Genomic DNA, 487,587 nt, shown 5'->3' with positions numbered 1-487,587 from the left:
TCTCTCAGACTTTCTCACAACCATTTCAAATAATCGTCATTCACCGCAGTGATCATCTCATCTGCATGGTGGCAGCCCTACTGCCAGCACAAGGACAAGAAATTGGACCTCAGCAGGGAGCTAAATGTGCCTTCAATCTCAACAATCCTTTTAATCTTTCATCAATCATGTGGAAGCAGCTCCGAGCCCTGATCCTATTACGGTTCGAGGGGAATAGCTTGAACTGACAAGCCGAAGAACTGTAGTGAAAGTTTGCCATGCAAGAAAGTTGTAATGGAAGCTGGAGAAGGCTTGGCAATTTGATGAGAAAAATCCTCAAACTGATATGCTAATATAGAAAGAAAACAAACAAGCAGTTGGAATTCAAATGTATATTTCACTTGCTGTCAACACAATGATCTTGAGAGAATAGAAAAACAAAACAGAGATGGGTTCTTAAAATGGTTTTCTTGAGCGGCACTGCAATTGGCCATCACCAAGGCGGTAGGTCTAAATGAAATGTAAGCCCTAAACAAGGGCGGAATTTACAAAGTCTGCTCAGGCCAAGTGGCTATTAAGTGGCCAATTTAAGAATAGGGCTAAAGAATAATGGGCAGTTTATCATAGCTGAGAGTTTCTCTAATAGTAGTCTACCAAACTTTTTAAGTCCAAATGCTCTCCCACATTAAGACTAATGAGCTGGAAAGGTGATTTAGAGTAAACCAGGGTGTTATAAATAAGATGCTGAACAGCAATGAACGATACATCACTTACTTGTTGCCTCAGGTAAGTATTCACCTTACGCTTCGCCGGCTCCAGCAAACTTCCACATTGCCGAATTATGTGTTGTTAATAATTTGTATAGCATCGCCAAGCCAGCTTCGTCAACATTTACTTTCCAAATAAACAGTTTTTAAGATTTTGAATAAACTGTTATTAAGTTGTAAGCGACAGCTACCTAGATAGCTAACATTTGCTAGGTAGCTTGTTAGATGGATGGTTAAGGTAAGCTAGCTAACTAGGCAAATAGATAGCGAACACCAGCTAGCTCCATAGATTTTGGGCGTAAGTCTTGCCATTCACTCAAAGAGGATGGTTGTGGTACTGTAAAACCAATTGATCACCACAGTGTAGCTGTACATTAACCTTAAATAAAGTTATTTTTTATAATGCTGCTAGTGCCGAACTGGAAAAACAAAGACATATGCGTTTGAAGTTGGTAAATGGTGAGGCTATATAAGTTTAATAGCAGAATGTAATTGATATATTCGTTTTTTATATGTAAACTCCAAATAAATGAATTCCAATATAAATTCCAAATGTCAGTCAGTTGACATTGCTAAATGCCATAACATTTCACAAGTATAATTATTATTATTCATAGATCCTAGGTGGTCACACACAGAGGATTTTTCTTCTCCCTTCATCTAACGTGTTGTTTTCACTCAGTCTTGAAGGAACTGTTTTTTGTTTTGATCAAAAACTAAATATAAATAATCTGAACGATTTTGGTTTCAAAGCTAAAAGCTTAACATTGTTGAGAGCTGCCTGCTTTTTTTATTTATATCAATCCTTCCTAATATAATACTTATTACATGGAACGTCTTTAAAATTCGATTTTCTGTGCAGTAGTATGCGTCCTTTTCATTTCAGTGTCATCATAACTTGTGCTCTTATTTTCTTTTCTTACAACCATTAAGGTCAGTTCTGCTCAAACTGACATATTGTGGCAGTTGTTAACCGTATACTGTTATTTGCATTCTTGCTCACAGACATAAAATCAGCCTCCACTGTTTTGACACTGATGCACTGAATCTGACTCACCATAGAGGTACTGTCATTTATGAATCATATATGTTTATTATTGGCTGGATGGCAATATTTAAGAACTTTTCAGTCATCTGTTAGCTATGTTATTTATATATATATATATATATATATATATATATATATATATATATATATATAAATATAAATAAGTTCTGCTGTAGTAGATAAGATTCTAAATATTTCCCATGCTTTACAAACATCAAAAAATAGTAGAGTGAAAAGAAAAAAGAAGACAGGGAGTTGGGGTACAGCATAGCCAAGCATTCCCTAATTAAGAGTTTTATGGGGCATATAATTTGAGTCCCAGCACTAAGCCTTGATTCAAAAGAAAAAAACACATTTCCTTCTCTGACTATTGCCAGAACACAGTGCTGCAGACTGACATTTCACCAGCTCATAGCCACTATTAGTAAGTTTATTCCAAACAGATTGAAATCTTCAATATGCTATTTATAAACAACTTTGTGATTGATAGATAGCCTTAGTTTATAATTTATATAAACACATCAACTCAAATTATACAGAATGGTTTGAATATCATTGATTTGATAAGTCCACTATCTTATATGGACCTTCAGTAACACAGTTTAAATATGTTTGTTCATGATGGCTCCGTCCATATATAATGTACAGCAGGTTGTTATTATGACAGTGATTATGAAAGCAGACAACCATGCAAAATCAGATTACACAGTGGTCGTTTTCCTGAACAGGTACTGTATCTCCATCTGGAGTTTTGATGAGAACATCTGTACAGCTCTGTACACAGAGATATGACTACATTCGTACATGCAAAGCTCTGTGTTTTGTCTTTTGGATCAATTTGAAACTTATTTCAGAGAGCTCTGATTCCATATTCCTAACACATATTTTATTCATCTTAGTCGTTCTACCGCCTCTGTTTTTTTAACGTCTGTTTGTACTGTAGTTCTGCCAGCCAGCAGGGCATCTTCAGGTCTAGGTTTAGGACTTAAAATAGACAGAACAGTATATTTTGTCGCCATAACTACTGAAATATTGAAACTAATGGAGATACAGACTTAATTCAAGAGCCTAAGGGGATAGTTGAAGAATGAATCAAAAATTAAGTGACAGGAGTAATGTTGAGTGTTGGCAGAGGTCGGTACTCTCCAAGTGCCTGCTAGTTTCTGCTGTTGAAAGAACAAACTTCTTAGATGCAGTATTGCCAATGTTTTAACTGTACGCTGTACATTTTAAAGGATTGTTTTATTTTTTATAAATATTCTATTTTTGTGCTTTTTCTTATTAGTCTTTGCTCCTGCAGCGGCCTGGTTCCACCATAGAGAGCAATCATTTTGCATTTTTGTTTTACTTAAAAACCTTAAAAACTGTTTTTTTTGGCCATCTGAGGCAGCGAGAACAATCAGTTAACACAGCTTTGTAATATCATCACCTTTTAAGTTCATATGGCAAAACAATGAACAGTTGCTTATTTAATTATCTAGCAAGAACAAGCATCCTTATCAATCATTTGGAGTCATGTGTGGGGCCATCGGGCACATTGATGTCCAATATTTGATCCCTTTTAGCTCTTTTTTTTGGTCTCTGTCAAATGCTGATCTTCAAAACATAACCTGCATCAATTTATTTTTTGCACATTTGGCCACATGAAAAGTTGTGCATAAACTCTGAATAAAAGCCACTTGCAAGCGTGAGCCTGAATGCAGCTTCTCAAACTGCAACTGGGCACCTTCCTCCTGTTGCCTGGGTCAACGGCAAATCTCACATTCCAACAAAGACACGACCACAATACCAGACCAGTCTTCAGTTTTACATTTGAAAGCATATTTAACTTTTCACTAGTCCATTCACAGCCCGTGAGCGTTAAGACTCTGAGTTTGGCCAAGATTAGCTTTTGGCAGACAATGCAGTGAATTAAAGGCCACACATGGCCCCTCTCTTGTTCTCTGGGTGACCAAACACACTTCCAGGGCCAGGATCTCTTGACCAGTCTTTTTAACCCTCAAGAAGAAACTAGGAATTGGAGATAAGTATATGGCAAGGGATTTAGTATAGACTTGGCCAGACAAAAGTGTTGTCAGATGGAACAAGACAGATGGTCTTTTTCCTCGATAACCTAACAAACTCTAGTGTCAGATGTTACAGCAGAGGTTACGGAAAACCCTTGGGCATATTGTCAAATGCTAAACTGTTTAGTTGTATACTTGCACATTTTAGTTTTCTTTTCAGACAACTAAAACAACAGAAAGTATATTCAATCTTAAGGCTAAAACCTATTCTTGTAAAAATATTTGACTAAAAAAGTTACAGAAAAAAGATGAATAGAAAATTGCTTAAACATCAAAGTTAATATCAGGCAGATGTAGCATGTGCCTACATGTTTTTTATATAATTAATAAACAAGTTGTACACTTGAAGCACATTACAAATACGTCTCTTACATTTAAATATGAATGCACTTTGAGATTCTAAAACATATTCTTGTCAGAATGTAAGTAATTGCTTTAGTTTCTTTTGAAAAATGTAGCTGCCTATAATATATAGTTGTTTTGACCTAGCCATCCAAACATTGACTTTGTATGACACGGTTTCTTTCAATCATGAATTGAAAAATTGAAATTCCTTTTAAGATGATTTTGAAAGCTATTTGTTTCAGATGATAAAAAAAAAAGGAGAGGAAAAACCGAAACGGTCAGATATCTGAAGAGGCTATGGCTCAGTACCGAAGGGGGCGACCACGCACAGTCGCACACTCATCCCTGCTCTGAACTCGTAATTGTAAATCGTGAGGGACCACGGCGCCTGTCATTCCCCAGCACAGCGGCTGGCGAGTCACCTTATCTCCCACTGTGTGTCCGGGGACTATTTCACATATTTCTCCCGAAGGATTTTCACGCCGTTCAATTAGGTCTGCGTGCTAATGGGCATCTTGTACGGCTTCCTCCCTCACCCATGTGTGGTTCTCTGAGAGCGCTGTGAGCAGCAGCAGCAGCAGCACCTTGGAACAGCAGAAGGAGGAGGAGGAGGAGGATTTTTCCTCTGCCGTACCGTGTCGTGCACAGTGGAAATACACTCGCCTGCTCCGGGTACTATCAAAACGAAAGGGAGGGAAGAAGACCGAGAAGGAGACGAAGTAGAAGCATAAGGGCTTTTTGGGGGCATCTCAGACTATATTTGTGAATTGTCAACGGGACCGGCCTGCTACATTGGATGCGTCTTCAGCATGGTAAGGCTCATTTTATTGTGATTTTTGTCAGTGTTGCAGAAAAAAAAACAGCTGCACACAAGCATCATGCAGTAGCGGAGCGCATATATACGGGGAACTGATGTAGGAAGCCGCGGTCAGTTTACTACGTTTGTTTTTTTTTAATTTTGCACCGTTTTTTTAAGCTGTCTTTTATTTTACAAAACTGCCCATTTACCCGCATGTTATTGCTCGGACAGTGAGAGATTAACGGGGCTTCGTGAACGGCGCAGCACGGTAGGCTACCTGCTCGGCGGTTTTATAGCAGCCTAAAGGGTTTCGTAGACCGACTTAACATCGAACTGTGTGAATGTGATAGCTAGGTAAGGGATCAAAAAGTCCACAGTTGCCTTTCAAAGCAGGCTGAGGAATAGGCATGGCTGCAGCGCGTCCTAAATGATGTGAGAGGGGTACATAACGGACGAGGACGGGTACGGACTTGCTTTCTGAATTTAGAGGTGGGTTAAAGTGCCCTGCTGTATGAAGATTGAATATGTGCACAGCCCTTATCTTCTATAACTGTGTCCGAATAGACTAAGAGTTACATTACTGTAAACACGTTTGTTTGTATTCAAAGGCGTATAAAGGAAATGTAGATCTATTATGGTTGGAATTGGGATTGTAGCCCCCCTCCCTTTTTTTAAAACAGGTGAGACCATATTTAACTTTGAAGTGGCGTCGATGTAGTAGCCTAGTGTGTAGCAGAACTAACCCAGTGGATTGTGTGTGTGTGCTGTTTTAAATGCAGAAATGCTTTGTAAGGCTTAGGAAAACTGCACAGCTGATAGTTTTGCTACAGCATAATACAATTCACGAACAGGTCCAAGAAGTACTGTGGTTTTAACAACATCCAAACAAATAATAAATCACAAACTAACTATAGTCTCATATTAAAGTCGATCAACCATAATTATATTTGCCTATTTCTTTATGATTTTGTCCTGTTAAATTAACGAGGCATAGCCTTAAAAACTGCATGATCTCATGGGGTCACAATCAAACCGATTAGGTTAAGGGGAATAAATAATGAAACCTCCCTATTTGAATGTTTTGCAGTTCACAAACATTTCAGACTGAAGGAGTAAAAGCTTGAGTAGAACCCCTGGGAGTCATTGTTGGGGCCCTATACACAGCTTAGACCAGCTCCGCAATCTGATTGGGCGAGTTGTAGGACTGACACACACACCTCTGAGTGTAGTGATGGGGAACAACTCGTACTTATAGTAGATTTTGTTCTTACGCTACTTTACAATATTATTCATAGATAATTTCTCCTGTAATAAACCAAAGCATACTTAAGAGTTGTGTAAAATGTTAAACTAAAGTGAACTCCTCATTTAATTAAAAATAATATTTGTATACCTTTGTGCCCAAACAATAATATCTATTATTTGGCACCACTGGGATCCAAAGGAATACTTTTGTGACTTGATTTAAATTGAAAAAGTAATTTTTTGTCTGTATTCCAAATGTTCCCAAGGCATGCTGCAGACTTCAGAACCATTAGAAAAAAATCTCTCTGTGTGGGAGCTTATTGCAAATAACAAAGCTTACAAGTGCCGTCATTGGGCATAGCAGGTTGCGTGACCTCATATATTAGAGGTTAAATCCAAGGGAATCCTGAGGCCCCTCCATCCTGCATGGCAAGTGTTTGGGAGAGTCATCAAATGAAAAGTCTGAAGTTGTAAGGTCCCGCCGAGGTTAACCTTTGTAGAACAAGGCTGCATTCTCCCTGTTGTCTTTGTCGTGCTGATGAGCTCTGAGAAGCAGCCTCAGCACTAGTTCTCTGCATGAGAAGGGGGGGAAATAACCCTGCCTTTGTGATCACAGATGAAAAATCTGTTGCTTGTCTTTTTGCCTTTGTGTTGTTTCATTGTGAACTCAACGCACAGCTATTCTCTAAAGGACAGATTGCTGTAAGAAGGAAGATGACATATAAGTTGCAGTTGGACCTTGTTATATTCCAACAATATAAATTGTTGTGTTTGAACTAACGTTGGCAGCATATGGGGCAGAACAATGAAGTGTCCCTCTGGAGTTTTCTAGGGGGATATTGTGTGTTTCAAGTAATAATTGTTGAGAGAACTGTACCGTCATCTAGGGAGGGAATGGCTGCTTTTGAGTGAAATGGGTACTTTAAATGCTTTAGTCTCAATGATATTGTTTGGTTCAGCATGACAAAATCATGGCAATATAAATAAGATCATGTTAATGGAAATTAAATATAATAAGCAAAGCAGCATTGGCTTGCTTTAAAGCATTTGGCTTGCATTAAAACTTACCATTAATTGAATCTCTTTGCCTTTAAAGTTAACCTACCATATCTGATTTTCACATGGAAATTGTACATATTTTTTCCTGTTCCTCTGTCAGTGAGTCTTATGTTCCTGCTTTTCAATGTAGCAGCATCGAGTGCAACACAAGGAGTGGTGCCTTTTTAGCCTGGAGCATTATGTTTAGTTAAAGCCGCAGTCTGTCATCTTGTGATTTATCACATATAGAACTAATGGGTAACTGTCACAATTACACCACTTTACTGGACATGAAAGCTGGGCACTGCCCCCCCCCCATCTCTCACACACACTACCACACACAACCCCCTTATCCAAATGTTGCCAGCACAGCTCCAGAATCTGTTCGATACGTTGAGGACACGGCAGAAAACAAAAGCATGCGGTGTTTCCAAGTGACCAACTGATTGTTGTGGGCAATTTCTTTTGTGGATTGCCTCTAGATACATCTTTATAAAGAAACCTCTGATTGTAAAACTGAAATATTTTTATGCTGCATCATTATGAAGATACATCTAGTTTCACTCATTGTGGAATTGACCTTGGTATTAAAATATAATGTAATTGTTGTGTTTTGTGTGCTGGAACTCTTCTCAGGAATTGTAATTCCTTGTGAGATGTTGAATCAAAATGTTTTAAAGTGACAGACAAAAGCTGAGTAGTTTTTAATTAACTTAAGAGCTACACAATTGTTTTGCATATCAGCCCTCTATTACATTTTACCTTGGTGTTGTTAGCCAAAAAAGATAATAAACCTATACAATAGGTTAATATATACCTAAACAAACCCATTACATTTTTTACGATTTTGATGACAGTTAAGCCCTCTTTATAACTGCTCGATTAAATGTTGTAAAGATTTGTCTTCCCAGTGACTGTAATCCTGGAGAATTGCAGTGTTCGCTTTTTTTCTCTCTAAAACTATCAGATCCATTTTTCAAAGAACTGCAATCTTACACCTGTTTGGTGCTCTGAAAGTCAGAATCACTCAAACAAAGTACTTGAGCAGTGAGGTTGGGGTTGAAATTATGCACTTGAGCCCCCAGACACAGTGTAGTATTTCTCCTCCCTGGCACACACCAACAGACTTCCCTTTGTGTCCAACAGTTCGTAGTATGCCTGTAGCAATTTTTAAGATGACTCTTATTGGTGTAGGCGCTAATGACAATCTGCAGGTGGGGTATTCGTTATCCATACATGGGCTGCTTTGTTTATTCTCGTCTGCGCAATGCTGCCACAGTAGAGCATTATCCTGTTCATGTTTTTTTTCTTAAAATCTGCCATATAACTTCAGATTATTTTAGAGTATTTCTTAGAGCAGATACATCTTCCTCCGTAGACTGGGGGATAGCGAAGTGAGAGCACATACAACTTTTGACTTTTTTTCATCAGTTGCTAGATCTGTTTTTTATTTTGTCTGAGGTACAAAAAGGTATTTTCTTCTCCAAAACCTTGATTTAGTTTGTGAAGGACAGAAGAAAAAAAGAACATAAAACAGAGGTTGTTAAAGAAATACAGCTTCTATATTGGTAGCAGCTGTCGATCTCTTGCCACTGGCTACTTGTAGCCTGTTTTTGTAGCTAACACATAAAGATCACCAAGTTACAACACTTACTCTGGGAATGCTCAGAATTATGCGAATGTAATAATAATAATGTCTGAAGGGCATTTCCCTCAGATATTTGAAATCTTAGACAAACAAGACCATGGAATATTTGTTTTATTCAAAGGGCAAACACCAGATAAAAGACAGGAAGCGGGGAAATAACTGGGCCTAAATTCCAGATGCGAGGGGTTACAGAGACAGTTGTGAAACTGAAAATGTAACTTTGTTTACAGAAGCTGTACACATACTTAAGGTTAGCTTACCCCAGAATTAAATGACAGGGCCTTCTCCAGTCTTAAACATTTTTTTAGTTTTTTAAAGCAAGTACAACAAGGCTGCAAAAGTACAAACAAAGTACATTGCTTCGTGTGCAGCATGCATTACCCCAGGTCTTATATTCATATGAGTTGTTTTTGAATCTTTTTCATACATCACAAGATGTTTGGAGGTAAAAAGCTTAACAATGCCTTCACACTGACAGTATCTTGTAACCACTTTTAAATATGGTTTTGGACCTGTAATGGGATGGGCAGCCTCTTCGGAGGGTCGTTATTCCTGATGGTTGTTTTGCACGTTTCCTAACTGCCAAATATCATGAGGCTATTTTACGAGACCAGGTGCACTAAGTGGTGCCGACACTCTCCTTTCAGAATATCCCCATATTTTCAGAAGTTCACATGCACTACAGAGACATAAATCAAACTTTGATGAGGCTAGCTCAAACATGAAAGCAGTAGTACGACTGATGAAACATTTTTGGTATTTGTCAGATTATTGATCAAATATGCAAGTAAAATGGTTGACAAATGTGAAACTAACATGGAGACCTGTGGGGGCCAGTTAACAGAGCAATTCCACAAAAATAAATGTCACAGTAAGCATTATCACATAATTTGCTCTAATAGTCCCTATTTGGGATTGCTGGCCTTGTAAACTTGTATGTTTGATTGCCCATCATGCACTAAAAAGCTCTCCACTGATGGAGAGAAATTGAGGCTGACCATTTCAAACTGCAACCAACTCCTGCTCACAGACTGACTCTGGCCAACTGTCGGGTCAATGTGCTTTACACCACTAGAGTTAAATGCACTGCAGCAAATTGCCCCACTCGGCTTGCTGTGTACATGCTGTGGCCTGCCGCAGCTATGGGCAGCAGATAGAGAAGCTAGTAATTTGATGACTGAACTTAAACTCATGTTCAACTTGAAAAAAGTGACAGGAATAATAAGATGTCCTAACACTTCTTGAAGGTCACATTAAGAGGGCGATTTAGCTGGCAGTCATCATGTTCCTTGCAGCTATCAGACTAACAAAGTGGCATCTTATATTTTCTGCATCTTCAAATCCTCCCATCAGAACAGCCTCCCTTGTGGCATTTCATCATGACCTGGATAATCTTATGCAAGATAGTGAAACGGCAGTTAATTTGCAGGTAATTGAACCCTAGTGATTTACAGTGGGAAAGCAGCATATACAGTAAGGTTGCAGTATGCACGGCTGTGTAATGTTTTGAACAATAATATTGTATGGCACTATCAAGCTTTCCCTTTTCTTTTTTACAATGAATGTACCACAATGCCAGCTTACCTGTTTTCAAAACAATAAATGTGATTTTAGGGGAGTGGTGGCAGCTCATAAAAATGTATATCTACTGATCTTCTATTCATACTTAGTTGTGAATGCAGCATTTCTCCCTATCACAGCAGTGATTGGTGGGTTTAATAAACAGCCATGAAGTCCCTGTTTTCCGCAGTATCGTGCAGCCTGGCAGCTCATCACTTAAAAAGGGGTTTGATCTGTTGCTTTTCTAAATAAAAGAATAAACACAAAAACAATTTAGTTGTTGCAATACTTATTTGAACTGTAGCTTTTTGCCCTAGTATAGGGCTGTCTTTAATTAACACAAGAAACTCATGATCGTTTTGATAACCATCACATTACGCATCTTGGTTTATTTTAATGTTTTTTGATATGCTGTAAATTGACTGCCCTTATTTCATCTGGAGGTCATTGAATGGGACTGTGACAGTGGTCACAATAGGTGGACAAACAACATGCCGTTTTCATACTCTAAATACACATGACATAATGACACCATAGTTTTGTATATGATATGACAATAAACCTTTGAATAGTGAATCTTGAATTACAGACCATGGATGTTTTTGGTTCAAGCGTTGTAAGGTAGGCATGATTAATTTGTTGCCGTGTTGTACATTTTAGGCATTAGTCGCGAAGGCCAGCTAAAATGTTACTCTTCGGTATTACAGACCATTTGTAAGGTTTAACTTCACAGTGCTGAATTTCTTGTAAGATCTCATGCTAATTTGTTTCTGTGAGTGTAAGCTGTAATTGCTATGACAGAGGCTCTGTAGAGGATAAATAATAAGGCTACATTAAAGAGAAGGTGCAGGATATTTAGAGGCTTATCTTACTCCTCTCTGATTAAGCCCCCTCTTAAAACATTAAAGTGTTCAGAGTGATATTTTTGATAAGGTTGGCATCTTTCAGCATCTGCCTTGTCTTGGTACTTGGAGTTATACACTTCTTAAACTGTATTGCCAGGCAGTAACACTATTTAACCGGATATCCTATATGCTGTTAGCTATAATTAAAGAGATCATTTTTTGGGAGGTTAATTTATATATTTTCCATTTTTATCCAGATGGACGATTACAGAACTATATTTGTTCACGTGTTAAATGGATATGCAGCTTGGAGTTATATTTATTGTTATAGTGGATCTCTAAAAAATAAATAAATCAGCTACTCTTAAAAGCAAGGAAATACACTGCCTGCTGCTACCAGGGCCTTTAGACAATTAAGGAATTGAAGTAAGAATGGCGTCTACACGTTTACAAATTCAGTTAGAGATTAAAATAGTACAAATGTCATCAAATGTTCTTTTAAAGCCTAAACGGATAATAGGTAAAATTCTCATGCTGCAGTTAGCATGACACTTTACAATGATATAGTCTGCCTTTAGCCATAAGGATGGCTGGGTTCACAGCAATACGGATGGCTGGTAACGTTTATTGGACAAAAAATAAATGAAATAACTTTGCCGTCTCTATTCTTTTTTTCCTAATCCTAGCAATCAGATAACGTCTGAGGAAGGAAACCATCTCCCTTTGATTATGTCCATGTGCATGTCACTTTACGTCAAGGGTCAGCTGTACACGTGTTTATGTTTGACAAGAGACAAGTGACATGAGAGGATTCTTCTGTAATCTCAAGGTCCTAGGCCAAACTTTAGACTGAAAACTGGCTCAAACTGGCTGGCTGTGTCTGAGACATGAGAGTGCTGCCAACACGGTTTCATCGGTCCGTACACCATGTTGACATCCATGACATGCTGTCATGATTGGCCTCATTTTTATATTCCGTAACAAGAATTTGTTAACCCCAGCTCTTTAAAAATTGACTTCAGCCTCACCAATTGAGCAGGTTATTAAATCAAAAGGGAATAAAAACCTTTTCTTTGTCTTTGTGTAAAACTGTCACATTTTTTTAAACCTGCTGCATACCTGCAAAGTGAGGATTTCAGGGGCAGGGGAGTGCTGAAAAGGAGTTGTCAATATATTTTGCAAGTGTAAGGCAGCAAAGTGGATTGATAGCTCTCAAGGGGCCTGGCCTTAAGCTGTTATTCTATAAATATTAATAAAGCCCACTAGCCTGCCTGGAAGGAAGCTATCAGTTTGCTCATGTCACAGACTGGGTTTCAATGTGACAAGTTGTGAAAAGAGTGATGGGATGACAAAGGGGCGAGAAGATGACATTTAGTGACAGGCCTCATTTTTCAAATATGAAATGGCATCACTAAAAACGGAAGCTGAGTCTCCTGACCTCTTGCTTACAAAATGTTGACCCAGCAAACAATACCTCTGTCGGGTTTTACACTCTCTTTATGTAGTTTATATTTTTTGGTCTACCCATGACACAATACTTCCATAAAAAGTATTGGAAGAAGTTGCCAAAACATTGATTGATGCATTAGGAGACAGCTGTAAAGACATGTCAGAGCTGGTTATGTTTGAGTGAATGTTTTGAGCAACCAGACACTTTCCTGTAGTCCTCGCAGCAGGATCGGTAATATTTAGATTTCATTTTCAAAAGTACAGTATTAACCAAATACTCTTAGTTTATGCTTTTATTTCAGTCATGTTTTAGTAACCTCATGTCTGACCTATTTAGAAGAAAAAAAACATCTGCAATCTGGGCATTGTTGCTTTTACTCTGCTTGCAATCAGAGTACTTGAATCTCTCACTGGCCTGTTTATTCAGGATGCAGTAGCTGGAAGACTAATGAAAGCAACAATGTAGACCGACATAGAAAGTTTTGGTTGCTGCTGCTGACAGTGCTCTGTCAAGATGCACTGTGTTGCATTCAGAGACTGAGCAGCAACACAGTGTTTTTGCATACTAACAGGTGTTGAGCATGTTCTTTGTTTGTATTTCTTCCATAATCTACAGTACATGCAGGTATTGTTTCTGTGTGACAGTTGAGAACAACCCATTTAAAACAATCAATGAATGAAATTAGTTCATATTTATAAAAATGTCATAATGTGTTTTGTAAGTCTGCTTGGGCTCCAGTTAGACCCTCATGCTGGCATTACATCCAGCCTGTTATACCCCTTTCACACCAACGCAACTCCGGTTCAAGCTCCGTGCTAGAGCTTTTCAGGTTCAGAACCGGTACTTCGGTTTAGCTCCGGCTGTTTTCACACCGCTCAGAGCCCGACTGGTGCTGCCGCTGCTGCGTCATGACGTCACAGTTTACGTCGCTGATTTTCACCCCAACGGAGCTCACCTCACAACAACAACGGGCCGGGGACTGCGTCGGGTCGATGATCGTGTTGCTTTTAATCATACGAAGCCAGATTAAATTAAATAACGACTTCTCCAACCTTATACTTTTCTCCAGAGTGCCGTGGTTCATTGTTTATTAATGTGTTTCAGCGGCATTTACCGACCGCTGCAGTGCTGGCTGCTCTTCCACGAGTGTATTCTCCCGTTAGCTCCGGGTTAGCTCACACGGCTCTAAAGTATTCACTGTCTGACTGTCACACAAGCAGCTGATACATATCCCCAGTTCCCCTTAAGTGAATGTGTGTCAGTCTGAATTGACGCTGTTTGGCATCACAACGCTGTTATGAAAGTTTCTCTGGTATAACATGGGTGATGTTAGCATAGCAACCAAAGCTAAACTGACTACTTGCTAAGCCGTTTTCTACAGGCACTTTTTACCGGCGTATTTTTCATTATGATTCTACTTGTGATAGTCGGACATGACAACCTGTGCAACCCATGTATTGATTCCATCCGATAGCTGCTATAATAACAAACAAAACGTCTGCCTGCTCTCCACAATGATCAATAACAGCGAACGGATGGTCAAAGTAAGGTACAAATAAACAGAATCACACGAAGCCTGGTTAGTGTTGCCTGACTTTATAAAGCGTGTTTTTTTTTTACAAGTGTGTGGTTGCGTTCTAGTCACTTTGCTCAGCACTACTGCTTGTTACAACTTTTATTTGCCGTACTCGCCTTAACTGTTAGCTCAGGTTAATCTCGCCCCCCTCCGACGTAAGCGTGACGTATGCGGTTCTTGCTTCTAGACGGACAACTTTTTGGTGCTCGAAACGAACCGGATTCCGGAGCTTAGAGGCTGCTCCGCTGCGGTGTGAACAGGAAAACCCGGTGCTTTTCAAGCTCCAGCTCCGAACCGGCCCTGAAACACCGTTGGTGTGAATGGGGTGTTATGCCGCGTTTCCACTACACGGCCTCGCTCGGCCCCGCTCGGTATGGCTGGGCCTCGTTAGGACTGGCTCACTTTATGGCGCATTTCCATTACAGTTTAGGAACTGGGGCAGTATCTATAGTAACGCAGTGTAGGCGGAGCCGTGACGTGATCTTCAGAGGACCCCAGAAAAACAACACAGCCGTTAGCTGTTAGCACTCAGAGCTCACAGCTCCTCATATATGTTCAGAAACTAGACAACAGTTAAACAAGTACAAACCACAGACTGCCTGTGTCATGGTGAATACAGTCGCTGCTTTATTTATGTCTGTATAGGCCGTTGTTGTGAGTGTGGACGGTCGGGGCATATACTGCGTTAGCTTAGCCAATCTCCATTTAGAAAACAAGCATTTTAAAAGGTTTTTCCCCTGCCGTCTGTCTGCAGACTTGACAAAGCATTAATTCATGGTTTTTACTAACCGGTATCAGTATGTTGTTACTTCGGCATCATTTTGAAACGTGTATTACAATTAAATCACGGTCAAATATGTCCATCTTGTTGTAGTTGTTGCCCCCTTGCCAGCGACGCTCTCTCTAGTTTAGCATACTCAGCCCGACACAGCCTCGTTGTCTCTGGCCCTGGCCCCACGATTTTATGAGGCCAGAAAAACTGTGAATTAGGACCCGCCGGCCGGTACTAGGCCAAGTGGAAACGCAACCAAAGACGGGCCGCTGACGTCACAGCCCTCTTAAACCGGGCTGCGGGCTGTAGTGGAAACGCGCCATTAGTGGGCTTAACACATTGGAGCCAGATTCAGAGACACAGTTCTGTAGCCAAGAATAGAAAAAAGGTCAGACACTAGGAAACCATTGCACAGTGTCTTATAGGTAGGAAATACAACTTTTGAGACCTGAAGTATATGTGTTGTTCCACATTACTCTCCTTCACTTTGTCAAGCTTCTACTGCAGGTCATCTCTGTTTGCTGTCTATTTTGATTGTTTTAAACTGCTTTTCAAATGCTTTTTTTACATACCTTGACCAAATCAGGAAGCCCTTTTAGTTATAAGTAATTAGAAGTAGTCTGCCAGAAAGATTCTGGTTTGGTAGCAATGTCCCTAAATTGTGTGGCAAGATACTTTAAGTGTCATATAATACATTATTCGATTCATTAATTGAATAAGTATTAAAATAGTTATTTTATCAACAAAACAAAGTCAACATAAATGATGTTCTAAAGTGTAGGTACAATTGTGTAAACAATCTGTGGGATTAAGCTTTACAGAAATATTAAGTTTGCTTTGTTTATTGCTTCTGTGTACAGTATGTCAACAGTAACACTTGTTTCTAGGATTTACATCATATGATCACCTAAATGCAATATAATTCTTCCTAAAACAAACTCCTCAAATAGTAACACGCTACACCTACAATGATATTTTTTTAGTTTGACTCTTTACTGTTTTTCTGTACTGGTCCACGCTTAATTCATGTCATACCAGTAGTGCAGCTTTGCAGTATATTTGTTTGTCCTGCTCAAATATGCCAGGTTTCTTCCCCTCCCAATCTTTGACATATCCAAATGTTCAACTTTACTGGTGTGTAGTCAACATCAAGGCTGAGTGTAAATATGTGTGTGGCCTGCGCAAGTATAGTAGGAAGTAAGGAAATGGACACAGACACCCCACTTTACATCCATGGCCCGATTTGATGATGCGTCTGGGGGGTCCCATCACAATATTTTCTCTAGTCTATACCTCTGAAATATATTTCACATTCTCATCACATATTCATAGTACAGGACCAAATGAAAGTCGTTAAGGGCCTATAACAGCCTGGTAAATTATTCCCCCAGTGTTACCACTATAAATTCACATGCGTACATTATTTAGTCTCTTATCTAAAGATTAAACAGTTGCATTCACATACATGGCTTCGGTATGGCAACCATTATGCTAAAGTCTTGCTCTCCCTGCTTATGGGATCTGAAGCATTTGTATTTAATGGAATTTCACACCAGTGAGGAGATAATTCCTTTGTGGTAAGGTGTAAAATTGAGCAGCTTTGATGTTAAGCAGTGTACTTGAGATTCAAGATGAGTGTTAATTAGTTGACAAAAATCTTTTTGGTGCCTAAAGTTTTTTTTAATTATACCTCAGGTCTGTTATCAGATTTCTTCAGTTCAAAGAGAACAGATAGGAACACAGGAAAAGGTTAACACATGTATGGCCATATACCTGTTTTTATTAATATCAAAATTGCAATAGCATTCATTCTTCACACAGTTCTCCCTTAATTGGACTCCACTTATGTTCAGAAATCAATTTGCTAATGTTGCATAGATGTAATATAATGTGTGTGTGTGTATGTATGGCTCTTTGTAATAGGTTTCTGGGTTAGGGTCAGTCATCTCTGAAATAAGTCGATTTTCATGAAGGCATCCACTGTCAAAATTGTGAAAGATACTGTAGTATAATTCATATAAGCAACCATCAACGTAGCCCCTTAAGTGGTATGCTTACATTTGATCGGACCAACTTTTGTGGATGATTTAAAGAAAAAAGACCCTAGTAAATCATGACAGCTCAATACACAGCAGTTCCTGAGCTATAGATATATATTCCTTGACAAGTTGTCTAGGCAAGCAATCCCAAATGTGCTTCACCATAGAACAGGACGTACAGTACCTATCAGACATAAATAGAACTAACCTTTCTAACGGTTAACTAAGCCAGCCCTGGATTTTATATTGAAAAGAAAACATTGCGTGTACATTATAGCAAGATAATTTGTTCCATGCTAAGATATATTCTATGTTCTGAATGAGTCAAGAAGGAGATATTTTTCACAGTAATATAAGAGGTTGTGCCTTGCAAAATACCAAAATAATGATTGGGTTGGACAAACTAGCAATGCACCCAATAAAGGAATATATGCCCACATTAAGTCCATTTTCTCGTGAACACTCTCTGTTCTAAACATTCTTGTGGATCCTCTAATGGCAGATATTTATCAGGCTGTGCTCTTCTACTGTGTCAGGTAATGAGCAACTGTGATCACGATGCATACACAGCACCCCCATTGTTTCCCCAATAAAGGCAGCAGACTGCTTACTTTGACAATATGATGAAGATTAGGTTTGTCCAAACTACCATAAGTATTTTATTTCTTCCTCTAACCGTGGCAGTTGTAGCTGTATTGTTTCTTTCACTCCTCCCCACAGTTTATATATTTATCCGCCAACAAAAAAAGATCCCTAGGGCAGATTTTGTGAGAAAGCCAATCAACTATTGTTTTTAATCAGAAAGCTGGGGTGCTTTGGTGTTAGCCAACGCGTACTTGAAAATGGCATGCAGAAGCCTGGTTGAAGATAACGGCATAGTAAAGCAACTGGAGTGCAAAAAGCACTTTCTCAGATTGTAAGTATTGCAGGGAAGGTGATTGGCAGGTCACAGAAAAAATAAAACTTTAAAAAGTGCTCTACACAGAAGGGCTAAAGATATAACTGCAAATCCAGCTACCCAACATTTATCCAGTAGTAGGATTATTTTTGAAGCAAACTTGCATTTTATATGTTTTTGAGACCATATTTAACAAAAACAGTGTGCACTCCAGAAGATTGAATACGCTGAGTATACCTGACAGATCCAAATACCATCAGTATGTGGTCCCAACAAAGAAGCAGCAGCACTTCTTCACCATTGTGTGCATATATAATAGTATTTTAGTCCCCATGCTATACAGGCCTTGAACACAGAATGACTGCAGCAAGGAAACTAGGGCTGCTCCAAATTAATCAACTTAACGTTAGACGGCGAAAAATCTTTGTTGACACATTTTTCCATTGTCTGGTAGTTGAAGAAAACAAATCTGTGCGCTGCGTGTGCTATGACACATCAGCTGAAAAACCCCTCACACTCATTCAAAGCTGTGCCTGCTCATTAAGGTAATTCTATCGGGCAGCGAATCAAAAAGTGTGGGACCTTTCTGAGCGTGTAAAGGACGAGCCCTACAAGGTGACATGCAAACTTCGCAGGCAAAAAGTCACCTCCATATCCACGCCATCAGAGCGCAGCTTTCCGAATGCCGACATTATCCGGCAGCAGCCTTGTCTTGTATCAACATATATAAACCTACAATATATAATAATATAATACATTCAAGCTTGGCGTAATGTGCTGAGGTATTTTTGCCGACGCGCATATTTGTCAGTGTTTCTGACAAATGTTAAATCAGCCAATTTGCACTTTTGTATATAGTATTCTAAAAATACACCATTAAAACACAACATTATGTTGTGTATTTTTTCCTTTGAAAGATATAGGTGCGCTCCAGTAGGGGGGCTTTCATTTTGAAACCTTGACATTTGCAGTAAACTTCATATTAGTACAAACAGCAAGGGGTGAATCAGAAAATAGAGATGCTCATATCTGTAAGATCAGAGTCAGAACTCGAATTGTAGGAGTAGAAAAGGTTCCAAAGAACAACGACTCCCACGTTTAATTTGAGCAAAAATATAACAACCAAAATACATTTGTCCACACATGTTACATCTCGACATGCTGTGCCAGTCTCCATGACGTCCACAGAGTTTAGGTGATGGCAGGAACCCATCATGGCTTGGCTCTCCTCCAAAGCAGGGCGGTAGTGTCCTGCGTCAGCATGGTCACCCCCAGTTGCGAGGATGCATTGTAAATATAAGTTAGTGTGAGACTGAAGTGTGCGTTATCACACCATTGGAATAACACCATTACAGTTGCATATCATCCGCCGGCCACTTTTCTTCTTAAGCTGCCAAGTTCGGATGTGGGTTGTTGTATGTTAGTATTGAGTGAGCAAAAGCGGCTGACAATAGCAGAGCCTATTAACCAAAATTGCTCAGCATTAAGTGACCCAGACACAATTTAGTCATTTAAAAACCAAATCTATCTCTTGTACTGTATTAGTATACAAAATAAAAATAATACCCATGTCTATCCTGTTCTGTTCAAATAGCAGTTACATTTGTCTTTTTTTCAAATACATCCAGCTACCATGTTTCGACATCACAGGGCTTTTGTGTGTGTGTAGGCCTTTGTGTGTGTTTGTGCAACTGAGTAAAAATAAGTGATGAAAACAGAGAGCGAGAGAAAGGGCAGCTTATAAACTGTTTGTGTCTAATTTGTACCTCAGCGTCTTGACGAAGACATGACAGAGCTGGAGCAAGAGGCAATTCAAACAGGCCTGAGGGTCTTTACCAGCACTTTCTTATTTGGTGAAATGGAATGAAAACAATGTTACTGACACTCAGTTTTCCCTCTAGTTTTTTTCAGAGACTGCATTTTAATGGCTTGGTTTAAGAAAGTTGGCGTATTATTTACTTCAATTTGAGCTCTTCAAGAACAGGCATTTCTTTTGGCACTGAAAAATACATAACAACCTATAATGTATGTATATGTTAGGTTAAACCCTTTATACATTGCATTTTGCACACAGTTCTCCAGGGAGTTGAATGCTTAAGCACAAAATACAATACTTTTCACATATTTTGAATAAGGGGAACTTTCACAATCCCAATAATCCTTGCACTATCATCTAGGATTTGCTGCATGCTCCGACCAAGGCCTGTGCAATACAGCATCTCATTGCATTATAATGCCATGGCACAGCTGGATGTGTTTAAAGATAGAACAGTCCAACCTTGATTTCAACCCTTGATTGTTAGGGCTTCTCTTTTCATTGTACGTGTATAATGACAATAACGTTTTATATTCTATTCTGGTTTTCTAGTAAATGCTCTTTAAATATGAAGATAATTCGTCTTAAAGTTATTGTTAATAATGTCCAGAGAATGGAGGAACTGCTTCCTGATTTAGCGAAAGTGTTTAAACGTTTTTTTACTGATGGAAGAATTTAGGATAAGTGGACATAAGCTCCTGATTATATGGCATCTAATCTAACATCATTTATTTTTTGTGACAGTTTTAAATATATAAAAATAAAATACATATGATACAGTAGGAGTGTTTTGAATGATTTGATTAATTGAATGACCTTTGGTTAGAAAACACTAATAAGCTGAGCATTGCTGCTGAAAGAAGTTACTGAGCATGGAAACCATTTGATGGTCCTCTGCATAGGCGTGTGACCTTTTACACAATGATGCAATGTATTCTTGGATCAGAGAACATATTCTTGATTTCACAGCAAGCTTGCATTTTCAGATATCTCACTTGCATGTTCAAGTATTTTGCTGCAGTTTGATATGTAGTACATGTGTACTGTTGAATAAATAATGGGGTTGCCACAGCATGCACGCATTAACTGTGTAGATCCACTGCCCAATGCACTTTAAACACACTAACTCTCCCATGTGCCTTTAGAGATGTTTCCAGTCCGAAGCAGCGTGTAAAGCTACACAAAGGATTTTCTTTTATCTTAAACGGACGTGCAACCTTTCAACCTAAATCATAAAGTTGCACAGCAGAATCGATGTCCCCACAATCCCCTCTGACTCTGGTTAAAAGAAATGGCTTACCAGGAGGCCGGTAAACACAAGTGAGCTGTGTGCAGTTTATTGATGTCTCTTTATGGATATGCACGTACATCTCGCTCCCTTTGGTCCTTCCAATCTACAATATCATTCAGCAGGGATGCAATCGTATCCGATACTTCAGTACCAAGTCAGGACCAACATTCTTAAAGGTGACGGTACACGTTTCTTCTACAGCTAACAGGTGATGTTATCGAAGGTTCCATTGACTCTCATTATGATGTGTTCAAACAAATAACTAGGTTTGGGCAAAGATGACTTATAAGGTTATCACAATGTGTTCCAAAGTTATCTTGTTCAATTAGATTTTTGGCTAAAATCTTGAATAAATACAGTTGTTTGAAGGATTGAAGCACGATAAAGTATATATTAGAATAATGAAAAACTAAAATCGGTAATAAAGAAGTATATGCTAAAGAATATTGGATTTATTGTCTTGCCTTTTATGCTAATGCCAGTTATGCTCAATGCTCTAGAATACTTTATGATAAAGCCTCTTAATCTCAGTTTACTCCCATTTTGCACCATTCTATATTGAGTCTATTGTGAAATAGATTCGGCTGCCACTGGTTGAGGGCTTATTCATCAGAACAACAGGCTTCAGAGGCCGTCTGCTCCCAAAGAGTCGAATAGAAGCTCATTTGAGAATGCCACATTGCAGGTCGATTAGCTAGTAGTCTATGCTGCTCCCTTGTTTTGGATCAGCTTGAGGTTAAAAGTAAAACAAACCGTTTCCTCATTGTGTCCCTTAATTTCGGATTAACTAAAAAAATAGCTGTTTTATTCAGGAGAAGAGCTCTGGCACGTCTCTCCCTCTTGCCCACTGTGCCACCCACACACTGCTTAATTTCTCTACTGCTGAGCTTTCCATTGTTCAATGCAGTATTTAATAAAATGAACAACTTGGAAAGGTTACTTGCTTTTTGGACTAATTTTAAAACATGGATTTTTTGTAATCTTTTTCTGACTTATTTATTTATTTGTCTCTGTTTGTATTGTTGCTCTGATTGGCAAAGATGGAGGGTATTACAACTGGGCATGTAGCAGGACAATTTGCTATCCTCGCAAAAAAAAGTACTGAATAGTGATGGTAATCAATAGTGATGGCTCTGATATGCAAATGATTATCAAGGCAAAAGGTGTCGCAGTAATCATTTTGTGGTGACATGTCACATGTATAATGAATTATTCCGTTATTTTGGCACCTGTCAGTGCATTTTTTTCACTTTAAATGTAAAACAGGTGTCCCTTATCAAATGTTTATATAGGTCAACAAATACTGCATTTACAGCATCACTCCACATCCTAGTGTTTTTTAAATATCTTACTATGACCTGATTCTGGCAAAGTTAGACTTTTTTCTCAAACAGGGTTTGAATGTTAATATAGTGAGATATTGTATTTTAAATATAAGTTTACTTATCTATTTATTATTAGTTGAGGGTTTGGTTTTTATCATTCTTTCCCATCTTTTGTTCTTTCAATAACCTAAGGTCTGTGTATTCCAAAAGACTTGCAAATATGGCATAGGTCCAGAAACAATAAAGACCAGATGGTGCTAAGACATGTAGCCTACATGTCTAATAAAGGCATGCTGTTCAGGACACTATATAAGTACCATGCTTAGGATTGTGGTGCTAAAACTCGTTAACAAGTGCAAAGTGAAAAGAGTGTGAGACAGGAGAAGGTATGAAAAGCCTCAGGCTGCAGCCACACGAGGACGATAACGGTCGTATCTGCTACAGTTCTCTATCAGATAGACAGTTCACAGCGATTCAACACGATACAAATAATGATACAATTCAATATGGTATGACAGAGGATTTTTGTTTTATTCCTTATACGTCTGCAGTCTGCTTTTGACACTTTTCAGTCACATCTGTTCCACCTTAGGTTGGTGTTAAATTCAGATAAGACAAAAGTCATGTTGTTTTCCAATAAGAAAAGGTTACCAACTGTTCTTCCCTGCATCATGTCTGCACAGCATAACCCCATTGAAGCTGTTAACACCTACAGATACTTAGGCATTACTATAGATGACAATCTCTGCTTCAAACCACATATTGACAATCTCTTAAGGAAATTGAAATTAAAACTGGGATTCTTTTTTAGAAATAAGGCCTGCTTCTCCACAAGTGCGAGGAAACGGCTTGTAGCTGCCACATTTTTGCCGCTCTTGGACTACGGGGATGTTGTGTACATGAACGCCTCAGCTCACTCCCTTCATCTGCTGGACGCTGTCTACCATGGGGCTCTGAGGTTCATAACCAACTGTAAACCCCTCACACACCATTGCACGCTGTACTCTTTAGTCAACTGGACATCATTATCAATGCGCAGATCACTGCACTGGTACAAACTCATCTATACCGCTATGCTTGGACTGCTGCCCCTCTACATATCCACTTACATATCACACAAACAGTACAGCTATAGCCTACGATCTCAACATTACATCACTCTGTCCGTCCCCTCAGTTCGCACGGTGCTTGGAAAAAAAGCCATATCATACTCTGCCCCCTCGACCTGGAACACACTTCAGCAGGAACTTAAGCTGACCAGTTTGATACCCATCACGGATTTTAAACTAATTTTAAAAAAAGCTGGAGAAATCATCTGTGGGTGTTTGCACCTGCTATATCTGAATACTTTATATGGATTTCAATGACTACTTTTTTTACGATGTTGTATTTGATTGTTGCCTCTGTGTTTAGTGTCCTGTCTGTCTGTAATTTTGTGTGGTAGTGTTACCACTGACAGGTCTCTCTTGCAAATGAGACCTTGTGTCTCAATGAGATTTTACACCTGTATAAATAAAGGCTAAATCAAAAAAATAAAAATATGCAGCAAATAATAAATTAACAAAAAAGTGCTTTACATATTTGGTTCTCTCTACTAGTACTGCACATCCCATCATGCTGTTTATTTTTTACCTTTTTTACCTTAAAAAACTCTCCAGAGTACAGTACAATTGTATAACACCTCACAGCTAAACAATTTAAGGATGCATTGCCCATGATTACAAATGAAAAACTACCATAGTGCAATGCCCATACAACTGCCAGCCTGATGTGCTTAACACTCATTCATAGGCTAACTCACCAGTGAGCAGAAAGCAGTGGTGTGGGTTCTATTGAACAATAAAGAATACAAATAACCTAGTAACCAAATAAGCGAGCGATTTTTCAAGTTGACCGTCTTTCTTGAAAAATCCGAAGTGTTGTCAAACGTTTGATTTGTAGGTATTTTTCAGTGCGCTGTGTTTCTCTTTCTCCTCGACTTCCATGTGTGTTGATAACTGAGACTCTCGGCCTCCGTAGTGCGAAGCAAAGATCAAAGATCGTCTCTGCTGAGTGCTGACAGGATGATAGGATATTATATGAATGAATCGTTTTTTTACCGATGCAAAGACGCTACAATTTATGCATCGCGAGTTCAACCCAAACTGTAGCCGATGTGCACTCTTTCAACCGGTGTACTCGCATCTTGAACGTCTATGCCGGTGCACCGATGCGAATCGGTGAATCTTAACGGAAAACCTTTTTGATAACGATTTCGGTGCGTTTCCGTTATCGTCCTCGTGTGGCTGCAGCCTCAGATAACACAGGGTAAAGGTTCTGTGTAGACTTGTACGACTCAAATACATTAGTTACCTGTATTTCCTCTCAAAGCTCTCAATATTCCAGGCTAGTTGTAAGAAGAGCTCTGTATGTGCCTGATTTATAATTTTTTTTTTGTGTGCCTCAACACAAGCAGAAACACTAGAGGAGCTTATGTGATTTAGATCATGACTGGAAAGGCTGCTGTTGTGCTGAGGTAGAAGAATATCAGTGTAAAGGAAACTGCTGTGCTACTGTATAGTACACCACTTGACCCATAGCAGGGATTATTTATTGCTGTCAGCTGAAAAGCTCGTAACTCCTGTTTTTGTTATTTATTTGTTAACGTCAGTTCAAGGACTCTGTGTTTCTCTTTGTGATGAGAACAATCTATGTCTATGAACGTTTTTTATAACCATCATTAATCCCAAAAACGCAAAAAGTGCGTGGAAAAAACATTTAGATTTGCTCTGAATATATATATATTTTGAATGTTAACATATTATAAGACCCCAAAGCTGGGTTTGTGCAATCCATCCATCATTTACCTGTAACCGCTGATCCTCCTTAGAGGGTCGCGGGGTCTTGGAGCCGATCCCAGCTGACTTTGGGTGAGAGGCAGGGCAGGGTACACCCTGAACAGCTAGTCAATCACACGTCTGACACTTACTGACAACCACTCGCCCTAACATTCACACCTACCAGCAATTTAGAGCTGCCGGTTTACCTAACCTGCATGTCTTTGGAATGTGGCAGGAAGCAGGAGGACTCTGACAGGGGAACAGCATGTGTGTGGGCCTTGCTACAGAGAGTATGGTCTAATCAGTTTTTTGCTTAACTATCTCAATCATGTGAACTAATATATTCATATTTGTAAGATATCTTAGAGCACACTAAGCCTATTTGTGGAGTTCACCAACCAGCACAAAAAGAAGCATGATGTTAAACGGTGCAGAATACACTACAGCAAAGGAAAAAGAAGAAATTAAAGAAAACCTTATTAAAAAGGAAACAAAATAACAAAAATGAGCAAGTGAAGTGTTAGATAGTGATCTGGCCTGTTTCTGCCAGCATCAACGTCTGGTCTGCTGAGGATCTGTTCTCATGGGAACTGCTCATAACACAAGTAGTTTTAATAAGCAAGACCCTATATAATCTGCTGCTTCAAATCAAGTCCATTATTCCACAGAGAGCTCAACTGCAACATTTTGGCTATACATTATATATACAAAAATATAAGTCTGTACTTGCTAGAATAGGCTTGATATTTATACAATAGAATAAACGTTTTGTTTAAATATGTGTGGGGTTGCAGAACCACAAGAAAACACATGTATTGTTTATATAGTATACTCTAAAATGAGAGGAATACATCATTATTTAGATTTCCCACAAAATGTGATTCTGATACTTATCGCGCCTTCGCCTATCACACTTTTTTATATGATCATTATTTACCAATGCTGCACTTGCAAGTATTAATCCTGTTTCTTTCGTTTTTGTTGTTTTACATTTTTGTTGGCTTACTTTCCTTGAATACATGCATGAATGATGATCTGATCGATTCAAGTTCATCTCAGAATTTTGGACATTGGATAAGGACAGATGAATCTGGATTCATAAAATCCTGATTGGAATACATACTTATTTTGTGTGTTGAAGGAAAAAGAGCAAATTAACATTCAAAATAAGATTGTTGACATTATTTAACTTGATTATGGTGGCAGAGAGGGTGTCAAATTATTGGTAAATGTTTCCTGTTGGTCACTGCTGAAAGAATCACGATCATCTAGCAAAGGTTAAACTCTGCTGTCTCATTACAAACATGAATAAAGTTCAAAAGCCACTTCATATATAAATATCCAGCCTTTGCATATGATCATGCTCTTTATGATCACTGTGATACTGATACATGTTCATTTTGGTTCTTAAACATTTAATTTATTATTCAGTAGGGTTGAAACATTTTGGCCTATTCGTATGCACAGCTTTTAAAGTGTATTTATAATTCATTTAGGCTACCAGGTAGAGTGCACTCAGTGTGCTTCAGCTGATATGTTCAGTCGAAAGCTAATGTTCAGTGTTCCCCCATCGACCACATCAATTGGTTGGATAGTAGGTACAATTTTCGTCAACCAAGATGTTCTTTGTTAGAATACAGCCTTTTATTCAGAGTTAATGCATTCATAAGATATATGTTTGGTAGGATTGTAGGCTTCTAGTTCTGTGCATATTGGCTCTAGACTAACCTCATTCAAATACATAATGTTGGTAAGCTAAGTTTGGCAAAAAGTATTTTTCACAGTACCTTTTTTATCCTTCTAGTTTTTAATAAATGAAGGTGGTGAAAGGACTAAGTTCTGTCCAACTGCACACGTGTCTTTAAAACCAAATAATGCAGTGTTTGTTTTGAAATATTATGTTGTATTTACTTATTCAGCCAAATGTATGACCCCATGCGGCTGAGGCCTATGTCTGCATGCTTTCATATTAAGGAAGGGTGAAAGGTTTACATTCTAAATGCAAATTAGATTGTAATTCTAAACGGTTGGCTTATTTTTGAGAAAACATCAGAGGTAGTAGAAAGGAAAAGCCTATACTTGGACAAGACCCAGAACTAATGTTACTGCAACAGTCAGCACTAGCCTTGACACTCAAATGTACTTTACACATCACTGAAAACACTGCATGAAAGGCATGGCTTGAAAGATGTTTTCAAAGATGCGCCATCGATCCGTGTGTTTCTTCTTAATTTTCCAAGGAATTGCCAATGAGAGATATTACCTTGTTCCACATTTTAGAACATTTAAATGACAGAATGAGTGCATTTCAATCAGTTTAGCATGAGGCAGCGCAGGAAAGAAAGACGGGATTCTCTCCTGCTGTCAAGGAGAGGTGAAACTCCCTCCAATGAGGATATGAAGGAAACCCCTGCTTGTTTCCAAACTTGTCAAACACAGAGATGGTGTTAACATGCTTTGTTCCACCGTTGCACAACCCCCACCTCCACAGGCACACACACACACGCCCCTCCTCCACTTCCATATCCAAACACTCCCCCTTTAGAAGTTCAGTAAACCTGCAGAGTAACAGCAGAGGAAGCTTGGCCCTGATTTTCAGTGCATTGGAGGAGCCGGGGGGCCCAGGGGACACTCAGGTTACCAGCATCGAATCCTGCAGTATTAGCAGGGCACAGTGAAATAACAGCCTGCCATCTGGAACCTATGTTAAAGCTATCCGAGCCTCGCAGCGTTCAATCACACTGACCTCAATTAAGTGTTATTTGTTCAGTATTTTTATTCACTCCTTCCTTTGCCTCGAGATCTCTCTGTCTCTTGTCGAAATGTATGCTCTAACCCACTGTGTCAGATCCAGAGCGATGGCTAGAGTGTTCTTCTTTTTTTTACCAGTTCCTCTGCTCCATATGAGACTCCCCATTAAACTTTAGCAAGTCCACCTCATGAGAGGTTTCGGGAGAGCCCCTTCAAGTGCAGGGGAATAAAGGCTCGTTTTTGTGCTGGAGAGATGTTCTGTGGTATGCCGGGTTAAGAGTAGGTCGTTTTTTGTGAGGCTTCATGTTTATGACTCAATGGGGTCTTTTTTGACCCCACTTACACGGGACACAATGAGCACACGTGAGCACTGAGCAGGTCTTTCCTCTTTTGAACCTTGATGCTCATCACTTTCTCCAGTTTAGAGAGACAATGCAACTTGTGAGCCATTTTTATTGAAAAGCAAATGAAAGGAAGAAAATGTATTTTAAACCACTGGTAAAATAAAAAGGCAATGATGGAGTAGACTTTAATATTATAAATATCACTTTTCCTTTCCGTTATTGGCTTTTTGCGAATTCACTACTTCTACTTACTCAAGACTTCAATTAAAAATGATCAAATACGATTTTAAATCTCCATCAAAAATATATTAAAAAATGAACTTTTGAATAACTATCTTTTGAAAACCGTTCATGAATTGTATTTTATGGAAATATCATTGGTTGGATTTTATTGATTTTATTTTTTAGATTAATTTCTACTGCTCTGATATGAATTTAAAACGTTGCCCTGAGTACTCATGAATTGGTCTCAGTGGCTGCATTAGGCCTGTATTATTGCACTTTCTAAAAAGTCAATTTTAATGGCAGTTCTTTCCCACTTAACTCCTCACAAATTGCGTGTGGTTGTGAGTGGCAGTCCTCTTTCAGCAATGGTTGGATTCCTAAAAGGCGTGGCGGGTTGAGACAACCCGCATAAATGCTTCCATCCAATACATTTCTTCCTGTGGATGAATTTGAAATATTTTCAAATCGGGGTCTGATATTGTGATTTTTCTGCTTGTGGGGGTTTATTTAAAAATATATTTTAAAGGTGTGTAGCTCCGTTAGAAATGTGTTAGGAAAAGTGTCATGTCGAAGTATAAAGGTTCACAACTTTATTGTGTGAAACTGAACACTTTTTGTTCAATTAGTTAACTTCACTTTCCCATCTTGGTTTCATTGTTGCTTTTGTGATCAACCTTAGCTGACTATACGGTTTGATCTCTTCCATTCTGTGCATCAAGCAATTATGCATTATACATTTACATGTTTACATTGCATCAACCACCACTATTATGGCTAACTAATCATTCAGATTAATTTATGTTTTTTAGGTTTCAAAGATTTCATTGTGGTAGGGATAACAATTATTGTAGTGTTAGAAGTCTAAGGCCAAGAGAAAAATAAATGGAATAGACGGATCGTCCCCCATACCATTTTGTTAAAAAATGTTCTGACATACAAATAATTTTCACAGTGTCCGTCACTTGGGCCGCCGTCAAAGCATCTCAGCGTAGTCCAAGGAAATACGAGACTATAAGCCTCTCTCTTATCTGTATTTACCTTTTGTGATGAGTGAGCACTGGTCTAAATGTGCCTTGTGCTGTGTGCCACGCTGTCAGCATGTCACCGTGCTGGTTGGGTGCCATAGATGCCAAGGAGATACAGGCTGCACAACTGGCATTTTAAATCCTCTACTTAATATCCCCTGCTATCAGTGACAGGCATCAGCAGGAGAGTGTGCTTTTAATGGCCGTAGGGACACATATTTGAGGAATTCCTAAACAGGTGGCATGGGAAAAGCTGCGGGTGGCTTCTGCGCATGCTGTGTCATTTCATAATACTTTCTGTTTGAAGCACAGGACAATGTTGTGAAAAAAAAATCATATTGTGTTCTTCTCACATTAAAGAAATATTAAGTTCCTCTTCTCAAAGTAGTCTGCATGAGATGAGCTACATCTTACAATAACTTCATATCAAAGGGAAGGGCAAATTTCCTCTCAGCCTCCGTTGTGAGCATATACCAAATTCAGCTCTGAAAGCAGTTTACCCCTGTATCCATTTGGTTAATAGATCCATTAAGCAGCATGGCGTGAGTGGAGTGTGGCTGCTGTGTGGAGCGCAGGATGACGTGTTAATTCTGGGTAATTTATTACCCTGGGTGTCGCTGGGCGAGGAGCTCCTGACAGATCCTGTCTCCCTGGGATCGTCCTCAGCCAGCCTTCTATGGGCATCGCCTGCTTAGCTGTGACTCCAGCATTCAGTGCTCACATCCGCTGATGCAAGTATGATGTAAAACCCTTAGTGCAGGAAAACAACAGTGAGGATGTACACGGTGTGGCATTATATGAGAGTGGCAGTCTTTGAAGGTAGGCGGCTAAAAGCACACCTGTGGAGAGGGAGGTTGTAATCAAATATCCCTCCCCGCACCCCGTCCAGTGTTATGGGCACTTGCTGGCTCTCATATGGTTTTTATTTATGGAAGTATCCTTTTCTGTCTAGGGCCGGGCCCTGATTAGATCATGGATGCTGATTGTGGCCTAGAGCTGTGGTGATCAATCCAAATTTACTTGGAGAATTACATTTATACAACGGAGGATGCAGTGCCCTGCCCTGATGGATGAAAGGGCATTTCCCTCTTATGAATCAACAATCAAGATGACAGGGTCAAAGCAACGACACGTATCTTTGATTTTGTGCCATGGTGTGTTTTCATAACACGTTACATGGGGCTTTCCTGGGGGAGTCAAAGCTGCATTAAAAACTGATAGTCGATAAGCCGAGAAAATAAATTGCACAGGCGTATTTTGTGCATAAGCCTCAGCACTGTCTCATGTTTAGCCATTGGGATCAGAGAGTGCAGACCTCTGGTGCCTTAGAGGCAGAGGGAAGGGATTGCGCAGGTCAACACAGCACTGCCAAGCTACCCGTCAGCCATTTCATGTCATAATCAGTTAGGGGGAAACCAGCAAACACCCACTCTTAGATCCTTGGGAAAATCCTCTCTGGAATCTTTTCTGTACTGAAGCACTAAAAGGATGGCAAAATTCATTTCAATCTTAATGCTTTACGAAGGGGCTTTTTATTTTTTTATAAATGTGATGCTGTAATGCTCAGCTCTAGAAACAGGCTGTGTGTGTTTACAGCAGCCCACTGCAGCAGCCACGCCTTCTAGACAGAGCATCTTTACAGCCGGAGCTGCCATGCAGTGGATGATGAAGCTACAGAGTGATTAGCCCCACCCAGAGGCTGCTGAGATGGGAGATGTGGGAGGTGTGTGGTTGTGTGTGGGCTTGCGGAGATGACTCCTTTAGGCACTTAGAGTAAGATCATTACCATGCAGGAACCCTTCGTCTGGCTTTGCTGCATGTGCTGATTTTTAACTGTTGATATTGAAGAGCCACTGGTTTTATTGTCTCTAACAGCAGAGTTGTGCATCACATGGTTTTCATGTTCACATCCTCTAAAGTTAGCTGATTCATTTGAAAAGCATAGCCGAGATCACTATTATTGCTGTTTTCTGGAAACGTAATTAGTCCAGTTCATGTGATTGATTGATGCTTATTAGTTGAAACAAATACCGGTCTTTCCACTGTTCAATAGTTTTCTTTGATCAAGGGGAAAACAAACAAATCCACACATTGCTCAGCAGGTTTTAGTGTAATTGCAATAGTTACTACTTGATGTGAGGGTTGGCACTTATTTGTCAAAAAAGGATGTATAAGAGAAAGAAAGATAAAAGGAAATGGCTAGTTTTATACTGAGTTAGGAACTCCTGCCCAAGGCGGTGGTGATTGAACATCGGAAGACCTCCCTGGGTCTGTGATGTTTTCAGTGTACCGCCTTACTCTGCACCTACACAAGTTACGTATCATGCGGAAATCTCAGCACCCCCATTGTGAGTGAATTGTAATTGGTATCCCAGAAGTAGGACACTACTATCTTGCAGTCTTACAGTTTCCACTACTGCAGAAACACCGTGGCCAAGTATTGCCTTTGTCTTCATAACCTGGCACGCAGGGAAAGAAGCAGAGTGGGTTGGAGCAGCTTGGTGGTGGGATTCATGGAAGAACAGAGTGCTTTCGGTGATCTGATTACAAGTGAAAAACACTGAATAAAGCTGTGACTGCACTTACAAGGCTTTGACGAAACACTCATATCCAATATGTTAGGGGAATTGAAGGATGCATGGGAATGTATGTTGTTCCTCATAAATTACAGACTTCATCTGTAGTCAGTTCTTGATTGCATATTAGGCAGGGAGGTGAAATCCAAACACAAGTGGTCCCTTGAGACACATGTAAAACAAATGTTGATGCCGTGAGTTAACTGAAATCTGACTTGCCTTGGTTCAAACCCTGCCTGGATTAACTGTGTTTTTAGTTATTTTTTGTCTTTTATTATAGCTTGTAATAATATGTTGAGGACAGGGATTAACACCATCTGTGGTTTGGATTTATTTCTGTCTTCCTTGGACAGATGAATGTTTACCACATATTTAATAAGTAAATACATTTATTTAAAAATAATGAGTTTTAGAGAATTTGTTCTTACATCACTGTTGCATTATTTACAAAAGATGTACTATGTTTGCATCTATAACTGTGTGATAACATCAGTGACTCATTTTCTATTGGAGTTTTCTAGAAACTGCAGGCATTTCTTATGTCAATTGTAGTATTTGAATACAATGAAAATATCACGAGTCACCTGCTTTCATTTCTGTACCATTATTACTCCTCAGAGTTGTTTTTAAATTACCCAGGCAGCCTTTTTTTTAGGGTTGACTGGAAAACTAATAAAGTGCTGGGGGAGAAACAATAAACATTAGCTTTCCCCTCATTTTGCATCCTCCGTTAAGTGGCAACATCAATTGCATGGATACTTGAGGACAATACAAAACAGGTCCGTACAATACAACCAGTTATGTTATAATGAGACCAAGGAAGGGCCATTTGATAAAGCCGCTGGTATATGAAGCACCAGAAAGGTGAAGGAGGTTTTTTAAGATGCTAAGACAAATGCAATTGGCAACATTACATTAAAATACAATGTGCATCATGAACCCGGGAAATACATTAATGGCCAAAATAAGGCTTTGTTAGTTATCTCTGCAAAATATGAATGTTAACTTAAACCAGTAGCTACAATATTGGACAAGTATACACATTTTGTTTACAATAAGAGCAGTTATGGTTATTTGACCATTTGCCACAATTGAAAAGCTCTCGAAAATAAGTTCCTCAGTTGATCTAACATTCAACTGAAAATTACTCAAGTTGTTCAGTGTTAACTAAAAGTAAAAGGAAGGTAGCGCTCAGCTAAAGCACTCCAAAAACATTAATTAACTATTTGCTTGAATATTGTTAAGATGTCTAGGTCATTCATTCAAAAATAATGTTCCCTGCCACTGTACTAAAATAGCAAAGGACCACAAGTGTAGCTCTAGGAAATAAATAAAGAACATAAACAGTGAAAAGCAATATTAGTGCTGTCATGGCATTGGCTCTAAATAATATGTTATTTTCGGGTTTTATCCTCACCAACCCACACTTAGAGGTTATGATATTATACCTAACTCTTTTGGTGAAAGGATATATAATTTTGTATCTGCAAAGATACTGAGATATGATTTTCTGTTATTTCTGCCTGCACCTCAAATACAGTGGTTGCAAATGGATTGTTGGACCTGTCCGTGTTGCAGACCTTGCTGTCTGCAGTTTCAGGGACAATACCTTGGTAGAGGGAAGTTCATGGAAAACTGTAGACTCTATAGCAGGGGTTTTCAAAGTGTGGGAAGGTGAGCCTCCCCTCAGAGAACATAAGAACAGCCGCGCCCCCCTCCCAATTATTATTAGTATTATTGTTGTTGTTGCTATAATGCAGGGGTATTATTATTCAGTGGAATGCCCTTACCTACTGGCCTAGTTAAATCAAAGTGGTTGCTTTTCTTTGGCTGGGCAGTGTAGTTTTACACACCGTCTTATTTGACTTTCTCAGGACTTAAAACTGTTTTTTGGGGGCAGACCCCCACAAAGAAAAAAAAATATTTACACACGTAAGGTCATCATCTTAACCGTTTTTTATGCTCATCGAGTCATCCGTGAGCAGAGCATCAAGTTGGCATGCCTATTACAGCTGAATGTGGCGATTACTATCTTGTTCAGCAAAACGCCTCACAAACGTATTAAGATCTAAAGCTTTAGTGCGTTTTGATTCAATGCTGAGCACAGCCAAACTTGACAGTCTCTTCTCTGTCATTGTAGACCGCAAATACCTCATTCCTTCCGTCTACTTGGGTCCGAATGCTTCTCGTTTTGCGCCGTCCCGTTCAAATGAACGTGGGACGCGCCAGGGCCGGGGGGAGGGGTTACAAGGCTCGCGTCTTGTGCTGCATTCACTTGCACTCGGACATTAGGGATTTTCTCTCATAAATGTCCGATGAGCCACAACTTTGATTTCAAAACAAACCTGCCAACTGGGGTAGCAAGGCTATTTTTTAGGGTGGCAGTTGCCACCCCATGCCACCCCATGCCACCCCGGTAGATCCGCCCCTGCTTGACCGGTACTTGCTTTTGATCAAAGTCAATGCGGAAAACCCGCACTCACACAGGTAGGCGGAGGTGAAGGGAATGAGCACTTTTACAGCCTTTTTGGCGAGGTGGGGGAACTCGGTCTCCACAGACAGCCAAAAGTGTGCAAGTGACGTTTTCTGCCAGACGCTGTCTCCTCTCACTTTAGGTAACTTCACTAAAAATCGATCCATGTTGCCGCTTGCATAAAGTTAGCTGAAGTTAACTAGCTGAAATACTCGTTATTTTTTTTTCTCACGCTGCGCCTCCCCTGAAGCTCTCTGGCGCCCCCCGGGGAGGCGCGCCTCACACTTTGAAAACCGCTGCTCTATAGATTATTCAGATAAATGGGGACATTATACTCTGGAAAGATGTTTATTTTATTTATTTATTAAATGATTTAATGCTGTGAGCACTAGAAAATATATTCCATCCACGTCCTCCATTGTATTAAGGGAAGTGAAATAATCTTTAAAGGCATATGTCTGAAAACCTGCCATATAAAACACTATTTACATACAGTGAGACAATGTTTTTTGTAATTCCAGTGAACCATTCCTCTGGGATCAGGAAAAGCATGTAACGTTTTTTTTGTTTTTGTTCAGAGCACCATTTATTTGCAGCAGTTCAGTCCTATGAAGCCTCCTCAGGCTACGGCTGCTAACCTAGACATTTGTAACAGCAGGTTTGGCAGTAGCAAGTTTACAGTAAGTTGATTATTGCTTAGCTTGTTTTAGGTTTAGTCGCCGCAGGCCCAACTATAAATCAAGCTTGGGTCTCGTCTTTGTAGGATAATGAGCGTTAATAGTAGACTAATGAGAGACAGGTCAACGCTAGCATGACCCGTGTACTCAGCAGCCATGCTTGGGAACCGAGGCACTTAACTAGTAAAGAAGTGCTCTTAATCCTGCATCAACATTCATTTGTTGTCTCAGTTGTTCCTCAGGACTAGTGAAAATAATGAGACCAATGGATTTCCATTCATCCTGTTTAGGACATTTCTTCACATGGTAGCCTTCATCTCAACCTATTATGCGGTGTCAAGCCAGCAAAACACACACATTATGTCATTGTGGTTTAGCAGCAATAATGATAAGTGGACATTTCAGCCTGACATAGCACCGCTAACATTTTGCTGTATTTGGCCAAGGTCAGGATAGCACATCAATGCGGAAAGTGAATAAATAGACTGCTTCTCACTGTTCTTTACGGGCCGTGTTTAAAGGCATTATTCCAGGGCCTGCTCCCTCTGTCAGGACTAAACCTTGAATCGCTCAGAGTGATTAGTAGCAGGGAGCGTGCTGCAGCAGCGGTCCCAGGCTACTTTTGTTTATGTTAAGGCTTTTACGCATTCTGTTTAACTCGCTGGCGGGGCTCGCTTTTGATCCCGGAAGGAGGCGGCAGCTGAGATCCCCCCCTTACCCAAACGATACTCCCCCCTCCCCTCCCCTGCATGCATTAGTACAACAGAATTCAGATCTATTTGGCAAGCTGTTCAGCCCCCCCCCCACACCCTCTAACCAAGTCCTTTTCCCTCGGTTGAAAACACACCTTTCTGTTGGCCGAGGACTCTTTTCTTTAGAGCCCAGGCATGTGAAAGATTTCTAGAAAGGAAGTAAGTGGTGCCTGTATGGAGCTCTCCTTGCTCTCAATGGACCCTGTAGACAATGTTCTTGATATTTGCCCAAACGTCCTCCTGATGCTGCTTTTGTGTGTGGATGTTTGTCTACTGAGTTGCGAGCTAACTGTCATTAATCCTTTTACTACGTGACAAGGTTAGATAAAACAAATGTAGCAAACCAATCACAAATTTCAAAATGTTTTTCATCAATTTACTTACCCATAATAACACACATTTTTGCTACATTTTAAATTGGGATTCTGGTTGGATTTACTCAATCATTTTCCCATTTATATTTTTATTAACATTAACATTGATGCTGAATTAAAATTGTAGGTATGTCTCCATTAACTGAAAAGCTATAATCCTCCAAAAGATATTCAGCTCATGCACTGTGTATCAGCAGTCGTTTGTCTAAAAATGTCATCACTAATCAGCCACACATTATGTCTCAATCTTAGTGATAGTAATTAGTAATAATACTAAGTAATTAAGTGATTTCACAGACAAGTAATCTGTAATCATTTTAGATTATACTCCAAGGGATTTGCCAGACATTGTGCACGAGTGTTACTTTTCTGTTCTCTGTGTTGCCCATGAATGTCAGTTGGCGTTTAGTCTTGGATTTTGCATGGGAAATCTGACATGTAAAGAGCAGCAAGCGGTTAATTATCATGGAAAGCAGGGCTCTGTGCAGATAGAAGGCCAGATTTATATGCAGCAGCACTGAATAGTGGTTCTCAGCACAGTGCTAATTGTTTGATGGATAGTACAGAGCCATTTGCATTTATATTGTACCCCGTACGCCTCCCACGTATTTAGATCCCATTTTTAACCAACTCCTGACACTGGAGCAACGGTCACAACGATATGCCCAGCAAAAACCTGAAAGACTGTTTAACAGAGGCCGCCGCCCTCACTGCGGGTGGGTTGTTTTATGGGTTGGTGAAGATACACAATTGTCATTCTACCAACATTTGTATGGCTTTAAAGGTGCATTATTTAGATATATTTGTTTCTAGGTAATTAAGAATCCAAAACTAATTCAACACAATCATAAAACACCCAGTTTTACACAGGGGTGTGTGTGGATAGACTTTACACTAACAGGTGCACTTAATTTCAAGCACATATAATTGAACTGAATTGTCTTTCATCGCAATTGGAATATCTTTGTTTTGTTTAATGTCAGATAAAATAATTTCAAGATGAAACCTTGGCCTCTGGGAAGTCATAAAAAGCGTTAATAACTACCTTTTTTCTTGAGTTACCCTACTGATTGATAATTAAAATAAACCTTTGTTGCAGCTCTAAAAACTGTGCTTGTAAATCCTTTTTATGAGCCGCACCACTGTTAGACTGCTAAGATCTATAGTGAGTGAACAAAAGATAACATTTTTTACACCGCATTGTCACAACAGTAAAAAACGATGCAAATAATAGCCCAAGTGTGTATGTGGATGAAGGCTGAGGTTGTATATTCAACTACTGGCAGCATGTTTAAGTTTTTCACTGCAGCAGCATAAGCTCTGCCTTCTGTCTGAGACTATTCAACTATTTTCAATCTATGATCATAGGCGGTCAAATCATGCACACAGCAGTTAACTGTCAGTAGCAGACACATGCCATGTTACTGATCATGCTGTCTGTAGCTATCTGACTATATGTTTATGGTATTCTGTATGAACTGTGCCCTCTCCTGTCATTGAAACTGACTGATCTGTGATGTCCTATTGAGAACATTAATCGGCTGACCATGTTTCTTTCTTCGTTGATGGATGCACCCTGAAGAACAAGATGGTGACTTCTATCATGGCCAACTTTTCTCATGTTATTCACACATTGACACTTAGACATTGTATTCAGGTTGCATTTTTGTTGATGATGCTTTTCGTATTCATGAGGCTGCACTCACTCCCTCCATATTTACATTTCAATACCCAACAAGGATCTTATGCATCGTGACTGCATCTGATGACACCAATTGACACTATTCATTATTCACTGCTCCCTGCATCACTTTCTCTGCAGAACCACACCATGTTTTCTGCTTACAGCTGCTATACATTTGCTTTACAAGCGCGGACAAACCTGACTCTACCGTGGCCAATTGTACACAATGCAATTGAAAAATGTAGAGTGTGCAAATGTTTTAGAGGGGAAAACAGAACATCCATCATTTCTTTTGTCTGTCCAGAAAGACCTCAATTGATTTTGGATCATTGCATAGATATGCAGTTGGCTTCCTTTTGGCACTCTGCATGCTCTGCAGCTCTACAAAAACGTTGTCTTTGAAATGAAAGCATGTGATGGTTATCTTAGTTTCAGAGATTTCAATCTATGACAGTCGTTTTTCACCAGTCTTTGTAAATAACTTTTTTTCCTCTATGTGAATTTACCCTCATTAACCTTCGTCTTCCGTATTTAACGCTGCTTCTCTTAGTCCCTTGTGTCTCACTATGAGATAATAACACTTTAAAAATAGTCCTCTTATCATGTCTTACTGTTTAGACATCTTCTGTTTATTATCTTCTCGTGCCAGTATATCAAACTATTACAACGGTGGCATTTTCTCTTTTTTTGGCTCCTTCTCCCAGGATTTAGACCTTGACAGATGAACAAGTACAACAGCTTTTCTCTCTGGCGCTGAAACACAATGATAATGCCAGATGTAGCCTATTTAAAAAAGAACAACGCGGTTACATTTTACAGTATGCTTTGTGTGAAAATCCTGACAGGTGCACTTAAGGTGGAAACGTTTTGAGGAACATTTGCATCCCATATCATCTGTCATTGGATAGGGCCTGTTGTTATTTTATTTATTTGAAAACACTCCTCTGGGTTTCCCATGGCCTCAAAGGTACATCTCATTGCATACCAGCCGATTATTAATGAGGAGGAAGGGCTGTGCAAAGTGAGTGAGATGGCCAAAGCCCTGAGCCTAGCGCTTTGGAAACAAAAACAATGCACTTTAAAGAACATTCTTGAAACTTTAGAAAGCTGCTTGTTCTACACACTCACATTTACATAGAAACAAGGATCTTGAGCAAAAAGGTAAAAATTAGCAACCCATACAAGCTGCATCTGAAATCTTGGGGGCAGCTGAAGTGCTCTTGCGGCTGCAGAGTGGAAGCACCCCCCCGCCCCCCCATGTGGTGAAGGCCCCAAGTCATTAATCACCAGGATCTTTTCAGCTGTCAATACAAACATAAAGAAACCCCCAAACCCAACAATGGTGTCTTCATTGAGACGTTTTCTTTTAAAAGCAGGGGCAAATATAGTTCACTAGGGATTATTGTTTATTGTTCTGTCTGGCACAAATCTCATACAGTATTCATAAAGAGCTTATCTTGTGGAAAAATCCTTTTCTGAACAACATAGGCATACTGACAGTAAAATCAGTAGTTTATATCTTTTTTACAAAGTGCCGCGTTCTCTTATCCACTGACTTATCCCATTTTGCTTATAGTGAAATACTCTTTCAAGTATAGGAGCAAGTAATATGGAATCCTCCGGCATGAGCGATATGGTTCTCAGCTTATGATATGTCACTATTGATGTTTCAATATGACATTGCATTAGGAAGAAGCAGGAACATGGATTATATTGCTATTTTTGGCACACTTATTCCATATATTCTGCAATTGAGTTTCAAAATAAACAGTGACTAAGCTTTTAATCAAGTCTATATCCACATTGACATTTGCTATTGATAGCTATTGAACTAATCCAGTTCAATATCTTAACCATGGAGTGATTTCACACCTGTAGGAGCGAGACAAATACATTATATATTGTTGCGTTGTATTTCTGCTCTGGTACCCTTTCATCAGTTTTAACAGCTTTAAATAGATTAAGAGCAGTACGTTCGTGCATACATGTTACCTTGGGTTACATATCATTTGCCTAAATAGGTTATAAACTATACATATTCAAGCATAATTTTACTTCAATATTTTTGTCCTTGAAAAATGAATGAATAAAATCTCTCCTCCCTCTATTGATCCTGTACTCGGTGTGCTATTTGACAGTTGTGGTTTTATGTTACAGATTTTAATCATCTCTGGTTCCGTCTAGTCTGAGATTTGTTTGGCCCCTCAGTTTGCAACTTGTGATTTGCAGCTTATAAACAACACAATTCATGGAAGGACACCTGCCAGTTTTACAGATGCTGGAGGCCCGGCGTTTCTATACAACACATAAAAGGGAATATTTGTGGGAGACTTGCACCGTAAACTTTATAGGTGCAAGATTTGTTGTGCTGTATTTTATTAAATCTAATCCTAGTGGTTCTCCGTGCTCCCCCTGTGTGTGCTGAGCCATGCATACATTGAGGTTGCAAATAAGCATTTGCATTTTATTCCACAGTTACACTTGTGTGTGTGCGTGTGGTCTGTGACTTCTACTTTTGTTTTAATACGTGATCTAGCATTATACATATATAGGACCGTATTTGATGACACATTTAAAAATCAACACAGCTGTCAAGGATTTTTTATATATCAACTATCCTAATTCCCCTTTCTTTTTGCTTTTCCTCTACAGAATCACTCATACTAAACAGGCAGTGTAACCCACATTTGATGTTGAAAATAGTGTGGAGGCAGCCATGGAAGTGAAGGAACGTAGACCCTACCGCTCGCTCACTGCCCGGCAGGACACAGAGCGCCGCTACACCAGCTCCTCTGCAGACAGCGAGGACGGAAAACCCAACCCCAAATCCTACAGCTCCAGCGAAACACTCAAGGCCTTCGACCATGACTCCAGGATGGCCTACGGGAGCCGTGTCAAGGAAATGGTTCATCACGAAGTGGACGAGTTCAGCCGGCAAGGTGGGTCTCAGCTGTGCCAATATTATGAAATGCTTTAATGTCAATAGAGGAGAATGTCATTTATATCAGTACACCTCCTCCAGCAGTGCGCAAAGACATAAAACAGGCCTGTTATTAGGTTATAGGCATGGTACTGCCTGGTCTCAATATACGCGTCATTGCTTTTTAATGAGGAGTCTCCCGGTAATTCACATTCAGTCGCTGTAGAGGTCACACCACATAGCTGGACTATTAACCGAGGTGGCCAGGAATTGAATTCACCATGCAAACCTTAACCTGCTCCTACAAATGTATAATTGATCGTCAAAGTTCAAATCAAATGTGCTTGCACTCTCGAAGAAGCCTTGAATCGAACTGGAGCACAAGTCTACATTTTATAACTAAATAAATGTGAGTATTTCCTGATAGACAGTTTCCTTAAAGTGGTGCACTGAAGGAAAGGACTTTTTTTTTTGTTCTTGTCTTGGATTTTATTTTCAGCAGTTACAGATCAAATCATCAAGGACTGCTTTGCAAGTCTCCTGACTTGCGTGGTAATCCTAATGACCTTAGTGGGAAACTCAGGAGAGGAAATGGAAGACAGATGTCTCAGTTTTCCAATACAAGATTTACATACATGAGAGATTGAAATTTGGTATTGGAACATTTTGTATTATGACAAAAGCCTAATGCAAAGCATCGACTGTATTTACTGAGCTCAAATGTTTAGGATATTGTAGAAACCAGACTCGTATCTTGCATCAGGACACTGACATGAACACATTTTACATTTGAGGTATGCTAAGGATGCTGTATAGGTGCTTAACTGTAAATACTAAATGTACCTGCATCCTAATTTCCACGAGCATTGCTTGTGGAACCTTTGCCTTTTAATGATTACTGCACCTCTCAAGGGCAGGATATTGCTGTCATCTTTTTTTTCGGTAATGAATACAGTTCATTATGTTGAGTGATGCAGTTAGTAGCAGAATGAATTACCACTGCTTTGTGTTTATTGCTTTGCTGCAGGGGCAGACTTTTCCCTTCGGAACCTCGGCTTTGGAGAGGGCCTCCCGTCCCACGTAGCCACTTACAGGACTGACATGGGAATGCCGCACCGCGAGTACTCAGTCAGTGTGGGCTCAGACGCCGACACCGAGACGGACGGCATCATGTCGCCGGAGCACGCAGTCAGGCTATGGGGCCGCAGCAACACCAAGTCAGGCCGCAGCTCCTGCCTCTCCAGCAGGGCCAACTCTAATCTGACTCTCACTGACACTGAGCACGACAACACAGAAAACGGTAAGGCTCTTTTTTCTCATACTTTTTCTGCCAGTCCTTATCAGGCAAGCTCATTTTACTCTGTGTACTTTGCCATGTGGATTTGATTTTGATGTCTTAGTGGGATAAGGTTGTGAGTAGTACTTCATTCCATGTCTTTGAGAGAAAGAAAAAAGGCTAGGCTGGTCTGGGTGGTACAGGCTAAATGATGATTTTGTTGGTTTGGATATTTTTTGTTTTTGACACTGCTCGACCAGATTATACAGCTTGAGTTGCGTCTTTTCTTCCTTTGTTAATGTATTGGTGCGTTTTGACCCTCTGGAACAATTTCAGTCCCACCAAACTAAAGTTTTTAATTAAGCTTTTGTTTGTATTTATAGAATTTGGCAAAAGACCAACATATTTAGGGTTATTTTTATGGAAGAGAAAACAATTAACAGTGTTTCTGCACCGCCAGAAATGTTGAATAACTTTACATCTGCCCTTCATCAATTCATTTTTTTCTTCTTTTGTGTCAGTGTGTGAATCACTGTATATGTGTGGACTTAGATAGGAAATGGTTTGGCAGGTTTCTTGGTGAAATCAGTGCCAGGACTTGGGAAGTCAAATGTATTATTCTGTGGCCTGGTGTTTCCCCATGCGGCCAGATGAGCCTGTGTGTTTGCTCAGAAGGTCACTAGAGCTCAGGGAATATGTAGCTATGAAACACAGCAAGTGCCGAAATATGCCAGCAAATAATAGCAGTTCCTCTTTCAAATTGTAGATCACTGTGCTATAATGTCATGATATTGCATGAAATGCTCTTGGAAGCAGACATAGAATTCGGACACCCAGCTCAATCCCAGAAGTGCTCACAGTATTTATTGGTAACTCAGTTACAACTTATTAATTGCTTGGATATTGTATACACAGAACAAACATCCTTTGAATTCAGTTCTGTGTGGAGGCACTACCTTACCTCACACCCTTTTTTTGTCCATAATTCCATCTCATTGCTGCAAATACCTGCATTTTTGCCAAGATGGCTTCTTTTCCTGTATTTTGATCAGAAGGTGCTATGTGATGGAATTTGGTTCCTTTTTCACATGCAGAGTTTAACACAAAACTAAATCATTCATTTTAACTGGCAGATTTATGATACTGTTCCCAGGACACTTCACAGATAGAGGAACTCATCACGGGGCTAGCGGCAACATTCTAATTGCCCCTGCACAGCCTTGGCGAGAACCTTGTGAATAGTTTTGCATTTCAGAGTGCGTCACATTATGTATTAGCTCCTTATTATAACTGACAGAAATTACTCTTGGAAGTGGAATCCTTTTGGCCGAAATGACTCAGGGAGAGAACCTGGCCTCCCTCTGCTTGATCATATGAGATGCTAGAGGACTTAAAATGTGGCTGTACTGTACTAGGGATGGGAATTTGAAAGGAAATGTATATTAAATATTCGACCCCCAAAAAAACGGTTAACTGAAATGTACATATCCTATAAAAAAAATATAAAATGTGGGAAATTCTTTTATAAAATAAAATTTTATTTTATTTTGAAAAATAAATAAATACATGTCCAAATAAGTATAGAAACCAAATTTGTCAAATGTATTGAACTGGTGATCACAGTTTGAACAGTTGACAGCTATAGGCCTACAGCTTTCATGCTTAAAACATAACTTGTTTTTTAAATGAAAGAGGGATCATACACGAACAACATAACGGGTTAGGGTAACGTCACCCTATTACAACAGAGATCAACAACCTATAACAGGGCCTATGCACAGAATGCAGCTATTCAATACTCATTCTTGTTTAAGAATATGAGCATGTCTACATGCTCAGGGGAGAGGCGGGTGCGGAGGCGATTCACAATCAGGCCAGCTGTAGAGAAGACCCTCTCAGCTGGAATTTGGGCATAAGATGAGGTTTGAGTCTGCGTGATCTGCGTATAGGGAGGGGCAGCAGCCATATCATTAGCTAGAACTAGCTAGATCTGATGGATTTGGACATAAACAAGAGTGAAGTATAACCGGACGCGAGAGAGAGATCAGCACCTGCAGCTCTGCCCGCTGTGAGGGACCGGTGAGCTGAGCAAAACACACCTTTAGACCTAACACACTTAGCTATGGCACTGTCATATACATTGAAGTATTCCATTTGATAATATGTAATCTACTAAGGCACCGCTCCCAAAAAAACTAAATTACAATAAAAATATTCATAACTCATATTCTCATATTCGAATACCTGAATAATTTCAAATATGCGATTAATCGTTCCCTATACTGTACATAATTAACGAGAATCTCCTTGGATGGCTGTTTAGGGCTTGGTACGCTGGAATGTATTCCACCCGTTGCTGCAGCATCATGCTTCATCTGCGAGACGCAATCGAGATTCTAAGTAGCTTTTTATTCAACTCACCCAAGCAGAAAGAGCACTTGTATTCAGCATTTAATTTAGTAATGCCTGATAACATACAATTTATATATGGCAAGTTAATTAAAATCCATCGAGCAGGCCTTGCTGTGCTTGTGTGTGCTTGTGTGTGCTTTAATCTCTTTAAATCAACAAACCATTTACTCTGCTTTAATGTATTCAAGCCGCCGGGCAGTTCTCCCCCTCTTCACATGTGACTTACTTGACCCTGGTTTTAATGCATGCAAATAAGCGATTGCGATTTCAGAAAAATGTTCTTAAGCTCAAGTGATTCTGAGGCAGGATGCTGATAATGACAAGGTATACTCAGATTCATTGCAGCTGTGATGTGATAATACAATTATTAGCTGCTACCTCTATTTTGTGTCCAACCTACTTCATTAAGGGTAGTGACTGATCACTTACATTTTCTTTGTTTTGAGTTTTGTAATTACGCAATTATGTGCAGGGGATTGTTAATGCGTGTACATGTGTCATGTCGACATGGCTAATAGATTTGCAGGCTACGCGGATGCCCTGTCAAAAAGAAAAATACATTACAAAATCTATTAAAACAGGAAATAAATAAATAAAATAAATGTGTTTGATAATAATAATAATACAACAAATAATAATAATAATAATTTGCATTTTATTAGTCCTGCTGGGGAAGATTGATTTTTACACACATACCTGAATAACATGCCTACAAAGCACCATGAGACATGCATTAATGTAGAGAGATGTCAGAGTGATGGTGCTGTATCACAGTGCCCAGAACAGTTAAGGTGGTTGTCTTGCTCAAGGGCACCTCGGCATCGCCAATAAAGTGGATTTGCACCTCCCCAGTCCCCGCCCTCTACCGACTGCATAGTGCTATATTTGAACCGGCTCCCCTCCAATTCCTAACCCCCCACAAGAGACTGATACCACCACTTGTGTATGGGCTGGTTAGCGTTTAAAGTGCATTCATGCAGTGTGTACAGGTATGCGTGTCTCCTAATCAGCATGTCTCTAGTCCCTGGGGAGCCCCTCGAGGACCCCTCCAGCAGCGATGACTGCTGAGTCACTGCACATCCTACTGAGGCTGAGCAGCCCAACACGCTGCGTTTGGGAGAAGACTGCTGCTCTCGGGTTTTACCCTTATACATCTTCTCCAGATGTGTGCTCTAATCCCAACCTTCCCCCTCTGCCATGGATAGAAGATTACGTTTCTGTAACCATAAGAACGGACACAGCAGATAGCCAGGATAGCCTGCTGAGTGACTGTTGTTGTTCATGTGTTCCATAACCTGCGGAGAAAAATAATGTGTCACAGGCCTACACAGTTCCTGTTGATGGAAAAGTGATTGTGTGACTGACACGGGTATTTTTCTACAAACAAAAGGTAATTAGTTCCAGTGGGCGGTTAGTTTGGCTTTTCCTTTTCCTACATCCTCCTGGGAGAGCTGTTCTAAATTGATTAAGGATATATATAACTTATTTTTCAAGCGTTGATCTCTCTCTAAAGTGTGATTCCTACATTCTCATATTATTCAGAGCAAAGTAGTTTTATTTTAATAAGTCTTTTTAAGAATACATTTTCTTTATGCCAATGAAAATCACACAGTGCGGGACTGTGATATTTAGTTTATGGAGTTAATGCTCATTACTCAAACACTGGTAGCTGTTCTGTAGGCATTGCTTCAGGGCAAAGCCTTTAGCAACTCCAGTGAAAGAATCTTGTTAAAATGTCCTTACACAACCTTTCGGGTGCAGTTTGATTATCTGCAGTATTCTTTTGAGATCTCCACCAACTTCAGAATTCATCAAATCGACTTTTATTTTTGTAAAACTACTTTGAATTTTATGAAACATCCTTGATATTCTGTCTTTACTTTAACTACAGTACAACAAAATCATCACTTTGGTAGCGGTATTACCATCGGTATTACCATCGGTATTACCATCGGTATTACTACTACTACGACTGCTATTATTATTAGTAGAATTGACCTGCTTTTTAAAGTGCTTTTATGTGCTTTTCAAACAGAATATGAAATAGGGCTGCACGATTTGGGGAAATAATCTAATTGCGATTTTTCTGACAGATATTGCGATTGCGATTTGATTTGCGATATTTGTTTTTAAGCGACCCAACGGAAGTTTATTGTAAAATGCGGCCATATCTCCAGCTAGGAAGGTCGTATCGTCCGGCAGTGGCTCAGTCAGTAGGGGCTTGGGCTGTGAGCCGTAGGGTCGCCGGTTCAAGACCCCGACCAGACCTGAAAATGGAGTGTGGACTGCTACTTGGAGAGGTCCCAATTCACCTCCTGCCCTGCCGTGGTGCCCTTGAGCAAGGCACCGTACAACCCCCTTCCCCCCTCACTCCCATTGCTCCCCGGGCGCTGTGCAATAGCTGCCCACTGCTCCTAGTACTAGACTCCTGGTACTAGGATGGGTTAAATGCAGAGAACAAATGTCACTGTGTGTGCTGTGTGTGCTGTGTACATGTGTGACCATTAAAGAGGGTTTCATCCCTCCCAATATTATTATTATCAACGTGCTCCCGTCTCTAGCACCCCAGCAGCCCGAGCTACGAGTGAAAGAACTACACTTACATGAAACCTCCGTTTAGCTTTAAAGTCAAGCTTCAGTTTAAGATTCACCCTGTAATAGATGTAAAACATGTGATGGAGCATTACTAACCTGACTCTGATGGTTTGTTTCACCAAACCATAGGAAAGCTCCATTGGAAACCATTTGGAAAAGTATTTCAAAAATACTTGGCAGGTGATAGAGTGGCGAAGTCCCTCCCCTTCCGGTGGACCTCCATGGGACCTTATTTTGGAAAAATTATGTATTGAAGTCAATGGAGAGAGAAAGATTATCTTTCGATCCCGTTTGAATTGTGCCACGAATTACACATATGATGTTTGTCAATTTAAAAGATAATTTTGCAAGTCAAAAAAAAAAAAAATGTGTCGTAAAACTGTGAAGTAACACATTTGTTTGTGTGAAACGCTCAATGAACTACATATCTGGTCTCACAGAACAACACACGTCACCAAGATGGCCGTCACTACTGTCTTGTCAACAAAACGATTGACTACCCTCACTATCACCACAATGAAACACGTCCTGAAGAAAGTCATGCAAAGCTGCCTGCCTGCCTTCCTTTGATTCTCTCTGAACTGCCTGGTCTTTTTAATGTTTAATGTCAACCATTTGTGCAGATAGCATGAAGTAGAGAAGATCGCTAGCGTTAGCGTTAGCATTTCTCCCCCGGGCTTAAATTGTGTATTATAGAATGATCACACCGGTGTGACAGTACTCTTCAAAGGGTTCACGAAATATGACTACTACTCTTACTGTTTAACATTTTGGGTTACTTAATGTTTCTTCATGTTAAGGCTAATACAAATGACAAGCCTGTAATGCTAACTAACGTGCTAGCTACTAGCTAGCTTGATCCAGACACTCCTAGTCCTTTCATCAGACGGGAAGCGAAAGAACGAGCAAGACCCATTGCTGGTATGAACAACCTGGCATCTTGTTAAACACACAGGCATCTTGTTAAAGTTATCTTATCTTAGCCAGCGCCATATAGATGGATTCTATCTATATGGCGCTGATCTTAGCTATCTCTTACACCGTTGGTGTGAATGGGGTGGAGGAAAACAATTGTGACATCACTTACGCGACTCTGGGATTTGTAGTCTTTCTAGTTGCGTATTTTTCATAGTCTTATATTTCAACAGTTTTACGACAAACTGTGACTTTTTTGACATGGAAATGATTTTTTAAGATTGACAAACATCATATGTGTAATTCATGGCACAATTCAAACGGGATCGAAAGATAAGTTTTCTCTCTCCATTGACTTCAATACATTATTTTTCCGAAATAAGGTCCCATGGGGCGGAAGTAGATGGGCATGACTTCGCCACTCTATTGGATCAATCTGTCTATCACCTACTATCATGGGCCACTTCTGATTGGTTAACAATGACTGGTACATGTGGAGCACAGCACTTCTTCTGATTGGTGTGGATGACTGACACACAAGAAGAAAAAAAAAAAATCAAAAAGAAAAAACTTTTTTTTAAAAACTAAAAGAAATCGCAGGCTTTGCGATTTGATAATTGCATCATTTAAAATCGCGATTTCGATTTAAAATCGATTAATCGTTCAGCCCTAATATGAAATAAAAACAGCCAATATTGCAATTTAAGAAGTCCCGATGTTACCTCTTCATCACATCTGAAGTGTATAATGGTACATAACAAGCATATTGGCCATTTTTGAGTGCTGGACACAGATCCAGCTGTTTTTTAAGTAACATTTTAAGCCTGATTCAGAAATGTTTTCTGAAATGTCTTGCTCCTGCACTTTGACTGAGCTGAAGAGTGGGTATTAAAGTGGGTTGGATGTAACAAACCTACAAATGAAAATGTCCTATTTCATTTTGAGAAGTGGACCAATTTGATATTTTAGTTTTTGTATTTTACCTTTATTTTTTAACAGGATAGGTCTCATTGAGATAAAAACAACACAATCATACAACCACATTTTATATTTTATCCTAAACTGAAATAAACAGTAGGAAACAAAGAAAACAAAAACTATAACAAATATAAAACATATAGTAGTCTTTTATTTTTTATATTCACGCTGTCTGCTTGATGAGTAGTTTAAAATACTGTGTTTGAAAAGTGTTATCTCACTGAGCAAGTATGGGAACAACACACTTGTGAGGCTCCCTCCACTGACAATTTGAAGTAGCAAGCAAAATATCCTTGAAGATGAATGATGGTCGAGATTCTTAATTTAATTCTGTTATTTGTTCTACATGATTAAATACGAGTCATCAATCAGCATTTTTACCTTCAAAGCGCAGTGGTTAATGTGCTGATGTGATCATGCTGTTAGCCGGGGTTGGAGCAATATGTATTGATATTGAGCTCTCAGATGAAAAGTCAAATCTTTTCATGTGGATTTACCATGCGCAGTCTATGTTCTGCATTTCCATACAGATCTGTTCGAAGCTGTCGAGATTACTTTTTTTTGTTGCTCTTGATGCTTCTGATAAACCTTACATTTTCATAATGAGATTTAAAGTGCCTTACTATTACTCAGGTTGTGGTATGTTAATGAAGCCGGTGTTCTTTGCACATAATTACACAGATCCTAAATGTGCAATTATGAATAAAAGCTATAAAGTAGTATTCTATGAAAAACAAATAAACTCCAAGTTCTGCGATTTCTTTCTTCTAATCTTGGTCGCAACCTATACTACTATTATGACTAGGGTTACAAATAAAAACAAATATATTACAATCATAGAAATTGCATTGCTTTTCTTAAATGAGTTTAAAAACAGACTTCTAAACCATAAACTCTCAAGAGAAATTCAAACCCCTCACTGACAATGATGTCTTCCCTCGCTCGCAGCATCAGATACATGTTGAAAGGTTCAAAACTCTGGGGAAACTTTGAACTGTGAGAGATTGAGGTTAAGAGCTCCAGGGCTGCGCTTAGGTTCTGAATCTTTGAACATACCAAGACTGTCTTTGAGGGACAGGTGTTCCCCGTACACCTCACACCTCCAAAAGACTGAGGGGCTTTGAAATCTCTCACAAATTTGAACGTCATTCTTATTTGCCCCAGCCACATTTCCCCTGCATAGAAAGGCACCTACTACGAATGATGGTCCAGTTCAATGTAGAGTATTTCATATAAAAAACCTAATTTCATTATTGGTCTTTTTGTTTTTGTGAAATTGACCCAGGCAAGGAAAACCCAGTGTGTGACTATAACATTAACGAACATTCCTCTGTACCTCCTCGTCTACAGTCCAGTAACAAATCAATGTTTTCTAGTTGGGAAGTGTTGGTCATTATTCACTGGAGTACAGATGAGTTACGACAGATGAATAAAAATGTAAGAAATAGACCCTCTGGGTAATGATTCTAGTAATATCTTATAGTAACAACATAACAAGTAGCATGCCCATTAATCTTGCACCTCATAGATTGTGCATCCTGAAATACCAATGCTGTTGGCCACGCAATCCTGAAGTGAATCAGCACATTTCTTTGATATACACTCCGGTTTTAAGATGTGTTTTTATCTTTGAACTGATTCCCCGGAGCTTTGCCCCCACGCTGGGAGCCTGTGGGGGGGAGTGGAATCAGACGTCCAATTAGACAAGAGGTTTCCTGTATTACAGGGCAGGATTCATTAGGGCATGTTTTACAGCAGTGTGGTAGGACCACAGAGATGGGGTTTCTTATCGTGACCTTGGAACCGAAGTGGCACATTTGCATGTTTTCGCTCACACACTCATGATACGGCACATCTGCAGAGCAGGCAGGAAAAACAATGATCATATGTGAGAGCAAGCAATATTTTTAAAAGTTCATGATTGTTCTTCTCTTAAGGTCATTAAAGCCTTTCTCTTTTCGGTCATTTTTGTTTTTATATAGACAAAGACATTTATTTGTCTTATTTATTATTATGAAAAAAAATACATTTATTATAATTTGACATGAAACCTAACTGCGCATTCCAACTTTGTGCAAAATGAAAATAAACAAATGAAACATTTAAAAAACATATTGTAAGTGCTGGCTTACCAGTCTCTATAGATTGATTATTCTTGGCTGCCCTACAGGTTTTTAGTATGAATCACATTCTCTGCTTGTAATTCTCTGTATACAGAATATTCTGTAAGATCAGTGATATATAATGTCAGTACTTACATTAAGATCAATCTGCTAGTGTATTCCTGTATGTGTTGCAGGAAGCAATATTGAAAAGAAACAGGTTGATATTTGGGAATGTATGCACAATACTCTTTATACCTGTCTATTTGTAACAACTAATGTATGACACACCAATTAAAATCATTTCCTGGTATCTGTAAAAAAGCTGTTGATAAATAATAAATCCCAAATGATAGGTTGAATTTTAAATGCATTCTTTATTCTCACAGCGGATTTGTATTCATTTTACAATGCAACTTTTCATTTAAAATAACTAAGATCAAAGAGTATATCAGTAAGAGCTATTTATGCATACACTAATTCGCTCTCAAGACATGTTTTTAATATTCATTTATCTGTTAAGTTATGAAAGAAGTGGCAAATGTGCTCAGAATGTTGTGTTTTAAATAACCAGAGAAACAATTACACCATTTATACATTTGGATTTCTGTAGAGACAAATATAATCGCTTTTGTAAAACACTGGTACTTTAATGCATCATTGCCTTTTGGCATCTTTGCTACTCTGAGACTGTGATCATATTCTTCGGGGGGGAAAGTGTTTTCTGTACTATTGGTATCTGTAATTTCACTGTGTCCACATCGAGCAGAACATGGAAGCTTGTTCTGAGTCATAGCAGCAGAATATCAGGCAAAATGATGCATCAAAGAAATCACTAGTGGTTTCCCAGTTCACAGCCGCGCTCATTTCCACCCCCACTATTTCTTGTGAAGTTATTTATTTGTTTACTTTTTTGGCAGAGTCTCGGCTCAGATCATGGATTAGTGGAGATATTCTCTGGCTCATTTGCAGGCTAATTTGCTGGCTTTTAGAGGCCCTTGTGGACAGTTTTGGCCTGTTATCTGTGGAGTTGCATGCCCGCTCCCTGCCAGTTCCTCTGACAGTCTAAACCAACAGCACATCGGGGCCCATCTTACCACCAAGGCTCCGGGGCCTCAGTGCAGCTCAAAGCACGACATGGAGCAGGATGAGCCGTCCTCCATGGAGGATCATCCTAACCCAGTCTCATAACTTCTGTCCCAGCAAGGCTCATAATGCATACAGCCAATTATCTATGTTTGTATTATACTAATGTATGTTGAGAAAGTACATTCACTGCTTAGAGCAGGATCCAAATAGCAAGGCATATGTTTCATATTCTGTATCTGTATCGATGCATATACTGACCTTATTAAAGAGATCGCGTATCAGCCAGATTCATTCTTCCCACATAAATACAGATTCTTAGTAAACAAGTATTTCATATTTACAACACTATAATACATATTTTTAACAACTCTAAAAAACATTAACAAACACTTCCACTTGTACAGTATGAACAGTTGTGTAGTTCAGAGTCCATTTCTACCTTTTGAGGTACATTTATTTTTGTATGTAGAAGTAACATGTATTTGTATTGTTAATATCATTGTTGTCAGAATTATTATATTATTATTATATTTATAATTATTCTCAGTAATGCACATAATACTTGGAATGATGTATTTGTATCCCCTCATAACCCATTGCATGAACACACATTACAAGACAAAATAGTATCATGTCTTATCACATCAAACTGATCATCTCTTACCATATTTCCTTTTTAAGCGTTTTGCAAACATTGTGTGTCATCGTCTTGCACTAAAACTCCAGATTGCTCAGAACAACCAGTTATCTCTGCTGAAAGCAATTAGCGTTTTTTATTAGGGCCATGGAAGCAGAGATCATGACACAGGCTTTCCTACTGTGAGAGAGAAATAATTAAACTTCCATACTGAGATTTCTCTCCTTACTAGTTATCCTCTGATAACTATACACCACTGATACCAATCCAGGTTCACGACTTATAGGCTTGCTAAATAAAATAAAAAGATTAGTTAGTTAACAGCTCTATAATGTAAATGCTTAAACTCTATTTGGCAACGTCATCTTCCAAAATTATAATACTTACATAAATACATGTGAAAACATATTTGTAATCATTGTTGTACACATATTATCTTTGCATGTGCAGAATATTAAAATGTATTAAAGTAAAAATAATTAAAACTACACACATAACGATAACATCAAAGTGTGTGCATGAAAACACACAGGTGACAGTTATCTATATTTCTTTACTTGAGAATAAGAACCTTAAAACACATACAATGAACATAATAGTGTCTGTTTTATTTCTATACTAAATAATAGATATTTTGCAACATAAGAATAGGGATGTAGCACACTTCACATTTTCACACACATTAAGATCCTGCAGTTCTTAAACCGTGTTGTGCTGGCCGGCTCAGATTCCCCCTGGATTTCTCCTCTTCCAGTGAAACAGCTAGGCACGGTAATATTTCACAGAATGTGCATGTTGAATTAAATAGCTCAGGACATAAGCTTTAGATTTCTCCCCTTTTTTGCTTTCACCGGTTCCCCTAAAGTACTGCTGTCACACTGAAAACACAAGTCTTATCTCAGCTGTGAGAATTGCCAGCCTCTGCAGCAGGTCACACTCTCTGTGTCTTCAAACCTCCGTGCTGGCACTGAGTGAAAGACCACATTATGGGATAGAGACACTTTGAGCTATTCAAAACATTTAAACTGACTTATTACTAGCAGAGCACTTAAACTGGTGTACAATCAGTTGGATTTGTAACAGTTTAAGCTCTTTTATTCAGTGCCAATTGTCCAGGAACATTTCCAATGACTGGCAAACGAGGCAGTGTTTTTTTTCAAATGTCAAGTGAGACAACTTCATTCTGAAAATAGAAGATAAGGGGACTTCTGTCTGTCAGATAAACAGTTAAATAACATACATGCATTTGCTGTATTACTTAAAATAATATGAATATTGCTCTGAATACGCTTTACTGTGATGACCCTGGAAGTGAGGACAAAGGCATTTTCTTTTCTTGACATCGTTTGATTTAAATTGTTCAACAGCCTTACAATTGTTTGTTTTCAAGTCTGATCGATGACCCTGATGTCCCTGATTTCCCTAAAGTCTCCGGAGTAATTTTGGCTTTGCTGAAGTTTAAAAGTATTATCTCTGTATATTTCACCGAGCAAGAGGCTGCAGGTTACAGCTTGTGAGCGTGCCACTAATTGGATGCTTGGCTTTTTCGATTTTGTCCGAGACTTGAATGTTGTGATTCTTTAATTGTTGCCATTGTAATAGATCACATTGTCTTTTTGATGTCAATATTGCTGGAAAGAAAATAAAAGAAAGATACTCCATCTTATTTAGCTTAAGACTAATCCTGTAAAGATGTATTGAAAACTTTTTGAACACTTGAATAGTTGCAGTTGCATAGCTATAGAAAGTGATTTAATTAAGGGCTGAAAAATGCTACTGGGCAAGGATTTATTCATTCATTTGTTGAGTCTCTATTTTACAGGCTGGTCCCATGAGAGATGTTGACTGTTGCGTGGGTGCCTTGTGTACACAGTACAATAAAGCAGAAGTCTTACATGATGCATTTACGAGTGCAAACAAGACCAGCAAGACATATATATTAAAACATGAAAAGGCATAATTAAAATGTAATATGAAAAAGGATAAAAGTGGGATAAAAATGATTTATTCTGGCTGGCCCACACTGTGCACATCCAAGAGAATTATAAAATAATATAGCATTTTTAATGACAGAAAAAAACAACTTTGATTAGTCTCTCTGATAGGCAGACTACAATCCTTTCTATGCATTCAGGAAAAATGCTTTTAACAAATATGCATTTGTTTCTTTAAAAAGACAACATTGTGTATAATGGGTGACAATGCACACCACAGCTAGAGGGGAATGAACAAAGAATTGAAAATGGATCAGGCTTCATACAGCTGCTAACAATCAATTCAAATTGATCGGCCTCAATCGTGATCCTGCAGATCGGCTCAGGACATCCCGAGCACAGCTTTTATTTAGAAGAAGTTCCAAAATATTGACACAAATTGGATGAATTTGATCGACTGAAGTCATACATATAATATCTGCAGAGGGATACATTGTTTACCAGGACTGTCCAATTTATTTTTTGAATACTGTTTTTAAAATAGTGAATGAAGCATATTGTTGCTTGCGACTACTGTCACCATTAATACAATTGTTAAAGAATTAATGTCCAGGGTTCAGCAATAAAAATATATTTATTTTAAATGTGCTCTCTGATTTAGCCCTGGTCTCAATTTGGATGTTCACGTTGCCTCCCAACTCCAATTGCTATGACATCCACCCCAGGCAACTTGATTTCTATTCAACAACTCAATGGAAATCTAAAATTGAAATTGGCTCACCTCATTCTGACTAAATCTTCTACAATTACACTCCGGGAAAGGTATTTTCTGTCTTCATATGATACTGTTTTCCTATTATATTCCTGCCACTCCGACTGTGTTAAATGCTTATTTATTCAGCTAATACATTTCAGAACGGAGAATTAAGAGATTTTCAAATGTTAATACTAGATCAAGATTGCTATTTATTGTCCAGCCTTATCTTACCATTCTGTTCTTAAACTACCTCTATAATAAACACAGTTAATTTGCTCTTTTGTAAACTCTCAGTGGCTTTAGTTGACCATGGTATAAATTACATAAGCACTTAGAAAACACAATCCTCTTGATAGCATGTACAGTATTTTAGAGAACCCTTTGAACTATCACGCACTCAGTGAGAGCTGGGAGGCAAACACAAATCTATTCTTTAATACGGACAAACTGTCTGAAATGAAAAAACAGTGGGCTTTTATATAAGTTATCTGGAGAGCACGACGAGAAGAGGAAATGGTTTTTGGATAGAAGTATGCACCTTTAGCTTGAAAGTATGTATATTACTATGCAAATCTGCCTAAATACACAAATGTGGCAGTACAGAAGAAAGTCTGAAGGATTGAACTTTTTTTAAGGTTGTGCTTAAACTCTTTACTGTTTCTTTATTGGATATGTTGCTGTTTCTTATGGGTATACTTTAGAGTTTTATTAGACCAGACCTAGAGTGCGCTGAGGAATGACAGGACGGGGATGGTGCCATCTTTGTTCAGCGAGGCCCCAGGCAAGCCACATGTAACCCTAATGAGTCGCTTACAATTTCAGGCTCCGCTTGCTCTCAAACACCAAAAGTAAACTTTTGTCTTTTCCCCCTCACTATTCGGGGACCTTAAGAGGATTGTGGGGTCATTATTTATTCATGCCATTGTGTTTATTCACCAGCCTCTGTGTGTAACGGGAGAGGGAATAGAGCAGCTAGCGCAGACGGAGTAAAGCTGATAATTATCCTCTATTAGCATTGTTTTTTCAGCCACGCTTTAAGTCGGCTCAGTTGATGATCGAGCTATGATAGAGGTCCAGAAACAGATTACCATGTGCACATCTTTGAAGTCTGGAATCCTCTGCAGAGGACTTGCCAGAGGGGTGTGGATGAATTTATAAGCCCGGGCCTGTTTTTCTTGGCTGTTAAAGAAGATATGCTGTCACCATGTCAGTAACAAACACTCGTGTTGACCAGAAGATCCGTAAGAGCAGCTATCACATGCCTGCAGCATGTTGTTAACAGCTAGAGGTGAGGAGATCGGAACCTTTACATTTTTATCCCAGAACAAAGAAAGCCCCAGGGAGCCTGCATGGAGGGATTTAGCAATGTCAGAGCACATTGAGTCAAAAGACTAGTGACGTAGAAAGACATTTTAACTTGGAATTTAAACACTAAGGAGGATTGAAAATGGATGAATTGGTTATTAGTTCCAAAAGAACTGTTGGAAAACATTGTGTTCTCCCATTGAATTGGTCGTCCATGTGTATTTATTCTGGGTAATACTCAAAGAGTTGCTGCTCGTGGACTTTTCTTTGAAGGGTTAGTGCAGCAGTAGTACATTTCTCCTCCCACAGAAGAAAGTTGAGTTCATTTCCAGTCTGATTAAGTCTTGTGTTTGTCACAGAGAAGTCGTAACAGATGGCGTGCTTCGGCGTGATTGCAGGGCACACTGTTTCTCCAACACACAGAAATAGAGTGGACTGGATGGATGAGAGTGGCATAAGCCAGGCTGTGTGTGGAGGATGATCTGGGGAGTGTGCTTTCTCTCGTCTCAGCCACTCTTGATGCATTTCATCTTCCTAGGTGATACTCTGCAAAGCCACCGGCATCAGTACTAGTGTTTTTTTTGTATCTTGGTTGGATATTTTCCTCCTCCATGCTGAGTGATTAGATCCTTAAATTGGTGGGTTAGAGAGGTTTGATCTATCTGTGGCTCATGGTCTGTGAGCATCAACAACGTTTATGGGAGTGGTGATAACTGCTAATTTGATATTAATAACTTATTTACAACTATTTCTAACATCCAAACGGATCTGCTGGCAAGGTTTTGCAAAGTCTGCATTAATGACCAATGATTTGTTTTGCCTGTTTTCTGAATTTATTCAAACCCTCCATTTGTAATTTGGCTTTCAATATCTCTTAAAGAGCGTATGGAGTTGTAAGTAATGGATGCTGGGTTTAGAGTGCTGATAGAAATGTTGTGCCTTCTGTGGTAATGCTTTTTTATCACACAAATATCATTTCCATTTCCTCAGTAATGGTCATGTCTATAAAAAAACATTTATGGGTATTTACAATTCGTTTTCAACCTTATTATGCATTATGTTCACTCTCCGTTATTATAGTATTGATTCCTAGCAGGTAAACGGCACCGTCAGAGTATTTTTTATTATTTTTCCAATGTTGGTTCATAATAGCTCTTTTCCCACTTCCTCTGCAAATGTGTCTGTGTCCGTTTGCGTTGTTCTTGTTGTGTAGTTCAGCGTTGGGTGTTAGACTACGTGTAGTGCCCTGCACAATTACAGTTTGCCTGACAAATTAATAAAACTGCATCACCTGGGGAAATCATGGTAATCTTGCAGCAGGCATGCTTTTAGCATAACCTTGGGTAGACGTGTAAAATCAACAAATACCTTGATTTTGCTTAATTAAAAAGTGAAAAACCAAACTATGCAGATGACACATATAATTACAATGCAGGGTATCTCTTGCATTTGCAGCGTTAGGCTTATGACTTTTTCAAAACTGTCCCTCTGAGCTTTGTCTCATTTTATTTATTTTTTTGTGAGATGAGATCACCTATCAAGTGGTAATTTCATAAAAGGCTAGTTATGGCTTACAGCTGTGCAATAGAAAACAATTATGTCAATTTGGGAATCATAATGCAACAATTAAAATTAAGCAATCTTGTTTGTACTGCCTGGAGAGATCTGATATGTATAATTATTACCTGAACACATACAGCTATAACTTGTGATGACAAAACATAGCAGTCAATTAGAACATGACATTTATCTTATAAATATCTGGCAATATAGTGACTTTAGATCATTTTACAGCATCATTTCCTTTTTGTTAAGCCTCATAATGATAAGTTACAGTCTGATATGTAAATCCTTTTGAAGTCCTTTTCCTTTATTGATCATATTCCCTCTTACAAAGAGTGTGAAAAGTATGCTCTGAGCCAAATGTAAAGGCAGAAAAGATATTAAATGATATTTGCACTGGATAGTTGAACATGTTCTGTCTAACACTAAGGAGACCTTCAGATTTATTGTCACTCAGTTTCTGTATAGTTGTTTTGGCAGAAGTGTTATTATATATATCTTTTGATCAAATGTTTTATATATTTCAAATTCCAGGCTCATAGTTCAAAACATCATGTACAAAATTGAGTGACTTAAACCAACCCAGTTGAGATACGCTGTATTTATATTCTAATATAGTCCTATTGGCTGTCCTGTTGGGCTAGAGAACCAGTACTATCTCAAAACTGAGGATTACAACTTTGAAAATGTTTCTTGAAACTTGTCTGAAACATTATTTAAAGATAAAAAACAGATGAGAACCATTAAATGAAATACCTGAAAATTCACGGTACTAAATGTACTACATGAATTACTAAATGACTGCCTTGCCCTCAATGGATATACTACAGTAAATATCCTAATATCACATATGGATTTCGCAACCTTGTCCATCCTGACCTAATAAAAAAACAATATTAAAATCTGAAAATCTAATTTCTAAGTATACTGTATATCATCAACAATTCCTAGCCATTTTGTTGGTCTGTAATACTAACAAAATATTAGTTATTTTGTAAGATGCCCACATCTTTCATCATCTTACATTACAGGAAAGTCACGAAAGGGCTTTTTTTCCTTCAGTCACAAAGACGTAGAATTTCTAAGGCTGTCAGTGACACAAAGGCAGGACTTACCCTGCCTTGCCAGAGTCTTTGAAGTTCAATCCGAACCAAGAGCAGTGATATAGAAGGCAAGAGGGCACATTTAATCAGTCATGGCAGAGCTCAAATACCGCCAGCCAGTTAGGAAAAAGTCAAAAAGGGCCTCAAACCTCCTTTCATGGGTTTAGCAGCTCTAAAGCCTTTGTATCGCACAACATTTCTAGGACAACATGCTCCCCACTAGTGAACATTTGTGTTGGAAACTGTAAATACATGGCCTCCAGAACAGGACATCATTAGCAGGACAAAGTTGAAATGCTGAAAAGGGAATTGATGATGCTCAGGTAATTTAAAAGCTATTAGATATCCAATTAAGGTACCCTGTCAGCCAAAGTACCTTGTAGGCCCATATAACTCAATTAAATGGCCATTATTTGTATTAGGTTTGGCGTAATAGGCTTATTTAGAAAACCAACTGTTTTCTTTTCCCCTTTTCAAAGGACATACAATACATCCTTAATGCTCGCTACAGTGTGAACTAGTTATTATGACTTACTTAGTGTTCAAGTCTAAGCAACTTGAAAACTCATGGCCCATTTTCACTGAGAACTACAAAGTGCACTCTGCTCATGATTCATTATAATTGCTTACCCGGTTTTACCCAATCTGTTAATATTACATGTAGGATTAACTTTGACTGTCAAAAATGCAAAGAAATAAGTGACCAATTTAAACTGCACATGCACACAGAAAGCTGTGTGTCAGTACTAAAATGAGTCACTGGAGAAGGAACACGTACCTGCCTCCTCCAGATGTCTCTAAAGAGAGTTATTCAACTGAAAGAAGGCCTTCATACATGAAAGCTGTCGTTTCTGACTGGTAAGAATCAGACATTAATCTTAAACCTGCCTACCTGACATCGCTCTCATTATCTCCTATTTTAAATCTGTGCAATTAGATGTCTGCTGATTGGAGAACGTATAATGAAAGTGAAGCAGACTTAAAAGGCGTCTGATTTTTAGAGAGAGTTATAAAGGTGCAGCTTCACCAGTTAGTGTAAATTGCACAGAACTGTTGAGTAAGTCGAGTGAGGAACAAAGCGTCAAAGAAATACCGTCATGTTCAATGTGCCCACACAAAATTACAGCCCTTCATTTCTCTTTGACGTCCACATGCCAATACAATGATAACAGTTAGAAGAACAGGAAGGCACAGCCAGGCCTTCGATGGCAGTGGGAACAGTCGGTACAAAAATCAACAAAATCAAACAATCTGAAAATATAACAAAAGCTTTAAACATCCCATCTTGGAGTGAATTCCACTCCACCTACACTGTATAACAAAACTGGTACCGGGAGCAAATTACGCAACATTTTACTGCTCTGCCAAACTGCCAACCTTTCACACACCCCTGTACGGATGCTACTACGCAGCTGTCAAAGTCAATGTAGTGTTACATATTCTGTTGTTGTTTGCCCTGGTGTCATTGTGGAATATTTAGTTGTGAATTTAGCATTTGCATCTAATAATGGTACCGGTATATCTTGAGTCCTTTGCAGACTGCCGTGCGCTTTGATAAAATAAAGATTCAATGCAATCTGCATTTTAAAACAAGAGTAGCTGTTTGATGATGACACTCAGCCCCCCCTGAGACTCTTGAGTAATTCCTCTGCGTCCTGTGTGCTTTCAGTTGACGGTATAGGACAGGCGCCGAAGATGTTTGTTTTTTTCTTCACCGCTCATCTGCAAATAAAGTACATCTTTTATAGATGCTGCCTGCAGCTGTAGTCCTTAAGCAAACAGATAATTCCTGTTGTCACTGTGGAGTCGCACATCTGCTTCATCTTGCTCTCTGTTGTGGGTGTGCCGTGCATTTAAGAAGCTATGCGTAGACTTTATTTACAAGGTTGTGTTTTTGAATAACTTTTCTCTCCTTGAGTATGTATATTGATTGATATGTATAGCTTCGGAATGTAAAGCAATTGGATGCCAAATTAAAAAGATTAGCTAGGTTTAGATAGACAAAGAAAGGGGACTCTCCAGATGAAAGATGTTGACTCTTCTTACTCAATTTTCTTTTCACTTGACTACATCCTTTCTCCAAATGATATTCTCTGTTTACCTCACTTAATTGACTCTCCCTGGTCTGACAACCATGCTCAAATAAAGGCATTATTTAAACATAAATCTGTATATTGGTGCAGTGATGAAGACGGGTTCTGCCTCTCATGCAGAAAACTGGATCACTGAGATTAGGCTTATAGTTCCGATGCGTGATCCTGCATTAACAAGCAATTCTACATTAATGATTTCAGTTAGTGTGGGTGTGTATATATTAAACAACTGCACTGATGTTCCCTCCTGCCTCCACTTGTTAGTCAACAGATGAACACGAGCAGAAGCACACAGACATGCATACGCAGATTGATCACATTAACATAATATACAGCGGCTGTCAGACCTATTTTGGAGCACAAGGTGTTATCAACAAATCCTTTTGAAGTTTCTAATTATTAATTGATTTTAGCACTGAAACAATTAGGTGCTAAATTGATTATTTGACTGACAGAAAATAAATTAAAAAATATTTGAAGTTATAAAAGCTTTTTAAAATGGGAGGATTTGCCTTTTCCTGTCTTTCTATCATTGTAAATAAAATATTTTTGGGGTTTAGACTCTTAGTCTGACACAGTCTAAGCCATTTGGACAAGTTGTCATTGCCAATATTGTTAATATTTATTAGTATAAATGACCCGGTGAATACAAGTTAAGCTATATTATTACTACTCAAGTGATCCTGACACATTAAAAAAATAGTTTGAAGACAAACTGTAGAACCAAACTTAGATGAGAATGTGCCTTGACATGGTTTAAAGGCATACAATGTTTTATATTAATGCTTATCTTACCTCATAGTTTGCAAACATTCAATACTCTCTGACATGATGTTTTTCACTATGCAGCCTTTTCGCCCAGATACTGGGCGATATACTGAATCTTGTTGTTTTGGGAAGCTTCACTGACGCAGCTTCAGGCTACCTTGGGACGTTTTAAATGTGTGAACCGGTATATCTTTATTTAATACGTTTCCTGTAACCTACCAAGGGAGCTGTCAATGTAATATATGTATTTCTTTTGTAGAACCCTACGATATGCTGCAAATCAATAAACAGGACTGTTTCCTGGATATATTGGATTTCAAGGATTTTTGCATATGTGTAAACATTTTGGTCTGCTTATATTAGATCCAAATTGAATTCACAGAAAATGTACTATATTGCTATTTATTGCCACAATATATCATTTTGATAAAAAAATGATATTTCTGAAATCAAATATATGTTTGTCATACTGCCCACCCACAGTTTAGGCCTACTACCTTAGTTGCTTTGCAGTCAGTGTCTAGCTAAAAGCTCAGGGTGGTCCCATAGCAGGAGACCCCACCCTGGATCTCACGCTGTATCTCTGCAACAGCCGCTGTCTGCCTGTCAAAATTCATGTGTCTCCTCAAAGTTTTTGAGTACAGCATAGAACACCTAGTAGCTTATTTATTGGAGGTTGTAGGGATGATAAAACAATCTATTGATGCATAGCTGTCCGCCCACATTCTCATCTTGCTGCTGCTGTTCTGCGCCTGTCTCTCACACGACTACCACACACTGTTATCGGTTCTCCCTTGAAAATAAATGTCACTCTTTGAACTAGGGTTTTGATGTAAGGTTTACATCTGGCACCTGAACCACTTTTGTTATGTTTTACAAAGTACAGCGTGGAAATGTTGAATGAATTTGGTTTATGATATCTGAATCCTTAGGAATTTAACTTAAATCACAGTTGGGAAAAACCTATTAGTAAACCAATGTATTACCAGGTAGGTTGACACGTACAAGGAATTTGATTTGGTGTTGTGGTGGTGCATACATAAAAGTAAAACAGAAATTAAAAACACAAGAAACTATTTTAAGAAAACTATAATAACATGACAAAATATTAAAAAATACTGTAAAATATTGCAGTATTTACATTGAAATAGAATCGGAATAAAATATGTGCAGTAATGAAAAACAAGATATTGTGTACATTGTGTGCTTTAATGTAATGCATAGGGTCTATGATGTGGCTGAGGTACAGTGTCAGTGTCAACTACTTACTCATTGGAACATCATGTATATTCCAACATGTTTTTGAGACATGCACTGTATTATTTGCTGTTATCCTAACATATCACAGGCACCAAAGTGTTTTATTGGGTCGCAGCTGAGTTAATTAAGACCTTTAATGCACTGCGTGGGGGTCTGTGTTTGCAGTCAGGTCAAACCAGGCAGTGATTGGCACTGAGACTGTCAGGAACTTAAGCACTGGCGCATGGTCCAGGGGCTCCTAAGTAAAGGTCCCCTTTTGCTGCTGTAAAGTAGTGAGTGAAGGCAAAGGCAATGAACTCTGGCAGCCCGAGAAAGTTCTCTGGCCGTGTCAGGCTGTGGCACCTCGTCTGTAGAAGCCCTGTCTGTGGCTGCAGGTGTCTTAGGCATACCGAACAGTATTCATTTAACACAGCCAGACAGTAAAACCTCTGTGAGCAAGACTAATGGCTGCTGGGCATGAATACCTTGACCTCATTTAGGTTATGACATTGACCATTTTTAAATCTTCTCTTGTCTCATTGATCACATCTCTCTTTGCTGCTACATTCAGTCCAAGACTTGGTGCAGCTCATTTTAATTTCCGCACAGCTTTCCAATTTTCATATCAATACAGCACATATTTCATTTGATCATTCTGAGTTTTTGTAATGTTTTGCTTTACGTACTTTTTTTGGTATATCTATATTTAATTTAAATATTTTTTATATATTTTTCCAAGTTATTAGAGGGTTTTTTTAAATAGTTGTTATACTTGTTTTACCCCTAACCCTGACCCTCTTACAATTTATATTCTTTAACTGTGTTTATATTTGCACCATATACACCAAGGACAATTCCTCGTAAGTGTAAACTTACTTTAAACCAGTTTTTGATTCGGATATCTGATTTTATCTTTCATCTGAATAACTTTTCTTGCCTCTGGTGTGCTGGTGACTCTGTTCAGCAGAGTGTTGTTGTATGGAACACGCTAAATGTAGTTTCTAGGATCTATTAGAGGGATTATTGGAACAACTGTAATAATGCTCTTTTCAGCAGCTCTTCCTCTCCTGGTAATACATTGCAAGCACAACAGTGTGAGGGTCATTAACCCCCAGCATGGCCACTGCACCTGTGCACCCATTACCTGCACCAGATTGGCAGAGAAATTAAGTGTGTGGTGCGTAATATATAGAAAGCACAAACGGTGACTCTCCGGGGCAGTGGGCAGTCTCTGCTAGTGTAGGGCTGTGCCTGATATGTTAATATTACTAATTGTTTCCTAATTAGATGCGAGTCAGTGAGTCGTATTTTAATACTCTTCAGGGATCATTACAGAGCGAGAGGAAATGTATCTCTGCTGATGGATGGGGGTCCAGTCAGCAGGAATGTCGACACGGAGAACGACGGAGCGATGAGAAAATGGAGCGAGCCCCAAACTGATGGCTTTGTTCGCTGCAGTCATGTTACTTAAGTACTCCATTTTTGGCGTGGCGCAGAGCTGCATCAAAAGTTAATCACACATTAATAGGAGCTCTGTGGAGATTTAACATTCCATGACAGCATGGGGAATGGAGCCAATAAGCCCTGAAAGAAGAAATTGCATGATATTCATATGCAAGAATTAGGGTTGCATATTAAGGAGCTATAAATAATCACAACTGTAAAGTATTCAGATGCTGCTGTTAAGGTGAGCGGCCAGGCTGATCCATTTTAAATTACTGACAAGTAGCAGAGATGGACAGGGAAGAAATAGGAAGGATGCTGCGGGTTGGATTCATTTCTTGGCTCGCAGGGGTTATATGTGTTTCCACAGGAGGGGGCATTATTACCCAACCCCCATGTGGGAACATATTTGTCATGTTCCTTCTGTGCGGTCCACATTTCAATCTGCTTGTGTAATTGTTGTAGATTGTTGAAGGGCAGTTCTGTTAGATTGTGTGTTTTGTTAGGGGCACTTTGGTAAATGTTTCTGATTTAACAAGCTCCTAAACTGTTTCTACAAACTGTATGCGTACACAATAACTGAAAAGCTCTGTTTCTTTTCTTCTTCTTTTTTTTTAAATTCAAGCATTTAACCTGCGATTGTTCTCCTTTTTTTAAATTTAAAAAACCCCAAAAGGTGTTTTGTTGTTTTTATTTCTCTAAACCAGTGCGTGGTGTTTTCCTTTTCTATTCTTTCTCGCAAAGTCATTTTAGTTGTTTGTATTCTTCCCAGCTGGTGTGAGCTGGTGGAGACAAAGGCAGATGTTTGTTTTTGAAGTGTCAGAGCTAAGTCTTGCCTGTGTGTGTGTGTGTGTGTGTGTGTGTGTGTGTGTGTGTGTGTGTGTGTGTGTGTGTGTGTGTGTGTGTGTGTGTGGTGTGTGTGTGTGTGTGTGTGTGTGTGTGTGTGTGTGTGTGTGTGTGTGTGTGTGTGTGTGTGTGTGTGTGTGTGTGTGTGTGTGTGTGTGTGTGCGTGTGCTGCCTCTTATGTGATGTTGCCTGTGTTTGGGTGTGTTTCATTCGCCCCCATGTGTTGTCTCTGTTTGTGGTCCACAGGTCCTCCGCTGCATTGTTCATCCGCCTCCTCCTCCCCTGTTGAGCAGCTCCCATACCCTCCCCCTTCCATTGCAGCCAATGAGAGCCAGAGAGGGTTGCTAGGTAACTGTGCGGCTCAGCCAGCCCAGGACTCTGACTCTGAGGATGAGTTTGGCCCCAATTCATTCTTAGTTAAAACTGGCTCAGGGAACCTGTATGCTCCTGCAACTGCTGATGGTGAGTTGCTTTTCAAACTACTGTTGCTTTCTGGGGGTTAGCCTTCCCCTGCTCCCGGACATGTTGTGTTGTAGGTCATGCAGATGGCTATGGGCAAAAATATGTCCCATTTTTTCTTTCTTTTTCTGAGAAACATGAGAGAGAGTTGAAACTTTTGAGTCGATATGTAGCCTCAGGAAATGCGCAGAACTCTCTGAAGCGAGGTCTGCAAAGTTCAGAGCCTCGCTCAAAGAGATGGACGATTTTGGTTCAGTAGGAGATATTTGTCACTGATATTTCTCTGCAGTTTCAAAGTGTGCTGGTGGGAGTAACCATCTATCATCCCTCTATAGAATTTTCAGAAGCAACAACCTACGTGCATCCTCCGCACCTCAGATAGGAAGTTAGCAAGAAAGAAACACTTTATACCAGGTGCAAGCCCCTGCTTTATTAACATATATCACAAGTATATATCACACATATTAAAAATAAAAACCATTCTGTCATTTGTATGTTGTCATTTAACAATGTTCTCCTGAGATTCATTAGTTTTGAAACTACGTGGTTTCTCATGAATTAATGTCAGCTTCTTATTGCTTTCTATAACAATCAGTGTTTCCTGCTGTTGAACACACACTCATTCATTCTGACAGAATAACGCTCACACTGCAAACATGCTGTCGACAGTTGAGAAAAAACCCACTAAGTTAGCAGTTAAAGTATGCTCTTTATCAGATAACATACTTATACATTTATTTATTGTGAAGATTTTATTTTGAATGTAAATAAAAATGTACATTCAAAAAAAAAAGAACGCCACTCGTTTGGTTGCACTATGGGTAAATATGTGTTTGTTGCTGTCTAACCTGTTGCTATATATTCATAAACAACCTGTGGTATCATCACTGGCTTTGAAGGCCTTTAAGCACACTTACTGTACATACTTTGTTTATAACACCACAAACACTCACTGCATGGCGCATGCAAAGTTCATGGGCATAAAACATTTCAAGTGTTTTTCCTCAAGGTAACCTTAGGAAACTATTATGGTCACACATTTTCACACTCGGATGTGTTGCAGGTTATATATTCCTGTTTATGATCCATCTACATGAAAATACCAAATGTTGTCATTCAAACTCAGCAATTTATGCCACATATTTCCCATAAGTCATCAATTTGAATGCTGAATAGGGTATTTCTTGATATTTGAATGCTAAAGCCTTTCAACTACAGAAGTTACTTGCTTCTCCCACCGGCACAGCCAACAAAAAACAACATGAAATGGTCTAAATAATTGATCAAGCTTCAAAGTTAACTACCCAAAGGGTTGAATTACATCAAACTGTGCCCCTGCTGCCTGTCCACAAAACCTGGAAAATGAGTTATTAATCCCGTCGCAAATCTCCCCCTAATTCCACAGGAGCAACACGCCGGTCACCAGCAGAGACATGATGTGCTTACGGGGACATGGGTGGAGGGAATGGCCTTTACCACAGCAGATTTGTCTCACAACAATGACACTGATTTGCATAGGTTAGCCTCAGGCTGTCAGAAAGCAGTAGGAGAGGACTCTACAGTAGTTTTTACCTTAGTCATGCACAGGCTTTAAGATTCCTTTATAGTATAGCATGTTTCTGCTAGTGGGTGCAACGTCTTTACGTCTCTTGTAAACTGCACAGACCTTTCACCATGTTGTAGTTGTGTCTAAAATAATAGACACAACTACTAAAATAAGTAGTTCATTGTGCAAAATACATTTTAAGTTGAGGATCCTGCATTCTTCATCATGTAATTAAAGAGCACCTCTGACAGTAAGGAGCCAATTACTATCAGAAAGAGGACGTAAGACCCTCGACTGTTTGTTCACTTAAACCACCTAATGAGCCATGTAAGCTTGCTCTATGCCTTCTTGCACATTTTCCACATCACATCCAAATACTTTATAAGCTTGCAGATTTTGTTTATTGAAATCTGCTTATTTTGCGTTTTTGCTTAAAATGTATTTGACTCTTCCACTCCAGTGAGCAACACAATGTGCTCCAATTTGCTGTTCTTTGAAACTCCAGCTCAAACTTAATGGAAAAGTGACTAATGCAGTTAATTCCATAAAAAAAAATACTTTTTGCATCATGGTTAGTCCTGATTTATATTATATATTGTCTTGTATTTCTTTAGTATGTGTTCTTTTTTTCAAAGGAAAGAGTGATTTACAATGGCTCTAAATATTTCCAGCCCCACTGCTTTTGGGGCAAATAATAATATAAAACCTAATTCCTCAACTCAGGCTGGTTTCATCATTTCAGGAAATGGTACTATTTCATTAAAACGTGTTAAAAGTGTAGTGAGACTGTTCCCTTCAGCCGCATGAACCTCATTTTCAAAATTAGAGTGAGCCAGGTAGGTTGTCTTGTAGATTTGGAATAAAGAACAGGGCTAACCGCATAGCCAATGTGATTAAATCAAAGATCTCACATTTTCTGAGTTGTCTCATCACATTTCTAGAAAAGGAATTCAAATGTTGGTAATGTTGCCAAATGCAGTCTTATCTGGAATGAAGTATGCAGCTCAGGTTTTCTGTGAGAATTACATGAGCCAAAAAAGCTAATTTAAAAGCCATCATTGTAGAAAAAAGAAGAGAGTGGAGTATCATATCAGATCTCTTTGACATACAGGTCAGTTATTCAAATTCACAGTTGACACGGTGCAGGACACATTTAATTTTTTACCGCCGGTAAACAACCATAGAGAAAAACCATGTATGCTTAAAATAATTGGCTCACAGTGGATGTGTTGCACTGGAAAACAGCTGGCTTTCTATCACTTCAGATTGCATTTGCTCAAGGTCATATCCAAGCCCACGTACAAGACTTGAAATGTTATGCTGGATTGAATGAAGTGAATGCTCTCAGCACAATATCGTTATTCACATTAATAGCCTCCAAGGCTGTAGCATTTTATTTCTATTTTTCCGGATCCTGTTTTCATTTGGACGGACACTGAACCAGAGTTCCTGTAAGGCTGACGAAGCTGCTCGCTGAAGCCTGCAGTCCTTTTGTACAGCATGTGTTTCTCCGTGGCCCTGGGCTTTCTCTGAGGGGCATGGTCCTGGGGAGACTGCCAGTGGGAGCCCGCTGCCATGCTGAGACGCAAGATCTGAGACCCTGCAACCTCCCGGTATTAGCATTTCTTAATGCAAAACAGCATGGGGTCGGCCAGTGTTGGCTTTCAGTGCGGTCGGAGTCTCTGGTGAAAGGGCCCGCACACCACCACCTCACAGCTGACCAAGCAGGAATGCTAGGAGCCTCGGGGACGTGGTTGTGTGTGAATTTAAATAAGTCTTCATTTGAACTGCTTAATCATCCCCCCGTGTCTGCAAGGACGGGGGAAACGTGGTTAAAAGAGGTCACTAATTCATCCACCACTAGACACCATGAGGAATGAACTATTGGAGGCTGAATAATAATTTAATGAGTAGCACATGGCTTGCCCCTGTTTTTTTTTCTCTGAATATTTGGTTTTTGGGTTGACATGTCAGAAAGGATCGGTTCCTCTTGATTCTGATGTCGAGTTATCAATGAACTGGAGCCAACAGACAATTTGTCCAGATCCATTCCACTTGCTGTTCGTCAGTGCACAGAGACCATGGATAATGCATTTTGCATACCTACATATCTTCTTTTCATTGACATAAATTGAGATGCATTACTTTCATTCCTTGATAATTGCAGACCATCTGTGCCCTCTAACACAATCTTCAACCGCTTGATGGATATGCAGCGGAGTGACACACAGAGCAGAGCATACATAACCACTTGTCTTGTTCTTGCTAAGACAGCTCAAAGAATGACAGAAAATCCATTTGATCTCAGAAAGGGAGAGAGGAGCCAGGACTAGTCCTAATGGATGAGGATCCAATCATTGGTAAACCCCATATGTCTTTTTTCAATTGTTTTTTATAAAAAGAACACTTTCATTCTGCTATTTTATATTTGTATGTTTGAATTTAGTTTTGCAATACCATTTTTCTTAACATATGCATTAGATATCTCGTATAAAAGTTGTTTTTTCTAGTTTCATACCTCATTTGGTGTCCTCAGTGAAGGCTGGTGACAGGATGTTATTTGCAACAGCAGGTTTTTGTTCTTCTCTTAATGAAGGGGAGCTTATATTGTGATTCCAGAAGGTCTTTTCCCCTTATTACCATGGAGAGATCCAGTCAGGAGCTGAGCGTACTGCTCGCCATGTGTTGTTTGTGATACCGGTTACCTCTCAAATGAGTCCAGGAAAGACAGCTAGTATTCCCGCATGGCTCTTCCCTTCAGACCTTCTCTAATGGTGCAGCAGGTCCGGCAGAGAGAACCAGCTTCAGGGAGCCGGGAGAGAGTGAGGCTTCACTGCCTTCATGACAAATTCTATTAGTTTTTTTTATAGACAAATGCTACTCAACTGGAAATGTTGCTCCTATGATTAGCCATAGGGGATGTGGCAGTAAGCAAGATTTAATGATTTATCTGAGCAGGGATAGCTTTTGATTAATTCTGTATCGAATGGTTCACACCTCAGTGCTTTGACCGGGTGTCCGCGGCATGTCATATCACTTTATTTCATCAGGTGTGACCATCGGTGTTGTGGATTTTATCCACTGTCCTTGTACAGAAATAGACCTTTTCCCTGGACACCTCGCAGTGGAAAATTCTGTCTGAATCCAGTGTTATCAAATGGGGCAAAGATGATGTCAGTGAAATGTTATTCACATGTAGATATCAATGAATGATGCTGCTCTTTTAGATATTGGCATATTCATCTTCAATCTCTTTTCTTGGTTTTGTTGATTTCATCAGCTTTCATTACAACGCTCTGAGTCTCTGAGAATCCACGCTGCAATGTGCATATCATTAATAAATGTAATAATCACTCAACTGTATAGGGAGCACGCAGGTAGCACATCTACCACAGCTGTAGAATCCTCTAAAGTTGTCATTTTAATAATATAAGATATTTTTGAATGATTATTCTTAAATACCCACTATCATGACATTCATCTGCTAGATCTTTTACATTGAGTCATTCATCATGAGGTAGTAGTGAACACACTCAGTCTTTATTTCCATGCAAATTTGATAACAAATTCTTCTTTAAATCTCAGATTTAAAAGATTTAAAATGGAAATGTATTTTAGACTTTATTTTATAGTGTAGATATTGTAGACCTCCCAAGTTGGTCAGTTGTCTCCCCACAATTATACATCTTAAAATAATTCAGACACATGTTATCTGGCATGGTAGGGGTTGAGGTCCCAGCTAATGAAGTGGATTTCCTTTAATTACCTAAAGTCTAGAATGGCGTCAGGAGGCTTTAACCAGCGCTTACATCTGTTAGGAAGAAAAATGAAAACCCACATTCCCAGACTGAATGGATATCTTGTGGCTTCAGTTCTGAATGCCATCTGAAAGTTTAGCCATTGTAAGAAAGTCCTCCTTCTCTGTCTCTCTGATAACAAATGAATCTCCTTTTCGTTGTGCAAAGCCGGTCAATAGAAAGCCATTCATTTTTTCTATCCTTTTGATAGTAGTGAGTAATTGTTGCTGAATCAACACATCTGCGGGGGTCGTCTTGCTTCTCATCTTTCTGTTTATCTTCTCCACAAAAATAACAGTGACTACTTACCTGCCTGTTGAAGGGTCATTGGTTGGGCAAGGGGAAAACATGCCTGCAGTCAGGTAGTGAATTTAAATCATGATGCATTGCTTGTCTAGTTCTGTACAACATGTTCTACAATGCATTGAAATGCAAAGACTTTTATGCAAATAGGCGAGTTTACAATAGTAACACTTTTGTGTAGACTTTATAGTATTTGGAGGGAACTAGATATACAGACTTCTCTTAAATGCTTTATAACAGTTAATGGGGAAAGTATTACGTAACAATTTATCTGTTTCTCTGTTCCAAATAATAAAATAGCTCTAGCTTAAAGTAAATATTCCAGCAGATGATAGAAATAAAACTTGACTTGATCCTTAATCCGCTTTGAAACCTGAAATGGATTAGATTGTAAATTGATATTTTGGAACACTTTGTTACAACTGAGCAAACCTGTATAGCACGTATATGTTAAAATAACAACAGAGGAGCCTAAAATATAAATGTTCATACATTTTCAAGTAAAATATCTTGCTTTTTTTAATCCAGTTTAATTCTCTAGTTTAATTTAAAATGAATGAATACAAATGATTTTATTATTGCTCAAATTACATTGTTATATCTGACTATTGCACAAGTAGTCTAGACCTGCTCAAATCACCGAACATTAGACAATAGAAGAGTTAATTAACAATATATTAAGAGCCCACATACACTTGCAGTAAATAGTATTACTTTTTTTGGTCATAGCTTAGCCTTAAAATACATATTGCAAATGTTCACTCCGTACCGCACTTTTGCTTGATCCTCATAGGAAGTAAAGTATTTGTTTACCGAGCAGTAAATGCGTTCCAGAACAGCAAAGCATTTGTCCTCGTGATATATTTCTCTGCGAACGTCTGTGCTGTCCCTGTATCGAATTAGCATAACCTTATTAATGGCTTTAAGGATCAGCTACATTACTGCGCAGGAGGGAGGTCATCAACAACTGTGTGGATCCACCTCATACCAGTCTATTGTTCATCAGGACTGTGGAGCGCCTCTCTCTCCGCGGCTCGGCTAATTACGAGGGCACCATTGTGCAAAAGTGCGCACAGTATGGAACCATCCATCAGCGCGGCAGATTCATGATGTCACACTCAGTTTCTGTCAGGTTCCTCCTATAGAACAAGTTTATGGCAACGAGGCAGAGTTAAAGTAGGTTGTGAAGGGCTAATGAAACAAAATATAAATAAAACTGTGCTAAAACACTACAAGGTGTGGAACCGGCAGACTTCCTGTGAAGCACATGCTTGTTAAAATCCTTCAAGGCAGAGATGTTAGCATGTGCTAGGCACTTAAATGCAACACGATACATTTGTGTCTTGTTTTTGCCCTCCGAGCCATTCGTTAGCACATTACCTGAGAACACAATAGGCTCTCTTTCCATGTTCCTAAAATGCCTCTAGCACTAAGGCTTAATGCTACTTTGTTCTCAGCAGAGACAGTTTTGTACCTCAACAGTTTGTTCATCCATCTATCTTGATTGACACATTGCTGTCATAGCAGCCTCATGTTCCCGACCCCTAGAACATCTGATGTGACACAAAGCTTTTTCTCAGTATTCCTTTAATAAAGGATCTGATTATACACAATAAGCCATCGGTGTGTCTCTATTCCACTCTCTCTGCTGTAAATTGGCAATTTAGTGTTGTGGATATCTGTGAAATAAAGGAGGCTTTCTGCCTTAAAGAAAAGCCACTCTTTCACTCTGTGTATAGCCGGCAGTTCATTGATTGATGAATGGCTTAACAGATGTGGAAATAAATGGATACACAAGGACATTGGTCTTCTATCTTGTGCAGAGAGTAGTGCATTCAGGACCACTGTGTACAATCTGTACTATAGACTCTATTTCAAATATTTTCAAATTCCCTGATGTAGAGTGACAAGAGAACTGCTAAAGAAAACCTGAAAAGAAGAAAAAGTGTGTTTATTTTGGGCTGCTAAAAGCTCTGCTACCAAAATCATTGACCTGCATCTAATAATGGCAACCTTTTTATAAAACAAGTAATGATGTTACTGTGTGTTTATTTAAATAAGACTAGTCCTGTCTCAAACACCCTTCCTCTGATAAATAACTGTTGGTCATTTTGAACAATTGGCCAGCTTGTGTGTTTACACAGGAGCCGCTGTCTGGTCAGAATAAACTATCACAGGTCTCTTTGGGAGCAAGAAAGCACTCTCTGATAGAGACCAGTTGGAATAAATAATGAACAGAAGACAGACTTTTTTTTAAGAGTGGTTCACGTAAGGGCTCTGCAGCTCATCATTGAAATAAATCTTAAGGTGTTAATTTATCTTCGGGTGAAACTATGGCTCATCATTCATCAGTCATAACGTAGCAGATTAGGTAGTTAAAATAACTCCATGAGGCTCTTCTTACTCTGCTAGCACACTCACTCACACACTTTCACAATTATTTTAGAAAATGCATCCTCAGTGGATCTGCAGTAGTTTTGAAGCTCTGTATTTTTCTTATTCTCTAAAGTGTTCTCTTTTTTCTTTCTTTTTTGCCTCCAGACGGAGCCTTTCAAAACCATTCCCGGCTGCGGACGCCCCCTCTCCCGCTCTCCCACTCCCACTCACCCAATCATCAGCACCATGCGGCCTCCATTAACTCCTTGAACAGGGGCAACTACACACCGCGGAGTAACCCAAGTCCCGCTCCGACAGACAGCTCTGCCCCTCCTGAGGGTCCGGCCAGTGGGCAAGACTGCACACAGGACAACTGGCTACTCAACAGCAACATCCCCTTGGAAACCAGGTACTGTGCAACCCGTCTCCCTGACGATTTATAGAGATGTTGCTGAGAATGAGCTGGTGCTATTGCATTGAACCCAGGTTTTCATGTTGTCCCGCTCCGTATTAAATTACCACACTGCTATCGAGATTAAAAGCAATATTATGTAACATAACCTGCTGCGGGCAAAGGCTTACATTTGTGATGAACATGATTTTGTGGCAAACAAGAGAAAAGTGCTGCTTTTGGGTCTGCGTCCTATGTTGGAAGCTATTGAGTTTAAACAGCAGAGTCATTAAGAACTTGAAAATGAAACAATTCTGGCAAAAGTTACATTCAGGCTCCTGTGATCAGGCTTCATAGTCCTCCACTTCAGCCCCAAGATTTATTTATTTCATATTAATCACCAGTACTTAGTTCTCTAGCACATTTCCCGATAGGAGGCCCTTGTGTGAAGTAGATCTGTCAAGTGTTATTGTAACAAAGGGAATATCTGTTGGTATTTCTTTGGTTGGTCTTATTGCAAGTCGGTAGGAAATCAAGGAAACGAGGCTTGTTATTCGTACCCTCACAATTACCATATTACACGGCTTACAGTTGAAATACAAAACTGTACTTCTCTGTGTGATCAGGTTGCCTGCTGAGGAAATCAAAAAACGTACTAAACTAAAATGGAGTCTGTGTGTCCTTGTTCTTCTAGACAAACTTTATTTCAATCCATTTCACAATTGGTATGTGTGCTGCTGAGGACCCAAGGACGTGCGGTGTTATGTGAGAGCTCTCGAGATCTATGGGACATATTTGTTAGTAGTGGACCCCTAATAGTTGCTTCCCGCGGGCAGTGAGACTGTTAAACAATTAAACTGCTGAAACAACTTCAAAAACATTCATCTGCTACTCAGTAATATGTATCTAATATCTAATATATATCATTCCAATATCTTGTATATAGACTCGTACTGCACTATTCCACATGCTCACTTTATTTTATAACTATTTTTCTTTTTGTATTGCTCTTGCTATCTGTATTGTTATTATGTTGCATTGTTGGAGAAGCCTGTGACATAAGATTTTCAACAACATAATTACTCAGTAGCTATGTCAGTTTGACAATAAAGAACCTTGAACCTTGAACCTAATAACAGTTTGTTATACTACCAAATGGAATGCTGTGCTCAGCTCCCCGTTGCCACATTAAGAAACAGAAGACAGTGAGACCAAAGATCTACGAGACATATTCATAAGTAAGTTTCACAACAACCGTTCATTTGTTTGACTTAACATTTTGCGGACATATTGCTTAGGAATTGCAGCGTAGATGGCTAAGTTGTTTGGATGGTTCTCGAGACAGCTTCATGAGGAACATTTGAATAAAAAGCCATTGTGTAGCCGTGATTTCAAGAAAATGATTATAGATTCCTTTATTTAAAACTCTTCAATTAGATGTTTTCATTATCAGGACCTTTTGAAAGAATCCAGGGAGAAAAACTTGGACCTCACTGTTACATAGTATAGGATATATAGTAAACACCATGCCATGAATGAAACTGTTGTTGACAGGAGAATAGCTAACAGCTAATTTGGCATTGCGAAACACCAGCCATGAATTGAATTACTGTCTCTTCCTTCAGTTTTTGTGAGACGGTTCAGTCAACAGGAAAATGAGCATCAATTTTAGCCGGTAGAAGGACAGTTAGTAGTATAATGAATGATTACATGGCATCCAGCTCCAACGTTAATTCTGCACAGGTATTCCCTGTGGAGGGGAAGACAGATGGTAAGGTGAGTGAATGTACAACAGGCAAGAATGCTGCTTGAACCAGATTCAAAGTCTTTATGATGTATAGTCTTGAAAAATGGGCGACTACTAAAATTCCAATAACTCAATTGAAACTATGAGTAATATCCACAAGGACACACAAATATTACGCCTCACCTTTGCTTTGGTAATAGTGTTACAATGACCCTCATTGTCACTTTTGTGAATTTAATTTTGTTAATTTAAATGGCCCTGATCAATTCTGCACCGCCACTGGAGAGATGCCAGCAGCTGGATGGCACCATCCAGCCTCAACATTTCCTTTAGAATGTCTGCCAAGCATCTCTTTCTCTCTTCATTAAAAGTTGCATTCTTCCGCATAACACTAGCTTGAGAGACCATGAACAAACTGACCTCGTAGGGGCAGTGCTAAAAAAAAAGGCTTTTCTCTTGTACCACAGAACGTGTTCAGCCTGCCCATTGCATGTGCTCAGTTCATTTCTCCATTGCAGTGCTGCAGTATTTCCTTATGGAACAGAGCTCTCATCGGGGGGAGTGCATTATGGGAGAAATGAGACATGCGTCTCTAGAAACTTTGCAATGAACTAAAAATGCGTGTTTTTTTTTTAGTGCTGCAACCTTTAAATAGATTTCAGAAAACTGTATTTAATGAAACTATCCAGTGTAAGAACTTCAGTGACAAGGTTATTTGTAATAAGAAAAAGTGTTTTGTTTGAGAAAAAGTGTTAGAAACCTTAAGGTTCTCATTTGTAAGTGATGTATTGTTTTCTTCCAATCACAACCTTAAAGGAGCCAGAATACTCTAATGTTTATTAGAGAAGAGCAAGACGCTTGCAGAGAAGGGCAGGGCTCATACAAAACAAGGTAACGAGGGGAAAAAGAGAGCTAGATGTTATTTGTCTCACACCGTAGTAGAAGTAGTTCCATAAGGGCCTTGGTTTCTTTTCCCCACACTGTCCGTCCTGATCTCCATTTGTTTTTGATGTTGCTTGGTGATCACATTCTGTATTGGCATTTCTGTGTTTTGCACGCACATCTCACACTAGCTTCATATCCATCTTTTCACCTGTATGTAGAAACATAGCAAAGCAGACATTCCTAGAGACTTTACAGGACAACCTCATTGAGATGGACATTCTGGCATCAGCACGCCGCGATGCCTCGTACAACGACGGGTATGTTGCATGTTTGCTATCTGGCTCACACTACTGTCACAATCTGCTTTGCCATGAGCACAATAGTGATGCCTGCACTATTTTTCCATCGACCATCCTCTATTTAAAATGCTGTCAATCATCTGTGTATGTCCCCTGCAGTGCTAGAATCGCTGCTGTATGTGTCCCCTACCTGTTTGATACAACTAACAATCTGCATTTAGTCACATTGTTGGGTTGTATTACTTTGATTAATGTTAAGCATGGCCGCTTTATGAAACACAGCTGCCCATGTAATCTCCTATTGAGAATAGGATCTGTCTGAGTTTTGTCCTGATATTCATAAACAAAATATGGTCCCAGTGACTTTCCACATCACACATTGTAATGTGACATTCAATCACGTTCATGTCGCTGTCGCTCAGGAGCTTCTTGTAAACTAGTCGGTAAAACGGCCTTGACGACAGTGCCGCAGCCACTGACTCTGTGATGGGCCGATCATACGGCTTGTGGATATGCAGCTACACATGTTTTCTGAGATAGCCAGCCATGCTCTTCAAGGGCGAATAAATCTGCTCCACTCCATGCTGCAACCTTACATACGGTATCTCTCATGTGGACAGCCCTGACACATAATTATTGGGAATTACTCTTCACCATGCTGGCATGAATACGTAAACAAGAGCCAGCTGCGGTCACTAGTCCTGTAAATTAGATTTAATATTGATTCACAGTTTCGACTGAGCAAAAGCCAGTGTGCTTTAGCATTCCCACTAATCTGACAGAAGCGTGACTATGGTAACGGTATTAAAGGTGCTTGGAAACAGAGATACTTACCAGTAGAAGGGACTGCACTTGGATACACAGTAACCCACAGTAATATGATGATAGAGATCCCTGAGAAATGTGCATTTTCTGTTCAGACTAACAGAAAAAATATGTTTTTTTCCCCAGGCACTTCCTGTTCAAACCAGGTGGAACATCACCAATGTATTGCACAACATCACCAGGATACCCTTTGACCTCCAGCACGGTGTACTCGCCCCCCCCTCGGCCCCTGCCTCGGAACACCTTCTCTCGACCTGCCTTCAGCCTGAAGAAGTCCTATAAGCACTGCAACTGGAAATGTGCTGCTCTCAGTGCCATCCTCATCTCAGTAACACTGCTCTTCCTGTTGGCCTACTTCATTGGTGAGTCACCTCTGATGCTCCTACACACAGGGGTGAGCGCCTCCACCTATACACCCCCGGCCCCACCCCTTACTTAACTGCAGACACAGGATGAGTCCATGCCTATTGTACTCCCTCTATCATCTGTTTTAATAGTGTAGAATCCGCACTCTGCGGCTCATATGAGCGTAGTTATAAAGCGACTCATAGATTGACTCCTCGCCCACAAACCTCGTCCGAAATAACATTATCATTCATAGATTGGGTTGACTGAATCTGCAGAGATGGGGAAGACTGTTTCTTGCTCTTGTGAATAGGTCAGATAGGAAATGAATTAAAAAGACATCAGCCATCACACAAGAGAGGATTTGCACATTTAGATTATTCATTTTATTTGGTGTAATATTCCCTGAACAGCATACCCAGGTCCCAGCTGGGTGAGGACTATGAGCTGTGATATCTGAGTTAAGCTATTAAATCCGTGCTGCTCTTTTTGCCTGCCTAAGGGAATGATATTCATATTTGATGATATCTGATCTCTTGTTCGTCCGTGTGATCTATATACAAGACTGTTTACACCGAATTTCACTTGTAAACGGTCAGAAGAAGCAGTTATAAGGACACAAAATAAAAATATAAACTAGAAACGGGTGTTCCTGCAAGTGGATTCTGAGAGTAATTGCTGTGATGTTTTCTTTTTTATTTACTGTATTTCTTGGAGATCACGTATTAAGCTGTGTTCTTATTGGATTTCATTGAAATGTTCTTTCTGGTAGGTTTACTCATCCTGGCTATTACAACTAATGACTGCTACACTGTCTAATCCGAGCAAGCTGTTACTCTTTCAGTATTAGTTGTAGAGTATTTTGTGTAGCTCTTACAAAGGTTGAATCACTATTAGTAAATTGGTCAGTAAAAACATAATAAAACACTAATTTGTTTGTTACATGAATGAAACTTAAAAAAAGGATACAAGAAGGTTTATCATTCATTTATGGCCACCAACAATAACAGCAGCATCTGCAGTAACAGTGCAGTCAGGTAGAAAAGGGCATGGGAAACAGTGAGGATTGTGGGTAAGTCAACGGTCAAGTAAATATCAAAAGGTGTAGGGTTGTTTGCATTTAGGATAAATAGAAACAGGCTTAGGGGTAAGCGTGGGGTTAAAGAAGTCGACCTAATTGGGGCTATGAAGGATTGAGACGAGGATATGAGGAGCAAGACCAGAGTAGGAAGGAGGAATAACACTAAGAATATTTTAAAGGAATGAGTGACAGGGTTCAAGACAAAAGGTTCCTGTAGTGCGGGGAACGGAGAGCAGACAGGTTAAGATTCTGTACATGTAAAGTCAAACAGGGATGTTTGAGGTCATTGAAATATTGTTGGATGTCTTTGTCATTTTGATTGGCAGAAGTCCCATAGATTTGGTAGTCGACATGAAAAGCTAGCCTCAACTTTTTTACGTTAATACAGCCTGATTTGTGGGAGTTGATTCCCACACTTCTTTTTAATATATTTTTCCAATATGATATTCATTACATCTGATTGGCTGTTTTACATATAAATGGTTACAGTGGTGCACACTGAAGGATGGTACGAATATTGTAGTTCATATGAATAAAGTCGGTGAAAGAATATCCATATCCTTCAGCGTGGTCCTCATCAGTGAGATAAATGAATTCTTCATTGAGGACATTTGTTATAGATTTGCATTTTGCCGTAACAATCAAGAAAGCAATCGGTTCTGCTTCTCCTTGAGGCCAAACGAACTCAAATCTGATTATTCATTTTTTGTCACTAGAGCCATTTAAATAGTTTAATTTGAAATTCAGAACAGTGCTGGATTAAAAAGAATCAGCTGGTTTCTGCTCATGATGATTATCTCCATATCGAGCAATTTGAGGGTAGGAGTGAGAAAGTTCTATTTTGGCCTGTTTAGGGAATCAGCTGTGTGGTTTAGCTGCAGAAGCACAGATACAGTCGTGTCTACAGCAGTTTACTGCTTTGACTTGGCCTAAAGCCAGAAAGCCCCATCAACCTGATAGTCTTTAATCAGGCTGTGTAATTATACCCTGCAAAACTCCGTCCATATCCCGATGCCCCACAAGTAAACATGTTGGAGGACAAGCCTCACCCTAAGATCGGAATTTCCAATCAAGAACGAGGTCCATATTTAATTAAAGGCTGATGAGAAAATACATTTAATTTCAAGTGCAATTAATTATTGAGGCCTGTAATTGGGAACTCTGGGTGGGATGTCTAATGAACCCAATTAAACATCATGACAGATGTTTTGACATGAAGCGTGGTTTCATTTGTCAGAACTTTTAAAAATGGCAAATTTTGATATTAAAAAAAGGTCAAAGTTTTAAGATGCCACTATTTTCTCTGTGGTCGCTCGCTCATTAGCACATTGTTATATAAGGTCATCAGTATCCTCCTGTGTTCACTTCTTTTCACCATGGGTATGAAGCCAAGGACAAAGAGGTTGGGCCCTAGAACATATTTAACTGCATTATAATCCAACCCCAAAAGATCTTCTCTGAAACACAGGTTTATTTAGTTTATCTGTCTTTAAGTACCTCAGGATAATACTGCTTTGTTTGATTTAGGCTTTGTACTACACCTATGTGATATTTGCAGTTTATAGATTTGTCAACACTTATGTTACTCTGAATGTGGAAAATTGCTCAGTTGGCTTAAGGAAATAAACAGACATTTCATATAAATGCTAAATCAATCATAACTATCACCTAAATGTAAAGCTCATTAATGCAATGATTTACTTTAATGGCCAAGAAAAACACTTTTATTGAAAACACTTTTTATTTATTTCAATTCTTCAATACTTACTATTTATTGGAAATGCTGCAATCTCATTTCATGATTTAGTAAGAGTAATATTTCCGCAGGCTAATGTGAGATCAAATGTGCCAAGAGAACTTCATTATATCTATGCAGAACAAGTGAACACAATGTGTGCTCTTGTGTCACCAGCACACGGGCACTTTAGCTAACCATGTATAGACAGAGAGTTGTTGGACTTTGCACCACATATTGATTATTTATAATGCTGACAGGTATGGTGATATGGTTCAATGGTTTTTTAAATCAGCCTTTTTTTCAATACGGGATACCAGATGGTGATATACTGAAATCAGCTAAAGCATTTACTAAACAGCATAAACTCTAGTCAATTATGCTAAAAGTGTTATGTTTAAAGCCAGAAACTGTTTAATTTTCTACAACTATTTATTTACATGGAAATATATAATTTCTACCGTTTGATTCTTTGCTGAAACTCTCAGTTGGTATCCAAGTCAGTCTCTACTATATTTACATTGTATTTATTCAGTGCATTATTGTAATAATGTGACGCTTGAAAGACGGTTACTGTAGCTGTAAAAGCTATTTACCACAACAATGTACCTGTACTGCACATTTGCATTGTGTGCAAATGTACTCAGTGAGGATGAGCGGTGATTCACGCCTGAGACTGTGAAAGTAAGAGAGCTGTAAATATAGTTACAAATGAGCAACCGATGGCTGCCATGTTTAACACCTTTTTTGAAGAAATTAAATGACCATATGGTTAAAAGATTTTTAAATCCAAGGTGTGTAGGAGACTTTATCTTTGCTGGCTCAAACCTAGAGATAGTTTGGCTCTTTTTAGATGCAGAAAGTATTTGATGATTTTGACTAGAAAGATGAGAAAAAATGACTCTTCTCATCATAGCTTCCCTTGAATTGTGCACTAGTTGGAAAGTGCTCATCAGATCAAAAGATAGAAGCACAGGAATGCTGGCAGATGACCCACAGCAATAAGTGCTGACTGCCTCAGCCTGGCTGCAAAGTCTTCTACTACAGTAGCGCTGTTCCCTAATTGGCACATGGCGTGACCTAACTTCCTGCCAAGAGATAAGCGAAAGGAGGGCACAAAACGTGCTCAGGACAAAATGGGCGATGCTACGAAGTGCAGTATTCTTGACAGGTCAGTGGCATCGCTGGAACACAGACACAGCTTGTCTCTGCCGGTGGCCATCTCATTAGAAGTGCCTTGTTATTCCACAACCTGTCTTCATTTCGCAGCCAATTGCGGCAGTGTCATTCCATGATGTTTGCAAAGTTAGAAAAGCAAGCAAAACAAAATCAGGGGGCTCCTCACTGGCTCGTGTCCAATACTCTGCATATCACAGATACCAAGAAGGCGTTGAAGTAAATCTTTGGATTTAGAAAGGGAGGGGGAGGCCTCTTCAACCATTTTCCATTAGGGGCCTCAGGGATGGATGGGATGAAGAATGGGGCTCACAAAGACGTGATTACTAGGACACTTGGAATGACACCGTGCTTGGTGACTTTGCGTTAGTTCTGCCAGCAACATGCACTGACTCTTTTTCCATTTCGCCAGCCGATGTAGAGCTACAAATCAAAAGGAATGTCTTTCTGGAGCTTACAAAATGACAAACATAGCCATCTGTCTCTTCGCTGGTTGTCCTCTACTCACAGTCATTTCCACAGCCACCAAACGGACACAGAACAGATGCTGGTATTGCTGTTGAACTTTCATCATCTCAGGGACTGTTTGCGTTGGGTTTAACCTGATAAATACACTGTTTCTAGTGTTTTTCTTTCACAAACTATCTAAATATTTCACTAAATATGCGGTACTTTGACTATGTTGACTATAAAGTTTCGTGGGAAATGATCTTAATGTTAGGCCATCAAACTTATAGAGATCCTAATGGAGGAACCAGGCAGGATGGTGTTCTCTAATGCATCTACGTTTGATGCAGTTTCCTCTGGGAAGGACCCAATGTATTCCGTTCATCAGACACTATACCTTGGTTTAATATTCAACTTGTCACGTTCATGTGGGAATTTCTGTCAATTTAAAGTTAATAGCTGAGTCTGAGCAAGTAAACCTCCTGTTATTCTTAGGGGATCACTTTGATTTAGAAGTGGGGAGATATAATATGGTATATATTGCGTAATGAAGCAATATAGGGTCAGTATGGTATATGACTATTAATAAGGCCTTTTTTAGACTCTAATGAAGACACAGTAGTGTTGAAACATTGCACTATTAAAAGGATGCAAATCAATCAGTGTGTCCCAGTCCTTTCTCTCATCTGAAGTTTGCTGACCTTTCTCTGAGAAGCACCTGATTCTGCTGCACACTACTGAAAGATGAACAAAGAACACTTTTTTTTGTCATTTTCAAGTGTTTCTGTGAAGAAGTTGCAGTTTGGTGCAACATATTTTGGTTATAAAACTAATAATAACAGCATCATAATAAAAGATGACAGTGAAAGCGTTGATTTTCCTAGCCAAGATGTTAAAGAAATACAAATCTTGTGGGATGGTAAACAACACCACATTCTGTTCATTGAATTGATATGATAAATTGCACGATGGACCTAAATGAATCAAATACAAATAGTAAAAACGACTTTTGCTTTTCATGAAAAGAACTGATAATAATGGAAAAGTCACACTCGGTGTTCTCCGAACAGTCCCTGACTGCTTATTGGTGACATAATATAGATTAAGCGCCCTATAAAAGGAGAAACCATATTGAGAGGACTGGAGAGGTCTTATTCTCAGCTTCGGACTACGACTGGCAGATCATTTCACTCTTTATAATTGGATTGCGTGGTTATTTACTTGAGGAGCTTAAAAGAACCAACAAACCAATAAAATAGCTATATTGAGTCTCCTGGCTTTTTCTGCTGACTGATGACTTCCAAGGTGGCTTTTGCTTTGCTAAGCTCGTCTTGTCCATTTTCTTATTGGTGATCTGTCATGGTCAGCCCCTCCTCCTCTGTCCTGCACTCTGCTGCCATTGTTCCAGAGGACATTTCTTTTGTCGACCTTGTAAAATATCACTACGCTCCCTCCACTGTGTTCACATTGAAACACCCTCGTGTCTCCGTGCTGATGTTTTTTTTTCTTTTGTCCCCTAGTTTTGCAAGGGAATAGAAAGGTAATAGGGTTGAGAAATGACAGGGCACTGGGGATGGTCCATGTCGATGTTGGTGTGGGGAGACAGATGTTGTCCCATGAGGTCAGGGGACCATTCATCTCCTGATCGCAGTGCTCAGCACTTTGAAACAAAATGCCATTAACCATTAAAACACGTATTGTTCTTTGTTCTTTGGAATTTACTTCCTGTGCCTCTATCCCACAGCTGTCACCTTTGGATAAGAACCTGTCCCCTTTAAAATAATTGTTTAGTTAGTTTAATTTAGAGAACATCACTTTTTGAATGTAATGCATCTGAAGTCACTTTTATAGAAATCCATTCTGAGCTTGTCTTCTGTTGAATATTTCAGCCATGCACCTTTTTGGATTAAACTGGCACCTGCAGCCCATGCAGAGACAGATGTACCAGCTGTCAGAGGACAATACAAGTGGCCTACCTTTACCCACGGACCTGAGCTTGCCCCCCCTAGGCAACACAGGATTGGGATTACCTGATCGCAGAGGAAAAGATGAGAGTAAGTGCTTCTTTTTCTTATATAGACAATGTCCTATTTTAAATGCAGATTATATTTGTTTGCAATGTACTGTATGCTTACGTAACCCAAACTAAATAGTGATGTGATGTTTTTGGGGATGATTTTGTATGAATCTCAATTTGCTGGGGTATTCTGCACCAAATCGGAAAATGAACTGCATTGCGCAAGGACGCAAAAGAACGTTTTTTAAATCTTAAAGTTTACAGATGACATTTTGGAGCTCAAGCAAGTTTGTTATTATTGTGTCATCCAGTTTCACATTGTGTTCACTCGTCTCCATGGTATGCAAAGAGATCTGCATTGTAATCCTATGAAAGTTGTTGTAAGTGGGAAAGTGTTATTTGTTCCTGGAGGGAGAAAATGGGGCAGCTTAAGGGACTGAGTATCCAGGGGCTGGAGGGGGATTAGCCACTCTGTCCTCCTCAGAACGGATGTGATCCTTTCATCTCCTAGTCCGGGCTGCCTTTCCTGGCAGCCAAAGAAAGCATGCGCTCACCCCTCGGTACCAAGTGCTCGACTCCAGGAAACTTTGCTCTGTTCCATTCTCCAACAAATGGGCCCAGATGTAGCCATGCGATTTGTCGCTGGCAGACGACAATAGGTAGAGGATGGGGTCATTACCATATAGATGGATCCAGGAGTTGTCTTTTTCATTTAACAGACAGCAGAAAGTGTGTTTAGCTAACAACAAGCATGACTACAGCTGAGCTGAGAGCCTGCGTGGCAGCTGTTGCTGATAGGAAATCAATAGCCATAGTTTTCTAAATAAGTCTTATTCTGCACTGCTGTCACCAGAAACACTGATGAGCTATCTCATGTTTTATCAAAGGGATGCAGAAGTGTACTATGTTAACATTCAGTCAAGTTTCTGTCTTTCTATGAGATGGCTTTCCTTCAACACATTATGCTGTAGTTAAGCTTGCAGAACAACAACCATTTATTTAACCACGAGGCCCATTATCACTGTTCTCTGCTTATGATTTATTTAAACAGCCTGATGAGTATGCCATTAATGTGTGGCATAAATTCAAACACAGCCCAACATGTGGAAAATGAGTCTGTGCCGTCGCATTATGTAAAGCCCAGATCCTCAGACGGGGAGCGTGCCATGTTTACTCTGATAAAAACCGTTGCCATTGATGGACTTTTGAGAACACCGCCATCTGCCGTGCCACGTGTAACCTCAAGCCGTGTCTGCCACCAAGTCCTGGGGGCAGTTTGTATGGACGTCTGCTTTAATAGACATCGGTGCTGAAATGAGCTCATCTACATGGGCAAACAGATGTTTCCATTTCCACAGAGTCCAATGTAAGGTGTATTATAGAGCATATGGACACGTTTTGGCAGTGAATGTGCTATTACCTGAGCTGGGACTATTATAAGAGATCCCTCTCTGATATAATTACAATTCTCACTTTACCAGTTTAAATTCACGTGGAGATGTATTTAATCACAGTGTTTAAGCTGTTGCAATTTTCTCCACTATTTCTCAAACAATTTTTCACTCCATATGTTCACCATTAATGACTTTGATGAACGCTATTTATGATTAATGATATAATTACTCAAATGCACCAGGTATGAAAGATTCCGGAGTATTACATTATTTTATTTTGAACCCAATGTTTGTGTTTGGCATGTCAGAAGAGTTGACAACACCTGAGCATATAACTGGAATTGTTTTTGAACACCAGACTGATGTTCAATATTCTTCGTTACTCCCCCTCACTGCAATCGGGACCAGAATTGCTGCCAATCGTCAGAGGGGTCATTCATAATATCTTTGTTCTTCTTCTAACTGTCAGGGATGTGATTGAATATCTGTGATATGGTCAGACTATCATGCTTCAGCAGACTGACTACCTCTGCCCTCCACATCCTGGATTAATGGTGTGATCTCTTTGACCGATTTGCTTTGTGTGCATTGCAGGCAAATTGGACAGCTTGTTCCCTGATGACAGCTATATAGATATGGGGGAGATTGACGTTGGGCGCAAGGTCGTGCAGCAGATTCCTCCTGGTATCTTCTGGAGGGCCCAGGTCTTCATTGATCATCCCATGTACCTGAAGTTTAATGTGTCCCTGAGCAAAGATGCCTTAGTGGGAGTCTACGGGAGAAGAGGCCTACCTCCATCACACACACAGGTGGGAGATATTTGAATGTCACTGACATAGATGAATGTGTTACTAGTCTTTTCTATTCTTCTGTTTTTAAATCTAAATGTTTTCAGGGTTTAAGTTGCCTTACCACTTAGGAATCTGTATTTTGTTGGTGAAAAACTATAGTAAATTGTAAATGAGAGTGTGTTAAATAATTTACAATCGATGTCTTCTAAGTATAGGGATTTAGCTCCATTTTCCATTCTTGCCCTGCCACCGAATATAAATTGGGATATTGTTTGAAAACAATCTATCCAACCATATAGGAGTGTTTCATGAATACCAACCAATTCATAAATCTCTCTATTATATTACGATTGACTTTCTTTTGTTGCATAAGGGATTTATGGCACATTTCTTTTCAGGTTCAATATCACCAATGAATCACACCACCATACGGGGCTCAGGGGCCAAGAAAGGCAGCTTTTTCTCTACACTAATTTTCCATCTATGTGCAGCACAGAGTCAGATATATAATGTTATTAATCACAACTGACTGTTGCTTCACAGAGTTTAGATTCCTGCTCTAAATGTAACTGTAGTTCAACAATTTGTTCATGCCCGGATTCTTTTTTGCATTAATGTCCAATGTAATGTATATTTCAGTCTGAAGATCATGCTGTCTCTTCTCTCTACTTTTACTTTGAAGAAAATATTCTGTGCTGTGTCAGATTGCACGTAGAGTAGCAGCTGAGTAAAGACTCTCTTCCTTATGGAGATGAAAATAATATGCCGGGTCATTGGTATGCATCGAGTCACTACTGATGTGAAGCAAATGGTTGCAGATGTTATTTAGTAAACTTACATTTCCCCTCATGTCTTCCCTCTTTTCACTTTAATACTTTCAAACAAGGCTTTCATATAAGATGTGTGGATTAAAACATTATCTCAGCCCATCCAGCCGCCATGTGCCAAGACTAACTCAAGCTCTCCTCGAATGATGAGTTATTCATGCAGACCAAATGATGCTCTGCTATAAAGAGGGCTGAAAGCACTCAAGTCTCATGTGTCACTCTAATGGCGTGTCTGCGGTCCATCCATCAGTCTTTCTCACTTTCTGTGTGTCTGTCCGCAGTTTGACTTTGTGGAGCTTCTGGATGGGCGGCGGCTCCTGGCCCAGGACGTCCGAGGTCTGGAGGGTCCCGTGGTTATGCAGAGGAGCCTGGCCCCCATCACCACACACGACACAGGCTTTATCCAGTACATGGACTCGGGCATCTGGCACCTCGCCATCTACAACGACGGAAAAGACACGGAAACTGTCTCCTACCTCACCACCGCCATAGGTGAGCGCCCCGGGCATGACCTGCTGCAGAAACCTGTAATAGCAATCCACATAATACCAACCAGCAGCACTCTACCGAAAAACTTGGGGCATAAGTCAGAGACAATTTTTGGCAGATTTCAGTAACCAAGGAAAGTGCGGGTTAATCAAGGTGAAGTTTGAGTATGACAAAAATCAAGACATCAGTGCTATCCTGCCATGCCCCTGAGTGGGGCATTGAGAGATCATAATATCCTCATTAGCCTGAGTGTCTTCCGCAGAATCAGGGGTCCAGCTTCTGGGAACCATTTGCATACAATTCAAAGTATGATTGTACCCTCCTGCTAGTGCCATTTTTTGATCACGATTTGCTCCAATTTCCATCTACTTTCCATATATCAAAGTAGCAAAGATATTTCCCCTCCTCTGACTAAGTGTGTGTGGCACGCGGCTGTGTTCACACATACGTCCTTCTATGAGGAGGTGATTTTCGTTTTGTACGCTCCTCTTTGTTCCCCCTAAAGTGCCTTTGATTGGCACTGCTGTATCAGGCAAGGTGTGAGAGGGCCCGAGGTGTCGACTTTCACAGGGATGGCAGCTGGGAGCTGTTCTCACATGCTCTTTAATTAAAAGCTCCTGGGCCAGAGTCCATCTGTGACGAGGGGCTGTGCCAGGCAGCAGATCGATGAGGAGCTGTCCTCAACACCAATGTAACACCAAGTGGAGACAGGCAAGAGATGCCCCCCCCGCCTAGCTGTTCAAACAACAGCTGTAATTCAATACTTAATAGATGATATGACACAGAGAGGGGGAGTCAGGGCAGCATGTTTAGTTTTGCTTATTTCTTCTCGACTGGGTGTGCATGAGGGCCTCCTGCGGTTCATATTTGAGAAAACACAACTAAATCAGGTATTCTGGGCAACACATGGGAACGGGGAGGGGATGGGGTGTGGCAGAGTTAGTCAACGCTATGTTCTGCCTCTGTTCATTTGTATCAGAGCTGATCTGCCCACAGTAGCTCAGAGGGAGGCAGAGGGGCCCTTTCTAAAATGGGTCACCGGGTAAGTGCCCTTCAGCAGAAATTGAATCTCACCAACTGCCTGAATTGTATTGAGCCATGGAGGGATAGAGTTGACCTTCAGACAGAACAGCCCAGCCATAGAAATATATGTGAACAATAACTAGAACAGGCGCTCTGAGAGACCATGCGGCATTGTTTATAAGAAACTAACAGTAAAATTATTTTAGTGCTTCTGACAGTGTTGGAAGGAAAATATGTCTCATTTTACTGTCAGCGAGGCCCGTTGTGCTCTTCGCATTCATTAAATAAAAGGTTTGCTTGTAGCAAATAACCATGCTATAATACATCTGGGGGGGGGGGGGGTGGAGCGTCCCGGTGTTTAATGCTCCTCCTCATTACTTGGCGGTGGCTCCATGGCAATGTGAAATGTGTCCCCCTGAATGTTTTGTATCACAGCCCTCTGGAGCATGAAGCCATTTGTCCCTTGCTGCCTGGTGCCAGACATGTTTCAACCCAGACATGGCTTCCTTTACAGGCCAAGCACAGCAAAGGGAATCAAAAAGCCAGCACCAACGTCTTATTCTATATCCTGTCTCACTATATAGCCCAGGCTCTCTCTGTACACAACCACCCATCATTCCAAGGTGCTGAGCATCCTCTCAGAGTATGGCAAGGCGCTGATTAAACCTGCCTGCTGCACGCTTCTCCGTCCTCACCCACCGGAGAGACTCGCACAATAGTTAGCTCCCCTGATGTGAAAGGGTAATGAATTTCAATGAAGCTCTGCTTGAATCCATGATTTATGCGTTGGCCTATGTCGAGTATGTGGCTAAGAGATATTCATGGCCTTCCCTTCCTGCTCTCAGAGGAAACACGCCCAATAGACATGGGAACTGCGCAATCTACCAAACTGCGTCAGCGAGGGCGCACGGCAGTTCACTATAACTCAATTAAATACATTCGATTTGACGGTTTGTTGATCACTAAAAGAAATACCCGTGATGTATAAAGATAAGATAACCTATAATTAGAGACACATTAATGAATGCCTGCCCCCTTAATATGTCAGTAGATTGCAGTTTAAGTTTGATCTTTCACTTCACTGACTTGGTTTAGTGAACAATAAATTACAACCCTGCTTAGTTTTACTGTCCCTTTATACATGAGCTGTAAAATTAAAAGCAAAAATCTCCTGAATAATTCTACTTCTGGGAGGCATTTTAATGGCCACACACACTGCTGGTTTTACTAGCTTTGAGCACGAATAACCAGGAGTCTTACTCTAGGTAGATATTCTTGTTGGAATCCATCTAAAACCCACCAAAATGGGGATTTTCCTCCACCACCCTGGAGGAAAGTCTCCCCAGCATCCCCTCACTAACCCAACATGGCAAAGTCCGCAGCACAGAAAGCATCAGCAGCATTTCTCCGCTCACTATCTCTCTACCACTCTGTCTTTTCGCCGTATTTTCTTCTCTGCCTCCATCTCTTTCTCTCTTTGTCTCTTCTCTCTGTCTTGCGTTGCATCCTCAGTGATGATTGACTCTCCAGAGTAAAGGGAAGCTGAATCCATGGCTCACATTTCTAGCCCTTTGTGGAGCACAACAGAGTCTTTGTTCAGTAAGTTTTGCCTCAGAGCCCCGGCTGCCTGAAGGCAATGGGCAAGATTGAATATTTTTCAGCACCATTGCAGGCCTAATTTAGTGAGCATCGTGTTTCAGAGCTCTGCTGCAGAGCGCCTCAGTGGTCACTCTCATTTATAATAAAAGCCAGAACATGGTAGTAGAAATAATTATTTTGCAGATTTATTTGATTTAGTTAGAAGGATCAATAAAGAAAATAATGTGTTGTGCTGATTGTTGGCATCTCACAGAACTGCAGAAGCAAGAAAGATAATAATATGCCACATAATCAATGTGAGACTGAACATACAATACATAAACACCATGAGGCTAAATGGAGTAAAACTGCGCTTTCAAAGGAATTGGCTTATCTTTATATGCAAAATATACTTATATACAAAATATATTTATAAAAGGGGGAGATATATATGCAATTAGTACATGATATTCTTGAAATGTCAGAGATAAAAATGTTTTAAAGTTGAGATTACTGTATAAGAATGTACACATTACAGTCACATTAAGATTTAAATAGTTCCAGCAATTCTTCATAATTTCTACATCACGGGCCATCTTGCACCTAAAATGTAATTTGAAAGTTATATTTGTTTTGGTCTAAGGGTTGCAATTGTCTCCCAAGCTTCTATTCATAAGGACATGTCAAAAGATAACACTTTTATTTGTTGTATAGTGGCTGTTCTGTGATCATGGTGAGGTGTGCAGAGTCTGCTTTTTGGATCAGAGGGAATGACTGAATCTGTGATCAAATCCCACATCATTTGATTTGAGCCCAACTACATTTAGATGAGATGCCAAGATTCCTTTTGAACAACCCAGTGTTATTTTCCATTGTTATATTTATTTATTATTATAACAGAACTGGTTGCCAGATTTTTTTAAAAAGCCCAATTGATGAAAAACAACTGTTGTCAATGACCCACAAAAGGGCATGCAACACTGTAAATCACTATTATTAAGTCCACAAAACAGAAAAGGTAGATACAAAAGAAGTGTGATGAATAGACAAAACAGAAGCACAAAGCAGTCTCCATGTCTACTCTGTTACTGCCAATACCTAGAGCAGGCTAACCACAGTGGAAAACACGATGCAGTACATCCCATAGTAGTGGGAACAGGCAGTTTCCAGTGCTGCTGATGCTTCCAATCGCCTGGTTGCAGTGTGCCATAAAAGCATAAAATTGGGTTTGTCAAATGATGCATGCCACTTATCACATCCAGTGAGTTCTGGGATTCTGAGAATTAATTTGCTTTGTGACTTTTTAGTAGAAGCCCTGATGATCAGAAGTTGTTTACTCTTTTAGTTTCTTCCACCAATTGAGGGGGGGGGGGGGGGGGGGGGGGGGGGGGGGGGGGGGGGCGGGGGGGGACACATTAGTAACACTCCAAAATGTTTTTGCACTTAAATAGAAATGTTTACAGGACCAGTCCCTGTGCTTATCACTGTCATTAGCAAAGGGATAATCATCAACCCAAAGAAAATGAGTGGGAGGAAAATTGTTTTTCAAAGCACATTACTCAGAAAGGCTCCTGATTGCTCTCTTGCAGAGTCTATTGATGACTGTCCCAGTAACTGCTTTGGGAACGGGGACTGTGTGGCTGGGACATGCCACTGCTTTTTAGGATTCAAAGGACCGGACTGTGGACGAGGTGAGTCCGTTTTCATAATGTCTTTATCGATTCATGTCAGTCATACAATTGTTTTATTGGATATCGACCAAATTATGTTCACCAGGACCAGAACAAAGCAATTTTAATAACTTTGTATTATATTTCTCAAATTAGGTTAAGCATTACTACTTCAGATGATTAATCTCAACCTCTCCTGATGAACTATTGCTTAAAATACATCTTGAAAAGTATATAGAGAAGTGAGATTTAAATTACAGAGGCTTACTCCTAAAATTACTAAATTACTCCTAGGCTGCATTTTTTCTTTCCAAATCAAAAAAACTACTTTAGGAAATGTGTTTAAATGCTAGTAATTTTCGTTGACACATTTTAACACATACTGCCATCTGTTATCCATCTGCACAGCATTTTACACTTTTTATTCAGTTATTTTTTAAATTTTTTATTCTCAACCGCCATTGATCAGATATCTGTTGGTTGGTTTTGTGAGAGTCACATCTGCACTGGATGACAAAGTGCAGTAATGTGTGCTGCAAATTGTACCCTCCCTAGAAAGGAAACCTTTTAACATTTAGCTCAGAAGCTCATTGTCAGACGGAGACTTTAGCACACACTCACTATTCTTTGAAGCTATGGTTGAAGGGGTCCATTCAAATGGATGTATGCTGTCTGCTCTTTTCAAAGCTGCCTGTCCAGTGCTGTGCAGTGGGAATGGGCAATACCTTAAAGGTCGCTGCATGTGTCACAGCGGCTGGAAAGGCTCCGAGTGTGACGTTCCCACCAACCAGTGCATTGACATCACATGCAGCAGCCATGGGACGTGCATCGTGGGAACCTGTATCTGCAACCCGGGCTACAAGGGTGAAAACTGTGAAGAAGGTGATTGTTTTGATAAGTCATGGTAATGTATCCTACACATAACGGCTGTTGTTACTGCCATCTTAACTCGTTAGTGCTTGACATTTTAATAAAATACTCATAATGGGAACGGCTATTAAGTCGGTATGGCTTATTTAACTGTCTTTCCTGTAGTAAAGACGGGTCATTATTTATGAAGATCGTTATAGCTATAGCACTTCACAATATGGTGACTTCTCCTGTATAAATCATGGATATAAGGCATTAGGTTAATCGGAACGGCCCATTTATTGCCTGAAATTCACACGCAAAGTCTGATGTTAATCCATTGGGAAACTCCACATTCATGATGCTGGATACAGCTTGACCAGATAACATTGAATGAGCCATTGTGTTTGCCAGCTCTTGAAGGCTCTCAATTCAAGATGAAAAATGGACCCTGTGAGTTTGATAAATGAGGGTTTGTGACATCCATAGGCGCCCATTCTATTTTGGGTGGAGCCATAAGGAGTGGAGGGGGAATGTGGACGAGGACCCTTTAACATGTTTACCTTTCTTCCGTGCGACCTTCAGCCACAATGATTAATTGCCAGGAGAGACTCTCTTGTCAGTTAGCCTATGATCTTTGTGCCTTGTGCCCAAACCATCTGCTAAGAGGCAACAGATCCTGTTTGTCTTCCTATGACGGCCTTTATACCCATTTATGTCATGGTAAAGGGGAGCTGCCATGGCGCGGCCTGCTGCTCTCCGTGGCTAGACATTGCTCCTGCTCGGGGCCCACTGGCCATCTGTGTGTACCATGCTTGCTAAAAAGAATGTAATTATTTTTAACTACTTGCTCCCACAACTCTTGTGCCTTACAAAGTAAGCGCTCATTTAGCAAGATGTCAAGGGAAGGGATGCCATAGAACCAGGTATTAATTAGATATTTGCATACTAATTAAACTCCACCAAAAAGCAGAAGAGAGACAGTGTTCTTCAGATAGTCTGTAAACTAGAGTGCAGTTGCTGTTGCCCCAGGCTTTCCCTAAGTTACCCTGGTTTTTTTCCAGCATTAAGGCACCCTCCCTCTTTTGAAGCGATTTTCAATATGAGTTGATGGAGCTGTGCCAGCAGGAGCGTAGGCAGTACCTGTTGTTTGATACCATAAGCCCTCGTGCCATTAAATTAGTTTGACTGTAAATCTTGTCTCCAGTTTAAAGAAAGTAGGCCTCCTTGTGTCATTCTCTGTGTGCAGCTGCAGCTGAGCTATGGCCCACTGCACTTGTCATTCGGCTCAGCCTCAAACAGAGACGCCAGGTTGCCTCTGAAAGAGGGAAACAGCAGGTGACTGGTGTGTCTGACACTGTCTCTTTGGAACCCTTTTAGTGGACTGCATGGATCCAACATGCTCAGGCCGAGGGGTATGTGTCCAGGGAGAATGCCACTGCTTTGTGGGCTGGGGCGGGCCAGGCTGTGAGAGCCCCCGGGCCTCCTGCATGGACCAGTGCTCCGGACACGGGGCGTTCCTGGCAGACACCGGAACCTGCAGCTGTGATCCCAACTGGACGGGCCACGACTGCTCTACAGGTGAGTGCTTCCCTCTGGTCAGAGCAAACATGGGCAGGATTCCCCTTCACAGATCAGGGCTGATTTAGCTGTGATTACCAAATATAAAAAACAATGTATTCAGAGAAAATAGGGCATTCTCCTAATTAAATTAGCTTTTTAATAAACGTAATAATAAATAATTCAGCCGGTTATTAAAGATGGATTGTAATTTGACCAGTTTAAGATTAGGCTCTTAGATTCAATTAAATAAAAACCCCAGTCATAGCTTTATTTTGAGTAATACACTTCTAAAATTGTGTTATCTCTTAGACTTATCCTCAACAACTGTCAAATACTCCCCAAATCAGTAAATATGTTTCAGTATCACTTAACTCTGAAGGCTTGCAAGTTTAATTGAATACCTCACAACTGACAAACTGCGACAACATGTAATAACATCTCGGACAGTTTATCTCTGATAAAATCCTGGTCTATTTGTCGGAATGTTTTTTCCCTGCTTGATTCAATATAATAGATAATTGCTAGGCTCCTCACAGAAGTAAACAATTGTGATTATGTTCAAATAAAAATTGCTCACATACAAAAGGCTCAATTATTCACATCAGTGATCATTTAGAAGCCCACATCGAGCAATCGAACTCTGGTAGATTTTGCTGTAAATACATTTCTTCACCAATGGTTTTATTCTCATGCTCCATGTGGTGAGCCAGAGAAAAGAGGGAAAAGCTCATAGCAGGGATATTGTCAGAGGCATGATCTAATGCAAGTTAATGCTCTTTCTTGAGTTCTGGCTTTCTTCGCGTTGGCACAAGGCTTACAGCTGATGATAGCTCTTTCTGCTCCAGATGATTGTTCCCATTGTGTTCATTTTGTCCATGGGGAATTTTCTCTCTTGGTAGTCAAGAATAGGCTGAGCAGAAGATACACTTTCACCGCTAGAATATACCTTCTTTAGGCTCTGAGGATAAAAAAAAGTCCCGTACAATTTTGTTCAGCTCAGACAGCCACCTGTCTGCTCACATTTATCAGGGAAGTATTTTACTACAAAACCACAGTGCACTCTGTAGCATATTGTTAAAGAGCTGTCAAGTATAGGTATCTAACATTACTTACTCTGTGTTGGCAGATTTAAAACTTCCATGTATTTCATTTAAGTGTAGCCAACCCCAGAACTGTATATACGCTTACCAGGGCTGGGCAATATATCTATAGTGATTTTGTAATAGGGGACTACACATTGTCTTACATTTTGGATATCGTAATACCGCATCAGTGTCTTTTCCTGGTTTTTAAGGCGGACTTTTTATAATAAATCTTTAACTTGTTTGAAGTGTCAGACATTATAACCATATTAGAGCTGATTATTAAAAAAATTATTTATGTAAATGTTTCGTGAAATCACTGATAGTCAACCCTAAAATATCCTTCATCCCTTCATATCAGTGTATTTCATCAGAAATGTCATAATATTTGATTATATCACCCAGCACTATTACCTACACATATACATGCTCATATGAGAGCATATTCTCATTTTGGTTATTCCCTGGCAGAATAAAGCTGTAGCTCAGTTTGAACAGGCCTCTGATGTGGTGATAATCAGTACATCAGCTCTGATTTTGTAGAAACTGATACAGTTGCTGCATTCAGCTGCTTTCCTTTGGACAACATCATTTGTATTCTCACCAAATATTTCTGAAATGAGTCCAGCAGTCACTTGGATCCAGGAATCCTCTCATATTCCAAGCAGACACAATGACCTATTAGGTAATCCCCGGGATTTTGAGGGAAATGGGCAGTTAGTCTGAGTTTGCCTCGCAGAGAAAGAGCTCTGTAAATGATGATGAGTTGGCTCCTTATCCTCCTTCATCCTGTTCATTGTACAGCTTTCTGTGCTCTAATACTACACTAAGCCTGGTTGTGGGGTAGTACAGATAGCAGCCTGTAACCTTGCTGTCTGGGGGGTGAAAAAAAAGATGGCAAGCTTTCAATATGTCTTTCAAGATTCTTTAACCCCCCCCCCTCCCCCAATAGTTTTAGGGCACAAACTCATTTTCTCATGTGGCTGTGGAACTGTGAAACCTGTGTGTGCACAGTTGGTAGTAATGCGATTACAAACCATAAAACAATGCCCGAGGTGTTATGTCCTTTAATATGTGTGTTTTCTTATGCCATTCTCCCACCCAGAGGAAGGTTTGTTTACACGGCCCTTTAGTGCAAATGGTAACAGCCATCATGGGGATGGGGGTATTTCTCACTGCGGACTCCTCTGGCCACGGATAATGAGGGTTTGCCTTCGGGCTGTAATTGCATCTTTTTCACGTTAAAGGTTTCTCCTTTGTTCCGAGTGAGCAGTTGTCTCGCATTCAGTTTGAGTCTATTTTCTCTTACCAGTACAGTCTGTATGCTAAAAATTCCGAGACAGGACCTAGCAGTGTCAGATTTAGCATTTTGTTTTTTCAACTTAATGAGATCACTTCACTTCATTGTATTCATTAGCACCTCCTATTTAGCTGTGATAATATTGTCTTTAGAGGATAACTCAGGCATAGTTCAACAATAAATAATTACAAGAAACGACTGATGACAGGAATCCTGATGACCTGTGTTTGCATATGTAAGGTTTTTTGTTTGTGTGTGTTTAAGCATTCATAAGGGGCACTGATTGAAACACTGCTAAAATAGTGAACCTCTAAATCAAAAGTCAGATGTAACATTAGCATTTGCATAGTTTAACAAAGTGCTGAGCTCTAATTAGCATTAGATTTTTTTTTTTAACGCTCTTTAAAAAACACTAAAATTAGATCGGTAGCAGTGACAAAATACCCACTGTATATGCAGTAATTGACTTATTAAAAGATGTTACCTTCAGTTTGGTCCCCTGTGGTCATATTTAAATGGCTTGGCTAATAAGTCATGGATACAGGGCTATTGTTCCTCCTGCTAAGCCCCCCTTTTTTACATAATTGTTAATTAATAGGTTAACATTTCAATGGGATTCATAATAAATATGTCATTGTTTAATTTCTTTAAGCTTTCGTCATGTCATACTCTCTTTCGAGTCCATGAGACGGGGGTAATGTCCCAGTCTGTATCGCAGCCTGTCAGGGAGGTCTTTCAGCTGCCACACAAAAGCGCCGGCCAGAGTCTCTGTCTCTCAGTTTTTCTCCATTCCATGAATGTAATTCTTCCTCTGGTACACAGCACTTAGGTAGAATAAAAACAGCATATTTTCATCCCAGGCCTTTAATCATGCCTTGAATAACTCTGTAGAGCTTGATTTCCTGCCTGCATCCCATATACCTTTTAACAAAGCAATGAACACAGCACGTACAACAAAGAAACTGTATTTCGTTTTATAGTTTAATCAAAATGCTAGTGCTGATTTTTCAATTGTATTGAAAAAGAAGTTCCAGCTGTGTTTTTTTTCCTATTTCCCCCGTTTGTGCCAGAAAGAGGTGAATTTACTAAAAGGAAACAAGGCAAGGAGAAGAATAAGTCTGCTAAGGTCACCACAATCCATGTCTTCTCTTTATAATGGACTTATTAGATTTGTATTGTCAAAAAGGATTGCCCCTTATGAGGTGCAGGAATTTCTTTTCAGCTGCCATCAGACAAGGTAGTGGAGCGTGGCCGCCTTGCCTTGACAATAACTCTTGGATTTGTCTTTTCTTCACCCTTGCTGCCTCGTCTTCCCTTTACATCCCACTTCCACCCCCCCTTCCTTCCTTCTGTCTGTCTTCCCCCACTCTCTTTTTTGTCTTTTTCTGTGTCCCTGTCTCCCACAGAGATTTGTGCAGCGGACTGTGGTGGTCATGGCATTTGTGTGTCGGGCACCTGTCGCTGTGACGACGGCTGGATGGGCACCGGGTGTGACCAGAGGGCGTGTCACCCTCGCTGCAACGAACATGGCACTTGCAGGGACGGCAAATGTGAATGCAGTCCGGGATGGAACGGAGAGCACTGCACTATTGGTAGGATGGGAAGAGGTGTGTGTGTGTGTGTGTGTGTGTGTGTGTGTGTGTGTGTGTGTGTGTGTGTGTGTGTGTGTGTGTGTGTGTGTGTGTGTGTGTGTGTGTGTGTGTGTGTGTGTGTGTGTGTGTGTGTGTGTGTGTGTGTGTGTGTGTGTGTGTGTGTGTGTGTGTGTGTGTGTGTGTGTGTGTGTGTGTGTGTGTGTGGCCAACAAAGGCGTAGGCCGGCTGTCTGTCTGTGTGTGTATGAAGCGCTGGGTGTGAGGGGAGTGGGTCCAGTTGGAGAAGAGAGGGAAAAGCATGCTTAATTGAATTTGTGCAACTCAGTAAAGCATGAACAGGTTTACTCAAGGATCTGAGGCTTGCCTTCATGCATTGTAATGTGGGAATGTGCTAAGGTGTCCTTTTATTTGACTCATCCTTTTCCTCATCTCTCTCTTTTCTCCCTTTTCATTTGCTATTTATTTCAAATGTTGACATGTGGGTCATCATCACTGTTAGCGCTTTGTTTATCAGGCTATCAATTGTTCTTCTGTAAACGCTTGCAGGAGTTAAGTTTAAAAGACCTTGACAGAATGTCAAGAGTTTCTTACTAACCTTGGCTTATTTAAACCTAAAAACAAAGTTTTGACAGGATTTTCATTGTGTTGCTAGAGAGGAAAGTCGTGAAGTGCTCTGTGTTTTGCAGTGGGTTTTATAATCCTTTAGCAAAGTATGCCAGCAGTGGTTCAGAGGTTGATAATGTTGGCTCTTTGTAGTCTTGCTAGAATCCTTGTCAGACAGAAAAGGCAAGAGGTAAAAGGGGCCAAGTGAACTTTGCAAAGTAAACTCTACGCTTTATATCTCAAAAAGTACAATATGTTTGCAATTTTGTAGTTTCTGAATAGGTTACTCATTGTGAACTCCGCTTTTTTTTAAAGAACCAGTGGCTGCAGTGATCGGTCAATATTCAACAAACACATAGCCAATCTGTTTGTCTGTTTGTGACCTCTCTCTACTGTTTATAACTCACTGACCAAGGAAGGACTTTTGAGTTCTGGTGACGGGTAGTCTGAAGTTTGACATTATTATTGATGAAGTGTAACTTGAGCTCATTAATAGGAGTATTTGAATGCACTGAGCTTCATAGCATTTGATGCCAGGACTGTCAAACCTCCTCTTAACATAAGAGGAGACATCAGGAGGACATGCTATATGATGCCTGCTTTGCAAGATTGCAACTCTACCATTATTCCCCTTATATCATCAATTCCCTTCTCTTCTATCTGTTGTTCTTTACTTTGTTCTACTGCTATACAAAATATGTGGCAATCATGTAACATTTGATGCATTCATCTAAGTGGAACTACCCAGCCACTACTTTATTGACACTTGCCACCTAACGTTATAGCTTACTCATTGTTATTCTATGATAAAACACTACATAAAAACTATGGCCCTTCTTCCCCTCTGCCACAGCATTTCAATGAGCAGAAATGTACAACTCCCACGCATATAAGTCACTATGGAGATGGGACAATCTGAAAATGCTAGTCTTATAGATGAAAGCTTTATTCCATATTCAAATAGATAAAGTATAATTTACCCTCACAGAATTCTCATGCATATCTCGGGGCAAAGCTGCTTGAGTACAGAGCCTTGACTCAGTCTTGTGAATGTTGTATATGCTGGCCTTACATTATTGATGCGCCTTTTATAAGTGCCATATTGAGATCCCCATCCCCTCGACAAGAATATTCCTCAGTGTCATCCATTAAGAAGCCAAAGATCTCAATTTAAATCAATTGTCATTATCGAGAGCTCTGTGTTGGCCCCCAGCCCCGTGCTGTGGAGCAGCCGAAGCCTCTGGTGACCTCATTGCCCGTAGAGGTGTTTCAAGATTAAAAGAGCTTTTTGTTGAACATCCTGACCCCCTGTACGATATTGCTAGAGAGATTTAAGGGCGGTAATATGTGCATCAATCACGTTGCTTTTGAAATACTCCCATAAAATATGCCGACGATCCTGGCAGTTGATAAATGTGGACAGATTAAAATGTTCTGTCTGAACATAATACTTTTTTACCCTCTCTCTCTCTCTCTCTTTCTTTATGTCTTTCTCTTTCTCAGTGTTCCACCATCCCCCATCTCATCCCTCTCCCTCTGTGTTGGATCGTATTTGTCGTGTTGCTTGTAATGCATGACTTTGCTTCATGGCTGCACTTTTCCTTTTTTTTTTGTATTTCCCTTTTGTAATGTAAACTAACACCGTGCCTTGCTGTCTTGTCATGGAAGTGGCACTGTTCAAACCTCCCTTATATGTCCTGTCTTTTATCTCCCAAGCTCACTATCTGGATAAGGTAGTGAAAGGTATGGCATTCCTCCTTCCTTCTATTTTTGCCCTCCTTCCATTGTAACTCCAGCCAGCATTAACAAATCATGCATACACACCATGCTCTTCCCCTACATTGACATATGCAAACACTATGCACCTCTTCTCGCCTCAAACAGCTCATTTGAAAGATCCCCACCTCCCATCAACTTTGTTTTGCCATATTGTCACACAGTAATCTCCACTTAGCACTTTCGCACCTGGTGAGTCAAGTAGTGCACCTCTCTATACGTGTTGAATATTTGGTCTGTGTGCGGCCTTGCTTTCGCAATAGGGGGGTGTTGGGAGAGGGGGTTTCATAACCTGTGCTATGCATTATGGATGAGTCTGCAGCTGTGAGCAGGGCCTGATAGGTGCTGAGGCCGCATCCTCTCTAATTAAGAGAGTTCATGGTCTGGTTGGTGCAGGGCAAGCAGGGGGTGGAGGCTCTGCAGCAACCCTGCCTTTCTGCCTTCAGCACCCTCCCTCACTCTCACTGTGTCCTTGGTAATGGACCACCTGGCAAGGGAGCGTCTGCCAGAGGAGTCCTTGGAACACTTGCAGCCTCACGTTTGGAGCTGTTGCAGGGGCTCAGCAGGGGCTCCTCTCTGAAAAGGCCTGCCAATTAAGTTGAACCGGTGCCAACAGAGAGCGGATCTTTATTTATCCTTGTAATAAACATTCGGAGCTTACTAATCATCTGTCTCCACTGGTCTAACCAGAGTTCCTTTGTCCATGTCCTCCATAAAAGGAAGGCTAATGTCCAAAACGTGTCCAGGAGGCAGGACACTTTCTAATGGTATTAGCATTCAACTGTGAGCCCCTTTCCTCGGGGAGACAGGGAAAACAAAAATTAAATATCATTATTTATTTTTCGTACAAATTTGAATAGCCTAGATTTGATCCACATTATTCAATAGTGCAGCAGACTCTCATAAAATCCCATGCTCTATATTTGTTTACAATATGCGTCATACACATTAATAAAAGGAAACGATTGAGTTCGCACAATTGCCTTCTGCCATTTTTTCATTCTTGGACAAGGACCATCATGGCTAAAAGCTTTACTCTCTATTATTTAGCTCAAGTAAAATATGATGGAGTGGCTTTTCCATATTAGAAAAACAGGAGAAGGCTGGGGATATTTGGCAATATGTTGTCAAAGTTGTTCCAACATATTGAAATGTAGTTCGGATTCAACTTTTTTAATTAAAAGAATATTCATAAATGTGCATGTATTTTGACTCATGCCATTATACTGTGCTTCAGCTGTATTGCGACAACCAAAATGCGACTGATGCAATCCTCAGCTAACCATGTGATCTACAACGCCAATCTATTCTTAGCACTTCTTCTACCTTTTAGCTTACTTAATACTTAAATACACACATCTGTTTCATTCCCGTCACTCTTTCTCTCTTGATCTGATGTTTCTCACTTTTACACATGTCCCATTCACCGCTCCCTTCCTCTTCTCGCTCTCTCATTCTCACACTCCTCTTCTCCCTGTGTGATGTAAGAGCTTTGAGACAGCCGCCCCAGTCTCTTTAGTTGATAAAATGGGTCAGCTTAGCATTCTCTCTATCAAGGCACAACTACGCAAACGGTGACAGTCGTGCGTTTGATATATTGAGATGTTACCCTCTGCCTCTGCTTACGCGAGGGGATACGAATAACAAGGCAGCAGATAAAAGCCAAACAGCCCTAGCAAAATGGGGCAGATAATCCTCTGTTCTAGGCCTTTGTGAAGACCGGAGAGAACCAGAGAGATGTTTCACCTGTCGGTCTGCTCCAGCCCGCTTTTAACTCCCCTGGGGTCACATGCCCGGGTACACAGCCCAACGCACTCACCTGCATAATAGTATTGTCCTCCTACTGTTTTATTTTCTACTTCCCTTAATGACAGGACACGCACTCCCCCTGAAGGGATAATGTTATTGATTACCAAAAAGATCCTGGAGACAACTTGGTAAAAAAGAAATAGAGCAAATAATGACACAGAGCTTTATTCAATGCTGTTTGTTACACCCCATTCGTCTTTTGCAGACAACTTTAACAGTAACGCTTTAATCATAATGGCGGTCACATTTGAAAATCACATATAAACAGTTCTTATTATGTGCAGGAATGCCAGTATGTGCTCATTATCCAGATGTAGTAGCAAAGATACAGGAGGCCAATCTGCTGTAGTAATGAGTGAATATTGATTTAGAAAGATCCCTCTTTATCTGATTTTACCGCACAGCGATATTAGAAGCTTCACAAAAGGTGTATTAAATTAATCAACTTCAGCCAAGAGTCATTATAGCCACCCTCACCCATTTAAAATCCTCACATAATTTGAGTCTGTTGCTGTCAGAGAAACAGAAGCCACAATCAAGCCCACATTGTAGTCATTGTGTTATGGTTGGTGCGTGTTTACAAACACTATACCGTATTTATCTGTTACCCACTAAGCCTGCTTTAATAAGTATTCTGTGCCGACCTCTGTCTTTGTCCTTTTTTGCTTCACAGAGGGCTGCCCTGGTTTGTGCAATGGAAATGGTAGGTGCACTCTGGGTAACAATGGCTGGTTCTGTGTGTGCCAGCTGGGCTGGAGGGGCAATGGCTGTGACACCTCAATGGAAACTGCCTGCAGTGATGTCAAGGACAACGATGGAGGTAAAATCACAAACAACACACACAGCAATGCCTTCTTACACTGGCCAATAATCAACAGGGACTCTTAACTGGACATGATTTGACTAAATAATACACTTTTTGTGCTTGAGAATATACTGTCCCTGCTGTATGCTTTCCAGGCTCAGTTGTACAATTATGCAGGGGTGGTGAGGATGAGGAATGGTTTGCAGTCAATCACCTGGACAACAGGTTTTTATTGAAAAGCAGAGTAGTAGCCTGCAGCCCTGAGCAGGCGCTGGCCCTAGGAGGAAGTCTCTGCTCTGCCCTCTAACTCGCCCCGAGCAGAGCCAGGCACACACACAAAGCCAGCCGGGGGGTTGCACCTCTCTGGGGGCCAAGTGGAAGACGTGACTTCCTTTCTTCCAGACCTCATTTTTGGGCTTGAGCTATGTGCTAGCATCCCTTATTCATGGAGAGACTGTTTGTCCGTCCCCCCCCCATCCCTGTGCAGGAACTACAAGCCCTTCACTGGCAAACAAGGGGTGCTGCTGGGGATTTGACTGACTCCTGACAGCAGGGTTTATTTTTATCACCCATCTGGCCAGATAGGTCCCTGAAAGCAAAGGGTAGCGAGTCCAATGACCCACTTTAGCAAAGTAAAGTGCATTGCACAGCAGCTCTTTCTGTCTCTTGTAATTTCATCTAAATTAAAGACAGAGAACCTCAAGCAGTTCTAGAGGTGTTCAAGTATTCTCCAGGATGAGATGTTCATAATGTGGCTTTACACCTGTAATAAAAGAGCAGTCAAAATGAATAATGCCCCAGTGGCTCAAACATATACGCTTAGGTTATTTTGCCAGGTGTGTGTCCAGGCTGTTGTATAATTACAGAGTGTGTGTGGGACTTGTTTGACCTTGTCAGATGGCCTAGTGGACTGCATGGATCCAGACTGCTGTCTGCAGGCAACCTGTCACACCACCTCTCTGTGCGTTGGCTCGCCGGACCCCCTGGACATCATCCAGGAGACACAGATGTCCTCTACACAGAGCAACTTGCAGACTTTCTACGACCGGGTGCACTTCCTGGTGGGCAGAGACAGCACCCACATCATCCCTGGTGCCAACCCCTTCGACGGCAAGTGAGTGACTCGTGCTTTTCTCTCCCCAGACACCACGCAGTGCTACATCCTGTAGGACAAATCTGTTTTTCTCCTTTCATGTGTCAGTTTGAAAATGAATTCAGCTTCTCGGAGTGCTCGACTTTGATTATATACACTCATTTCAATTAGATTAAACAGTGATTCCGTCTGAATTTGTATTATGGCTAACATTTGTTTGAAGCAATGACATTTCAGCTGCAAGCAAATATCAATCAGTGGCTTTTATTATTTATGTAGGCCAGTGCAATTAAGATGCTAAGGTTATCTCACAGCAAATGGCAGAAAACGTAAGAAAAACCCCAAACTAATATGTCTGCGATATTGGCAGTTGAGGCAGTGACTGTTGGTGTGAATGGGTAGTAGGATGATGGACAGATGGCGATAGACAAACATAGAATATGGCAAAACGCAGATAGCATTCCTTTCCTTGAAAGGCATCTCATATTCATGTATTGTGATTACTTTTACTGTAATCCATCTGAGGCCCACTCCCAGAGGCAGAGCCCACGACACCCCAGCCATGGAATCTGAGGCGCTTTCATATCAGGCAGGATGGCTGTCAGGGTCCCATAAGACTCCCCTGCCTCTTTTTCCTTTGTCTCCTTCTCTTTTCATCTTTAATCGCTTGTGATTCTGTGTCACCTTATTTGCATTCCACTTGCTTATGGATCTCTCTCATCTCGGCTTATTATACTCCTGTGAAACAAACAGACAACAGTCAGAGCAAAAATAAATTGAGAAAATAATTTGAGAACATTTCACATTTTGTCTCTGGTAGAAAATGTGTCAAATGTCAAAAACAGTGAACATATCAAACAAATTCACCAGCATAGAGATGTTACTTTAAGTGCTTTTAATATAAATGTTTCCAAATTGATGGCACAGGGTTATTGTTGCAGACATTCCTATGTTTAGTCCAGCAGAGCTGTTGCTTTGTTCTTGAAGGGAACATAAATTTGCAATTAGCTTTGCAAGATCATTTCCATTAGTAGATTTAGCTAAACAGCATATCTTTGTATTGGATGCTTTTTCAAATGTGTGGATAAATGTTTGCTACCCCAATGGTGCCCATCTTACCTCTCTGTTTGCAGTGAAACATGTTTTTATCTCTGAAATTACATATTCAGCATGTGGTACATTCATTTCTTAGTCATCAGACCGAAATCACCCAGTTCGCAGTGAGATAAAAAAAATGGATTACTTCAACTGTCATCAAACTCTGCCTGATCCTGAACTATTTGCCGTCGTGTCAGCCCATACTTGAGAAAAAGCACTTGTAACACACTTTGTGACATTTTGCCTCATTGACATTTTTCTGGCTCTCGAGAACCACTCAACATTTTGCAGTTCTTCACTGGACAGAGGACGAGGCGCAGAGGGTTGAGTAATACTCCTGTCTCTCTCACAAGAAGATGCAGCCATAAATAAGTAAAGTCAAGAATCCAGAGATGAGCTGCAAGATTGGAGGCCTCAGCTCACCTAAAAATATCAGTGATAATCTATTATTCATGCTGGGTATTCATTCCCCACCCACTGACAGATATGAGCGATTATGACAGGGTGCTCTAGGCTTCAGATGAGCCTTACAGGCACGCTTTCAGCATCTTCCTGATATGCCTGCCTTGGTCACCTGATCATCTTTTTATTGATCCATTAACCACTTCCTCATGCTAGTAGACATGTTGGAGTGCTATTTCTGATGTTTCCCACCACAAAAAGCTGCAAAGGTGCCACTGAATAAAGCATCTGCCACTGCATAAAACGTCTCGACTCTCCACCATGACACATAATACAAGAGACTGCCGAGGCCCAGCAGCGGATGCTGGCTTGAATAGTAAACAGGGACTTTGTCTACGGAACAATTTGGCCTAAGATTTATAGCTGGCTGTTAACAGCATGCAGAGCTGTTCGCTTCATTTACAGGCTTGCTCTTTTATTATTATTTTATTCAGAACTCTTTTATTAGCATTAGGCCATTAGTTTCAAAAACCTCTCGTTTGTTTACTTCTCGGTGTTTGCTAGGCCTTTTAGCAGCGTTACAATTTGGAGAGCTAAAAATTGACGATGACGTCTCCTAATTTGACCTTACTCCTCGGTGTGCTTGGTAACATGCAAGGCGGGGAAAGAGTGCTGCAGTAACATTTGCATACGGGTCTACCCTACAATCAGGTCATTTGCGTAGATAATTATGTTTTTGTTTGCTGGGATGGTATTCATCATTTAAAGTTATCTCTACTTAGGCCTGGCATGCATTGTTTATTCTGTCTGAAAGCCTACTGAGCAGCGTAGCTCTTTAATAACTACACGCTAATGTAAACTGCTGTATGTCTTTGAAGCTTATTTGTGAAATGATCTTCGTACCAAAGGTTGTTCAGTTTCATAAAAAAACATTTATTTTCGTTTTCGCTTATTGTGAAATTGATTGAGTCAGTTCGGAACAGCTTGTTCGAATGATGCAAATTCATCATGTCAAAAGTATGTGAAGCGATGAGGGGTATCAGCTTCATGCATTAACATAACTTACATGACATCCATGATCAAACCCGAGGACTTGACTAGAATAAGACTTGTTATCCATAATACTCCTTTAAAAAACTTAAACTGCAGATGATTTCCAGCTGAGTTAATTTTCCACAGCTTGTCCTCACTTTGCCCTCTGTGGATGATGTATGATAGACTGGAGGTTGGAGATACTGTGAAGTCCCTTTTGACTTTGTGAATCCTGTCGGACTAGTGAAATCTCATACGGAGGGGAAGTTTCTGCAGCGAGCGCTTCACGCTTCCTTTGCTGCTCTTTCTCTCTGTTCTATTTGATGTCAATATTTAAATCATTTGTCTTGACAGCGAGGAATCATCTCCCCATGTGGTTCACAGAAGCAGGAAGGAGATAGTTCCACTTACCCAGCTCCATCTGAAGAAAATGTGGATGATTGCCTCTTCAAACAAGTCTCTAAAATAAACTGTCGGCATGAATGATTAATCGTAGACAGCAAGGCCAGTGCTGGGTTAACTCTAGTAGTAGTAGTTTTTTTTTCTAAAGGTATTTTTAGGCCAGCGGGCGTTTATTGGAGATCTTAAGAGTTGAAAGGGGGAGACAGAGTGGAGGACTTTTAGTAAGAGATTCGAACCGGCTTACTATGCAACTCTAGTAGTAATTCTAAGGAAATGCATCCAGAAAGATCTTTGGGTGTGATTCCAAAGATTTAGAGCAGTATCTCCTTGCTTGTTTACAGTGCAGTGGTGGACATCCAAGGTCTTCTGAAGGGGATCTGGCCTAATTAACATAAAAGTGGGTTTCTGGGGACCATGATAGTGTGGGGTGAATGATCTTGCCTCTGGTAAGGACATGTTGAGGGCAGCTACTAACACGCTAGTGTTAATTGTTTCCAGTACGTGGCAGTGTTTAAGACCCAAATGTATTAAAAATAGCCATGGTCTAATGACAAAGTGGCAGTAAGGTATTTGTTAGGGGACTGATTTTTTGCAAACGACTACAGAAACGGTTGCTGACCATGAGTTGGGCCTTTGCTAATGACATGGGCAGAATTCGACAAGGGGGGCGTGATACAGCAAGGTCTCCACTCATCAGTTCAGTAAGATTAGGAGGTGAATTTGGAAGACTTCCCACTATTGATTGGTAGGGACTGATGATCAGATCTAATTTATGCAGCTAGAGACCTGGTGTCAGTCTGGAAATCTGTCAAGGTCTTGATAACCAGCCAAGCAAGTCTTGCAATCTGCAGTCCTATTATTTCCCTCTCCTGCCTTCTGTAATGGAAAAGATAAATGCTCTTTTTTTAATTAGTGAAAAAGCAAAGGAAAGCTTACTTATCTCATTATCCTTTTATTCTGGATATAAAAACCCTTGGAGACTTCCTCGGAGGTGTAAGTGTGGTCTGCTTCTGTTATGACTGGTTGCTTTATTGTATACAGTATTTACTTTAGATAACATCCATACTTGTGTATTTTCGTTTTTTTCTTTACTTTTCTGTAAATATATAACCATTGTAACTGTGTTGCTCTTTCTCCCATGCAGCCATGCTTGTGTCATTCGTGGACAAGTGGTGACCTCAGACGGAACACCGCTGGTTGGTGTCAACATCAGTTTCATCAACAACCCGTCCTATGGATACACAATCACTAGACAGGATGGAAGGTAAGAGCCCTCTTCCTCATACTCACACACAGACACATACACACCAAAACAATGGATGGAATGCAATTAAAGATGATGATATTTATATTATTGTCATATATACTGTTGTTTGACTGTGCTGTGTTCTAATGATGGGAGGGAAAAACACAGTTGCCACAGCAAACTGTGCCGCCATTGATCTGCTTTGTGCTTTCATTTGGTCCAATTTTGGAGTTCTCGGCTCAATTCCCAGAGAAATCAAACAAAGCCCTTCTGGTACACTCATAAGTTATGCTTCAGTAGCAGCAGGGAGGGGAAAGAATAAAATATGCCAATTCAAATCAGCTCAGTGGGCCTATATAGGGCCGATGGACATTATTTATATGACAATTGAAGCTTTAGAGAAGGTTTAAGCCACAGACCTGCAATTAATTTGCCTTGCATCTTCTTTGTGTAGCTTAATAATATATTGTTGCTATAGATGGTATGGTGGAAAATGAATCCTAACCTTATTAAATTGTGTAGTGGTTTTAAATCTATGTAAATTAAACAAATGCATGTTCACCAACATTTCCACTATCCTCGTTGTATTCCACATATGTTCTGTAAGAAACAGGAAACCTTGTATCTGAACTCAGTGCAGTACCACCAAAAACCCTCGAATGAAAGTGTTGAAATATTCTAATGAAAGAAGTGAAGAAAAGTCTGAGTTCCCTGGCTTTCTTTGAGCCATTCTTTGCCAGCTGCTTTGGCACCAGTAGAGTTTCTCAGAAAAAATCCAAACAAAAACCACAGACTGGTTTAGATGTGCTTCTTGGAGTGAAAAAGAGAACATTGGGTAACATTGTCTCCATGAATTATTTTCTTTTCTGAATAATGTTTTTGGATCACATTGCGCACAGTCACAACCTCAAATCCCTCTCTATCTGTTGTAGTAATGTTATAAGTCCTAGTGGCACACCCTGCCCCCCCATCACAGCGGAGCATGTCTTGGTGTTTGCTCTCCAAGCCCCACTTCCTCCCGACACTTTTATCAGTCACTGACACTCTAAAGGCCCACATCTTTGCCGCCTGTTTGATTTTAATCATTCTTGCCTCCCCTCATTTCATTCCATCTCCTTTTTTTTTTACAAAAATCTTTCATCTACACGTCATCATCGTCACCTTACTCACTTCTCCATCCCTTCACGCTATCCCTCCTCCAATCTTCCACTGCCCTTGAGCCTTCCTTTCTGGGCAATACTCTTTTACTTTTCCCTATATGTTCCTTGAACCCTAGGTCTCATGTCCTTTCCACTGCACTGCCTTCGCTTCATCTCTATCCTTTCCCCCTTTATGCGTGTCCCGTTTTTCTTATGCATCACTCCTTTTCTACCCTTTGCAAAAGCTCTATACTGTTTTTCTCCCTTCCAGCATATGTGCAAACACTACTCCATCTCCCAGGTTTGCCTGTAAACATGCCCAGTCTCCTGCAACTCCCCTGCAATCACTGTAAACCGGCTCAGTGCAGCGTGAAATCAGAAATGCACCTGTTCAGCCACTTAGAAATGGGAAAGCTGTCTCAACTCATTTTTATGATGTGTTCTTTATTGTCCAAGGGCTTAGCTTTTAAATTACCTTTTCCACTATCTTGAAAAGTTTCTGGCCTAAACAAAAGAGGTTGAGCATTGTTTCTTTACAGCTGCATAGCCATTTTCTGCCTTTTAAGCTATTCTCCAATAATGACAAGAATGCTGACGTGGATTCCAGCTTATTAAATGATTATGTGCTTGGAAGAACCTCTACAAGAGACATGATATAAATGGGAAATCAGTATACACTTGGCCCCTTGGCAGTTTGTAAAAAAATATCCCAAAAAGGGTGCTGTGATGTCCACATCTCACATGTACTTATAATATCCTATCCTTTGTATGTGTTTTGTCCTTACGTTTTTTATGTAGACAATGGGCACCCTTGACAAAATGCTTATGTGTTATATTAGTTTATAAGTGCACAAGAATATTGTATTTGAGGCTACACTAGAGCTTAAGTGCCTCTTCAGCTATTACTTAAGCATTAATACTGTCTTTATTCACTTTTACTAAACGTATGTGTCCTTGGTTTACGTTAACATCAAGTAGATCGTGTCCATCCCAGTATAATTGTACACTGGCTGAGAACTTATTACATTACATGTCACTTGTTAGACGCTTTTATCCAAAGCGACTTACATACTCAATACTGTGGGCAATCCCCACAGGAGCAATTTGGGGTGAAGTGTCTCAGGGACACAACGACATGCTGACTGCAGTGGGGTTTGAACCTGTGACCCCCTGATCCGAACACCAACGCACAACCCACTGCACCACACGCCTCCCTATGATCAGCTGTAATTTGTATAAGCCGCGCCAAATTCATTGGCAGGGTTAACTCCTTGAGCCTGATGCATTCCCTGAGGGCACAAGTGAGAAAGGCTGTTGTAGCTTTATACGTTTTGTCACATGGCTTAAGGCTGTTGTCATGATTGATAACAGCCAGTGAATCCCTGCATCGATTGGCCACGATGCCCATGGCTATCTGTACAGAAGTGTTATGAGCGTGCGTAGCCTTAGCCTGCCAGGTGTCATGCAGACTAACCGGCTGCAGGTGTACGGCTCCTGACGGATCATGGCTACACAAGCGAATGACTGTCACGACCCCTATCCTGTCTGCGCCACCCCGCTAGTGGACAACCTCACACCCAGACAAGGGCAAAACAAAAATAGCCAATCAGATGTTTAGCCTTAACGCAGGTTAGACTTGGAAGCTTATTTAAAATACCTTAAATCAGGGGATATTGCCTTATTTCGAGGCCACTATTTGGTTCTTTTCCCTGTAATTTGGTAAAAATACTTCCTGTGTGCGATGCGGCCCTGTCCCAGGGGCCTATAGGTGACCAGGTGCTAATTGGCTCTTAGAAAGAAGTGACAAGAAGTGCAGAAACTGGGCACAGGTGCAGGCATGCTGTTATAGCCAGGCAGCAGTTACAGATGATGAAATGGCCAGAGCAGGCTGTTTACTGAGACTCTCTCAAGTCAGACCAGAGGCAGAGGCCCTTAAATTCAACAGTGGAGGGGATTGCATTGCAGGGCTTTTAGACTGATGTTAAAGTGGACAGCCTTCATCTATGGGATCGATAGAGAAGTGGCGGCTGCCTCCCTCCTGCAGCACAAATCTCTTTCTCTCACATGTATAAATGTGAGCACAGGCGCAGTGCATTACACACAGATGGGGGTGAAACAGCCATGTCTGGATTTATAGCAGACATCTACTATTTTCCATTCAGCAAAGAAAATCTACAGATTATGAGATGTATTAAGAAATGCGGATCTAACATTGTGATTAATCCCATTGTATTTTTAGCCTTTGTCTGCCTAAAAGATGCTATATACTGGAATACAAATCCTTTCAAAGCATTAATTTAATAAAACATGGAATGTATTAAGGTTTGATCTGTTATAACTACCGTTAATTAGAAAACAGTCATTATATTCACAGTAAATTGTTGCATGGCTTAATCCTCAACACACAGCAGATTACACGCATTGCTAATGGGAATTGTCACTGTATTTATTAGAAAAATATATAATCCATCTTCTCTGTATGCGAGTCAACATTTATCCTCTCTGACACTGTGTGCACGTCTGTGTTCCAGTTTTGACTTGGTGACCAATGGGGGCATAGCCATAGCCCTGCACTTTGAGCGCTCTCCATTCATCACCCAGGAGCACACTCTCTGGTTGCCATGGGGACGCTTCTTTGTCATGGATACCATTGTCATGCGGCATGAGGAAAATGATATCCCTAGCTGTGACCTGAGCAGCTTCACCAGGCCGAGCCCCGTGGTTTCCCCGGCGCCGCTCACCGCGTTCGCCGGCTCCTGCACCGAGAGGCGGACCGTCGTACCCGAAATCCAGGTAACTACCCCCCACCCCCCCCTCTTCACTGCCCTGCAGGATGTGATCTACATGGGTCTGTCCTCCAAATGATTCATGACACACATCTGGGGGAGCCCCCTGAAGACTGTTCATCAAGTACAAGTGTAATAGTAACTGTGGCTCATGGCAGTGCTGTGATTTTATCTCTCCGGTGTAATTGGTCTGCGGAACTTGGACAATTTACAATGTGCATTGTACTGTCTCAGTGCGGAGTGATGATGATTACCTGACTCACAGAAAACAGCCTGGACATTTTTAATTTCTCCTGGGTTGTAGTCTACTAGACTAGGCATACGAGTACCAGTGTAAAGGATTTGCTTTTGTCTTTTTTAACTTTATATATTTTTATATTTGGCTATGTGTCTATGTGTTGAGCCTTTGTGTGCAGGTGAAAGTGTGGCTACTGTATCTCTAGCAGGCATCTCTGTGCCCTTCTAATTACTTTGTCTCCAACTTTGTTCGATATGATTTATGGCATATCAGTGAATTTACTATGCAGTCCTGTCTATTTATGGAAGCCCTGTATTTGCTATCCCAAGAGCTGTAGGAACATCATAAAGGAGCATCACCCAATTCAAGCCTGTCCTTATGAAAGGGAATTAACCAGGCATGGCCACACTCTGTGAACATTTAAAAAGGAACATGTCATAAGTGACGTGTCCTCTGACCGAGGCTATTAGCTATTTACATTTTTACTTTACATTTTATTCTGAGGAGACAAACAGAGGTCACTAAATCAAAGCAGAGAGTTGTTCAATCAAACCCTTGCTGTCGACTCTTGATCCTAAATATGAGCAATGTACAACAGCTGCTGACCTACTGTTGTATCATCAGGAGGTTGTAGGTCTTACATTAGGACAACTCCCAAGGCCACCACGTATCGGACTGCACAAGCTCCGGCCCCAAGGGCAATCTTGTAATGCCATTGTCATATGGATTGCAGGGAAGACTGTTGTCCTAATGAAGGGCTTACTATTAATAATTCAATAATGAAATACTCACTGGAGTACATAATGAAGAAATCCTTCATTGGATTCCTTGTAATGCATGAAAATAATTGTCCTCTAATTGACGCTCTTATCTTCCCTCGGAGCCATATATTTGGTGGGAGGCAAGGCAATGAAAAATATGTGAAAAAAGGTGGTAGTGGCCACTGACCAAAGGATTGACAAATTGATAATCTGCGTGAAAAAAAGGACACACAAAGGCTTGTTATTAATCCTGACACACCAACACTGAAGAAAATAGATTTCTAAGCTCTTTAGGATATACAATTCCTTTCAGCTGGCTTAAGGATTTATGTTTTCATTCCGTCATTTATAAGCTTTGTTTTTTTGTTTCATCCATAGTCTCTGCAGGAGGAAGTCCCCATACCAGGGACGGATATTAATCTTGGGTATTTAAGCAGCAGGACTCCAGGTTACAAGTCAATACTGAGAGTGACCCTCAGCCACACCTCAATCCCTTTCAACTTGATGAAGGTTCATCTTATGGTGGCTGTGGAAGGCAGGCTCTTCAGAAAGTGGTTTCCTGCAGCTCCAAACCTCTTGTATTACTTTGTCTGGGACAAGACTGACGTCTACAGCCAGAAGGTCTATGGCCTGTCTGAAGCTTTTGGTAAGGCTTCAAGTGTATATTACATGGAATTCATGTAGATGTATTTGTATCCAGAACATGTGTGGTTTACTAATGCTAATTGTATCCTTGCTTCTTTCTCTAGTATCTGTGGGATTTGAGTATGAGTCATGTCCAGACCTTATTCTCTGGGAGAAGAGGACTGCTGTTCTCCAGGGCTACGAAACCATTGCCTCCAAACTGGGAGGATGGACTATTGACAAGCACCACGCTTTAAATATCCAGAGTGGTGAGTCAACTACTTTTTTTTCTTCTCCAATTCTATTCACAACCACTCATTCATTAAAACTGTAAAAAATAATATATTTGTGTACACATTATTTATTAAAACTGTTCAATTTTAGAATCACAGCAAGGAAAATACATGTGTGTACCAGCATTGTGTCTCACTCCTACTGTACATTAATACAAGTACACATTTCTAATAAATAATTACATTTTATTTGTTTTATTAAAATGTCATTTAACTAACAGGGATTCCTTTAGTTTTATGCACTGGTGAAAAGTAACAAATTGTACTTTTATAAGATGTTGAAGTGCTTGTACTTTTCTTGAGTATTTCTATTTAAAGTAACTTTAGACTTTTACTCCACTTTATTTAAAAGGGAAATAATGTAATTTGACTCCACTGCATTGATTAAATCCTGTATTATTTAATAACTAAGTGACTTTTCACATTAAGATGTTGTGAAAAATTAAACTAGTTTAAGGTATATGAAAGTAAAACATTACATTATAGTTCTTGAAATCATTCATTTCTGTATCAAAACTTTGTTTGTCTACAACAGTCAAATGCTACTTGATGCAACAATAATAATACAAATCCAATAATGTAGTACATATAGTAATATATCACATATGGAGGAAATGTTTCTGCAGAATTAGTACTTGTAGGACTTTAACTTGTAATGAAGCATTCTGACATTACTGTATTGCTACTTTTACTTAAGTAAAGGATCTGAGTATTTCTATCACCTTTGATCATAATCCAGTCATTTCATATACATGATTCTGAAATGGGCCTTTAGGCATAACAACTACTTTTACTTGCATTTTTCAGTATAATTTGATGCTGATACTTTTGTACTTTTACTTAAGTAAGATTTTGAATGCAATACTTTTACTTCTAATAAAGGAATTTTACAATTTAGTTGTGCTACTTTAACTTTAATAAGAAGTCTGAGTACTTCTTCCACCACTGGTCTTATGGAATGAAATGTTCTTATGACTCAATCATACTGTGCCATTTGTTAAGGTGGAACATTGTTGTTTGCCGCTCCCTATTGTATTTTACACACATCATTCTGCATGTACCCAAGACAGCAGATAAGTACCACCTTGTCCGCTCAGTGCCTAAGACGGTGCTTTTAGTGTAACATTGAATTGTTCTCCCTGTCTGTTGCCTTTTTGAGGCTTTTCCAATTCAGCAGTGTCATGTTGCATCAGATAGATCTGACTTTTTTATTACAGCTGTCCACTTTTAGGCGAGCAGGGTCAATTTTGTTATTGCCATCAAATTACTCCGGAAAGGCAGGAGTGGGAATGAAGAGAGAAAAGACTTAGGGGCTAGCTGTCAGTAGCTAGGCTTCACAGTCTGTTTGTGTCTGGAAGCGCTCATCAGAGGAGATGAAGCATACTTATAAGAAAAGTGCCCAGGAAGGTGGCACTTGGATCTGTCACACTGAACCTGCTGAGTCTGGATGTGCTGTCTGGGTGAGGCAGAGAGCTGCTACTTGCCCCCTCACCACCTGCACTGCCAGTTCCTCCACCCGACTCCCCCGTTTTGGCACCTCCATGTCTTGTTCATGCCCAGCATTTTTAGAATCATCCCTAATTAAATTGCTGTCAGTCTGCTACTCCCAGCAGCAGCAGCCCCTAAGATTAAATCAAGTCCCAGGAAGGAGATGCTTGGCTGATCTTTTCTAATAGACCAAATGTTGTGCTGCTCAAAGAACTCAGGTCACCATCAGAAGCATAAAACCACCACAGACATGCAGATGCTGAATTTCAAATATGATTACATTGATTGGACAGCGGGAACATCTTCACATTAACATATTTGAACATTTTCCAAGAGTAGATTGGCAAAACTAATGGAAACATAGTGTGTATGTGTGTGTGGGTACATGCCTGAATGATTGCATGTGAACTGAACTCGTACGGCTCCATTTATATTCATGTGGAGTTAGAAAGGGAGGCACAATGCCATTTTAATCGGGGCAAGTCAATTTTTTCGTTATTGTGACTGGGTGGTAATTTTCTAGCTCGAAGGTATTCCTCTTTTGCCAAAGGGCTTTTTGGCACCCATTTGGCGTGAAATTGTATTTCCACCCGTTAAAACAGACGATAGAGTACTCTTAGTGCAAACACTGGCACACAGATTCATTTGAATGGCTCCAGTTGTGGCGGAGTTGCACTCGCAGACCTCAAAATGTTCATCATTTGTACTTTTGAAACTGCAATAAACAATCTTTGGTCACTAGGAGAAAATGACAAGCAGCATAAGAGCATTACATTGTTTTATTTCAGCAAAACTTCAAACAGTATTGTATAATTTGTATGATCCAAACTTATATTGTGCGAACATAATTATGTAGGAACTTTTGGCTTATACAATAAAGTGTATTTTCTTAACAATTTAGGATTGTATACATGCACGTAGACATACCTAACCTAACCTAGCTAATTTGGAGCAACCTTTATGATCACTGTAGTAAAATGACAGTCAACAGTTGCTAATGGTACCATATTTCATTTTTGTTTAGTTTATTACTATCTGTATGACTATACTTTTGTATAGTTTGGTGAATTACACATGGACAGGATTAAATCCCCCTTAAAACGATCTCTGACATTGATCACATATAAAAGGTGCTGCATCATTAAGCCTATTGAATAATTGTTTTTCTTGGAGGGAACTAACCTGAATGCCTTACATGGCGTATTTAGAAACACTGCTACATGACAAAGAATATAAAAAAACTTGATTTAACTGTCAAACGTTCAAGCAATTTATGTAACCAGAGGGGGTCTGGTTACATAAATTGCAATACCTGTAACTTCTATGTCACATCTGTTTTCAATGATCCACAAGTCAGCACTTGCATTTATGCCTCAAATAGGCTCGACCAAAACAGATTGCCGGTTTAACGTTTTTCTTTCCTGTGCCCTCATCAGGTATTCTTCACATGGGCAATGGGGAGAACGTCTTCATCTCCCAGCAGCCCCCTGTGATCGGCAGTGTGATGGGGAACGGGCGCAGGCGCAGCATCTCCTGCCCCAGCTGTAATGGCCTCGCTGACGGAAACAAGCTGCTGGCTCCTGTGGCTCTGGCCTGTGGCTCGGATGGAAGTCTGTATGTGGGCGACTTCAACTATGTGAGGAGGATTTTCAACACGGGGAATGTCACCAGCGTCCTGGAGCTCAGGTAACGGAGGAGTAGCTTGCTAACATTCACTGAGGACCATGAGCTCAGATGGGCTTGCACACAGGTCATAAAGCACAGAGGCTGATAGAGATAGACAGAAAAGCCCTAAAGGCCCAGGATTGATGGTCCTGCCTGTCTCCTCCACCTGTATCAGCTGGAGGAGTTGGCCCTTATAGGGATGAGGACAATGTAATGGGTTCCTAACAGAGCAGGAAAAAGATAAATGTGTTTTTAAATGTCAGCAAAGAAGGTTTGACTTATAGATACAGAATATGATGTGTTGTTATGATTCTCTTATAATTAATTCTGTCCACTAACAAGTGTTATTTTGTTATTTTCTATCTCTTCACTAACAAATAACATTTTCTCTCCTTTCTCTCTCAATTCCTGCTGCTCTTGGCAAACAGAAATAAAGACTTCAGGCATAGGTAAGCCTCACAGTATTTGCTTAAATTAATATAGAAAAGGGTACAGTCCACATACTTGATGTCGAAGTGCCCTTTCAAACCAATTTTAGACACACACTTTTGAGCAGCGAGAATATTATATCGTATAATACTGACTGGCTGACTGCATCATTTTCATCTCCATAAAGCTTGGATTTAGTAGTTTATTATTGGTTTATGAGCTTGCTTTATCTCTAGATTCAGTGCCTTGTTCACTAGAGTGTTTTTGCATCTGTAAGTGTGAATTTAAAGAGCAAATGCAATGGATTGGTCGCTCAGTAGAGGCACTTTCCCTTAGGATTAAAAACAACTTTAATAATGCATTTTATTTATGGGCGCCTTTCAAAGCTCTCAAGGACACCTTACAGAGCATAATTAAAAACAAGCAACAGCAAACAGTAATTCAAGACTTAAAAAACAACAATCAGTTTAGAAGAATTAAGATATTGAATACGCCAGTTTAAAAAGTTACAGGTATTATTTTTGAGGGATTTTTTTAATTATGGCACAAAATGCAACCCTACAGAGCCTCTGAGAAAAAGAAAATGTGAGTTAGTTTCTCGTGTGCACCAGTAACTTTTGCGTGCTGTCTAGAAAGTTATTGCAAGAAACCCAGCCATTATAAAACACATCGGTTTTTGTTTTTCTTGTCAGAGAGGTTTTAAAGTATTGTACAGTCATTGGGAGACAGTGCTTTATGGTGTTGATTTATACTTAAAAGCAAATGTTGCCCCGATAGTTTAATTGCACTGCATACGACAGGTAAACAAAAATACAGATTTAAATCAACACCTTTCTGACATTTCAATAGAAAGCCTAAAAATATGATGTCAGGTGAAAATAATAAAATGGTAACTCGGTGTAGATGTTCTCATTGGCGTAGGATATAAAGATACAACCTCATTTTATTTAGCAGGTGGCATGTGGTCGTTTGATACCATGCATGACTTCAGCTGAGGAACATTGCAGTCACACTGAGGATGAAAAGCCAAGTGATGCTGGTCACTGACCTCTATTTTCAGAGGACCACAAAAAAAAACCTCTATTGCTTTTTACGCAATATCTTAATCTTGTATTTCTGCAGAACAAAATTATTTGTGTGTTCAATAACTAAAGAAACATCCTCATAGCAAACGCAAAGAATCTCTAACGCTCTGTCCCTTCGCTCTCAATACCCAAAATACATGTGCATAATCAAAAGATAAATGTATGTAGGAACACACATCATGTATGAAACGGGTGGCTGCCTGCTGTTCATGTGTGAGCTAGCGATAGGATGGTGAGGTGGGTGATCTCACTGCAATGTTCATTGACCCCCTACTAAGGATGTCCCCATCCACTCCAACCATGCTCCCCCCGTTGCCGCGCCAGCATGCAGCAAAATCCAATTATCTTCTACAAACTAGATGTTGTCAGTGAATATAGATGGAGTATATGGCCGTAGCTCAAGGTCAGGGAATAACGCCTCATAGTTTCAAACACTATGGGGGACAAACACGGTTCTACATGTGACTGGAAGCTGATAAGCTATCAGCTGATTGCACATGGCAGATATAATGCAAAGTAGTATCCAGTTATTGAGGCTTGCTACTGAGCCACTCTGTGACAGCAGTGGTTTCTCTCAGACATTCAGCTGTACCTGGAATGTACTGTAGGCCGTCATATCAGTCAGCTGGGTCAGTGGGCTGTTTGTGACATGTGTGCCTGAGGTGTGCTGCAGTGCCCTGTCATCACTGATTCATTGAAGGTCAATTGTCATTTAAAATTATGTATGAGAGTTGACAATTCCACAGACCCACTAGTCTTTCTTCTTGTTGTATTATAAAAAACATAAGCTTTGGCACTGTTGTGCAGAACATAAGCCCTAAAGAACCCTCAAGGTTATAGTTGAAATTCTATCTTAATCCACTTTGAATGACACCCTGCTGACAGGTTTCTCTGTAATGCTTATTAGGACTGGCAGAACTGAGCTCTAGCCTGCCCTGATGACTCTGGTCATCTTTAAGGTGGTGCTAAACACTACACTGCTTAGCAACAAAAGGGAGAAGCTGAAAATATTTGTTCAGGTGGAACCAGCAAATGGTTGCAACATTTTTTTACGGATAATTTCTAAATTATTTAATAATTTATTAGATTAATATGATGTCATATAGGGGGCAATGTAGATAACACAAAAAATAAATGGGGGCAAAGGGGGAACACACCTCCACATTTTTCGAAGTTAACAAATTGCTTCACTTTGCAAAGTTGATCAAGCCCATCACACCACAGATGCATATTGTTAACAGGGAATGCCACACAGATGCTAATTACAATATGTTGATTCCGGGCTAAAATCCAGCTATTTCATTATGGCTAAACCGGATTACAAGGTATAATTTGGTTAGTAAATCCAACCTTGCAAAGTCAAGCATGTGGTGGACAAGAGCATTTTCTCCCGAAATTATGACTTCAAAATATCATAGATTATGTAATTTGTTTTTACAGTCAGAGTTCTTTATTGGAATATAACCTGCCTCCCCTAATTTCGTATTTATTTATTTTAACCCACAATGGCCCTTGTAGATCTTTGTAGATTTGCCAAATTGTTGATAATACAGTTCTGACGTTCAGTTACTCATCTAAACGTCCGCTGTGTTTCATGTCTGGAAGAACATGTGTCCAAGTACAATGTGTTCTATGTACTGTAGTAATGGGCGCACTGAAAACTGTCAAATCTGTCAGTCATATCAGGTGGATACAAAATAGGATTTGACCTGCCTAGAGTCAATAGCATCCAGCAGTGTATGGTACCAGTGGGCTTGGAAGTTTTACTTACAATCTGTCATGGATTGATTTTTCAGCAGGAGATAATGTTTTTTATTCTATTCAGTTAAGATGTTTTTGTGAAAAAATAGTCCTCTGTGTCACTTCATTTATACAACTATGGATTTCTCTTCAGTCATCTTTGTTTGCTGTGTTTGCTGACACCTTTTCTGACAGGAGATTGCTAATAGATTGTGTGCATCACCACCACAGCAGGATTGGTTATATGTGTCTCTATGTCTGACAGGTTGGGCAACCTCCTGTGGATATGAGGGATTACTTTGCTGACTTAGTTGGAAGTTTAAAAGTATATTATTTCCTACACTAGAATATCTACCTCATGGATGCATGGTGTGTTTGGAATGAGGCTTCAGTTTTGGATTTGTTTCTGTAGAGAAAGCCCCATTGGAGACAGAACATATACTTGTCTGTGCTCCTTCTAGCCATAACTAGGCAACTGCTACAGTATGAGACAGATCTATCACAATGATTCTTTTGGTTAGGGATGGGGGAGTAATTAGGATCTCTGTAAAGAATCCAATGTTCCCCAATGACGTAGTCCCAATAGACCCTCGTTTGTCTTTGTCTTCCTTACTCTTTATAACCCCCAGCATTGCTATTGTTCCAGTCATTTGAAAGAAACTACACATATGTGTCTACGTATACAGTATTTTCACATAATATGTCTTCAGTGTATAAATCTATAGGCTACAGGAGTTTTCACCCTCTTTTGACAACAGGGATTTCTAACAAAGCTGACTGTATTGTACATGAGGTCTAAACTCCACCATTATGTCATGTTTAATCTCATTCTCTTTTGCCATGTTTAATCTCATTCTATTTTTTCCCATGTCCGTGGTTTAAACTGTAATTGTGCCCAATTGACTCTCTTAATGGCTTTTGAATCCATTTTAATTGTATTAAACAATGTTCCTTATTGAAAGCACTGTAGCTGCATCCAGCTTTATTGACTTCCATTGGCTTGGTCCTCTCTCTTCCCCTCCTCAGCAACAGCCCTGCTCACAAGTACTACCTGGCAACCAGTCCAGTGAACGGCGCCGTGTACCTGTCGGACACCAGCAGCAGGAAGGTGTTCAAGGTGAAGTCCCTGAATGTTGTGAAAGATGTGGCAAAGAACCTGGAGCTGGTGGCGGGCACAGGTGACCAGTGTCTCCCGTACGATGACACTCGCTGCGGGGATGGAGGAAAAGCTGCTGAGGCCACTCTCACCAACCCCAGAGGTATTGTTTTCGTTGTTATTATAATCAATGTAGAGTGACATCCCAAGTCAGTTGGTGGTCTTGCTTCCTTTTTTAATTAGACTAGATTGCTGGATAATTAAAGACAGTATTCCCAAAGGCTAAATCAATACACTTCAGGATTCATGCCGTAAACAATCATACCTCCATCACTTAATGCTGGACACATTGGCCTAACTAGCTTCGGTTATTTTTAAAACAGAACATATATTTTTGATGGCATGCTTTCCCTTGTGTTTCCTGGGGTCTTCTTGGTCTTGATGCTTCCATATTTGGATGATGCATTAGTCACCAGATCACATGCTTACTTGTTGTCCTCCATGGGGATGACATTGTGATTCATATGTACTGAAATAACACTCAAGTCCCTCTGAAATGTGCATCACATTATAGTCCGTCATACAAATAGAAAATGTTGCCGTGACTACTAGACTAGATGTTTCATAGCTACTTGAATATTGTGTGACACACCCTGAAGTAATACAAAAATACAGAGATTTGCATGTAGTTATTTCAGCTCCATTGTTTGTTTTGGGCTGAGGGAACATGAGATAAAGGGACTCTATTGATGAAATTGTAGGTTTAATTGAATCAATAAAAACAGTACTCTTCATATACTTCATGTCTATTGTTCTCTAATATTGATTAAAAAAAATCAATCTTCGCATTAGCTTTCATTGCAGTGATTATTCTTTAATTTGTATTGCAGTGAATAGCACTTACTTGTCATTTAGTGGTTCTCTGTCCTCACTTTAAGTCTCAGATAAACAAAACAACTGATGGATATTTTCCTCTTGTGTCCGTTGGGGGGCTTTTTATCTGCAGGCATTACGGTGGATAAGTACGGTGTTATCTTCTTTGTGGATGGGACCATGATTCGCAGGATTGATCAGAATGGTATCATCTCTACTGTTCTGGGCTTCAATGACCTGACCTCTGCCCGACCTCTCAGCTGCGATGCTGTGATGGACATCTCTCAGGTACGACCTCTCTGACCTGGCCAGCAGAATGTGTTTTCTCCTGTCTCTCAACATACTCCCATCTCCTTGAATAACCCCGGTCAGGCGGCCGACATCCCAATATGGGCTTAGTTCCGATTCCCATTTGTTTATCGTCTGCATGAGGCCAGCTTTTCAAATACTCAGGACTTAAACAATATACTGAGGTAGAGTTAGGCAGTTAGAGCCTGCGGGCATCTAGCATTTTGTTTGGATTCCACTGCCAGTAATAGTTGGGCTCAGATTTGTAATACTCCGCAAGAGGAAGTTTGTTAGCAAGACAGTTTAAAACATAAAAACCCAATGTGACAACAGAAGATGTAAATACACAAAAAATACAATAAACTGTGTAATTTATAAGGAATTTATTGTATATTTGAAACACATGCACATATATTGCACATCTTATCTTAACAGGATTCAGCTATTTTTTGCAAAACTTTGATCATTCACGTGAGTAGGGTCAGACCAAGGATTGTATGGATTTGCTCAAATCAATGCTACGAAAAATGATGTATGGCTGTATTATATGTATATAAAATATAATTATAAACACAATACAAATACACGTTCTTGATACACACAGAAGCTGGAATAAACATAGCACTGGCATATAGAGCCATGCTGAAATCAGAGGTGGCACTGTAGTCCCGGAGCTCACATGTACGTGTCAAGGGGCCACACAGCACCAAATGCAAAGGGCCGTTGACCTATAGCTGTAGGGGGATGATGAGGGTGACCTGTAACCTCAGTGGCTCTAGATTCACCCACACATGTTCACTGATGCACACATATGTAGCAGACTGCTACCTCAGACAGAGCACATTCCCCAGGCAAGGACACTGCTCCGAGGTCACATCGCTCTCTAGCTCAGTGACTTGCTTTGGAGGTGAAGATACTTTGCATACCCCAGCAGCCTTTGCATGGCTGTTTTTCCTGAAACATTTTTTTTCAATGCAAGTACATAGGAGTTGTTTGGATATACCTGCCATACTGTAGTAGTCATTTATAATAAAAAAAAACTCCATACTTGTTTTAGATTTACTCCCATGAGATGAGCATTCCAGGGCCTTAATGGTAAAATATGATTTACAATCCACTAGTTTGTTTCAGCCCCATGGTGTTTGTTATTGAGTAAGACTAGCAAACCGGTCCTAAGGGGCTTCAGATGTCAGTGCAGAGAAGCTTTCTGTGTGTCTGTGAAATGATGTATTCAGGAGAGGGAGCAAAGCCTCCAGCTGCCCATTTCCAACCCCGGGGAACTCCACCCCCCTTCCTGACCTGTGCTTGCTGCTCCCTTACCCCCCTGCGCACAAGCAAACACAAGCGCCTATAGATGCTCACCATCCAGCAGCCAGGACACAAGCAGACTGACTGCAGCTGTACAACGATGACAAATCGCACCAGCACTGCCAGAGACACTCAGACAGTAAAAAGCATCCATTAAAAATGCATCCAGGGCACGTAGCTTCCTACTTCAAACACTCCCCAATCCCTCACTTAGGACCAGAGTTTCTCTGGAGAAAGCTCATGGCAGTGGTCATTACTTCTGTACCTCACCTGTTCCAGGCATGAAATAATGTCACAATTCCTGCTCTCCTCTGATGAGGTTGTTGTTTTCTTGCAGTGCCATCTGTGCAGAGAGCGTACTGTAGAAGTCCTTTCTTATTCGATGTGCACCTCTGTAATCTTTCTTTCTTTTAACTTTGTATTATCATGAAAGGACACAAGTGTGTGCAAATCCTGACAAAAAGATGTTTCCCTAGCTTGAGTTCAAAATGTTGCCATGCAACAAAGAGAAAAATAATAAGGTTTTTTCTGAGCTTACTGTGTGCACACTCCCTACAGTATGTGCCATGTTCAGCTTTGTATTATCATGCGATAGGACAAGAGTTTGACCTATTTCGACAATCTCTTCATTTGTTTATACCAAAGTCTTCGCCCTTGCTGTTCTTAAAACGAGTCTGCTCCATTGTATGTTTCTCTTGTAAATCGTCCTTGCATTTCCCCGCTGAATTCAAACTTAAACAGAGGGAAACCATGTATTGAAACAAGATCACTTTAAAATATTTAAAGTGTATTAGCAGCTTCAGAGGGCTTTATCAAGCCTCTGACTGTGACATTCAATTCAAGTCTTGTCACTCTTCTCCTGGCAGACATCATGCTGGTATGAGCAAATAGTGAAGAGACTGCTAATGGAAAAGGACAATATGGTGCTACACTGCTCCTAGTACTAGACTCCTGGTACTAGGATGGGTTAAATGCAGAGAACAAATGTCATTGTGTGCTGTGTGCTCTGCATGTGTGACCATTAAAGAGGGTTTCATCCCTCCAATTCTATCTATCTATCTAATACAAGTTCAAATACATTTAAAAATAACTGTTGTGTCGGTGCAAATCCATGACGTGCTTCCTTGGCTAATAAGCACATTTTGTGTTTTTTTGCTGGAGGCTGCTGTGTCAGACAGGCATTACTGACAGCTGCCCCACTGTATAACGGGGAGGGTATGATCGGGTTACAGCATATGGGACAGCAGCTCGGGAAATATCCCCTCATCAGTCAGAGTGGCGTGAAAACCTCCTTACAGGCAGCTCCTCCGAGCCACTCCACACTCTGGCTCATGAAATATTTAACCACCAGTGTTGACAAGGAATAGGTTTTAAGGAATTTAAAGTCTCCCCTTCATTTCCCAAGTAAATGCATTTTCTGCTCACTGAAAGATGACATGTATCCACTGCCTGTCCTCTGTTTGTTGTACTGTATGTGGCCCAAGATATGTCCCGTTATATAAACCTCATCAGTTGTGTGTGGGGGGGGGAGGATGGGAGGTTTATGGGATTTGAGCTGTGTGTGATGCTCAAATCGTTTTTTTTATTGAAAGTGGTCAACTACTATGCTGGTAAAGAGTGTCAGGGATTCAAAAACATGACCAATGCTAGGAGTTATATAATCACCTTCAGAGACACATTTGTCATATTCAGATGAAATATTTAGGGATATGTGCCCAAAACAGATAAATAAAAGACAATATATGGCATGAAAGCTTTTGGCTGTTAGCAACCTGCTGTTCTGTGCTTTACTGAATTTAATATTTTGTATTTTATGACGCCTGTGTTTTGTGCCATGTAATGCAGAGTAGCATGTCAAAATAAGTTAAATCTAATGAGTCAGTCTTGACTGTTTTCCCAAATTATTCAATGAAAACATTTTTTTCTCAAGGCCTTGTAATCCTCAAGCTCTTGAATTTGCAAGTAAGAAACCTTCCTTTTTATTTAAAGGCTTTTGGTGAATTTACTTTTTACTATTACTTTATTTTCCAAGAAGTACAGCCTAATCAAATACATAACAAAGCTTAATAAAAAAGAGAAAGAAAGAATGTATTATTTAACCACAGTAGGTAGATACCATCTCTATTGTCCTCACAGATGAACTCAGCATGTTGCATTTGTCTATTTCTTTAAGACTACTACTCATACAACTTTTGTTTATTTTAAGAGTGTAATATGATCCTCAAAGTACACATGACCTGATGCTCAGGAGATTTCCCAGTTCCCTGTAGTTGCATTTCCAGGTCATTATGACAAATTAGTTAACCAGAGTAACATTCATTCACCTTCACATCACCCACTTCTAGTACAAAGTATCCAAAACAATGCTAAGGCTGCTCTTTTTTAATGGCTTGCCAAATCTGAACCTGCCTTTGTTTGTGCCTCAAGGCTTCTATTGAAATATGGCACTTCATATTATGTTCCCAAGGGGTCCCCTGCGATCATAAGAGAGAGGGAGGCCGGTAAATTGGATGAATCCAATCATTTCAATTTGTTAAAAGCCTGATATATTGTTAGCATAACAATAGGTCATCATTTAAGAGGCCAAAGGCAGGCTGTACTTTCATTTGGTAAGTGTGCTCCACTTTCTTTTCAAGGACTCATGCTATCTCTTGTCATCACAAAATGAATAACCCAGAGCAAAGGAAAAATGGTGACAGGGTGGAGGTATAAGATACAGTCCTGTGTGTACAGAGTTCTCACCAACAGTTACGGTGTGATTTTTTAGGTTAATCTGATTTTTTTATAGATCTCTTCCTGTTATGCGCTCCCTCAGCACCACTGCTATCATCTTTGATCTTCAAAATTATGTTTTGTGCTTCCCTTTTAACAGTACCAAAGCTGCTGTTTTCCTCCTTATCAGATAATAAATCGTTTCAAATAATGTTTTTGCTTCCAGCGTAAGCTATGAGATAGCCCACCTTTTCCACAGCAGCCTATCTTTTTTGTAAGCACTTTTCAATGATTGTTCCCTCAAGGGACTGTTATGTCTGATAAAGTGAAAACTATGTGGATCAATAAGAGTATGGTCTGTTTTTCTGACCTAAAGCTGATATTCTTGTTGTGTTTTCTTGCTCTTAGGTGCGTCTTGAGTGGCCCACAGACCTGGCAGTGAGTCCCATGGACAACTCCCTGTTCGTCCTGGACAACAATGTAGTACTCCAGATCTCAGAAAACCATCAAGTCCGTATTGTTGCAGGCCGGCCCATGCACTGCCAAGTGCCTGGTATTGACCATTTCCTCCTGAGCAAAGTGGCCATACATGCCACCCTGGAGTCCGCCAATGCCCTAGCAGTGTCCCACACTGGTGTTTTGTACATTGCTGAGTCAGATGAAAAGAAAATAAACAGAGTACGACAAGTGTCCACCAATGGAGAGATCTCTCTGGTTGCAGGGGCACCGAGTGGCTGTGACTGCAAGAATGATGCCAACTGTGACTGTTACTTTGGAGACGAAGGCTATGCCAAGGATGCTAAGCTGAATGCACCGTCGTCTCTCGCGGTGTGTCCGGATGGAGAGCTATACATTGCAGATCTGGGCAACATCCGTATCCGCTTTGTGCGCAAAAACAAGCCCTATCTGAATCCCCTCAGCATGTATGAAGTGTCCTCTCCCATTCACGATGAACTCTATCTGTTCGACTCCAACGGCAGCCACATTTTCACTCAAAGTCTGACAACAGGAGACCACCTCTACAATCTGACCTACACAGGAGCAGGAGATCTGAGTAGCATTACTGACAAGAATAAAAACATAGTGAACATTCGGCGAGACACGACGGGCATGCCTCTGTGGCTGATGGCCCCCGATGGGCAGACATTCTGGTTCACCATTGGCACAAACAATGCCCTTAAATCAGTGACTGCACAGGGTCAAGAGCTGGCTGTGATGACCTACCACGGAAGCTCAGGACTCCTTGCAACTAAGACGAATGAAAATGGATGGACAACTTTCTTTGAGTAAGTAATATTAAGAAACATTGTAAAACACTGTAATAATCTTTTGAGAGTCTGGTTGCCAGTTGAGCTGATTATAGATTCACCCCACAGAGCAACTTAATAGATCTGTTAAATTCAATATAGAGTTGGAATATCTGAACAGAGATCTGTCTCTATATGTATGGTAGGTTTGAGTGTATATTTAGAGTTGAAGTGCATTTTGACATCTGAGTTAGGTGTTTGGGCACATGATCTACCTTCTTATGTCTATTTCACTTACAATACAAGGCCTGTGGAAGTATGGGTGTAATCCTATTTGCTGTTATCATACCAAATAGGATTACTGGATGATGTGTTACTCATCTGCACCCATGCTTGCAGTGACAGACTGCAGACCATTGCTTGTTTGGAGTTGAACAACATATATCTGCTGGCAGGCACATTTACCCGTAGGACTGTGACAAGGCCCGGCAATATAAGCATAATAGAATTGCCAGAGGTAGTAATTGATTGAGGCGCACCACTTATTGTGAGAGAACAACCGAAGACATAGGATTTCATGTTCTTGTGGTTTCTATGGAGCAATCTGTCCCTTAGCTTAATATACTGTACCCAGGGATACTGTGCTAACTGGATGTCATTCCAAAAAGTGTGATTAAGCTGGTCAGACATCTGTTACACCTCGCTTGAGGAATATAACACTCTGACACATAATCAGACGCTCTGTTTAATCTGAGCAGACATTTATCACCTGTGTTTGATTTGGTCGTCCCCGGAGACGGTTGCATAGGCATTTGTCAGAGTACAGGGAATTGCCTACGGCTTCGACAAACCAAGTGGGTGGTTGGTATTCTAAATGATTTCTCTTTGACTTCCTGTGAAATGTCAGATGTTAGTATCAGGGTTAAGAATAGACTCAAAGTAAAGTTGCCTTATTTAGAGAAAAGACAAACATATTTTATTTATGATTTCTTTCCTTTTTTACAACACAAAATGAACATATAGATGGGACAAAATAACAAACATAAAACACACTGCCAGCTGATAGATAAAAAAAGTGCTCATGCATGTCAATCCCTAGGATGAATTAAATATACACAAAAGACTAAAGGTCGGTAAATACTCATACCCATACTCTTAGCTTCCAAGATGTCCAGCCTTCAAAAGCTTTTTTAAAGATGAAATACAAATGATGGATGTTCAGGATTTCCTAAATTCCTCACCAACCTTACCTATACCTAAGGACCAAAACAATTTCAGCATTTGCAAGCTAGATTTTATTTAGTAATATCAAAGAGCTTTACGAAATAGAGATAATGTGCATACATATCATTCTAAAACGGTACTGTCATCAAGATCTGTAATGAAAGAACTAAAGTATGTATTTTAAATGTTGTAAATATGAAACACTGCATGGTATCTTTAGCCGGTAGTAAATACAATGTATTGCTAGAGGCTTGTTTCCCACCATTTACTGCTAAATTATTGTACCAACAACAGACGCACATGACGGCATTACAACCTACGCTCCCTCAAAAACATGCATATTTTATTTAGAAATATATAACGTTAAAATAAAGAAAAGGAATTATTCCTGTTTCTCTCTTTCGAATGAAACAATGACATCATGTTACCTATGAGCATCATCCATGTTTAAATGAAACCCAATAAAGAGTGTTGTTTTTCTTCAATAATAAGCATTGAAGGTCACTCCATACCTGAGGGGATACACCTTCATTTGCCATTGTCAGAATGAGCATTCCTCTCTGCTCAGCAAAGTGCACTGCTAAACATTTTTACCAATATTAATTCATATGTACTTACGTCCTGCAGCCTATACGGTAAAATAACTTATGCTGAATGCAGAAACTAAACACAAAGGGACTGTCTTGTGAACAAAAGACAGCTGCTATAATGTCTTTCTGCTGTAACCCTTTCTGCTGTAACCCTTGGCAACCTCATTTTTGTTCACGCTTACTGTATACGCAGATGCTCCGCTGACCTCCTAATGTCTTTATTGTATGATAAGTGCTCATGCTTGAGGCATGCCGTAAATCTATTCAATCATGCAGCATTCTGAAGGATGCCTAATTATTCTCTTGGCCCTCTAATTGACAGGCCAGTAATGCATCTAGTCACTGGGTCCAAGCAAATATTCTTGGCTTGATTATACATCAATTATAGCAGCTAAATCATGTAAAACAAGTTGTTTTGAATCAATCACAAGGCTGTTGCCCTTATATCATATGTACAGTCATTAGCCACATGTGTTTTGAAATTCTCACGCAGGAAGAGGAAAAATTCAGCGTTAGACTGAAGCTAGGTTTGCCAGAGGCGACGCTGATATGAAGAGTCCGGGCTATTGTTGGGCCCCAGCGTGAAAGGTCATAGAGCTAGCATGTGACACAGAGGTGATGCAATCTGAATGGACTTGTGGCCATCCAGTCGTCTCCTTCTGCTGAGCAGCCTGCCTCTGCATGCCCCTCTTGTCCAGAGAAAGCAAGCTAATAGGCAGCTGAGTTGAAGCAGGCCAGAGCCATTAGAGCTCAGCCGTGATGCCCGAGGAATTGCTCTAGCTCTAGGGCCTAATTGAGACAGAGAGAGTTTGGGTCAGTGATCAAACTGGGGATGGCAGCGTCGCTCTGGAATGAGATTTCTGTCTTGTGGACTCTGTCTTTTGTGCAGAGGTTAAGGAAAACAAGAGCACACTCTTTGTCCAATGAAGTGAACAGTTACAAGTGGTCCAGCACAGATAATGTGCAACTTCTGTGAGATGAACACAGGGAGAATATCTTGCTTGATAAAATATAAGCAGTATCAGAAGAAATCAAACGCTTAAGATATGAATTACTCTGCTATTTAGTATTTCCTAAAGTGGTAAGACTTTGGGTTGTAATGCATCTATGAGTCCCGGTCCCTAGTGCAGTTGAGATCAGATAACATTTATCTCTAGGAGATGATTCCTCTCCCACTCTTCCTTTCCATATTGGATATTTGAGATGGCAGCGCTGAGGAAATATCCGTAAACCAGCACCCGCCGTCTCATTTATTAGAGGCTTTATTATGGCAGGCAGCAACATTGAAGAGGGCTTTCCAATCTGTATTCAGTGCGCAGATAAAGGTCTTCATTTTAAGTAATGTACCGTTCACTCACACCTATTCTGGAACACTGGCAATCTGAAAGATTTCAAATTGTTCTATGCTGATGTGCTCTCTGAGCGAAATGAAACAATCTGGCCACTCCTGTTCCTGTATGTGATGAACTGACTGATTTGTAGGCAGGGGAGATGCTGCATCTCTTGGAGGAGTCTCACCTCACTGCTCCTATTTCATAGACTGTATAATGAGATTAGGGTGATATCACTAATCTTTTAAGCTAATAAGCACAATTCCAAATGTGAAAAGGTGTGTGCTTTCTCATCTTGGCCATGACAGTTTTTCCTTGTCAAAAGTTCAGGTTTTTTTTTTTAAATGTGCTTCCAGCCTTTGAAAGTTATTTACAAACTGAGAAGCATTTGTATTGATGGCACATTCCCATCCTCATGCAAAAGCTAAAAAGGTTGTTTCGCCTGTTGGTGCACCTACTTTTTATTCATGAAACGCTAACTGCTGTGGACTTTGCTCACATTTTAGAAGTTGTGTCGGTTGTGCTTCAGTGATTGAAAGCTTTATTAAAGCTGATGGTTCTGAGTTTTATTACCTCAGACTGCCACCATTGAAGATTTTACTGCGGTGTTTACTGCGTTTACTGTGTTGACACATTTCTACAATTTGTGACAACAAGAGGAAAATATTGGACACCCATTTCCTACTTGTAATTACCACTGAGACAGTATATCCTTGAAAGCAACTCAACATTAGTCACATTTATGTTGCTGCATGCATGTATGCTTACCCTACCTGCAGCTGATTGCTTCCTTATGATTTAAAAGATTTCAACAAGGCTCAGAAAATGTCTCATGACAGCCCTGTTTATGATTCTGCTGCAGTGACTGTTTATACACAGTCACAAACAACATGCCCTCCCTTTGCCTTCTCTGGCTCACATTAATGTGTTTCTTTGTAGGTATGACATTTACGGGCGTCTGACTAATGTCACTTACCCCACGGGCCGAGTGAGCAGCTACCGCACAGACTCTGACAGCTCCGTCCGCATCCAGACAGAGGGCTCCAACAAAGAAGATATCACCATCACCACCAACCTGTCAGCCTCCGGCACCTTCTACACACTCATGCAGGGTAAGTGTCTTTTACTGTAATTCACAAATGGAACCGGTAACTTAAAGGTATTTTGTGTCAAACGAAGTGCCAAAACCACATTTTGTCAGATACCTCTCTATAAAGTTATTATTCATTCATTGGTAAGATATATCAACTATTCTTGACTCAGAAGGTGTGTCGGTCCAAAAAACTGTCCCTGTGCTATCTTAAATAACCACAACATCATGTCTCGACTCTAGGGTTGCCCACTAAAAGGGAACTGAACCTTAGCCGGCTAAAAAAGTCTTAGTCAACCAATTTTTCATTAGTTTCAGAAAACAACTTTTTTGTATTTGGTCGTCAGCCGGAAAACCCCTCACACTTTATTGGGGAGCTGCGCCTGGTTCATGTGTCGGGCAGAAATCCAAAGTGTGGGATCATTGAGAGCGTGTAAAGGACGACCATGAGAAGGTGAAAGGAAAACTGTGCAAGCAAACATTTGCTTAATTGACACGGAGCTCACCTGACAACAAGTTTCAAGTAAATGGGATTGAAGGAAAAAGCAGCAGTGAGTGACAGCGAGTCAGCCCTAGCCTAATATCATTATATTTAGATATATAATATAGAATAATTCTGACCTCAGAAAACATTTATTTAAAGTTTCAAATTCATGATCAGGGCTTAATGCACGTATACATTTTTGCCAAGATGTTACTCATAACGTATTTTCTCAACCTTGAAACCAAAACCAGTAAAGCCAATAAAATGAGTAACATTATTTATCATAAAGTAAACCAGTAGTAATTGTGGACTACTGGTTTACTAAAAATATATTTGGTCAAAGGCAACCCTACTTGACAGATTTCATTTATTTCATCTATTGTTATTTTAATAAATCATGTAGTGCAACTCTCATTTAATCAAAAACACACTATATATTGACTTTCTGTCATGAAACACATTTCATAAGGCACAATGCTGGGGGCCCATACAAAATGTTCCAGGTTGAGTAAGAGAGAAGCAGGCAGAGGGTGGACTAACGGTGTGTCTTAGTTCACCTGATTTGTCTTACACATTTATAGATTCCGATATCATGTTTTGTACCCGTTGATAGCTTTGAACTTTTCTACCTTCATTCCTCAAAGTACTGCGCCACCTACACCTTTTCCCCCTCTAACATTTGATTCAACATTTAAAAGTGTGCTCCACTCACTGACTCACTGCAAAACTGAAACAGGAGATGGCAATCTCTGGTTTCTCACCGGTGCTCAATGGAGTGGTCACCTCCGCGTTGTGACCTTGTCCTAGACATCTGCTGGTGAGAGGAGCGGCGCCAGGAACTCTGCTGTTAATTAATTCACTATTGTCTGCTTTGTAAGCCCTGCAACTGGGTGATCACATAACACATGAATGCACCGCCTTCATGATTCCTTTCTGCTCATCTGGTTGTTTTTGTCCTTTTTCTTTGTGCGCTTCAACACACCTCATGGTTGTTAATCACATTGTCATTATATGTATCTGATTACTTAAATATTCTAAGAAGTTATAGTGTAATTGTCTTTAAAAAGGACCTTTTATGAGCTAATTATAACTAACTGTTGCTTTATTAGTTAATTGTATTAACCAAATAGGCTCATTGTGATCTTACACTTCAACATCCTTATTGATAACTGAAAATGTTGAGCCCTAGCATCAGGTGTACTGCTGCATTATTAGTTTGGTTTAAAGCAATCCAAAGCCCCTTTAGTGTCAGCGTAAAGGTAAATCCCTCCCATTCTGAACTGTTTGCATGCATTCCTGTAAACTGTCCAATTCAGCAGTATTTCCAGCTTCATCTGGTCTTAGTGGCCCCCTTTTGGTAGGGTCGGCCCCAGAGACTGCTGGTCAACCCCTGAAGTGTCTGTATGATTTAGCGAGGTAAGAGCCAGTGCAAGGTCAGCCCTGCCTCCTCTGCCCATTTCTCTTGCCTCAGCAGCACAACACATCCTGTGGCTCCCTGTAAAAAAAATACTAAACTCTAATCTTCTCACGGGCTGTTTATTATATTGTTTGTTGTACAAAATCAAGACATTTTTAACCTGACATGTCACCATGCAGAAATTACAGTGTGTGTGCTTCTTTCTGTTAAATGAAGTCAACTAATTAATGTAGTGTTTGACAAGCCATTATTTTTCCACAGTTTTGAATGAGAATAATATTCATCCCGGTCGCTGTCAGTCGACTGACAGGAGGCTAGAAGGAGTCATTCTCTTATGAAAGTACATGAGATGCTCAGTGAAAACATTAGTCACTGGTCTGGTGCTGCAACACAGGCTGTCGTCACCTAGGGGACAGTAACAGACAGGCTCAGATTTATCCCACGTGTGTGCGTGGGCGTGGGCGTGGGCGTGTGTGTGTGTGTGTACTGTATGTGTGTTCACCCTCCTTTCTCTGTGGCCACAGGCAAGCCAGCAGCTTTGATAGTTTTCATTCCCCCATATCCTCGAGGCTGCTGCAACAGCTGTAAAACTTTACTTTACTGGCGCTGTGAAACCTCTCACTATTGATCTTTGTTGTCACACACCCAAGATTATCGCAGTGGTTCAGTTAAATACTGCTGCTAAAGGCTTTCTTTTTGCTGAGCAGCGTTTTTAGGTCATTATGTTTGTGTCTCGCTGAGATGAATATTAGATTTAGTCCTCTTACATCAGCTTCAAGAAGCACTGATTGTTTTTTTTTGTTATTTTTTTCTAATCCTAATCGTTTCCACCTATCTCTACATCCTCAGATCAAGTCCGGAACAGCTATTACATTGGTCTGGATGGCTCGCTGCGGCTGGTGTTGGCCAATGGTATGGAGGTGTCGCTGCACACAGAGCCCCACTCGCTGTCCGGCACCGTCAATCCAACAGTGAGCAAGAGGAACGTAACACTGGCCCTCGACAATGGCCTCAACCTGGTGGAGTGGAGGCAGAGGAAGGAGCAGGCTCGTGGCCAGGTCACTGTGTATGGCCGCAGATTAAGGGTAAGCTTGCCGCCTTGCAAGGAGTGACTCATGCTCACACAAAAAAAACACACAATGTGATAAGGATGGCTGACTGCGAGGAGAAATTCTATCTCGCTCAAAATGGCCTTGGATTTCACCCTCACATGTCTCCACATACTGTGAAATGTAGCCCTGACTGAAAACCCTCTGCATTACTCAGTGTGAGTCGTAGGTGTATGCTAACGAATAGCAGCCATGTTCACTGGAAGACAGTTTGAAGGATAGGTTCAGACGAACATTAGCACTGTGTCAAAAAGCCTAGAGGCCAGACCTGGGTCATGTTGAGAAAAATAAATGGCTCAACCTTTGCTAGAATGAAATCTGAGCTAACTTTGCAGAGCTGAAGAAGAATTCTACATCCAAGAATAAATCATAAAGCATCTAGAATGACCCACTAGACATTAGTAGGAACACAGAGAGCACCTAGAACAAAATGTACCCTCATTTATTGGCCTTTTCTCAGATGCGTACAACAAATAAAATAAACATTGCTTAAGTTGTCTTTTCACAGTCTCTGTAAGGCGACACAGCTAATGAGGGGGGGTGCCACTTTGTCTGTCGTTGGCTGTTCATTTAATGGCCCGCCGTCCCTTTGGAAGTGAAAGCTTCTAATGTATGTTACAGACAATGGCCCCAGGGGTGAGATAGGAAATGGGAGCAGCCTAATGGCAAGAACAGAGGGGATGAACAGAGCTGGAATCATTGAGCGACCTTGAGTGGCATGTCAAGTGATATTACGTGGGTGGCTGGATGAGTGTGTGGCATTGTGTCGGGGATGGGGGGGGGGGGTGGCACAGAGATGCATGAGAAAAGAAACGCGAGAGGCAGTGTGACTTCACAGATCTTTGTTGTGCTAGGAATAAGAGAAGATGACAGAAAAAAAAGTGTTTTGGTTGTGGCTTTTCTTTTTCTTCCTGTGTGTCTCAGACTGTATTTGTTTCACTGTGGAACTACAAGTCTTTGTTGCATTGTGCTTCTCATGTCTTAAGGCTAAATGGGTCATTGATGCTGATCAGCCCCTCCCAGCCACCGTCATGATTTATGTTTGCCGAAACACTGCAGACCTTTCTCTCTCCAAAGAAACAAACCCTGCTCTCAAACTGAGTACCTTGTAAGTGTACAGCAATGAGAGCACCCTCGTGGCTACAACTCTGCCATAGGAAGCATATTCAACCCCTTTAATGTTGATTTCATAAGAGAATCAAAGCTGAAATCTCTGTATTAGCATTTTGGTATCATCATAGAGTTTGTTCAAAAGAGATACCAAATGGAAATAAATAAAAATACCAAAATGTGTTGTCTTTGATTGTAGTTCGAGAATAAACATTCTATTGAGGAAGAGAGAGTACATTTTGAATTAAACATGTGAACTAATGAAAGGCATTTTTACTTGTGAAACAACAGATTGATTTTTGTCATTTGACACAAAAGTCATTGATATTGATTGAGGGCAGATGTTGCTGCAGTGTTTCATGTTAAAAACAGCTTGAAATTGAACGTTGTCGGTCTAATGTACTGATATAGTTTCTCTTCTGTTTCTACACAGCAACTTACTTTGAGAATACCCTTTAAGAGGCAATGTCCAATTTAAAATAATTCCTCTTGAGTGAGTTTCCATTCAGATCTTGGGATCTAGGCTCTAAGAGTTTTTTACACCCTGTTGAGTCTTCGGTGAAACAAATCCTGGCACCAAGAACTTTATCTCTTCTCATACCTTATATCTTGTTGGCAATCCAAATAAAATTGTGTTGGAAAGAATTCAGGCCTCTGCTACCTATGAAGTGGTCTGAAACACGTCTACCAATGCGGGAGCAGGAGGGGTCTCAGTCTTTGATATCAAGTCACTTATCTTTGACAATCTTGGCAGTTTAAAAAACTAAATACTGTCCAAATGTCATTTTTGCCAGTGGAGTCTGGTATGCACATGTTATAACAGTAAGAGTAGATAAGAACATAACAAATGTGTTCCCCAGCCCCCCTATTCTCAAATTACCACTGCTTTTAGTGTAAAGTAATCCTCTCAAAAAGGGATCAGTGACATTAATTGCCTATGGTGTAATCGTCCCTTCACAGATGAGAGGCCTTAGCATGTTTTTCTTTGTAAGATAAAAAGAAAAAACATGTTTTTTAGCAAGCCCCCTGCGACCGGCTCTGTTGGACATTTGCCAGAAGCAGTTTTCTTTGCCAAGTGTTTTACCAAGCCAAACTGTAAGACATCTGAAGAGAAACTATTTACAGTAAGAAAAAGACATCATAAATTGAGGGCTAGTTTTATTTAATACAAAAGATCCATGTCCATATTTTCCTAAATCTTCCAGATGGTTTTTAAAGCGTTTGTGTGGGCATGTATTCTGACCTGCATCTAAGGCCCTTTTCTCCTGATGATTTGATTCCTTTCTCCTCTATAGCTTCTGCTAACAGAGGTTGCTGACTGAGAAGTGTATTGGTCGGGCTGTTTGGGGATCTTTTTGGCTACAGCGAGTTCATCTCTGTTGACCTGGACATGGTTTTAAGGCTTAACTCTTCCGAGCGGTGTCTTTCTGCTCTGATCACAGTGAAGCCAAGAGTCACTGTCTGCCTCACACATTCAAAAGAAGCAGAAAAAAACGGTCATTTAAACAATGTTCTGAGTCACACAGGAGAATAATTGATTTTTGTCTCCTCTTTTCCAATTTACGGAAATGGCTAAATAAAATGCGAGTCATCTGCGCCTGGTAATTCTTTTCAGTAAGCACTGGAAATGAATTCAATGATCAATGTGGCCCTAATGTTTCTTGCATGAATAGGCATACTCCCACTTAGACTCTACAGAATTCTTTGCACAAACAAAGAAATATGGTAATTCTTATAATTTCATCACTTCAATGGCTCCTGCAGTCCTGAGATACAGCTCCTCCATTGTAATTAAAAGCTGTGAAAAGAAGAATATAAAATAATTACTTTGTGATTATAGCTTTCCTCTAAAGGTTTCACCTCAGAAGAGCAGTGCAACAATTCCTATCAATCATTTCAAACTTCCAAACATGTTCATTCCCACCTGATTGAGCTGCTGTGGTCAAATGTACTGTGTTTAACTTCCTGCTTTCTTTCCTATAGGTTCATAACAGGAACCTACTTTCATTGGACTTCGATCGAATCACCAGGACCGAAAAGGTTTACGATGACCACAGAAAGTTTACATTACGGATCCATTACGACCAGGCTGGCCGGCCCACTCTCTGGGCGCCAAGCAGTCGTCTGAATGGAGTCAATGTGACCTATTCACCTGGAGGGCATGTGGCAGGTATCCAAAGAGGAACCATGTCTGTACGCATGGAGTATGACCAGAATGGAAGAATCACCTCCCAGATATTCGCTGATGGAAAATCATGGACTTACACTTACCTTGAGAAGGTGCGTTTTCTTAGTGCTGCAGTAATGATTAAATGGTTTGGGGATAAAAATGTAATATAAAACAGTTGGAACATGTCGTACAGATACATTCTGTAGGTGTGTATGTGTAAGAACTTCGACTGTGGATTTTCAACAGGAGTTAAAAGTTAACTTCTAAAACTCCAGCAGTGTTTGTGCAGCAATATCAGACTCCAGCGCAGTTATCAGCAAAAATGTAATTAAAACCTGTCTGCTGAACCACAGATGTTGTACTTTGTTACCACAGTCTGACAGCAGAGCTCAACCTGAAATAGCTCTGATGAGAAGAACACGGTAAAATGTCACTTTCTTCTAACTAATTAAAGGAAAGATTGTTGATGAGAAGGTGAAGAGATGCTGCACTGCATCTTAGACGTAACGTGAAAATGGAAGCCAATCACCTTGTTAATAGTTTCAGCAACCTCTAAGTGCTGAGATACTCCCAGCTTGTTGTGACAGCTTTAGAACTGATTCAAAGATATTATTTATTGGTCCAAGATAGGTGCTAATGGATTTTGCCGGAGCAGCCTGTTCATCTCTTAAAGCTGGGGGAGGCAGTTTATTTTTGGCAATGGGCAAAATTCCACAATAACCTTTTAGCATTGTATATTTCGAGTGTTACTACAGGGTAGGCACTTCCTGTAGAGGCGAAGGAAAATGAATGAAAATACAGCCTTTGTCCTGCAGCTCAGCTCTCTTTGTCCTCAGGCTATAAACCATTGGGCCTGTAAAACCCTTAGAAATGACATGCTGTGATTCAACATTAACAAAGCATTCATGAGATCAAGAAAATGGTGGTGGGAGTGGTAAAGCTTTGGCTACAGTCTACATAATGCTTAAGCTAGCACTTACAACACTCTGAAACACTTTAGTTATAATATTAGACTGTTGGTCTAATTGCATTGCATTGTAGGGCAGTTTTTGCCAATGCTGAAATGGCAATGTTTCCTGCAAGATATTCCACATTGAATCAGGCTTTCCCCATAGGAACACCATCTTTCTGAAATTTCCTTTGGCATGATTGGTCTCTCCCGTTATGGCTAGATTTTCTAAAGCCCGTAAACAGAGACAAGAGGAGGTGCAGGAGTCTAGTCTTCTCTCCGACCACTTGAATCAGAGAATGCTGAAAGGTTATTATGGAACCTTTGCCCCATGATGCCAGAAATAAACTGCCTACCCCAGCTTTAGGAAGGATTCTTAATGTCAGAGGGATAAAAACAACTCCACATTCAAGATGGGAATTAGATTCAGTCTCAACCCAAGTTGCATGCATAATGTGGAATTGCTTTTGACATTTTTCTTGTACCTTTGTGGCATACCAGCCCACTTTCTTGTAATCCCAACTTACATTTAGTGACAGTACACAGTATGTAGGTAATGTTAGGAATAGATTCAAAGTAACATTTTGGTATTATAATTTATTTATACTATTCCCAAATATTTGTGTAATTGGAATAAGTGGAGCTCATATCCTGTTTGAATTTAATTTTGAAAAATGTAAATATACAAAATATAATGAATCTTTTACTGTATTTCAATGTCACCAATAATGCTCTGTTTCCTCCTCTCTTCTACAGTCCATGGTACTGCTGCTCTACAGCCAGAGGCAGTATATCTTTGAATTTGACAAGAACGACAGACTATTCTCTGTGACCATGCCCAACGTGGCACGGCAGACCCTAGAGACCTCCCGCTCCATTGGCTACTACAGAAACACCTACCGGCCCCCTGAAGGTAACGCTTCAGTGCTCCAGGACTACAGCGAGGAGGGCCAGTTGCTGCAGACCACCTACCTGGGCACAGGCCGCAGGGTCATCTACAAATACGGCAAGCTTTCCAAGCTGCTCGAGATCCTCTATGACACCACGCGCATCGGTTTCTCCTACGACGAGGTGGCAGGCATGCTGAAGACGGTCAACCTGCAGAGTGAGGGCTTCACCTGCACCATCCGCTACCGGCAGATCGGCCCGCTGATAGACAGACAGATTTTCAGATTCAGTGAAGAAGGCATGGTCAATGCCAGGTTTGACTATGTCTACGACAACAGTTTCCGCGTCACTAGCATGCAAGCTGTCATTAATGAAACACCACTGCCAATCGACCTGTATCGCTATGACGATGTGTCCGGCAAAACAGAACAGTTCGGCAAATTTGGAGTTATCTATTATGACATCAATCAAATTATCACCACAGCAGTGATGACGCATACTAAACACTTTGATGCCTATGGCCGAGTGAAGGAGGTCCAGTATGAGATCTTTCGCTCGCTCATGTACTGGATGATGGTGCAGTACGACAACATGGGTAGAGTGGTTGCCAAGGAGCTAAAGGTCGGGCCTTACGCCAACACCACACGCTACACATACGAGTATGATGCCGACGGTCAGCTCCAGGTGGTCTCCATCAACGACAAGCCTCTGTGGCGGTACAGCTATGACTTGAACGGCAACTTACACCTCCTCAGCCCCGGAAACAGCGCGCGGCTCACGCCCCTACGTTATGATATCAGAGACCGCATCACTCGCTTGGGAGATTTCCAGTACAGAATGGATGAGGACGGTTTTCTCAAGCAAAGAGGGAACGACTACTTTGAGTACAATTCAGCGGGCCTGCTGGTTAAGGTGTACAACAAAGTGGCCGGTTGGAACATCAAATACCGTTACGATGGCCTGGGCAGGAGGGTGTCCAGCAGAAGCAGCACGGGCCACCACCTGCAGTTCTTCTATGCTGACCTATCCAGCCCCACCAGGGTCACCCATATGTACAATCACTCCAGCTCGGAGATCACGTCGCTCTACTACGACTTACAGGGACACTTGTTTGCCATGGAGCTAAGCAGCGGGGATGAGTTCTATGTAGCTTGTGATAACATAGGCACACCTCTGGCTGTGTTCAGTGGCTCAGGCCTCATGATCAAACAAATCCTCCACACAGCGTTTGGAGAGGTTTACCTCGACACCAACCACAACTTCCAGCTCATTATCGGCTACCAGGGAGGCCTGTACGAGCCACTGAGCAGACTGGTCCACATGGGCACACGGGACTACGATGTCCTCGCCGGCCGCTGGACAACACCTAACCATGACATCTGGAAACGGCTCAACAGCAACCACATTGTGCCGTTCAACTTGTACATGTTCAAGAACAACAATCCTCTCAGCAACAATAAGGCCATAAAGTGCTACATGACCGGTGAGTTCAGTTAACACATATATGTTTATAGACTCGTGAAAATGCTCATAACCCTGATTTGTAGAGGATGGTAAACAATGATACATTTGTTACAAAGTCTTAAATCCATATAAAATGCCCTACCCTGCAACATAGCAAGATGAAAACTATGTCCATTTTTCGAGCCTAAAGGCATTTTCTATTTTTTACCAAAAAGCGATAATGCTTAATATAACATGTCAAAAAAACATGTATATTAATTATTTACAGAAACTTTGTGTAATTAGCAAGTAACAGGTGTTAAGTGAGTCCTACTAGAGCAATCAGTGATGCATATAACTTTTTTATGGTGTTAGAAATTACATGTGTGGAGGGGGTGGATAGTCATTCCTGTGTGAAATTGCTATTGCTTACAGTTCAGCAAACAATACTCATTCTAGGTTGTTTTTTTGTCAAATTTGTTGGATATTATTCTAAACAACAAGCCACAAATGGAAGAACAGACCCAGCCAAAATTAAATTGAAAAGCAGTGTGCTAGAGAGGCTTTTTACGAGCTTCCTCACAGGGACACTGAGGTTGTTTTTCTGCCCGTGCGTTCGTGCGCCCAGTAGCTATCGTTTTGAAAGTGCTCGAAGGGAACAATGCTGTACGGCAAAGCCCCCTCTGTTGTTGAACACTCAGTTCCCTTCCCAGAAATATCACATCGTTTTGTGTTGCTTTGTGGCAGGGAGGAGGTAAATGGCAGTGAAAGCACCCTGGTGGAGAAGGGGAGCACAATAGATCCATAGAAACCTTAGCCAGGGCTGGTTGTATCAGCCTCTTTGGCTGGAAGGGAAACAACATTTTTAAGGATAGTCTTTAAATACTCTTTACTACGGTAAAACCAATCGGCTTCAGCCAGATTTCATTAACAAATGGGAGATTAAATCCTTATGTTCGTTCTGCATTATATTTAGTCAATAATGCGTGTGTTGACTATCAAAAAATGTCTTTTTATTTTATTTTCCTACAGATGATACAGAGAGGAAAAATAGTCACTTATTGTTCAAGTGGAGTCCAAGTTTCTACTTCTTTCTGCTGAACAAAGCCATTTAGCCGCCTGCCAAACAGAAAGGCGTTCAGCCTCACAATCCACCATTAGGGGCTGACTGGCATTTGAATGTTAAGCAGACTGTTAGATATACTTTAGTGGGTCTGCCTCAATTGTGATTGATGGTGCTGACATTTCCATTCCTTTCATTAAATTATCAGGGTCCTTTCATTGTCCTCAAACAAATTCTTATTTAAAAAAGCTTTGTCAGGTGCAACAATGTGGCAGTGCCAATCTGTGACAAACTTGCCCCCCAAGTGTCACAGCAATGATTCTGCTGTCCATAACAAACACATCGAAAGGGCCGGGAAACAAATGGCTCAGATTGAACAGGTTTCCCTTCCAGTCATATCTGCAGCCTTCTCTGTGATTTTTCAGAATTAATGACGACTTATCACATGGGAATCCAGCAGCACCTATTACCACGGCGCTGGTGGCCTCTATTAGACGAAGCACATTATGATGATTACACGGATTTGAATCCCAGACACGTCACTTTCCTCAGCATCTCATTAGGGAAAAAATGATCGCTGAAGAACCCTGCTGAGTCTTCAAAATATCTAGTGTGCTAAGTCTAAGGCTGCCTTGGAGATGACATGAAATTACAGTATATAATTATCAGCATAGCAGACACTCTCAGATGTCTCTTGGCTTTTTGTTGGCCCCAGCTGTGTGTCATTAGTGCGGCACCTGCAGGAGTGGACATGAATCACTGCCACCATTCTCGAGTGTTTATTATCGCTTGTCCACTTTCACAAACAAATCAAGTGCTCAGGCCGAAGGACGAGTATTTCAAGGAGACAGCCACTTGACCGCAGATTGCCAACTGTTAATAATGAATGAATCAATTCCTAGTTTTTTTTATGGTGTCTCTAGAGCCAGAATTATTGTGCCTAGTGAGATGCGGTATATGTAAATCATTGATATAAAGTTCACTTGTTCATGTCTTTTATACATAAATATGTGTGTCCTCTGTGTAAAGAGATTCTGAAAGTTTCAGGAAAAAAGACCCCCTCTCTTTTTGTCTTGATCTCGTTTACATCTCCTCCTAGAGCACCATTGTGTTATTTGTAACCAAATATCTCTGAGGGGCGTGGGGAGTGGCTCCTTATTTTCATCTAAAGTAACAGACAGAGAATCAGCACTTTGAAACCGGGCTGAAACAGAGGGGATTATGGGATGCTGCAATGCACGATCTGTTTGGTATTTGGAGCCAAACACTTCAGAGACATGTTTTGTATAAAACTGAGAACTATAATATATTGATGAAAAAGAGTATAATAGTGGACCTTTAATGTTCTGATCTATCCTCTGCAGATGTGAACAGCTGGTTGGTGACCTTCGGCTTCCAACTGTACAACGTCATCCCCGGCTATCGCAAACCGAACACAGAGGCCATGGAGCCGTCCTACGAGTTAGTGCGCACCCAGATCAAGACACAGGAGTGGGATAGCAGTAAGGTAAAGCTGTCACCTATCCCACCTCTCACCCTTACCACACATCACCCTCTCCTCACTCTTGCTTTCCAACATCATTAGCAGGAAGACATGCTCTGTGTAGCCACACTCCCAGAGGAGCTGCCAGCCATCAGGCCCCGAACACAGCCCAGTGAGCCGGGCCCCTGCCCCCAGTCCTCATCTCGGGGAATGGGGTCAGGCTCAACAGCTCTTGTAATTGTCCTGCCATTAGGGAAATTCACTCTCCATTCCCTCCACCACTGCCCATTGATTTCATCTCAGCCTTACACCGTTAGCCAAGGTCTGAGAGTAGTAGACATGCTCTGATTCCCGCGTTTATCAGCCCCTTTTAAGTTGCCTCCAACCCACCTGAATTATTGAACAGGCCACTGTTGTCCTGGGTTTGGTTACAGTGAATGCCACCCATCAGGAGGCCAGATTCATGTTGAGTAACACTCTGGCTGCGGCCCTAACATAGTGGGTATTTGTTATAAAACATTTGTTAGCCTAAAAGCTACTGGTTCAACCAACCATAATAAGCAGGCACCCCAACCAGGCATGATAAACAGATACATCAGTAATGTGTGACTGTGTTGATAAAAGTATCCACTGCTGGACTGGCATTTAAAATAAGAATTAAAAACACAGACAAGTAAATGGTTCAACTATTTAATGTGACATTACTGTTGGTATTACCCATTTGGTTTCCCTTTTTTTATATATATATATATGTTTGTGTGTTGAGCCTAAACTCTGCTGAGTATATCTGAGCTGGGATACTAGTCTACAAATTAGTTGCAAAAGAATATGCAATTTAATCCACAGACACCCTAGCTGTTCCAATTTAAAATATCTGAGATATGATGGAATAGTGTTTCGTATAAAAAAATAATTAAATTAAACACTTTTTTAGACATGCGGTTGCAATTCTAAATATATAAGTATTCACCTCAGACCTCACACAGTAATTCAACATTTTTAAATACCAAGAAACCATTTATCAACAGGCAATTTAAGCCTTTTTTTCACAATTATCTAATAGATTTTAATTGCTAACGAAGTCATGATGGTTCAGATTGAGCCTTTTAAGTAAAAGTCATTAACCATACTTTCAGAGAGGGCAACAGATTGCTTCCATTTTTACCATGAGTTTCTTGGAAGCACTCTTCATAACTAATAAATAAAATGAAATGAATCTTATGTTTTACCCTCAGTGACTCAAACTGAAGTCCATTTGACACATAATACCATTAGGCTAATTATTCATCTACAACCCAGCTAAGTATATAATTACCCATGACATAACAAAACTCACGTAACTGAGGCTTATAACACCCTATATCTGCAGGTTTACCTCATGTTTGTGGGAGTATATACCCTGGAGTATATACTGTAAATGATACGTAAGGAAAGATTGAGATAATTCTTCTCTACCATGTGTATGAGCTGAGGCATGATATTCTTATCTAGAATTCCTGCTTGGAAAATGGTGATCTGAGCCTGTAAATGCCACGCTGATCCTCACCGCAGATGGGTAGACCAGCCTAATTAAATGAAGGGTTCTTTGAAGCATGAATATAGCTTTAAAACTACACATGGTACATCCTGTACACTTGGCATTTCATTTTACACCGGAGCCTGCCTGCCTTCCTCTATCTCTTTTCATTTAAGCCCCTATTTCGCCATGCTGCTGAATCCGTGCACAGATTGAAAAATGCCGTGAGGGGCCAGACGGATGAGGTTTCTTGCCGCACCAGGCTTGATCTCTCATTTTGGGCTGTGCTGGAGGCTGATTGCACCCCACACTACATGAATGATGCCTCTCTGGGTGTGTCCCATGAGGGTGTTTCAGTAAAGTGGAGGACATTGCCCCCTTCCCCCCCCCCCCCACACCCCCTGGGACGGCTGACCGGGTCACATTGTTGGCACGGTAAACAAACATGGAGTGGCATGGTGTGAAGTGTCCCCCCAGGCCATCTCTCCCGAGGGGCCCATCTGCACAGCTGCACCACCCCCTCAGATTGTCCCTCTTCATGTAGGATCTGATGCAGTGTCACGTCAAAGAGCGGGGCACATATGCAGGTCAGTGAATGCCCCTCGCTCGCCCGCCCCACCCACTCCCCAGCCTGTAGTCGCCCTCTAACGCAGAGACATAATTAGAATCTGGCAGCAGGACCTTGGATGTGACTGGTCTCACAGATTCTTCTCTTCAGGGATCGCAAGAAGGAACAGAGTTTGAGAGCCTTTACATTGCTGCTAAGATGCATTCAGGCGACTGTCTCGCTGTGCGTTGGCCGGCGTCCATTTCACATCACTTTCCTCGTTTCAATGTCTCTGTTTCTTCCCGGGGAGCTTTCTCTTGTCAAGTAGTATGAGGACAAAGTATTAATTTTGGCTCAAGGGAATGCGGTATCTATACAAAGTGTTGATTCCCTAAAGGAAAGATAAAAATAAATATCCATACACACTAGTTAGCAACCGATTTCTGCTTCATATTTGGCACAGCATGGCTGTCACAACGCAGCTATTTCACCCTTTTTGAAAATATCATGCCTGTCACAAACGATCAGAAAGATTTGCACTCGCTAACAAACACCTCTGCCCCTACCTTGACTATGTTGGCTATATTCACAGTGTTACAGCAGCAGGGGTTTGTTTGGTGTTGATAATATATGTGTAGCACCATCATCATTATTTAAAAACATCATGTTTTAAAGATGTTTAATCAAATGAGAATGTGGGATCAGTGTGATGTGTTATATCTATACAACCTGTGAGCCCTTATTTTGACACCCTTCAATTTATTGTTAACAAATGTTTTGACACCTTGTTGTTTTATTTCTAGACCACAGCGAAATACTTTAATTAAAGAATGTTTGATAAAACGTTCTCAAACTAGTTCTTAATGCAGTCTGCTTATAACCTTTGATGCTTACTTGTGATTTACAGTTTGTTAGACATGAATCACTTTTATTTGTTCATTTCCATCACATTAATACATGTACATATTACAAAAGGTGTCAAATCAACCTCACTTAGTCATATCTGTTAGAAAAAATGGATTATAATCATAGCTTTTGAAAATGTAATGTTTGAGGTGTTAATGAAGCAAAATAGATCTATCTTTTGAAAAACAGAGCGACAGTGCCAGTTATTCCCATCTCCAATCCCTCACCCTTGAATAAAGGTTACAATGTGTGATATTAAATATCTAGCAGAACGACAAAGCATGTCACTGTGTATGTAGATGCTGCGGGTCTGCGTGACTAACCGCGTTCTCTTTGTTTTGCAGTCTTTGCTGGGTGTTCAGTGTGAAGTTCAGAGGCAGCTGAAGGCCTTTGTGAAGCTCGAGCGTTTTGGTCAGATCTACAGAGCCAAAAGTGCCGGATGTCCTCAGACAGAGGACAAGAAGATCTTTGCCTCTGGTGGCTCCATCTTCGGAAAGGGGGTGAAATTCGCTATCCGAGACGGTCGCATCAGCACAGATATCGTCAGTTTAGCCAATGAGGACGGGCGGCGCATGGCAGCAGTGCTGAACGACGCCTTCTACCTGGAAGAGCTCCACTTCACTATCGCCGGGATGGACACGCACTACTTCATCAAACTGGGCTCGGTGGAGGGAGACCTGTCGCTCATCGGCATGACGGTGGGCCGGCGCACGCTGGAGACCGGCGTCAACGTGACCGTGTCTCAGGTCAACACTGTTCTGAACGGCAGGACTAGGCGCATCACGGACATCCAGCTGCAGTACGGCGCTCTGTGTTTGAACACGCGTTACGGCAGCAGCGTGGACGAGGAGAAAGCTCGCGTGCTGGAGCTGGCCCGGCAGAGGTCCGTGGCCCAGGCGTGGGCCCGGGAGCGCCAGAGACTGAGGGACGGAGAGGAGGGGTCCCGCACCTGGACCGAGGGAGAGAAGCAGCAGCTCCTGGGCTCGGGCAAGGCGCAGGGCTACGACGGATACTACGTGGTGTCAGTGGACCAGTACCCCGAGCTGGCAGACAGTGTCAACAACATTCATTTCATGAGACAGAGCGAAATGGGCCGAAGGTGACATGAAAACGAGGCTCCAGAGTCACAGTCTCAGATGTAGGACATGGGACTTCTTGCCAAAGACAGTTGTGTACATGACCACCAGTTTGTTTTTTTCCTTTGACTGTGCTCAACTTGGTTTTTAATATACTGTAAAAAGAGAAAAAAAAGGAAAAAAACATGGTTGCAATCAGTTGCACTGTATTAATAGAAGAGTGCCCTTCTCCTTTTGAAGATACTTTAACAGTCTTTGCCCTCCAAGTGCGGCTGCTAGAGGATGAACATTTGCGATGTCTGTGACTTATTTTTGTGACTCCATTTCCTCGTCCCCGTTGGTGATTCTGTTCAAAGAAACCCGAGAGGAGTATTGGTAATGCATTATGTTCACCGGCTAACTCTGCAGCCAGACTTGCAGATTGTTATTCACAAGCTTGCTCCATTCTGCCTCAGCCAAGGAGATTCCTTCTCTTTTAATCACTTCTTTTTTATACTTGAAACCCCTCATAGCCCCAGTCATCCATAAATAATGAGAGAGATTTCTGTTGGCGGTAGAGCCCTTCATCAAAACCCCAGCTGAACTTGTCAAAGCACCTTCATTTGTGTGATGCCTCGTACTTTTTCAGAGGACCATTGATACTCATCTGAAGCTCCCTGACTGTGCATGTCCATGCCTTCTTTATGAACTACAAAACAAGCTAAACTGCTTAATCAAGCTTCAATTGTATAGTAAGGCCAACACAGGGGTACGAGGTCACGCTTTTTATTTTCTGTGTATTTCATTTTTTTAAGTGGAATTTTTTCGTCATAGGAAAAAAAAAGGAAAACATTGAATAAATTATTCTCTGCTCCCTTTTATTTGACCGTGGTCAAACAACTCGATTATGAAAAATAGCTAAGAGCCATCCCTGTAAGAAGCTACTGTGGAATTAATGTCTGTATTAAACAACAAAAGGTATTTTACAGGAATGGGTTTGAATTACATTTTAGTTTTGTTTTATAAATAGCTATATGAATTAACAGTATAACAAATGTGAATTTAAAAAATAATGTGAACTATTGTCCCTTTTATTGTTAATTGTTGTACTTGAACAATACTTAAGGGTGTTTCAACACATGGAATAAACTATGGAAGGTGGTTTAGTTTAATCAGTTACTGTCTGTTTCATGAAACCGACTACATTTGACTGATCTTCAATTGCATTTGAAAGGCAGTGTTTGTTTATGAATGAGCTTAAGTCAGTATTCCTCAACACAAAGTCGAATCATGTAAAGCTTGGGATGAGAATATTTTTAAAAATAAAGACTACCCATTGTCATCAGTGATGCGTACTACATCAACATACTAGCTGCTGAGAGGGAGAGGCTTCACGTTGTGCTGTTGGTGAGATGAAAGAAACAAATTGCCTTTGCCCTAAGGGCTGCCCGCAGGTCAGCATCCAGAGTGCTTTCATTCTCCGGAATAAGACTCCACTTGGTCCCCTGGCTGCGTTAGACCTGCAGGTGTACTAGTTGCCGTTTACAGACTAAAGGTCGTCCATACACGCCAACCTTGGAAATAACCCGCATGGACACATTCTAGCTCCCATTTGTCCGTGTCCTCCTCAGTGGAAACCGCAAAGGACAATTCTGCTCATTCGGAAAATGTCATTACTCAAGAGGAATCAAGACTATTTTGGAAATTGTGACATTGATTTTACATCTGGTACTTTGTGAACTATGCCAATCCACTACACACTATGATTCTCTTGTCATTTTCCATCAGAATATTTGTGTGTGTAGGGGACGGGGTGGTGGGAGCATGATTGAGTGTCTCAGTCTGTAAACAAAGTACACCGTTATTATTTGTTCTGCTGCTGGTTGATTCAGTGACGTTTTGTTTCCAAAAAAATATGTATGTTCAACATTATATGAATGAAGGATATTTGCATTGTGGAATATTGCACTGAGAACTGTCGCGTCATAAGACTGTATCTTTTTCTAAAGTTTTGGACTCATTTTGAGTTTTAGTTTGTTCTCAACACTGTGTTTTTAGCGCTTCTCTTTGATCATGTAAATACGAAGACATCCAAGTAAGCTGTAAATAAAATGCAAATGTAGATACCTCTTAGAGCTACATCAGTGACCCTGTGTAGTCTTAAGGTAGAAAAAAAATAAAGGGAATATTTTGTGTTTAATTTTGGTGTTTTGTTATGTATGCTGTATATTCTACATACTACAGAAACATATATTTTCAAAGCTTTATCTCAAACTAAGACGCAGAGAAATATCTGAGGGATTATCCTACTGCCACTTGATTACCACAGTTAATGTTAACTGGGTACCCGCGGACCCTCAAAGTCCCAAAGACATTGAATTGAAAGATTAAATCATAAATATGGCTTTAGTTGGTATAAAAGAAACTTATAATGCTTTATCTTTCCTGTAGTGTATTATATAGGTTATTGTTCATGTAAATGGTCGGCAAAGGCTAAAATCCCAAAGTCCCCCCCCCTCCGAAACGCCTCCATTGGAATCCTTTGTTTAGTTCTGTAACATAATGACATCACTATGTAATACTCACGCTTCTATTGGCTAGCGCTCAAACACATTGTACATGATAGGCTATGGGGTGGGACATCTTTAAGCAGTTGACCAATCACTACAGGGCTGCCTAGCTAACCAATCAGAGCAGACTGAGCTCTGGTTTCAGACAGAGGGTGAAAAGCGGCGCTGCAGCACAGGCAGTATGAGAAAAATAAAGAGCTTTTTGAACATTAAAGCATGTAAACGTGTCACAGTAGAGGCACAAAATATGAACCTGAAAATGAGCATAGGGCCACTTTTAATCTTTTTAAAGTCCTAAAAATGCTAAAACCTAGAAAGTGTGGTTTTATGAATCGTTTTTATCTGAAAATTCCAAATAAAAATACTCCAAAAAATGTATGAAATGCACACAGTTAAGGATTTTGATTCTAACAACAATAAACATTCTGGTAATGGCCCTATCCTAACTAATTCAAGCCATTCTTTAAATCAATGTTGCCTTCTGTTACGTTTTATTTCCCGAGTGGCAATAAATGCGTCCTAAAAGGAACCCTGGTTAATACAGTTAAGAAATTCCAGACACGTTTTAATGTTCATCTGCACCTCAAGTTTATTACGGTACATATTAATTCTCACCCTAACATTTCATAAAAATTAAATGAGGCAAATTGAATGCAATATGATAATGCAGTATTGCACCATGTGCCATTATTAAGTTAAACATGCACTAGCACCTGTTAAACTCACATATATTAGATCCTCACATGACTCGAACATGTGGCTAGATCACCACTACATGAAATACAGACTTAATAAAAACATCTTTAGAGTAAATGCATTTGCCTCGAGGGATGCTGTTGCCTATTAATTAACCTGTCAATGTCTAGGTCCAATTCGTTGATGTTACAAAAGCCACCAGGAGACGGTGTGTTTTTGAACTTGATAACTTTGTTGAAACAATCGGAGCTCAGGGGCTAATCCTGTTAGCAGGCGGGGAGTTGGCTGCCAGTATGTGGTGCAGCAAGGGATCCTGGGATATTTACACTCGCTGCATGCAGTGCTGAGTTCCGTGCCCAGAAGAAAACATGAGGTTTTTTACCCAACCAGACAGTACTCTCATTTGTTCTTCTCCACTTTGCATTAATATAATGCCGCTGATCTCTGTGCTGATCTCTCATCCATCATAGGAACGATCAGACTCTAATATTTGCTTTAGCTAATTTACAGGTTATTTTGTAAAGTACATTTCAAATAGGTGGCTCATCTCTTTCATGACTCCTGTAAAGAGGATTTCTGAACAGGGGACAGAAAGTCTGAGCAGAATGAATTCCACTGCAGAGGCAACATGTCCTTTAGCCTGGAGGACTGAAGTCTTCTGATTGGGTCTTAATAACAGTAAATTAAAGTTGCCAAAAATAGGGCATTTTTTCTATGTAAGGTCCAATGAAGTTCAGCATTTGGTATGACTCAATTTATTTTGGGAATTATGGAGCATCGACAGCCTTTCACATAGCTCACTAAGCCAAATGTTTTACACACACTAATTAGTTTAGTGCAAATAACATGTTATTTATGGATAAATAAAATATATCATTCTGCAGAAACTGTTATGTTTTGCTTGAGAACAGACTGTTCTGTGATGCTGATACTTTGCACATACAGCGGCACCGTGCTCTGTCAGTGAGTGGATGAAAGGAGGGTGAGGGGAAGTGTATGTGCCAGAGAGCAGAGGAAGTAATGGCTGATTTTTTTATTTTATTTATTATTATTGATCTTTATACATACAGCTTTTGATGTACCGCCTTATTAAAACCTCGCAAATGTACTGTTTTGTTATATGTGTCTTCGGGGTAGTGAGAATTATTTTTAATTTCTCTTTCAGTCAATAAAAGCATCACATCAGTATGGCTACAAATAACACGTTTTCTTTCATCTTAATATAGTTCCTGTACACCGGTACACACAAAACAGACGAGTGAATAAAAGATGTTCCTGTCATAATACATAAGACAGAATCATGTTTTGATGTAACAGTCAGTTGCATGCAGCCAAACTTTAAATTTGATCTCATATTCACTTAACACCTACAGCTACATTCATATTTGACTAACCATTTCCAGATATTCATGAGAGAGGACATAGTTTTAGCATCAGGAGAAACTTTTCTCTGAGATTCATGCATGAACTATTTCCCATTCCCTGTGCCGACGAGTCTGATACGAAGAGATATCTTCCTATTGCCTTCACACTCCATCTGTTTCCCCTTACTGATCATTTAAACTCTCTTAGTGTTTGATAAACACTGAAAAAGGTATTTGCTGTTAAAATCAGCAAAAGGTAGATTTCTCCTGAGGCCCAGCCATCCATTCCCTCAATGAATTATGTACATTATCGTCTGTAAAATAACCTCTAAAATAAAACACCTGTTGCTTCTCGTTTTTTGTCAAACTTTGTCAAAAGGTACAGTCATTACATGTCTGTGAGTTGCATTTATTTCAGAGCAAATGAGCGAAGATGTTGGTAAAAAAGCAACCCCTTTCCCCACTATTAAAATTCTAAGCATCACAGGCTGGCTAAACTTGTTCCTGTTTTCCCAACAGCTATAACATAACTGGTTGGTGTGATGGTCCACAGCTATAGTCTGATTACACCATATGCCTGGATGGAGAGGACAGCCTCAGATTCTGTCTTTAATCATTCAGCTCCACATTCCCCTCACAACCAGTTATGCAAATGGTGGACCAATCATAAAAGCTAATGGGGCAGGGAATGGTAAACCAACTGGCCATAGAAAGAGAGGTGAGGCTGAATTTCTCGTCACGGTTCAGGTCTCATTTGGATGCCCACTGTGATGACAAAACACAGCAGCAACACAAGCACTAGGAAAAGTGCAAGCCTCGGAAATGAAACTGAGGTGATGGTTTCCCAAAGTGTCATATTTCTACAGTTCATTCAAAGGCCAGCGTTGCCTCTCATACGACTGACCTGCGCAGGGAAAATGGAAAATGTGCAGTGCCAGCACCTTAAGCAGTACAATGCTGCATGCCTGTAATATGAGAGGCATTATTCTCCAAAAATGGGACTTAAGAGCCCGGTGACAGAGCCTGCTCTCCCCCATTTTGGAGCAACATAACCTGACAGTGGTGACCTCTGTTCTAGCAGGAGAGTGGCTCATTACATGGCTTTCAGTGTTTTGTGTGTCATTTTCACTGAGATAGACATCGCTATGCTAGTCGATAATCTGTGAAGTCACATCAAAGCCCCAACATCACAGTCTGTAGTTTCTTTCTGGAAGTTATTCACTGTAATCGCCAGAGGATCACACTTTTTAGTTTTGTACCTCTTTTGCGAATGCATTACAAAAATAGTACACATTGTGACAAAAGTCATTTGCATTTTTTTTTAAATCTTTTTTACACTCCTGTTTTGAGATTGAAATTAATGCAGCGTGTTTTCTCCTCAGCTGCCTCACCTTGTGTACCTGAGAAGCTTGTCAATTATCTTTCTCGTCTCACTCTGATCGCAATGGATTATGTTGGAATTGACGCTGTAAGAAATGTATCTGTCAACACAAGGTGAAATTATTTTCTGCTATTTTGTATGTCCGTGTGTGTGTGTGGTTGGTGTGGCGCGGACTCCAGCGGGGTCGTGGTGGTCTTGATGGACTCACTGGAGGCGGGGGCCGCAGCTGCAGCTGCCGGCTCCGTCACATTTCCCCTGACAGGTGTGAACAAAGGACCCCGAGAAATGTCACTGCGGAGTTATTCACCGCTTGCATTCTGGAATAAAACTGCCTTCACACATTATGCAAATCATATTGACAGCATATCTAAAGCTTTTATTAGGCTAATTATGCCTAAGGTCAAATCTTTCCATAGTCAAATATCAGTACCCACACAAACCAAGTGTCTGGAAATGTTAACAAATGCTTAATATCTTAGGACAGCTTAGCATGTAGCACTTTATGTCCATGAAAAAATAGGTGTTATTGATTTCTGCCCATAACGTGAGCACCAGTCAGGGGCCGTTCTCATTGTTTAGCACGACAGCAGTGATGAATAGCAAATATATGGAAAGACGTGTCTTTGAATTTTTTTTCCATCACATTTAGGAGACAAACTTGATGATTGAACACATCTCTCCATCATGTGAGAGTGTGATGAAAGAGAGAAGACGTTGATCACAGACGGGGTTTGTCCTCAGTCGAGATTTGCTGTTGTCCAAGTTCAAACAAGGCATGTATATTTAATAGGCTTGAGATGCTGCAAAGTAGTCTATTTAACAGCAGGCCGTATTAAAAATATATAAAGCAGAATAAAAGGTTGTGTATTCTTTAAATTAGTCAGCTTTGTTCAGGTCAAAAGGTTACATGTCTGTAAGGATGTCAAACCCCTCTAGTCAGCTTTGTATAAATTACTGAAGCTATTTTGTTACCGAGAATGAGCCTCATATGAAGTGAGGTGATTTCAAAGGGATATATTTTACACATTTTAATGTCTGTACTTGTGTTTTTAGTTCTTACTGTAAAAAACATGTTTTCCTTTTACTGTCGGTCTAACAAGCCCCGTGTTAGCGGCTTCTCTTTAAGCCCTCTGGTGCACTTTTTAAAGGTAGTTATGGTGGAGATTCTGAGATAGGGTGTGAATGGGCCTGCATATGCCATAGGAGAGGGAGACAAATATAAATAGCTTGTCGGACCCTGTACTTTCTTACAGCCCACAACAAATCTGACTGGATTGTATTAATTTACAGCACAAGCTCTGAATGTGAGTTTTCTTCTCATATTTGTCTTTAAAAGGATTTTAAAATGGGTCACAAACCTTTCATGGAGAAATAATTGAGTCAGTTTGTGCAAGCTTGTCTCAACTGCAAAGAGTTTTTAATAAAGAACCGTAAGGGAAGTGCAGGACTTCATAAATGTAATACGTTACCTTTCATAATGTGGAAAATGTTATAATTTATGATGCGTGGCAATATAGTGAAGCATAGATTGCCCCCCCCCCCCCCCCCCCTTCTGGAGTGGGGCAAAATCCCCAAAGTGCTCATTGCCACAGGCATATTCTTATAGCCTTTGGCACTATAACTAAAAACATATATATTCGTGTTGGCAGTGACATCTGTAATACAACTCCGTTGCCAACCCGCCTGCACCTTCTGTAAACTTTATCGCAAAAACATGTTGAAATAAAGTTAAATTCAAAACATTTAATTTTTCAAATGTACTTTCTAAGGAACTTCTGAGTTTTCGATGGTCGACAATAGGTACATCTGAGAGGTAGTGATTAGATAAAACACTGTGTGATTGGTATTGCTTTAGACCATAGAATGTATGTGCTTCAGTCTGAACCAAGCCTTTCCAAAGGACTTCAGAAATACAGCAGAGAGTTTGTTTCCTTTGTCCTCGTAGAATCCTGCAGCTGTGTGTGTTTTCAGTCTGACATACAAAGCCTGAAGATGGCCTGACAGAATTATTTTGGTTACAGAACCTCTGTGCCCATTATGAATACTATTATGTAGATCAGCCTTGGGAAATGTATTTCCACGTTGTGCATCTGGATCAGGACACGGCTGGCCTCTCATTTTATTTACCCATACAAATAAGCCTGCCAATCCAAATGCTTTTAACTTGTGGAGATTTTTTTTTTTGTTGCATATTTCCCAGAAGGATTTGTCTTCTTTCATATTTTTTCCAACCAAAAAAACTGATATAATTGCCCCCCAGACACCGACTGACACACACCACCACACCGCTGGCAAAGCATGAAAACACAATGACTATTGCTGTCAGGGCAAAACATATTTAACCTCAGGTTTTCATAGTCACTTCCTATTTAAAAGTTCCTTTTGGAAGAGCTTGAATGCTGCAGTTGTTTGACATACTGAATCTCATTTGGATTTAACACAAAGACAGACACAAACAAAACCCCTTTTATTGGATGACTCACATTCCTATGATCCCTCCTGGCTTAAGTGGAGTTTTATACACTATTGTTCTACATTTGCAAATCCATTGTTTATTGGCAAGAAACGTCAGACCAGTACATGTGCATGCAGTGGAGCAGAATAAAAATGATAATTCTAATGCACACTAGCTTTCACTGCGGCGTTGATTTGGCTACCGCACTTGCAAAATGAAAAAAAAGAATTATAATATACATCTTTTTAAGTCACTTCAATACAAAGCCGCTGATTGTTGGCAGCAGTTAAACAATGGGAAAGAAAAGTAATAGCTCTCAGCTTTGATAAGTGACGTCCCAGTGCAGCAAATACAGCTTTTATTGGGGATGGGGGATGCTGTCAAAAATAATTAAATATGCATAAAACGTCCTACATGGAAGGAAGAAGAAGTAACTTTCAAGAGCAGCAGCCGGTTCAGATTTTTTTTTTTTCAGCTTGAATAATAAACATTAACGACCTGACGGGAACAATAGGAAATATTTTGTGAAATAAAGAAATAGATAAATGACAGTTGACATTTAAAAAATATAATTTGCTCTCAGAAGAGTTTGATCAGAAAACAGAGCTCGTTGAACACTAGCTCTTTTCATCATGACATTATGTTTCAGGAGTAGCGCAGCTATACTGCCTGCCAGCTCCCAGCTAACACCGCATGTTTTGTTTTATCAAATAAAACCAAAGATGATATTTCAGTCTCTGTGGCTGCACCACAAAGGTGCTTGGATGGGAATTGACTGCATGAAATAATCAGATGCAGCTGGAGGGACAGGGTTATGCTGTAACAATAGAAATAGTCTTTTAAATAATTTTGTTTTAAAAAAAGATATCCTCCCAAGGTTTTTTCAGTGTGATATTTTGTCATTATGTTCACACAATTTGCAGTTCTCAGCTGTAGACGTTTAAATACGGCTCCTTAGTTTTGAGGGATAGTGCAGGCCGGTCCTAATTGTTCTATAATTAACACAACAGCATATGGGCCGAGGCCTTTGTTTTCATAAATACACTGAAACATTAAAAATACTTTGGTTGAATACCCATATCTTCAGTTTGATGCAGTAAGCGAGTGCCCACATGGACACCTAAGACATCCCCATTCATTGTTTGGCTAATTAGAGGGTAGTTGGTGTGTCTGAATAAACTAAAGCAATTAGTCATAGATTTATGGTTGGAGGTCTGCTGAGACAACACTCGCATCTAATGAAAGAGATTATTGTCTTTATAAGGAAGGGGAGACTGCTTTTCAATTAGATTTAATGACATATCTTCAGAGTGGGACAGCAGAAGGACACATACAAATGTGATTCAGTACAAGCTGAATTTTTAGAACATGACATTATTTTTCAAACTGCCCTTGACAAAGACACTGCCCCAGGTGTATCCCACCAGTAGCTTCTGCTCTTTTGTGATTACACATACATGTCTCAGAAATCCTTGTCTACAGAGAAGTGCATGTCAAACTGGATCTCCTGACGTTTCCCAATTTAAATAACACTGTGTGTCAAGGCCAATGTGTTCTTTTTGTTCCACAGCAATAGTGTTTTGTCATCAGGGATGTAACTAGTTATCATTCACTTATCATCAGAGCGTTCCTGCTTAAACAGGGGAGGTAAATGAGATAAATCAGCAGGGGAAGGACACAGTAATGATAGGGCTGTAGGAATGCTCCAACGCAAATAGAAAAGAGCAGCTCTCACTGCTAATTTGTAGTTTGGCGGTAAGTAAATTGTTGATAATTCTAATGGCATTCTTGAAATGGGACAGGCTGTTAATTCAATGAAACGTACTCAATAGAAAGCAGAATTATTTATCTGTCAGTTACTAAAAAGCAGGTTATTTTTGATTATTCAGCACAAAAACAATTATAGCAGTATTAGCACATTCAGAGAGACATACAGAGCGACATTCAAGAAAGACTGATGGGTGTGATACACGTAACCTTACTGGCGGAGGTAAAAACGATATATGTGGTTCAGATAAGGTGCACTTCACAGCAGTGTCAGCAATGTAAGGCAGTTAAAAATGTCCTGAAAGAGTTGTAAAATCTTCAAGTGGAGCGACAGATCATGAAAATCCCATGGCAGGCATTTCCCCTCGCCAGGCCTCTGGAAATATATGACATAAGGACATTTTAATGAAAAAATATTATGAGCTGAATGTTTTCAAACTAATCTCAGTGGTATTCCAGACCCAGACCGGCAAAGCACGATGTAGAGAAAAATACAATTTCAAAGTCTTTAAGGTGTTTTTTGAACAGGTCATTTCTAGGGATTTCATGTTTAATATTGACAACAACAAGTAAGCAACAGATGCTGATTGTAAACGTGTATTCTACATGTACGCCTTTCAAGGAAAGAAAATAAATTGCATTTTTATATGGGCGACCTCGATATAACTATAATTCTTGCATAACAATAAAGAGTTTAGGATAATTTGTGCAAATGATTTTGTAAATTAGGATATGAAAGCTTAATCATTACTGGACATTAAATGAAAGAACCCGAGGAAATAAAGCCCACACTGTAACCTCCTAAAGACGTCAGTGACAAGTGAAGCTGCTGCAAAGGACAAAGTGAAGACTAGGATGAATTCTTTCATTTGACTGTGGCCTGTGTGTGTGCAGAGGGAAATTACACTGTGTGGTGATGAGGTACAATGGTTTGATATCACTGTGTTTCATCATCTATTCTTAGTCAACTCAGGAGAGTCTTGTCTTTGACTGCATCCAGTGGAAGAAAGGAAAGGGTTCAGGTGCCAAACTGTTGTGACATTTTTAAGGTTGAAGCTGTGATATTATATATAGTTGCTCTGAATAGTATGACTCTATCTCCTCAGCACATGAAGGGAGATCCTTTCTGTGTGAAATTGAAGCATGACAAAATACCCCAAATCTGTCACTGTGTTTTGATTGACTCTGAAGTTGTGAACGGTATTTTCAGTGCCCTGTTTTTGATGGAAGCTTAAATAATTCAGGCTAACTAACAGATATCGGGTTAAACTAAAACTACATGTTGTCCTTAGTTAGCAGTTTAAGGACTGATTTGTAAAAGGTGTATTAACTAACATGAAACCCTTATTTGGAAATAACAGCATTCATTAAATGGACTGAATCAACATGTTTCCTCATTTAAAACATTACAATTATTTTACTGATAAAGTGAGTAATTTGAACCAGTTTCATCCCATCATATTGTCAGAACTTTTTAAAACAGTATTGTTAAGATTGTCCTCTAGCCGTCTTGAGGTAATACCAACAATGTATTAAAAGTATAGGAATCTTTTGTGCTCTGTCTGCTTTCAGATTTGAACCGTTCCTTGTCAAATGGCTGTATCTCAGAATTGTTTTTAAAATTGCTTGTGTAATCAATGCGAGAAAAAACCTGGGCTGGATCCCTCTTGTCCTTAAAACTATTGATCAGGATTATTCCAAGTTATCTTTAATATCAACATTTCTAGAAAAGAAATAGTGTCCAAGAGATTTCTCTCTGCAATGAATAACAAACACATTTTTTCTGTATCTCAGCACTGCCATCCTCAAGGTTACCAACAACAATGTAATGGCTGTTGATGATGGCATGTGCTCAGTCCTTGTACACCTGGACCTTAGCGCAGCATTTCGCGCAATCGATCACAGCATCCTGTTAGACTGACTGAGGCCCTGGCTGGGGATATCTGGAACAGCCTCACACTGGGTTTCACCTTCCTGTCGAATAGGATGTTCTAGCTGTGTTAGCATACAACCATAGCCTTCTATTCATACAAAGTATGAGGCTAAATTGAGTATGTAGTGCGTTCCATCATAGTACGTAAATCATGTACGTGAGAAATGATTGGATGTTAATCAGACTAGTAAGACATTTTGACTATGAGAAATTAGCTTTCTGAACATATTCAACCATACCAAAATGCACTGCAACTCTTCAGACTGTCCAATGATGGACTTCAAGGCAGACGGTTTTAATAATTTACTGTAGGATAAAATAATTACGAATGATGGTGAGTGCGGCGGTTAAGGTACAGTTAAGAGGAAAAACACTGGAGCTCACATTTAAAATGCACTGTAGAAAAACCAATGAACAGTCTGCTGGTAATGGTATTCTTAATTTAGTAGGCAGTATACAGGACATACAGACTGAGTATGTAATGTGCAATTTCAAACACGCCCTCTGTGTCTCTTCATTTACTTTCTGTTAAATATGGTGTGCCTCAGGGATCGGCTTTGGGACCAAGTTTATTTCTTCCATACAAGCTTCCTTTGGGGAACATTAATCATCGTTTTATAGACTCCAGACTGTACAGAGTTGAGCGGCTAGGCTTGTAATCAAAGAACCTGCTTTATCCAAAAGATCTAAACACATCACTTCTCTTTTAGCTTCTGTACATTGGCTATGGTATGTACAGAATAGATTTTCAGATTTGACCGATTACCTTTAAGGCTCTTTATGCCCTCTCTCCCTGATGTGTATCTGACCTATCAGTACTTTAAGACTTCAATATCCTGAGCTTACAGGAGGTCTTTTGTCTGTTCCAGAGGCTGAATACTAAACAAGAGCCCCAAGACTCTGGAGATCAGGTTGACTGGGACAGTGATCACTTTTTAGTTTCTTCTCAAAACGTGCTTTTATCAGAGCTCCTTTGCTTATATATATATTTTTTTACTTTTAACTATTATTATTTCCTTCAAAAACAATCTTCTCCAATTCTTACCTTTTATTCACTATGTTGATATGAGATACTAGATTTTTTTCTTTTTATTGTGCCGCCTTTGTGAAGCACTTTTAGGAATGTGACTTTTGCTCCGTAACTTGTCAACCTTATTTTCGAACAAGCATTTGTAATTTTTTTGCAATTTTCCAATCAGAGTGAAAAACAAATATATATTATTGAGTGCCCTGCAAATTAATCTGTACAAATAATGGTTCCAACCAATGACCACTTTCATTATTGATTTATCTGACAGTTAGTGTTACAATCAATACAGTTAGCCACTTAAATGACATTAAATATTGAACATTTTCAGGAGATCAATGGGAAAATCACTTTTTTATTTTTATTTTGACTAACAATCCAAACATTTAAAAAAATATACAAAGTAAAACATATTTGCCTGTACTGGTTCAACATCATCATCATTTCCAAACAGTAAAAGTCTTGAGCACTGTTAATGGATATTTTCTCTAGACTATTGAAGCTGGTCCATTAGATATCAACCCACACAAACACAAGACTCTGATATTAACTGCAGAGTCGTAGGTGAAGCAGTGCAGCGGCCCAAATCTCTTTCAGTAAGGGTTGTTAGTTCCTTTTGATTTGTTTTTGGCCGCCTGTCACCCAAACCCATTCCCTGAAATCACATCACTATAATGGTCTAATCAGCACTTAACGAGCCATGTAACATAAAATCAATGCACCTTTTCATTTGAGAATGCAGAATATTTGGAGGCGTTGATGAAGGAGTGTGGAAGGTGCAGGAGATGCTGTCGATACGGTGCTGTCGTGGGTGGACCGGGGGGGCCTGCTGAGAGCAGAGGATGCACTTGCCCTTTAAGTTCAGTGATCCTCCTTAGATCCAAGCTTTTACAGCAAAATCCTTTGTTTTGCTGACTAATCGGGTATTGATTTTAACAAGTTGTTAAGCCCAAATAAGGTTGTCAGGACACTGCCAAACATCTATTCTACCTGTAGAGGCTCCAAGAACAGAGAGCTATATCTCCCATTGCAAGTACCATTTGACTTCTCTTCTTGGTTGTTATCGGAGAATGTTATCAGGATGACACTTCGTTATTTTAGACGTTTTACAGATTTGTATTCAGACATACTGTTTGTTGCATGTGGTTCCTGGGAGTTTGTCTGTGGATATGTAAACACGTGCAATATGCAATCAAGCATCACTCCCACATGCAGGATGTAACTGAATGTGTCAAGCCTTAAAAAAAGGGAAACATACAAATCAGGTTATAGATAAACACTATGGGGATCTCAACCTTGCTGCTCCTGTTGATGTAGGAAATAGTTCCTAGATGCTACCTGAATTTACTGCTGCACTGGACCACCTGCTGCCAATGAAATCGAGCAGGTCCTTTGCATTATTCTTGATAGAACTGCAGAGAGAACATAACAAAGCCAGCTTGTTTCCATTTGAGTAGACCTTGGAGCTGCAAATGAATAATATATTGGAGGAAACTCAGGGGTAAATGAATAAATCTGTAGTCGATGGGGATTTCAAAGGAGTGAATTGTGTCATAGAGCTACAGCACCACCTTGTGGTAAAGTAATATATTGCTCGTTATGATGGAGGAACGGCAGGAAAGCAGATTTTAGCAGTATAACAATTAATCAGATTATACACAAAATATCGACACATTTCCTTAAAAAGTGGGTATTTTTAATGTATATTTTAACCTATTCTATCCGTCAAAGGCTTGTTGTTTTATTGCAGTAAATTAAAGATAACTGTTTCCTGATTGTTGTATCAAAAGGTCTGATAGTCACCATCTTTCATCTTGAACTTTCAAGACAAAGAAACATGTGATACAGACATCATGACCTCTACTAATTCCCGATTGTATTTTGTACTCAATGAATTGGAAAATAGATTTGTTCTGCTACCCATTAAGATGAGACCATGTGCATAATTGCTCCATCCACGCAGGAGATAATTAATATCAATGACCCCGCTGACTTTTCAGATGCATCATGTTGGGTTTAATGATGATGTGTCATAAGCAGCCGGAGGTGGAGACATCCAGCTCTGTGTTTGCTGGCAGTCCCAGACCAGGGGCTCCAGAGCTGACAGGCGAGTCCAGGTGAATAATTGTCCATGGCATCTTATTACATTGCTGGCATGATCTGATTTACCCCAGCAGCAAATGGTGGGAATAGACCCAGTGTCGTTCTGGGTATTGGATTAACGAGGTTTACGCACAAATGGACCTCACACTGACGGCAGATACATCATGGAAGATTAAAGAGGATTTCCATGTGGTTGTAATAGCTGTTCTGCTTGCTTCATTACACTTTTGAATCTCTCCATGTGTTACGCTTTGGTGTTCAAAATATATATTATGTGTTCCACTGTATGTAGAAAATGACACTGGTGGATGGTCATTTGGATTGTGATCAGTGTTTCTGAAAATATGTATTTAGATCAGGATATTTGTCACAATTTTACATTCTTTCATTTCATTTCAAACCTTTATTTAACCAGATTGGTCCCTTGAGATCATAGATCTCTTTTTCAAGGGAGACCTGCAGCAAATAGGTTCCACATGAAACATATGGATAAAAGCGTCTAACAACTGACATGTAATGTAACATAAAACAATAGAGGACATCATACATTATATTTACAGGCTACATTTACATAGTTATCGACATTTACAAATACCCATGGTATCAAAAAGCATTTAACTTAGCCTAGCTTTAAAAACATTCAGAGGAATAAAATTGCTCAGTTTCAATTTTAGCTGTAGACTGTTCCAAGCAAGTGGCGCTGCGCACATAAAAGCTGAATCAAGAAACATTGCTTGCCTTAAAACAAATGAATCACTATTGTATCTGGGTCATTCCAGAATTGGAGGACAATTTAGACACCAACATTTTTGAAAAATGAACCTTTCATTTTATTATTTTTTGTTATGTATTTAGGAAAAACAGATAATAAACCATCAAAAAAAGTGATTTGCCCAGCTAAGGCATCAAATGTATATTTTCCAATGAAGAATTAACCCTGTTACTCTAATTATAGTAACAGGGTTGCAAGTAACAGGGTTGAAAATCAATGCTAATTTTAGCTTTTACCTCAGGAATTAATGCTAGCTGCACAATGTAATGCTATTGTCAAGGAATGGACACACTTAGATATTTAACTAAAGAAAGATACATTTGAAATTAATTTGTTTTAGTCTCATAATTTGAGTAACAGGGTTGCGTTTGTATGAGTGCCACACTCCTTCAAGAGTGACAAGATTGGAAATATATTACAAATAAAAGAGAGGACTTAGTTTTGGTCTACCCATGGTAGTAGCACATGGCTTGCTGATGTCCTTTCCACTGTGTCATGCGACAAACAGTTTTTTCACTTCCTCTGCCAAGCTAAAAAGGTTTCGGTAACAGGGTTGCGCGCATGTTGAGGGACACACCTTCTGTGCAAAATTACTGTTATTTAAAATGTGTTTATGATTTAACAAATTGATTTTACCATTACAAGACACATATATCAATAGAATAATACCAAAAAAGTAAGTAAAAACCCTATTTTAAATGTTATATTTGACATGCAAGTTGGTCACCAAGAAGCTGGGACAAGAGAAAAGGGCAATTTTAGGGGGTGTTCGAGAGCTATTTGATATTTTAAATAATATTTTGAAACCACTTTTTCTACAACTTTATATGCATCTTGTCTCAAGACAAGTATATTTAACACAACAAGTGCATGTCTTAGCTTTTTGGGCATGGATTATTAGATTTTTTATATGGGGGACATGAAATGTCCTCCAATTCTGGAATGACCCATCTACTGCTGATGGACAGCAACTGGGATATTGATATGTAAATGCTTTTTAAAAAGCAGGGAACAGAAATGTATAATATTTAGATTTTTGTGTCGTTTTCTGAGGTTATATTCAGCCTAATTTACTGAATAACTGAACTCACCATGTTTTTGTAATGCTTTTTAAAATCGATTTTATTTATGTATAACTTCTAGTTCGTAAATTTGATTGCATCATCTGAATTCTGCTTTTCCATTAAAATTATAATAATACCTGAAATGTGTAGCCGGTATTTACAGACTCATAAGAAATTGAATAGAAATAAATAAATTGTTGTCCTAAACTTCTAACATCCATGATAATTATATTAAGGCATAGGATCTTACATGGATTTTAACAAGACATCTATTGACTCAGAAGAACACTACAAATCCCTGGAGCAATAAAATGACTGCTGTGAGACATCGCTATCTGATTGGGTTACCGTAATCCACGTGACTGAATTAGACGAATGGTGAAAGACCCAAACAGGAAGTGTGTCTCTGCCACACAAGTGACACAACTTGAAAGTCAAGTGTTAGAAAAACGTTAAAAAATACCGTTAAAATTGATGTTTTTTTAACCTTTAAGTTGTCGCAACATGTTGTGCTTTTAGCGGATGCTTGTGTCTCAAAGTGCAGCGTTTGTTACGATGTTACAAGCTGCAGCTAAAACGCTATCTGTTGCCACAACCACCTCAGTATCTCGGGGAATATTGTTAAGTATTCGACATTATTGTAAGAAAACACCAGCAAAACTAAGGGTGTCCGAAGCACTTTCAGGTGTTGAGTTGGGAGCTAATGTCAAAGTACAGGTAATATTCACGCATGTTTTTATCACACGATATGTTCTGCTAATCTGTGCTAACAATTATCCTCCAGTAGCATGCAGTTTACCCAAACTGACGTGACTTTATTATCATGAATTTTCACTGAATTTAATACATATTACCTTATAATAAACCTTAATGTTCTTTATATTATTTAGTTACATTTATTTACTAAGCAATTTCTCGCAAATGTGTATTACAGAACATATCACAACATGTATTGTGATTTTTCTTAAGTGTTATGTTATTGATATACTTGGTGAAAGGATATGGAGTCAAAGTCAGAATTTTTGAAAATTTGGGAAAGACTTTGCGTTATTCAAAATGTCCTCCATATAAAACATAGTTTTTACACTGCATGTGTGTGCGGGTTCAAATACCAAATGTTGCTCCTCTGGTAATTGTTTTGTTAGATACATAATACTACAATAAGTGTTTAAGCACATAGGGCTATAATTTAATATGAAAGAAAGAAAAAAGCAATATCTCATGCGCCCAATATTGTGTGTTAAAATAGTTATACAATAGCCTAATCCTTTCAATAACTTAAAAAGCTTGCAGTTTTATTTGCTAATAATTCAAGGATACACATAACTCTAAACGTACATAACGTACTAAAAACTGCATGTATATGCTAAACAACCGTCCAGTAAAATATATGCTTTTAAAAATTCACTGGAATTCTAGCTAGTGTCTAAACTATGACAAAGGACACTTCTAGTATAACTGCATATTGATATCACATTATACATGTAGTTGACATTAAGTTGAGAAATATTAGGGGTAAAAATATGAAATAACCAACATTAGGGTTTATGAATTTAACTTGCAAACAAAAATTTATTTTCTTCTGTATTACCAGAATGCACTGGTTATTCTTTATTTGTTTTACTTGTAGGGATGGGTTCGCTCTGTTAGAGCTCAGAAGTCACATCTCTTCCTGCATGTGAACGATGGAAGCTCTTTGCAATCACTGCAGGTCGTCGCCAGTTCAGAGCTGAATGATCCGTAAGCCCTTCAGTTTTACTTCCTTTACTTAATCATTGACAATGTAGTTTCAGGTATATAGGGTGCAGTTATACAATTATAATCTTCCATTTTCTTCTCCTAATACAAAGGTTGCTCACATTTGGAAGTGCTGTTGAAGTCACCGGTACTCTTAAGAAAAGCCCAAACCAAAAACAGCCAGTTGAACTGGAAGCAGAGCAAATTCGTATCGTAGGAGAATGCAACCCTTTGGTAAGTTTTCTTAAATACCACACACACACTTTGATGGCTTAATGTGCTAGCTTGAAATTAAACTTAATCTATGTTATAACTATCTGTTCATTGTAAAGGAAATGTAACAGCATTGTGTTGCTTTGTCTTTTTGCTTCAGGAGTTTCCATTCAAAATCAAAGAACGACACGGCCTTGAGTATATTCGACAGTTTCCTCATCTCAGGTGTAGAACAAATGCCTTTAGCTCCCTGTTGAGAATACGAAGTGAGGCCACTACAGCTGTTCACTTGTATTTCAAGGTGAGACCATCAGTGGATGAGTTTTTAATAGAACGCAGTAAGACTGCATGTGTTTATTTGTATATATTTTGTTTTCCAGGAAAATGGCTTTTTGCAGATTCACACTCCAGTCATCACCTCAAATGACTGTGAAGGGGCAGGGGAGCTCTTCAAAATTGAGGTTAGTATCTACTAGATGTGTTTTAAATGTTTTTAAAGTAAAAGTGTGTATCAATTCCTCACCCTGTGTGACCCTGAATTAAAAAAAAATGTTTTTTTAATTTTCTCGCAAGAATAAAAACACTTGGGCAGGCATCTATGATTTATAGAAATTAGGAGTATTTTCTCAAAGTCCGAATTATTTAAAGCACTTTCACATCAAATGTCTTACATTTGTCCAAGCATGCTTCTCGTTTGTGCAAGTATGAAGTGAATTTATTATTCTTTTGTGAAAATGCATTTGTTTGGGGAAGTAGTGAGATTTATTCGAGATTTAAAAGTGACATGGGTTAATTGATATTTACTCAAATGGTAATTTTTAGTGTGAAATATTATTTTATGAATAATGAAATATTATGAACATGTCTGTAATTTAGCTTTCTGTGTATCCTATTAGTCTTATATCGTATGTGTTGTCACCTCCAGTGTGCAATTGTGAATCAAAGCCCTGATGTGAACATAAGTATTAATGATATTGTTTAAACATCAAAATCCTCTGATTTGATTCCTAGCCCTCAGGCTATGAAGAAGAAGAGCACTTCTTCTCTGTCCCAGCCTTCCTCACTGTGTCTGGTCAGCTTCACTTGGAACTGATGTCAGGGTGAGATAAACGATATGGATTTATCGTCTGGTGATCACATCCACCTGCTTGTACGTTCCACCTCAGAAAGTAAGAGATACACTTTAGCACTGAAGAGCTTTTCTAATTATGCCATGTCACTTATATTTTTTCCAGGGCTTTTTCTAAGGTTTACACATTTGGGCCAACTTTTCGTGCTGAGAACTCCCAGAGCAGACGGCACCTGGCTGAGTTTTACATGGTGGAGGCCGAGGTCTCCTTCGCTCAGTCCTTAGAGGATCTCACCAAGGTACACTGTCACGGTCCTCAAATACTTTGCTCTGTGTTATCTGTTTTTCACTTTACATATTGCGGTGCGTACAACAGAGTGATTTCTTTCCTTTCCAAAAGCACATTTTTTCTATTCAATCAAGCATGTTATAAAAAATAAACTCCTTGGATTTGAACTGCATTGATATTTGTTTTGGGCAAAGTTTTATAATGCGTCATCTTATTTTATCTGAAAGGGGGGGGACCACTTTTATGAAGGAGAGAAGTAACCTTTACTCTTTCCCGTGACTTTTTTATGAATCATAGTCGTCACAGACTGGCTAATGCTTAAACATGAGGATTTTGGATGACGTGAACCTATGTCACACCACATCCATTTACGTCTGCTGAAGTTTAAACTTTACACTTGCCTTTTGTGACTTTTAAAGTTGCCCTTATGCGCAGTTATTCAGAAATGCTTTAATTATTAAACCGGCCCCGCTCACAGGTCATGGAGGGCATGTTCAGATCTGCCACGGAGCATGTCTTTGCTCACTGCGCTGAGGATGTGGATTTGTTTCACAAGCATGTGACTCCTGGACACAGGGTGAGTCCTGAAGGACACTTATTGAACTTGGCTACATAACCTAGCTCCTTATACCAACCAGACACAACTGCATCTCACTGTATTATAATCTCAATTACAGGAAATTGTAGAAGCTATGCTGAAAAACAGATTCCCCACGTAAGTCTTTGTTATTTTAAACATGGAAGTTATATCAGCTAAAGAATAAAGTCTAAGGCATTTAATCAACAGTATCTAAATCTACTTTTAGGATTACCTACAGTGAGGCTATCGACATCCTAAACCGCAGCTCTGAGAATTTTGCCTTCCCAACAGACGTAAGCGCAACATAATTATGCTCTCCTTGATGAGCATACTTCATATCTACATCTGTATATTTGATACTATCATTCCACTGAGCTCTTCTTTTCCACAGTGGGGCTGTGACCTTCAGACAGAACACGAGAAGTACCTGGTGAAACATTGCGGCAACATTCCAGTGTTCGTCACTGATTATCCTTATGATCTCAAGCCTTTTTATGCAAGAGACAACCAGGATCATCCTGAGCATACAGTAAGACGTAGTTCTGATGTGAAAAACACAAAGCCAATCAATGATTTAACCGCTGCGTTCCAACCTTGTATTGTCCCTTGGGTTATCGCAGTGATTTGCATTTCTGCGCTGACTGCTGTTTGTGTGCAGGCAGCTGCATTGGACCTTCTTGTGCCAGGAGTTGGAGAGCTCTGTGGGGGCTCGCTGAGGGAGGAGAGGCTGGATCTGCTGAGAGCTCGGCTCCAACAGTATGTACATGAACTCCAGGTTTATTAGAAGCCTCATGGCAATGGCATTCCCAATATTCGCATAGTTGCGTCAAATGTATTTGTATTTCAATTGAGATCAAGCATTATCCCAGTAGTGTCACACTGCTAGCTGGCCTCTGTGCTGCAGTGGCTGTAAAGCATTTTTTTGTGCAACAACTCGGACATGATCATTTGGATATCATGACAGCCCTTAAAGACACTATAATCTATATATGTTTTTTATTATCCCTGACTCACCACCCATGTCACGTTGTATGAAAACTAAATTACATCTGACATTAACCCTACGTGTATTTTTTTCCAGGGCTGGATTAGAAGACACCTACAGCTGGTAAAAAAAACACATTTATATTAACAACATTCTAAAAGAAACACCCATACACACCAAAGAACTGTAATGACATTTTATTTATTTGCAGGTATCTGGATTTGAGGCGTTTTGGCTCCGTGCCTCATGGTGGATTTGGAATGGGATTTGAGAGATACTTGCAATGCATCCTCGGTGTTGACAACATCAAAGATGTGATCCCCTTCCCTAGGTTTTCACATTCATGTGTTCTATGAAACAGTTTCAGCCTTGTAGAGATTGTAATGACAGGATTGGTTGTCTGCCTAACGACAAATAAAAATGATTTTAACTTATACTTGCTTGTCATAGTTATTTTTTGGTTTATTGGTATTTAGATATCATTATTTATTTTATTTATAATGTATCTGCTCCTGAAATATAAAAACAATGACCATTGGTATTTGAAATGACTGTTAATATGGAATTAATTTGTAATCAACTGTAAATTATTTCCCAACAATAAGAAATTCTTAATGAAGTATATTTTTCACCACATATCAGGGAAGTGTTAAGTAAAATGTAAGTACCTTTTTTATACATGCATAAACTTCCAAATAAAAAAAAATATTACTTTTTTTCCAAAGCAACTGACAGTATTTCCACTAGATGGTGCTTTTTCCCAGGCCATCCAGTGGATCAAATAATTCACTCAGACAATAACAGCAGCTTCTGACTCTTTGACCTTTTGTTTCAAACACATATCACCGTTACAATATGTTAGCTGTTACTGATACTTAACTATTTGGTTAGGCATTCAAAACTCTTTTGATGTAATAATGTGCAATCAGATTCGTTTCCGTATTCGAAATAAAACAAACATTTGTTTTTTGTGAACCTTAAAGATGGTATATCACAAATCGATCGGTTCCTCAATTATTTACACTCCTTTTGGGATCTTGGAGCTACTTTGTGGCCGGCCGTGCTTCCATCCTGTTCATCCCAGCGCAGCCCATCCCTCTCTCGGCTCGGTGGGCGTGGTATGAGTTGGGAAAACAAACTGCAGACACTCTACGATACTTCCTCACCCTGCATCAGTTGAGTTTCCCCGCGGCTCCTCGTCAGCTGGGCCGTGCGTAAATCCCCAAGAGTCGAGTTGCGCCTTTCTATCTTTCCTCCCCAAGTGTGGCTTTGCGGGGCGGTCGTTGCGCAGGTTCCACCAGGAACGACTGGCAACGTCCCCGAACAGCACTACTTTGATTTGTATCAAATGGAGCGAGCGGACTGCACCAGCACTGAGAGCCAAACGCCGACAGCACTTTGAACAGACAAGCGATCAGGAGCCGTCATGTTCTAGTGACAGACGGCAGTTGTAGAGCAAGAAGAGACAGCACACCCTGGCAAATATGAGCGGCGGTGAAATCATCTTCCAAGGCTGGCTGAGGAAGTCACCTCCGGAGAAAAAGCTGAGGAGATATGTGAGTGATCTCTACTTTCACTTAGTTTTGCTATGTTTATGAGTTTAGCTGAAACAGCAGTGTGCGAGTTTCCTCTCAGTCAAATTGCTGCTTTGTTCATATCTGCATCAGAGTCAAGTGGTGTCAAACTCCAATATTTAGAGCCCAGTTGTAGCAGGTGCACCCCACTACCATCTGGACCTCTCCTCTCTTTTATGACCCATGGGAGGCAAAACATGTTATCCTGGTTTCTGAAATAGGCCTACAGCCTCAATCCAATATAATTTAGAAATGTGTGTTAACATGAAAATGCAGTTGCCAGGTTTTACATAGCCCCCCGCTGTGAGGTCCAGTGACAACATGGTAGTAAGCCTGTGTAATACCCGGCAGCTGTCTATAATTTTCACTAAATCAGACACACATATACACACACAAACTGTCATTTGGCTTGGTCTGATCATTATGAGGTAATGTCTAATCAAGCATGGAGGTGCAGTTTTCATCTAATGTCGACTAATTTCACAGCAATAGTAATAACTGCACAGCTCTTGAGTGTCTTGATAAGGCTTCATAAGCCAAAGCTGCTCATCTCTTGCTGGGTGTTGGGCAGGGGAAAGGCTACAAATCAGATAATAGGATTTATGCAGGCAGATAGAACCATGAGACAATCTCCTATAAATACAGCTGTCCACTGTTTATGTATGGTGTTGCATTACCAGGCCTCTCTCTCCATGTTCCTACTAGCTGATTTTGCCATGATGTCATCTCTCCGTTTCATCTGGAAATCCATCCTTGGATGTCTTCAAATGTAGCCCCCCCATTGTCCTGTCATTTCCTCATTGTCTTCCACTTAAAGCTGGCTAATGTTTACACAGAGGCCACCGTGGTCCGTATGGAACGGCAGCTGCAGTGGTACAGAGGAAAAAACGTGCCTGGTTCATAGCAGTACTGTATAAACAAGGAAAGAAAATGCTCACAAGGCATATTGGTGCTAAAATAATGGCCTTCCTCAGGCAAGAGAGCAAGCTCTCAGCCCTTCTCACCCTGAGCGATAACCTATAAACAACTGCACACACACAAACACAGTTTGAGCCAGAAAACAGTGTCATGAGATGGAGTGTACAGAACAGGCAGACTTGTGAATGCAATAATCTGTCCATCTGAAATTCCTTCCACTTAAGTCAGGCTATGGACAATCGGGGCCATTTACTCACCAGTATTGCTGTCATCTGACAGAGTTGACGTCCTATTGCAGAGGGATATTTTCAGATACTACTTTCACATACCCGCAGACATTCCAGCCTGAAGGTGTGTTGTGTTTCTCAGAGTACTTGGTAGCAAGTTTGATTGGTCATTATATTGGAATGAGCTGAGGAGGTGTAAGGAATGTATTGTTTCAGAGCTCCAATGTTAAATGCTCCAGTTCATACTATTGGGCCTCTTTTGGGAGATTATTTGCTACAATTGTGTGTGTTTTAATCCTTAACAAGTTCTTCCCTGTCAATATTCCACCACTTTTTTTTTTATTACCAAAAAAGTCCTCCCTAAGCCAGATGAGGCCTGTGTTTGTTAATCAGTATGGTTGTTGTTGAAATAATTGCTCATTGGTCTCTAAAAAATGTGGCACACAGATATGCAGCATGGAATCCCAAGCCTGGTTAGAAGAGAGTCAAAACTGGTACTACCACCACAGGTCAGGCATGCAAATGATATGCAAAATCAGCGAGAAAACACTTATGGCAGTTGAAGCCTCAATGCCTCTGTGGGTGAAGACATGAGAAAACATGCTATGCTTAGTAACAAGTATAACTAGTCTTGGTTAAATGTTTGCTAATTTATTTACCAAAGCTATTAACTCTCAGCAGTGACTCACTCTTTCTACATCAGCTCTTTGCTGGACAAACATCACTAGACGAGTGTAAACTCTCCATGCCTCCCCTAAACATGTGACACGGCATAGCAGACGTGTGTAGCCCCTTTCACACACGCTGCATCTTCACAAGGAAAACAGTCGCGCTCTAATGTCCCAGCGCTGCTAAATGATTCACTTGGTTGAAGTTTATCTCGTCTCAGGGGCTGATGGAGGCTTCAGAGGTGGGCCGTGTTTTATGGGCAGGTGGGAGTGGCCTGGTTGCTTTTGTTGAACAATGTCCAGAATAATCAAAAGGAACATGAAAACAACTGACTAATCCAGCACTTACCTAATGCCTCTTACACAGTTCTGTCGTGGTTATTTTACACATCACTCAGCATTCAGATCATATGCTTCAAAATGTCTCCTACAAACTATTTCCTATTTTATTTGTAGTCGCTGCTTGATCAATATAATGATCAAAAATACTTGACCTGTTATAAACAAACGAATGCTCACATTTAACCTTACCTAACATCCAATGACGACATATGCACAATATCAAGCACGTATGAATAGTAATTTGCCTGCTCAACATGCTGCGTGTCATTCTGTAAACAAATTAATTCCTGTTCTCAGGTCGGGATCAGTGGCTAGACCCTCCCATTTGCCGTTGTTGTATCTGACATCACAAAACGTGTCTGTTCACATACATTAAAGCATTGCCACATTCCACACGGATCATATCGGCAAGGTGATAGCTGCAGCTACAGCTCTCTGGATCTGCCAGTTTCTACGGGCTTTACCATCTTGCCCTTGTGGATGGTACAGAGGAAGAGAGGTGGGTGGGAGGCAGTGAGTTTTTAAGGCGGACATGGTGTGTCCCACTGTCAGCTGCCGGGTCTGCTGTTGTTTTGCAGAGGGGCTTTGGGAAGTCCTTGCCCTCAGAGGTCAACGGAGAACGCCTCCAAGTTCCTGCTTTGACAGACACCCAGCGCTCACACAGACATTTTCCTTGTTCCACTTTATCTGTGGGACCTCAACAGGGCCTTTGCCCAGAAGCTACAAAACTGGGGTGGCACTATGTGACTGCGATATCAAAGTCAGATTAGTGTATCATTGTTGGATATGTACGGCTAACAGATTCCTTGTGATGGTCATAAAGCTGAAGCCTTCGATCATTTTCATTGTTGGTTAATCTGTTGACTGTTTTTTTTAACATTAAAGATCTCTTATAAACATTTTAATCGCTCATGTTCCATGTTTAAGAGGCAGGAAACAGAGAATGTATTACAGTTTTTATTGAGCTTAATTATGATCTCTTATCAAATGTGTTGCTAATAAGTTTTCTGAAGATCAACAGCGGTGACATTCATGACAAATGAATGCATAAAAGTCAAAGTTGTTTGTCACAATTATGCTTTACTCCACCTTTTGACATCCATTCTTTCACATTCATTGTGAAAATCCCAGGGTGGCCTTGTTTGAACCTTTGTCAAAATATCCTGTCCTTTGCCATGAACTCTGGTTTAGCGTGTGTGTTTTCTGCCCAAAAATTAATTATTGCAGCACTAGCAGATGCCAGACTTCCTCTGGATGGTACCTACAGGAAGTGTTGTGACAGAGGCCCCATGACAGGGAAATAAACTAAATTGGTCTGTGAGTATATAAATGTATTTTCATCTAACAAACTTTATCAGCTGAGTTTACAAATCTGCTGTTCTGAAGGAAATTAGATCCCATTGATTTTTCTCTTTGACCAGCAGCAGAGATAGTTATTTTTTTCTCAGGAAGTTCACTATCACATGAGTGATGGTTTTATTTAACTGTGCTTAAAATAAAATAAATTAGTCATTCTACAACTACATGGGTTGAAAACCTCTGACCAAAATAACTTCTGGGATTATTCCATTCCTATTTGAAACCCTCTGCTGATACACATGATTACAGCCCAGCAGAGCATTGTATGAGGGAGACCCTAAACAAATAGTTGGCATCTACAACATGTCCTTTGATAATATCCTGACTAACAGCAGTATCAAATGCTCACTGATTATAGATACAGTATATGATCTGTTATGTCCTCCCAATTCCGGCTGTTTTTGTAACACAAGCAACATAATCTAAGTGTAGTACCATTAGTTTGTTGCACTGCCTGTTTCTTCTGCATGAAGATACATCTAGTCTCTGCACGGTTGATAAGATAAGAAACAAGCAATCATTTACAGGAACCATCCTACCAGCTTGTACAGTACATGTTAGTGGCTTACAGTATGTCATGTAACTTTCATTGGATTGGCCCACTGATGCAATGGGCTTTGAAATTGTGATGTCAGTCAGTAGAAATGCCTTTTGGCCTTCCACACAGCAGCATGCAAAGAAATACACGTGAGAATGGTACCAAAAAACATTATTAAGAGCAAAAGATTAACATTTATGTTCAGAAATATGAATACTAGCTGTGTTAGAGCTTGTTGAAAGCTAACTCATTTTCTTTTTTTTGCATTAATTTAGTGGTTTACTTGCTCTTTTTGACCAGCGTCCTGCTCTACACTGGAGACAGTTGCTCACACCACGCCTCTCTGATGCCCCTAAACAAGGAGCAGGTTCAGTTTAGATGCAGCATGATAGTGGATGTTAAATAACAGGAAACTCTGGTGTTTTTATAGCTTATATACACCTAAAAATACAAGTAAGATAAACAAACTTTTGCACATGCCATTTACAGAACGTAGTTTGCAATAACCCCTGAAATGGGGTATGGAGATTGTGTTATTTCCTTATTACAGCATATACAGTAGGCAGGGATATTTCTAAAAGGGTCTGCGGCACCTTTAGTGGGGACTTCTTTCTTCCTGCAAACATCCTGGTCATGCTGTTTTGTGAAGCAGGACTTTGATTAAACCTGATAATGTCTTGCTTGGTGATACATGGGGATTAATCAAGGTACCACTTATAGGGGAAGTAGGTTATTCATGGAATACAAATAACTTGTTTTTGCACCTTAGGAAATATACTATTTGACCTTGCTCAATACCCCAAGACACATATTTCAAGTGAATTGGGAGTTAATTGTCTGGGCCTGTTTGGTACAAGCCATGGTGGAATATGATTTGAACACAAGTAGGTGAATCACTTGCCTTGTTGCAATAGTCTGTAGGAGTTGGAAATGTGTAAGCAAAGTGCTTTCCAGCTAAGGTTGTGGTAAAGGTTGCAACATTAGTCAGAAGGAAAACAGCTACAAGCAAGCACATGCTTGAAATGTAGCCCAGCTAAAGAAAGTGAATTGCATCTCCATCATTTGAATATGTTTTTGGATCACTTAGCTCCTTTACATGCTTAATTTTCTTTTAATATTGACACAGCTCAGACTCTTCTTTCTCTGAACATCCAGACAGTGATGAGTCATTACTGCCCAGATATAGGAATTGAAATGCCCTACTGAAACTCAGATAAGAATAAAGTCTGAGTAATGTAGCTAGCGTACAAATAAAGACTTCAGTGGAGCAAAGTGAGACAAAATAAGACAAATGTCATCTAAGTTTAGAAGAGACAGTGTTGCAGATCACGGATCTGTGTGTATAGTTGCATTCACTGATAGGCACCATCGAGGTACAAATCCTAAAAATATCTACAGTTGAAGTGTTGGTCAATAAGTGATCTCAATATTATAGTCTAATGCAACCCTCGAACACATACATGTGATTGTGTTGAGTCATGACAAACAAATGTCCTTTGTAATTTTGGATAATTCTTTGAGCCATTCAAATGTTTGCATTCATTTAGAATCAGAAAGAGATTCTGGGTATGCAGTGACATTTAAACAAACAGCAGCATGGGGAATGGTGTATGAAGAGAGGATACATTTACTTAGTTACACTGTTAAGTACAGAAAGCATTGACGCTAATGTCTTTGATCCTGTTTAGCATTGAGATGTTTTCACTAGTCACCAAAAAGAATCAACTACTACTTGCAATTGTGTCTTTGGCGTGAACAATACCCCTGAAATGAGCTGATGACTTACCTCGACTAAAACAATGATTGCTATTGCAGTGTGCCACTTACATGATTAGAATTACAGTTAGTTGCCTTTAATCCTAATTGACATAGTGATCAACATAAGTACAGATGTCAATTAAGTGTGCCAATTATTGATTTAACTTAATTGAACAATGACAAAACTAATAATAAATACATTTGTAAATGAGTTCAATATAATATTTCAAATGACTACACTACAGTGATGGATACATTAGTATTGTGTGCATGTAGATATATGACAACTCCTTTCCTTTTTGGGATGGTGTGTGCCATGATACGCTCCTGGTACCTGTTATATTTTCCACTGTATTTAGCTGACATCCACACAAGACCCTGAATGCAGCAGTGGCTGACTTAATGATGCACGCAGGTTGGTGTGGCTCTGTGATGTGCTGGGCTGGGTCGATTGGTGCGACAAATATAAGGTCCAACCTTTACCTTGAATCTATATATGTCTACATTGTGGTCCTGAAGAGGCTGTTTCAGAGACTTTACTCCCGATGTAATGATTGTGTTTTGCACCCAAAGCCACCTTGGGAGCAGTCAGAGAGACTAGGAGATGCTCACAGCCCGTTCTCCATACACAGACATGTATGAGTCGCAGCAGATGGCGGAGGCAGGGGAAGTAACACAAAGAGTTCTGATTAAAGATAATGCTCCCCGTTAGTCAAACTGTCAGGGCGGGCTCACACTAAATAAGCCAAGCTTTTTCGCCGGTACGGAGACATGGCGAGAGATTACTCATTTTCCTAATGATGGAAGTGTTCGACTGCACATTGAGGCTGATTATATCTACTGAGAGTTTTGAGAGGTTGTTTTTCATAGGAGGCGCGACACATTTTGCACATGATGAACTGATTGAATGAGCACTGCAGTTACCAAATGCAGCATCCCTCTTCATCTTCATCGCACCTGTAGGATGGAGCTTTCCATTACAGGCATATGATGGCATTGTATGTGGAGTCTTATTTCCTATAATGCTATGAAAGCTGAACCAAATGAGGCTCTATTCTACATGCACTAAAGGGGTTTGCAAAGCTGATGTCTTATAGAGAATTATACGCATGAGGGAAACATAAGGAGTGTCCCTACTATGTCTGCCTTGGCGCTCAATGGCTAACCTCTCACCTTCTTTATTAACACACAAGAATCTATGGGCCTGTTAGGGTCTTATCTGCATGTGTTATGTCTTGCAGCTGCCGGCCTTCCAAGGTCAGTGTTTTGACTATTGGGAAACCTGAGCAGATTGATTTAAATCACAACTGTGCCTTGAAGCATCCGTTGGATTTAAATGGCTGTCGTTTAAAACTCTCACCAATCCTGTTTAACATATTTTTTACGTTTACTTCTCCGGGTACACGGATGGGACAGAGTCATGTCCGACCCAGGAGCATCTGGATCTCCTCACCACTGGAGACAGATACTGGGCTGGAGCTGCTGAAAATGCAAAACGGCCACACATTGTTGGCACACTGTCGGACTCCTGTTTTGTTTGCGAGTTGAATTTATTGGAAACACTTCAGAACCGTGTGTTATAAACCTTGTCCGGGACAGCTGTCTGCTTAACGTCTCGCTGCGAGCCGAGATGGGGAGCCCTGTGTAAACTGTAGGACTTTCAAGGAAATGCTCCATGCTCTCTCATGTCCATTTGGAGTTTATTTAAGCTCTCTGTTACATAAACCGATGTCACGTAAATACTGATTCATGACACCCGTCAAGCACACAGAAGAAGGCAAGCATATCACCAGTTGATTAGCTCAGGAACGCCTTGAAGGAATTTCTTCAAAGTTGGTACAAACATCCATTTGGTCCAGAAATTGGTTGCAAAAGGTCAACCGCAAGGCCCTAATCCTAGGTCAGGGAACGCTTAAAAAGCATTACTATGCAAATGTTAGAGGTGTTTGTGTGCTGTGTGAATGCCCAGGAGATATTTTTCAAATGAAAAAGCATTGCATTCCCTCACTTGTTGAAACTCCCATCTGTTCATGGAATGTTGGCTGACGTTAGACCCGCTATTGATCAGGACCACGTGATCGGGTCTCTGTCGTCATTGTCTGCTGCAGCGGGTCAAGCTTTGTCCTCTCTCACCTTTAACAATGATCACAAGGGTTAAGGCGCTCACTCATACGATCATGGCTGTTATTGCACTCCTACTTATTCATTCTTGCACAGCAACGAGGTCCTTCTTGCTGCTGTTCTTTTGTTGTGAGGTGTTGTTTTGTAAAGATGCAATTCTAATCTTATTCAGACACCAGAAGGGACAAGAAAAAAAAGAGTCACTTATGTGCTAAATATTCTTCTTTTGTTCTTCGCTAACTTTGAGAAGCTAGGAAACAGCACCCACACAGAATAGATGTGGGGTGAATGCATTACAGGGAATTCTTGTAGGCGGGCTATGTCTGCTGTCCTTATTTAGAACCAGTAATTATCCCGTATGTGTGAAATGAAAAGCTGTACGATGCTAACTTATGAGCAGTTGGTCCTCTCTTAGAATTATTGATAATAAAGTTGATTGTATGACCTTTGAAAACATTTTACCGGGGAAGGTCAAGATATAAATATTGTAGGTCATTCATATCTTGCTTGAGGGATACTAACACGTTTTCTTCTTAAAAAATTACTTTTTTAAATGTTACGAATGATGCAGAACTCATAGCTCTTGAGTTGTAAATATTGTTTTAATAAACACAGCCAGCTTTAAAAGAACAAAAGATAAAAGATGGATAAAGATTATGGAGCTTCAAAATATATGAAAGATAATAGAGGTAGTATCCAATTTGGCTGAAATTGGATACTACCTCCCCAACCACTTTTCCTCCCCCTCTTATTTTCCCTGATGCTCAGTCCCATCCCTTAGTAGCCCACCGGTGGGACCTCTGAGAACACTGATGGGATCCCTCTCACTTCACCTTTTACTATAATTACGCAGTAATGGCCCGGCACTAGTGCATTTGTTACAAGCAGTCTCATCACAGTGTTGTGTGTGTGTGTGTGTGTGTGTGTGTGTGTGTGTGTGTGTGTGTGTGTGTGTGTGTGTGTGTGTGTGTGTGTGTGTGTGTGTGTGTGTGTGTGTGTGTGTGTGTGTGTGTGTGTGTGTGTGTGTGTGTGTGTGTGTGTGTGTGTGTGTGTGTGTGTGTGTGTGTGTGTGTGTGTGTGTGTGTGTGTGTGTGTGTGTGTGTGTGTGTGTGTGTGTGTGTGTGTGTGTGTGTGTGTGTGTGTGTGTGTGTGTGTGTGTGTGTGTGTGTGTGTGTGTGTGTGTGTGTGTGTGTGTTTGAGCGATGTTGCCCAGATCAAACATGTTGCCCAAGGCCTCCATTCCGACGGCAGCCAAGCATTCAGTGTCACAAAAGGTAAATCGCCCTGCCGCAACACATGACCTTTACAAAAATGATGGTAATATGAAAAAAAATGTACACAAGCAGTACGGCAGCCTCACAGTGTCAGTGTTTGTGCAGCTGTGTGGTGTGTGTCCTGCAGCAGCAGCAGCAGGTAAAGCAGAGGAGGCGGAGTCACACACAACTACCTGCTGTCTCCTCCTCTCCTGCTCTAGGAGGAGAGGTAAACAAGACTATTCTAACCTTTATGATGATAGCATATGTGTTTAGTTTGGATGTTTGCTCATGCACATTTAAAAACATGTGGACTGATACTTATCAGCCAGCCTGTTGACACAGCCTACTACTACACACACACTGTGTGTTGCTCGATTGCTGTAAAAGGCACACCTTGGATAATTGTTTAGGCCACAACCATCCCCAAATTCATTAGTCAGTGTTACTAGGACAGCAGAGTGATGAGTTGTGTTGAAAGACACGAGACTGGGCTTGTTTTTACAGTGTTGGATTAGATATGTGCAAATACAGTGAATGACTGCCGTGACTTATCAGCTGTCGCTGTGTATTTATCTCCTAAACTGTTGTGTTGAGCCTCAGAGAACTATCAACACATACCAGACAATTGTATCCCCTTTGTATGATTGTTTGTTTTCCCAGTATCATTGTTTTGAAGTCAAAAATAGAACAACACATGTCTCCTTCTCAACATGCAAAGAAACAAAAGGAATTGGCAAGAAAACACGTTTTGATCCTATTTTTAGAAGTGAACTTGCTCAAAAGGTTTTTGTGTGAGGATTTGTTATTAGAGGTTTTCCTTCCCAGTCATCTGAAATAGATGCCGACGTGTTCTCCTTTGTACTCCACTGTAGCCTCTCTGGATCTGTAGCATGGCTGCCATCAGCACAGGAAAAGGGAGACTTAGTTAGAACAAGGTGAGATCAAGCTTTATGGGCTGATTGGATAAGACTGAAGGAACTAAACACTGTGCGCTCATAGACACGGATGGCTGCTCTTCTTCTTGGAGAGCTTCAAGCGCTGGCAGACCATTTATTCTACAGTTTAGACCCTGACAATCTAAAAAGCAGAGTTTTACAAAAATACATCCGAGGAAGTCTACACAAAGAACCATTTTTTGTTGTATAGGCTATTTGTTTTTTGCTTAATGAGGTTATAGTTTCTTTCTGCTCAGATTTGACCTTTATTTGACTTTGACCTCGGGAACATGATGAGCAAATAATAATAAAGCTTTATTTATATAGCACATTTCATACAACACATGCAGAAATAGCAGGGAGCTCCAACACGTCCTGTGATGCTGCAGCAAACAGCTCATAAAAATCATATTGTATTAGTTTAGGGTGTGATTGGTGGCTCACAGCTCTGTCAGTGGTTCAATGGACTGTCGTGTCCAGTTGTTATTAGGGGCAGTGTGTCTCTCAGCTGAGCCCCCCCCCCCCCCCCCATAGAAAAGTGATGCTGCTTAAACCAAAGCTATGAGGGGGAGGGGAAAGTTGGAGAGCCGGGAGAGTTCAGCCTAGTTTTACAGCTCCAGCGCTCACTTCCCAGCGCTTAGACAGTGATCGATGGGCTTAGACATGCTCTGTTGGACAGGCGGTGGGTGGGTAAGCTCATTTTGTTGTGTCCTCCTCCCCCATGATCTACTTCGCCGGGGAAGTTTGCTCGAATTTGAAAGAGTTCATGAGAGAGAAAGAGAGTGATAGAGGGAGTAGAGGCTGCGATGCCAGTTGAGATGTTGATTAGAAACACACCAATATCACGCAAGAGCTTGGCAGAAAGTGTGACAAAAGGAAACATTATTTAACCCTCTTATTCAAAGACCAAGCTGGAAATTAATTTGTTCCCAAATTAGGCTGCAACTATATTTCCCGTGGAAACTAAGCATGCTATTTTTAGAGTGATAAGGCCTCCTAAATGATTTGTCTTTGCTCCGCGGTGGAGAGCTGTGGCTGTCCTGGGTTAATACGCTGGCCGCAGTTGAAGGATGCCAGGAATAACCCAGCAGGGTCACACTGACCTCTTGAAAACTGGGCAGCGCTCCAGGTCTCAATTAAGTGATGCTCTCTCCTTCCAGAAAAGGCAATAATATTTAAATGGGGTTTGCAAGAGTTATAGCTGTGCATGGTGTAATGGCACAGAACCAAAGAGCTTTACAGACCCGATGGGGGACATGGAGTTTGTTTCTTTTGAGGCGTAAGATGACTGTACTGTACATTTAGGAAATAAGGAAGTTCACACTCAGATAGAATCACTTAGAAGGAAGCTTAAAGACTTTATTTGAAATATTTTCTCCCACATCCTTTAGCAGTACAAACTGCAACATTAATAACAACCTCCCATAGTGAGAAATGACCTCGTATATCTCATCAGATAGGGCCTGATTAAACGTACTGAAACTAGGGCTGTGGTGGTAGGATATATATACTGCCTCCAGCTTTTATCAGTGTATCGTTCTCACAGAAAATACAAATGAAAAAGTCATATACCACATGGAGCTCTTCAGCTACACAGGAGATAAGATCACAATCTGCACTTCCTGGGGAAAAAATGTGTTGCTGCCTTTTTTCTTTTTACCTCTGTTGACTTCTCAGAGGATAAATAAACAGAACATTTTAGAAGTGTGTACAAATGTCACAGATATACATATGAGTGTGAGAGAGAGCCAGTGTGCGCAGTACAAGGAAATTGAAACCTAAACAGCTAATTCAGCCATCATTCATTGTATCCCTGAAATAGCTTATAAGAAAATGATGATGATGAAGATTAGAAATACCTCATTTGAAAAGCACAGGAGAGATGCAATGAAATCCATGTTCTGCCCTGTGTTTATGCATCTGTCTGCTTTGAGGGGGTGTGGGGCAGCTAGCCTTGCAGCAGTGTCTGTGTTGATGGAGAGAGAGGGGGCCTGCAGGATCCTGTGTGTCAGCAGCCTGCATGTGAGAGGCATTGCCTGGCGGAAGTGCATCACTGGCAGATGTCCAAAACCCCCCTTTACTCCCCCTCTCCCTTCCTGGTCTATCTTCCTCTTTTGTCTCTGAGCACGGAGAACACAGAGGCCCTTTAAGACAGTTACTGGGAAAACATATGGAGGCCACTGTCCTTCCTTTATGCTGTTTCCAGTTGACAAACGCAACAGTGGTTTTGTCTTTGTGAAATCAACATGTTACTTTTGTTGGTTTTGCTCTTGCATAATTGTGTGTATTGTTGGACTGCTGCTGCCTTTCATCTGGTTATGACAAGGAGTGTTTATTTACACTCTTAGAGGCAACTTCAGTGACACGGTCACACGCAGCTATGGGTCAGTGTTGATTGGAGCAACGCAGTGTCATTCACCACTTCTGGAAGAGGGCGGGGCCTGCAGTCTCATAATGAAGTTGTCATGGAGGAGATCTGCTTCTGTCTTAGCTCACAGAGGGATTTCAGCACAGGAAATACGTTGGGAGGGAGTAAACACCTGCTGCCTCCCCCCCACAACCTCCAACACACACACACACCAACCACACCACAACCACATGCCTGCTAAAGCACAGCATCCTCCTCAAGTATACAGGCAGACTTTAGTTTCCCTGCTTGATAAACAGTTAACATCACAACCCAGTTCAGCGGTTGAGTGCGTTGCCACGGTAACATTCTGCATCACATAGAGTAGGGAATTAAACAGAACTATTGTTCAGTATTTTAAATGCAGATAAAAGTATAATTCTCCATCAACACATATGATTTTGCTGTTCTGGCTCACAGGGTCAGTCTTGTACTTACATTTTATTTCCATTTCCCAGGCATGGAAGAAACGCTGGTTCATACTCCGCAGCGGCCGCATGAGTGGTGACCCTGATGTTCTCGAGTACTACAAGAACGACCACTCCAAGAAACCCATCAGGGTCATCGACCTGCACTGCTGCGAGCAGGTTGACGCCGGCCTGACCTTTAAGAGGAAGGAGTTCCAGGACAGCTTCGTGTTTGACATCAAGACCTCAGACCGCACTTTTTATCTCGTAGCTGAGACTGAGGAGGAGATGAACAAGTGGGTCCGTTCCATCTGCCAGCTGTGTGGGTTCAACCAGTCAGACGACAACCACGGTAGGAAAGCCTGACCTGTGCTTGCTGCTCTATCCACCTGCCACTGATTTCATTTAACTCTCACCATCTCCCTGTTTAAAACACAATGAAACCTAACAAGTCAATTCATTAAGATTTTATTTATTTTTAGGAATCTTTGTGTCATGTTGGCTTATTGATCTGCTTTTGTGTTTACTGCTGTTACTGTTACTATGTCAATTTTACATTTCAGACAATTTAGTTTGTAAAGTAAAAAATCTCCTTCCAATATGATAATAAGTAGTACTAAAAGGTTAATTAAATTATTCTTTGTCCAACAGTAAATAAGGGATAAAATTGATAATCAATTAGTTACGCAAGTCATACAGTATATCAAGAAAAACCCTTGCTGGCTATGTTTACCATTATAAATGATTATCTTTTCATTAAATGTGTTATTCAAATTTTGTAAAATGTAAAAACCAATAGACGAAAAAATAAACATTCAATTCGTAGACAGAAATAAATTGCATATCAATTTGTAGAATGATTACAAAGTACAATAGTATAATATAATTTGAGAAAAACACATCTTTACTGAATCAATATAATGTGTTTAAGGCATGCAAGCAGTACAAAACAAAATTGAATAACTCCTTCCTTCTCTAAGTCTCCTATTGTGCTTTTTTTTTGGTGTTATTTGGAACAGCTTGCGTCTTAGTTTTCACAAAATTTGCAGCAGAGGTCCAGCCACATGATATCATTGGCAATTGTTGTTTTTTTTCCATCTTTGTTATTTGAGAGAGTGGAATGGGAACATCCCTGCCAAATAAATGGACACAGTGCCGGAGAGTGTTATTGATTTTTCTCTTCATTTGTTATGTTAAGGAAAGGGTCCGCTCTCTGCCTCTTGTTTCCAGGATGGTGGGAATTCTTATTCTTAATTTTGGCCATTATAAAACTTAGTGGCAGATACAGAGGGGGCAGTTTTGCCACAGCTTCTCTTTTAAATAGTTTGCGCTTGAGAAAGGCTTGTTTTCCTCTTGGATTGCTAATGATAAAAAAAAAAAAAAAAGCTTGTTGAATTAAAGTGCCAAATAGAAAACTCATGCAAATGACAACATGTTTATGCAGTAATGTTCTTCTTTCTGGGTGGATTGATCAAAGACCTGCTATAATAGTGAGCTGAATGTGTTGTGTTAGTTATTGTTACTTTAGCTCATGGCATCTGAGGTGTGAGTGCTTGGAGCGTCGATGCATCTTTAGATCATACATGACCACAAATATTCAGTAGAACCACAATGATTAGTCGATTAACAGAAACATATTTAACCCTTTTTAAAGGGGCTCAATTATGCTCTTTGGGGTTTTCCCTTTCCTGGAGTGTGTTATATAGGCTATTGTCTATCTATGTAATGGTCTGCAAAGGCTAAACCCCCAATGTTTCTCCCCCACTGCCTTTGAAATGCATCCATTCGACTCCTTTGTTTACTTCCGTAACATAATGACATCACCATGTAACACTCAAGCTACTATTGGCTAGAGCTCCAACACATTGTACGTGATAAGCGAAGGGCTGGGACACCTCTAAGCGGTTGACCAGTCACAACAAAGCCGGCCAGCTGACCAATCAGAGCAGACTCTGGTTTCAGATGGAGGGTGAAAAAAGCCACACCACACTGGCTTTCAGACGGAGGGTGAAAAAGCTATGCAGCACACGCAGTATGAGAAAAATAAAGACCTTTTTGAACATTAAAGCATGTAAACATGTCACAGTAAAGGCATAAAATACAACTATAAACCTGAACATTTGCATAAAAAGGCCCCTTTAATCTTAAGTATTTTGCAGAACTTTTAGGAAATAGTTTTCAGCCTCTAATATGCAGTTTTCCTGCTATTTTCAGGTTATACATATTAAGCTGACTTTCTTGGGTCTTGGGTATTTTAAAGACCCCCTTTTGACAATTGTATAGACCAAACTATGAACCGAGAAACAAATAAGCAGATTATTCAATAATGAAAAACATAATTAGTTGCACCCCATACTGTATATTCAGGACAGTGTGTGTTATTGTGAGTTTGTAAAATATACTCTCCTCATATTCTTCTTCCATCCAGATTGAGCTCATGATGTTGTTTTCCCACCATCTGGCAGCTGGTGGACGTTAATCTTGGTGCACATGGTTGATCATCTGCAACATGCAATATGTCCAGGTGTTCAATAAAAACAGCTGTCTTATTTTTCTCACATCAGGAGGGAATCCCCCTGCTCCAAGTTCAACAACTAGCGAGGTCCTGTTATGAATCTCAAACTGTATAAGCTGTAGCCAGCGGGGTGTGGCTGGGAGAATGGGTGGGGGCACTGAGAGGGTTTATGTCATCACAGCTGCATTAGTGACACCATTTTTTGATCAAGAAACTTCACTTAAATGTGTTTTGGAGAAATCTGTATCTAAATGTATTTTGCTTCCAAATTCATACTATATTTTAGTATGGGTGCATCATAACAGGAAGTTAGTATTTGTTATTACCCCTTTGTGCTATCTTATTTTATGAAAAACCACTTGCAGCTTATTCCTAGCAAAATCATGATTCCTAGCATTATTTATGCCAAAGGGGTACAAACTGACTGCTTTTGATAAGCATTCAAAACCAAAACTAATACCTTCTTCAAATGTTTCAATGCTCTAGAAAGGCATGACAATCTTATGCTACTAATACGTATAAGCTTCCCTTGCTCCTATGCAGCTTCATTTATTTAGATGCTTAAGTAGTAGTAGTACTATCCGAAAGTAGCAGAAAGCCTACACGGCGCAGACTGAAAACTCATCTCTTTCGACTCCACTTCGAGCGATAGAATTACTAACAAAGAATTGCTAACAAAGCACTTATATACTAATAAAGGACTGGCTTATCTAAAGCCAGTTGAGTAGCACTTGAAATGTTTTGGCTCTATGAAACCTGATGTACTTATATGATTCTGTTTTCTTCAAGTTTGTATCTTCTTGGTCGAATGCACTTATTGTAAGTCGCTTTGGATAAAAGCGTCAGCTAAATGCAATGTAATGTAGTAGTAGTTTTGAATTCCATGTGTGCAGCTGAATAGTGAACTAAACAAGTGGAAATGTAGATGTTCTTTTCTCATGTATTTGTTCCCCAAGGGCATTGCTGCTTGATTTACCACTGGTTCGCTATTGCGTCATTACTGAAGTCTAAATTATGTGAAAAAGCAAGGACTTTATTTAGAGACAGCCATGAATTTGAGTTGGTTAATAAAACCATTCAGAGCTGACCCACTGCTGATCTGAAACAAGCTGATTGTGTTTGTTCACTGGTGCTCACACACATGGCTTCTTCTTGCTGGTGTCTGCTTGTTTCTGCTTTCCATCTTAATCAAACTACATGCACATTTTAAGATTGGTCCACTCAACACGTACCTTCTATGGAAAAGTATTTTTGCATGACAGGCATTTAAGGCAGTGTCTTTCCGAGGAATAAGTTGTTGACTGTTATGCAATTCCATGCAGCTCTCCCTCCAAAGACCGTAACTTGCCTCACTTTTCACACAAGTGGAATAATACAAAGCTGAAATAACCTATTGTATAATAATTCAAAAATTACTTTTCATGATTACAAGAGCAAGATATTTTTGTCTTAGAGCCAAAAACCTCAAATTAGCCTAGAATGGATTAACAATGTGTACAATACACAACATCCTCTAGCTGTTGGGACTAGGATAGATGCTCAGGGAACCAACTGAAATAATTCAATGGTAACTTAATACAAAATGTTGGATTGTTGCACAGTTGTAAATACTATAGAATATATTCTTCCGTTTATTTCATTGCTGAATAGCCTGATAGATTAGTTATTTTGTTTTCTAAGGATCAACTCATCAAGTGACCAACCAAGCATTAAGCGTTATTTTAGTGTGTTGAACAAAGCAGTTTACATTTTTGAGAGGAACAAAACGTACTGCAGTCACATGGAAACAAATTCAATTGTTGAGAACACAAACATTTGTTCAGTCAGAAAATGCTTTATGCCAATATAACCTGAAGAAACTACCAGACCTGTGAATAATAATATGTATTGAGGCTGACATTGATTTCACTGAGCATCTGTGTGACTGTAAGATAGAGAAATAAGGGTGTGTGTGAGGAGGCAACTCCCTGCGTGAATCAGTATTCCTAACACAACATCTCTGATCTTGCTCTTTGAGCCTGTGAACACATAGCGCTCGTGGAGCAGAGCCACAGTTTCACAGTAGCAACATATTAACTGTAACACACTGAGCCTTTATCAGTTGATACAGAATCCTATACTTGTGGGTTAAGTGATTTTAGTTTGATGAAGTGACTCAGACACTTGCATAGTATTCAGAGCAAACAGAGGATAACTGTTCACAAAGATCTTTGAGAAGGTAAATACATTTTGTGGGTTTTCCTTCTGGCAGACATCTGCCGATCTGTGCCAGTGTGTCACCTAACAGACTGGGAATTCCCTTTCAGGAAGAAAACAAACCATGTTCTGAAAAACATGAGAAGTTACTTCCTCTTATGGAAAGTACACTAGCAGACTGAGACAAACAGAAGACGACACACAAATGGCAAGTTAGGCAGATACAATGTTAGTTTTCATAAAAAGCCAGACAAGAGGTGCAAACCAGACTACTGGGTGTCTGAAATTCATATTGATTTTATTACGCAGTTTTACATACTCTACACTGTGTCATATTTGTTTTTCTAATACATCTGCAGTGCCAATGGGAAGCCTAAAATGACAGTGAATGGATCAACCAGGCTTGGCTAGACAATAGTGAATCTTAGAGAGGAGTGTTTGTGTTCCTCAGATGGTTTTGTTCAGACTCTGCCTGCATTAGTTATATCAGCACCTTAATCTGAACCTACCTTTTGTCAGTCTGTCTTTGAGGAAGGTTGGCCAAGTACATGACAGCAACTCATTGTTACACAACCGAGCAAGGGCAACGTTCCCTTTTTATATAATACAACTTTTATATTTGATTATATCTGATGAGGTTTCACAATGCCCCACACATTGTCACACTCAATGACCATTTGACTATTTACATCTTTACAGCTGCTTACATTTTTCTGGTGGCCATGACAATAATTTGGTTTTAGGTTTGTCCTTCTACAGTTAAAAGGTACAACTGAGAAACAGCAGCTTGTTTTGCAGAAGGTCTTCTGTCACTCCAGATAATCCCAGAACAAACTGTAAACTGTTTGCCTATGTACAATGTCTTCAGTAGAGAGTAGTTCCTGTATTACTGTTCTCAATGAGGTCTGTGTATTATCAAAAGTGAACGGGACATAGTTTCTTGATAGAAAGATTATAATGGAGTTTTAAGTCAAATATGCAATGCTTTGAGCAGCACACAGTCAGCTCCATCCACCCTGCTGCAATGTGTTGACGAAGGTCTGAGAAAAGAATATCACACATTTTGAGCAGAAAATACACACATGCTTAATAAATGGGCCAAGTAGACATTTTTTTATATATTTGGGTGTCTGCTTCCAAGAGTCCCATTTTATGCCGATCGTTTTGGCTTGATTCAAATAAATAACAGGCCAGTGTTGTAGCCTACAGCATATTTTATACATATTTACAGGCACACACAGTACATACAAACATACTTCCCTCTTCATTGGCTACACATCTGCCTCTCCCCTCCCAAAGTGCCCTTTGTGTGCATTGATTTTTGTGTTGGAACAATGAGACTCCATGGCACTGGAAGGTCAGGTTTCTGCTGCCACAGAGCTGTCTGAGGTCGGTTTGCTACTGCTGCCACTGCTGTGCATCCCACAATAACACTAGCACCATCTGAAACACTTGCTGGAGACTTGAGAATACGTTGTGCACGCCCATCATCAAGTTTGTCAAAGAAGTATGTAAAAAGAGATTGATGTATGAATCCTGAATCACTTGTAACAATATGAATACAAAAATATGTTTTAAATTATATGTGTGCTTGTCACTCATCTTATTTTTGAACAAATGCTGATAATCAAAGGCACCAGATTGATCAGAAATTGGACAGTAACCAGTCAATATAACACCTTTTACACATGTTTTTCTTATTCTCACAATCTGCTGATGGGTGTTAGCGCTGTTGTTGTCAGATAGTGACGGCTGGGTGTGTGGCGTGTGTCTGCTCCCAGGGAGACCCACCCCCAAGCACAATCTAATGAATGGAACATCATCTCGTCAATCATGGGCTTTGTTCTTCTCTCCCCCAGCTGTTTGAACTTCGAGATGATGATAATCTCAACTAAAGGATGAGGTTTTTACTTGTTTTTTACTTTTGTTCCCTATTTTGCATGACAGCTCTCACTCTTTTTTGTTTTTCCTCCTCGTCGTTTTGTCTGTTCCCCTGGCTATCTCTGGGGGGGGGGGGGGGAAATACAAACGTCAGTATTGTTTTTCAGTTAAACTGTTGCATGGCCTTAAGATGGTGAGAAATTGAAAAAAGAATAACTACTAAATCAGCAAGTAAAGCAGCAGCCTCATCAGTTTTTTATCAAAGAAGGCGTTTAAAAGGGATTTGTTTTTTTCAAAGGCGGTTTATATTAAAGCCCCTGTGTCAGGACAGATTGATGATTTGTTGACTGCAGATATACTTCTCAGACAGAATGATTCATTAATGACATTATTAAACTTCATGATGACCATGCCATTTCATTGAAGTTTTCAAAATGTAACTTTTGAGGAAATATTGTAATCTAATCAAAACTTCCTCATTGAATCATTCTTACATAAGAAAGACAGACATGTGTTCTTTGATACCGATAATGATCAAAGAGGAACTTACTTGTAGACAGTGAGGTTGTGGTAAGTGTTGTCTTTTCTCCTCAACAAGAAATGTCAGTTAAACTGTGACCGCTGTTGGCAACAGTTAAACTTCCCTCAACAAGAAAGAAATGTCACTCAATGCGACTAACCAGAAGCAAACAAGCAGTTACATAATGTTAAGAACTCAAGGCATTGTTTTTGAAATACATTCATGTGGTCATTGAGAGTTAAAGTGGTGGATTATATGGTGTTCAGTATCTATTTCGGTTATATCATTTGTGTTGTTTTTTTGTGCAGACCCAGGTTGTAGGTGTCATTTTCTAGATTGGCATTAGAGCAATTGTTCAGATCAGGGGTGCCGGAAGCAGGGGGGCCAAGGGGCCATTGGTCCCCCCACTTTACAGCCCTGACCCACATTTTCTCAGCGGCGGATGCCGCGGAACACTGTACATCCCGTTTCAAGAATTCCCCTCTACTCTAAAGTTGCATCTAAAAAGAACGCGATCTGATCTAGCTGTGTATATTTAGTTATTTTTAGCTTACCATTAAATGACAGATATACCTTTCTGTCTATGATGTTTTACTAATCAGATATTAATGTGTAGAACTACAATATGTGAAATAATATAGCAATATCCTGTACAATTATGTGAAAACATGAATAAAACTACACATATTCAGATGTTATACATACATAAGTGTCGTACACTAATAATACAAAGTTATTATGGCACTGTATGCTGTGTGTTATTTGTTACATCTTCAGAAACTACCTTTCCAACTCCTCATGCAGTTGACTGTTACAGGTCTATACAGGTTCATGGTACAATGCATAAGCTTCAAATCTTGAGACTGAAACTGTATTTTTCTTTACCGTTCTGTTTTAATTTCACAATAAAGTTAATAGTAATATTATGTTTGATATTATTATGTTTTATTAACTAGACCACTGCATGTTAAGACCATCTTTTCTGTCGGTTTGGTGTTACAAATATCAAAACAATATATGTGTGGATAACAAAATTAATCTGTCATAAACTACACTGGAAACTTATACTGGAAAGTATAATTTATTGTGTTAACAGTGCAAACTTGACAGTTTTTTAACCTGCACCGCCTAGTGGTTAAAGCACGTTATTTAATTTTTTTGTTGAATATGTTATATTTCATTAAAATATTAAGAGTAGCCTACATACAAAATAGGGGGAAAGTAGAAGGTCAATTATAGAAATATAGAATAGAATATATCAAGAAGAACTACAATTCCCAGTAGAAACGTGCCATAGAACATGTTGCGAAACACAATTATCCAGCATGTGTAGTTCTGGGGAGTGGGGTGGGGGGGATGGACCCGTTCAAATCCAGTTTTGGATAGTCTGCCGTGGTTTCATTCCATTTCAAAGAGCTGTTTGACGCTCGGCGTAACCTTGGCGCACTGCCACTCCAACATCCAATCACAGAGCTTGAGGACTAATCACGGGGTTTGTCAAGCAAAGCGGATGTTGTAGTCACAAACGATAGCTGAGGATTATGGGTAGTGTAGTGTCTTCGGCCATCCTAAACTCAGAAAAAACTATTTGTTTCTCCGAATCGAAGGTTAAAAACACAAAAGCATTGTACACCATTTAAACCAATTAATGTTGTGTAATTAACAAGGATAAACTGATGTTTTTTAGTGGATGAGTATTGCAGATATCGCTGTAAAATCATTCGACAGTGAGGGGAATACTTCCGGTTTTATTATGAAAACTTCAAGACCGGAAATACTGTGTGAGGGTTGACGCCAACTTTACATGGACGCTGCGGTCAATAGAAAGGAATAGGGGAAAGACGTAGTATATACACGTTCTCCTGGCAAGACCTCAAATCATCTTCGTAATATCTATCAAACCATAGATCTACACATCCACTGGACGTGGATTCTAAAAGTACAATATACACTTCTCGCTAGAAATCAAATCAAAAAGCATTTTAATGGCCAAACTATTCTACAATTTAGGATTTTCCAGAGAGGGTTATTTGTGAATATACGACCCTCCGGAGCGTTTGCAATCAACGGGAGCATATGCCCATATGCCGCAAATTGTTGTTTCTTACACGACCACTAGAGGTGCTAAACTTTAAAACGTGACTATAGGTTGTAATAAGCTGCTGAACAATCAACCTATTTGGTCGTTTTTTGGAGGAGGACAGGCTGCTATAGTCATATGAAAAAGAGACTATTTTGGAATGGGATAGTTTTCTTTGGCCAACTGTTTGTTTGCAACTCAGCTGATGTAGGTTTAAGCAATAGCTCACGACAGGCCGTGGTATATGGCCATTATATCACAGTTAAGGGGCGTGGTTCGGCCCGACGCGAAGCGGAGGGTCGACAACCCCCTTAACTGTGATATAATGGCCATATATCACGGCCTGAAGTGAGCTATTGCTTTTATAAAACGGTTACCAAGTGTGGCAATATGAATGAAAAATACACACTCTAATTTAAATAGTTGTTGTTATTAAATAATGATGTTCAAAATAAAATAGTCCGTCCGTTGCCTTCTGCACAAAACATAGTGCGAGGTGGTTGCTATGCAACAACACTAACAACAGCTAGCGAACATATTAGACAGAGAGCGTTGATCCATTATTTGGCTATTTATTTACATTAATGTGTATGTTGCCGTTTATTGTGCACCCACTGAAAAACTGTCCAGCATCAGTAGCATGGCTTACGTGGTTACTTGTATAGGTTGAGGTTGTTCTAGGCTGTTGCTTGGCGTGACGAGAATATTGCTCCACTTTCTCCGGTCCCCGAGATTCGGCTTCCAGTAGCTCTGGAGAGAGCTTTCGCACCTGTGGCCACTAACGGTCATCATTTCTCTGCTTTGTTTCAAGACCCGCATCAGAAAGCTTTTGAATGGTGGTACCTTTCCAGTTGGTCTACCTGCTCTTCACGTAGCTCTGCATGTCGTCGTTTAGGTGCTTTTTGTTCTGGAGATATAGGCACTGCTCAATCCACTCCTCCATAGTAAGACCCCCCCGGAGGTCGAAGTTAATCTTAAATGTTTCCATCTTATGCTCTGTAAGTTTGTTTCGTAACGGAAGAAATGTAAATATATTTATAAAACGGACAAGTCAAATCAAGCAATCTGATTGGTCGATAGCGTTTTTGCGGACCTTTTTGATTACAGATTTGAAAACATCGTTGCTTGCTTTAAAAGTAGCACAATTCATTATGTCAAACCTTGGAAAGTATCTAAATATCCCTGCCCTAATGCCAAAGGAGCTGCACACTGAATATGTTTTTGCCGTTTGATGTCTATGTCTGGACCGTTGCGTAAAAAGGAGGGTTTCTGCCCCGTTACTTCTCCGCTGCTTTCTTGTTCCAGTTTGAAAAGCAAACTGCAGGCAGTTTGCTTTTCAGCCCAACTGTATACTGTTTTTCTCAGGCGCGGAGGGATACTGAGTTGTTGTGAAAAGTAACTTACAATTCTACCCGTGGTATACGCTCAGTATATCACGGCTAAGAACCAATCAGATTGCTTGATTTGGCTTGTCCGTTTTATAAAGATGTTTATATACCTTCCTTCATCTTTTCGACTTGTAACCAGCAATTTGGAGTATAATCGGCTCTTTGTTATGCAGATAGGCATCCGTCTCCTTTCACACTATAAAACATTCACCGTAATGAGGAGGCTGGTAGTGTAATCACAGATAAAGGTGTAATTACAGAGCTGCCCCCTGTGTACAGGAGTGTGCAGATATTTAATGTAACTTATTAGTGGTGAAGAAGTTTATGTTGGCATGCAGCTGTTTACATCTTACAGCTGCATTTCTAAAGAATTTGCTAAGTAGAGGATATTCTGCTTCATTCTCATCGATGAATGAGCTGCTTCCTTTACCCTCATGGGGACATTTCGAAAAAAATGTAAGTCTGTGTAGAATGTAACCACATATTAGCAAACTGCACAAAAACTCTTGTAAGGCTTTCTTCTTGATGACATACTCTAACCTTAACCTTTCAAGGCCAACCCCTAACCTTAACTGTGAGAGGTTAATGTCTTACCTTAACCTTTTACAGGTCAATACCTTACCTTAACCATTCTAAGCCAATGCCTCTGTGGTTCCGGTCGGCCGCCCCATCGTCAGTGACTACGGGTCTGAAACCTACAACATTACAGAATATATAGATCATTTCATAAATCCCCTCTCCAAACTCCACCCCAGCTACATCCAGGACACGTATCATTTTGTTAATAAAATAAAAAACCTCCCCATTCCCAGTCACACCCTTCTTTTTTCTTTAGATATAGACTCTTTATACACCAACATTGAAACTCCACTTGGCCTCTCTGCCCTTCAACACACCTTTAACAAATGCCCAAACCCAGCCAGACCCGACAGTCACATCCTCCAGTTACTCCACCTCACCCTCACCCGGAATTATTTTGTTTTTAATAGTAACCAGTACCTCCAGCTGTGCGGCTGTGCTATGGGCCGCAAGTATGCTCCGGCATATGCAGATATATACCTGGCCTATTGGGAGGAAACGGCCTTCATCAAACTCACCCTCAAACCCCTCCTTTATGTCCGGTACCTGGATGACATCTTCGGCCTATGGACACACTCAACTCTCATCACCCTAAAATAATACACAAACATACTCTTCAACCCCTCACAGTAGAGTTTCTGGACACCTGCGTCTTCTTCCGTGAATCCAGCGACCTGACCAAAACACTGTCCACTAAAGTGTTTTTTAAAGACACGGACCAACATGCACTCCTCCATAGGACCAGCTACCACCAGTGGCGGTGCCAGATATTTTTCTTTTGGGGGTGCTGTGGGGTAGCTTGACGTTTCATAGAGGGTGCTCAAACATTTAGGGTTTCCCATTAATGTCCCGGGCGCTACAGTGGAATACGCACACACACAGTGTACCCGCGACTCTTACAATGAAGGCTCGATAATCAGCTCACGGCATATAGGTTTAAGCAGAGGTAAAGTACTATTTTTAAGTGGGGAGTGGACCTAACATCCTCTAGGGTGGTCCGGGGGCATGCTCCCCCGGGAAGACTTTTTTTTAAATATTGAAATTAAATTGATCAATCTGGTGCACTTTGAGAGCAAAATGAAGAGATCTATGGATACATCTCTCAACACCCATATGAAACAGAACTGTAAACAGATTTACTTTTTCTTTATGGATATTTTACAAATCACTCCCCTTTTAAACTGTATTCTTGTTTTACTGTCATAGTATTTCATACCTGTTTTTCATTTATGCTCTTATTTTTTTATACCTATAATGATCATATAAAGTTGTGCCTCGGAAATAGTTTACTTTAATAATTTACATTAATCGTGACCAAACCGTTTGAGACCCACTGAGATAACTTAGACTACAGTTAACTATCTAAACACTGAGAGAGTCCTTTACTTCACCTGAGCTGAGGTTATCAGTCTGACAGAAGAGAGTTCTCCCTCCACCTTGTTGTTGAAAAATCTCCTTATATCCGTTAGCATAGCTAGCTAGCACCAGATGCTAACCACAACGATCTCCGGCACCGGTGCACGCTCTCTCTCTCTCGCTCGAGAGAATACAAATGGCTCGTGCCACACACACACAGAGCAGAGCTTGAATGAAACAGAGACCCAGAAGTAGGCTACTTGTACTGTACTGTAGCATATTATTTTCGAATCAATCATTTTTCAAATTATTTTTTCAAAAAAAGAAGACACATACATTTCTTGGGGGTGCTTAGGGGGTGCTATGGCTATCCTGGGGGGTGCTTCAGCAAATCCAAATCCCAGCTGATCCGCTTCCACAGGATCTGTAGCTTCGCGGAGGGGCCACGGGGCTATTCGAGCCGCTTCCTGAGATCCGTCAAGGCGGAGGTCGGCTGGACTTCTACTGAGAGATATCAAGACACCTCCACTCGGCCATCCGGTCCTGCCCTCATCCCGCTGATTACCACTTACTCCAGCAGCCTGGGCAGCCTCCTCAGTGGCCTTAAAGCCAACTTCGAGGGGGCGAGGGCGGACTGCAACACACTGAGGGGGTGTCGGCTGATCTCCGCCTACCGTAGGAACAAGAACCTGAAAGACCTGTTAGTCCACACTAAACTAAAGGATAACAGTGTCCGGGCTAGGGAGGCGCCTCGAATGTCTGAGGTTGGTTTCATCTGCCTCCCCCACATTTGTAACCCCTTCTCCAAGCTCGGAGCTAACCTCGGGCGGGCCCTGCAACCTACAACCAAGAACGCGGTTTATGCCGTCAGGTGCAGGCCACAAGCTCTATGTGGGGGAGAAGCGGCATGAGATCAGCCTCAGGATAAAACAACATTTATATAGAATAAACAGCGGTGACGGTACGAGTGTTCTCTACCTTCATTTTAAACTCCACGGCCCAGAGAACCTCCAGTCTTTGGGCCTAGAGAGCATCGGGAGCTGGACCAGGGCACAGAGACGGGCGGCGGAGAGGAGGTGGATTCATCGCCTCAAAACGATAGACCCTACAGGCCTCAACGAAAAACATCAGTGATGGGTCTGCCTCCTTTTTATCAGATGGTTTTTAATTCTCTTTTACACATTTTAAAATGATTACTTATGATTACCTTTTTTAAGACTTGTAACTTAAAGGGAGGGTAAGTTTGAGAAACCGGCTCGAGATCGCTAGAATTTGAAAATACACAACCGGAGAAAATCTGCCACTTCCTTATAGAGCCCCTCCTCCAACACACACGAACGCACATGACCAATGAGGGCACGAGATAAGTTTGTGCACAGATGGAAGGCTGACAGGCAGGTAGGCCATCCAGTTATTTTAGCCGGGCCAGCTAAAATGATTGGTCGTGCTTTTTACAGTAATACGGCTTCCACAGATGACATTTTTTTTTCATTGCTATCGGGATGTTAAGAGCATTCCATGGAATATAACAAAAAGTGTATCTCGAGCCGGTTTCTCAAACTTACCTACCCTACCTTTAACAGGTCCCTCCTGTCCTCCCAACGTGTGCCTCTCCCCTCCGGATGTTTTTAGACCCCCTCTCTGCGGTGATGGCAAACCAGAAGTTCCACCCTATTTTATATTTTATATATATATATATATATTACCTAAGGGGATTGCTTTTTAACTAATGTAGCTTTTTTAATTAACTATTTATTTATTTATTTATCAATGTATTATTTATTTATATCGTGGTATTTATCTGTGTATTATTTATTCTTTATACATATTACAGGCCTATCCTTATTTTATAAATCCTCCTCATCTGGACTCTTTTATGAATTTTAAATGCATGGGTTTTTTTGTTTATTATTATTATTACCATTTTATATATTTTTCTTCATTTTATCTATTATTATTTATATTTTACATGTCACAGTTTATTCTATGTTTGCACGGTTTATTGCATGTTTTCTTATTTCATTAGGTTCCAAATGAGGAGATTATATATTTTATTCTTTTTTTATATATTATTAATCCCCCATTTCCTATTTAAACATTGCTTATATTATTATTTTATTTATATTTTAGTTATTACTTTCCATTTTATTTAAAATGGATGTTGTAGCCTCCCACAAGGAAACACCCTGAAATAAGCCCTTTAATAAAGTATTTTTAAAACATCATCCGAGGCGTGTCCTATGTCTCGCCTGCACCACCTCTCTAGACCTCGGCCTGGGTTTTAAACACTTTCAGGGACACTTGGTTGACTTTACTTTAAGATGTTTTTCCTCCCTGTGTGCCTACTAACCCGTGTGTATTTTATATATTATATTTTACATTTTACATATTTGTTTTATATTTCACATATTTTAACATTTGGGTTGATGTGATTTTTATTACCAGCACTCACTTAAGCACTTTAATATATTTATTTATCATTTTTTAACACTAATTTTACCTGCATGCCGATTTTAAACAAAGTCAACCTCTGTACTTTTAGCCAGATGTTGTGGGACGCAGCCTCGGACACCCCACCGAGGGAGACCCCCTCGGGGGGGCAGGAGTACAGGTTTTAACCCCGCCGCATACGCTCTGTGCTTCAGCCGCTGCTCTCTTTTATCCCTTTTATTGCATTTTCTTAAAAATGTTTTAAACCAGACCAAACAGGGCTTTTATAAACTTTTATTGGTTTTACTACAGGAGTTTTTAAATAGGTTTTTAAACAAAAAATATATACCCGAGAGCCTGTGCACCACACTGCGCGCCTATGGAGCGCCGCGCGTTCCCCAAAACCCTAACCATTGGAGGCCATTGCCAAACCTTAACCTGGGACCTATCATGCAAAATGCACTTTTGTACGTCTTTTATACATGAATATGTGTCCCCGGTGTTCCAGGGAACTCACCAAGTGTCAGAAAACACAACCCTCTCTATTTTCCTCCATACCCAAATCTCTAAAAAAGGGGCTGCAACGGATCTGATAAAAACTGATCCAGATTTGAACACTTCACTGACGTCACAGAAGTGGCGCTACGGCTATTGGGCCAACTCTCCACCTATCAGGGGAATGTGGGGTAGGGCCACGGCCGGCCATTGCCGCTCGAAAGCGCTGGAGACGCTGTAGTACATATGCCAGGCCTGTAAGTGGCGCTGTAGTCTGCCACAAAAGCAGCGAAGAAGACTTCCCGCCCATAGTTACCATGGTTACCCTTCTGTTTATTCTCCGCTGTGGCTTTTTTTCTCCTTCCCCGAGGCAAGCGTTTGCTCCCGCTACAATGCAATCCCTCCCCGTCGAGGCAAGCACTGTAATTCTCTCCGGTTAGTCCACCAGCAGATGACAAACACCCACCTCTCCGCCTCTTCCAAGGAACGAGGGGACCGTGCGGCAGAGTTTCAGTTTCTTTCGCCGGTCAAGATGTCCGTTAAAGTTTAAATCTTCCGGACAAAATTAGAAAAGTGCCGGTCAAAGGTCTTCTTTGTTATTTATTGAGCTTTAAAACAAATTAATAACGACTCTATATAATAAAACACGGAGGACGGAGATCTCTTTTTCTCCCCCTCTTGACTTGATCAGAGCACGGCTACCCTCTCCTGCAGGGGGGCGTGGTCTCACAGAATCAGCCCCGTAGACAGCAAACAGCACATAGAGCGAAATGAGGCATGGCTAAAATGCATGATCTGTTTGGTATTTTGAAAACAGAAACGTATAAATATACCTTATGTAGGTATGGCCCTACAATATATCATTTAAATATAGCATGATAGGTCCACTTTAACCTTTCAAGGTTGATGTCTAGTCCTAACCATATCTCAAAGGTTGGGTTACCTGCTTGACACGACCAGTATCAGTGGTTCAACTTTGTAGTCCAATCTGCCAACGCATTATGCTATGGAGTTGAAAATATCACTGTAATCTTTCAGTTTATTTAATTATTTATTTTGTCAGACACCATAAAATGATATATTTGTGTTCTATTTAAAAAATTAAAAAACCTGGGTTCTTATTCAACATTCTCTTTTCTAGAATTGTTAACAGGCAACCAAGCTGTATAAACACAATCAAAGGGATTTGATTCATCCCAGAATCCAATGTATTCACCCTTAAAAAATGCACTTAAGGTGTTTGCAGTGATTGTATAAAACATCAACACTACAAGTGGAAAGTGTTTTGTAATTGAGAGCATACACAATAAAAACAGTTTCCGTTCCTAGTGACATCAGTGTTTCCACACCAAGCATGTCCCCATATTGTAATGCACTCTATTGTCAGAGCACATTATCCCTTTCGCTTACAGATTAGTTTGCTGGCATTCAGTGGCACAGTCCTTCCCCGGTAAATATTGCATTTTTTCCAGTGAAACTATGAAAACCAACTCTCAAACTCCACCAGCTGCTGTTTAAGACTTTAGACAAACTCTGTATTTAGCCCCAGACAAGCCTGAGCCTTTTAGGTGAATTGATCGGTCCAGTGTTTTGGAGCGAATTGATGTCGCAGTGTAGTGGAGGGGGCGGTGCTCACATGATGCTGTGGTGCGGGGCAGGCACAGAGGAGTAATGTAATCAGGGACCTGTGTGTCTGCTCTGCTTAATACTCGTCTGAGTTGTTTTCAAAGTAGAATGAAACAGCCATGTCTCTTTGTTCACTTCAGACTAACTAGCAGAGCAAGGACGCCATTTTCCCTCTCCCTGCTGAGCGTCACACTCCCCCAGTGCTAACAACTCTCCGCTGTGTCAACTAACCCATCTCTGCTGAAGCTAGCATGTCCTTTATCCAGTTATGTCAGTCTCATGGAAAGCTCCCCCCCCCCACCCATAGCCCCACATGCAAATGGACCCACTATGTGGCCTCCTGCGACAGTGTTGCTTTAAAGAGTCACTGAGCTGGAAGATCCGAGCACGGCAACAAATTATGTATCTATATTCGTGGAATCACCAGTGAAAAGGAATCAGTTTCACACTGAGGTAGGGCTGCATCCTACACTAGGGCCTTTTTTTACATTCAAAGCTTGAGGTTTTGGAAATAAGCTATGATTGTCTGTTCTCATATGTTATGTCATCACATAAAACAGAATATTTAAAACCTCATACTAAATCCTCAAATTTGAATCTAATTCAACTAAAATAGCGTAATACCAATATTGTAGTGTAACTGAATCTGTATCTAAATACTGGGTTTAAACATCATGAATAGAGTTGAAAAAAAAGAAAAATCATGTTGATTTAGAACTTGGAATTCAATTTTGAAGTATTCTGCACATACTATACTCAGGTCATTAAGCCAATGCTCTTTTTTTAGATTGATTTAAACCGACGTCAACAGGTAGAGGCCTTTTCAAGGGCATTTTTACAGGACCCATGGGGGATCAAACCTTTGTCTGACCCTTGTGTCACAAGATGCCCCCCCCCTCCTCCACCAGCAGGCCACCATGCAGAGCCATATCTTAGGTTAATTTGCAACACTCCTTGTAACTGCATGGCCCTGAGGCCATATTTTTAAGTGCAAACTCATATGAAACCATTAAGTAAATTGCATTTTTCTTGCAGTGAAATTGAAAGCAGGTGGACAAGGTGTACTTTAGATAATTATGTTGTTTGGAATATTAAAGAGATTATTGTAATCCTGATGAAAAGCATACCATGTTGACAACATTTAAATATTTCCTTTTTGTTCATGTTTCCATTAGAACCCCTTTCAATTCAATGGGTTACAGTGGTATTTTCTATTTTAGATTTTTCTCATTTGAGATTAGATTATCAGATGTCCTCGTCTAAATCTAGCTGGACTGAGAGGAAATGAGCACCCTACAAAGACACTCTTGTCCTTAGTGATCCAGCTCGGTTCTAATTTTGGCCTCCTGAGACCAGCAGCCGGCTTCTATTAGATTATAGCCACGGAGCAGATGAGACAGTAGGTGATGTATTATAGAGAATAATTGGAAAATTGCTCGTGAACTTAGGAGCTCTTTGACCCAGAATAGCCATATGTCGTTCACCAACCCAAAGGATCTTTTAATGCATTGCTGTTGATGGTCTGATGTTTGTTTCACGCTAAGGAATGTCATGGGATGAACTCTTTTGTCTCTTTTAACTGGCCTGTTTGATGTTGCGGTTTCAGCTGAGTCGTCAAGAAAACCGTCTCTGCTAATGACATTAGGCTCTTAACTTAAAAAGCTATAACAAGCCTCTATTTTACTGGTGCCAGTCCCTCCCAGTTTTATGATTTTCTTTGTAAGATGTAGTATGATATGTTTCTTTTCACTTTGGTTAATAAGCTTCTCGCCATCTTTATATTGATGGGCACAGTACATTAGTTGTGGGAATATTACTAGAAGCATCTAGGGGACACTTTCAACATTTATATTTTCTGCTGTTTTCTCTATTTCTGTGTTGTGTAGCGACTTGATGGAATTGCTTCCCAGTGGTAACATACATCATCAGACCCATTAGTGTCAGTGATGAGCCATGTCTGCTGTTCCATCAGCAGACTGGACAAGTCGTACTTCTTCTCCTTCTGATTCTGACAGTCGAGTCAGTTAATAAAAAAAATCATTTAAGGCACACACAAAAACATGCTCTTGTGCACACACACTTTTGACGTTGCGTTGTGTCGTCAGTATTTGAGTCATTGCATGTGTTTTTCCATGCAGCTCACCACTGTAGTAGGAGGGGGAGGAGCTGTCTTTCTACAACAAATCAATATATCTACCCATGTTAGTACTCACCACAGTAGATGGAAGCTTTTACAAAGCTTTTTGTGGAGAAGGGAGATGATGCCTAACCAGCCTAGGGAGAGTGGAATCGCTCAGAACAATGGCGTAATTGAGGATCATGAGGGGGAGTCCCTGCCTGTGTGGCTGTGGGCCCGGGCATCTCACTGATGTCCACTGGCCTGGAGACCCCACAGCAGAGGCCTTTTCCCCCTAAGGCATGGATGTGACCTCATTCAGCTAACTGGGCTTCAAAATACCCCCGCCCTCCCACCACCCAACATGCATACACGCATGCTCACACACCACACTTGTGTGTTTTCTGTTTTTCACTGTGGCTGTGGTCCCTCTGTATGGTCAGCTCACACTATGACTCACATGACATTGCCCTCTTCTTAAAGGGCAGTTTGACCCATAACATGCTCAGTAAAGGTCTGATAGAAGAGGGGGAGAATGGTGGAGGATAAGAAAAAAGCATGTGTGTCTGTTAGAATGAAGTGGGAAGTGACTTTTCAGATATGATTTATATTAGAGCAATTAATAATTTTCTGAATTGTCTTGATGTCCTTAAGCTTATGATTGCATCTGATCAATTATATCTATATAACAGATAGTATATATATATTTTTACTTTTTTTTATATTAATACAAACAAAATGTCTGTAATAGGCTGCCTGGTCAAAGGTGTTGTCTTTAAATGCCTTGTTATGTCATTGTGAAACCGAAACATTACTCTAAAAGTGAAAAAACAGATCAAATCAAGAAATCTCCATGTCTGCATTTTTGACTGAATTCTTTTTTTAAACAATTAATCGATTATCAAAGTTGGCAGTTTGTTTCTGTTAATCAATTATTGTTGATTAGTTGACTTATTGTTGCAGCTCTAGCTGATTGACAGATTAGGTGATTAAAGAATATCACCTATTTAGATTTGATTAATCTAAGTAATTGATAGTCATTCATTTAACAAAAAATACCTAATACTGATTCAAGCTCCCATCATGAAGAAGAATTTAATAAACTGAATACCTTGGGTTGGAGACTTCTTCTTGGACCAAAAATACAATTCTAAACATTACCAAAGTCCTTTGAATGTTGTATTGGCCATTTTTATTTTTCATAAAACAAACAAATCAAAAGATTAGCAATATATTATCAATATTTTGAATAACCAACACAATTTTAAATAGATGAATCTCGTTGCTCTTGTATAAATATGATCATACAAAACCTTGTGTACAGTGAAAGAGAGAGAGAACCCGATTGGTGGAGTTTTTCCCCTCTCTGCCATCAGCTAGTGTTGCACACAGCACCATGGGTCGATGGATCAGTGGGCCGCCCACTCTCCACTCCTACAGCCCAGTGTGCGCCTCCTCATTTTGGCTCCCTGCCTAGTCTATTTGCAGCATCTCCTTCTCAGATTTGTCTTTTCTTTGTAGCCTTTCAATGCAGATATCAGGGATGTCACACATAAACAAAAAGACTGTATGACCATGTTGTTCACACAGTCCCGCTGTGCAGAATGATGCAACTCAATAAAATCAAAGAAAGCACACTGGCACTGGTCGAAAAGGATAGCTTGGATCATGTGCTGGTGAATCACTCGCACCCTGCAGCCCAAAAGAGCAGAAGGATTCTGTTTTCTCTGCTCCCTTGAGACAGATCCCTCTTCTCTATTGATCAGTGCATACTGAAAGCTACTGAGTACAAGACAAAGCAAGGTCATGTAAAGGCTTAAACCCATCAAATGAATTACACACTACCCTTGGACTCAAGTATTGTGACTTCAGAAGAAAAATGGTTTAGGGATGTTTACTTGTTTACTTAATCTGCATAAAAGTGCTTTAAACTTCTTATATAAGCCTGAAAAGAAAACATGTTATGGGTTAAACAATCAATAAGTCGCCTTTCCCCTGTCTGCAGATGGCAGGTTGCACCATATGCCCCGTTCTGTGGGAGCAGATGTCAGCGGCTCAATGGCTCCCCTGACCGGAGATCGCAAGCCGTCGGCCCCCATCCACTCCAGCCAGCCAGTGCTCTTCACCTTTGATGTGCCTGTGCGCCACTCACACCACGGCTCCCTGTCCAACAGTGCTCCCCAGGACTACCTCCTCCTCCACCAGTGCATGAGCAGGAAGACAGAGAGTGCACGGTAAAGGTCACGACCCTCAGGCGTCCTGTGTCAGTTTCCTGTTATCCATTGATGCAGGTCAACGTACAGGTTTAGGACGTTTCCTCAGCTTAGAAGCCTCTAAGGGATAAAACTACTGTGTGTGTGTGTGTGTGTGTGTGTGTGTGTGTGTGTGTGTGTGTGTGTGTGTGTGTGTGTGTGTGTGTGTGTGTGTGTGTGTGTGTGTGTGTGTGTGTGTGTGTGTGTGTGTGTGTGTGTGTGTGTGTGTGTGTGTGTGTGTGTGTGTGTGTGTGTGTGTGTGTGTGTGTGTGTGTGTGTGTGTGTGTGTGTGTGTGTGTGTGTGTGTGTGTGTGTGTGTGTGTGTGTGTGTGTGTGTGTGTGTGTGTGTGATAAATGCCCTCTGAAATGAAACATTGGTAATCTTAAAGGTATTAGTGTGGCAGATGAGTCTGAAAACATTTTTAAACAAATAAGGTTTGTGTTATTTTCTTGCATTACATTTGATTTAAAATGATGACATACTGTAGATAGTTGAAGATAGGTAACATGGATTTTAATTGTATGTTATGTTATTTTCCTTCAAGGAAAATATAAAATATGTATAAAGTACAAAATGCATCACTACAGATTATACATAGGACACACTTTTGTTTTAGTGCTTTAATATTTTCTACATTTTATTTTATTTTATTGTTTTATGTTCTATAATTCTTTTAGATTTCATGATATCAATAACTTCCATATAGTGGCTTATATTTAACACCTAAAGTGTCACTACACTAGACACATAGGACACATCTATTCAAATTAGATTTCAGTGCTTTTTTATTTAAATTAATATTTTATGTAAAATGTAATATTCATCACTCGTAATTCATTTTTTCTAACTTATGATAATGGTAATATGACCCAAAGACTTATAATAATATTTAGGGATGTATGACTGTATGAGAAAGAAGAACATTGACGGTATTGCATTGCAAAACTCCTGTAAATAAATATTTAACAGAGTTTATACAATTTTCAGTATATTAATCACATTAAAACAATAACATAGAAACACATGTCAGATGTCAGATGTTGGAAGTACTGTATATATATATATATATATATATATATCAGCTACATGCTGAGCAGGAGAACAAAAAATGGTGTTATATTAAATGCACTCCTGAGTTTCCCATTAACATTCACCTCACCTCCTGCTGCCATCATGCCCGCTTCCACGAATCAAAAGGCAGCTTCAATAATGATGCCATTCACCAGATAGCCCGGCACAGTAGATGATCAATGAGGCCGAAGCTGCAATTCATCACTCCTATAGGTTTAGACTCACACAGGGGAGAACTGCCCTCTCAGCCACACGATTTGGACATAAATCTGCTGTGTTGGACCTCTGTGAAAACCAGGAAATCAAACCTCACAATCCATCTCATCAGCTTTATGCAGATATATCTGTCACTCCCTCCCCAGCTTCTGCTCTGTGAGTCTGCTAATTACGGCAGGCATCTGGTGGCTGGGTATGATTTACGTCAGAATGAAGCTCTGCTGCTCTGATGACCAGTGTATGAATTAATCACGTAAAAAGCCCCATGATGTCAGGCAGGAGTGATGAGCAGTATTATTGATTAATGATTTGAACTCCTGACAAGAAAGCCGAAGAATTGATGAAACGCAGTCTTAGAGACAGGGAGAGCAAAATGATATGTCAATATTAATTATATTACTTTGATGCATTATTCATTTAAAATGGTTACATTTATAAGCAAGATTGAACGTTAGCATTAAAAACCTGCAGTGTAGCTAACACATATGCATAACTTCTCAAGAGAGATGAATTCAGACATAAAGAAACGACTCATTGAGGATATCTTATCTTTGCATTGGCCAACTAAGTCGGACCATTGCTCACCTAACTGGCTAGAAATGTCTAAGCTGTAGGTTTGCTCTAGTTGGCACTCAAGGTCAAGTTCTACTAAGGAGCCAGAATAAATGAGGCATGTCCCTTGGGTAAGACACTGTGAGAAAGAGTCATGGCATTTTCCTGCTTAACATGGATGCCCTCGCCCTGCCAACATACAGAAAACATGAGAACAAATCAGCTTCTCAAGGAAACGTTAAGAATACTAAAATTGAATGTGTCTGCTACAGTAAAGCTGTATGAAGGGGCTCAGACACTGACAGCAAGGTGTGTTGTTTTTTTGAAACTGTGCTAAGACCAAGAGTGCTACACTGCCATCTAGTGGCTTTAGGGGTAATAGCGTTGGACTTTAAATACTACTGTAAAAGAGACATTTCTTAGACATTTGCCATTGTTTAGGATTGGAATTTGAGCCAGATGTCTGCTTCAAGAAAGTATTTAGGTACTTTGGAAAGTGGGGACAATAAAAAATGAATTTGTGCATTTGTTTATTTGTGTGCATGTCTTTGTCTATGTTGCAGGAGTGCCAGTTTCTCCCAGGCCACAAGAAGTAATCTGTTTATGGGGAGTGACACTGCGGTGCAGAAACTCTCCCATGGCTTCTCCCACTGCCTGAACGGCATGGGTGCTCAGCTGCACGGCTTCTACAGCCTGCCAAAGCCAGGCAAACACCAGTTACCGGGACATGAGGACTCTGAGGAGGCATGTTACGTGCTTCCTCGAGGTTTCAGCTCCGAGGCACCGGCTCACAGCGGACTGGGTGAGCCGGACCTGGAGAACGAGGAGCTTTATACCTTCAAAACGCCCTGCAATGCACTTGCCACCATGCACAGCAACGAACGTGCACATGACAATTATGACCTCCCTACAACACCTGGCTCCTTTTACCAGATCCCTCGGACGTTTGATAAGAATCACAATGCCTTGACACCCTCCAGCTCGGAGTCCTCCTGCGCTCCTCCTCCCAGGCCCCCTAAACCTAGCCAGGGGTCAGAGGGGCCGTTTGGGAGCCCCCACTCAGTAGGGAGCCAGAACGGAGATGTGACGACTGCAGTGTCGGTTATCCCTCGCAGGAATACTCTTCCTGCTGTCGAGAACATCAGGCTGCACCGAGGTACATTCAATGCAATGTGTGATTTATTGCTTCCCTAATGTGTTCTTCCTGAATGCTACTTTTTAAAAAGGGGATATATAATGCTAATTTTCAGATCATACTTGTGTTTTGTTTTTCTACAATGATATGTTGACATGGTTTGATTTTACAAAACATTATTTTTCTCATACTGTTTGTCTGAGCATTCCTTTCTTTACCCTCTCTCGATTTACCCGCTACTTTGTAGTGCCTGATTCTTTAACCCACTTTCCATGTTTGCTTGCAAGAAAAGCAATGACCCACCTTTGCAAAGGGTATTCTGAAGCTAGAAGGTGAAATAATCAGATGTGGGGAAGTTTTTTTTTATGAATCTGCATGTTAAATAGGAAGGTCAGCCAAATCTGAATGGCTTGTTGAATCCTATGTTCAAGGCAGCCCACAAAAAACTGACTAGGTTGTCATATTTTACACTGTGTGAGTTGGTAGGCAAATGCAAATCACAACCTCTCAAAAAGAGAGTTTTTCATTATGTGTCCCCTTTAAACACCATCTCAGTTGACTCATAAGGATCTTTAGAAATCTCACATTTCACCTGTTTCCTGTTTTTCAAATGCAAGTCAGACTTGATCAGTCTGTTCCCTTGTGGTATGGCAGTGACTGTGTGCTTCCTCTTCCTCCCCCTCGTTCTCTCACTCTTTCCCTCTTTCTCTATCTCTCATTTTACTGATTTAACGCGAGCAGCTGAGCAGAAACAAACGGGCCAGTCTAGCACACACTGCTCTGTTGAGACGCTAATGAAATTCAAGCCATACAGCTCGCTCCAGAATGCCTCGTTCCAGGCTGATAAGCCATGAAAAAAAAAAACAGTCGCAAACACATTGCAGTGCCTCTTATTATGCTGTGTTCCCTGCTCCACTCAGGCCGTGTATAGCCAGAGACAAGAAATGACCTGCGCCCCTTGTTAGTGAGGCTACAGGCTGTTCACACACCTGTGCTGCAAAATCTAATTATAACCCAGTGAAGCATCTAATGAAATGTCACTTTTGTTCTGTTTGTTTCACTAGAAACACAGGTTATCTCCTTGAAATGTCACTTTTTTTGTATCGAAATCAGCTGTTTTTACATCATAATATTTCACTTGAGAAGCTTTTAGAGTTTTTGCAGTGGTAAATATTGATTTCTCTCTCCACAGGCTCCTCGTTTGAAACTAACAGCCATCACCGTCCCATTCATTTCAACAACTCAGGCCAGTCTGTGGAGTCTGTCAATGATGGGTTCAGCTCCTACCTGGTGAGTCACTCTCTCAGACAGATGCTGCTAGTGTGAAAACAACTGAAGAGAGAGCAAAAACACTTCCACTTTATTTATTCCAATTTTGAGAACGACGAGTTTAAAAGAGTCATGTGCCCTCTGTTTCTTCCGACATCAGAGAACCAAAGCGCCTCTGACTCGCTCAGACAGCGGCAACTCGGATGACAACTATGTGCCCATGAACCCCGGCTCCTCGCCACTCAGCGCTGCCCAGGCTGACAGTCCTAAGAATAACTACATCCCAATGAGCCCGGGGCCACATCACTTTGATTTCCCAGGATTCTCTGCAACGTTACCTGCCCGTAAGGGGAGCAGCGCCTCCCTGTGTCACCGGCCCAGTCGCCTCAGTGATGTCACACCACCACCCGTCAACCGCAACCTCAAACCTAACAGGAAATGTGAGTTTTTGAAAGCAAGGTTCTCATCAAGAATTATAGGCATTTTTGGCTTTGAATCAGCTCAAAATGTGTTGTTGTTAATTGTTTTTAAAAAGACACAAGTTGATGTTGACAGTGTCTGCTCTTGTTTTCCACAGCGAAGCCAACACCTCTTGATTTGAAGAACAATGGGATCATTGATGAGCTGCCATTTAAGAGCCCAGTCACCATGTCCTGGACACGGCCCATGTGAGTCCCATATCAGTCATTCAAGCTCGGTTACACAAGGCCACACACACACACACACACACACACACATGCACACACACACACACACACGCACACGCACGCACACACACACACACACACGGTTTGATGGTACAGATTGCTGCTGTATTTGGTTTCTGCCTGAGGTCAGAAGGTAGAAGCACTCACAGTCCTGTCTGCTTTGCTTTAGGCCTGCAATGAACTCTATGTCCTCCCAGCATTGTCGACCTATCTCTACACAAAGCATCACCAGCACTGACTCTGCAGACAGTGAGGAGAATTATGTGGCTATGGTGAGTCTCAAAAGCTGGAGGGGAGATCAGGAGAGCACATTTTGTTCCTTGTTGTAATTATCTACTTGACCTGTGTGAGTGAAACCTCCCTCTTGTCTCCCTCTTGTCCCCATTAGCAGAACCCAGCGTCTACCTCCCCTGCCGTGAGCGGCACCAGCAGCCCGGCCCTTAGGAAGTGTGGCAACGTGGACTACTTAGCGTTGGACTTCCAGCCTGGATCACCCAGCCCACACAGAAAAGTAAACAAATGATGTTGTAGAGTTTCTTTCGATAGCTAACGGGCATTGGTCTATTCATATTTTCAACACTCTTGACATAGTCTGCGAAAGAGAAGTTCAAGATGTGTTCATTGATTGACACAAAAAACATTCAATGACCACCTTTCGTACTCGTACATTTTTCAAACACTAACATACTTTTTTCAAAATGGTTAAAAACACATTCACAACAGAACAATGGCACATTTCTGCAGTAACCTTACTCAAATTAAAATAAAAACTCGGCATATCAGCATATACTGTAGCATTTCTGCCAAAAGACTAAAAGGGGTTCTGTTTTATATACTATATTTTAAAGATATTTTACAAGCTCAAGTTAAAAGGTCATCATTTATATAATGCTTCCTTTTGTTATTTTTAATTCAGGGTGTTAAAGGTGACAATGTGTGCTTTTTTTGTTAGAATTGTTGCAAGTGTTATGTTTAAACTAGTTCATTTTGTGACAGCATTTTGAAGGTTTGAGTGAGTTATGAGTTTAAATACTTTGGCTAAAATGCATTTTGGCAATGCATGCTATGCAAGGAGTTTTCACTACAATTAAGAAAAACAAGTGCAATTTGTATCAGCATTTGTTTTTATTTCCATCTCACTGCATTGCACCCTCAAGCCAGATTCTCACTCCTGCCTTATTTATCATTCTGCAGCCCTCTACATCCTCCGTGACCTCTGATGAGAAGGTGGACTACGTGCAGGTGGATAAGGAGAAGACCCAGGCGCTGCAGAGCACCATGCAAGAGTGGACCGATGTGCGGCAGTCTACTGAACCTGCTAAAGGGGTCAAGTCCTGACACTGACCTGTACAAAACAATAACAAAGAAATGAAACAAAAACCCAACCTTAAGTCAAGCATCACTAGTATCGCATTTCTATCACCATGAGTTCTGGTTGGGCTTGTTTAAGACTGAAACATTTGGACAGAAAGCCATAACCTATCCTATGCCTGTTCTCTGTGATGATTTTTTACTGCAATGCACTGCTAACACGCAGGATATCAGGCCATACAGTTGAAGCTCTGCCAAAGCTCTTCATGCAGACTGTTATATAGCGGTCTACGGATATTTGATAATGTGTATAAAGAATGTCATCCTTACTCATCAATCTATCCTTTATAAATGAAGTGTTCCATCAAAGCTGTCTCACCCTCTGCAAACAGTTTGCATCTAGCAGGTAATTTACCCAATTGCTGCCATTTTAAAGAGTAGCAGAGGCTAACTGGTCGATAACCATATTAATATACTGCGAGAGAACGCTTACTGGTCTCAGGAATGCCAAGATGCACTCCAATTTTGGCATGCAGGCTGACTCTCTCTTTTCACTTCAATCTATCATTTGTGCTGAGTCTTGCAGAAGCAGTGAAGAGATTATTTTCACTGCGGGCAATCATTTCAGCTTAGCAGTGCATGTCTGGTAAGGAGAAGGGGGGGAAATATAGCCCTACAAATACGTAAAGGCCTGTGTCAGAAGCCCTAATGATGACTGTAAAAGGCTGTTGCCTGGGTTTCAATTAGGCATGTGCCCAAACCATGTTTAATAAAAGCTGGCAGGCCAATTATTTCAATGCAGGTACATAGTCAGTAATGCACTGAATGAAAAAGGCAAGACCGGAGAAAATAAGCAGTCTCTTTGACTTTAGCTGTCAGTTCACTTCAGGTAATATTCTAATGCATTTTGTTGTAAATGTGCACTGACCAAGAACATTATTGAGTAAGATGAAGTAAAAGTAAAGCATTTCCAATAGTTCAGATATCCCCTATCTTCTCTATCTCTCCCTAGAGACCATAAATACAAGCTGAGCAGAAGGATAATAGCTTATTTCCCCATAATTCACAATCTTTCACTGATGTATGTCTCCGGTCTTTGATATTCCACACACTACAGATATGTCTCTGAAGAGTAATTGTTTCCTGTATGTAAATTATTAATAGAATGACATATTTGCAGCACATCTTGTTGACTGTTTGATGCACTTGTCTGAGACAAAAGGTGCGCTACAGTAATGTTACATTGTGCTTTTCCTGCCACCTGCCACCATGAAGATTTGCCAGGGATCAGTCACTTAAAGAAAATAGTTTAGGAAAGAATGTTTTTTTCTTAATTTCCTAAACTCTTTTATTTGTTTAATTTGCCTTACATTTTCATTTCAGTTTTGACTGTACATTTTGCCTTGGAGAAATTGAATTGTTCACAATATTATTCAATTGAGAGCCATATTGTATTTAGGGCAACTGAATGATCAGTTGGTAGTTCAACTTAAGTCCAGTATTTCATTGTGGGCTGGAACCACTGAAGGGTTAATAACCTGTTTGATCTTTTTATGAAAAGTGTGGCCAAGCAGTGCTGGATGGTATTATTGATTATTACATTAAGATTCACTTCTTAATGTTTTTCTACCATTTTTACTGCTTTTTGTATTCTTTTTATCATCATTTTTTTACTGATACGTGTAAAGCAAGTGACATTAATGAGGATGGGGTCAGGCTAAATTAAGCTAAGTTTGTTACAGTGTTTTTTCTTTTTTTTTATTCCCAACATTGAATTCTTATGATCTATACATGAAATGGGGAGGCTGGCAGTTTGAGTTGCACTGGCAGAGGCCTTCCCTGGTGAACTGTGATTCACAAAGAGCGAAAGCGAGAGAGGAAAACAAAGACTGAAGAAAAGCCTGTCTCCCTGTCAGTCTCTGAAGTGAAATGGATGTGTAATTTATTATCTAGAGATACCCGTTGTAAGCAGAAGAGCTGTGTATGTGTTGTGGTAGATTGTGAGTTGTAGTATGTTAAATGACAGCCTGAGATTGAAAACACTGCTCAGATCTACTGTCAGACTGTCACTGGGTGGACGTACTGTACTTGTAGAGATCGTTTTTTTTAACCACTGTTATTGCTACTACTGTAAAGCATTTGCAGATTGCTTGTGTGTTAATTTATTAATTTATTGTGCATTTTGCAGTCGACACTTATAAAAAAGAAAGAAAACAACCAAACAAGGAAACCCTCTCTCTACTAACATTGATGTATGCAAACTGTCTTGATTTTGTGAAGCAATATGACAGACGATGCCAGTGTCATGGTGATGTGGTACAGTTCGTTTGGGATACAACACTGTTATTCCTGTATTACGGTAGACCTTAACTGTTGACATAGAATAAATCAAGAAGTGAAAGTTTGGCGTTTTGGTTTCTCTTTAAACATGAACCAAAACACTGTTTTCTGGCAGCCAATGATGCCATTACTCATCTCTTACCCATACATTCCCAATTGGTGCTGTCATGCTCAGATGTTGAATGTCTGCTGCCCCCTGTTGTGTAGGACAGCAGCTGCATTAATAAAGTACATTGATAAATGGATAAAGGTTTGTGGAATCTGATATACATACCAGTGGTTTCAGTTAGGATATATGAATTTTTACTTACCAAAAACGTACACATATGCAATGCCATGCCTAACATTTTTGTCTCGGCATGCTGGAAATGTGAACAAAACTGCATTTTGACTTAAATTGGAAAATGATACATTTAATGTATAATATCTCATAAATAAATCAAAAATATGTTTTCCTCCAGGATGCGTTGAACTCATGCACGTGTTAATTGAATGCATGTGCTTCGTGATATGACTTTACATTTCCAGTAATGCCCAATGACCAATATCTCATTTAACCATGGACAAAAAAAAGATGACTAATCGGCTAGAAATGTCAACCAAGACCGCAATAACAGATTGACTAAAGAGAGGCAGCTGGAAAAAAAGTTGGTTTCAAAGATAAGATTTCTTCTACTACCTTCCTTTAATATAAATGCTTATAGGCAATGCATTTTTGGCGTTTTATGTATTAGTTTTCTCCTTTTATTGGCTGCAGCAGCAACAAAAACATCACTTATAAAATAACATTCTCTCTCATTATCAGTAATTATGCTACAACATTGCGTTTATATGGGTCGTTAATAATCTCTGGCTCTGTGAAGTAGCAGGGTACAGTTTTTCTCGATGTCTCATGTATTTTATTCAGATTTGTATTTGAAAATAAAGGATCTACTGGGGACTTAAATAAGGAAACAACAGCATTACCACAATCTAGAGATTTTTTCTAACAGAGGCAGTTATTAATATATAAAAAAGTCAGATGTCCTTAAATCATTGCTGGAGTACCAAAAAGCCAGGAAGGGCGATGTGAAATCTGCAATCAAGTCATTACTAACATTTTAGCTCTAACGTAATAAAACATAAACCTTTTCTCAGTTATTTAGCAGTTCTGCAGGTGTCCTCCTGTAATACAATGCATTTATGGTGCTCTTAAGTATCTCTGCTGGCTGTCAACTTCTATTGAAATCCCCATGTGTTTAAGATGATGGTAATTTAATGACTCCTAGACTGATAACAGGGTAACATCCAACAGCAAAGAATAAACTGAAACCCGAGCTGTAGTTATTGCTTCAGTAGCCTTGGAGGTCAGTTGAATGAATCTGGTGTCTGACAGCAGGTTGATCCCTCCAGGTCAGTATGGTGGTCTGAGTGTCATAAGCTGTTGTCTCATGCCTGTATAGTCAACAGTTTGGGGATTGCAATAGCTAGTTGTCTTCCCTTGTCGAAGCAGCCTGATGCTAAAGGCTGTTAAACCGTTACTTGCTCCATTGTTATTTTTACAATAATATGTTATACTTTTTATTATTTTCAAGTGTTGCTGGATCACTTTACTCTCTGGATCTGGATCGAATAAGGCTGGGCTGAAGTCTCCGAACCAACCAGCCCAATAGCTCTCTTTTGCTGAGCTAACCCTCTGGAGCAAATTCAAAAATAAAAGTTTTTTGCTGTTGTGGTTGCACAGATAAGTGTACTCAATAAATGCTTCAGTCAGACCACATTTAATTACCGTAACCAAACTTGTATTACTTTTTGATAGTCCTGCCTCCATAAAGACTGAGATGGGCCTTCCCAGAGGAGTACAAACTAAAAAGTCCTGTCATGTAACACTGTAGCATCCAGACTTGTTGGTTTTTACGGACTTAATGAAAAATGAATGTATAAGAAATGTAATTCCCTGTGAATACCAATCTCCACAAATATTATTAAGGTGTGTAAACCATTAACAGATAATACAAAAAATAGTATTAATTTGAAGGGAGCAAAAGGCAAATTTAGCCATAAATGCAGGGAAATAAAAGATGCATTTTTATTTCCCTCCACTAATATTAACTTACACTTATGATGAAATGTTTTTTTTTAGATGTCATTCGTCTTTCACATTTAAAACAATTTACAATGTTATAATTAATTTGTTGTTTTACATCACTAGAACTTTGCCTGTTCTACCTATATCTGTGTGTTTTTTCCTCTAAACTATGGGTAAGTCAGCAGTCATCTTACCCACAGGTGTTGCTTTAGTAAATGATCTAAAGAGGTGGCATAATAAACCAAAAACCAACTAAATTCACTTTAGAACGGTACTAAGTATTTTCTGCAAACACTGCTTAGAGATGTCAGTCAGCTGCTGTAGTAGACAACATGTTCAGGCACAGCAGCAGCCCTTACTTTCTGGAAATGAAGGACCCATTCTGACAGAATACATCCATGATACAAGCATGTCTGGAACCAATCAGCGATATGTTTTATGAGGTATTAATCGTCTTTTATAGGAGGCTATGTGCGTCACTTAATATGTAAGTATGCTTCATACTGTATGTGCCCTCGCAGACTAGCAAACAGTGCCAGATGTTAACTGACCGACAACTTGAAATGTGCCTATTTTCCTAATTGTACATTGACATACATTTGCAGTCTTATGTGTATACGTCTTGTCAGAATTCTATAAGTTTAACGCTACGTTTCAACAAATAGCAACTTTCTTTTTATCCATTTTGTTCTCTCTTGAGATTAAATCAATGCTGTCTGTATTTGTGGTGTTGTATTGATACCCTGGCCAAAATCTAATAGTATCACTGTCACTAATTAAGTTTATGTTGTGGCTTTTAATCTAGTTAATTGCTGTGGTATGTATAGGGCTATTATTCTAGAAACCACACACTTAATGTAACATTTCAAGCCTTAACTGTAGGCCTTAACCTAAAGTAGTAGGATATTATAGGGTACTATTAAAGAAATCTTAAACACCATCACAGAAGATATTTAAAAATATGTATATTATGCTTTGGCATGTACTTCTATCTTCAAATGTGATGTTTAGTGCCTTTAAGAAACATTATTAAGATATTTGTCCTCCTTTGTCCATGGTTGCAGGACAGTTCCCCCTTCAGTCCACTAGAGTGTGCATTTGCACCCCGCCACATCTGAGTGTATAATGTCCAAGGAGGAATGTTCATACAATGAGGGTCTGTGTATTGTAGTTCCGCTATTGCCTCGGTGCACCACACGGACAAACGATTGTCAATGGACTATTTGAGACGGATCTCAATCGGTTTATGCAACGGCTCCCTGCGTCTCGGCTGCGTGGTTTTTCTGACTTGTAATTTGCTACCAGATCCTTTTATCCGGAAGGAAAGAGCGAGGCAGAGAAAAAGGACTAATTTCCAAACAAAAATGCCGTGAGTCTTGGAAGTTTAGTGGCTTTTGTGTGGCGGCTGCTATTTTGGCGACCGATCGCTCACTTTTAATTTATACTTGGCAGTCTTACTCTCTTTTACTTGGACTATTTAATAAGTGTGCCACATGTGAGATAAAGTAATGACATTATACCGGAGATCTAGTCATCGATGGAAGTTGTGCGTGCTATGGTTATGAATCATCCAAGGGATTCATATTGAATATAATTTATCTGTGAGCAGAGGTCGAGTCGTTAAGCAAGAGTGGATTCATCCCAGCTGAATCCACGAGCCTTTTGTGCTTATAAATCGTTTCGGTTTTAATTATTAGCTGACGTAGTGATACCCCTGAGGAGGAAATCACTAATATAATTCTGCAACATTTGGACTTTTTAATACCTCTGTAGGGCATAGTGTGAGTTTGTAGCTTATTCTACTCCACAGGCAAGTGTATTCCAGTCATTTACACCACTATAACATTGATTAAGGTTGTGCAACGTATCTTTCTACGACATCGTAATTATCTCAAGTGACTTTGTGCGTGCAGTGTAGTATTTTTCTTTCCACATGGGATCCTAGCTGAGTCCATACATCCTGTTCTCTTCCATGCCCGTACTGTGGTCCATTATCAGCTCAGTGGACCTCAGTCTTTACAAACTTGTCGGGGACCTGCGGGCATGGGAGAAGCGACCCCTGCTCATTCTGCTGCAGGGGCTTTCGTACCCATGTTGGGGGTCGGTTTAGGAACTATGCCCGGGGGAGTCGGTAACGGACCGGTGGTGGCGGGCTCCAGGGGCTCCGCGGTCCCACAGCTGCACAACGCCATAGTGGAGCGTTTGCGCGCCCGCATCGAGCTGTGCAGGAGGCACCACTCCACCTGCGAGAACCGCTACCAGAGGGGCCAGGCCGAGACCTCGGACCGGGAGCACGAGAGCACGCTTCACCTGCTCAACATTGTCCAACAAGGGCCCGGGAACAGAAAGGCGAAGGGCAGCCGGGGATCGAACCAACAACCACCAGAGTACAGCAGGGCCAACGGAGAGCAAAAGGGCACGGAGGGCGACCAGAAGATCTCCACGCGCATAGCGGTGAGTTTCAGAGGTTATTGGACTTAACAGTTGGTGATGGTGGTAACAATGCAGCCTGAGAGATTAGTGTAGTGACCCTGCACTATGCATTATGCAGGGTCACTCACTGATCAAGAGTAACAGCAAACTGTTTTCATAATCGATCAATCACAAATATCTTTGGGACTTCACACTGAAATTGTATTGACCAACAAATTCTTAAAGAAAAAAAATCCAGTTTATTTGATAACCAAATTATAGTTAATTGAGGCCCTACTCATCATTATTGCCACTGGTACTGATGGTAATGATAATGATACAGCTTGTGTTAAAGATGACATCACATGCTGAATATAGTTATCAGGGTTGTGATGGTGAGGATTTTGTTGGTGAGCAAGCAGTTACAGTTCTGTCCAAATGTACAGGACAACATAACTCAGCCCACTTTCTTTTCTCTGCATGCTAATAGCAAGGTGCCGCTGGTCAGCTGAGAGCTGTAGTTTGTTCAGCCATAATGTATTAGGTAATGTTTCCACATGGATAACAATTCTCTTGGTGAACAAACAGTTTCGGCTTTGTGCAACTTTAAAAGACAAACAAATCCAGACCCACTGGCACACCACTCAAGCAAGGTTTCCAAACAAGAGTAATACACTTGGTTTCTGGTTTTGCTGATTAAAGGGGTCCTTGAAATAGATGGGATGATATAGGATCACCAAAATGATTTGAAAAGCAATCCATTCAGAGGAAATTGTTTTGGGGTCATTAGGTCATGGGGATGTTTTGCATTTACTGCAAACCCAGTCAGCATCTACTGCGCAGCTCATCCAAACAGAGGCACATTTTGTGGCTTGTTCAACCCATTTAGTTTGCACCATTATAGAATTTTCCAGTACAGAAAATGCAGTTTCTTCTGGGTCACATCAATTCTTGAGAGAATACTTCCTGTCATTTAACAGGGTTTCTCAAAGTGTGTCTTAAGAAGAGGTTTTGTTTGTTTCAAATGGATCCTGTATCATGTAAAAACAATATGATCTTATTTGGAGTAGTTTTTAGAACGATATTGAGAATAAAGGACAGTATATTTTTCATTTTTCCCTCAACAACAGGGGACAGGGTAGGGGAACTTGACTGAGACACAGCAGGGCTTTCTGTGTGTCTGCTAGTGCTGATAGCACTGACTTCCTGTAGGCATCTGTTAAGGGCACAGCCAGCGATATGTAAGATTTATTTAGTTGTTTTCTTTCATTGGGCATGGGGGAGTTCAGCATCTACTGTAGACTCTGAATTATTTCCCAAGCAGCATTTCAGTATGATGTCAAAAGGGTGAAAGCTTGCAGATGTTCCTGCTCTAGATTTGCTTGAGATGCTGGATGGAAAAATAAACAATGTCATATTTTTTTTCCAGTAAAGCCATAAAAGGGCAACGATGATTGTTCTGTCAGTTCATTTATTGTCATCACTGGAATTGAGCACGGGGTAGCCTCTGCGACTGTATTTGCTTAAGCCATGATAGAGACGTTCACATGCAAGAAAAGTAGATTTTCCATGATTTATCGAGCTAATATAAAGTGCAGTTGAGCCTTCTAGCTTTTCACATATAATTCAGTTTTATGCTGTTAGGTATACAGTACAGCCTTGAAACAAGTAGAGAGGCAAGACACAACAACACCATGAATTATATTGACTGTCTAAAAGAGGTCAGGGAAGATCATTATCATGTACTGTTTCATTTTTACTGATGTTGACTCTGGAGTAGCGTGTTCTACATAAAACTGATGAGTGCAGCAGGATGGTGAGGAGGAAATGAAGTCCTGGCGTACATGTTTATATCAACCCTGAGGTTAATATGTTTCTCACAACTCGTGATGATTCGGTGAAGCAGCACAACAGCCAGTGCAGCAATTCCCCTTGATGCATTTGAACGGAATCTATCCAGCATCAATACTGCAGAGAGTTCTTTCTTGCAATTATTCAAATTGAGTCAAGTGTAGAATAGCTCGCCTCTTGCAACTAAATACATGAATTCAATTTTTCTTTAAATATCTAGCTATAAAGAAAGTAACATTTGTGTTTCACATACTACATTTTTCTGGATTGAAAAGTAAGGCTTTTACAATAGCCACATCTGTGCACGATATTGACTGTTCACATTGGAATTTGCGATGGAAATGTACACCAAGTGAGGGGCAAACAACACAATGGATTATGACTGGCTGGGAGTGCAGAGTGAGCAGCACTTAACAACGGTGCTCATTGAGACCAGATTAACAAAGGATATTCTTTTAGATGAAATTGGAGAAATGGGGAAGAAGAAGAGAGTAGAGCTTACCACCGACTCAGGAAAATGATTTTCCATAATGCTTGCGTGAACTCATCGAAAGCTTTTTGGATATTCCTAGATTCATTTAATTATGTGAATCAATTTTTTTCCCTTTTTATACCTGCGTCAGTAAATATATTCAGCATGGAAATGGGCCAGGGCAGAGCTTACACAACATTATTAGTCCTGTATTACAATGTACAGACATTAAGTTTCATCAGATCAGTGTTCAGCCACCATCTTACATCTATCAACGATGCAGTTACAGTACACAAACTAACGGCTTAACAACAGCTTCACTGCGTGGAGTATGCCATGCATTGTCATACCCCATTATCATGCCTTTAACAAATAGCTCACTAAGCACCTTCTTGAAAGATGTCCTGGCCATGAAACTGTTTAAAGCACAAGGCCCCCATATAAATGTTTAGAGCCACTGAATACATTTCCTGCACGTGTTTACTTAGAGTCAAACAGGCCTTGAAAAAGCAGTAGGCGAAGGAGGCCTGGTGATTAACAGTGCTGTGTGCACTGGGAGCATTTTGTTATTTCCCAGTCTTGTTCTAGTGACAGATCTGGGAAGGCCTAGAGCAGCAAGCACTCATAGAGCAAGTGCTTTGTGTGCTTATGTGTTTGCCTGCTGTGTTTGCTCCTTTGTGTCCACCCCACGGCAGCAGCTCTTCTTTTTTTTAAAGCTGGAACATGAAGCGTCTAGGCATCTATTGGTCTAAAACAAAACCACAGAACCGTAACATCGCCAGTGTGACCAAATAACTTTGTCCTCCTCCCCTCTCTCCTGTTGTTACTTGTCACTATCTACTGCCCAAACAAGGCACAATGCTTAAATAATAAGCTTTATGTTTTTGGCACAATTGCAACACCCCGTAGAAAAAGTCAACATTGGCAATCGTCGTCAGTTGTACTTTTGTTGAGAGATCAGATGTTTCCATTTTGGGGTCGCAAGATACATCTGATCTGTTGCAATATTCTGAACAGGATAGGAATCAGACAAAACAACAAAAATAATTGTTCCTGTAGAGGTTGCAAAACCACTACACAATGGCGTTTGTTGCAGAATATGGTCGATCAAGACAAATATGGCAAAATGCATTGATAAGACATTATTTCAAAGAACAATAGAAAATGTATCACATCCTATAGCTCTTCCTATGACAGTATTGTACTACTTATTCTATGTACACCTTTTTGTATATACATTTCAAGAACATTTTGTTGAGCAAACACAGCAATGAAGACACAACAACCACACTTCTTAATTCATCATCACTGAGCTACTGATGGGTAGATTGACAGCTTTCTACCATAGCATGGAGAAAAAGTAATTCCTTGTTCTCTCCTGTGGTCATGTATGGTGGATGAAGAGTGTGTGTGTTAGTGTGGGGCGGGGTGTGCACTGTAAGTGCTTCCTGGCATGCCCTGTGTGGCTGTTGAACTGCCTGAATCGGAGCCGCCGGTGGTCTGATCTCAGCCAGGCTCGCTGTGATGTGAAACAATTAGCCCAGGTCCATGGGGGCCACCCAGAGTGGAGCCCGCAGCTAAACCCAGCCCTGTGGATGCAGCAAGGATCCAGGTTCATCCCACAGATCACTCCCATGTTGTCATGGGAAAGCCAACATTTTTCTTTTAGGAGTAGCAGGCCGTCAGTTGGTCTGAACACTGAATTACTTTTAAATCCCCTTTAGTGAGGACTGAAATCGCTGCAAGTGCTGTTTATTGACAGCCCTACTACACTGTAAGCCTGATGTGATTAAGCTTGTCTCATTGTATAGACCGTGGCTGGCTGTGAGATGAGTGGAGCAGCTCATAGTTTTCTGATTAAAAGACATTAAGATAGGCCTGCATATACTGTAGTAAAGCCATCTGTTAATCTCCTCCCTCTATTTGGGATTAGTGCCCATTCCAAGATATGTTTTAACACAGCCACAATCCAATTCTACTTATGCAAAGTGCATTTGTGGGTGTGGGATATGTATTTAAAATGGCTTCTATTATTCAAATGTGAGTGTTGTGTGACAAAAAACCTTCACAGCATGTGTTCATTATGTTCTCGGAAATACTTAATACTGATGGAAAGTAGCTGAGTCAAAAGTTCACAATAGTGTTACCTAACGATTTTATAATAATAATAATCTGGCAAACTTGTCAGATTGACAGATTTGAGTAAGCCAAACTAATAATTTATGCCTTATCCTCCATTTACGATCTGCTATAGATTTATTTTAAGTGTGCTATACAAGCTGATTTAAGTGAGGACTCATTTGAGGAAATTAGCCTCTTAAATTGTTATTTTTATACTCGTCTGCTCAATTATTTCCAGATTAATTTCAAGTAATAACTTGTTTCCAATGTGGATATTATGAAATCTTAATCCAACATGTCTGTGTTATATCTTCTGACTGACACAACATAAACACAAGGGATCATTATTACATTTTGCTCAGTGAAACACCACGGGAGCTTTTTTTAACTGATACACACCAGCCAGATTTACCGACTTGTGCAATAAAAGTTAGGACCATGTAACATTATGTTCTGGACATTCCACAGCCATATCCGAGGGCAGTTCATAAATGTTTAGCACCAACTAGATCTACATGAGTACAGCTTGTCCCTAAGGAAGGGGGAAGTTGTAGCTTAATATTACACATAAAGCTAATGCTGTAGTTTGTCAGTTTCCAGGAAATGATTGCCTCTGGATGACATTTGTTTGGACACTATGTTGATTCTTACTTGGTTAATAGCCTCAGCATCATCTTCCGGCTAAATTGTGCATGAAATGAAAGTCTCTCTTCCCCAGTAAACATAGTGTCATGACTGCATCAGCATACATGTGTTCTCAACAACTTAGCTACACATACATTTGTGTTCATGATTGCTTTGTCCTCAAGGGAGAGCGGGGTACAAGCTTCAACAAGCTTCTCTTTTGGTAGCCAACCCAGAAACCAGATTCTTTGGTGGCACTGAGCAAAGTTCACTGATGAATAACATTTCTCAGAGGAGCTTTATTTTCAATCCTTTTGAGTTAATGACTGCATTTACTAAACTTATTATAGAGACTGAATGTTTCCAATTTTACAAACTGGAGCTTTATTCATTTTACCAAAAGTCATGATGGCATAGGTCAGGATCTTCAATAAGTCATTAGTTTCAGTGCGATGATGTCTAATGACATTTTAAGCTGTTGTCCAAAAGATTCCCTTTTTTATTTTTATTTAAAGGCTATCTTAAGGACTTAGCAGTCATTGAGGCTCTTTTTTCTATGGTAGCTGTTGCTGACTATTCCAGACAATGTTAATGCCAGAACACATGTATCACCTCCTGTGCACCACTGGGTTTTCCTGGAAAAGACATATGAGACATTATGTACGGTAAACACTTACATGAGTGTACAGGAGGTTATGGTGGAGAACAGGTACATGTTGTATAACTTAAATGCTGTTACTGCAGACGTTGTTTGTTGGTGCAAACAAAAGTGATTAATCGCGCATAAGATTAGCTCAGCAAAACAGATTAGAGGTGTGATAAGAGCTGCAGTTTTCAGTTTTACTATTATTATAATAAAGTCCTTGTGAGTCCCAAGTTCCGGTGTCCTTGTCCTAATCCCTTTATACTATAATACTTGAGGACCATTTTCATAAAAGGAATCAATGTGAGTGGATATAACTTATGTGAAAATGTTGCCATATTTTGCTGGTTAATACATTTAATGTTATCTCTGTAGCAAAATAAAGTTAAATTCACTAACATTTGTCTAAAACAGACAGCTTCAGCAAATGTGTTGTCATGCCAATGCAGCAGCGGCGGCGTGTAAGAAACAGTGCTCTGCAAATCTGGGACATCTCTGTATACCTGGCAAGATTTGCAATGCTTTCTCCTCCTGAAATGAGCACGCTTTCTATCTTTTCTGGACTAATTTAGATGTTGTGAACAAGTTCTTTGCCAGCTCATATAGAAAAGAAAAAACACAACAAAGGAAAAATATATAAATCAGTGAAGCCTACAGCTGCCAAACAAGCAGCAGGGCAGTGAGGATGTGTGTCAAATCAAAGGCATGCATGGATCATCTGTTATATGTCTAGTAGTGGTGTCTTAAAAAAAACGTATTTTCCTTCCCTCTTTCTCTCTTTACTCAGCCACCCTCCCACCCATCTCACACACCCTGCCGCACACGCCTCATGTTTTATTCAGCAGCCTATGGGAAGGCTGAATATCTCTTTGAAGAGGTCTGCTGAAATTGTGTAGTAGACCCATCTCATCCTCAGTCTTCAAGGGATGATACAATATAAGTGGGTACATGCTCAGAGGAACGTAGGCCTCTGACAGTCCAGGTGGGCCAGGTCTGCTCTGCTTCTTTAAGAGGTATACAACAGCCTGGGCTTTAGGGTACATTTAGCCTCTAGTTGTACTGGAACTGCTGCATGTCCCGGGTTAAAAGCCTTTCCTCCATAGACATCTGCTTGCAGTCCTTGGCTGTGGGCCGTGGCCTCTAGCAGAGCCTGCAAGGTAACAACTTTACCTTCAGACACGGCGGTAACATTGTATAAAATACATGATCAGCATCAACCTTGCTACATGTCCTCCTGGGTGGTGTAGGTTGTGTTTTTTTTGTGTCCACTCTGCTAATTTACACCCAGTGCAGTGATAAACAAAAGGTCATGTATATGTGTTTGGCATTCTTACATGATGAATAACAAGTGTAATGTTATGCACCCAGGCCTGAAAGAATGAGTCAATAAATCATATAGTTGATCAGTAGGAAATAAAGGTCAATTTTCATAATCGTTTGATAGTTATTGCCGTTTATCAATCAAACCTATAAGCATTTATTAGTTTTATATTCTTAAGTGTGATGGTTTTTTGCTATTCCCTGTTTGTCCGAAAAACTATTTGCAGTCTCTCGGGCGTTTTTAAATTCTTTCTGACATTTTCCACTGATCTCATTTCTTACTGTAATAGAAAACAAAACACTCCATTAGTCAAAAAAGAAATACAAGTGATTTGTAGGCGTTCATGTGACAATATGATATTTATCTAATATCCTGCAATCTGTTAAGCGCACCGTTTAAAAAAAAAAAAAAAAAATGCTGCTCAATTTAGTTTCAATGTCCTTGCTGATCCTCCAACTGCAAATTAGACTGTGGAATAGACTCTTGTGAATATGCGGGGATACTTGTTTCATGTTTTGAATATGAATTACCCGACTATTCAGTGTTTCATCCAAGTGCACATTTCACTGAGTTGAAATACCTCCAGTCCCAAGGGGTTTGGATTAGAGAGTCCCCACTGTATCCCTTTGTTGCTGATTTGCGCTTTCAGCATGCTTCCCGTTGTTGCCGGCACTTTGTTTGAATTCTCAAGCATTATGTGAACCTGAAGACACACACAAAAATCTCATCTGTGCCACTGAAGTCAATAGGGAATTTTAGGAGGACTAATATATTAGTGCTCTCTCAGCTATTACATACATTTGACTGAGGAAACATGTTCTTCCGTGGCTATTAATCATCTGGAATTTATATATAAAAATATGTGTGAAGCTTGGGGCCTTCACTTAGCTGGAGAGGACTGTGTTTATGTACATCTATATCTTCAGAGGGGCCTTGTCGAGGTAGCAGTTCATGCCTGATGTGATTTCTTCTGCTGAGAGAGCTCCTTGAGGTTTGTCAGGTTTTTCCTGCTTGACTTAATTGAAGAGAGGGCAGGATTGTGTGTGTGTGTGTGTGTGTGTGTGAGGGGAAAAAAGGAAAAAAGGAAAAGGAGGGGCGGTGTAGGGTAGTGCCTTGGAGTGTCTTTCCACAAGTGCTTTGCTACCCAGTGCTGAAACTGGAACCCTGTGGGAACAAGCATATTCAGGTGTATTTTATGTGCAGTGCATGGAAGGTGAATTGAGGGGACGAAATGCATGCAAAAGGAAACACAAGCAGTATTTTGCTTCTTTATTTACAACAAGGCCTTAACATAGACCTTTTTTTTAACCATGTCTTTAATGGTTTCTGTTCGTTTTTGGCTGTCATATTGTGTACCGACTTCAAGGTTTTGTTTTTGAGCTGTTCTCACACTTATCTCCCAATCAGCTACCTGATATGTCAGTTTCCTGGACTTGCTCCTGTAAACAGATCTGATTATCGCAGCTGCCTGCACTGGAGAACAGGGTGTGGATGTCCACTAATGTGTTACCATGTTAACATAATGTCCTCACCTTCTTGTAATTCTTTCCTCCAACATGGCTTTTATAGGTTCACAACAGGATTTATTTATCAGAAAAAACCATTTGCAGCCCAAATGTAATCAGCCACTTCGCTTCTCTGTAGAAGAACAATTGGGTTCAGTGCAAGGCAGCTTTTTTTTTTTGCGGGACTTCAAACAGCCTCTTCTCCCCAGGGTCATTACCCCCGCTCAGGAAATGAGAAAGTGGGCTCCTGATGTCACTGGCAAACCCCTTGCACAGAATTCCGGGTTAAACCGGGAGTGGGGGAGGGGGGAGGGGAGGGGAGGGCCATGCTAGATCAGAGTTCAGACATGTTTACATTACAGCTCAGGATATTTCTCAGAGCCCGGCCAAGCTGCTGAAGTTCCCAGGCTCCAGAGTCGCAGAGTGCTGAAAAGAAGCACAAGCATTCACTTTTTCTTCTCTCCTCTTCCTCCCGCTTCACTACTCTGGAGTCTAAGTCATAGTTCAAGTCCATTTGCATAGAAGTAATGTTCTGTTCTTTGATACAGTTGTCTTTTGGGGAATATTATAGATGTGAAATACTTGAAAGGTGAAAGTCACCAACGGAGTTGACATAGACAATGTTTGAAATGTCTGAAAGGATGTTGTGACATTGTTAAGACATGAATGTTGGGAACTAATGGCAAACTCGACTCAAGCATACATTGTTCAATTATTATTCTTTTTTTTCAGTCCTTGACATCTCCTTTTCTTCAGCTTCACGTCCTCTGAAGAAGAAGTTTTTTTAATATGCATATCCCTTTATTATTCTCAGCACTGAAAATGTGGCCAAACACAACACTTTAATTCTGTCCTATCTTTAGAAATTAGAATTGTACTTAAGTCAACAAACTGAGCTTACATGTTTAATTGAATATCTTTATCAGTGTTGATACAGCTTGGTGTAGATTCAGGCTTGACCGCAGCATATAACTATCGTTTAATTGATTATTGCTGTGCATTGTGATGGAATATTATCTAGGAGCCTCATGGACCGCACTACTGCCTCACCCGATGGATCTGCCATTCTGTTTCAACAATATAATTTGTTTGAGTGTCAGTGAAGAATTTGAGAGGATTTCCCCTTTTATTTAAACATTTTGGATCAAATTGTTCATAGTTTTGGTCATTGTTTCTATTATTGGTTTGATAATATTGTACTTACCTGGATAATTGCTGATTGCTGGGAAGATGACATAATTTCCAAAAAGGGGCAGACAGGGCAAACAATGTGAATGTTCAGCATCAGACAGGTTTAAAACACACCGCAGGTTAGCCAATTTATTTAGGAGGCGACAAAGGAAAACTTAATTACCCGAACTGTCAGTTGCCTTAACCTACTGTACTCGCAGTGTGCACACACAGTTTTCCTGAGCAATAAGTGATTACTTACAACATTAGGGTGCGTTTACTTATTGGCATTACCTCCAAACAAAGCAAACAATCATGTTAAAAAAGAAAGCTGTAATCAAATGGAATTCTCTCTTGATAGTATCAATTACAGACAAGTATTCTTTTCTAAATATCCTCTGCTTAAAAGAAGGTATTGGTGCTATATCAGCCTTCAAAATCCCACAGCTGTCAAGTCGTAATTCGAATGCCTCAGACTGCCTCCCCAGCCTGTCTGGAGCATCAGATCCGGAGGAACATAGATGGTCTTGTTTCTTGCCGCGGCTCTGCCAGGAAGGCTGAGAAGTGGCAGCTGGAATGTTTGTGTTAGTGCTGGGCTGTGGTGAGGTGTCACGGTGCTGAGCTGTGCTCTGGCGCCTGCTCTCCCTCCACCTTACCTAGAGGCACACAGACACTGCTGTTAAATCTACGGCACACGGGAGGTGAAACCAGGGGAGGATCTCTGGTCTTTATCTGCCCCGTCCAATCATCTACACGCTGGTTTTAACAGGAAGCAGGCTTACATTGACGGGACTGCTGCCTCTGCTACTAACTTAATTATGTAGCTTTAATTCAATTTTTTCGGCTTCAGTTGAATAAATGGCTCAAATGTTTTTTCGTTCTCTTTTGTTGTTGTCACAGTACATTTTGACTGGTCAAAATCAGCAGTGCCTCTAATTTTAATAATGCCACAGCTGATTCTACTGCTGAAAATCAATGAAACGTGCATGATGTTGTAGAATGTTAATGCTTTGTGACCTTTGCATGACAAGTTAGAGAAATCTGTTTTCTTGCCGTGTAGGGATTACATGTAGGGGTAATGAGCAGTAAAATGGAGTCTCGCTCTGGATGCGTGTTGCAGACAGAGTAGAGAGTGTAGAGTCTTGTCTGGATGTTGGGTGGGTGGATGTATTTGCCTACAGCGTCTGCGTTTTACTTTAGGTTTTTCCTTAATGTCAGCCAAATAGTTTAGGTTGTGTAAACAGAACTGTAACCTTCATCTAGACTTCATGTTGTGTGATTTGTCTAGCAATTATGGCAGCTAGGAGACTGTGATCCTGAAGTTTAAGTATCAAATAAATACTCTGTGGTGTTATACTGGATTACATTACAGGGTACAGGCATTTCTATGGTTATTAAGTTTATTTCATCTTGAAGAGAAAAAAAGGGAAGTTCAAGGAGGGGATTCCTACAATGTCTATAAGGCTTTTTTTTCACCTACCTTTTCCTTTAAAGGCTTTGCACACTAATGGTTCCTAGTTCTCCTAAATTGTTGTATCTGTAACTTAAACATACACAGTAAACGCACAGATTAATTCATCTGGTAAAGCCAGGTGGTAATGGTTGCCTCTATTCGATGGGAATGACTTAAGGAGATGAACACTACAATTACATGGGAGACGCTTTTAAGCGGACTTGGGCCTTGATCAAATGTGTTCTGTGTCATTTTAGAAAGTTGTTGCTAGCTCATCATTCAATATGAGTGTAAACATTATCTTAAAACCAACCACAAACTGTAAACTTCCTCCAGGCAGTGTTCAGATCATGGTAACTACAGTTGGCAAAGTCATAGTCTGTGTATCCAGCAACTTGAAGCATTCATGGAGTTCCTGCAAAAAAGTGAGAGCCATCGATTCGAAAGATACAGGTGCTCAGCAACGCTAAAGTGTTGAAAATAGTTGCAAAAAAGATGCTCTAGGTTATTTAAAAGTACCTTTTGGAGTGTAGTCTGCTTGTAGGCCTCCCATGGCATGGCCTCTACACCAAAACCCACTTTAAACGTATGCTATAAGTGAACCCTTAAAAATAACTTGTACCATTTAGGACTATATCAGGCACAAGGAGTGATGTATGTGTTAGGTGAAGTGGTGCCTCCCAGGGATCATTAATCAATTAATTATTCAACCCCTCTCCATCAATTTTCCGCCGTCTCTCCAAAGAACAGCATGCAGCACATAGATCATTCTGAAGTTCTGGATGTTAAATGAGAGAATATGATTGATGTTATTGTTTGCAATCTTTTTTTGCTCTTGATGTTTGAGATATCTAAAACACACTTAACCACGCATTGTAAGCACACAGTCAGAGGGAATGATTTCTGTAACAGGGCCTCTTTACATTTTGTCTGGCTTGAATTGTTCTTTTGAATTGATGGCAAGTGATCATTAAGCATGTAACGGCTGCATTCTTTTCATAGCTGTTAGTGAGAAAGTGGGGTTATTATGTGTGTGTATGCATGATAACAAGAGGGAGAAAGAGAGTGAAGGGAACATTCCTTTCTCACTCCCACTCTCCACCACCACACCCCCATCGCTACTCACTGCCACCCCACCCCCAGTTTCCTTCCTGTGCTTTATTTAGAGTCTATTGGATGTTTTTCCCACATCCGGCAACAAAGCCAGCCTTTTTATGCCATAACCTAACAGCATGGTGTTCTGTGGTTAAACTACACAGACATGGTCAAATGTGATAAATTAATTGACTACACTCTTTTCTAACTTCACTTCCTTGTTCACTTCACTTGGCAGATTGCTTAGAGTCTTGTTGGAAGGGGTGTGTCCTTGAAGAGCCGAAACAGTTTCCATCATGTACTGTACAGTATTTTCTGTAAACACTAAACAGTGTCCTGTGACTAGGGCTAGGCTTAATTGGCAACATGTTCTATCACGATATTGGTAATTTAAAGGTAGGGTATGGTAAGTTTGAGAAACCGGCTCGAGATACACTTTTTGTTATATTCCATGGAATGCTCTTAACATCCCGATAGCAATGAATATCTTAAGTGAAAAATCCATTAAAAAATGTCATCTGTGGAAGCCGTAGTACTGTAAAAAGTACGACCAATCATTTTAGCAGGCCCGGCTAAAATAACTGGATGGCCTACCTGCCTGTCAGCCTTCCATCTGTGCACAAACTTATCTCGTGCCCTCATTGGTCATGTGCGCGTTCGTGTGTGTTGGAGGAGGGGCTCTGTAAGGAAGTGGCAGATTTTTTCCGGTTGTGTATTTTCAAATTCTAGCGATCTCGAGACGGTTTCTCAAACTTACCTACCCTACCTTTAATATTTGAAAAGGTATATATATATATAATAAATAAATAGTATATGAAATAACCCCATGGCGAAAGCTATTTTTGCATAGTCTGTGTAAATACCTGACAAATGAAAAGTACTGGGTAGTTTCTTATTAAATTCACCTAAATGCATAATAAACATAACAATATGAATTTAAATGTAACACAAACTGTATTTACATGCATACACACAATTCACAGCTACCAGATTAAGACAGCTTGATTATTTAATTGAGAGTAATGTAAAACAAAGGAAGATGTACTGTATTTTATTACAACAGAATTATATTGAGATAGGCGATAAATTATCATATTGATAATACCTGCAATACCTGCAACAGTGAAATATACTGGCTAATACGTAGATGTAAATTGCTTGTCAATATCTTACACTGTAACCTCATAACTGTGCAGGCTCATTAGTTTAATGTGAGTTTGGAATCTTTTAGATGAGTTATTAGTTATTCCAAAAGTGTAGTACTTGAGAGAATGGTGCTACTGCTTGAGGTCTGGAAATAATATACTATGTGGCTCACATTTTGTATAATCAATTCACTCATCATTGAGCAGCCTGTTTATTCTTTGCAAGGGAAACTGTTATGAAAAGTATGAAGGAGAAGAATAGTAATAGCAGTTCAGACAAAGGTGAGCAAAACCTTCATGGTTAAGAAAAAACAAACATAAAAATAATTGTTTCTTGTATTGTATTATATTAATTTACTGTACAACAGTTGTATAACCTTGGTCCAACAGGGACATTTCTTATTGGGCTACAAGGTTTTGTGTGTGTTGCAGAGCCATGGTTAGCCACTAAACAATCGACAGCAAGGCTGAGTTGAAGCCCTTCACCCAGCTCACATTAGTGATGCTATCTATTACAGGCAATGTTGTTGCAATTTTACCACCTGCACCACCTAGAGGTGAGTGTCAGAGCTGCAGTTGTTCCTGTCTGGCAGATAGGTGCCACTAGTTAAAACTGCAGTGCTAGGTCTACAGGTCTGAATCTGACCCTGCCATTGGATAATAGCTTGGTATTATGTTCTTTACATCAATGGTAATGTTTGTCCTTGTGACGGTAAAATAACTATTGATTTAGTATTTGTTTACCATAAATGTAGAGAAATAGATCACAGAACATTCATTTTAAATATATGATTTAATACCCAATTAAAATGTAACCGTCATCTTAAGAATTGTATATTTAAATAATTGTAGCATATAGCTTCTTTCAATAGTTAGTACATTAAACTGACTGAAGAACTTTTCAAAGTACCGACTACAATACTGACACTTGTGTTTATCAGGGTTTGTCCTCATTGTCATTCCAGTGAATTAATACCCTTGGTAAGACGGAATTTTCCCCTCTATTATGCTGCCTTGGCTGAGTTTGAATCACCAAGCTCATCTGTTTTGCCTGAAGTAGTCAAAGCGAGGGACAAAAACAGCTGTCTAGTCAGTGAAGGGATGCCTTGCCAGTTGAGCTGTGAAATCCACACAAGCAAGCAGGATAATCGCTTCCACCTAGACCATATCCTGGGATGGAAATGCAGATAGTTCCATGAACACATCCCCGACCTAACGGTGTAATTTAATGTGACAGTAGCTTAGTGTATAATGCGGTATCCCAAAACATTGACATTGGCACTAATGTTGCTTTTTCGTGAAAGGGATTTTTTTTACCAACAGTAGGCAATGTCATACCATGCTTCATTTTTAAACAAACATAAATTACCTTTACTTATTTTTGGACAAAATGTTCAGATTTACACAGCCTCCAGAAATAAAACATAATGCTAGCTGGCGAATTAGCAGAAATGGATAAACTTGTATTTCCACTTCCTGATCCAATTCTTCCAACTTGTACCATCAGTGCTATCTGCCAGTTTATCTTCCATGTGGCAGCCTCTGTCCGGTCAGGTTATTGTTGTTGTACAGCACATTGCTGCAGACTGGGCAAAGGAAGCATGGCCAGATTCTGTGCTTCCCCCTTTTAGCAGATGCTGAGACAAAAGCCACATTGCTGCGAGTCCCTCCCCTTAGCAGCTTTCTTTGCTGTGCGTTCAGGGTTCACTGCCCATTTACTTGTGTTATACCAAGGATACACAAATAAAAAAATGTATTACAAAACATTTTTTAAATGTAATTTAGCATGTGTATTGAGTTATAACGCATTTAGATAAGTTGGTTGCTGTATGCTTTACAGTAGTGTGCAACTTGGCCTTTTAACCACTGACAGTAAGCTCACCATGAAAAACAGTTTGTCTATTTCTTAGCAACAGTCTTCTTGTTTATTTGACTGTAGGTACAGAGGACCTGCCTTTCATTTCTATGGACTTTTTTTGGATGAGATAAGAGGTAATTTCTCTTTATCAGCACAAATCCTCTTAATCAGTTTGAAATCACAAAGGTTGCAAAGTTTTTTTCCCTTTACTTTGAATGAATCACCTCATGGGAAAGTTTTTTTTTTTCCACTTGGGCAGATTACCTGAGAGCACTCTGCGTGTCTCCCACCAGCTGCAACATGTAAAAAGACCTAAAGCGTTAATTCACAAGGCCCACTTAGACACACACAAGAGCGTCCTGCATGCAGAAACTTGCTCTGAGACACAGGCTCTGCCGCAACCTTGAACTCTCCCTGCCACTGTGAGAGCCACCGTCACCCCACAGTGGTGAGCTCAGAACCTGAAGGCCTGGGTGGGGGGCAATGTGGGCAAACCTTGGGATCAAATCCTTTCAAATTATAAACGAGTGCCATCACAGATTACGAATGTTGTCGTCGACTTGGTACAAAATGATCGGTTCTCGTGACATGCCTGACCAATACTGCATAAAGTTATGTAGTATAGTTTTATGTTTTCTTCTCTAGCTGATGATTTCTTTAAGTTTCATTTTTGTGTGCCAAGTAAACATGATCCAAATCTGTTAACCAGTCAAAACAGCCTGACAAACTGTCGTTCTCTAGTCTAGGACACTTCTATCTGGAATCAAGGCCAATAGTTTAACTTAATTGTTTTTCCTGGATGATGGTATCTAACTAATATCTAAGATATATCTGTATCATGTGATGTTGTGTTTTTGTCCTTCTGGGAAATGTCAGGCTGATGATACATTTTTAGAGGTCACATATTTTCTGCACCATGATCCCCAATGCTCCCCCCCACACCACACACACTTTTCCCTCGGTTGGAGTCTGTGAGAGCTCTGCAGTGTTTTCTGTGTCCGTCTCTGCCAGCACCGGTCTGCACAGACCTTATTTGGAATGTCAGAACTGATAGGAGTGGGAGTCAAACAAAGCTTCCCACTCATTTATTTTTTCTTCTTACTTTCTAGCTTCAGCAGTCCCTTTTCGAATCCATAGCACTGGATTGTTTTAGAGCATGAGTGCGGTGTGACTGCTCTCCTGTCTAATATGTGTTTGTAATATTAGTGAAAGCTGAGTGAGATGACAAAACTCAACAAGTACACCCTTTTCAACTTTCCAAGCTTTCTCCATTGAAGCGGTTTGAATCACTAAATGTGTTTCCCCTCTCTAAAAGCATGAGGCTTATCAAGACCTGGCTGAGTGAGGCAGCATTAGCACAGCATTAACCACTCAGCCCAGGTTTCCCACGGGATGTAAAATGGATCCTTGTTTCATTGGGAAATCGCCACAGCAATGTTGCTAAAGATCACTTTGCTGCAATCACACCCGATATTGACAAATATTGTTTCCTGATTTGGAACTGCAGTCACTGTGCTTACAAGGGATCATCCAAGCAATTCATAATTCAAATTGAGTGATACGACATAAACTGCTCATAAGTACTGAATATGGTACAAGATGATCTCATCAATAGTTGCAGCACTTTCTAAATAATGCACACTAGAGGGATGCCTGGCGTTGGGCTAGTGAAGCTAGATGATTCTTTCTCGTGGCCAGAGATATGACTGGAAATGCTCTGGACTGTGTTGCTCAACTCAGCAGTGGCACTGTTGGCTCTCACCGTGCCGCAGCTGCATACTGAAGAGCAGCCAGATGTTGGAGATGGTGAAATGAGCCCAGCGAGCAGGAAACGGCTCTGCATGCCATAGGACTCGTCTTTGAAAACAGGAAGGGAACTTGTTCCCTGCTTATGGGCCTTTTCCTGTGGCATGACCGGAGGCAGGCCTTGTGTTTGACAGTTACTGGGAAAAAGGTACTTGTGGTTGAATGGCAATGGCCTTTTAAGGGTACAAACTTTCTCGGACAGCTTTCAACCTGTTGGACTTGTTGGATTTGTTTTAGCAGAAGAATCAAAACATTAGATTTTCCATTGTTTTATGTGGCCTTATTTTCCCATGTTATTCTCACCTCTGAATTCAATACATTGTTGAGTACTGTGATTAAAAACACACAAAAACCTATGGAACTTGAATGTGTTAACCCATGTCTTGTAACTCCACATAAATACCCATTCTTTTAGTGCTGTTATTACCTTCTATATTGTCTAAGTATTTATAACATCCAACATATTTGCTTGAGGATTACATTGTTCACAGTGACCTCTAGTGTCTGCAGGGATTGATATCTCACCCCTTAGCCTTTGCTGTTAAGAATCATTTCATGTTATGCTTTATGTTAAACTTCTCACACCCTCAAGCAGTTTCCCAGCCTAGAAATACTTAATCTTATGCCACTGGCATGTAAGTGCGCATGCAGTATACCAATTTAAAGAAACACGTCTTCATGGTAGACTCAGCGTGTCCTTTAATTTTCAGTGTAGCACTTTAGATGTGGATTGGAATAGTGAGAGCTGAAAGAGGGTGTTTCCAGCTCATAGGGTAATGCAGAAATGAGCGTTCAAGCTAACTGAATAAAACCCATAGCGTTACAGTGGCAGCTTAGTCTATATGCAGTTGGAAGAAAGGAGCTGTACGGTAATGTGTGACTCGCTCTGGGCTTGTTAAATGGTGGGGCGTCTTCCTGTCCATTGCCTTTCTCTCTCAAAAGATGACTAAGTGAAGACAAAGCTGTCTTCAATAGGAAAAATGATGCTGTGTCTAAAGATCAGGATGTAGCAGTTAAACCTGGAAAAGATTTTTCAGTGTGCTCAACATGTTAGGGCCAGTGCATGCGAACACATCCTGTAGTTTCCCACTTGAAATCACTTATTGAAGGGATCCCTTTTACTGAAGGAGCCACAGTGATGCGTGCTGCATGGGATTGCTCCTGAGTCCAGGGAGCCCTCAGTCCTCCACGGTAAATGTCTCTGTGGTTAAGAATGACATGCAGATGAGAGGCGACAGCAGTGTCAGGAGCTCTGTGAGCCACATGGCCATGGGTGATGTGATGTGACGGCTTGTCACTGCGATGTTGGTGACCTGTGGTAAGTCTGCAGTGGCGTGGCCTAGCTGGTGCTGCGGTGATGCCTTGACAGAGCTGACCTACCCCCCCACACACACACACACACTTTCACACCCCTTATTTGTTCCCAGGATCACTTCACTGCTATCCTGTCATCCTAGGTATTTGAGGGCCTGCAGGAACCACAGCTCTTGAACTCCCCCTGACATGATTACATGATTATACTCAATTTACAATTGGCCATTCAATATCTGACCATCAATAATCATTTGGGTTTCAGATCATTAACAGTGGGGCGGGGGTCAAGTTGTCAACAGTTGTCAAGCTCTTTTGAAATAATTGCTCCATGAAAAGACTACATATCACATTCACATATGCTAAATGATAAGATTTGAAGACCTTTAAATACAAAATATATGGGGGGAGGACATTACATATATGAATGAAGAAGACCAATACTCGTTTGTGGCTATGATTTTTCTCAATAGTATACACATTATTATGCAATACAATATTTTGAATTTTTGCTATTTAACCATTATTATCCTTCGACCTGTCCATACCTGAATTATTTGCATAAATGTGAATAATATAAAAACAAAAATTAAACCTGTTTAAAAAAAATAGATTAAAATCAGTTGTTCTAATGAATCAAAGAATCCAACAGCAGTCTACTGTCAGTGTTGTAATGGGTGTGCACTGCAGTGAGGGGCCCTACATATTTTCTTCTGGGGTCCATGCATATTTTCGGGGCAGCTTCCTCCTGACTCCCTCAGCCCCGAGGACATCACATTAAACTCATCTGCTTGACTCTGAACAAAGCACATGCCAAAGCCAGAGCTGATTGGAATGCCAGCTTTTACACTTTGCATTTGGATAATGGAGAGCTGATATTCGAATGGGAAGTGTCTCCAACAGGATTTTTTTCTTTGTGTGCAAGCTGCGTTTTATTAAAAATAGCAAGTTTCTCCATGGAATGTCGGAGCTGAGCTACATTAACTGTTAAAAAAATCTGCCTTCAGTAAACATAATGGATGATTTCTCTTCAAAGGAGCTCTTATCATCTCTTCCCATTTCCCAGAGGCTGCCACAAAGCTGCTTCTCTTTTTTTCTCCCTGCTGCCGCTGCTGCTCATCCTTCTCTCCTGCCTGCTCTCTGGAGGGCAGCCTCAATCTAATACAACTGTGTCAGGAAGTGCGGGGATGCAAAGTGCTGATGAGCCAAAAGTAGCCCACCTCTGCAGTGTGCTGCTTTGTCCCAACCCGCGCCAGCCTGATTAGGGAAGCACACCATGAACCTAGCCTTGTATCCCTGTGCAACCTTATGGCACATGCCCTATAGAAACAGTCTTATTTGTTAGGGTAACACGATGTGTTCTTTTCCCAGTGTTTTCAGTTATAAACGCTTTTTTAAAATAATTTACTTATAAAGGCTACCAATGGTATCATTTTGTCAGACATTAATCATCCACCAAAACCTTACAAAGATATTTTTAATTTAATGCCAAAAGTAGCTGCCAAGATTTCCATGAGGCAGCTATCTAATATCTCTGCCACACATTGCTTCAATAGATATCTAGTTCAGTATTTCCTGCTGGATTATCAAAAAAACACACCTTATATATGCTGGTGTGGCACTTTTTTACAGACACGTTCAGCTGTTTGTTGCTGCCTTAGTGTTCAGTTATTCTTAGTGCTAGGCAAATATAGTCTTTATATTATAACTTCAAGGCAAACATATTAAAGCTCTGTTTGAACTAGAACTAGAATGCTGTTTGTATAGCATCTAATCTTGATTATTCTTGTTGTTTCGTAGTAAATACATGTGAACATCTCTCTCTTACCTGAAATGTGCTGAATTAAAGCCATGACTTGGTAACCAACGGTGATTCAGAAACAATAATAAGGGATACAGGAAAGACTAAGCGGAATCTGACAGCCCCCCTGACCTGATTCAACTGGAACTATACATTGCCTTGTGAATGAACATACTGTATCACAGCCTCAGCTGCCTTACCTCCCTTTCACATAATTAAACATTTCAAGTTATCCAGGATGTTTTAATTCAATTTCTCTGGATATAATATAATCGCTCACAGCTTAAGACGGCTAGTAGAGACCCTTTAATTAAAATGAGCCCTTTACACTTTCTCAGCATTCTGCAAGCAGATAGCTGACTGTTGTATGGCAGCTGATCATTGGCACTGGTCTGAGGGCTCTTGTTTCTTATCTGGCAATAAAGAGCTGAGATCCCCTCTCGCAACAGTATACAACCTGCAGAACCACATAAATATTATGTCTCCCTAGGAACACAATAGTCGTATTTATTCCTTTTATTTTTGGGGGTTGTTTTTTCCATGTCAAATGCCTAGAGGAGGGTTTCTAACTCTCGCTGGAGCGAATTGCAACATGTTTCAGGGCTCTGGTGAATAGATTAAAGGCTGGTGAGCTCGTTCTTTTGGTGAGCCACACTCAAACACAAAACCTTCGAACACTTGTAAACCTATACCCTTCAAGTATACATGGCTCGGAGGACTGTGCCACCGGACTGACAGATGGTACCAGGAGGCCTGGTGTTGCGTCCCTGTGATGGCTCACCCGGAGCCCCATCCACAGTGCTCAGCATCACCACACTGCTCAGCTTGACACAAGCTAGCAGCCCTCCAGCTCCCAGGAATAGATAGCCTCTGTTGACAGGGCCAAGGTCAGGTTCCTCACTGCCACAGTCAAAGAGCATCGATAAGCAGCATCCAAATGGTTATGCTCAAAAGTGAAATCCATTCTGGTTTTACGAAGCTTATTTTCTCGGAAATTGTCCACAGTAAAAAAGCACAGTTTGGATGGATTCCAAAAAAAGTTGCACCTCGTTAAAATCTGTAAAACAATGTGTTATTTTTCTCTTTCTTGTAGCTGTGAGATTATTTTGTTGGCTTTGGTTTTGTAATAATAAAAACATATTTGAATGAAAGTTCTGCTTACTACAAATTGAACCCCGATAGTAGGGAGGTTGCGTATTAACAGCACAGAAAACAAGCAGTAATTCCTCCATCTCTAAGAATATTAGTATATAACACATATGTTTAAACCTCTCATGCAGCAGGAGTCACTTTCAAAGTGATTCAGAGCTTCTAAGCTCATTAAATGTTAATCAGAAAATCTATTTTCAGATCACATGGAGATCTGTCAAGAGGATTTCAGGCCAGCTAAGAGGCCACTGCTTCTGAGTGCTGCGTGATCAGGATGGTCCTTTATTTGAGAAATAATTTAAATCCTAAAAAGTATATGTTTTTTGGTACCCAAATGAAGTTTACACACATGACATTGATCTAACCTTGATGAAACCATGATTTCACTCCTTTTAAAAGCTTTTGAATTTCAACGAAGAACTGCTCTTGACTTGAGTCCGTTTTTATGGCACACAGGCAGTAGTGAGGCAACCCAGCCTCTCAATGGCTTTTTGCAACGCATCCACTGTCCTCTGCATAATTCATGATGTGTTTTCTCAGACAGTGCCTTGAACCATGAGGAGTGCTCCTGTCTGTCTTCCACAGAAAGAGCCCTCTGGTAGGGGAGAGTGTGTGCATGAGCTGCACACACTGGAGGGCCTGTTTTCATCTGCATTTGGAGGAAAACAGATGTCCAGTAGCCTATAGAGACGCACAATGTTTAATGGTCTGGATCTCAGTGAAAATGGTGAAAAGGAGCTAGAGAACGAGACCTTTTGTAATGAAATCGTGGACCATCTCCAAGTTACAATTGTATGTGTCTCTTTAATACTCCGTATAAGCTTGGCATCGTCTATCCAGTCATTACATCATCTGACAAGATTTCTTTCTTTTGAGTCTCTTGGAAGAACTTTTTTCGACTGAGGCAAACTTTAGTGGCAGAGTACTTTTTAAAATCAAAATACAAGTTGCTTCTCTTTCTCAAGTAATGCATTGTCCACTTAATTTTTCATAAACAAAATGCTAACTAAGCTTATATGAAAAACATGTAATGTCAAAGACAGGGTAACACTACACTAAAATAACCATATTCTTTTATTTATTTGTTAGCCCATTGATAACATATAATGTTACTGATATCGACCTATGTGTTTCAAATAGGGTTGGATCAAAATGAAATATTCTGCATTTTTTATTAATAGTTAATCGATAAAGTATACATGGAAAACGATGTATTTCAGTATTTGTTAGGTCAAAATCTTGAGTAAGGTGATTTATAACAAATTATTTGTCAACTTTGTTTTGTTTGGTAAAAAGTAATTCTCTACATATTATAATACAGTTGTAAAAAAAGGGACTATTTTAAGAGTAACATGTAATTAAGATGATTTGGTCGAGGGACCTTTAATGCACCATCAACTAGAGTTCTGAAACTGGGTTCTGCCTCCAGCTGCAGTACAATAATATAGTAACATATTCTGTAGTTGACAAAAAAAAAAAAAAGGAAACGCGTTGGTCACCCTTGCTTGACTTTGACATTATTCACACACTCCAGCTCTCTTTTTTTTCTTCCATGAACGCAATCTTTTTCTTCTACCGTCACACATGTTGTTGTAAAGCTCCAGCAAGTACCAAGTGCAAAAATATAGATTTATTTCCAGGTTACCATTCATTGTATTTAAGTGCATGCAGAAAAAAACAGCAACTCAAGAAGATAATGCTTTAGAAAATGTTCTGCACTAATGTGAAGTACAACAGCTTCTACTTACTGTGCTAAATGCAAAGCCACTGCTGTGATGCTCTGAATAGAATTGATCATTTTAGTATCCCTCCCACTCTCAGTACAACACCACCATCAACATAATCATAATAATCCATCCACATCCATTCGATATGTGGAAAAGCATACACACTTATTAGCTTTAATAAAGGAGGCTTGGTGAATCACAGATGTGTTTGTATGTATGATTAAAATGTGAAGATATATCTCTGAACAATTGTTCGGAGCATTAGCAGCAGTAATACAGACACAAACCGAGTGGAAATGTAGTGAACTGCAGGATACACTCCAAACCCTCAGGCTATGAATCATCTTAATGTAATGTGTGCCAGCAGGTGGAAATGACTCAAATGTGTTCCCACTGTGAAATATGCAACACACTCCTCTCCTGTCTGTGCTCAGGTTGGTGTGCAATCCAAGCCTTTTAGTTTCCATGCAGGCGCTACATTAAAAGATAGTCAGATAATCAGCCTTTTCTATATGTACACAACCCTGTGCCTGTCATTACTACCAGCGAGAACATTTCTAAGGACTTATAGACTCACGCGGAGGAAAAACCTCCTTTGACATGACAATCATATCTGCTCCTCAATATATAAATAATCTATATTTCATATAATAACATGCACATTTTGTTTTACGTGTGTTTAATGCTTCAGTTTTTTGGAGATGTTAGTGAGTGGTTACAGCTGTGAGGCATGTGGATATGCTCATTACCTTAAATGAAGACAACCAGATAGGACAAAAGGAAGTCAGGTTTCTGCAGCAGCATGTTAAGCAGAATCTCAGCCACAAAGGAGAAACTCCGCTATCTAACGAAGCACAATGGAAGAAAAAAAATGATGTATGCAAATGAGGGAAACAAAGACCCTATTCTTCTCCCTGCAGTCTGTCGACTGTATTAGATTCCTAGTTATCTTTACAGCCCATCCTCTGCACACCATCTACATTTTATCAAAACACTTTACCTCATCCATGCATGGAAAGTGTTTCAATACAACTATATATTAAATGTAAAGTATTATTTGAATAATCAGATGTTTACAATGTAACATGACTGTGATTTATGTCAGAATAAAGCATTTTAGACATCACTGTTTTAAAATCAAAACGCATTCTACATAAAAAAACACTGTCTATTAATAAAAGTAATCTTCGTAAATGTCCCAAGCTAGCCTAGTATGCAGCATCTTTAGGCCTGGGAGCAAATTGTGAAATTGAATTAATTTACATGGTGATACTCTGAGCTGGATGTAAAATGTAATGCATCCACTCTATCACCACAATTCAAATTGGCTCACTAGACAGCTTTTGAATAAAGTGTAGAAATTAAAAACCTTGTTCGGAAAATGTTTTCTTGTGGGTAAGTCTTCTATTAAAATTCAGACTCCATTACCGTTGAGATCTTTTTTAGAAAAACACTTACCCTGTAAATAATATATGAATGTAATGAATATGAGGTATCAAGTTTTTCTGAAGTGTTTTTAAATCTCCATTCTGTTATGTCTTTCAGCTTCAAGGATCTTTGCGCAGGAAGATTGAGGGCCATGCACCAGGACACGCATCAAAGCAGAATGGGCTCTCGTGTGGTTTCTCTGGATCTGACTTTAAGCGAGTCCGCATGGATACGGGTGGCCTGGGACATGGACCCTGCAACCATAACTTAACCCAGTCTCATTCCCTGCAAGGCTCCTCAACCATGGGCATGCAGAGGAAGAATTACATGATGCCCCATGGAGTGGGGTCAGACATATTCAACATGACCCTGAAAGAAATGAAAAAAGAGCCCATTGAGGTGCAGTCTTGTGGCCAGTCAAATGCAGAGATGATCTTTGACTTCAAAGATGAAGGCGGTGGTCAGATTGACCCAGACCTCCAGGATCTTTTTGACGAGCTGACAAAGACAGTTCCAACGTTGAATGACCTGGAGTTTGAGAAGATGCTGAAGCAGGATGATACATTCGGTTTGGACCTTGGTCGGCCGAGCTCGGCAGGAACAGCCAGGAATCTGTGTCCCCCATTGGATAGGCCCATAAAGATGGAGCACTCCCCAGACTTTGGCCCAATTCACGGTGGCTCGCCACAGCTTCGACCGGCCTCAGCGGGACCCTCTTTCACGTTGACCAGCACCCCTACTACCACCTCGTCGCAGAAAGCTAACACTCAGGCAGGACACCCTAGAGCTCTGCCCTGCTGGCCAGAAATATCCCACGCAGAGCAGCTGAAGCAGATGGCAGCAAACCAGCAACAGCCAAGCACTCTGCTCCATCACCACCATCAAACACCACCTGCAGGATTGACCAACTGGGCTCCCGCCATGAGTACCAACTCCTCCACCAGCGCCTTCCCCCAGGACAAGGTCTCCAGCCCGGCCCAGCTTAACCAGCAGAGGATTGGCCCTCAAAGTAAAGGGATCAACAACTGCCTCTTCAAGTCAAATGGCCACAACGGCTCCCATCATTTGGACATGAAGGTTCTCAGCACCAAACCCACCTTGCACTTCAGCCCTAAAGCACCCCATTCTGCCAGCCAACCGATGCCCATTATGGGGAACTCTGTGAACAAGGCATCGCCGCAACAGTCGCTGTCAACCGTCCAGAATCAGCCCCATCCATCCCTCCACTTTCAGAACCAGCAGATCTCCACGTCAGGGACTCTCTGCCTGCCGCCCAAGCCGGTTCCCTCAGGGCTGCCGTTCAAACTAGCACAACAGCGACAGGTAAGACAATTACACTCTTGCTCTCAGGTGAACATCTCCAAATGTTGACTGAGCAATTTTGACCATGTCCAAATCCGAAATTCAACTATACTATACATATTACAGTCCCTGAATTTAAGCTGCAAAGCCTTCTAAAGACATACTTTACGTTTATCATATATATGGTAAACTCGTGTGAAATGTGCCACCATCACGCTTTATAATAAAATACAACAGAGGTAGTGTAGTTAAGTTATTAGGTACATGTTAATTAATGGCAGTAACCAACATCTAAAGTGTCCTAATACAGTGCCATGACTTAAAGGTACATTTTGAATAATTACAAATGTCCTGTCTGGTTTTATTTCTAACTGGGTTGTGTGATTTTGTTACGCCCTACATGTATATACCAAGTAAATAATATCACTTGTTTACTGAAGGTATAGTAACATGATGCAGTGCAGTCAAGCTCACTTTGTTCCCTCATCAATCGGTTCCCTCAGTTTCCCCGCAGCAGCCAACCTGCTGTCTGAACAGTAACAATGCATCGCTGTTTGCTTTGGGATTTTATTTTCATTGTTCTAGCTGCTTGACTGTGCCTTTGCTGTTGTGACTCCCTTGAATATGTATTCCCCCTCAAAGTGTTTTGACGATGACACAGATTGCCAGTGCATGGTAGATTAACATGCAGGACTTCTAATTTCTCTGCTTGTCATGGTGGCTCCCCGTCAGCGCACAGATATGCACAGCGGGATTTGCTAATTGGAGGTTGTTAGCTACAAGGGACAAGTGGTGGAAAATGACAGTAATCTGCTTAGCCTGGTGCCGGAGGTTGAGCCACTGATTTGTTATGATTGGGTAGATTTAGACCGTCCCCTCTTTCATTTTTGCTCTAACAGTATCTGCGGCTGTCTTTGTGTGAAATGATAATGCGAGCCACACGAGAGAGCTCTCATAACCTTTTCAGATCAAGGGAAGTGCTTGAGTTACTGGGAGATGGTGGGAGGAGGGGGAGAAGAAGGGAGTTATTCAGACATGGAAGTAAACAAGGTAGGAAGGCAAACACATCATCACACACGGTTAAAACAGCCGGTTTTACCACTACGGTGTCAGAGAGCTACTTACACTCTCAACAAAACATATGTCCCTTTTTAAAAATCTACATTATCACAAGCTTTCTATCCATGTGTGAAAAATCAAAAACAAACCTTTTTTTTCAGGATGATTTTGTATATACACCATACACACGTCATAATTTGCATAAGCATCAATATGAGTATTAGTATTAGCAATAGTGATGAAATAATAATGTATCAGTGGTAATATGTTTGTGCTTTTTAACCTAATATAACACGTTTAATAAACAAGTGATGAGCATTAAATGAAACAGCATTTAATAGTTCACCTTTTCAGAGTCGTAGGAGAGCTGGATATGAATTGAAAAGCTTTAAATAGATTTTGATAAATTATTAAAAAAGTGAACTTTTTCAAAGCGTACATTTCCTGAAAGTAAAAGCTCAGTTTGTTTGAAGAAATAATATATGGAAACATAAACCTAGGGATATAATAGCATAGGAATTGTGAAGAAGAGCCCTCTTATAATCTTAGAACAAGTCTTTAAAAAAAGCTGATTGTGTGTGTCTTTTGCAGTCGGCATGGACAGGGTTAAAAGTCTAGGTAATGAGGAAGGGACAGCTCACTGAGAGGAGCAAAAGAGTGGAGTCTCTTCCCACAGCGGATTGAATTAGTAATACCAGAGAAATAAAGGTCCTGAAAGAGTGCCTTGAATCCCCTGTGTAACGCTAGCAACTAGCAGTGGGCTCCCTCTCACTCTGTGAAGCTGAGGACATTCTTTTTTTTAAAACCAGCCAGAGATGTGGGCTTTGGTGCTTGTTTGAAGCTACTGCTGTTTAATAATCGGTTGCTGAGTCAAACATGTCAAAATTCAAATACACCACTCTGCAACTTTCTAGCTGTGAGGTCAAACACACACGTAAAAAAAGTAGGAATACATTCTCTGGCAGCTTACAGTAGAGGACACTAATGCATTATGAAACCTGAGTTACTGTGGTTGGTTGGCAATGCTATTTCAAGGACACCATTTAGCTAGTCACATCAGTATAGCTGTGTTGTGCGTTTAATCTAAAGAAGGACAACTTTGTGGGGTTCCATGACATGGCAGCGACAGCAATCCTGGTGTTGTTAAATTCTTCACAGTTATTTGGTATTTATAACGTCTGAAATAAAATCAGAAACATATTGGTTTACTCAGAATTGTTCAAAAATCTGTACGGACTTTTAGGTGATTGATTGCACATTTACAGCTGTCCATTTAAGGGAATATTAAAAACAGTCTGGAGGTTTTTACCCCTTTTCTAGTTTGAGCTTACCCCTTTTCACCAAAAAATATTTTGTAATTTACATTTTTACAATGGGATTAGACCTGTTATATGGAACGGCCTCCATAATATATGTATACATTATGTGTTATCTAATTACTTGAATAATTTTAATAATATATTTATTCTGATCAATGCGAGACATAATAAGAGGTTTACCTTTTTCCATATTTGCCGTTAAAGCTGTACACTATGTATACTTGTCTTGATAGATTCATACACATTTCCAACATTCTACTGAATTGTATCCAAAGTGACTTCTACTTCTGTGAAGACAGGCATTTGGCAGCAATTTCATCATCCAGTGAATAGCTTCAGCTAATACAGATTCCCCTGAAAGGCTGCACAAGAGTATGTACTTTCCTTTTCTGCAGAATAGAGTGCTTTCCTTACTCACAACACATAACCCCAAATTACAACTTAAGAAAAGGCTTGCTCGCAGTAAATAATGACTCCTCAGCTTTTGTTGATGATCTTGTGGCACCACATCCCTCAGTTAGGATAAGAGTGGGGCCAAGGGGGTTTAGCCTACCAGGTCACTTCAGCAGTGCTGTGAAAGGAGTGCTTGTTTCCTGGGAAAGGGAACCGCGGCCAAGTCCAGATGCCGAGGCGGTCCCCAGGGACAGCGTCCTGAGTCCAGGCTGGAGGAAGTGCAGTGTGAGAGCCGGCAAGGCTGGGCCTGGATCACTGTCAGCTGCCTGCACTGCCGCAGGATGGGAGACTATATCACTCCGCTCCTTCCATGAGGCTGGAGCCACATGTGGTATTCATTAACAACAAGCTTGTGAAGAACGAGAGGGGGGAAAAAACATGGAAAACAGCTTTATGACACATCGGGATGACAGAGAGTATTACTCAGTTGTACACGCTAAAACACCCCTCATTGGGTTTTTCTCACAACAAAGATGGAATAAACTCCCTCTATTGTAACTCTGCGGGGAAAATGTGTGTGATACTCAGAATTTCTCATAGTCTCCATAACTGGATACAGTGAATCAAAGCCAGTAACAGGAGAAACCACTGTTTTGATGTTTTAGTCCCTGTGTAACCTCATTGCCATGCTCGGTTTGCTGTGTGGGTTGAAACTCGACGAGAAGGCGAATATTAGCTCATGTGAAATGGCTTGTGACTCCTGATGAGTTTGAACTTCCCTCATTCTATAATCCTGTCTTGTTGGTTCTTCACATTTGAGCCCCATTCATTATAATTCACACGTACACACACATATACACTTACTTCCCTCTCTTTTTTTCTGTTTTCCTCCCTGGGACCACAGAGTCACCTCCCTGTAGGGATTCACCCTGCAAAGAATCTTTCTTCTAAGTAATAGCTTCTGCTAAATGCACTGTTACATTTCTAATCCATTTCACCCTGGGAAACATTTTAAGTCAACACAATGACTGACATTGTATACACAGGGTGTGTTGACTTGGATTTGGTGCACATTAACCTCCTTCATGACAAATGCTTGCACTTGGGTGAAGCTTGAGCGTTATGAGAGTGTCCTTGTGTCCACAAGAAGGATAGGTTTTACTTGCAGTGCAGGGATGGTGCATACAGCTGCCTAAAAAAAGCTACGAAAATATACATTACAAGGACATATAACATCTCAAACAGCGCAATGGTGAAAGCTTATCTGCAATAGCATATGTTCAGGAAAAGACTTCAAACAAAACACTAGTTCTCAATTTTATTTGAGTGCTGCGGACTACAACATTTTAATCAGTGTGATAGTGTCAGTAGCCAAATGGATTTCTAGTGGATGGAATGCCTCCGTGCCAAACACAACACAGTGATCAGAAAAGGAGAGCTTATTAAATGGAGGTAGTCATGGTGCTGGCGCTTAACTCCCCATTGGCACACATTTCTTGCTGTCTCAGGGATTCTTTCCACTCTCTTTAGACACAATTATCAAGGGAGAAGCAGGCCTTGAGGAGGGCTCATACTCCCCCTTCCAAAAAAAGCCTCTCTCCAAAGTCTCCCTTTTTCATCTGCAGAGGGAGTAGCCTTGACCACATTCTGGAGGTTGAATAGCATCTTTGACACTGGTCTAAGATGTCTTGTAGAGTTTTGCCCTCTAGTGGACAACTCGTAGTATTGCTATGTTTTGTTTTTTGTGTTTTCCCACAACAGATTTCATAGTACTTGGCTCCAATTACCAGGCAAAAATACATATATAAAGAAGTACGTTTATTCACCCTAATTTTAAAACAATGTGTGTTTTTTTCTTTTAGGGGGTTCCTCCTGGTCCGAGGCTGCCCACCAATGGAAGTTTAGGAGTCATGTCAGCCCAGACGCAGCCACGGCCCCCGGTGCCCATTAACCAGCTAAAAGGCCCTGCCAAAACTCAGGCCATGCAGAGACAGCTTACTCAACAACAGCTCACTATTAGCAATTCAGTAAGAGGCCTCTTACATCATACTGCTTTGACTAATTAATAAGCACTTCAGACTTTGAGAGAATTCGGCAGAATTGATTAATCACATAATAAGTATTCACAACTTTGTCTTTCCTTTTTCAGGATAAGGACAATGCACATGATCAGTTTAATCGTCATCTTACAAGACCGCCACCTGATTACAAGCAGTCAAGAAGTATGGTGGGAGTTCAGCAAGGAAACCTCTTCACAGGTAATGTGCAGTTTTCATAAGTGGGAAGGGCTTGAATTAAAAAATATTCAGCCATAATTATAATCAGTTTTTCTTGATATCTTTCTAGGTCAAAACTCCTCCCAGTCTTCCAGCAATGGGCCTGAGAATGACCTACAGTCTATGTCCTGTCACCTCCCAAATGGGCCCGGCCCGAAGATGAGTCAGCCACCATCGGACCGCAGGTTTGGTATCGGGACTGACCTTCGTCCGAATCCCTGTATTGGTCAATTCCAGCAGCATAACAATCAGAATCGAATTGGACTCAATCAAAATAAAGCTAGGTTCTTGGGGCCAAGCACACACGGAAATTCTTTTGGGATGAACAATGTAGCAGGTGTACAGCAGCCGAGAACAGCTGACCTGCATTCCTCAGGGGTCCCAGGACAGGCCCTCGGAGGCTTGATGAAAAATGTTAACATGGGCTGGGGCTCAGCCAACAAGCAAGTGACAACTGGACTTGTTAGACGGTTACCCAATCCCCTCCAGTCTCAGGGTGGGCAGCTGGACATGCCAACCCACCCCTACCAACAGAGGCACATCGGCCCTCAAAACCAGGTAGCACCAGACATTGGGATGCTCCCTCTTAACCCTTTGCTAAGAGACACAGTTCCAAGACCAAACCAGCCGATGATGGGATCTCCATCAACAATGGGGACCCTGAACCAGGCCTCTCCTGAACAGAGGGTACCAGCAGGGAACTTTGCAGAGCCCGGCTCTAGCAGCTACCAGAATAACCGGGCCAACCGTCTGACCTTTGACTTCCTCCCTGAGGGAGACAACACAGTTCCAGGGATCAACACAGACTCAGACTTCATAGACTCTCTGCTCAAGTCTGGCTCTGGCAATGATGATTGGATGAAAGATATAAATTTGGATGAGATTCTGGGCAGTCACTCGTGAATTTGGGTCACAGATTGCTATCAACCCGCAGCTCAGAGTATAGGGATTATGGGTGTTAGGGGGAACATTTGTAAATAATGTTTAAATGGAATTTTATAAACTCATATTATTTGTTATCCAAGTATACTGTATTGTTTTGTATGGTAATAACTGTGAAAGGAATTTGTGTTCTGTCCTTAGTACTCCTGCATATTTTATTCCTGGTATATCAAGAAACTACTTTTCTTTTCAGTCACTGTTTTTATGGTTTGTCATATTCATGCCGTAGTGCTGTGGTAAAGGATAAAATATCAATTCACACTGTGAAAAAAAACATTGCTGTGTTGCTTTCAAGTTCATCTTGGTATTCCAAGTTAAGTTTCTAAATCTGCATCCACTATTTAGCATGACGTTATTTACCTTCAGAAGTTTTGCTCAGTCATGCACACGGAGAACCTTGCCACAATAAATGTTTTCTTAGTTATTGTTTATGTTTTTTCATCTGTGGTAGTTTTCGATGCAGTGTAAGTAATGTAACCCTTCATTTTTTCATGTGATATTTAATAAGTATTGGGATAGTAATGAGACATTATAATACATGTAATTAATCAAATTGATTTGAATAAACAAATATATAAAATGTGCTTATTTGGTTCATGTTTTGCCTTTTGGGATGCCTGTTCTCTTAAATATCTGTTTTGTTGATTAATAAATGAAAAGGTAAGTATTTTTGTAAGTTTCTTTAAAAATGTGATAGTAATATGAATCTTAGAAAAGTCATAGTATACTATTTCATAAAAAAGTTATAACCATCAAATATTTCTTAAATAAGTCGTTAAGTTTTTTAAGTAAAAATAAAAATCCTAGTATGCCATAAAAAAAAGTCATAGCATAGTATATCCAAAAATAGGATAGCATGTGATTAAAATGTATAGAAAATCAAAATATAGTATGTCATACAAAAGACGCAAATAAAATGTGGATCTTAAAGAAGTCATAGTATAGTATTCCATAAACAGATTCATGAAGATGAACTCAATAGTGTCATTAAAAAAAGATTGTGTCTATAAAATGTCATGAAGAAATCCTAGTATTGTATGTCAAAATGGAAATGGTAAAGTACGTCATAGAATTATGATTAAATATGTCTAAAGAATTATAGCATAGCATGTTATAACAAGTAATAGCATTATTTCATATAAAAAGTCATAGCATAGTATGTAATAAAAACGCATACTTTAGGACGTCACAAAAAGTAATCACATAGTATGTCATAACGCATAAAAAACTAGTATAGTATGTCATTAAAAAGTATTGCAGTAAGTCATAAAAAGATTTTTAAAAAACTAATATTATGTCGTAAAAATCATAGTACAGTCTGTCATGAGAAAGTGATACAAAAAGTCATAGTATAGTACAAAAAAAGTCGTGAGATAGTATTTCATAAAAAAGTCATAGCATGTCACAAAAAGGTATCATAGTATGCAATTAAAAAGTAATTAAACAGCCATAGCATATCAAAGAGCAATTAAAAACAGAATACTATAATATGCCAGAAGAAAATCTGGTTTAGTACTATAAAACAACTATAAGATAGTTTTCCATAAAATAGGGGGAAAAAAGTATGTAAAAAACCATACAATTCATAATCAGTCATACTATAGTAGGTCGGACAGAAATGTTGTATAGAACTTTCTTTTTTTTGTTTAAATATGTATGCATTAGACACTTTTTTATAAAATTGCACACGTTAAAAATGTCATAAAAAATGTTATAACGTAGTATGCCATAAACAATTTCATAATATAGTGCGAGAACATATTTGCGATGATGGTCAAAGTTAAAGACAACATAAATACTTAAGCACATGAGTAATATGTTTATAATGAATGGGGCTGTTTTAAAATCAATTGAGAACTTGCAGGTTTATTTTTTTGATTCTAGGTCACATAATGTAATGTCAAATATAAGAAACAGCAGTTTTACAATATCACAGTGAGCACAACAAAAGCTTAAACAGTAGCTGGGTAGCTTCCATATATAACTCATTTTAGAAAAATACAAACACACACACACATCAATCGATAGAAGAAATACCACACAAGTAAAATATTACCACAAAGTATATACTTTATTTCAGGCCAATTTCAAAGTATTATGAAGCACGATATAATGTAACAGAATTTATTTTTCTAAAACACATGCACATATCTATCAAAAAAATGAACAGATCATACTGAATATAAATTCATTTCATGTGCATTTAGAAAACTCTAAATACAAAATCCTTTAACTTGTTTGATTAGTTCTACTGCTACAATGACAGTCAACAGCTAATATGCTCTGACAATTACACACTAAGTAAGCATAAAATCAGGTCTGTGTGACAAAATGTGTCATTGCATCAAAATGAAACTCTGTAGCCGTGCAATACAAGCACTGTAGTGTACCAGTCATTTTAGTTGCATTGTTCTCACCAACACTGTTTATCCGTCTTTAATCCATCATCAACAAATGATTTAATGATCAGTAAAATCAAAACTAAAAAGAGGCTTCTCACACAGGATTAAAAAAAATTGTTCATGATCTCTGATCTAAAACAACATCAATATTGTTTCATCAAGTTAATGCTTTCAATTAAGCATTGGTTGGCAAAAATCAGTGTTACACCCTCCAAGGCTTCAACCCAGGGCATGTACGGCAGGCTGATCATTCAAAACTTACTGCAGTCATGCGAATATGTAGCCATGATGTAAACATCAAAAATATTGTGATAATGAATAATTGTTGGTGTGATGTCTAGTTACTTAGAGAAAATGTAAACATGTGAGCGCTTCAAGAAGAATCACTTGCTTCTCTGTTTTTAAACCTCATCTTTAAATGTCTGGGTTAGTCACTCAAAACAACCATCTTGTCTAAAAAGTAAAAAAAAAAAAAAAAAAAAAAGAATCTCTCAGCTAGACCTATTCAGACATGTCCATTAACACTTTCAACCTACATCATTTTCTCATTAGCTTATACAGTGTGTTCATACAGAGGCTGATTGACAAATCATACCGTTTCTGGACTGTGTGAAAATGGAGGCAACAAGTGTTTGCGTCATTACAAAAAAAACATCTTTGGAATCTGCCACAACAATTCCTGACTGAGATAATAACTGATTGTTTCTTAATTATTTCACCAAAAGAAATCAACAATCCGTGTAACTCACCGCCATCAGTCAAACCCTGGCCTACTACACTACCCCTCAACATGACTCTGAAACCTGCTTAAACTTGTCCTAGCTGTTTTCTATAAACCCCTCATTTCAACACACAGCGTCGCACAGAGGGGCCCCGCTTCCTCCTCAGGAAGACCACACATTGTATCTCTCGTATACTGTATTTGTCACAAGGTTTAATTGATCAAAGAGCTCTAGATTCTTTTTAGCCAAGAGATCTGCCTTTTTTTGGTTAATTTTTTCATAGAGATACTATAAGCTGCATGTGAACAAAAAATACACAATAACACTAATATGTATATAGTAAATCAGAGACAGGATGAAAATCAGCGAAATGGTTAAAAAAACAACCCAAACTGAATCATTCTGTGTCTTGGCAGACTTCGGCACCACTTTGTGACATGGTGTGCTGTGATAACAGTAGACCCTGTTAAAATGTATTAATTCATCTATAAAAGAAATTAAAAACAACAAGCAAAATGCCATTTTGATCTAAGCTATTATACATATGTAGTAAACTAAAAATAAAATAATACCTAAAAGATAAAACAAAGAATGAATCATGAATTAGGCTTGGATAAGACTGAGATACTTAGAAGCTAGGATTTAAAAACCAAAATAAATCCCTAAATCCCCCTTATAATGTGTTTATAAAACAAAAATAAAATTCTGATTATTGAACATTAGATAGAGGAAAGTGTTGCTGATGTAAATTCATACAGTCTAATGCGTATTGCTGTGGTACAGAAACTGAGTATTTGCTCGTGTTGCTCGCGTCTTAAAGAATACAACTGAAGGCACTTGATCTATCAAAGGTTTAACTTAGACTTGCTGGCACAGCCAAGCAGCAATGTAGTCGGTCCCCAGGCTCCAACCCCCCCCCCACCCCCCACCCCCCACCCTCACCCCACAGCAAGCCAACATGCTCAAACTGGGCCTAACATTACCTTTACTCCAAATCAGTATTGTTCCATATGCTTCGAATACATCATTTTTGGTTTCTCAGGCTCGTTAAAAACAAACAAACACAAGAATAAAAATGTACAAGGCCAAATATAAAGCTACTTAAGCTAGATGCAATAGTCCCAAACGCAGTTAAGTAGTTCTGCTTCATGCTATATTGCAAGAAAAGAGGCACCATAGAGTCCAGGTGATAACTGATGTCAGCAGTTCTTGCAGAAGAGTTCATGCACCTGCCCAGCTCAGCCATGAGGGGGAGAGACAAGGAGGAAGGTAAAGATGCCCTCGATTCATTGACAGATCTGTGAATGATTTTGGGGACCCTTGCGTTATTGTCTGTTCATGGGCCAGCCTTGAAGACACAGACAAAATAAAGAGATAACACACCAGTGAAAAGAAAAGAACAATACTGCCTCAAAATAGGTTGGCTTTACACGCCGAGACAGAAGTTCAGAGAGGCTCGCTGAAATGTCTTGTAAAAGCATCTATGACTCCTTCACAGATCAGAGCAGGCAGCAGTTCAGAGTGTGAGGAGAGGAGTGTGTGATCTTCTATAACCACGTGAGGAAGCTCTCCTTCTCAATCTTGTTAGCTGCCAGCATTGTCTCCATGTCATTGAGGATGTCAGAGCTCAGGGCCTCCTGGAGACTGGGCATCAGCTCCTCGCCCTCCACCGCCATGCTCTCACTCTCCAGGGTGCCCAGGTCCACGTCTGTACCCGGGATGGCGTCCAGGTAGTCAGGGGAAGCGGCTGGGCTGTGATGCCATGGAGGGTGGAAGAGAATCCCCTAATGAACAGGAAAATATTTAATTTAATATTTTGACAAAGCAAGCTAGAGAGTGTTGGGTGGGCTTTACAGTAACGATAGAACTGAAACACATCCCTTATAATCTTTTTTTCAGACCCTGATTATGATGTGAGAAGAAAAAATATCTTAAAATAGTTGTTTCAGTTTTTCATAATCTAATTATGAAAGGCTAATTCATCATTGTGTCCAGGGAATGTGTCCTAATGACATTTGTTACCTGGATAGGTCCGAAGTATATATGTTTTCAAATTGTTATGTTTCTACTTTTAATACTACTAGAGCTTACATTAGCAGAGCACAGCACATCTAGCTTGCTAGCTAGCTAGCATCGGGCAGTAGCCTATTCTATCTAGCTAGCTAGGTAATTGAACTGTGTAGCCAGCAATACTGAGTGATCTGTAGGCTTTAGGTTCTTTACTTTTTCAACCATTTTTATCGCATATTAGTCAGTTTGAAATTGTGCATATGCCCTTCAAACTCACATAAAGCAAAGTAGGAGTTTTGGGAGAAGACAGCTATGACTTTACACATATAGTAGAAAGACTTGTGAAATATTAACGAGCCAAGGCTGGTAAGAAAGAAAATCTACTATTAACGGCACTAGAGTCAATAAAAGTTCATATCAGCAGCTTTTTATATGCAGAAGGCCTATGTTGTGACTACATGACTAGAATTACAGGTAAATGTTGGATGTTGGAACAGGATATCCATCCTATTCAGCCAACATGAATACAATGTGGCGTTTGACTAAACTAATTTGAGGGAAATAAGAAAACAGGGCATCAAACAGCAAAAGTTCAGCTAGTCTTTGCGAAAGGATCTAATCCTACAGATCACCCCGTTCCTTTTGTTTCCAGCCTCACCTGTGTCCATCTCATCCACACTGTTGAGGAAGTCGTCGGGAGTGCGAGGGACGCTGTAACTGCTCATACTCAAGCCGCTGTCTGTGCTCTCATCCCTGGAGTGATAGGTCCCGCTGAAAATACACAAATCTTGATTATTCACTCTGTAAAATGCTATAACACATTATTATTTTGTTGCGCTGAAGGAAATAAAAAGCTTTTTTGGTCTCAGCAGAGTTTGTGGATGACCTTAATGACCTTCACTTAACTACTGGGAAACTGAACTGCGTGAATCAAATTAACTGATTCGACAAAGCAAACGCACTCAGTTATTAAAAGCACACAGGCTGCAAAGTAACAGTGTGGCCTTAAATCCCTCGGGGACCTTCCGCATACATCCACCTTTCAGCAGTTATCTGTTTGAACGACTAGGCTGAATAATCCACAGATTCACTTTTTTGTCCTCTATTGCAGAATATTGCAAAAAGAGCAATGACGAATGGGGCAAACGGAGAGACAAAGAGGCAGAGAGAAGACATTTGACAAGCCTATACTAATTAGCAGAGGAAAAATATGTAGGCAGAGTATGGCAGAGGCAGGATGAATGAGGCCATTGTGAGAGCAGGGGAGTTGAGGCAACAGGGGGAGGAGGGGAGATTAGGTTGGCCTGTCTACTGACTGGACCACATGTTCTCATGGCCTGCTTGCTATTCAGATCCCTCCTCACTTCATCCGCTCACAGACGAACTAGAGCTTGAATTGTGAGGAATAATATCCCAGAATACCATGGAGCAGAATTCACAGATAGTCCGAAAAAACGCCTGTCCCTTTTCTTATCGCTGCTTTTTTAAGACCTAGTTTCAGACCATCTGGTTTTCTTTCATTCAAATTAGGTTTTTTTTCTCCACCATTAAGGTTCTGATTGCCTTCATTGCACTAGTTGTACACCAGAGGTCATCATTGTGCAATGAACTGCTGCTCTAAATGAGACATTACCATGTGAGGAGGGTTAAGCCCATAGACTGGCCTTCTGTGTTTTACTACTTGTGTAACTCAGGAAAGCTCTCACTGGAGCTCAAACAGTCCAGCACACAGATTCCCTCAAACAGGATCAATTAAGTAAGACAAACTGAGCCAGGATGGAAGCCCCCACCCCATGTGCAAAGACATATGAGTCTATTCCTGCGTATCAAACCAACCTGTTGAGGAATGGGTCGGAGCTGTTGGCGGTCATGGTGCGGGCATCTTGGGCCATAGGGGAGGACACAGGGTTTATAATGCCATCTTGATCCATACTGGTGGGCAGCTGGTTCCTTATGGCCAGCTCCTGTGGAAAATAAAGCACAAATCCCATGAGCAACACAATCAACCTCACACGTCACACAATAAATAACCTAATGTCACAAATGCCTTTGCTGCTGTGTTGCATTACATGTTAACTTAAGGGAATGTACAGACTGCCAACATGGCGCCCTCCATTTCTCCCCATACAGAGTGTCAAATTACATGAGGGGCCGACAACAGTTTGAGACAATTGTTTTCTACACATGCTCAGATAATACTCTGATCAGATAAGTCTCCGGATATGAAGTCATGTTGTTCTTTTTCAACTCCTTGCCCTATAATAGGACCTTGAACGTGAAGGTGAAGTGACTTGACCATTTTGAAATTAAAAATTACCACCTTGATGTGTTATAGCTGTTATTGGAAATATTTAAGGGAAATGGACACACTCCATGAAGCAAAACAATTGTTGTTATAAAAAAAAGTATATGTTTATCCTGCCTTTCCCTTTTTTTGCAGCAGTGCTTGAAGATGTTTTTACTTTTCCAACAACAAAATGTTATCCCAAAATTCCTTGCATTCTGGGTTTGATTGAAAAGGATTACATTTATTTTATTGGCTCTCTTTTTGGCCATGACTGAGCAGCGTCAGCACTGGACTGCCACCAGCAAGTTGCATACATCGCCACCCGTTCTCCATCATAGTTTTGCCATGTGGAATCCATTTGGGTGTGGCAAGTATTGCCCCAAAGTTGAACTCCCTACACAAGAATATAGTATGCACAATTGCCCAATTTCCTACTATAATCACGCTCTCCTATTTTTGCAAAAACAGTATGACCTCTGTTCGTATTCCAAACATCTGAAGAAAGTTACGGAAATATGGGGGTTACTGTCAATAGTCTGATAGAGGAGCTCTTGGAATGTATACAGTCTGCAATCCATTTGCACAATTTTATTTTCCATTACGCTTTAACTTCAACTGGAAAGCGTTGGTTTCAGAGGTGTTTTTAATGGTTGAGCTGTTCACGTGTCATGATCATATTCAATATTTTACCTGCAAAAATAATACATTTTGGATTTATCACTACACATACATGCACCAAAACCAGGAGAAATAAGTATGAAAGCTACGAAATAACTAAAGCATGCACTGATATGACCTGGCTAGTTTAACCTTGTGTAAAGAAGTGTAGAAAAGTTAAAAACCAGTTAAGTCTTTGACATGGTAAAAGATCTGTATTCTCCATCTGAAATCTATCAGTGCTTACCATGTTTTTTATAATCCCCACCCCACGTTAGGCAAACCAGATTTTTCCTTCACATGACTTTTCAGAAAATCGACAATAACCAGGTTATTCAAGCATGGAGGGCTATGCTCTGTGGACTTGCATTAAGGACACATCTTTTTTCTTTAACCTCCACAGCCTGAGGCCTGTTCACATTCAGGTCACTTCCTACACAGTGAACTTTTAACAACCCAGGGGAATGGCATTGTAAACAGCAAGTCACCAGCACCCTCATTCATAATCATAAAGCTCTGCTTCTGTTGGTGTGACACGGCCTTGAGTAAACTCCTGGACTGCTTTGCACCACCCTGTGTGGGCGGCACGGTGACACATTGCGGTTAGGAAGTGATAAAATTACCGCAGATGACTCACAAGACTTCATTGCAGGGTGATTTAACAATAAAGCCAAATCAAAGGGGCTTAAGATCCAACTCTATACCTACGAATTATGACTCATATTTAAAGGCCTCTGAAGATAGTACATTGTGTTTCACTACGTAAATATTTTGCAGATGCCTCATTCAAACAGCCAGCAGCTGGCGGTCAAGTGTCTTGCTACAACCCTAACTGTCTTTCACTCATTGAAAGTATGAAACACGTTACTTATTCATCCATGAGGCCAAAGACTTTGAATATTTGTTTTAATACTTTAGCTCTGATTCCTGACCTGTGGTCTCTGCCGAAGCAGCTCCTGTTGCTTCAGTCTCATCCTCTCCTTCTCGATCTGCTGCAGTCTCATCTGGTTGTTGCCTCCCCTGAATTGTGGGGGTTGCGGCCCTCCCTGCTTCACTGGAGCGCTCTGAGTGATCCTCTGCTGGTTCAAGCCTGCAAAAGAGAGATGAAGCGGTTCAGAAATGCTACTACTGTATAATATGTAGTGTTCATTTTTAACATGCATACAAAATGTCTTTGGGGCAAACAGGGAATATCTACTGGGTTTCAAAAAGAGGGACGGGACAACATTTGTCTTTTGCATCCCCCATTGTGTCTTTAGACTGATAGGACATGAGCAGCTTTATGTTTAAATAATGAATGAAGAAGGTGTGTGATTCTGAGTTCTAATAGTTTGTTACATAAATACAATTGTTGGATTCAAGCTAGCTGTTTTTTTTTTCTCAGGAAATCACCAATTTCCAAAACAAATTGAACACACAATAATACTGTAAAACTTGTATTTTGTGTGAGTATTCAATAAATCACACATTAATGCTTGACAAAACTTGAATATGTGTGAAGGATGACTAGGTACTTTAGTATAAAAAAGGTTTTTAAAATCAACTTCGAATCTTGATGCCTACATGAATAAATGTGTGTTCCCATACACCTACTATGCAGGATCTCCAGCTAACCAATACACTCTGCAATTACACCTTTTAATGCCTAGCTGCATTTAAACGCTGCATAACAAGACTGGCTGCTTGAGCGTTTTGTATACAAGGGAAAAAAAAGAGTGGAGCCAGTGCAGCAGGTTGTGTAGGACAAGGGAAGTCCCAACATGCGTTTTCCGCCTAGTGTCTGAAACAACCACTATTCCTGTAAGACCTGATCCCCTCCCACTCACTGACTGACTAAGACAGGCTTTGTTAGTTTCGTACATTGCATCAGTTATGACTTATCCTTTCATTGTGCTTTTTGTTTCCTTCAAAACAAATCACAGATTATCTCTCAAGACTGACTGGCTCCTTTCTCTGACCTTAGACAAATTCATGTAAAAAGACCTACATCACTGTGCCACTTTACTTTCAAAGTTCTTTCACTCAACAAATGTAAGCCTAATTGCATTGTGCACCAACTCCATGTTTACATTATCCGAAACAAATGTGTGTATTGAAAACACAGCTGTTCCCCTGGGAAATCTTTGTTATTCTTTACTCTAGCGAGGGTGGGTCTAATAAACATGAGGATAAAAGCAGAGCACAGCAATCTATGCATGCAAAGTAGGTCACGCATTTTACCACTATAGTAGAGAAAGAGAAGCAAATGTGCCTGACCACGAGGGGTGTAACAGTAATGGAACCAATGAGGAGAGTTGTTTGCTTATGCGCTTGAAGCACCAACCAAAACAAAGCCTTGACGGGGGCGCAATTTTCATGCGGGGCTGCCTCCCTGTGCTGTCCTGCCCGCCCCGGCACCTTTCTCATCACCATTCAATCACTGTCTGTTTACACTATCTCAGGAGCTGAATGAACCGTGGCTCAGGGCTCTCCCTGGGAAGCTCTGCAAAGCTCCGCCCCGCCCTGCCCTGCCGTCTCTCTCCCTCCCCTCCCTCTGTCCACGCTGCCTCCCCCAACAACCCCACCCCAGCAGCAGATACACATTCCCACAAACACACAGTCACGGAGCCACCTCCTCCTCTCTCCCACACACAACTGAAGCCATGGGAGAGTGTGTTACTTCTCTCCCCTTCTTATCTCTAACAGATACTGAAGCCTTTTGTGGTTGGAATACTCCACCATAGGGGCACTGTTAACTGTTCTCAAGACAAATTATGCACACAGGCTAGATTTACCAATAGATTCAAAAAAACCTTGGTCTAGTTACTCTGTTTGAACATATTTTCTATCGATGATAACAATTTTCTCATGTAATATCACTGATAGGAAGCCAGACATAGTGACCACTTTTGATCATATATCTAAATCTATTGGAAGAAAACGAGAAGACTTGCTGTAAAATGATTAACCTAACAGTTCATTTCCAACCATCAGAGTTTACAGTTTAACTTTGAGCATACTTTCCATAACTTTCAGCAGTTGGCTTGTGTCCAATTATCTGTCTGGTTTTGTTTCTTTCAAAACTGAGTTTAATGTATGGATTGATGTTCCCTGGTGCAAGGAATCACTATGTTGAATACAGTAACATGTTAATGCAATGTAAATTTAAATTAACTAGAATGTGTGTGTTGTTAAAGAAAGTATGCATAAATAAGCGAGCAGGGCACATGACACACTATACCGTATGTTGACAAATGCAATCTTACAGCTGAGATTTTTCCTGAAGCACTAAGTCAAGGACTCCTTCACAGACCAAACAGCTAACAGAAAGCAATGCTACTCTAGGAACTATGCAAAAACAATGACAATATCGAAAGCAGGAATTAAATCTGTCAGTGATATAAGAGTGAAGGACAGGTTCAGTTCAGGGCCAGACTGATAGCATATAAAAGGAGAAGACGGTGTGTGAGTGTGTGTGGTTTTTGGAGGTTGTGGTTGAAGTCAGCAGCACATTGGGGCGGTGATAGCTGGTGGGCCATGAAGATAAGAGACAAGTTAATGCCGTCTGCCTTTTGTCTTCTTCACGCACCCCTGCAACACAACGAGCCAGCAACACAAGCCCTTATCAGCAAAATCTCACAGCCAGGCATAATACACCACCAGATCACCTGGAGGCAGGTAGGGACCAGGGTGTGCCAGCTGTGGGAAGTTCTCTATGTGGCCAGGGATCAGCACCTTTAAAGGGTTTGGTAAATATTTGTCTGCTTTTGATTTAACAGGTTTCAAAAAAGGCCTCCTTGGGAAGATGTTGTGTTTCTAGCGTCCAGATAAGCAACAGTCTGGATGTGATAGAAACACTGTTTAATCATTGAATACAACATTATGGTCTGAGTAAAGCTAGTCTGTGTTGACCTGGTGCTGCATGTCAAGGAGATGGAAGGTAAAAAAAGTAGTCATGGAGAAATCTACAGTGAACGCCCATCTATTAGGCAATTATTTCACTACAAAACAGGTTCAAATAAAAGGTCTGTTGGGTTTACTTGTTGATTAAAATACAGTCATTATAAAAAATATAACAAAACTGTTAAAAGAAACTGAAATTCAAATATTGCAAATCAATTATTTTTTTCACTATTCCTGCAACTTCTGTAAGAAGGGGTTAAAGGGTCAGATCCGCAAATGAATCAAAAGACACTTTTAGGATAAGTAGGATAAAATAAATGTTACTGTTTATATCAAGGTCAGTGGGATAACCCAATGTAAAAAAGAAAACGAATTGCTGTTTTTTTTAATGCTTTTTGCAGCACAAAATAAGTTCACCACCAAAGAAATTGCAGATATCCAAGATGTTGTAATAAAACATAATAAAATCAATCCGCAGATAAAACCAACACTGTCCAGCCTGCCAACTCTCGTGGTGAAGTACTCAGAGAGCAGAGGCAGAAAAACATCACATGACAGATAATACAGCAATGTGTTGGACAAACGGCTTTACATTAAGGCTTCAAAGCAAAACATTAAACTCCCAAAGGAAATCTGTGTATTTGTGCACTCCACTTTCCTCCCAGTATGTTTTCCCCTGCTGTTTCTCCAGAGTAGTATGTACAGAAAACAACATGTCCACACACAGAGGCCAGCCCCCCTTTAGAACCCAGCCACAGTGCACTCATGGCTTGTTCCCTGTTCACCACCTTCTTGGATCTTAAAGAGGATGCATGCTTATCCCGTCGGCATTTTCCCTCTGTTCCTCAGTTTTTCTTTCTTCCCCTTTCGCCTTGCCTCTCCCTGCCCCCCACCTCCCCTCTCACATTGGAGTTCTTTGACTGAAAAGGTCTGGAACAGATTAAGAGTTGGACCACAGAATAAAGAGGCCTGGCAGAGATTCAAGTCTGTCTGGAGCTCAAGCAGAATGAGGCTGTGCCTGCAGTGGGCCTCACGCAGGGGAAAGCCAGCCGGCAACAACCCTCATGAAGGCGCTCTGCTGCTTTTCTTCTCAAAGCTCAAATTAGCCTTCATTATCAAGGCAGCTGGCTTGTGATTGGAGACCTACATAGCAGCAGTATAGATGTTTCTGAAGCTGAGGAGCCCATTTCTGTGCACAAATGTGAAAACATGTGACCAAAAAGCACACAAAAAAACATTTAGGTGACACTTATCAATTAAATAAGTTATTTAAAGTGCCTACTTATACATTTTTGGGGATTTCTAAAGTCTCTAAGATCAAAAAGTATTATCAACAGCAGCAGCTTAATACACAAGGTATAAATGTGAGCATTTAGTTTTATCAAGTACAATAAGTATTGTATCAAATGAGGAGCAAAACAATGTTTTTTTAATGGCACATAACGAGTTAACATGGTCTCTTTCTCCCTCTCACTCGCTTTCAGGGGCCCAGCAGCCTTGTGTGTTCAAGACTTATAAATCTTCAAAGAGTTTGCCGATCAGAGCCGCCATTTTTTCCCAGCTGCCCCACTCCCCTTACAACTCTGTTTTGAACTTTTCCTGCCTGCCTTCAGAGGGGACTAACAATTGCTTACAGAAAAAAAAAACTGCCCTTTAAGTGCAGGCTTGATAAAATAAAAAAAAAGTAAAGGTAAAATTAAAACAGGATAACAGGCTGCGTGCTGATTTACACATGTTGCCTTTGTGAACCGGGGTGAGATTCCCTGGGGAATGCAGCTGTAATGAAGGGATGGCACCTGAAGCGTAAATGAGTCAGAGTGACATAAGCAGGAACCTTCATCTCTGGAAGTCTTCCTTTGCAAAGGAGGATTAGCTCATTCCCATGGCCACAGAGAGACCTCAACACATGTACCAGGCCCTGTCACTGATTCACAGACCCTTTGGCCACCACACTCTGAAAGCTAACTGTCAAACTTAAACTCGGACTGGTGGATTAATGGCCAACTCAGCTGTTGCTCCAACACTAAAATGGCTGACAAAAGGTTAGGTGTGGATTTTGAGAGTGGGGGTTTGGTGGAAATCTAGTTTCAATGGATAGTCACTGCAAAGCAATGTAGTGCGGTGAAATGAACAATGAATCATACATATCTGAACTCGCTTATACAATGTGGTGATACATCTTGTATGGATTAGCCAAAGCTTTCTACTGGGGAAAGTAAATGGCTGTCGCAAAAACCACACGTTTGAGAAAACTTTTACTATAGAGTCAGTTCTTTGGGTGCTTCATAATACATTGTACATTACATTGTATTTTGCTTTAATCGTAAACTCACCGGACTCCGGGTCAAGTTGTGGGCCCATCCAGCATGTGGTCTTGGTCTTGTGGTTGATGTAGTAAATTTCTCCATCTGATGTAATAGCTTGTTCCCAGGACTCAGTGGGAGGACCTGAGGGATAACAGGCAAAAATAATGTTTGAGAGATGATGATGATCTAATGGCTACAGTCAAATGACACCATCTGGGTTAAGATAAATTCCCTTTAAGCCTCGCTTTTACAAATTTTGTCTGAAAATGAAGGCTCAATGTATAGTGCAAAAGGAAGTGTGTAAACAACAGGGTTCATACACTTTTTCAGCAATGACTTTCAATGACTTTTCCATGACTTCTCAATAACCTTTACCTAATTTTCCATGACCAAAAAATATTACCACTGAAAATGGTTTATTTTAAAGGGGACCTATCATTCAAAATGCACTTTTGTACATCTTTTATACATGAATATGTGTCCCCGGTGTGCCAGGGAACTCACCAAGTGTCAGAAAACACAACCCTCTCTATTTTCCTCCATACCCAAATCTCTAAAAAAGGGGCTGCAACGGATCTGATAAAAACTGATCCAGATTTGAACACTTTACTGACGTCAGTAAAGTGGCGCTACGGCTATTGGGCCAACTCTCCACCTATCAGGGGAATGTGGGATTGGGCCACGGCCGGCCATTGCCGCTCGAAAGCGCTGGAGACGCTGTAGTACATATGCCAGGCCTGTAAGTGGCGCTGTAGTCTGCCACAAAAGCGGCGAAGAAGACTTCCCGCCCATAGTTACCATGGTTACCCTTCTGTTTATTCTCCGCTGTGGCTTTTTTTCCTCCCTCCCCGAGGCAAGCGTTTGCTCCCGCTGCTTTAATTCAATGCAATCCCTCCCCGTCGAGGCAAGCACTGTAATTCTCTCCGGTTAGTCCACCAGCAGATGACAAACACTCACCTCTCCGCCTCTTCCAAGGAACGAGGGGACCGTGCGGCAGAGTTTCAGTTTCAGTTTCTTTCACCGGTCAAGATGTCCGTTAAAGTTTAAATCCTCTGGACAATATTAGAAAAGTGCCGGTCAAAGGTCTTCTTTGTTATTTATTGAGCTTTAAAACAAATGAATAACGACTCTATAGGCCTATAATAATATAATAAAACAGGGAGGACGGAGATATTTTTTTCTCCCCCTCTTGACTTGATCAGAGCACGGCTCCCCTCTCCTGCAGGGGGGCGTGGTCAGCTGCAGCTCACAGAATCAGCCCCGTAGACAGCAAACAGCAAATAGAGCGAAATGAGGCATGGCTAAAATGCATGATCCGTTTGGTATTTTGAAAACAGAAACGTATAAATATACCTTATATAGGTATGGCCCTACAATATATCATTTAAATATAGCATGATAGGTGTCCTTTAAATATAGCATGATAGGTGTCCTTTAACATGGAAAAGGAAATAAGGTCTGCATATGAAACATGTTGTGCCTATCTAAAACAAATCAAATAGTAGGCTTACTAGCTTCTACACACTAAAGCAACTGTAGTCAGGGATGCAAACTCATCAGGTATGAAAAAGGTGACAAGGATCCGAGCCCCCCCCCCCCCCCCGACCCCATAACAGGAACATAGGAATAACAGAGGATTTTAGCAGTCAGAACAACTAAAGCAGCAGTGTTAATAACAGAAACGCTAAAGAGTCACATCTAATAGAAATATATAAAAGCATTTATTTTAATTGTGTAGCAGTCAGTTTATAATTTTGGCAGGACTGTTGAGCATTTTGAAAATGCATTTTCATGCCTCTGTGCAAGGCTTAGTCTTTCTATCTTTATAGCCACTGATGTAAAGTAACTAAGTTCATAAACTCAACAAGTACTATACTTGGGTACAATTTTGAGATACTTGTACTTTATTTAAGTATTTCAATGTTTTGCTACTTTGTACTTCTTACTCCTCTACAATTCAGTGGTAAAAGGTGTACTTTTCCTCCACTACATGTATTTAATACCTTTAGTTACTTTACAGATGTGGATGAATGATGTGAAATATAATCAAGTGTTAAATCAGACTTTAGTTCCACCTGGAGTAAATTCACAAGCTACTCTGCAGTATACAAAGTCATTCAAACTAGCTGCAACTTTACCAGCTTTGAGAACACTTTAATGATCAATCATTATAAAACATATCATATATATTATTCTGAAATGGACCAATCTGCATAATGACTACTTTTACTGTCGCTACTTTAACTATATTTTGATGATAATACTTTTCTACTTTTACTGGAGGAACATTTTGAATGCAGGACTTTTACTGTAACAGAGTATTCCTACACTCTGGTACTTCTACTTTTACTCAAGTACAAGACCTGAGTACTTCTACTTTTATTAAGTACAAGATCCGAGTACTTCTACATATACTAAAGTACAAGATCTGAGTACTTCTACTTTTACTCTAGTACAATATATATACTTATACCACCTGTTTATAGCCTATAAAAAACTATTAGAAAACTAAGGCTAAAGCTAACGTTAGCAGATAGTGACAATGCTTGCTAGCTCAACGATTCCTTAAATAATATTGCGACAGAAAAACTTTTCAGTTCACATCACGCTCTGCCGCTCTGCTCTGAACACCTGAACGGCCCGTTCTAACAGCTGTTCACCAGCGGCGCAGTCTGTGCCACAGTGACTCCGCACAGTTACTGTTAACGAACGCACCGTAGATAATGTAGCTGACCCTCATCCCAGAGCCGGCCCGACAGGCAGGAAGACTCGAGCACACAGCTCGCGCTTCATATATTAAAAAATAACACCATGCACGTCATGATGGCACATAACAGCTCGCGACCGCAGATTATTTCGGCGATTAGATAAAATGTAAATTATATTTGACGCAACTTTAGTTACATTTCCATGACTTTTCCAAAACTTTGGGAAAAAATATTGTTTCCATAACTTTTCCAGGGCCTGGAATTTGCATTTTGAATTTCCATGACTTTTCCAGGTTTTCAATGACCGTACAAACCCTGAAACAAAAGGTCGGGCCTTTTGTTCTTCCTGTTAGCTATCCTCAGTTACCAAAGAGTATTAATGTAAGTCTTTTGCAGTTACTTTCCCCAGTAGTGGAAACGGTGGTCAGTAGAAAAAGTGAAGTAGCGGTGGAAAACAAAATGCAGTGTGTCTAGTGCAGTGTTTACAACTGTTTCCCAATGAAAGTAGATAACACTACCTCTAAAAGACTCTATAAATCACCAGATGACATCATATGCTAATTTGCATATGGGTGAAATGCAATAGGAAAAAACCCAGAGACCCCCTGCAGCATTGAGATGAAACTATAATATAATATATTTTAATATATTTCTTGCTTTTCCCATGATGGCCTAAATAAGTTCCTAAATGTGTACACTAGGTGGGTGAAAGTTATATAAGTCTATTGCAACTTTAACTATAATACATCATTGAGCATAGTTACAGAATAATGAAGGCCGAGAGGCAGTTATATCATATGCTAATGTGCAAAGGCTTGATGTTCAGGACAAATTGCTGCATGTTATTTTTTAATCTTTGAGAATGTAATAAATCGTTGTCATTCTTTACAGAAAAAAAGCCTGTTTGTAAACATTGGAGACTATTCTTTCTTTTTTTAGGGTTTATCTAATGGTAGCTGCAAGGACTTGAGAATACAGAGAGCCTTCATCTCTAAACTCTGTGAGTCACGGAGCTCCCAAACATGTCAGACAGGACCTGTCACGTTCTATCTGCATCTTACCTCACCTAGGGCAAATTCCATCTGCATGGCCAGAACTGAGGTACACATAGTCTTAGTGACATGTAGGAACTAGACTGCTCCTGACTACTAATGTATGTGCAATGAAAGTAAGAAAATGCCTCGAAATAACCAAGGAAATAATCAAACTATCAAGGAAATGCAGTTTTGTGTTAAATGCTGAAAGCCCTACCATTTGCTAAGCATTGTCTGTAATTCGAGTGATGTGCTGCTTTGCAGGGTAACACTGAATATAACAAAATCAACATGTACATACCACTGGCTGGGTTCATAATGTTCTGCTGCTGGACTGGCACAGAGCTGGGTGCAGCCTGGTTCATCTGGAGCAGGGCCTTGCGAGGATCCTGCCAAGTGGTGGTTTGATCAATGTGGCTGTAAGGAGAAGAGAAGGCAACATAAATAAGTGAACAAAATAAAAGTATCAACCAGTGTTTAGGTGTTAAGTTAAAGCCAGGGGCCATATCAATGCAAAACAGCAGATCACATGCAGGAACCGATGACTCGGAGCAGATTCAACAAGCTCTTTGATTAAAACACTGAACGTAACCTCTGCTTTCTGTAAACAATGACTGTTACAGGAAGTCAGCTGTGGCTGTTTGGACCCAGTCTGAACCCACAATTCAATAAAAGACTGAGATATTTTTCACTATAAGTCACCTAAATCTGTATGCCAGAAGCGAAATGGAGGAACTTGTTTTAAAAAAAAATGTAAAGTAAGAAAACAATAAGAAAAAACTATAGATAATTTAAAAATAAATCATGTCAAACCAATGTGTCTGTAGGTAGGCTTAACAATTAATTGTGAATGTCTAAGAGGCTATGATTGGTTTCAAAACAACTATTGTAATGACAGACAATGTTGCTCCATCTATTTTACGGCCTGTCTCTGCCGGGGGACAGGAGCGGGGGGGCTGGGGGGGCAAGGGGGGGCGGGGTGAGGTGGAGGGGGGCATTGTGTTTCATTCTGTGAAGGCATTGATAATTAGTGCTTTGTTGGTACTTGTTGCTTGATTAAGATGGAAAGCTAATACAGGAAGCCCTCCTCTCCCGAGCAGGACCCTCTCTATTGAGGGAGGGTCAGTCCCAGGGCTCAACGCAGGGGGTCCTTTTTCCTGGAAGTGCCTCGGACACTGTGGAGTGTCAGGGGCTTTAACAATCTGGCGCCACATTTACAAAGCTTTCACCTGCTTGACAAAGGCACAGACTGAGCTACGACCTAAAACCCGACTATTCACTTGTTCTTTTTTTGTTTTTCTGAAACATCCCATTTAAAAAGACCCCCCTCACCTCAAACAAATACCTTCTTTATGCCACACCGCAACTCTTTTGTTTTTTAATATAGCAGAATTATTTGGTACAAAGGACAAAATGAAGTGTAATGCAATTGAAAAAGACCCTCTGTATTCTATATGTTGCACACTGCTATAATTGTGTCCTTCCACCCTCTGTGATTCTTTACGACCCGCTGTTCATTTGATACCCATGCGCCATCGGCTCAGATTTTGGAACAGCTGGGCGAAGTGAGAGATTCAGAGAGTTTCTCTTGGCCTCTGCGGTAATCCCAGCCTGCCTGTCTGCTCTCTATCCCAGGCCGAAGAGCGAGAGGGCCTGACTCAGCACTCCCCCCCCCCCCCCTACACACACACACAATGCAACCCATTTTGAAGCCCCCTCTTGTTTATGCTTTACTGATCAAAGGAGCTGCCAAATCCCCTACCAAACCCTCCCCCCAGCCCTCACACACACAAACACCACAAACCAAGCAAAATAGCTGGAACTGCTCAGTTGGAGGGGCCCCTTGAGAAAGAGGGGTCACAGGGAGCGGGGTGAGACAACTACAGAAAAGAAAAAAAAAGGGATTGAAAGAGGGAAAAAAACCTCTACGGAAGCAATCCCTCTGAATTTCATTGGCTGCATGAGTTGCTGTGGTCCTGTTACACTCGGAGCGCCCGCCCTCCCCCTTCACTGCCTCCGAGTCCTTCCCACTCTGGAAACTATGACATTTATTATAAAGGGGAGGGGAGAACAGGGGAGGAGGCTCGGAGAGGAGCACGGGGATAAGGGAGGGCTTATCGTAAATGAGAGGCCTGCACATCCTGGTACACCAATCCCAAACGAATGTGCAACAAGTGGAAAACACTGATGGAAATAAACAACCTCGAAGCTTCCAACAACGCTGATCATAAATTATTCTTTGCTCCCCCCTAACGTGTGCTCCTCTTAGCACAGATGAAAGTACAAATATTGAATTTTCTTTCAAAGCCCAGCCTGCGAGGTTAGTGTCTGTAGCTGAAATCAATCATAAGACATGTCAACAAAGCTTCAGTTTAAACAGAGGAGATTACAATCTTAGACCTTGTGATAATCTCCACACACTGTGAGAGCTTCCAAGTCAGCACTGCACTGTATTCAAAGTGTCTGTACGTGGGGACTGGTAAATAAGTTACCAAGAGCCAGTAATTCATCACCAGATTTGAAAACTAAAAGATAATCCATTCACTAAACCTGCCTCGAACCCTATATGGCCAGGGCTATACACCGCTTCCTGTCAGTGAAACATAAAACAAAACAATGTCATGGCAACTGTTGGGACGGCTGGAGGCCACCAGTTGCTGTTAGGAATTGCTGATGATCTGCAACCTCCACAGTCACAACTGCTCGGTGTTGTCTTTACATGTCTCTGACACCATGGCGAGCTCAGCAGGACCACCGCACCCTCCCCCCACCTCCATCCCCGGGGCAGGGCAGGGGACACAAACTAGTGGTGGGTCAGGCATTTTCCACACTAATGCAGCTACATTGGAAAACAATGTTTACATGTTTGAGGTTTACCAACCACAGTGCTGTTTTTAAATCTGTTTTTAAAGGGTTGTTGTCCAAACTGAGACGCCAAAACATCAAGCGAATATATCAAGTGAATCTTCATGAAGAACTGTGGCTTTGGTCACATGATATTATACTCTTTTAAGCACTGCAACTCTAAACTTATCTAGATAATAAACGTAAATGTCGGAATAGTTTGGACCAGACATCACACGGACTTCACCCTGCCAGCTCCCTTAGTGCAAAGTGTGTGTAACTTCTGATTGAGACCATGTGTGAATGGAGCAGGCATGCTGATGACGTGCATCTAGCAGCTGGTGCAAAATGGGAAGAAAACAAACATCAGAGGGTGAAGAAGGGGGTCATATACATTAAGACCCACCGGAAAGGCCAAACTGAAAGACGACAAGATTGAAAATGTCTGTCTTTAAAGTCTAACGCAAACATATTTGATTGATTATAACAAAATTACAAACTGGCTATTGGACTGCGTTGTATCCATGTCATGTCCTTTTCATTCAAATCTGTAGTCGATGATTTGATTTCATACTAGTCAGTACTGGTTATGTTAATGATGAGAAAACTACATTTGTATACAGGCACATTTCAAGCCTTGAGATGAAAGAGCAGATGTATAACATTTCAAGTTTTCAAGTTTCAAAGCATTGTTTGTTGAAACGCTCCATTCTCTTTATAATCAAACATTTTCTAATGTTTGTATTGGGGATAACGGGTAAAAATAGCAACACAAATGTAATGTATCTGCATTTTTGTGGACATGTCCAGAGACAATTTTAAGTGGTATTCTGTTGGGAATCACTTAAGACCAAACATAACCCATAAATAGCTTACTAATAAAAAACTGTAAATGGCCAGGTAGTGCATTTAAAAGAGGGCAATGTGGTTCAAACGTGACCCGTTATCAAGTTGGTCGCCTGTAGTGAAGTGCTTTACTTGCTCATTTTCGCTCAAACTATCATCATGGTCGACTGTGGCTGAGAAAGGCAATAAGTAGGACTCTTGATCCACCCCGGCACTTGACATCTCCTTGACTGATGGCCCAATTATCAAGGTGGCGTTTATTGTGCCTGTGTTATTTATAATGTGTGTTGCTGAGAAAGAAGGAGGGTGATCTTTCGCATCGAGGCTAAACTTGACTTTGCTTTGCTTATTTGGCGTACAACTTTTCTGTCCAGTGCAATTTACATCAAAGAAGGTCAGTAACAACTTCTTTCTATACTGAAAATCAGTCAAAAATAAAATGTATCTGGGTCAGTAAAGACCAAATCAAAAATATTTAACAGGATTCAGCTTTAAAGAGTAACTTTGCAGAAGCTCAACACTTGAAAATCCGAGCGAAGAAGTCTGAATGTTGCACTTGTTTCAGAGACCTCATCTGTTTACAGTACTATGACAAACTTCCTAACACAGATTGCCTGTTTACATCCTTGAAATCTGTGGCGCTTACATCTGGCTTTGGGGAGACCGTTCTATCCAAAAATAAGTGTGCTCTGTGGTTTAAAATTCTCCGAATAAGGTCTGCTACCTGCCAACACAACAGATCAAAGCTCGATTCGAGGCCAGATGGACTGCTTATTCCACTAAAATGATCTCTCTTCATAACTATATGTCAAAAGCTGTTTTTCACTGGTGTGAAACAAGGGAGGGAAGCTATTGGGAGTGCAGCAATGATGAAACACACCCAACAGCTGAGTTGTCAAATGTTAAAAATGGGATCCTCAGGCCACAGTGGCTCCACCCTGGGAGTAAATGCTTGGAAGGTGGTTGAAGCGGAATGACTAAAGAAGTGCACTGAAGGAGGCAAGATGTAATAAGGCCACTAAGATGGGGATGACCACCTCTACTCTGGTTGACTGGGGATGCCTGGCTGCCTCTCTATCAGCAGGACATCATCAAGAGAGATTATTGGGGCAACCTCTGTGACCCTATTGTGGCTTTAAGTTTCCCTTTGAAGGAGGGTTTGTATCACCATACTTCCTAACGAAGCAACTAATTCACAAAGTGCCCGGATGAATGGAGCTTTGAAGGTTCAGTTTGACTGTTGTTTATTTTCAAAGAGTAATTAAAAAGAAACATGCAATTAAGTGTCACTTTAGTGAGATTTAAAGGAGTTTTAGCAAAAACTGTGTTGACAGCAACAGAATTAACAAATGAATTGACTCCCATGCAATATCACACTTGTTATACATACATTATAAAAGTAAAAATAGTTTGCAACTGAATGCAACTGAAAATCGACACATTTTCATTTCTTCCAAGCACTATTCCATGAGGTGCTATGGTTTGAGTAGTTTTGGGAACTCTATAAAACCCCACCTGAGAGGGTCCACTTCTCAGATACTACATCTGTGTGGAGATGCCCTCAGCGACAGTGCACGCATTGATGTCTGGAACAGAGGTGTTACATCAAGACTTTGGTAAACACTAGCCTGACTTTCTCACAGTCCCATTTGTGTACTGAGCTGACAGGCCCCAGTGGAACAGGAAGGGCCTTGTCTGTGTGTGGTCAATAAACCAAAAGTTTGTCAAACACAAAGTTGCTCCAAATGAGGGCTCCAGGCAGGCTGACAGCCAGGTCTTCCCAGCACCATTTGTGACCGACCGAGTGGCCTCGCTTCCGAACAGCTTAGTAAGAAACCCAATTTGCGTACTTATCACATCAGGCTATCATAGAACAGATGGTACTGAAAAGGTCAAGGTATTATATTTGATGTTGCCAAGTATGAAATCAGTGTGGGTCTCTCTCAATGGACTGTGGGTAATTTAATATTCAAATACTAAATATACATGTTTTCCTTTCCAAACAAAGTCAAATCCTTTTTTCGTATGAACTTTAAATGTATAGTATCCTGAAATATTACTATGGAAGTACATTAGTGTGGAGGAAATCCAAATATGATCTCATGGACCAAAACCACACTACACAGATATACAATGAGAGCATAAGGTCAAAACAAACACTTTGGTCTTTCCTGCTCTAATGGGGGGTTCCTTTGACTCGTATTTAGTGCAACAGATGTTCAGGAAACCCCATATAGTGCTGCTTGACTAGTTTTCAGTCGGTTTAGTGTTCCTGGTTTAGTGTTTCTGTTCTACCAGGATAGTGCAGCCAAGCAGTGGAAAGAATACAGAAAAGAACAAGTTAAAACCTATGATAAAGTGTGGAAGTTATAAATTAGCATATCTGGTCACTGTAATGTTTTGATAAAGTTAAGTTAAATTTGGAAGGACATTGTGGTTGTGGGAATCCAGGCTCATCAAAACTGTTTTAAACCCAATTGAGAAAAGACAAAAGTGTCCATCAACACTCAGCTCTACCTGCCCCTGAGGGCACAATGGCTGCTCCCCCAAAGCTTCCCTCTGCTTAGGGCTGACTTCCCACGGACTAAAAGCTCATTCAAAGCTGCATTTAATAAGCGCCCGGAAACAGTGATTACCCCTCCTAGTTTACCGGTGTGTCTAAATTAGAAACCTTCATTAGTTTATGACCCAGCCCTGGAGACCGGCCCTGCCCCCACCTCAGCACCCAGAAAGGTGACCCCACCTCCCTGCCCCTGCTGTCATAAATCAAAGGCCACAGCAAACTGCTGGAAGAAAGAGGAGGAAAGGTCAACAGACTTTGTTGACATTCTCCCAGTCTTCTCCCAGCTTAAGGTTTTTTGTTATTTGTGTTCTAATCACAACAAATTGAGATTTTCTGAAGGAGATTGCTCAGATCTTAATCCCATTTTCATAAGGGTTACAACTGTCAATTCATTTAATAATTAAACAGTTGATGTTTTTATTATTTAAAAAAGCTATGACAGAGCTAGGCGGACATTTTAAGGTTCCATAATTAAGGAATTGGAGAACGGCAAAAAATCCTCACAATTGAGAAGCTTAAAAAATATATATTTCAGCATTTGTTCTAAAAAATAAATGATTTTAATGATTTATCACCATTAACCTTACGAGGCGTGACTAATCAAATGATCTACTAATCATTCCAGAACTTCTGTTTCACTTGCACTAAGTCCATGATTTACTGTCATCTCCTGACAAGAGCTGGACCTTTAAGATGTGAAGAACACGGTGAACAAGGTGAAACTCTTAAGAAACCCTCTGCCCTCTCTCACTGCCATCTTTAAACTTCATGTCAACCATTTGTCTATTTCGGGAAGGCTCACATGAGTCTCAACAGGCCTGTGGTCTGAATAAAGATCACTGTTTCACTGTTGGGACAAAGGGAGGGCCGCAGTTTCTCTTGGCCCCTCTTCTAGTCATCTCCACATGGCTGCCATTTAACTCCATTGACACAAAAGAGGCACCATCACAGCGCCACGGCTCCATTCATACCAAAACGGAGCCGGGGTTTTAAAGGGAGTGGGACATCGGCAGCACTGCTATGACTCACAGAGGCAACCCCTCACTGTATGATCCTATAGTGTACAAGTAAACAACAGAAGTGGAGAAGCAGATGATTATAAAAAACAACTTTCGCCCCGAGTTGATTTATCTCTCAGGACAACAGCGGTCACCTGAGTGAAATGTGAGCCCCCGCTCTCTCTCTGCTAGCTGGTGACAGGCTCCCCACCCCCACCCGTCCATCCAACCCACCCACACACACTCTCTCGCTCTGCTTCACTCCTTCTGCAACATGTCTCGGTCAGACAACCCCTGTTTATAAATAGGGGAGTGTCTTCTCCAGCAGCTCTGCCGAGGCCGCCTGTATTCCAGATCAAATATCTGCACTTTGATGTGCGGCGTATGGAAGACGTCTCCTGGAGTTTTCCTTACTTGAACACAAACACGGTGTACTACTCTTTCTACAGTTGTATAACACGCCCGTCAAAACACAGCTCCTAACATGGCGATTCAACCATTTTTCCAAAGCCAGAAAAAGGGGCTCTGACTTTGGATAAGACTTGTAAACACGTTTGAGAAGAGACTCGTTATTATCTAAAACCCATATATTTTAGCATTAACTTTTAGAAAAACAGGATAATGTTTAATTTTCAGGGTTTAGAGTGCATTTTATTTGAGAAAGATGGCCTTGTTGACATTGGTACAAATGTAAATAGAGAATAGCTGTCTTTTAATATATGTTTCATTGTGCCGTTATCACTGATAAATAAATAAATCAGAGGCAATATTTGTTATCTGCAGTACTGTTTTGATTTCAAAATAAAAACAGGAGGAAAACTTAAACTTTGCCAGTTATGCAACTGTAATAGAACAGGAGGGGGGGATCAGATTGTTTCAATTTAAAAAAGAAACTTGACTTAATATATATACACAACCGGCAACAAAATGTAATATTGAAACAAGCATTTGAAGTTATACAAGATTGGACTTTGCAAGCTAAACTTCACTGTCTGGAGGCGCAGTAGATGCAGTGATCCTGGAAAAGTCTCTGGGAATAGTGTTTTCTCTCTCCTACCCCCCCAGTCCTTTTGTACAATTTTAGAGGAGCCTCCTTACAACGGTCCAGATGTTCTCCAGATGTGAGACCTTAAAACATCTGGTACTGAAAGCTCTTTTCGGATCCAAGTTAATGTGAGGCTATCATGTTTGTCCAGATTCTCTGTCAGAGAGTTATATTTCCTACAGCTGACAACATTTTGCCTTTAAAAGCAGCACGAATGAAGACTTTTGAAGTAAAATCTCTAAACAGGTGCTATTCAGAAGACTGTGGAACATTTAAAAATGAGCAGATTAGCTTAACACAAATTATTGACAAGGATGCCACTTTGATAACTAGTTCAATCCTTATTTTCTTAGCACTACAGAGCATAAAGACAAATACATAAGAAAGTCATTAAGAATAAGAAGATCCACTATACCAAAAAGCAACTATTTAAGACTGTGGATCATCAGTGTGGAGGAGATCTGCTCCTTAGTGGATGAGTTTTGCAGAGATGTCTGTCCTTTGCTGTCTAGGGCGGCTACAATGATCCATTGTTTCTACTGAAACCTGAGCCCAAGAAAAGGAACACTACATACAGCAGCAGTCCCTCAAAAGACTTCTCTCTTGTTTGCAGAGGCCACCAAATGTAATAACCTACAATTCAACTATTACAATTGTCTCTTTTTGAGCACACTGGCCAGCATTGTGCACTGTAGCAGATTTGCAAATTATTGTCAGCATATTGTACTGAACAGAGCTGTACTATGCAAGTCCGATCTCAAGACGACTTCTCTGGAAACTTGGAGTCTTCTTGACCGTAAGTGGAAGATCAAATATTCCCTTCTTTCCAAAACTGAATGTAAAATACGCTCTCGATATGTGCTTGTAATGCTGCATACTTAGCACATTGAAAAGTTCAATTACATGCATGTTGAACTTCAAAATACTGAAATATTATGAAATGTTTACAAAGTTTCTGATGAATAACATGGTTTGTTTAGTCAACATAATGGACAAGATGGTTGGGTGGTTGACATTAGATATAACAGATGCCTAATTTCTTACTCCTAATATTGTGAGGTGACTTCATCAGGATGCAATGTAGTAACAGTAGCACATGAAGATGTCTAGAGGGCTGGGATATATAGCAATAGAACTGTTTATCTACTTTTTATCCTTTCATTTTTGAAAACAAATGATTTTAAGTTGCAAACCTTTTACGTTTTTCAAGGACTGTATAATGCAAGACACAGTGTTTACGCTTTTTGCAAGCATACTTACTTGAGGAAGTATCGCTGGCCAGAGCCTGTTTTGGCCATCTCCCACCCTGGGGGCAGAGGCATGTCATCAGGAATCTCATAGGAAGACTGACGGAGATGTTGAGGGGAAGCACCTGGAGGGGGCATGCCAGACATGGAGCCACCGCCAACAACTCCCAACTGCAGGGAGGCCGGGGACGAGTGTGCACGGACATGGTGGGGGGTGAGAACTCCTCCGCTCCCAGCGTCAGTGCTGGCCTGTGATGGGTGAGGGGAAAACCAGTATGAATGCAGTCCCATAGATTTGAAAACATGGGATTTTCTCATAGCGACATTTTTATTATAATGTGTTTATTTATATTCTTATGAAGCAAAATGAATGTGTCCAACACTAAAAGCTGTTTCAATATTTGTAGTGAAAATAGTTATTGTTAAAGAGCTATATATCTTATAATATATGAATATGTCATGTGTGAGATTATAAATGTATTGATGAAAGCACAACATCAGCACAGATTTTGATCTTGAATAGAAAATACCATCGTGTATTTAAGGCCAATACTTAGATAACAGAAAAGGTGATTTTTCTACATTACCCCGATTTAACATTTCAGTGACTTCTTACACGTTATAATTACTTCGCTGCATGTTAGGACGTTCTTTGCATGTGTAGGCAAGTTTGAGAGTTGTTTAAGGACGGGGGGGGGGGGTTCGGAGGCCTGGGTGGGACAGAGGAGAGTGCAGACTCGCTGCACAACAACGCATGCGCACTGACGACAAAACTCCACAGAGACCACAAGCAACAGTTGTGTGGGGGACCGTAAAGGGGGAGGGATAAGGGGGTTAATAGGACGTATTCAACAATCGCATATGTTCTCATATGGCTCACCATCTTGATGACAAATCTCTGTTTTTGAAGACACAATGAGATTGTGTCAATATAAGTGCTACCCTTCTGTAAATATACAAAAGGAATCTAAACCAAACAGTTACACTTATGTGCAAGTTCACTTGCACTGTGAAGGTCCAGCCTATCTGACAACTCAATTGAAGTGTAATACAATTATTTCAGCAGATCTTTTCACTAATATGGCCAACCACTGAAGAAAAACAAATAGATGTGCGAATACTTTGGTTAGTGTTTAACTTTTACGCACAGGCCCCTAGGCCTTTTCCCTGCAGTGATTTTTTTTCCGAGCTAGTTCCAACTTGTTGAAACATGTAAAGCTCAATGAACTGCAAAAAACATGTGAAAGAATGTGGGGTAAATTGACGTTTTAAGTGCAAATAACCATTAAATATATAACAATGCAGTTATATCCTACAATGTATGATGTGCACTTTGAATAGAATCTCCATGCACAGTTGTCAAAGTCTACAAACGAAACGACTTCACAGTAGGATAAAGTAACTTTAACTGGCTGTAGGCTTCCAGTCACGTACCTAGGGCCCCCACAGACTGGGCCTGGCTCTAGCGTAATTTCTGGGAAGGGGCAGAGGAGACAGGGCGGGCTTACTTGTCTGGAATGGGACTTTGGTTCAGGGGGTTTGAAGAAGGAGTCTGGCAGTTTCCTCATCCTCATGGGCACACATGGGGGCACGATAGTGTTTTTCGGGTTCATTACGGCGTTAAAGAGAGCCTCCAGGTCGGTTTCAGAGTCGCCCCGTACATGGACGATCTGGTGTCCGGCAGGAGGGTTGTGCTGGCTCGGATCCATTCTCCCAAAGCAGTCGGCAAACTTTATGTGTCCGAAAAAGTCGCGTTGAGAAACTCACAAAAAACAAGTTTGAGCCAATCCCAAACTTTCTTTTTTCTTTAACACAGCAGGAAATATCGACGACACTCAGTAAAAGTTACCCCGAGTCATTCTAAAGTTTAACAGTCGGGTGGTTTATTTTCTTCCAAAGTGTGTTAGCTGTCGAAATCTGCAGTGAAAGACAGCGCTTTCCTGTTGTTTCTTGCTGGCATACTTGTGAATGTAACAAAGCGCATATCTACTCCACACTGGAATCTGTGTTGTCGTCCCGGCCCCAACTTTTCCAAAAAAAAAAAGAAAAAGCAGACGCAGCCACAAAAGACGAAAAAGGCAACACACGCTTGGCTTGATAGGTCCTTCTTGTTCAGCCAAGTTGAAGCTGTTAGTGTATATTCTTACAGGAAAGATTCATAGTTCGTACAACAAATCTCCGCAGCTCACTTTCTAGAAAAAACTTTTGCTCCAGTCGGGTCTAAACTTTGGGCAGGACATCAAACTTTATGACTCATGGGACGTCTCCTCCGGAGGCGGGGCTTGGCTTTAATTGGGACAAGAGTCTTTAAAGGTACAGTCAGTGTAGCCCAGGGGCCCGAGTGGGACCAAGGGCCTCCACATTTATTTGTGCAAAACATTTACCTTCATTTACAACAAAACACGAGCTTTAAATTATATAAACCAAAAATAAATGTTATGCGATTAATGTCACAACTTTTAATGTGAAAATCCTCTTACTTCAATTTCACAGGATTTGACAGTATCCACATGGTGACTTTTGTTATTGTTTTATTGAATTATGGATTACCTAATAGTCATGTTTACACATTAATTTCATAATCGGGGCAATGATTGATTAATTCAAGTATTTATTTATTTATTTTTGGCAACCTGTTGAATTCAACAAGGGCCCCCCTGCTGGTGCCAACTGGAACCCATTTGGGAAAACATTGAATTATGACTGTGCCAGAGTGCGAAGTAAATACTGTAAAAAACTAAAAAACATGCACGTTTCATAATTTGTACTGATATACTTAACCTACACTTTACCTAACTTTTACATCAACAGAACTCTGCCATGCCAAATAGGTATAACAATTGCTTCAACAGTATTTCATTTGTACAGGATTATTTACCTTGAGGGCTTGTTTAAAATGCTTGCAAGATTTAAAGCATTTTCACTACTTTTCAAAATGTGTTTTGTGTTCTTATATTTAGAACAGGCCATAGTGTATATCTTTAGGCTCTTTGTTGTTAGAATATAAATTATTTTATCGTTTATTATGGCTTTGGATGATGACGCAACATTTTCACAACTCAATGATTTTAACAATAATTGAAAACCACTCTCTCTCCCATCAGTGTACACAGTGTTAGCCTACTATTTTCCTCTTTTTTTTTTACAGTGCTCATGAAAAGTAGATCCATGCAGTTCCCACAATTGTTATGCTAATGAGGCCCCTCTTCCATTGAGAAATCATTTTGTCAAGATCCACTCTCTTTGGATACAGAGGCTCTGTTTCAACTCTTTTTCCCATACATCCACTGAATGAATGATTATGAAGCCCTATTAAATACCCGCAGACACTGTAAAGCCTCGATGAACAGATTAAAGAGCTTTGCTCTGCCACTCACACACACATGCTCGGATGCAGGTCTCAAGTTGTGTTTGTCCATACATTGTTATTAATTGAAGTTATTTGATTTGATTTGATTCCAAACATTTAAGATGAGCAATATAAAAGTGATAAACATATCAGCATGCAACACTATCACATGCACTTTCACCATGTTTCACATAATGATTCAGTCCTGCATAAATACATATAAATGTATTTTATTAATTTATATTCCTCCTTTTATTCTTAATATCTCCACTCAAGGCGCATTAATAAATCCCCACACCTCACTTTTTAAGTTTACAAATGACTTATTAATAATTTTACAAGCCTCACATATTTTCATGTATGAATGATAACTTCTGTGCACACATGCTGCCAGTCAAGAGATGTCCATTGTTTGAGTGAAAGTGGTCATTTTCACATCATTGTAACGCACTCAGACACATTAAAGAGATGGACTGCAGTGTCCCGGCAGCCCGAGGGGAGGGGACCACCCACCACGCAGTTTGGTCACTTTTTGGTCTCTTCATGTCTCTCACCCTGACTGTTGTTTGGTTGGATGTTGCGAGATATCAGCAGAACTTTTTTTTTACTCAATTCCAATGAATGTTATGAAAGTTATGGCGAATGGGAAAGTCCTCGCTGTTTAAAACGCGTTGGTCTGCTGTTATTATCGGATATAGTGACGCACGGTGTTGCTACAGACAGCTGGGCAGATGGGGGCTTGAGTGCCCCCTACAGTCTTAAATGGAAAATACAATATATAAGGTATAGATAATACATCAAAACAAGCAGCCTTGTTCCCTGCCCGTCTCCCACAATTTCAATTTGCTTTATTGGAATTAATCTGTGTTGCCAACGCAAAGGAAAGAACTAGCAAAAGCAAAAGGAAATAAGAAATATAAATGGAAAACTGATAATAACTTTCACACTCACATTCCATATCCAGACACACTTTGTATACCTTTCCTTGGAATTTCATTAAGTACAATCACAATAGTGACTGTCAGCACCACAGTGGAAATAAATCCTGTAGAATAGTTTTTTATTTTTCAATTTTATGCATAAAATATTATTTGTTTCTATACTTTCTCATCTCTTTGTAAAACCTGTTCAAATGTGTAATATGTATAAGGTTTAATGTGTAAGTACAATTGAACACACCAGTTGAAAAGGCTGTAACCTATTATCAAGTCTGTTTGAACTTTTTACAAGCATGCAATTATAATTTGGTTTTACAGAAACTGGGCCAGACCAGACAGTCATGCATTGCATGTTAAATGGACTGTAAAAAACATGAGATTAAGCTTCAGAACAGACAAAAGAACAAGCCTGAACTTGCATCTGTAGAAATGTCTCCCCTTATTTTTCGGTCTTGTTGAGTTTCTGGGTGTTGTGCTGGTTAAGGCTTAAATGTCATTAGGCCTGCCTTTGTATGGTATAATAACTCTAAACATCATGGGAACAGATTTCACAGAAAACCTGCAGCAAAGTATTCAGAGTGATGGTCACTTTTGGTATTCACTAACAGATGCAAAAAAATAAAGTGTTTTCATTTGATATTGTTCTTTTATATGAATATAGTATATCATTCTGAAATGCAATTGATGGATTCAAGGATTCAAAGGCTTTAATGTCATACTGTATGCACATTATACTGTGAAGAAATGGCAATGCAAATCTTAAGTCCTGAGCTCCTCCAACAATACAACATAGTTATATAAGACATAAAACAATAATACAAAAATAAATAATAGTGCAAGAAGAAACAGAGGAGAATAGAATAGTGCAGATTATATTGCAGACTAATTTGCAAGTAATGCAGATGAAGATGAAGTAAACTATATATATGTCAGGAAAATAAAAAAATACAATAAGCCAAATAATGCAGAGAATGTTGTAAGAGACCAAGTAAATGCAGGAGTCTATATGTAAATAGAATATGATATAAACAAGAACATAATGTAAAATACAAAAATACTATTTATTACAGTGATAACTATTTGATAAATTAATTGCAAGATACAAACAGATGAATGCTTTATGGAGGCACTTTACAGAGTTCAGGTGTTTAATAGTATTATGGCCTGTGGGATGAAACTGTCCCTGAGTCTGGTGGTTTTAGTCCGGATGCTGCAGTACCGCCTGCCAGACGACAGCAGACAGAACAGTTTGTGGCTGGGGTGATGGGGGTCTTTTGTAATCCTGAGAGCTTTCTTCCTGAGCCGCTGGGAGTAAAGGTCCTCCATGGATGGCAGCTCCGTCCTGGTGATGTTCTCTGCAGTTTTCACCACCCTCTGTAAAGCCTTACGATTGAGGGCGGTGCAGCTGCCGTACCAGGCCGTGATGCAGCCAGTCAGGATACTCTCTATGGTGCACCTGTAGAAGTTGCAGAGTATCCTGGAGTCCATGTTGAACCTCCTCAGCCGGCAGAGGAAGAAGAGCCGTGTTGAGCTGTTTTGGTGATGGTGGTGGTGTGAAGAGTCCATGTCAGGTCCTCAGTGATGTGGACATCGAGGAACCTGAAGCTGCTGGCTCTCTCCACAAAATAGTCCCATTCCTGTAATCCACAATCAGCTCCTTGGTTTTGCTGACGTTGAGATGGAGGTTGTTATCCTGGCACCAAGATATCAGGGTTCTGACCTCCTCTCTGTGGGCCGTCTCGTTTCCTTCGGTGATCAGGCCGATAACGGTGGTGTCATTGGCAAACTTTACGATGGTGTTGGAGCTGTGTGTTAACACGCAGTTTTGTGTGAGCATGGGGGTATAGGAGAGGGCTGAGCATGCAGCCTTGAGGGGCTCCGGTGATAAGAAAGGAGGACACAAGGCCTGGTTGCTTCTACTGGGCACATTTTGGTTTTAGTGACACTTAAATATCAGGACTGACATGTCCAAATGAAGTGTCAGTGTTTTCCTCTCTCCGTTTTCATCACCTAATACCCACTGGCTTAGAAATGCCACTAGAGTCCCTCCTCAAATAACCACAGTTCTTTTGTCCTTTTTTACTAGAGAATCTTTCTGCACACAGCTCCTCAAAAGGCCTCCCTCTGCTGCTGCAGGCATCACCATACACCAAAGCGGAGCATATATCTCTCTTTGTGTCTGTTCCTAGTATTTTGTGTAAGATGATGCATGACTCTATATGGCAGCACATTCACATGACTGTTTACATCTCCTTGTAGAAATGCTCAAGAATGTATGCATATGAAACACAAGAAACCTGTAGTTAAACCACAAACATGTCATCACTGATGGGATAGGGACTCTTTAAATGAGCTTCCTCCACCCTTTGTAGCAAGTCCCAGCAGGTTGACTGAACGGCAAAACCAGACATGCCCGGGAAAGAGGGGCAACTGAACTCACATCAATAATCCCTTGAGCTTTTTTCCCCTAGTTTTTGGCAAGGGAGATAGAAACACATTTAATTAATAACCGTTTGATTGCAGTAGCCAGCGACTAATACGTAATAAAAATATGATCTACAGGCTTTTCTCTTATTCAAGGACGCTATTTAATGAAATAGGACCTAAAGCAAGAGTTCAGGGTAGAGTCAACTTCAACAAAAAGCTGGAAGGCCTCTGGCTCACCTTGTTTAGCCAGTAGGTTGAGTCTACTGCACAAGATATAATCGTCCTTTCTACAGCCATCAAAGAAAGACAAACACACCTTCAGCGTTGCGACACTGCTCTCTATAAACCGTTTCCGGCCCCCAGTTCTATTTATGGACTGCCTTGTGTGTCACTGATGAAACACTCGCACTGCTGAAGACGCTGAACACACTGCACCCAGTCAGTTTATCAGTAGGTTGACAACAAGCTTTATTTCATTCGCTGTCAGGCACAGAAAGTTACAGTTTTACTATATACAATAAATACAGAATGAGATAGTTTGAAAATAAAATCTAATCTTGTACAAGGTCTATTTTGAGGTCAATTTTGGCCATGTGCCAATTATATGAAGGGATTTCTTTTGATTAGTAAAGAACACAAATTGGAAGCTACAATAATTTTCAAAGGCACATAGAATTCATTGCTTATAGTATGCTGCTTAATAAATATATATGTTTTATCCACAAGTTTTTGTCGAAGGAAGATGGAAAAATTCAAATCTAAATGCATCTCTCTAACTTAATAGTTTAGTCTAGTTTCTCTGATACGGTCCTTTGCATTCCCTAGATCCAGAATACTCAAGCAGTTATACATATATTGAGTTTTAAACAGAGTAATAAAGTCTGGTTGTGCAGTATGACAGGGCATGTATATAATGCACAGAAGGGAGGGTAGACCACCGTGGATCACGCATGCTGTCAGTCAGAGTTTCTTCTGGTTTCGAGAGCGGTTGTTTGCTGAGGATGAGCGATTCTTGTGATGGGTTGTGAGTTTCCCTTCCCTCGTCTGAAAACAGTAGAAGAAGGTTAGCGCACTAACATGTTTGACGAATTATGCGTTGAGTAATTCACACTCACAGGGGGAGCATCAAGAAGTACGAGGCCACGCGTGTCAGCATTACCACCAATTTGCTCCCGCACACCTACACACAGAAACACACAGGAGGGTTATTATTACTGAATAGAATGACCCAGATCACAATCATGTGTAGTGAACAACATCTGCTCTAACACAAACAGCCTTTTTGAAGTGCTTACAGTGCAGCTGGTGGTTGAGTCTGTCCAGAGAGAGGAGGATTTTCTGCTCCTCCAGAGAAATGTTGTTTGGTCCCTGCTGTTGGCTGCGCTGCTGCACTGTGCCAGGCCTCTGTGTTTGGGCTGTTTCCATGGCAGCCACGAGATCTGTTTCTGCCAGAAGTTGTCCAGCATGTGCCAGGTGTAACTGGGCTGCACTCAACAAACCTGAGAGAAGAGTCGAAATCACACTTATTCTCTTTTTTTTAAATGCATTTATGTGAAAAGTGCAGCTGTGGTGTTGTCTTTCTAGAGGTCTGGTGCTCTTTTTGTACCCGGAAAATGATTGAAAATGGGCTCAGACTTTTCATTTTACTTACAAATAATAGTACATTTGGAAACTTTGGGTTCTTTTTGGTTATACATTTACACATGCAGGAGAAATTCATATTACCGAAGGTTTTTGTAATACTGCTGATTATAGAAATTGAAAAGTGAGATTGAACACTCATAAAAACATCTCCAAAGAACAAAGTACCTTCTTCTGCAAAGCCCAGGTTATTAGTAAAGGAAAATGGTCTGAGAGGCTCTGTGGTCCCCTTTGTTGGCTGCAACAAACAAACAAAACAAATATAAGTCTCAGATTAACTTTAAGTAAAGTTAAGTAGCCTATATTACACAGCAAGCCCTCAGGGTGATATGAATAAACTCCAAAACAGGTAGAGCAAGTTGTAAACAAAAACATTATGCATCAACGCTTATTATTTGTAAAACGCTAACGACTCAAGTCCATCCAGAAAGACTCGTCTCGAGAAGCATGAATCGTGTCAGTTTTACCAACAGCAAAGGACAGCATGAAAGGGACTGCATGAGTGATTTAACAAGTTCAAACACACCCTTTTACTGATCTTTAGCAATGATTCTCTCCCTTCCTCCCCACAGGGCAGCTGCATGCATGTACCTGAGGAAGCCTTCTGTTCCCTGAGCCAGGAGGCGCTCTGCTCGGCTCCACGCAGGGCTTCCTCACAGCTCGCCCACTGTCCAACGCCTGTTTTCGGAGCTTGTTTTTTTCTGAAAGAAGACGTATTTGCTTAAATCATTTAAATAGCAGTAACATAAATACTAACTGATGTTAATTGGTATGTTGTGAGCCCAGGCTCAGAGGATACATAACTAAATAGTTTCCATCTTTAGCCTGCAATAAATAAGATGAGTGAGACCACAAAAGATAGGCTTACATCCTAACCCCAATATCTATGCAACAACAATTTATAGGGTTGGCAATCGGTGGTTTCACAATCATATTTAGAACATTAGAAAAATATACCATTTTACTGTAATGCAGCCATTAAAACCAGGAAATTATAACTTGTCACATTACGGATATAATATCGATATATTGCACAGCTCTATTCAAGCTTGTGAAAAATAACTCATGTGTGCAGCATTTGTCCTTAATATGTAAGAAAAGATACCACTTCATAACACAGCACTGCAACTGTTGTTCTCTGTTTTGTTAGAGCTTTCGTTTCACGTGTCAAAAGTGATATTGCAAGCTTAACTGAAAACATTTTGCAGCACGACGTGGATCTGTTCAGCGGCACATTTTGACCACTAGCACAGGGATCTATAGAGAGGCTAAAATGAAGTTAACACCAGTAATAAGTACATTCTTAAAAGCGTGCTTATTTATTGGGCAAATCTGGCTTTGATCCAATGTCTGATCTCAGCAGTAGACGAGGTAATAAAGAAGCCCCGTACTTCTGATAACTCTGATAGTAGCATGGGTCAGATTGGCACTGGCTGGACGCAGACAACAGGCCATTGTGAGGCAGGAAGCTTTTAGGGTCGACTAAGTCCACTTTTCTGGCTTCCTTTTCTCTAGAAAAGTTAGTAAGACTTTAGTGACTTTAATAGCAAAACATGCGATGACGCAAATAGAACAGTATGTCTGTTATTATAAGAATCATTTTCATTAATTGTAGCACATTAAGAGTGGTAAAGCAGACCCGGCCGATGATGCAGCCATGAGAAATAGCTTTCTATTAAAAGAGGATTTATTGGGAATCTGTAACAAATTGGCAGTGACACAAACATCATGCAGTGAATCCACTGCATTCTCCTTTTATATGTGGAAAGGAGATTGGTTGCAGATAAAAAGAGTGATTCAATTCATCACTGGGTTTTTTGTTGTGTTAAAGTTGAGGGGAAACTGCATGTTAATAAATGACACATCTCTGTAGACATACACACCTAGCCTAAGCTGCTTGTGGGGCTGCCAGCCAAAATACACATTACCTTCCTTGGTGGCTAAGGCCGTGCGGACGCCGTGCCAGAGCTGTGAGATCTCCTCCTCTGTAGGAGTGCAATCTAAACACAGGCCTTTCTCATTGTACACCATCCCTCTTCTCCTGCTGCAGCCCTGCGCCTCCTGGGGAGCCGAGTTCATCGGGCCCTTCGTGTTGCCCTTTGAGACGGGGTAGGTATACGAGGGGGGCATCGGTGTGTACGCAACAGTGCTTTCTGCTCTAATAACACTATGTGTGTGAGGGGAGAGAAAGCCTTCCGAGTTGTCCTGGGCCTGCTCTACAGCTTGTTTACAGTTGACACCAGCCTGATCCATGCCATATGGAGTCTTAGCGAGGCACAACGACTTTTCTTCCACGGATTCCATCCTAGGAGGTGGGCGGGGCATCATGATCTTCCCTTGGGTTTTGGCAATCTGACTCACCTCGGTGGCAGATTGAGGTCGTATGACGGTGCCCTTTCTGGCTCGAGAGGAAACAGGACCCGCTCCGGCCCTGGAGGAGCGCTCTCTCCGAGGGACCTTGGGGCCACCGGTCCTGGTGCTGCTCCGCGGCGCCTTGACCTCCTCCGCTCGTTCCTGGGCCAAGCTGACTTGAACCCCAACATCTGCCCATGCTTGTTTTGTAAAGTGATAACTAGTGGAGGCTGCAGGGGTCATCCCGGGTCCAGGCTTGGAAGCCCCTGAGACTGAGCTGAGGCTTAGCTGGTGGTCCTCGGAGTTGTTATATGACGGACGAAGATTTGATTTGCCTTTCATCTGTTTCATTATGTGCCCCTCTTTGTCCTGTGTGTCCACATGCACCTCATCAAACCAACGAAGCTTCTTTTTGACACCGTTGTTGCCCTCTTCATCTTTCGTTTTTGACCTGGTCAATTCAACACTATCTCTGATCGCTAAAGCTACTTGTTTTGTAAACATCAAATGACCGGAGCCTAATGCACACGCTGGATCTCCTGACATATACTTAGACTGCTTTTTAAGGATTCCTTTAATGAATCTGACTTCACATACTGAGCGAGATGTCCTCTCTGAAACAGGCCATTTGTGTGTTTCCACTTCAGGACATTTAAGGCACTTCATGTCTGATTGAATGTTGGACAAGCATGCGTGTTGCAGCGATGCTGCATTCATGAGCTTCTGAGTTTTGGGCTCTTGGTTTAAAACCTTATTGAGGTTGTTTATGGAAGCACTAGACGGTTTCTGGGAAGAATGATTTTGGCGTTCTTTTCCTGTTTGCTGAAGTATCTCTTCTTGCGAGGCATTATCTGTTGTGCTATCGTTTAAGTACATATTGGGCTTTGGGAGAGCCCCAAACAAAGAGTCTTTGCTGTTGCCACTTTTAGCAGGCACAATCATTTCTGTAGCTGATGGATGTTTGAAGTGTCTGTCATCATGGACTTCCTTCTGCCTGAGATCCAACAGGGCCTCTTGTTTAGGACAGGAAGTATCAAGTGCCGTGTTGCCAGGAGCATCTCTCTTTGTGAGGATGATGTTGTCACTGGGACTGTTTTGAGAGGAGTCTCCCTTAAAGTGCTCTGGGTCGGCACTAATCATTTCACAAAGAGTTAATAAGTTAGAGTTGTGCCGAGCAGACTCCGTTTTTGATGTTCGCTCATCAGATGTGAACCCCCATGAAGTTCTAGAAAAGTGCATCTTATTATCAGGCCCTCCAGAGTCATCATCTTGTTTTTGCTGATATTGATGAAGATCTTTTGATTGTAGGTAATCACCAAGATGCATCGTGGTTGAGAATGACGTTGGGTCAGAATTTGGTAACAAATCATTTTGTTTGTTTTGGTCTGGATGGGGCTTCTCTGATTCAAGGAAGAATGACGGATAGGAATATTTTGTGCTGTGGTTGGGGTCTTCATTCTCCAAACTGTCCTTACTGGAAATGCTGTCAGAATTACAGCTATCAGAGAGTTGGCTGTCCTGGAATATGGAAGCAAAAGAGAGGTAGAAGAGAGATTAGATATTAAATGATTTACATTTTACATTTCACAATCTAGTAAAAGCTGTTTGTGTTTCCATGATAGAGCTAATGTACATCTTAATAGGCATTGTCAAGGCTAAGATACACATTTTTATCCACTGTTCTATTTTTTTATAATCTCACAGAAAAGTTTTGCAGGTTTACTTTCGTTCAGATGTTGTTTTTCAGAGAGGATAAACACTTTATTAAATCCTATGTTTGTCTTTTATATTCCTCCCATGTCTGTGCAAATAAAGGGAATGTTCCTTTTACACCTAAACTGTGCCACATGATTTAAAGTGTAATAATTCTATCATTCGAAACAGAAAAGCGATTGAAAGTGATTATGTTGGAGTCTGTACATTTGTTGGGCTGTAGTTACTGTGTTAATACATTGTTTGTGTCAAAGAGTGAACATATCTAAATGGAAAGACTTGTAAACCTGTCAAATAAACCGACGGGTTCAGATTGTGATATACTTACAAACGGTCATTTAAGGGCAGGTGTCTGGTGTAAAATGTGCACTATGAACAAGGTTTGGTGCAAATATCTGTAATCTTTTAAAACATAGATACTACTTTCTGCATATACATTCAAGTCCCACTCTAACAAACATCAGCCCTGTGTTGCCTCTTTATAATGAAAGCAGATACTATCTAACAAAAGCAAATTGTGAATCTCTGTCACAAATAGAAAAAGTATTTTAACATTTCACCAGAGGGTGCTGAAGGCAGCAGCAAACTGTGGTGTTCCTGGTGCAGAACAGGGACACTGCTGCCACCTAGGGGTCTTATTGTGAGATAAAAAGGCCTTTGTGTTGCCCAAAATGGTAGTCAATCAAATACCTAAAATGGTCAATAATAAACATTCATAAATTGCAGTGTGGTTATAAAATGGGTTACATCACAAATAATTACTTCACAATGGTCAGCCCATTGAAATACAGTATTAGTGGGTGTTTGTGTGTATGTGTGTTACAGTATCTTACAACAAAAATAACCCAAACATTTTTTGGGGTAATACAAATTGGATTGTCTTATAATAAACACGGCTGACTTAATTCCATCTGTTGATGTTGCCGTCCAATTTTTTATTGATCACTTTTTATCGATTATTAATAGACATGCCCCCCTTAGAAAATTCAGAGTTAAGAATAGGAACACTCCATGGTTTACTAGAGAACTATCTGATCTCATTCATGATCGAAATAAGCAATGGTCCTTAGCTAGAAAGTCTAACACTAGTGATGACTGGCTTATTTTTCGTGTCCTCAGAAATAAATGTTCTGCCCTTATTAAAAAAGCTAAAGCTGATTACTATCTGAGCTTAACCACTGATTGTTTTAATGACCATTCCAAATTCTGGAAAACAATTAAATCACTTCAGAACAAGAAGGTTTCTAGTTTCCCACAAAAACTGAAGGTCAATGATTCTTTTATTTCAGATTCAGATGGTATGTCTAATGCCTTTAATGCTCACTTCAAAAAGGCTGGTCACATTTTTGATGAGCAAAGTCATGACTCTCTAAATGGTCGTACTCACAGCCATAGTCAAGAGTTGAACTCCCCTGTTTTTGATTTAGCTTATTTCTCGGTCTCTGAAGTCTTACAGGGTTTGCACTCGATTGATCCTAAAAAGTCTGCCGGGCCTGACGGCCTTGACCCGTTCTTTTTAAAAATTGCAGCTCAGATGATAGCACAACCAGTAACTGATATTTTTAATCTCTCCCTGTCCACTCACACACTGCCAGCTGTGTGGAAGCAAGCTCTGGTATCGCCCCTCTTGAAAGCTGGTGATCCCACGGAGTTGAATAACTATCGTCCTATCTCAAATCTTTCTGTGTTATCAAAGATTCTTGAGTCCCTTGTTTCTACTCAGCTAAAACTTTTTTTAAATTCACACAACATCCTTAACCCTATGCAATCTGGATTCAGATCAAAGCACAGTACTGTGACTGCCAGTCTGAAAGTCTTAGACGATATTAAGGCTGCTTTGGATAAGAAATCAGTTTGTGTTGCATTGTTTATTGACCTAGCCAAAGCATTTGACACTGTAGATCACCACATTATGTCTAATGTTATGTTGGTGTCTCGTTTCGGTCACAATGCCATTTGCTGGTTTCAGAGTTATCTAACCGACCGCACTCAATGCGTCAGGTTGGGTAGTACTGTCTCTGACCCTGTCACCTTGGAGAAGGGAGTTCCACAGGGCTCTATCTTGGGGCCCTTGCTCTTTTCATTATATGTAAACACTATTTGTAATCAGATGCAATTTTCTACCTATCATATGTATGCTGATGACACTATTGTATACTCGTGTGCTCCTTCTCTGGATATGGCCGTTTCCAATTTAAAATCAGATTTTATCACGCTGCAGCATGCGCTTCTTGATTCTAAACTGCTATTGAACAGTAAGAAAACCAAAGCAATGCTTTTTGCTCCCAAGTCAGCGTCCTCCTCTTGCCTCTCCATTGACACCCTTGATGGCATTTCTGTTGAATTTGTTGATACCTACACATATCTGGGCTTTTGGTTGGACAGTAATCTGAACTTTAAACATCATATTGAAGTTTTAACAAAGAAATTGAAATTCACTCTTGGCTTCCTTTTCAGATTTAAATGTTGTTTTTCAATTTCATCCCGTAAAAGGTTGGTCTCTGGCTTATTCCTGTCCCAGCTGGACTACGGTGATACCATTTATAGATTTGCCTGTCCCACTGTTTTGGCCAAACTTGACCCACTTTACCATGCTGCACTGCGTTATATATCAAATGCACCCTATAGGACTCATCATTGCACATTGTATAGCCTAACTGGATGGTCCTCACTTACTATGCGTAGGATGCAGCACTGGTTTTTATTAATGTATAAAGCCATTTTAGGTAAGCTTCCACTCTACATATGTGTCAGATTTGCTCCAGTTTGTGACTCTTACAAACTCAGATCCAGTGCCTGGATACGGTTCCAGGTTCCTGCTGTACGGACTGAGGCTGGAAAAAGGAGTCTTTCTTATTATGGTCCTTGGTCTTGGAATGACCTTCAATCACGCCTTAAACTGAGGGCACTTGTCTCTATTTCATGTTTTAAATTGAAGTTGTCTGAAGTCCTCACCACCAGCTGCTCTTGCAGTAACAAGTAGTGTACTTTTTTTATTGTCCTAATGTGCACAATGTAGTGACTGCTTTTTCATCTTTTGTTTTCTTTATGTTCTCTGTATTTTATATGTTTGTGTTATGTGTTATGTGTAACGTTGCTGCCTTCTTGGCCAGGTCAGCATTGAAAATGAGATTTTATCTCAATGTTTTTTATCTGGTTAAATAAAGGTTAAATAAAAAAATAAAACACTTATTCTGGAAAATGCCAGCCAAGATGTATGTGTTTCCTCCACAGTCAAATAAAAAAAATAAGTAACATACCTGAGGACTGAGATCTTGCTGCTTCTCTGGTGACTTCTCAGATTGTGGGCTGTTCTTGAAGCAAGTAATGCTCTGCTCCTGAAGCAGTTTAGTGTAGGCCTCCACAGCAGAGAGGGCTTTGCGGTGGGAGGATTTAAACACTGTGGGGGGCTTCGGGGAGGGAGAGCCGCTTCTTTAAGAGAAACAAAACAACATTAATACATTATATTCAAGCCATTAAAAAAGGACTACACCACAAGTACATTACAAGTAAAATGTCGCCAGAATTTCCCAGTATGACGTTTAAATCCAACAGCAGTGTCTGGGCTATTGACATGTAGGACAAATTATATTTATATAATTATTAATCTAACTTTTTTACCTGCTAATGTTAGAGTTGCTGGACAGGAAAGAGGACTGCCGGGTGTGTGAACTCAACGCGCCTTGGATTTCATTGAGTGCATCTTCAATATTCGGGATATTTCTTCTGAAAGCTTAAACATCCCAAAAAGGAAAACATTACAAAAACATGCATCAAGGCTGTTATTCCTCTATTCTAAGATATTTCTGTAAGACCCATCACTAACATTGTCTGCGTCTCTGTGAGGGAGGTAAATGGGCTCTTTGGAAGCGCTCAGTTGCGTCCTGCACTCGCTGTCTGCGTTGCTTCAGGATGTTCTCGATCAGCCGTTGCTCCTGCGCGTCCCGCTGCTTCCGTCTCTCCTCCAGAGCCCTGAGCCGTGACAAAGAGCGGAGCATGAAGACGAGGTGTATTTTAAGTTATTAAATGTAATCTGGCCATGTTTTGGACACAGAAACCTGAGTCTGTTCACGGAGATATGTTTTCGACAGTCATTAATAAATTAAAGCTATCACTCACTACTGGGTTTACAGAGCAAGACAATCAAAAACATCAACTGAGGTCAGCATTTTGTTTTTCTTACAGTAGGTACAAATGTTTGGAGGTCCATGTCAACAGGAAGTGGACATTTTAAGAGAGCGAGAATAAAAAAAAGCTTTTAGTTGACATATTAAATGTTCTATAAAAGTAAACATACTCTTTATTATGCTTTATTTATTATATAATACATTTTTTTGAATGCATCTTATTAGTACTTTAAAGTGGAAACCCCTACATTATGAACAATATGGAATTGAATGTGATACTAATAAGGCATGAGTGTGCGCTGTAAAAAAACATTTGTCCTTATAATTTAAAATATGCATAACTCTATGATATTACTCCTGGTTAAACTGGAATGAAATTGGGCAAGCAAACATTGGCTTTAAAATTGAGCTGTCAGAATATCACATGTTAACTATACAGTATACTGTAGATGATTGTGGCCAAAATAATGCATGGTAACAAACAATATTATACTATAGAATATTTTAATAAATAAATATTACTCACTGTCATTTCCCCCCTAACTTTGTCTATTGTGTGTTGTCTCTATTTTGGAAACATTAATTACACCAAACATACGAGTGCTGAGTGGGGAAGAGAGAGTCTGACACCATAACCGTGCAAAAGAACAATTACACTAATGGACAGGGAAAAGGCAACCAGGCGAACTGATAAACAAAAATCCACAGGGCTAAAGATTGTATTGAAGCAATAAAGTAGTATTTAGGTTCCCAGCATCAGCATGCTATAGTTGTTAGACAATATATTATATGTAATACTATATTCATCCGAAAGTCTGTAAAATGTTGCTCAGTGCATACTTAAATTGTTTTTTTTAAAGTTAAGACAAAAACAAGTTAATGTATTTTTTAAATAGATAGTTTGTTTAGACCGATTCATATGTCCCTCCTTTAAATTGAACAAATATAATATGTAGGTCATTTTGTTCTTGTACAGACATGTGTTAAGCTCTTTAACGGCACTGTAATTATGTAAAGGCATTACGATCACCTGAATATTCACAATAAATCCGACCTCCACCTACAGCTCTCCTTGCATTAACCCACTATTGCAAGCTCCTAGTTTACAGTAAAGACAGCAACATTCACTTTTAGCTTCTGTTATGGAAACACACATTTAGAAAGTTATTCATATCTGTTAGAGATTTTAGCCTCACGCGGAGCTCAGTTTAGCAGGTTTAGCTGTCAGAGGGGGGACGCTGCTGCAGTCACTGCTATGGCCCACAGTTACCCGCGGTGCCCATAGATCTATTTCCAGGTCTAGACTGCAAAAGCCTGTCAACACCATCCATCCTGCAAAGGTGCTTAGCCCAGGACAGAACCATAAGCTGTCCAGGGGGTGCACTCTAGGCCACTCCAAAAAAAAAGAAGTGTCTGCTTGGGCAGGTCTGGGTTGCAGAATGCATACACAAGTTTGACCTGAGAGGACATCAAATTAAAACAGAAATGCATAGTTAGTATACAATAAACTGACTTCCTTCGTCGGTTGGTTTCTGTGGAGAACTTGCGAGATCTGGATCTGCATAACTTCTGCTCTTCAACCAAAAGTTGTCTCTCATCTTCGAGGCCTCCCAACCTCGAATTTCTGGAAGAGCAAAGTTAAGGGGGGACGTTTTAAATACCAGAGTGTGTTACCTGAATGTAACCTTCAGCTTGAGAGAATTAGCTGACTGTATAATGATATATAACACGTTTTAATCCACTACATTTATTTGAGTTGGTTTAAATTATTAATACAACATTAAAAATCGAATAAATGGTGATGTATTATATCGTTTTCTTTAACCTATAGACTATAGGGCTATAGTAAACAAATAAAACCTAATATTTTACAGCTGCAACATAAAAGTATCACATTCATTCATCAATATTTATAAATCTATATGGACCTACATTACCTCTTAAATGAACTATTCTACATGCTTACTTTTGGTACTCTTTATTAATGTTATACTAAATAAAGTTACATTTTGAATGCAGGACTTTTATTTTAAAACGTGTTAACGTGAGGCTGTTGCTACTTTTACTTAGCTTCTTTACATTTACACAGGTGTATCTAAGGTAGACAAGTAAAACACATTTCTAAAATAACTCTGCAGCGTAAATAACTTATTGTTTAAAGGATACGAGTGGTAGAAGAAGTTGCCCTGAACAACTTGCATCCTCCGAGGCTGCTGCAGCTTGTTGACGCCTGACAGACATGCAGGTTAGCTGCTAGCTGCTAACTTGGCTTCTTGGGTCTTGTTTAGATAACGTCAGCAGTACTCCGTTCAAACTCCTTCAACCATTTTCAGGGCGAAGATAAACATGCAGAGGAAATGTTCGACCCCACATTGCACTAACTTTTCGTGAATGGTCGTTCAAAAAAAAAACTCAGAAATAATTCGGCTTAGCTGTCACTTTTAAAGTGTCTGTCTGTGTGTACAGTCCCTCCATGATAGCAACCGAGGACGCAGTTCCTTGACAACGGGGAGAGTGGAGGGTATTTACCCGCCATGGCCAGCAGAGGGCTGCTGGTTGCATTCAGGTACACCTGGAAGTATCGTAAAATGTACATATCAACAACAGCAAGTATGAGAACAGAGCTAAATAAAACAAAAAACAAATTATTAATGATTGTTATTTTTAGCGCTAAAGTAGGCTACATTGGAACATCCCATCATTGTTTTCAGCTCCTTACCGACCTAATAATCAACGTTTTTTTGTGTTTGACCAATTTGACAAAAACTGTTCTCTGCCCTCTTATATTCAGGCTAAATCGGCATTCAAATTCAGTAACATAGCCTACGTTACTGTAAAAAATAACATATAAAGCCTAAATAATAATAATAATATAATGAAATAAAATCTGAACGTTTTTCAGCCATATTTCATATGTTCTAGCTATATGCTTATTTACGAAATGTCACATATTTATTTATCATAATTGTTTTTGCATAGCACTATTTGCTTGGAGAAAATGCCTATAGGCTAAGGATGTGTTGTTTTTACATTTAATAGCACAATGAATTAAGAGGAGCTAGGAAAGCTTTTTTCCAGATTGTTTATGCTGACCTATAGACATAAGCCACGTAGCCTACTGCTTTAAAATAATCCATTGTCAGAGGGGACCAACACCAGAGTATTAGGAGTGGTCTCGCCTGCAGCCGTCACATTGATAGTCTCTTCAGTTCAGCCTCAAATGATGGCACTGCCCGTTAGGTCAGTGGATTTCTGCTGTTCCAAAATCCTCTAATAGTTTGACAAAGTAGGCTACTTTAATATCTTGGTTTAGACGGCTTAACGGGAACATTTATGGAAAAACAAGGACATTAAACAGTTTATATAATATTCAGCACAGTTCCCACATTTGCTAATATCCTGTAATAGAAAACACACAGTAAAGCTAGAAAACCGCCCACTGGGCGTGCAGAGGCAGCACCGTCAGCAGAAAGACCCAAGGTGGGACGCAGTCAGTCGGACAGGTGGTCAAGAGGCAGACGGAGCCGGGGATGCAGGAGCAGATGGACACTTTTGGTCGTAGTTTCGGGTTGTAATGTCTTGATGAAGTGAAACTGAAGGCATTTGGCGCATAAGTCTCCTGTGAGGTGAGTAAATCATCCTGTTAGAGTTTTTTTTTTAATATTCATGTGACGCATATTAGATGCACACTGACATTTCGTGCTTTATTTCCAAAAATCAATTGAGACATGTTGGAGTTTGTTTAGGCTTCTAAGGTAAAGCTTCAGGCCCATGATATTCCTAAAAGGACAAACAGAGTGAGACAGTGATCTCATCCTGCAGTGTCTCATTCTTTAAATCTCCTTATGTGCATGTCCTTGTCACTGATGTCCTCTGGCTTCTCTGCATGAGGAAGTAGACATGACAGGAAATCTTTTTTTTTCAGTTTCTACAAATGTTTAGTGATGATATCATATGCAAAACACACATCTCAGCCAGCAATGCAGAATAATCTCATATATTTGAAATTGTATCACTAAAGTTTGTGCATCTTGTTTTTTTTCCATCTCCCTTATCACCCAGTTGCCTGTCATGATGAGGAAGAGCAGCAGCACAAATAAACAAGGGATTCTTAGAAACTCAGGCAGGTAAATGCACATTGAGCAGCTGCTTGTACCATTTTAAAGGATAAAACGACTACATCAATACTACTACTATCAATCACTTTTCGTTGTGATTTCCGCACCTTCTCTGGCTGAACAGCCTGACACCACTTTATTTTATTCCGCCTCAGCTGGTATAGATGCAAAAGATAAGTAATTTGTCTGTATAACAACCAATTATGTATAAATGGCATGCACTCATCAAATTGCTCAGTTATGTAAGATCTTATAAACACTAATTATGATTGAATGAAGGGAAGTTGTCCTCATCTATCATTATCTTTGTTAAAGCAATTAGCTTTGGAGATAATCACGTTATTCAAATGCATTTACTGAATGTAAAGTACATTTACTAATTGGACCAAGACACAAAATACAATTAGTGTAAGTGATGGTCACTTTAATAATGTGGTGTGGTTATATCGCAATGAATGAAGTAAACATCATACTTGAACATAATTACAAGTTTATCACTGACGATCCACATTGGTGACATTATTGTATAATATTCCGGAAATGCCAAATTGATTTGATCAACTCTCTGGCAGAGGGTGAGTAGATGGACGGTGCGAGGCCATGAGATGAAGGAGAGCAGATGATGGATCTGTGGGAGATGTCACACGTGTAGTGTGAGTTATAGCTCAGCTGAGACCGGCTGTCCAATGTCCATCCATTTAGCTCCGTGCTGTCTCAGTCCCAAGGACATTTTTGGTCAAATAGATTGACCTTAAGGCTATTTACAAAAAACAGAAGACTCATTAAATAATGTGCTTGCTTAAAAAAATAATAGTAAAATCTTACACATCAAAAATATGTGTGATTTGTATTAAGGGGGGAAATGGTAGAATGTTAGGCATACATTAATGAATGTACACAGATAAGGTATTGAGCCATTTGTTTACCTGTGTTCAGGCGGAGCAATGATCAGAGAGCCATGACGATGCAGCATGTCGTGCACAAATCCCGGAAGCAGGTATTACGGGGAGCTGGTTACCTGTATCGTGCGGAGTCCTCCTTCTGCCTTTCCATGGCAGAGGAGCTTTTCTTAGATGCTGCAGAATATGGAAACATTCCTGAAGTGAGGCGGATGTTAGAGGAGCAGCCAGAGCTCAACATCAACTGTGTGAACTACATGGGCCAGAATGCATTGCAGCTAGCAGTTGCAAATGAGCATTTTGAAGTCACTAAGCTCCTGCTAAGGAGGAAAGACCTGGCTCGAATTGGAGATGCTCTACTGTTAGCCATCAGTAAAGGCTACATCCGTATAGTGGAAGCTTTACTGGGCCATGAGGCCTTCGCAGACGGACAGAGGCTGACCAACAGTCCCAGCCAGGTGGACCCACATGATGACTTCTTCGCCTATGATGAGGATGGCACACGTTTCTCTCATGACATCACCCCCATCATACTGGCTTCCCAGTGCCACGAGTATGAAATTGTGCATATACTTCTTATGAAGGGATCCCGTGTAGAACGCCCCCATGACTACTTCTGCCAGTGCAGGACCTGCAGCGAGCATCAGAGGCACGACTCATTCAGACATTCACAATCACGCATCAATGCATATAAATGTCTGGCCAGTCCTGCTTATCTGTCCCTCTCCAATGAAGACCCGGTGATGGCGGCTTTGGAGATGAGCAATGAGCTTGAAGTTCTATCCAATATTGAGAAGGAGTTTAAGGTAAAATATTTAATAACATATCAGGGAGAGCAGCTTTGTGCCGATTAAAGGGGCCCTATTATGCACATTTTCCGGTTCATGTTTGTATTTTGTGCATCTACTGAGACATGTTTACATTCTTCTTACATCCTCATATTGCATAGCTCTTTTCACCCTCTGTCTGAAACCAGAGCCCAGTCTGCTCTGATTGGTTAGCTGGCTGGCTCTGTTGTGATTGGTCAACCGCTTAGAGATGTCCCGCCACTTACGCTATCACGTACAATGTGTTGGAGCGCTAGGTAGACAATAGAAACGTGAGTGTAACATAGTGATGTCACTATGTCACTAAAGTTAACAAAGGAGTCCAAAGGAGAGAAACTCCCACTGCAGGGACCTTTGGATTTGAGCCTTTGTAGACCATTTGCATGCACAAAAACCTACTTAAGACACTACAGGAAAGAGAAAACCCACAAAAGCATAATAAGGCCTCTTTAATGCTGCAGGCATGAAAGGAATTTATGTTTTATAGTTTGTTTTTATGCCATTCATAATAGTGCTATAAGTGTTTCCTCTGTCCGTTATAGAATGATTACAAGAAGCTATCCATGCAGTGTAAAGATTTTGTGGTGGGACTGCTGGATTTGTGTCGAAACACAGAGGAAGTGAAGGCCATCTTAAACGGGGACACTGAATCATGTCCAAGCCCAGAGACCTTGGGCAGACAAAACCTAATCAGGTTAAAACTTGCAATAAAGTATGAAGTTAAAAAGGTAAGCATGTGAGAAAAGCACTCACATTTTTAGTTTTATAACTGATGCACATGTTTTACATTTGATCTTGTTGGTTTTATGGAGTCTACTGTCCCTAAATAATCCTTCTAAATTACTCTCCCTTTCTCACACACAAACACAAATACCACCAATGGGGCAGTTTGTGGCACATCCAAACTGCCAACAGCAACTCCTCTCTATCTGGTACGAGAACTTGTCCGGATTACGTCAGCAGACCACAGCAGTTAAAATCCTTCTTGTTCTTGGTGTAGCGTTTGGATTGCCAATCCTGTCCTTTTTGTACTGGATAGCACCATCAAGTAAGGTCAGTTCCAAATATTCATAGTTTTAACTTAAAAGTTCTTATTCTGTGATCATTGTTTTACATTACTGTATTATTGCTCCATGACTGTTGGCTGTTTTATTAGTCCAATGTTCTTAACACATCAGCCACAGAAACATTATACGTTTTTCTGTGGCATTATTATTGCAGATTCAAAATTTCGCTTAGAATGATATCAGCCAATAAATGGCCGTTATCAACGATTATCAGCATCCTTGTCATGGGTTAGAAGGGGCATGCATATGAGTAGGTTCAGAATGTTATTATCCTCCATTCAACCTAATGCAACTAAAAGTGGAACTCAACACAAATATTACCCATAATGTTGGACATACATCTTCTGGCCCACTGGTGGGCTCAGTTTCCCCCTTTTGAAATACTAGATTGTTAGTGAAAACAACCGATAAAGACCATTTAATAGCATGATTACATTTGAAACAGGTATCTTTAACACATTGTATTTAGTTGAATTTAACTGATAACTGTTGCTGGTGGTTAGTCTGTGTTTCAACATACATGCGGACCTTTGCTTTACAGACAGTTTGGTGTTTTGTTCTTGATTAGGTTTATATTTTGCTAGAGGCTGTACAGATAACACTTGAAATTGAATTGGGACACTTTTTTTCTGTTTTCCATTCCCTGACTTGTGTCAGTTAGGGAAACTCATGCGTGGACCTTTCCTGAAGTTCGTGGCCCATGCAGCCTCCTTTATGATATTTCTTTGCCTGCTGGTCCTGAACGCAGCAGACCGCTTTGGGGGAACATCACTGCTGCCCAACATGACCACCCATGATCACCCCTCTCAACTGTTTCGTATGAAGACCACCCCCTTCACCTGGATGGAGATTCTCATCATATCCTGGGTCATAGGTCATAAGTGAAAACACACTCCCCCCGCCCCACACCATATCCCTTCCACATTCATGTTTAAAATAACTATCTGCCAAATCTTTTTCAGTGACATTAGTTTATATATTTTTGTTTTGTGTATTTTTCCCTCTTCCATCGCTCTTACAAAGGTCTACAACACCATAATTCTGCTATATATGCAGGTCATGGATTCTGTCGTTATAGGGTAATAAATCCCCAAACATCTAAATCGCTGATATAGACAATTATGTATTCTTACCAGATGGTCTAGATGAATTATTCTGGTACTGACTTTTCAAAGGCACAAGGCAAGGTGACTCTTTTACTAATCTCTGCAGACGAGACTTTGGAGTCTTATCACACACTTTATAACAGCATACAGCATCACTAAACCCTTTGGGATTTAACTCACAACTCAATTAATTATATCCTTGATTTATGATCATTTGAGACAGAAACAGTGCGATTAAACATGTTTTTTTTTTCTCTCTTACAGGAAAGATCTGGGAAGAATGTAAAGATATTTGGTCGCAGGACATCAGGGAATACATCTCAGAGCCCTGGAACCTTCTTGACTTTAGTATCTTGGCCATTTTTATGACATCTTTCATTGCCAGATTAATGGCTTTCTGGCATGCATATTCTGCCCAGTGTTATGTTGACAAGCACTACACTGACCTGTCCAACATGACCTTGCCATTTGAGATACAATATTTCCAGCTGGGTAAGTACCCAAATAATTCCTATAAAATAAGTAGTTAATAATTCGTTTTCATATACATGTGCAACTAACCTATAAAGTGGAGGGTTAGGGTTAGGGTTCTGCAGGAAGTTGTGTATATGAACTCAACACCCAAACAAATACACTCCTCCGTCAGTGCTCTTTTAGAATGTTAACATGTGTGAGATTTACCATCCTTCTTGCTTACAGTGCTTTTCTCCTGTCAAGGCTGGAAAAGCATTGGCTTGTTTGGTTAACAAATAAATAAATCCATTAACCGAGCCAGGGCTGTGTACGAACACAGGATTTATTTTTAGCGCACACAAAGCATGGGCTCTGAGGAGATATTTGCTGAATTGGACATAAAGTGTATTGGGTGATTCAAACTTTAAAAGGACAGTTTGTTAAACACATATTGTATCTCTGTAGTGCTATTTATTAACTACATTTTTTTGGTGTGACAAGTTTTGGAGAAAGTTGTAAAGATGTCAGACGTCTAATAATGACATTGAATAGCACTTGGCTTGCTTCAACAGAAATGTCTCCTTCCAGAAATCCTGACCAGGTTACGCAAGATGATTCACAGACCATGTTAGATATCTTTTTATTTTATTTGTTTTATTATTTTCTCCTTATAGTTTTGTGAAGCACCTTGAGATGACGTTGTTTTTAAAGTGTGCTGTAAATCAAATGTATTATTATTATTATTATTATTATTATTATTATTATTATTATTATTATTATTATTATTGTTGTTGTGAGCAGTTTCACATGGGAACTATTTTCTTTCTACTAAACTACACCCGCCAATGAGTGAGCACGAGGCTATTGTCCATGAGTAGATGCACATTTCCCTTTTCCACAATGATGCAGTTGTAAGAAAATTGTTCCTCTGTGGATTATATCTTGTGTAACCAGGTAATTATTTCTGATGAGAAACATTGCTCTTGAGTTTTACAATGTATTTTTCTATTGCTTTAAACACCACAAGCCGAGTACCATCGAGTTCAATTATATGAGAAAAGGCAAACATCTCTACGGCCAATATCTCCAACACCAACACAATCTAAATGTATAAACAGCACTACAGGAAATATTGTATTAAAGAGGATTTACTGATTCAGACTTAAAATGTAGGTTGCATTTGTTCTTACTACATATTTATATATATTTATTTAATTAAGGTGTTGATCTGATAGGTGGATATCTAAAGTTTTAGTTTTCTCCACCAATTTTGAGACATAGGACAGGGAAAATCATTTGAAATTTGCTTTTTCCACTAAGATGTGTTAATTATCATCAGAGTCATGATTGCGCGATTTCCAGTATCAACAAACCCAGGCTAAATCTTAACCCTATGAGTATACACAGGAACAGCAATCTAAATGGAGTGAAAGTATATGGCATGTTTATTTTCAGCTCGTATCAACTGGATGCCATCGGACCCACAGCTTATCTCTGAAGGCCTCTATGCAATTGCAGTTGTGCTGAGTTTCTCTCGCATTGCATACATCCTGCCTGCCAACGAGAGCTTTGGGCCTTTACAGATCTCTTTAGGAAGAACAGTTAAAGACCTCTTTAAGTTCATGGTGATCTTCATAACAGTCTTTCTGGCTTTCATGGTGGGAATGTTCAATCTGTACTCGTACTACCTCGGGGCCAAATACAACGATGCCTTCACAACGTAAGTATCAACTATAGACAATAATGCAATTGCCTGAAAAAGCCTTGAAAACGTTGATATTTCACATAATTTGTGCCATGAGATTAAATCTGTGTTGAATTGATATGATTTAGGACCATCCCGTTGCACTAAACTTCCCATTTCTCTTCTTTTCTAGGCTCGAAGAGAGTTTTAAAACGCTATTTTGGGCCATCTTTGGCTTGTCAGAAGTCAAATCAGTGGTCATCAACATCGACCATAAATTCATTGAGAATATTGGCTATGTTCTGTATGGGGTGTACAACATCATCATGGTGATTGTGTTGCTGAATATGCTCATTGCCATGTTCAACAGCTCCTTCCAAGAAATTGAGGTAAGTCATAACCATCCATAAGTATCTCGTGATATTGAGCATTTTGACAGAAATGTCAAATGTTAAGATTTACTCATTTGTGCCAGATTCCGTCTAGTTTTGTATACGTAATGGTTTCAATGCTTTCCATTAACACGAAGAAAACCAAATTGCACATTTTTGTTGCTCATTAAATGTTTAAACTGGCTCCTACCTCTTCTTCTCTGGTGCAGGATGATTCTGATGTTGAGTGGAAGTTTGCCAGAGCTAAGCTGTGGTTCTCGTACTTTGAGCATGGCGGCACCCTGTCCGTGCCCTTCAACCTCGTACCCAGCCCCAAGTCTGTCCTTTCCCTCTTGCTTGGGATAAGGGAACTTCTTTGGGATGGACCGAAAGGCAAAATAAAAGGAAATTCAAATGATGAGATGGAGCTTAATAAGGTAATAATAATATTTCATGCAACAGAATGACCAAATACATTTTTGTTGAATGTAAATGAATGGCTAGAGACACTTTTTACTGTCTGGCCTTTCCTGTGTTATATAGGTTTTTGTGCATGTTAATGGTCTGCAAAGGCTAAAATCCCAAAGTTCACTCCGACACACTCCCCACCTGCCTGAAACGCCTCAATTGGACTCCTTTGTTTACTTCCAGCGACATAGTGACATCACTACATAACATGTCTATTGGCTAGCGTTCAAACACATTGTATGTGATAGGCTAAGGTGCTGGACATCTCTAATCAGTTGACCAATTACAAGAGACCCTGTCAGCTTAGTAATCAGAGCAGACTGGGCTCTGGTTTCAGACAGAGGGTGAAAATAGGTTTTCTAATGCAGCAAAGGCAGAATTAGAAAAATAAAGACCTTTGTGAACATTAAAACATTTGAACACGTCACATTAGAGGCACACAATTAGGAAACCCTTAAAATTAGCATAAGAGTGTCCCTTTAAAGTTGACCTATATTCTTTAAAACAGCTCTGCAGAGCCCTCTTGTGTCACATTTATAGATTGCTGGTTTAAAAGTGTAACTTAAAGGCGTGGTTCAAGTGTTGACATTGCTTCTTCTTTTTTGTTTTTATTCTTAGTTGAGGCAGCAGTCAGATCTGAGTGTGGATGCATCGCTTTGTCCAACCCGTCACCAAGTAAAGCACTTTTCATTTCCTACTGCTGATTATCCTGTGAATAACTGAGCTGTACAGTCTTACACTTAGATATGTAAACATCAATAATGCAATGTTAGTAATGTATTGAAGTAATTCACATCTAGAGGACATTAAGGTACTGAAAAGAAGACTTGCATATTAGCACATTATGATCACAAATGCTCACTGAAACAAGTTGTCAGCTGTTCTTGTTTTATTTATACTCTTTTTTTTTAAGGAACAATCATTGCTTACTCAATTCTTAATTGCAGAGTATAATGAATCGCCTCGTCAAAAGATACATAGTAAAAGCACAGCGAGATAAAGAAAATGATGAAATTAATGAAGGTGAGTTCTACAGGCTTTCTGGATACATTTCTTTTCTTTTGTCGATCACTAAATTACAAAACATGTCCCACAGGTGAGCTGAAAGAAATCAAACAGGACATCTCCAGTCTCCGCTATGAGCTGCTGGAAAGGGCCAACCGGGACGTGGAGACAGTGACAAAACTCATCAGGCAACTGGGAGAAGTCATGCATGTTCAGCAGAAAGAAGAGCAGAAGAATGAGATCTCTTTCATTTATTAAAAGATGTAAAGATTAGAGATGTGTTTACTGGGTGAAGTCCTCTCAATGTCAATGTAAAGTCCTCTTAATGAGGCGTTCAGTCTGGGTCAAAGGGCTCTTAGACAGATTTTTGGACAAAAACAACTGACAGAAAAAGATATTCTGTACTTAAAATATAAAAAACATATATTTAATTTCCGCTTTTGTGTAAATTGAGCCCCTTGGGAGGTAACTCACCAAACCCTCTTTGTCCCTGTCCTTTTATCTGTACAGTTAATCACACTGTGGCACTAATGTAACTTCTTCTTGCACAGGCTACACTATTATGCAATACTGACTGCTAACATATGATGGTGCTGCCGGTTACCAGCTGTTTATATGGTTTGATTCAGTGGCCATTTTCTCTCTGGAGTAGCAAAGCTGCAAAAAAAAAAAAAAAAGCATATGGTTGAATATTTTTGTGGCACGGTTATAAGTCCGATATGAAAGCTTGATAATTACCGCTCTTTCCTCTGAGAATTACTGATTTATTTTCTTGCAATGTAATCTTTAAATCAATAAGCAGGATGCTGATGTATATTTTCCGGACATTAACTTTAAGATGTTTTAATGTAGTGTTCAAGAAATGTTGATCACTTACTGTAAGCATACTATTAAATAATTGAATTCAAATATGTTTTGATTATCTTCAGCTAATTGGGAACAGAGGGTTTATGGGTTATTGAAAGTGTTGCAGCAGATGCTGCTGTGCTCTCTGATTAATGCTGTGCAGCAAAACACAATGTGGAGAACAGGCTGACCTGTGTCAGGTAGACGAACAGCTTATCTCCATCAGTCGGGCGCTAAAGCTACCACCAGATTTAAGCTACTGTGAAACATTTATGAGCTTCCAAGAAAGAATCAGCGGTGAACATGGCAGCTATTACATCAAAACATAATTACAGTTTATTTTAGAGCTTGATAAAATCCATTTACTCCCAGTGTTAAAGTTGAAATCTGTTTAAAAAAAGGATACAGATTAGGTTGCATAAGACTTGTTGCTGGTTGTTGTCAAGATAAGCGTAACATCTACAGATAAAAGCCTTGTCTGAAAAGTAGACCATTACAGCATTTGAAGAACACATCATGTAGATTTGAATGTGAAACAGTTATCCAATAATCATGTGCTCCACCACATGAGAATCCCCTCTGATTATCGTCTGACATATGACGTAGGAGATTGGGGCCAAGGCCTATGTGTGCATCATTAGCACATTAATCAGCAACATCCTCACTCAGCTGATTAACTTGAATAGTGAAATGTTATCCAAACCAAGAAACTATCTTACCAAGATAACAGAAATGTAAATTAAAATTAAATCACAACTAAGAAAAAAAAATGTGGCCTACATTAATAATTATATATAAAAACATATTAAAACCATTGTATTAATGATGCAAAAGTTTAAATGTCAAACCATTAACTAGAAATGGAAAAAGTAACCTGAATTGACAGTTCAACCCTGCTGATTTATTAATATTTTCCTTTTAGATATGTTTTATATTTTGTATTAGAATTATTAGTTGTAGCATAAAGCTGTTGTATTGACTTCATTACAGACTTTTTTTCTAACCCTCAATAATTTACTTTAACAGTTCACTGTCACTGAGATTGGAAGATGTACCAAAGTGGTAAATACAACTTTAAACCAAAATCTCATGTAGTGATTTTGTGTTACTATTCTCCAACCTGTCAACCTGCCAACATTACCTAAAAATTAAAAGATCTACATAACCTATTAAAATGGACAACATACATCTGGGTCTTGACTTTCAAAGGATGAGGGAGATTTTGAGGTTTTTAACTGATTTAAAAGAGCCATTCTCTCCTCTTCGGAAGGCACCCAGTCTCAATAGTTTCTTATTTGGCCAACAATATCCTAGCGTTTACCTTATCCATGAACAGTGGGGTGGAGACTGTTGGCCCTTGACATTGAAGTGATCCATTCTCATTGGCTGGCTACTTTACTTTAGGTCGGCTGTAAGGGTTGTGTAACTGCATACATCTCCAACAACTCTGATGCATTGACTCTTCCTCTGGCATCCTTTGAAGGAATAACTATTTAATTGTGAGGAAGGCTATTGGAGATCTATTTAAAGGACACGTATATTCAACTTTGAAACATGACACCTTAAACCAGAACAAGGAATTATATTTGAAATTGACTTAAATATGGGTTCAATTAATTTAAAGGTTTACAATCTCTCTGCTGATCCCTCATCATCAAAAGGATAAGAGTTGGTTTTCTTATCTGTTTCTGAAGCGTAGTTAAATTGCATGGAATAGACTCCCATGTGAGAAAAAGACGTGGCCAGATCCTTTTTCGACGGGGAGGAGGATTACAGGAGAGCCTCTGAGCAGCTTTTCATCACACATCATCCAACCTCCGGGCACTCCAGTCTCTGCTGCGCGCTCCCAGGATCAGCAAATGGACAATAACACACACGGAAGAATGAGCACCATCACTACGATGGCTGATTCCTTTCCATTTCCATTACTCGATGGTTCACTTGCGGGAAAACATTTTTATGACCGTAGCAGTGACTATCTGAAGTGTGACACTGTGCAGTGGGACGTTCAGAGGACACATGTGGCCACAACCGAAACTTTGCCAGGCGCAAATGTAAGCTTCTCCACATCAACAGGAGCATTTAATTTAATCAAAGATGAAAAAGAGCCTTCTGTGCTTATGAACAGCCCCATTCCCAACTTCGACACATCACCGGAGATTCCTGATCTGGACACCTGCTGTGCCACCGACAGGAAGCAGCAGCTGAGGCTCAGTGACGGGGAGTCCGCGAGCTTCTCCCCGGCTGCAGCGAGGCCGAGGCTGGAGGGGTCTCCAAACTTCCTGATGGACCTGAACCAGCCAGATCAGCTTCCGGCGCTCATCCAGGTGAGGGCCGACTCCAGGTGCGATGTGTCCGGGAAGGCTGTTGGAAACTTTGATGCCATTACGCACGCAGCCCAGCAGCCACTGGCCATGTACAAGAGCGAAGTTCCCCGTTGGCAGATGCAGCCGTCTCCGCCTGAGACCCAGTACTGGTGCCAGTCCGTGGGGATGAACGATGACCAGTTCACACAAAACGGCTATGAGGGGATCCAGAACCAGGCCATGATTCGAAGGAACCCATCACCATATTCCGCGTACCCCGGGTAATTATGACTACAAAACACTCAACTTGACGTAGATAGAAAAACTAAGTAGGCCTACCACCTGACCGTTAAAATAAAGTTTACATAATGGTTAGGTGATAGTTCAAGTGATATAGAAATAGTTTTTTCAACAACAATTCTGCAAAAAAATACATTCTGCTTTTTTAACTTGATAATGGAGCATGGACAGTTTTGCAATAGCTTTGACAAATTAGGCCTATATGCACATCATCTGATGATCAGACATTAAAGAATCCAATTATAGGACATGATAGGGGATGGGTTTTTCCAAAGCACAATTACATGTTTATCAGTCGGTCCGGCCATTGCCGTGGCAGAGAAAGTGGAATAAAACAACTCTAAAACTCTTAATTTCTAAAACTATATTATCATAAAGTGGTCCAGCAGACTGATTGGTGAGCCACAGCTAAACCTGGAGACCCTGTACCTCAGGCAGTTAAAGCGGTTATCCAGCTCCATATTAGACCATGACTCCCACCCTCTGCACTCAGAATTTAAGCTTCTTCCTTCGGGCTGGAGGTTACTTGTTAGGAGTAGAACGAAGCGGTATAAAAACAGTTTTATCCCAGCAGCTGTCACACAGATGCCTATTTTTATTTATTTATTTAATTGTGAATTTTGAATGTCCATGTTTGTACTAGTGTTTTCCTTCTTAAAATGTTTTTAAAATATTTTGAGATTTGGTTGAGCAGGGTATACTTGTACTTTTACTATTCCTTTTATTAGAGATGTGTCTGTTGTTTGTGTTTGTTTTTAGTGTCAGGATGGAACCCTTGTCTTTTTCTCTGCAAACAGAATCTACCTACGGGTACAAATAAATAACCTGAACCTGAACTAATCTAACATTTCATGAAAAGGTTTCAATCGTTTTAAAAACAAGTAAAAGTAAATGAAAATATCTAATCCTATTCGGTCGAATTTGAGTTATGAGAAGGACATTTTTTTTAAACCATCTTTTTCTTTTTACCCACATCTATATATGCCTACACAATTGGTCCTTAATGGTCCTTAAGTCTTATACCTTACTTTGCAAATATACAAAGAGGACTCTTTAATTAGCTTAAAATACCCTCAAGGGTTAAACAAACCATCCATTAAGGCAAGTGTGAATGTCTAATTAAAACAACATTTAGTTATTGCCTTTAAATTAATTAGGGTTGGCTCAGATGATTTATCCCTTTATGTGACTTCATTACAATATATTGTACATTTTACCCAAATGTTTAAATGGAGATAAAATTAGGTTGTTCTGCTCAAAAACAGAATGGTAATTTTTGCAATTTTTATATACATTTAGTTCATATGTGAGTTCATTAATGTATGCATTTCTTCCTTATTTCAGAATGCCACCTCAGAGACAGTGTGTGATCTGTGCGGATGAGGCGTCTGGTTGCCACTATGGAGTCTTAACCTGCGGGAGCTGTAAAGTATTTTTTAAAAGAGCAGTTGAGGGTGAGCAGAGCATTTTTTTTAACTACTTCAGGACATTGTATGTTCAACATTCTAATAATTTCAAGCACAAATCCGTTTTCATCTCCTTTTGTTCACATATTCCATCAATCCTGAAACCTATCAGCTCTACAGCAGATCTTTTCCCCCCAGCCTTTGTACTGTTAGTACCAGTGTATTTACATTGTTGATATTACACAATACATGTTGTATAATACAACTTGATTTGTATGGTTCCTGCAAATGAAAATGTGTCCGCCATGCCAACTGTCAACTGTTGATCAGTTTGAAGATTTCCTTGGAAAAAAAAATCCAAGATAAAACATTTAATAAAAAACACTCAGGAAATCTAATCTGTGATGTGTGCTATCACACGTCTCCGGTAAATGATAATGATAGGGAGTTACCACATCAATTTGGACTGACCATCTCTAGCAGTTTTTTTTTTTAGCAGAAGGTCATTAGCAACAGTATCACATTGACTAGTGTTCACTGTGTTCCTTGCTTGGACTTGTTTTTCATGTTATCTTGCAACGCGAGATACATAAGAGCCACTATGTCTCACCATGGCCGTGTCACTCTGTCCTCACAGCCTTGCCTCTATCTAATTTTCTTCTTTAGATCTCTCCTCAGAACATTGATTCTGTGTGGATGGAGTAGCCATGTTAATAGTCAAGAGCCCTTCAACACCTTTCCTCCCCTCATTATGCCTCTACCCCTCGCTGCTTATTTTAAGATCAAGTCCTCATAAAATGGTGTTCTTGTCTGTATCCTTTCACTCAACAGGCCATCACAGCTATCTCTGCGCTGGGCGAAACGACTGCATTGTGGACAAAATTCGGAGGAAAAATTGCCCTGCGTGTCGCCTCCGGAAGTGCTATCAAGCGGGAATGATGCTAGGAGGTAACGAGTGGTTGGATTTATTTTCCCAGATATGAAACTGATTATGTAACACTAATTCAGAATTCATGGTTAGCATCAAAGAGGATGTTAAGATTGATAAATTAACTTGGCATGGAAAAGCCCTCTGTTGTTGTATGGGCACAACTTGTGCTCTTTGTCCCTAAATCTAACCAGGCCTTGCACGTCTGTCACAGGCAGGAAGCTGAAGCGTTTCGGGGCCTTGAAAGCCTTCAGTTTGGCCCCGTCCCTGATGTTCCAGTCACACATTGCCATATCCAACGAAAATCACACCTTGACCTCCATGTCGTGCATACCAGGCGTCCGCGAGGAGCAGCTCTCCCAACAGATCCTCAGTATCCTGGAAAACATCGAACCAGAGATCATGTACTCCGGATTCAACAGCGCCCAGACCGACGGGCCCCACATTCTGCTCAACAGCCTCAACAGGCTGTGTGAGAAACAGCTGGTGTGGATCGTCAAGTGGTCCAAGACTCTCCCAGGTAACGTCTCTCTGCAGCTCAGGGTCACCACTGTGGTCGCCATGGGGATGCACTGGCAGCCCACGCCGAAGGTCTCACAGCCTTAACCACCGACAGAGTTAGAAGGCTTTGTACAGGTTTTTTTTAGCAATAAGGCTGTAAGTGGATATAAATTGTGTTAAAAAACCAAAGTGGATCACCACTGGGTATGATTTAGAGCTGTTAGATTTTCACTTTACAATTATCTTGGTCAAAAGCAGGCACAAAAAGGCTATTATTGTGATGTCTTTAAGAATAAAATACCGTAATTATCTTGGTCAAAAGCAGTCACAAAAAGGATATTATTGGGATGTCTTTAGGAATAAAATACTGTAATGCTTTCTGTTCAATTCAGAAACTGTGATTTCTTTGCTTATGTCTCGCTTTTGGAAAAAACATTTACTAATTTGTGTGTGGGGAATTGGGGGAGACAAAAGGAGAGCAGCAAAACAAAAACTATTTAAGATGCGTAATATTTACAAAAGATTATCATGACTGTTTTCCTGACATAATATCAATATTTGCATTTTTTTATCTAGGTTATCTTCAATGCCAGTTTATCACAATACCCCTATCAGGAGCACACTGATGTTTTGTTATGAAATTAGATCCATTGTAGACAAATGCAAAAATAAGACTTCGACTGATAGTGATGGGATCAACATGACAATAGTGAAAACGACTATTGACTGTATAATTAAACCGCTCAGCTACATCTTTAATCTTTCATTTCAGACAGGTATTTTTCCAGATAGCATGAAAATAGCAAAAGTTATCCCACTTTTTAAAACAGGGGACAAAGGCCAATGTACTAACTGCAGACCAGTGTCCTTGCTTTCACAATTTTCCAAGGTCCTTGAAAAATTGTTTGTCCAAAAATGTGATAATTCTATTGAAAAAAATGAGTTATTGAGAGTCAGTATGGATTTAGGAAGAATCGATCTACAGCTTTAGCTTTAATGAAAATAACCGAAGAAATTACAACAGCTATAGAAAGAAAGAAATACACAATAGGTGTATTTATTGACTCAAAAAAGGCATTTTACACCATAGACCATAACCTATTAATTTCGAAATTACATAGATATGGTGTGAGGAGTAGTTATAGATTGGTTAAAAAGTTATTTAGATAACAGACAACAATATGTAGAATTTGCTGGTAGTACATCGGAGTGGATGAACATAGAATGTGGTGTCCCACAGGGCTCGGTTTTAGGGCCTAAACTTTTTATTTTGTACATTGTGATGCCCCTGTGGGTCCATCAGTGGAGAGGGTGTGGCTGTCCTGTCTGTGCTGCATTGATTGCACTGATTGTAGTAACTCAGGGCACCTGGGTCTGGTGCCCTGCAGCTATTTAAAGCCTCTCTGCTCCTCTCTGTGGTCTCTCTGCTTTTCCCTGCAGGCCCCCGGTTTTGTTGAGTATATGCTGTTGTTACTTTAGTTGCTTTACTTTGTGCACCTCAACACCCTCACACATACACGTCCATGCAACCCTCACCCTGCATTTACACCACTGACGTCCACACCTCATGCTTTACTTATTGTTGCACTTCATTTGATTTGGCTAATTTGAATTGTTTGGTTAAATAAATATATTTTAGTAACCGTTGATATGGTGTGTCTCCTCTTTGTTATGGCCTTTTGAGCCAGGTCGTAACAAATGGGGGTTCGTCCGACGGGTTATTTGGTTAAAAGTTTGTGTAGTGCTCAGAGCACATGGGCCCGTTCTCATTTCATCAAATCCCCCTCCTCGACTCCTCGGTCCTCCGGTAGTGACCCGGAAATGAATTTTAGCTCGCCATGTTGAAGGACATCTCATTTCTCTAAATGCACCTCGAGGACCGAGGATCGAGCGTCGAGGAGGCTCTCTGGAGGAGCTATAACCGAGGATACACTGATGGGTCCTCCACGGTCCTCCACGGCTCCTTCGTGGATGCATTTCCGGCAACAGTGATGTTTCAAAGAGTCGTGACGCAACGGCCGGACATATCTCAGCCAATGACAGTTCTGCATGCATCCCCTGGATATTATTCTATTAACTGCTTTCATCGCGACGCGATGTTTACAGTGAGAACAGCTGTGAGGTCCGTGCAGAAAGCAGAGCAGTGTGTATAATATCACTCAGTATAACAGGCCTACTCTCTTTATTTGCTTTAGTTTAGTAGATATCTACAAACAAAGAGTCTGTGTATAATAAAATACACAACGGCTGTAGCCTGATTATATGCTTTACGAGCTGTAGGTGCGTGTGTGTGGTGTAGGTGTGTGTGGACAGTGTGTGCGTAGATGCAGCGGACAGACAGGTCTCAGTTGGTTTGGTGTCCTCTGCTTACTTTTAATACTTGTAGATAAAACTTTTGGCCCGTAATTTATTTTCCACATTGTAGCGACCAGAGGGGAGAGGGAGGGGGGATATATCCAGTCTCTGATAGTGTTACGTTATTATGAGAGTGCTCTGTTTGATTCTGAAATTGTATATATTGAGCATATTGAAACATGAGATTTAAAGCTGTCATTGTGTCATCTTTGTTTGAGCAGGGGGTGTTGCAGAAGGGTGAGTCTGGTGCGGCAGGGGTCGTGCCGGTAGTGGTTCAGACAGCTGGTTTGACGTTCGAGCAGCAAAAGGAGCTTTTGACCATGCAGTTTAATCAGGAGAGGTTGCAGTTGGAGTTGAGGTTGGAGCAGGAGAAATTGAGGTTGGAGCAGGAGAGGTTGCAGTTGGAGTTGAGGGGTCAGCAGCAGGAGGTAGAGAAGCGTTTAGAGGTGGAGAAGATTAAATGTGAGGTGGAACATGCTAGATTACGGCTGATTGGAGAGGGCAAGCTTTCTCCGGTGGAGGATGGTTCTGATAGGTCGGCATCAGGTAGTGGCGATATTATTTCATACTTGCGGTTAGTGCCGAAGTTTAATGAGCGTGACCCTGACATTTTTTTTACTCTATTTTTCAAATAGAGTAAAAAAAATTCAGCATAGCAGAGGCAAGAAACTGATCAGATTCGGACAGAGTGCTGTTACTTCACTGGGCAAGCACAGGAGGCCTATTCAGCTGTTTGTGGCGAAAATGCTTTGGACTATGCTAGAGTAAAATTAGCAGTGGCATGGTGCCTGATAAGAAGCTGGTTTGTGCCGACTTGGATGTGGGTTCTGGTTTTGAGCCGTTCATAACGGAAGCCGTTGTATCAGTAGTCGGTAGTGACAAGTATGTTCCGATTAAGGTGTTGCGTGACACAGCAGCTAGATACTCATTTATTGTTGAGTCAGTGTTGCCTTTTTCGTCAGAGACTGGGGATTTTGTGTTGATGAAGGGCATGGAGATGGGCTTGATTCCCGTGTCACGTCATACAATAGTGCTGGATTGTGAGTTGGTGCGGGGGGTTGTCTATCGGCGTGCGTCCCGCGTTGCCAATTGATGGGGTACAGATGATTTTGGGCAACGATCTCGCTGGTAGTGCTGTGTGGGCTGGTGTGCCACCGCCTGTGGTGGTTTCCAGACCGTTGGCATCTGTGGAGCCAGATGAGGGCGGTTTGCAATTTCCAAGGGTGTTTGTACTGTTACGCGTGCGCAGAGCCGTAGGATGTCTACTGACCTGCCTGTTTCGGAGGGTAGGAAAAGTGTTGTTGAACAGGTGGTCTCACTGCCTGATCTCCCTTCGTCTGTGTCAAAGGAGGAGGAAGACGAGGAGACTCTTCCTCACTCAGAGATCCAGCAGGGAAATCAGTTTACCTTCAGGAGCATTGAAAGAGAAGAATACGACAAACTGTTTGACTTTGTAAATGCCAAGAAGCTCAACATCAAGAACAGAGGCTTCAAAGAGGGCATGAAGGGTAAGATCGACGAGTACAGCGACTCGGACGAAGACCAGCACGATGCCTAGAAGAAGAAGAGGGGGAAGAAAGAGAGGAAACCCTGCAAAGAGAGGAAGAGGAGGCCGAAGGAGGTTAGCGCGCCCAAGAGGCCGATGAGCGCCTACATGCTGTGGCTCAACGTCAGCCGAGAGAGAATCAGGTCTGAGAACCCCGGCATCTCCATCACAGAGATCTCCAAGAAGGCCGGAGAGATGTGGAGGATGCTGAGCAAAGAGGACAAGGGGGAGTGGGACATAAAGGCAGTGGAGTTAAGGAGGATGTTGGTTGGTCGTGGACCCCTTTGGGGCCCCGTCTTAAGGGGGGGGCTGTGATGCCCCTGTGGGTCCATCAGTGGAGAGGATGTGGCTGTCCTGTCTGTGCTGCATTGATTGCACTGATTGTAGTAACTCAGGGCACCTGGGTCTGGTGCCCTATTTAAAGCCTCTCTGCTCCTCTCTGTGGTCTCTCTGCTTTTCCCTGCAGGCCCCCGGTTTTGTTGAGTATATGCTGTTGTTGCTTTACTTTGTGCACCTCAACACCCTCACACATTCACATCCATGCAACCCTCACCCTGCATTTACATTACTCATCTGATCAGATGAGGGTGTTGCACTTTTCCTTTTCCTTATACATGTGATGTTTTGGTGTCGTTGTTGCTGTGAATAAGTTTGGCTGTGAAAAAGAAATATGAAGGACAGACCATCTATTTCTATTTTTTTTTTTAGAAAGGAGCAGGTATAAGATTTGTTTATTCTCCCTGCTCCTTTTCGCTCAATGGTGTGTTTGTCGAGACGTGTTTTGTTGGCCATTATTGTACATTGGGTTTTGCGTACCATGAGCGGAACAAATAAAAATGAAATGAAATGGTGGCATATACTGTGGGAAAATAAATGAATATTGAATTTTCTTTTTTCTTCAAAGGGTTTCGTAATCTTCACATCACGGATCAGATGACCCTCATCCAGTACTCGTGGGTGAACCTGATGGTGTTCTCTCTTGGGTGGCGCTCCTATCAGAATGTCACCAATGAATATTTATACTTTGCACCTGATCTGGTTCTCAGTCAGTAAGTAACTATCATTAAACACATTTGTTTCCCAAACTTTAATTATTTTGGATGAAAAATAGGCTCTTGATTGTTCAGAATCGTAAATCAGTTTTTTTTTTTGTCTGTCAGGGAGCAAATGAGCAGATCTCCGATTTACGAGCTGTGCCTGGCGATACAGTTCATCCCTCAGGAGTTTGCAAACCTTCAAGTTAGCCGCGAGGAGTTTCTCTGCATGAAAGCCATAATATTACTCAACACAGGTAAAAGCAACAACACTTCCTGCATCAGATGACTCACGTTGTACCCTCATGTTGATCTTCTTGTTTGACTTTACACAGAATACAATGTTGTAAGAGATGTGAAGCTTCAATGATCATGAGCCGCACAATAAAGGGAGTGTTGTACGGGGGGAGTGGACCTTGAATAGATTTATGTAGCAGCTGCTAACAAGACCTAGTTTTTCACTGAAAAACAACAGTCAAGGCTTGGAAAAAGCCTTGACCCCCCCCCCCCCCCCCCCTTAGTTTAATTGCCTAGTTTCGCTTAATTTCCTAGATCATGATAAAGTTATTTAATCCTTTAGAGCAGGGGTGGGGAACCTCCGGCCTCCGGGCCGTATACGGACCGCGAGACCATTTGGTACGGCCCTGGAGGTAATTTATAAACACACGCAAAATAGAAAAAAATTAAAGAAATCTAGACCGCAAAATAATTAAACAAGCGAGTGCCTGTTTTTCCTGGCCAAGGTCAGGGTCCTTGAACACAACACGGTCGTCTGACAGGGGTGTAGTGCTGACGGAGCACCAGAATCATTGCGGCTCTGGCACTTCAGATAAGGAGCCGTACACATGCCGCAGTTTTTGCGTGGCTGTGTCTTTAGTTGAAAGCCCAGTGGCGATCTGTTCATCTGTCATACTGATCATACAGTCAATAACTTTGTTGTTATTAGCATCTTGTTAGCTAGCTATGCTAACGAATATAAGAAGCTTTTTCTACAACCAGTGAGGTAAAGGCACATCTTTATATGATCATTATCAGTGGCGGCCGGTGGTCTTTTTTTTTGGTGGGGCTCTTGACGTACCGTAAGTGACCTACCCGGGGGGTCCGGGGGGTTTCCCCCCGGAGTTTTTTTTCGAGAAATGACCCCTTAAATGATGACTTCTGGTGATGTTAGAGGGGGGGGGGAAAGGAGAAATCGAGGCTTAAAAATATGAGAAGACTGATCAATACCTCCATAATCTTCAGTGTGGAAAATATTATTTATCAACCTGAACATCTACTACTTTACCAGGAATTTGTGTTCTCAGAACTGGTCTGTTTTTTTCTTTCTTAAAACTGTTCATGTTTTATGAACCAACACCTTCACCAAGTAGCTTTACAGTGAACTGCATGTGAGATATAAAATTAATAGCATCTTTTCAGTAGCATTAATTATAAATATTTAAGTGGTTCAATACAAGTCACTACAGCATTTCAAACTGAACTGTGAATAAATGCAATTTAAAAAAAATAACCACAGCACAAAATGTCATAAATTGTGTTTTTTCTTTGTTTCTCTGAGGATTATTTACAAACAGGCTTATTTACATATAGCAATAACTCAGAAATGAAAAAGCTACATCGTCTAACACGAACAACCACTTAGCATAATGATAATATATGTGTTATGTACAATGTAACTGGCAAGGCTAGAGCAAGAAAGAACATAACGTTTGCAAAAGGTTTAAATAACTTCAAGTATCTGTCTTCAGATTACGTGGAGGTTTTAGTCCGATGGGAAGCAGATTTTAAGCGACACCGAAGATAAACCAAAAATGTGGTGGAGCTGCAAACCGTGTAGTGTTGCTGGGACAGAACAGGAGCTATAACCGTTGGAAAATACATCACAGACAATGCAACAAACGTGGAGACAGAACAATCACTTCTGTGATAAATGCCCACTTATTAATAAACTTCTAACAACCATGGGAAACCTCCTCTCTACATATAAAGTGATATCCAAGCATGGGAAACAAAAGACAGCATTTACATGTTTGCATCCAGCTAGCCAAGCCTTTCTTGTGTACCAGCTACTTGTGAAGCCTCGTGTATAAATTTTGTCTTTTTCACGAGATTGCTGCGATATATTCAAATCGGGTTGGTCCGGTCCAAGGTCTTTAAGCAACAATTTATCTGCCAAACTTCTCCTTTCGAAAGGATTGGAGATTAGCTCTTGAACAGAATTAGGCGGGGACCGAGGTCCGGAGACTCCACCTGCACACGAAGCCATCCTCATCAACTACTGCGTCAACCGGATACGAGTCACTGTCCAAACTACTCACAGACTGCACTGGGCGCTGACATTGGCGCCCGGTGACCGTCATCTTTGACGACGCTGATTGGCTGAAATTATATTTTCGCGGCATAGTTTACACGTTACAGATAGCAACAGTCAGCTGCTAGTGGCTGCTGCTGCACTGGTTGAAGGCTCCTCTCTTAGCGCCCAGACGAGAGAAGGTGCATGGGCAAGGCCAGGCAGGAAACATGTGACTTATCAGTAACTTTAGACATCGTAACACAATTTTAAACGAGATTTTATTGTAGATTATACATTTTACTGATACCAATTATATAATATTTACCTTGTTCATTAAAAATAAAAATAAAAATATATATATTTTTTTAAACATATTTTTTTTTTTTTTATTTTAATTTTAATTTTTTTTTTTTTTTTTTTTTTTCAATATGGGAAGAGGTGGGGCGGCGCCCCTAGCGCCCCTATGGACCGGCCGCCACTGATCATTATAGTTATAAAAACACAAGAGAATAAAGTAAACAGGTATAAAATACTATATGACAGTAAAACAAAGTTGTTATTAATAAACAAGAATACAATTTAAAAGGAGAGTGATTTGTAAAATATCCATAAAGAAAAATAAAATCTGCTTACAGTTCTGTTTAATGTGGGTGTTGAGAGATGTATCCATAGATCTCCTAAATGCACCAGATTGATGCTTTTAACTTCAACATTTAAAAAAAAATCTTCCCGGGGGAGCATGCCCCCGGTCCCCCCTAGAGGAGGTTAGGTCCCCCCCCCACTTAAATCATGTTCACATGGATAGGAAACTAAATACATTTGCACACATCTTGTGTCCATATCTTTCTGTTTTGGTGGTCATGCCACAACCGTGCACGTGCATGCATACGCGAGTCATGGTAAGATATCTGGATTAAGAGGTTGCTTTTTTTTTGCACAGCATGAAAGAAAGGCCAAATGAATGGGCTGTGATTTTAGTATTTTTAAGCAGAGGACAATAATTTGTACGGCCCTCGGAGGATGTTGAAAAAATTGCCCTGCTTTAGAGGCTTTAGAGGAATTGAGCAGAAATAACCCACTACGATGGTTTGACATGCTTTTAGAGTAAAATACCAAGTACATAAAACACGTCTGTCCTAAAGCATTTATTAGTTTCTGACTGGGAAAGTGGGAAAATAGCAGACATCCCCAAATCTACTGTATCTTACGAATATATCAAACCAAAAAACACACATTTATGCTATTATATTTTGATCTTTAAACAACTAAAGACATTTAGTTTGATTTCCATTCCCTTGTCCTACCCTGCAACGGACTGCTCCCCCTTAGGAAACATCTGTTTTAGAGAATTTTTTTAATTCTATTTATATTTGTCCCATCTGTTCTCAGTGCCTCTGGAGGGACTCAAAAGCCAGGCAGTGTTTGAAGACATGAGACAGAACTACATCCGGGAGCTGACGAAGGCGATACACTTGAGGGAGAAGGGCCTGGTGGCCAGCTCCCAGAGGTTCTACCACCTCACCAAGCTGATGGACGCCATGCATGATGTAAGCCCTCTACATATCTGAGCATTGATTCATGTCTTTATCTAACTGCTGTCCTAATGAGCACCAAGACAAACATGCATGTCTCTCTCCTGACAGATAGTGAAAAAGGTCAACCTGTTCTGTCTGAGCACCTTCATCCAGGCGGACGCTATGAAAGTGGAGTTTCCAGAGATGATGACGGAGGTGATCGCCTCCCAGCTTCCCAAGGTCCTGGCAGGCATGGTGAGGTCCCTCACCTTCCACTCCAAGTGAAGATGCCAGCAAACACGTCGCAAATCTGCGGAGACATCTTGTGAGGGGGTTATTCATCACACGATTACTGAATTCTTTGTAAAGACCGTCAGTACTTCAGCCTTTTTACTTTATAAGGGCAACAGAGTTCTTTCCACATGCTTTTAAGTATATTGAATATAATCTATTTGAAACATATGAATTCAGAGGCATGAATGGTTTTGAGAACCATTAGAGATACTGATGTTTGTACTGAAGCTGCAAAAGAGAAACAAAATAATACAAGTTTACAATTCAATGTTCTCACCATGATTATATTCTTAGTGAAAGTAAATGCAGTAAACAAAGACACTTAATTAATGAAATCATTTTAGAGTGACTCACTGCAACTACTTCAGGGGAGGAGAACATGGAAGATAACTATCAGTAAAATATTTGATAAGAAATAATATACTTACTGTGATCTTGAGTGGGTTAAAAATAAAAACTACGAGGACATTTTCGCAAAGGCTTTTTGCCCTTAGTGTGTTATTTTCATACAGTTACTTATTCTAAAAATGTCTTCATTAAAGACATTCAGACAATTGGAGAAGTGTGCCACATTTGAAATGATCGCAGTACGTTAATACATTCAATTCACAATGTCACAATGAAATACTTTTCTGACTCAGCATAAAAACAACTGGTCACTGTCTCCTTGGCACATGCTCTTACTCTAAACTAAATACTGACTTTTGTTTTGGAGCTGTAGTTAACAAAAAATGAAAAGAAATGTTGAATCTAACTTCCCTGGCGGGGATAATAGAAATGCAAACATATTTTGATATAGCTTTGGATAGGAATGAAAGTATTTCATACTAGGACATACTCTAGTCTAGTTGTAGCTCTTTTAATTGAAAAACATCCCCCTATAGTTGGTGCATAAAGACACAAGTGTTGTGTTAGTGTGCCTCCAACAGTCGACACACTAACAATCCATTCTCACTATTCATCCTGTTGTACATGTTGTAATTAAGGTTTTCTGACTGCAGTGAGAAGTTAACTGTGACAAAGAAGTTGACAAAAGTTTGAATAAATCACGCTGTTTATTTAAAGACATGTTTATGCACCGTCAAGAACAGTAGATGATTGCAAGGAAACAAGCTTGCCATACAAAAAGAAGGGTGTCGCACGTTACATATTAAGGATATGAATATAATTTCCCCTGCAAATTCAGACTGTAAGGGAGTATTATTCCAGCATGAATGTTCAAGGCCACCTCGCATTCTTGAAGTTGAAAATGGAAAAGAACATCCTGATCTTGGCAAGCACGGGATCTCAAAAAAAACATTACGGTCACCACAGGGGTCTTACTTTGGTATCATTTTTCAGTTTGTATTAATTGTAGAAGTTATGTTGTCTATATTTTCTTTTATCTTCTTCTTTCTGACAAAGTATCACAGAAGCTTTGATAATTATGGACTTTGAAACGGTTGTGACAGTAATAGAACATTCAATATTAAATGGTATCTTTAACATATTATAATCTGATACATGTCTAGTTGTCATTACTAGTACACAGCGTACCAGTAAGCAGTACCACATTAAGGCATTCAAGCTAAAAGCTCCACCTTCATGACATTATAAAAAACACATTTTTACATACGGCATATATATTGATGTGATAACTTATAGTAAGAAAAACACAAAGTACATATTTCTGGTTAGCAGTTACTAAAGAGCTCATGAGCATTACTGTACAGTACAGTACCGTGTGGCTAACAGAAAGTGCACTGCAGCAGTGAGCAGGTTCAGTGGATGAACAATGATCACAGGCAATAAACATGACAGTTAAGGTGCAACCCATAATGCTTTTTCTATTAGACTCTAATAGATTAGATTTGTATCATTACTTTAAATCACAGTTTGTTTAATTACAGCTATCAGAAAATGTTTAATAAACTACAGATTTCCATTAAAAGCTTGATTAAAAGAAAGTGTGCTGTCGATATAAATGACAAAGTAAAATATAATATATTTCTGAGAATAAAACTTGTGAAATTAGTCGTGATTGTTTTGTGATTCTGTTGGATAATACTGGGACTAAAAACATCAGTGCAGTCGATGGGTAATATATTTTCATTTTACAATAATGTCAATTTCTTCTTAACTTCTGAATCTCTGTGGATTCCCCAATCATTTCACAATAAAGTTATTACAGTAAAAAGAGGTACATGTTTGAAATGTTAAAGAACTGCTTGGCTTGATATCTGCTTAGACTGCATAACATGCAGAAATGTCAGTACCAGCAATATTAGCAACATTAAAAGAAAATCTGCCACTTTGTGTGTTGTGTTTTTCATGGATACCATGAAAAAGATGCCATGTTTACCGACTTTGTTAGAGGAAGACGACATAATTCTCAGGGATTAATCCTGTTCTCCCCTCGTATGTTGCTTGGAGCCAGCCTGGTTCAATAGAGGCATACACTACAGGACAAAAAGAAAGAAAAGAGTTAAAGCAAAGGGAAGCGAGAAATAGTCTTTTAACATTCTGTATTTGGTTTCACAATTTCCTAGTCTTGGGGAAAAATGCTATTAGGCATACAAAATAAACATTTAAATCAGAGTGAGAAGACTCAGGGTCAGACTGTTCTTTAGATTCAGTCGCTGCGGAGTATTTCAGCACACTTGAAGGCAGAATCTCCTTGCTTAATCACACACATATAGCCATAAAACACAACAAGGTTAGTCATTAACAGATGCAGCAACATTTAAAAAAATGGATCTGCTTAGATAATCAAGCAGGGATATGCTCTATAAGAGTGTAGAGAAACCTGGCCTGTTAATGTGGTGAGCAGTAAAAGCACTCTGTCTGCTGGTAAGTGGAGGGGAGTATTTTTTGACGTTTGTGCGTTTGGCTGCTGGCTCTGCTAACAGGAACAGGCGCTGGTGCCTTCCATCACGAGGTTACAGTGACCTGCTGCACTGGTTGTGGGCCAAGTCATCTCATCATGGAAAAGGCAAGAAGCAATACAAAAAAACATTCAGGCTGTTTATACTTAAGTGCTGCAGATAAGGGTTTAACATTAGGACAAAGTGATTGTGTGCCTCCACATAATACTGGGAATTAGCCAAGCCTGTGCTGTGTGTTGCCAGCAGACAACAGTCTGTGTGTGTTTACACTGTCCAAGTGTCATATCAGCCTATGCAAGGACGCTGTAAGCCCTTCTGTCAGCTTAAGCATTTAATGTTTGCCCCTTAATGGCAGCGCTCACCGTTTGAGAAGTGCGCCCCCTGGGGGAAGCTGAGCTCGTGGCTGTGCTCTGCCTCACAGGAATACATCGCCTTGGCGTCCCTGTAAAGACGACAAAACAAGGCAATGAAATGGCACATTTGACATGATGGGAGTGTGATTGATTTGGTAGAGCTGTTAGAGAAAATGTGATGTTTTTACTGCACCTTCCCACTGGAACAGACTGTGGGGAAGAGGCATTTTCAAACAGCAGTGCTCTGGCAGCCACCCTGAAACAAGAAGAAAAACAAGTTCAGTCCACTCGACTGTATTTTGGATAAAGTAAACAGCTGAAATGATATCCAGAGATAACTAGAAAATGCATTTCCTGCAGAAAATGCGTGTGAATGCTGTAAACTGTGAACATTTGTGGCTGAATTTAGCTGAAAATGCAGAAAAAGCTGAATATTTTATTAGCTGAATGGTAGCTGCTACAAAAACCAAGTAAGTGTGTTGCTGAACTTAGCAGAGAAATGCAGAAAAGTGAAATTATTTGAATCAAAATTGTTACAGTTCAAATGCATTGCAATGACTTCCATGTTAAAAAAAGACTTTAAAAAGCTGAATATTTTAAAAAGTATAACATATTTTGAAAAAGTTGAAAGTTTCCCATCATGTATTTGAATGGTTCCTGCAGCTGAAATTAGGCTGAAGGAGTTAAACAAAGATATTAAATGTAAGTAGTAGTGAATGAATGTTTACAAACACCTGTGTGTGTAAACCCAGAGATCAAAGGTTACCATGGTGACGACTTATGACGATTTATCAACTGCAGCACTGAGTCCCATTAAGAATGCATTGAGGATTATATCTGACAATTTTGCCACCTGTTCAAAAACTATGGCTCCTATCAAAAAATTACCAGACCGTGAGCATCAGGGAACCCCAATGAACTGATATATGTTTGTTTTTTTGGTTTTGTGTGTAAAATGTGGAGATGGGAGCAGTTTGTCTAAAGTGTACTTCTCTCTGCTCTGAAGAAAGATCCGGACAAATTTAACATGGGAATCAATTGGGAGCTAGCTGGACTTTTTGTCTCATCATGCCCTCAAGAGGCATTTTGTTTAATATTTCTTCTTAATTTTTTTTTATTTTCCAACCTAGGAGAGGTTTTCCTACGTTTTTCATGAAAAAATATGTCTGAGGAGTGTAGGGTTTGGGAATTATGGCAAGTTTAAAACATTTTTTGTGGAGAATTTCAAGCACTCCTGCACTCTATTTTGAGATCAAAGCACTCTAGACTTAACGAGCTGCTCCATCCACACTAATGTTAAAATCTGAAAAAGGCCTCTCTACCAAGCTCCAAACAAAGTTAAATATCTCAAAAAGTGTAAAAGATATCAAAAATCTGAAGAACAGTTAGTATAGTATAGCTGATGGTCTTGTGATCATTTGAAAGTTGGAATGAAGTGTCTAGCTGAAAGTATGTGGAAGGAGAAGCATTTGGCGCAAGGTGTAGGAAAAGAGGATTTGAAGGCTCCTCCCATTGACTTCCATGTTAAAAAAAAGAGTTTAAAAAGCTGAATATTTCAAAAAGTATAACATATTTTTAAAAGGTTGAAGGTTTTCCATCGATTCCTGAAAAGGCTGAATAGTTTAATATTTGAATGGTTTCTGTAGCTGAAAGTAAGCTGAAGTTATGGAGAGCCAAAGTATTGGCTGAAATAAGAATAAAGATTTGAAGAACTATAGTAGAATGCTGTGGCACAGCATTCACACTAAATATGCCATGTAATCAGTGGTGGGAAGTAACTAAATACTGTACTTAAGTACTATTAGTCATACTTGTACTTCCATTTAATGCTACTTTATACTTTTACTCCCTTACATTTTGGAACATTTATTTTACCCCACTACATTTATTTAAAACTAATAGTTTCCAGCTACTGTTTAAATATACAATATACAACATATGACAATGGTATATGATATAATGCAGTACGTTAACACCAATATAGATATACAAAATCGGAAATGGTCTTAATATGTATTTGTAAGCAATTAAAAGAAGGGATCATTTAATATTCTATAGTATTATAATACTTTCAAAACAGCCATGGTGCATAATGAGTACTTTAACTTTGGTACTTAAAGGTACATTTAGCTGGCAATACTTCTATACTTCTACTTAAGTAACATTTTGAAATCAGGACTTTCACTTGTAATGATGTATTTTCCGACCAAAGTATTTCTACTTTCACTGAAGTAAAGTACTTCTTCCACCACTGCCTGTAATCACATGATCAGAGTAATAATCAGTTTTAATAAATCATGACTATAAAATCAGCAAAGCTGCCACCAGAGAGAAATTCAATCTAATACGAGTCTTTCCACTTTCCAGCATTTCTCATTGTTTAGAACGTGGTAAAATGCTTAATGACACAATTCAGGAGGTTTCCTTCCTCCGGGCAACACAGTGCTGGATTGAGTTAAACTATATAACAAGGCTGCACTTGACCCCGCTCACAACAACCTGGCAGTCAAGGGGACAATGGAGCCCGGGGCCAGCTGGGAGGGTGCGACGCAAGGAAATGATTAGAGAGACTGCGTGACTGGCTTTTCAGACTGCGCAAGTCAAACAATCTATTTGTCCCGGGAGAACGAGTGCAGACTGCTGCTGGGTCACATCAACCCAGGAGCAGGCAGAGCGTAATTAAAGGCAGCGCTCCCACCACAGAGGAAAGACATAAATCTGCTCTCACATGCTCATCTGATCTCAGAGACCTCTCGATGCTCGATGCTCATAAACACACGGAGGAGTAGGAGGCTGATGACTCACAGGGGAGACATGGAAAGGGGGAGGAAGATGGAGAGAAATGTTGCTGAACTATTGTCCTCATGTCTTATTGACTAGCAGTTACTTTGTGGGGGCACATGAAACTGCACACGTACAAACAGACCTTATATATACAATATATCCATTAAATCAGAGGTCGGCAACTAAGGACTATTTTTTGTTATTTTGTTTTTTTAATAATCAATTAATAATTTTGTCCACTCCTGCCCAGGAAGTGGGGAAAGACTAAACATTACATTCGACTAGAGCCAGGAGAACCGCTTTATATCCCTTGTTTTCTCCGACCAACAGTCAAACACTTATTTTATTAGATTTAGAATGATATGAATCAAAGGAAAAGCAGCAATTCGTCACATTGAGAGCTTGGGAACATAACGTTTTGGCCTTTTTGCTTTATGGATAAGCTGCAGCAAATAGTAGTCATTTCTTTGGCAAGAATTACCAAAAATGTTGTTTTGAGCAATTTCACATTTGGAGATATCCTACTTTTTTTGTATATCATATTAAACTGAATATCTTTATCTTTTGGACTGACAAAACAAGATATTTAAAGACACCCCCTTGGACTTTAAGATACTGGAGATTTATATTGTTCACTATTTTGTGACTTTTTATAATCCAAACGATTTATCTAGGAAGTAAACAAGGAACAGAATCGTTAGTTGCAACCTAAATAGCAACTGTTAACCAATTATCAGAATACCGTGCCAATAGGCAAATAGTTTTTTTCAACTAGCTGCTGCACTAGTTTTAGGTGAGTCCACAAGATAAGATTTTTACCAACGGCATTACACTGGAGTGGATATCATAATTCGTAAGGAATAGTAGGTTAAATAAGCACAATGATAAGCTCTTTGAAATCCATTACACTGAGCCAGGTCTCTGGTAGCCGTTGCCGACTGAGGTGTCCAGCCTGCAGCGCATCACTAGTTTTGGGGGGAGGTCCGGGTGCTCGGTGGGCTTTGAAGTGTCGTTGGGCTCCAGTGTGGACAGACTTTGGACGGATCCAGAGCAGCTCCTGTGGCCTTGAGGGAGACGAACAACAAATATCAAGTACATGACACAAAGACATTAACGTTTAATAATTAAACAGCTCACATACTGCACAGAGCAACTGAAATGAGTGATTAAAATACAATTGTCCCACTGCTGTTTAAATAATGCTTGAGTCAAGAAGGGGTGTTGTCAGTGTTTGAAAGTATTAAGTCCTAGAGGAATAATTTATGACGATATAAGTATCTGCTGTATAGATTAGAGTCTTGGAAATGACAGTTTTGAGGAGGTTGTTTTCCACTTTATCACTGCAAGGGAAACACAATCTATAAACTACTGTCAGACAAGCTTAAAGGTCCCCTATTATACTGTTTTTCATCAATATATTATAGGTCTCAGATATATACAAAACATGTCTCTGAAGTGTTTGCCTCGAAATACCAAACAGATCACCCATTGTAGCATCCCATAACCCCCTCTGTTTCAGCCCTGTTTCAAAAGTGCTGATTCTCTGTCTGTTACTTTAGATGAAAATAAGGAGCCACTCCCCACGCCCCTCTGCGAGATATTTGGTTAAAAATAACACAATGGTGCTCTAGGGTCTAGGAGGAGATTCAGGTGATAAGGTGGGGGGTGTTACCTTGGTTGGTTATTGGCTAATGGTTACACAAGCCAACAAATCGTTGTGACCAGGGCCGTCCCTGGCCAACATGAGGCCCCACGCAAAGTTATATGATGAGGCCCTCTGTTTCGCGAGCGTCGACATAAGCGCATAGGTGCGGCTCAGTTGAGGCTCCCTCCGCAAGATGAGGTCCCCTCCACGAGGTGAGGCCCCCTCCGCAAGGTGAGGCCCCACGCAATCTGCGTGATCGGGCTCTAGGGAGGGACGGCCCTGGTTGTGACATCATCAAAATCTGATCAGCTCATTTTCAGACAGGTTTTTATATAAATGGATCAGGACAAAAAGTGAGCGAATCTTTTTTCCTGAAACTTTCAGAATCTCTTTACACAGAGGGGACACATGTATGTATGTATAAAAGACATGAAAAAGTGGATTTTGCATAATAGGTGACCTTTAAACTGTGATCACCTGATGGCCGTCCTACCTTTAGCGATATGCAGTGATTTCAGAGAGGGGCCGGCAGAGCGGTTCAGCAGGGCTGGCTTGAGGTCAATGCGGCAGTGCGGGGCTTTTTTGGGAGCAGGGGACAGCCTGGGTGCGATGCTGATGGAGGACAGGCTGAGAGCGTCCTCTGACTCTCCGTCTGTCCGCCCCCCCTCCTCCCTGGAACTGGACTCGGGGCTGCTGACCCACATGGCGCTCCTGGGGCCGTTAGAGAGCAGCGATGGCGTTCTGCGCAGGTCCAGCAGAGACTTGTCTTTGGCCTGAGCCGAAGAAGCGGTCTTGGAGGAGCTGTTCTGCTCCGAGGAGTGAGAGGACAAAGACTCCATGCTGCCCATGGGGGTGCTGCTTGGACTGCTGCTGAAAGTGTCACCTATGCAGGGGCCAGAGAAGAGGCCCACACAGCCATCATTAAAACCTACTAAGCCGGGAATTAATTGTGGATATGTTATGGCGGATAAAAAAATATATTATATATTATATCTTTAACCTGTTGAACCCCATCCCTGTTTTTCAGGTCTCAGGCTCGAAAATGACATTTCCAGAACAAATGACCATAACTACACTTCTAAAAGGGGAAAATGAATAATCTTTTTTCTCAAAGTAATGATAAACCTTTGAGTTGGATGTAGAAAAGTCAGAATCAATATAGATGTTTTTTATTTTTAAAGAAAATTCAGATTTTACATAGTAAAAAACTGTAAATTATAGAGTCCGTCCAAAAATTAATACATGCTTTCAGCATCTTAAAGGTCTCCTAATATGCTGTTTTTCATATAGGTCTCAGATATATAGAAAACATGTCTCTGAAATGTTTGGCTCGAAATACCAAACAGATCATTGTAGCATCCCATAAACCCCTCTGTTTCAGCCCTGTTTCAAAAGTGCTGTTACATTAGATGAAAATAAGGCGCCACTGCCCACGCCCCTCTGAGAGATATTTGGTTAAAAATAACACAATGGTGCTCTGGGAGGAGATTCAGGTGATAAGGTGGGGGGGGGTGGGGGGGGGGTGGGGGGGTGGGGGGGGGGGGTTACCTTGGTTGGTGATTGGCTAACGGTTACAGAAGCCAAAACATCGTTATGACATCACAAAGTGGCCAAAATCTGATCAGCTCATTTTCAGACAGGTTGTTATATAAAAGACCTTTAAGTCATACCTCTTACCGACTAGTCAATACAATAGTAAACAGATTGAATGATAATGAAAAAAATTGTTAGCTACAATATGCTTTTCTCTGAAGAGATAGTACTAATCTGGAATTTAGTATTTGAAAACCCAGCTTAAATGAGGTGCATCTTTCATAAATATGTGTCCGCAGGTGTGTGAGCAATAATACAGGCTACCAGTTAGGAAATAACGGTGTGATGACCTGTGGTGGAAACCATTACTTTGAGACTCACTTTCTGCATCTGCCAGGCACAGTGTCGGGGTGTAGAGGCTGCGGGGCTTCCGGGGCCCCGTGGACAGACAGATGGCCCGGCTCCTGCGAGGGCCCGGCCGGCTCTGGGGCTGGGGCAGGGGCACGTTGGGGTCCGGAGGCTGGTGGAAGATCTGGAGGTCCAGAAGGAGCACTGATTAGTTAGTGAACTACACAATCTGTGTCTTCTTTACTAATGAGGACTGGTACTGCATTTGATTTTGAAGATTGTGACCAATATTTTAATACTCTTTCTACTCAGTATCGATAAGAATGGAGTAAAAGTGTTTGTAAAGGAAGAGTAAGAGCAGGGTTTTGCAATAAAATACTTTTAAAGCAATATTCTAAAAGATTTCCAATTAAGAAAACTTTTCTTTTGAGTAACTATCTATTGCTAAATTGGGAATCACAATGCACCTATAGGGCCCAATGATCAAAGTATTTCCAGTGTATGAATTGGGTTTCTGTGGAGACATTCACGGAAAAGAATGTGGTATTAAGACAACCAGAACAAATTTCACACAGCGTCAAATAAAAGGATTTGCCTGCTGAAACATGAGTCAACTTTATAATGAAGCTAACACTCACCGTTATCACTACGGCTACAAGACAACGTTCATTTTCAACAGTTATTTAAAAGCGGTTTAAAATAGTGCAGGGAATAATGGAAAGTCAGTAGCAGTGGGAGCCGTCAGATGAAGAGCTGCAGGCGAGAGGCTTCACACCTTCAACTTCTCATGTGGTTCTTCTCAACCTCCTCTCACTGCTCGCAGACTCATGCTGCGTGCAGCATTAAGTCAGATCACCGGTTCTCACAGCATGATGGAAACAGGCCAGTTATTGCCTGACCTCTTTGTTAGAATGACAATGTTGGGAACAGTATTCAACCACATTTAGTATTCAACCACATTTAGTGTCAGGTGAAACCAACTAGGAATGCAACTTTAAAGGTCACCTATTATGCAAAATCCACTTTTGTATTTTATTCATACATTTGTCTCCCCTCTGCGTTAAGAGATTCCGAAAGTTTCAGGAAAAAAGACCCCCTCTCTTTTTGTCCTGACCCATTTATATAAAAACCTGTATGAAAAAGAGCTGATCAGATTTTGGCCACTTTATGATGTCATAAGGTTTTTTTGGGTTGTGTAACCATTAGCCAATAACCAACCAAGGAAACACCCGCCCACCTTATCACCTGAATCTCCTCCTAGAGCACCAATAGCCGCTTTCACACCAAGTACTTTGCCGTACTTAGTGCCCAGCACTTAGTGCCAGCACTTAGTACCCCCATGGAACTAAGTACAGATTGCGTTCACACCGGAATAAGTTCCCTGAGGGAAGATTACGCAAATGAAGCCGCTGACGTCACTTCTTCTTCTTCTTCTGCTTTGGGTTTACTGGCAGGCCGCAAACCACTTCACGGCGTATACTGCCACCCGAAGTCCCCGGCCGGAAGTCCCCGGAGTTGGGGACTGGCTTCAGTAGAAGCTGCTGGGACTCCCGCTAATAATGCTAATGCCAGCAAATACAATGGCGGCTTCACAAAACTTTTCAGAGTTTTACGGGGCGTGGTTTGCAATTCGCCCAGCCAATCGAAATTGGTACTTTTTTCTCCCCAGGATAGTACCACCTCTCTAGCAGGCACTAAAAATGGGGGTAAAAGTTCTCGGATCTAAGTACTCTTTTTGGTGTGAACGCAAAATTCCAGGCACTATCGGAACTAAACGGGAAAAGTATGGGTAAAAGTACTCCGGTGTTTACGCGCCTATTGTGTTCTTTTTAACCAAATATCTCTCAGAGAGGTGTGGGGAGTGGCTCCTTATTTTCATCTAAAGTAACAGACACAGAATCAGCACTTTTGAAACAGGGCTGAAACAGAGGGGGTTATGGGATGCTACAATGCACGATCTGTTTGGTATTTCGAGCCAAATACTTCAGAGACATGTTTTGTATATATCTGAGACCAATAATATATTGATGAAAATCAGTATAATAGGGGACCTTTAAAGTAAGATGTTCAAGAAATTGGATAAATTATGCAGGTAAAACTTCAAGTATACTTTACATTTACAGCAAAACAATGACTCGCCTTGTTGAAGTTCTCGATAAGTATTTCCATCACAATGTTCTGAAACTTGATGTTCATCATGGCAGCCACGGTTTCCTCTTGGGAGCGCATCAGGGTGGGCCCAAAGATGACACCCAGGTTAGAAACCGTCATCAGGTTGAACTGGCTTTGAGCGGAAACTCTGCAGGTGGAGGTACATGTGCGTTAATAAGGGTAAGATGCTGTTCTCTACTGATAGTTAACCTTGTGGTAAGGGGATGTACTTTACAAGCTATAAACTGTTTTAGACCTGTGAAGACAATTTAATCAGTCTCAGCAATTTGTATCTTCTCTCAAAAGGGCTGCAGTGTAACTGATTCATTACAGGAATACGTACGTGACGAGGTGTTTTATTAGCAGCTCCAGCATTTCCTTGTTCCTCTCGGGCAGCTTATGAACCAAAGCATGGACGGCACACACCCTGTAGTTCTGGTCATCTGACTCTGAGGAGAGGCAAATGGATATTAAATGACCAATAGCCTCATGTACCAACAGAAAAACATGACGATTAGGTCACATCATTGACTTTTAGAATGGTGACAATAAAGATCTTATTGGCGTGACTGTGGTCAGGGTAACAGAACATTATAATGTCGTAAATATGATGAAAATAGTCCTGTTAATCTCGATGCAGCTATGTTTCCATTTTAACAATAGATTTGATCGCATAGAGCTGGAATTTTAGGAATTTAAATAGAACAAATATCAACTTGAAGATGTGGTTAAAACGTCAAATTTAGTTTGTAAAATTGACATTCAACTTGAGACACTTTATGCAGAGGTGAAAAAAAGTAGTTGAGTGGAGATTAAACCAATTTAACTTATTAATTTAACATGACACAAGGGCTATACACTGTCAGAAATAAAGGTACAGTACAGGTACATTTTTGTTCTTTAAGGTACAAAAGATACAAATGTACCCTTAAAGGTACAATCGTGCTCCTGTATGGTACTAATAAGTACCTTTTTCAAGTAAAAGGTAAGCATGAAATATGTATTGCGGAAAAGGTACATAAGTGTACATAAGCTGATTCCAGTATCATATCTTAAACATTTCCATGCATACCAAGTCCAGTATGACACTGATTGGTCATGTTTTCTGCCAGGCCAAGAGATCCATTTTTCACCTCTTGATAGCTATACCGTGGATCAGGGGTTCCCAACCCCCGGTCCGCGGACCGGTACCGGGCCGCGGAGGTGTTACTGCCGGGCCGCAAAATAGCTGTGAGTTTATCGTAATATTTGCAGAATTATAAATATATAAAAATATTTTATCATATATAATTTTCGCACCTATGCCACCAGTCATATTATTTCATCCAGTAGCTAGTTAATCTTTCACCAGAAAACCGTTGAAAATGGCTTTTATGATGTTCCGAGGGATTCGGCGGCTCAGCCTAAGGTCTCAGCCTCTTGTGCGCACGAGCATGTTACCGGTGCGCCAAGTAGGAAGAGGAGCGCACAGGAGACAACCGTTTGATTGCAGACTGTTATGTTTATGTGGGGAAATGGTGGTGCACACATTATTTGAGATATATTTCAAACTCGGACTTCATTTTAAGGACATGTCGGCCAGGGGTGTAGAGCTATTTGTTTAAGCACCGGATTGGCAAAACAGGAGAGTAAACCAGTCTGCCTTGATCTATGAATTAATGTCCGGGACTCTCACGATCTGCTGCCCGCAGCTGTTTTATAGAAGGAAACCCTCCTTCACTTCATGAAATGGCTGCAACATCAGGAGGCAGCGGGACGTATACTCGGTAAAGAGCTGTGCCTTTTTACGCACCGCCTTCGCTGTGTTTAACTTAATCAGAACAGTTTAAGAGTGACTGCAGGCTGCTACGTGTTAACCACACACACATCGAACTGCCCGATTACTCCCCCTTTTATTAGTTTTATGAAGGAGATGTCCAGTCAGTCACCAAGGCGCATGATGTGTCCGACACCGGCATATATGCGGCTGTTCCCAAAATAAATTAGTTTAATCTTAATCTCGATGTAGTCCACACACACACACACACACACACACACACACACACACACACACACACCCACACACACACACACACACACACACACACACACACACACACACACACACACACACACACACACACACACACACACACACACACACACACACACACACACACACACACACACACACACACACACACACACACACACACACACACACACACACACACACACACACACACACACACACACACACACACACACACACACACACACACACACACACACACACACACACACACACACACACACACACACACACACACACACACACACGCGCCTTCTCCTCCTTTTCCCAGCATTCACTGGATTATCCGTAAATCATACAAACAAAACCAAAACGTTGATTTATCTGTTTTGGTTAAAAACTGAATAACGTCGGTTTTTTGGTTTTCCGAAAAACCAAAAAACAACACTGGTTATTTTTTAAACTTTGTTAATATGTTTTGGATGCATATTGTTCTAGTATTTGTTCAGGCTGTTACATACAATTAGCCTCTGTTGCTACCTGCTGGTGGTGAGTAAATATTAAAATCAGTTAAAATTGACAACCGGTCCGCGATTTTTTTTTAATGTATCTACCGGTCCTTGGCACAATAAGGGTTGGGAACCCCTGCCGTGGATGACAAATTGTTGGTGAATATTTCCAAGTAATATTGTGACTGACCGACTGGGTGACTCACTGACTGACTCAGACTGGGTGACTCACTGACCGACTGGGTGACTCACTGACTGACTCAGACTGGGTGACTGACTGGGTGACCAGTATGACACCGATTGGTCATATTTTCACATCTTTATATAGCTATGCAGTGGATGACAAATTGTTGGTGAATATTTCCAAGTAATATTGTGACTGACCGAGTGGGTGACTCACTGACTGACTCAGACTGGGTGACTGACTGGGTGACCAGTATGACACCGATTGGTCATATTTTCACATCTTTATATAGCTATGCAGTGGATTACAAATTGTTGGTGAATATTTCAAACTAATGAGAATTGTGAAGCTTTGATAGATTGCTGTATTTATGAAAATGTGTTTCATTGTATTGGTGAATGTTTCACCCATTGATATATACTGTGGATGACGGGTTGTTGGTCATCAGTATATCAAAAGTATTGTGAAGCTTTTCTATATTGATGGGTGAATATTTGAAAATGTATTTTCATTTTTCAGCGGTCGTAGGAAATGAATTGATGCTTTTATTGATTATTGTTGTAGCATGCAAGTTGCCATTTATATTATGTGCTGACTTTCTGATGGGAGTGATGTGAGGGATAACGTGTTTTGATATTGATTAAATGAGATTAAACTAAAATATTCTGATCTTTGCCTGTTTTGTCTTACAAAAACCTATGCTCACTTTTAAAGGTACAATAAAGGGACAAATGTGTACCTGAAAGGTACAAATAGCTTTGTCACTGGGGTGGTACCCTAAAGAGACACATTTGTACCATTTCAGAAGGTACATTTATATGTACCTATGTAAAAGGTACATATTTGACCCTTGAGGTACATACAAAGGTACAATGTACAAGGGTACAACTTTGTACCCATAGTTTTTGTACTTTTTTTTGTACCTTTAGGGTACCACTCCAGTGACAAGCGTTTGTACCTTTTTAAGGTCTTTTTCGTACCCTTTTTTCTGAGAGTGTATGATGCACAGGGCATGTAGTTATTTCCAGAGACGGTTTAATTGGTTCAATCTTTGCTCATTTGGTTTCCCAACCTCAGGGCCTGCATGTAAGCCCTGAGGTGGGTAAATTAATACACTTGAAATGCAGTTCAGTTCAAACTTAATTCCCTTTTAAAAAGTTATATACACATATTTAATATGCAAGGAAAATACACTTGGTTAATATATATTTAAAATCTTCATATTTTCAAATTAAAGTGGGATATCTTCTGGCACAATTAATCATTTTCCTTTCCTTGATGTATAACAGCACAGTATGTAAATTCCTCATTAGCAGTGTTGGATAAGATACAATAATCCTTCATTAGGCCCACAGCAGGGAAGTCAAGAAAGTAAAACAGAAAAACAGTACACAGTAACATATATTGCACAGAATATTGATTTGATATTATTATTTAATTATTATTACCATATTAATGCATGTATTTAAATTGAGCAAGGAATATCTCTTCATGTATAATAATACAATGATAAACGGTAAAACACATATAGCATTATAACCGACAATTGAAGTAACTTTTCACAACTTACTGACAGCCAAGATAAAGTCTTTGTGGAGCTTGAAGGTCATTAGAGGCTCGCAGAGACACCTGGTGAATAAAGAGAAGAGTTGACATTTATTTCCCTGAGTGACACGGGTCTTTTGAATGCAGCCACCTTCCTTTGTGAGTCGCAGCAAAGAATGAATGATTAACAACAGGGAGGTTTCAAAGAGGCATTATGGAGATAATGATGATTCCTGCAGCCGATGGGGCGCGCTGACCTCAGGTAGTTCTTCAGGCCGCTGGTGATCGTTTTGTTGTCCCACGTCTCTGGATCCAGCTCCATATCAACAGGTGCCTTGGTTGCTATTGGAAACAATTTTTTTTTATTGTTTATTAGCATCATAACAAGTAAGCTTTGAACTCTGTGACATGCTGACAGCAGTGCGTTGTGACACAGAAATCAAGCTTGAGAGAGTATTTAAAAAAATCATTCTGACATTTCCTGTTCAATGTAGGATTACCTTGGCCTCATCTAATAAGGTATGGACAGAGTGTTATGAGGCCGATGGCTGTTACAGTGTCACACCACCAGGAGGACCTCTTCCCTCACTCTGCAGTCACATTACGTTTGACTAAGCTCTCCATTCAACTTGTGGTCGGACATAGGCTGTTCATAAACCAAGCTAAATAAAGAATAATTGGTCAAATAAAAAAAATTAAACTGTTATCTATTGTGTTAGTTTTGCTACATGGCTTGTGAGTATCATTTACAGTGGTGTTATGTAACTAAGTACATTTACTCAAGTACTTTATTTAAGTAAATAATTGAGGTACTTGTATTATAACTTGAGTATGTTCACATTTTGCTACTTTATACTTTTACTCCACTACATTTTGGAGGCAAATGTACTTTTTACTACACTACATTTATATTACATATTTAGTTACTAGTTACTTTGCAAATGTAGACAATCAATACAATATATAAATCACCTACTATTGATGAACACATAAATGTAGCAATAATTATAATGAAATCATTGATTATGATATAAAATATGAAAATATATTGTGCTTAAAATAGCTATTTTGCAGAACGAGTACTTTTACTTTTGGTACTTAAGTAAAGTAATACATATTAGCATTCAAAATACTTTAAGTATCATTTTGAATGCAGGACTTTTACTTGTAACTGAGTATTTTACACTGCAGTACTGCTACTTTTACTTAAGTTAATAATCTAAGTATTTATTCCATCTTTGATAATTTAATTCTTTATGTACAGACATAGAATGACTAAACAAAGAAAGACATTTTAAATCAAAGCTTGACAAATACTTATAACAGATGTCAGCTGCAATTCTCTTATTTTAGGGGCTACTTACAAAACACTGTTGTCATCAGCTTCTGCACTTTGGAGTTGACCCCTCCAATCCTATAGAGTCCCATTGTATTTATTCCTGTATGGCAGGGGGTAAATTAAAGGATTGGGGAAAAAAGGAAAGATTCTATGTTTAGTTAAGGCTTAAGAGGCAGTATAATGTGTTATTTCAACCAAAGAATGAAACACATTGTTATTCATAATCACAGTCAGGCTGCACTTATGTCATTTGACGGATTAAAGCTGAGAGATTGAAATGCCTCACCTCTATCCTCCACCAGGTCAATGCATTTCCTTACGAAGTTAAAGCCCGCCTCATTAAGAAACGCTGTAATACAACATGAGAATCGAGTTGACACGTCAATTACCTCCTGGGTTAACCACGCAACACGCAGGAATATCATGCTCTCCTCTCTGCTTGTGCTCTGACTAATAAGATACATCCGTGTGCTGGAAGGCCCTGCTATGTCAGCTGAGTGGGTGTATGTCAAGTAATTGTGTTAATGAACAGAGATAGCTATAGGTAACAAAGCATGTGTTAGACATGTATGTGTTTGGGATGTTATTACAAGTCTTGGCAAGCTAAATGTATGCATTTTGATGATGAATTGGAAAAATAACACACTTACTCTCTTCCTTTTTGCTTAATATGGCAGGCAGGTTGTAGATCTAGAGACATTTCAAGCACATAATTATTAAATTAAGGGGAAACATCTCAGAAAGAAAATAATGATGTCAAAGAGTTTTGTTCCCCCAGTTGTCCTTTGCTTTAAGTGGACTCTCCTATTTTTAGCAAGTGGATGGTGAGGTCATGGTTTCTTAAAAACAAACAAAAAAGACTGCCTTAACCCACCAGAAGAGGGTGCCAGTGGCACATAATTCACATTTGGTATTGATTTCCTGTAGAAAAACCAACAAATAAAACCCCCCAATCCTAGACCAAACAGCAGGCAGGCCAAAATGAATATTTGAAAGACAAACAGGCAGAGCTCCTCACCGGCTCTTTGCCATCCATGGCCTCCAGCCACAATCTTCTGTTGGATTCTGACTGTGCCTGCAGAGTCATCACGCCATGCCTGGAAAGATTTCAGAGAAAAGCTGCTCTCAGTCTGATCTCATTGCCTTGGGGCCCCCTGGACAGACCTTGTTTACATTGGCTGAGACCACTATAAAAGGACTTGTGTGACTAAAATAGCTCATGTGCAAATGCTTGACTTTAAACTGTGCCCTCGGTTGGCTCGGTGCATCACATTCCACTCCCAATTAAAATGCTACATGTGCTTGATATTAGAATGATTTTTTTTTTTTTTTTTGGACCCAACATGCTACTGATTATCTGCGTCTACTCTAGTGTCTTATATCTCACCTCAAGTGCTACATACAGTATAGCGCTGAAACTTCTCTGAGTGTTATCTCACAGGATGTAGTAACCTAACTTTAACAATATCTGACGAAGCCCATCCAGTAGTGATGGTTAGTATCAGCATTGAGCCATGTCAAGTTGAATGTGTTGCAATTAACAGGTTATATTAACTGAATTACCAAAAGACGCCCACATTTGTAATGTTACTTCTATTGATATACTACCATGTGGATGGTTTGGGATTTATTTGACCAAGTTCGGATGTATATCTCTAAAACAATGGAGGTGGAAGGAATTTCATTTGAATGATCATACTTGTATTTTGAGTTTACACGATTCAATAAAAGAAAAACAAAATAACACAAAAGAAGTTCAACTTGAAAACTAGGCAGCTTTTATCAAACATAATTATCAGGTGCATGTTACTGCATTGGCTATTTCTTCAGTCAGATGTTTTCAGTGTACTGTCAAATGAGAAAGTGAGCTCCAGCGGGTGGGCGATGTTTGGCATGAGTGTTTCAACTTTACTTTAATTTTACAGCTAAACAGTACGTCACCAGCATTTGTATTTTAAATCATTTGAGGTGAGAAAATAGGCAATGCAGTAACAGAATCTTGATTCATAATTGATTGATTGATATAATAGATGATTATAATCAGTGTCGCCTAGTCTGACAGTTCAATGCGAGTTCATGAACAGTAATTGCATTTTTATTTCGTTATTGTAGATGCCCTAGAGAGGTACGGTTTAACAGGATGTATTTCATGTTATCTATCTTACGCACTACTTTCAGCAGGATATAGTAAATGTTTGAGCAAATATGAAAAAAAAAGATTATTTTTGTATCAAATTGACCAAGTCCCCCTCCTGAAAAATCCAATATATGTGGATTATCCGGAATACTGTGGATACTCTTTCTAGAAAGACATGTTGCTTGGGAATTTATTAAATAACTTTATTTTCATTACAATGAGCTAGTCAATTAAATTGTATTCATTGGTCTAATAAAATAAAACCATTGGCATGGCTGAATACCCCTTGATTAACTTACGTGAACCCTTTAAAAATGAGATTGTGAGATTGTTGGCCTGGATCTGGCGGGGCTATAGGTGTAACAGCATGTTTATTATAATGAGGATGAATGGATGAGCTTGAAGCTGACTGGAGCTTGGCCCACATTGTCCTTGTGGTTGGAACAATCACCTTGGGGGCATGGCCGTTTATGATAAATGAGTTGTCCTGCAAATAAACTGCAGTTATTGTCCATGCTCAGCAACACTCGCCAAGGGTGAGCCGTGCTGGTGCTGCGCAACAATAATGCACGGTGATGAGCTAGCACCATAATCCTGAAGAACACGCCACAATAATGAGCTTATATCGAGCTCTCGTTACGTCTGACTTGATCAATTCCGCCACTGCTCATCAGTGGAAAGCTAACTATAACGTGTTAGATCCCATTCCTATTCCCCAGTACATCAATAAATACAAATTAGTTATAAATATTCCCATACAGCCACATTAATTAAAATGTTTAAAAAGAGGCAAAATGATCAATTGATTCTCAGAATGACATAAATCAATGTAATATCTGATTAATTGCAGTGAAGTGGAAATCATTTATGAATGTGTTTGTGTCCTGAGGCCCACATTGAGCAAGCGATTTTGTGAAGTACTCAGAAGGCAGCAGTTTTTCATTAGAAGGTTTGGATTTGAGTGAATGGTGATATTAGCAGCACACATGCAGCACATGCAACTGCTCTGAAAAAAGGGCAGCACTGGTCAGTTCACATACCGGACTTTACAGAAAAACTGAAGTGGCCTGAAAAGAGTTCCACGATAGATGTCATTTCTACATCGACACGAACACAGAGAAAAGACGGAATGGGTTAAAACAAAAAAAAGGAGTAAATATTGAAGTCGTGGACACATAAAACAAACAAAGATCTTGGGAGGGAGAGGACTTGAGGAACATGCAGGAGACAAACAGAGCTGAAAACATCTGGTAAACAGGGACTCTTTGAAGATGTTAATCAGACCTGCATGCCTCTTGAAGTGCTGAGTACTCCCAGGATAATGCAGGTTAATTGCCAGTATCAGTTGGCTGGCACAAAATGCATGAGAACAAAAAGATCCCACATGCGCTTGCTTAATCTTCATTTTGATTAATCAAACAGTCTGTTTATCACCACTGTTTTCATGTTGGTCAATCTGCTATGCTAGCAAAAAAGGTATGCAGCCTTACATTTCTCTTACTGTTAACTTACACATTATAAAAACCAAAGCAATTGCAGGGTAGCTATTATTATTACCAGAAGCTAGAATATGATACAGTTTCACCTAAGGTTAAAGTGGACCTATCATGCTATATTATAATAATATAGTGTAGGACCATACCTATATAAGGCATATTTATACTTATTTTTTTCTCAAAATACCAAACAGATCATGCATTATAGCCATGCCTCATTTCGTTCAATTTGAAAATGTTTAGCTCTGTTTTTGCAAGGGCTGATTCTGTGAGAACAGCACCACCTACAGGCCTGGCATATGTACTACAGCGTCTCCAGCGCTTTCGAACGGCAATGGCCGTGGCTGTCTCCTCCTGATTGGTGGAGTTGGCCCAATAGCCGTAGCGCCACCGTCCTGACGTCAGGACAGTGTTCAAATCTGGATCAGTTTTTATCAGATCCGTTGCAGCCCCTTTTTTAGAGATTTGGGTATGGAGGAAAATAGAGAGGGTTGTGTTTTCTGACACTTGGTGAGTTCCCTGGAACACCGGGGACACATATGCATGTATAAAAGACGTACAAAAGTGCATTTTGCATGATAGGTCCCCTTTAATTAAGCTTAAATTGAACAGATCATACCATGCTGATCTTTGCATATTCAATTGTTTCTAATCATTTTCTCCTAATCCACTGTTCTAACTAACCATGGAAAATAAATGTTGACACGCTTGAGGTGATGGTACTAGTGTTAAAGATCATGTTTTCAGTCAAGGTAAGTTGCAAGACATTTTTGGAAACATAGATGATTCAGATCACAGACCTCTCCACCACTTCGATATCAAAGCAGAAGCGCTTATCGATGGAGTCCGTTTTCCTCCGAATGCAGGACTTGAGCTTAAACATCTCCGGCTGGTTCACGACCATACCATTCTAAAAATAAACAAACAAGACATTATTAAATACAAATGAAAGGGAAACATGACAAAAATGATGTCAAATACTTTCCGTTGAAGTTCATATAAGTAAAAACACATGAATCGTCCTATCGGTTAATCTCAAAACGTATAGGACGGTAGCAGGAGGTTGATCTAATACACAAAATAAACAACTTTTTATAACTTTATTATTGGATCTATATAAAGTCTCATGAAGTTTTTACAAATCTTTATAAGCAAATGCTTGTAAATGTAATGAATACGTTCAAGACACAATTTCTCTCTGTTAAAATGTTATTTTCATTCCTTCCCCTCTCTTGTTATTTGTGAATGTCGTTATCCTTGAAGCATTTTTGTCTGCTTTAAGTTAACAAGCCTTTCGATTTCTGTTCTCAAGTTGCAGTCCTGTCATCTTTTCCCCCCATCTGGGTTGAGTCTTATAAGGCTCAAGGGAGTTCTTTGTTTCATCCACACAGATTGTACTAGCTTCTCTTTTCTTTTGTTATCTGTATGTGTAACTAAAATGAACAGAAAAAATAAACTAAGCTAAAATAACCTGTTTCCCGCCGGATTTATTTTCATTGCTGCTCATGCTGAAGTTCTTGCTGCTTTTCTCATACGTGCAGTAGTGACGAGTCCAAGTGCATCCCAGGGGACCTGAGACAGACACATGACCAAAATATTACTTCTGGTAAGACTCCTGAAAATCAATGTGCAATTAAAGTGTGATAAATCAAATGTTTATCACCGCAGATAAAATCTACCATTGAGTAAACCCCCCCCTTTACTTGAGAGCACATCAAAGTGAAACGGTAAACAGGATGAATTATGAGCTCTGTGTGAGAGAAGCCTGGGAAAACTCAAGACATGTTTATGGTGATGGATGATGTAAAACCATGCACTTATAAGTGAGGTGGGGTGGGGTGGGGTGGGCTGGGGACGGTGGGGGGGGGGGTTGGCTTTGGTGGGAGTCTAGTTAGAAAGACTCAGGTTGAACAATACTCTGTTTATCCTTTATTGTTCGCCCATGTCTTAATTCTTTTTTAGTTATCTATTATTTTACTCAATGTGAATTTGCTGTTTTCCTGCTATTTGTGACTTTGTGTGACTTTGTGTATTTTTATTGTATTTATTATTTCATTTATTTGTATTATTATTATTATTATTTGTATGTGTTAATTGTTTCCTATTTACTGTGACCATGACCTAACGGGGTGGGGGTAAGGGATAGGGGATGGGTATTTGTCTTTCCTTTAACAAACAAATTGTTCTGTACTTTGTTTAATGTGCTGAAAGTACAACAATAAATAAAAAGATTTTGAAAAAAACAGAAAGAAAGACTCACGTTTCTCCTGGACGTACAGGAAGCCTTCCATCGTCCACTGGCCGGGGGGTTTATAGTCCTGATCTGCAGACCTTATCCTCTTCATCAGCTTCTCCACTTCCTGCTTAGTGCTCACAAAGTTGTTTCTTGTCTGCGCAGAAAACAGAGGATTGGATTATAATTGCATTAACAGAGGAAGTCTTGTGTAACTGTTTTTTCCCCCTGCTATTTCTCATCTCATACTGAATAGCTTCATTTTGTCTACGTCAGGCTGAAACAAATAGAGGAAAAACGTCAAACATCTGACAAATGCTTTACATTTGTGCAATGACGCGAGAACACCTGGGGGAAAGAACACATTGGCAAACTTTATGGAAATACAGACAGCATCTAATTCAAAAACACTACATTTGTACTGCAGGGATACACTTGAGGTGATGCAAATTAGGACAGAGAGACAGTTCTTAATGCTTCCAGGAATTCTCTTTTTGGATTTTAAAAAGGTCAGGATGAGGCTGTTTCTTAGATACTACAAGAGCGGTGCTGAGACAGCTTCACCTTCAGCAGCTCCTATTAGAGCCCTCTGCATCTGAGGACATGGAGAGAGGGTTACCGAGTGGAAATTGTCAGGGCAATGGCGCTGACATTTCAGGTCAGAGAGAAATTTGAGCCCTGAGGCTGCAAGTGGTGAGGTCATGGTGATGGAAGGAGAGGGCATGGCGGCAGCTGGAGTTTTACTCCCAATTCTTGACACACTAGCATTAAATGGCCAGCAGTAACCGCCCGCTATACAACACTAGAAAAATATTGATCCTCCCTGCAGCAAAGAATCTCATTTAATCACACAGCTATCCATTTGTAAAAACTCTGCTTGTTATATGGGGGTATGATAAGCTGCAGAATCTGATTACGTGGCTGGTTGCCTTTGTGTACCACCCTGGAGCTGCTGGGACTTACATTCTGTAGGTTGAACTGGAGCTGTTGTTTGTACGGCTCAAACTCGTGAGCCAGCTCGTATCCTTCATGGTAGAACGTAAACAGACCCTGAAGGAAGGCCAGGAGCTGGAAAGGGAACAATAATAGGGGGTGATTTGTAGGAAGTGAGAAATGCCATTTTAAAAAGCAACATTGCGACATCAAATGTTCCATTTTGAACACTAAAAACGCTGATAATCACTATTATCGCACATTCAGAATCTCTTTAACATCAGGAATCCAGTGTATTCTATTTTTCCAACATGGTTTGAATTATGATACTGTAAAAACGACATAATTTGCTTTAATTCTGTGCTTTCAATCACATTTTCAGATAAATGTTACATTGATATCTACTTTTCTTTTAAAATACTAAAAATGATGTTCATACTGCATTGCCAGTCAAAAATGAATTCACTTCTTTTTAAACATCTATAAATCCAACCAATATACATTTTTCTCGTTGCACTGAATATTGCCCCAGAAAATAACTTTTTTTGAAGGTTCTTACTCTTTACGACTGACAGATATTGATGTAATTTTCCGCACAAAACCCCCCCCCCCCAACTACCTGGGGCCGGCAGATTTAGATTTCTGGCTGTAGCTCTGAGTGAGCTGCCAGTGGGTGTAAACAAAATAACATTCACTTGCTCCCATCTCACATTTCCAGACATTTAACACCTTACAGGACTTAATGCTTCCTGGTAACTTTTACGCTAAAGATGTTAGAATTGACTCCATAAATCTGTTAGGTGGGGGTTTTTATACAGGCTTTTCACAACAATCACTTCATCTCATTTAACGCACTACCTTCCACAAATGGATTGACTTATATCACATAGAATTTGCGATAAAGATGACAAATTAGTAGTATACACAAGCGTATAATTATACCTGTGAGAGATGTATCATTGTGCGTGTCTTTAAGAGACGACAGACTCTTAAAGACACGCACAATGATACATCTCTCAAAGCTACTTCTATTAGCAGTAAATACAGTCTGTGCTTTTTTTAATTAGATGCCACTTAAACTAAGCTTTTAACAACATATTAAGTAAAGCAAAGCAATTACAGCATCTTAAATGTGCATGAACTGAGCACAGAAATATGTAAAACTGATTCTTACCGGCTCGACAAACTCAAATTTCTTCTTCTCTTGGACTTCTTGGATTTTGAAAACATACTCAAGGGACGCATCGTAGAAGAGTTGTCTTTCCTTATCAATCTGCGTGTCAGCCTGAGAAATAGCAAACAAACCAGGGTCAGTGGCGTCACAAAGGCGGGGGGTCAAACTGGCAGAGCACTGTGTGGACAGAGAGTTAATGTACCTAGGAGAAGGGTGTGCAAGAGTGGTGCACAAACAACAGCTTTATTTTTACACTGAGCCATAAAACCGCATTATTCAAAGACATGTTGAGAGGATCAGAACATTTGCTTTGGTTTTACCTCCTGCAGATATGCTTCCTTCTTCTTGGATGATAAGTTGAGGTGTCTCTCAAGCGTGGAGTAGTATTTCTCTGTTTCCTTATCGAATTTCTTTTTCCCCTCCTGAAAGGATCCACAAAACACATAAAAGGCTTAAACATTACCACAAATGTCTCATGTATTCCTGATGTGGCTGTGTGTGTGTGTTGGAACTGCCACTAGGGGGAGGTCTGACTACGTTTTCACATGCCGCTTGGCCCATGTCATTCAAGATTCTTGTCAATAGATTATTACAGTTCATATAAGGGGCACATGACTGTTAAATGACGAGTAGACAATGTCGGCATGGTCAATAAGAACCATTCATTATCAAGAGAGCCATACACGCTATAATTCTAACAACGCCCCAGCCAGGGACACAAGTTTACTGGGAAATAAACAGTGTTCATCATCAGTGGGATAATGCATTTGGCAGTGTCACACACAGGACTGGCTGGATGCCGTTAGCATTTTCCTTCCTTGTTATGCTCCACCTACGAAGACAAGTCAAGCTATGTAGTCACGAGTCCCAGGATTCAGACAGGGTGTCCCAGAAGGCTGCGATGAAGGAACAGGAAATGGGCTTTTCATGCCAGATGCCCATCTATAAAAGCATATGGACTAAGAGATTGAACATTTTTTCCCCCTGACCGAAAAAAAAAGATCCACTTTGCAGGCTTTAATCAAACTCTGCCCATGCAAACAGAACCTGACTGTGCGAGGGCATTCGAGTGTCTCATCTGCAAGTCTGACCTCTAAACCAAGCTTTGCCCATTTAATGCCCGTCCCGCTATGCAAACACTCATGCAGGGGCGAGTGGAGAGACATAATAAAAGAGGGGGTGGGGGAAAGTGTGAGGAAACGGCCAATGTAACCAGATCCTCATTGTTTGTTTTCATTCCCATGGCCCTGAAATTTAGCAAGTCTAATCTAGCTACTGATATGACCTAGAACAGTGTTCTGCCTCAGCACCTCCCCCCCTTCTCCCCCCCAGCAGTTAAACACAGCGGAGGAATTCACCAGGAGACACTGTAACCCCCCTACATAACTTTTACAAATACAGCACAAAAATCAATAGATAATTCCATGTAGTAGCATCTGATTTCCATTTCTCTGGTCATGTCTGCCCCATGGTTGATCTTGTCAGTAGCGCGGAGAAAATAAAAAATCAATTCTGTACACCGTGTGCCCACTATTCAGAAACAAAAAAAGGTAAAGTAAAAAAGATGTGTGATTAAATATGATATCATGTTGCCAGGAATTACATTTCCCTGCAGGGTCGGGTGTTTTTGTTTTTCAGATAACAAAAAGGGGGCTGACTGTCTACCACTGTGACTACTGTTGACATTATTTTGTGCGCACGCATGCAACTAAAGCCCTGGGGAAAATACCACTGCGCGCACACACACGCACACTCACACACACACACACACACATAAACACACACAAACACACACACTGGGGATCACATTAAATTATGAGCTTCAGGTTTAGCTGAGCCCCGCAGTCACAGCAGGAATCTCCCAGCACTGCTGACCAGTGTGCCAAAAAACTCCTCGCAAAGAAAAACACCTCCACAGTTTGTCTGGACTAACTCTTTCACACGTCCAAAGCAAAGAGCTGGGGAGTGACTCAGAGCTGCAGAGAATCTGTGAGGCAGAGCCAGCCTGATTAAGTCACCCAAAGTGTCCTGCTTTGTTTTGATCCAGGCAGAACGTGTACAAACTGGCACTACCGTAATGATAGCCCAGCAGAACACCAGGTGTTTGTTGGTTTGTCCATGTGGTGAAAGCATCTCCCCCCCCCTGCCCCCCAGATCTGTTTGTGTAATCAGGGTGAAATACAAACAATTTAAATAGCAAAGACTCTCCGAGAGAAGGAGGGAACATTGCAGGCGAAGGCTTTGAAGTCCTACACGGGTAGCAGAGATCATAGATGTGGAGAGATATAAACACTGAAGAACACATGACAGGGGCGTTTCTGACAAACTAATGCCAGCGCCCCCCCTGTGTAATCAGCTGGCTGGCAATGGATGAAGCCCAAGTACTTCCCAACACTCTGCAGTGCACAAAACACACATGGACCTACCACTTGGGAGATTTCCTCATCTGATTGCTTTGTTCGCACTCATGAATAAATCAGATACAGGATGAGAAATTCTGATGCGGCTTTCCTCTGTAGTAGAATCTTTCACGGGCGAATCTCATGTTGACGTTAAGAGCACTTTGATGCCAGCTGTAGTATGTGTGCATTTGCTAATTGCTAATGGAGCGTTGCAGGGAGGAAAATGATGAGAAAAGCGGCAGGCAGCCTTTCAACTGGTCATCAGGTGTTCTCAGCGTGCTAAAGAAGAACGGGTGCTGGGAGCAGACGGGGGCCATATTTGGAGGGTGGCCGTACATCCGCAGTTTTGACACTGGCCCTAACGAGCCTCGGGGCCATTATTTCTCAGCCTCTCATTGCCATGGTAACAGATGTAAGCAGTGAGGTAGGTTGAATGTGTGAGGAAGGAACCCTGGTTATCACACACTACACTTCCTCATTTCCTTCCAACACAATGGCATAAAATAAACATCAATGGCTAGAGAGGTGTCACGTGCAGCACCAGAAGTTCATTTAAAATGAATTCTCTGGGCAGGGACATAAAAGGAGAGCTCCACAACCTATCTCTATAAGCTCATTAGAGAAAACTAATTGGAGCAGGGGTCCAGAATGGCGATTAAATAGCAATAGCTGCTGCTTTTTTTTTTTTTTTAATGCTCCACCACACATGAGAGGGTCTCACTTCCACGGGGGCGGCTGAGCGAACGCAAGGATTTCAGCTGGAGTTTCTTTGCTGCAAAGACAGAAAATATCTCCCTGCTAACCTGAAATCCCACTTCCTGAGGAGACATCACAGGCAGCAAGAAGTTGGCCAATTAACACGAAATAATTACAAACAGATGCTTCTACAGAGTTGAAAACAAATACCCAGACTTCTAAAAATATTGTTTCTAGTGTGTATGTGGCAAACTGCAAAGCTTTCATCTAAAACACATTTATACCATTTAGTGCCCATTCTCTCGCTGGAACATGATGACATTATTCTAAAGTAATACAAATATAAGTACAAAAAGCTCCATATAGCCTAGTATGTGAAGAGTGAACAAAGAAATTGCCTTTGAATCTGATAGGGTAAGAAGCTGGTATCTACATTCTCATAAACCTTCAAAAGCTTTTTTATTGTAATGGTTTCAAACAGTCCTCTGGCAGGCTTTAGGAATATAGCTCCGTTCAATCCTATAGGGATCCCTGAAGGCTTCTCCATCTTAAAGGGAAACTATGCACATTATCACATGTTTTACATGTCACTCCTATAGTAAAAGGCAGTCAATAATATTAGTAAACATGAACAACACTAGAGCGATCAAATTTGTGATGTCATTAAGTTATACATCTGGAGCTGATCCATAGACCATGAACAGGGAAATATGCTGAAGATGACACAGAGCAGCCAGGGGAGTGCTCCAAGTATATAGCAATAGTTTGTGAAAGGAAAGTCGTGTGGGTCCACAACATTATTCATCGTCTCTGGAGGAGAATTTACACATCCCAAGACTTACTTGTCTGGATTTGAGAAAGAGTAGCTCATGTTCACAAATACCGATTGAACGTGCCTAGGCCTTGGAAATAACTTAAAGAGGACCTATTATGCTTTTGGGGTTTTATCTTTCCTGTAGTGCTTTATACAGGTTTTTGCATGTAAATAATCTGCAAAGACTAAAATCCCAAAGTTCCCTCCAGAGGGAGTTTCTCTCCCTAACATCCCCCCCTGCCTGAAACGCCTCCATTGGACTCCATTGGATCCCAATAGAGCCGGCCAGCTAACCAATCAGAGCAGACTGGGCTCTGGTTTCAGACAGTATGAGAAAAATAAAGCACTTTTTGAACATTAAAGCATGTCACAGTAGAGGCACAAAATACAATTATGAAACGTGAACATTTGCATAATAGTGCCCCTTTAATATAGGTGGTGTTCCCCTTTAAGATCTACTTGTTCTTTCCACCGCACGGGCTACATCATGTGTGGGAAAAGACCTTTTGAATCATCAGGAAGTTTGGAACTCCTTGTTAAGATGATACACAAATGGTTATTTGTTTTGGACACTGGTCGGGGATGACTAAGGAGCTCTCTCACACTGCCCTCATTATGTGCGAGGCAACAGGAAGTTTTTTTAATAACAACATTGAGGCCATCTTCAAATAACTCTATGTTTATAACAAGGTTATTGAAGAGTTTGTTTTCTTTTATTATGCATTTAATATCAATGTCCATTCTAATAGTTGCTGTGTCTTTGTGAACCTCTCATCTTTATCAATGACGTTACTCTTTTCTCAACAATTCAGCTTTCTTTAACCCAAAGCCAGAGAAGATTGTCTGGAAATGTTCACCATAAAAAGGGAATGATGTGAAACAGTCCTGTGTTCAGTGTCACTTTTGGCGCCAGAAAACAGTGAATACACTGCAAAGAAATACAATAAGACTACAAACCATTATGTCAGCTCATCCATCAAAATGAAGTCATTGTTAAATTGCAGTGTATAGCGGATACTGTCCTTTAGATAAAAGGGAATTGTATTAAAACTTTCCGCGAAACCATGAATACCCTTTTAAAACTGCCAACATATACTCCTGACTTATACTTTTAGGGCCTTTAGTTAATTCTGTATGTTGTCGCTGTTTGAATATAAGCTAATTTAATGCATATTGCTTTTGCAAGAATTCAAAATATTTACAGTGGATGGCTGCCGCCTTCAAACAGGTAAGAGACCGACCTCTCAAGGTCTACTTTGACTGGCTCGTGAAATGCTAGTGATCAGGAGAAAAAAGTCATTACTTTCTGAAAGATTGTTTTTAATGGTGTTTCTGCTTTATTGGGTAGGGCACAGTGGAATATGATGGGACAGACAAGATAATAATGAAAGGAATTGTATTTAATTTCCATCATCCTATTCATGCATTTTGTTGTTTTGCAGCATAAAGTAAGAGTCATCCCCACGGCTGTCACCTTAACTTCCTTTTCTCTCACTGTTATTGGGCGAAGTGTTTTTGAAGCCTATTGTTTTTCTTGTCTTATTGCAGTGTGTATTTCTTTGCTACATCAACCATTTTCTCACAATCTGACAAAGTTTATTATGCTAAATGTTCTGCAAATCAACAGGACATCAATTACATATTCAATCATCTGGTGTTTAAAGTACTGCTGGGATAACTGTGCAGAACTTTGGTCACATCTTATTATACATAAACCGTGTCAATTAAAGTCACTATGTGTACGTTTCTCTTATTGGCACCATCTGTTGGTACCGTTGGCAATTAACTTTCCGAAGGATGTTGTAAACCGATAACACTTTTCCATCAGCACTATACACTTCCACTGGAAATGAAGCCTTTGCTCAGCCCTAATTTCCAATGGTTTCTTTAGCACAACATCCCCAGGTAAGCAAACTAAAACAATGTATACTGTATATGCTTTATTTCTATGATTGAAGTTTTAGTGCAGCCCACAGCTGGCGAGCATATTTCCCAACCACTTAAATTGATCCCTATCCTCAGCAGCGTCTTGGTTAGCATCTGGGATTTCATAGCATGAATGCATATGTCATTTCTGCCTCTGGAGACTCAAACTAGAGAATCATCTGATGTCTGTGCACCCCTTGTAGGATGAGGACAGCTCAAATTATCTTGACTCTCATCTGGGTCTGTTTGCACTAGTTCCTCACACTCAGCAAGTGAAGGACCCCTAGGGTGCTCCCACATTAAGGACCCTTGAATGGAACAACATTTTGTCAGGAATGCCAAAAGTTAGACCCCCCCTGGTAATTCCTTGTCCCTAAGGACTTTTTAAATTGTCAGGCCTTCAGGAACCTGACAACCACTAAACAAACACATATAATGGGGACCAAGCTTTAGGCAGTTTTACTCCAAAAGTTTACGTGAAAAATACACATGCATAGCAATCAGAGGAGCAGGACTATGAGAAAGTTCAGCCACAAGGATGAGATCCAAGATACAGGAAATTCATTCAGAGCTGACTGTGTTGATGCAGTGACAGCAAAGAGTAAAGTACAATGAAACCAACACAGATTTCGGTCCTTATTTCAGTTCAGTTCTTGGCCTGTGAAGTTAACTTTCAGATCACAAAAATGTATCTGGAACTGAGAAAAAGGGTCTTTGAAAAATGTCAGTTCTACATCCCGGTTTTGCAGCAAGCACACAAGGTAAATGCAGTGAAAATGCATGATTGTTTGAATTCTTGTGGCTTTCTTGATGTGTATTTGTTTATGATGTACAAGTTTGTTCCAGCATTTGTGTGAAGCAGACTGTGCCAAATACGTCCCGTAGTGCTGCATTCAATCTGCTGGTGTGTTATGGCCATGAAAGTGTTGCGCTTGTGCGTAAGGAGCTGATACACTGGTACGCAACCTCCATGGGATTACTCGCATTATTCCCAAATAAGGCAAGAGCTCCCAGTTTGTCCGTCTGACGTTCCGAAGCGCAGTAACTGGAAGGGTCAGACGGCCTGCAGATCTCTCCAGATTCTCGGAACAGTGGAAAGTTGCTCAGCCACTCGTGATGTCTGCCTTTTATCTCACTCTAGTTGGGCTAATGTTTAGCGGGGGATGGGCCGTAGGAGGAGAGAGCCATTAGGAGGAAGTGGTCGGAGGAAATAAGAGGTGGTGGGAGTGACGGGGGCTGTGGCTTTTAAGAAACCATTTTATAAACATAGAGAGTCTGTGCAATAACACTGAGAACTGTGATGGGGGGGACAGTGAGAGAAAGAGATGGCAGCAATATGTGCTTTTTCATTACGGTAGGTACATGCGGTGGCTGAGACATGTAGCGACAATGGTTATTTAGTCTGGGCAGTAAAAAAGGAGAGTGATGGATGTTCACACCTCAGCACTGAGAAGAGAAATAGTTCCTTTACATTGCGGCTTGCACTCCTAAAAAGCAGTAAAATGGTTACTTTTGCAGACCAGTGACTGTCAAGTCATGTAAAATAAATCAAGATGGGTGAGACTTTGAGTTAGGAATTCCCCTTATGAGGTTTAGGGCTGAAGATGTGCAAATGATTCACAGAGGCCAGTGCAGAGCTAGCAGTGGACTGAGGGACACAGCGGGGGCTCTCTGTAAGGGCCCGACTTCTACTGGAGTATCCATGTGTGATCTCATCAAGAGAGAGACCACAAACAAGTGGCTACACTTTCATTTTATGCCTTTGCGTTGGCCAGGAATTAAAGCATGGCTTGTGGCAACAAGCCCACACTGGTTTTAGCAGGCAACTTCAACAGCATATCCACAGTGGAACCAGGGTGCCTCCAGGCGACATCTGCAGAAGCCCACTGTTATCAATCCTCTATGACCAATAGGATAGAAGGAATGCATTGCATGTAACAGGTCTACAGTAATCAGATTACAACAATGGTTAATGCCATATATTAGATACTGTAGGGTTACAGTAATCAGATTATAAATGCATTATAACATTTTGATAATACAGAAGTAGCTCTGAAGGGTGAACAGAACTCAGGCTGTGATACTGAAGTCTTAGCACTCGTTCATGTTGCGTAACACTATTTGTAAGTAAATAAGTACAATTATGTGTTAAATACAGTGGTTTAATTAATGTGGTTTCAACATTTGATGTCTTCAATGTTATTTTTAAATAACACCCACAGCACAGTTTGAGAATATCTGCCAGCAGATAATTGTTTAGTTAAAAGTGCCATCTTCAACTTAACATTAGACAAGAAAAAATAAATAAATAACTGAAGATCTTTTCACTCACAAGTCCTAATATAATTTAATATCACATAGCCACCTGATTTCTTTTTTAGACCCCCTATCAGTCTAATTAAGACACTTTTCTAGGTGTCACGTCTTCCTTTTTAATGAATGATTTGCATACTGTAGGGGAGATGAAAGGGGTGAAGACGAGAGGCAAGTGTGGTACAACATCTTCCACTGTTCAGTTGCTAATTGCGTGTGTAGGTGGGCTCTTACCTTCGCAGCACCGATTTGCTCCTTCCGGAATTTTTCCAACGGTGTAATCAACACATCATCTGCATTCTGAATCTGAGATGAAAAACATAGAAAAACAGAGAGACAGACAGACGTCAGTCAGACAAAACGATGTGATCTGACTTTATGTAACCTTCTGAATAACTCAAAATGACTATTAGACGGGAAGAATATCACAAAAAGCTTTTAATGTAGCAGTCATTCAGTTTTATTATAATGTTCTAGCTTTATAAATGTGCCGGAAAGCGGAAATGATAGCACAGAGAATGATCAAGTCAAATGCAGTTGCATGGAGTCCAAACACAAGTGGAGGATGGAGCAATCACATTCATTAATATCTCTTAAGCCTGTGACAATGAACAATGTGTTACTGTGAGGTACCCAAAATTAGCACAGCAGAGATAAGAGATAGAGCACTCAACAATGGTTCACTAGGTAGAAGAAAATTGAGCCTTTTTATGAGAGCTGTGAAGCACCAGCATTGTCAAACCTCGCTGAAATATGACACCGCACGGCAGAGGAGGGAGCTTTACAACTTCAGCCTGCAATGAATGTAAATGTTCAAGGTGTGTCTCTGTATATTGGTGACCTCTCCTGCGCCATGACTGGAATAAAAAGGTCTCTCGCGGAGCCTCTCCCTTCTCATTCGAGACAGGAACAGATTAGGTGAGATATATTGCACCAATTACAGTCTACGGACGACCCTTGCGAGCGAGCGTTTCGGAAAGGTGCCATTAAGGTGCTGCTGAATTTCCCCAAGATGGGCTTTCATCTACCGAGATCAGATGACATCAGAATGGTGGGGCTGCTCCACAGGAGGCACCGTCACAAATGACATGGCTATAAGGTTGATTTAAGGTGTTATTCTGCGCGGTGAGTGTGTTCGATAAACTAAGGGCTGGGGTCTATAATGCGTCTATGATACCAGCTCTAATTTAGAGGTGTCATCGGCCCAGATGGTCTATCAGCTTCCGAATACAGTGCACTGAACACTTACAGTTTCAGGATGGAGTTTTTGTTTTGAGCCATTAATCACGGTGCATTCTCATTGGCCCAAAAATAACCCTGTCAGCTCGAGCACCCAACCGGAACGAGTGACTTCAAAAGGAGGCTTCAATCTCTCTGAGCCTGAAATATTTCCATTTATATGTTGTGTTGTGAGTGTGTACATCTGTAGCTTTGTTGTAATATTGCACTGTAATTACACAGTGTTATTTGTGAACCATCAACTATACACGTCTCAAACTCATATCCATGTTAATTATAATAATAATACATTTTATTTACCCTTGCGAGCATAGATATAGGTACTTTAAATGAGGTACTCAAAAGACACTTTACATGTACAGGTAACATACATGACAAATCATTAAAAAAACACTTTAAACATAAACAAACTAAATCATATAATATGTTCACATCTAGTGTTGGGGGTAACTGTAATTACATTACTTAGAAAGAATGTTGTGCTTAGTAACTGTAATAACTTATCACTAAATTATCTTGTTACTTGCAATACTTGAAGGTTTTCAACTATCTGCGTATTGGGAGGGCAGAAAAACAAATCAAACGTCCTTTTTCACTCGCGCTACACTTGCGAGTTCATGAATAAGGAGACGGAGCAAAAATGTCAGAGTCGTATAGCAGAGATAAACAGGTTGGTCGCAGCGTACATTGTGGAGGTAATGTTGCCCATTTCGATGGTGGAATCGCCATCTTTCTGAAACATATTGAGCAAGATACAGGTAATGAGTGGCCTGCCGCCATCAGACAGCACCAGTGTTATGCCGCGATGGAAACTGAGGTAAAGAAAACATGGCTGAGGTTCAAATAAAGAGCAGGAAACACAGGTCTGTTTATAGTGTTGCCCTTATTAGATTAAGAATGTAGTCAGAGTAGTCCAAAAGTAATGTAACTAGTGTAATTAATTACTTTCAGCAGTGGGTAATTTAGTCAAGTAAGGCATTACCTTTTTTGAGTAACGACCCCAACACTGTTCACGTCGTTGTTACACCACAGTATATTATGGTTATGTGTGCTCTAATGCTGTTGCTTATACTTAATCTACACTACAGTGAGCTCTTAACTGACATTTTTAGTGTAAAGAAAAGTATGGCATTCATTTAGCAAAAGGTAGGGTAGGCCTACATGCAATGGATAAGATTGTCTTCTATCGCCATTTTGATGTTACTTTAAAGTATAAATATGTTCAGTTAGAAGTTGCTCACAAAATAATACAACGTCAAGGGAAATTGTGCTGAAATTATAAATTGATAAGCTTAATTTGGATAATTGTCATCTAGTAGAAATAACATATAATTGTAATATATTGTATCAGGGTTCCTGCAGGTTTCACCAACTCAAATGTAAGACTTTTTAAAACCACTTTGAATAGAATTTAAGACCTATTTCACAGCAAGAAAGTATGAAGGAAAATTGCTATGAAAGAAGAAATATGTCCCATAATTACTTTCAAAGTAAATGTGTTCACGTTCAACATAAGAACGATGACTGAACATGACAGTGTGTGTGTGTGTGTGTGTGTGTGTGTGTGTGTGTGTGTGTGTGTGTGTGTGTGTGTGTGTGTGTGTGTGTGTGTGTGTGTGTGTGTGTGTGCGCGCGCGCCCGGAGGCAGTGGTCGCGTTAACCGAATATTTTCCGTCTATGACGGATTTTTTTTTAACAATGACTGAAAAATCTGAAAGCAGAACAGCGCAAAAGTTTCCCCGCAGCGAGGCTCCGGTGTTATGCCGTGTTATGCATGCCCTCCAAAAAGGAAATGATATTGTTTCCAAACCTAACTTTGCCATACAAATCATTGAAATGTCTGGGAGTTTTTGCTTTTGCTGTGCATGCTCCCGGCGCAACGGTTCACGAGTGTGCTCTCGCTAGCTGAAGCTTGGTTGCTAGCTGGGTGTTCTCCAATAAGGGGCCGGGGGAATTACTGGTGATTACTGGTTCCATGTTGATTTATTTCAATACAAATTGTTGGGGGGAACTGAAAGGCTCTTACCGTACTGGTTACTTTGCAGCCCGGACATTTCCCCCAAAACACATTTAAACGTGATCGCAACACAGAAGTACCTTTCAAATCCGATCATTTTTAAGACCTTTTAAATCATATTTAAGACCTTTCTAATTGTTTTGATCATATTTAAGACTTTTTAAGGCCTTCAATTCTGATTATCAAATGTAAGACTTTTTAAGACTTTTTAAGACCCCGCGGGAACCCTGTGTATTTATGTTTCATATGGCTGTTAAACTGTTTTATTGACTGTTGGTCACACTATTTACTTTTGGTACCTCTGAGCATTACATTACATTAAGCGACTTACAATAAGTGCATTCGACCAAGAAGATACAAACTTGAAGAAAACAGAATCATATAAGTACATCAGGTTTCATAGAGCCAAAACATTTCAAGTGCTACTCAACTGGCTTTACATTAGATAAGCCAGTCCTTTATTAGTATATAAGTGCTTTGTTAGCAGTTCTTTGTTAGTAATTCTAGCGCTCGAAGTGGAGTCGAAAGAGATGAGTTTTCAGTCTGCGCCGACTGCGCAGACATTAGTCTATACTGAAGTATTAGACTAATGGAAAAAATAACAATTACATCAAATTACAACAATCATGAAACGTTCAAGTTACATCCCTATGGTAGAAATAAGAACTAACATATGCAGACTGTTATGCCCTTGATTACACACACTACAATATACTATTGTAATTTAAGATAAAGTAGTTTGAAACCATTTTGACCATTTAAGGGGGTGTATACTGTATACTGTCATGAAACAAGAACCTTTTTAAATAAAAAAGAAGATATGGGAAAATATAAAGACAATTTGTTGTCATTGGAAGCCACCAAGTGTACCAATGATTGAAGGTTTCATTATAAATAGTTGTTTTGCATTTGAATGTATAAATCACGGGAAAAGCAAATGGAAGAGAGTGCTCCTGTAAGATAAACCAAGGCAATTTGGATACAAGTAGTGACACTCCATTAGGTACGTACACTAGAGGACATTTGACGGGCATCAAATCTAGCGGTTATAATCCTGCAGTCATATCGCAGCCATCATGTTATCTACTGTGTCAACAGCGAGAATTATGCCACTCTGCCAGGGTGATAATGTAATTTCCTCTGTCTTATCTCCCATTCCTTTAGTCTAATTGAGCTTGCAGTATTACCGTGCTGCAAACGTGGATTTTGTAATACCATAATGTCCTTTTTCTTTTTCAGCTCAATGGACGGGACAATTTAATATTCAGCGCTATAAACTTTGAGATTATGGTCTTATATTCACAACTAAATTAACACCTGAAACCTGACTGTGTACAATATGTGGATGTTTTATGATGACATTCAGAAACCTATTATCAATTGTTAATTTAAAAAAACTTGACAGAGGAGTACCGTTAGTGGTAATCTGCACACACAATATCCAAATCAATGCAGAATATAATTAGCATGTGAAGATTCTTCATCACTTTTGATTATCAATAATCCCATTCAGATATTTGTAAGAGGGCAACTTATTCAAGACTCAATGGATGTACTTTCAAACTGGCATTATGCCGAAATGCCCTCAGCAATAGCCTCTCTAAACAGGATTAAATCCATATGAGCGAGCACAGTGTAATGCTTGAAAGGATGCAATCGCGCTAAGCAATTTCATTACCAGATAGGGGGAGGAATGTCAATGTGCCATATTTCCCCAGCGCCGGCTTTATAGTCCAAATATCAGACGGATCAGAAGTGTTGCTCCGAGGTTCATTTGCAGAGACAAATCAGATGGACACCAACGCCACACCAACTTAAATAGTAGAACATGTACCCATTTATATGTTCCTTGGATATATTTAGACTTTGTTTCAATATGTATATCTACTCTCTATAGTTTGGAAACTCTGCCTCATGTATATGTGCCCATAACCAACACATTCATATGTTTTCCAATATTTACAATGCACAATTTATTTTTTACCGTGTGCATTTAGAAGCATAACTCACAGTGAAGTCTACAGACAACAATCGCCCAGGTAAGCTCTTGTAAGACCCTAGAACTACATTTGGGACCAAACCTCTTCATTGTTAGATCTACTGAAATAGCTTTAAGTGCATAAACATCTCAGGTTGTATTTGATTCATTCCTGAGGATTGGTTTTTGTAATTCTGTTCTCATATGCCCTATACTGTAGGTTATAATAATCGTAGCATTTGACTTTGAATTTCCCTGTCTTATTGCAATTCAGCATGCAAGTCTATAACTGGGCAGTAAATAACTTTGATAGGCTTTTTTGCCCGTTTCTTTTTGACAATGTCCTCACAGCGAAAAGCTAGCTTAATGCACCTAAAGCCCTGTTTCTTCACCGCAAATCAACTGAATCTCTGTGATTACGCACAAACACAGACACACACACACAACAGTCCTGCTACTTTTTTTACTGGTTGAGGAGGCGTCATAAAAGCCTGCTCGCATGCTGCATTTAAATGAACAAGCCCTTCTTTTTTTATTGTGGTTCAGCAATTTCAGTCTTGCATGCAATATCCAGGCAAAAGCGAGAGTTCTGGAAAAGGGCACATGGGCTTTGACAGGCATGTGTTTTATTGGCTGTGTTTAAATCTGCCAACTATGACCATTTATTAAGGTCAAAAAGGTGAGACTATTGTTAAGACTCACCTAATTGTGATTTACATGGACCAACGCTGTTATGATTGCAATACTGTAAATGCCATTATTTTGTAGCCAACCTTGCACAACCGTGTTTACGAGACATTAATAGAAACAGCCATCTCATCAAGAAGGCATTTGGCCTGCGATGATTTGTTTCAATGTCTGCTGTTTGTAGAGGACTGTGATGAGGAGTCAAGTGGTGAAAAAATACCAATTTAGCGTCTGCAGAGACAATCAGACTTTCTCAAAGTTTAACAAGCTCTTTTAGAACAGTAGAAACACAGACAATTGCCGGTCATGTGGTTTTATCCATTGGTTTTTAATTATTCATGATACTGAGAGACCATAAGGACGTCTCCAGGTTATAAATATGTATTTATTGATTATGCATACTGACAGTGGCCTTCATTCTTTGGAGTGATTACATTCTTCTATTAGGTTCTAAGTTCACATGTCCTGTGTGACTGATAGACTAAAGGATTTGACAGTGAAATGACGCTGATTGGAATGTATAATTGTGTCAATTTATTAATATCCAGCAATGACAGAGAGTGTAGGCGAAGAATGTTAATGAGGGCTGCTGGTAGAGCTTCTGAGTGGAACAGGGAACGGATGTGCTCTCCTTACATGTTAGACATACACTTCTTTGTCTCCAGTCATATTACCGCTGATGATAGCCAGCAGCATCAAATAACAATATCAGCATCTCACGCACCAATAATCACAACGACAGCATCAGCAACCAAAAGGAATTAGCCTAAATCATTAAAGTAGGTGAGAGCAAAGCCCCCACAACCTAATTAATGTGTTAAATGCATAATAAACATTATTGCCCTCATCATGGGGACAGACGTCCCATTTAATGCTGACGGTGTGACCTTTATCAAAAGAGGGAGTGCTATAGCTGTGTGTTTCACTCCCTTCAGTCTGCAGATTGTTGTGGGGGGAGCTCTGTGTGTGTTTCTGTGTGTGTTTCTGTGTGTGTATGTGTGGTAACAATCTCATTGCAGAGCTAAATCTTTATCTGGTGCAGCACTGGCACCTGCAGCAAGCTGAAAAGTCATCCTCCCGTCACTTTTATGAGCTTTGAAATCAAAACAAACCCTCTGCAGAGTCGCAGACCAGTGTGGGTGAAGATGTGACACATTTGTCCTACTCATTTCATTGGAGAGTAAGCTTTTAAGCAAGGATATGAAGCAGCCGCTGGGATGGAGACAGGAGCTGGTTTGTGGGTCCTGTGAGGATTTTCTGTTGTTTGTTTAAAGTACAGTTTGGCTGCTTTTTATATATCATAATGCCTTTGGTTACCAGAGCGTGAGGCTGCTGTAGAGCAGTTGTCTGTTTGTTTATCTGTGGGTATTTAGATGCTTTTTCAAATGATGGTATTTCAAATGAAGGGGTTGGTACACAGAGTAGTAATCGCTATAGTAATTTACAACGGATTTAAGGGATAACCGTACAAACCCCATGGTTTTTCATTTTTCGGGGATAAGTTGACCCTGATAACTTTGGATCACAAAACGCCCCACTTATACAGCACTTGTTTTAATATATTCTGAACAAATAAGCCTCAAATTAGAGCTACACCCATTAGTTTAAGTGCTAGATAAATGGACAGATAAACATACAAAATGATTGCCCACTATCTAAGACATTAGATTAATCATTATTTATTTTTCATGCAAAAATGTCAAGAAATGCTGTGTTTTCAGGCTTTGAATAACTGGGGAAAACACTTTTAGTGACTTGAAACACATCACATTAAATACGTACTCAGCTGGGCTAAAAGGCAGAAACTTAAAAATAGTAATATTATTAACTTATAATGCGTGTCAAAAGAGGACTCTTTGCTGGGGAAGGGGGGGGAGGTTATGTGGAGAGAGCTATAGCAAAAGTACTGCTTTCCCCACACTGCAGTCCCACTGCACTTACAACACCACCCAACTGCCGTCATAAAAAATTCAATTAGATCCTAAAAAATGTAGCTAGCTGTCAGTAAGTTAGTAAAGCTGCCAGGCGGAGTTCACTGAGTACTCTGATTGAGTGAGATCATTTGTCTGGCAAAGTCACACAGCTATTTAAGTAGCATATTTCAAATTAATTAATGTATGCCTAGTGAACAGGTTGATATATGGGAACATAAAAATGCTGCTTTCTGCTGAATCCATTCTCTCCTTAGCAAGGATGAATGACAGGAAAGGCATCATGTCAGCAAACAGCTCTTCTAAAAGGCCTTCTTTGCTCTCCACACTTTCCAAGACTGTTTACATCAGAAAAGAAAAAGGCTTTCCATCAGAGAAATCTGTGACACTGCTACACTAAAGTGACACAGAAGCAGAGCAGCGAGAGGAAAGGGAATCACTGCAGTGCAGCATGAACGGTGACATTCATCAGCTCTATCAGGTTTGCTCTCTAGAATCGCCATCACATGATCCTGAGATCCACCTGGGAATGCACTGAGTCAATACGTCTCGTTTTGTTGAACTAACTCGGGTTTGCCGGAAAATCTGCAGGATGGAAGGAGTTTCGATCTTTGCCTGAGGTGCTGATCTTTTTCGACATATTCTATGTTGAATAAAAACAAAGTGAGAATTAAACATAAATTAGATTGAGATACACGGAGATAGGATAAATAGATAACGACCTGTTTTCTCTACTTCACAGTGAGCTGCTATTAGAGGAAACTCAGGACCTAAAATTGGAATAACAAACCCTGAATGCGACTCCTTGGATCGTATTACATGTACAGAAAACATCTGTTTCTTTGGTGTAAAAAACATTAAGTCAATATTAATGTATTGCAATACTTAATTTTAGTTCAAATCTTACATGCAAGCCAGGATTTATTTTCTCTGTAGTCGTAGTTTATTTAAAGGTCCCATGTCATGCTTTTCCGGTTATTACCCGTCCCCTTGTGTGTTATGTAGCTTTTTCTGCATGTAAACGGTCTGCAGAGTCACAAACCCTACACCCTGTAGCGAGTAAAACTCTAACACAGAAAAGACCAGTCTATGCTGCCCCAGAACGCCTTGTTGGAGATTTCTCTTTTTCTTCCTGGGTACAGTGACGTATTTGGGTATAGTGACATAACGTAACGGCTCCTCACACACACGTAACGGCTTCCTCACACACTCAATCTTTTCTCAGCTGCAGCTCCGCGGATTTCTCAGCCTGAGACGGCGGAACGCGGCGAGGCTGCGAGTCTGTGTGTGAGGACACACACAAACTCACAGCCAGGCTGCGGGTGTGTTTGTGTTCTCGGGCTGGTTTCGGGCTGGGTTTCGCTGTGTCCCGCAGACGGCCACTGGGCTCACAGGGAGGGGGGGGCAAGAGCTCCAACAAGCCGTTTAGGACAGAGATTGAATACACATACTATACAGAGATGCTGTATGAGAAACCAATGTGAGTTTGGAAAATTGCACAATATAAATCTATTCTAGTATACCTCAACAATGGAATTATGATCAGTAGAAATGGCCATGACATGGGACCTTTGAAGTATACTGTCAGTGGAAGAAAAAGCTGATTCCGGGAACGTTTTTGACTTCTAGTGCATCTATGTGTGTGGACCATAATGATTTACACACTGATATCTTGGCTCGAACTAACTGAGTTTCATTTTAGCTATGTGGTGGATAGCACAAAGGAATTGATACTGTCCGTTTCAAATACTTTTCTGACTTTCATTAAACAAGCCACCATGGAGGTTGCTGGTAACAAAGGCCGCCTTTATTCACACTGTTGTTTCAGGGTCAGCGGGACATTCCTCAGCAGGCCTGCACACATGTTACCCACAGAGCCCAGTTACTGTACTGTTAAATCCTGAGAACCAGCAGCAGCGAACGCCTCGCCGCAGACAGAGACACACTTTATACCATTTCAGTGGCATAGACAAATGATGTATAATTAAACATTTATAAAAGGCTGTCGAATAAAATGTAAACCAAAGGAAAACTTTTAACATAAATGCAAAGCGGTGCAGCAAATCAGCACTTATGGGAATTTAAGAGTGTTTGCTGTTTATCGCATAGAGGAGCAGGAAAAGGGAAATTACAAATTGTATTTTGCACATATTACTGAGAGGGTGCTAAAGCTTGTTGATATTGTCCACGTTTTGGGAGATAACTCTAAACAACAGATAGTATTCATGCTTATTTTCAAATTCAAAACTAATGAGATGAAAAAATCAGTCTAAATGTAATCTAAATAGCTATTAAGCTCCCCATTAAGAGTAGGTTTAAGACTTTCCTTTTTGTCAAAGCTTGTAATTAGAGCTGGCTCAGGCTTGCCTTGAACCAGCCTCTAGTTATAGGCTTAGATTATCTGGGGACTTCCAATTTGTATTTCTCTTCTCTTACTCCTCTTTTTCTCTCTCTGTGTGATTTCTTGTCCCAAAAATGCATTACTAACTGAGCATCCAGGGTGTCAGTCCAGTCGGTTTTGTGACTTTTACCTGGCAGGTCGCTAGCATTAAAGCTTACATCTGGATCATGGGTCATGGCCGCGCCTGTTGCCGTGGTCATGCCTGACGCCCACTTTACATTTTGGAGGCACCGGTCCATTTTTTATTTGTCTAAGGATAGAGGGTGTCGTATGCTGTATGCACCGCAAAGCCTCCTCAAAGACAAATGTGTATTTTGTGATATTGGGCTATACAATTACAATTAGATTTGAATGATTTTGAATAAGTAATCTTTTAAATAATATAACTGTTCCTCTCTCTATTAAGAAATTAATAGAGAGAGGAAGTTTGAGCTATTTCTTTATTTCTTTTTAACAAGATTTAAGAGGAGAAGATAATATAATTATAAGGTCCACACCAGGTCTGACCATTTACAAATACACTACCTGACACTAAACACACAATTTCTGACAATTTTCCTTAATATTATGTGTATTTCTATATTTATAATTATTCACAGCTAAAGGTCACCTATTATGCAAAATCCACTTTTTCATGTAAACATGTGTCCCCTCTGTGTAAAGAGATTCTGAAAGTTTCAGGAAAAAAGATTCGCTCAGTTTCTGTCCTGATCCATTTATATAAAAACCTGTCTGAAAATGAGCTGATCAGATCTTGTGACTTTATGATGTCATAACGATTTTTTGGCTTGTGTAACCATTAGCCAATAACCAATCAAGGTAACACCCCCCACCTTATCACCTGAATCTCCTCCTAGAGCACCATTGTGTTCTTTTTAAACCAAATATCTTGCAGAGGGGCGTGGGGAGTGGCTCCTTATTTTCATCTAAAGCAGTGATCACCAACCTTTTTAAGCCCAAGACCTATTGCAATTGAGTGAAAAAGACAGCCGAGACAGTACTTCCAATTTGAGGCCTTTTATGTAGGCTAATTGCATCTGAATTACATCGAATCATTTGGTGCAACTTCCAATTTGATTAAACCAAGAACACAACATAACTAACATGTCAAAAAGGATAAATATATATATTTACATCATACATATCATTTTAAGTTTCATTCATTCCTTCATTACAATCCTAAATATAAATGTATGTAGCTTATTTTCCATTTGTTTGAGTGAATGAGTACATTATTTTGTTGACAGCAACAACAACAAAGAAAAAAACAACATCTTGCAGTGAGCAGATAACATAAAGTGCCATTTTAACTCTGAGGCTTATCCACTGAAGCTTCATGCAAGTGCAACATTTAACATTAAAGCTAGTTATTTTTAACACAATTCTTACAAATTCAAAATTCGAACAACATTCTTTATCCGTGCATAGACCATTGGTGCGTTCACACCGGACGTGATGCGATTTTTGGGGGTGGCGTGATTACATGTAAAGTCAATGCAAAGACGCGGACAGACGCGGTTGATGCGAATGACGCGTTCGCGCGGTAGCCAATCAGCGGTGAGGATCTCAGCCTGCCGTCACTGACGTGGAATCAGAAAACCAAAACAGCAGCTGTTAGCACACAGCTCCTCTTATCTGTTCAGAAACTGGACAAAAGTTAAACAAGTACAAACCACAGACTGTCTGTGTCATGGCGAATACAGTCGCTGTTGTATCTGTGTCTGTATCATGTTGTTGTGAGTTTGGACGGAGCAGCTACAACGTTAGTTTAGCCTGATCGATCCGATCTCCATTCAGAAAACACGCATCTTAAAAGGTTTTCGCCTGCCGTCTTGTCTGCACACTTGTCAAAGCATTAATTAATGTTTCTTACTAACCGGTATCAGTATGTATGTAGTTATCCTGGCATCATTTTGAAACGTGTATTACAATTAAATCACGGTAAAATATGTTCATTTTGTTGTAGTTGGTATCTACCATAAGTGCAGTGAGTTCAAAAATATGCAGCATCACTTGAAGTCAGTCTATTATTTTCGGGAGCGACAAGGAATGTCTCAAAGATACGTCAATCAAGTGGCACCTGCTAACGGGTGGTGGATGATAGGCTTACATCTAAAAACGTTATTAAAAAAAAAACGGTGCGCGATCTACCCGCACTACACTGGTTGGTGACCACTGATCTAAAGTAAAAGACAGAGAATCAGCACTTTTGAAACCGGGCTGAAACAGAGGGGATTATGGGATGCTACAATGCACAATCTGTTTGGTATTTTGAGGCAAACACTTCAGAGACATGCTTTGTATATATCTGAGACCTATAATATATTGATGAAAAACAGTATAATAGGGGACCTTTAAAATACATTTCATTAAAATTAAAATGCAATTATCAATCAATCAATCAATGTTTATTTATATAGCCCAACATCACAAATGTTACATTTGTCTCAGTGGACTTCACAGTTTGTACAGAATATCAGTATGACAATACGACACCCTCTGTCCTTAGACCCTCACATCGTACAAGGAAACACTTCCAAAAAAGGAAAAACCCCACAGTTTAAAGGGGAAAATGGGAGAAACCTCAGGGAGAGCAACAGAGGAGGGATCCCTCTCCCAGGACGGACAGACGTGCAATAGATGCCGTGTGTAAATCGAAAAGATAATACATTTACAACATAGGTAGACCAAATGTTTGGAAATGCATGTGTCTATAATAAGAAGATGAATCCACAAGGATGTCAACAATCCTGTGGGAGCCATCATGGAAGTAGTATGATGAAAGTCATATCAGGGAAGTAGTATGATGAAAGTCAATTAATTAAATGTCATTGTTCAAACTGTATTTCAAATGTATAATATTGTATGAGTTGGGATATAAAAATGCTATCCCTGATAGTTATCTCGTTCAATACAAAACAACAACACCATGAAAACAACATCTGTTTTCCACCACAGCCATAAAAGGCTCCCTCCCGGGGGGATGGGACCATCACTCTGAAAGCCTCGACACCAGGGCACTGCCCCTCCACTCCTAAATGCCCTCCACGCTCAGCAGCGCTGAACCTGCTCAAGCCATGCAGAACTTGAATCACTTTCACTCTTTTTATGCAGCTGAAAGGTTTGTCAGCAGGGGAATTATAGCAGAATCTTTTCTTTTTTGTAAGATAGAATTGGATATGTCTTCCTGAGGAATAGCACACTTGGGGAGATGCTAAGCCAATCAAGTGCACAAGCAAAAGATTTTAGGCCTGACCACCCGCCAAGCCGGACAGACAACAAAGGCTTCATGCTTGACAAGGCCAACAGAAATTGGGCTACTGGTAGGAATCCATCCCATGCAGCAGAGGCACCTTAGATACTCTGTATGCTAGTTAAAATTCCACAGAGGTCAGGAGGCTCCATCTGAAAAATACAGGTTTCCTCTCAGTCTGCTCTGACATGTCTGGCCTTCAGTGACTCTTATCAGTCTGTGTCCTTCTATTTTTAGGTCCTAGATTCAGTCCAGATGTGAAATGGGAGTGAGGGGGAATCTGGCGTTCATTTTAGAATTTGCTGCTGACAGTTAATAGTCTCTCTGTGTGAGCCTGACAACTTCATTTTTTAAACTATGTGCAGCTTCCACTGCCTCAGCTGGCTTCAGATATAAACCGAAAACATAGAAACAACATCTGGGAGACAATGCAGCTTAAATAAAGCAGAAAGTCAAGTCTCAACTCATGTACTCCATAGTATTTCATGTTTTGCGGTTGTATAATTCCCTCGTTAAGATAGATTTCATACATCCGCTGAACATGTGTTGATTTAGGATGTGTTAATTGAGTTTTACTTTCAAATAAAAAAGAACGAGAATAAAACCTTCTGGTAATCTTCATTATCCTGCCATTCTCCCCGAACCAGATGCTCACCCTATTACCCTTTCTCCACAGAATATAGGACGTATGTGGGTTTTTCAAACACGGGGAAACGTGAGAACATTAGGCAAGAGATTGTTTTCTCATTGCCAATAGACAAGGTTTGCTTTTCTAAATGTTGTAAGATTAGATTTATTTAGTTTCCATCGAGTTTGAACAAAGTGATAAATTACTGTTTCTGTCAATGGGGTCTGTCGGCTTAACAGAGAGCAGGGTTTTTCTTACCAAAATGCCGTCTTACTTTAACATTTTAAAGTGATGCCAGGGATATATATTTTTTAAATCCTCTGGAGCAGAGGGAGGAGCTGTGGATTGTTGTTAATGATTAATGCATCAGTGTTTCTTAGGGTCTAAAACACTAAACTCACAACTTCAAATGAAAGCGTTTAGTTTATGTAATAAAAGAGCACATGTATTCAATGTGAAAAGTGACAGTAGATATAGATTAGTTGCAATTTGGTGCTATATATATATATATATATATAAAAAATATATATATATATCATAATTTCTTTTCTTTTTTTTTTAAACACCTTGAATTTCAGGGGGGGCGCAGGGCTCCGTTGGCGGTGGCACAGCGCCCCTCCAAGACAATGGTAGGGGAAACACTGCAGTATGAACATTTGTATAGCCCTTATTAAAAACATTCGGTCCTCAAGTTGTAAAATGTGCTAATAACGTTATTCTGAGAGTTATTTTCCTCGGCATTATGAACGCGGATCTAACCCACGGGACCGCGCCGCCCGGCACGTTCATGTTACGTGTTCAGTACTACATGCGTTTTACCTTTACCCATGGATGCACAATAAGAACGGACCCATATCGCCTTACTGCCAGCCCACGGAGCTGTAATAATGGATATATTGCACATGTTTGCTGTAATTCATCATTTGTAAAATATTATACTACATGGGCTGTATGATGTAAATCTTGTAAATCTTGTACCGTAAATGTTGTATTAAATAAAGTTAATATTACCGACGTAGATTAACGTCCCTGTAGCTTCTTATTGCACTTGCAATATACCATTAAAAGAGTTGAACGTAGCTGTTTGCTATTACTATATAATACCACACAGGGGTAAGCAAGAGCGTACAACCTTTGCATGTGGGCACAACACGTTTTGACCCAGTTTGATTCATTCGCTATACCATGATATCGCCCGGGGAAGTCGTCATACTCATACATATATAAATAAAGATATATGTGTCAAAGCTCTAATCAAATTAACAGTTGTATTAATTATAATTGTATATAAATATATATATATATATGCATATTGCCTGTGTTGTATATTTATACACACAAATGAACAACCTTGTGTTTTTTCAAAAAACAAACAAGTTGTATTGTAGTGTTTATTTTAGTGTTGTTTTATGCTTATCCACATTTTTATTTCAGAGCACAGGAGAATGCTGGGCACAGCATCACGCTCAACAGTGAAGCTGGCAATGCTGAACAAAACCATCTACTGTAGAGTTATAATATTTATTCAGCTGAAAAAGTGAAAGCTTTACGAAAGTGTAAAAAGTGACAGTAGATATAGATTAGTTGCAATTTGGTGCTATATATATATATATATAAATGAAAAAAAAATTATTATTATATATTTTTTAACACAACAATTTCAGGGGGGGCGCGGGGCTCCGTTGGCGGGGTGCAGCGCCCCTCCAAGACAATGGTAGGGGAAACACTGAACTGGATACAGCGTGGGAGGCGGGGCCTCATTCATTCCTATGAGAGCTGCTCATTGGCGCATGAAGACAACATGGCCCAACTTTTGAGAGAGCGAAACGTCACAGATTACCCGTCATGCCTGAGAAGTACCCGTATGTGCGCTCATAGAGCATGCGCAACTTTAACCACGTCCCCCAAAAGGCTTGTTCACATCAAGCACGTCAATTTGCGTACACGTAACAGCACCGCGCGTTCATGACAGCATGGTACTGGATTGTTATGATGGATTTGATATTAACGAGGCGGCCGCGGCAGTTAGCAGCTAGCCGCTAGCTAGTAATTATGCTAAGTTACACATCAATCGTTATGTACTTTTATATTACGCTGATAACAGGATCTAGTGATATCCAAGCAACAGAGCTTAATTTAGCATGATACTTTTGTGGGTTGTACATGAAACCACTTGGTAATATATAAAAATGTATGTATTTTGAAGCCTGTTCTGATCAATTGTGAGTTAAATCTTTATCTAAAAAGTAAAGCTGATGATGGATTACTGTGGTGGAGTTAAAATAACAATAGCCTATTTCTCTTTGAAATGTGATGGAGTAAAAGAATAGTAACTGTGATTATTCATGTTAAGTAGTGGTTAGCCTATACTGTATTATGTTCATGTCTTGCTGACATTATCTTTTATCCTTTTCCACATAGCCTCTCAGATGGATTCCTGTTTCATCTGTTGGTTTGCCACTGTCCAGTGTCTGCCAGCTGGCTCCCTCTCAGAAAAGTGCCATCTTCTGTCAACAGGAAGAACTGAGCCTCCCAACCAGCAGTCTGACCATGAGTCTGACTCACTATATGAAGCTCAGCGCAAGTTCTTTCAGGAAGACTGGGTATATTATATATACATTCACTCTGCAGCTGCATATAATCAGCTCATCACGGCGGGCATTCTCTTTAACCTATTACATTTCACCTCAATCTCCAGCAGCCAATCATCGTGCTGCAGCCAAACTTTAAAATGGTTCTCCTCTCTCCTGCAGTCAGCTGTGATTCCAGGTGTTCATGCTGCCGCCCGCCTCCTCCCCATCCACCTCTTTTCATCATATCCAGTGCCAGGAGAGCTAATCCAAAGACCTCATCACACCTCCTCATCATCCCATCTCCTCATCAAATCCAGATCTTCAGCATCATCACCAATGTCTAGACCCCGGGGGGTTCCCTATATGCTCACGGCTGCATTTCCCCCTATAGATATACGATTTCAGGATCGGGGTCTAATCGCCAAAGACTTAACATTTATCATATGGCATGTGTCAATAAATGTTCTTTAAACAAAATGAAGTCTCTCCTGATTGAACTGTCTGGACCCCATCCTCAACTTTTTTTCAAACCATAACATGCCTTCAGAGGGCTTTCCTGTTGATCATGTTTGGTTGATTTTTTAATAGAATAATTGTAATCAATATTATATTACCTTTTAATCTATATAAATTGTATTAACATTTTTTGTCACTATTTGTTTCACCTAGTTCTACTATGCCAGCCATCAGAGGTATACATTTTTTAACATCTCTTTTTGGTTTCATTTCTTATATTTGTGAATTTCTATATAAAATGCTAATTTCTACCTGAAATGCTTATGTATTTTTAATTACATAAGCACTGTTGAGCGTGATGCTGTGCCCAGCATTCTCCTGTGCTCTGAAATCAAAATGTGGATAAGCATAAAACAACACTAAAATAAACACTACAATACAACTTGTTTGTTTTTTGAAAAAACACAAGGTTGTTCATTTGTGTGTATAAATATACAACACAGGCAATATGCATATATATATATATTTATATACAATTATAATTAATACAACTGTTAATTTGATTAGAGCTTTGACACATATATCTTTATTTATATATGTATGAGTATGACGACTTCCCCGGGCGATATCATGGTATAGCGAATGAATCAAACTGGGTCAAAACGTGTTGTGCCCACATGCAAAGGTTGTACGCTCTTGCTTACCCCTGTGTGGTATTATATAGTAATAGCAAACAGCTACGTTCAACTCTTTTAATGGTATATTGCAAGTGCAATAAGAAGCTACAGGGACGTTAATCTACGTCGGTAATATTAACTTTATTTAATACAACATTTACGGTACAAGATTTACAAGATTTACATCATACAGCCCATGTAGTATAATATTTTACAAATGATGAATTACAGCAAACATGTGCAATATATCCATTATTACAGCTCCGTGGGCTGGCAGTAAGGCGATATGGGTCCGTTCTTATTGTGCATCCATGGGTAAAGGTAAAACGCATGTAGTACTGAACACGTAACATGAACGTGCCGGGCGGCGCGGTCCCGTGGGTTAGATCCGCGTTCATAATGCAGAGGAAAATAACTCTCAGAATAACGTTATTTTATTTTACAACTTGAGGACCGAATGTTTTTAATAAGGGCTATACAAACGTTCATACTGCAGTGTTTCCCCTACCATTGTCTTGGAGGGGCGCTGTGCCCCGCCAACGGAGCCCCGCGCCCCCCCCTGAAATTCAAGGTGTTTAAATAAAAGAAAAGAAATTATGATATATATATTTTTTATTAATTGTTTTTTTTTATATATATATATATAGCACCAAATTGCAACTAATCTATATCTACTGTCACTTTTCACATTGAACATGTGCTCTTTTATTAAATAAACTAAACGCTTTAATTTTAAGTTGTGAGTTTAGTGTTTTTGACCCTAAGAAACACTGATGCATTAATCAATAACAATAATCCACAGCTCCTCTCTCTGCTCCAGAGGATTTAAAAACAATATATCCCAATGCCAGGCAGCACCCCGCCCAAAGCAGTAAACCTAGGGGAAACACTGTACTGGGTAGTTTATTTAGTTTAAAAAAGATTATCCAACGATTTACAGACCACTCTTTCCCAATGTAAGTCAATGGGAAAAAGTGTTTCCGGGCCCAGCAACCAAACGGAAGTGTAGTACCGCCGTTTGGCCACAACGAATATTTTCCTCCGAGTCCGGCGCACTTCCTGGGGGCTTGGGGTACCCATACAAAATACACAATGTCGGTTCTGCTTAACAGTTCCTAAACGCGGTAGACTAACCCTTTAGTATTGCAAAGAAAACCTACATATCTGCACAGACGTAGGCTAAGGCTACGTAGCTATCTGTAAGGACCTGTAGTAACGTGACGACGTCACGCATCAACGGAACAGCAGCGTGTGATTTGATTTGTTTAGATACCCAGCAGCATGCACGGCTCGGGCTCAGTCACCTCATAACACCAAATATGGATCGCGGTAAACGCTCAAAAGTGTGGCTCCACTACACACAAAAAGAGAAAGGCAAGGCAAAGTACAATGCCTGTGGCAAGCTAATAGCTTGTTCGTCAGGTTGCACTTCTAATTTAAAGTGGACCTATCATGCTATATTTAAACGATATATTGTAGGGCCATACCTATATAAGGTATATTTATACGTTTCTGTTTTCAAAATACCAAACAGATCATGCATTTTAGCCATGCCTCATTTCGCTCTATGTGCTGTTTGCTGTCTTCGGGCTGATTCTATGAGCTGCAGCTGACCACGCCCCCCTGCAGGAGAGGGGAGCCGTGCTCTGATCAAGTCAAGAGGGGGAGAGCCACACTCGGTACGGCTCGGTACGGCTTGGCCGCGTTGGGCCTTAACAGGGCCGACTCACTTCATGCTGCGCTTCCATTACAGTTTAGGAACTGGGGTAGTTACTATAGTAACGCAGTGTAGGCGGAGCCGTGACGTCATCTTCAATGAGAACTCCAGAAACACAACACAGCCGTTAGCACTCAGAGCTCACAGCTCCTTATATATGTTCAGAAACTCGACAAAAGTTAAACAAGTACACACCAGACTGCCTGTGTCATGGTGAATACAGTCGCTGCTTTATTTATGTCTGTATAGGCCGTTGTTGTGAGTGTGGACGGTCAGAGCATATACTGCGTTAGCTTAGCCAATCTCCATCTAGAAAAACACGCATTTTAAAAGGTTTTTCGCCTGCCGTCTGTCTGCAGACTTGACAAAGCATTAATTCATGGTTTTTACTAACCGGTATCAGTATGTTGTTACTTCGGCATCATTTTGAAACGTGTATTACAATTAAATCACGGTCAAATATGTCCATCTGGTTGTAGTTCTAGCCCTCTTGCCAGCGCTCCTCTCTCTAGTTTAGCATACTCAGCCCGACTCAGCCCTGTTTGTTGGCCCCGATAGAACCACAATTTTGTCGGGCCAGAAAAGAGGTGAAAAAGTGGCCCCGGGCCGGGCCGGGCCGTAACTAGGCCTAGTGGAAGCGCAACCAAAAACGGGTACGGCACGACACGGCACGCTTAAAGCGAGCTCCGCGCTGTAGTGGAACTGCGGCATTACAGTGCTTGCCTCGACGGGGAGGGATTGCATTGAATTAAAGCAGCGGGAGCAAACGCTTGCCTCAGGGAGGGAGAAAAAAAGCCACAGCGGAGAATAAACAGAAGGGTAACCATGGTAACTATGGGCGGGAAGTCTTCTTTGCTGCTTTTGTGGCAGACTACAGCGCCACTTACAGGCCTGGCATATGTACTACAGCGTCTCCAGCGCTTTCGAGCGGCAATGGCCGGCCGTGGCCCAACCCCACATTCCCCTGATAGGTGGAGAGTTGGCCCAATATCCGTAGCGCCACTTCTGTGACGTCATTGAAGTGTTCAAATCTGGATCAGTTTTTATCAGATCCGTTGCAGCCCCTTTTTTAGAGATTTGGGTATGGAGGAAAATAGAGAGGGTTGTGTTTTCTGACACTTGGTGAGTTCCCTCGAACACCGGGGACACATATTCATGTATAAAAGACGTACAAAAGTGCATTTTGCATGATAGGTCCCCTTTAAGCAAACATTTAAGACAGCACGGCACGGTCTTAAATGGCTTGCGGTCTCCGAGCCCGAGTATGGCATCAATAGCCAGCACTAGCACCCCGGACCCGCCGCTTGCATGTCCAGAAGTGCCAGGTACAGCTAGCCGCGACACACCGTTCTCTTTGGCATTAAAAGGAAAGCTGACCAGAGAAAAAACGGAGGAGTGTGACAGTTAACAATTTATCAAAAAATAAAAATTCAGTGTAAAGTGAAGAAAAAAGCTTTCCGTCTTTTCTACGTGAGACTGAACAATATTTGAGCTACTGACAGACAGCTGAGTGTATTAGCTTGACACCTCCCTCCCTGACAATCACACGTACCTCAGCTCTACATTATTGTTAGAATGCTGTCATTTCTGATTTTGTATCATTGTAGCTCAGAATGAGACACAAAGTCTGCAGTTTGGAAATGCCATAATATGCTACTCTGACAGCTGTCAGAAACCAGCATACACAGGAGGGAAAATGGAATTCACTGTAGAACTACAATTAAATAAACGTAAAATGGTAAAAAAAAACAATATACGTGTCTGCATAAATGTTCCTGTGTAACTTCTCTTTTCTTTGTTGTGAGCTTAACTGCATTTTGTATCTAATGTAATGACTAGTGTGTTGGCATGGTGGGCTGTTAGTGAAACACATAATTGCAAGTCATGAAAGAGAAAGTTATTTTCAAACATCGTTCTATATTATTTTATTCCTCATGGGGTGTAAACAATTCGTTTGTTGCCATCAACATATCTTTTATAGTAAAAATGTATTATTTAACAGCTGTAGAGCAATATATCAGTTATATTTTTGATAGTATATTATGGGCCATTATGGGCTATTATCCCGGCATAGGTCTCGTTTTTATGTGGTGCAACCGGGTTTTAATGACAGTGTAGCAGAATATGCTCACAATGGGTTTATGACTACTTTATGAGAACTAATGCACTCCGATTTGCATTTATTTTACAAAAGGGCATAATTAAAAGACAAATCGAACATTATTTACTTTATGAGAGAATTTACCAACCCTCCCGAGTTGCTGCTGGTTACACTTGGGGCCATTTTAAACTTGGAACTTACTCTAACACATCCTTAATATCACATATGGAGCTAGAAAAGTAAAACAATATATGATAACAACCTCAAATGTGCCCCAAAATGCTAACATTAAATGGGCATACAACTAAAGAATGAATGCTTAAAGCCGCAGAGGATTACTGCAATACAATTAAAAAAGATATATTCCCAAATAGTGCAGGTTAGAAATGTATATGAATATGTAGGGATTCATTTACATCGTATTAAATCCATACAATGAGAGAAACAAATCATGGGATCTTACTCAATGATCATGATTTAAACAAGCTGTTTATCTCAGTTCTTGGATATGTCATTAAAAGGTATGTGGACTGTAGTTATGAAGGTTGCTGTGTTTGTATAGCTCAGTGCTTGTATTTGTTATTGTCCTGCACATACTTAAACCATGCAGTCTATGAGTAAACTCAATAAGTACATGTATGTTTTAATATGAATCCAGTAAATGCTCTGCAATATGGATTCAACCCTGAGGCATACAAAGTGCTGCTTTTCCAATGTATTACAACTACTGAATTATTACAACCTGATGTTCAATACATTTCCAAGAACTACCACAGGAAACTGTGAACTAAGCTTAAGCCCATTACAGTTAATGTCATACATGGGGAAAGACATTCTGAAAGAATAATAACAGACCTGGATAATAAACCATATAATCGAAAGATGTTCAGCTGTTGGGCTAACTTAGCTAAATCAGCAGTAGTGCACATTTTCTTGTTTTTAAACTCTCTTTTTTCATCTTGAGTCAGCAACAGGACAAAGCTGGACCTCTGGAGAAAGTTCCTAATGTCCAGTTTGATGGAAGCTGAAAATGGCTATGGTGGGGATATGGACAATTAATGCAGTTTTATGAGTCTGTGTATTTGGCCTTGTCTACATTAAAGAGCTCCTTTAATTATTTATGATGGAGCTCGATTTATGCCGAGATCGCACTGTTGTGAAATTGTAAATTAAATTGAAACAGATATGCTTGATGAAAGCCATTGTCCTGGCAAGCATATTTAATAATCACTGAACTTTCTATACACTGACTGTTTCTATAAAAAAAGGCTTGAAAATGAGCTCTACAGAGCGTCTATAGAGTATTTTAAAGCAATATCAATCCAAGCATAACACCCCAAGTGAGGTGAGTCATTAGCAGTTAACAGTTCATGTATAAGAGCAGCAAAGAAAAAAAAGTTGCTCTCACTTCAAGAGCACTGGTTCAAGTAAGCACCAGTATAAGCTCCTTGGAAACCATATAACAACAACAATAGTTATTTACTTTCATTTCAGTGGGATTTAAAAGAAAGGATGTTTAAAACTGACATAAGTTACATTGCTGACACTTGATCTCAAGAGATTTAAAATATGTGAAAGTAGAGAATAAGCTTTACATTTTGTGTCACCAACATTACAATCAACCAAAAGCTCAAAGTGCAGGGATCATAGCCATGTTCTGTATTCCTGTGATCTGACGAGTGAGAAGCCAGGTAAAGAGAGAAGAGATGATGCAAAGAGGAGGCCTTTCAAGCAAGACGAGGGAGACACAGTATGACGAAGGGCGCTTGTGCTATGAATAGTTGTAGTTTACTTATCAAATCTTTCAGTTGAATAAAACACTGTAGCCTCTCAGACTAGTCACAGCCGTTTGATTTATTACATTTAATTCCGTCACTTTGCAATCATGCATGTTGATAAAAACTTTACTTCCTACACTCAGTGGTGGTGCTATTTTTTATTTGTTATCAGTTCAGCAGTGTCTCTGCTTGTTGATTTGTTTATGTTCCCTATTGTGATAAGAAAAAACCTAGACTAATATGCAATTGTGTAATATCTGTATTTTCTATCATTAGTGCACACAAATGCTGTTAACAGCTGAAAGACAGTTTTCCAATTTAGATCTTTGACCACATACATATACACTGTATGCATTCATCTTTGTGACATGGACTCATAAAAAGAGGTTGTATGGAAACGGTGTAACTCGTTGTTTAATGCTCATCTTTGACAGCCATCAGATGACCATCACCACACCAGAAAGACTGACCCCCCCGTATGCCAGAGTCTGCACCACACACAGTGAGAACCCATCAGCCCTGTGGCACACCAAGTCTATTGGCCAGTATGTCACATCCTGTTTCTATCCTTCCTAGAGAACACATAATCTCTATAATAATTTCTAATTTAGCCGAATACAGCTAGTTCAGCTTGTCACTGGTGTTGGACAGTGTGTATCATCTGTAGTAATTAAATAATTGACAAGGATCAGAATTTTACAAGTAAAACATATTGCTCTAGGCCACATTAATTTATAATGCTTATGAATTTATGCACTGTGCCTTTATGCTTGTCAAATTGATTAGGATGACAGGGTATTCCATAAAGCTACATGGGCTGCAGAGGGGTGACCCATAACTTCAAAGGGCAACTCTTTCCATCATAAAATCTAGCTGCGCTTTTAACGTCCGGAGCCAAATGCTTCATATTAGGTCTCACACATTTGATTACTTATATTTACATGGAGGGTTTTGCACTGACATCAGTTTCTCACCAGAACACGCCCTTTTAGCTGGACTGAAGGTGAAACGACTTTCTGCAACATGGCTGACGTTAGAAGTATATATATTTGTTATTGTTTTCTGTGTGTAACTGCATTTTAGAACCAGATATGACACCTGTATATCCACATTTTGCTGCCCCTTGATTTAAGTTTTTGCCGCAAATTGCAACAATTGTCAAATATTTTAGGACAGTCAATCGCACAACAACTCTTGTCCATTTCATACATGATTTTTGTGACTTGCACCAATGGTGACAACACGTGCATAGCTTCTATAGCTCTGTATTCAGTGATTCTGTATTTAAGCAGCTACTTCTGTCAACCTATAAAACCGAGGTACACTATATATTAATCCATATGGACATGATGCAGAGTGTGTCACAGTCTGCTCCCTCACTCACCTATTTTCTGCATTAGCATTTTTCAGTCACCTTATGGCACATTTCCACTGCAGCGCGGAGCGCGGTTTAAGCGTGCCGTGCCAAACCCGGCCCCTTTTTGGTTGCGTTTCCACTAGGGGTAGTTCCGGCTAACGGGTACTTTTTCAGAGTTTTTCTGGCTCTCCAAAATCCAGGTTCTTTCCGGGCCAACAACCGGGCTGAATATGCTAAACTAGTGAGAGAATCGCTGGCAAGGGGGCTACAACCAGTGGCGGCTCCAGAGTATTTTTGTTGGGTAATCTATGGTAGGGCTAACCCATACAGTGGTGGGGCTCAAATCAGTATTTGCAATGTAATTACATACACGCTATATCGCCCCCCTTGACAGTGAAACGCCACGCGTGAGGTTTAGATTATTTCCCTGTCTCAATCCAAATTGAACTGTATGAAATAAAGAGGCACATTTGCCTTGTAGTAAATAAAAAGGGCGACCTGGAGCCAATCCTGCAATTTCCCCACAGGTGAAAGAGTTCACATGCTAAAAACCCGACCCCTGCAGGGGGGTCTGGGGGGATTCTCCCCTAGGAGATTTTTTGAAATACTAACATAAAATACACATTCTGGTACTCTCTTGAGAAAAAAAAAAATAAATCTATTACTACGCGACATATTTAAAAAAATGAATGCCATTTTTGTTTTTTGTTACTTTGTTCTGAAAGCTGAACCTGCTGCTCCTCACAGAGAGAAGAGGGAAGAGGCTGTGTGAATTACTTTACATTGTGGATAAGGGTGGATAGCCCCCATTGTTCTGTGTGTCAAAATGAAAGACAGCCCACACACCTATCAATCATCAAACCGTGGGGTCTTATTTCATTACGTGTTGATTTCTATCAACACGTAATGTTGTATCGATGTATATAGAGATGTACTACCGCAAAAGTATTCTCCGTCGGGTCTTCCTGCAACAACACCACGCCGTTATCGTGATTCTGATTGGCCAGAAGACATTATCAAAGAGGTTTTATTGAGAAGACCATCACGACGTGACAAAAGTTTTCAAAACCGTTTCTAGTCTTCGGTATTTCCAGACAAGTGGCTACTGAAATCAATCTTACTAACTGCTGTCTGTGCAATTTACTCCTCGCGAGTTGGCGGACTTTATTTTGCTTACTTTAACATCATTTTTCATGGTGGGGCTAAGGTGGGGCTAAGCCATTTCTTGGTATGGCTGTAGCCTACCCCAGCCATACCCTGTCTACAACTACAACAAGATGAACATATTTGACCGTGATTTAATTGTAATACACGTTTAAAAATGATGCCGAAGTAACAACATACTGATACCGGTTAGTAAAAACCATGAATTAATGCTTTGACAAGTCTGCAGACAGACGGCAGGCGAAAAACCTTTTAAAATGCGTGTTTTCTGAATGGAGATCGGCTAAGCTAACGTTGTATATGCTCCGACCGTCCACACTCACAACAACGGCCTACAGACATAAATAAACCAGCGACTGTATTCACCATGACACAGACAGTCTGTGGTTTGTACTTGTTTAACTTTTGTCTAGTTTCTGAACAGATATGAGGAGCTGTGAGCTCTGAGTGCTAACAGCTAACGGCTGATGTTGGTTTTGTGGTTCGCATTGAAGATGACGTCACGGCTCCGCCTACACTGCGTTACTATAGTTACTGCCACAGCTACTAAACTGTAATGGAAACGCAGCATAAAGTGAGTCTTGCCTACCAAGGCCTAACTATACCGTACTAAGCCGTGCGAGGCCCTGCAGTGGAAATGCGCCATTAGTCACCTGGTAGTCACACCCTGTTTCTCTCTTACACTCTATTACACCCATTAGCTCCCCTAGTATATAGGCCCCCTTCACTATCACCTCAGTGCCAGATTGTACTTCGCAGCATGCAGTTCTTTCCAGCATTACCTCCCAGATTGCTCTCCCGGTTTCGACCTTGCCTGTCCCTGACCAGCCTGCTTCGCCTGTTTCCTGACCCTGCCTGTACCCGGACTATTCTGCCTCGCCTGCTCCCTGACCCTGCCTGTACCTGCGTCTCCCGTCTGGCCTACTCCTGGAACCCTCGCCTGTCCCCGACCAGCCCTTTGCCTACTGTCTGCCGGTTTGTCTTACACCAGAACTTTTCTGTGGAAACTCGTTATAATAAAGCTGGTTACCGACTTTCCCTGGTCTCCCGTGTGTTGCATTTTGGTTCTCAGCTCGTTCGTGACAGAGTGAGAGCTGAATAATTATCTTGAAACTTTGATTGTTTGTCCTTTGAGTGTTTGCCCTTCACGTGTTTGTCCTTTATGTGTTTGTCCTAAAAAGCACTATTTGTGCTCCCCAAACTAAATATTTTCAGTATCTAAAACTCACCCCCTTAAACTGAAAATAGCGGCTGTAAAAAACAGCTCCTTCAAGGGAAACGGAGAGCAAATGAAAATGTCTGAGGTAGTTACAAAACCTATGGCTGCAAACCTGCAGCTGATCTTATTTGCATATCAGACTTGGAAATCAGATGCACAGCTGAAGTATGTGGACTAAGGTAATTCCTGCCTTGAGGCACCTTTCAGTACCACCCTATATAATGTCTACTGTTACAAAGTAACTGGTGCAGGGCCAGGCTTTTTCACACAAACTGAGCAGCACTGTGATAAAGCTAAGAAAGCTATGCTATGAAGCCGGTAAACCAAATTACACAGAAATAAAGGGAAATAAATACAAAGCATATCACAATATGAATAAAGTACAAGACATTCCTTGTTCCGCTGTAATGTGTATATTCTGTACCTGTTCTTTCTTTCAGTTCCTAATACTACGATTTTGTAGCACTGAAAGGTTTTGTGGTAATTCCAACCTTGGTTAACTTTAATAGAACACTTCTGTTTTTTCGACAGCTGAATAAGTTGAATAAGTACAGAGAAAGTGTGATAATTCACTCTTCCTATATACATCTGTTTCAGGGCAAAATTGGGAGGTAGGTAACAAGATGTCTCTACTTCATCAGAACAAACCAATTTGTGTCCAAACGGTGTTTCTCATAGTGTTAAAGCCAGACAAGCATGTGTTCTTCCCTTGTTTTATATAATCTACAAAATCAAATAACAAAATTGCTTTCTTACCAAACGCCTTCTTTCTTCTTCAACCGTGGTCAACAGCTGGGAGAACTCTTTGAAAGACTGGGCTGTAACACAAAGAAATACAACAGCACATCAAACGTGAAACACTGCATGTTAGGGCAATAAATGCATCAACGTATGTATGATACATCCCGCATAATATGTTCACCATTACGCACGGACCCAGTGACCCACCGGGTTGTTATATTCAGATGATAAAAGAATATATATTTTTACACAGTGGCTGAGTCGTTAAACATCAGATGTTCCTGGCACCCCACAAGCAGTGTAGCATGGTGCTAAAATGTTATTGCAATGCAGCTTCAGAGCTTTCAGTGCACCACATTTTAGAACCTAATAAAATCATGCAGCTGTCCAATTTAAAACCCAAGACTTGCAGTAAAAAACAATACTTCAATTGAACGGATCCACTGATTGCTTCCTTTTATTTTCTTCCCCTGTTAGGCTTTACAATATGCTGTCACAATGTAGGAGTGACTTATGTTGTGGTGGAGATATGTTCACGCCATCTGGGCTATACTTCAGTAGCTCATAATACATTCTGCAGGCTCGGATGAATTCAGCACAATACATTGGATCAGAGAATTGTGCCTTGTAGCTTCACAGCTTAATTAAACAGTGGGACAGGTACAGTTTGGCCTCTGTTGGTCAGCCCCAGTGTCACCCTGTGTCCAGCCATTTAGCTGCGGTCGAGCTGCCCTGCTTGCCAACACGGTAACATCATTATCAGCCACGACGGCTTGGCATGGGGAGCCATGCATCATCTAAGACACTTTGGTCCATTTACACACCAAAGCTTTTAAAAGACCAGCGAGCAATGATTTTGTGCCAGTGATCCTGCAGGCAGGCTGGCCTCCTATTAACGCCACTGGCTCCTTTATCAACAGCACAAACCTCTCAGGGGGTAAAGGGCACAGCTGGAGCCGTTGATGGGACAAGATTAGACTCTGAAGAAAGGAAATAGGAGTCAAAGTGAGGTTACAGCTTGCATATCATTCATTGGTAAATGGAGGAGAAGCAATGGACCTCATGAATCATTGAAGGAAATGAAATTGACTTCCTCAATTGTAGACGCATAAGGAGGATTATATGAAAATAAGGTGTGACATTGTACACTTTTGTCTGTATATTTAATAGAACATTTTCTTACAATAACAAAATGTTCTTATATCCAATGTCGTGGTTTAAATGGAGTCTTGCTGCTTGATTTTTTACTTTTTAAATCTGGATCTCGCCCTCTTCTTACTTGAACAGCTAGTGGAGACTAAAGGATTGACCTTCTGAGAGAAGGGCATGTTACTTTTCGGAAAAATCTAAATTTCTATAGCTACATCAATCCTTTGGCCACATTGATTCATGGATAACTGGCGCGGAATGTGAATGTCACTGCAGGAAGTCTTAGAGTAAAATCAATAAAAGGTCAGGTGAACCCGTCTGGCATCGCGTACAGGATCTCGATGTGTCGTAGGGAAGTTGGGAGCATCAAAGTGAACTATACCGATACTGCATCAAGATCGTGGCTGGCATTCACACAAGGGTCTAGCTATGTCAGTCAGAAAACTCAGTGTCATTGATGACTAGATTGATTTCAACAAGCTGTTTCATTTTTTTCCGCGCACATAGTAATCATGGCCTTTTCTCTCCGAGATGGTGGGTGAACACCGTAGTGTAACTCAGAGTATGAGAACATCTTTTATCTTTCAGAAAATATTGAACACTTAATTGCTTGCCCCATAATTGGACTCAGTGTGTTATTTTGTATGAAAGCATTGAGTGTGTGTGTTATGGATGAATGGAATTTTGTTGTAGAAAATGACATGGTGTTTAGTGTAATCTGAATTGATCAATTATATATTCAATGTCCTGTTATTTCTGCCAAATCTGCATCCATAGTCCACTGTACTCAAGTGAATGTACTACTGTCTGCATTACACAGTCAATAAAATGCTTCCCAACAGATGATCATGGCTCTCAATTGAGCCACGGCCAAGCCACTGGCTTTTATTGTGCCTGTGGTTTGCACTGTAAATACTGAGCAGGTCCAGCTACATAACAGGTGGGCAGCTAAAATAACCACTGTTCAACCTGAGAACAACACTTCTTTTGATTGAAGGCCAGGGAGAGAATGCATTGTCATAAATTAAAACGTGCTTGACGCTAATGAGGCTTGGAGTTGGGTGTGGAATGTTCAACAAGCAAATTGTTGTTGCCTATCAAATAGCCGCTTTAGCTTTGGGAGAAAAAAAAGGAAAGGCGGACTTTCATTACGCATTCAGATGAACATTACAGCCTTATGTACGAGAGGTCTAATCCAGTCTAGCCCTCACAGATGGACAGTAATTCTGCATTCTCCAGCGCCACGGAGCAAAGGACTCAAGCTGCGGATAATGAGCAGTGCGAAAAAAGAAGAGGAAAAAAAGGCCAGACTGGGAGTCCTGCTCATTAGAGTCAAAGAGCCCCCATGCGCAGCTGTTTTCATATTCCTGTTGGAGGCAAGGAGGTTCACACCTCCATTAATCTCTGACACTGATCACAATTAGTCCCCTTGATCTTTTGTAGACTTGAACAGATACAGGGAAAGCATCATAAGCAAATCAATACATTAATTAGACATGCATCGCAGACAACTTTAAGATCTATACTCAAAGCCAAATCCCATTCCAAGAAGTTGCAGAGTATGCTTAATTTTGTCTAAGAAAAGCTCCCAATGACTCTGAGAAAGCTTTTCCTTTTTCCAATGGCTCCTTTCACTGACATAACATTGCTCAAGTAGTATAACATCAGAACTTTAGCAATATAGGAAAAAGACACAACTCTTATATTAACAGCACTACAGCATATGATAACCAAGGATCTCCCATCAGAATCCATTGGGAAATGTGAGACAAGGTTCTGATTGAGGTGACAATCCGACTAATTGGCAAAGCAAGAGAGAAATCTGCAGGCCAAAATGAACTCACCAATGTTCACCTCGTCATCTGTCTCCGCATCACCAATGCACTCAAACTGGAACTCTTGCAGGGACAGGGAGAACTTCTGGACAGCAACAGAGAGATCTGTAAAAACACAAGTTTTGAGCATTAAAATTAAATGTTCATAAATGAATCAATGAATACGTGAAACAAAAGCAGCAGGGTAATTATAAAGAGAGCTTAACATATCCAAGTGCAACTACAGCAGCAAAATAGTGACATATATGACTATTGCTTGACTCCTTGAGGGCGCAGTGGAGCAAACCAATGCACTTATATTATCTGCTGACTGTCCAATTCCATGCCCACTGACCTTTATAGCTTAGCAGTTCTGTGAGTGAAAGCAATATGTGTGATGATGTTTTCACAACGCCAATTGATCATAATACCGCGATCTGTCCAGAGAAATGAAGCTCAACTGAGATGCCTAACCTTTGTGTCAAAGTGATATTGCACACATAGAGTTAAAATAAAAAAGATTCCCCTTTGGATACTCTCACTCTTAGATATAAATGATTAATGATTATTGCATTCCAGGAGTTTACGTGTGATAAAGTGTAATTCTACTATTCTTAGAAAAATGTGTCACTTTAGGTAATAAAGCTTTCCAGTGACTCCCCCCTTTAATCAAACATTAACTGGTGAGGCCAGTGGAACATTTCTACAGTCTCAGAAACATTTTCCAATTGTACATTTGCAATTTACTGTTGACTTTGAATAACACTAGATACTTAAATAATGCTATTCGACATTCCAACCATTTTTCCTTCCATTTGGTATGTTGAATAGCTCTAAATACTACAGTACCCAAGAGCCTTAGCAATCATAATTGAGGAGAAGAAGAAGAAGAAGATGCAAATCAGTCCAAGCATATTCACCAAGCTTCAATATGGCAATCAGGAACCAATCATTGTACTATAGTTGATGAACTGATCAAAATGCAAATGTGGGTCAGAACAAGAATTAATTAAAAATAACAACCAAATCCGGGACTTGAACCAATAACCTCTGGTTCCCAAGCCAAGTCCTTATGTGTACCAAGCTCCTGCCAACAAAGCTTATTCTCTGCTTTCATCCTGTCGTTAGATCCTTGGGAATTCTTAGTTGACTTCTCCTATAAAGTTTATATGCAAACCTCTCACTTATCAGAGGCAGAATGGGACAAGGGCTTATTAGTAGTTCATTATTTTGGTGATGATTCAACCGGAGTGTTAAGGCCCGTCCACACAGCGGCGTGCGTTGAAAGCTTCACTTTGAATGGGGTGACGTCACTTTTCGCCAAACTGCATTGTGGGAAGCGAATCGGAGCTTTGCTGGCGTGGCTCTCTGCAAAAGTTGAGCAATGTTCAACTTTTGAAGCTTCGGCAGAAGCGTCAGCCAATCGAATCATATGCCAGTACAAGCTCTAGCCAATCAAACCGCTGCTTGTGTGTCCGGGGCGGGAGATTCATGTGATTGGTTGTTGGTCGAGTTTCAGACACGCCCGCCGGCAAGCTTCAACGCACGCCGCTTTGTGGACGGGCCGTTACAAGTCTATTCAAGAGATAGAGAAGCTTTAGCAGCCTCTCACCTAACACTGTCAATGAAAACAAAAAAACAGATGACTTTTCATTTCCTAAGGCCTGCCACCCAAACATAAACCTCTCATTTCACCTCAAATCATCAACAGACTGAAGAAAAACATCAGGACCATGACCATTCCTTTCAGCTTCAAAACTGTAATTGCTCTGACAAAATGTTTTGATGTTATTCAGTCGACAAATGTGCTTTTCTCTTTTTAATATACCGTAGTTGTAATTTTAATTGACTCAGTGGGAACATTTTTCAAGTTTATGTGGAGTATCAAAAACGTAAAACTCTCCAATTAGTCAACATCAAAGCAATTGCTTAACAACTGATTTTTAGGTTTTAACAGTTCTCCTGACGTAACAGCATGTATTAGCTCAACAAAATGTATCTGTATTTTCAGGCAAATAGCTGGTTATCTTTTTTAGTTATTGAACATCTTCATATAATGGTATTCATTTTGAGTTATGATTGTAATATAGTTTCTAACAAGTGCAATACAAGAAAAATAAACCCTTCTCTTAGTGAGTAAAATAGAAAGATTGTATCCATGAAAAACTCTGTATTCATGGGTACAATCTTTCTATTTTAAAGTGGTGTCTGATTTCAGTTAGATTCACAAGAAAAGCAATCATGGTGAGAGGAAAAGCAATGAAAATGCTTTTTAGCACAAGAGGCAAAGTAACTGCAGTGTTGACCCGTGAATAGCTGACCAAGTGCATGAATCACTTCGATTTGATTTCATCTTCTATTATGCAACTGATTTCAATTTGTTTCATACCTCAGTTACATAAAGGTAAGTGTGTGGGTCTGCCGTGTTAGCACTGTGAGTTTACTCTTGCTGAGGGGAAGGGAACCTATGCTCACAAGTGCTCCAAAGAGTGGGATGAAGCTTGAGCACGTAATGGAGGCTTTTAACATTTGTTATAATTCAGCTGAATTTATAATTAAAGGCAAAAATTGAGATTCTAAAATACTCTGACATTCTAGTTGTCAGCCCACACAGTTTGAATGTACACATTTCTCTCATATCCATTGTTGACAGCGACTCACTAATTGCTTCTCTCCTTCTTTCTTCTCTCACTGACAATTATGTAATCACTTCAAAGAACTGTGAACTTAAAAACACTTGCCAGGAAAGTTGGAAATGCTCACACTAATATACATTGCACAGATGCTTGAAAACGTGCTTGAAGACTTGTCAATTATGGCACATGAGAAATGGAGGTTGAGGTTGTACTGCAGTTTTAATGCTTTGCAGGGTTTGTAGCTGTAATTACATTAGACATGTACAGTTACACATATACTGTATTTCATTTATATCTTGGCATTTTACATTCAAGACTTTGCTTAAGCTCGTTACAAAGGATCCAATTCATAATCATATTTATAACGGCAACAACATTAAAAGTATAAATTGTGACCGTCAAAATAAAAGCATTAGCAGTTACAAACCAAACGTCACATTTCAATGGATAAAGACTTAATTTAATTGATTATCTTTCTCAACTATAATAATTACAATGAATAAAAGTTTTCACTACAACTTGTCTCTCTGAGGTAACTGAAAATCCATAGAGGATATTGTGTTGAAACCTATACTGCTCCCACTGTGACAACAATAGTTTATCTAACAGGCCTCCCGAAGAACAAACCAGCCTTAAAAGCCCCACAAAAATCAATGCTCTCATCTCCACAGGAACATAAATTGCTTGCAAAGCCTGATAAAAAAGAATCCTGCGAGATTTCTCAGAAACTTTTTTCTTTACCTAAGAGTAAGCGTTGTTAAATTGTATTCCTGTGTATCTTAGTTATTGGTAGGAACGGAATAACAAGACTTTTACTCGAAGAGACCGCAGGTTGAAAGGCTCTTAAAGACTTCTACACTGTATTGAATGAGCATGTCTGCCCACTTGTAAATGTTGCTGAGTCTGCCCTGAGTGCCACTGAGTGGAACTTTTCCAGCAGATATTTTGTGCCATTGATGTGGGCCCATCATTCCTGCTTTGACTCAAAAGCTGCTGATTTCAAAATCAATATCTTGCTGCAGTTGTCTGGATATGCTCGCAGGCCCATCAATAATAGATGATCTTTTAGCTCTGAGGTTCGGACAGGCCTGGCTTAAAAAAACAAAGCTGTGTTTCCATCAACTGAATGCATTGTTTCCTTACAGCCTCCAAAGACCAAGGAAATAAATCAATCTTAACAGTATCCAATCCAAAGTATTGCTACTTATTGCCAACTGAATACTGCAGTGTTTCCCCTACCATTGTAGGTAGGGGAAATTTGGCGCTGCGCCCCGCCAACGGAGCCCCGCGCCCCCCCCCCTGAAATTCAAGGTGTTTTATAAAAAAAAATAAAAAAAAATAATGTATTTTTTTCTATATTAATTTTTTTTTTAAATATATATATATAGCACCAAATTGCAACTAATCTATATCTACTGTCACTTTTCACATTGAACATGTGCTCTTTTATTAAATAAACTAAACACTTTCATTTTAAGTTGTGAGTTTAGTGTTTTTGACCAATGCCAATATTATAACATTTGGTATAATGTAAGTTACCCAAAACGTTGGTCTTAGCACTAAAACAATGATAGAGGCCTGAGTGCAACATGAGTATTAATATATTTGTTCACATTTTTCATAGTCTTGAAGAACATTTTTTATAGTAGTCTTGAAGAACATTTTTTATTGTACATTGATTATTGATTGTGTAGCATTCTAGGCTGTATAAAAAACAATCATGGTATCTTGGCAAATGATTTGCTTGCTATCATCAATGCGTTCTCCATGATGGAACATAAGTATGTTCTGCTTCTGTCCTTGGTGGTAAATACTGAGCACATTATCATTTTAACAAAGGAAAATTATGATAATTTTAGAAATTTTCATTAGCATTTCACATTGGGGATGACAGCACTGCTGCATCAAAAGCTCAGGGGAGATGTGGTTGAAACAGATGCTGGAGCACCAGCTGGCCCAGAAATGTGACTACAAATACTACATTGCCCACGAGCTTTGGCTAGCTACTAACTCCTCCTATTCAGTATATTAAGGGAACTGATGAAGAGCATCGAAAGTGACATGTGGCGTCAGTATCAAACATTATCAAATTGTAACTTCAAAAAATTAACAATAACTTTTCGGCCCTAATTTAAATACTTCAATATTTGAAGCAAGAAAGAAAACAGAGCTTTAAGGGTACACCTTTTGGATTGTATATTCAAATTGAAACAGTGCATCATTGTGTGAGTGAATCTTGAATATATCTAGTATACAGTAAGATGTTTTCTAAAAAGAAAGTGTAATAACTTTAGAAGTCCATATGTTGATTTGTCCTCCGCAGGAACGTATAGAAAACTGATGCTGTTGACTTATTTGAACATCTATTTGAACATCTCTACTCTGAATAAATGATATGATATCAGGAATAGCAAACACTAGAAGAACAGAGTTGTAGAGGTTGGCTCCATGATGAGGCTTTCTAGGTATATGTATGTATGTTTTGGTTTTTTTCTTTCTTTTTTTTTACTTTTATTGTCATTACATAGAACAGGTACTAGTAACAAAGCGGTTTCTCTGCATTTTACCCATCCTAGTGTTAGGAGCAGTGTATGTGTACATTGAGGTATGTGTCTCTACTATACCTCAATGTGAACATACAGTGTGCTAAATATTTAACATATTTGTATAAGGGCAATGCTCATCCAAAGGACCTGGCCTAACAATGTTGTGTTTATTTTCTATGTATACAGTATGCATTATTTAATAAGTGGGTAATCATCACAAATGATTTTGGCCCTTTGCTCATTAGTGGATTCTACAGAAAATATTGCTAAAGCAGTTACAAATAAACCAACTCAGTTGAAGTGATCACAAGACCAAGCAGCAAAGACTAATGGAAAAGGAAAGAGTGTAAAGGAAGATAAATGAACAGCTTAAATGTTTTTACCTTAGGCAAGCAGTACAGGGATGATCAGTGTGACACATTCCAGGTTGGAAACAATGCAGGGAGAGTCCGTCTGCTCCCATGCTGCTTTATCAGTTTAAATGTGAAAGTCTACTGTTGGCAATCTGCATCCAAATAGTCAAGTATACTGTTGAATTAAATGTTTGTTTTATCAGTTTTTACACACAAATCAAATTACAGTGAATGACAAGGTCAGTCTACAAATACATTACAATCAGAATATCTCACTTTCATGGTGTTCTGTGCAGACTTGCCTTGCTGTTACATGCCATGTTTGTTACAATGATTAGAGTAAATAACACCTCATCGATGATATTGATGCAAAGCAGGGTTGTACTGACGCAGGCCAGATAAGCTTTGTAAAGAAAAGCAGAAAGTACGGAATAAAAGACAGATAGAAGAGGCACCTTTATTGGGTGTACTATAAGAGCCTTCATGGTTCCCCTGATATTTCATCCTACTTTTCTACATCTCTTCTGACAGAGTTAAGCATTTGGTGCATTCCACTTTGAGTATCTGTGGTGGAAAAGAGCTGCTCTGTTCAGGGGAGTGATAAAACGGAAGAACTCTGATAAGGTCTAAAAGACGTTATTTACTACATGAAGTAAGAAAAGAAAGAGCTATTCCAGCACGAGTAACAAAGGTAAAAAGACAAAAAGAACACAACCTATTGTAAGTGTTGACTCAAAAATGATTAATACCGTCACCTTAAATAGTGCCTTCTAATCTGTTATTGTACATTGGATGTCATTTTCCTGACACAGTGGCCATGCACAAAGGGCTGACAGAGAGAACAGTTTCTGCATGGTGTAAGCAGGTTCTAATCAATGAGTGGAGCGCGGACCACCCAGCCAACATGACTGCAGAGAGCAGTGTGTGTGAGGTGTGTGTGAGGCCTATGGCTGTCAGTCACCGCTCAGCAGATCCCCCTGGGTACACCCTTTATCTCGTCTCCAGGGCAACCACATACTACCAAATTCCATCTGCTGACAACCCCTGACAAAACACAGACAACACTGCAGGAAAGTCTGTGGTTTGCTCGCTAACAGCTGGAGTGAAAGGCTTTTTTTCAGTAGCCGTTATATGAATTATTATTTAAGGTTATGCATACATTATGCACAGGTAATTCGATTTGCACAGTTTGACTTCCGCAAGCCTTGTACGTGCAGTTCTGAGGTTTAAGTGTCATAAAGCCAAAATATGTCTTCTCATTTCTGCATGTAATGAATTATTTAGACATTGCCTTGTTCTAAATGTACTTAACCAAATAGTAGTTATAATGCAGTGTGGTACTTTATTCGTATGAGGTATTATTCATAATAGCTACAAAAAAATAACACCTTGAGGCTTTAAATATTCAAAACAATAGAAAACAAGTTATTGTTTTACTCGGCAGGACATCATTAAAACTTTATTATCTGAGGAATGCATTCCAAATACAAAGGTGTTCCAATTAGCACCATTTGTCTTTTAATAGCTTCATTTTTCACTGTAACGTGAGAAAATGCCTCCAAGGATACCAAGACAATCCAAGCCAAAATGCAAGGGCATGGTCACAAAAACTGATAAACAAATAATATACATAATCTCAATGCCAAAAGAAGACTGTAATAACAAAGAGTGGGCATAAAGCTCGAGAAAAAACAAGAGTGATAGGGAAAATGTAGAAATGGTAACTTCAAAGTCCTTCTTAACAATGTTATCTTGTATACAGACAGACATTTTGGCTGCACAAGTGCACGTGTATCAAAAACTAAGTATTTCAAAAATGTCTGTAGACTGGCACATGCTGAGGCATGCTGTGTACTTCACTTTCTCTCTGCTGCTGTTTATGTGACTGACATATTCATCACAACACTAATTACAAAGCAGAATCCTTAGCCGCTTTCACACCAAGTACTTTGCCGTACTTAGTGCCCAGCACTTAGTGCCCAGCACTTAGTACCCCCATGGAACTAAGTACAGATCGCGTTCACACCGGAATAAGTTCCCTGAGGGAAGATTACGCAAATGAAGCCGCTGACGTAACTTCTTCTTCTTCTGCTTTGGGTTTTCTGGCAGGCCGCAAACCACTTCACGGCGTATACTGCCACCCGAAGTACCCGGCCGGAAGTCCCCGGAGATGGGGACTGGCTTCAGTAGAAGCTGCTGGGAGTCCCAGCAGCTTCTACTGAAGCCTTCCGAGTAAATCGCCAAAAACGCCGACACCTCCTCATCACTCCACCGCTCCCATGTTTTTTTTTGTTTTGCCATAAGTTATTCTCTCTCCGTTGGTGTGCGGGGCTAATGCTAATGCTAATAATGCTAATGCCAGCAAATACAATGGCGGCTTCACAAAACTTTTCAGAGTTTTACGGGGCGTGGTTTTGCAATTCGCCCAGCCAATAGAAATTGGTACTTTTTTCTCCCCAGGCTAGTACCACCTCTCTAGCAGGCACTACAAATGGGGGTAAAAGTTCTCTGAACTAAGTTCTCTTTTTGGTGTGATCGCAAAATTCCAGGCACTATCGGAACTAAACGGGAAAAGTACGGGTAAAAGTACTCCGGTGTGAAAGCACCTCTTGTTGAGCTCTCACACCTACGAACAATCTTAAGGGTTTTAACACAAATTAGAGCAGAAAAGCTTTTCAAACCTCGAGACACGGCATAAATGTTTCCCATTAAAAAGCAACAATCTGCACCATAAAGAATTCATCTTGGGCTTTTGTTAAATTGCTACACTTTTGCAAGTCTCCTCAAACGACTCAGAAAGCAACAAAAGCAAAGGCTTACTGGAACAATGCTCTTCTTTTGTAGAGACGGTTCCACTGTGTGTGCCTACGCATTAACATCCAAGTGAAAAACACCAGCTACTTTATCTTGTCAGTGAGACACTACTGATTTCAGATGAGAAGGTCTTCAAAGGGGAACGCCTCCATGCGCCCATCTTAAGGAGAGACGGGGAGATCGCTTTGATGCAACAGTAGGGTGCAGCGGGCCCCTTTGATTCTATTTGGAGGGATTGTAATAGGGGAGCAGCCCTTCAGGTAAGGCCTCTTCCACCTGCTTGCTATTATGTTTGCCTGTCAGTTGCCCAGCGGGGGAGGGAGAAGTGCCAACAGACGGGCCCTCGCACCCCCGGAGCATACCGAACATTTCCCACCGCCAACCTCTGCCTGAAACAAAGCCTTATCTAATAACTGCACACTTGCTGCCGAAGAAGCAGGCAGCAACTCAGAAGTTGCCAAACCTGTGAACTCATTCTTAAGGGACAGAAAACTTTCAATATGGGCTGAAAAAGACATGAAAAAAAGAGATTACAGAACAAAGTCTCTGTGGTGCAGAGATACAGCCTATTTACTGTATATTTTACTATTAAAGTGCCTGTTGGTGATGCTATTGAAACATCTTTCACACCACTGATTCCCAAAGAAAGGAAGTTAGGGGTGGTGTAACAACATGTTAGGGATTAAGACTTGGTATTTCTTAGAGGGATGACACATTTGCGCAAAATGCAGTATGATTCTGTTATTTTAATAGAACAAACATACTGTAAATGTGTAGTATATAATGACTTTTTAATAGCTTTTGTATGTGTGCTGACTATTGTATACTTAATTAGATAACAGTAATTATTGCCTGGGGGGATTCTACATTTTAAACCCACCTTTACCAGCAGCATACACTTCTGCATTGTATTTATCTTTCTACATGATCGAAAGAGGGATGTCTAGTCCTTTTGATTTTAATCACAGGTCTAGGTGCTATATACATATTGCCTAGAGCAAAGATACAAAAGACCCGAAAACAATGACCAATCAGAGCAGACCTGAGCGTTTTATTCAGCGGTTCTTAAAGGTCCCATGTCATGGCCATTTCTACTGATCATAATTCCATTGTTGAGGTCTACTAAAATAGATGTATATTGTGCAATTTTCCAAACTCACATTAGTTTCTCATACAGCATCTCTGTATAGTATGTGTATTCACTCTCTGTCCTAAACGGCTTGTTGGAGCTCCTGCCCCCCCCCCTCCCTGTGAGCCCAGTGGCCGTCTGCGAGACAGCGAAACCCAGCCCGAAACACACACAGCAGCCTGGCGACGTAACGTCACTATACCCAAATACGTCACTATACCCAAGAAGTAAACAATGGAAAAAGAGAAATCTCCAACGAGGCGTTCTGGGGCAGCATAGACAGGTCTTTTCTGTGTTAGAGTTTTACTCGCTAGGTGTACTTTGAGGGTTTGTGACTCTGCAGACCGTTTACATGCAGAAAAAGCTACATAACACACAAGGGGAAGGGTAATAACCAGAAAAGCATGACATGGGACCTTTAAAGAGACAGGCGCTAAAACTAAACGTCTCTGACAGAGGGCGAATTCAGGTGTATTCAGACAGACAGCAGAGCAAAATATTGATTTACAAACATTAAACATGTTAAAATGTTCTAGTTAAAACCCCAAATAAAAGTATGAATTTGAGAAATAGTATAATATGACATCAATATAACTATATATATTGAAGAAATACTGTAAGACTACACTGACTCCAGCTCTTTGATATGAGGCTGATGCAATGCTACAGCCTATTCTTAAGCTCCAAAGAAAAAGATCAAAGTTATTAGCCCTGCAATTCTGCTGGAATGAAAAAAGCCAGGCAGGTCAGCCTCCACCATTTATCACCAAGTCTACACTCTTTAGACCGAGCACAGAGATATTCTTTTAGAAGACACAGACAACACATCTGACACAACTTCTGAGAGAGATGCAATGGCCTCTGGAAGAAAAAGAAGAAGCACTCAGAACTAATAAGCAGCATATCTCATTGTAGTGATAGTTGCAAGTAGGAATTGTAGTTTTCACAAATAGGATTTGACAAAACATTTATTTTGCGAGAGGCCTTCTTGCTCTTATGAGGCAGGCCCAATTAGCAAAGAACACGCTTCAAAGTCCTTTAAGACAATTCAAAATGAAAAGACGTTAGCAAAACTAATTAAAAACCTATTATGCAAACACTTTCTGATAAAACTTGGCAACCCATGGGGCCACGCGCTGGAGACTTTTTAATGCGCCATCCAAACTCTGAGTTTAACGTCTGCGTTGGCAGGGCGACATGCACATTTCCCATCTTTTACCACACACTCTCTTGGTTCCTCACAAGAATGTATATCGCATAATGTTCGCGAGCCAAGTCAACATGAGTTGTGTTAACACGGAGTCTACACAAATCACGTGTTTAACTTAGGAAACTGCAATACATTGGAACTTTGTCCTAGCTTTTATTTTTATCTTATTAAACTAACATTGTTTTTTTGGAAACACAGCACTTGGATCAAAGAGGCACTTCTTAATAGTGAATTCTGAATGTTGTGACGAACTAATCACCTTCTCCTTTTCAGTCTGAAGAAGAAACAAAAGCACCAGCGCACAATGCCTGGCATCTGTAAATATTAGAATGGTGTGCTGGGTGTGACTATCACTTTGACTGACAGAAACAACAGAGTACTTCAGAACAGACTTCACATCTGGAGTCTAACACATTTTCCGGCAGAGTCTGAGGATGCAGCTTTTAGGAGAGCAATGTCTCTAATCCTTTTATCAAAATCTGTCCTCAAAAACACCAGAGTCCCTTGCAGTGCTGCATGAGCCCTGCTTACCGCTTCACTTGGCTTCATTACTAAACAAGTCACATAATGTACTCCTATTTCATCTCCATTACATTGGTTCAGATTCATCAATGTCCTCAAAGCAGCAATACATTATAAATGGTATGATCCTGCATCACACAGTCCGACAGACGTGCGCATACAAATTCACATATATACACACCCACGCACCGAAACAAAATGATGTCCAGCCAAATGCTATCTGAGGGAGGATGGGGGATGGGCAACGGTTATACAAGCATGTTTACAGGACATTTCCTGTGGCTGTGCCTAGGGAGCATCATCTGTCCTCAGACAAACAAACATTCAAGAGTTCCCAAAGCAGAGCCATTTTCATTTTTACAAAAAGTCTACACGTCATATCTTCCTCTATTAAAGTTGCAGTCACTAATTATAGCGATATCAAGTTGCATAAATACCTCAAAATTATGCAGGCACAGTTGGGGCAAGCAAAGATGCAATTTTATAGACTTGTTAAATACTGTAGTTTATCATTTTTTCGTAATAACACTCCATGCGTGTCAACCATTCATTACTGTGTATAGCAGGGAGGAGGCATCACTCTAGCTGATGTACAGGCGTGGGCCTGGGCTGGTGGCAGAGACTCCGTCAGCTAACATACTAATGGGCTGTCTTCTAGTTCAAACTGAGCTAATCTGGCTGCATTCTTTAAAGCTTATGAAAATGAAATGTTTGCTTGGATTTATGAATCGTGTTAAAGAAGCAATATATTGCAGTTTTTAAAAACTGTGAAGACTGAACAGAAAATAAACTTCTAAAATGTGCAATAAAACTTCAAGTGGAAATTGGTCACTTTGTAACTTTTCCCCTAAAGAGTTTCCAAGAGGCATTATTGTTGGTGCCACTGTCAGAAAACTAGACCTCTTTTCAGTTTTTTCAGCACAACAAACAGCATAGGACCCACTGCTTTTTTCCAATGAAACTGCACAAAGGAGACTTTGATAACAGTCATTCTGTCTGTTGGTTTTAATATTAACAAGATGGAGCTACAGCCATCAGCTATTGAACGAAACCTTAGAACACCAAATAAATCATATCTCAGTTATTTGATAAAGCCACAGGCGTAGTATTAATACATAGGCTGGTTTTGTCCCTTACTGATTTAGCTAAGTAGAATGAAGGTTTCCTCTTTGTCTGCTCCGTCAACGGGGCTCTTGTAACTTTTCAACAGTTAACGTTAGCAAGCCAACAGTATGTTACAGGGACATTATGACATGACAGAAGTATTCAAGTGGTTGTTGGAAGATAGTCATGTAGCAAGATAAACACTCCTTAATATTTTTCTTGGGAGCTGGCCAGACCATCCACAGATGAAAGCCTAATGAATATTGGATTTACAGTCCATGACAGGTGAAAAATAGACTGTAAATGGAATGCCCATGGTGCTCTGTGTGCGTTTGATGTAAGTGATCAAATGTAATGAGGTGTTCTGATATACAGTACAACTATGATGGATGATGTGCAAGAGAAAATGTGTTCCTCTGCCATATCCAATATTTTGTAAATATGCCAAAACTTGCATGTTCAAATGTTTCTGTTTAATCAATGGTAACTTATGCAATTACTGGCTAACATGAACCATGGGCATTTTCGACTGCTGGCTGTAGCTTCCTATTTATCCTACAGACATGATAATGCATTTAGGTCAAAGTATAAATAACCACAATTTCCAGAATCTTAAACTATTAATGGAAACACTACTACATTTGCTTGATTGAATTATTGTGGCATTACATTATGGTTAGTTTTTTTGAATTTTTCTTAAAACTGAAAATCAGGGTGGATATATCAGTTAATTAACACAAGTGTACTAAGTGACATTTTGGGCACCATTGTTACACACATCGTCTCACCATTTTATTGTTACCAGATAGATTTCAAGTAAACAACATTTGACTCCAGTGAGGCCTGGCTACTTGCCTTTGAGTGCTTTGTAGACAAACCAACCTACCACATCTAAAATGCATCATTATTGGCCTCGTATCTGTGGTTTTGCCCAGCCCACTCACAAAGAGATAATTAGTACATGTAGTGTATTCAATTACTGCAGTCAAGCGGAGGGATTAATAAGAGTCAGCAGTTGTTATTTACACCAGGTGTGAACAGTCAATGCCAGCCAGAGCTAGTAAGGCTAAGCTATTTACAGCATCTGCAGATAGATGCTACTCACACCTGGAACGAATTATCCATATCACCAAATTCAAAATGTAATAGGATTTGGGAAAGTTAAACCACGATCCTCATCATGACCAATAATACACTCATTACAATCGAGATATGTCTCAGAATGCAATGGTTTTCATTACCATGTTAACATAGAAGAGACAAAACTAACATTGCATATGTATATATATATATATATAGATCAAGAGCGGCTATTTAATCCCCAAAACCAAGTCTGATCCTACCTTCCTTTATTACTTCATTATTTGAGCCAGAGTAAGTTATGTAGCTACACACGCATTAGAAACTGCAACAGCTTCAGTAATGTGTGTGTCCAACCATTTTACAAGTGATGTATTAACATGACAGTCAACCTTGGCTTAACGGGCCTCATTCACACAGACAGCACATGTGAAGACAGATGAATTATGGTGTACTATTCAAGTTTGAAACATGAGATGATTACTATTAAAAAAAGGCTCCATTAAAGGTCTTCCAGTAATGTCACCACTGATGGCAGGTCATAAAGGGTCATAAACCTTCGTAGCATCCTAAGTTAAAGACCATCAATAACTTACTTCCTGCGCTCTCACTCCTCCCCTGACTGAAACTGGGCTTTCCAGTTAAAGGACTGTTTCATAAAAATATTAAAAAAGACAAACACAAGTCGAGATTGCTTCCTGAATCTGGTTGAGTTGTCTGTGATTTTGAATATGTCAAGAGACCGGACACATAGGAAAGGGGGGATGGAATCTAACAGAACCTCAACTTAAGAGTTGTATTACATCCATAAATACAAAAGCATTCAAAGTCATAACTCATACCCCACTGTCTTATATGCATATTACAACCTGGATTGTTAAGGTCTTATTTGGTATTAAGCGCCCTGGACCTTTGACATGCTGCTACGAGTATACCTTCCATGAATAAACCATTTAGCAGGGTGTTCCTGTCCACCTGCAGCAACCTGCCCACTGACAGAACAGCTTTCCAGCAAAAAGGTAAGAAATAGGTTTGGCCTTCAGCTGACCTCAGACATAGTAGACCTTTACAGCGGTAAGGCATGAAGATCAAAATGCTAAGCTCTCCTGACTGTTTTTGTTGACCTCAAATTGAAACAGTGTGAACAAAATCCAGATCTCATTAGAACATGCTATACAGTAGCAGCTATCCCAAATGTCACTTTGGTTAACCATTGCGGTTTAGGTAACTGCTTTGGTCTGTAGTTTTGTTTTTCTGTGTGTGTTATCCATCTCTTCATCATGCTTAATAACATTACTGTCCCACTTATTAAAATAACTAACAGCGTTTATTAACAGAAAGAAAAGTAAAGTTTTCTCAGGCTTTCATAATTTGCACACTGGGTTTGCTATTTTTACAAACAAGATCAGTGCTCACTAAACAAAATAAAGGCCTATCTTGGCATACTATGGTATACACTTGATCATGCCTGAATATTTCTGGCACATAAACTAAATTTGGTGTGCACACACTCTACATACACATATTCATCATGTGCAGCATCGGAAATGCAAATATTTGATGTCTTAATGTGAAAACATTTCAATATTGCAGCTCTAAGCCGCGTACATATTTCCATGCCTAGAAAGTATTTTAGTAGTTGATGATTGCTTCGTTCACAAGAGCATATGAAGTGTGTAGGAATGGTGATGAAAGCAGGAAAAGTATGATGCTTCCTCACAGTTAAAGGTTGACAGGGACATGCTTAACCGTGAAAAAAAAACATGATTGTGTTGATTGATGGGTTAGTGATTGCAGTGGCATTACTGCTGTGGCCTTCCCATCCTCATCGAAGCCATCTAGTTTACATATTTATTAGGCATATTTCTAATCTTTCTCCATTTCACAGACACACTTCTGACGTGCACGGACCAGACTGCCATTGCCCCTGGGATACAGCAGAACAGGAAGTTCCCTTTAATTTGCATAGTTGAATTTCAGAGGACACTGACCCATGACAAAGTGATTGCATCCTCATACAGCTCTCACTCAAACACTTTTCACTCACTTCTCATAGGTGACTTTAAAAACCTTTTGAAAGCATTATTGGACAGAAACTCCATCTCTGCACTAATAATTTCCAAATGTCTGGCTGTGGCTTTATAATACATTATGAGAGCAGTACAAAACCATTCACACCATTGATAGTTTTGTATAGATAAGCCTATCAGCATGCATGCATGGATGAAGACAAAAAGACAAACAAATGTCTTGAATTTACAACAACCCCTGAAAAAACTATTATGTGTAGCCTACTTGTGGTAAATTACAGATATGATTCCATCAGTAATAGCCAGAAAATGTTTCCCAGTGGTACTACTCAGTAACTTAGAAACGAAATAGATGTATTCAAGTACTGTACTTAAGTACAATCTTGAGGTAATTGTACTTTTGTGCAACTTTGTACTTACTTCACTACAATTCAGCAGTAAATCGTGTATTTTTACTCCACTACATTTATTTAATACATTTAGTTACTAGGCAGATTTGGATTAATGATGTGAAATATAACTCTTAAATAAGACTTTAGTTACACCTGGAGTAAATTCACAAGCCACCCTGCAGTATACAAAGTCATTCAAACTAGCTGCAGCTTTACCAAAACATATTATTCTGAAATGAGCCGATCTGAAAATTGAGTACTTTTACTTTTGGTACTTTTAAGTATAGTGTTGATGCCAATACTTTTCTAATTTTACTTTTTGATTGCAGGACTTTTAATTGTAACAGAGTAATCCTACACTCAAGTACTTTTCCACCTCTGCCGGTGGCTCAGCTTCATGGAGACGATCCCATTCAGACACACAGTAACTTAAAGACGCTGCAATGAATGCATCCTGCAATTACAAGTCTCCTGTGGCTTTCAGGTAGCTACTGTTATACAACATTATTTCATGACCCATGGGAGAGATAAATGGCGTGTTGGGCTACTTACTCTTTAGCGCATTGATGAGCATATTCCCATCCTTTATGAGATCTTTGATGAATTTATTAGTCCGCTCCAGCTCTATTTCATGGCATTTCAGACGCTCTCTGAAGTCAGGACTGTCCAGGAAAGAGTCACTGAACTCCAAAGTGGGGAGTCCCATTGTAGCTCAACGACAAAAAGTTACCTTTCAAACTTAACTTAGCGAATAAAAGTGTTTGCTTTGCATCACGTAGATCCGCTGAGATACAGCCGTCTCCAAACTCCCCCCAAAAAGTTGTCCTGCTCCGCTATGTTCCTAACTTCCGCTTTGGTTTTCTCAGGGGTTTTTCGGTTACCTATCGTAAAAAATAGTTTTTGTCTGACTCCTACTGGTTAAGTTTAGGATAGTTGAAACCGTTTCTGTACACCAGTAGTCGGTCTCTAATTCAACGTTTGGGGACTACATTTTATACGTCACACTGCAAAGTAAATTACCGTATAAAAGGTGCCTTTCACTTAAGTTAAAGCGAAATAATAACAATTATATCCATAAACAGTGTCTATAACAACAGTGTACTATTAGTTACACATTGGTATTATTTTAGTCCTAAATTAAAGCAGATTCGTTTTTCGGGTTTCTAAGCTAAATTTGACCCCCAACCCAACTTCTCTACTTATGGGTTTAACCATTAATAACTCAAATAAATACAATAAGGAAATATATTAGCAGGATGTAGAAGAGTGACTGCCCCAGGAGGTGAGTCATGCTACAAAAATGGTGGAAGTAGCCTACTGTCACTTACTTTTGCAGACACCAAAATACATGACGTTGACCTAATACTAACATTCATATGTTGAATAAATAGAGATTATCTTTGCAATGGTACTAAATAAATACATTTTAAAAATTGTTTTATTAATAAATTGCAATTTATTTAAAATGCCAAGTTCAAGGAACTGCCTTGTCACTTTGATCATACATGGAAGTGGAGCCAATAGTTTTAATTTAAAAGATTTATTTTTCAATAAATAAATCTCAGTCACATAACATTACATACATTAAATATAACACTGAAATGGTAAACGCAAATTATTATTAATAATATCAAATAAATATCAGTCACCCACAATTACGTCAATGGTGTTACTGCTACACAAAACGCTTTTATTATTTGAAATAATGTACTGTCTCTGAAGAGCTTCCTGTAACAAGAGATCCTTTGAGGCAGTGCATTGGACAAAGACATAGGGTAAGTCAGATACTTCTTACTTTGTTTGTTAAAGATGTAATTTTATCTTCGAATTTGACGTGCAGCTTTTAAGTCTGTCATAGTGTTACTAATTTCATAGCCCTAGGGGTGAACATTTGAACGGGAAAATGTATTGCATTGAAGAGTTAAACAATTTTGATATTGACTGAAGCCATAATGTGGTCTGACACACGGCAGCCATTTTGTTAAAATTATAGTGTTTTCTCCAAATTGTCACTGGTGTTACCGTCACTGGTGTTACTCTTCTTCCTGGTAACACGTAACACCAGTGACGTTCCTATATAAATAAGCTTTGTATAATGTATACAAATAATACAAATACTTTAAGATCTACTTGTTGTGGATTCATCAAGTTAAGAGTTAGTTATTGCTATTTAACAGGTTTTTAGATGTGTAAGAAGGAATATATTTCAGCAGATTTGTATCACCCAGATTCCACCTTTTCTGTAGAATGACCCAGATATGTTCTTAAAGCAGAAAAAGCACAGCTGTTATCTCCTTTATTTAACCAGGTAAAAAAGCAGAGCTGTTAATGAAATTAATGATTAGCTTCTTTGATTGCAGGTTGAATGGAAAAGAGCACTCTGTGAAAGTCGTATGTCTACTATGAGAAAGGCCTGTTGAATTTGAGTTCAGTTTCCTTTCAAAAATAAAAAATAACCCCACAAAACCATGAGATAACTTAAGAAAGCACATAATTAATGTATTACAAAATAGTAGCCACAATGCCCGAAGAACGGTTTATTTTGCCTTGGGCCACCTTTGAATCAAGTCGATATTTTTCGATGTGCTGGTGCCCATGTGTTCCTTACACGGATTTGATGAATCTTAAAAATAAATATACAGGCCTATTAAAAAGGCTAATTAACAATTGTGTGGCAAATTAACATCTACTTCAAATCCAAACATTACAAGACAAACGGCTAAATCCTGCTTTTTCACATAATCACAATAAATATGTTTGAACACAGAATAATGATCATTATTACGCACTGCTACAATGAAACACTAATATTATGTTTGCTATATTCAACTTGAATTATTTTTCATCTTATTATGGCAGCCTCTGAGCTGTGACTCGTGGAGATTTGTGGTTAAATTATGCCAGCGGGCTTACTTTTTAAAGTAATGAACTGTTTGCTGTGCAGAAATGATGGGTTGACAATGCATCATACTGGAATTACTGAGGTTTAGAAGAGTGGGATCCGAATTAATACCTTGGTAAATGGAAGTAATTAAACTAGAGCCTAATTGGAGTCAGAGGAATTTGTCAAATTCCCTTCAGGATGGTGATAATGATGTCACACTCTAAATGAGGATTTTGGTCGGCATGAGGAACAGGCTCTGCCTCCAGTGGCAAGTCTCTTTTGAGGACTCATTCTACTTATGGTGCTTCGGAGCATCGGGGGGGGCTGAGAAGAGGCTTTATCTTTGAGCAAAGTGCAAAAACAATCTCCATGGAGAGGCGGATGTTGCAGCTTTTGCTACAACCAATACACACAAATAAAAGTGCATAAATAATTCAATGCTTTGCTACCAAGAGCAGACCATAAGCTCTGAGAGTGGGGTTGGGCTTTTGCTCAGTGTCATTTGGAAGCTATCCTTGTAGCGTTCTTCCTCAATAACTAACTAGCAACCTTTCCTAAATAGATGCCTGCTTTGACTGTAGCAGGGAGATAAATCACTGGAGACAGATAACCTTCCTGAGCAGCGTCATGTGGCTGCAGCCGACTCTTTAGTGTGTGCTGCATCATATTCCAGCAAGTAGTATGGTGAAAAACAGATATTAAATTATTTATGTATATTTTTATTCTTATATCAATGTACTGTACTCATGAACTACATGACAATGTTCCTGGATGCTTTGTCTGACCAGCTACGAATAATTTAAGTAGTATACTATGAATATTTTGCCGAGCTTTACAAGCATATACTGCTGCACTAAGGGGACCACCATGACATTATAAAACCGCCAAAACATGGGGGCTTAAAAGGTTGCTTCCTAAGTGTGCAATGACTGAATGAGACAGGTCTACAGTTTCAAAATGTTGGATGTCCAATTTAGAATACATTACAGAAATATGACATTTCCTAAGATGTGAGTCAGGGCACTAGCTGTGATTGTCCAAATGTAAGAGATCCTTATTGAATCCTACACAAAAGATCGGGTCTGAAAAAAACATAATAGTGTTAAAATGTCAAATTAGGTCTCTGGATAATTTACAGGCAAAATAACCACAATCACAACCTATTTCATCTTGCTTTTTAAACAGTCTTAACATTCTCTAAAAAGGGAGTGCATTCTTCATGGTCGATCATAACTTTATTGCATGTCAAGTTATCGCATGAGTAAATACAAATTTGTAATGCAAGCAATACTGGTTGAAATGTCAAGTTTTTTTCTCACCATTGAAATGCTTATAAAGATACTTTTACACTGACTGCTTACTGTATAAGAATGACAGTTTTGTCTAACTGAAGTCTGTTGTGTACACAGTGAAGATTCCCATTTCAACACAAGATAAAAGTTAAAGGGGAAAAGTCCATACTGTACTACACTGGGAAAAAAAATCTAAATATAGTTAACATAACATCTGAATAAATGAAATTCATGCGTTAAAATTATTTTTATAAATATGCTGTAAAACACAACACTTTGTTGTACCTCCTAACAGTACTTAACACCCAGTCATAAACAATAATAGATAGATCTCCTGATTTTGATAATTAAATGGATCATTTTGCATTTGATGGCCCAAACATCCAGAAAAATCAGTTTGGATCAACGCATGAGCAAGTGTTTATCGTGCATTTTGTGCAATTTTGTTGTGTGTTTATTGTGCAATTGCTGGAATGAATAAACAAATATATCGTAATTTTTTTTTTAAATTATTATATATTATTGTTTATTTCAAACGGGTTGTATCCTTTTTGCCACACGAGGCCGTAACTAAAACGGACCCCGCAAACGATAACGGTCCAAAGGTGGATAGATCTGGGAACGGAGCGCTCTGGGGGGTCAAACGGCTCCGTGTAATCGCCTCTATACGATCATTTTGTGATAATGATGACGCAATAGCCCTGCCTCCCCCCACCTCTGCTGCTCACCCCCGCAAAAGTACACTGCACACTGAATTCAGATTATTTATCTTTCTCTCGATATGGACATAAACGCGAGTGAAGTCTAATCTGACAGGACGGAGACACGCAGCTCCACGCAGCTCCACGCAGCTCCACGCAGCTCCACGCAGCTCCACGCAGCTCCTGTGTGTGCTGCATCACAGCGGGAGGAGCAAAACACACACTTCAAGTCAGATCATCACCCTTAGCTATTTTAATTACCTCTCAAACTACCTAAACTAGTTATAAATATGTTTATTTTTTACTGTCGGCCGGGTCACTCATTACTGGATCAGCTGCTGCATGAGACAGACACTGACGCTGTCAGAAGAGAGGAAAAAGAGAGGCCAGGCTCCGTGTATATTATTATTATATATAGTCGTTATTCATTTGTTTTAAAGCTTAATAAATAACAAAGAAGACCTTTGACCGGCACTTTTATAATTTTGTCTGGAAGATTTAAACTTTTACACACGTTGACCGGCGAAAAACTCTGCCCGGTTCCCTCGGCCCCCACCACGGAGAATAAACAGAAGGGCAACCATGCTTCTTCGCTGCTTTTGTGGAGGAAGTTACAGCGCTACGTACAGGCTCGGCATATGTACTGCAGCTTTTTCCAGCGGTTGGAGCTAAACGGAGCTGTCTCGTGTGAACAGACACTATCCGGTGTATATTGCGTGTGGACGGAAGCTTTTTTGCGATTGCGATTGCGTTAATCCTATGCGTTTTGCCGTATGCGTTCCCGTGGGGCAAGCACGAGTCTATTGGGTTGCTTCAGCTTATCTTCTCACACTTCTCCTAATTCCCCTAAGTGCCTCAGTTGTGGCAGAAATGAGTGAAATGGCTGTGGGGAGGACGTGGAAAAGGAACATCGGCTGGCCTCTGGCTGCACCTGAGGAGTCAGCCACAACGGCTGCATTGTTGTCTTTACATACCTTAACTAACAGTGATGAAATCTTAAGTCTTCTAATGAATCATATTAAACTCATACATGACAAAGCTTTGCCTGGGGATATGCAATTTCTACTGCTGTTTTAATGCCATTTGCAATACACATTCGGTTGGCTTTGACCATGGGAAAAGCAATGGTTCAGTGATCAAGTAATTCTCAGTAATTATAATGCTAAATATGCAATGTGCATTCTGGCTGTATGTGTATGAATTATGGAGAAAAGTAGGCTAAAATACTGCCTTAACAACACACCAGTTGAGTCTTGTGCAAGTGGTTAGCTGTATGAAGCATGGCTAATTGCAATCTAAGAAAGCTGCCTGTAGAGTCTTTAAGAGAATTTTGGTTTAATTAAGATAATACTCAAAAGAAAACTGTGTCCCTGGGATCCTTTCTCATAAAAAGACATTCATATTAGTCATGCGAGCATGAGTCTTCCGAGGATTAGCGCAGATGTCTTTCTCTGTGACTGCACCTATGGAGACAAGCAAGAACCATAAAGAGACATGCTGGGAATACAAAAAACACATACAGTACACAGGCTCCAACCACGCAGGCTTTTTACACAACACTAAGTGAATGAGACATCTTTCACATATCGTACATGTGGGGGTGGGAAATTAGATATGAGACACACACTTCCCACGTCCACAGTCCCGTTTTCACTGCATTAAAGAGGGCCACTTTGGCTTCGCCTGATGGAGCATCCGCAACTCAAAAAGAGCTTGGATTTCACAAGAGATATCAATAATCCATGCAAAATAAGCATCGATTACCTCTGCCATGAGTTATGCGCAAGTCAGGCAGCTCCTGATTAGATTTCCTTTGTTATCACTGCATCACACAGTGGGGCAGTCGGTGCATGAGAGGAGATGTCTGGTCTCCTGGTGGTGGGGGTAGGTGGGGGGGCTGATGGTTCCCAACATGCCCTAGTCAATTTCAGCTTTTGTGCCATCATTCTGCGGAAGCAGCCCTCGGGGGTGCAGTTTGTTACACTGACACAGCGAGCAGAGAAATGTGATACATTAGTGGAAACCCTGTTGCTCTCAGTTAATTGCTGTGTGCACTCTGCAGTCCTAAACTAGGTTATTGGGTGAAAGATGATGACTGTGAGATGGACTACGAGAAAAAAGTACGTTTTCTTCTCGATACACAGCTCTCAATTTCCCAATCTGAAAGTGCAGTGATGATAGAGTTTAAGATGTCATGCATGACATCTGTATTACCAGCCGGGGGTACAGAAGAATACATTTCATATTCAGTACAACCCTAGATGCAAAGTCTGGGACAACAGTAGAAATAACTGAATTTAAAGCAATAGTGTTTTGATAATTATGCATTCGAGACGGATGCATCAATAAAAAAAAGGCAGGATTAGAGAACTAGACTTCTGTTGATGGCAATTACCTCTAAATAATATGAGCTGTTTTCCCCAATTAACAATTGACACTACCATGCATGCTCTTCATTTGAATCAGGTATTAAGGTAATTGCACAATTTCCGGGTGGCACTCGGCTTAGTTCCAGAGGAGAGCTTTTGAGAACAAGACCTGTCACTGTTTTCACAGCTCATGATTAATGACCCTAATTTAGAAGGTTTTTTTAATGCAATCATGCTCTGACATTTCCTATCAGATGAGTCCTTCCTCATTCTTTCCGTTGTTTACCTCCTGACAGTGCAATCTGCCAAAGTGGCAAGTGGCTGGCTCTCGTTTATGACTCCCATGTCCAGATGACGTTTGAGCCGTAATGCGCGAGTAGCTCCTCTTTACGCAAAGAGGCATGTCAAAAGCATGTGAGCATCCACAGGGATTTCATTTATTGCCTTTCACTGCACAGTTAAAATTGGGATTGTAAGCTTTTTTTTTTTGCTTGAAATGCCACAGCTGCATACGAGTTGAGCCTGGTGTCAGGTAAAGGACACATCCTTTAGAAAGTGCTTGGAGGTAGAGAGCAAATGCAATCCAGCACACATGAAAGTCTGTGCATCTGTAGCGTTTGACTTACAAATCTTTTCAGCGCACATAAGAGGGGTTGTCCTCAGGTGCAAAGCGGTTTTATGTTGTACCTCATTGACCTTCATACCTGTCCAGGTGGACCACAGGCACACATTTAAGTCTGGATGATAAATTGCAAGAGAAGCTCAACCAGCTTTGTAAGCAAAGCAACCTTCACTTTAATTTAGAGCAGCAAAAAAAAAGAAAAGGCTCTCAACTGCAGAGCGCCGCTGTCAACCCAAATGAACTACTGTTTGGCACCTTCATTTTTGGCCCTGCATCGTGGTGGTGTTTTGGTACACCAGGCATTGCTCTGAATGTGAAAATCTAAAACTGAAACAGAAAGTAGTGCTTAAAATAATTTGGATTTGCTACACCTGATAGAAGTCTTTTTTCTTTAAAGACATATGCATGATGCAGGTTACCACTTTAAGTTCTGGCAGCTGCTTCTGATTCCTTCTGAATTTGAGGAAAGTCTTTAATTCAGTTTGAACTCAAAGAAAAATATTTCACAACTGATACATCATTCAAAAATGGATAATTCACTTCTATGGTTCAAAAAAAGATTGAATCTACCCTGCTCTAAAAACACAATTCTGTATTTCTATAATTCTGTAATTCAAGAAAAGGAAAAGCTAAATTGATAGTCATTTTATGTTTACTTTTGTGTACTAAATATGACTAACTTAATGGTTTCCTGACAGTATAATAGCAGTTTTTGCTGCTGTCCAACTGAATGAACATGCTGGTTAATTTGTTTTTTTGAGAACCAAACACCAGTTACATGCAATAAGTGGGTATAATGTGTTGACCGACTCATTTTAACCATCTGGGATTTGATAGAAAGGATCCAGTCCGTAGCCTCGTCCAAACAGAAAACAACAGATTGCATGTAAAACTCACTCATGCTGTCTGGCAGCTTATTCCATCTGGCCACCATGCTTTTGACCAGACATCCTTTTGAGTGCCATTTTGGTTGGAAATGATGCGATGTTTTTTTTTTTTTTTCACATCAAATACTGGGCTTTAGTGTTGTCATGATGAGAGAAGTTGAAAAAACGATTCTGTCAATTGTTTTTCCCCGACAAAGACAGTGCCCTGCATCATTTTATTTCTCATAACCAAGAATAACATGAAGCTGAAATGAACTTAAGCTATATATTAGATTATTCTTTTCTTGGTTTGAGTGAAAAACTGTATAAGATTTGCTGTTTTACAGTTACCTTGTCATTCTAATCTTAACGGTAATACTGTAAGCTATTCATTCATAATAAAATGTATATTTCTGGCTTAAATCTATCTATTTTGGCAGAGAAAAAAATATATCTAACTTATTGCTACGTTAGAAATCATGGGTGTTCACATACACCCTTAAAATATGTTGTGTTCAAAGGCCCGAGTCCTGTACAATACGACTGCCGAACAAGGCTTTTGTGATTGGTTTATTAGTATTCCTCAAGCAGACCTGAAAAAGCTGTTGAGAAGCTCTTGATCAGATGAATCAGTATTAATGGTTTTCATCAGAGAGAGAATTACACAGGTCCTCAGATGCCTCAGACTGTTTCTTAGGGACACTGAATTATAATTTTACATTCTTCAAAAAGTTTTCCAATCATCTTCCCCTCTCATGGTTGCATTTAAAGCCCATTAGGGTTTAAGTCACCTTAAGTTTCCCTATCCTCAACAGTATATTTCTTCTGCTGACAGTAAGAAAAGGGTCCAACGAGATTAACTTCCACAGAAAACACCAAAGGTGAAATCAAGCAAACAATTCTCCCGTAATCAAAATTGCACGACAGTGATAATGTTAGTTCCCAGAGGAAAAAAAGGGGGTATTATGTTTCCCAGGGAAGCAATACAAGCACATAAAGTAAGTAAAACGTTACATGTGGTAGAACTAGGTGGCTGCTAAAACTTTGATGGGCAACGTTATTTTATAAGACACTTCTACTGTTATCTCATGGAAATAAACTTTTAAACATTTTTCAGACATATTTTGTTTAAATGTGGGCAATTCATTGTAGGTATAAGTCACATTCAGAAGCTGGCACAAAGGCAATCTTTGGCCATTGGTGATGAAACAAAAAGTACTTTGCAGCTCAAGCTCAGACTGGAGCTCATCTGTTATTGGGTCTATTTCATGTCTGAAAAAGAAAAGCTCCCTCAGAAGAGATCAGTTCTTTTAGGAGAAGGAATGTGCTTTGCAAGAAAGGCTTATACCCACATAGCCTACAATGTTCAAAGCACTTAAGTACATGCCTCCAATGCTAGTGATTGACTGATAAACGCTTTGTTTACTCTTTGCAGGATCCCTATAGGTTTGAGCCAGGTAATTCAAAAAGGAAAAAATAAATATGTGTATGGGTCACACCTAAAAATGAGCCCACACAACTAAACTCAGGTGGTGGCTTTCTGTTACATTAGGTATAGGCCTACTCTTCTATGCTTATAATTCTCTCAAATTAATTTAAAGCTGGATTGTGGAACCCTAAGATATTAATGAACCTCCGTTACATTCAAGACCTTGTCAAATGAGTTTGCACCATGCCGATTAATCTTATCGCCGCCAGGGAAAGCTCTCAGAGTATATCAGGATTATGTTATCTGTAGCAACTTTCATGCGCTGATGCACTGAAAGTGATGTGTTTAACATCAACCAGCCAAAGCTGAGTGTGGCAGAAAGGGGGGAGACCATAGTGATGAAGCAGCAACTGTATGGTGGGAGCTAATACAAAAAAAAGAAAAGTAACAAAAGGAAACCTGGCTTTCAGATGATTCAATTTGAGAAGCAATCCCCGGTCTGAAAAGTAAAGCCAGTAGGAACGTGCCATAAACTTGCATTCTCTCAAATATCCAGCAAGGGAAAATTCAAGCCGTTACAAAAATGACAACATTTTATAAAAGTCTATGAAAAAATGACTTCTCACATGTTTGTTTTTTTCGATTTTTAACCCTTTCACAGTCTGTTTTATTAGTTTATTGTGTCATTTAGGCTACCTAGACATGTCTTGTTCATCGTTTGGTTATACATTGCTTCACCCTCTTCTGTAACTTCTTCCAAAAACAAAGATGGCAATAGCCAGAATCCCAAACTTGAGGCTTGGTAACATCATGGTGACTACGATTATGTTTTCAAAAGAATGCACTATATGCTCAGTCACAAAAAGGAAATAATTGACAATTTAAATAAAAACCGGGTGACAATTTTTCTCATTGAAAAAAGTTGAAAGAAGAAACGAGACCATGGGCTGACACAGGTGTTACACTACTGTCTCTCTACACTTTTGGATATATCAGATAGATATACATACCTGATATTGTGACTGAAGATGAGGTGATTTCATACGTCATAATTGCGTCAACATTGTTTGTGTAATAACCGTGGGGGGACCCTGATGTAAACAAGACGAAAGTCTTTCTCTGGTCTGCATCCCCTTAACAATTGTATGTTTTGAGCTGTACTGTACTGTACCCAATATACAAGCTGTTAATAAACTTTTCAATCAATCAATCAATCAACCGTCACTTCCAGAAGGGGGTGACAAAAAAGTTCCGCACTGCAGGTTTAAGAGTTTCACAGTCCATCAGAGTGTGGCATCGGATATCATCTGACAGGTGAAATGCTGCCACACAGCAGAAAGAGAGGCTAAATCCTGAGCGTTGGCACAGATGAGAGACAACAAATCCATATCACTACCAGCCTCATCAGCAGTTACATAATCCTGAATGGGCTCAATAGACTGATGCCTCACAGACCATGGACCATAGCGCATCACCACTGTGTCTTATCTTCAAAATCCTTAAGATGTTTTGAAATGAGATCCAGAAACAAGGACTTCAGCTGAAAAAGGTAGATACACTTTCCAAGAGGTAGATCAATTGATAACAACATAAACATTTTTTTAAAGTCTGGAATTGCATAAGTATATTTCGGCATTACTTTTAATCTTACCAACATTGAGGTCATTTCTACAGAATTGTGGCCAAATGTCAATCGCAGGTGAATGGCACATTGCTTTTCTCATAGGAATTCCATTGAGTTGATTGCTTGAAAGACAACATTAATCATGATGTGGATGAACAAAATATTCCGTAGCTGTAGCACAGGTAAAGATGAGCCATAATGTCTGCGAACTGATTCAGTAAAGTGACCCAACAATATGAAATCGCAAGACTACTAACATTTGCCACCATAAGATCCTACCAGACTAAGAAAGGCTGTGGCTCCTGAGTTTATTGAATTGTGCTAGGGGGCATGTCATTGCTCATTGGTTCAAGCTTATGATATGTCTGTTTTCTTTTGGTACGGCTTAACATACTGCTGAGGCTGAATAGGAGAAATTTGACGTAAGCTAGAAATAAAGACCTCCTGAAGGCACTTATTAAAGTTAGAATGAATACAAATGGTCATTCGGTTTGTTATGATTTATGTCTGTCCTACATTTAAATAAAATGAATGGGAACATACATATATGGGAAACAAGCCGTGAATTGTAGACCTATGTCCCCTAAGATCAGAGTTCTGAATAGAGAGGAAGACCAATCCAATTTCAATTAGGTTAATGTAAAATGAGATGCTTGAACGTAAATATGCATAATGTCCCCCAAAACAACATGAAAAGTGAAATAATTTAAAAGTTCATGGTTGACATTACTGCAAAAGTAGATTTGAGGTGTTGTGAAATGACCATTATTCATTCTCTACATTTGATAGCAAATGGTGCCATACTGTTTTATGGCATCATTTATCACTTTAAGTAAACCCACTGTGTAATATCAGTAGAGACAAGCAGTCGTAACAACCCCTGCATTTATAGTCATATAGTCGTGATTTGGTACATTAGTTAAATCTGTTTGGCATTCAAGCAGCATAACTTCCAAACTGGTCTCACCAGAATGCGTGACTCCACCACGACTCCTTAACACCGCATTGCGTGGTGGAGTCACGAACTTTGCTACATTTACGTGTCTGCACCACGCAAACAACCCCAATGTAAAGTGAATGAGGCTCCTTTGTCGTGGTGCACACACGCATTTCTACAACGTCCAGCAGTGAGCTTTTATTCTATAAAACGTTTTTAAAATCTACTTTATAGCTTGTAGTAACTCACAGGAGGCTTCTTTTATTTTATTTGTATTCATAATCATTTTTATTTTTCGTCAGAATGTATTATGGTGCATTATTCACCAATGTTTGTTCTCAAAAAACAATGCATTGTGTGTAATACAACTGTGATTTTTATTAAATTAGTTCGTTTTTAAGGAAGGCCAGAGCTTCAGCTGTGTCAAAGAGATTGTTCCCTTTAGTTAACGTTATTTAAAAGATAATTATATTCCTATTTGATTAAGTCCCCTTTATTGTATTACGGACCCAAAGAGCTGAGCGTCCATTCCCATTGGATAACAGAGCATTTTACACCCGGAAGTAAGTATTCTCCTTACTGTCCATTGATTTTATTTACAGTGATATCTGCACTACTCATCAACTCAAAAACACCAGATTATCCTTGTTAATTACACAACATTGATTGGTTTAAATTGTGTACAATGCTTTTGTATTTTCCCCTTTCGATTCGGAGAAACAAATATTTGTTCGTAGTGTGTGGATGGCAGAAGGCACTACACTACCCAGAATCCTCAGCTATAGGACTACACCATGTGCTTAGAACGTGTCCTACCCCCCCCTTAGGTCACAGGCTCCTCCAACAGTGCAACACAATAAAACAGATAGGCTACACAGAACAAATAGTGCAAGTAAATACAAAAAGAAAAATAGTAAAATAGTAAAAAGTGAAATAGTGCAATAAGAGTCTATATACAAGTGATTGGAATATGATATATTAGATAAATAATTTCTAAGTAGCAGCCAGATGAATGTTATGGATGTTGTTTCTAAGTTCAGGTGTTTAATAGTCTTATGGCCTGTGGGATGAAACTGTCCCTGAGTCTGGTGGTTTTAGTCCGGATGCTGCGGTACCGCCTGCCAGACGGCAGCAGACAGAACAGTTTGTGGGGTGATGGGGGTCTTTTATAATCCTGAGGGCTTTCTTTAAGGTTAACCTGGTATTTTTACTCCACTACATTTATTTTAGTTACTTTACAGATTTGGATTAATGATGTGAAATATAAACAACCCTTAAATCAGACTTTAGTTACACCGGAGTAAAATTCAGTGAATTCAGCCAACAATCAGGCGAGATATTTGGTAGTGGGTGCTTGAGAAGACTAAATATGTATCTGCAGATCCCTAAAGCATATTCATTACTCGTTATTCTCTACTAATAGTTCATTAAAAACTGTATATAATGGCTATTTTGCACATCCCTTTCAAGATTTCAAGATTTTCTAAGGTTTATTGACATATCATATACACAACTACGGTGTAGTTATGCAATGAATGAAACACTTGGGTCACAGGTTCATCAACAGTGCATCACAAGACATCTATCGATATCTGTGTACCTCCACCATTAAACATATTCTGCACATTTCTTATACTATCTACATACATCTTATAAGAGTATAATTAATATGTATAATATCAGTTAAAATAAGTGCTTCAACATAGTTAACATTGAAGGAAAGTTGATTGTCAAGTTCCAAAACAAACCATGCAATATATTAGACGTTAAGTACTTTGTCAGGCTTAATATCTGTAGATACCCCCAAAGCTTTTTTCTTATTTAAAAGAAGACCTTAACCTAAAGTATTCTTTAATGTTTAAATAAAGCCTTATTAGTTTGTCTGTTTTGCACATCCTCCTATCAGGCACTAAACTGTTTTATTGTAGAGATCACTTACAGTATCTTCTTGATATTTTCTATTCTATATTATTTATATCATTGACCTTCCACTTTCCCACTATATTAAGAGTATGTACTCTTAATATTGAAATGTTTTCATCAAATATAACACATTCAAAAGTGCTTTACAAAAATGAAAGACATTAAGAAAAAGGCATTTTAAAACAGTCAATAAAAAGCAACCCAATCTACCTGCATTGCATTACTCTAAACGTGTAATAACGTGCTTTAACCAGTAGGAGGTGCGGGTTAAAAAGCTGTCAAGTTTACAGTGTTAACAAAATAAAATATACTGCTGTTTCTGGTTTAGTTTACGACGGATATATTCTGTTATTGTTTTGATATTTGTAACACAAAAGCGATGTAAAAAACCCACAGCAACACAGAAAAGATGGTCTTAACATGACCCAGCGGTCTAGTAGTTAATAAAAAACAATAATATCAAAACAAATTATTACTACTAACTTTATTGTGAAATTAAAATAGAACGGTAAAAGAATAGTTTCCGGTCCATTCTGAGGCCCGATCTCTGTAGATAAATAAAGAACTACGACAGATGTGTAATGTTTAATGCAGCCAAACCATTCATTACAATGCATTCATGTGATGACTTTCAAAGAGTAAAGCAAGCACTGCTGAATAAAGTATGATTTGATCTTTGACGAAACGTTTTTTTCATTGGAATGCAGTTGGAGGTCAACCAATCACAGAGCTTGAGGCAAAGCGGAACAATAGCTGAGGATTCTGGGTAGTGTAGTCTCTTCTACCATCCACACACTCCGAAAACATATTTGTTTCTCCGAATCGAAAGGGGAAAATACAAAAGCATTGTACACAATTTAAACCAATCAATGTTGTGTAATTAACAAGGATAATCTGGTGTTTTTGAGTTGATGAGTAGTGCAGATATCACTGTAAATAAAATCAATGGACAGTAAGGAGAATACTTACTTCCGGGTGTAAAATGCTCTGTTATCCAATGGGAATGGACGCTCAGCTCTTTGGGTCCGTAATACAATAAAGGGTACTTAATCAAATAGGAATATAATTATCTTTTAAATAACGTTAACTAAAGGGAACAATCTCTTTGACACAGCTGAAGCTCTGGCCTTCCTTAAAAACGAACTAATTTAATAAAAATCACAGTTGTATTACTTACAATACATTGTTTTTTGAGAACAAACATTGGTGAATAATGCACCATAATACATTCTGACGAAAAATAAAAATTATTATGAATACAAATAAAATAAAAGAAGCCTCCTGTGAGTTACTACAAGCTATACAGTAGATTTTAAAAACGTTTTATAGAATAAAAGCTCACTGCTGGACGTTGTAGAAATGCGTGTGTGCACCACAACAAAGGAGCCTCATTCACTTTACATTGGCGTTGTTTGCGTGGTGCAGACACGTAAATGTAACAAAGTTCGTGACTCCACCACGCAATGCAGTGTTAAGGAGTCGTGGTGGAGTCACGCATTCTGGTGAGATCAGGTTGATAACTTCAGTTAACTAGGCATAGTGACATATGGACCCAGCCATTCCTCAATGTACCAACACATTTTCCCAACATGGACAAACAAGAGCACATTGTTCATAGCAGCCTTCACAGTGCAGCAAATGCTTCACACAAATGTCAAGTTTTATTTTCCCCTGCAAAACTTGAAAAATAAGCCTCCGAGCACATGTCCAAGTGCCGGCCGAGGTCAGGAATAAATACAGTCTTGAGTGTCTATAAAGACAGCTTCAGAACTGTGATCCATCTCTTCACCAGAATGTCCTTACACAAGCATAAAGGTGGTAAATAAGCAATGGGGAGTGGAGACTGCAGTTGACAGAAGTTCAATAGACCAAGGTCAGGGCATTTAACAGACAAAGACAAAAGGCTTATCTAGCCACTTTTCGTTTGCCTCACATCACCAGTAATGCCAGTCAAACCAAATGAGTGACAGCTTCCACTTTAAAGATTTATGCTAATCTAAAAGGTTGTGTTCAGCTCGCCAAGTCGGCTGTTGTTAAGGTCCGAGGCTTCATAAGCAAAACGATGCCCAACACAATTAAGGCAACCTCTCAAATATTTAAATATGGTTTAGTGCACCGAGAACGGCTTTACATAGCATCTGGGATCAACCGTTTCTGTTAGCATGAGAAATACCTCACTTTCATGCATGCCTTATATTATACCTTTTATTGAAAACAAATGATACCGCTAGCTTTTGAGTGTCATGCGATTTGATGTACAGCATTGCCAAAACATCTCACGTTGTTCATTTTGTGGTATTGTGAGAGAGGAAAATAAATATATATTATTTTAATTCTCAGGTGTGACACATACTGTACCTCTGTTAATGTATTGCAGAAACAAAAGCAGTTTATATGAAACATACATTTAACCCTTATGTACATCATGATGTATGGTTACTTACAACAGATGCTGTATAATACCAATTATTTGAGTAACAATCTGTAATACTGGATGTTGAAGATGATCAAATAATAAATTATACTTTGATTATTGATACATTCAATGAAAACGAAACTGACAGAGACAGGGCATATTTAGGAAAAAAAAGAAGAAAGTGTAATTGAGGCTTATTTTAAATGCTTTGACAAACATTTCATCTTGATCAGGTTTATGTTGTTTCTTTAGTTAAAGAAAATGCTGATAGATTGTTAAATATTTACCAATGGTATGTTGCTATAATAGTTAGATATTTTCATGGTTATTCTAATGATTTCGAAGATTAGTTTACGTCTATATTTAAGTAATAGATGTAGCATCTTGGTGCTAAACTGTGACCATAATACATTTTGAGATATGTTTACATAAGAAAAGAGACATTCTGTTATACAGCCAACAATAGAGCAACATGAAGACCGAGACAGAGAGGACGATGTAGAAAGGTTCCCAGTCCAGATTCAATCCTAGCACACTGAAAGTTGGTACATTTGGACCCCAATGTAGAGCATGTTCCTTGTTATATGCCCACTAAATTACTAAATATTTTATATGATTCTCCTGTTTGCTGTGGAAATAGTCCTACAGCTCTTCATTCCTTTTCTTGGATTTTAGAACTTCACACGATGTTGCTTACATTTTCTATGAACCTCTCGTTCGTTTATTTATGATCCTAGTAAAAGTTATAAATAGCTGGCGAGCACAGGATTCATCCGTTGGCACAGGGTTCATTAGTATGCACAGCATGAGTGATAAGCCAAGTATGGATTTCAACAGGACCCAGTGGAAATGCTAAAGCATGTTATAACATTATGGTATAATCGCAAAGTTGCTTCACAGTTTTTTTTAGTAATGCCATAAGCTGTGTGTGTTCAGAGACATCTTGCCTGTGTAAATGTCTGGAGAGAAAGCAAGTGAGATAATCAAGCCTGCAGTAAGGACTCTGACATCCCCTGCCTGAAGATGCATTGTCATTTACATATTATTACCCGCCTCTACATATGTATGTTGCCATTGTGATGTTACGCGTTGGTCTGTAGACTCAAGTTTTTGAAGGTTTTGAGGATTTGCATTGTGGGCGTCGCCATCTTGGTTTATTTTAAGGTGATCAAAATGTTACAATTAACTTTCATGATAGTTAAACTGCCAAAACTGTAAAAGCGTTACAGATCTAAGCTAAAAACACAGACACCCAAAGCCAACAACACTGTGTGTTCTTTGGGCGTGGTAACGGTCATCATCCTCAGCTGTCCTACGGCGAAACATGTCCATAGCGTGTGCTTTTCGTCGTCCAATCCTTTTGTTAAGGCTTCTTAACTGCCTTCGCCTCCGACTCAGCATTTCTATAGCATTTGAATGGTCGATCTGTATTTGTGGCTGAGTTATTGGTTTAAATAACTCAACTCCATACCGTGTCTGACTGAGGTCGGAAGGTAAACAGAAGCATACAGCGGAAGCGGAAGTTTTTTTTCTTCTTCTTCTATCGGTTTTTTGGCGGATTGCAACTTTAAGGTGCATACCGCCACCTACTGTACTCGCCGTGAAGTTGTTTGCGGCCTGCCAGTAAAACCAAAGCAGAAGAAGAAGAAGTGACGTCAGCGGCTCATTTGCCTAATCCACCCCCAGGAACTCATTTTGGTGTGAACGCGATCTGCTTTAGTTCATCAGAACTAAAAGAGCTCTCATGAACTAAAGTTCTCATGAACGATTGTGGGAAAAGTACTTGGTGTGAACGCGCCTATTGTCTTCTTTTTTAATTTTCTTGAAATAGGATAATTTAAAAAAAACAAAAAACATTATAATTTATTCAAGAATACTTTGAACTAGCAACCGAGACAATACAATTATTAGAGAAATGTGAATTAGGAATGACTCAAATTAGGGTATGCTTATTTTCTCATAGTTCTATACGATCCGACATCTTCTTGCATCAGTGGAGTCCCCTTGGCATTTAGAAAGAATTCAAGTTCAAGGCATTTGCCACATTGGCTTCCCTTTGCAGAGCCAGAGGTTGCTGCTTGAGTTTGCCCTCTCTGACCTCCATGTTGCTCTAATGTGCCTCCCTTATAGGCACTAGTTTTCTGTGAAAAAAATATTTTGAAGCCAAAAAACATTGTAGAAATATAGCTGTCACAGCTGCCTGTACAAAAATGACTCATAAACATAGAAGCATTCATGCCAAAGGATCAAGGCATTGCGCAGAGTCCGGTGGGAGACCACTTGATCTGCGGCTTACATGCACAAACTGCCGTTTCAGTGAGATTGAAAAACTACAGGGCTACATGTCATTGTTGTCACAAACGGCCGGATCTGAGGCTTCCAGTGGTCTGCCATTGTTTGAGCAACCACAAAGACAGCTTTTGTGTGGAAATGTTAAACTGAGATTAGCTGCAGCAGCCTAGCTGGCTACATGAAGCCTCAGAAGAGCGTGCTGAAATCATACAGTTGCTCCGATGGCGTGGAAAGCCCTGTAACACAAACACTTAAAACAAACTGTACAGCTGCTACGTAAGGAACCCAAAGGAAATCTCCAAAGATTATCCACCAATTGCACAATTTAAGACATCCAATAGGATTTTCAGTAAACCATATTACATTGATTGTGTGCCAGACGGCAACACAGTAAACATATGAGTGGCTATATGGATTTTAGTGGTTTTAATCTTGTAGGAGAAATGGCTGTCTTGATAACCAGTACATTTCAAGCAAAATCTCCATTTTATTCATAACCCCCAGGATCATCAACATAGGTTGAAAAATGCCACGTTATAGCGGCACTTTATTACAGTCATCTATCAGTACATGAGGTTGACGTTGGCGCTGTCATGCAGTGCCTTTACAATAATTTCAATTGTTCTGCAGTATCAAATCATTTAGATTTTACTGACATAAAAAGGAATATCCATAAATCACTTTTTTTTGTGCAGTCAAATTGTTTTCCCCAAACCCTGATAAGAGTTATTGGTTGTTAAAATGGATAAATGGTCTCAACAATATGCTTATCTTTTCAAGTGCAGCATCAAACATGTGTGCATGGCCATTTTAAAATGAGAGGCATCTCATTTACTGTGAGGAGTTTGCATGCTGTGATGTGTGAAGACGATAGCTCCGACAGCACCCACTATTATTTGATGATTTATTGTAATTCTCTCAGTATGGGCATCTGCTTTGTTTTCAGATCTTTTCTTTCCAGCTCCCTGTGGCTCTTTGCTGTCGTGTATTTTTGCCTACGCTTTGTCACAACCATAAAAGAGCTGTCTTACATGCGGATTTGTCTCGGAGACAACGTTAATCAAGAAGGCCTCGCCTCAGTAAAGACCTTGATGTCCAGTCCACCTGAACAGACAGAACCGCCATCTGTGGCCAATCACAGCCCGTTTGTAGGGCATTTTGAAAATTAATTAGGCTTTTTTTTCCTCTGCACTGGAAAATGGATCCGACTAATCTGCCATCCAGGGAAACATGTTCCGCAAATCTGACATTCTGGTCTGAATGAAGGGTAAAGTGCAGCGCTCTTGAGAGCAATTTCCTTATTTGAGCTTTAAAGGTCCCATGTCATGGCCATTTCTACTGATCATAATTCCATTGTTGAGGTATACTAAAATAGATTTATATTGTGCAATTTTCCCAACTCATACAACATCTCTGTATAGTATGTGTATTCACTTTCTGTCCTAAACGGCTTGTTGGAGCTCCTGCCCCCCCCCCCTCCGCCCAGTGGCCGTCCAAATGGACCAATCCGCGGACTTAACGTAACGGCTCCGCGGACCCGTTACGTTACGTTACGTCACGTCACCATACCCAAATACGTCACTGTACCCAGGAAGAAAAAGAGAAATCTCCAACGAGGCGTTCTGGGGCAGCATACACAGGTCTTTTCTGTGTTAAAGCCCTGACACACCAGGCCGATACCGGCCGTCTTCGGTTGTCTGGCAACAACGCGTTCCTTGTCGCCCAAAGTCAATTTGGTGTGTCCCGAACCCTCGGCCGTGACACGCCTTATTTGGCCTTTCACGGTCGACACATGGCCGATTGAATCGGCCATTTGTCGGACACAAGCTATCGGGCCAAGAAACCACTCTGATCAGCTGTTCAGCTAGCAAATGAGAAGCGAAACGGAAGTGAGGGACGTAAACAAACGATTTAAGAAGGCCCAGGACAGCAGCTAAACCCTCTCTTACCTCCCACACATAGCAGGGACATCTCTGATATCGGCGGGAGCGTCCCCGGCTATCCTCTGCTGAGAGCTCCGTGATTTGTTTGGTCAAGTCCGGTTTTTCATCTCATCGGTTTATTTGTCAGTATAAAGTTGCAGGATTAGTCTCAAGTACCTCAACATTGTCCTTAAGTACAGTGTCTAAGTAAATGAGATACTGTCTACTGCTGTTCATTTACCTATTGTGAGTCGCCTCGGATAAAAGCATCACATGGAAATGTAAATTTAGCAAGAAGTGGCCATTATTACATTACATACATTACTACATTGCTGACTCAATAAACTACACACCCACCAGAACACTGCAATCATCAGATGCAGGTCTGTTAACTGTGATTTTATAGTATGTCTGCACTTTATGTGCTCATTTCATCATTCATGTATTTTTATATTCTAAAACATGTTTTCGATGGACGAGAGTGAAAATGGAACGCACACGCTATTTGCTGTTTGTTTATATCACAGTCTGTTCTTCTTCTCTTTCTTCCGGTTGTTGCCTATTTTGAATGACGAATACACACCACCACCGCCTGCTGGTAAGGACAGTTATTGCCACTCACGCATGCGCAGTTCGTACGTGCTCGGCTGAAGTCTTTGCGGTGTGTTCCAGTGCGACACATGGCCAAGACGCAGGAGAACTCGTTGATGGAACTGTCGGTGTCGGTGTCGGTGAGTTCTCTGGTGACTGCCTGGTGTGTCAGGGCCTTTAGAGTTTTACTCGCTACAGGGTGTACTTTGAGGGTTTGTGACTTTGCAGACCGTTTACATGCAGAAAAAGCTACATAACACACAAGGGGACGGGTAATAACCGGAAAAGCATGACATGGGACCTTTAAGTCAATAAGGTCAACCATAGAACATTAATCACCAGAGTTTGAAAAAAAAGAGAAAATCTTTACGTTTCAATACAAAGCGAAGTGGCTCTGCTCAACCCGAAAGCGTAAACCTAGATTTCTACCCTACAGCTCATTAAATCTGAATTGAATTTATTTTCAGTCACCCGTGTTGCAGATCTGTATTCACCTCGGGTGATAAACCTCTTCTGGCTACCAATTAAGGGGAAACATTTACATGCACAGCCCAATTTAAATGCACCACCATCAGAGTAGACATGCTCAATCACCTCCAAGTCTGTCTCATTTATCATGGTCTTAGCGGCAATCTCCCTGGTATTGATTCTGCAGCACGTGTGCGTGTGTATACCTGTTTTTCTCTCTAACGTCTGGGAGGACATTGCAGCTGGACTGCAGCAACCTTGGGTTGGTGTTGGGCTGTGATGCTGTGTGACTGTCATACAGGGAAAGCGTACCAACAGCATCGTGTGCAAGACATGAGCAGTGAGTGATTTAAGCCTTGAGCATATTGGCAGTCTGTAAGGTATAGACGCCGGCATTGATTCTACAAGTATCATTGTTGTATCCTCCCTTCAGATGTTGGTTGCCTGCAGGGCATTTGAGATGTACACCGACATGACCTGCTGTAGCCAACTAGTAAATACTGGGAAAACTAGCCCCTGGTCATAAAAAGAATGAAGTTTGCATTTAGAAAGGTTGGTTCATCAACATTAAATGTTTTCTTTCGCTCATTTACCCCTAGTTTTGAGACTTCAGTGTATGAACCTTCTGCTGCCAACACAATACAGTGGAGAATATTGTATTGGTGCCTCTGTGAGCATTGGAAAATTACATTTGAGAAACTCAACATCAATATATCTTTCCAGATATTTGACCTCACTATAATCTGTTTAAATGACTACTTCTACGGTGGAAAGAAGATGCAGTGAAAAGTGTTCACAACTCAAGGTCAAACAGTCTTTGGATGCCATTGTTGTTGGAAAGACACGTTGAGGTTGTGTATTTCCATATGGTCACTATCAACAAGTTTTTAACTCGCAGTAAATTGGAGTAAAAGTTTTAGATAGATATCTCCCAAAAAATACACATGAACAGAAAACTGCAACTTAAATTAGTAATTAAAAAGAGCCGATATGCACTCTAGAGATGAGAAGGATTATTTTTTTCTTTGCAATTTGTGTGCTTTAACCTTTAAACTACTTATTAATTGATGATAATGTACATCGTTAATCAATGACAATGATTAAATGTGCGGCGTCTTAAAAACAACATTTTATATTAAACCACGCTCAATGAGAATAAGCAACATAATCAGTTCACAACTTGGATATTTCACTAAGTATAGAACATATCAACAAATTACCTTTTAACACTTATTTGAACAACAATCTGCCAATGTGTTAAAGGTCCCATGTCATGGCCATTTATACTGATCATATTTCCATTGTTGAGGTCTACTAATAGATTTAAATTGTGCAATTTTCCAAAATCACATTGGTTTCTCATAGCGTCTCTGTATAGTATGTGTATTCACTCTCAGTCCTAAACGGCTTGTTGGAGCTCCTGCCCCCACCCCTCCCTGTGAGCCCAGTGTGCTCTGATTGGTCGGGACATTGCGAGGCTCGTTGCTGCGAGGAGCGGACAGGTTTCCGGGTCGGCGATACAGCGAGAACAAGCGAAACTCATCCTGAGCACACACAAACACTCACAGCCGAAGTAAAAACAATAAGTGTGGCTTGATATTGAGTAAGAAAAAGGTTTATAACGCTGTGAGAATGGGTTTGCGGAGAGCATTTCTCCGCGATCCCAACTCGTCTATTACCAGCGTTCAGGGAGCTCTATGCAAGTCAATGGGGACTCCCTGTTAGTTAGCCAAGGGATCCTGGTGTGTGAGGTGCTCCGCGGATTGGTCCATTTGGGCCAATCCGGTCATTTGTTGTTGATTTGGGTGTTCACACGTCACAGAACCCAGGAAGTAAACAATGGAAAAAGAGAAATCTCCAACGAGGCGTTCTGGGGCAGCATAGACAGGTCTTTCTGTGTTAGAGTTTTACTCGCTACAGGGTGTACTTTGAGGGTTTGTGACTCTGCAGACCGTTTACATGCAGAAAAACCTTCATAACACACAAGGGGACGGGTAATAACCATAAAAGATGACATGGGCCCTTTAAACACTTGAATTAGTTATTCACCTGTGTAAAGCATGTTTCACACAATAACATATCGCGGAGAGTGAGTTCCCTAATGCTTTCAGCTTGGCTAATTATTTATTTCATTCAAAGATAAAAACTGAATATTTATGTTTGTGCATAAAGTCCTTTCTTTCATTCTTCTTATGGAAAATCTTGCTAGCATTTACTGACCTTGTGAATAAGATAATTTCATTGGCTCATTCATCTCTTTACAATAAATGCTAGCTCCAAGGAATCTAAGGCGCTAATTTAAATCACTCTGAATGGAGTGAATAGACGCTGTTGTTGTTCCTTCTGTTTTTTTAACCGAGATCAGACTTGATGAATGCTGTATACATTCAATGTCAGATAATACATGTTGATTTCATGCATCATGAAACAAAGAATGCAGAATTACAGCACCAAACCTCTTTTGGTAACATCCTTACAAAAACACTTGAGCATTCAAAGTCAGAATTAAAGTCAGACATTTGCTATTTTCGTAGACGAGAATTGCAATGGCACAGCTGTTGTTAATTCAAACATTGCGATTTAAATCTACAATCAAGCACATTTCAGTTCTAAAATAAGAAAACAATTATGCATAGTTGCCAGTGTGAACGGCTTCAACCTTTAGTCATATAAATGATCAGTCTGAAATGGGCAAATATGGGGCTGTCTGATAATCCAGCCAATTTAAACTTGGAGAAGAACAGCAAAAATGAGCAGGAAGACGAGCAGAGTGCAGCCTCTGTTCTGTTTTATTACTTAGTTTCACTTTAAAGGAACCCTCACAATTGCCTCAACTGATCCAGGTTTAACTGTGGCCTGCCACCCAGGGAATCTTTAAATCAGGTAATATGTCAGCCCCATGAAAGGTTCGCTGCACCTGGCTTTACTGTAAAGTAGGCAATGAAGCTGTAAAAGGCCAAGCAATGAACTGGAGGCTCCCTTGCACAGCCAGGTTCCACACTACGGATAAACCCAGCACTTACCATTCTCTCCTCTATCCATGGTAAAAGGAGGATGGGGGCTGCAGGAAGGTCTTAGTGACAGGTCAACAGTTCAATCCAGTAAGAAACCACTGCATTAAAGGAACTGATGAGACGTTGATTCATCGGAAACTAAAAGCAATGAATAAAACATTGGGTGTTACCTTCAGTTCCTCTTATTAAGATTTCAAAAAACTGAATATATCGAAGCTAAAGGAAATTTCAACCCTGGATTGTTTCAATATAATGTATAGATAACAAGAAACTTCTAAGAAATGCTTCTACTGTAGCTCTGTTAACCTACATCATATCTAGCTGCACAAGATCACAAGTCCACCCAGCAAGTACTTTTTCTGTTTTGAGACGGGTTAGTCCTCCACACAACCTAGAAACTGTTAGATGCGACCATTATGCAGGCCCTTTGCATTCCCACCATCCATTTGGGTGACAAAATATCAAAAGTCATGCATGTGACATTCTGGTGATTTAGTTGTTTTTTCTCCATCTTGCATTGTGTAAATAATGGAAAGGTTAGCTTTAAGAAAAAACAAAGATGATATCTGAGCTTTGAACAAAAAACTGCAATTAAGCAACCTCAGCCTCAGCTCTTAAACTGTGCTATCCTAAGTCTCAGGGTGGCAATGCTGTGCCCGTCTGGCAGTTCAACACTTTGGTCCAGACATATTGGATGAACTATAACATTTGATACAGATATTAATACACCTCAGTGGATTAATCTTTATGACATTTCATTTAACGTCTTCGAGTTGCCCAATATTTTAAGGTGCCCTGTGGAGTTTCCTTGTAACTATTCGTTTCTACATTCACTGTTGCTCACCACAACTCATTGTGTGTATCCTTGAGGTCAAACAAATTAGCTGAATACATTTTCTTCCTCATTAAACATTTCCCAAGACAGTTTTTCCACATATACATTCTTGTAAGGTTTAAATCCATGTATTTTACTTCACTGACATTGTTGGCAGGTGATTACATTTCTTGATTAACTAAAACGGTAACCATTTCAAACAGGTCCATAGTGCTACTTGAGGCTACTTCTCATTTCATTACATAATTAATTTTCTGGACAACGTTACCATTTTAATGGCAGGTTGTAATGCCAGAGTGCCAGTCAGGTTGGGGCCTGTCCATTTTCAAAGAAAGCTTTACAACAGAGATAAACAACCCCACAAACCAACAATAAAACATTCTAACCACCATCAGAGCAATCTGACTTCAGAAGCAACAAAGCACACAGCATACACACAATTGAAACCTTTCTCGAGCTATGAATAGTATACAAGTTTAGTTTCCCAAAATTGGTTGGATTAAAGTCTCAGAAGTCAAGGATCTGCAATCATTTACAGAAAAAAATGTTTTCCCTCCCATCACTGGAGTAGTTAGCTTACCTAAAATAGCCAGTAGTTGAAGTTCAGTTAGCTCCATGTGATAGATGTATCTCTATTTAATAGAGGTTGGGTGATTTGGTTGGACATGAGATTTACCTCTTTGGGGCCTGAAAACTCAACCCAGTATCTGTATGGGTTAGCCCTACCATAGATTACCCAACGGAAATACTCTGGCGCTGCCACTGCTAATAGTCCCTGAACATGTTGGACCTTCTGCCAGGTGGGTGAGAAGTGTTCACAAGGCCTACTGGGGAGGCATATTGAAGTGGGCGTGTCTTAACAAAGCAAGTTCCTTAAAGTGGTAGATCCCCTCAATTTATCTGTAAGACAAAATGTTACAATTTGGCAAGCTAACATGCTAAATAATAAAACATTGAGTGAACATGTTAGCATTTTAGTTGAATGTAATTTGCTATTGGCTGTACTGTTTATTGTACATTAGCTCTTCACTGCTTACTGTCTGTGTAACCAACATTGGTACGCTACTCTTCATCCACATAGCCCCATAGACTAGCGTCTCAGGTTCAAAATGTTGATCTACTGAAGCACTACTAAGCCATTTTTTTGCACTGTAAGGCCTCCATCAGGAATTAGATAACCCCTTGACATTTTCTCAGGTGCCACCGTTGAGTGAAATATTGGTCACATTCATAGAGTACTGCATGGTAGCATAGTGACTGAACGTTACTGTTGACTGGGGAGATTATACATTCTTGGCAGAGGTCTTCACTGAGCTGACTGCTTTCCTGCATTGACCTTTCAATCTTCTTATGCAGCCTTCTTCTTTCTATATGCATCTCACTTAGATTATCCCTAGATTTACAACTCCATCCCATTACATTTCCTCACACAATGAGTCTGGAGGAAAGAAGCTTGGATCTTCTAATTGAATCACCAGCTTTAGCAATCTGCAGGGCTTTGGCTGCATTCCAAGATCTGTGTAAATGAATCACCGTATGTGACCTCACTTTTGAAAAGAGTTGTATCTGCAGTGAAACATTTTGACATTTTCTTGAATATCACGACAACCCTACCATTTTTATATTTGTGGAAATACTTTGTAGTTTGGGTATAACTTAGCTTTAAAATAACTTTCTAATAGAATTCCCTTTTTGGTTTGGACTATGTTAATGTATTTTATACCTCAATAGAAATAGAGCTTTGTGGAAATAAAGCTGTACAATGCAAGCATTCTCCTACTTTATTTCAGTATAATACTTACAAAAAAACACAAGGCCTGAACCTCAAGGGGTGAAAAGTTTAATCAATAGCATTTGTCTTTTCTTCTTCTTAGATTTTCCTTAAATACGCCTCCCTAATGAGGCTTCTCAGCGGGGCACCTTTACTTTTAAATTCTTATGAGGGAGGGTTCATTGTATAACAAATTATGTGTTTCTGAAGAAGTTTCCCTCCAATAGCACACCATCTGCTATCACTCAGGCGCAGTGGCGAGCCGTAAGGGCCCTCTAGGCCCTTTCTGAGGGCCTAAGATATTCTAAAAAATAATATTTGAAAACATTGAAAAATATTTTTTTAGTTATATTTTTCATTAGTTTTACCAAAATAACTTGATTTAATTGTATTTAAAATAACATTTCCAAAGAAATAAATCCTTCGAATCTGCCTGTTCAGTTTCTGTTTGAATGTGAAGGGTTAAATAAAGAAGCTCCTTGAGCCGTCTCTGCGAGTTACTGTGAAGATAGGAGCTGATTGGTGGTCCTGCTGTAAATTCACAGAGGGCCCAGCTACAGTGGGTGTTTCTCAATGTCAAGGAAGGATACTCCAGAGCCACTATTTCAAGGATGCAACGTCATCGAGTCCCGTCGAGGCTCCTTGGAATTCTACCAAGCCCGGCGTCCTTCGTAGCGAGAAATTTCGAGGCCACACATGTGTATCCTCCGCGATCTTAAAATCCCAACAATGCTTTGCGCACAGACCAATTTCCAAATCTTTGGCGGAAATCACGCTCCATTTAAGGTGGGGCCTCGCATATGACACACACCTGCACACCTGTTAGCCTGTTCCAGCATTCTTTGTTTTCCGAGGCTAGGAAGGATTCTTGCCTCACTTCTGAAGGAAGTGACTCGGAAGACATGTCCTATCAAGGAAGCGTGGTATAAAAGTCACGGCTCGCCACTGCTCAGGCGACAATTTGTTTTTTAAAAACATTAAACCAAGTTCTGCAACTCATGTATGTTTGGTTAAGCATTTAACAGTGTTTGTTTGATTAAGACTGTGTTTTTAATTTGTTCCTGGCTCTAATAAAACCATCCTTGCATGTAAATGTACTTTAGCATCTTATTACAACCAAATATGATATATATTTTTCTTTCAAATGAATCAAATAGGGTTGCAAGGCGATAAGCCATTGTTTTGTTTTTGTCGTTTTTTCAGCCAACTTGACAGTCATTGTTATTTTAACAAAGTCACAGTGAACTATTGACAAAAGTATTGGCTGGACCGTCCAACTAACCGATATCATTGTCTGGGAACCAGTGGAGCAAAAAGGGAGCATGACAGTCTGATGAATACATTGTGGATGGTTCAATGAGGATACTTTGAACAAACAAAAAAAGGCATTTCTTTTATGTCCTGCAAAGCTCAACAGCACACCACATTGTGCTCTGTGGCTTCCTGACAGTACAGATGGTTTTAGAGGTCAAAAGACAAGTTCAATTATAACTTCAATAATTACTGGACTGGTGAAATACAATATTGAATGTTGACTCTCCCCGCAAAGCTGCTCCTTTAATCCCTCTGTTCACAGTCTTCAGCAGAACATGGCACACTTCCCTAATTCTCATTCTCTGCCATCTCCACCACTGCCGGGCGGGGACCAATGGGCTGAAAATCCAAACATCACAGGAACATCCGACAGAACACAAAAATAAGCTGTTATATTTTTACATTTAACAGAAAACATAGAATGTTTTGTTTCACAGCTAATACAGGAAATAACTCGGATGATATATCATTTAACAGCTTAGAAATCTCATCTGGGGAATGTTTCATTACCAGATAAGGTTCCACATCACACACGCTTTTAATTAATTCAATAAGACTATTAACCATACATACATTGGTAGAAATATATGAATTGAGAACAGTTAATTAAAGCGTATTGAGAATATTATAGACAAAATTGAATTAGGGTGAAACCATTATTAGGGTTTTAATTAACCAGTGAGTGGTCCTAAAAAAAGAGACATTTCTTAAGAGCTGGAGCATACAGACACACACCAATAATGCACCTCAATCTTCTAGAAAAACGTTTTGACTCCAATACCCTTTATATGGTCAACAAATCGCTGGCTACATCTCAATAGTTTCCTTAACAGTATTAACTGTTGAATAATTTAAAACCTATTATACATTTTGGTAAATGTAACTCAGTTGGTGTGCAAAACTGAAAATGACAGGATGCACGTGAAGCCTCTCACTGTCTGATGCTACAGTTTACCTCCAACTGAAGCCGCAGCGCCTGTTGGAGGGCTCTAGTTCTTCTGGCAATTCCAAGATGAGTATTAAACTGTGACCCGCCTGAAAAGCAAAGTCACGGCTCAGCACTCAATCACAGAGCGAATCCTTCAACAACAATACCAGTGAAACAATTTAAAACTTGACTTTGTAAGTTTTAAAAGGCTAAAGAACACTTATAAATGGATGTAGTATACTTGCTGGGATATCATATTACCATGTTTGTCCATTTGGTGTAGGAACCACAGGACAGACACTTGACATACCATGTTTTATACCATCTCTCTCGATATGTAATTACAAAATATAATATTTATTGCAATTACATTAGATAATAAATTAAAGGTGTGTACAGTTGTCCTTCAACTTGCAATCCCTGCTGTCCTTAGCCTTCGTCCTGCTGTCCTCCAGAGTGTCCTTGGAGCAGATATGATGAATCCCTCAGCTTCAGGGTTGCTATTAGAATATGTGTTGCCAACACTATCTAGGATAGAGATTTATTACATTCAAGTGTTGAGACTCCTTAAGCCAAAAGCTTAGATGCTCTGACTCTTTCCCCTTCGAAAACACAGGTATTCATACATTAATGTGAAACAGAGACAGACAGTCAGTAAACACAGAATATGTCAATGCTAATAGTTACTTCTTCCACAAATGTGTAGTTATTTTAAGTATGGTAAAACTGACACGTTGTTGATCGTAAGCAGAATACATTAGATTCTAAATTAGAGCCGAGAAAATAATTGACAGATTAACCAACAAACTATTGTTGTTTCCAGCCACACACACACACACACACACACACACACACACACACACACACACACACACACACACACACACACACACACACACACACACACACACACACACACACACCCACACACACACACACACACACACACACACACACACACACACACACACACACACACACACACACACACACACACACACACACACACACACACACACACACACACACACACAGACTCTGACATTAACCTAGGGGGAGTTCATATTTTAATTGCTGACACTATAGCTTCTGGCTCTCTGAACCAAATAGGTCCCCTTGCAGGATACATAATCCATTATCATAAATCAGATGCGCCAACACCGACAGGTGCTGCATGAATAATTAAAGGTCGGTACATTAGCACTTGTGTGGAGGTATGTGTTTGAGCCGACGTCATTGAACAGGCTAAAAGCACTGCAAACCCCTCCATCCACATTAAACAGCTTAGTGCTTTACACTACAGACGGATATGATGTACAAGTTAGAAAGAGGAGACCACACTTACCATCCTCCCCCTCTGAACGTATTAAAAACAGAGAGGTATGAAAAAAGAGGAGTATCCATGGGACAGACACTGCTCGGAGCAGTTTGTGTCCTCTAGTTTTGCCGTGTGGTCTCATCTCTTGAGGTTGAGCTACTATCCTTGTCTGAACCTGAGCAGGTGAGCCAGGTCTCTCAGAGTCCAGAGAGCTGGAGGCCGAGCGAGCAAAAGGTCTGCCCAAGCATGCGGCTTTCAGGACTACAGTTCTTCATTCTAACATTAATTACACTTGAGGCAAATTCATTTGGATTTCTGCCCAGTGAGAGATAAGCTTTTACTGCAGACAAGCAAGAGAGTAGCCTGAGAGAAGGGGGAGATACTCTTGATGCAGTGGTTCTTTTATCACAGAAAGTTATGTGGCCTTTAATGCCACGTGTGTGGAATTCAATCGAGCTATACTTTATATAACATTTAGATAAAGCTTCTCAAAGTGTAGAACTGTCTGATGGACCAGATATAAACAATTCCAGGTGAAATATAGAAGTAGTGTGGCATAGTACATTTTTATTGTTGGAATATATTGTATGTGCATTAGTGCTGAGGTTGATCTGTCAATAAGTTGATCAATAAATTATATTATCCATAAATAATTTGCTATTTATCGAGCAACATTTTCCAAATATTGTCTGTTCCCACCTTAAAGCCCAATTACCAAAAAACCCAGACTGCTCTGATTGGCTTGCGACAAAAATTGCAAAGGCAGTTCTCAGGCTGTTGGTGGAGAAACTCAGAATGAAGGTGATATATTTTAATGAGCATGTATATGACATGGAAGGGAAGGTGAGGAGAGTCTTCTGACCGAGGCAGCCCACACAACTCTGACTGGGTCGTCTTATTTCATAGTTAGTGGGCTTGTAGGCACCTAAGATAACCACATGTATCTATACCGGCACTGGACAAGGGAGTTTTTTGTAATATATACCATTTCAAGATTTCCCCATGGGCTTTAAAAATGTGTATGAAGACTCGGTTCATTGACCAATAAGGTGAATAATTATTATTGTTGTCGGATATATATCTTTTCTCAGGGTAGAAAATACAAACAACAACCATTTAAAAAATATACATCACATTTATTTGTACTGACACCAAGAGTCTGTACAGAGTTGTCTTTCTCTTTTGATGTGTTCAAGCACAACAGGTATGAACCTGTTTCCTACCTCCATACATCCAACTGTATCACCAAGCATTGCTTTATCACTACCAAAAAACAGAGTTGACATAGCTGACACATACCACTGTGTTTTTCTCTAAAGGTAACACAATGTACAAAAGCAAGTCTCGAAATAGTAAGATTCTTGGTTCCATAAAAAACTTTCTTTCCTCCTCAATGAGAGAATAAGAAAACAATGCACTTATCTCTACTGAGCTTCTGCTGCATTGCTTGTTAGGCAGCCAAGGGGTAAATTGATGCAAATAAGTAATGAAAAGAAACAGGCCGGCTGATCCCTGTATTACTACCACAGCAGCTTTCGAGGAATTGTTCATGCTCTGTAGAGCCCCAGATCTGTAGGAGCCGTCTGGAATTGGTTAGATGCCATTCAATGAGAGGAACACATGATGTCAAAGTAAAGGATTGAACAAATCTTTCCACACACTGTACACTACAGTACAACACTATCGTGATGCTGGAAAGAACTGTGCAAATTAAATGTCCAGGGCCTCAGAAGAAACAGGAAACTTAAAAAGGTTCAACTCTGGAGAGCTGTATGATAACTGACAGACTCAACCCCCTTTGGCAGGCCTTGGGCCCTGTGGGATGGGTAAGGCCAAAGCGAGCAGACAGTCAGAGGGAACCAGGGAGCAGAGGACTGGTGGCTCCCTCCATGAACATGAGGTTGGCACAGTGGCCTCACCAGGAAGCTAAAGGCACCAGAAGAACCAGGAGCAGGGCTGTCCATGTTAGGCTCTGTGGCATGCAGTGCACCGAGCACTGGTTGCTTTTTGCTCGAACACCTAAGAGAAGGGAGGGGAACAGTCAATATAGATGAAAGGAGAGACCCTTTACAAAAACGCTGGAACTGCATCTATGTTTAATGCTATATATTTTCACAAAGAGCTGCAACACAGACTATAACACTCCTTGTTGTTAACCACCAACTATGTGCAATATGTGCAATATATATATATATGTCGTTAATAACTGTGCAATATATACCTGGCTGCTAAATCCTCAGAACTGTTACAGGATGTGTTTTTTGTAAATTGTGTAACTTTTTTTTATTATAATATTTTGCATGCTTCTTAGGTAACATCAAGCTGTCTTTGGCTCTTTTCTGCTGTAACAATGTACATTTCCCCTCTGTGGGACGAATACAGGTATTCTGATTCTGGGGAGAAATATGCTTTTTTTTGCAAAAGAAAAAAAGACAGTGAGCATTGCCCTGTAAAGCTGGCTCGTAAAGTCACAAGCAGGACTGACATTCTCTTGGTCCTGTTGCTTGAAAGTTAATTGGCTGTGCAAGATTAGAAGGGTTGGTGTGGGCGATGTAATTAAAACAGTATTAGCCAAGGAAAACTTGGCTGGCACAACAGCTGTGGCTACTCAATTAGGGGCAGAACATAAGATCGCTACAAAAAGAAAACAGGCTGTGCATATAGATGGATATCAGAAGTCATCTAATTGAGTATGTGCCTGAGAGGCAACTGAATAGCTTCGGCTTACCGGATGAGGTGACTATTCGAACTTGGGAGCTGACCGCCCCCTCTCCCCCTTCGCTGAGGGCGCGCACCTCAATGATATAGGTCCCTCCCTCGGGCAGTGAGAGCATGGTGGAAGGGTTGATGGTTCTGGTCACCTGGTTGTGGCCTTTGCCCTCCTGTTTAAGTAACACCTGCAGGACACGTACACAAAGCCAATTGAGGTTTACATGTATTATTGTTCATCTATAATGAGATATTTAAGCCACAATGAGTAGTTTGTGTAGGATTTTTCCTACGAGAGGCCCACTAAAAGAATGTGTCTGTATCTGCAGAGCCCTCTGCCTGTATTTTCTTTTCCTGTTTCACTTTGCTGTGTTCGGGACGTTTCTGGGCAATTCCCTGCCCATTCCACTGCCTGTTCTCCCTGGGGCTCTGTTCTGCCCTGGCTGACACTGTAATTGGTGTAGTCTGAGCCGGAAGCTCAGGAAGCTCCGCTAAATTCTCCTGTCTGAACAAAAATACTATGCCCATTAGCTAGCTAAACTGAAGATGGCTAAATTGGCTTGCTTGTGTTGCTGAGGTGAAAGGAGAAGCCATCTTCTAATGTTCTGTTACAGACAAATCATACAAATTGTACATTTACAAACTTTTTTTACTTTTAAAGGGTCTCAATATGGATTAAGAGCAAAGCTGTGATTGAAGGATTGCCTCCACACTGCTTTTTACATGGTTGAAGGCTGAGCCTGCGGCAGCAGCTAACCTTGCTAGCAGTTAACATTGCTAACAGCGTGAACAATGCCATTAACGGCAACAGTGCTGACCTGGGGGGGAACTGGAGAGTGGGCGTAACATTTCAGCGGAAACTTCTGTAGGAGCACAGTGTGGAGAGGTGGCCATTAGCTTGCCAGTGGGACATACACACAGGGACTCACGTGCACTAGAACGCACACCAGCAGGCTACGACTGGGAGTTTGACTCAGGATGACTTTACATTACATTTACTCTGTCTTAACATATACCACATTTTGGTTTTCTACAATTTGAATACTGTGAATGCCGTATATGTAACCTTTAAACAGTAAAAGTAACAGTAAGATGGGCAACATTTGTTATAGTGCCTAGGTTAATTATCTGCAAAGAGTTGGGATGAGCAACATTTTTGGTTCTTTAAAGACAAATTCAAATAAATTAGCAGTTAATAATGTCCAATCACTGAACTCAATATTGTTATATTTATTATTTGCATGCATTGATGTTTACTGATAACGGCAAGCTGGAGATACGGTTACACTTCAGATTGGCCTTGAAATATATTAAGCAGTTTAAATCGATTCACTCTTTGCAATGTTAGATAACTCTTATATCCATTGTGTGATATGTTGTTTCCAACTGTGAGGATGAAAGGTTCTAAATGTGCAACAGTTCAGATATACGATTCTCACCACCTGAAATAACCATGGGTGGAGTACAATTCAGAGCTTAACAGTAAAAGCATGTAGAAGCATAACTTCTAAAAAAATGGTTAAAATAATCCTGCCTTTCTATTGATAGTGGTGAAAATACTTCTGGAACTATTTGCTTGATCCAAAATCTAAAGTTTTTTGCATGAATGTTTATGTATGTCTTGATGTTAAGAAATGAACTTGATCATTACCATGTACCCGATGACATCAGATTCATTGTCCTTTGCCTTCACTGGATCCCAGTTTAAAGTCACGTTGTTGCCCTCTTGAATCCACATGAGGTTGGTTGGAGGCTGAGCAGGAGCTAAGAAAGGAACGCACACTCAATTCAAACAGACTTTTAAACAGAGTTTCAACCAACTAGGTCAATTACTAGGGGATTTAGAGCAAACTTAACATGTATAGTTTTTATTCCATATATAGTATAGCATGATTAGTGTCAGTGGTGCACTCACGGGCTCTCCTGGTGTTGACAGTGACAGCAGCGGTGGCAGGACCCTCGCCGATGCTGTTGAAGGCTTTTACCGTGATGAGATACAGACTGTTGCCCTCTAGTCCTGTCAAGACCATGGAGGTTTCGTTTTTCAAAGTTCTTTGTTTTTTCCCCAAGTCCTCCTGCTCCATGTCTTTCCAGTAGCTGAGCTGTAAACATAAATGATTGATATTATACTTTTTTAATGTTATTTAACCAGGAAAGTCCAATTGAGAGGCAGGATGTATTTTTCAAAGAAGAACTAGCCAAGACAGGCAGTGGAATTGACCGAAACACATAGATACAGACAGAAAAACTCAAATAGGCAAAAATTCAAGGAACAAAAAATCAATTATATACTGCTTCCAAACGTCAACTCATGCTCAAATGTAAAGACGTAAAATAAAAATGATAAACTGCATGCATATTTATACACATGTGCACAACTTCCCCCGAGCACACAATTTACAAGCACCTCATATCCTCTTGGTCTTCCAGGGCCAGGATTGGGCGGTTTCCACGTGACCCTAATTTCCGATGAAGAAAAGCTGTAAGCTTTCACATCAGATGGTGCTTCCCTTGGCTCTGTGAAACCAGTACAAATGGTAATATTAATATAATTCATCTTCTCTGTTCATGTAAAAACAATGCAACAACAAATGTTAACTCACCCCCCTCTGCGGAACGGATGATGACCTCTTTGCTGAACGGCCCATCTCCCTTATTGTTGTAAACTCCGACCTTCACTTCAAATGGGGTAAGGGGAGGGAAGGTCTCGTCTCTATATTTGTACGTTGTAGAGTCGGCTGAAGTCACCATCCTCTCCTTCCATCCTCTAGTTCCGTTGGCACGAAATGCAACGATATACCCAAAGCCTTCACCGTTTTGGAATTCCTCAGATATAGGCTGAACATTTCAAAAAGAAAGAAATAATCATCCACACATGTCTTTCACTGAGATTAATTCCAAACCTGGCTTTTTATAATAGCATTTGCAACAGTACTGTACAGCTGAAGGTGCATTATCTTCACATTTTATCATTTAAATAGCCTCTAGGAATTGAACAAAACACAGAATTCCGTCTGCCAGTGTTAATAAAGATGCAGTCAGTCTTGAGAATCATATTTGGCACAGTTGTACCCATTATGTTGCTATTTATCTCCCATGTCTGAGGGTTTTGGGACACAGGTTTTGTCTGCTGGCTTCAATGCTCATCTGTAGTTTTCCTGAAGTGGTGAAACGGGGAGCTGTCTTCCACAGCTGGTCCGTGCTTAATCAAATCAAGTGCCAATTCATTAAGTGAGCTCAAATTTAATTAAAATATGAGCTGCAGGGATTAAATCTTTGGCTAAATTTAATAAATGACAAACACCTGTACACCTGTTTTTGGCAACAAAAACCTTGGCACGTTGTTATGTGTTGATTTGAATAGGCTTCAAAGTAATATTGTCCCCGTAAGGCTGCCACAAATTAGCTATCGAGTCTACAGAGGTGGATGGAGATGGAGTTGTTCACATTTCATTCAATAACGACCAATCACCATGACTGCCTAATTACGGGGATGATCAGTGAAAAATGAATTAGCTTCCATCAAAGTTATTATCAGAGCTTGCAATGCTCTTAAGGACATACCAAGACATATGGGTCTTTAAAAAACAGCATGTACAAATGAGCTAGTTAAGTCCAGAAACACTCGAGGGGTTAGGAATTGTGATAGTCATAGATAAGTATGGACACAGCGTGATAACTGAGGTAAGTCTTGTGATGGATATAGCCGGGCCTGCTGGGCTCAGTGACAATGACTGTGGGGGCATCAGTAATGGTTGTTCCAATGGCTCCCCGAGAAAAAGCAGTCTCTCATCGTTGACTGTAATGAGACGGCTGAATGAAGCTGCAGAGACTGTTTAGTCATTCATCCTGCTTAATAACACTGCCCACCATGGCCGTCCAGGCTCTGACAACTCTCCACAGATGATTGGAGAGGCAGAACTGCCATGCACTCGCATGCCTCGACTGCCAAAAAGGGCTAACATTCCTGCTCCGTCTCCTCTAATATTCATCTCAATTGATCACTGACGAAGTCCTGATTTATTTCCAAGAGCATTTAGCTGAAACCAAAAGAAATAGGGCAAAGCTAAAACGACTTAAAATGGCAAGAAGAGGACACTGCATTTAAATCTCCACATTGTCCTGATGCACTTGAAAACTGACAGACTTATTGGTTGGTGACCAATTATTCTGCCCTATAACAGGGAAATGAAAAACGATAATTTTTCTCTACAGTGCTCTTCAGAAGAGATTTGATCAGCAAAAATGCCTAAAAAAACAAACGGGCAGAATAAATATTGCTCACACTCAGCTTTATGCTGAGGCATTTGTTGAAGAAACAAATTGTAGCACTCGTGGCGGGTTGCATCTGAAATGCCAAATGCAACTTCCTGAGTCTCATCAAGAGAATCATCAAATACATGGCATTTATTTTGTATTTACTCAAATTCATGCATGGCTTGAAAGGACTCTTTGACTGGGTTGTCAAGCACCAATCATGGTGTAACTTTAGGTGTATTCTTCTAACATGGAGTCCTGCATTTATTTATGAGGAGGTTGAAATGGTGTTTTACTAGCTCCTTTAATGACACTCCTTATATCATACAACTCTCATTTAAAAACAGGAAATGGTGTACCACCAAACACCCTCCCTGGAATGGACATTATCCCCCATAATGTGCCACTGAGGGGCACTTCCCCTCATGTGAAGGTTATCTTCCCAGTGGCAGTTGGGCTCCCATACTTAATAACTACAAGAATAACTGTCAGTTGCCTCCACATCTGTTCACTGCTCCCCTGTTAATATATCCTTCAACTGATCTCAATTGCAAATTCTCGGCGTCGCTCATAGCAATTCTGTACATGCTGTGCCCTGAACCTGGCTTAGAGCCAAGCTGTCCACTTGGAAACCGTTCACAGTAATATCCTCTTTACTTGGTGTAAGAGTTATTATGTTTTTAACAGCCATCGTCAAGATTGAAATTACAAACAGTTATTCATAAACATCCCTGGGTTCATTTGGAATGACTTAGGGATTCAAGGTTAATCATCGTTCTGCCTCTCTGGTGGGGCCAAATTTGAAATTCACAACATCTTAATCACTGGCTGTGTTTTAATACATGGACCAGCTGGCCTTCTTCAAGCTTTGTCAGCAAATTCTTCAATGGTGAACAAGTTTGGCCCTCAAACGCAGACGTACAACTGAGGTTTCGTAGGTTTGAAATTGTATCTGTTCACATTACCTCTACTTGTTGACATTATTTGCTGCTGCCACTACTTTATTTCCCTTGGGACCAATATAATAACAATAATAATAATAATACATGGGATTTTTATAGAGGATTTGTAAGACGCTTAAATCTCTTTCTCATAGAAGCATTTCTTCTTTCCAATAACAACTGCAACCTCTGATCTTGTGGAAAGCATCCTGCCCTACTGGCCCAAAGCCTCCTTTCCAATGCAAAAGGATCAAACTCTTGAATATTGAATTACATTTCAGTGAATTCGAGTCAGAGGAAATGATGTAGAATACTGCAGCAGATGGGTTTTCCATCTCAAATGGAAAAAAGGTCACCCTGCTCTAATGATGCGCACTGACCTGAGCTCACAAGATCTTCTCTTCTAATATCATGTAGCTGTGAAGCTCCACCTCTGTATGATCCCTCTGGATATAATGTGCATCTATCTCGCCTTTCTCCACCAGAAGGGTCATGGCTTCGTGGGAGTCACATCATATACACCGGAGTTATTTTACCTTTGTTTCTACAGCTGTGGCGCTGACCTGTTGTCTCCTGAAAAGGACTAGTGATAACGCTACAGTATGAAACAACTGTGTGTGTACTCTTTATAAGCTGAGTCTATGCTTTTACAAATTTAGAACAATCATTCAGCAACACATTAAGAACACTGACTGAAGTCAAATTCAGTCACAGAATTCACTGCTTTTATCAGACTGAAGCATATATCAACACCAAGCTGTGCTAAATGCAACAATTAATTCATATTTCCTTAGGAACAAGACTGCTGGAAATTATTTATGAAAATGTTGTTAATATAAACATATCAGTTTATTATTAGTTTGGTTTTCTTAGGATATTTAATGCTGGTGACAAGAAAATAATATTTTATTATATTGTTATAATTAGATAGATATAAATAAAACCATCCCAGATCAATAACACGATCGATGTCTATTTGGAATATTATCTTTTTTATATTTTGTAGCCGAAAAATACTATTTAAATCTATTAATTTATTCTCATTTAAAGGTGGGGTATGTCATTTATTTCAGAAACACTTTTTGTTATATTCCATGGAATGCTCTTAACATCCCGATAGCAATGAATATATTGAATGAATTAATAAATACATTAAAAAATGTCATCTGTGGAAGCCGTGGCGCTGTAAAAAGCACGACCAATCATCTGAGCCGGCCCGGCTCAAATAACTGGATGGTCAGCCTTCCATCTCGTGCACAAACTTATCTCGTGCCCTCATTGGTCATGTGCGCGTTCGTGTGTGTTGGAGGAGGGGCTCTGTAAGGAAGGGGCAGATTTTTTCCGGTTGTGCACTTTCAAAATTCTAGCGCACTCGAGCTGGTTTCTCCAAAATCGCATACCCCACCTTTAAGTAAATGCATTGTTAATGGTTCTGCGTTTCAATGAGCTGCTATCTACCCTGACCAAATATCTGAATCACTAAAGATAATTGGCTAATTATATGACAGTGAGTTTAATTTTCCTTTTTTTGCTTATGATTTATTATATTGTTAGGTTCATATTGTGTTATTGTTTACATTTGTCTCTGTCCAAACTGCCATCACATTATCCTTTTACATCTTTTTGAATATAATTTATGTGATTTATATATCCCAGTCTGTCAGTATTGCGCTTAACCAGCTCTCAGAAGATGCTTTTAAATGAACTGTAACTCTGTGTGGCCAGAGCTAGTCTTAGTGAATTGGACTGTTTTTGTAATGAGGCTCATTTACATATAGATGTTGTGCCAAAATATGCATATTACAGAGTTAAATACAAAAGTAGCACAGGAGCACACAGATGGCATTTTGCTAGCAGTACAGTTAGGTTGCATTGATAAGTACGTAATTTATTTTTGTCTAATTTCTGCAAGTTAAATTGACACAAAAGCCATGCAATCCTTTTGTCAATTTGTTTATAAAAGGCAATGTGAAATATTTAATCTAGCTAGAAATAGTCAGAGCTCAGATGTTGCCAGTCTCCTGTGCTCTGTTCTGCTCTTTAAAAACTCCACAGAATCCCTCAATACATCCATCTTCCTACCTTTAAGAACATCTCCAGACTCTTGTCATCATTATTTCACTTCAGTGTCTGAAACTTCTCTATATGTTTTAATTAGATCCCACTTTGATGGTTCTGGGAATAGGACTGCATCAAACGCACGGAGCGAAACAGCCGCTACTCATCAAATCTCACCTCAAGTGAATGCAACTGACTGTAAATGCAATCATCTGTATATCTTAAAATCATTAAACCGTTTCCTTCAAGCTTTAGAACCACAAGGACTTGCGTCATCCATCAACCATGCTTTATACCCCTTATTGTCTGACAAGTATTCCCAGGCAACACAAAATGAAGGTTTTTAATAAATTCAAAATGCTGTAGCAACCACTGTGTGATTATTAAGTCAAATTCACATGCAGGATTATTACTTAGTGACAGGTAAATTCCCAAGGGAATGTTATTTTCAGCACGAATGTTTAAATATAACATTGTTTTCACAAGTGGATTGTGACACTGATTCTCGTGAAGGGTTCAGAATTGTTCTTATCAGCGGGAGTTGACGGTTTTCCTTAACATACACATTTATCCTCATGTGTTTAATCAGGGGGAGTGTAACTTTCTCAAGTTGAATGATGAATGTTCACACCCTGTATTTTTTTCTCTCTGCCATATTCAATCATAAAAAAAAATCCTATACATATTGTCATTATTTTCTTTTTATGCCAAGGATGTCACTGCTAGTTTCAGAGAGTCACTCGCAGGAAAGGTTGACAAACACCATCTCACAGGATCACCATGGTAATTCAATGAAAATAAACTCATAAATCACACAATGGAAAATCAGCATTTATGTTTATTATGTTCTGCATGTATTATTTTACCTTAAATTCAGTATGGGCATTATTAACATCACTGTGAAGCTACTGCGCTACTTTAAGGGCGGCTGAATGTATTTGTTTCAGAGAGTGTGAACTATACTGTACAATGATTTTGTTGAGCCTAAGGTTAAAGGTCTGAGGGGACTCATGCTGTATCAATAAAATATAACTTAAATAAATAAATACATGTTAAACTCTGTCTAATTGTATATCCAGGTAATTAAAGGTTTTCCCTTTCTTGTAGTGTGTTCTATTGGTTTTTGTGCATGGATGCATAGTCTTTTGTTCATACTGACATCACTATGTGACACCCCCATCTTCAACACTCATGCTTCTATTGGCTAGCGCTCCAACACATTGTACGTGATAGGCTAAGAGGCGGTACATCTCTAAGCAGTTGACCAATAACAACAGAGCCGTCCAGCTAACCAATCAGAGCAGACTGGGCTCTGGTTTCAGACAGAGGGTGAAAAGAGGTGCTGCGGCACAGGCAGAATGAGAAAAATAAAGACCTTTATAAACATTAAAGCATGTTATCATGTCACAGTAGGGGAACAAAATACAAATATGAAACCTTAACATTAGCATAATAGGGCCCCTTTAAAGGTGGGGTATGTAATTTTGGAGAAACCCGCTCGAGTGCGCTAGAATTTGAAAGTACACAACCGGAGAAAATCTGCCTCTTCCTTCAGACTTCCTTACAGAGCCCCTCCTCCAACACACACAAACGCGCACATGACCAATGAGGGCACGAGATAAGTTTGTGCACAGATGGAAAGCTGACAGGCAGGTAGGCCATCCAGTTATTTTAGCCGGGCCGGCTCAGATGAGTGGTCGTGCTTTTTACAGCACCACGGCTTCCACAGATGAATTTTTTTTATGTATTTATTGTCAAAGCATTTAATATATTCATTGCTATCGGGATGTTAAGAGCATTCCATGGATCCAAAAGTGTTTCTGAAATAAATTACATACCCCACCTTTAAGTCAAACTTATTTTTCTTGTCTGTCTCATTACCTGTGGATTAGTAAAAGCAACTGATTCCTGAGCATCTCATGTGAAAACTGGTAACATCTTTAGTTGGGGTCATAACATTGTGCTGCCATCTGTTGACATAATGCAACTCATTGACATTCAAGACAGGTTTACTATGAGCAAGCATCTTCAAATGACACACATTTTTTAAATCATTCTAAATTATACTGGACACTTTAGTGCACTCTTACTAATGAAAAATATAATTGTAATTCCATTATAATTAGTGCACGACCTTTGGCAGTTTCTGCATCAGTTTCTTTACAAACCGAGAGAATGTTCTGTAAAGTAACATCATGACTCCTGTTTATTTAACAATACATTGAGTTTGCTTAACTGAAACACCAGACCCACTGTGACATTTGCCTTTTTTGGACATATGTTGTTACGCTTGTGCTGCAGAGGGAGTTTGGCAGAGGACCTTACCTCCCATGAGATGACCAGTTCATGCCTGCGGCCGTTCCCTCCGCTGACGTTCGATGGTGCCACTTTCGGGACTGTGTGAGGCAGAAAGGTTAACAATGCATCACTGACCCAACACCACAAAACTCACTCCAACACTTTTTGAAATAAAGAAAAGAGGAATTGGACTGAGGGAAATAGTCTTCTCTCTTTTTTTATATACATATATACTATACACACTTTCTATTTTTGGAATGGTTGCAACAAAGAGTCAAGCATGTGCAGCTTGAATATCAATTTGTTTTAAAAGGTTAAAAAATATAGTTGTTAACTCTAAAACAAATTCAAAAACTAAGATATGCTTATTTAAAAAATTAAAAATAAAATCAGAAAAGGTTTAACTATTAAATAATGAGCCAAGAAATTATAATGAGTATTTTTAAGAAGTTTAATCTTCAGCCTTCACCTTTTTCGTTCACTAATTATGTTTTTGTTCCTTTTTTTGTATTGTTATTTAGGACCAATTGTTAATTAAGACCACATGAAATTGTTCTGCTAATTGAAAACACACAACAAAAATGTTTTCATTCATCATTATAATTTAACAAATTAATAATTTTTAGTCAACCAATCCAAACTGAAAAATAAAATGTTTTCATGATGTGCTTAGAAAACATTGCTCAAGTAAACAAACCTATGTTTAAACAAAACCAGTTTCAGAAAACATCAAAAACTCAGTGATTGTTTGGTGTTTGCGCCTGCAGTAAAATACCTGTCAATCAAATTGAAAGTGATGGCAGGTTTCGGGGCCGTGTGTGAGTTTTTCTCTCTTTCGCTTGATCATAGAACATGACTTTAAGGACGAATAACCACAACCGTTTGCAGATACAGTAATTAGTCTGTTAATTATGCTGAGTAAATGGGACAGATTAAATAAGCCATTTCCAAATGACCACTGACCTTTGTAATTATCGTGTTTTATAGGCGAGGAATGAGCAGTTAGTGAAGCGGCTCGCCTGATCAAGACTGTCTCAGTTATTTTTCTGCTCACCATAAATAATGCACTTGCATGCCTCAGGGCATTAAAAGGATGCTTAGACAAAAACACTACACTTGTTGAAATTCATGCAGCTTATTTTCAACCCTTTTGCCCAATTAAAATGGAGAATTAACAATGGGAATACAACATGGCTAGGAAGTGTCATGTTGGGGCACCACTGGCTCTAGCTACAATAAATCATCAGCTCTCATTATACATCTTTCTGGACTGTTGGTGATTGCTATTGTCTGTCATAATGTGAATATAATGCAGTGCATAACAAGTATTGTATAGGCTGAGGGAATGTACCTGCTTCCTTAGACCTAACTCCTCTCGAAGGTGCACTGGGATCTCCGGTCCCAATGGCATTGCTGGCCACCACCCTGAACTCATACTCCACCCATGGGTTGAGCTCCACTGCCATGGCTGACTCCATGTCTCCTGTCACTGGGTCTGGGTCTGCACACAAGAGTGTCACATGTGTATTTATTTAACCAGGACAAGCACCACATCACAGTTCCTGTTCTTCAGTAGAGACATTCCCTGAAAGACTTTACAGCTTTAAGGGTGTCCGAGATTGTTCTGATCCATATTGAGTAAACAGGGTTCGAATCATAGACGTTTAAATACAAAGTCTGCAGCATGGCAATTATTGTTAACAAACAGGCAAGGCAATCAGTCAAACTTAATTTTGTAGTTAGGCCTGATCATTTGAAAGTTATGTGCTATAATGCCAAGGCAGTCTCGTGACCTGAATAACAGGCAGGTTTTTAACTGAAAACGATTACACAAGATGAATATGATGACTTCATATGATTACTTTAAGGTGACATATCATACAAAAACTCACTTTCTTAGTTATTGTTCACATACGTTTGGGAATATGGAATCTCTTCCAACCCAGAAACTGTGAAATATGTCAACAGACTAGTTATTGTTGGTGGGCTGCCTCAGATCAGAAAACATGGTGGGATTCAACGAGCCGTTCAATGTCCCACCTGGTCTCATTAGAATATAATAGAGCTACCAGTGAAATTGGGGGTTTAAAGAGACAGACACATTGGTGAATTACCTTCTGTTCCCTAAAACTGGGGGATAATTCCTACGCCTGTGTGTAAAAGCTGTGAGTTAGCCTTAAAGCCATTTTTTTCATTTGAAATCCAATAAGCTGGAGAACCACCAAAACACAAAAAAACAGTGTCTTAGTTCTTAAAAACTGCAAAGTATTAAAGCTTCCCTACAGACCTACTGTGACTTGGCTTTTTCTTTTTTCACAAGGTGGTGACTACGGTATACACAATTGACTGGAAACCTTGGCATATGATGTTGTTTTGGTGTCTAAATATCAGCTTACTCGCAGCTTTAGAGCACATTATAGTACACCTCATTACATCATAGAGGGAAGCTGATTTCCACCAATTTCCACAGAGGACTTATACAGCTATGTAATTGTAAATCCCATCCTGAGACTGAAAAAAAGTTGATTCATGAATGTACTTTGAACAGAATTACAAGCAGGTAACACAACTAATCTAGTTTCTTCAGGGCTCCCATAATCACGCTTTGTCAATATTGATCCCGGAGCAACAAACAAACATTGACTGAAAGCATATCCGTGTCACAAATGAACCAGAGGTCTCTGTATGCTAAAGCAACATTCATGACGCTGAGGAGCTTACACTCTTATCATCCAAAGCAGCTCACAATGAGACCACTCTGTCAAGCAAGCTGCTCTTCAAACATGAGCTGATAACTCTGTTTGAGAGGAGTGGGAGCGAAAAGCCCAATCCCCCCCTTTATGCTAATCTTAACAACTTCAACACTGACAATACATCACAGAGCCCTAATTGTGCTTTATCAAATTAAATGTAGTTGAACAGACATGATGTGAGAGGAGTGTATACAAAGTATGATTTATATATCTGTGGGGACGAATCATTATCACACCTTAAACTCTGCCATCACACGGCATATTAAGATGGATTACACACAATGCTTAGCAAGCCTTCATCCTTTAACGCTAAGTGATTGTAATTGATAGTTTTTCTCTCAAAGTGACAGAAAAAATAAACACATTTTAGCAGTAAATCTTTAATGAAATAAGTATTATAATCCATGCCTAAAGGGTTCATTTCCCACTCACCACTGAAGAAAATGTACGCACTGACTTTTGATATTGTCTCAAAGAACTTTTGCTAATCTCTACTGAACAACAGCCAAGTTCAACGACAAGACGGCATCTTCTTAAACAGGCATTTGAGAGAAAAGAAACTTCTTTATCACGCATTGGCACAGTGGAGTGTAAGACACTTGATGCAATTTCCCATAAAGCTCAGTATATGAGGGTAAACGGTAAGGTCATTTCATTAAAATCAATTATTAAAACTCCACGTTCAGGTTTTACATGTTATAAATTGAACTATGTTGAACAATCTTAACTTTTGAGGAAGATTTCAGACTGACCATCTGCATCGTATGCCACAGTCAGTATAAAATGCAGATTTCCAGTGGAATTAGAGAATTAGCTTACAGGCTTACTCATTCATTTTTATTCAGCTGATTGACTATTTTGGTAGTTTAATCCTGTAAATGTAAAACAATTATGTTCCAGCTGAATATTTCATAACACTAGATGTAAAAAAAAACAACACACAAAATCATTTTGTTCTCAAATGACTTCTCTGCAGTAACGTTTCTATCCATCTGCATTTCCTTGTGTAAACACATATATTAATGCAGCAAATAGTCGTTTGCTGTTATAGTAATTGTCTGAATATCGATTTGAAAACCTTTAAGATACAAATGTCCCTTGCCACCAGAGATTTACAATTATTTATTTAAAATCCTTGCTTAATCAGGATCCCCGTACATGACTTTACGCCGTATTAAAGCCTTTGTGTATGGCGCCACATTAACCTCACAGATCTAGAGGCTGCAATTTGCTCTTTATTGATTACCTGTTTGGACAGTTTGCCAGCCTAATGAAAATGGGCTGCGGGCCTGTATATTATAGGTGCTGATAGGGCTGTGGTTGTCCAGGCCACGAGTCCAGGACAGGGTGGCCGTGGTGTCGGTGATCTCCTCCACTATCACCACTCCAGGGGGGCCGGGAGGGCCTGGAGGAAAGAGAGTGAGGAGACAGATTAAATTACAGCTTTCAACTGCTACACCACAAATGTTTCAGGATTATCGAGACACAGGGGGATAAAATGATCACTGCTGCTGTTTGAATCAATTCTAAGCCGGTCCATATTGAGATGTATTAATCATGCATTGTTGCCATTAGACATACTAATGGATGCAACCAAGCATTAAGAAGGATGTGCAGCTGTGTGTATATGCCGACAACATTAATTCTCTGCTGTAATCTGTGCACAAACAAACAGCAGACATGAACATACTAAACTGAGGCTGGATTTGTGTCTGACACAGATCTGCCGCCAAGGATTTCATGCCGATTCAGGAATATTGAAGCTTTCTGTTTTGGGGTTTTCGAAGGATGTTTACCAATCCCTCTGAGCATGACTGAGTGTTGGACCTTCATGTGTTTTAATACAGCTGAACATATGTTTACCTCTTCAGAAGTAAATGTAATCTGCAAATGCAGGAAACAACTAAGGACTCAAGGGGGAACAGCTGTAAATGAAAAGGTGGCAGCTGGTGCGCTCAATGAAAAGTAATGTACTGTGTCCCCTAAAAAGTGCCCATTAGAAGGTTGCACTGAAAGGTGCATTTGCATTCCCGGACATTAAGATTCATTTTGTGTCACTATTCAATTCAAATTCAATTAAATTCAAAGGCTTGAATGTCATATGCACGGTAGCTACAATGTAGAAATGGCAATGAAAATCCTTAGTCCCAAGCTCCTCCAACCCTTTAGGTAAAGCAGCCTTTTTTTAGTGTCAAAACAACCATGGTGTATCTCCTGCCCTCTATTAGGAGCTTTATGTTTAATGACATTAATTACAAACAACCAGACATTACACATCAAACCCAGAATACATATATACATATGAATATTTTATGGATAAGATATATTAAATAACTTTTCAAAATAATCATTTAAATAAAAGATATTTCGGGAAAATCTAATCACCAACTCTCACATCACAGTTAATTTAAATCAATATTTATATTACAGAGTCTTATTTAATCATAAGGTGGAGACACTTCAGGTGATTAGGGTAACAGTTTATTCCAATAGATATAACTATGAATTATAAACCCCCCCCCGGTTGATTACTTAAATAGGTTTTCTTGCATCTGAATATGGGCTAAAGCCAGGTTCAAAATTGTTCAATTATGTTAACTAATACAGAGATTAATAGAGGGAATTTGGGGATATTTATGTTTATCAATGTCAAAAGCCATGCATAATATAATGAATTTAATATTATATAAATTATGCTATGAATGATATATGAACAAACCCCTATGGATAATCCTTCAGAATATACTGTAGATGTAATTAAATGTATTTGTTTATGTGTAAAAAATGGTGTTGATGTGAGTCTTACTCATTAGAGAAAACAGCCTTTAAGAGACATTTACATACCCTTCCATACAGGGGAAAAGGGTTAGGAAAAAATTGCCATGACATTTCTCCAGTCGATGACTCACAATATTAGTTTTTGTATTACACGTTTTCTGAAATGCTATGTTTAAAAATGCAACTAAAGCATTATCTTAGGCTGCAGCCACACAAGGACAATAACGGAAACGCACCGAAATCGTTATCAAAAAAGTCTTCCGTCCACACGCAATAGGCACCAGAAACGTGTCCGTCCACACGAGACAGCTCGAACCGCTGGAGACGCTGTAGTACATATGCCGGGCCTGTAAGTGGCGCTGTACTTCTGCCACAAAATACGCCAAAAGCAGCCAAGAAGACTTCTCACGCATGCATGGTTGCCATGGTTGCCCTTCTGTTTATTCTCCGCGCTGGATTTAGCAGCAGAGGTGGGGTTTCGCCAGTCAAGATGTCCGTTAAAGTTTAAATCTTCCGGACAAAATTAGAAAAGTGCCGGTCAAAGGTTTTCTTTGTTATTTATTGAGCTTTAAAACAAATGAATAACAACTCTATATAATAATATAAGAATAATACACGGAGAACGGAGCCTCTCTTTTCCTCCCCCTCTCCTGACAGCCCGTCAGTATCCGTGGTCTCATGCAGCTGGCTGATCCAGTAATGAGTGACCAGACAGTAAAAATAAACATATTTATAACTAGTTTAGGTAGTTTGAGAGGTAATTAAAATAGCTAAGGGTGATGATCTAACTTGAAGTGTGTGTTTTGTTCCGCTCATCGCTCCATCACAGCGGGCGGAGCTGCAGGTTATCATGCAGAGCTGCGTGTCTCCTCTCCTGTCCGATTAGACTTCACTCGCGTTTATGTCCATATCGATAAAATCTAGCTGGAAGCTCCTGCTGGGTGCACTGTCCTGCCAGATACTGGGACCTGGCTCGAAACACTGGGGCTATTGCGTCATCGTTAGCAGGAAATGATCGTTATAGGGCGTAGACACGGAGCCGTTTGGCCCCCCAGAGCATTTCGTCCGCAGATCTACCCACCTTGGGACCCGTTATCGTTATCGTTTTCTGCGTTTCCATGTCGGCCTTGTGTGGCCGAACCGTCTATCTAATAGAGAACTGTAGCAGATGCGACCGTTATCGTCCTCGTGTGGCTGCAGCCTTATTCTTACTTTTGGTCACTTGAGAGTAGACTAATCTGCATATGGAAAAAATAAAGTGTCGTAAAAAAAACACCATAATGTGTGTTTGGATGTTCTCTTTTCACTAGTTTGAAAAAATTATGTAACACGTGTGAAAAAGCATGTGTTGCCCATAGTATCACTGTTTCTGCTAAAGCACAAAACAAAAGAAGACATTAACACATTTCCAGGCCTGACACCTCAAAAGACATGTGTAAACAGTATGTGAGGTCATAGCCTCAAAAGATTACAGAATCTGTGTGCATGATAACTGTTTCATCACATCATCAGCAACAATCAGAAACAGCCACAGAATCTGATCACTAGCCATTTTAGCCATTCATCTGTTTAACAGCGCATACTAAACTTGTTCATGCAGACAGACCGTCTGTCAGCCTTACTCACAGTGACTATAACAAATTAATCAAGATCAGAAGGTTAAAAAGGGGGCAATAACGTGGAAAAAGTGCTGCCCAATTGTCTCCATCAAGAGCAAATGTTTAATATCTGATGTCATTAGAAAACTTCCCAAAGCAGCGGCACAAATTGGAGCCAATTTGCTAGATTCACAGTGTTGTGTCCATTTCCACTGGACTAAGCTTGCCAAGAATAACTCAGTAAGAGAATAAATGTGATTTTCGATTTAGTGGTTCAGTTTAAAGGCAGCAGAGAGTCACTGCCTGCACGAAAGAGTGAACAAAACGTCACATAGTACTGTTCTACCGACACATGACAAGCTCACCTCGCACAAGGAGTTCAGACTCTGTAAACACAGTGTCGGCGCTGGTCTGGGCCCGACACCCATACTTCCCAGCATGCTTCAACAAAATGCTCCTGATCATCAGGTCCACTGTGGAAGACTGCTGCAATCGGAAGGAATAGAATACAAACAAGTTAGGTATTAAGCAAGCCTAAATGTGCTTGACAAAAAGAAGTGTGATGCCTTTACATCTTGTAGAGGCTCATGTGGCTTGAGAGATTCCTGTTTAATTCAGGTGCTCGCTTGCTACATTCTTCAGCTACTCCTATTTTCTCTGTTGAAATGAGAATCGCCTAAGGCAAGGCTGGGAATAATTCAAGGTCTACAGGCAGCTGTTTAGCAGGAAACCTGATTAAAATTACACACCATGCATCAGCCAGGAATCTGTTGTGTAAAGGATTGTCACTGCAAATACTTTCTCTCCAGAGCATTGGTAGTAGCAGAGGACGCACAGGACAGATGTGATTTTAACATCCACTGAAGGAATAGTGACATAAAGAGGACTTCCTGCTCTCTGGTACATTTGTTTTCAACTTCATGTTATGGTTTGTGTGTCCAATAGTTTCTGTATTATGGAGATTGGAAATGTTTCTTTGTACAAATATAAGTGTAAATTACGCTTGTTTAACCCTGTAAGGCCCCCGGTTGTTATTTTACAACATCACTTTAAGCTATCCAAAAAAGTCAGTAAATGTTTTGTTTTTTTAAAGACTACATTTACATAGTCAAAAGGTCCTTTTGTACTGGAAATGTACTTTTAAAAATGATGCATTTTAAAATAAAATAAAAACTCAACATTTTCAGTTTAGCCTACAATAATTGATATGTCCACACTGAAAAAACTGATCAATTACTTTAATTAAATGTATTATGTCAACAGATTTCACAACTGTATTAGGTTAGTTTGAAGGAGTGGTTCTCAAAGTGGGGAGCGCAGAGGCATGACAGGGGGGGGCGCGAGAGACCAGGAGGAAAAATGGTTATTAAAAAATAAATAAATAAAAAAAGATAAAAAAGAATAAAATCATAATTTGAAAAATTATTGATTCGAAAATAATATGATACAGTACAAGTACGTCTGGGTCTCTGTGTTTCATTAAAGCTCTGCTCTGTGTGTGTGTGGAACGAGCCATTTTGTCTGCGTGCGTGAGCGAGAGAGCACCGGTACCGGAGATCGTTGTTGTTAGCTTCTGGTGCTAGCGAGCCACGCTAACGGATATAAGGAGTTTTTTCAACAACAAGGTGGATGAGAGTCCTCTCCTGTCAGACTGAGAGACTCAGTGAGCTAAAGGACTCTCTCAGTGTTTAGATAGTTAAAGTGGACCTATCATGCTACATTTAAATGATATATTGTAGGGCCATACCTATATAAGGTATATTTATACGTTTCTGTTCAGCTGACCACGCCCCCCTGCAGGAGAGGGGAGCGTGCTCTGATCAAGTCAGAAGAGGGGGAGAAAAAGAGATCTCCGTCCTCCGTGTTTTATTATATAGAGTCGTTATTCATTTGTTTTAAAGCTCAATAAATAACAAAGAAGACCTTTGACCGGCACTTTTCTAATTTTGTCCGGAAGATTTAAACTTTAACGGACATCTTGACCGGCGAAAGAAAACCTAACTGAAACTCTGCCGCACGGTCCCCTCGTTCCTTGGAAGAGGCGGAGAGGTGGGTGTTTGTCATCTGCTGACGTACAAGACGTACAAAAGTGCATTTTGCATGATAGGTCCCCTTTAACTTTAGTCTAAGTTATCTCAGTGGGTCTCAAATGTTTTGGTCACCATTAATGTAAACAATTATTTCCGAGGCACACGTTTATATGATCATTATAGTTATAAAAAAATAAGAGAATAAATGAAAAACAGGTATGAAATATTATATGACAGTAAAAAAAGAATAAAGTTTAAAAGGGGAGTGATTTGTAAAATATCCATCAAGAAATAGTAAATCTGTTTACAGTTCTGTTTCAAATGGTTGTTGAGAGATGTATCCATAGATCTCTTCATTTTGCTCTCAAAGTGCACCAGATTGATGCTTTTAACTTCAATATATAAAAATAAATCTTCCCGGGGGAGCATGCCCCACTCCTCACTTATAAAAATAGCACTTTACCCCTGCTTACCTGCTTACACCTATATGCCGTGAGCTGATTATCGAGCCTTCATTGTAACAGTCGCGGGTACACTGTGTATATGCGTGGGGATTGTTGCAGTAGAACATTCCACTGTAGCGACCGGTACATTAATGGGAAACCCTAAATGTTTGAGCACCCTCTATGAAACATCAAGCTACCCCACAGCACCCCCAAAATACATCTCTGGCGCCGCCACTGAGCCTGACTATTTGTGTTGGGGGGGGCCCGACTTTTTTTTTTCTCCAAAGGGGGGGCCTGACAGAAAAAGTTTGAGAACCACTGGTTTAAAGCAATCATATTAAGATTAAATACAATATATTAGGTTTAACTTAATATTATTGCTTTCAACTAAACTAATACAGTAGTGTGACATTTGTTGACATAATAGATTTAATCAAAGTCAACGTTTCTGTTTTTTCAGTGCAGTTAATAATATGGTAAACCAAAGAAAAAGAAAAACTCAAACAATAGAAAGGGTCCAGAAAAAGGAAGAGGTGAAATGGCAAGGTATCAATGAAGCCCTGATATTGGAGGATGTCAAAGGTTAAATGCCTTTTTGTTTGGGAGGATTTATTGTTTTGCTCAGTTGGGAAAATATATGCGACATCTTCCTCAGAGGATCCTTGACCCTGTGTCCTCTGACCTTTTCCTGACGACTGAAGTCAGAGAGAACAACGGAAACAATCACACTCACAGACTTGCAATTCAGGAGGCGCCTGACTATTGTTGGTAGAGTTTGTGAATGGATTCATTAGCATGTTTTACAAAGCCGTGATTTGATTAACAGAAGCATGTGGAAGTTTCAATATTGGCATAATTGTCCTTATTATATTCCTTTCTATTTGTCATTCAAAACCACTTATGAGTGTGTTTGAAGCCGTAATACTTTTCAAAGCAAGTATGAGTCTCTATTGGTGTTTTCATTTTTCCCAAAAAGATACAATTGCAATTCAAGGGCAATATATTTTATTATACATAATTATGTTACTGATCACAAATGCTATTTTTCAACACTTAACCCTCCTGCTGTGTTCGGGTAAAATCAGACCGATTTACTACTTTCATCAATCATAAATATTGTGTTTTACATGTGATTGCTTCAAGGCCCTAAGATATTCTCCACAGTAGGTATATGAACATGTGCAATTGCTGATTAACGGTTGTATCAATTGCAAGCATTTCCAAAGAGTAAAGTTGTGTTATTTGTATGCAGACTGAGGAGACTGGGTTGGATCACCACTTTCATAGAATTTTAGTGGTTTAGTCTTCTTAACACCTATGATGTTCCCAGTCAAAAATGAGGGGTTAACCCTCAAGTATGTTCATCAATCAGATAGTACACACCCACAAATCAACAAAATGTTAATTTTGGAATACATTTTCAGTGTATGTACATTCACTGAAGTTATTCACATAAACCAGTAGTCTGAGACATTGTTGACAGCTTAAAGGGGTGTTAAATACAATTTGGTGATGATTAATGGTTTTTGTGTTAATGTAATAGCAGTTAAAACAGACCGGTCAAATTTGACCGCGAACACCAGAGTACGGGGGGAGAAATGAACACAACAGGAGGGTTATCAGATGAACAAAAAAAGACAGATAGACATGTACAGTACATAGATAGATACATAACCAATATAATACATTTACTCATAGTCTTACTTTTGCTCTTACTCGTGCTCTTACTGTTTGGATGTATTCGAAGTGGTTACCGTCCTGTTGAAAGTTGATGGGCCTCTGGTTGAAGAACCACTGGAAAGCCACATCCAGCGAGGTGTCATGGGCGGCCTTGCAGCTCAGCACCACGCTCTCCCCCACAGTCACTTCCACTCGGATCGGGCTAAGCTCCACACGCATGGCCTCTGGAAGCACAAAGCTGCTACACTGTCACCTCAGGCTAACCAGAAGCTATAGCGCCAAGCAGCTGCGTTTCACTGTGACATCACCGCCAGAGCAGTCACGATTGGGCCAACCACAGCTTGAGCGTCACCTTTGTCAAACAAATATCCTGCTTGGCTTTGATCTAGACGTGTGGTGTGCAGTGCATCTATGAGACTCAGGCCTTTACGCTGTAAAAGTGTGTCCTTGTAATATGATTCTTGAATGTGAGAAGCCCTGGTTCACGGTTGAGCAAGCACAATACATTTCCTGGCACCCGAGCAAAGGTAAGGGGGGGGAAATGACATTGGGGACTGTTTACTGGTGGCTGACTTGTGCTAATTTGGCAGAAAATAAAGGCCCCCAGGGCATCACTTACCTTTTACCCACAATACGGCAGTCATCTCCGCCGAGCCCAGCTCATTCTCGGCCCGGCACACATAGTTCCCCTCATCTGCTCGGCTGGAGTTAACAATTCTCAGAGTATTGTTCCGTAGCAACATAATCCTGTGAGAAAGGACACACAAATCAATACTGGTATGACAAACAAATTCAGGCATGATGAGTTGTTCGACACGTTTAGGCATGAGGTTTTATGCTTGTGGTCGTGTTGGGTTACAGGAATAGAAATATTTACTTGGGATGAGATCAAATAATCTGCTCAGACATCCTTGAAATGATCATCCACTAGAGATTGCAGTGGAAAATATAAAACAAAATATTGTTTACAGCTAGCGAATTATTATCACTGAATTGAAGGACAGAAAAAGCAAGCAAAAAGTTTGTGTAAATAAACACTTAGAGGACTGAGGGATGTGTGAAGGATGTGAAGTGATTGTATGTAACCTTCAACAAGAGAGACGGAAATAAACCCTTTCCACTCAGAATCAATCAACCATTGGAATATGTTAATGAATCTGATTTGCAGATACCACAAAGTAGCCCTATCTTGAACATGATAAAACACTGATTCTACTAAAGATACATATAAAGGTAATGGGGACACATGTTCAGAAAAAGAAAGGGACACTAAAGCAATGTTTGGAACAAAGAAACTCAGTATTCTTCTGACTTTCAATTTTCTATGATGCACTATATCTGATCGTATGCCTTTGAAAGAGCACAATGGGCTTCTATTAGAGTAATTACAGTATCATTTAAAATCCATTAAAGGACAGTTTCAGAGCATAATTTGTGGAGAGCACTACACAAGTTGAAATGAAATAGATGTTTTGATTATTTGTCCCTCTGCATTCAAATTTCTATACATTTATTATTTGTTCCGCATTTATCACACACTGTTTATGAACCCACCCGACAGACCATAAGTATTCCTGCATTCAGTGCATCTAAAGCTGTCAAACCCAGAAGTGGATATCATTGAGATTCCCCCCCAGGGAAAAAACAAGTGTAATAGAGAGAAAACACAACACCACACCTGCATTCATAAGTAGCCTCTTATGCAACTTAAGGACAAAAGCAACGCTGTATAAACATGTCGCTCAGACTTGTAAATAACATATGGTGGCTTTAGAGGAAAAGCATACATATATATGTATAGTGAAGTGAAGTGTCTTGTGCAAGCACTTTTTATTATTGTGGTACGTATGTATTTCACATTTAAATGATGCCTTCCATACCGAGGTGGTAATGCATATTTGAAAAAGTATTTGTTTTTAATAGCATATCGATTTTATTCAAAAGCAAACAGTCAAAATGATGGAGCTGTTATGAAGTCTTTTTATTCGACTTCATATTGTTTGGCATTTATATTTACTGCAGTAAGCCGTTTCCTCATGGACAAGGTGATTGAAATTGGCACAGAGAAACTCACAAAGGCGTAGCAACATCTCGCCACACATGCAGACAATTCAGAAGCAATCTGCAGCCAGGAGACATTTTTCAAATTGAGAAGGTAATTCACATTCAACAAGGACACCGAGGCAGAAAGGACACGAAGGGACTGTTGGGCATACAGAATATGCAAATACATTCAACCTTAGGATATTTCAAGGAAACATCAGAAGATCACACCATGATGGGGCGGGTTTCTGATATTTTTCACATAAAAAAAATCAGCAGCACATTTTTAAACAACTTCTCAGTGTTTATACAAATGGCCAAATCATGCACTGTCTGACTGTTAAACAAAGAGTCCGTGGGTTTTGACTGAGTCTGCCACATTCTCTCAAACTAATGGGATTAATACTTTCTGTTTAAGAGACAAAAGCCCTGAACATTAGCGGAAATCCATGTTAATTACAAACCTTCATTAAGTCAGCACAGCTGTCAATGCCAGATAAACGTGAAGCTGTTTCGATTCCTCCCCCGCTCTTCTAAGAACAGAACGTCTCTCCATCCATAAACTCTTTACTTTATTATGGGTAGTGGCAGAAAATCCTTGCAGGAGTCACCCTGGCCAAGACCTAAGAAGGTTGTTCGTTTCACCTTTTTCAGATACAAATCACCCTTTCACAAGGTTGATCTCCAGATGAGCGTTGACCCCTTAACCATTGTGTGATGCAGTTCATTAATGCACTGTACAGAATCACCTTTAAGATGTGTCAAACATTCTATTCTACTAATGGATGGCATTAATTTGGCCTCCAGTGAGACTGTAAGGAATCTTGGTGTTATATTTGATCAGAATTTATCCTTTAACGCCCACATAAAATCAATCTCAAGGACTGCCTTCTTTCATCTTCGTAACATTGCAAAAATCAGGCATATCTTGCCTCAAAATGATGCAGAGAAACTAGTTCATGCATCAAGGCTGGATTATTGTAACTCTTTATTATCAGGGTGTACCAAGAAGTCAGTTAAGTTGCTTCAGCTAATTCAAAATTGTACTAACCAGAGTTAGGAAAAGGGACCACATTACTCCTGTTCTGGCTGCCTTACACTGGCTCCCTATAGAACACAGGATAGAATTTAAAATTCTTCTTTTCGCCTACAAAGCCCTTAATGGGCAGGCGCCATCTTACCTTAAATAACTCATTATACCCTACTGTCCTACTAGGGCATTGCGTTCCAATAATGCAGGGTTGTTGGTTGTTCCTAGAGTCTCTAAAAGTACAATGGGAGCCAGAGCCTTTTCTTATCGAGCTCCACTTTTGTGGATTCAGCTTCCAGTTTGTGTTCGGGCGGCAGACACCCTATCCGTTTTCAAGAGTGCGCTTAAGACCTTCCTTTTTGATAAAGCTTATAGTTAGGGCTGATTATATTCAGCCCCTAGTTTTGCTGCTATAGGCTTAGACTGTCGGGGGACACCTTACTTCTTCCTTCTCTCTGTCTGTACCTGTGTACTCTCATGTTCCGAATAACCCAGCTTCCCCAAATTTCTTTTCGGTGTCTATCTACGCTGGGATCCTGAGTCGTGGCTAATCCTGTTGCTGCGGTCCTGAGTCCTGGATCCTCTATCCTGAGTCCTGATCTGAGTCCTGGATTTTGAGTCGTGGCTGAACCTGTCACTGTGGTCCTGCCTGACTTTCATCATACTACTTCCATGATGGCTCCCACAGGATTGTTGACATCCTTGTGCATTCATCTTCTTATTATAGACACATGCATTTCCAAACAATTGGACTACCTATGTTGTAAATGTATTATCTTTTCGATTTACACACGGCATCTATTGCACGTCTGTCCGTTCTGGGAGAGGGATCCATCCTCTGTTGCTCTCCCTGAGGTTTCTCCCATGTTCCCCTTTAAACTGTGGGGGTTTTTTTTGGAAGTTTTTCCTTGTACGATGTGAGGGTCTAAGGACAGAGGGTGTCGTATTGTCATACTGATATTCTGTACAAACTGTGAAGTCCACTGAGACAAATGTAACATTTGTGATATTGGGCTATATAAATAAACATTGATTGATTGATTGATATTCTGGTATAAAAGTAACACAGCCGCGATGACATTTCGTACACATTTCGAGGAAACTAGACCACATACGGCTTGTATACAATGCCAGCACCTAATAGTGAATGATGAATTACTCTGAGGGGAAGAAATTAACTACTTTGCCAATAACGTCCGTGAACAATTTTCTGCTCTCTAAGACACCACTTTATCAGAAGTCAGATGAAAACAAGATCAAGGTGTTTTTCGGACAGGTATGACTCTCCCCGCGGTGCACGCCAAAACCACTGAAAAATAGATTTGCCAGAGTTTGAAAAATACCTCAAAGGCATTTTATCAGATCAAGACAAGCCAGGGTCATTAATCACCATTTAGGGGCAACACACTCACAGACTCATCCACATCCATCAGTTTCACTGTAGCCAGGTTTTTTATAGAGAACAGACACCCACAATCAGTGATGAGGACCACTTTTCTTTAATGGAAGATTAAGTTGCACCAACCGTTGAAATTACCAACTACTCCTTTTTTCAATTTGGCCTGAAGTTAAGTCGCTGGCTCTTTGAAGGACACTCACAGATCTGATTATCAACTGGCTTTTTGCTGCGAGACTGTGGAACAGACAGCTGAATCTTCTCTCCCTCAGAACTCGGGACGCTCAGCAGTGACTGAGTATTTCAGTGGTGTCGCTCAGTTTGATTGATGGACCCTCGCCCCGCTAAGCCCCCTCTAGGAGCGACGGAGAGATGTTTCTCATAAAAGATGATGCATCAAACTGCGTGTGAATTCCAAATGCAATTGTACGGTCTAAATTGTCAGCATCCATGAGAAGGAGGGGGGGCTGTGGATGTGTCTCCAGAGCTTTCCTGTACCTAAGGTGTTTTATTCTAGTAGTGACACTTCATTTTGGTTACAGTAATGAAACTGTGATGTGTTACAACAAGACATGTATGCAATTCCTGAGGGGCGAGAGCCGTAATGATAACACTTGAAGTTACGCAGTGGAACTATGATGAAAAACTATTTTTTGGGAGAGACAAACTTTTCATGACTTCATACATATTTTACAGGGCAATTAACTTTCTCATATAACGTTCTTTTCTCTAAACTGTGCAGAAGAACAAAAAAAAGGAAACTATTTAAAACAGAGCTCTGGTTAATATATATGACACAGCCTATCCCGATGAATTTATTTGTAGGGTGTCTTCACATAGAATATTGCTATTTTGAATGCCCATAAAAAGCATTAAGCAGATCATTACTATAGAGATATTACATGGAGGGACATTTTCTAGTTTTTATTTAATTTTTTAAGATCACAAAACATTGCCAGTACAGAGGCTTGGATGTAATGATGTGTTGTGCATTTATAAAGATTGTATCACGAAATATATCTGGTTATATTAACCACAGCAGACAGTGTTACAAGTGAATGACACATGTCAGATATTAAAGTTCAGCCATAAATTGGCATTCATATTGATCTGTTGGAGCTATACATGTTGCTTTAATAAAAACAACACTATTTTTTAATATGCAGTATGTTACCATGAACTCAGTATGTATTGTTTTTAACATTTTGAGCTGTAAATTAAGGTTGAGCTATGGTTTGGTTTGAGGTCATACGTCTGTGGACTCTGTGCTGAGGTAAACAGAACACTGGCTCCAGGGTTTCTGCAGGTTTCAAGTTCATTTTAAGACCTTTTCAAGACCATAATGAACTCGTTTATATTTTATTACTATATTTAACCATTCATACTGGCAGAGGCATAAAGGAAAATGAGTTGCCACCTAATGAAACTAAGCCTAACAGTTACGGTGCAGTATGAAGTTCAAACATTTATTGACATGTAGCAATCTAAGTTTCAATCTGGCCAAATCTAATTTCTAAAGCACAAAGCAGTCACCATGGAGATTGTGAAACGCTTCATGTGTTCGAGTAAATTATGAGCAGGGTGCAGAACCTTTATTCATGGTGGGAAATTATCCATTGTGGGTCAGTTCTCCGGCAGAGCAAAAAATTAATTCTGACAACCCTCTCTTTATTATTTAAAGTAAACACAACGGTGTTGGATTCTTTTTTAAGAACTATCAAATTGTATGAGAGAACATTTTAGAACGTTTTAGGCTTCAATTTCAGACCATTTGATTTAATTTTCAAGGACTTGCAGAAACCCTTGGTATCCCCTGCCAGCTTTGCTGTTTAAATGGAGAATTGTTCCTACATGGATCAATAGCACAATGCATTTTTATTAGATCATATAAAAAAGAATTATAGTGAACACACACACACAGCTACTACAGTGTCACACAATGCTTCTTAAGAGTTGCTGTACCTTCTGCTTTGCTGTATCCTCCGGTCTCCTCTCTTCCATGTTATCCGTGGTTTGGGCGATGCTTTGGGTTTACATTCTAGTAATATATCTTTTCCAAGTGTAGCAATGACCCGCACAGGATTATGGACAAAGACAGGAGCCGATGCTGTGAAAGACAGACACAAAAAATGTGTTGTTTACATTTAAAGAGAAAGACAGAAAATAATAAAGTCATATCAGCCCACACACTTCTATACTATTTATGAGATGTATTATTTCCAAGTTTGGCTCTTGTCATAACAAGCATGGTTAATGAAATGTTTTAATAAGTTAAGATACAGTATGATGATAGGAATTATGTTCAGTAATTTCATGTATGTATTTGTTTTAAATCTATCTAGCGTTGTTGACAACCAGTAAATGCGCTATATAAATTATGTATTTTTATATTATTTAAAAGAAATTAAATTCTAAGACAAGCTGCTTTGTAAAAATGTGAGAAGCTATTTTCAGCACAGTGCTAATTGGACTGTATGATCGTGCTCAACGGAAAACAAACAATGGCAAGTAACACCTGAACACAACCTGAATAACTTCAGTTTCTGTGAGTTTGTCTTCAATATAGTTTTAATTAATTGCGAGGCTGCTAAAATATAATATATGTTTCAACATACTTGTCGCACCTCTTCAACTATGGCATTTAAAAGTAATTATTTCAAAAATGCTAGAGGGTTTTAACTGACACATCATGACTCATGCAGCTGCTTGATCAAAATGCTAATTTGTTTTAAAGTAATAACCCGATTTTCAATGTGAATAATTACAAAGCATGCTTTTATACAAACAATGGCTAAACATGCTTTCAATATACTGTATAATGTGGTATACTTGGCCTTATCTCCGTGCTAATTCAGTACCCATTACAAATCTATTGTGCCGCCAAATTACTAAAAAGCTGTCATAATGTTAATGATGACATGCTGTGATGATTTGTACTGCTTTATGTTTTTAACCCATATTTAACCAGGCCACTTGAGTGAATAATAAATACATATTTATTTATTTTAATATTTACAGCTAGCTCGAGAGAATAAATTAGGCACTAATGGTCTAAATAAGGCTTCAGGCACTTAAGTCGATGTGGTAGTGGTATACAGCTGTATTACACATCAAGGCCATTCACAGGCTGCGAGGCTTTGTCAACTGTGATTATTCTAATCCCGAATGATGCTTTAAAGGTGACATTATTTGCAATGACAATTCAATCCCATGTGTAGCTACAGGCTGACCCTGCTCCCTGAAACATTTGTGTCTTTGAGGCTGAGTAGTTGCCTGAGTGGCAGAGGTCCCTCTAGACACGGAGAGCAGCAGAAAACAGAGCAGTTGCTGTGAGTATTTGTTTTAATCAAAATAAGAGCAGGCCTGCAGCTGGTGGCAGCAGTGCCCTTATTGCTTCACCCGCCACCCTCCCAGAAGAGCTGGATCTGGGACACGATCACAGGCATGAGGGCAGCCGCTGCCCCCGCCTGGCCTCCAGTGATCGCTCATCTGCAGGCTGGTATTAGCCATGTAATCTGTCCTGATAGTGTTTGCTTGTGGACATCTCCGCAGAGCACAGGTCACTTGGAAGACATGCCTGGGGGGCATAGTTATGAAAACATTCATCACCAGCTACCAAATACCATCATTGTGACAGTGATTCAAAGGAAGGCAAAAGCACTTCCTCGTCAGGTCAAATAAAACGTAATAAAAATCCAAACTTCTCACTCGTGTAGATCACACCGAGAAGACTTAAAAGTGGCTGTTTTAAAATGAATCCAATCTAATGTTTTAAGAGACAAACAATTTATAGATTTTTCACACAAAAAAAAACTTTGTCCATTTGCAATAAGATTTTCAAAATGCCAAAACTTCCCCTTCAAAAAAGGGCATGCCACACATACAGTAAATCAAACTGTCCCTCTGGGAAATATGAAAGGGGAATGGGTGTCACCAGACGTATCCCGGTATAGAAGATGACAGGGAGAAAATAGTGCATCAGCACAGAACATTGGACAGTCGGTTATGTTTTCAGCCTGGAGCCATACATGTGCGTCTAAAGAGCACAGTTCCCTTGGCTTTTAGTGTCCTAACATTTTCAAGTACATGTGACTCCTGTTCTGCTGTTTAAAATACAAATATTTATTAGGGATGGGCAAAATTATTATCGCATATTAACGCATTAATTAATTAACGGCTACAATTATTTTATTGCACATTAACAGTTTTTTAAATTATTATTTTGAAAGTCTGCTGCTCACTGGCTATGAATACACATACATACAAACCATGGGTTACAGGGTGAACATGTTGATCAGTATTGGCTTAGGATGGGTGTCATCACACATCTCAACCAATGAGAGCATTTTGGGTGGGCCTAAAATTGCTGGCCAGAGAAATGGAGAAAGAAACCAAACTCTTACATGGACAATTTAGATATCTTCCAGAGATGATAGAACCAAAGTGATTTGTAACCACTGCAAAGAAGAGTTGTCCTATCACTGGACTCTGAGGGTAACTTGTTTTATAACAAACAACATAATACGTTAATGCCCTGGCAGTGGAAAATAGCTTTGGTTTTATATTTGATGTGATACATTAATTCATGTTTTAGTTGAGATTTACAAGACATTGTTTAACTGCTACTGTGTAAAGGGAATACTGCTGTTAAAAGCACCTATTTGTTCAAAGTGTTTGCAAACCAAATGATATTGCACTTTTGTTCATATACTGTATAGCAGTACTTAAAATAAAAGTGTGGCATACACGACTTTTGAATTAATTATAGAATGTTGCGCATAACAATGCGATTAATCGCAGAAAGTCATGCGATTAATTGTGATTCAAAAGGTTACTCTTTGCCCAGCACCTATATATTATTTTCTTTGTATTTCTTTGTTGAACGAATAAAATACATGAATCTCCAGATTTTAGCTTTAAGCTTTCCCATCTGCAGTCCCTCGGCAATTTCACACATAACAATCAACAAACCCTAAAAACATTACTTAGTGTCCATCACACTAACAGTTATAAAACAGATGAAAGTAGCAAATAGCAAACACTGGCTAATAACTACCTATTAAAAGTCATGCCTAAAGTAGAGGTTTGTTTTTTCTAAGTAATTGTGATGGAGGCTGTGCTTTGATGACAAACGATAAAGCGGAGATAAGACTCTAATGGAGTCATTAAACTCCATCAAAGAATCCATTGATGTCTCTCCTCGAGTGTTTGCTCCCATTAGTATAAATCTATATCTACAAGTCCTTGCTTTTCGTTCGACTCAGATATAACCAAGAACTGTTCCAGACTCTCCTCAACTTGATACGTGCAGGCACCTCATTGAATATAACCATGAGAGTCCTTCTTTTATTCATGCCGTCCCCTGTCTGGGTTAAATCAGGGACCATTGATTGGCAATCAGCACATCTCACAGTTCAGCGTTCCACACTTGCATTTCAATCTCCCTCACCTATCATCCGGCACCTTATTCAGATGCCAATACTCAGTCTGCAGTTCTTATCAATGGAGAGTATCAAGAATGTCATGTCATTGGCATCATAACAATAACACAAAATATGATTTAAATGACCTTTTTGGATGAATATAAAGAATAAACAGAATGTGAAATTACCTAAAATCTTGAGTTCAGCATTAGAGTTGATGGACCCGTATTTATTTCCCGCAACACACTGGTACATTCCCGAGTCCGTCTGCTGCACTCTGTGAATGGTCAGTTCGCCATTCACTATTTCCATACGACCCTGTAACAAGAAAAAAGCATCAGAGAACGTCATATCTAAATATAGACTTAAAGTGATAATGCTGCATATAGTGGGCATGTAGTTCCATCAGGTACAATCAACAAAAGGAGAGGGTAGTGTGTATTAGGGAACGTACCTGGGATGTCAAGGGCAAACCATTCCGCAGCCAGTGATAGGTGGGCCGGGGCCTCCCCATGGCCTTGCACTCCCATTGGAGCTTCTCTCCACTATCCATCTGGGTATCATTAATCATTCTGACCCACTGAGGGAGGGCTTACAGATAGAAAAGAAGAAGAAGATTTAGAATAAGTAATATATCCTTGAAACACACACAAGGCACCTGGACTTGGAGGAGAAAAACAGCCACAAATACACTGCCAAGAGGTTGTGTTTGAGACAGTCGACACAATATGAAAGGCCCCACCAACTCTCCTACAAAAGGAGTAAAACATGCAGACTTTATAGGTATTTATTGTAATTAGTATAAAGTTGCTTTGTTGAATGCTAGATTCTGATTGGTCAATTTGGACATTTGGCAGTCTGCTCTTTTTTTACGTTAAACCGCTACTCAGGAAAGCAGAACGTTGCTAAGAATACTTTGATCGAGGGATTATGAGCAGACATTTTTTGAATAATCATTGTTTATATCTTTGAAGAGCATGACACATTCAATTCATGACAGCTGAACTATTGGCATTAAAGAAAAGAAAAATAGAACAAGGATAAGAAAACTGCGCGAGAGAAGGAAGGAGGTTGGGTGATAGAGAAATCAGTAGAAGAAGACAGACAGGAAGTAAACACTTGAGGGAACACAGTATGGGCTCTGGCAGAGTGTAAAGACTGGTCAATGAAAAATGTTTAAGATACAACAATGCTCTTGCAGCAGTTCCAAACACTTTGTTGTTGCTTTGCAGGAAAACCTAAACAAAATTATGTGGAAGCTAAGACATTCTTTTTAAATAAATAACATGTTTAAATCAATATCTTGTGTCAAATTATTGATCTTTTCAGTGAGTAGCCATGTAAAATGCCAGATAATATGAAGGTCATTGTAGTGAAAAGGAACACTGTGAGAGTGATCAGGACCCCCACCGGCTCACTGCATATTATCCTCTACTGAGCCTCTTTTGTGTTGTTTTATTGTGTCTTCTTTAAAGGTCCCATGTCATGGCCATTTCTACTGATCATCATTCCATTGTTGAGGTATACTAGAATAGATTTATATTGTGCAATTTTCCAAACTCACATTGGTTTCTCATACAGCATCTCTGTATAGTATGTGTATTCACTCTCTGTCCTAAACGGCTTGTTGGAGCTCCTGCCCCCCCCTCCCTGTGAGCCCAGTGTGCTCTGATTGGTCGGGATGTTGCGAGGCTCGCAGCTCAATGATCTGGCTTACTGGTGTGGTTTCCGGGTCGGCGATACAGCGGGACAGCGCAAAACTCATCCTGAGCACACACAAACACTCACAGCCGAAGTAAAAACAATAAGTGTGGCTTGATATTGAGTACGAAAAATGTTTATAAACGCTGTGAGTGTCTGCGGAGAGCATTTCTCCGCGATCCCAACATGTCTATTACCAACCAGGGAGCTCTATGCAAGTCAATGGGACTCCCTGTTAGTTGAAAATGTACGCTAAAGGTCCTGGTGTGTGAGGAGCTCCGCGGATTGGTCCATTTTGGAACAAATGGAAAAAGAGAAATCTCCAACGAGGCGTTCTGGGGCAGCATAGACTGGTCTTTTCTGTGTTAGAGTTTTACTCGCTACAGGGTGTACTTTGAGGGATTGTGACTCTGCAGACCGTTTACATGCAGAAAAACCTTCATAACACACAAGGGGAAGGGTAATAACCAGAAAAGCATGACATGGGACCTTTAAGTCTTTTTGGGGTGATAGTGTGTCTCTTAGTATTTTTTTTCGTCTCTTTTCAAGTGTCTTTTGTATCTTTCTGGTAATTACAGTATGTGAGCCTTGAGGAAATCATGTGTCCCTTTGTGGTAAATGTGTGTCTCAATGTAGTGCTCGTGCTATTTTTTGTGTTCATTTCCCCCCCTCTCTTTGGCAAGGCAAGGCAAGTTCATGTATATAGAACCTTTTAACAAAAGGCAATTCAAAGTGCTTTACAAAAAATGAAAACCATTAAGAGCATTAAGTGCAGGCGAATCCAGTTATAAAATGGCATTCAGAAACATTTCAAAACAATCATTAAAAGCATTACAAAAAAATAAACAAGCTAATACAGTGTAATCCAGGTATAAAAAAATAAAAAAATAATTACAGTGCAATTTTAGAAATGAATTGTTTGGATTAAATTGAAAGCAGCGGCAAAAAGAAAAGTCTTTAGCCCTATTGTAATAATGATAAATAATATGATGTACCTTTGAGGTTATTGTGTGTCTGTTTGTAGTCATTTTGTGTGTCTTTGTAGTTGTTTTATGTCCGCAGTTGTTTTGTGTTTCTATGTAGTTGTTTTGAGTGTCTGTGGTGGGTTTGTGTCTCTTTGTAGTTTTTTTTTATGTCTCCATAGTTATTTTGAGTGTATTTTTAAATATGTATGTTTCTTTGTGTTTATTATGAGTCTCTTTTTTGTTGGTAGGTGTCTCTTTAATTGACATTTTCCAAGCGAAGGCCAATGGCTCTGCGTCTGTCAGGCCTGGTAAATAATCCATCCATGAAAGTATAAATGTATTGCAGTTGTAATCCTTTAGTAGCAAAGTCCCAAAAGAAGCCATAGTTTGTTTAAGCCTCGGTTTTATCTGATGCCTTTTCATATTGCATATTTTAGTTGGAATACTGACACAGCATTCCAACTATCTGTTATGCTACGCACGAAATTCTTTATTATTCCGCCGGGTTATTTTGCACCTCTTCTTCTCCCACATTCCACATCGCAGAAACTCCGTTCAAACATCAAAACGTTCAGCTCGGTCGGGAATCGATGGCTATTACTTTTCTCATTCATAACTTTCATAATTCCAGAGATACATCCCATAATTCATCACATTTTTAACATGGAAGTCAATGGAGAAACTCTTCAGACTTGAACAATCTTCATGCAACTTCAACTGCTAACTGCTCCTTCATACTTTCACTCAGAAACCTCATTCCAACTTTAAAATGTTACACATCTTTCTGACATTATTCGTGTAACACAACCTTTTAATCTGATTCATACTTTTAGAGATATTAAACATTGTTCAGACCTTGGTAAAGAGGCCTTCTTCAGATTTAGAGTGCGTGATGTCACAGCTAGAGTGGATGACAGATTTAATTTTGCCTTCATATTTTCTTTTAAACCTGCCATAATTCCCAAACCCTACATTCCTGAGACATAATTTTTCATGAGAAACGTAGGAAAACATCTCGTAGCTTGAAAAATTAAAAAAGATTAAGCAAAATAATTAAACAAAATGCCTCTTGAGGGCATGAAGTGACAACAACTTTCAACACGTCTCCATTAAACCCCATTGTAAGTTCAGCCTCATATTTCCCCACCACAGCAGCCGCACACCTTTAGTTAATCTGCCAAATAGGCCACATTATTAACCCGAAAGTACACAAAAATATATCTGATACGGTTCTTCAACAAAACGTTCACATGTAAGAGGTTTATCTCTCATTCAGAACAATGAAAATGCTCTCCTCTCACTGATCACCATGGAAACCTTTGATCTCTGGACACGTCGTTAGCTCAAATATAAACACCTGTGTCATGGAACACGATGATGTCATAACTCCAACTGACATGCTCAGAGCAGCAGACTACAGATAATGGTTAACACAGCTCTACGCCAAATCTGAGATCTCATCATAGGCTGTTGCCATGGAAACGCATCCCTCGCCATAAAACACGATGTCGCTGTAGCTCCAATGGACACGGTCCGGTCGTCCCACAATCTTCACCTGTATATCACCTCTCCATGCCTCAACAGCTCTACGTCAAATCTGACATCTCACCATATGCCGTTTCCATGGAAACATCCCTCGCCATAAAACGGTGGCGGTTTTCTCATAACTTCAGTGAAACGGCCCAAAACTTCACAGGTTTGGTAACGATGCAGCCATCAACGCATCTAAGCGTATTATGGGATGTCATCAAATGCCGTTGGCATGGCGACAGATCAATCGCCATCAAGTTAGTTCAAAGGTTTGCAATTCAAATATTCTGCTGCTTTTTCAAGCCTTTTTACTTTCTTTTCTTCTCTCATCAGACATTCAAGCCCCCAGTGTTCATGTATCATTTCAATCTAAATTCTTCACTTTCTTCTTACACATTACATTTCAGCATAGCAGTTTAGCGTCAGCTTTTCAGCATAAAGCATTCCCACTAGCAATTTCTTCAGGAATTGCATTCTCTAGTTGTTTTAGTTGTTCTTTTAAAAAAAATCCTTGAATCCTCTCAAGGCAAACGAACTTTGATTTATTCTGTACTTTTGCACTGCATCTAACAGATTTACCTTATATACAACACATGAATCCAGTAATAAGGCATCTCCTTTTCATTTCCTCTGTTCTGGATTTAGACCTTGAAGAACTGAGTGAAAATGCCCAACCTTTTCTAATGAGGTGCTGGCTCACAGCCAGACATCAAATAAAGGGGCCAAAAGGTGTTAAGTGGTGTGGAGAACTAAACATCAAGGGCTGGTGTTAAGTATACTTTATACGGCAGTAAAAACAACAAGCACCACATACCACACACATGCTTTTTGAGAGGAGCAACACATGCAATATATTTGATCACATTTTCTTATTTTCTTCCTGATATTAATAGAACATTCCCATACAAGGCATACATCATGAGGTTGTTTTTCACTTCCTGTATCAAAAACTGATACAAGCTACATACTGTGATGTTCAGATTATTTAAAATATGGGATGTTTTGCTACCGCACATTTAAAATGTACTAAAATAGTTTAAAGAAATACCTGGCAGCAGAGAACAAAAGCCCCTCTCCAAATTGGATATGTTTTGCTACCAAATATTTGAGTATAATGATCATTAATGAGGAATTGTTTGTTCATTTGTATTTTTGTATCAGTATACACTCTCTCTATGATACTGCTTTTATTGTCGAGCTGTATCTAATGTTTAACTGACTATGTATGGTACTTATTGTCACTGTAGTTATTAGAGACATTAGAAGTTGTCTTGTTGTTAATTTATTTATATATTGCCCATCGATTAAGATACGATTTTAGTTTTGACATATTATATTTGTTCCACTTTTCCCCTTGTCTCTGTTTTTTTATGTTGCTATTATGCTGAGATAGGTTTTTAGACATTTCTTTTTTCATGGGATTGAACAGCTTTTTATTGGTAATGACTTAAGGGAAGTGGGGCAGGCTGTTATGGGAAATACATTGAGGCGTTCTCACTTATGCTCCAAAAATACATGTTGCTGAGTTTTTGTATATATAGGATATTTTTCAAAGCCCATACACATTGGACACTACAGTACTGCCTTATGGGCATTTATTAAATAAAGAAAGAAAGAAAAGATCCAGGGCGATGTTTGTTAGACACGTGAGCTTGTTCTTTTTTCTTCTCCCTCTGAATGGCTGATCCATGCCATAGACAAACTCAGCAACTGTGTTTCCCGGGGAACCCTTAACCTTCTTTTCTTTTCCTTTTTTTCCCTCCACTTCACATTCTGCAAAGACTCTGTCACAATTCAAGATCTGAGCAGCGTGCTGTATAGGCTGCTTGTACTTTCTTTTCATCTTGTAGTCTCTTTTCATCTACTGGGGCCTATGCTGCATATGGTTGCACATTTTTCCATTCCAGTACATTTACACAAATATAACATTTATAAGAACCTTTTACCCGGGGAAGGATCATTTTTGCGGTCTTGTGAAGAAATGTTAATCCCTAACCCAAGCCTTTTTCCTCTCTTATTTTAATCTCCTTTACCATATACTTTTTGCTCCGTGTTTTCACGTTCAAATAAGGCACTTCACTTACAAATGCATACAGGGACATCAATTGTTGTATTTTGTGAAGTGAATCTGTAATAGCAGTAATACGAAAAAAATAGTTTTATAAATGTGTGTATAAATTATTAAAATAACACATGCAACCAGAACTAAACAACCAATTTATAAAGACTGAATGTGAACGATGTTTCCAGATATTAATACAAACATCTTTCTGTATCCAATGATATATATTGCATTGTGGTGTGTTTACAGTGTGTGTAGAAAGGAGGAAACCCCACCACTGAGCTGCTTCTGCTGCAGGAACATGCCAAGCACGTTCTTTGCTATTCTTTGCATACGGCGCCTTTGGTAGAATGTGTTTGTGTGGTTTGATTAAATGGTTATGGTCAAGGTCTTGATCACAATGCGAGTTGAAGCTTCCAGAGGACCTGTGTAAATTACATTCAGCGTGAGGCTGCTACAAATTAGCTCCCTATTCTTCTTGTGATGTCAACAGAATGGAGGGAGCCAAGAAGTGCAGGGCCTTGGCTGTGTGTCCCACCGAGGCTCAGGCAGTCCATTATCTTGGGACTTTTGCACACGGCACAGGAAGAGAGGAATGGTGGACATGCACCATCATAGATAAGTCTACCATGGTGTGCAAAGGCAGTAACTCAGCACACTTTATAAATTGTAAGGTAGTTAGAAAACTAAAAACTGTTCTTTAAGGGAATTCTTTCCTGAATTTAAAATCTTATAATTGTACAAAACTCAATGTTTTTAATTGATAAGCTTATACTTTGTAATATTAATAATTTAAATGTCTACTTTAACATGAGGAAAATACAATATAAGTGGATTGGTCAAGATTGTTTGGTCCGAATTATTGATAATCAAAAATCTTTAACCTCTTAAGCCCTGAGCCTGTTTTTCAGGTCTCAGGCTCGAAAATGACATTCCCAGAACAAATGACCATATCTTCCCTTCTAAAATGGTTAAATTAATAATCTTTATTCTCAAAGTAATGATAAACCTGTGAGTTGGATGTAGAAAAGTCAGAATCAATATAGATGTTTTTTATTTTAAAGAAAATTCAGATTTTACATAGTAAAAAACTGTAAATTATAGTGTCCGTCCAAAAATTATTTTTTACTTCTAGTGAAAACTACCCTTGGATGATGGGTTAGTAGACTAAAAGCTTTAGGAATCCAAAGTACAACATATAATAAGTACCCTGTATCAAGATTGATGCAAAACTATTGAAATTTGACCTTTTTAGAGAGATTTAGCCAAAAAAACCCACTTCTGGGGTCATTTGGGTGGATTTGACCTATCTCTGGCTCCCCTTGGTCGATTTTGATGAATGAAATCTCTTTATAACCACTAGAGCCAATGGAATCGAGGGAAGGTTCTATACACACCAAAATGTTAACAAATAAGGAGTGAGAGTGACGCGTTACCAAAACCGGAAGCTGCATACACTCTGGTGGCTACCATTAGCAGCTAACTTTTCCGCTCCGATATTTACATAAAAATGGAATTATGGATTATAAATAATTTTTTCAAAGGCACAGGTACATTATTAACCTATGGATCAACAGTTGTAGCATTTTTTTTGTTTGTTTTAATGCCATTGAACACGTCTTTTGACCTAATTGACAGCTACGGTGAGACGATCTGCAGTAAAATCTCCGTAAAGGTACGTGTTGTGATAATAATAATAATAATACATTTTATTTTTATAGCGCTTTTCTAAACCCAAAGACGCTTTACATTTGGGGAAGGGTAGTGATGTCTGTGTTTGCTTCCCCTGTCGCAAGTTCGGATCGCTCAGTGATGATACTATACCTAAATAATCTGTGGAGTCTCAGCTTTAATCGGATATATTGTATATGCAGCTACGATAAGTACAACCCGGTATCACGGCAAGACGTGAACATGTGACGATCTACCATGCTGGGAGACGTGAATATGTCACGGTTTCGTCCCTTCAAACGTGACAGTTACACGGTATTGTTAACATGGCCCAACCAGTGGAGAAATACCCGGAAGTGCCTAGCAAATTGTCTACCGCGCCTATTGGTCGCTTTTTATTGTCAAAATTAGATGTTTTTAATTTATTTTTTAATCGTCACACTCGATTTCGCCGATTTTCTTGTTGCCCAAGCTGGTCGACACCTCTTTTAGCAGAAACAAAGGCTACATTAATGTATTAAATCGATGTTAATCCATGTGTGTGGAGGTGAGGATGTGGAATTAACGGACGTGACGTTGTGCGATTGCGTTGCCAGGCAACGCAATTTACAAACTCTTCAACTACAACCCTAATTATATTTTAAAACATTTTAGAAGGCCTCACGAAATACTTTAATGTAAATTAAAATGTAAATGTGAAGGAATGTGTGTAATGTGGTGATTGACATTATTCACCCACGGATCTATGGGTTGGGGGTATTGTTCCGCACGGACATTTTAGTTAACCGGACTCCTGTTGATGTGAAATCCGAAAACATTTAAAAAAACAAAAACAATACTTTATTCCGAGTTTGCTTGCTTTTCTCTTTGGTGGTCATCACATAATGGCATTGTAATACACGGTTCGGCTGCATTAAATATGACATATCTGCCGTAGTTCTGTATTTATAGAGCCCTGATGAGAAGACTTCTGGACAAACAGGAAGCACTGCCGCCAAAACTGAAAACGTGACGTGGATCATAAATATATCAGCAATTAAACAACATCTTAGATTTCTTTTCACACAATACGTATCCCTGCAGTATCAATACTAATTCGGCTGACTTTTATATTTGATCCAATTGGTAGATAGGCTGTATTTACACCATAACGGTGCACAGCTGATAGAAAGGGACACCTACTGGTTAAAGCACGTTATTGCATTTTATTATTTTATTATTTTTCACAAAAATGAAACCATCATGAGCAAAAACAGAATTAACTGTCATTAGTAAACCACTCAAATAAAAAGATCATAAGTGGTTTTGTTTTACATATATTTTAAGGATAATAATAGCAATGTAACACTGTCTATGACACTTACTGTATAAGACTGATTTGAAAAACATACAGAAAAAACTAATTCACTGCCCTTAATAAAGTATTTAAATATACATTTCAGGTGTGCTGTTTTGTTTAGATCATTAACATCTGGAGCTCTTTTAATGTCCTTTTTGATTATTGTTACACCAGGTCTTGTCAAAACCTTTATTCCATATTCAATATCCATTACTAAACAAAACAGCAATTCTACTCCACTACAATTCAGAGGTTAACCTGGTATTTTTACTCCACTACATTTATTTTAGTTACTTTGCAGATTCTGATTAATGATGTGAAATATAAACAACCCTTAAATCAGGCTTTAGTTACACCTGAGTAAAATTCAGGGAAAGGTGATTGTCAAGTGCCAACAATCAGGAGAGATATTTGATAGTTGCTGCTTGAGAAGACTAAACATTTATCTGCAGATCCCTATAAAGTATATTCATTACTCGTTATTCTCTACTAATAGTTAATTAAAGACTGTATATAATGGCTATTTTGCATATCCCTTTCAAGATTTCAAGATTTTCTAAGGTTCATTGACATATCATATACACAACTAATTCAATAACGTGCTTTAACCACTAGGTGTTGCACACAAGGTACACACAGCCATAATAACTTTGTATTATGAGTGTAGGACACTTGTGTATGTATAACATCTGAAGATGTGTAGTTTTATTCATGTTTTCACATAATTGTACAGGATATTGCTATATTATTTCACATGTTTTACTTCTAATATCTGATTTGTAAAACATCACAGACAGAAAGGTATATCCGTCATTTAACAGTAAGCTATTGAAATTCTGAATCCATAGATGTGTCTCCCATCACCCAAATCCCCTGACTATTCTCTCAACTCAGTATTTACATTCTTATATTCAAAGAAAATCAGTAATATCTTTAAAAACGACAAGTCCTTTTATATCAGCTGTCCACCGTTATGGTGTAAATATAACCTATCTACCAATTGGATCAAATATAAAAGTCAGCCGAATTAGTATTGATACTGCAAGGAGACGTATTGTGTGAAAAGAAATGTAAGATGTTTAATTGCTGATATATTTATGATCCACGTCACGTTTTCCGTTTTGGCGGCAGTGCTTCTCATCAGGGCTCTATAAATACAGAACTACGGCAGATATGTCATATTTAATGCAGCCGAACCGTGTATTACAATGCCGTTATGTGATGACCTCCAAAGAGAAAAGCAAGCAAACTCGGAATAAAGTATTGTTTTTGTTTTTTTAAATGTTTTCGGATTTCACATCAACAGGAGTCCGGTTAACTAAAATGTCCGTGCGGAACAATACCCCCAACCCATAGATCCGTGGGTGAATAATGTCAATCACCACATTACACACATTCCTTCACATTTACATTTTAATTTATATTAAAGTATTTCGTGAGGCCTTCTAAAATGTTTTAAAATATAATTAGGGTTGTAGTGGAAGAGTTTGTAAATTGCGTTGCCTGGCAACGCAATCACACAACGTCACGTCCGTTAATTCCACATCCTCACCTCCACACACATGGATTAACATCGATTTAATACATTAATGTAGCCTTTGTTTCTGCTAAAAGAGGTGTCGACCAGCTAGGGCAACAAGAAAATCGGCGAAATCGAGTGTGACGATTAAAAAATAAATTAAAAACATCTAATTTTGACAATAAAAACCGACCAATAGGCGCGGTAGACCATTTGCTTGGCACTTCCGGGTATTTCTCCACTGGTTGGGCCATGTTAACAATACCGTGTAACTGTCACGTTTGAAGGGACGAAACCGTGACATATTCACGTCTCCCAGCATGGTAGATCGTCACATGTTCACGTCTTGCCGTGATACCGGGTTGGATAAGTAATAAGGGTATCTTTATCTTGAATTGTGTGCCAAAGTCAGTTTGCATTTTTTCGCTCTGGGGTCATTTAGATGCTTCTTATGAGACTTGTGTTTTGTTTTGGTAAAAATGGTTCATATCTTCAGTTAGCTGAGATTCTTCCCGTTAATCTGGTGCTACACATTAATAGTTTCATAAATGTTAAGAAGCTCTGAGACATTGTCTCGAAAATAAAACGGTGGGAGGGGTCCAATGGGGGGACCGCCGTGCTTAAGAGGTTAATGATTGTATTGTTAATGTATCATTTAATTTAAATAAATGAGTCTGATCTGTTAACTAAAAAAAAAATTCGTAGCTACAAAATAATTACAAACACGCATTTTGGAAATCAATGTCCAACGGCATGGATGTAACTACTAGAGAAAAATTGTATATATTTTGATCATATTATAAATGAGAACAACACTCTATTAAAACAACTTGTAGAGAGGTAGTTCAGATCATTTTGAACATTTCAAGAAAAAAAACGCCCGTCAGCTTGAAGAAATATCCATTGGTTGAGGTGATGAACACTTGTTATTGGAGTATCTGCCAGAAATTGAATCTTGAAAACTCAGCAGCTTGAATGACACAGCTTATGTCAAATTGCTACTTTAGACTGCTCTATTCAGACCAATATTCTAGAAAGCAACACTTGCTCTTGTAAGATGTCTGATGGCTAATGGAAAGTCAAAGACGACTCACTGTAGACCTGGAGATGTCCTTTGAATGCAGTGCCTCCTCTTGGATTCTCAGCTTTACATTCGTAGGTTCCCGAGTCCTCCAGTTGAATGTTGGGAATCTCCAGCACAGCCTGGGACTTCCGGAGTCTGGCTTTTTTTGGGATGTTGCCATTAATCTTCCTCCATGTGATTGTTGGCACAGGGCTGTGAGGAAAGAAGAGTGGAAATATAAAGTCAACGCTACAGAGTCATAAAGGAAGTATTTACACACAGTAGGATGTGATCTGCAATGATTGTATTACAATAGATCAATATAAACATTGTGATGAATCCGTCATCTCTCAATGACATTGAAACAATAATTAAACTAATAGTTAATGTACCCTCATCGTAATGCAATTTCCTATATATTCCCTATGTTTAGATTCTCTCTAGTCTGCATCTATGTGAGAATATAACAAAGGAAAAATAAAGAAAAACCAATTGCACCTCAGTCCTTTTCTTATATTGGTTGTGTGAGCTATTATAGACTTAACTCAAGTGTAATGCTAACCTAATGTCATTTCAAGACATGCCTGTGGCCTTTATGATTATTTGAAAAAAATAACCATCCGGATATTCAATAATGAAATTACTATACTATAATAACATCTAACTGTAACATGCTACGCCAATGACCTAGTTTCCGTAAGTCCTTCATTTGTAATTACGTGTTGACACGTCATGATGAGTATTTAAGTGTGAATCACTAACCTTTTGACCACTTGTGATATATTTACTATACCAAATGACCCACACATTATACCCCGGGGTTTCAGAGAGACAGGGACAAGATTCAAATCAGGCCATTAACTGGCAACAAGGTTTTTATGATTAGTGTTCAGGCAATGTCATTCATTCCTGTTTATTCATGGGTTGCCCTATAGATCCGTATGATAGATGACTTGCATGCGCGGAGACAGAACGTCTGACTAGGCGCTCAGTATCGGTAGTGCTCTTGTATGACAACTAGATTTGACAGGTGTCTGAAAGATGGAAATGTGACACCATACAAACCTCCATTGAACCCATCAATCATTTAGCCAAGATGGAAATGTTACATCCCAGAGCTTTTTTATCTGCTCTAAATTCACAAGGACATTGAAGAGCTCTTGGCTGCAGTGCGCTGAAATAAGGATTCAGAGTGTGTTTTGTATTATACTCAGCGTTACTTCACACACACACATTCTTTCACATTAGGCAGGAGTTTTGTGTCAACATTTTTTTGTAGACTTTATATTTGATTAAGTTTTCTTTTAATAGCCAGCTCATTACTGTAATGCATGCATTTAGGTGTCCTGACATCACTTACACTTTTAAAAGGGATTTCTTCAGTTATCAGAGCCTCACATTTCTGCACATGGATTTAGGGATAAAGTGTGATCACTAAAATACTATGTCTTGATCCAAAGTTTGACAAGTAAAGCAAGTGGTAATTTAATACACTTGATAATGACAATATATGATGCCCTATTCAAAAATAAAAAGGCTGCCCCATGTCAGTCACTATTTGGTCACTTTGGTCTCTGTCGGCTAACATCTCTTTAGTAAATAAGTCATTTTTTTATTGTTAAACTCATGCTGAATGACTTATTTCTAAGAAAATAATGAGCACATCTCTGGTAAACATTGCATAATTATTTGAGGAGATCTGTTGATTAAATAAATGTATCAATTATTCATATTTGTGTGTTAGAGTGCTTGACGACGAATAACAGCTCTATTGTAAACGTAAATATGTATACGGAATTGTCACTTGAGTTGGAACTTATGTAACATGAATTCTAGTCATACATCAATCTATTCGAATAATGTAGGAAAAGTAAGTCGCTGTCATTACTGGCCAAATCAAAACATGTTCTATTTATACAGTATAGCCTAATATCAGAAATTACCAATTAGCCTCAGGGGGCTTTACAAATATGTTACATCATACAGACTAGTATCTCCTCGTCTGCAGTACAGAAAGCTATACATTTTAAAAGGGTGGTGAATCAACAGCACACATTGTCCCATACAGATTTGTTACCAGGGGCAACATGTGGGGCCTGAGGTGAAATCAAATATCTGTTTTTTTTTGTTTTTTTACATGGGTCCATTTGTTAGTACTTGGCATTTTCATCCCAATATGCCTGTGGGCTGTAGGAACAACATAAGCACATGCTAACAATAGACAAAAAAAGATTGAATGAGCGCTCATGAATACGGCATGCAGTTGTGTCGAAGCCCTTCCTTAGACATTACTGATGGAGAAATGTGCGGGAGACCTTTGGATGAGCCAGAGAACAGAGCAAATCTATAGAAACCTCCAGGGGATGGAACATGAGGGTGAATCTTCCTGAGTCCGTGGTCGGATTTCTCTTTGGAGGCTGAATAATGAGCGCCTGTACTGTACGTGTCCACAGGACTGGGGGCGGGCAGGAGGGAATAAGCTCACTCTCAGATAAAGAAACTCTGGCTGTCAATGTCTTCCATATGAATCTGTGGGCAGTAACTCCACAACTACGAAGCTGATGTCCGTTTTATCAGAAGTGTACAAACTGAGTTTTTCATACTCGCAAAATGTGTTACACACTGGAGTTTATGTAAGGTGTTATCGTTTTCCATTCAACAAAGTGCCCATAGGCAGGCTCTGTAGATTACATCTTAATTAGAATTCCACACAATTGCTGCGCCTTCATCTGAACTTGTTCTATTTAAAGGTCGAAATTTAAATCCAATACCAAACTTTAGTGGAGAACTGGTTTGCTTCAGATCATTAAGATATAGATATTATTCCACCAATTAGCTAATCTTCTGAAATCTTAAGGTTTTGGTCCCTCCATGAAATTCAATTTTTAGGGGAGAATCTACTTAAAACACAAGGCAAGTTTTTACTTGTATGATCTTTCAAAGACATTAACAAGAGAATAAAATGTATTTTTATTAAGAGGCTCTTTCTGCTGCTGCTGACAATGTGGTCTTTGTGGCCCTGTATAGTTCAAAGAGGGATGTAACTGCAAGGGTTTCAAGAGTCTGATTCCCTTTCTGAAACTAAAAGTATATCCACCACTCTAGGGCAATTTGGATGAAAGCACCCACCATACTGTATGTCACATATTATATTTTAAGTGAAATTGAGTGGGCGAATGTGTAGCACATCAAAAGTGAAATGCCTTTTGAACTACATACTCCAATTTCCCATAAAACAAATGCAGCTTACAGCACAGCACTTTCCAGAGTATCCTGTAAGTCAGACAACGAAGTTTTGAATTGAATTTGTTTTGTTTGAAAAACTATATGAATTATATCATCATCTTAAAATGGCTGGCTAGCTGTTTCACATCAGCTAACCACATGTTTTCAATAGCTAATACACACATTACAAATGTGATCGGTCTATTAAAAAAGTGCTAATGCTGCCTCTTTTCACGTATTTAAGGTAATTTGAAACACAAGCAACGCCGTTCTTGGCAATTATAGAAAATCATTCAAGAGAATCCACTTTTACAAACCTACAGAATCATGAATAAAAATAGAGACTACAACATTACATAGTAACTAGCGAAAGCATTGGACTATTTTTTACTGCTATCCCTTTCATTGTTATTGTCCCATTGTTCTCTATGCCCTTGACTGTGGCCTACAAAGTACTGTAACTGGTAAATATCATGCCAGGCAATCATATCATGGAGCTTCTGCATTCACACACAAAGAACTCCTCTGCCCTTTCTTAGATAGTGGTGCCATCATAAATATTGAACAACAGGAGAACAAAACCCATTTTAACTTCATTTTCAGGGCTATTTAGAGCCCGGCGTTTCTTAATAGGTGCATTGATAAATCATTAATCTCTTTGTGGGTAAGTGACTGCTATCATGGTCTGACTGAAAGCATTGACTTCATTGAAGAAAGCACAGAGCAAGGACTGGCTCTGGTTGGGTGTTCAAAAAGCATCCAAAAAACGCTTGCTTAGCCTGATAGGGAAAACAAAAACGGTGCAAGATTATAATGCAGTGTCTATATATTTAGGAAATGACTTACCATAATGTGTATGCTTAATTGAAATCAAAGAAAACAATTATCAGGCCCTTAGTCATCTGTAGATTAGAGACTGTTTGCACTTAAGATATGAGTCAGCAATGAATAATTCATGTTGACTAATAATTACAAACAACATGGAGTGGGGATGACACATGATTTTGTCCCTCAAGTAAACATATTTCTTGTTATGTGACACACAACTTCAACCTTGCTTCGGAGAAAATAAACATATTTATTTCAATTTGAAAAGAGACAGTTTGTTAAATATAGAGCCTGCGATGCTAAGTTTAGTAACTGTGGTAAGTGGATTGAAGTCTCTGTGTGTGTTTTCCCTCCTGGCAGACAACTATTACCAATTTCATCTGTTCCAAAGATGTAACCTTGGCTTTCTACTTTCATGAAAGACTCTGAAAGCACCCAGGATACACAGATACATTTGGGCTCTCAATTATAAGAACACATGGGTCCCTAAGGCTGAATTCCCTATTCAGTCCCCCTCCCCTCCTCCATGCACTAACATGCAATCTAACAGTCGAGCTACGATGCTGCACTTGTCTACACTCACTTAACATCCCGCCTGAAGACAAGATATGCCTGCTTCCCTTTCAGGTAATGGAATAATGTAATTTAAAGAAGAGGGAAAACACACGAGGATCTGAAGGATCTCTCAGCAACAGAGCGGGCTGTGGGTTACTGTTGCTGGTGATTAGTATGATGCCGCAGTAATAAACAACTACCTATATTTGTGCAATGTGGTCTTGTTTACTTACTTCCCCAGAGCGAAGCACTCCAGTCTGACAGTGAGTCCTTTGGCAGCCAGAACAGATGTTGGGAAATGCACCTCAATTTTGGGCTCATATTCGCCCATGACACCTGGAAAAGGTTAAGAAAGAGGAATTGCAGACATTAGAACCAGGCAGATTGAAACTGCTACTTATCCCCCAACCCCCACCGCCTATTTCCCATCATTTTGGTCCTTTCTTGCAGTGTGGTGCACATAGCCGGGGCACAGTGATTTCAAAATAATACGGAGGCTCTCTTACTATTGCCTCTGTACCTGTTTTATGAGAATGTAAGCAACTCTTATAGAAAAAAGAATGAAGCAGCAGATCAAAATATCTTGAGGATTCCAGGCCTTTCAGAGGCCAATTGTTCTTTGAATGACGCAGCATGCCACTGGACATAATGAACACCATCTGGAGTATGTAACTACCCACATTTAGTTCATACTCTGACTATTAATTGCATTAGTAATTTTGGTTTACGTCAAATACAGAACGACTGAATAATCATACAGAGAAGCATGTTGGAATACATCATGACACATGACATTTGAATATAGGTATTGCAATATTACATGCAAGTGTTTCTCTAATGCTTTAGTCAAAACTGCTCCACTAATTGAAAATCTGCAATCCCTTGTGAGAAACTCTAGGAATTAACCTACAATAATACCATACAGTATTTAGGCTGTCCAACAACATTTTCTCTGGCCTTAACCATCTCCTGAACAGTGAATATAAATTATTACTATTATATCGGAGGAACAGGGTCTCACGATTTAATAAGGTTGGACTGAAGCACTCCTTTCAGTCAATCCCAAAATTAAAGTTAAATCCCAGGTCAAATGTACGTTGGAGGGTCTTGAACATGTTGTCTTCTGTTATGGTAATGTTATGTTAAATGTTTATTTCCTTGTATCATGTCTTAATATATGTACTTGTTTGATGTTACAAATGGAGCTACTGTGATGCAAGAAAAATATAACGTTTTCTAGTATCGTATTGTTTAGTTAGAGCTGGTTAATAGGGTCAACATCTTTGCTGTAGGCCATTTTGTAAAGCCTGTTTTTGTATACACCATGGCAAATAAAACAGTACTGAAAATCCACACAAAAGTTTCAAGTGAAATTATCGGTGTGTGTCACAATATCTCATGAATTAAATAATATATTTTATCACAATATGATACAGTTGAATGAGGATGAATTATCATGTTGAATTGTTGCAAAGCACTTTGTAGTCAAATCAGTTAGAAAATGCAGTCATGTCAGCCATACTCTGTGTAGCTAAGAAATGGTGGATAAACAAGCCTCATAAACAAACCATAAGGATGTTGAACTAACAAACATTTCCCCAGACAACAGGGAAAAGGAGTGTATTGTCCTCATAAATGAGTGAGTCACTCTACAGTTCCCAAACACATTGAGAACGACACAAGTG

General features: G+C 39.9%; 10 protein-coding genes across 16 annotated transcripts in view; 6 read left to right on the top strand and 4 right to left on the bottom strand.

Annotated features, from left to right (window-relative positions):
- The first annotated feature begins 4,850 nt into the window (after positions 1-4,850).
- On the top strand, positions 4,851-152,381 carry tenm4 (teneurin transmembrane protein 4). The gene is made up of 32 exons (XM_034113348.1): positions 4,851-5,017; positions 40,860-41,146; positions 42,155-42,427; positions 66,429-66,644; positions 74,829-75,072; positions 77,618-77,692; positions 77,905-78,003; positions 78,937-79,172; positions 85,484-85,648; positions 87,600-87,814; positions 88,905-89,115; positions 93,303-93,404; positions 94,071-94,265; positions 95,613-95,813; positions 99,584-99,769; positions 104,630-104,776; positions 105,659-105,875; positions 109,933-110,052; positions 113,705-113,966; positions 115,337-115,604; positions 115,708-115,851; positions 118,800-119,049; positions 119,457-119,477; positions 123,309-123,541; positions 124,385-124,539; positions 128,968-129,845; positions 133,891-134,063; positions 136,792-137,027; positions 140,145-140,441; positions 142,037-143,651; positions 146,039-146,181; positions 149,471-152,381. The coding sequence occupies exons 2-32, from the start codon at positions 40,924-40,926 to the stop codon at positions 150,227-150,229; spliced, it is 8,559 nt and encodes a 2,852-aa protein (XP_033969239.1). The 5' UTR covers positions 4,851-5,017; positions 40,860-40,923; the 3' UTR covers positions 150,230-152,381.
- A 15,326-nt stretch (positions 152,382-167,707) lies between these two features.
- On the top strand, positions 167,708-172,622 carry nars2 (asparaginyl-tRNA synthetase 2, mitochondrial). Its single transcript, XM_034113092.1, has 14 exons — positions 167,708-168,030; positions 168,944-169,053; positions 169,164-169,284; positions 169,424-169,564; positions 169,644-169,724; positions 170,275-170,363; positions 170,499-170,631; positions 171,100-171,198; positions 171,299-171,336; positions 171,428-171,494; positions 171,593-171,730; positions 171,860-171,957; positions 172,283-172,309; positions 172,398-172,622. The coding sequence occupies exons 1-14, from the start codon at positions 167,836-167,838 to the stop codon at positions 172,540-172,542; spliced, it is 1,482 nt and encodes a 493-aa protein (XP_033968983.1). The 5' UTR covers positions 167,708-167,835; the 3' UTR covers positions 172,543-172,622.
- Positions 172,623-173,124: 502 nt separating this feature from the next.
- Positions 173,125-216,977, top strand: gab2 (GRB2-associated binding protein 2). Of its 4 annotated transcripts, XM_034113090.1 has the most exons (12): positions 173,677-173,742; positions 182,905-182,965; positions 183,071-183,173; positions 186,748-187,048; positions 207,884-208,112; positions 210,534-211,126; positions 212,298-212,395; positions 212,535-212,814; positions 212,952-213,042; positions 213,251-213,353; positions 213,470-213,592; positions 214,276-216,977. In XM_034113090.1, exons 4-12 carry the CDS (start codon positions 186,787-186,789, stop codon positions 214,417-214,419), a joined length of 1,923 nt encoding a protein of 640 aa, XP_033968981.1. In that variant the 5' UTR covers positions 173,677-173,742; positions 182,905-182,965; positions 183,071-183,173; positions 186,748-186,786; the 3' UTR covers positions 214,420-216,977. The 4 variants fall into 4 exon arrangements, with proteins under 4 accessions (XP_033968980.1, XP_033968981.1, XP_033968979.1 ...); XM_034113089.1 differs by lacking the exons at positions 182,905-182,965; positions 183,071-183,173 and having other exon boundaries at positions 173,125-173,742; XM_034113088.1 differs by lacking the exons at positions 173,677-173,742; positions 182,905-182,965 and having other exon boundaries at positions 182,993-183,173.
- Positions 216,978-220,772: 3,795 nt separating this feature from the next.
- On the top strand, positions 220,773-253,574 carry zmp:0000001236 (mastermind-like protein 2). The gene is given in 6 exon segments (XM_034113158.1): positions 220,773-220,829; positions 220,832-221,254; positions 245,810-247,015; positions 251,628-251,792; positions 251,915-252,023; positions 252,112-253,574. Coding segments are annotated over 6 exon segments (2,793 nt in total). The 3' UTR covers positions 252,945-253,574.
- A 3,470-nt stretch (positions 253,575-257,044) lies between these two features.
- On the bottom strand, positions 257,045-282,773 carry yap1 (Yes1 associated transcriptional regulator). The gene is given in 9 exon segments (XM_034113115.1): positions 257,045-257,846; positions 257,848-257,891; positions 258,776-258,888; positions 259,954-260,081; positions 261,994-262,151; positions 267,277-267,390; positions 271,293-271,408; positions 280,548-280,783; positions 282,043-282,773. Coding segments are annotated over 9 exon segments (1,302 nt in total). The 5' UTR covers positions 282,244-282,773; the 3' UTR covers positions 257,045-257,654.
- A 4,964-nt stretch (positions 282,774-287,737) lies between these two features.
- On the bottom strand, positions 287,738-299,419 carry cep126 (centrosomal protein 126). The gene is made up of 11 exons (XM_034113264.1): positions 299,248-299,419; positions 298,595-298,705; positions 296,781-296,926; positions 296,576-296,687; positions 296,215-296,386; positions 290,818-292,759; positions 289,481-289,590; positions 289,058-289,127; positions 288,544-288,747; positions 288,364-288,428; positions 287,738-288,292 (listed from the first exon to the last, which is right to left on the bottom strand). The coding sequence occupies exons 1-11, from the start codon at positions 299,280-299,282 to the stop codon at positions 288,209-288,211; spliced, it is 3,051 nt and encodes a 1,016-aa protein (XP_033969155.1). The 5' UTR covers positions 299,283-299,419; the 3' UTR covers positions 287,738-288,208.
- Positions 299,420-300,555: 1,136 nt separating this feature from the next.
- On the top strand, positions 300,556-309,897 carry trpc6b (transient receptor potential cation channel, subfamily C, member 6b). Its single transcript, XM_034113103.1, has 13 exons — positions 300,556-300,707; positions 301,144-301,208; positions 302,136-302,904; positions 303,468-303,653; positions 303,814-303,978; positions 304,650-304,866; positions 305,363-305,590; positions 307,007-307,271; positions 307,429-307,624; positions 307,837-308,043; positions 308,693-308,749; positions 309,022-309,097; positions 309,171-309,897. The coding sequence occupies exons 2-13, from the start codon at positions 301,153-301,155 to the stop codon at positions 309,335-309,337; spliced, it is 2,589 nt and encodes an 862-aa protein (XP_033968994.1). The 5' UTR covers positions 300,556-300,707; positions 301,144-301,152; the 3' UTR covers positions 309,338-309,897.
- Positions 309,898-311,755: 1,858 nt separating this feature from the next.
- On the top strand, positions 311,756-325,460 carry pgr (progesterone receptor). Its single transcript, XM_034113104.1, has 8 exons — positions 311,756-312,512; positions 313,876-313,985; positions 314,769-314,885; positions 315,080-315,385; positions 320,172-320,316; positions 320,428-320,558; positions 323,984-324,141; positions 324,238-325,460. Exons 1-8 carry the CDS (start codon positions 311,785-311,787, stop codon positions 324,391-324,393), a joined length of 1,851 nt encoding a protein of 616 aa, XP_033968995.1. The 5' UTR covers positions 311,756-311,784; the 3' UTR covers positions 324,394-325,460.
- On the bottom strand, positions 324,617-405,324 carry LOC117468802 (rho GTPase-activating protein 42). Of its 4 annotated transcripts, none has more exons than XM_034113098.1 (25): positions 405,041-405,324; positions 388,703-388,798; positions 385,725-385,786; positions 358,027-358,098; positions 349,962-350,063; positions 349,642-349,752; positions 348,498-348,602; positions 347,562-347,691; positions 346,773-346,873; positions 346,102-346,211; positions 344,846-344,902; positions 342,687-342,765; positions 342,319-342,358; positions 341,955-342,017; positions 341,694-341,768; positions 340,587-340,671; positions 340,355-340,413; positions 336,424-336,529; positions 336,069-336,228; positions 333,963-334,113; positions 332,542-332,943; positions 331,311-331,467; positions 327,813-327,875; positions 327,629-327,708; positions 324,617-326,840 (listed from the first exon to the last, which is right to left on the bottom strand). In XM_034113098.1, the coding sequence occupies exons 1-25, from the start codon at positions 405,192-405,194 to the stop codon at positions 326,752-326,754; spliced, it is 2,709 nt and encodes a 902-aa protein (XP_033968989.1). In that variant the 5' UTR covers positions 405,195-405,324; the 3' UTR covers positions 324,617-326,751. The 4 variants fall into 4 exon arrangements, with proteins under 4 accessions (XP_033968989.1, XP_033968990.1, XP_033968991.1 ...); XM_034113099.1 differs by having other exon boundaries at positions 332,542-332,931; XM_034113100.1 differs by lacking the exon at positions 344,846-344,902.
- A 31,795-nt stretch (positions 405,325-437,119) lies between these two features.
- cntn5 (contactin 5) overlaps positions 437,120-487,587 on the bottom strand; it is a 79,184-nt gene continuing 28,716 nt past the window's right edge. Inside the window, exons 6-22 of the mRNA XM_034112951.1 lie at positions 486,136-486,238; positions 481,326-481,507; positions 469,899-470,035; positions 469,633-469,762; positions 465,984-466,128; positions 460,172-460,299; positions 459,601-459,776; positions 455,762-455,882; positions 452,267-452,425; positions 449,619-449,768; positions 448,295-448,365; positions 441,317-441,551; positions 441,121-441,230; positions 440,629-440,815; positions 440,365-440,477; positions 438,733-438,901; positions 437,120-438,023 (exon numbers count right to left, since the gene is read on the bottom strand). Coding sequence (XP_033968842.1) covers positions 437,920-438,023; positions 438,733-438,901; positions 440,365-440,477; positions 440,629-440,815; positions 441,121-441,230; positions 441,317-441,551; positions 448,295-448,365; positions 449,619-449,768; positions 452,267-452,425; positions 455,762-455,882; positions 459,601-459,776; positions 460,172-460,299; positions 465,984-466,128; positions 469,633-469,762; positions 469,899-470,035; positions 481,326-481,507; positions 486,136-486,238 — 2,420 coding nt within the window. The 3' untranslated portion in view covers positions 437,120-437,919. The remainder of the gene's footprint in view (positions 438,024-438,732; positions 438,902-440,364; positions 440,478-440,628; positions 440,816-441,120; positions 441,231-441,316; positions 441,552-448,294; positions 448,366-449,618; positions 449,769-452,266; positions 452,426-455,761; positions 455,883-459,600; positions 459,777-460,171; positions 460,300-465,983; positions 466,129-469,632; positions 469,763-469,898; positions 470,036-481,325; positions 481,508-486,135; positions 486,239-487,587) is intronic.

The sequence above is a fragment of the Trematomus bernacchii genome, unplaced genomic scaffold (assembly GCF_902827165.1).
Source record: "Trematomus bernacchii unplaced genomic scaffold, fTreBer1.1, whole genome shotgun sequence".
Lineage (NCBI taxonomy): Eukaryota > Metazoa > Chordata > Actinopteri > Perciformes > Nototheniidae > Trematomus > Trematomus bernacchii.
The sequence above is the reverse complement of the archived record's forward strand: the minus strand, read 5'-3'. Positions and strand labels throughout refer to the sequence as shown.

Coding starts and splice junctions, on each gene's coding strand:
- trpc6b (XM_034113103.1), top strand. CDS start 301,153: ATGATGAGGAAGAGCAGCAGCACAAATAAACAAGGGATTCTTAGAAAC. Junction 303,654..303,813: donor TAAAGTATGAAGTTAAAAAG/GTAAGCATGTGA, acceptor CCAATGGGGCAG/TTTGTGGCACATCCAAACTG. Junction 307,272..307,428: donor TACAACGATGCCTTCACAAC/GTAAGTATCAAC, acceptor CTTCTTTTCTAG/GCTCGAAGAGAGTTTTAAAA.
- cep126 (XM_034113264.1), bottom strand. CDS start 299,282: ATGCAAGTTGTTCAGGGCAACTTCTTCTACCACTC. Junction 296,927..298,594: donor GAAACCAACCGACGAAGGAA/GTCAGTTTATTG, acceptor GTCACGGCTCAG/GGCTCTGGAGGAGAGACGGA. Junction 289,128..289,480: donor GGAACAGAAGGCTTCCTCAG/GTACATGCATGC, acceptor TGTTTGTTGCAG/CCAACAAAGGGGACCACAGA.
- nars2 (XM_034113092.1), top strand. CDS start 167,836: ATGCTTGTGTCTCAAAGTGCAGCGTTTGTTACGATGTTACAAGCTGCA. Junction 171,495..171,592: donor ATTTTGCCTTCCCAACAGAC/GTAAGCGCAACA, acceptor TCTTTTCCACAG/TGGGGCTGTGACCTTCAGAC. Junction 171,731..171,859: donor AGGATCATCCTGAGCATACA/GTAAGACGTAGT, acceptor GTTTGTGTGCAG/GCAGCTGCATTGGACCTTCT.
- LOC117468802 (XM_034113098.1), bottom strand. CDS start 405,194: ATGGGACTCCCCACTTTGGAGTTCAGTGACTCTTTCCTGGACAGTCCT. Junction 336,530..340,354: donor AGACTTTATCTTGGCTGTCA/GTAAGTTGTGAA, acceptor GCCTCTCCTCAG/AGTCAGATGACCAGAACTAC. Junction 326,841..327,628: donor GGGGGCGCACTTCTCAAACG/GTGAGCGCTGCC, acceptor TTTGTCCTGTAG/TGTATGCCTCTATTGAACCA.
- tenm4 (XM_034113348.1), top strand. CDS start 40,924: ATGGAAGTGAAGGAACGTAGACCCTACCGCTCGCTCACTGCCCGGCAG. Junction 75,073..77,617: donor AACATCCCCTTGGAAACCAG/GTACTGTGCAAC, acceptor ACAACCTTAAAG/GAGCCAGAATACTCTAATGT. Junction 119,478..123,308: donor AATAAAGACTTCAGGCATAG/GTAAGCCTCACA, acceptor TCCCCTCCTCAG/CAACAGCCCTGCTCACAAGT.
- pgr (XM_034113104.1), top strand. CDS start 311,785: ATGGACAATAACACACACGGAAGAATGAGCACCATCACTACGATGGCT. Junction 312,513..313,875: donor CCATATTCCGCGTACCCCGG/GTAATTATGACT, acceptor TCCTTATTTCAG/AATGCCACCTCAGAGACAGT. Junction 320,559..323,983: donor CATAATATTACTCAACACAG/GTAAAAGCAACA, acceptor ATCTGTTCTCAG/TGCCTCTGGAGGGACTCAAA.
- gab2 (XM_034113088.1), top strand. CDS start 183,024: ATGTACACAAGCAGTACGGCAGCCTCACAGTGTCAGTGTTTGTGCAGC. Junction 208,113..210,533: donor AGGAAGACAGAGAGTGCACG/GTAAAGGTCACG, acceptor TCTATGTTGCAG/GAGTGCCAGTTTCTCCCAGG. Junction 213,043..213,250: donor ATGTCCTGGACACGGCCCAT/GTGAGTCCCATA, acceptor GCTTTGCTTTAG/GCCTGCAATGAACTCTATGT.